The 576,716-nt window shown below is 37.9% G+C and overlaps 3 protein-coding genes, 1 long non-coding RNA gene and 1 pseudogene across 11 annotated transcripts; 3 read left to right on the top strand and 2 right to left on the bottom strand.

The window, feature by feature from the left end:
- Window positions 1–51,625: 51,625 nt before the first annotated feature.
- On the top strand, window positions 51,626–85,761 carry HMGN3 (high mobility group nucleosomal binding domain 3). Of its 5 annotated transcripts, XM_065911576.1 has the most exons (7): window positions 52,075–52,320; window positions 73,353–73,403; window positions 79,209–79,238; window positions 82,406–82,456; window positions 84,616–84,732; window positions 84,852–84,951; window positions 85,278–85,761. In XM_065911576.1, the coding sequence occupies exons 1-7, from the start codon at window positions 52,090–52,092 to the stop codon at window positions 85,289–85,291; spliced, it is 594 nt and encodes a 197-aa protein (XP_065767648.1). In that variant the 5' UTR covers window positions 52,075–52,089; the 3' UTR covers window positions 85,292–85,761. The 5 variants fall into 5 exon arrangements, with proteins under 5 accessions (XP_065767649.1, XP_065767648.1, XP_065767651.1 ...); XM_065911579.1 differs by lacking the exon at window positions 84,852–84,951; XM_065911575.1 differs by lacking the exon at window positions 85,278–85,761 and having other exon boundaries at window positions 84,852–85,271.
- A 35,287-nt stretch (window positions 85,762–121,048) lies between these two features.
- On the bottom strand, window positions 121,049–122,557 carry LOC136150671 (histone-lysine N-methyltransferase SETMAR-like; annotated as a pseudogene).
- A 99,702-nt stretch (window positions 122,558–222,259) lies between these two features.
- PHIP (pleckstrin homology domain interacting protein) lies at window positions 222,260–343,094 on the top strand. Of its 2 annotated transcripts, XM_065911833.1 has the most exons (40): window positions 222,260–222,544; window positions 222,679–222,737; window positions 222,872–222,901; window positions 223,095–223,154; window positions 238,472–238,622; window positions 238,720–238,818; window positions 257,352–257,512; window positions 269,755–269,976; window positions 270,245–270,345; window positions 272,365–272,435; window positions 273,793–273,893; window positions 273,986–274,026; window positions 274,780–274,878; window positions 275,662–275,815; window positions 276,223–276,357; window positions 288,232–288,360; window positions 289,434–289,659; window positions 290,926–291,063; window positions 291,806–291,989; window positions 295,076–295,193; window positions 300,312–300,452; window positions 303,012–303,088; window positions 305,758–305,989; window positions 309,524–309,643; window positions 310,854–310,961; window positions 311,480–311,604; window positions 311,733–311,815; window positions 316,615–316,726; window positions 316,884–316,945; window positions 319,053–319,208; window positions 321,491–321,611; window positions 324,178–324,303; window positions 327,215–327,284; window positions 327,695–327,748; window positions 328,006–328,155; window positions 331,332–331,484; window positions 332,085–332,248; window positions 332,706–332,965; window positions 333,514–333,711; window positions 337,594–343,094. In XM_065911833.1, exons 1-40 carry the CDS (start codon window positions 222,505–222,507, stop codon window positions 338,229–338,231), a joined length of 5,469 nt encoding a protein of 1,822 aa, XP_065767905.1. In that variant the 5' UTR covers window positions 222,260–222,504; the 3' UTR covers window positions 338,232–343,094. The 2 variants fall into 2 exon arrangements, with proteins under 2 accessions (XP_065767905.1, XP_065767906.1); XM_065911834.1 differs by lacking the exon at window positions 333,514–333,711.
- Window positions 343,095–359,367: 16,273 nt separating this feature from the next.
- On the bottom strand, window positions 359,368–386,520 carry IRAK1BP1 (interleukin 1 receptor associated kinase 1 binding protein 1). 3 transcript variants are annotated; one of them, XR_010659945.1, is made up of 7 exons: window positions 386,076–386,520; window positions 379,330–379,395; window positions 373,664–373,794; window positions 372,800–373,556; window positions 370,459–370,627; window positions 361,904–362,043; window positions 359,368–359,719 (listed from the first exon to the last, which is right to left on the bottom strand). XR_010659945.1 is itself a non-coding variant. In XM_065911672.1 (4 exons), the coding sequence occupies exons 1-4, from the start codon at window positions 386,388–386,390 to the stop codon at window positions 373,286–373,288; spliced, it is 783 nt and encodes a 260-aa protein (XP_065767744.1). In that variant the 5' UTR covers window positions 386,391–386,520; the 3' UTR covers window positions 371,339–373,285. The 3 variants fall into 3 exon arrangements, 1 of the variants encoding a protein (XP_065767744.1); XR_010659944.1 differs by lacking the exon at window positions 359,368–359,719 and having other exon boundaries at window positions 360,833–362,043; XM_065911672.1 differs by lacking the exons at window positions 359,368–359,719; window positions 361,904–362,043; window positions 370,459–370,627 and having other exon boundaries at window positions 371,339–373,556.
- Window positions 386,521–387,255: 735 nt separating this feature from the next.
- On the top strand, window positions 387,256–538,171 carry LOC136150857 (uncharacterized). Its single transcript, XR_010659946.1, has 3 exons — window positions 387,256–387,387; window positions 392,003–392,248; window positions 538,022–538,171. It is a non-coding gene; the product is annotated as an uncharacterized lncRNA (long non-coding RNA).
- Window positions 538,172–576,716: the final 38,545 nt, after the last annotated feature.

Here is a 576,716-nt window from a genome sequence, read left to right as displayed (position 1 = left end):
GGCCTATGAGAGCAGTAAGGTAGGGTTACAAGAATGATGCAAAAGATCCAGACAACCAACCTGACTGTAGGTTCATAAGCTATAGAGTTAGGAGTTTGCAGTCCTAGGAAGGTGAGAAAGAAGCTGTTGACAGAGATCCTAGATGGTCACACTCAGTTGCCAAATGCTCCAGTATCATTGTCAGTAACTTGCAAAAAGGTCAGGAATTTGAGTAGATAATTTATCTGCTATGGAACTGCACATCTTGGATCCAAAAGCAAAAGTTACGTGAGTTAACAAGCTTCTTATTAGGCCAAAGTATACCTGTGAGTAGATGCGATAACCATGGGTAAGAACATGGTGATTCCACTCAGTTCACTGCAGTATTCAGATACATACTTGACACCAGGCCTGGGGTAAGATGCTTTGATATTGCCAATTATCTTGCATGACAGATGGTTTCTGCTCCAGAATCTTCTCTCTGACATTGCTGGGAGGAAGGATAGGCGAGTCTTGGCCGTACTAGCTCCTGAGTGAGAGAGCAAGCCTGGTTGGGAGGCTGTCTTCCGTCCCTGAAGATGTTTCCATAAAGGAAACTCAGTGATCACAGTTTCCTATATGCTCATCAGTTAATGATTCCCAGCAGCTCCAAAGCACATGTGCTATGAAACCTGGGCACAGAGATCAAAAGGAGGCATACATAAGTTTGCTTTTGTTTTTTGCACAATTTTATCAAGGTGTTATTGACACACAATCAACTACTTTGTATGAACATATGCTTTCTTTTTTAAAATTAACTTCTATTGGAGTATATTGGCTTTATAATGTGATTGTTTCTACTGTGTGATGAAGTGGGTCAGCTATATATACACATATATCTCCTCTTTTTTGGATTTCCTTCTCATTTAGGTCACCAAAGAGCACCGAATAGAGTTTCCTAATCTATACAGTAGATTCTCATTAGTTATCTATTTTATACATAATATCAACAGTATGTATATATATAAAATGTAATATATATATACACACAGTCACACACACACACATATATTTGTCAATCCCAATCTCCCAGTTCATCCCGCCCCAGTCCCCCCACCTTGGTGTCCATACACTTTTTCTCTACATCCATGTCTCTATTTCTGTTTTGCAAATAAGATCATTTCTACCATTTTTCTAGATTCCACATAAATAAACGCTAACCTATGATATTTGTTTTTTGTCTTTCTGACTTACTTCACTCTGTATAACAGTCTCTAGGTCGATGATTTCCTTTATCCTGGATAAATAAGAGAAAAATGATTAGTTCAGTGGGAGGTGTATGAAACTGCTTTTTCAGAAACTGCTAAGCTGTTTTCGGAAGAGGTTCTGCCATTTTGCATTCCACCTGCAGTCTATGAGAGCTCCAGTTTCTTTACGCTAGATATTACCAATCTTTTTAGATTTAGTCATCTTAATAGCTGTGTAGTGGTATCTCATTGTGGTTTTTGTGTGCATTTCCCTAATGACTAATTATGTAGAGTATTTTTTCATGTGCTTAGTAGTCATCACCTGTCTTCTTTGATGAACTGTCTATTCAAATGAAAGGTCTATTCAAATCCTTCACTCAGTTTTTATTAGGTTGTTGTTTTCTTATTATTCAATTTTGAGAATTCTACATATATAATCTGGAATAATTTCTTTATCAGAAATGTGATTTGCAAAGATTTTCTCCCAGATTGTGGATTATCTTTTCATTTTCTTCATGGTGTATTTTGAAGAGCAAAATTGTTTTTACTTTGATGAAACTTAATTTGTTAATTATTTCAATGAATCACAATTTTGATGTCATATCTCAGTTTTGATCACTGTAGCTTTAGAATAAGTCTTGTAATCAGGTAGTATTGACCCTTCACCTTTGTTCCTTTTTTTAAGCAATGTTTTGGCAATTCTAAATGTGTTACTTTGAGACCTTTCTTCTTTTTAACGTAGACATTGAGTTCTACAATTTTCCTCCTTTCATGCTGCCTTAAAGACATACTGCAAATGTTGATGTGTTGCCTTTTCATTTTCGATCAGTTCAAAATATTTTCTCATGTCCCTTTTGGTTTCTTCAGTTGATGGTTGATTGATGCCAGCCAAATATCTGCATATTTTTCACACATCTTTCTGTTGATTTCTAATTTAATTCCGTATGGTCAGAGAACATACTTTACGTGACCTGAATACTTTAGAATTTGAGATATTTTTATTACCCAGAATACGTCTATCTTGGTAAATGATCCTGTGTGCAAATTAAAAAGATATATTCTGCTTTTGTTTAATAGAGTGGTCTAAAAATTTCCCTGCATAAGTTTTAATTGTCCATTTATTATTGGATGAGACCAGCTATAAAAATTACTAAAAATGTTTGTTTCGTCTCTTTTAAAAAATAATTTCTTTCTAATGGTTTTCTTTGAATAAAATGCTTATTTTATGAATTATTCATGCTGGCAAAGTACAAAGTATTATTCTTATTTCTTTTTTTTTTAATTTTTAATTTTTTATTTTTTCAGTGGGTTTTGTCATACATTGATATGAATCAGCCATAGAGTTACATGTATTTCCCATCCCGATCCCCCCTCCCACCTCCCTCTCCACCCGATTCCTCTGGGTCTTCCCAGTATTCTTATTTCTAAATAATATGCTAAACAATGGGTTGACATAGAAGAGAAAGGGAGTTCTGAATTACCTAACCCTTCTAATCTGGACAAATATTACTAATTCTGTGCTCTTTTAAGCATAGAATTATTAATTATTTACTGATGTGTCTTTCAGGTAACTCATGTTGGCATCTTAAAAAGTCAAACATGTATAACATCTAGAGTTAGGAGAAACCTAAATGCAAAATCAACCTTCCTGATTTCAGACTATACCACAAAGCTACTGCCAGTTTTGTGTACTGGCACAAAAACAGAAATATGGACCAAGGGAACAATATAGAAGGCCCAGAGAAAAACCCACAAAGGAGGCAAGACTATCCAATGGAGAAAAGACAGCCTCTTCAATAAGTGGTGCTGGGAAAGCTGGACAGCTACATGTAAAAGAATGAAATTAGAACACTTCCTAAAACCATAGACAAAAATAAATTCAAAATGGATTAAAGACTGAAATGTAAGGCCAGAAACTATAAAGACTCTAGAGGAAAACATAGGCAGCACACTCCTGGACATAAATCACAGCAAGATCCTCTAGACCCACATCCTGGAATAATGGAAATAAAAACAAAAATAAACAAGTGGGACCTAATTAAACTTAAAAGCTTTTGAACAGTAAAGGAAACTATAAACAGGATGAAAAGACAACCCTCAGACTGAGATAAAATAAATAACAACTGAAACAACTGACAAAAGATTATCTCTAGAATATACAAGTAGCTCATGCAGCTAAATACCAGAAAAACAAATAACCCAATCAAAAAGCAGGCAGAAGGCATATACAGACATTTCTCCAAAGAAAACATACAGATGGATAATAAACTCATGAAAAAATGCTCAACATCATTCATTATTAGAGAAATGCAAATCAAAACTACAATGAGATATCATCTCACACCATTCAGAATGGCCATTATCAGGCAATAAATGCTGGAGAGGGTGTGGAGAAAAGGGAACCGTCATGCATTGTTTGGGGATGTAAATTGATATTGCCACTAAAGAGAATAGTATGGAGATTCCTTAAAAACCTAAGAGTAAAACTACCAGATGACCCAACAATCCCTCTACTGGGCATATGTTCTGAAAAAACCATAACTGAAAAAGACATATGTACCCCAGTGTTCACTGCAGCCCTATTTACAATAACTAGGACATAGAAGCAACCTAGATGTCCAAACAACAGATGAATGGACAGTTGTAGTACATATATAATGGAATATTACTCAGTCATGAAAAGGAACACATTTGAGTCCATTCTAATGGGGCAGATGAAATTAGTGCCTATTGTACAGAGTGAAGTAAGTCAGAAAGAGAAAAACAAATATTGTATATTAATGCATATAGAAGGAATCTAGAAAGATGGTAATGATGAACTTATCTGTAGGGAAGCAATGGAGATACAGACATAGAGAACAGATTTGTGGACAGAGGGGTGGGGGGAAGGAGAGGGAGGGAAGAACTGAAAGAGTAATATTGAAACAGATACATTACCATATGTAAAACAGATAGCCAGTGGGAATTTGCTATATGATACAGGAAGCTCAGACCTGTCAGCTCTGTGACAACCTAGAGTCATGGGATGGGGTGGGAGGTGGCAGGGAAGTTCAGAAGGGAGGGGACATATGTATACCTGTGGCTGACTCGTGTTGATGTATGGCAGAAACTAACACAATATTGTAAAGCAATTATCTTCCAATTAAAAATAAATTTTTAAAAAATCCAAAAATTATAAAATAAATGTGGTATAATAGACAAAATTACTTCAGTATATTAGGAGGTATGTACACAGTTATATATTATACAGTCATTATATTTGTTCCAAACACTCTTCTAAGGACTTCACAAGGATTATGTTATTTAATATCCACAATCTATGATGACACTGAACTATTATTTTCTTCTTTTTATAGATGAAAAATGGAAGCACAGAAAGGCTACAAGGTGGACTCAAAACTTGAGCATCTAACTCCAGAACAAGGCACACCCTTATCCAGCATTCTGTTCACCCCCCTTACTTAACTATGGAGCCAAAGTTGGAGATATCTTAATTGAAAAAGTTATAAAAAAGTTATTTAATATGTTTCCATGTTTAAAATTTTAAAAACATGCACAAGGAAAAAGTACAAGTGTATATTCCAAATTATGTAGCACTGTATCTCCAGGTGACCCAACTGTGGATGATTTTAATTTTCTTCTTTGTAATTATTATTATTATTTTGCAAAGAGCAAGTATTTTGCATTCAGAAAAACTTAAGGACATATTTTAAAGAAAAAGTCCTATGTCTCATGAGCATGGGTTTCTCAGTTTTGAAATGAGTGTACTAGCAGATGGCAAATTCATCCCTAATCTTATTTTTCATATAATTCAAAAAGATCACAAATGTTTGAAGACAGTCAAATGCTCTAACTTCATCTCAAAACACAGATTCATAACCAGGAAAGGCAATTATTCTTGACTTTCAGATGTGGTGACTGTCGGAAGCTGGAACCAGAACCACGGCTGAGAAAGCATATTAAAGTCACGTCTCGTGTAACGCTTGGGAATCCCCCACCCACTTCCCTCAGGGCTGCCTGGCCTTTTAGCACCCAGGGTCCAACTGTGCCTAAGATGGAAAGACCAGTTAGTCTTACCATTACCTCCACTTTCCTTTCCTTCCCCCAAACTCAGGAATCGCTCCAAATCAACCTCTGAACACCAACTGTTCCAAGTGCTCTGCCTAATTCCCACCCCATTTGACTGTGCTGAACTCCCTTTGGATTGGCAATTTGAACTCAAACCATCTTTTCATTATGATCCAACACCACTCAGGTTCACGCCTGTCATTCCAACCGCCTTGCCCATCCCAAGCCTGACAGGGTTGTCAGAAATTGAGCCTAACATCTCCATGACTGAGAATTCACTGTCTCTAAAGGCATTTCTTGCTCTTTAGACAGTCTTGCTAATTGGAAAATTAGTTGGGAGATGGAGTTCAGATCAGTCTCCCAGTAGTTCCTCAGTGCTCCTAGTTCTTCATTATGGACCCAAGCAAGTCCAATCCTCCTTCACATGATGTTGTACCAAGAATGTGAAGAACCCTCCTGAGTGTTCTATCTAATACCTCAGATATTTAAAAGTACTCCTTATATGACATGCTTTTAAGAATTTTTTCACCTTCCTGCTCCCTCTGCTAGATCTTGATTCCTTGGTCTGTAGGAGGGGTGGCCAACTCGAGCATTTGTGGGAGCTTGTCTGATAAACAGAAAGAAGTGAACTGAGGGCTAGCGAGCACAGGCCTGTTCCAAAGAGGGTGGCAGGTACTCAGCTCCAAATGTCTACTGCAGCGGGGAGGTGGGCTCAGATTCCCTGGCGAAAAGCTATGACAAACCTAGATGGTGTATTAAAAAGCAGGGATATTATATTGCCGACAAAGGTCTGTATAGTCAAAGCTATGGCTTCTTTGCAGTAATCATGTCTGGATGTGAAAACTGGACCATAAAGAAGGCTGAGCACTGAAGAACTAATGCTTTCAAACTGTGGGGCTGGAAAAACTCATGAGAGTCCCTTGGACAGCTAGGAGATCCAACCAGTCAATCCTAAAGGAAGTCAACCCTGAATATTCGTTGAAAGAGTTGATGTTGAAACTGAAGCTCCAATACTTTGGCCACCTGATGCAAAGAGCTGACTCACTGGAAAAGACCCTGATGCTGGGAAAGATTGAAGACAAGAGGAGAAGTTGGGGGACAGAAGATGAGATGGTTAGATGGCATCACTGACTCAATGGACACGAGTCTGAGTAAACTCCAGGAGATAGTGAAGGACAGGGAAGTCTGACGGGCTGTAGTCCATGGGGTTGCAGAGTCAGACATGACTTAGTGACTGAACAACAAGTTTTTAAGGGAAACTGAAAGTCAAGCTCATATGAATTTCTTGGTTTTAAAATATTGATAATATTTTCACTTTTTAGCTCCCCCTACCTCCTGCCCATCCCTCCAGCCCCTACTACACTCCCTGCCCCCCAGGATCAAAGATGCAGCCTGTGACCACATCACATTCAATTTGAGAATTTTAATCTATAGTGTTTTTAAAAGAGAGGAGTCAGAACAAACTCAAGCCATTAGGTGTGGCCTGAATACAGGGTATTCACAGGGTAGAGAGAGTCTAGACCAGTGGTTCTCAACCCAGGTGGAGTAGGGTGGTACATTAGAATCCCAACCCCAAAGGCTTATCAGAACCTTGGGAAGAAGGGGTCTGTCATTTGTATTTTGAAAAACACAACACCCAGGTGACTCCAATGTCTCCTGCTCCCAGGTAAAAACCATTATTCTATTTTCTGTTCTCAGTTCTATCAGCTTGCCCTCAAATTTGGCTGCACTTTGAAATCACCTAGGGAGTTTTAAAAAAATACTGATGCCTACGCCCTGCCCTCTCCCAGAGATTCTGAGTTAATGAGTACCGAGTGTGGCTTGAACAGAAGGTGTTGTAAAGATTCTCCAGCTGACTCTCACAGGTAGTAAAGTTGGAGAAGGACTGTTCTAGACACTAGGCTCCAATCCAACCAGTCGATTCATCTTACCTCTTCTTGGCAGCCACTTCTTGACTCAAAAAGTTAATTATTAACTAGTTTCTCTAAGTATTTTTGCTTCTACAGTCAGTTGCTAAGTCATGTTTTCCCATCCTGTATTTTGCCACTGAAACGTTGATCCTTCTTAAATTTTAATTTGTTAGATAGGGCTTGCGGCTCTAGTCAGTCAAGATTTTCTCACATCCTAATTCTTTTATCGAATATATTTTGTACTCCCCTCAGCTTGCGTGCATGCTGAGTTTCTTCAGTCGTGTTAGACTCTTTGTGACCCTATGAACTGTAAGCCTCCCAGCTCTTCTGTCCTTGGGATTCTCCAGGCAAGAACACGGGAGTGGGTTGCCATGCCCTCCTCCAGGGGGTCTTCCCAACCCAGGGATCAAACCCATATCACTTATGCCTCCTGCATTGGCAGGTGGGTTCTTTACCAGTGGCGCCACCTGGGAAGACCTCAGTTTACCACAGTCTAGGTGTTTAAGGAGGTGTCTTTTGTCTAAGACATTGAAATGCTGACTACAATGAGGAGTCTTTCTTCTCTCTGTGAGGATCCTCTACCCAAGCTGACACTGGGCATGAATCAGAGCATTGAGAAACAGTTTCAATTTGCCTGATTTTACTTTTACATTTATCCATTTTTTGTAAGTAATTAATGGAAAATGAGCCCCTTCCCGACTTTTCAAAGTTCCTTCTTTATCTCTTGTATAGTTGTATAGGTTACTCCTTCTCTGCTCTTCACTCAAAAACATTAGATTTCTCAATGGTTCGTCTTGGATCTGTGCTTTTCTTTTCTTTTTTTTTTTTTTTTGGATCTGTGCTTTTCTAATCTGCTTGCTCTTCTACTGTATTTTAAGCCACTGTGTGTATAATGATGGCTGACTGGCCCCATCTTCCCAAGTTTCAAGATCACTTATGTAACTGCTTCCTGGAAATCTCCAAATAGATAACTTACAAGTTCCTCACACCAATGTGTTCAGAAGCAAATTCATTATCTCTCACATGCCCAAACCTGATTATCCATCAGATTCCCTGTAGCAGCTACTGTGATTTATCTAGGTACCATGCTGGAAATCTACAAGTTATTCCTGATTTATCACCCTCTTCCTTGACTAAATCCAATGCCACTAGATGACGCCTGTCTCTCAACCTGTATTTCTCAAATCTGTTCCTCCTTTCAACCCACACCATCACTAACCTCCTCTTCTTCCTTGGATCCTATCAATAACCCCTATGCCAGGCTCTGGGGTTCCTGTTTTGACTCCCATCATTGCCAAAGGGGCTCCTCTAATTTGCAAATCTGCCACTTTTTCTCCAGAAATTAAAATACTTCAATAGTGTTTTCTTTTCTTCTGTAATAAAGGCGACGCTCGTCAGCTTGGCAAAACATTTCCTCTCTGAACCTTGCCTCATCCTACATCTCCTGCCATTTCCCACTTTGCACTTTCTAACAATATCATGCTGAGTTTTATGCTCCCACTAAACATGCTACCCCATGCCCTGCACCCCTGCTGAAGAAGATCCCTCTGCTTAGAATACCCTGATTCATCAAGGGCCTGTTTCCAGCTCATTCTTCAGCCCTCAGCTTCCACCTTATCTTCTTCAGTGGGTAAACGCCCCTCAGATCTCTCACCATTCTGGACATACTCCTCCCACAGCAAGTACTACTCTGTTTGGAACTGTCCCTTTCTGTATGTGTCTCCTCTACCAGACATTTTCATCTTTATATTCCTAGTGATTGGCATATTGTTGCTGTTGTTAGTCACTCAATTGTGTCCGACTCTTTGAGACCGCATGGACTGCAGCATGTTAGGCTTCCCTGTCCTTCACTATCTCCCAACTTTGCTCAAACTCAGGTCTGTTGCATCAATGATGCCATCCAACCATCCCATCCTCTATCACTCCCTTCTCCTCCTGTCCTCAATCTTTCTGAGCATCAGAGTCTTTTCCAATGAGTCAGTTTTTCACATTCAGATCAGTTCAGTCGTTCAGTCATGTCCAACTCTTGGCGACCCCATGGACTGCAGCACTCCAGGCCTACCTGTCCATCACCAACTCCCGGAGTTTACTCAAACTCATGTCCATTGAATTGGTGATGCCATCCAACTGTCTCATCCTCTGTCATGCCCTTTTCCTCCCACCTTCAATCTTTCCCAGCATCAGGGTCTTTTCCAAGGAGTCAGTTCTTCCCACCAAATGGCCAAAGGATTGGAGTTTCAGCTTCACCAACAGTCCTTCCAACGAATATTCAGGACTGATCTCCTTTATGATGGACTGGTTGGATCTCCTTGCAGTCCAAGGGACTCTCAAGAGTCTTTTCCAACACCACAGTTCAAAAGCATCAATTCTTCGGTGGTCAGCTTTCTTTATAGTCCAACTCTCACATCCATACATGACTACTGGAAAAACCATAGCCTTGACTATATGGACCTTTGTTGGCAAAGTAATGTCTCTGCTTTTTAATATGCTATCTAGGTTGGTCATAACTTTTGTTCCAAGAAGCAAGCATCTTTTAATTTCTTGGCTGCAGTCACCATCTGCAATGATTTTGGAGCCCAGAAATGTTTTCCCATCTATTTGCCATGAAGTGATGGGACCGGATGCCTTGATCTTTGTTTTCTGAATGTTGAGTTTTAAGCCAACTTTTCACTCTCCTCTTTCACTTTCATCAAGAAGCTCTTCAGTTCTTCTTTGCTTTCTGCCATAATGGGGGTGTCATCTGCATATCTGAGGTTATTGGTATTTCTCCCCGCAATCTTGATTCCAGCTTCTACTTCTTCCAGCCCAGCATTTCTCATGATGTAGTCTGCATAGACGTTAAATAAGCAAGGTGACAATATACAGCCTTGATGTACTCCTTTCCCTATTTGGAACCGGTCTGTTGGTCCATGTCCAGTTGTAACTGTTGCTTCCTGACCTGCATACAGATTTCTCAGGAGGCAGGTCAGGTAGTCTGATATTCCCATCTCTTTCAGAATTTTCCAGTTTGTTCTGATCCACACAGCCAAAGACTTTGGCATAGTCAATAAAGCAGAAATAGATGTTTTTCTGGAACTCTTGCTTTTTCGATGATTCAGCGGATGTTGGCAATTTGATCTCTGGTTCCTCTGCCTTTTCTAAAACCAGCTTGAACATCTGGAAGTTCATAGTTCATGTACTGTTGAAGCCTGGCTTGGAGAATTTTGAGCATTACTTTGCTAGTGTGTGAGATGAGTGCAATTGTGCAGTAGAGTGAGCATTCTTTGGCATTGCCTTTCTTTGGGATTGGAATGAAAACTGACATTTTCCAGTCCTGTGGCCACTGCTGAGTTTTCCAAATTTGCTTGCATAGTGAGTGCAGCACTTTCACAGCATCATCTTTTAGAATTTGAAATAGCTCAACTGGAATTCCATCACCTCCACTAACTTTGTTCATAGTGATGCTTCCTAAGGCCCACTTGACTTCACATTACAGGATATCTGGCACTAGGTGAGTGATCACACCATCGTGATTATCTGGGTCGTGAAGATCTTTTTTGTACAGTTCTTCTGTGTATTCTTGCTACCTCTTCTTAATATCTTCTGCTTCTGTTAGGTCCATGTCATTTCTGTCCTTTATTAAGCCCATCTTTGCATGAAAAATTCTCTTGGTATCTCCAATTTTCTTGGAGAAATCCTAGTCTTTCTCATTTTATTCTTCACATTAGGTGGCCAAAATATTGAAGCTTCAGTTTCAGCATCAACTCTTCCAATAAATATTCAGGACTGATTTCCTTTAGGATGGACTGGTTTAATCTCCTTGCTCTCCAAGGGACTCTCAAAGGTCTTCTCCAGCACCACAATTTGAAAACATCAATTCTTCGGTGCTCAGCATTCTTTATGGTCCAGCTCTCACATCCATGTTTGAAATCTAGAAAAACCACAGGTTTGACTATATGGACCTTTGTTGGCAAAATAATGTCTCTGCTTTTTAATATGCTGTCTAGGTTTGCCATAGCTTTTCTTTAGCAATTACTTTAGATATGTTTTCTGAGATTTTAGTGAAGACCATGGACTCAGTGTAAATAATATTTCCCTGATCTATATATTAATATCTAGTAAACCTCAAAAATATTTCCCTGAGCTATATACTAATATCTAGTTAACTTAATACCGTATTTATAGTTTCACTGCACTTAACTGTTCTTAGGAAACTTAAGTCCTAGTTCCCAATATCTCTTCCTAGAACAGGGATCAGCATAGTAAACATGGTAAATTTTACACTTGGTAAAAGTAGGCTTTTGCAGGCCATATGCTCTCCATTGCAACTTCTCCAAAATGCTGCCATAGCACAAAAGAAGTCATAAGTAAATGGGCAAGGCTTCACTGCAACAGAACTTTATTTACAAAAAGAAGCAATGGACCAGATTTGGCCCATGAACCATAGTTTGTCTGCTCCTGACCTAGAGACTTTGAAACAAACTCTTCACAAATTCAACATCTATCTCCCATAGGAAGCCTACATACTACTACCATACCTCTAGTGGAGGAGTTCCAGCTCATTTTGTGAGTTCTCGACACCAGTACTGTTGGACTGCAGAAGACAACTTTTGCCATCCCTGCTAGGAAGGGGGTCAGGCAACAGTAGACTCACTTGGTCCTGAGGAATATAGATACTGACTCCCAAAGAGAGGTCTTTAAGGAGGAAATGGAACTTGTGATCACCATCATGCACAATCCCAGCCAAGACAAGATCCCAGACTGATTCTGGAATACAACCCAGAAGGATGTGAAGGATGGAAATTACATCCAGTTTCCAGCCAGTGATCTGTACGATAATAAGCTCCACAAAGAGTAGGAAAACTCAAAGAGGATTCAGGAGCCACTTCTGGTGCCTTTATGTCCAAGGTCAGCATCCCAAGACCACCACACTGTGGGTGTGACCAAGAAGAAACAGATGTGTAGGTCTTTTATATAGCTGAATAGTTTTCACCCCTGAAACTAATCAAAAGTCAAGCCACTGGTCTTTATTATGTAACACTTCCCTTCTTCCACTTTGTCAAAATAGGGACAGGACTTACCCATCTCTGGCAAGCTGGCACTCCTATCATTCTTCATAATCCTACTTCTTTATAGACTGGATCTGCCATATAATTTGCAGCTTTTCCACAGCACATTGAGATGTCATTCATTAGAGTTGAGCAACGATTTAGAGTGACTGAGTCCTCCCACCCTGGACTTCTCTTTCTCTTGCTGGTGAGTCTATCCTTTTCTCCCCTCTTGACTCTCCTCCAGAAGAAGACAGAAGTAAAACTGAGTTTCACTCGCATGCTTTTTCCCGAGTAATTGTTTCACAGCAGATCACGGCTGACTTGACTCAACCCGATGGGTCTGGTGCTTCTTTGTTCCTCTTCTGGTAATCCAACTTTTAACAGTTGTGTTTGTTGTTTCCTGTGTATTTACCAGCCTCAACTCATCTGACCTCCAGGTTTATGTTGCTTCTATGTACTTGCTCTTGGCCAGGTACCCTTTCTTTATACAACACTTCTTTATCTTATAAAGGGCAGGTTCCCTTCGGTGCAGTGAGACAGCAGACTGTAAAGATTTGGAAGCTGGAAAAGGCTTTGCAGGTGTATGGAAAGTATTCAGCTGTGGAAGATGAGGCAGGAACCCAGTTGAACAGACACTGATATCAGAACCCTCCAAGGAGGCAGGGTCTATTGTTTTGCTTTGTTTTCTGTTTTGTTCACTCTTATTTCCAGGTCCTAAAATAATGCCTGGCATTCAGTGAATACTTGTTGAATGAGTGAAAATAATTACAGCAACATCAGGTGAAAGATAGGTCAAACAGAGTATTCAAAACCATGTAATCAGGGTTCCTAATAGACAGGCCAAGCCTGATTACAGACAATCCAGAACAGATGACTTGAGCAAAAAGCCTCAAGTAAGTTTGCTGGCTGGTAGCAGGACTTTAGCATTGCTAAAGTGTTAGGAATAGAAGTGCAGACTCTGGGAAAGAAACATCCTACAAAGCAAAGCAAGAGAGGGCTCTGGTCTTACAACATGCTGTTTTATCCTCAACCGGATTCAGGCCAGTGGGCAGTGGCAACCCCACACTTTAGATGTGAGTCACATCCCTGGGAATAGCAGCAAAGCTGTCCTGATGAGGACTTCCAGATGGGCAAAAGCTCTTTAAATCCCTCCTGTCTAACCTAGCTCTGGATTCTAATCCAAACGTTTGACATAAGATTGCCTACAAATCTACTAGTCATAATTTTTCTGGCTTTTCCCAGGTGGTACAGTGGTAAAGAATCTGCCTGCCAATGCCAAAGACACAAGACATGTGGGTTTGATCCCTGGATCAGGAAGATTCCCTGGAGAAGGAAACGGCAACCCACTCCAGTATTCTTGCCTGGAAAATTCCATGGAGAGAAGAGCCCGGTGGACTACAGTTCATGGGGTCACAAAGAGTTGGACACAATTGAGCACACTATTCCTGCAAAGCAGAAGTGAAGGCTCTTTGAGAGCTTTCCCCGTAATCGCCCTTGTACCCAAACACAGCGCGCATGCTGTAAGGAGCCACACTGGATTCAAGATGGAGCCAGCAGCAATGGGATCTGTCTCTGTAGAGGGAACCATGGCAAATGCAATTTTAGAAGGTGGTGGCGGGGGGGGGGGGGGGGGTACTTCCCTGGTGGCCTAGTGGTAAAGAATCTGCTTGCCAATGCAGGAGACACAGGTTTGATCCCTGGTCTGGGAGGAGTCCACATGCCACAGAGCAACCAAGCCTGTGCACCACAACTACTGATTCCATGCACCTGAAGCCATATTCTGCAACAAGAAAAACCACCGCAGTGAGAAGCCCTAGAGAGTAACCTGCGTGCACTGACAAAGACCCAGCACAGCCAAAAATAAATAAATGAATAAACATATAAATGCCAAAAAAACCTCTATTAAGAAAAAACAATGAAGAAGCTAGGGGTCAGGCAAGCATGATAATTCTAGACAGTGAAATTCTAACATCCACGTTTCTTAAGTTTTACATTTGCTTAGTGAATTTCTTTTAAGTGGGTATATATCAAATACAAATATTTTTAAAAAGGAATTTTATAGGTGAAATAACCCGTCAGGTGTCAGGTTTTTGTTTTTGTTTTTGTTTTTGCTTTTGCAACTAGCCAGGACCATTTCTAAGCTGCATTTCTAGTTCCTAGCTCAAATGCCTGCTAGGAGCTAATAAAAATTTGTTGGATGTGTGAACAAACGAATGAAAATAGCCAGCTGATTAAAACAGTTTTACCTTATTTTATTTCAATTTATGTGTATCAGGATTGACAATATTGATGTAACTCAAGGTCTTAATTGGTAAGTGTCTCAGTGTTCATTTGAGACAAGAGGACAATTAGTAGTGGCTCTGTGCCTAAGCACAGCAGAATGTGTTAAAAGAGCAGGTGAAAGTGTGATGTTCCACCAACTTACAAAGGCTTTGAGCAACATTCTTTAAAAAAGCTCTTAAAAATACTGCATCATGTACCAAGCATATGATACTTGAAGGAGTTTCAGTGTAGAAAAATAATGAAAAGACAAAAATAACCCATATATACTATAAATTATCTAATTTTTAAGTCAAAACATATATAAATATTTGTTTTTAAAACATATTCAATAATTACACATATGTAAGAGACATACTTATGTCATGGTTAAGTATACATAAACTTTGAGATTAAATGACCTGGATTTGAGTACATTTATCCACTTGATAGCTTTGTGATCTTTAGCATATTTCTTCCCCTCTCTGAGACTGAGTTTTCTCACCTGTAAAATGGAAAGTGAAAGTGTTAGTCACCCAGTCTTGCCTGACTTTTTGCAACCCCATGGACTATATAGCTCGCTAGACTGCTCTGTCCATGGAATTCTCCAGGCAAGAATACTGGAGTGGGTAGCCATTCCCATCTCCAGGGATCTTCCTAACCCAAGGATCGAACCCAGATCTTATGCATTACAGGCAGATTCTTTATCATCTGAGCCACCAAGGGTGATCGTTGAATTCACCTCAAAGCACTTCTGTGAGAATTCAATGAGATAATGTATGCTCAACAAACAGAGGAGCCTGGCAGGCTACAGTCCATGGGCATCAAAGAGTCGGACACGACTGAGTGTCTGAACACCACCACCGACGTATGCAGTAGGCACAGTACAGGATATATATTATTACACTTAATAACTATTAATTAATACTATTTATTAGCTTAACAGACATACTCAATGTAGATATTGTGTTACATTCTTGCAGTAATTCAATGGCTTCTCAGAAATATGAAGCTAGCAGGTTAGAGACTGAGAGGAAGCAGAAACTTCTCACAAAGAAAAAGTCCAGGTTCTGGATGAGGATCCAAGCCAGTTTAGAGGTTTGATCTAGAATCTGGTCCTTTCATTATTCACTTAGGGTGAATTCCAAACTTTCCTTGCCAGATGTTCAATAAAAATAGCAATGCTGCTGCTCATTTTTATGCACTAATGTGCATTTACAGCATCACTTTTATTACAATGATGCCTTAGCAATAACTAATGAGAACATACAAAATGATGTTAAATAATATACAATTTTTCCCAAGACCGAGAACAAGGTTTCCCAATTCAAATCCCACTTCTGCCACAAACATATAGCTTTTCTCTGAGGCTCAGTTTTGTCATCTGAAAATGGGACAATAGAAGCACAGGTTTTCAAGGCCACTTCCAGGTCTAAAACTCTCTGACTAGACCATGCTATGACAAGGTCACAGGTGTGAAAGCCAGGGCTGGCCCTCCCATATGCCCTTGAAATCTCTTCTCTTTCACCTCATCATGTTTGCTCCATGACTTGGTTTAACTAACAGTGCTCACCACCAAGGCCTCTCCTCTGCCAAAATGGTGATTTACTAAGGATTTTAAATTCTAGTACAAAACTCCATTTTCAAACCATTTAGATCACATTCTCTGATAGTTTAGAACCCCTCAGTCTTTCTAGACTAAAACTGGACACACACACTTTCACAGCCCAATCCTTAGAATACTCATAAGTTTTCCTACAAAATCATAAACCCATATGCAACCATTTCCTTCTGCTGGAGATGTGTCCTTTTTTTTTTTTTAATCAAATTATCACTTTCACGGTCCATTATTTAGTCCTTTTTCCAGTTTGTTTTATTCTCTGCAAGTCTTAATAAGAAAACATTTCTTAAATACTTCTGTGTTAGATTTGAGGGCAGCTTTTTTTTCTCCAGTCCTTTCATTTCTTTCCTTCTAGATTCCTTATCATTTTTTCCCAAATAAAAGCATTAGGGAGTATAGGAATCAACTATTACACAAATTCTTTTATTATTGTTTGGTGTTAGATATACATCCATTTTCAAACATCACAAACCAAACTTAGGATTTTTTATTTTTCGTACAACAAACATTATTATCACATGGCAAAGTGGACCTTATGACTGAAAACTTGAGAATAGAAGGATATTGTTTGCTCCTCCCAAATAACACTGCACATCAAAAGGATACAATGAAATTGACCTTAGAAAAGATCTCATAGTTTTCCCTAAAAATCAAAAGGATTGTCAGTTGGAAGTGAATTAAATATATTTCTACTGAAACCACAGATTATAGTTAGGACAACGGATTGATGTTAAAGTCATTTTTTAAAAAGTGTAATATTTATGTTAACTAGTGCATGGAAGCTATTTTACAGTTTCTTCAAACATAAAGAAACGGAATTTGAATTTGATGACCTCTCAGTTTGAGATTCTTTTGTTCCAGAGTTACATGAAGATAGTGGTAGCACTCTGGTAGTATCTGGAGAATAGTTTAAATCTAATAGCTAGATTTCAGAGTGTGTAACATACAACAGACTATCTGATCTAAGAGCCTAAGCCTCTAGGAAATAAGGATATATTTAAATGAACTCAAACCAAATAAAAAGTAGGCATTTAGTCTATGTGATTTAACAGTAATATTTTTTGTCAACATGAACACACAGCTTGATATTTAAAGTAAATATGGGTTTTGTTCACATGTTATTTCAGAAATTGAAAACGAGTTAAAGTTTAGCCCCAGATCTGAGTCTGTATAAAGTATATTATTCAGCAACACAGAGGTCTGATTAAAGTGCTTAGAGCTGTTCACAATACATGATAGTTTCTTATTTTTAAAATTGTGCCATAAAATCTCAGCTTCTTAGATATGCCCCCCACTAAATGATAAAAAAGACTTTAAACGGCTTCCTTAGTTAATCTATACCATTTTGAAGACCTGGTCTTCTAGACATTAAAATAGTAGATTGACCTTCCAACTATGTAAATAACATAAAATTTAAAATAAAACTAAAATACAGAAAATTGTATACACATTAAATTAAAGCACCAAGAGTAAATATCCCCAACACCTCCTTCATGAGGCACAAGTTATCACCAAAAGTCTACATGGAATTTCTGGTATTTAATTTTTCTCACCTTCCAAAGTGGCAGTTTCACATGGTCCAACCTGACATGACATGGAAATATGATCAGGTGAATGATTTCAACTAGCTGTTCAGAGTACATTTTTCCAGTTGGAAGAAAATCAACATAGGATTGGACACAGCTTCTTGATGCAACGTGAGCTTTTCAGTTTATGACCAAAAACGGGAGGGAAAAATAGAGGTTGGAAGAAACGATGGTTTGAGGGTCCCCTGGGGTGGGCAGAAGAGTGATCAGCTAAATGATGAGAGGTGAGCTGAGACAGCTGGTCACTCTGACATGGGCAGTGATCCCAGAATATAGCTTGTAGAGGAGTGCATGCATGCTAAGTTGCTTCAGTTGTGTCTGACTCTTTGCGACCCCATGGACAATAGCCCACAAGGCTCCTCTGTCCATGGGATTCTCCAGGCAAGAAAACTGGAGTGGGTTGCCATTTCCTACTCCAGCAGAGTTTCCCGACCTAGGGGTCGAATCCGTGTCTATTACATTTCCTGCATTGGCAAGCAGATTCTTTACCACTAGGGGCACCTGGGAAGCCCTGCAGAAGGAAAGACAGATCTAAAAGCAGTGGTCAGGTAAATCACAGTCAGTCAGTGGCCCAGTGCTTTTCAAAACCTGGAAGACCATAAGCAAGAGCGATGAAAGGTCTTCCTGAAGCTATGAAATCAAAGCAAGATGATAACAGTTGAGCTTAGTAAAATTCCTACGTAACTTACATCTCACTTCTGTCATTACTTCAGCTCTTAAACCACAAAGGATAATTTTACTCAAAGATTTGTTGTGGGAATTAAATGAAATCATGGATAGAAAGGACTTTGCACCTGGTAACTGCTGGAAAGTGTTAGTTCACTTGCCCTCTCTCCTAGCTTCTCAGTGTTTGATCACAGATCTTATTAATTAGGGGAAAGTCTTGCAATAGAGCCTAGAATGATTACTCAAATAGCCGCTAGCAAGTGTGTGTCAGAGGGCACCATGCCATCTCAAAGGTTGCTACATTTGTCTTTACAACACCAGGAAAATACTGTGTTTGCTCTCCCTCCTTCCTCAACCTCAGTGACTTCTCAAGGCTGGAAGTGTGGCTTCCTTCAGGCACTGCTCTAAGCTGTTTTGATGAATGTCAACTCAATATGGACTTTGAGTACCGAGATGCACTGGATACTTCTTGATAATTTCTCTTCCCTCTCTGCCCATGGCTTCTCTTTCCTGGTTTACTTCTACCCGCTTCCATCTACTCTTCCCTTTTTAACTGTCAATGCTCCATAGAGTGTGAAGCTCCATAGAGCGCTTCACTCATTTTCCTGAGTTTCTCCATGGCTTTTTCTAAACCCCTGACTTCCTCCACCACATATATGTCTGCTCTAACCTCTGGTCTGTACATCCAATGGTCAAATGAGTAGATCCACTTGAGTGTCCCCAAACATCTCAAAGTAAACCCAGCCCCTATACCCCTCAACCCTCTATGCTGCCATGATCCTTTGATGATGGTTTATACTAGCATTTATCACACAATACAGCTGAGGGATTACATATATATTATCATTAATTTATTGAAGACAGGGACTGTTTCTTATTCAACTTGAGAGTTGGATAACTCTGGCAATAATTTGGGGGAAGCACTGGCACACAGCAGACATCTACTAAATATGAGTGGGCAAGTATGGGTCTTGTGACTCTGCTGACTTGAATCCGACACAGAGCCTCTCCACTCTGCCTGAGTGGTTCCTTCTTTCCTTAGTCTGACTGGATTATGTTTTGGTGACTGGGTTGCTTTGTTTTCAACTTTCTGATTGTTGCTGGATGACTTCCTTGAAAATCTCTCCTGGTTGTTCGGCTTCTAGTACTCGGAGAGTTACATTTGTAGCTAAATGGTCACATTTTTTATCAGCCTCTGGAATGCAGCAAGGACTCAGAGAAGTTCAACTGCAACCACAGGCATATTTGTGGACCATAGCAGGCAGGGAAGGAATTTGGCAGGAGCCTCCTTATCTCTGAGCAGAGTCATCCCTCCTGTCTTATTTCACCATCTACTTCCTCTGAAAGGACCATGGTTTCTCGCTGTTCCACACTCCAGTTTGAATGCTCACTCCATTGGTAATAGATGTATAAAATTAAATGGTGAGGAGGTTTTTATTATCCTCAACATAAAAGAGAGGGTTGAAGCTTTTGGGTTTTTTTTTTTTTTAACTTTTGTGGGAAGAGAAGGTCTTTTTGATATTGTTTTCCTTTTAAACTTGAAAACAGATACTCTAAATGCAGGAAGAGAATAAAATGTATCTACAATTCCCACGCTATGCTTTAGGTCAGAATTTGGCCTTTCTTTTCTTTATTCCATGTCTGTGTCTGCCTAAAGGTAGAACAACCAAATAAAAATGAAAAACTAAAAAATAAAATATAAATATTGTAAACACTAAAAAAAAAAAAGTAACCAGATACTCTATAATTGTTTTGTTCTTTTTTTTTTTAACTAAAATCAGGATTGGGGACAGAAATACAAATTATTACAGTTGCCTTTTACAACCAAGTTATAATAAACTTCCTTTGTCCAGAATTGTGGGAACTGAGATATTCTGATTAATTGAGCACTCTAGTTAATCAGCCCAAAAATATTTCCTAAATGCTTTCTCAACACTGTCCTAGACATTGAGAAGAGGTCAGAAGAATTTTACAGTACAACTGAGGGTAATGAGAAGTTTAAGACACATGCAATAATTTACAGTCAAGCTAAGACCATAGTAGCAAATCAGATAAATCCTTAAATAGGCCCTTGAGACTGACAAAAATCCTCCTATATCCCTCCAGTCAACGTATTGTCCTGTTCTCCAAAATGAGAAGTCCAGCCTTCTCCACTCTCCTTAGGCTCCTGATTCACGGCTGCCAAGGCCACAGTCACTAAATTCACTTGTGCTCCTGGCACCTCCCCCAGCCTCAGTGTGACCTTGACTCCTACCTCACAAGAGAGAAGAAAACACCAAGCCCTCGGCAGCTTCCTCATTCTCCTGAAGCCAAATGTGTTAACCCATCCCCTTCCCTTTCACTCCATTCTGTTATAGTAAAAGAACTACCCCTTGTCAGTGTAAGAGCAAGCTTTCCACAGTGTGACGGACCTCTCCCCCTTACTTATTTCTCAGAATTCTTAGATAGAGATGCCTATTCTTTCTCACATGTTTCTTCACCATTTCCTCACTCCCTCCATCAGCATTTCCCATCAGAATAAAACCAGAATGGGTTCTTAAACATTTTAACAATTAAAAGCTTTAAATATTTAATAATGACTTCTTTTGATGCTAATCAAAATTACAATGAGGTATCGCCTCACACCATCATAATGGTCATCATTAAGAAGTCTACAAATAAGTGCTGGAAAGAGTGTAGATAAAAGGGAGTTCTTCTACACGGTTGATGGAATGCAAACTGGTGCAGCCACTATGGAAAACAGTATGGAGGTTCCTTAAAAAACTAAAAGTAGAGTTGACATATGATCCTGAAATCCCCCTGCTGGGCATAGATCTGGAAAAAACTCTAATTCGAAAAGATACATGCAGCCCAATGCTCATTATATCACTGTGCACAATTTCACAAGGACATGGAAGCAGCCTAAATGTCCATCGACAGAGGAATGGATAAAAAAGATGTGGTACGAATACACAATGGAATATTACTTGGCCACAGAAAAGAATGAAATAATGCTATTTGTAGAGATGTGGATGGACCTAGAGATTATCAAACTGAGGTAAGCCAGAATGAGAAAGACAAATATCACATGATATCACTTGGATGTGGAGTCTAAAATATGACACATATGAGCTTATCTATAAAACAGCAACAGACTCACAGAGAACAGACTTGTGGTTGCCAAGGAGAAGCAGGGGAAGGGGAGGAATGCAGTGGGAGTTTGGGGTTAGCAGATGCAACCTACTGTATATAGAATGGATAAATAACAAGGTCATACTTTATAGCATAGGGAACTATATTCAATATTCTGTGATAAACCATAATGGAAAAGAGTATGAAAAAGAATGTTTACATATATAAGCTGGTGAATATGGTAGCTTACTTGGTAGCTTCCCTGGTAGCTCAGCTGATAAAGAATCTGCCTGCAATGCAGGAGACCTGGGTTCAATCCCGGGGTTGGGAAGATCCCCTGCAGGAGACCATGGCATCCCACTCCAGTATTCTTGCCTGGGAAACCCCATAAAAAGAGGAGCCTGGTGGGCTATAGTCCACGGGGTTGTAAAGAGTCAGACACAACTGAACAACTAAACACAGCAAATATATATGTGTGTGTGTGTGTAACTGAATCACTTGCTGCACAGCAGAAATTAATATAACATTGTAAATCAACTATACTTCAAAAAAATAATTAAAAAAAAAAACTACTCCTCTCAACTCCCACTCCCCCTCAGAGACTGTGCTATCTTTCTCTCCCACTTCACAGGCGTGTTTTGTAAAACAGAAGTCCACACCTGTAGTTTCTACCTCCTCAGTTCTCATTCACTCATCTGTCCAGTATGGCTTCTGCTCCATCACTCTGCCTAAAGGGGTCTTGAGAATGTGAGTGATGAGCTCCATGTTGGTAAATTCTTGGGTGTTTTCAGGGAGCTTCAGTTATCACTTGTGTGTGCGCATGCTCAGGCTCTTCAGTTGTGTCTGACTCTGCAACCCGTAGGCCTGCCAGGCCTCTGTGTCCATGGGCTTCTCCAGGCAAGAATACTGGAGTGGATCACCATGCCCTCCTCCAGGGGATCTTCTCGACCCGGGGATCAAACCTGCATCTCCTGCATCTAATGCATTAAAGGTGGATTCTTCACTCACTAAGTCACCAGGGAAGCCCCTCAATTATCACTTACATAATACTAATTCAAGATCTATCTGTGAAAAGTGACCCTAACTCTGAGGCCAGACATGAGTTATAGCTCTACTATTTAATGCTTCTGTGCCTGAGAGAAGTGACTGAACCTTTCAATCCCATGATTTCCTCATATTAAAAAAAAAAAAAAGTATATAGGTAATGGCTGTGGTTTTTCCAGTGGTCATGTATGGATGTGAGAGTTGAACTATAAAGAAATCTGAGCACAGAACTGATGCTTTTGAACTGTGGTGTTGGAGAAGACTCTTGAGAGTCCCTTGGACTGCAAGGAGATCCAACTAGTTCATCCTAAAGGAAATCAGTCCTGGGTGTTCACTGGAAGGACGGATGTTGAAGCTGGAACTCCAATATTTTGGCCACCTGATGTGAAGAGCTGACTCATTTGAAAAGACCCTGATGTTGGGAACGATTGAAGGCGGGAGGAGAAGGGGACGACAGAGGATGAGATGGTTGGATGGCATCACCGACTCAATGGACATGAGTTTGGGTAAACTCCGGGAGTTGGTGATGGACAGGGAGGCCTGGCGTGTTGCAGTTCATGGGGTTGCAAAGAGTAGGAAATGACTGAGCGACTGAACTGAACTGAAACTCAAAGACCTGTAGGTACTAAATGCATTAATTCTCTCACATGCATATATAGCCAGATTAGAGCCTAGGAATCACCTTTCTTTTGAACCCTGTACTCACCATATTGAACTGCATACCAGACATTTGTAGTTCAATGTCTCACAGATACTATATTAGCTTTCTATTGTTGCTGTAATAAAGTACTACAAATTTAGTGATTTAAAAACAACTTAAGCTTACTATCCTATACTTCCAAAGGTTAGTTTGATACAGGCTAAACTCTGGAGGAGGAAATGACAACCCGCTCCAGTATTCTTGCCTGGAAAATCCCATGGACATAGAAGCCTGGTGGCTACAGTCCACAGGGTCATAAAGGGACAGATGCGACTGAGCTCACACATGTCTAAAATCAAGGTGAAGGTAGGGCTAATTTCCTTTCTGGAAGCCCAAGAAGGAAATCTTTTTCTCTACCTTTTCCAACTTCCAAAGTCTACCACCTATATTCCTTGGGTCATGGTCCCCTCTCCATCTGCAAAGCCAGCAACATCGCAGCTCTTTCTCTGACTCTCCTCTGCCTCCTTCTTCAGTTAAGAAAAAAAATTGAGATGTAATTCTATATCATTAAATTCATTATTTTAAAAGATAAAAGTCAGTGGTTGTTAGTATATTTACAAAGTTGTATAAGTAGTACCCCTAATTCCAAAATTTCTCCATCACCCCCAAAAGATATCCTACTGCCCTTAGCAGAGATTCTTCATTTCTCCCTTCCACAACACTGAACACCACTAATCTACTCTAGATTCATAGTAGCTAATCTATGGACTTGCCTATTATGAATATTTCATATAAATGAAGACATACAGTATATGGCTCTTTTGTTTCTGGCTTCTTTCACTTAGCTCATCCATGTGGTAGCATGTATCAGTACTTCCAGGTCCATCCATGTGGTAGCATGTATCAGTCGTTTACTATGAACTATAATATTAGCTGTACCTTTTCCACAGATGCCCTTTATTAGTTGGAGGAAATTCCTTTCTGCCCCTAGTTTGTTTTGTAATTTTGTCATGAAAGCATATTTCGATTAAATGCTTTTAGGTTTTTCTTTTTTTCTTTTTCCTTCTATTGAAATGATCATGGGTTTTTTTTTTCTTCTATGTATATTTCATTGATTCATTTTTGTATATCAAAATAACTTTGGATTCCTAGAATAAATCCCCTTTGGTCATGGTGTATATTCCTTTTTATATGTTGTTGGCTTGGTTTACTAGTATTTTATTGAAGATTCATAAGAAATATTGGGTCTGTAATTTTCTTATGATGTTCTTATTTGGCTTTGGTATCAAGGTAATACTGGCCTTATAGAATGAGTTATATAGTATTCCTTTCTCTTCTATTTTTGGGAGGAGTTTGTGATAGATTGGTACTAATTATTGTTAAACACTTGGTAGAATTCACAAGTGAAGCCATCTGGTCCTGGGCTTTTCTTTGATGGAAGGTTTACTGATTCAATCTCCTTACTTGTTACAAATCATACATATTTTCTATTTCTGAATGAGTCAGTGTTGATAATTTATGTCTTCACTTCACACAATGAAATATGTCCATTTCATCTAGATGATCTAATTTATGACATATTATTATTTATACTAATTCATTATAAGCCTTGTTATTTCTATAAGGTTGGTAATAATGACCCCTTTTTTCATTCCCCCATTAGTAATTGAATCTTCTGTTTTAACCATGTTTAATCTACCTAAAATTTTGTAAATTTTGTTGATCTCTTCAGAGAATCAATTTCTGATCTGTTTCATTTCCTGTATTATTTTTTTACTCTCTATTTTGATTATTTCACCTTTAGTCTTTATTACTTCCACCCTTCTGATTGCTTTGGGTTTAGTTTGTTCTTTTTATTTTTTCTCTTATAACTTAAAGTAGAAGTTTAGTTTATTGATTTGAGATATTCCTTCTTTTGTAAATGTAGATACTTCAAGCTATAAACTTCCTTAGTGTAACAGGGATACAAAGGATACACTGCTTTTTTATTCCATAAATTTTGGTATGCTGTGTTTTCACTTTCATTCATATCAAAGTATTTTCTAATTTCCCTTGTGGTTTCTTCTTTGTATCATTGGTTCTTTAGATGTGGGTTGTTTAATTCTCCCATATGTGTGAATTTTCAAAATTTCCTTTTGTTTTTTATTTCCTTCCATTGTGGTTGAAAGGACATATTTTATACGACTTCAATCCTTTTAAATTTATTGAGACTTAATGGCTTCACATATGGTCTATCCTGGTGAACATTTCATGAGTACTTGAGAAGAATGTGTATTATGTTGCTTTTGCATGGAGTGCTCTACAGATGTCTACTAGACCTAATTGGTTGATAGTGTTATTCAAATCTATTTCCTTGCTCACCTTCCATCTACTCAACTATTCATTATGGCAAGTAGGACATTAAACTCTTATTATCAAAGTGTTATTAAAATATTACTGTGTTGACTATTTCCCTGTTTAATTTTGTCAGCTTTTGCTTCATATATATTGAGTTTCTGTAAGGTACATGTATGTTTGCATTTATGATATCTTCCTGGTAGAGTGACCTCTTATCACTATAAGATATCCATCTTTGTCTCTAGTAATACTTTTTGTCTTTGAGTCTATTTTGTCTAGTTTTGGTCTCAGTTGATTACTGTTTGCAGAATACTCTTGTCCACCCTTTTATTTTCAACCTATTTACTATCTGGATCTAAAGGGAGTCTCTTTAGGCAGCATGTTGTTGGTTTATGTCTTTTAAAATTTTATCTGCCAATCTCTGTCTTTAAATTAAATTAAATGAAAGTATTTAATTAATTTACATAGCAATTATTGCTAAGATAGAATTTATTATCTATAGATGTCTAATACTCTATGCATAATAAAATCTATCTGTTTTGCTATTTGTTTTCAATATGTCTTATGTCTTTGGTATTTCTCAGTTCCTCCATTACTGCCTTGTTTTGTGCTAAATAGATATGTTCTAGTGTAGTATTAAAATCTCATTGTGGTATTTATCTTTTACTATATATTTCTGAGTTTTCTTAGTGGTTTTTCTAGGCATTATCATTGATATCTTCTTGGTTTTGTTTGTTTGATTTTTGTTATTTGGCCATGCTATGCTGCAAAGCATGTGAGATCTTAGATCCCCGACAAGGAACTGAACCCATGCCCTCTGCAGTGGAAGCACAGAGGTGTAACTTCTCAACCACTAGGGAAGTCCCTACCATTAATATCTTAAGGTCAGCTACTTAGCAACCTTAATTCCACCTGTAACTTTAATTCCTCTTTGCCATGTGACATCATTTATTCACAGGTTCCAGAGGTTTGGATGTGTAAATTTTGAGACCATTGGTCTATCTACCACTGAAAGTCAATATATCCAACACCTTTCCATTAAATATATGCCCACAAACATATACACTAATAGACTCCACAAAATAAACAACTGGATGACAAATTCCTGGTGTTCTTCCAGTGCCTCCCAATCAAGTGGTTAGCTGAATCACCCATGTTGTTGTGTAAACTGGACCTTCTCCTATCTCCCTCTTCAAATCCCATTTATCATTAAATCCTAGAGATTCCCCATCTGCCAATTTTCTGTATTTCTGCATTTCTACTTCCATCACCATAATCTAAACCACTTTTATTAACCTTTATTTTATTATGTTTCAAGAAGACCTTTTAGACACTTTTTTCTAATTTTTTCCAGTTGTTCCACTCATGTAATGTAAATGCCACAAATATACTGGACAGCTGTGATTTATATATAAAAAGAGTAATTATAAAACTTACACTTTATATTCAATAGAGGATTAGGAATGGCTAAGAAAAATGCCCAAGTTAAAATGTCAGAAGGGCTATCATCCGAAAATCAACAAACCAAAAATTTGCAAATAATAAATGCTGGAGAGAGTGTGGAGAAAAGGGAACCCTCCTACACAGTTGATGGGAATGTAAACTGGTGCAGCCACAATGGAGAACAGTATGGAGATTCCTTAAAAAACTAAAAATAGAACTACCAAGTGACCACCAATCCCTTTCATGGACATATACCCAGAGAAAACCATAGTTCAAAAAGACACATGTATCCCAGTGTTCATAGCAGCGTTATTTTCAATAGTTAGGACATGAAAGCAATGTAAGTGTTCATCAACAGATGAATGAATAAAGAGGAAAAAAAAAAAAGAGGAAAAAAAAATAAAAAATAAAAAAAAATAAAGAGGATGTGAGATTACACATACACACACATGCATATATATAGAGGAATATTACTCATACATAAGAAGGAATGAAATAATGTCATTTGAAGCAACATGATGGGCCTAAAGGTTATCATACTAAGTGAAGTCTGTCAGACAAATATTTTATGATATCACTTACATGTGGAATCTAAAAAAAATGAGACAAATGAACCTAGTTACAAAACAGAAATAGACTCACAAACATAGAAAATGAACTTATTAATAATCTCTTATTGTGCCTAATTTATAAATTAATCTTTATCATAGATATGTATGTATAGGAAAAAAACTTAGCATATATAGGGCTCAGTATAGTCTGAGATTTCAGGTATCCACCGGGGGTCTTGGAATGTAGTCCCCATCAATAACAGGGGTGGGGGGGTGGTCTACTGTACCTCCTTCTTGCCTCTCCAATCTGTTCTCTCCTCACAGTATAGAATGATTTTCCAAAACATAAACCTTGATCACCCCACCTCCTTCAATGCTTCCAACAGCCCTCAGAATAAAGTCAAGATGCCTAGAACTACCTATAAATTATTCATGACCTGGTTAATTCACATCAATCTCATCTAACAGCTTCCAAACTTGTCCACACTTCAGCAACACTGATCTTCATTTCACTTAACCACCCTCTCACCACAGGGCCTTTGCACATGCTATGCTGCCTGAAAGCCCCTCCTCTCTTTTTTTCACTTATTTAAAGGCTATTTTTTCAGACTTTTGTTTAATCATCCCGTCCTCAAGACACCCTTTTCTGTTATCCCCAATTTCATCAAATCTGCCTTTAATAAACTGTGATATCACATACCCTCCCTTAAGAAGCACTCATCAATTGGTATACTTATCAATTTTATACTTATTTGTAATATAAGTTCTATAGTCTCGACGTTTTATGTTTGTTTTTTTGCCAGTATCTAGTATAAATCTGGTCCATAGTAAATGCTCCACGAACATATTAAACGAATGCATAAATGATGAATTATTTTAATGAACTCAGTAGTTCAAAGAAGCTAAAAAAAAAAAAAGAATCAAGGAGAGCCATACCATAATAGTCAACAAAGGCTTGATGAAGCAAAAGTAAAACTATTATAACAAGTATAAACTATAAAAACAAGCTTTATGGCTCTAGGCCTTTAGTCTTCATTTAAATTGTATTCCAGAAGCCTTCAAGTCCAATTAAACAACTGTGTTTGGTTGTTGAGTTGCCATATTGTCACCTTAGCATGCTATCATATGTAGTAAATGCTACAGCTGTTCCAAATCTAATAACTCGTTGATCCTGCATATTGTATCCTGGAGACCTGAAGTGCCTTGGGGACATCATTTGCGAACCACTATCATCACAGCATAACTCAGCAGTCACAGTCAACGTGAGCTTTTTTCCAGGGATCTGTGAAAAATGCTGCAGCAGTATTTTGCTTCGCAGCCTTCTGCTGCGTCTGGGCTGATGACTGTGCCCTGGAGTACAAGCTCAAGCAGAAGTAGCTCTCACACGCCTTAGGCGGTGAAGACAGCCACTAACCTCCACCCACAGAAAATGACCTTCGTGCCATTTACGGCACTGCTTTTAATGCTGTCCACTCTGAGGACAGCACTAATGAAAAGCATGACAGGTTTTAGCCAGAAATTGGGAACTTAGTTCTGCCTCTGTCATTAACCAGTTGCATGACCTTGGAAAATGCATTTGACCTCTTTAGACCTCTGTAGAATGTTAAACCAGATAAACAGTTGAAACATTTTCACTACTGAGCTCTTCTGCTAATAATTTTTAACCATGAACTTTGTGTTGCAAAATGTTGTGTCTAGAAAAATCACTTAGTGAACAGTAATTAAATGTTTCATTTTCTGTTTTTTTAAAAAAAATTCTGGAAAGTAGGCGATTGGGCCAGAAGGACATGTCAATTTCATCAGGTAATTAAGCAATAATTTGATGTCCTGTTTTTATGGAAGAAAGACCTATAAAGCTGTGCACATTTCAGGGAGGGAAAGCCCAGCAATAGGATGATTGCATTTTGCAATATCAAAAATAGCTCATGACACCCATTAACCACTTTTGTAATTATTTAAAGATCACAGGCTAGATAGGCCTCACTGTACAAGGTGATCCTAAAGTCCCTAGGAAAAGTCTGCTCCAAATGAAATTTTATTAAATGAGTTTTTGGATCACTGACTTCTGTAATCAACTTAGGGTAAACAATTTTAGAGGGGGGCAATTTATCCCTTGTGCGTATAAAACTACATATAAGAAGTCAAAATATTTTAAATTATACAGTTCAAGGGGAAATATGTCTTTCTTACAAATATTCACTTTGTAAATATTTTCTGTGAGTGGTGTAAGGGCTTTTCAAGTGGCATAGTTGTTTATGTTTGTTCCTCATGCTCTTGTATGTGAGTTGGACTTTGAGAATTAAGTAAAATTACTTTCTCTTTCATTATTTAACTTGACAAAAGCTGTGTGATACAATTTTAATGACGTCAAGTGCTGAAAAGAAAAATGTCAACAATCTTGGCATGAATATCCAGCAACTAAATTAGAAGTTATATTTTCATATCAAGCAAAAGTCTAAGGTGAAATTTAAACAGCACAGGAAAATACATTCCAGGCAAGAATACTGGAGTGGGTTGCCATTTCCTTCTCCACATTATTTTATAATAACATTAAATGGAGCATATCTATAAGAGTAGTGAATCACTACATTGTATCCCTGAAATTAATGTAATATTACAAATCAACTATATTTCAATAACAAACTTAAATATTAGAAAAGATTAAGTTAATGGGGGAAGGGATCATTAGGGAGTTTGGGATGGACATGTACAAATTGCTATATTGAAAATGAGTAACCAACAAAGACCTACTATATAGCACATGGAATTCTGCTCAATGTTAGGTGGCAGCCTGGTTGAGAGGGGAGTTTGAGAGAGAATAGATACATATATACGTATTTGGATGAGTCCCTTCACGGTTCACCTGCAGCTCTCACTATATTGTTTGTTAATCAGCTATACCCCAATACAAAATTAAAAGTTAAAAAAAAAAGTTTACTAAATAATTAAGAAATAATTTTTCAATAGCTTTTTTTTTTGCTAGAAAAATAACACCTTGAATGATTTAAAAAATATTCAGTTACATTGCTATCATCATTGTGTACATAGAATATATATTATTATCATTACCTATATATAATTATATATATATGTATACACACACACACACATATGTATGGGCTTCCCGGGTGGCACAGTGGTAAAAAATTTACTTGCCAATGCAGGAGACACAGGAGATGTGGGTTCAGTCCATGGGTTCAGAAGATCCCCTGGAGAACAGAATGACTACCCACTCCAGTATTCTGGTCTGGAGAATCCCAGGGACAGAGGAGACTAGCAGGCTATAGCCCATGCGGTTACAGTCAGACACAACTGAGCCACTGATCATGCTCATGCACACACACATGTGTACACACAGACACACACATGTATGTATACGTTATGTATACATATTTAGGATCTGTCCCCTCTATGGAATTTAGTTTGTTTAAACTTCTTTGCACTCAAAAACATGTATCTTTTTAAAATGACTTTCTTAGTTTATCTAATTTTTTTCTCTTTAAAGATGAAAGTGATTTTTATCACAACTTTCTACATCCTATCTGGAGCAAAATGCCATTTATTTTAATTTTTCCAGGGAAAAGGGAAAAAAATCAATACTATCCAGGGATTTTATGTTCAATTTAAGCCTTTAAGGCAGGAGGGGCATGCCAGCATCTGAAGTGAGGATTACTTCTCCAGCCTAGTAACACACTAGGAAGGTTACTCTGAAAGGGGTCTTAGGACATGGAAGTATCCAAAATGAAATATTTGTAAATGGGTTACAGAAGGAGGGGATATGTGTATACATATAGCTGATTCCCAGATGGCGCTAATGGTAAAGAACCTGTCTGCCAATGCAGGAGATATAAGAGATGCAGGTTCAATCCATGGGTCAGGAAGATTTCCTGGAGAAGAAACTGGCAACCCACGTGAGTACTCTTGCCTGGAGAATCCCATGGACAGAGGATCCTGGAAGGCTACAGTCCATGGGGTCACAAAGAGACAGATACAACTGAAGCAATTTAGCACGCACACATAGATGAGTCACCTTGTATAGCAGAAGCTAATGCAACATTGCAAAGCAATTATGAAAAGTGAAAGTGAAAGTCACTCAGTCGTGTCCGACTCTTTGTGACCAGGCCAGAATACTGGAGTGAGGTAGCCTATCCCTTCCCCAGAGGATCTTCCCAACACAGGAGTCGAACCGAGGTCTCCTGCATTGCAGGTGGATTTACTCCAATAAAAATATTAAATGAAATAATAAAATAAAAATGAAATAAAAAATGAAAAAAATGGATTACAACACTGGGAACCATGGTGGTGCTCAGACTGTGGGGCAAAAGCTCTTCAAATCCTTCTTACATAAAGTCACTTGATCCTCAGCTTATAGCTAACATTTCGCATGGTTTCCTCTTAGGGCCAAAAGCAGACTTGATGCCTTTTGAGAGCCTTTTCTCTATGGTCTAGTAAGAGACGTCGGTCAAAAGAGTGTAAAATATCAGAGTAGATTAAAGATCTCAAAGAGGGTTTCTAACATACCTACTCGGTGGCCGTGTGGAGCACAGGTTATAAAGGCCCAGAGTTAGGCAGAGGAGACCTCTTTGGGAAGTGGTGTGTTCTCATATGTGATCATTTCCCTGAAGTGAGGCATTCTTGTACTCCAAGTAAAGAAAGTGATGAGTTAGCTGAAAACTGAGTTTAAAAAACTCTGAATAGGAAAAAAAATACATAATCATTTTGCTACATAAATAAGATTTGATTTATTTATAACCTCATTCACACTAAAGCTTTAAAAATTTTGTTGGAAACCACTGATCATTCTCAAAGCTTCCCTTCAAGCCCAGTGGCATAAGTAAAAGCTCTATAAGCTCCTATCCCCAGTCCTTTGGGAAACGGAGGCTGAATGAAACTCCCATTTTGTTTAGGGTCCAAAATACAAAATGTCCTTCTCAGTTTAATCCCTCAGTCATGTCCAACTTTTACGATCCCATGGACTGCAGCATGCCAGGCTTCCCTGTCCATCACCAACTCCCAGGGCTTGCTCAAACTCGTGCCCATTGAGTCAGTGATGCCATCCAACCATCTCATCCTCTGTCCTCCCCTTCTCCTCCTGCCCTCAATCTTTCCCAGCATCAGGGTCTTTTCAAATGAGTCAGCCCTTTGTTCGCATCAGGTGGCTAAAGTATTGGAGTTTCAGCTTCAGCATCAGTCCTTCCAATGAATATTCAGGACTGATTTCCTTTAGGATGGACTGGTTTGATCTCCTTGCTGTCCAAGGGAATCTCAAGAGTCTTCTCCAATGCCACAGTTCAAAAGCATCAATTCTTCGGCACTCAGCTCTCTTTATGGCCCAACACTCACACCCATACATGACTACTGGAAAAACCATAGCTTTGACTAGACAGACCTTTGTTAGTAAAGTAATGTCTCTGCTTTTTAGTATGCTGTCTAGGTTGGTCATAGTTTTCCTTCCAAGGAGCCAGTGTCTTTTAATTTCATGGCTGCAGTCACCATCTGCAGTGATTTTGGAGCCCAAGAAAATAAAGTCCCTCACTGTTTCCATTGTTTCCCCATCTATTTGCCATGATGTGATGGGACCGGATGCCATGATCTTCGTTTTTTGAAAGTTGAGTTTTCAGCCAAGCTTTTCACTCTCCTCTTTCACTTTCATCAAGAGGCTCTTTAGTTCCTCTTCGCTCTCTGCCGTAAGGGTGGTGTCATCTTCGTATCTGAGATTATTGATATTTCTCCTGGCAATCTTGATTACAGCTTGTGCTTCATCCAGCCCAGCATTTCACATGTTGTACTCTGCATATAAGTTAAATAAGCAGGGTGACAATATACAGCCTTGATATACTCCTTTCACAATTTGGAACCAGTCCATTGTTCCATGTTTGGTTCTAACTGTTGCTTCTTGACCTGCATACAGATTTCTCAGGAGGCAGCTAAGGTATGCCCATCTCTTTAAGAATTTTCCACGGTTTGTTGTGATCCATACTGTCAAAGGCTTTCGCATAGTCAATGAAGCAGAAGTAGATGTTTTCTGGAACTTTTATGCTTTTTTATGATCCAATGAATGCTGGCAACTTGATCTGTTTCCTCTGCCTTTTCTAAATCCAGTTTGAACATCTGGAAGTTCTTGGTTCATGTACTGCTGAAGCCTAGCTTGGAGAATTTTGAGCATTACTTTGCTAGCGTGTGAGATGAGTGCAATTGTGAGGTAGTTTGAACATTCTTTGGCATTGCCTTTCTTTGGGATTGGAATGAAAACTGACCTTTTCCAGTCCTGTAGCCACTGCTGAGTTTTCCAAATTTGCTGGCATATTGAGTGCAGCACTTTCACAGAATCATCTTTTGGGATTTGAAATAGCTCAGCTGGAATTCCATCACCTCCAATAGCTTTTCTCCTAGTGATGCTTCCTAAGGCCCACTTGACTTTGCACTCCCGGATGTATGGCTCTGAGTGATCACACCATCATGGTTATCTGCGTTATTGAGATCTTTTTATATAGCTCTCTGTATTCATCCCACTTCTTCTTAATATCTTCTGCTTCTGTTAGGTCCATAACATTTCTGTCCTTTACTGTGCCCATCTTTGTATGAAATTCCGGTGAGACCTCTAGTCTTTCTTATTCTATTGTTTTCTTCTATTTCTTTGCATTGATCACCAAGGAAGGCTTTCTTATCTCTCCTTGCTATTCTTTGGAACTCTGCATTCAGATGGGTCTATCTTTCCTTTTCTCCTTTGCCTTTCGCTTCTCTTCTTTCCTCAGCCGTTTGTAAGTCCTCCTCAGACAGCCATTTTGCCTTTTTGCGTTTCTTCTTTTGGAGGATGGTTTTGATCATCGTCTATGGGCTTCCCTCATAGCTCAGTTAGTAAAGAATCCGCCTGCAGTGCAGGAGAAAATGAAAGCTGCTTGGTCACATCCAACTCTTTGCGACCCCATGGAGTTCTCCAGGCCAGAATACTGGAGCGAGTTTCCTTTCCCTTCTCCAGGGGATCTTCCCAACCAGGGTTCGAACCCAGGTCTCCCACATTGCAGGCAGATTCTTTACCAGTTGAGTCACAAGGGAGGCCCAAGAATACTGAAGTCGGTAGCCTATCCCTTCTCCAGCAGATCTTCCCAACCCAGGAATCAAACTGGGGTCTCCTGCCTTGCAGGCGGATTCTTTAACAACTGAGCTACCAGGGAAGGACCCACTCCACTATTCTGGCCTGGAGAATTCCATGAACTGTACAGTCCATGGGGTCGCAAAGAGTTGGACATGACTGAGCGACTTTCACTGTCACTTTCTTTCACTTTCCTGTACAATGTTTTGCACTTCGGTCCATAGTTCATCAGACACTCTATCAGATCTAATCCCTTGAATCTATTTGTCACTTCCACTGTATAATTGTAAGGGATTTGACTTAGGTCGTACCTGAATGGTCTAATGGTTTTCCTTACTTTCTTCAATTTGTTTTAATTTTGCAATAAGGAGCTCATGATCTGAGCCACAGATGATGTTTTTGCTGACTGTATAGAGCTTCTCCATCTTTGGCTGCAAAAGATATAATCAATCTGTTTTGGTATTGACCATCTGGTGATGTCCATGTGTAGTGTTGTTGGAAGAGGGTGTTTGCTATGACCAGTTCCTTCTCTTGGCAAAACTCTGTTAGCCTTTGCCCTGCTTCATTTTGTACTCCAAGGCCAAACTTGTCTGTTACTACAAGTATCACAGCTAGGCTTTCTTTTTTTTTTTTTTTTTTTGCTTTGGCTCAGCCTCTTTTTTCTGGAGGTATTTCTCCATAGCATGTTGGGCACCTACCAACCTGGGGAGTTCATCTTTCAGTGTCATATCTTTTTGCCTTTTCATACTTTTCATGGGATTCTCAAGGGAAGAACGCTGAAGTGGTTTGCCATTCCCTTCTCCAGTGGACTATGTTTTGCCAGAACTCTCCACCATGACTCGTCCATCTTGGGTGGCCCTACACAGCATGGCTTATAGTTTTATTGAGTTAGACAAGGCTGTGATCCAAGTGATCAGTTTGGTTAGTTTTCTATAATTGTGGTTTCCATTCTGTCTGCCCTCTGATGGATAAGGATAAGAGGCTTGCGAAAGCTTTCTGATGGAAGGGACTGGCTGTGAGGGAATCTGGGTCTTGCTTTGATGGGAGGTTCATGCTCAGTAAATCCTTAATCCCATTTACTGTTGATGGGTGGGGCTATGTTACCTGAGGCCAAACTATGGTAGGGGCAATGGCAGTAACAGGAACCTCCTTCAAAAGGGCACATGCCAGGACCGTTGTATTCAGTGCCTCTGACCCCACTGCAGGCCACTGCCGACTCACGTCTCTGCTGGAGACTCCTGCACACTCGCAGGCAAGTCTGGCTCGGCCTCTTGTGTGCTCACTGCTCCTTTCTCCTGGGTCCTGGTACACACAGTGTTTTGCTTGTGCCCTCCAAGAGTGTTTCCCGAGGGAAGTTCTGTAATCAAATCCCAACGGCCTTCAAAGTCAAATTCCTTGGTGGTTGTCAGTCCTTTTGCCAGATCCCCAGTTGGGAAATCATTGCGGACCATAGAACTTTTCCAACAGTGCAAGAGCTTCTTTGGGATAACTGTTCTCCAGTTTGTGGGTTGTCTACTTGACAACTGTATGGAGAGTAACAACGTGTGACCCAGGTCTGCTGCTGCCAGAGCCCCGTCCCCGTGGCAGGGCACTGCTGTCCCGGGCCTCTGCAGGAGATGCTCAGACACTCAAAGGCAGGTCTGGTTCAGTCTCTGGTGGGGTCCCTAGGTCCTGGGGTGCACAAGGCTTGTTTAAGCCCTCCGAGCATTTCTGGAGAGTATGGAGTTTGATTCTAAACGTGATTTTGCCCCTCATACTGTCTTACTGGGGCTTCTCTTTTGCCGTTGGACATGGGGTATCTTTTTTTTTTTTGGTAGAATCCAATATTCTCCTGTCAATGGTTGTGCAGTGGTTAGTTGTAATTTTGGAGTTTTCACAGGAGAAGATGAGTGCACATCCCTCTACTCCACCATCTTGAATCGATTACAAAAGTCCTTCTGAGCTTAACCAAAGTGTTCAAGGCTTTCTCCATCATTAGGAGGAGCCAAAAGCTTGTTATACTATATCTAGTATTACATGGTTGGACCTGATATTAAGGAACTGTCCTGGCATCTGGTCCCCTTGGCAGTCAGAATGATGTATTTGTGTGACAGTTGGCCATGGTGAAGGTCACTCTGGCTCTTATACCTCAGTTTTGGAGAACTTTGTAAACTAGGAAGCACACTGTCTAGCTTCCATGTGGTCACCAATTAAAGCAAAACCCATCAGGGTCTTTGGGAAGCTGCCAGGCACAGCCCAACACCTCTGTTTCCATATGCCCAATTAATTAATAATCTTAAGACTTAAAGAATAATTTTAGTAGAAGTTTAGTTGCTAAGTCATGTCCAACTCTTGCAACTCCATGGACTGTAACCTGCCAGGCTCCTCTGTCCATGTGATTCTCCAGGCAAGAATACTGGAGAGGGTTGCCATTTCCTTCTTCAGGGGATCTTTCCAACCCAGGGATCGAACCTGTGTCTCCTGCATTTCGGGCAGATTCTTTACCCACTGAGCTATGAGGGTAGCCCTAAAGAATAATCTTGAAGCTTAATAATTATATCTAGACACATCTGGCTACTGTTAATTGCCAGTGGAATTAGCTGAAAGTAAATAAATGTCTGTCGAGCATTTGGGAGAAATAGATTGCTAAAGAAAGAGAAAATTTATAATACCTCAAACTGTTCAATCTGCAGAGCAATACTTGGGCACTCAAACCCATGCTAAGAGGTGGGATACCAAAGTTTATTGCTGTGGTTGTTCACTCACTAAGTCACGTCTAACTCTTGTGACACCATGAACTTCATTCAGCACACAGCCTTCCCTGTGCTACATTATTTCCCAAAGTTTGCCAAAGTTTATGTCCATTGAGTCAATGATGCCATCCAACTATGTCATCCTTTGTTGCCAATTCTCCTATCCTCTCTCTTTCCCAGCATCAGGGTCTTTTCCAGTGAGTCAGTTCTTTGCATCATGTGGCCAAAGTATTGGAGCTTCAGCATCAGTTCTTCCAGTGAATAGTCAGGGCTGATTTCACAAGGAAAGCAACTGGTTTGATCTCCTTGCTGTTCAAGAGACTGTCAAGAGTCTTCTCCAGCACTGCAATCCAAAAGCATCAATTCTTTCCTGCTCAGCTTTCTTAATGGTCCAACACTCACATCCATACATGACTAGTGGAAAGACCATAGCTCTGACTATACAGCCCTTTGTCAGCCAAGTGATGTCTTTGCTTTTATAGTAAAGTTTAGCGGCTTCCAAATGGTATGAGCGCTTCAAAGCCCACATGATATTGGCCCTGGAGGACGTAGCACAAGGAAGACCTTTTCAGAGGGCAGAGTCAGGGAGTATGTGGGCAAGGGAGATCCTTCTGGATATGAGACCTTGTCATGAAGGCTGCCAGATGAGTCAGTCAAAGAACTTGGGTGCTAGAGAGTGAGCCTTGTCTACCCGTCTGCCAGTAGCAGTATATCAGGTGTTTGGGAGCAGGTAACTTGGCCACATCCAGACTCGATGGAGAGGACTGAGTAGCTCCTGGAGTCTTGGACTTTGAGCTTGACAATGCAAATGGAAGAGATGGATGGAATTTGAGAGGCTTCTCCCAGAGGGTGAATTTGTTCTGTGTGTGAAGAAAAGACTGGACACGGGTGTTTGGGTGGCCAAAGGAGGGCATTGTGGCTGAGATGCTAGTGTGTTCAATTTCTATTGCTGCTGTGACAAAGTACCATAAGTTTAGGGGCTAAAGACAAGGAGATTATGATCCTACAGCCCTACAGGTCAGAAGTCCAACATGTCTTGCCACTGCACTAAGATTTAGGTGTTCCTTTTGAAGGGTCTGGAGGAAAATCTGTTCCCTTGCTTTTTCCAGTTTCTAGAGGCCACCTGCAATCCCTAGCTCATAGTACCCTTCTTCTTCAAAGCCTGTATGGAATCTCTCTGACCTGCCTTCTGGCCACAGCCAGGAAAAGTTCTCTGCTTTAAAAAAAAAAATAATTATTATTATTTACTTATTTATTTTTTGCCTGTGCTGGGTCTTCATTGCTGAAGGGCTTTTCTCTAATTGTGGTGAGTAGGGTTACCCTCTAGGTGCTGTGCATGGGCATCTCATTGCAGTGGCTTCTCTCGTTGCAAAGCATGGGTTCTAGGGCAGTCGGGCTTCAGTAGCTGTGGCTCCCATGCTCTAGAGCACAGGCTCAATAGTTATGGCATACAGGTTTAGCTGCTCCATGACATGTGGGGTTGTCTTGGATCAGGGATAGAACCCGTGTCTCCTGAATTGGCAGGCCAAATCTTTATCACTGGGCCATCAGTTCAGTTCAGTTCAGTCACTCAGTCATGTCCAACTCTTTGTGACCCCATGAACTGCAGCACGCCAGGCCTCCCTGTCCATCACCAACTCCCAGAGTCCACCCAAACCCATGTCCATTGAGCCAGTGATGCCATCCAACCATCTCATCCTCTGTTGTCCCCTTCTCCTCCTGCCATCAATCTTTCCCAGCATCAGGGTCTTTCAAATGAGTCAGCTCTTCGCATGAGGTGGCCAAAGTACTGGAGTTTCAGCTTCAGCATCAGTCCTTCCAATGAACACCCAGGACTGATCTCCTTTAGGATGGACTGGTTGGATCTCCTTGCAGTCCAAGGGACTCTCAAGAGTCTTCTCCAACACTACAGTTCAAAAGCATCAATTTTTCAGCACTCAGCTTTCTTTATAGTCCAACTCTCATATCCATACATGACCACTGGAAAAACCATAGCCTTGACTAGACAGACCTTTGTTGACAAAGTAATGTCTCTGCTCTTTAATAAGCTGTCTAGGTTAGTCATAACTCTCCTTCCAAGGAGTAAGCATCTTTTAATTTCATGGCTGCAATCACCATCTGCAGTGATTTTGGAGCCCAGAAAAAGAAAGTCAGCCGCTGTTTCCATTGTTTCCCCAAGTTCTCCACTTTTAAGAGTCTATGTGATTATGTTGGGCCCAGCTGGATGATCCAGGAGAATCTGCACATCTTAAGGTTCCTACTGAAAGGTCATTCCTCCATAATCAGTAACATATGCACAGGAACACCCTGAGAACTAGGATGTAGGTATCTTTGGGGGATAATTATTCTGCCTACCACAGGCATATACCTCAATATCTATTTTCCACTTCTTCAGAAGTAAGACCTCCACGTTATTTACCAAAAGCAGGGAATATCACTGCCCAGAGCAGAGATCATGTTGCCCAGTTTCCTGTGACATGTTTGACATAACTGAATTCTACCATGTGATGGAAGTGGAAGTGTTACGTGCAACTTCTGGAAGCTGCCTTAAAGAGAGAGGGCGTGTCTTTCCCTTTCTTTTATCCTTTCTGCTGGCCCAAACGCACACATGAGGAGTGAAGCTGGATCAGGCATTGTGGAATATGACAGAGAAGGTGCATAATGAGGATGACAGAGTCATGGGAGACTGCATCCCAATGGATTGTGAGCTATCATACTGACCCTATGTCATTAACACAAGCGGCAGGGGTGTGGTGGGGTGGGGAGGGGGCGGAATCAGCATCTGTCTTCTTAGCTTCTGTTATCAGGGGGTTTGGATGCTCAATCAAACCTGCTTCTATCAAATACACAGGATGCAAAAACACTGCCAATCCAGAGTATAGGAAACAAGATAAGTGAATAGGAAATTACAAAAAAGGGATTTGAAATTTCTCCAGGCTTTGGCCAGCTGAAGAAGAACTCATGAGTATAACAAAAACAAAACAAAACCTCAAGAGGAAAGTGTAACTGAAGGGACACACGGAAGAACAGGGTTCAAATGAAGCTACCCTGGGGGAACCTGTGATCAATGTTTCTCTCTACAAACTTTGCAGGAGTTAAATTTTCATTTTAAAAGTGAAAACCTTACCAGTTTTCACTGGGGGAAAAAGGACCCCAAGATCTCAGTGCCTTAAAACAACAAAGGTTTATTTCCTGTTCATGGTACATGTTCAATGTGGGCCAGCCTGGAGCACCACTCATTTTAATAATTCAGGGACTCAGGCTGAGAAAAGCTCATCTTAACATGTGCCCTTTTGCTTGTCACAGGAGAAAAAAGGGCTCTTAAAAAATGGTGCTCAGCAAATCAGCACTATACATAATAGTCAAGAGGTGGAAGTAACCCCAATGCCCATTGATGGATGAATGAATAAACAAAATGCGAAATACACACACGGTGGAATACTATTCAGCCTTTAAAAGGAAGGCTATCTTGTCACATGCAACAACGTGGATGAACCATGAGGACAATGTGCTAAGTAAAAGAAGCAGTTACAAAAGACAAATACTGTACGCTTGATTCCAGTTACATGAGTTAGCCAGAGCAGTCAAATTTATAGAGACGGAAAGCAGAATGGTTTTGGGGGGGAGGGAGGGATGGGGGCTGGGGGAGGAGGGAAGGATGCGGAGTCGCTGTTTAATGGGCATAGAGTTTCAGTTTTGCAAGATTGAAAAGTTCTGGAGCCCTGTCTTACAGACATTCCCATGAGTATGCTTCACACCACAGAAGTGTACACTTCAAAACAGCTACGAAGGTAAACTGTACACGACTGAGTTTTTAACCACAACTTAAAAAATGTTGCTTAGGAAAGGTGTGGCTTCTGTTCACAGTTAATTAGCAAAGTAAGTTACAGTACCTGCGCCTGACTTTAAACGTAGGGGGAGGGAGGTATAAACCTAGAATGGGCCCATTAGCAGTAACACAAATTCATTTGGTGAACAGTTATTTTTTTTTTATAATTTTATTTATTTTTGGCTGTGTTGGGTCTTCGTTGCTCCACAGGCTCTTCTCTAGTTACAGCAAGCGGGGGCTACTCTGGCTGCATGCACGGCTTCTGCGGCACAGGATCTAGGGCGCTGAGGAGCTGCAGCTCCAGTCTTCTACAGCACAGGCTCAATAGTTGTGGCACGTGGGCTTAGTTGCTCTGAAGCATGTGGGATCTTCCCGGACCAGGGATCAAACCTGTATCTCCTGCATTAGCAGGCAGATACTATACTACTGAGCCACCAGGGAAGCACGGGTGAACAGTATTAGCTGTTATCACAAGCTCTTCTTTTGGATGTGAAATATTTCTTTTACCCTCCTTCCTGCATGTAAGGAGGCATTCATTCACTTGCTTTCCAGGAAGTCCCAGTGATGGCATCAAGCTCAAAGCCCAGGGTCTCTGGGTGATGCCTGGGAGTTTTTGTATCAGAGGGGAATGCGCAACCAGCCTCTCTCACAGGGCCAAGTGCAGCTCCTCTTGATCCACAGACCCAAACCTCCCCCCCCCCACACACACACACACACTCCAGAGGTAGAGCAGGATCAGGATAACTTTAATAAATTTTACTGACACTCCCCTGGTGGTCCAGAGGCTAAGAGAACTAGATCCTGTGTCCTACTACTAAGACCTGGTGCAGCCAAATAAACAAAGAATATTTCAAAAACTAGAAGTAAAAATAAGAAAGATGGAAAACACATGGCAGTCACTGGTCTATTACAATCCTGATATTAGTCTGCACCGAAGGTGTAGGAGCCCCCTGGCAGGGTGAGGAATTTTCCCTGAAGAGGTTTCATTTGAGTTTCCTAGGAGGGAGTCCCCTGACAGTTGATCTCCACGGGGCCTTGGAGTTTCCTTTTGGGAGGCTCCTCCCTTTCCATAATTCTTCTTCTTGACCTTGTCTGAAGTAGGTATTGAAAAATACAGTCAGCCCTCCATACCTCGGGCTTCCGCATCCGAGAACTGCGGGTACCACACCATTTTATACAAGGGATTTGATCACCGTGGAGTTTGGTATCCACGGGAGTTGTGGAACCAGTCGCCCAGTGGATAGCCAGGGACAACGATTTTATCTATTGTAGAGGTTGCGCTGTCTTGTCAGCATACTTCTTGCCCATTCTGATAGGAATCAAGGATCATTTTAAGTTTCAAGTAGTCCCAACTGCCTTTAATCCAAGTTGGTACCTCCTTGTCTGACTTCTTACTTGGCCCTATATTTTCTTTCTAGACATGTTTCTTTGCCATATTTCCCTGCTCTCTCTCCCTCTTTCTCCACCTCCCTCCCTAATTGTGGGTTCCTTGAGCTCAGCAGTGAGAGCAACATCTCTTCCCCTGAACCATGTTTAAGTCATTTTGAACCATTTGGTCCAACTGAAGGGGATATCAGCCACTATGCCCTAATCCATGTTCAGAGATCTGACCCTCACTGCAATGCTGGGTTTTAACAGACTTCATGGCTCAAAGTATCAGTTTTATCTTTCATTGTTTGGATTGAGAAACTGTTGCCTTTCCAACCTTGTAAGTCCTCAAATTTAGAAACTCTCTTGTCTCTTTTAAGCATCTTTACCAAAACTGACCAACCTTCTCCTCATATCTCTTTCTTGCAATATCTTGTCAAATGCAGTCAATAGCAAGCAAATGAACAGTAATGATAATAACTTGCTTTCAGTCTCTTCCCTAAAGTTAGATGTGCCTTTTACTTTCCAGTTTACCACTGGCAACACTTTATCGTCTTTTTTCCCACTAGAAAACATGGATTTCTAGGGATTTCCATGGTGGTCCAGTGCTTAGGACTCCACGCATTCACTGCAGGGAGGCATGGGTAAAAACTTATTTAAAAAAAAGCAAAACACACATGGATAGATTTTCAGTCCTTCAGGAATAGTTTCCTTGATTCCTTTGACCAGCGGTTAAGCCAAATGCCACATATTTCAGGGTTTATTATTAAAGCAGTAGCTCGCTCTTCCAAACTCTGTGTCATTTCAGGATAAAATTATCCCATGGTGACAAACTACACCCCCCCTGCCAATATCAACAGCTTAATTAAGAGGTTTCTTTTCTCTTATGTCCCATGTGCATTGGAGGGGTTTGGGGATGATTCTGTTCAAGGTGGTCAACTCAGGGAAACAGTTGATCAGTCTCCGTCTCAACAATTGCTCCCTTAAGCAGGGCTCTGGGGGGAGAGGGGGCGCTTCTTAGAGCTGGAAATATTTGGTAAGCAGCAATCCGCTTGCCAGTGCAAGTGACAAGGATTCAATCTCTAGGTCAGGAAGATCCCTTGGAGTGGAAAATGGCAACCCACTCCAGTATACTTGCCTGGGAAATCCCATGGACAGAGGAGCCTGGAGGGCTACAGTCCACGGAGTCACAAAAAAATAACACAAGATTGAGTACATATACACAAGAATAGAAGCTCTATAGCTCTGAGTTTGGATGCAGGGAACAGAACCCACTGTATCTAATTCAAAGAGGAAGAGATTCGAAGATTCAATGGTTCGTGGACAGTTGGAGGAATAAAGAAATAGATTGTAGGTTGAGCTTTCAGAAAACTCTCCCAAAGTCACACCCCAGAACCAAGTCATCAATGGAGCTGTCTCCCCTGCAATCAGGAGTCCATTAGCATCAGGACACCTTGAGGATGAAAACTCTCTCTCTCCATCAGGGAACCAGCATTGCCACTAGTTGTAGACCACACCACACCTAGCACCGGTTAGGTCCACAAGCTGGGTGCCGGGAGGCCTGCCTCTCAGAACCCACAGAGCTGATGCCTGGTATCTCTGCTGATACTGTCAGAGGAAAAGACAAAGCAACAAACAGGACAGACAGACGCAAGTGTGGCCTTCTAGTCTCGGCTTTCTAAATCCATGCCAGTGCATCTGATTGGCCAGATTCAAAGCACGCCCAGAACCTGAGCTGCAGCGGGCTCTGGGATCTGGTTTTTAGACTTTAGCATCTACACACATGGAGACCCACCACAGCGAAGATGAGGTTGTTAGGCAACACATCCATCCTTTACCATTCGGCAGCAGGTGCTATAGCAACAATAAAGCTTGTTTATAATTGTCACATACCCCCAGGCCCCACCTACTTTAATTTTAAGAGGTTGACACTGAACAGCCAAAGTCAGGCCCTTAGGGATTCCAGAAAAATTAAAATTTTTTTGTATTATCTTTTACAATCTATGGGGGAAGATATATATACTTAAAAAAACAAACAGATTTTGTTTTGATGTAATGTCTTTATTGAATTTGCTACAATATTGCTTCTGTCTTTGTTCTGGCTTTTTGGGCGTGTGGGATCTTATCTCCCCAACCAAAGATCAAACTGCTGTCCTCCCCCCACCATTGGAAGGCGAAGACCTAAGCACTGGGTCAGAGAAGACCTGATAATAGTTTCATCGAACAAAAATGTGAAGGACTGTGCTTCAGGTTTTTATGCACTCCCACGGTTCAGTTTCCAATTCTGACACCAACTCTATGAGGTCATGTGCCAATGAGGGATTGTGTTTAGCTGTACGTCACAGGCACCCAGCTACAGCAGCTTGAATAAGCAAAGTGTTCACTTTCCATGTGTAATAAGCGGCCTCTATGTGTGTATGCTCAGTCATGTCTGACTCTTTGCCACCCTGTGGACTATATAACCCACCAGGCCCCTCTGTCCATGGGACTATCCCAGGCAAGAATACTGGAGTGGGTTGCCATCTCCTACTCCAGGGGATCTTCCTGACCCAGGGATTGAACCCACATCTCCCAAGTCTCCTGCATTGGTGGATTCTTTACCACTGAGCTACTTGGGAAATCCCAGTAAGCCAGGGCTGATTTAGAGAGCCAGATGCCTGTCTTTCTGCTCCTTAGTCCTAATCTCCTGGCCCTGATCCTCATGGACATAAGACATTCAGTCCACCTCCAGACATTACTAGAAACTTCCAGAATGGAAAGGGGAGGTTCAAAGGCAGAAGGCAGCCGTGGGGCTAGGTTCGCCCAGCTACAGGTGGTGTTTACACTACAACCTCTTGACTCCCACACACATCTCATTTCCAAAACAGTGTTACATAGCAACCTCTCTCTTCTGGGGAACCGGGGGACTAAAGGTTTTGTTTTGGTGACAGCTATTACCAAGATCAGAATTCTGTTAGTAAGAAAGAAAACCAGTTTGAATATTGGACAGGTGACTGGTAGTGTCTGGCTCAGATAAACATTATTTTCATTCTACAACAAGGAATCCAGGGTTCAAAGAGGTTGAGTAACGTGATCATAGCTTAGTGACTTGGGAATTCAAGCTCTGTAAGTGCAAATTCAGGGCTTTCTGATAAGAATTTATTTATTTGGTGGGAGGAGTTTTTTTAATTGAAGTATAGTAAATCCTATGGACAGAGAAGCCTGGCGGGCTACAGTCCACAGGATGGAAAGAGAGTCGGACGTGACTTAATGACTGAACAATTAACATAGTTAATTTACAGTGTTGTGTCAGTTTCAAGTGTACCTCAAAGTGATTCGGTTGGACATATACATATTTTCTTTTTCAGATTATTTTCCATTATACATTATTACAAGATACTGAGAATAGTTTCCTGTGCTGTACAGTAGGACCTTGTTGTCTATTTATTTTATATTTAGTAGGGTGTATCTGTTAATCTCAAACTCCTGATTTATCTACCCCCTCCCCCATAATTTCTTTGGTAACTTACAAGTTTGTTTTCCATGTCTGTGAAAGAATTTACTTTTAAAATAGTTAAATCAAAAATATTTTGACTTATAAAGGGGTAAACTGAATTATTTAGAAAACAAACAAACAAAAAAGAAACCATTTGTTAAAATATTCTGGAGAAGTGGAAGCAGGAATGAGAAAGAGGGAAAAGATGAGATTTTTGGTGGGAACAGCACAATCTAATGCTTAAACAATAAAAACAACAACGATAAAAACCCTCCATGCTTAAAAGCAACCTTAATGATTATGGCACATTTTCAGGCTAGTTTCCCACTGTGGGTAAAAAATTCATTGCCTCGTGGCTAGAACTCATTCTGACCTGACAAAGTCATTTTATTGCCTCTATTAACTCTAACCTCATGCCTGAGCACTAGAGCGGCTCTTAACCAAGCTAACCTGAAGAACATCTCCGTTGCTATGTGTTTTCCAGAAGGATTCATTTGATTCTCATTTCCCTAAACCTAGATATTTTTGTTTATTTCTTGGTTGGTATTTTTGGTTTTGTTTTTGCTACCATTGAGGAAAGGAAATGGTTTGATCTGCCCTGAAAGGCAGGAGCCCTGCAAATAGTGATGGAGGTGGAGCTACTAGATGTTTTGTACAAGCTCGCAAGGATAGTGAGGTTTGAAGAAAATGCAGAAGACATAAAAAATGGGTACCAAGATTCCAGCTGGGAGGGCAGAGGTGGGGCTGCTTGAGAGCGTATTGCCCTGGCCATAGTTTGCAAGAATGTGCAACTCAGGGGACTTCCCTGGCAGCCCAAGGGGCAAGACTCTGCAATCGCAATGCAGGAGAAGCCGGGCTGGATCCTTGGTCAGGAACCAAGATCCTGCACGCTTCACAGTGAGGCCAAAGCAATAAATAAATAAAAATTAAAAGACACCAATTAAAAAAAAAAAAAGCACAACTCTGCCTGGGAGCCTGACAACAACCTCTAGCTGGCCTTGGGCACCTGGCAGGCTGTGGCTTCTGCCTTAAAGGGATAGGATGTGTCCTGACTTGGCTGTGTCCTTGCCTTGAACCTCGGGGATTCCCCCACTTTCACCACCCTGAACTTGGCTGGCTCCTGGCAGAGGACACGTGGACCATGCAGCCGAAAGGGATGGCTGAAGGAATGCAGCCCAATCCCTGGTTCGAGTTACAGAGCATGGCTAATTTCTGCCCAAATCATCTTTGGAGAACTACAAAGAGCAAATTAATTCCACTCCTGTGAGTTTAAGCAGCAGCAACAACAAGAAGGAGAAGTAAATAACACAGAGATTGAACCTGAAAAGGACCAGGGGGTGGGGTGGGGGGTGTGGGAAAACTGTGTAAACCACATTTGTTGAAGGCTGGGAAAACAAAAAGGGGGTTACTGTTGGAAGATCACAGAACACCCTGGGCCTCCTCGATAATGCAGTTACAAGGTGTATTTGTCCAGTTGCTGAAATAATAGAGCCTTGGAGGCATGGCTTGTGGGGTTTTGCTTAGGTTGGGTGCCCTTTGAGGATGTGGGGCCACAGAATTTAACCTTGCCAGAGACTGAGGAGGTGCCTGGAAAGCTGGGATGAGATGCTTTTCTAAGATCTCAAGGTGGGACGTTTTTACTCTCCTTGCAACTAGAGAAGACGGTAGGTAGTGCCTGGCAACACTGGAACTGAGCGGGGATGAAGCCCGAGCTCAAGATGAGGTCTGGGGGGGAAAGTTTCACCCACAGAATGAAGGTCCTTCTTTGGAGGTGTGTTAATTTTAGAGGCTTTCACTAAAGATATACAATCTAAGATATACAATCTTTAGAGGCTTTCACTTAGATATACAATCTAAGTACCAGCATTCAGGCCCAGACTAGAATTCTCAAATTCTAGTGTAAAAAACACACGAGAAGCTTGTTTGAAACGTATATTCCCAAATCCAGCCATAAAAATATCCTGATTCAGAAAACTGGGGTTAGAGTGATGGAACTTCACAAACGTCACAAAGAACTTCGACTCTTTGTGACCCAGGAACTGTTGCCCACCAGGCTTCTCTGTCCATGGAATTTTCCAGGCAAGAATATTGGAGCGGGTTGCCGTTTCCTACTCCAGGGGATCCTCCCGACCCAGGGATCGAACTTGAGTCTCTTGTACCTCCTGCATTGGCAGGCGGGTTCTTTACCACTGCACCACCCGGGAAGCCGAGGACTGTTCTAGCTACTTTGTCAAAACTATGGTCTCTTCAAAAAAAAAGCACTCAGTCCAGTTAGAGACTTGACTGATAACAATACCAACAACGACAAAGGAGTACTCTTTTGTCACCTCTTGTTCATTGACTTCTGGAGTTCTTTGGCCTATTCACTGAAGAACAGCAACTTATCCAGGAATTACAGGTCTATCAGGAGCAACAAAATATGATTCTACTTCTGATTTTTCCACAGCTGCCACTACTTTGAGCAAAACCTACCTGTGCCTTCCTAAAAGAGGGAAGGAGGGACAGAAAAAGGAGATGATCCCTTCCTTTCAAATTTTCTTTCCAAGATTTGAAGATGAAGAATCTTTCCTCCACAGGAAGAAATTGCTGGAGCCCCCAAATCCACAAGACTCATTAGGGCTATTATTGTTCAGTCACTCAGCTGTGCCCAACTCTCTGCGACCCCATGGACTGCAGCACACCAGGCTTCCCTGTCCTTCACCATCTCCTGGAGTTTGCTCAAGCTCACGTCCATTGAGTCGGTGATGCCATCCAACCATCTCATCCTCTGTCGTCCCCTTCTTCTCCCTTTAATCCTTCCCAGCATCAGGGTCCTTTCCAATGAGCTGGCTCTTCACATCAGGTGGCCAAAGTACTGGAGCTTCAGCTTCAGAATCAGTCCTTCCAATGAATATTTATTAGGGCTGTACAGTAGCTTCAAGGTTTTTCACCAAGACCCTTCCTAAAAATAAATTTTGAGTCACAACCTAGAACACACACACACATACACACTCCACATGTGTATCTATGTGTGGCGTGTGTTTACGTGGAAACATATGGAAAATGGAAACACTTTCTAAAACATGACTTACCTTTATCATCTGAAGTGCACTCTAGTATTTTCTATCCTCTGCCCTTTTTTCTTTTCCCTTCTCCCTCCCCTACCTTCTTTAATGACAGTCATGGTACCATATATGGCTTCACCTTGGTGTTTGAAAAGTGCTGGGGTACATGTAAGATTCCAACCGTTATGGGAAGGAAAGAAGGGGAGAAGAGCTGGAATTGGAAAAGCGGTCTGTTCACTCATTTTTCCTTCTTCCTTCCTCAGGCAGTAACCCTCTTCATTTATCCTTTGTCTATCTTGGTTAAAATGGCACCCACAACCTACTGAGAAGACTTTATAGTCTTAGAGGTTGATCAGTCAAAGTAAGTGAAACACTCAGAGGAATTTACTGATAAATCAAGGAGTCTCCTCTTACCAGGTTGGCGTTCTCACTGTCTTGCAGAGGGCATGCTCACTTCTGCTTGGCTGTCTTTACCTTCTAATCTGGAATCGCAGCTACCTGCAAAATCATCCTCCTTGCCTGCCTCCTCACCCCCAGGGCTGCCAGTGAAGGCTATTGAAGGTACAGGGCGAGCTCTCCCTTCCCTAACATCCTGCTCAGGCTGGTACAAGTGTCTTCAAAGTAAAAAGAACCAATGCTGTTATTTATTTTTACAACTAAAGCTATTATTCTCATCACTTGTAAATGAATTCTGGGGCTCAAAGGACCCAAGGTCCCCACAATCAACCCTCTTTATCTAATTAGCAATGCTCATTTTCATTGAATGGCTATCCACTCCAGTATTCCGGGCCTGAAGAATTCCATAAACCAGTGCCACTATTTAATTATATGTAGTAAAAACAGTCACAATTGTGTTTGCTGTTGTTGGTTGAGTGGTTAGTCTTGACAAACATCAACTAAAGCAGCCAACTTCATGAATCACTTTTCATCACAGAGGGGAAAAAATAAATCACTCCAGGCCCACCTTTGTTGTGACATCATTTTATCTCCATAAAGAAAAACAATTCAAACCAGATTTCAAGTGCTACTCAGCATTCTTCCCACACATACCTTATTTTAAAATGTTTTCATTGGTTTAAAAAGCATTTTGCAAGGACTTCCCTGAAAGTACAGTGGATAAAACTGTTGCTTCCAATAGAGTTTGATCCCTGGTCAGGGAACTGAGACCCTACATGCTGTGTGGTTCAGCCAAAACAAAATTTTTTAATTAAAAAAATAAAAATAAAAAGCACTTTGCAAGTTAACTCTCTTTCAAAACAATTTCATTATAAATTAATTACCATGGTAAAATTATAAACAAGTTCCATCCAGTGCTGAAGCAAAGAACTGGTTTTATCCCAGTTCTTTTGAGTGCATTGTGATCCACTGAACACCTGAAAATAAGGAGTCTATCAAAAACAATTGGGATCATGTCAAAAGTAGACAAGCACTAATTTGAAAAAAGTCTCTCACATTGGAGCAATATGAGTATGAAAAAAAGTAATAATGGCAACAGATTGAAGCATGCCAAAAAAATATCCATGCCAAAAAATCCATGTGTTCCTAAAGATATTACAAAAAAGAAAGTCATTGATCACTTCTGCAGTTTTCTAGGATACTAATTCATTATTGAGACAATTAACAAAGAGAAATGTCAAGCATTAAAATTAATTACTTGATGATGCTATTTAATACATATTTGTAGCCTTTGTGTAGTTAAAGTGGATTTGGCCATATTTGTAGTGTAAGGTCTCATTAGTGTTTTCCTATAATGTGAACTTTTGCCTTCCAACATGATTATAAAACTATGTGTAACTTTGCTTTAAAATTTTTCATATAAGTGGAATTATTCAGTATGGTCTTTTATACTTGCCTTCTTTCACAAGGCATTTTGTTTTTGACATTCAGGTAGGAATATTTTGTTCCTCTTCATCAAGCTGAGTAGTATTCTATTGTATACAGTTACTAAAGTTTGTTTAACCATTCACTACTGCTTTTCCTGTATCTGTTGAAAAATTATTATTTTTTCCTTCATTCTATTACTATGTTGAATTACATTGATTGACTTTCAGATGTTAAACCAATTCTGCATTCCCAGGATAAACTTCACTGGTCATGAAGTCTTATCCTCTTAAATGTTGCTGGATTTAACTTACTAAAAAGAACTTTTTTTTTATTGAGGTAGAGCTGATGTAGAATATTATATAGATTCCAAGTATTCAACCTAAATAAAGGCAATTCACAATTTTAAAAATTTACATTTCATTTACAGTTATTTGATTTACTAAAATATTATTCAAGATTTCATGTCTGTGTTTATGAAGGAAATTGCTCTCTAGTTCTCTTTACTTTTGAGGTTTATCACTGGTTATGGTATCAGGGTAAGAATGATTTCATAAAATAAATCCAGAGTGTTTATTTTATATTTTGTATTAAAATACTTTATATTCTACATATTTTATATTTATATTTAATCCAGGCACCCAATTCCTATTGAATGCCTTGCAGAACTTTGAGAAATACGTTCCAAAAAATAAAATAATCTTATTTGATCTTGTTCAGTCTTTTTTAATTTCCATAATAAACATACTCCATTCACCTTCAAGCCTAGTTTGCTGGTGACTGAATTAGTAAGCGATATGAAATCAGATTTCAGGAAATTATTCCTAAGCAGTTTTAGGGTTTCCTATCACTAGAAATCTAGAAGGGGAAACTGAGACCCTTAGAGATTGCCAGACTGTCTCAGAGCAGAGTACCTTCCCACTTTCAAAGCTCTGCACCACATAGCCCTCATTACAAGCTTTTACAGGGAACATATAAAATGCTTGCTATGTATACATTTACCTTATAAAGTTAATGTGTCCATCCTTACTCTTTTTCCTCCTTAGGAAGGCCCACACTTCCTACTGATGACAATCCAAAAAGGGAGCAACAAAACAATGAAACTCCAGGATCCCGTGGCTTGGGGGGTTTACTAGTTGAACTGGGCATGCTCAGTCGCCAGGCAGATTTTTCGGTGAAGTGGAAACTACAACAGCGCGTACCGTGCGCGCGGAGGTGGGCGTGCCCTCGTGGAATTTAGAACGTTGCCGCAGCCAATGGGGCCTCGCGACCGGCTGCTGGGGCTCCTCATTGGAGGAGCGGGGAGACCAGCGAGTAGAGGGCCCCTGGAGGGAGCCGCCGAGGTTGAGGTCCCGGAGGCCGGGCTACGCCAAGACCTGCGCGTGAGCAGCTGCGGCGGCGGCAGCATCCAGCGGCGGTGCCAGCAGTTCCAGCCCGTTGCTTTACTTTTCAGCTGCACGAATACAGTCATTATGCCGAAGAGAAAGGTAAGTCTTATCCAAAAAGATTTCAAAGGCCTTCAGACTGTGAGAAGAGCAAATCTTGCCTTTGCTATGGATGGCGCGGAATTCTCTCGGTAGTAACTCGGAGGCGGCGATTCTCTTTGCTCCTCCACGCTTGTTTTCTGGTGCCTGTTGCAGATCTTGCTCCCTCCCTCTGTCCTCATCGATCTCGGGATGTTACTTTCTTTCCGGCGACGCGACTTCCCTTCTTTTGGAACTCATTCTAGCCGGAATGGTTTCTACCTCGAACAAGAAGCAAAAGCGCTTTTCACCCCCCACCCCCACCCCCGCTCCCAGAAGGGGAGTTTTCTTTTTCCAAAACTGCCAGATTGAGGTCGGTGTGCAGGAAAAAGCTGCGAGACGCGGGGGAGGGGAGGGGTAACAAGTAACACGCACAGGGAGATCGGAAATGAATCCACTAAGTCGGGCAGATGTCGGGGTTATTCCCTTGTGGGCCGTGCCCACGCCGGTGCGCCGCGAAGGCGCTCAGGCCACGGGAGAGGGAAAGCCATGTTTTCCGTGTTTTAACGGAGCGCTCACCCCGCTGCCGCCCCCGCTGCAGACCCGTCTGTATCCACTCCAGTGTCGGGCAGGGCCGGGCGGCTGGACCTGCGTGCAGTTGGCGGCGGGGACTCGCGGAGTTGGCCCTGCGCAGGAACGGGACGCCGCCGGGGGCGCGCGCAACTCTGGTTGCAAAGGGCAGGGGTCACCGGGTCCGATTCGGCGACCCGAACCCACACTCGGTCCGGGAAGGCGGGCTCCGCGTGCTCTCGCGCCCCTGGGTGCAGAGGGGGCACTGGGGGTCCCTCCTGGAGGACCATTATGTGTCCCCTTCCGCGCAGGCCGCGGACACCCAAGTGACTCGCACCGGCTACGCACGTTTCCCTCGGAGTCCGGCTGCGACTTGTCATTGTCCCAGGGAGGGAAGGGAAGGCTTTCCTCCACCCCGAGGAGAAACTGCAGTGTGGCGGCTGTTGCTAAGAAAATACTTTGCACCCTCCCACCGCCTGGCCTCGCGTGTCCAACAGTGTTAAGCAGTGAGGGTGTTAAATTGGAAGCAAAAGGGCAAATAGTATGTTGCTCTATCAGTTAAAGATGGTGGAATGATTTGTGTTTGTAAGTGATCTCATTATTTTCAAAATCTTGCAGCGTTAAAAATACAGAGGCTTTTGCCTTTTTATCTGTCTTAGAAGTTAGTGGAAACTTGTCTCTTCCATTTGGAAAAAAAAATATTATAATTAAAAGTTTTTTTTTTAATCTTAAGAGTTTATTGTGCACATACTATATGCCTCACACTGTGGGCGGGGTTTGATTTAACGTCGCATTTAATCCTCAGAACCCCTTGAGAGGTGGAACTGCCATTGAAATGGGGCCTGAAGACAGGAATTACCTAAGGGTCTCAGCTACCAATAACTAGTACCAAAGGTTTAATTAGATGCTGTAGGTAAAGGCCTTACTTTCAGACATTGTTTACTCATTCTCTTTTATTTACTCATTCATGGATGGTGAAGAGGAATTTGAAATGCGAAGAAACGCCCAGCCTGAGAAGATGGATGACATATTAAGAGTACTAATACTTCAGATTCGTTAGTTTAATTATTATGAAAGTATGGTTTTTCCAGTACTACAATGAGGATATTAGAATGATGCCACCATTTTCGGCGTTTAATCTTTGGTTTAATGATGAGGTTGGGAATTCTAGTAGAGTCACCAAGAACTGGGTTTCAGAGTGAGTTGATACCATCTCCATTCTGGGAATTATTAACAAATGTAGACAAATAGTTAGATTGTACAAATTCTTTATTATAAGGGATCCTGATGTGCTGGAATCCTGTTGTCCAGGAGTCAGAGTTGGTGAAACCATTACTTTTACTTATTCTCAGTGCCCTCCTCTCTTAAGGGAACAGAAGGGAAGAACAGAAGAGCAGTAGAGAAACCGGGTTTTGATTATTGTTTTATTTCCCTAGAAAGCAGAGAAGCAGCTATCCAGGCATCCTGGGACTGAGGGCGGACCTGTGTGCAGGCACCTATGTGTCAGTCTTCTTTGGAGACAGGACACCTCTCCTTGATTAATAGAAATTCTTTTCATTTATACATACAGCTCAAAGACCTGGGTTGTTACTTGGATAGGAGCAACCACAAATTAAACGTGGTTCCCATGGCCATCCCCTTCACCAGGCAAACCTTGATGCTGCCTCATAGAACCCTGGAACTGCCTCATGGAACCCTGGGGTTCCCTGAAACTTACATAGGAAACTATAGTCATTAGATGCAGCCTGCCTAGGTGCAAAGAAGAGAACTGGAGACAATCTGTGCGTTGCTCTTCGAGATCTGTAAAGCTGGGGTATCTGCCAAAGCATTTACATACTACTCCGTGATATTTTTTTTAGCTAAAGCACTGCCTGTTTTACATTGTCTAAGTTTTCAAAGTGCCCTCACAGTACTTTTTTTTGTTTGTTTACCTTCTTGGCCCTTTTTTCCCAACTTTTTCCAGAAATCAAGAAATGTTATTTAATGAGCACTGTTGAGGCTGCAAAGGAAGAAATGGCACTAACAAAGTCAGTAGAAGCATCTGGAATCTTAGCACTGCTTGAATGCCATAGGAATACAAAGTTTGCCCTCATGGAGCTTATGTTTAATTTGATGAGTGATGGGCACAAAACAATTGAATAATATTAAACCTGTATATAGGTCCCAGAATATATAGTATAGATTCTAAAAACTGTAGGATATATAAGGAAAGAGGTTGAATTGGGGCCAGTCTTGAAAGTGTGTGTGGGGGGGGAGACTCAAATATACAAAGAAAAAAATCAGTCATTTTCTGTTTTCAGGCATTTGAATGCCTCTTCTGATTGTATCTAACGTGACCGGGCCTCAGGTTATATGCCTTGAAGGCCATAGTGTCCACATTAATATAAAACGTTTTTATGGCATTTCTTTTTTAAAAATACTTTATTATTTTTAAAATAATTTTTATCCAGTTATAAAGGTTACGTTCCATTTCCAGTTACTGCAGAATATTAACTGTAGTTCCTGTGTTGTGTAATACATCCTTGAGCCTCTCTTGCCTTTATGAGTTTTCTCTGTATCTTTGTATGGTAGTCATAGCTGCATGAAAACACGTGGTTTTTGGAACTGCAGTAGTATTTTTCGATGAATATATCACTCAGTAGTGACGAGTTCTTCTGTTAGTGTTACATCTCTTCCTAAGTCAGTGAGATTTAAATAAAGTTGTGTTTCCTGTATTCATTACCTAATGGGTAATGAGTGACCACCCTCTAATAGTGAATGGAGCAGCAGGGAAAATGATAATATTCCTGGACTCAGGTAGTGGTGGGACAGTGAGTGACTGAGTTCTAGACTGTTCCGGTCAGACATCCACGAATGCCTGATCACGTTGAATGCAGTGATCACGTTGTTATGGAATGACCTGATGGTCTACAAAGAGGCCTCAGCCAACGAGCCCTCGAGCCATCGTCCTGGCATGACTAGCAGCAGCGGGCACATTTTCACATCCTTCTTTTTATTTTTCCAATTCCTCATCACTGGAACTACTGAAAGTGTCAAGTGTATCACATCAGAAGTTTTCTCTAATGTTTTCCAGGAATTTGGGATGTCAACACTAGTCCCTCTTCACCTGTGAAGGTTTAAGGCAGAAAAGTCGGTCTGCCTCCAGCTTTGAGATTTGAAATTATGTTTTATCTCTTTTCATAAAATAGAAAAGCCCAGTAATGCTGGGCTTGGGACAGGGGATGCTTACCTAACAATACTCAAGGTTTCTGACTAATGTTTCAAAAGAAGATTGCATATTATAACACCAGAGACAGACTCTGTAAATGAAAATAGATAAATTTGACTACATGAAAATGAATATGTCAATATGGCAAAGAAAAAGAAAACCCTGTTAACAAAATTTTAAAACTCATGAAAAACTGGGAAAAAATATTTCTACCACATTCTACCACATATGAAAAAAGTGCGCTACTTTAAAAAAGATGAAAAGATGTCCTTCTGAAATAGATGTATATCTTTATAAGAAAATAACAGACCCAATAGATGAAAATGTTTAATTTAACTAGAAATCAAATAAATGTATATCATTAAGAATAATGAGATATGAGTTTTTAAAAGCAGTGTGATTTTAAAAAAAAGATTGTGTCACTGTGCAGTGCTGAGTGACACTGACATTTAAGCAACTCTCAAGCAATATGGATGGGGCTGTGATTTTCTAAAAAAAAAAAAAAAAAGGTTTATTGAGGTATGATGTACTTACCATAGAGTTCATTTATCTATACAAAGTATACGGATCAGTAACTTTTAATACATTTATAGAGTTGTGTGACATTTCTATAGTCCAGTTTTAAACCACTTCCATCACTCCAGAAAGGTCTTCTCCATTGTTTGCAGACATTCCCTACTCCCACCCCAGTCCTAGGCAGCCACTGATGACTATCTCTAGAGATTTGCTTTTTCTAGAAATTTTATATAAAAGGAATCAGACAATATGTCGTCTAATTGTGTCTGGTTTCTTTCACTCTGCACAGTGATTTTGAGGTCCATCCATAGAGTAGCATGTATCCGTACTCCATTTTTTTTATTGCCTAATAGTAGTCCGTTGTATGAATTTCCGACTTTTTGTTTATCCTTTCACAGGTTGATAGACATCTGAATTGTTTTAATTTTGAATTGTTATAAATAATGCTGTCATGAATATTTATATGTAAGTCTTTGCATGGACATATTTTCATTTTCTCTTGGGAAGTTTCCTAAGGGTGGAACTGACAGGTGGTATGAAAGTCTATATTTAATGTTTTAAGAAAGTTCCAAACTGATTTTGATGGTAATTGTATCATCAGTGCATGAGAGTTCCAGTTTTCTCTGCATCTGTGCTCATAGCTAATGTTGTTGGGGTTTTTTGCTTGTAGCTTTTTAATTAGCCTAATTTATGTTTCCATAATAAGTAGTAATGATGAGCATCTTTTCATGTGTTTACTAGCATAATACATACCTTAGGTGAAATGTCTATTCAAATGTTTTGCCCATTTTAAAATTGGATTTTCATCTTATTATTGATTTGTAAGAGTTCTTTTTATATTCTGGATACAATTCCTTTATCATAAATGATTTATAGATCTTTCCTTCCAATCTCTGGCTTTTTAAAAAGTACTGTCTTGATGTCTTTGGAAGAACAGAAGTTTTTTTAATTTTGATGAAATCCGTTTAACGTCTAATCTAATAAATCTTTGCCTAATCTAAGGTCACAGATATTTACTTCTAGAAGTTTTATAATTTTAGATCTGATATTTAGGTCTATGATTATTTAGCTCTGATATTTAGGTCTAACTCCATTTTGAGTTAAATTTGTAAATAGTGTGAGATAAGGGTTTCAGTTTTGTATTATTTTTGCTCTGGTATATGTGGATATCTACTTGTCACAGCACCAATTGTTAAAAAGACCATCCTTTTTCACTGAGGTGCCTATGCACCTTTATTGAAAATCAGTTCATCATAAATGTAAAGGTTTGATGTCTGTGCTCTGAATTGTGTTCATAATCTATATATTTAATTCATATGTTAATACCATGTTAAAATGGTATAGTAAGATTTGATACTGGTAATGTCAGTCTCTCACTATGTTCTTTTTAAAAATTGTTTCGGCTTTCATACAGATTTTTGAATCAGCTTGTAAATTTCTACAGCATGCCTTCCATGATTTTGATAGGGCTTGAATGGAATCTATAAGTTGATTTGGGCTTCCCCAGTGGCTCAGCGGTAAAGAATCTGCCTGCAATGTAGGAGATGCAGGAGACATGGGTTGTGTCCCTGGGTTGGGAAGAAATCCTGGAGGAGGAAATGTCAACCCACTCCAGTATTCTTGCCTGGAAAATCCCATGGACAGAGGAGACTGGCGGGCTACAGTCCATGGGGTCACAAAGAGTCAGACACGAGTGAAGCGACTGAGCATGCACGCGTGCAGTCTTGAGCTACCCAGTCTGAATGTGAAAGGGCCTGACACATAGTATGCCATCCATAAATACTTGCTGAGTTTGAGTTGATAATGTCTATGAAACCTATATTTGAGTAAAGGCTCCAAAACATCAGGGTTATGCATTTTATTCAGCCCTTCACTCACTTCATGTGAAATAAACATTTATCAAGCATCACCTTAATGCAGAGTACCATCACCTTGGGAAAGTAAGTGAATTATTGACATTACAAACTCTTTCTGAAATGAGTGAGTAAAAGCCCTTGTTTTTAAGGATCTTTCAGTCTGACAGTGTAAGTAATATAAGTATGATGGTATTTATAATTCATGGCAAGGAGTGATAATGAGCCACAAGAAAAACTATGAGCTCTAAACATTCACAAGTTTGGCCAGACTGAATATCCAAAGAAAAAACACTGACAAAAAGTTGTTTAAAGGGTTATGGGGGTTACTTTGTTTTTTTAATCTCAAGGGGATCATTGCTAGTTTGTTAATAGAGGTTGTCTGTGAAGTCTTGCTTTCTTTGCAGTAGAAGAAAGTTAAATTCAGGGCCTGTTATATTCATAGCAGTTGAGGTTAGATTGTGCACAGTAGGTACCCTCTCAGGTTAGTGAAGATTCTGTGACTTCCTGGCCCCATGCTTTTCTTGTAGCCACCCTCTGATGTTTAAAAGGTGAGGACCATGTTTCTAAATTGACATATATTATTTGATTGCCTAATTTTGAATTAATTTTGTAGCCCCTCTCATTTCACTTGACCATGCAGTGTTTGATGGCTCTGGTCTTTTCTTAATTCCCGCCACAGCACCTGTTTGTTGAACAAGTGCATGAATGAATCGTTTTCAAGAAAAGAAAGTAGTAACGTGAATTACTTCATGTCTTTGTTGGGGAGATCGTCCAGTTTGACCTGGCTTTACTGTTTACTAGCTGTATGTTTTAGGGTAGGTTGCTTAACTCTGTAAGCCTCTCAGTTCTCAGGTCCCTCAGACTCAGATTCCTCATCTGCAAAACTGGGCTAAAAATATATGCTACCTTGTTGGGTTATTGGAGACATTAAATGAGGTGGTGAATGCAAAGTTCTTAGCACAGGGCCTAGCATGTGTGAAACAGTCAATAGATGTTCCATATTGTGAGACCGTTTTTTTTTTAATTGACGTATAGTTGATTTACAGTGTTGTGTTAATTTCTACTATATAGCAAAGTGTTTTATGTGTATATATCTATCTTTACACATAGAAATATATATATATGTACTTCTCCATTATGGTTTATCATAGGATACTGAATGATAATTTTTAATTATTAAGAGAATTGCAGTGAAATAATAGCCTTGTAGTAATCCAAGCTTTCATTTTACAGGAGGACCAGTGGCACATAGATCTCACCTGTATGTCCAATTAACTGCAATTATAGAAGTCAATGTTCAACAGCCAGATAATAAATGTAGTGTTTTTAAGAAAACACAAGCTTTCATCTGGTGCATTTTTACATGGTTGATTTTTCTCACAGAAAAAATTATGCTTAAAAATATCACCAAATAACATTAAAATTCCCTTGGCAAATCAGTTATCAAGTGATCCATTTTCCCTATATTTTTCCCCTAAAGCACTGCCTTTGTTTACACCAAATTTAAATATATTCCATTTTCCTGCAGGTTACAGTTTGGAAATGGCGACTGACATAAGGACCATTTAAGCTGTCTGCTTTCAGAGTACCTAGTGTGTTGAAATACGACGTTAGTCTCCTGAGTAATTTGAAAATCAGTGTTGAAGATAACAAACCAAATCAAAATGTTGAATTTTTTTCCCCCCACTGGCTGCTTATTTATTGTGCATTTCACTGCCTTCTTAGAGAAGTTCAGTCGAATCATGTATTGGACGCTGGTCAAGGTGTTTATTGAGTCCAATATTTTTACATCTTGTGGGCATATCCAGAAAACAGGACCGTTTAAATCTGCCCAAAGCAAATGCTTGTTCAGTCACAGAAAGTAAATGATATGCATAATCAGAAGTAGGGAGGTAGAGAAAAAAGGTTTTAAATCTCAAAATTGGTTCCAAAATTTAATATTTTAAGAGAAACTTACAGTAACAACATATGCATATATTTATTACCATTAAATGTTAAATAGCTACCATTTATTGAATGCCTGGCTGAGCTTTGTACTTTATAGTCATTAGACACCTTCTTTTAAATAAAAATATGTGAAGTTGTTAGAAATAAACCTGGGTGGGAAGCATTATGGAGTAATTTCATATTATTTCATTTTATTCTCCCTGCAGTTCTGCAAGGCTGGCCTCGTCTCACAGAGTATGATACTGACATCCACAATAAATAACATTTAGGTGGCTTTCTATGACTCAGGCACTGTTCCCAGCACTTTGCATTAATAACCTGAATCATCTAAGCCCCCGGTCAGGTGTGTTCTCCATGACATCTTCAGAGGTAGGGGGTGGCCGAGCCAGATCTGCCTGCAGTCTGTGTCCTGAACCACGGAGCCTGCAGCTGGTCTCAGCCCCAGACACAGTGAGAAAACTGGGACTTAGTCAGATGAAGGCATTTCCCCTGGGTCACACAGCTGGGAACTGACAGAACTAGGAATTCCACCCCAGCCCTCAAGCATTTTGCTCCTTACTGTGACACCACAGTATTTCCCGTACATGTTCATTTCTGATGATCTCAGGTGGTGGTCGATGTTCAGTCTCTCAAAGTTGTGTCCGACTCTTTATGACCCCATGGACTGCAGCATGACAGGTTTCCCTGTTCTTCACTATCTCCTGGAGTTTGCTTAAACTCACATCCATTGAGTCAGTGATAGGTATTTGCATTTAAATAAAGGCACCCAATGAATGAAACAAGAAAGACTCAGGAGTTATGTAAATAAGTGTGTCCATCTGTTTAAAATATTGTCTTTATTAAGATATAGGCTGATGCCATTGTTTCTAGGCACCAGTCAGAAGAAGTTACCCAACAGGTCATTATTATCTGTGATCACACCCTAAGGCTGCCCTCAGGGTCTGGACCTTTGCCTTCTGAAAGATGCACATTATCATGAAGCCTTCTGGGTATTTCAGGAACTAATGGTCCGTAGGCTCCTACACAAGGTATATATGTGAAGTTTCCATCCCTAAGCATTGGCATCTTCGAGTATTGAAAGTCTAAAACTTCATATTTTTTCTTAATTCCATCATGAACTGGTGGACTTACTGTTTCCAAGGTGTATTGTCTTCGTTGTTGTATTTTCAGATAACAGGGATATTCGCCTGTCGCCAGAAACATGTAAACACACTTGCATCAGTTTCAGTTCAGTCCCGCAGTCGCGTCCGACTCTTTGCGACCCCATGGACGGCACACCAGGCTCCCCTGTCCATTAGCAACTGCCAGAGCTTGCTCAAACCCACATCCATCGAGTTGGTGATGCCATCCAACCATCTCATCCTCTGTCGTCCCCTTCTCCTCCTGCCTTCAGTCTTTCCCAGCATCAGGGTCTTTTCCAGTACTTCAATTAAAAAAAAATACTGGCCTTACGATATGGAACATCCATTGACTGTTTCACACATGCCAGGCCCTGTGCTAAGAACTTTGATTTGCATTCACCATCTCATTTAATGTCTCCAGTAACCCAACATGGTAGAATATATTTTTGGCTCAGTTTTGCAGATGAGGAATCTGAGTCTCAGAGACCTGAGAACCCCATGAACACTTGCATATTATACAGTAATATTGACAGGCTGTGGAGAAGGCAGTAGCGACCCATGCCAGTACTCTTGCCTGGAAAATCCTGTGGACAGAGGGGCCTGGTGGGCTGCAGTCCATGGGGTCGCGAAGAGTCGGACACAACTGAGCGACTTCACTCTCACTTTTCACTTTCATGCACTGGAGAAGGAAATGGCAACCCACTCCAGTGTTTGCCTGGAGAATCCCAGGGACGGAGGATCGTGAAGAGTCGGACACGACTGAAGCAGCAGCATTGACAGGTTGTAATACGTATACGAAGCCCTCATTGCTTAGGCGTTGGATTTAAAAAACAAGCAGGTGCTTTTGTGTTTGGCACTCATCAAATAAGAATAAAAACCTCATAGCTTGGAAAATCTGTTGGACCTAGAACTGAATGGATTTTTATTTCAGAGTTCTGGATTACCAGTTGATTAGTGTTTAATTACAAAAGTTATTTTTAAAAGGTATGAAGTGACATTATTTTAAAGTTATATCTTTTATTATTTGACCCCATACACAGATAAATACAAAGTTTACCCCCAAAGGTATTTTTTTTTCCTTTTCTGTCTTTCTCTTTTTGGTTATAAGCTGTGGCTTTTACAATACTGAACACAATTAGTTAAATTCTACTTTGTGGGAAGTTGCTGTGAGTCCTACAGCCAGTGTATGTGGGAGGTAAACACAGCAAAGACTTGAGTGTGAAGCTTACAAGACTTCTGATGTTCCATATATATGCCATAGAATACATTTTTGAACTGTATCTTTTCTGTCTACTCTTCATTGCTTTCCTTTATCTCTTCTTTTATTTACAGTTTTTAGTTTTACTGTCCCCCCTTTTCATGGTCACACATCCATCACATCAGAGCCGGCTTGATTCATTTTGCAAAAATATAAGGAACATCATAACTTGTTTACCATTTAGTAGAAGTAAATTCGTATCTGAGCAGATAGGAAAATAAAGGGATTTGATAACATCCCTTTAAAAGTTGAGAGACTGGGGTCTAGGGTGGTCTCCCCCACCCTTTAATGGGGGAAAGTCACTTGACCTCTTTGAGCCTCTATTCTTCATCTGTAAAATGAGAATATTGAGACAGTCCCTGTGTATGTCAGTGCTGTTGAGATGATCAAACACAGCAACAAGGTGAGTGTATATAGAGAAACATAAAGTGCTACGAAACTGATAGAAATGATTTGGTGTTTTGTCTTTTAATAGTAAGATGAAAGTACTTGTAGCCATATGTATGAACATTTAAAAACCTAGGATAGTAAATTTATGTGCATCTCAACATGTAATATTTTTATTTTTTCAGAATTATCTTAAGTTTTATAATAGGTTTAGTCTTTTTAAAATTTTTTATTTTTTTATTTGCAGTATAAGTTATGTTGCAGTATAGTTGATTTACAGTATTGTGTTAGTTTCAGGTATATAGCAAGGTGATTCAGTTTTACATATACATTTATCTATTCTATTTCAGATTCTTTTCCCATATAGCTTATTGCAGAATATTGAGTAAAGTTCCCTGTGCTATCCAGTAGGTCCTTGTCGATTATCTGTTTTATTAATGTATATAGTAGTGTGTATGTGTTAATCTCAAACTGTTAATTCATCCCACCCTCACCTTTCCCCTTTGTTTACTGTAAATTTGTTTTCTAAGTCTGTGAGTCTGTTTCTGTTTTGTAAATAAGTTCATTTGTGTCATTTTTACAGATTCCACATACAAATGATGTCATGATATTTTTCTCTGCCTGACATTTTGCTTAGTGTAATGATCTCTAAGTCTATCAATGTTTCTGTGTCATTATTTCATTCTTACAGTTGAGAATGGGTACCACATTTTTTTTTTTTTTTAGTATTTGTTTTATTTGGCCATGCGGGTCTGAGTTGTGACATGCAGGATTTCTAGTTAGGGTGTGTGAACTCTTTAGTTGCAGCTTGTGGGATCTAGTTCCCAGTCCAGGGATCAAATCTGGGCCCCTGCGTTGGAGGAGAGGAATCTTAGCCACTGGAACACTAGGGAAGTCCCCACATGTTTATTCATTCAAATGGACATTTAGTTCCTTAAAAAACTAAAAACAGAGCTACCATATGATCCAGCAGTCCCACTCTTGGTCATATATTCAGAGAAAACCATAATTTGGGAAAATACATGCACCCCATTGTTCGCTGCAAATAACCAGAACTTGGAAACAATTAACATGTCATACTTCTAATGGGAAATTGTTTCTTGTTATTCTAAGAGGCTCAGAAATGAGACAGAGGAGGAAACACTCCATTACATATTATGTGCTGCTTGCTCAGGTCTAGAATCAGGTTAAGGTACTTCCCAGACTGGAAGCCTCCTGCCGCCCTAACGTCCCAGCTCTGCACCCAGTTTTTTTTTGTTTGTTTGTTTGTTTTTTTAAGGCCTTTTTATTTTATTTATTTATTTAATTTTATTAGTTGGAGGCTAATTACTTCACAACATTTCAGTGGGTTTTGTCATACATTGACATGAATCAGCCATAGAGTTACACGTATTCCCCATCCCGATCCCCCCTCCCACCTCCCTCTCCACCCGACTCCTCTGGGTCCTCCCAGTGCACCAGGCCCGAGCACTCGTCTCATGCATCTCACCTGGGCTAGTGATCTGTGCACCCAGTTTTGAATCTAGCAAAGCCAGAAGAAAGCGCTTAGAGCCTGTAGTGGATGAGAGGATGAACTCTGAGCCCGGCCCCCGGGTCTGAATCCCAGCTCTTACACTTACCAGTGAGATTACCAGCTGTGTTGTCTTGGGCAAGTTACCTAAACCTCTCTGGCTTCAGTTCCTCATGCATACAATGGATATGATGCCTCACAGGATTGTGGGGAAGGAGATTAACTCATTTAGATCACTGCCTTGCACATGAGTGCAGTACAGAGTCCATGTTTGCTGAGAGGATGTTGGTTGCTCTGGGTCTCCTTGTATCCCTTCCCAAGGCTTCAGTGCCTGACATCTCTGTAACATACACTCCATAGTGTATGTTAGTATATATGATTAGTATATATTCGAGTAGTTCAGTAAGTCAGGCGAGTGAGATCTTTGGATCCAGCCTCTTGGTCTTCCTCATGAAGCAACTCAGGCCCAGGGACAGAAGATACAAGCCAGATTGGGGTCAGGCTTACAGCCTCAGCCAGGAGTTTCCTCCACCATCCCATTCACCCAACATATGGGAAGAGGTGACTCTGGTGAAAAAGGCAGCTCAGACCAAAGAGCTGTATAAAATTTTTAAGTTATTTTGTGTTAATGATATATTTTCATTTTTGAATTATGTACATTTATACGAAGAAAATTTCACTGAGCATACTTAAAACATGGCTTTTTCTTTGCTTTCAGTTGCCTTTTGTGATGGAATCCGTGAGATACTTTCCTTAAAAGTATCCCTCAGAAAAGAGAGAGTTGCTGTTTATTTCAGTTCATCAAGAGTCTTTTTTAAAGCAGTCTTTACTCCATTACTTTTATCGTGAACAATAAGATTTTATTTTGGGAAGACATACTAGCTTCGTGGCCTTAATAAGCTATTTGGGTTTCTAGAAGTTGATGAGATTAATAGACATAAGCCAAGGAGGAAGTAAGAAAGACATTTGACATTGGTTTCATTATTAATGAAGGTCATTTGCATGTGACCTCTCATTCCCAAATACTGGATTTTTTAAGGGTTATTTTAGCAAGCAGGGCAGTATTGGGCTTCCCTGCTGACTGGACTTCCCTGCTGGCTCAGACAGTAAGTGTCTGCCTACAATGCAGGAGACCCAGGTTCAACCCCCAGGTTGGGAAGATCTCCTGGAGAAGGAAATGGCAGTATTGGAAGATCCCAAACATACACTTAGAGAGTGAACGGAAAACTGCCTTGCAGATGTTAAACAGTGGTCCTTAGGGCTTTGAATAAAATTGGCAGAGTCTGTTTCATGAGTCAAATTCAAATATGTGCATATTTGAGTTTAAGAGAAATATGTATTATTTGGAAAACTTCATGAGAATTTCATGGACAGTGCCCTCATTTGTGGAGGGAAATTAATGCTGCCTTAAGTAATTTAATTATGTGTCAATTTTAGCAGAAGAGTGAAAACTTAATTATGGACACATTTCAGTCTTTCTCTGGGTGGGTTATTTGGATTTTTGTCCTCAAATGGTTCCCCTCTGCTAACCAGCTCACTATTGGACTGCTCTCTTTTCTCCAGCTTTAGATTTGTAACAGAAAATGTAAATTAGTTTTGAAAATGTTTAAAAATTAATTTTAAAAGAGAAATGATACTAATTTAAACATACTGACCAGCAAGTTAAATAAGAGTCCACTCAAAGTAATACATTCCCCAGATGAAAAGAAGTGATTGTTTATTTGCAGTGTTATATCTGCTCCCACCTTTCCTGCATCAGCATAGATAATCCAGCAGTTGAGTCTGGATTTGTTCTATGGCAGCTGGCTAATGGTTACTTGAATTGTGTACATACTCTAAGATTTCAGTGAATTCACTTAAGTTAGAAAACAATAACCCTCGTCACTTCCAACCTTGTCTTGGAAGGAAAACTCTGAGAGCCTGCACTTAGCAGTATAGACTATTTGGAACTTTAACAGAAGGTCCAGCACTCATTGCTAAGAATCCCGAGCTCTTGTCTTTCTTCTGCAGCTGAAAAAGATGGCACCAGGAGGTACTTTACTTCCCAGCTTCCTGCCACACCCTCATGATTTTTCTCAGAAGTGACAAATTTGGAGGCTAAGACCATCCAGAGCTGTTCCCAAGCAGCTGTTGAGGGGCATAATGATTCTCTCATCTTTGCAGATCCCCTCCTGAGTTTGAAGAGAGAAAGCTGGGCTGATGGTCCTGGTAAGAGCCCCTGAGTAAAGTGGTAACTGCTGTTTATTCAAGGGGAATCTCAATAAGTGGGCATTTGTTCTGTTGATTCCTATGGATGGTCTGCAGAAAGAAAACTCCAGATTTCATTTCCTTCGTTTCCCAAGAAGGACTCCTCATCCTGTTGCAGTCTTAAGGCCATAGGATTTTGTCCCCTTTGGTGCATTTTCGTGTCCTCAGATGCGGGACTCCGGCATCTTTGTAAGATGGGAGAGTGGAGACAGTGAAGTTGGTCAGCTGCTGAAGGAACCCTGGCTTCCTTCACCAGCTCTGCTCCCATGCCCGCTCAAGAGGACAGTTCTGAATTCGTGTCTCTAATGATCTTGGCTTCCCATCTTGCCTGACTCCAGATTCCTTCATATCAGCACAAATGAAATGACTCAGAACTATATATTTTGGCCAGAAGAGGAAGAGGTGGTGTCTGCCCAGACTTGTAAGAAATACAAGAAACACTAATGGTTGTGGAATTTGGTTGGCAGGAGCTGTGGCGCTGCCAACGGGGTTTTATCTCCACCCCCTTTTCCCCTGAATGTTGGTAATACTTTGGGGGTTTTAAATACAGAAACATTCAGGAAGTAATATGACATACCTGTTGACCCATCATTCAGAATTCACGTATTTGAACATTTTTTATCCTCTTTGCTTCAGGTCTTTCTAAGAATTAAATGTTGTAAAGTTTAAGTTCAAAACACCCCTTGGTTCCCTTCCCTTGTGACCTTGCCTGAAGATAACTATGATCATGAATTCATTGTCTATCCTTGCAGGTCATGATATCCTTGCAGGTCATGATTTTAGATGTTCATGATGTATATGTAATTTATAAATCCATAACATTGATTTGTGCATGTTTGGAAATTTACAAGTAATCATATACTTGCATTCTATTTCTTCTATTTGACATTATAATGAATGAGTGTAATTTGTTTAGGTATATTATGATAACTAATATATGTGGGCTTTTTCTAATGACTGACTTTGTGGTTTCTATTTATCATGTGTTTTCCTTTTTTTCTTTCCACTCTTTTTTTCCTTGGCTTTGATTTGTAAAATTCACTTTATTTCACTCCGCCTGATTTGTTAAGTGTATAGATGCTTTTTATTTTCTTAAAAAAGGTAATGCCTGTCTTTAAAATTTTATTTTAATATGATCTAAAATGATTTCTGTCTGTATAATCCTCCAGAACAAAACCAGGACCCTCCCATGCTGAAGCTGGGGACACTCTGCTCCCCCTCCTCTCATCTCTCATGGTTGTGACTGTCTAGACCTGTGCCTCCCAGTGTGGCAACCACTAACTACGTGAGGTCATTAGCTACTGAGAAAGAATAATGAGCCAAGTTTTAAAAATTTTAATTTCATCAATTTAAATTTGAAAGCTGATATTCGATTCAGTTATTGGGAAGTTTTAAACATGTTTGCAACAACCTGGATATGTGAAACTACAATAAAGTTTATGACCTCTAAATATGGGTCAGGTATTCCTAGTGAAGACAGCATTTGAGTGGAAATGTGCTGTAAATGTAAAATACATGCCAAGTTTTGAAGATTTAGTGTTAAGAATGTTTGTCACATATCTGAGTAATAATTTGAATCTTGATAGCGTGTTGAAATGATAAAGTTTCAGGTATCTTCAGCTAAATGAAATATACTATCAAAATTAGTTTCACCTTTGTCTTTTTACTTTCTTCATTAGCTATCAGAAATCTAAAATTAATTTTATAATTCTATAGGGCAACACTAGTCTATGATTTCTATTGAAATATTTTAAACACAAAAAATAGATATTAGTATCTACAATTAATAGATTTGCCAGTATATTTTATACTTTTTTCATATACATTTTTCTTTCATCTGAATTCTCTTTTCTTCTTGCTGAACTTGATCCTTTAGTTTTAGATCCTTGTTTAAAGAAAGACTGTTGGCAGTAAACTCTCTTAGTATTTGTTTTCTGACATATCTTCATTTTACCTTTCCTCTTGAATGATAACTGGGTGTGAAATTTTAGGCTGACAGTTTTCCTCAACTCCTTGAACATTTCTCTGGAGTTTCCTATATAGTTTACAGATTCTGGTGAGAAGTTAATTCTTTGAAAATAATCCATCTGTTAATTCTGGAAACTTTTAATGACTTTCTTCATTTTCTTTGCCCTTCTGTAGTTTTATTATGTCTCGTTGTATATGGTTGCTTTGTTTTGTTTTCAGTTTGTTCCTTGGTGTGAGTTTTCCATCTGGAGACTCATGACTTCAGTTTGGGAAGATTCTCACCCATTATGCCTTTGCCTTCCCACCAGTGTCTCTGTTCTCTGCTTCTGAATGTCTATTAAACATATGTGGATCCTTGCAGTTAACCACCATGGCTCCTAGCCTCTCTTTCATGCTGTTTATCGCCTTATTGCTGTTTGTTTCATTCTGGGCTAGTTCCTCAGCACTCCATGACAATTCATTATTTCTTCTGCTGTATCTGGTCTAGAGTTTATGTTTTGAGTTCTTTTTAATTGCAAGGAGCCTCCTTGCATTTTCAGAACTTGCAGTTTTAAAAAGTTCAACTACCTGTTGATTTTTGCCATACACAGTTCGTGCTCTTGGCTGATTCTCTTTTTCCACTGGGTTACCAGGTGTTCGGTGATCCAGCTGCCTGCTGACTTGCGCGATCTGCCACCCAGTGGTATTTCTGACTCCCCCAGAATCCCTGCTGTGCCTTCCATCAGGCCATGTGTCCCCTACCCCTTGCTGGTTCTTAGTTCAGTCCCCATCCACTTGGATGCTGAAGGAGCCTCAAATATGTGAATATCTTTTTTGTTAGACCGTGGTTCTCTGCCTTCTTGACCATTCTGCGTTCAAACTAGATCAGTGTGAGTCTGCCCTGTCTGGGGGAGCCGGGCAGGAACCCCTCTGCCTTGGAACCCCCCGCATCCTGTCTCACTCACTTCATCCTTCCCTTCTGCTCACAAGGCGGTTGAAGTATATCTGAGATCATCTGTGTACACCCCCAAGCCTTATTTCTCCCTTTTCTTCATTTTTATTCCTCAAAATCTCAGACGAAAGCTTCGGGCTTCTCTTTTGATTCCCTTATACCATGACCTCCTGCTCTCTCCAGCCTCGTGGCTAAGTGTTAGCAGTGTGTGATAAGACAGCCTGAAAGGTGGTAGGTCTTTCTGAAATCATATACCTGTTACTCCATGTAACAGAAACAGATGACAGGGTTGCAGGGAATCTGGATGTAAGGAATTGGCGCTCAACCTCAAGACTCTACTGAATTTAATATATCATATTTGATAATTTACAGACTCATTAAGATGAATACGGCTTAGTAGATATGGCTTAGTCACAAATATGGAAGTCTAGAATTTCAGGATTAAAAGGTGGTTCTTTATTTTACCTCTATACTCAAATAAAAATTGTTACTATAAAAAAAGACTCATTAAGGTCTTATATGTTTTGTTGTATAACATCTGTATAGCCATTCAGTGTATGAAATGCTCTCCCTAATATCTCTCTTGATCGTAAACAAGGACCCTTTGAGTTCGGTGTCATCATCCTCGATCAGAGAAAGAGACGGAGTCACATGATCAGGTCACTGTCCCAGATCACAGGGCTCTGAGCTAGAGAGCCAAGAGTGCAGTGGTCTCTGGACCTGCATGCGTGCCGCAGAACCCCACCGATCCCAGGGTGACGATCATTTGGGTCGTTCCTGCCTACCAGTTTGCTGTGTGCTTGTTTATACAGTGATCTCGTGGAGTGGTTGCCAGAGAAACCAGCTTTGCTACAGTTGTCTCCCTTCCCATCTCCAGTCTTAAGCTCATTCATTCATCTGGAAGCATTGACATATTCAGTTATACCTGCCTTTTTTGGGGAGTGGGGGGTGGTTTCCAGGTTTCTCTTTTGCAATAATTTGCATCCAATACAAACAATATTAGTTCAGTTTAGAGAGTGATCAGTCATATTGCTGTCACAAATCCATTGCCTGGACGCATATTGAACATAATGTCATTAATATCAGTTTAAGGGGAAAAAAGTTTGTGGATAATATCAGTTTAAGAAAAAAAAAATTTAATGTCAGTAGAAGCTGTGTGGAGACTTCCCTGGAAGTTCAGTGGTTAAGACTCCGCGCTTACAATGCAGGGAGGGTGGATTCAGTCCCCGGTCAGGAAACTTAACATCCCACATGGCCAAAAAACAAAGAAGAAGAAGCTGTGTGCTGCTTCTTTAAAAGCCTGTCAGTTACAGGTAGAGGGTAGCCCAGATCGGATCTGCTGAGTGGCCAGATAAGAAATGAGAGCCCAGCACTTCAGACAGCAGAGCGCCTGCTTTGTGGCCAGAAGGGTCACATTGGTGACTGGGGGAATGGGCAAAGTCAAACGGCTCACCTGTTAGATTTTCTAAATTTTTTCTGTCTCTAACTATGCCGGCTGATACAGAACAAGATCTATGAGCCAGACATTCCTATGCCAGAGAGTGGGGAGAGAAAAGAGAAGCTCTGTTTTCCTTAATGATAGAGAGGATTCCATGGATGAGGGGAAAATACTTGGTTGATGTGGAAACAGAACTCCATGGATCTGGGAGGTTCTGAAGAGAGAGAACCATACTGTGTACCAGGGAGCAGCAGAGAAGAAGAGGTTTACTGTGTTGTTTGCATTGAAGAAAAGCTTCTGTCTTTCTCAAAGACTTTAGCTACTTCTGACCTTTTACGTGTTACTTTATAATCTAAGCCTCTGTCTATTTATTAATATTTTCTTGGTGGCACTGTGCAACTTACATGATCGTAGTTCCCCTACCCAAGGTTGAACCCAGGACCTCAGCAGTGGAAGTATAGAGTCCTAACCACTGGTCTGCCAGGGATTTTCCTATAATCTAAGTGTTTAAATTTAATCTTACTTTATGTGGACTTTCCATGTGTTCACATAGCTTAACTATTTTTAATCCCATACCATTAATACTTACATTGTTTATCTAAACATTTGTCTGTTATTTATTGATCCTGTGAGTTGTTTCCAGTTATTTCATATTAGAAAGAATACAAACAAAATGGTATTTTTATAAAGTTTCTTTCTCTGAGTCTTGGTTCCAAAATCAGAATTACTCCGTCATTACATGATTAGTCCTCTGTGTCTTTTTTATATTGCCAGATTGTTCTTTGAAAATATTGTATTAATTTACAGTGTCACCAACCCCAGCAAACAGTGGGTTTGAAGAGCTTTTCAATGTTTTTCTCATTTTCTCAGACTAGGCATTACCACATAGCTGTTTTATTTTCCTAAGTCATGCATTGTGTCAAATATCAGTTTGCTATTTGTATTTTTTTTGTCCCAGGAATTCTATTCGCTCAGTTAGTGTCCGACTCTTTGCGACCCTATGGAGTGTAGCCCCACCAGGCTCCTCTGTCCATGGAATTCTCCAGACAGGAGTACTGAAGTGGGTAGCTCTTCCATTCTCCAGGAGATCTTCCCGACCCAAGGATCAAACCTGGGTCTCCTGCGTTACAAGCAGATTCCTTACCATCTGAGTCACTCCTCTATTCCTGCGTGCTTGCCTGCTAAGTCACTTCAGTCGTGTCTGACTCTTTGCGACCCTATGGACTGTAGCCCACCAGGCTCCTCTGTCCATGGGATTCTCCAGGCAAGAATACTGGCGTGGGTAGCCATTCCCTTCTCCAGGGGATCATCCCCATCCAGGGATCGAACCCACATCTCTTAAGTCTCCTTCACTGGGAGGCAGGTTCTTTACCACCAGCGCCACTTGGGAAGCCCACTATTCCTGTCTTGTGTCAAATAGTTTTAATTTTCTGATTATGTGAATTTTCATCTTATTTATTGTTCAGCCAGTAAAAATATATTGACATAATTGATTTGTCTTATAAATCTAAGTGTATTTATGGAGTCTGGAAAGGAGTCAGGTTTGAGCTATCTCAAGAGTGGGCAGCTGCTGCCCAGGGGGGTGGATCAAAGTCTGGGAAGAAATCAGCTAGGGTGGCTGGGTGCTGGGCCGTTGCGCTGAGGCTGGGAGTGTGGGAGAGACCCTGGAGTTGCTGATGGAAAAACAGGAATTCATGATAAATGTGTCAAGTCTTATCAGGAAATGGGCTAGAAATCAAAGCGAGGCGAGTATGGGGTGAAAATACAGTTTTGCGCTTGGGCTGGGCATTTCCTGCTCTCATCTTAGGGGAACAAAGTGACTATTGGCTCCCTGTTCTTTCCCCTGGTGGCAAGAGAAATCAGTGAAAATCACTTCAGGTGAATGTACATTGGGAACAGGGGCTCAGATCAGTTCTTGCAACAATTCTGGTTTAATATTAGAGCAGTTATGCAGATAAATGCAGTGTGTGTGTGTGTGTGTGTGTAAAACGTATCCTCTTACAAACTTACTTTTCCCTGGAGATTATCATTGGCTTATGTGGTCTTTTAATATGCATTTTCCAACTTAAATACAATTCACCCAAATATTTTCTTTTTAGTCTCCAGAGAATACAGAGGGCAAGGATGGATCCAAAGTAACTAAACAGGAGGTAAGTGTATCTTTAACACCCTGCATTTAATTGTTAACTGGAATTTCTAGTATTGTTATGATTGTCTGCATCTGAATGCCTCCTCTTCTAAACTGGATTGTTGAGACTGCGTAAACCAGAGATAAAAGTGTGGCTCTGTCACCGCCCTTGGCCTCGGTAGATTTCAGGGGCACTGAGGAGGTGTTTTCCACTTACTATGCTGTTTATGTTTCTACTTGTCAGTGCTGCTGTCTGTTAAAGCAGATACTGAGAATTCCTTCTGGGCAAAGAGTGAGATAATAGGTAAATTCATCAAGGAGAACAAAGTCCGCCTTTCACAGTAAGGAAATGAAAGACTGTTGATTTAATAAATTCTCCACTCCAGTGAGTGAACTATAAATTACCGTTTGGGTTCTGAATATTTGCCTAAAAGCAATCGTCTTCTAAAGTCAAAAACTACAAAAGATGTGTAAAATGTCAGGATTTTAAAGTTTTTGTTTTTAACCAGGAAAATTCTTAGGGTTTGAGATAATTAGATAATAAGTCAAAGAAGCTCTGTATGAAAATACAGAAAACTCCAAAAAGCTGGGAACTTGGAAGAGATAATTGCACTTGACCTTCCATGGCAATATGAACTTCTAAAAGGAGACGAGCTAGCAAAGCAGCAGATGAGATGGTAACTGTGATGACAGCCATTCCCTTTTGCACAGAACTTTACAGTGTGTGGAAACACCGCAGCTCTTAACCTTTGAACTTATAAACTAAAAGAGGTCATGAAAGAGACGAAAACAATATCTAGTTACATATTTTTTGATTGGGTGACTCATTTTGTGTTAATAATTCAGAGGTTGTCAAGAGAGCAAAACCCCTACACGTGATTTGTAAAAGGAAGTTCGTTCTGCCGAATGGAAAATCTTCAACAGAATCTGTAAAGAAATAAACAAAAGCAGAACAAACAGAACTGCTTATAGCCAAGTCCCCACCATGCATTTACCCAGTTTTCCATGTCCAGCAGAGTTTAGGAGGTAAAACTGGCAATCCAAGGTCAAGTCACTAAACAAATGGTAGAAGCAAACAAAAAAATGTTATCATACCAAAGTCCCAGTGCTTGAATTTTCTGGAAAATGGTGAAACATAATCTGTAGGACAGTTGACTAAGTGTAATACGCCTTAGTGTTTTTAGGTTTGGGTACAAATGCATTTGGGTTTCTCCTTGGGGACTGCTATTTAAATTGATCTGTCAGAAAACCTCGAAACCATTATGTACAACAGATCATGGATAGTGAAAACAACTTTTCCTCCCTTTCAACACTAAAAGTCAGCAAGCTGATTAGGATATATGAAAAACATTTTTGCTCATGCAACTATCTTATGCATATTCTTTTAGCCTCAGAATTTTTATTACTTATATTTTTACATTATTATTTTTAATATTTTATCTGATTGCATGTATTATCTTACTGCTATCAGAAATCTTTCCTAGAAAAGACTCTTCCTATCATTTAAATCAAGACCAAAGTAAAACTTATGATTTGTCTTCAGGACACAACACAGTTGTTTAAAAAGTGAAAAGGTTGGTTAGTTAGAAGTGCTTTGGGATAAGAACTGTTTGATCATATATTGATTTTCCCTGCTGAATTGATGGGATTTTCTAGTTATGTCACTGAGTGTGCCCAGCCTAGTCTACAGTCAATAAATATCAGTTACAAAGGAGGATCCCCTTTTGAACATCTCCTCCACGGTATTTGAAAGGCACAGTGCATAGTATAGTATCTGGACAATAAATGACCAAAGTGATAGGCTACAGTCATTTTACACTGGGCAGATTCCTAAGCCCTTTCACCTCCATTGTTTGAGCTGACTCTTAATTTAACCCTGGAACGAGGGGAGAGAGCCCTTCAAGATTTCCGTAGAAACATTTGGCCATGCCCAGAGCAGACTCATTGGAAAAGACCCTGATGCTGGGGGAGGTTGACGGCAGGTGGGGAAGGGGGCGGCAGAGGATGAGATGGCTGAATGGCATCACTGACTCAGTGGACATGAGTTTGAGCAGACTCTGGGAGATGGTGAAGAATAGGGAAGCTTGATATGCTGGAGTCCAGGGGGTTGCAAAGAGTCAGACACGACTGACTGAACGACTGAACAACAGTAATAGCATTTCGACCAAAGCAACCAAAAGATGTGTGGGGCATTGAATGCAGCAGGCTGTGCAGATTGCGTAGTGAACAAAGGAGCAAGTCTCTGCCTTCATGGAGCTTCCACTGTAGGAGGGCGAAAGATAGAGTAAATAAAATGATCAGAAATCTGCTTTGAAGAAAAAGCAATCAGAGGGAGTAATCTATGTCAGAGAAGAACTGTTTTGGCCAACAGAGGCATCAGTTATTATCCCCGTTTAACAGGAGTGAAAATGGTTCTCAGAGAAATAACATACTTTTCCCCCAGGTGTCACACCTTGTCAGTTGCAGCACCAGGAAAGATGTCTGAGTCTTCTGACTCAAAATCCCCTGTCCTTATGCCCCTTTTGGGGTCATCGTAAATCTGGTCATGGGACTTCGTGGTGTTCCAGGGGTTAAGACTGCACTCCCAGTGCAGGGGGCCTGGGTTCAATCCCTGGTCAGGAAGCTATAAGATCCCGCATGCCACACGTCACGGCCAAAAAAAAAAAAAAAAAAAAAGAATCTGATCACCCCGTGCCTTTTCTGTCTTCTCCATCCTCCAGTCAAGACCCTGATACACATCCTGCTCCACTTCGCAGTTCTGCAAAGAAGGGAAATTCTACCTAGCTCTTCATTTGTTTTTGAAAGTTAAAAGCAACTGGACTTGTAGGCTTTGCTTGGAAGTGCATGGTGAAGCACAGAAGCACTAAGAAATCTCATAAAAGTAAATATACTTCTGAATTCCACTGGAATGGCCCATATGTTTTGAGCGATATTAAGCTAAGTCCAGTGATTCTACTTGTCTCTAGCTCTCCCAGGGAATTCTGTCATATTGAGATCAGACTCCTGTGTTGTGTTTGCAACCAGGGCATTAAAGACTTCATATCCTTCATAGTAGCCCTCACTGTAATTTTGTCCAGCCTAGGGAGTTTACCAGGTAATCAATAAATACTCACTGAATAATTCCATTTTGTCCAGCACCTGTGTACCACAGTAACAAACATACTGTTTCTATAACTCTTAGTGACCCATCATTCTAAAAGCCTTCCTATTTTCCCCTGAGAACTGCTCTTTTGGCCACTTTTCCTGCGGATTCACAATCAACAAATGGAGAGACATTCTTTTTTTTTTTTTTTTTAATTGACGTATCGTTGATTTACAATATTGTGTTTTTAGGCACATAAAATGATTTGGTGATACACATGTGTATACATCTATCTTCTTTTTTAAAGTTCTTTTCCACTATAAGTTATTACAAGATATTGAATATAGTTCCCTGTGCTATACAGTAAACCCTTGTTTATTGAGAGAAATTCTTTTTTTTTTTTAATAGTAGTTTTGCCCCACAGTCTGAGTCTCAAATGAATACTTCAAATTCTAGTGTTTGAAAGAGGGGAGAAGAGCAGCCGGGTCTATATTGTATCCAGTAAATAGAGTTCAGTCATTTATAGGAAGACTTGTGAAATGTGATGAAACTTTCCAGGAGGGTATACACACCTGGTGCAAAGTCAGTACTGCTGACTGGGAGCGAAAGTTTGTTTCGGCCTACCCTCTCTGCAGTGAGAAAGAGCACGTCTTAGAATGGTTTAAGAGAAGGATACTTAAGAGAAGTTGTTGTTTTTCTCCCTAACATAGAAGAGCTGGTAAGTTTTAGGCAGGAAGTCATAAAATCATTTTACTGTAAAGTATATGCTTTTTAGAGGCGGCACCATTTAGATGGCCTAGTAAAGGCAGACTTTGTTTCGCATGCATTTTGTAGGCTTTTTATTTCGAAACTCTTACACTGGACCTGAATTATGAAAAGGTAGTGAGTCATTTGGATCTGAACAGCGGGCAGGGCAGTGCTCTGTTGGAATGTCTCTGGAAATCCCGGGGTGAAGTGGGGGTGTGACATCACTCTGCCTCTTCCTGTCTTCCCCTCTTGCCTGGAGAGGAGCAGAGAACCGTCAAGTTGGGGAATTTTTCACAAGATCTGGCTTCCCTTCAATGAGCTGTTACTCGGGACAGCTCGTTGGTTGACAGGGAGGCAGTTGTAAATAATGGTTAAACTGTTGGCCCCTTTTCAGGCTCCAGACTGGATCCTAAGTAACTAGTGGCCTTGGCACCGCTCCCTGCGAGTTCACTCTTGGCTGTGGGTGTCTGGTGCTCACCCAGTCCAGTCACCTCCGTGTTTGCTGAGGGCCCCCGCTAGGCATCAGAGCTTCAGAAGTGCAAGAGAAGATGATGGTTCCGTGCAGAAGGGGTACAGACAAGGCGCGGGAGGGAAGACCCACATTGTGTGTCGAGTTGTGCACCCCCCGACCCTGTGCAGTGACGTGTCTGCACATTCTCCTGACTCGACACTTCTGCCCGCCCACCTGAAGTCCTGCTGTGAGCTGTGCACACGAACTTTAACGAAGGGTTAAAGTTATTCCTGGAGGCTCTGGCCCTTCATTTCCTTCTGTAGTTTAAAGAAAGACAGCTTTAGCTTCCTCTGGCTATTTTCAGCAAGAAAATTCTTCGATGTAGAGATGGCAAGAAACGCCCCAAGGCCCTTTGGCCTTGACCAGCTCACCCAGACTGACTTGAGAATTCCATGATTCCTTGGAATTGTGACCCAGGTTCCTGCTGACCATTTGCGCTGACCCTCAAAAAGATTATTTGAGACCTTTAAGCTATTGTCATGAGGCAGCGTCCGCATAAGGCAGCAAATTAGACAAGCTTGAGTTCCTTTTTTATTTTCTTTCATGAGTATTCTTGCATATCCATTATATATTAGGTGGTACACTGTTCTAATAGAAACAGAGCCATGAACAAAAGAACGGGTGGAGTATCTGCTCCTGGAACACTTTTAAACAAAGGAAGTTGTACAAAGTGAAATCCCCTTGAGGTCTGACTTTGGCTGGTGAGGAATAGAGTACCAGTTGTATGTGTGTTCTTCTGAAATACGTAGAGCATTTCTGCTCTTAGAAATTTTCTTTGCCATTTCCTTTGCTGTGAACTTGTACCATCCTTGAGGAAAATTTCCTTGAGAAATTCTAATCTCAACAGGTTCTCTAAATTTGTAAACTTCCAAATGAAAAGAGCTTTTTACTCTATTTAAATCTTTCAGTGATGTGCATTTCGTAGATCAATCATTGTGTTTATTACAGGTAAAAGGAAGCTGTGGTTGTTAACTGCCTAAGATCTGTAGTCATTCTCTTTTCTAACATAGTAACCAGGGAGAAGACTCCTGCTATTTCGGTTTCTGCACAATTATATAAGTCTCTTTCTGTATAAATCTATAAGCTTTGGTTCCGTTTGTAAGAAATGCGCGTCAGACTGGACTGGTTCTGAAATAGCGCCTCAGTGCTCCTGCTGCCCATTTTATAATAGAAGTAGATGATGGTTTGGGTCGGAGCCTAAATGCATCTTCCTTGCCTTGCCCATGGCACCCTCCACTGCGAGAGGCCATTTCTTTGAACTGTGCACCTGTACCTCTTTACAAACACTTTTTCTGGGGTGTTCCAGTGCTCAGGGCACTTGGGGTTATGTTTCACTGTGCTCACCAGGGGTGGAGGTGGGGGATTAATGGGACTCATGCGTTCTATTCTTTCAACAAAGTGAGATAGTAAGAATGAATTTTTTAAAAATCAGCTTGATTGTGCATAATCATGAAAAATTATGATTTGTGTTTCTTTTCCTTTTGTAGCCCACCAGACGGTCTGCCAGGTTGTCAGCGGTGAGTACTTTGGGCCCCACTGTTGTTAGCTCTTACGAACACACACTCCTGTCCACGGCTGCAGAATGAAGACTAAGGTGGTGTTTCCCTTGAGCTTTGTTTAATTTCCTTTTTGGAAATTGCCTGGGTCAGAATTTCGAGCAGATTGGACAAGTGTTGCCAAGCAATTCACTTGATCAGATCCGCTGGTGAAGAACAGTGGCCAGCCCAGCAAGCATGCATACGAAGCCCAGGGAGTTGTTTGCTATGGCTGAAGCCGTGCGATGAAGAGTGACATTATTAGCAAAGCCCTCATCTCCTATCCTGATGTACCAAAGGAGACAAGAAATCTTGATTCTCTCTCTACGAGAAAAGAGAAAGTCCATACCGTAGTCAGAATGTTCTGAAAGTCGTCTGAGTCCATAGGCTGTAGCCTCACTTCAGAACCAGACAATCTTTAAGAAAGGAACCATTTCCACTCTGCCACCTGGGGTCTCCCTCTCCGGGCCAAGAGTCGTGGGTTAAGATCATTGAAGCTGGGATGGGCAGTGATCAAGCCTTGACAAGACTGTGCCCCAGCCCTCCTCGCCCTGCCGTGCTCCTCCCGCCCACCCTGCTCATGTGCCCGGCCTCCTCCTCCCGAGACCGGTCAGCCCAGCTCTCTGGAGGGGGACTTGCGCTGCCCAATGAGATGTAGTGGTACTGGGACCTTCAGGGAAGCCTGGCTTTCTTCCTCAGCCCACACCTGTGCCTGGCACAATGCAGGGAGTCCAAGCTGTGAAATGGATATTGCACACTTTTCACAAATTAAAAAAAATATATCAGTTTCTGGCTTTTCTTCTCAATATATTTTTGCTAAACTTGTTTCACAAGTTTAAAAGAAAAGGAAATAGGTATTGGAACCATTCTCAAGTTTGGAAGTATAGCCAGGTTTAGGTTGGGGTGAGCCAGTGTTCCACACGTGTGCATGCTAAGTCACTTCTGGCGTGTCTGACTCTTTGCAGCCCCGTGGACTGCAGCCCGCCAGGCTCCTCTGTCCATGGGGTGCTCCAGGCAAGAATACTGGAGTGGGTTGCCATTTTCTCCTCCAGGGGATCTTCCTGACCCCAAGGATCATGTCTCCTGTGTCTCCTGCATTGGCAGGCAGGTTCTTTACCCCTAGAGCCACATGAGTCCCAACCTAAGAAGCAACATCAGAGTCACCTAGAAGGTTAAGACCTGGGAAGTGTGTTTGTATGTATACATAGTTCATCCAGATTCTGCTGCAATACCGATACAATACACCAACACCAAAGGTTATGCTTGTCCAGTGCTGTAATTTTCACCATGGTTGAAACACTATGTCTTGACTCTTTTCGATGTCACTGTAGTTTATGCTGAAAGCCATTGTATTGCATGGATATCTAGCCTATCAAGGGGGGTAGACGTTTAAGTCAAAAACTGAAATATAAAACAAGGCCTTTCCTGAGCACCAGGGTCCAGCAATGTAATACCTTCCACTGACATCATGGCCTCATTGCTAACGCAGAGCCTCGGAAGCCAGTGGGATTACAGACTACAAAAACATCACCATTTCCTGTCCCATTAAAACGCTAATACTTAGTTTAGGGGGAAAAGGTCCATCTTGCTGTAAATTGAGAAAACAAGGACATGTTAGTACAATGTATGGAAGCCTGAAGTAAAATGTTTTATATCCTGAAAATTTAGGAGCTATGCAAGCTGATATATTTGGGGAGCAAATTTATGGTGGTCAGAAGATTAAGGAAAATAGCCCCTGCTTTTCAAGCTCACTTTCCTTTTTTTATTTGAGAGGCTATGTCCAACGACCAGTCTTCCGGAATTGAACTGATTATAATTTCAGTTTATGACCTTGATGGAAAGGGCCGGATTCGGTATGATCCTGAACACGTGGCGTCGCTGGGGAAGAACACGTGTTTTTCTCCATGGGGGGGAGGGAGTGGGGGTGGGGTGGCGGAGGAGGTACTTTGGGCAGTGTTTTCTATTTAAAAACCATGCTCCCTGGTGCCAGGAGAGAGGTATAATTTTTTCCTAGCTCGATGAGAGAGAAATATTTGCCCTAAGATAGCTTTAGAAAAACCACAGGTTTAAACTCCCCCCCCCCCCCCTTGTCTCCTTGTACCCATCTCAGGCCCTTAGGAAGCAGCCGGACTGAAGCCTTGTGTGGAGGGGCGTGGGGCCACTCCTGCTTCCAGGAGTGGGGAGAAACACACAAGGCAAGAAAAAACAGAAATCGCCTGGTGGGCCCTCTGGCTAATAAGGTCTGTGAAAGATCTTGAACTTTGGGAGCTAACAGTATACGTTGTGGGCTTCCCAGGTGGCGCTAGTGGTAAAGAACCCGCCTGCCAGTGCAGGAGATATAAGAGACACAGGTTCGATCCCTGGGTCAGCAAGATCCCCTGGAGGAGGGCGCAGCAACCCACTCCAGTATTCTTGCCTGGAGAATTCCACGGACAGAGGAGCCTGGCGGGCTACAGTCCATAGGGTCGCAAAGAGTCGGACACGGCTGAAGTGACTGAGCCCGCACACACACAGTAAACATTGCATCATTATAATTGTGTTCCTAATAACAGACTCTAGGGAGCCCAGGGTCTGGGTGGCCAGGAGGTTCTGTTCACCTTGAACTGGCCTTGGAAGAAAAAAGTAGGAAGTAGCTCAAGCTCAGACAGGCATTTGAAACCCACATCAGAGGTGGGAGAATTTGGAACTGGTTTTGGAATACTTCATGGGCAGCTCTCTTCATTTCCAGATGGGCCTTGCCTGTGATGGTGCTAGGATTTCTAGACTGTTTGGAAGGCCGGTGTGAACCAAATCCACAGCGTCATTTGGCCGAGGGCCTGAGTCGTTCCTCTTGCTGCATTGCTATGATAAAAGAAAATAAAGAGACATCAGACAGAAGCTTAAATGTGTTCCCAGAGAGTTGTTCTGGCCCAGGGAATAGTGAATTGACTTTCAGATCTCACCTGTCGTTGACTTGAGAACCCAGGATGAAAATAGTCATGAAATGGGGAGGTCTTTTTGCTGGTGCTGAAAAGAGGACGACATTTTTTTCTTTTGAAATGAACGTCATAGTCAAAATGGACTGTTGTCTTTGGCAGTCTTGTTGCTGTTTCCTTTGGTTCTGAGGGTTGTCTTTTTCAGTATTTGTATAACTTCATTTATCTTTGCAGAAACCTGCTCCCCCCAAACCTGAACCTAAACCAAGAAAAACATCTGCTAAGGTAAGAGGTGCTCCCTCCCCCGCTTTGGCTTTTTCAACAGTGAATAAATTATAATTCCATGTCCCAGAGTCATCCGAGGAAAGATCACATTTAATGATTCAGGCTCAGTGCCTGGACTAGAAAACTCACCCGAGCTGGAGACAGGCTTTCTCAAAAAGCAGAGAGCACAGTTTTTACACTTTACTGGGAGTGTGTTTTCCGTTTGGTCCATACAGCAAAGGAAGTCAGAGCATATGGTGCTCTGAGAAGCCTCATGTCCAAGGTGGAGTTTGGTCGCTGCCTCATTTCATGAAACACACAGTTGAGATGATTCTCCAGAGCAGTGAGCCTGGGCCTGCTGCCAACAGCTGGTGGAGGACTTGTGAGGGGCTTCTGGCTTCCTAGAACTGGTCTTAGGAGGCCAGTCTGCTGAGTGTTAATTAATCAATACTACCAAATAATTAAGGCTTCCTTGGTAGCTCAGACGATAGAGAGTCTGCCGGCGATGCAGGTAAGTGTAAGTGAAAGGCGCGCAGCCGTGTCTGACTCTGTGTGACCCCGTGGACTATACAGTCCATGGAGTTCTCCAGGCCAGAATACTGGAATGGGTAGCCTTTCCCTTCTCCCAACCCAGGGATCGAACCCAGGTCTCTCGCACCGCAGGCAGATTCGTTACCAACTGAGCCACCAAGGAAACAGGAGACCTGGGTTTGATCCCTGGGTCAGGAAGATCCCCTGGAGAAGGGAATGGCCGTCCTCTCCAGTATTCTTGCCTGGGGAATCACATAGACAGAGGAGCCTGGCAGGCAACATCCCACGGGGTCTCAAAGAGTTGGACACGACTGAGTGACTAACACACACAGTAGTAATAATAACACACAGCAAATTAATACCAGCAAACAGTTATATGGCCCTTGTCCTATGTGTGTGTGTGTCAGTAGCTTCAGTCAGGTCCAGCTCTTTGTGACCCTATGAACTGTAGCCCGCCAGACTCCTCTGTCCATGGGGATTCTCCAGGCAAGAATGCTGGAGTGGGTGGCCATTTCCTTCCCCAAGGGATCCTCCTGACCCAGGGATCGAACCCACGTTCTCCTCCAGCTCTTGCATTGCAGGCGGATTCTTTACCCACTGAGCCTACCTGGGAAGCCTCTTGTCCTATGCCAGACCCTCATCCTATGCATGGGCTTCCCTGGTAGCTCAGCGGGTAAAGAATCCGCCTGCAATGCAGGAGGCCTGGGTTTGATCCCTGGGTTGGGGAGATCCCCTGGAGAAGGGAAAGGCTACCCACTCCAGTATTCTGGCCTGGAGAATTCCATGAATTGTGTAGTCTCGGGTCACAAAGTCAGACACGACTGAGCGCCTTTCACTTTCACCCTATGCATAGACACTCACATCAGTCCTACTAAGGTAGGGACACATATTCTGTTTGGCAGATGAGGAAATTGCAGTGCAGAATTATCGGGGGTAGGAAGTTTACCCCCAAACGACTTTTCTGTACTCTGCCCTTCAGAGCGTCATCCCTTGTTGTCTGTGCATTGTTTGAAATGATGTATACTGAGGTGTGAAAAGGCAATTGTGAAGTGGAACTCATTTCTGTGGCTTTGGTCTTTTTTTTGGGGGGGGGGGTGGAGGTCACACCTCATTGCCTGTGGGATCTGGAATCTTAGTTCCCAAACCAGGGATGGAACCTGGGCCCCCTGCTTTGGGAGCGCATTAGAGTCTTAACTGCTGGACCACCAGGGCAGTCCCGGCTTGGTCTTAAAATCAGGAATTTTTCTTCCTCTGGGCCTTGCTTCTCCAGGGCTCTCCCAGCTTGCAGCCCCAGGTCCTCACGTGCAGTGTTTCTCTCGCTGGGTCTGCCCTGACTTCACTGTGTCGCCCTGCAGCTGCTCTCCCCACGGCAGGACCGCTTCTCACTCTATCAAGAGAGGATGCTCACCAGACACACCCTTGAGAAGTCAGAGCCCAGTGGATTTCCTAAGTTGCCTGTTCCATTTCCACGGGAGCCTCCGAGTAACCCACTCACAGCTCAGCGGAACCGGGTTCCCGTTTTCCCCCGAGAGCCACCCCGTCACCCCTGTTTGTGCTTCCCCTGTGTTTGGATGGAGGCTGCCTGAGTTTCCACCACCTCCCACCCTGTCTCACACACTCTGTCTCCTTGTGCTTTGATCCTCTATTAGAAAGAAACGGCAGCAAAGGTTAGCAAAGGTGTTAAAGGGAAGAAGGAGGAGAAGCAGGAAGCTGGGAAGGAAGGTACTGCAGCACCGGCTGAAAATGGTGAAACTCAAGTTGAAGAGGTACTTTCCCCAACACCTCCCGCCGATTGAATCAGTGTCTTGAAAGCAATTGCTGGATCCTTCAGCCGGCGACCGCACATTCATAATGTGTCTCTTTATTGCCCGTAATGTGATTGCAGATCCACATCTCTCGCTCAACTGTTAGTGTCTCAGCCTCCAGAGGTACCCCACCCAGCACACTGTCAGTAAAGGGGCAGATTGAAACAGTGAGAGTTAAGGGTACAGTAGACAATTCTGCACGTTTGCAGTGACTAGCATCAGATAGCAGTGTGGTGGTGTTCTTTTTCTTTAATCGTGAACCGCGGGAGCCCCGCAGGCAACGCTTCTATGGTCGTTTGCAAAGCAGAAAGCAACAAATGCAGCCAAATGTTCGTGTCATATATCCCTGCCCTGTCTGTTTTTACACCCGGAGTTGACTCGGTTTTGCAGTAGAGCCGCTAAAAACAGGTGTTCCAAACTGTGCGTGTTGCTCGGGTGGAGTCTTCTTTGGCTTATGGTAGTTTTAATAGTAACTGTCTTTTTTGTCTTCCTTTCTTTTTTCACAGGCACAGAAAACTGAATCTGTAGCTAACGAGGGAGAATGAATGGTCATGAAAATTGGGGTTGATTTTATGTACCTCTTGGGGACAACTTTTAAAAGCTATTTTTACCGAGTATTTTGTAAATGCTAATTTTTTAGGACTCTACTAGTTGGCATACAAAAATATATAAGGATGGACATTTTACCTTCTCATAGTCGTGCTTTTTGGAAATTTCCATCATCCTTGAGTAAAATAAATACCGGTTTAATATTGGAAGCTGTCTGTAAAATTGATTCAGCATTCCATGCACTCGCTTTAAAAATTTAGTCCTGTGCATACTGTGGTGCTTTTACTGTGCGTATTTGGATTTTTTCATGCCGTTTTTCTAGAGCAATAATCGGTGGTGCTTTTGTACCTAGGTTTTATGTGATTTTAATGAAACATGGATAGTTGTGGCCACTTGCTGATTATTTGTGGTTTAAAATAAAAGGTTTTCCTGCCTGCAAAATACCTGCCTCTTAGTAGTGTCTTTGCTAAATTTAGGCAGTGTTTCATTTTCTTGTTGCAGAAGATGGAAAGAATTTGTACAGTCTGTCCCATGATGGTCCCTCTAATAATTCATATAGGGTTGTTTCTTAATTTTCTGGCCATTAAAAATGTTATTTTAATAGAATCATCTATGAGTGCCAGTGTAGAATTATTTCTAATATCCTTTATACCAGAAGTGGCCAGCAATAGTCACCATATAATAAAACTTAGTGCAACATTATTTTGTTGAAATCCTTGTAAGTCGCTTTAGTCGTGTCCGGCTCTGTGACCCTGTGGACAGTAGCCCACCAGGCTCCTCTGTCCATGGGATTCTCCAGGCAAGAACACTGGAGTGGGTTGTCGTTTCCTGCTCCAGGGGATCTTCCTGACCCAGGAATGGAACCCACATCACTTACACATCCTGCATTGGCAGGCAGGTTCTTTACCACTAGTGCTACCTGGGAAGCCAGTAGTAAGTTACATTCATATTAAAATGCTTTTCCATTGGTTGAGAATTTCACAGTTTCTAATGCTCTTTACCCAAGTGACCACATTTGGAAAAGGAGTTGGCCCTAGGTGTTATTAGAGCACTCTCTAGGCTAAGAAGTAGGAGAGTATGTGACTTATTCCACGCCCTCAGGAAAGAGAACAATCCAGACATGAACCTGATCTTCTGAATAGCATCCGCCTTAGTCTGTTTGAGCTGCTGTAACAAAATAATCACCAACTGGGTGGCTTATAAACAGCAGAAATTTCTTTCTCACAATTCTGGAGGCTGGAAGTCTGCGATCAAGTGCCAGCAGGTTTGAGCGAGGCCCCCCTCAGATCTGAGACTTCTCACTGTGTCCACACATGGGGGAACGGGTGGGGGTCTGGTCTCTCTTTTATAAGCACTGATGCCATTCATGGGGCCTCCAGCCTCATGACTTAAGCTTTTCCCAGAGGCCTCACCTCCTACTACCATCATCTTTGGGAGTTGGAATTTCAACATAGGAACTTTGGGAGGACACAAACATTCAGACCATAGCAGTGTCTTTCTGTTTCTGGAAGGACGGAGGAGGGGAATAGCTGTTTTCTAAATGCAAATTTGTTTGCGTTCCTGAGAAGTTGGGTAACTGCGTGAACACCCCAAGAAAAGCTGAAATCTGCAGATTCATCTTGGATGAAAAACTGGAGAATAGTTATTGCCTGTGCTGCTCTGGGGCTCTTGCACAAAGGCTGTTGTTCCTAGGGCCTTCCATGCTTTTCTCTTATCAACTAAAACAAGCTCCCTCCTCTGAGGTATAATTTCAGGACTCAGAATTTCCACCTGTGTCATTGTCCCAAGTTTGGCATTAATCTCCTGCAGATAGGAACCGTATTATATAGAGGATAATCTCATGTATAATTTCTGATTATGAAATGTACCTTGACTGATGAGTGTTAGGTACACCAAGAACTTTTACCCCAAAGGAAAATAGCTGGTATCCTATGACCACTTGACAAAAATATTTTCATCATGCAGTTAATATACAGTTGAAGTACATTTCTGTCTAGCTTCTAGTTCTGAAGTGAGGTATAAACTTCATAAGTTTACATTTAATTTCTAAAGTGTTGCTGGTGATCTTTTAAAAAAAAAAAAATTACAAAGACATATAAAGTCAAGCTCCTTTTTCTCCTTTATATCCCCCAGAGATAATCACTGTCCACCATTTTCTCTATTTTACTGTGTGTATATGTGCATATATAAGCACTTGTGTGCACGGGTACATATGTGCATATAATTTTAAAAGAAGGAATCATACTATGCATTCTATTTTAAATTTAATTCAACCAATAGGATATAAAGATTATCTCTAACAGTGCAGCATCGCCAGTAGTACTGCAGCAACCATTCTTGTACACAGAAAGTTTTGCCTACTTACATATTTCAACTCAAATAATTTCCTAGAAGTGGAATGTCTGAATCGAAGGGAATGTACATTCGATGTTCTCACTGTTGCCGAAAAACTGGTCCCTATCCAGTTCCATCAACAGCATATAAATGCCATTTCTTCCTGCTCTTGTCAGTACCCTTATTTTGGTTAGTCTCATAAGTGAAAAATATGCTGTACTGTTTTGATTTTTAAATTTGTTACTAGTAAAACTGAGCTTTTCCTATGTTTAGCATCACTTTAATTTCTTCTACGAATTGTGATATTTTTCTCTTGGGTGATCGTGTGTTTTAAATCCTTATTTGCCATGGCCACTGCTGTCATTACTTTTAGTTCAGACACAAAGGGGTTCTGTAGGCCATTGGTATACGTCCCTTAAAGTTATGGGTATTATTACTAGCACAAGGGAATACTGCAGAGCAGACAGCTACCAAAATAACACAGGAAGCCTGCATTGCTTCCCAAGAACTTGAAGACCTAAGGATAAGCCAAGGGTACGAGTGCGCTGCCTGCAAATCAGTGAAGGTTTGGGAATCCCATCCACTGCCACATTGCTTACCCCTTCAGTGAACGTACACAAGTTAGAAAAACAGGCGTCCTCCAAAATGCTTGTCTGTGTTCCGCTGCGCTGTGCTCAGTTCTGTCCAACTCTTTGCGACCCCATGGGCTCTCACCAGGCTCCCCTGTCCTTGGGATTTCCCAGGAAACAATACTGGAGTGGGTCACCAATTTCTACTCCAGGGAAAATGGCAACCCATCTTCCCAGACAAGAAGACTGGAGTGGGTTGCCGTTTCCCGATCTAGGTATCGAACCTGTGTCTCTTGCATCTCCTGCATTGGCAGGCGGATTCTTTACCACTGAACCACCTGGAAAGCCCACTTGTCTGCCTAACCTGCTGGAAAATCATAACTCTTTGGATGTACGGTGACTTTGAGTCAAATCGCATGGCCTTATGGTTGAGCAGTGCGCTACTTGTCCAGTCGTAAGGGTTAGTCCTAAAATTCTCCCTGAGGCTGGCCCATGGATTGTGGTAGAATAAGAGTGGGCTTCGAGAAGCAAGCAGCTCTGTAATTCTCATTTTTATGTTCTGTGAAAAGATCGTGTGAACTGAAAAGTCAAGATACATCAGATACATCAGCCCAACAGTAGGTGCACTGTTTTATAACATCTTGGGTGGACGTTAAAATGATTTAAGGATTTTGAAACAGGTTTATGAAACAAAAGTTTTTTTCCCTGTCATCAAATTTTAGGAGATGTTTTTCTCAGCTAGAGGTACAAGTGCTGTCCTTCAGGTTTCCAATCCCAGCAGATATAAGGAGGCCATCTCAAATTTTAGCTGTCTCCTATGCTAATACATCTCTTTGAATGCCTCTCCCTTAATTGTGGGCTCTGAACTTTTATTATTTTCTATTATTTTATCTAGAACACATATATAAAATATCTTGCAATAATTATAATGATTAAGATAATAATTATAAGTAGCCACAATTTATTTACTACTCTGTAATAAGCACTTTTCATAAATTAATTTGGGAGAAAATTTGTGAATTCTTTAAATATATTAATATGATGCTTCTATGCCTCAGTAAAAATGAGCCTTTTTTTCCAATGCCAAGTCAAGGTTCAGGCTCTTTTAAAACTGGAAAGGGAATTTGGGATTATACATCTCTCCCTTGTATGAGAAGAGAAAGTGAAAGCTGGTTTTAGGATTATATTTATGAGTAAGCTTCATGACCTTGATGAGGCAATGGTTTCTTAAGTATGAGATTCTAAGCACAGCAACCAAATAAAAAACTAGATAAATTGGACATCAAAATTTAAAACTTCAAGAAAGGTACAATTCACAGAATGGGTGAAAATTTTTACAAATAATTTATCTGATAAGGACTTAGTATCCAGAACATGTAATAAAATTTTAAAACCCAACAATAAACAATTTTAACATTTTAAATGGGCAAAGGATTTGAATAGACACATCTCCAGCAATATGTATCAATAGCCAATATTTAAATAAAGGGATGCTCAAAATTATTAGGGAAATGCAAGTCAAACTCATAAGGAGACAATACTTTGCAATCACTAGGATAACTTTTAAAAAATTGAAAATAAGTGTTGGAGAGCACCTGGTGAGATTGAAGCCTTCATTTGTTGCTGGTGGGAATGTAAAATGTTGCAACATCTTTGGGGAACAGTTTTGGAAGCTCGAAAAATGAAAGAGTTACCAAATGACCCAGGAGTTCTACCCCTAGGTATATTTCAGTTCAAGAAAACTGAAAACATATTCACTCAAAAACTGGTGCATGATATTTTATAGCAGTATTTTTTATTTTCCCAAGGTGGAAGCAGTGTAGATGTCCATTCATTGATGAATGAATGAACAAAATGTGTGTCACAGTGGAATATTATTCAACCATATAAAAGGATGAGGTACTGATACATACTCTCACAAGGATGAACCTTGAAAACATCATGCCCAGTGAAAGAAGGCTGTCACAAAAAAACAATTATTTCATGCATGCAAAATGTCCCAAACTGACAAATTTATGACAAAATAGATTTCATGGTATGTAGTGGGAGGGAAGAGTGGAAACTGACTGATAATAGAAACAGTTTCCTTGGGGGAGATAATGAAAAGATTCTGGAATTTTAAAATGGTTGTACATGCTTGTAACTATACTAAAAACCACTGACTGTACACCATTAAAAATGACATTTATGAGGCTACTAAAAGCACAGGAATTCAGGAGGTCACCATTGCTCACCTATGTGAAGCCAGCCAGGTCATTTAACTTCTGCTTCTTAGTTTCTCATCCTTAAAATAGAGATAATATCTGTTCGACAAAGCTGTTGGTGGTGAATGAGATAGTTACTATGAATTCACGTAATGCAGTGCCTGAAATGCAGTAGATTTTCCATAAATGCCAACTGAATGGAAATTGGATGAATATGAATGGGCCTTGTAGGTGTGGGCTGGTGCATATATCAGGTATGTCTGTCATAGGTGGTTTGTCTTAGGTCAGTGTGCAAAAGGAAAAATTATGCTTCATGTCAAAGACAATATAATATAGTGATTAAGCTTGTAAACTCTGAAACTAAACTGCCTAGGTTCAAATCCTGTCTTTATTTCTTACTCTCCATATAACCATGGACAGGTTACTTAGACTCTCTATACTCTGCATATCTTACAGTTCCTGTCTATAAACAAGAATAAAAATAGTACTTAGTTCAGTTCAGTTGCTCAGTCACGTCCGACTCTTTGTGACCCCATGAGTCACAGCACGCCAGGCCTCCCTGTCCGTCACCAACTCCCGGAGTTTACTCAAACTCATGTCCATTGAGTCGGTGATGCCATCCAGCCATCTCATCCTCTGTTGTCCCCCTCTCCTCCTGCCCCCAATCCCTCCCAGTTCTTACTTTATTGAGTGTTAAAAGTGTTAAATGATACAAGGTAAGTGTTTAGGAAGTTTTTTGTTTTTTTTTTTTTGAAGTATTAAGAGTCAAACCATGCAGCAGGTGAGATGTTAGTCCCTGGGTGGCCGTGACCGTTCTTTCACCTTTGTGACGTATGGTTAAGGCAGAGTAAATACTTGTTGAACTCAATGTGGTCTTCAATAAACAGAAGAACCAAGCTTAGGATTTTATCATTGCTCTATGTGTCTCCAAAGTAAGCTCATTGGACAGTGTAACCCAAACATATAAACCACATTTCAGACTCATATTCCTTGGAATTAGTGCAAAAATTAAATCATCTTTATTTTGTGTGACAGTCACTCATTCGTGTCCAAGTCTTCGTGACCCCATGGACTATACAGTCCATGGAATTCTCCAGGCCAGAATACTGGAGTGGGTAGCCTTTCCCTTCTCCAGGAGATCTTCCCAACCCAAGGATCGAACCCAGGTCTCCCACATTGCAGGTGAATTCTTTACCAACTGAGCCACCAGGGAAGCCCAAGAATACTGAAATGGGTTTTCTATCTCTTCTCCAGCAGATCTTCCCGACCAAGGAATTGAACTGGGGTCTCCTGAGTTGCAGGCAGGTTGTATTTAAAGCGTTTTAAAATCCAGTTTTGGGCTTCCCAGGTGACGCTAATGGTAAAGAACCTGTCTGCCAATGCAGGAGACATAGGAGACGTGGGTTCAATCTCTGGGTTGGGGAGATCCCCTGGAGGAGGGCATGGCAACCCACTCCAGTGTTCTTGCCTGGAGAATCCCATGGACAGAGGAGCATGGCAGGCTACAGTCCATGGGGTTGCAAAGAGTCAGACACAACTGAAGCAACTTAGCACGCACACATGCAGGCACATCATAACTTTAGGAACATCTTTTTTGGTTGTGGTACTGTTCTTGGGACAATACCAGTTTGACCTGTGTACTCACATTTTCTTTTTTAATTTAGACCCAACTTGACTTTTCTGCAAAAATTACACCATGTTCTGTGTAATACCTTTCTTTCTAGATTACAAATTGCTTAACAATTTAACAGGAAATATTCACAGAGATAAATACACCTAGACCTAGGTTGATGGGTCTCACTGAGTTGCTTGAAGCCAGATTATCAACTCTGAAGGTGGGAAGAACCCCTGAGATCATCTTACTCCCTTCTAAGGAGGTTCAAATCCCCTTTACAACATGACAAAGAGTTTCTTAGACCTACTGAGTTCCTTCAGTCTTGACATTATCACTCAAACAGCTCTGTTACAAAGTACTTTCTTATTGTTGAGCTAAGAACTGTATCCTTGTGGGTACCGGCTTAGTCGCTTCAGGTGTATCTGACTCTGCAATACTTTGGCTTGTAGCCCACCAGGCTCCTCTGTCCTTGGGATTCTCCAGGCAAAATCACTGGAGTGAGTTGCCATGCCCTTCTCCAGGACATCTTCCTGACACAAAGATTGAACCCACCACTCTTAAGTCTCCTGCATTGCAGGCGGATTCTTTACCCACTGAGCCACCTGGGAAGCCCTATCCTTGTACCTGCCAACTATTGATGTCAGGTCTCCCGGGATCAGGGACATAAGAGAGCTAACATTCTTCATCCAGTGACCCTTCAAGTGTCTGAAGACATCTGTTGCATCCCCTTGGAAACACTTTGGTTTCTCAAACTTGTCTATAAAGATAGGAGGAAAGATCTCTTTTTAAAATATAAGGTACTTAAATTAGTCTCATAAATTCAGACTGATTGAGAAATGAGAGCAGAAAAATTTTAAAACAATCACATTAGGCCTAACTATGAAATGCCTATCTTATTTTCTCTTTGGACCTTCAAAAACAGCAGTTTCGCATGATTCAACTGATCCTTTTCCTCAGTCTTTCTCCTTTGTGGAAATTTGATTTAGTGTGTCTTCTATGAATTCATCCTGATTTGTAATAAGTATGGTTTCAGGACAAAGGACATATCAGGGTTGCACCAAAGTCTGTCTTCCACGTTCATCTATTCATCAAAAACATACTGAACATCTAAACGCTGGGCATTTTGCAAGGTATTAGGGATGTAGTGTTGAGAAGGTCATTGTCCTGATCTTACAGAGCTCAGAGTCTAGTGGGGAAGCTAACATTATTAGTTACTTAGTAACACAAATGTGTATTTATAAAAGCCATTACTGAATCCTAACCTTTTCCACCGTAAAACCTTCATATAATTACTCTAATGGATTTCATTTTGAGAACAGATTTTAGTCACAAACATACATAAAACTAAGTAAGTCAATTTACTGAATAGCACTTTAAAATATTATTTACCTGGTTGCTGTAGAGCGCCTATGAAAAATGACTCCTTGGACTTGGAATAAATGTTTAACTGTATTTCCAGGAAATAATTGATTTTGAATAATACTTCCTGTGGCTCTTCCACTGATGTCTTTTTGGGCTGGAAGACTCCAGCCCATCACTCAATGACCTGTGGAACTGGAGTGATTTGAAAGGCAAAATGGAATTTGGGGAGAATAGAGGATGAATAGAGGGAGAATAGAGGAAAGAAACTCAGGTGGAACTGACCTGTATGGGTACTTTTATTTTTAGAGCCAAGTCTCCTTTGAATTCCAAAAGAATTGCTTTTTTATCTGTGAAATTTTTAAGGTCTTTTCATAGTAGGATCTAAATCAGGATAAGGTAAATGTTTACAGTATTCATTCATTGTTTTTGGTTGAATTCAGCTTGAGTAATTGGTAATGAACAGTGCTCTTAAAAACTGGTTTACTTAACATATACAAAGCCCCCAAAAACTACATTTAACCAGCAATTGCTGAGCTGCTCCTGTGTCCTGAGCACTTTGCTAAAGAATTGATAACAACTCAAGAAGAGATGTAATTTGGGGCTTCATTCTTACAAGTCCAGACAGACCTTTGGTCATATACACTTCCAGGTTTTTTGTTTTCTTTTCTTTTTTTTTACCATGAGTTGAATAGTGATTAATCAAATTGTGTAAAATCTTCAGTTGATCAGTAGCTGTTGAGTGGCTACAGTGTCCCCATGACGGAAAGAAAGACTTGGACACTTGACTGATCTTTTCAGTCACAATGCGTTGCTTTGTCCTTTTGCATTCTTAGAGCACCTTCTTGACCTATATTTTATACTGATTCCATTCTGTCTGATACTATAATACCATAAAAGACTCCAGGGTAAAAAATCAATCATTATATATGTGTGCAATTCAGTCTAAAAAAGACTCTAGGAGACCAGAGCAGGGAACCATTTTGAGTAGCTGTGGAAGGATTATGGTGGATTATGCACATATGCTCCTGATGTTTGAAGGAGGTCTGGATGAGTCTTGACAGTAGCAGGAGAACTTGTCAGATGGGGAACAACCTTTACAAGCCTGGAGGGAAGTACATGGAGTCACACCTGGAGTAGGTTTATCTCCTAAAACCATGTTTTGGGTACCCGAGCAAATAGATTCACTGTTTCCTGCTTCCATTTTCTTCTGCAAAATGATAGGTTGGGTTTGATTAATGGCTTTTTAAACCATTTTTCAAAGTAGTGCATGCTAAGTCGATTCAGTTGTGTCTGACTCTTTGCAAACCCTTTGGACTGTAGCCTGCCAGGTTCCTTTGTTCATGGAATTCTGCAGGCAAGAATGCTGGAGTGGGTTGCCATGCCCTGCTTCAGGAGCTCTTCCCGACACAGAGGTCAAACCCGCATCTCCTACAGATCCTGCATTGCAGGCGGATTCTTTACCCCTGAGCCACCAGGGGCAGTAGGACACCAAGAATTCTTTTGGATGGTGGTGAGAAAGGTAGACCCACCCTCATGGCCATCACCTCACCTATTTGGGTGGCTCCTAAGGCTCACTGGGTGAGCCCACAGGACACGATTTGAAGACTAATGAACCAGGGGAATCCTAAAGGCCTGAGAGAGAGTTTGACTTCTCCCGGCTATCAGTGGCACAGTTAGTGCAGGAAAATGGAAAAACCCCGTGACTGGAGGAGAGGGTTGCTGGTGGGAAGCAGAGAGAGTTGGAGCTGGGCCTGGCACACAGTCAGCACTAAGGAAATGACATGTCAGTGTCCGTGGGAAGGTACTGTTGTAGGCTGGGGATGTGCTGTCCACGTGGTCAGAGAGGCCTTGCATTGTGGTCACCAGTGCTTAGCTTTGAAACATGGAGCCACCCTAGATTCTTCCATGGGGAACTGACAAAATGAACACGGTATGCAGGGAAAAGGAGCCCAGTAATGAACTGGATTCCTCGCTTAACTCCTATTTCCTTTAATTAGAATGTAGTCTGGATATTGCATATTATGGAACTACAGTTAGTTTTCTAAAGTAAAATATGGTATTGTAGTTATTCTTAGGAAATGTGTGGTGTGCTGCAGTTTCTTGGTTTTGTTTTTTAGGGATGAAAGCATGTGAGAGCTGCAACTTATTTTCAAACAAGATATAGAAATATAACTATATCTACATCTGAATTGTTTGAAAATAAGTAGTGTATATATATACACTATAGTGTATATAGTATATCTAGTATATATATGGGGCTTCCCAGGTGGAACTAGTGGTAAAAAATCTGCCTGCCAAGAGACGTATGCAGGAGACCTAAGAAACCATTTTGATCCCTGGGTCAGAAAGATCCCCTGGAGTGGAAAGTGGCAGAGGAGGAGGACAGAGGAGCCTGAAAGGCTGCAGTCCATGAGGCTGCTAAGAGTCAGACACAACTGAGCACATAGTATACATATGATGTATATATTATACATATAATGTTTATGTATATATAATAATGTATATAATATATGAATATATATAATGTATATAAAATACATATGAATATATAATGCATGTATATACAATGTGTATTATATGTATTCACCCACTCGTACACATGTATTAATCTACATGGATACTACAAATATGGCAAAATGTTAATTGTTGGATCCAGTGGTGGGAATACAGGTGCTCCTTACATTGCAATATAATCATACCTATTAGGACAGTACTTAATCTCTACCAGTAGAGAATCTGGCCTATGTCTCTGGCTTCTGAGGGGCAACCTTTAAACCTTTGGAATTCTGCAGTTGATCCTAGTGTCTTTGATATTTGGGGTGAGCCCCTGGGCCACGTGGTTCTGGTCCAGTTTGGGGGTGGGGAGAATGGAAACCAAGTTCAACCACAAGGGCAATCAATCATCAAACATGCCTCTATAGTGAAACCCCGGTAAAACCTCTGCACATCAAAGCCCTGGTGAACACCCCAGGCTTGTAATACTCCCTGTGAATTGTCAAGCATCAGTGCCAGGACTTGAACACTTCCTGAGGACAATGAAAGCTTTGCCTTTGGAACCCTCCTAGGCTCTTCCCTACATGGCTCTTTAGCAGGTTCTAATGTGTATCCTTTTTCATAAACTGTAACTATGAGTGTAACTGCCTTCAGTGAGCCCTGTGAGTCTCTCAGGTTTATCCCATTATCAAATCCGGGGGTGGCTATGAGAACCCCCAAAGCTGCTGTTGTTCAGAGGTTAGGTTGGGGTCAGAAGTGGAGGTTGTCTTGGGGACCGTGTCCTTAGACTTTGCAATTTGGCTACCTAGGGCTCAGGCCTTCTCCTTTATACTTGTGTGTGAATATTTAATACTCCTAACATGAGCATTAATGAGTTGTGATGGGGCCTTCTCTTTGCCTGTTTTGCAGATTAGAAAAACTTAGGAACAGATAAGTCCCTTGCCCAAGGTTATACAGTGAGTAAATGGTGGAACTGGCATTTACCCCTTCCCAGGCTGCACCAGAGCTTGTACCTCTTGCTAATAAGGAAGCAAGTTCATCTCAGAGAAATCAGTGAATAGAATTCCAGAGTAGGTAGGTCCAGGTTAGATCCTGTCTCCTGCATTCTTTAACTACAGTTCTGTACAATAATAGTGGACCTTTAGGATAAAGACCCTAAGGCATAATAAGACAGCAAACCCTGAAAGAAAGTTTCAGTGATGTTTAATACTACACACTTTGTTTGCTAAGGTCATTAAGTGGACTAATTAATTTTGTAAAGAAGTCCAAGAGTTCTAACAGAATGGGCTTTCTCATAAACTTCTCCCTTGTCCAAGTAACGAGACCTCCACATTCTCTAGCCATCCTGGTTAACAGGAGGCTTGCTATAAAATGTCAGTGGCATGGAAAAAATGCTTTAAAGAGAGAGCAGTCCCACACCTCTCTCTACTAATTGATAGTTGACAATAATCCAAATCAGAATGGCATGTTCTTCAGAATTCAAAAATAAGGGTGGTAAAAATTTCAATACCCTAAAGAAAGTATATGAGGGAAGAAGATTTAACAAGGGAAGCTCCTGAACTTCTTTTGCAGGAAAGGTTTAATTTTAACAGGCCACAAATGTCACAATTTTGCAAGCACGTTGGTAATTTGTAAACCCAACTAGCTGAATGTGCATTAAATTTTAATCAAATCGTCACAAAAGCTTCCAGATAGATGGTACTGTATAGATGCAAGCAAAAAATGTGAATGACCCTCTGCAGTGGTCATGAAGTTGGGCATTTGCTCTTTGAATATGTGCATTGATGTGTGAGCAATGCCCTGACACAGGTTGTGAGGGTGCTATTCTTCCCTGGCCACCCCCCAAAAAGCCTGGAGGTAAGCAATTCACTAGTGGGGGAAAAATTCGGCAATGCCAAGAGCACAGTAAAACAAGAGAAATCCAAGAGATTAAATCTCTGGTGCTGCTTTATTCTGCTAACGTGAGCCTGATGGCGAATGAATCTCTAAGAGGTTTTAGTTCGGGCTCTTCCGTGGAATTCCTAAAGTGGCTTATATTTCACCTAAGACAAAACGAAACCAAAAAACCCTGCAACTTCAAACATTGTGGTTTGAGATAATGCTATGCTCTGATCTCATTTTCCAGTTTTTTTCAATGATTAAAAAAAGTCATTTTCCAATTTTCTCAATGACTAAAAACTTGGTTTCAAGTTTTCCGTTTTCCAAATTGTAGTCATTTTCCAATTTTTTTCAATGATTAAAAAAAAAAAATTCATTCCAAAGTGTTACTAGGCACAGTCCTAAAACCTTATGTAGGAAAAAAAAAAAAAAAAAACAGAAACAAAAAAAGAAAAGAAAGGAAGAGAGAAAGGAACCACCACCAAAGGAAATAGGAAATGGTATTTACGTGTTTCCTCATCTATTAAATAAGAATAAAAGTGCCGATCTCATAGGGCTGTTATGAGGATTAAATGAATTAATATTTTTAAAAAGTGCTTAGAAAAAGTGCTGGTCATGTGGAAAACTATATAACTTCATTTAATAAAAATATTTAAAGACAAATGAAAGAGACTCTGCGGGCACCAGTGGAATGAAGTGACCGTCGGAGAAGCTGCCTTTGTCTTCCGTATTAGTGATTAAGTACCACGAGGCAGTTCTAGAGGCAGAGAGAATTGAGGTGCAGCAAGGAGAAATGTGTTTCCAGCAATTCTTAGCTACGTGCGTTATTCCCGGGTTTATTTTCATAATATGAGTTTTTGATTCCTGCGTACTTTGAAGTTTGCCTCGAGGGAAAAAGTTGAATTGGGACTCTTTGTGACCAGAATCTTTTGGCCTGGCAGGTTGGCGCCTTCAACTGTTTCTCATGCCAAGCCTGGGAGATTCTGTTCCCATTCCAAAAGCTGACAGGAGCTTCCTTGCAATTTTTTCTGAAAGAAATGAATGAGACTAACTCCAACAGATTTCTGCCTTTATGGACCCTTAACTAGCCTAATTAGCTTGGTGAATTAGCAGTGCGAAGACCAGAATACACAGTGCAGTGGGCCCGGCCCCAGGGGTGGAGACTCAGGAGGCTCCCGGATCGCGAAGCAGGAACCTCCCCGCAGTTGGCCAGGGATGCTCACGAAAGGCTGCAGTGAAAAGACTGCAGAAAAGCTGCTGCCATCTTTTGGCTGAGCCCACAGGAATGTGGATTTTGAACTTTGAGCCATGCAAAATTATATTTATACCCAGAAAAGACTTCGTAATGCCAAACCTAGTGAGCGTAAGATATTACATCATTTACACTTTTGGACATAAAAAAAGAAAGAATTTTAAGGTCCTTTGCAGTAGCTCTTTTCCATCTCCAAAGGGAGAGGGGGAAGACTGAAAATGGAAAATGGCATTAAACTGTGACAGGAGGGATCCAAGTCTCATACAAAGAAGAACCTTCAGGCCTTCAGTTGAATAGTTGTATTCAACCCTATCAGACCCACCCACTTTGTATAACAAATATTTGTTAGCATTCCTTTTACTGTCCTGAGCTAAAGTTCACAGACTATACCATGCCTACAGGCATTCAAAAGTTAACCATTGGTGGGATTGTAAACTGGTGCAGCCACTATGGAAATAGTATGGAGGTTCCTCAAGAAATTAAAACGTGAACTACCATATAATCCTGCCATTCTACTTCTGAGTATTTATTTGAAGGAAATGAAAACAGTATCTTGAAAAGATATATGTTCATTGCAGCATTATTGACAATAACCAAGATATGGAAACAACCACTGTGGGATGAATTGATAAAGAAGATGAGGTATATTAAAATGGAATACTATTTAGCCATTAAAAGAAATGAAATCTTGTCATTTGTGACATGGATGGGTTTGGAGGGCATTATGCTAAGTGATCCTTTTGGAAGGAAAGTTATGACCAACCTGGATAGCATATTAAAAGCAGAGACATTACTTTGCCAACAAAGGTCCGTCTGCTCAAGGCTATGGTTTTTCCAGTGGTCATGTATGGGTGTGAGAGTTGGACTGTGAAGAAAAATGAGCGCCAAAAAATTGATGCTTTTGAACTATGGTGTTGGAGAAGACTCTTGAGAGTCGCTTGGACAGCAAGGAGATTCAACCAGTCCATCCTAAAGGAGATCAGTCCTTAGTGTTCATTGGAAGGACTGATGCTGAAGCTGAAACTCCAGTACTTTGGCCACCTCATGTGAAGAGTTGACTCATTGGAAAAGACCCTGATGCTGAGAGGGATTGGGGGCAGGAGGATAAGGGGACGACAGAGGATGAGATGGCTGGATGGCATCACTGACTCGATGGGCATTAGTTTGAATAAACTCCAGGAGTTGGTGATGGACAGGGAGGCCTGGCGTGCTGAGATTCATGGTGTCGCAAAGAGTCGGACACGACTGAGCGACTGAACTGAACTGATGCTAAGTGAAATAAGTCAGACAGAGAAAGACAAATACCACATAATCTCACTTATATATGGAATCTAAAAAACAAGACAAGTAAAAACAATAAGAAAAACCAAAATCATAGATAGAACAGATTGGGGCTTCCAGGGTAAGGGTGATTTGGGAATAGGTCAAGGGGTCAAAAGGTACAGTTTACCAGGTAGCTATAAAAAGAAAATAAGTCTTGGGAATATAGAGTACAGCATTTGTGTTGCATATTTGAAAGAGAGTAGATCTTAAAAGTCCTCATTACCAGAAAAATGTCTGTGATATTATGGTGGAAGGACACTAACTAGACCTACCGTGGTTATCATATAACACTGGATACCAATCACTATGTTGAGCACCTGAAACTAATACTGTATGCCAATTATTACCTCAGTTAAAAAACAAAAAACAAAAAATCTTGGTAGACTGCTCTAACTGTAAAATAAAGAAGGATGTAAATCAAAGTCATTTATGATGACCTATGTATTTCAATATGTAAATGTTTGGGTGTGACTTCACAAGAAGATATAATAAAGTATAGATAGATGCATAAAATAAGGTCATATCTAAGAAGAGTAAGACATATTCAGTGAGTTATCATCATTTTTCCTTTACACTTGAGACTTTAAAATAGGCGATAAATATGTTTATTTCTAAGCTTGGAATCACAGCGATGCAGCAGCTGCATTGGCATCAGAGATTCAGACCCTACAAATGGCGATGATCTTGCTGATGTGATTTCCTGAAATGGTGCACAATGCTTATTAAAGTTTTCAAACTAAGCACAATAGTTAAAATTGTGCAAAAAACAGTTAGGACACTCAGTGTGTAGATGTCAAAACAGAGTTAGATTCTAGGCTCAGAAACTTATAAACAGGATTTTTTTTAAATCCTGGACTTTCTACATGAAAGTCCAGGTGGACACGTGAAATCAATGAGAGATGCAGAAACAATGTGACCTTGTGCAGGACGGTTTACATGTGGCAGAATGGCTGGCATCCCTGGTTCCTGCCCGGGAAAGGCCAGTCCTCCCCTAGGGGAGGACTCCCCTCACTCTCCTCCCGACTCTGGCCGGCCATTGTGACAACTAATAATGCCTCCACACCCTGTGAAGCAGAGTACAGCCCATGTTAAGATGTACTGCTCTGAAACCCCAGTCACCTCCCCCGCAAAGTCAGGATGAGAGGTCAGGCCCCAAGGGGTGAGGTCTGTGCTCTTCCTTGGGAGTAGGATGGAATGGGCGGTTTGAGATCCCAGATAAACTTCCTTCTCTATGTTTTTCCATTCTGACTTAAAAATTTTTATTTACAGTAGGTCCCCTACATACGAACGAGTTCCACTCTGAGAGTGCATTCATAAGTCCAATTTGTTCATAAGTCCAACAAAGACAGCCTAGATACCCAACTAACACAATTGGTTATATCGTGCTGTACTGTAATAGGCTTATAATACTTCTCACGCAAATAAGACATAAAAAACAAACACACAAAAAATAAAACATTTTTAATATTACAGGATAGTGCCTTGAAAAGTACAGTAGTACAGTACAACAGCTGGTATCCAGGGGCTGGCATCAAGTGAGCAGGCAAGACGAGCTACTGACTGGAGAAGAGGAGGCAGGAGATGGTAGAGCTGAAGGATCCTCAGGGGCAAGCTACAGTCTCATTCATGCCTGACGTTGATAGCACAGGTTCTGGTTCCTTGCTGGATTCAGTTCTATCTACCTCTTAAAAAAAAAAAAAGAAAGAAACTCTCCAGTGATTCTGGGTGGTAGCATATTCACATCTTTGAAAGTTCACAACTTTAAGATTCCTGTGTAGGGGACTTACTGTACATGGTTGTTTTTAAACAAATGCTTTAAAAGTCAAGAAGTCTAGTCTATTATTTTAAATAATGGATTTTTTAAAGTGAAGTATAGTTAATTTACCAGTGTTGTGTTAGGTTAAGGTGCACAGCAAAGGGATTCAGTTATATGCACATACATACAGATATTCTGTTTCAGAGGCTTTCCATTATAAGTTATTACAAGATATTGAATGCAGTTCCCTGTGCTATGCAGTAGGTCTTTGTGGTTGCTCTGTTTCATTTGCAGTAGTCGTATGCATTAAGTCAAACTCCTAATTTGTCACCCCCCCACACCCCAACCCCACGTTCCCCTTTGGTAACTGTAAGTTTGTTCTATGTCTGTGAGTCTATTTCTGTTTTGAAAAGAACTTCATTTGTATCATTTTTTTCAGATTCCACTTAGAAGTGATATCACATATTTGTCTTTCTCTGAAAAGTCAAGTAGTCTTAACAGTTTCCTGCTACACACACACGACCCAAAGCCCTCTCCCCAGAGGCATATATTCTCAGATATTTTCTCTCATATTTGCTTCCATAATTCTAAATAATGTGCTTTCCACCCCTACAGTGTGATTTCTAAAATCATAATCATTTTAATTACACACTATATATAATAATATGTTGTAGGTTATTCAACTAATTTGTAATCATAAATATTATCTATTGGCTTTCAAATACGGAAAATAAACTTTCAGAACATGTTTATAGCAGATATTACACCTAAGCTATTCTAATATAGTGTTTTAGAATTTACAAGTGAGTTTACACAGACACTGTTATCATGTGACCCTTGCAAAAGTTTTGAGAGGGATATCGTGAGTGTCATTCTCATGTAAAAGATAGGAAATGGGAACACAGATAACGGACATGCCCAAGACCACACGATTGTAAAACAGAAAGACAGGACTAGACCCCAGGCTGTTTGCTTTCTTAGGCTGTTTTTAACCTTGCTTTGACAGCTGAAGTGTCATGTCACTATTCTGCTTAGATTCCTTTCTAACAAAAACTCCTTTGAGGTCCCATTCCCGTGGCACCTTCTTCCTGAAACCTCTGGTGATCTTCCCCATGCAGGTCTTTTCTCTGAGCTTCAGTGCCTCCATCTTGGCACTCATCATAGTAACTCATTAGGTGTCTTTTTCACACTGCCCTAAGCAGTTTCTCCCTCCTCTTTCTGTCTGCAGACCCCTGCAGGTCATCAGTTGGAAGTTGTGGCATCGTCTGTGCCCGGCTACACAGACGACCAGGACAGAGCACCTTCCCTCCTTCCAAGACCCCAGCTGGCAAACCTGTGATCTACTCTCTGAAATGGAGACAGGACCAATGACTTCAGTAGGAAAGCTACACAGAGACTCATGTCTTCTCAGATTTGGCTGCTTTGCACTTCAAACTTGAAAGATTAGACGAATCAGACCGAAAGAGACGCATACAGACAAACCCAATTCACAAAATCATGAAGATCCTGCTAGGGGACTGAAGTTAAGGGGAGGCCAGTAACAGTCTTTACTTACAAGAGCAGGGATGGAACATGAGTTTTGGTGAATGGAAGTGATGTATAAGTAAGGCTAACTGGACAAGTTTACTTTAATCGAGGTGGGAAATGGTAACTGTATGAATGGACATTTTTTCTGGAACAATTATTTAGTTATTTTATTTTGGCTCCACTGGGTCTTTGTGGTGGCCTGCAGGCTCTCTAGTTGTGGCACGTGGGCTTAGTTGCCCCACGGCATGTGGGATCTTAGTTCCCTGGCCAAGGATCAAACCCACGTCCTCTACACTGGCAGGCAGATTCTCAACCACTGGACCACCAGGGAAGTCCTCTTTAGTAGTTTTAATAATGGAGAAAATATCATTGGCTTTCTAGATGGTCAAGGAGAAAGAGGGAGAGGAACAATGAAAGTGATCAGGTTAGCAGCAATATGGTGAGAGAAAGGAGTGGGATTTAGCACTAAATTAGTAATGGACATGGACTTAAAGGGGGTTGATGAAGTTATCAAGTGCTGCTGAGAAATTATGAAGGAAAAGAAAAGAGACAGTTTTGTAGGGGGTGAGTGATTCTTTCATTGCCCAGTTGGGTAAGAAGTAATGGTGAGGAATACCTAGGATTCACAGTGCCTACTGCAGTATAGTGCATAGTGCATAATGCATAGTGCAATATTGATAGTGCATAACATATACTATGTACATAACACATAACATGTTATACCCGTGAAAGGTTACACCATAAATGCCATTGAAAAGTATTTGAATTGCCAGCCTTTCTTTTTCAACCTAAGAAGGAAAACATCCTCTTTAACTTTGATAAATAACCACAGTTATGAATAAATAACTGTGAAGGGGTAACCTATTTCTGAAACCAAAGAATAGGCTCTTGATTTTTATCACTTGCCATACACCAGACACAACTAAGTGACGGAGCACTCACACACATACCCTCTGAAGGCTTGTATGAGCCAAGATCAATACCTCCTACAAGCACCTCCTTCCCATGAAAAGACCAGATTTGATGTATATGATTGAATTAAAAACTGGGGGAAAAGTAAAACTGTCTTTATTCACAAACAACAGGATCCTGTATATAGAAAATCCTAAGGGAAACACACACACACATACACACAAACTGTTAGAACTAAGGAGAAAAAAATAAACTCAACAAAATCTTAGGATGCAAGATCAATATACAAAAATCAATTGTATCTCTATGTACTAGCAATGAACAATCCAATATGTTCTAAAACTGGCATTTGCAATGGTTGCAAAACTTGGTTAACTAACCCCCAAAAAATCATTTTTCACTTGAAATGAATATATTTTATGATATGTAAGTTATTCCTCAATAGTTTGTTTTTTTTTTTAATTGGGAGATGCCAAAAATCAGTAAAAGGTTTTTTGTTTTGTTTTGTTTTGTTTTTTCATAAAAAGAGGACTTACTCATTATCTATTCCTGATTTCTATGTTGTAGTCTCTTGTGTCAAGTACTCAAGCCTTGAGGGGTGAAGCCTGGCCTGGGGTATTTCTAGGTCATACCTGGAGTGGAAGTTGAGAGGTGCAAGCATCATAAACCTCAGCACTGACATCAGTGGGCAGCACTTGTTTGTTTGGCAAGGCACTTACAAGCCTGATCACAAAAAAAAAAAAAAAAAAAAAAAATCAAGGACAGTTCTGAGGGGTTAGGATCGGTATTCCCTGGGGTTGGATTGTACCCTAATGGGACAAGAGGTCCTGGTTGTTTGGAAGGAAATCATATCCTCGACTTCTAAGACACAGTCAGCTGTTTGTACCGGAAGAAAAGCTATGACAAACCTAGACAGCATATTAAAAACCAGAGACCTCACTTTACTGACAAAGATCTGTATAGCCAAAGCTATGGTTTTTCCAGCAGTCAGGTACAGATGTGAAAGTTGGACCATAAAAAAGGCTGAGTGCCAAAGAATTGACAGTTTCAAATTGTGGTTCTGGAGAAGACTCTTGAGAGTCTCTTGGATAGCAAGGAGATTGAACTAGTCAGTCCTAAAGGAAATCAACCCTGAATGTTCATTGGAAAGACTGATAATGTAGCTGAAGCTCCAACACTTTGGCCACTTAATGCAAAGAGCCAACTCACTGGAAAAGACCTTGATGTTGGGAAAAATTGAGGGCAGCAGGAGAAGGGGGGGACAGAAGACGAGATGGTTGGATGGCATCAGTGACTCAGTGGGCATGAATTTGATTGAGCAAACTTCAGGAGATAGTGAAGGACAGGGAAGCCTGGCGTGCTGCAGTCCATGGGATCGCAAAGAGTCGGACATGACTGAGCGACTGAACACCAACAAGGGGTCTTGACTTTGACAATCAAAGTGAACAGAACGCACAACTCTCAACACTTGGCTCTTCACAACTCCGAACATCTTTGCACACCAAGTTGAAAACACAGTCCTGAACACCTACAAAGGATCTTTGAAGAAAATGTAGATGGCACCATTCAGTTACTGAATTCCTACCAATGGCCCTCTGCCTTAGGCTTTTCAAAGCCCTAGACACTTTTAATTCAAATCACATTTGTAAACATAAAACATTCCTAGGAACAACTGTAAGAATATTTAATACTTTCATGAAGAATGTGTAGTTCCTGTTTAGAAATATCATGAAAACCATCAGTGGAGTAAATTTACATTCTGGGCTCAGAGACAAAGTTTTCAGATATAATCTCTCATTCTTTGGTGATTAAAAGAAACAGGTGCTCAACAAAAAAGTTCTCTCTTCTTTCTTTAAGGCAACAATGCAATTTATGAACTGATTCTATGCCATTAGGCCTATATTTAAGCTTGGTTTTGTTCTTTTTAAATTTTTTTGTATTTGAGAACTGTTGAGAGACTTATGATAAATATAGTAATTCTTTGTTATCAGTCATATTTTAGGAGTACTATGTTAGCCAAATACTCTGGTTCAAAGAGAGTTGACTATTTGCAAAGAATAATAATAATAATCATACATATGTGTGTGTGTGTGTGAGTGCATGCACATGTGTGTGTACTAGGCTTTGACATAAACTTGTCCTAATGTTGTAGAAATGTTGCAGGAAGGGGGACCCCTTCCGGGGCCTGAAAGTGGGCTCTTGTCTAACACTCAGAAATGAATTGTCCGAGGAGACACACATGCTGACAAAGCAAGAGATTTTATTGGGAAGGGGTGCCTGGGTGGAGAGCAGTAGGGTAAGCGAACCCAGGAGGACTGCTTTGCCATGTGGCTCGCAGTCTTGGGTTTTATGGTGATGGGATTAGTTTCCGGGTTGTCTTTAGCCAATCATTTTGACTCAGAGTCCTTGGTGGTGCACGCCTTGTTCAGCCAAGATGGATGCCAGCGAGAAGGATTCTGGGAGGTGGTCAGACATGTGGTGTCTCCTTTTGACCTTTCCTGAACTCTCCTGGTGGGTGCTGGCTTATTAGGTCCATGTTCCTTACCAGGACCTTCTGTTGTAAAACAACTCATACAAATGGTTACTGTGATGCCTGGCCAAGGTGGGCAACTTCAGTCAGTGCGCTTCCCCTGCAGAACGATATTTTATTGAGGAAATTAACATCTTGTCTGTGGTCACAAGGAGCAGCTCATAGATTTTCTGTGCCTGGTATCTTGCTGAACATTTTGTTTACATTATGAACTTTATCTTCATAATAAATCAAAGAAACATGAATTTAGGAATAATTCTTATCCAAAGCTGTTAATAAAAGTTGTAGAAAGAATCTCACCAGAGTCTACCTGGTTCTAAAGTGTATCCTTCCTCTCTTTTACGTGACATCTTGCAATTCTTTTTTGAGAAAGGATGTAAGATTGTCAACATGTCAAGTTCACCAAAGTTGTCAATGTGAAAATGAATGGTTATACAATGTCCAAGAAAAGCTAGTTGACTATGCTTTTTTTTATCAAAAAATTATCATCATTATTATCACTGATAACAAACATTTGCTATTCCCTGCAAAAGTCATAAAACTTCTTTTAATGATATTGAATTGTGAAAATGCCTCAAACATGACAAGTCAATGGCCACTTTGGATTTAAAAAATGAGCTCAATAAGAAGAGCAGCAAAAGGAAACAATTCTTATAGCTTTAATACAAAGCATTCATTAAAAATGTAATTTATGAAAAAGGCTACTGAATGAACTTCACGATGAAGTAATGAATGTTAAATTAGGCTTTTTAAATCTCAAAGGAAGTTGCAGAGTAACCACATACCATACTGTTATATTTCAAATTTTCTTATTTTATGTAGCATTTGTTTTAAGAATAGTCCATTATTCATCTTTAATGAGCATCCAAAGTTAAATAAACTGATTTTAAAAGAAGGTTTTAATAAAATACATCCGTTTCTAAAACATTTCTGTCTCCAACAGTGTCCTTACAGAGTCCAAGAGCTAAAGAGTAATTTGAGATTGTGTCCTTTTAGGACTAGGTGAAATTGCAATCATCTATGTGATGGGGTCAGTACAGGGCCAAATAGCTTCTCCTGAATTAGTGTGTGACTAAACTCCACTTTATTTGCTGCTAGATGAACACAGCTAGAGTGGGCAGAGGGCCTTTTTCCAAAGCAGACCTTTTTCCAAGGAAGCCACACAGATAGCCAACCTGCACATGAAAAGATGCTCAACATCATTAATCATCTGGGAAATGCAAATCAAAAACCACAGTGAGATATGACCTCACACTTGTCAGAATGGCTATTGTTAAAAAGACTAGAAGCAATAAGTGTTGGTGAGGCTGCAAAGAAAGAGAAAACTTGTGCACTGTTGGTAGAATTACAAATTGGTATGACCACTGTGGAAACAGTATAGAGGTGCCTCAAAAAATAAAAGTAGAATCACTGTATTAATACAATCCAGCAATTTCACTTCTTGGTATTTACCTGAAGAAAACAAAACCACTAACTCAAGAAGATTCATGCACCCCTATGTTCATTGCAGTCTTATTTACGATAATCAAGATGTAGAAGCAACCTAAGTGTCTATCAATATGTTGTAGGAAGGGGGACTGCCAGGAGCTAGCACACGAGATCCCACCCATGACAAGGTCATGAGAAGGCCTGACAAGCAAGGCAGATCAGGACTTCAGGAATTTCGAAAAGCTGCCCCAGTGCTCACCGTAAAGATGATCTCTGTCTTTCTGATGCTTGCTATATTAGACTACACCCTAATTTCTGTGACACAGGTAGAAGGCCTTCCCTGATTTCTCTCCAATCAGAATCAACTTAGAACTTTAATCAACATGTCCCCCAGACGGCGATATCCTATAAGATTATCCAGGATGAAAGGAGTGTTTCAATTTAGACCCCTTTGCTAGCCTGCTTGGCAAATGCGTATTAATGTAACACAAAAATATTATTTTAAAAGTGATTAGAATTGTTCATTTTAACCAGGAATGCTAAACAGGGGCTGCCTCACCGGAGCTGCAGAGTCTTTGTGCTGTAAACCTTTTAGATAAATTCAACTAATAACTTCTGCAAAAGGACTAACCTTTGTGTTCATTAAAGAATAGATTACAGGAAAACAGCTTTGCATTCACCTAGGTCATAAAATGTCAATAGGCCCCGAGGCCAGAAGATAATGTATAAGACTCTCACAAAGAAGTTACTGTAAACACCCTGGTTTCCTGAGGGACAAGATGATGTAATGTTAAACTTTCTTCCCCTAAAAATGTACTAACTTAGAATATAAAAGCTACAGTAAAAAATAAAGATTTGCCAGACTCTGCCAGCTGCACCCCCCATCTGGTCACTCTCTCTCTCTCTCTCTTTCTCTCTCCCTCGCGAACTTGGCCCTATCAAGTCTCTCTCGCTCACGTCTCTCTCCCGCCGACACCGTTCATCCGAGGGTATCCCCTGGATCCTGCCGAGGCTGGACCCCGGCAGGGGACCCCTTCCAGGGCCCGAAACTGGCTCTTGTCTGACACTCAGAAATGAATTGTCCAAGGAGACACATGTGCTGACAAAGCAAGAGATTTTATTGAGAAAGGGCACCAGGGCGGAGAGCAGCAGGATAAGGGAACCCAGGAGAAGTGCTCTGCCGCGTGGCTCACAGTCTCGGGTTTTATGGTGGTGGGATTGGTTTCCGGGTGGTCTTTGGCCAATCATTCTAATGCAGAGTCGTTCCTGGTGGTGCACGCATCGCTCAGCCAAGATGGATGCTAGCGAGAGGGATTCTGGAAGTGGACGGACACGCGCTGTCTTCTTTCTACCTTTCCCCAACTCTTCTGGTTGGTGGTGGCTTATTCTGTGTTCCTTATCAGGATCTCCTGTCATAAAACAACTCATGCGAAGGGTTACTATGGTGCCTGGCCAGGGTGGGCGGTTTCCATCAGTGTGCTTCTCCTAACAACTCCCCCCTGAGAGACTTCATACTCAAGATATTTCTTGGGAGTTGGGGCAGAGGTCTCCTTCTTCTGTAACTTCTTCCTGCTGTGCATGGGCGTAGGCCTACCTAGCAGAGCAGAAGGCTCTCTCTACATAAACTAAGTTGGGGTGTTCCACATCTGAAACCAGCTTTCACCCTTGTAATAACAGCAATCTAGTTTGAAACTGTTGGCTCCTCTCCGAGATGAATAGACAGGGACCAAACAGGAGACCTAACAGGATGGTCATCATTGGTCCCCAGAAACAGGGGACAACATTTGGGGTGAAGGCTGCAAGGTTTGTGACTTTTTTTTTTTTTTTTTTTTTTGATTGGTTGGTGGTGAATCAACAGAGCTGTGCTCTGGGAATCTTGTGATTAGTCTGAAGTTACCATCCTCCACCTGGGTGGGGCTCCAGTTCTGTAGAAGAACTCAAAGACATTGTTATGCATATTTCTTTGAGTAGGAACCAGGACCCTGTCTCAAGGCTGAACCATCATTTGATTGTTTCTCCTCTGTTTCTGTATCCCCTCCCTTCCCTGATTAGCAATTGTTTGAATCTACCCTTTGGAACTCAGGGAAGGTCAAGGAGGCTGAATGAAGCCTATATCCTACAGATAAGAAATGGAGAACACACAACAGGTCTGTACTCCAGAGCCCCACAGAGTCCTGCTCGGTTTTAATTTAGGGAACAGGGCAACTATGACTGTGATAACTTCCTGTCAAAATGGGGCATAGGACTGCCTCAGCTTGGAGAATAGACCTTGAATTGGAAGTATTCCTGAGTTCCAAGTTCTAGATCTGAGTCTTATATGATTAAAATCTCTATTCCTTGGTCTGCCATTTTGGTGTAACAGACGCAATTAGAAGTAGTTGGAGGAGTGAAAACTGGAATTTAGTAGACAAAATAAATCTCGTTTCTTTTAGAAGAATAGGCCTGAAACCCAGTCTGGACCTGGCACTTTGGGGAGACTTGTAGCCAGGTAGCCAGTTGCCTAGTTTTATAAAAAGTAAGGTTGCAGTTACTATCTTCCAGCAGACAATGTTTTGAGAATGGTGGCATCTAAGCCTGACACGACTCTGAAAACTCAAGTGTTTAGCAATGCAACGTCTAATCTGAAATTACACCCATAATATCATTTCTCAGGATATCTGGGAAATAGTTATTTCCTAGGATGTCTGAACCATAGCTACTCTATTTTGACTTTTAATTATAAACTTTTTCTTAATAGCCAAAGCAGATTTCACCGTTAATGATGTCAGTGTTTTTCTAGGTTTGAGAAGATGCAAGAATTGGGATTCATAAAATCTTCTCCTGAAAGAATCTAACTATCTGAAGGTCTGTTCTGCCAGTTTTTTTCCCCAGAGTACAGAGTGCCTCATTCCTGATTTTCACCCTGAACTCCTTTCAGGGGAGTTGAAGGTCAGCAGTTGCAGTGGTCATGATTTAATCTTTGTAGAGGTAGATGGCAAGTGTCAGTTTTCAGTTGGCAGAGCCCCTTTTTGCTCATAAACTTGACCATGATTCTGATGGGGGACATTTCATGACCATTTTATCCCATGGTGCTGAGAATGTCCATTCTCAGGTTTGGAAAAGATTTTGTTGACAGGCCACTCAATGTGCTGTTACTGGACTACGCCATAAAACAGTATCCAAAATCCTCTGGACCACCTGTCTTACTAGCCTCTTGGTCCAGGAAAACATTCCCTCTTGTTGCTTCTTCCCATATCTAGAGTTACACTGTTACCATCATCGATCTCATGTGGAACTATGTATTATCCTATCAGAGGCCTTAGTCACACATTTGGCAGTATAAGAAACAGCAATTTTGTAAAACAGGTGAAATACAAATAACATAGCCAGCAGTATTAGTAAAGTCACAAGTAAGACTTAAGAGCTTCCATTAGATGTAGCCCAGTATATCCCAGGTCGTCTGACTTAGTATACTCTGTACGAATCTTTATCTTCCAGGGAAATTATACATTGGCACCACCGTCTATAAGGCACGTAGCCCAGTTTTCTAGTGTTACTAAACTGATTATCCTTAGTATGATTTAATTGGTTCCAAAACAGAGGAGACTTTGAACCTAAATTACCATAGCCTGGTGTTATCTATATAAATCCATCCTATAATTGTGGGAGATTTTTTCCTCCTTTGCTGAAACTTTGCTTGTTGCTCTGATTGAGCTTGAGTAATAGAAGATAGCTCAAATTTATGGCCAGAGTCAGAGCAGGCATTATTAATTGGCCTGGTGAGGGGATCGCATCTAGTAATATCACAGTGACCTGAATATGACTATAATTTTATTTTTTTAAGTAAATTTTCCCAGGGCCAACCAGTTAGAGCCTTGTAGTAGAGAAATTTACCAAGGTAACCCAGAACTAGACACAGGTAATTGGCCACAAACCCAACAATTGGATTGATTTCTAAAACTAGCATAGGACCAGGCCTATGATAGAAAAGAATTTGATTTACATGCAAAGGTCTAAGAAGTCAAGAAAACATTATAAATGATCATACTAATCAGGTCCAGCATCTTGGGCGAGGAGTCTACCTCTTATGTGGTCGTCTTCTCATCCTGGTGTAATGTAGGTTCTCCTGATAAAAAAGTTCTTCCATCCAGGTAGTCCTGGTTGCATGTCATGAGGCATCTGATCTTCATCCAAAGATAGATTACTGAGATAAGCTTCAGAAACAAACTTAGGGTGTTCTTTAAGAATTCAATTAAATTTTACATTAATATCACATGAGAGCAAAGAACTATCTAAGAAATGAGTCTTACTACCTCCATTGGTAGACCTCCATTAACAAACTGGGATTTAACATTTATTGAAACATCTTTTTCTCCCTAAAATTACCCTCATTTTTATCAAATATAACCAAATTAAGGCTAGCTTGTTTGCAAAATAGGTCTGTTCTCACAATTTTGGTCTGATCATTTATATAACCATAATTGATCATAGAATTTTTTATTTTGCTGAAACATTTATAGAATCTCAAACTGAACTTTTAAAATAAAACAGGGCTGGGAAACTCACACCAAAGTCTTATCACAGATTTTGCCTAACAAATCTAGGTAAATTCTTCCCTTTTTAAGGTCTCAAAAATTCCTTGAGATTTTTGTACATGTTAGTGAGATAACCTTCCTAGGTCATTTGATAAACTTACTGGAAACCCAAGAGTTTCAAATTTCTGGAGGAGTCAGATAGAGAGAAAATATAAATTTTTGTTTATAACATAAAATGTTACCAAATTATTTTCATAATTAGTTTGAGAGGAAGGTTTTCCCTCCTCCTGGAAAACACAAGATTCAAACGTGTAATTTTTCAGATAGAAACCATGAAAGTTAAAGCATATTCGCTGGTTCATTCAGTCCTTTGTTAACTTTTGTGAAGTAATCAGATTTTTCATTAGAATACCAGGACATATCAAAATGTTAAGAACTCCATATTAATTTCTAGGATATCTGTATTAGTAATTTTACCATACATTATAACATGAGTGGGTTTATTACTCATTTGATAATCTTTTTCATGTAATTTAACCAACCAAGTAAACACAGTTTAATATTTCTCTTTGGGATGTTCCAGGGGCCCTCTGAAACACCCCAAAGTTAGCTAGACGTCAGAGGAACTTCAAAAGAATTTGATTTAGGAAGTTTTATTGAAAAGATCAATTAAAAGCATTTAGAACATTTGATCAGATTTAGTCAATGTTGATGGGTGTATCATTTAGCTTGTTGATATGTCACAATGGGCATAAATATCAAGGTTCAAGGTCTAGTGAAAGTCAGCTCCACCATCTTGGACCTAGTTGACTCTAACCAGTTTTCTTGTGGCTGTGTCATTCCTAACAAAATCCATTTATCTAACTAATTGTAATTCAATTTTAGAAAATCCTGATCATGCATAATTCTTTTTAGTATTTTTTCATACCTTTTTTTTTTTAACTGAAAACACACTTCCTACTTTCCTTTAGTAACCAAGAACTAACTTTTATATTAGCATTTTATAGATTGGTGAGCATAAATACCAGTGATAATTTCTAAAACCCTTGCTTTCTTAGAACATTTTAGGATGGCACCAAATATTATTCATTTATAGTCCCAAATCTCTTTAGTTTTCTGTAAAAGGAAATTAGCGTTTAGTAGTAAATATTTCAAAATCTTATTTTATTTGGAAATGACCTAACTATTCAATAGATTTCCAACACTTAGCACACTTAGTACAACCCTTAGAAATTCAAGTTATGCCAATCTTGAGAGACTATTTTAGACAGATACTCCTAAGGAATAATTATTCTTGATAGAGCTTATATACAAACTCATATCTCATTTACATATTTTTATACATTTCTTCACTCGAGGTAATTTCCTTGTTGACAAACTTGTAACAGATATAATATTTAACTTACATTAAACTGAGGTACAATGAAAATATTCTACTTGATGTTAATTACTCTAAGACATGTCTATATTAGATAGGTCAACAAACAAACATTAATATTGGGTATTTAATACTGAATATTTCCCAGTTCACATGAACCTGGAATTTATTGTTTAGTTTAGAATTATTTGATTTGTAAGCGCTTACCTTTCTTAAAGCTAATTCAATAGAGCTCATTTACAAATTAACCTAAAAAATATTACCCAGAGACAAAGGCATACCAAGACATATTTAGACAGACACAGTGCAAGATCTAGCTTCATTTTCTAAGTTTAGTCATAAATTAGATATTACAATATAAAATTTACTAGCTTATTTTTAAAAAGTTGAAATAAATACAAATTTTAAAGGCTTTCCCCCTTTTCCCCTCAGTCTCAGGAGTTAGAAATGGTCTAGATAAGTGTTCCTGAGAGCCCTGGTCTCAAGGCACAGGGAAAGAAAATCCAGTTCTAACAAAATGGAGGCAGGTCTAAACCAAAAGGTGGCCAGACAAAGCAAAATGGCCATCAAAAATCACAACACAGACAACAGAGTTAAAACACACACATATAAACCTAGCAGTCCTCATCAGATACTCCCTTAAATACAAGAATACAGTCTTTCAGAAAACCTTCTATAGAGACACAGAACTTCAGATGTCTTCAAAGATTTCAAAGGGAGGAAAGGAAGCCAGGTTGAAAAAAGAAGGGAGAGGAGGCGGGAGAGGGGGGCAAAAGGGGTGGCCTTACAGATGTCTCCTGCCACCTGCAGACACCCAGGCATTATGGGACTTTACCCTGGGCCTCCAGATAAGGGAGGACTGGAACTCGGCCCTACCAGAAATCAGATACAGAATTCGAGTTCTCTGCCAAGAGGAGGTGATCAGTCTCCAATCCTCAGCTCCAGCTGAGGCCCTTTGGCCAGATTCCTGCATCCAGGACCAGGGGACTAGAAAAACAGGGAAGGATAGGAAGGGCTAAGGAGAGGAAAGAGAGAGGGGAGGGGAGAGAGGTCAATAAAGTCTCTTGTTCCTTACCAGTTGGGGCACTCTGGCCAGTTGTCTGCATCAGGAGGAGACGAGGGACGAAAGGGTCCCAGTTGTGGCCACTGGGTCTGGTCCATTGGCAGGCAAGCTGGCCCCTGGGTACCCCAAGTGGTCAGGATGTCAGTATCAGTGAAGTAGAGTCGCCATTTGTTGTAGGAAGGGGTACCCCTTCCAGGGCCCAAAACTGGGCTCTTGTCTAACACTCAGAAATGAATTGTCCAAGGAGACACATGTGCTAACAAAGCAAGAGATTTTATTGGGAAAGGGCACCCAGGCGGAGAGCAGGAGGGTAAGGGAACCCAGGAGAACTGCTCTTCTGCTCGCAGACTTGGGTTTTATGGTGATGGGATTCATTTCCGGGTGGTCTTTGGTCAATCATTCAATTCAGAGTCTTTCCTGGTGGCCCACGCATCGCTTAGCCAAGATGGATGCTAGCGAGAGGGATTCTGGGAAGTGGACAGACACGTGGTGTCTCCTTTCGACCTTTCCTGAACTCTTCTGGTTGGTGGTGGCTTATTAGTTCCATATTCCTTATCAGGATCTCCTGTCATAAAACAACTCATGCGAAGAGTTACTATGGTGCCTGGCCAGGGTGGGTGGTTTCAATGAGTGTGCTTCCCCTGACAAATAGAAGAGCTGATAAAGATGTGATACACACACACACACACACACACAATGGAATATTAGCCATAAAAAGAATGAAATCTTTCCATTTGAGACAACATGGATAGATCTATATGCCATTATGCTAAGAGAAATAAGTTAGACAGAGAAAGACAAACACCATATGATCTGACTTACATGTTGAATCTAAAAAATAATATAAATGAACAAAAGAAAATGAAACCAAACTTAAAGATATAGAGAACAAACTGGTGGGTGCTAGAGGTTGTGGGACTGGGTGAAATAGGTGAAGTGAATTAAGAGGGACAAACTTCCAATCAGAAAACATATGTTGAGGTATTATACATCATAAGGAATAACATCAATGATACTGTAATAAAATTGTATGGAAACAGATTTATCATGGTGACCATTTTGTAATATATTTAAATATTAAATCACTATATTGTCTATCTGAAGCTAACATAATGTTATAGGTCAACTATATTTCAATTTTTAAATAAATGATTTAAAAACCCCAACAAGGTAAATCAGGGAAGAGTGAGTCTTCTAGTAAAGATTATTTTTCCCTTTATAATATGAAATAAAATCCACTTAAAAATGTATTCCTAGAAAAGTTCTTGGATTTTACTTATTCATAATTGATTTGGGTATTAGTAGATGTTATTGAGATGATGTTTCAGCCTGTAGAACAAGGAATATATAGGGATCCAACCTCAGATGAGTCCCCATTAACTACCAAATTCAAACCTAAATCTCAGAATTTATTACTAAAAGGTGACAAGGAACCTCTCTCTCCCTGAGACAAAGAAATCAGCCCTCCAGAGAGCAACAGAAAATAGCTTTCATCCACTTAGCCAAGAGAGACATTATCAAGTCTTCACCAAACCCATTTTACTTTCTTTCCTCTTGGGCCCCTTAGCAGTTAGGCTGGGGCCATGTGAGTTCCGGCCAATGGAAATTAAGAGGTAGTAACAGCTAACCTAAACTTTCTGCTACAGATCTTCTTAACAAAGGCAAAGCTCAGTCAAGGAGATCTAGCCTCTGGACAGAAGCAGACCAAGTTGGATTTGTAGGGGAGTAGGGAAAAGGGCGTTAGTATTTAGATAGCTAATTTCATGATATTTTACCTTCCTTCGTCCCATCAACATTGGATTCTTCTCAAAAATTCATTTAAGAGTTGCCATTCCCCACTTCCCTGGTGGTCCAGTGGTTAAAAATCTGCTTGTCAATGCAGGGGACATGGGTTCCCCTGGTCTCATGGCTTCCCCATCCCTGGTCTGGGAAGATCCCACGTGGTGCAGAGCAACTAAGCCCACGCATGCGCCACAACTACTAAGCCAGCTAACCACAACTGTTAAGCCTGCGTGCTCTAGGACCCATGCCTTGCAACAAGAGAAGATGCCACAGTGAGAAGCCCAAGCACTGTAACTAGAGAGTAGCTCCCACTCAATGTAACTAAAGAAAGCCCACTCACAGCAAGGAATACCCAGCGCAGCCAAAAATAAATAAGTAAATAAGAAGAGAAGCCATTCTCTTTGCTTTGCTTCTACTTTTCCGGTGAAGAGCAAAACTGAATACAGTGTTGGTGAAGGGAAACAAGAATTAACATGGAATTAGAGAAAAGGGACCCTACTTGAAATTGCTGGATCCCTTTGATAGTTCTACCACTGGAAAAGTAGACCCTTCCACATGCTGAAGTCAGATCACTGGGATCAGCCCTCCCTCAACCACCTTGGGTGGAAGCAAACTGTGTAGAAGGGCAGCAGAGAAGAAGACTCATGCTCACTATTCTGGGGACCACCTGGCCATCACTGTGACACAAGCTGGTGACAGTCCCCTTCTGTGCACCAACAAATATGAATAGGCTGAACCAGAGTTCACCTCCCTAAGAAGAAAACTCTAAAGCCCTTTAAAAGCACCATTTATATACAATTGCAAATATGTTTATTGTGGATCACTTTTAGCTGTTCATTAAACCAAATTCCCTGGGGCCATTTTATGCCTATGCTTTGGAAATTAGTCCTTGTTACTTTATGTAATTGAAAACAATAAAGCTAAGTGCCTGTTATAGTCTTCTGTAATTTGAAACAGGGACGCCCCACCTCCTATCTCCAGGCCCCTTGATGGCCTCAGAGGTAATGAGGGGGATCTGTGCATTATTTTCATGATAGCAAAAAACCTTTCAGAAATGGGAAATTTAACTTAAAGCTGTATGAGCTATCCGTGTGTCAAGTTTCAGTCTTTTGACTGAGATTACATCAGCTTAGGACAGTAATTTATTGTCCCAGAGAATAATTGATTGATAATTGATTATCTCATGCTATTTGGAAATCCTGAAGTACAGCCATTTAATGTCTTTGATTAAAATAAATGGGTTAGTCACCAATAAAACTTTCATAGAGAACAAATTTTAAGAAATAAGCTCTACGTGGAAAAAATTATCAGTTTAAGAATCTGTCCACCAAATGGAAATATTATAATAATCCAAATGAAATTAAATATGATATAACTCTACAATGGAATACTATTCAGCCATAAAAAGAATGAAATACTGATATGTACTACAACGTGAATGAACCTCAAAGAACCATTATGCTTAGTGAAAGAAGCCAGTCACAAAAGACCATATATTATATGATTCCATTTATCTTGAAATGTGCATTAGACACATATCTTTCAAGACAGAAAGTAGATTCATGGTTACCTGGGGCTGGGATGGAGGAGAATGAGAAGTGTCTGTTAGTAGATATGAGATTTCTTTTTGAAGTGAAGAAAGATTTTGCTGATGGTTGCACAACTTTGTATAGGCTATATTAAATCATTTAATAATACACTTAAATGGGTGAATTTTATGGTGTATAAATTGTATCTCACAAAAGCTATTAACATTTGTCAGAATCATAAATTAAACTCCATAACTTTCCATTTGACTTTACACCAGATTTGTCTGAATTAATGGAATCTTACAGCCTGAGAGTAAAGTTGGGTTCTTGAGAAAGAATGACAAAAGCAAATAATAACTGTATGTCTTGCCTTGGGGGAAAAATGCTGGAACCCTGGCCCTGTCTCCCCACACTCACAGGATCCTCTCCTGCACCCTGTTTCTTACTCTTGACAAGAGGCTGTGAGACAAGCCTGTGGTTCAGGAACTGTTTGTCCTAGTGCTCCACCCCCATAAAGGGTCCAGGGCTTCATAAATCTCTTCCACGCAGAGAATAAGGCCCAGGGCCCTTCAACCACACTGAGGCCAATCCTCCTCCTCGAAAATTTCTGTTTTTCTCCCTGAAGCCAGTTTTATCTGGCACTAGATCAGCATCTGTGAAAGTTTTTTGTTTTCACCCTTTGAGGCATGTAACAAATTTCTACCAAAGTCATCAAGACACACAACAATACTCTCCTAATGATGTCATAAGTCGATTGTGAAAATTTCAGAAAATATATGAAACTATAAAGAAAAAAAATACAGCCATTACCTAATAATACCTTTGAAAAAACATTTTAGCATGTTTCTCTCTAAAATTATATATATCATTTTCTTTACCTAGTGGAGAGCACATTGTAAATTCATTTTTGTGGATTATAGAAATCATATAACTCGTCACCTTGTAGGCAGTAACTGCTGAAAAGACTAGCATCAAAAGTACAAAGCCTTACAACATTCGTGCTGTGGACAAAACTCACTCCCAGCTTAATTTTATGCTTTTCTATTCAGATTTCTTCTGTCCTACTTTCCATCTTCTCTTATTTCTATATTTAATCTTGTTTTATTATATGTATTTCTATAAAACATTCTAAAAGCTTTCCAAAATAAATAGTTTTTCCATCATAACTATTTCAAGTGTACTTTTTCAGTAGTGTTAAATATATTCACATTGTAATCTTGCAAAACTGACACTCTAGACCCATTGAATAATGCCCATTCCCTCTCTCTCTGTCCTCTGGTGATCACCAGTCTACTTTGTGTCTATGAATTTGATTATCCTAGATACCTTGTACATTTCTCCGGTGGTTCAGCAGCTAAAAATCTGCCTGCAATGCAGGAGACCAGGGTTTGATCCCTGGGTCGGGAAGATTCCCTGGAAGAGGGCGTGGCAACCCACCCAGTATTCTTGGATGGGAAATCCCCTGGACAGAAGAGCCTGGAAGGCTACAGTCCATAGGATCACAAAGAGTGGAACACAACTTAGCACGCACGCATGCAGATATCTGTTATAAATGGAATGATACTGTATTTGTCTTTTTTGTGCCTGATGCTATTGCAAATAGAATTGCTTTCTTAATTTCTTTTCAGGTTGTTCATTGTTCAGGTATAGAAATGCAACTGATTTTTGTGTCGATTTTTATAGCCAAAAACTTTGCCGAATTTGTTCATTGGTTCTAACTTGTTTTGTATGTGGATTCTTTAGGGTTTTCTACACAAAAGATCATGTCATTTGCAAACAGAAATAATTTTATTTCTTCTTTTCTGATTTAGATGCAATAAACAACTTTTAAAATAATAATTGTTTTCCTGTTCGAGATATAATTTATCTATCATACTGTATTTGTTTTAGGTGTACAATGTAATCATTTGAAACATGTACATACTGTGAAATAATTGCCACATGCCACAACACAAATTTGGTTAGCATCCATCACCTGTCATAAGTACACATTTTTTCTTGTAATGAGAACTTTTAAGATAAACTGTCTTAACAGTTTTCAAGAATACAATACAATATTGTTAACTATAGTCACCATACTGTAGATTACACCCCTAGAACTTATTTATATAACTAAAAGATTATTCCTTGTAACCACCTTCACACATCTTCCCAACTCCCACCTCATGCTTCTGGCAGTCACCTATTTGTTCTTTATATCTAGTAGGTTGATACAAAAGTAACTGCAATTTTATATCATGATTTTTAAATCATTATATCTAAGCTCAAACATATCTTTATTAATCAAAGTAGGAAACATTACAATCAACACAGTTTTGCCAACAAGAAATAAGTTTGCTTATTCCTGTAGCATAAAAATCCGTTCTTTGGGAATCAATTAAATCTTGGAAAGCATTTTCTGCCTCCTGGTGGGTGTGGAAGTGTTTTCCCTGCAAAAAGTTGTTGAAATGCTTGAAGAAGTGGTAACTGGTTGGCAAGAGGTCAGGTGGATATGGCGGATGAGGCAAAACTTCGTAGTCTAATTCTTTCAACTTTTTAAAAAATTATATTTATTTATTTTTAATTGATTGATGATTGCTTTACAATATTGGTTTCATTTCTGCCATACATCAACATGAATAGCCATGTGTGTGTTACTTGCTCAGTCGTGTCCCACTCTTTGTGACCCTGTGGACTGTAGCCCGCCAGGTTCCTCTGTCCATGGAATTCTCTAGGCAAGAACACTGGAGTAGGTTGCCATTCCCTTCTCCAAAGGATCTTCCCAACCCAGGGATTGAACCCAGGTCTTCCACATTGCAGGCAGGTTTTTTACCATCTGAGCCATCAGGGAAGTGCCATAGGTGTATATATGTCCCCATCGACTTGAACCTCCCTCCCACCTCCCACTCTTTCCCATCCCTCTAGGTTACACAGTCCCAGTTTCAGTCCCCTGAATCATACAACAAATTTCCATTGGCTATTTGTTTTTACATATGGTAGTGTATATGCTTCCATGCTACTGTCTTCATTCAGCTTTTGAAGAGTTGGTTGTGTGACATGTGGTTACACTGTCATGGAGAATTGGGCCCTTTCTGTTGACTGTAGCCAGCTGTACATGGTGCAATTTTCAGTGCTTCACATTGATTTGTTGAGCATGCTTTTCAGAGGTAATGGGTTCCCCAGGATTCAGAAAGCAGTTGTGGATCAGACGGGCAGCAAACCACCAGACAGTGACTGTAACCTTTTTTGGGGGCAAGTTTAGCTTTGGGAAGTGCTTTGGAGCTGCTTCTTGATCCAACCACTGAGCTGGTTGTCCTCGGTTATCGTATAAAATCCACTTTTCGTTGCTCGTCACTGTCCAATCAAGAAATTGGTCATTGTTTTTGCTAGAATAAGAGAAGATGACACTTTAAAACGATGATTTTTTTTTTATTTGCAGTTGCTCAGGGGGCACCCACTTACCAAGCTTTTTCACCTTTCCAATATGCTTCAAGTGCTGAGTGACCATAGAATGGTCGATGCTGAGTTTCTCAGCAACTTCCCACGTAGTTGTAAGAGGATCAGCTTTGAAGATTGCTCTCAATTTGCTATTGTCAACTTCTGATGGCAGGTCACTAACACTCCTCATCTTTAAGGCTCTCCTCTTCTTTGCAAAACTTCTTGAACCACCACCGCACTGTACATTCATTAGCAGTTCCTTGGCCAAATGCGTTGTCAATGTTGCATGTTGTCTCTGCTGCTTTACGACCCATTTTGATCTCAAATAAGAAAATCGCTCAAATTTGCTTTTTGTTTGCCATCATTTTCATAGTCTAAAATAAATATTAATGTAAAATAAGCAAGTAATAAGTCATTAGCAAAAAACATGAAGTGATAAATGTGCATTAAAATGATGTATAACATATCGTCTATTGAGAATATATTTCAATATCAAATGACAAATTTCAACAGTGCAAAAACCACAATTACATTTGTACTAACATGAGTTTTTTTTAGATTCCACATATGAGATCATACAATATTTATCTTTGTCTATCTAATTTATTTCGCTAAGCATAATACTGTCTAGATTCATCAATGTTGTTGAAAATTACACAATTTCCCTCTTTTATAACTGTATAATATTCCATTATTTGTATATATCACATTTTATTTATCCATTTATCCATCGATGGACACTTATTTTGTTTCTGTATCTTGGCTATTGTAAATAATACTGCAATGAACTTGCAAATGCAGATATTTTTTCAAGATGGTGATTTCTTTTCCTTCAGATGTATAGCCAGAAGTGGAATTGCTGATCACGTGGTGGTTCTGTTTTTAAGTTTAGGGGGGAAATTCATGCTATTTTCCACAGTTGCTATACCAACTTGCCTTTTCACAAGCAGTGCACCGTGTTACCTTTCCTCCACATCCTCTCCAGCACTTGCTATCTTTTATCTTTCTGATAAAGCCTTTCTAACAGGTGTGAGATGCTGGCTCATTGTGGTTTTGATGTGCATTTCCCCGAAGATTATTGCTTTTTCCTTTTCACATACCTATTGGTCATTTTGTGTGTCTTCTTTGGGAAAATGTCTATTCAATTCTTCTGCCCAGCAAATATTAGAAATATTTTGTAACCACCTGTAATTACCACATATGAGTTCATCATCCAGAACTGCCATAACTGACATGGACATTTCTCATTCCTCTATTGTTGGATGTTTAGATTGTTTTAAATTTGTATTATAAAGAACAATATTCCAATGCATATTTTTATGTATAGTTCGTCAGTCATATTTAATATTATTTCCTATGAAAGAGTTTAGAGGTGGCACCACTGAGTTAAAGATTATGAATATTAAGTCTTTTGACACATTTTTTCTCATTTCTAAAAAATTATAACTGAAAAAATATTTTTTGTCTTCTAGAATTTCATCATTTTTATTGAAGTAGAGTTGATTTACAATGTTGTGTTATAAGTTAAAAAATATTACTCAAATAACATTTGAGACACATTATATCTATCTTCTGAAAATTTACATTACATATGATGTTTTAAAATGGTATGAAATATATCATATATGTGGCTTAAAATATATTAATACATGAATTACATTTTTTATAATATTGAGCTCTTTTTAAGTTTATTTTTAATTGGAGGATAATTGCTTTACAATATTGTGTTAGTTTCTACCATATACCAACATGAATCAGCCATAGGTATACATGTGTCCCCCCTCTCTTGAACCTCCTTCTCACCTCGCATCACATCCCACCCCTCTGGGTTGCCACAGAGCACTGAATTTGAGCTCATTTCATCTGATGATGGACAGCTAGGGGACTTCCATGCCCTAACTATTATAAACAGTGTTATAATGAACATAGGGATTCATGTATCTTTTTCAATTTTGGTTTCCTGGGGGTATATGCCCAGTAATGGGATTGTTGGATCATGCAGTAGTTTTTTTTTTTTTTTTTTAATATTATTTTATTAGTTGGAGGCCAATCACTTTACAACATTTCAGTGGGTTTTGTCATACATTGACATGAATCAGCCATATAGTTACACGTATTCCCCATCCCGATCCCCCCTCCCACCTCCCTCCCCACCCGACTCCTCAGGGTCCTCCCAGTGTTTTATTCCTACTTTTTCAAGGAATCTCCACACTGTTCCATGCAGACTATATCAATTTACACTCCCACCAACTGTGCAAGAGTGTTCCCTTTTCTCCACAACCTCTCCAGCACTTACTGTTTGTAGAATTTTTGATGATGGCCACTCTGAACAATGTGAGATGATATTTCATTGTATATTTAATTTGTATTTCTCTAAGAATGGGCAATGTTGAGCATCTTTTCCTGTGTGTATTAGCCATTCATGTGTCTTCTTTGGAGAAATGTCTGTTTAGGTCTTCTGCCTACTTTTTGGTTGGATTGTTTGTTTTTCTGATATTGAGCTGCATGAGCTGCTTGTGTATTTTGGAGATTAATCTTTTATCAGTTGTTTTATTTGCTATTATTTTCTCCCACTCTGAGGGCTATCTTTTAACCTTATCTATAGTCTTCTTTTCTGTGCAGAAGCTTTTAAGTTTACTAAGGTCTCATTTGCTTAGTTTTGTTTTTATTTCCATTATTCTAGGAGGTGGGTGCAAGAGGATCTTGCTGTGATTTATGTCAAGGAGTGTGCTGCCTATGTTTTCCTCTAGGAGCTTTATAATTTCCTGCATTGTAATTAAGTCTTTAACACATTTTGAATTTATTTTTGTGCATGGTGTTAGAAGATGTTCCAAATTCATTCCTTCACATGTAGCTGTCCAGTTTTCCCAGGACCACTTATTGAAGAGGCTGTCTTTTCTCCATTGTAAATTCTTCCCTCCTTTGTCAAAGATAAGGTGCCCATAAGTGCATGGGTTTATCTCTGGGCTTTATATCTTGCTCCATTCCTCTATATTTCTATTTTTGTGCCACTACCATACTGTCTTGATGACATGTAGCTTTATAGTATAGTCTGAAGTCAGGAAGGTTAATTCCTCCAGCTCCATTTTTCTTTCTCAAGATTGCTTTGGCTGTTCAGGGTCTTTTGAATTTCTATGCAAATTGTGAAATGTTTTGCTCTAGTGCTGTGAAAAATACCATTGGTAGTTTGATAGGGATTGCATTGAATCTGTAGATTGCTTTGGGTGGTATAGTAATTTTCACAATATTGATTCTTCCCATCCAAGAACATGGTATATCTCTCCTTCTGTTTGTGTGGCCTTTGACTTCTTTCATCAATGTCTTATAGTTTTCTGCATACAGGTCTTTTGCCTCTTTAGGTAGGTTTATACCATTGTATTTTATTCTTTTTGTTGCAATGGTGAATGAGACTTAATTTTTAATCACCTTAATTTTTATTTCTGATTTTTCATTGTTCCTGTATAGGAATGCAAGTGATTTCTGCATATTATTTTTATATCCTATGACTTTACTATATTCATTGATTCAGTTCAGTTCAGTTACTCACTGTGTAACTGTCATCTGCAAACAGTGAGAGTTTTACTTCTTTTCCAATCTGGATTCCCTTTATGTCTTTGATTGTTGTGGCTAGGACTTCCAAAACTATGTTGAATAATAGTGCTGAGAGTGGGCACTCTTGTCTTATTCCTGATCTTAGATGAAATGCTTTCAGTTTTTCATCACTGAGAATGTTTGCTACGGGTTTGTCATATAAATCCTTTATTATGTTGAGGTATGATCCTTCCTCAGGATTGACTGAGATTATCATATGGTTTTTATCTTTCAGTTTGTTAGTATGGTGTATCATATTGATTGATTTATGTATATTGAAGAATCCTTGTATCCCTGAGATAAAGTCTACTTGATCACAATGTATGATGTTTTTAATGTGTTGTTGGATTCTGTTTTCTAGAATTTTGTTGAGTATTTTTGCATCTATGTCCATCAGTGATGTTGGTCTATTTTCTTTTCTTTTCTTTTCTTGTGGCATCTTTGTCTGGTTTTGGTTTCAGGGTGATAGTGCCCTCATAGAATGTGTTCAGAAGTCTTTCTTCCTCTGCAATTTTATGAAAGAGTTTGAGCAGTATAGGTATTAACTCTTCTCTAAGCTTTTGGTAAAATTCACCTGTGGAGCCATCTAGCCCTGGGCTTTTGTTTGTTTAATGTTGAGCTCTTTTGCTGACTTTTATATTCCTTTGCGAGTTGTCACAATGATTGGGAGCATAGTGCTGGCATTTAGCGGGTTAAGGGCAAGAAAGACTAGAGGTATCACATGGCTTGAGACTATTCTCTTAAAGTAATTTTTCAGACCCTAATGTCAGTAACTCTCCCAGTGACACACACTGGGCCAGTTTTGTGTTGATATATCTAAATTCCAAGGGCCACTCTGTATTCTGTTCCTTTTACCATTAAGGACCATAAAATCATAAAGTAGCTCTTTACTGTTCAGCAGAAATGAACACATTGTAAATCAACTATATTCCAAGAGATTTTTTAAAATGTACATTTCAATGATGATGGGTTGAGAATAAAAGGAGAAATTTTATATTTATTAAAAATCTATTATGTACTGCATAACTTTATTCATTTCTATGGTTGCTGTGACAGACTACCCTAAACAAGGTGGCTCAGAATACCAGACCTCTCTCAGTTATGAAGGTCAGACCTCTGAAATCAGGGTGCCAACTTTTGGAGGAGCTGTATTCCTGCTACAAGCTCTAGGGGAGGCTGCAGCCCCTGCTCCTCCAGCGTCTGGTAGCTGCCAGTTTCCCCTGACTGGCGCTCCTTTCCTCCAGTCTCCGACCCCAGTGGCTTCCTCCTCTTCTCTCATCTCATTCTTTTATAAGGACACTCGACATTGGATTTTGGATCCACCTGTCCAAGCCTGAATGACCTTCTCATCTCAAAGTCCTCAGCTAAATGTCAAAGGCCCTTTTCCCAAACATTTACAGACTTTGAGGATAAGAACATGGCTATCTTTGGGGATTCCCAGGCAGCTCAGTGGTAAAGAATCCACCTGTCAATGCAGTAGACACAGGAGCCATGGGTTCAGCCTCTGGGTCGGGAAGATTCCCTGGAGGAAGAAATGGCCACCCACTCCAGTATTCTTGCCTGGAAAATTCCATGGGCAGAGGAGCCTGGGGGGCTGCAGGTCAGGGAGTTGCAAAGAGCTGGACATGACTGAGCTACTGAGCATACAATCATGGACACACACATGGATATCTTTGCGGAGTGGTGAGCCATCTTTCAGCCCACTACACTTTATTCCAGAATTGCGTTAAATTTTCCAGCCATCTTGTGACGGAGACATCATTAGCTCTTGTTGATAAATGAAAAAGTTGAAATTTAGAAAGAATAACTACTTGGCCCAGGTGTCCTGATGCCTTCCAGAGCTGAGATTCACGCTGAAGCTCCTGCCCCCTGGATGCTCTGTTGGTAGGCTCCGCCTGGTGCCTGGTCAGTTATAGGGCACTGTCCTTACTAACGCAAAAGCAGCTGCAGTGTCCACAGGTGACCTTGTACACTCCACTGATCTTGGCCTAAAAGAAGTAAAAGCTCTCTGCTAAAAGAGCATTCCACTTAATACAAGAATAAAATGCAGTCGAGCAATTAAATGTATTCTATCACAATTTCAAATAGGTATCCAACTAACCTAAATTTAGACGTTCATGCCATGTTTCAAAAGTGCCTTTTTCCATTTTCTTATCCCCTGAAAAGAAAAAGACACATTTCTTCAGCCCAGTTTAATTTATTCTTTCAACATTTGTTGAGTACCTACTATAATTTATGGTCTAACCTCCCATGAAATCCTTCTTCCCCTATTATGGACATTTTAATTTTAGTGTAAGAATACATTTGAACTCACACACAAAAAAGTATAAAGATATTCTGGCAGTTTCTACATCCTGAATTATTTTTTAATCTACTTTATGGAGTATTAACTTTTTGTTTTATTCTTTTCCTTTGCTTAAATTTAGGATGTTTTAAATAGCATTAAGATTTTACATAACTGCAACTGGTTAGTTCTAAAAATTGTTTTCTTTAAATAAAGCTTGTTTTTACCATTTAGATTTAGGAGAGGTTTGTAACGGGTTCAGGGTTCACATTCAAATCAGGTTCATCAAAGCAATTATAAAATAAAGAGAATATCATGATGTTTTCAAAGATAGCTTGTCCTTCTGTCAAGGATGAGTTTTTCAACAGATATACATTCCAGTGCCTCAGGATTGAAACAGCTTATGTATTCAAAAAATTGGTAATTTAGAATCATAGCACCTTTTAGGGAAGGGATGGATTTCTTGAAAAGCTTGTGTGTTTAAGGAAATAACATATTTAATGAACTCACACACACAAATAACATCTGTTATCACTGATTAGGGAAATTTAGTGGAACTGCAAAAATTGAAATGACATTAATTTGGCCACACTGGAGAGGATCTGCAGAAGAGACCCGTGTTTAGATGCTTTAAAATGTAAATAGTGCCCATCAGGGAACATAGCCTCACTTCACATAATGGGTTTTCAGATAAACAAGTAGGGGGAGTTTGCACTAATTCTATAGGGGCATAATTAAAAATAATTAGAAAACAAACCCCACATATTTTATAAAATGACTTCAAGAAAACAGAGTTTGCATTTTCAGAAGGTGGTAAGCACGTAGCACAGGCTTGGGGTCTGAGGTCCCCAGTGACACTAGCTTCCTTCCTTGTGCAAGCCTGCCAATACACTTTTCAAAAAAGAAAAGAAGAAAACATTTACAAAGGACAGTCTCCAGGGGCAAGAAGGTATGCCTTTATTAATTCAGACCTTGGCAACCATCAATAAGTATGCTAGTGAAAGGTAACAAAGAGTATAATATACATATCGCAAATCAAGGAAAATACTACTGTAGATAGACAGATGGATGGACAGATAGATAACTCATGATGATATGAAAAAGTAGGTAGAATGACCATCGCTCTAGGTTTTGCTATAATGACAAATAATAGCCAAATCTCAGTGAAACTGCAAATATTTATTTCTTGTTCACATTACATGAGGGCTGTAGGTCAACTGGACTTGTGCTGAGTTTGGCTGCACCCTATGTGTCTTATTCTGGGACCCAAGTAGAAAAAGCAGCTGCTATCTGGGGCTTGCAATACTCATAGTGGAGGGCAGAAGTTGAGAGGCAGAACAAAACCACACTAGTGTGTCATAATTTTCTGCTAAAACATAGTGCGTTTCTCCTTTGCTCACCTTCTGTTGACCAAAGCAAGTCCAAAGTCAGCAGGACGAGAAAGTTTGTTGCCTTACGAGGAAGTGTGGCTAAAGTGGAGAGGAATGAAAAGTTGTGAACAAATAAATATTTGTCACACCTAACATGTAGAAAACAGTACAATAATATGACCAATACATTTATTTTAAAGAAAACATTATGATTATTAAACACTTAGGGAATTCCAACAGAAAACTCTAGTCAGTGGTAGACTCAAGTTTTATGGGGCTTAAATATATGCAATTTTTGTGATCCTCTTTAGAAAACGTGATCAAATACTCCTATTTCAAAACTAGAGACCCTGAAGTTTAAGTTTATTATCTTCATGATAAATTCAATTTTGCCTTCAGAATATATGTTGGAAAAACTCTGATTCTATTCATCAATAAAATTGTAGCAAAATATATATTGCTGTTTTTCAATTGCTCAGTCATGTCCAACATTTTGCGACCCCATGGACTACATCACAACAGGCTTCCCTGTCCTTCACTGTCTCCTGGGGTTTGCTAAAGCTTGCATCATCCACTTTAAAACTTTTGTTAGCACAAATTCTTTAAAAATAAAATGCTCTAGTTTTTAATAGGCAAATGGTCATTTTTTAATTTGGATTTAATATAATAAAATAATTTCTGTCTTCCCAAGGCCATAGAGGTCACAGACTTAAGGGAAGGTAAGAATTCCCTAGAGGTCTTCATCTGAAGAAAATGATTTTTGTTCATTCAAGGAATCCAACTAGTTGTCATCGTTAAATATATTATGACCCATGATGACCCCAGAAGACCGCTAATGTGAAGACCCAAGATTTTTACTAAAATTAATTGATGTCTTTTTTCAGCCTATACAAAAACTAATTTATTTCTTATAAATTTTCTGCACTCCCCAATATTGTTGAGAATAATGAAGGAATGGTATGATTTTCAAGCCCGGTAAGTTAAAACTAAACAATAAGAGAATAAGACTGACATATGTCGAAGTGTATGGTGGTAATCCCAGATTCACCAATAGGTTAAGACCTAAAGATAATGTGAAAGATGGAGGCTAGAAAGAACACCTCCCAAGTCTTCATCACTCTACTCTTCACTGGGAGTGTTAAGCAATGTGTCCAAATCACAGAATCTGTGAATATGTTAGGGACCTTGCAAATATGGTTCGAATTACAGACCTGAAATAGAGGAAATTATCCTGGAATATCCAGATGGTTGGATGGCATCACCAACTTGACGGACCTGAGTTTGACTAAGCTCTGGGAGTTGGTGATGGACAGGGAAGCCTGGCGCGCTGCAGCCCATGAGGTTGCTAAGAGTCAGACAGGACTGAGCGACTGAACTGAACTGATCGAGATGACATGCTTAGTCGCTCAGTGGTGTCTGACTCTTTGTGATTCCATGGACAATATAGTCTGCCAGGCCCCTCCGTCCATGAAATTCTCCAGGCAAGAATACTAGAGTGGGTAGCCATTCCCTTCTCCAGGGGATCTTCCTGACCCAGGGATCAAAACCAGGTCTCCTGCATTGCAGGAGGTATCCTGCATTGCAGGTGGATTCTTTACCGGCTAAGCCATCAGGGAAGCCCAGGGAGTATCCAGATGGGCCTCATCTAATAACAGGACTCCTTCAAAGCAGAAACTCTTTTCCAGCTATGGTAGGAGAAAGAGGTGTGATGACCATAGGGTCAGTGAGACTTGGGAGAGAGACTCAACCTGCGGAGCTGACCTCTAAAAGCAAACACAGCCTTGCTGACACGTTGATTTTAGTCCAGTGAGATTCTTATCAGACTTTTGACCTACAGAAGGTCAAAAGTCCTATAAGTGTCCAGTAAGTGTGTCTCTTTATGCCACAAATTTTGTTGCAATTTGTTACTGTAGTCATAAAAAGCAAAAACACTTGGTGAAGCAGGGAAGTGACACATGCAGATGGTGCCCTCCATTTCCTGGTGTGAATGCTCCAGGGAGCTCAAATCCGCCAAATCTTAGCTCCCGTTTCTGGGCTCTCCCAGGTACATATGCCACCACTCTGCCATGGACCACCACTCAGGCATGTTTTCCAACCCAGAAATCTCTTCTAGTTTATCTCCTCCAGTTTCCTCAGTGTGTGTTTGTGAAGTGACATTTCAGATCCTCTTAGTCTGATTATTCTGTGTGAGATAAAGTGGGAAAATACACTTTGGCAACCCCGTGGGTCACATTCTTCAGTGTGATCAAGCTGTTTGTAGTGGATCAGGGCAATGTTTGGGAAGTACATTCATTTTCCACTGGTACAGTGTTTGACAATTTGGATTGCTCATGCGGCTGAAAACAGAGAGCAGAGAACGTTAAGTGCTTCTGTGGTCCAGGAAATATTTGAACTGTTTGACGGCATTCTGATTAAATCCGCTGAAACCTTGTGGCAACGCATGTCTGTAATTTTTTTGTTGTTTTCTGCTGGACATACTGCTGTGCAAAGCAACTTATCTGTCTCACTCCAAAGGGGATACACAGGAAGAAACCTTAGAGGAAACTTTAATTAAAAACAAAGACAAGAGTGAGTCATTTGGGAGAATTAGGAAAAAATACAGAATAGATGCAAAGGTAAAGAATGGGCTGATTCTGAAGCAGTGTTTAAAATACTTTGAATGAAAATGGTCATTGACTGGAGGTAAAAAAACAGTCACACATAAGCTGTAATGAATGGTTTACTTTGCACATAAAATAGGCTGAAAAAAGGATTTGAGCAGCAGTGAAGGTGTGTTAAATAAATGGGCTAACTCTACTGAGAAACAACTGAAATCCTCCTGGAGATAGACACTGAAATAATAAAGCCATTTGCCAAATAATGAACCAGAATGATGAGCTCTGTAGTCATTGGCATTATACAGTTACTATATAATATTTTAATATACCTTAATACATATTCGTTTTCAACATCAAAGGATTTAATAATGCTGAAAGGAGTGTTTAGCATCCTCACAGAGCTTAATTTCTGGATTTCAGCTGTGCATCACTGAACAAACAGAATGTAATATTAATGGAGCACGGCTTTGCCCAGAATATTGACTATTTATAATATTACAGTCATTAAAAAGAAGCACCAGTTTACTGATACAATTTAAATACTAGTGGTTGGAAAAGGGGAAGGTTATTTGTGTTCCTAAATTAGAGACATTTATTCATGCCAACTTTCTTTCCACTATAATGGAAGTGGAAGCGACAAGAATATATTGTGTATTTCCCCTGGAGAAACAGCTAAGTGTAACACAGAGATCTGGACTTGGTGCCAGGACACCTGGGTTTCAGTCCCTGTTCCTCTGGTTCTGGCACTGACAACACTTGGATGCCTCCTAGAGCAGGTTCTGTACCTGAAAAACAGCGATAATGTTACCTGTTTTTGACTGAGTCACAAAATGAGGTAACATGATATACTGCAAGGTGAAGGTGCTTTGCAATTTTAAAGGATCCTATCCATTAGGGTCCTTACATTAGGCTTAAAAAATATATAAAATAGTATATAAATCATTGAAATACAAATACAGCATAAATATATATTGTTATAACACTTGGTAGAGTTTTTAAATATTTAAGTTTATGATAGTTTCATGATCCAGGCCTTATCATCAACTTAGGCTGTGTTCATTTATAGTGATGTTAACTATACAAGAATATTTGGAAAGTAAATATTGTCTTCTCTATAGTTTTGCCTAGAGTTAGGTTTTTCCCTTTGTTTTGAGTTCTCTTATATTGGTTGTTGACAGTAAAATCGTATATCCATAAAGGTGTAAGAATCAATGCTAAATTCATTGATTTACTGACCAGGAAATATTAACCACATATTATGTGCCTAGCACTGTACAAAGTACTATTCAGTAAACTTGCAAAATGAGCAGTTTTATGTTTTTCCTCTTCTAAATTGACTCGCTCTTTGTCTGAATTAATCAAATTGACCAGTAGGTTTTGGGCTTACTGTAGACACAGCTTAAATGTCACTTTCTATCTTCAAACTGCTATTTTGAGAATTGGTGATGTGTCGGTGGAAAACACTTTACTATTTAGAAATAGAGTACTATACAGTCAGTCTTATTAGACAGTTGTTTTCACTTTGTAGGTTTCATTTCATTTAACTTTTTATTATGGAAAATTTTAAATGTGCATAAGCATATGATGTAAGAAATCCTCATATACCTAACCAAGGTTCAACAATTAACGATTCACAGTCAATTTTGCTTCACCTCTACCCTTATTCAACCCTTCCCTACCCCATATCATTCTGGATCAAACATCAGTGATCATGTAATTTAACCCTTATATTTTTCAGTATATATTTCTAAAAGATAAGGATTGCCCCCCCAAAAAATAACCAATATAGCATTAGTAGTAGTGTTAGTTGCTCATTCGTGCCTGACTCATTGCGACCCCACAGATTGCACCTTGCCAGGCTCCTCTGTCCATGGGATTCTCCAGGCAAGAATACTGGAGTGGGTTGCCATTCCCTTCTCCAGAGGATCTTCCCAACCCAGGAATCAAATCTGGGTCTCCTGTATTGCAGGTCAATCTCTACCGTATTAGTTACAGGGAAGTCCCTACTAGTGCATTATTATACCCAAAATAAAATTTATAAAACTCCTTAATAGTATCAAACATTCAGTGCATATCCCAATTTCCACTATATTTTAATATTATGATTTTTGCAGTTTGTTTCATTTAGTATTCAATAAGGGCCACACATTGCAATTTGTCGAAATGCCTCTTAATTCTATTTTAATCTTCAACTCTCTCTTTTTTCTCCCCCTTGCAAATTATTTGTTGAAGAAACTGGGTCATTTGTCCCGTGGTCTTTTCTACAGCCTAGATATTACTGAGTGCAACCTGTTGTATAGTTTAATTTGTTTTTCAGTCTTATGTGTTTCCTGAATATTAGTAGTTAAAAATATATCTGCATGTAACATCTTTTTCTAAAATAAATTTTTATTTTAGAATAGTTTGGTATACAGTATGTATATACTGTATATGCGGTATATGTGAGGACAGTACAAAAAGTTCACACCCAGTTTCCCCTATGATTAACATCTGAAACTAACATGATACATTTGCTATAATTAACAAACAAATATTGATACACTATGATTATCTAAAATACACACTTTATTCAGATGCTCTTAGTTCTTACGTAATGTCCTTTTTCTGTTCCAGGACACGATTTAGGAAACTATATTGCATTGAGTTGTCATATCTCCTCGGCCTCCTCTTGACTGTGACAGTTTATCAGACCCTTCTTGTTTTTGATGACCTTAATAACAGTGTTGAGGAGAGACAGGGAGGCGTTCTATAAAATGTCCCCTAATTGGGATGTCTCATGATTAAACTGGGATTTAAGAGCTTTGGGGAGGAAGAGTACAGAAGTAAAGTGCCATTTTCATCAAAAGTACATTCTATACACGTTTTATCACTGTTGTTAATAACCTTGGTCAGCTGGCTGAGGTTGTGTTTGTCAGGCTTCTCCATTATAAACCTACTCTTTTTATCCCCTCTTTCCCTATAGTACTCTTTCAAAGGAAAGCTCTTTCTGAAGCCCCTATTCAGAGTGGAGATATACTCTGCATCTTCTTTAGGTGGAGTAACTACATACATTATTTAAAATTCTTCTTAATTTTTCTATTTATTGAATATATATTTAATCATTTAATCATGTGTTTATATCGGTATGGGCTCATGGTTATTTATTTTATACTTTCGGTTATAATCCAAAAATATGTTATTTATTTTTTTGCTCAAAATATTCCAGCTTTGGTCTTTGGGACCTCTTTCAGGTGGTTCATTTGTCAGACCCCCATCATTGTGTGTTGGGGGGAGGAGGCAGAGTGTATGTTTTAAACACTTCCTTACTTTCTGGCACACAAGATACCCCAAGCTCATTATGAATATTTCCTGCCTCCATCCTAGAATCAGTCATTTCTCTAAAGAGCCCTGGTTTCTTCTGTTAGAGAATAAAAGATCTGGGCACCAAATTTAATAAAAAATTTAAAAACCATTCTTTTGCTGCCATTTAGTCGGACAGGGAGGCCTGGCGTGCTGCAATTCATGGGGTCGCAAAGAGTCAGACACGACTGAGCAACTGAACTGAACTGAACTGAGTCGGTTTGAAAACTTTGGATTATTTTTGTTACAGTTTTTTTATTGTTAGTTTTTGATACTTTATAGTTCCAATTTGCAAAAGTCATTTTTAGTCAAAAATTTCTGCCTATTTTGAATATGGAGTCTTTTATTTTAAGCAAGTAATTTGCACGGCTTTGTTTCTGTGTATGTCTTTATTAAACTCAGAGTCTGAAAACATGAATTTTTCTACATTGTGTCCATTCAATCAGTTTGAGTGGTTACTTGGTTAAGTGATGCTAAGTGTATGGGACCTTTGACTGTTTTTTAAAAAATTTTTAGTGAATTGACTAAATATTTTGACATCTTATAATTAAAAGTATCTAAAGAAAGTAGATAAATAAGCAAATTTTATAAGGAGTGATTATGTTTAGTTCTGTGAAAATCATCCAGTTAAAAATTCATGAATGCTTAACTTCTATGGTAAACTTTTCTGCATAACTAGGTAAATCAGTAGCAAAAATTTCCACTGTAAAATTTATGAAATGCTTCTGAAGAAAATAAACAGTGGAAATTTTTGTACTTTATACCAGAAGAATAAAAGGAAACATTGTCAAGGAGTGTCATTTCTATACAAAATATACTAGCTACATTTTTTTTATTTCTTGGTTAGAGGTCTCTTTATATAATTTATTTTTTAAAGCTAGGCTTATAAAAGTTATCAGGATTCCAAAGCCAGGCTACCCTAGCAAAAAACTTACCATCTACAGGGGGCAAGTCTCCTCTGTAAAATGAGTTGTAGAGATAAATTGGTTCATATACATAAAGTGAAAGTGTTAGTAATTCAGTTGTGTCCAGCTCTTTGCAACCGCATGGACTATAGCCTGCCAGGTTCCAGAATTCTCCAAGCAAGAATACCAGAGTGGGTAGCCATTTCCTGCTCCAGAGGATCTTCCCAACCCAGGGACTGAATTCGCATCTCCTGAATTGCAGGCAGATTCTTTACTGTCTGGGCCACCAGAGAAGCCTTGGACATGTAAAGTACTTAATATATACATCTACAAGTGTGTGTGATATATGGTATATCTACACATATAGGCATATGTGTGTTTCAAATATTTACATATGTTTGCTGTGCATGCTAAGTGCTTCAGTCATGTTCAACTCACTGTGAAACTATGGACTGTAGCCCACCAGGTTCCTCTGTCCATGGGGTTTTCCAGGCAAGAATACTGGAGTGGTTTGTATGCCCTCCTCCAGGGGATCTTCCCAACCCAGGTATTCAACCTGCACATCTTCTGTCTCCTGCAATGGTGGTGGGTTCTTTACCACTAGCTCCACCCAGGAAGCCCCATATATATATATATATATATATATATATATATATATATATACACACATATATATATATATACACACACACACACACACACACAAAATGTAAATCCTAGCCCTGGTGGCTCAGATGGTAAAGAATCCTCCTGTAATGCAGGAGACCTGGGTTCAATCCCTGGGTTGGGAAGATCCCCTGGAGGAGGGCATGGCAACCCACTGCATTATTCTTGCCTGGAGAATCCATGGACAGAGGAGCGTGACGGGCTACAGTCCATGGGGTCACAAAGAATTAGACATGACTGAACGACAAAGCACAGCACAGCCTGCCCAAATGTTCAATAACAGTAATCCCGCCATAGTTAATATGCTTTTTCCAAATCAATATTGTAAGGGTATTGTTGAGTTTTTCTCTTTTGCATTTCTTAGTGTGTGACCTTTGCTCTTTCTGCCCAAGGCATTAAGGCTATATTATATCTGGAATGCAAAAATAGAGGCTTTCAATTTGCAGCTTTTCATATCCAAAGCAGGGGTTTTGAATCTGCAGGAAGAAAATAATCCTAAAATCCAGGTTTTGTCAAGAGACTCTGCAACTTTCCGAATTGTTTTAGCTCCATGTTGACTTTGTCCACGGCAGTTATCAAATGCCTGGGATAGACGGGATTCAGCACAAGACTTAAGGGAAGACCTCGTAGTTTGCCAAGGCCACAGAGAATTCAGACTAGCTCTTTTGTTCTAGGGAAGATTTGCAGCCAGAGGAGAGAGACAGAGATGACAAGGAAGACCCACTCCCAGCCATCGCTTTGCAGGCAGAAGCTGCTCCAGAAGGGAGGGTGCTTTAAAGATGCTCAAGACTCTTAGAAGCAGAGGGCCTTTGCTTTGCTTCTTCTGTAGGACTCTGGGAAGAGACATGGGATGGCACCCATAACAGTGTCTGGTGTAAAGAATTTATCTAGAGCTTTAGGGTCTGGACTCGTGGCTCCCCTGGCCTGTGTGTGGCCTGGGGGCGGGGGGGAGGAGTGGTGAGCAAGGGATCCAGAAGTGAGTATGTGTCCTGGTGGGGATAACAGAGATCCAGAGAGGCCCAGTGGACCAATACGATTCATGGTGAGGCATAGGGGCAAGTGGTCCACTGGTGTGTGTCCACATGGTGATTCAGAGGGCAACTGTGACCATCAGCAACCCGCTGTCATGCATCCGGGGACCAGACCAGGCATTCAACTGACGAGACCAGGGAGGGTCCATGGAGGTCACCATCTGAATCCTTCTCACCACTGCTCCCCTTACCCCCACCCTCCTTCCATGACATCTTGACTGTGTCTTGGAGCTAAGGAAGCGGAAGAGAAAATCCTTAAATAATTAGCATTTTTCCAAAAGAGACTGAGTAAACCACCCAAATTCAGTTACAGTGAACCTGTAAATATAAAACCCACTCACTATCGGAACCAGACAAGCAGTGGGCACAGCACAACCCTGGGCCACGAGGCCAGGACACTGGCAAGAGGCCAGGTTCAGGCCAATTACAAGCTGCCAAGTAGAAGAAACCAGGAGATGAGACCAGCGGATTCAGCTCAGAAGTTGTGAAAGGGAAGCCAAGTGGTGGCAGAGGACCAGGTCTGAACTCGGCCTCCCTCCTGAGGAAACAGGGACTACAGTCTCCAGGAATGACCACAGCCTAGGACTACCTGATGTTTTCCTTAATTGGGTATGTGACGCAAAAGGTTGTATATCTAAAAGCAGTTTCACCTGAAGTATGCATTGAGTATGACTATTAGTAGCATGGACAGATAGCCTTGAATTAAAATTAAGAAGCATATGTCAGAGTTGAGAAATACAGAAGGGATAAATCATGAAGCTAAGTGAGATCAGGATCATTCATTCATGAGAAAATTTTTCTCAAAATTTCAAATTGAGGAAAGAGAGCCTTTGCAAGAATCTGGGGTGGGGGTGGAAATTGCTTCAGGAATTCTAAAGGACCAGGTCGCCATAAATACAAATGGGTTCATATTTATGGCACCTAGGAGATGCCATGTTCTTTGTCAGGTAATAAAGGAGACCTTGCTAACTATCCGTAGGAACACAGACACATAGATGGACCTTTAAAACAAGCACACAACTGATAAACCTATTATGCAGGGCAGCAATGGAGAGGCAGACGTAGAGGACATCAGGGGCAGACTTATAGACATCGGTAATGGGGAGGAAGGAGAGAGAGAGAGGAAAGGAGAGAGAAACATGGAAGCATATACACGACTAGATGTAAAACAGATAACCAAGGGGAATTTGTTGTATAACTCAGGCAACTCAAACCTGGCTCTGTAACAATCTAGACGGGTGGGAAGGGGTGGGAGGTGGGAGGGAGAGTATGAGATGAAGGGGACCTACATACACCTATGACTGACTCATGTTGATGTATGGCAGAAACTAACACAATATTGTAAAGCAATTGTCCTTCAATTTAAAATAAATAAATTTATTATAAAACGTACAATAACGAGGTGGCATGGGAGTGCAGAGAAAGGACATGGTGGGGGGTGCATTTTTTACCCAGCTAGCATGTGTCTAGCTGATCAAACATTTCCTTAATACATATTCATGGAGGACCTGCAATGTGGGAGGTTGTCCTGGAGAACATAGAAATGAATGGAGGGGGGGATGTTGCCAAAGGGGCTTCCTGGTAAAAGCAATATCTAAATTGAGACCATCAATTCATGGCAAATAGATGGGGAAACAGTGGAAAGTGACAGACTTTATTTTTTTGGGCTTCAAAATCACTGCAGATGGTGACTGCAGCCAAGAAATTAATAGATGCTTATTCCTTGGAAGGAAAGTTATGACCAACCTAGACAGCATATTAAAAAGTAGAGACATTACTTTGCCAACAAAGGTCCATCTAGTCAAGGCTGTGGTTTCTCCAGTAGTCATTTTGGATGTGAGAGTTGGACTATAAAGAAAGGTGAGAGCTGAAGAATTGATGCTTTTGAACTGTGGTGTTGGAGAAGACTCTTGAGAGTCCCTTGGACTGCAAGGAGCTCCAACCAGTTCATCCTAAAGGAGATCAGTCCTGAGTGCTCATTGGAAGGACTGATGCTGAAGCTGAAACTCCAATACTTTGGCCACCTGATGCACAGAACTGACTCACTGGAAAAGACCCTGATGTTGGGAAAGATTGAAGGCAGGAGGAGAAGGGGATGACAGAGAATGAGCTGGTTGGATGGTATCACTGACTCAATGGACATGAGTTTGGGTAAACTCTGGGAGATGGTGATGGACAGGGAGGCCTGGCGTGCTGCCATCCTTGGGGTCGCAAAGGGTCGGACATGACTGGATGACTGATCTGAACTGAAATTGAGACCCGAAGAATGCACAGGTGAATCAGAGGGTGAAGGTGATCCAAGTCGAGGAAACAGCATGGCCAAAGACCTGGAAGGGAAGTGGGTTGCTTGCTGGGGAATCTGCACATGCTTGAGCCACCCTGAGGATGCATAGAAAAGAGAGGTGGGGATGTGGCAGAAGTGAGCAGAGACCCCCACCGGTGACTGGGGACTCAGACCAAGGGAGCCAGGGAAGAGGGTAGATGCAAGAGCTCTTCAGCAAGTGCAAGTAACAGGGCTTGGGACTGAGTGGATCTCGGGGCAGATGAAGAGGAGCTCAGAACCAGTCCAGCTTTCTGGCTTGAGCAACTGGTGTTGCGGTTTACCTGGAGAAGCAACCCCAGAGACAGAGCGAACAGGTGAGCAAGGCAAAGGCACACTGAGTCCAGCTGAGACTTGCTGAGATTGAAATTCCTGGCAGAAATCCAAATGGAGCCCTGGAGAAACAGTTGGCTCCTTGGATCTGGGGTTCTAAAACGAGACCTGGGCTAGAGATGCAAATCTGACAGTGGTCGGTGTAATTTAAGATGCCTGACTATTGAAAAACAGTGACCGTGTCCTGTTGTTTGCCTCAATAGAGCTGTGGAAAATGGTCTTTATTTTTCAAATTGCATACCATAAAAACAAAGTGTCAAAGTATAGTATGAATTAGGAATATCATTCTTAATATTAAATAGGTACTTAGTAATTAAAAAAGAGATCAGCTTACTGATTTCAAATGTTAGGTGCTTTTTGATATGACAAATTTTCTAACAAAATCATTAAATGCATGTTACTTTAATTATATATTGTTCTTTGTAATCTTACAATTAAAATGCTTTAATTTCTCTAATTTCTTATTAATGTTAATGGAACTGGGATATAGATATTATTCAAGCCACAAATCAAGTTTGAATCATTTCTTACAGAATTCACTTCATTTGTGAGATCATTTCATTTATTAATATTTCATGTTTTATTGGGATATCATTGGCATATGACATCGTGCAATTTTAAGGTATAGGTGAGATTATTTCTTTTTTAAAAAAAATTATTTTTTAATTTATTTGGCTGCACTGTGTCTTATTTGCTGCATATGGGATCTAGTTCACTGACCAGAGATCGAACCTGGGCCCCCTGCATCAGGAGGTCAGAGTCTTAACCACTGGACCACCAAGGAAGTCCCAAGGTTATTTCTTTACGGAGTTGCTTCATCCAATCATACATGAGTGCCAAAATTTTGAGTCTTTCATTGTCAATAAATTGGGAAAATACTAGGATGGAACAACCTTGATTGGTATGATTGGGGCCTTATTTATAGCTGTATAGTAACTTGCCACAAACTCAGTAAGCTGCAATAGACTGGAAATGTCTTTGATTTTAAAACCCTAATCATTGTTCCTTTCTCCATAGAACCAGGTGGGCTGAAGATGAGGCTGCCGGCCTTGAGCCCTGCCCGACCATGAGGCCCTGCACAATCATGGCCTTTGCCCAAGGCTGACACTGCTTGACTGTGAGCCCAGTGTCTACAAGGTCAAGCCCTTACTAAAACCCTGGACAACATGCCCTGTGTTCCCTGTGGATTTTTTATTTGATGCAAATGGAATAGTTGGGCTAGACAGAGAGCCAACTCATATAAATGTCTTAAGAAGACAATTGTCTTGCCATGTATGAGTTTTTGTTTTATCATACTGTTACAAAACTTCCAAGGGAATTGTGACATAAGCTAAGCACTTGAAATCTGTTTACTAATCTAATGCATCCAGAATTCTTGTCTACCATACATATTCATAGCTTGGCAACGTTCCAGAGGGTGAGAATTCTATATCAAAGCTGGTGTGTGAAAAGTGAGTTTGGGCAACTATTATATGAGAATGACATGAAAATACTATTTGGAGTTTCAACTTTAAATCCAAATATCAGAGAAACTTAAAAATTGTTAAACTTTGTACAAAAGGCAAAATTTACCTTTCTAGATCTACCAGCTGTATTCATTACTGTTGTTGTTCAGTCACTCAGTCGTATCCAACTCTTTGTGACCCCATGGATTATTGCACTCCAGGCTTCCTTGTCCTTCACCATCTCCGGGAGCTTGCTCAAATTCATGACCTTTGAGTCTGTGATGCCATTCAAACATCTTGTCCTCTGTCGTCCCCTTCTCTACCTGCCTTCAATCTTTCCAACATCAGGGTCTTTTCCAATGAGTCAACTCTTCTCATCAAGTGGCCAAAGTATTCAAAAACCAGAAGAAAGTCCCAAAAGAAAGAAAGGAGTGGGGTTTAGTGACATCTAGAAAATGTGGCTCACTTACCAGAAAAGAGGTATTTTATTTTTACTTTCTTATGTTAGCTGGGGACAGTTGTTTGCTTGTTTGTTTGTTTTTTAGTTTATTTATTAAAAGTAGAGTATGAAAAAGATGTAGAAATCTATCAGCTTACACTTTTGGAATAATGATAAAACAGAACCTTTGCAAAGCTATAATCATGTAGATATACATGTAAAAATCACATAGCATTCATTGGGCTTTTCCTAGGAGTAGACTGACTACTGAAAAAAAAAATCTATGAAGGAAACAGAAAGCAAGGCTTATATGGTCAACACTTTTTATAGCTAAAACAATTGTTTGATTTAAATCTGACTTTCCTGATGCATTTATTCAGATATGGGTGTAGACGGTTACTGTGAAATGAAACTTTGAAGTCACCTATTTGAACATAGACTGCCAGACAGTTTTAATAGTGTTCTTGAATGAATTTTTGAGCCTGAAATATCCATGTGGCAGCTAGTTGATCAAATATCTTATTAATACATATTTACTGAGGGCCTACTATGTGCTCAATTGTTCTAGAGGATACAGAGAAATCCTCTAGAACATTGTCCCTATCTAGGCAGCCTTTGTATTCCAGCAAGATAATAACAGGGCTTCCCTGGTGGCTCAGTGGTAAAGAATCCGTCTGCCAATGCAGGAAACCCAGGTTCAATCCCTGGCTTGGGAAGATTCTCTGGAGTAGTAATTGGCAGCCCATTCCAGTATACTTGCCTGGAAAATCCCATGGACCTAGGAGCGTGCCAGGCTAGTGTACGCAGGGTTGCAAAAAAAGTCAGGCATGACTTAGTGACTAAACAACAAAAACAAGAGCAAGATAACAATGTTACATGAACAACAGTCATTTACCATTCAGGCAAGGTGTGATATGAGGGTCAAATAGGCTGGAAAGAGTGAATATCTTGAAAACTCAGTGGAAGAAAAGGTATCTACAGGTTGTGAGGGTCTAGAAAGAATTCTGAAAGAAAAAGTTCAGGCTTTAGAGTGAAGATTTTCATTATTTAGTGATTTCATTATTTAGTGGAACATAATTATACAAAGACCAAAGAGTTACTTATCTCTTACCTGACCTGTATGACTCTGTTGGACTATTGTGTATGCCATGCTGTTTAATTTTTGATGATTTTAGTTTCTAAATTCTTTCCGTTACCAATGAAAGCCCAACAAAACAATATTTGTCACATGACTATATATCTCCAGATAATGAATCTATATAAACTCATAGTTATAAAAACAAGTGGTACTAACAAAAGACTCTATAATGAATAAGAAGTTATATAACTGTTAATGATAATGTTATAGCTTAAATCTGGGGGAAAGGTGACCAGTTTTCTACAAATGTACATTGATGAATTTTCCTTAAAATTTTCTTCACATTCACAAGATTTTGTTTCTTACTTAGAAATTAGTATGATCCAGAGTCACTGCTTTTCATTCAAAATAACCACACTTTTCAATTTTCAAAAGAAGTTTCCTTTTTCTAACCCAAGGAGATCTAGATAGATAAGATTTTTCCCAGTGTTGTCCTAGCCAAGTGTTAATTTCTGGCCAAAGATTCTGTCATAAAGGCTAACTTTGGGGGAGATTAAGCCTTAGGGCAAAAAAGAAGCAATACAAAGAATATAATAGTGTGATTTTAAGAAAAATATTATACCTATGGGTACTAATTTATTCTTTTAAACTGCCTTAGAATTAAGAATTGGTCTAAAGCAGACAAACCCCACTAAATTTGTATTGGATGGTTGTTCAGCTATGATGGATGTGCAGAGAGGTGACATATCATAGGGATTAAATGCCCAGACCACAGACCCTAGAGTTCAACTTGCCTGACCTCAAATCCCAAACTCATTGAATTTTTAGAACATTACTCTGGGAAGGTTGCTTCAACTCTATCATTTTCTCAACTGTAAAACAGGAATAATAACAGTACCTGTCTCAAAAATAAACTGATACATGAAAAGCACTTAAAATTATCCCTAGCAAAGAACAATCACTAAGTGTCAATCGTTTAGTATCATTCCGTTTTCATGTAGTGATAACTGTAGATACACTGTTTTGTTTCTGTTTTTACTTTTCTGTCTAAAACCTCTTTTCTTTCCTCTTCTCTGCCACCCTCACTCCCATCTCCTAGATCATTTGTCTTTCATTTCCATTGCCTAACACAGCATGGTGTCTTCACAAAGGTGCTCAGTAAAGGTTGAATGAATGAATGAATGAGCCAGATTTCTAGTTCTTGTCTCAGTCTCCTCAGCACCATCCCCAGACCCAGATGCTTTCCGTCCTTCTTGCCCCCATAAGCCCTTATGAACACCCAGTAACTACAGTGAACATTGGAGGCTTGGTTGATCTGTATGACAGTCTTTTCCCTTTACATTTCTTCAAATTCGCAAGTTCTTATTTCTCACTCAGGAGTTATTTGAGCCGGAATCTGTGAGCTTCTTGAAAGTAGTATCTCTCATCTGCATCACCTGATGCTTGGCAAATGATTGATTGAATGAGTGGATGAATGAATGACTGGACTCATCCCAACTCCTCAGCAGAGCCCTGATAGTCTCTGACCACCTGTCAACTTCCAGGAATTGTAGGCACAGGCCCCTGGCTCCTCTGGAGAGTGGCCTGACCCTGGGAAAGGCTGACAGGAACCAACAGCAGAGAACTCTGCCTGCTACCATCTGACCACTGGATTAATGCAGTTGCTGGAACTTTCGGTACCCCAATATCTTCATATTACAAATGAAGAAGCGAAACCCTCAAAAAGGTTCAACCCCCAACAAGGACCTACTGTGTAGCACATGAAACTCTGCTCCGTGTTATGTGACAGCCTCCATAGGAGGGGATTTTGGGGGAGAATGGAGACATATATATGTATGGCTGAGTCCCTTTGCTCTTCACCTGAAACTATCATAACATTGTTAATTAGATATACCCCAGTACAAAATCAAAAGTTTAATAAATAAAACATTAAAATTTAAAAAAGTTCTAGCTGTCAAGATCTCCTAGCATATTAGAGAAGCAACTGGAAGTACAGTTTAGGTCTTCTGGCTTGCACTCTATACATATTCAAGTGCAAAGAGATTTTGCATATGAGATTTGCATGCTCCATGGAAAGCTTAGGAGGAAGGAGCGAACAGAGAAGGGAAATTGGATAAACAGGAAATATTCTTGTTTATCTTATTTGTTGTTCTTAACAAAAGTCATTGCTAGTTACAATATCCTCTCGTATTAATGTTTTAACTATTAATGATCAAAGCCATATATAGAGCAATTATAAATAAATATCTTGGTATCTTATATTTTAGAATCTGAAAACATGTACTGCTTTTGCCTACCTAGAATCTTCTCTCCTATTTTGGTGACCACACCTAGGTGTCCCATTTGGGGGTCTGTGTCTTCCTAGCTGCTAGCCTTCTTCATGGTCATCTCAGGGAAGATGTCCAGATCGCCCCAGTAAAGGTGTGGCCTTGTGAACTTTGCTAAGCAGATGAGACTCTCCCCCAGGAATGTAGATCCTGAGCAGAGAGACTTTCAGACAGAAAAGGGCACGCACAGATTCATTCCAATAAACTTTCTAGGGACAGTTTTGGATTCCTCTAAACCTGTGGATTCTATGGTTAATCTATGGATTCCTCCTACCTGGATCCGTGGAACTGTTCTAGGGTCTGTCCTCACCAGGGTGGCTTATCAGCTTTATCTTTGATTCTGTGAGCTGACCCATATCTTTCCAACAAATTTCTTTACTGTTGCGGTGGTAGAGTTTGTTTGCAACTAAACTCTACTGGTGGTCGGACTGCAAGTTGGTTTGCCTACAAAGCAAGTTAGCAGAAAAAGAAAGAAATGTGGAAAAGGTATGCATGTGTGTGTGTGTACTACTAAGTATATAACTGCACAGGAGAAAACAGACTTTGTGCTACTATATATACAAAGTGGAGACAGGCCAACTATGATTTTACCATGGAAATGTGTCTGAAGATGGCCTTGAATTTTAATTACTCAACTTTCCTTGCATGTTTAAAGTTGTCATCTCTTTTACAAAAACATACTATGCAGTATTACAGTTTTCTTTCTATAGTATACATTTTAAATCTAGATTCTTTGTTAACTGACATATATTTCCCTTACAATTTAATATTTTAAAGAAATCACCTTATTTATATCATAATAGTAAAAACAGTAAAACATATCAAATTCATAAATTAGAGAAAATAATATGTAATTGTAGCTTAATTTATTCATGTTTATTACATTAAGCTTCAAATCCATTGCATTTTATGAATACATAGATATATGCAAAATTCTATGTAAATCTTCTGTTAATTATTTCATCATGAACTGTAGCTGTTCTTTAATTTTTAATTCCACTTAGTAAGCTAGAAATTTCACTAAAGGTGTTCATGTAAAAAAACATTTATGAAAAGTCTCTAAGAATTAACCTACAAGAATAATCATCTATGCTTTCTATGAAAAATGATTTTTTTGGGAGGGGGTAGTGTGACACAGAGGTCTTTAATAAATAACACTGAGGAATTTTTACCATCTCTCCTTTTGGCTGTGAAATTTTAAGACATGTAATCTATTAACTCTTTCTAGGGTGATTATATTTTGCAAGCAGAATGTTACATCAAGCACTGGAAATAATTCTGAAGCAGTATTTATAATGGTAGGAAAAAATTACCTACAAATTCACCAAGAAGTATATAATGCTTATAATACACATCTATATAATATATATATATACATTCTAAAATTTTTCTAATGGTTAAAATGTCAGCCTCTCTTGGCATACTCTGGAATTTTAAAAAATGCATACAAGTCAATACTAGGTTTTATTTCTTCCTCAATACAGGAGCTTCATACATAATATTTACAACTCAGCAGAAAGATTAAAGAGACATGAGGCTGATATTAATACCATCTCTCCTTATTTAAGGTTAGTTTCCATTGCCTTTCACATCCTGACCTGCAGAACAAGCTGAAATAACAGTTGTCAGCAAGGGTTTACTTTGAGGTTGTACGTGCAATATCGCTTAGCAAACATTCTCTGATAGCACTTAGTAAAATGGTTTGGTGAGTTGGCTGAGTTTTTAAGAAGACAGTCCTGGTTTCCTTGAATTCTGTGCTCAGTAATTCTGTGAAAACTACTAGAAATGTGTGTGTGTTCCATTTAGTCACCTGCTTGGTGTTGCTCTTTCGTGCCAGTTTTCAACGAAAGTAGACCTGAAAAAAACTACTTTCTTATTGTTTGTGAGATAGAAATCTTTTTACTTTTAAACATAAAACATATTTTAAGATTTGGAAACAAATATACAGCAACAAACTGAATTCATGGCTACACTGGTGGAAAAATGTTTTACGGAAAGAAGGAGCAATGGTCAGGAAAGGGAGAAAAGGAAAGATTTTTACTTTTAAATCAGGATTTTTTTTCTTCTTTTGGTTTTTCAGTAATTTCTTATTTTGCATTTCTTCTTTTAAACTGAAGTATAGATGATATACAATATTATATTCATTTCAGGTGTAGAACATAGTGATTTGGCATTTATACACATTATGAACAGATCACAATAGTCACCATACAAATTACAATTGTATGCTTTTTTCCCTATGCTGTACATTACATACTTATTTATTTTATAATTGGAAGTTTGTGCACCTTAATCCCCTTCACCCTTTCACCCACACCCACTCCCCTTTATTCTGGCAATAAGCAGTTTGTTCTGTATATGGGTCTGTTTCCATTTTGTTTTGTTTGTTTATTGGTTTCTTTAGATTCCACAAATAAGTGAGAAGATACAGTATTTGTCTTTGTATAACTTATTTCACTTAGCTTAATACCATCTAGATCCACATTGTCACAACTGACAGTATTTTGTTCTTTCTACGGCTGAGTAATATTCCCTTCTATATGTATCTCACATCTTCATCCATTCACCTATTTATAGACACAGGTTGCTTCCATATCTTGGCTATTGTAAATAATGCTGCAGTAAGCATAGGAGACTGGAGGAGGAAATGCCAACCCACTCCAGTACTCTTGCCTGGGAGAATCCCATGGACAGAGGAACCTGGCGGGCTACAGTCCACGGGGTCAAAAGAGTCAGACTTGATTTAGCGACTAAACCACAACCACCGAAGATAGGAAGCATACATGGTTTTGAATTGGTGTTTTTGTTTTCTTTGGACAAATACTGAAAAGAGGAATTGCTGGATTATGTGGTAGTTCTATTTTTAATCTTTTGAGGAAGCTACGTACTGTTTTCCACAGTGGTTACACCAGTTTATATCCCCACCAATAGTGTTTAAGGGTTTCCTTTTCTCCACTTTCTTGTCGGTCTTTGTTATTATGTCTGATAATAGCCATTCTAATAGGTGTGAGGTGATATCACACTGTTGCTTCAGTTTGCATTTCCTAAATGATTAATGATGTTGGAGTTTATTTTCATGTATCTATTGCTCACCTGTAAGTCTTCCTTGGAAAAATATCTATCAGATCCTCTGCCCATTTTTAAACTGAATTTTTGATTTTATTTTTTAATACTGAGATGTGTGAGTTCTTTATATGTTTTGGATATCAACCCTTTATCGAATGTACCATCATTTCCAAATATTTTTCCAATTAAGATTGTTGTCTTTTCCTTTTGTTGATGATTTCCTTTCCTGTGCAAAAGCTTTTTAGTCTGATGTAGTCCCATTTGTTGTATTTTTGCTTTTGTTGCCCTTATCTTAGCAGACATATTGCCCCCAAATATGGCTAAGATCAATGTCAAAGTTTTTCTTCTATTTTTTTCTAAAACTTTTATGATTTCAAGGTCTTACATTTAAGTCTTTAATCTATGAGTTTATTTTGTATATGGTGTAAGAAAACTGGACTGGGAACCTGATGTGGAGCTCAGACCCTGCCCTCCTTGGGGAGAACCTCTGTGCTTATGGGTTACCACACCAGGAGGGTAGATCCTGACTCAGTATTATCTCCACCACTCCTACTCATCTCATTGTGGTTCTTTCTCTATATCTTGTGTTGTGGGACAGCAGAACACAGGATCTTCCTTGCAGAGTGTGGGATCTTTACTTGTGGCATGCAAACTCTTAGTTGTGGCATATGGGATCTAGTTTCCTCTCCAGGGATTGAACCCAGGTCCCCTGCATTGAGAGTGTACCATCTCAGCCAATGAACCTCCAAGGAAGTCCTTCAAGATACACTTGATGTTGACTTACATGGATAGGACAGAAGTGGAGGTGGTCATGTTAGCTATTGAATAATAGAATCATCATTGTTAGGCTAAGGGATGGAAAAGAAGTGAAAGAGAGCTGCTCTAAGAAAGTGTCATGTGGGGGCTTTAAGTAGGAGGTTGAAATGGCTGATTGCACTTGGAAGAGATCAGGAGATCTGAAAGATAGACGTGAAAGTGAAATTGAACAGGTTTCAATCTAATTTGAAGAGTTGCTATTTTCAGTCCTACAGTGCTGATAAATGAAATTAGGTTTAGGGGTGATCCTTTAGGGCTAGTGACTTGGAAGCAGCTTTGAAAGAGCTGCCAGGGTCCTCAGTGCTCTTTAATTGCTATTCATCCTTAGATCTTTAGGTCTAAAGATTCCAGCAATTTCCTGGGTGGAAATAGGAGAGTGGAGGGAAGGAAAAGCTTTGAGTCTTGTGGAAGTTTACTTTCCTGGCAGCTCAAAAGTTATACTCTCCGGTGAGCTCCATGTATTGATTCATTTATTCAAACTGTTTCACTGAAGACCTATTTTTGTGAGTAGGTGAGACCTAAGGATGTGGGATCTAGTTCTTTAGACATGTGGGATCTAGTTCCCTGACCGGGAATCAAACTCCTGGGCTCCTTGCAGTGGGAGTGTGCAGACTTAGCCAATGGACCACCAGGGAAGTCCCTCTCTTCCATTCTTGATTACAGCACTGAATTTGTAACAGGAGACTCAAGTCCCATCCCTGGGTCAGGAAGATCCCCTGGAATAGGAAATAGCAACCCACTCCAGTATTCTTGCCTGGAGAATTCCATGGACAGAGGCACCTGGTGGGCTACAGTTCATAGGGTCGCAAAGAGTTGGACACTACTGAGTGACTGAATGTGCACATTGCCTATCTTTCCTACTATTCTTTTTCTGCATTCCAGTCATTATCTCAGTCTTCTCTTCACTCCTAAAACAGGCCACAGTCGTCATCTTTTCCCCTGAAATGTTTTTTTCTCTCTACTCTCCATTTAGACAATATCTACATATGCTTCAGGTTTCCAATTAAATATCACTTTTTAAATGAGTTGTCCCCAGATTCATAAGCCAGATGAGATTCTCTTTTTATATGCTCTATCATAATAATTTAATTTGTTTTATTGCATTTATTTGTTGAATGTATGTTCTCTATAAGTTCTATGAGGGCAGGGACAGGGGTCTTGGCTTCTTCACTCCTGTCCTCTCAGTTCCCTAAGCTGTACCCCAGGAATCTACAGGCTTCTAAGTCTATGTTCCATACCAAAGCCAAGAGAATCGCTGTCTAGTCTGGAAAAAGTTGAGAAAACTTCTCGTCTGACACTTTCTACCTTCTTCCAAATATTCTGTCTTTGCCAAGGCTGGTGTTTGAAACCCAAAAGCAGAGAATTGATCCCTTTGTTCTCCACATTCTGCTGTTTCAACATTCTGCAGAGGCAATGGCAGAGAAGTTTGGGGTATAGGAATGTGTATGAGGGGGAGGGGACCACTCAAATATTAACTCCACCTCATATATGTAGCCAACACTTGCCCCAAAGATGACACCTGTTCCCCATGACTTCTGGATCCTGTGCTGCACTGCCTAGATTCCCCTTCTATGACTGAAGGTCTTATTCTCTGGGGAGCCTAGGAATTTTGCCTGCTGACACCTATCAGCTTGGAGGGAATTGCCTTCAGCTATAGAGAGCCTCCTAGCCTAAGTTCAAACCTCTTCCCTTTGATATTTCATATCCAGGATAAAGGGTGGCTCAATCTCCTAGCCTAATCTCATCACTTAGCTGAAGTCTTGTGATTACAGCTACCTTCTTAGTCCCATCCAGCTTCCTTCCCTTTCCCCATTGGTGTTAATCCCAAGACTCATTCCCAGTGAATTTTCTGCACACAAATCTCTATCTCAGAGTCTACTTCCTGGAGGTCTTATCCTGCAACAGTTACCTTTAGGCTTCTTCTATCTATGATTATATGTATTTTTCATCCATCTATCTCTCAATTCCAAACACCTAAAAGTGGGGGGAGAGGATTTTAGATTGCTTGGAATCTTGCTTCAAACAAGTCATGTCGGGAAAGAATTATAGCTTATTTCTGTTGATTTTAGATTTGGGATACAGTCAATGGGATACTATTGCAAGGAACGGAAAAGAAGAGGGAGAAAAAAATTTTTCATATTTACTCTTCCTAGATTGCATTGAGGAGGATTTTATGTAGATATATTAGGAGAACTTGTAGAATTAAAAATAAGAAAGGAGTATAAGAGAAAGTTGTTGACAATTTTTAAAGTACAAATTATAAAATCTTATAAAATTCTCTAAAAACCAAGATAACGTGTGTCATCTTGAAGAGTAGAGCTGATGTATATACGCAGATTGGGAAATACCAAGACATTTAGGGTCAACTGCTTTTCGCTAGAAAACTGAAGAAAATCAAGTGGAAGAAAAGGTAAGACTAAAAGAGACAACACTCATTGTGTTTTTTAGTGCAAAGGAATAATAATAATTTTATTTTTTCCTGAGAGTTGGAAGGATCTTAGAAGTCATAAAAGTCCTGAACAGTGCAGGAATATCTTATGGGAGTTTTGGACTTTTGCTTAGGACACACAAATACAATATTAATTTTATATTTTCTTGTTTTGAAGTTTAATAATCTTTGCTAAATATTAACTTGGGGCTATATGTACTACACTGCTTTTTCTTATTCCTCAACTGTGTTAATATTGATGCTTTTGCCATCTTCTGTTTAATCTTGCCCCTGGGATCTATTACACTTAGTTAGCACAGAGTGTCTAAAGGAGATACATTGATTTGCTTTGGTTTGTCCTCAAATTCATACTACACTTAACCCATCCATGTTCATGACTGTTCAGGTTTTCCCTCATTGCTGGAAAACTACAAAACAGAGGTGGACAGTGTTCAAGTAATGTAGTATAACAACTGTCTTAAGCATTGCCTCATTCTGGATGGATTATGCTACCAGAATGCATCTGTAATTTGTTTCCCTGTGTGTAAGTACACATGTACGAGGAACAGGGGAATGTCTCCTTTGACACATGAGGGCTGGTTTTTTTTTTTTTTTTTTTTTGGCCTCTTTATGAACATAGAGCAATTTTATTCAGAACATGGAAATTAAAGCAAAGTAATAATCATCATCACCTTTTTAAGTGGTTCCTATATTCTAGGCACCATGCTGAGTGTTTTACATACATTTGGTTCACTTAAGTCTCTGAGGTAGGTAGCTAATACCCATATTTTATAAATTAAAAAACCCCAAGTCCTCAGAGAGGTTTAAGTAATTCGTCTAAATTCGCATGGCTACAAAGTTATCATAAGTCATAGCTGATTTTTTTTTTTTTAGCCACTCTTTTTGAAAAGAAAATTCAAAGATTTTCACTTCAGGTCTTGACTGACTTCTCCCAAAACAACTTCTGTGCCCTTAACTTTCCCTCTGTGTTTAAGTAACTCAATTCCACAGCTTTTCTTTCTTTCCACATAAAAATGCCCCACACGCCTTCCCTCAGCATACTGTCTTCCCTTCCCCCAGCCATCTCGCTACTCAGCACTTTAGCTCTTTCTTATCTCCTAGACCTCGCTAACTGGATGACTAGCTGCCAAATAAAATCACAGGAGGAAAAGATAAAGCATCTCATCTTTCTCTCTTAAGCCCTTGCTCTCTACCACTTCCTTGTCAGGGAGTGTTCGAGTTCTCCAGTTTCCCCAGGCAGGCCCAGTGCTAAAAATAGCCCACCCTGCCTGATGGCGCTGGTGGCATTTCCTGGGGTGGACGAGCCGAGTAAGACACTGGTGAGACGAGGTGATCAGACTCCGAAGCAGTCAGGGGACACCCAGCCCGCACCCACTGCTGAAATCCTGAGACTTGGGCAGGAATCGGTTCATCGTCGCTCTTGGAAGGATCAGATCAAAAGGAATTAGCGTGTTTCCTCTTCTCAGATGAGAGGGGCATAACTTTTCATTGCTTCAAGGGCATAAAACAAGTGTAATCATAGAAATATAATTCAAGCCTGTCTGTCCACCCTACTGTTGTTTCAACTAAGCAGAGAAGTTTGATGAGAAGTAAATGTTAGTTGAACTGCTAACGTTTAACAAACATAATTAAACTCATTGCTGGCTTTTTCTCATACATACATACATAATGTTTTGGGGCCATCCCTGGTGGCCCAGTGGTTAAGACTCCTCGCTTTCACGGCAGAGGGCACAGGTTCAATCCCTGGCCAGGGAACTAAGATCCCGCATGCCAAGAGATGTGGCCAAACTAAGATTAAAAAATAATAATGCAATATATATTTAGGGCCTTCCCTGGTGATTCAGAAGCTTACAAATCTGCCTGCAATGCAGGAGACTCCAGTTCCATCCCTGGGTTGGGAAGATCCCCTGGAGAGAGGAATGGCAATCCCCTCCAGGGTTTTTGCCTGAAGAATCCCATGGACAGAGGAGCCTGGCAGGCTATAGTTCATGGTGTCTCAAAGAGTTGGACACGACTGAGCGACTTTCACTTTCACTTTAAAGGAAGATTCCATTTAAAAAAAAGACTTCCTGCCAGGACAAAGATGGAAAAGAAATGATTAAAAAAAAACAAACGTGTAAATCCATACTCTCTCCAGCTGTTATTATGAGATACATTTTTTCCACAAAAAGATAGCTTTATCATTTTTTTCTGATTGAAGTAGTAATGTATGTTTACTTCTAAAATTCAATCTGATGTTAAAGAAGAAAGTAAAAATTACACAAAATCCTCCACACTGAGAAAACCAAATTTTGTGACAATCCTTTTATGCATACACACCTAGGCCTAAGCCCATGAATTCATTTCCCTCCCCACAGGGACTCAGAAAGGTGGCCAGCTGGGTCCAATGAGGTATGAGAAGAAAATTGCTGTGGTTTTTTCCTTCACTCTAAGAATGGACAATAGGAAAAAATCGACTCTTTTTCTCCCAGCCATTGTCAAGTATAGATGCCACTTCCAGAAAAACTGCTGTAGCCACCTCAATACCAGCCTCTAGAAAGCCAATGGAAAAAAAGAAGGCAAAGATAGGAGAATCACAGAAAATGATTCTGATAAAGATACCTTATTGTTTCTATGACTTGAATTTTTCAAAACTTGAAGCTGAATGCATCCTAACTAACAAAGATATAATATGCCCTAAGAAAAAGTTTAATATTTATGTAAGGTCAATCCTGTATTTTCTTAATAATTTCTGGCTTACTAATTAGCTTTTAAAAGTGTCTTCAACATGCAGTTATATACATATATATGACTGAGCAAGTGAGCTAAGTTGCTTCAGTCATGTCTGACTCTTTGCGAGCCCATGGACTATAGCCCGCCAGGCTCCTCTGTCCATGGGATTTTCCAGGCAAGAACACTGGAGTGGGTTACCATGCCCTCCTATGGGGATTTTGCCAACCCAAGGACTGAGCCCACATCTCTCATGTCTCCTGTGTTAGCAGGCAGGTTCTTTATCACTAGTGCCACTTTGGAAGCCCTACATATATATATATAAAAAACATCTACTTCTGTTTCATTGACTACGCTAAAGCCTTTGACTGTGTGGATCACAACAAACTGTGGGAAATTCTTAAAGAGATGGGAAGACCAAACCACCTGACCTGCCTCTTGAGAAATCTGTATGCAGGTCAAGAAGCAACAGTTAGAACTGGACATGGAACAACAGACTGGTTCCAAATTGGGAAAGGAGTGCATCAAGGCTGTATATTGTCACCCTGCTTATTTAACTTATATGCAGAGAACATCATGAGAAGTGATGGACTGGATGTAGCACAAGCTGGAATCAAGATTGTCGGAAAAATATCAATAACCTCATATGCAGATGACACCACCCCTACGGCAGAAAGCAAAGAGGAACTAAAGAGCCTCTTGATGAAAGTGAAAGAGGAGAGTGAAAAAGCTGATTTAAAACTCAACATTCAAAAAACTAAGATCATGGCACCTGACTCATCACTTCATGGCAAATAGATAGGGAAACAATGGAAACAGTGAGAGACTTTATTTTTGGGGGCTCCAAAATCACAGCAGATAGTGACTACAACCATGAAATTAAAAGATGCTTGCTCCTTGGAAGGAAAGCTATGACAAATCTAGACAGCATATCAAAAAACCTGCAACATTACTTGGCCAACAAAGGTCCATCTAGTCAAAGCTATGGTTTTTCCAATAGTCATGTATGGATGTAAGAACTGGACCATAAAGAAAATTGAGCACCGAAGAATTGATACTTTTGAACTGTGGTGTTGGAAAAGACTCTTGAGAGTCCCTTGGGCAGCAAGATCAAACCAGTCAGTACTAGAGGAAATCAGTCCTGAGTATTCATTGGAAGGATTGATGGCTAAAGTTGAAGCTCCAATACTTTGGCCACCTGATGAGAACTGACTCATTGGAAAAGACCTTGATATTGAGAAAGACTGAAGGCAGGAGGAGAAAGGGACCATAGAGGATGAGATGGCTGGATGGCATCACCAACTCAATGGATGTGAGTTGGAGTAAGCTTCTGGAGTTGGTGATGGACAAGGAAGCCTGGTGTGCTGCAGTCCATGGAGTCACAAAGAGTCAGGACTGATCAACTGAACTGAACTGAAATCACATATATATCTCTATGTACATACATATATGTATGGTCTATATTTTAATCTTTTAAAATCTTTATTTAAAATTTTTTTAACTTTTATGACTAATGCAATGTCTTTGTATATTCTATCACAGCGGTCCCCAACCTTTTTGGCACCAGGGACCAGTTTCATGGAAGAGTTTTTCCACAGACTAGTATGTGGGGGATGGTTTCAGGATGATTCAAGTACAGTACTTTTATTGTGTATTTTATTTCTATTATTATTACATCAGCCCCACCTCAGATCATCAGGCATTAGATCCCAGAGATTGGGGAGCCCCGTTCTATCACATCAACCCTGCCAAAGATGTCTTGATCTCAGACTTCTAGCCTCCAGAACTGTGAGAAAATAATTTCTTTTGTTTAAACCTCCCAGTCTGTGGTACTTCATTATGGCAACCCTGATAAACTAATATATCCACTCTCACCCTCAAGCTCAAGCAATCAAGGATCTATATAGTATCATTATAACTTTGACATTTCTTGAACTTTTTAAAAATATTGATAGAAGCACACAGTATGTAACACTTAGCATTGGACTCTTCTTGCTTACAGTGTTTTTGAGATTCATCCATGTTGTTGCTGTATTCATATTTCATTCTTTTTAATGATGAAGAGTTTTCCATAGTATGAATAAATCACAGTGTCTTTATTCATCTTTCAGTGAATGTGGCTATTATAAAATAATGCTCCTGTGAACACTGATGTATGTTCATGTGTGGACATATTTCACTTAGAAAAATACATGGAAGTGGGATTGCTAGATTCTATGATAAATATACTATTAATCTTATGAAATACTGTGAATCTGCTTTCAGAAGTTGGTATCTGTGTCATTTTGCATTCCCACAGGAAAACATAAGAATTACTGTTGTTTCTCATTCTTGTAAACACTAGATGTTTATCATATATTTTATCTTTATTCTAGTGGGTATGTTGTGACGTGTGATTGTGATTTTGATTTGAATCTTTCTGATGAATTGTCATATCAACCATCTTTCATGTGCTTATTTTCCAGCCTTATATCTTTTATTGTGCAGTGTTCAAATTGTGTGCCCTTTTTAGATTAGGTTGTTCATTTTCTTGAATTGATTAGTTTTGAAATTTCTTTGTATATTCCATATACAGCTTCTTTAAGAAGGATGGCATTTTTCTGTTCTTTCTTTCTTTTTTTTACAAATGAGTTGGAGAGTACACAGCTGGAAATAGAAATACTACTTACAAGGTAAATGCAGTGATCAAATTAAAATATCCTCTATCTGTCTAAGAAAATGCTTAAGGAGATGAAAAGACATGAATTGGTTTGAGGGATCTTATTAACAGTAGGCAAAATCAATGGGATTTAGTGATTGGAAATGTGGTCAAGTGGGAGAAATAATTGTTGAGGATACTTTTTAAAAAATATTCATTTATTTTTTTTTTGGCTGTGCTGGGTCTTCATTGCTGCACAGGCTTTTCTCTAGTTGCAGAGAACAGGGTCTCCTCTCCAGTTACGGAGCCCTGGCGTCTCATTGCAGTGTCTTCTCTTGTTCCAGAGCAGGGGCTTCAGTAGTTTTGGCACATGGGCTTAGCTGTTCCGTGGCATGTGGGATCTTCCTGAACCAGGGATTGACCCATGGTGGCTATTATACCCGCCCATTGAGGAATTTAATGTAAAAATTTGGATGGTAGCACCCAAGCACTAAACATGAACATGCCTGTTTTGGGAGTGGTTGATGGATAGCATATGTTTTTGGACATACGGACTTGCTATGTTAGTGAAAATGTGAAATGGGCAATTGAATAGTTATGCCTGAAGCTCAGGTAAGGAGTATAACATTCTGAGAACTATTGACATATAAGAGTAGGCAAAGCTTTGATGGGAAGAGAAAAAAACCAATGCAATGTTTTCATGTATCATGTGAGGTAGTGGTCCAACTGTAATTTTTTTCAAATGAATATCTAATTATTCTGCTAACATAAAATGTGCTCACTCTAAACCATTCTCTCCCCACTGAAGTGAAATACCACCCTTTTCCTATGTGGTGCTCCTATATATTCTGCAATTTTTGTTTTGTTCTGCTAATCAATTAGTCTGTCCTTATGCTAATAACCAACACTTTTGATTATGCTGACTTTATAACATTTTAATATCAGGCAAGGAATCTCACCATCATTTTTCATGTTTGTACATTTCTTAGCTTCTCATGGACATTTATTCTTCCATATAAAATGTAAGATAATTCAATTTTCTAAGACCATAGAGATTTTAATTGAAAATTCATTAAATATGTCACTATACGGGCAGAATTGACATATTTGTAAAATTAAATCTTCCCTTGCAAGAACCAGGTACGTTTTTCTATTTGTTCAGCCTTGATGTAGCCCTTTAATAAAATTCTATGGTTCTTTTTAATGGGCTTTGTAGCTTTCTTATTAAATTTATTTCAAAATATTAAAAAAATTTTGTATTATTGTATGTGGCTTCTTTTTCCATTTCTAATTCTATCTGATTATTTCTAGTAAAGAACCACTATTACTTTTGAAATATTGTGTCTGCAGGTTTGTTACTAAATTCCCTTATAATAGTTTTAAAACAGATAGAAATTGGTTTTATATAAGAAGCATTTATCGTATTTAGGTGATTTCCTTTTATTCCTATTCTGATTGACATTTTAGTAGAAATGGCTACTGGATTTAACCAAATGCCTTTTCAGCCTCTATTTGAATCATTTTAATCCATTAATATACTGGTGTAATGGGCTTTCTTGGTGGCTCAGATGGAAGTTATATTATTTTAAGAACTCTCTTATTGAAAGAGTTCCTGACAAGAAACCATCTTTTCATCTTGGCAGTACTAGTTCATCACTGACACACTACTGGACTTTATTTGCTAGTTTTTTATTAATAATTTTGCATCTGCATTCTCAAGTGAAATTGGACTATCAATTTTATTATTATTATTTACCTTTACTGTTAACATTATGCCAGGTTCATAAAATATATTAACAAGCTTAGTATAATTTTCTATGATTTGGAATGGTTTAAACAACGTTGAAATTACTTATTCTTCAATAATTCTAAATGTGATAAATATACTTATGTTTAATTTACATAACAAAAGAGCACCACGGTCAGCTCTAGGTTACACCTGAGAATACATATACTCTAATAACAGTACAAATGGTCGACGTAGAAAAGAAAATGGATGTGTTAAGTTATATGAAAATCCAAAGTAACTTAACCCCACTTCTCTTAGCCCATGATAATGGCTCAGGTGTGTATTCTTCCATTTCCCTTCAAAAAGCTTCTCACCTTTTCTTTCTCCAAGTCTGCACTTACTGATTCTGCTGAGGAAAAAAAAAAAGTCTTTTCCCATATGACTTTGGAACTCTTCATTCATGAATACAGATTTTGCTTTATTTCCCCTCACTTTCTTCTCTTCCTCACTGCATTGACTAAAATGTGGCTTTTTCTTTTTCTTTTTTTTCTGTTGCCTGAGCTGTGTAGCAGGTGGGATCTAAGTTCCCTGACCAGGGATGGAACCTGTACCCTCTGCAATGGAAGCAAGAGTTCTAACCACTGGACCACCAGGGAAGTCCCGAACATGGCTTTTACTTGATAAAACTTCCTGAAAACTCTTTTTTTCATATTCATATATACACAAATTCTTTTTAAGATCCTTTTCTCATACAGGTTACTACAAGATATTGAATACAGTTTCCTGTGCTATACAGTAGGTCCTTATTGGTTATCTATTTTATACATAGTAATATATATATTTTAATTCCAGACTCCTAATTTATCCCTTCCCCCACCTTTCCTCTTTGGTAACCATAAATTTCTTTTCTGTGTCTGTGGATCTATTTCTGTTTTGTAAATAAGTTCATTTATATCATCTTCTTAGATTCCACATTAAACAATATTATATGGTGCTTGTCTCTACATGACTTAGTTCATATGATAATATCTATTTCCATCCATGTTGCTGCAATGGCATTATTTCATTCCTTTTTATGGGGGAGTCTGGGGTCCCAAAGAGTTGGACACAACTTAGGGACCAAGCAACAACAACAAATGTTTCATTGTGCATGTGTACCACATCATCTTTATGCATTCCTCTGCCGTGGACATTTAGGTCATTTCCATGACTATTGTAAACAGTGCTGCAATGATCATTGTGGTGCATGTATCTTTTTGAATTAGAGTTTTCTCTAGATAGATGCCCAGGAGTGGAATTTCTAGATCATACGGTAACTCTATTTTTAGTTTTTTAAGGAACCTTTGTCCTATTCACCATGGTGGCTGCACCAATTTATATTCCCATCAACAGTGCAGGAATATCACCTTTCCTCCATACCCTCTCCCGCAAAGGTTCTGAAAGCTCTTGAAAGGAGAGGTTGTCATTTTCTTCTGCTCTCTGTCTCAGCAACAAGTTGTAGGGGTGGACAGTATTCCTAGACCACTAAGTTAAAAGCCTTGAAGGTCATGCCACAGTTAAGCCATGCTCCTCTCCTCGCGGTCATCATCTTATGATGTCACGGCATCAAATGAGGGTGGCCGTCAGCTAGCTCACAATTTTCTTTGTGTCTCCTCAGCATCTTGAGAACACACAATGCTCACATTCACCAAGTCTCTCATCCTTCAATTTCTTAACCCCATGTCCACCCACAGTGCTCATCTCCTTACACCTCAATACCCATTTCCATGGCTGCATAATTTCTGTGTGTGTTAGTTGCTCAGTCATGTCCAACTCTTTGTGACCCCATGGACTGCAGCCCTCCAGGCTCCTCTGTTCATGGGATTTTCCAGCCAAGAATACTGGAGTGGGTTGCCATTGCCTTCTCCAGCATAATTTCTACCACTATATTAATAACAACTCACACTTACAGACTACTTTATGCCAAGCACTACTCTAAGAGCTTCATGTATATTGACTCATTCAGTTATCACAAAAATCTTTCAATGGAGCTTAAAATGTGCTATGAGGAGACTGAGGCACAGGAAAAAAACATGGCTAACTTGGTTAATATCATATATACCTAGTAAAGGACAGAGCAGCTATTGAAACCCAAACAACTTTCTCTTAGCCATTATATTACACTACTGTCTCTATAATAACTTCATGTCTTTTACCCAGTTCAATAACAATAGTCTGGATTAAGTTTCCTTTTAACCCACTAAAATGTCCAGGTTTTTTTTTTAAAGAATCCTTTGCTTCATCAGCCTCTTTCGGGCTTCACTTTCTTCCTGTTTGCATCCAGTGCTGTTGTCATTCACTTTAACTCTACTTTCTCAAGCCTCCCTAGTTTTTTAAAGATCTCCTCTTCATACCATAACTTTTCCCCCAAGCCCTCAGTTCAGTTCAGTTAGTTCAGTCGCTCAGTAGTGTCCGACTCTCTGCGATCCCATGAATCACAGCACGCCAGGCCTCCCTGTCCATCATCAACTCCCGGAGTTTACTCAAACTCATGCCCATTGAGTCGGTGATGCCATCCAGCCATCTCATCCTCTGCCATCCCCTTCTTCTCCTGCCCTCAATCCCTCCCAGCATCAGGGTCTTTTCCAATGAGCCAACTCTTCTCATAAGGTGGCCAAAGTACTGGAGTTTCAGCTTCAGCGGCAGTCCTTCCAATGAACACCCAGGACTGATCTCCTTTAGGATGGACTGGTTGGATCTCCCTGCGGTCCAAGGGACTCTCAAGACTCTTCTCCAACACCATAGTTCAAAAGCACCAATTTTTCGGCGCTCAGCTTTCTTCACAGTCCATCTTTCACATCCATACATGACCACTGGAAAAACCATAGCTTTGACCAGATGGACCTTTGTTGGCAAAGTAATGTCTCTGCTTTTTAATATGCTATCCAGGTTGGTCATAACTTTCCTTCCAAGGAGTAAGCGTCTTTTAATTTCATGGCTGCAGTCACCATCTGCAGTGATTTTGGAGCCCATAAAAATGAAGTCTGACACTGTTTCCACTGTTTCCCCATCTATTTTCCATGAGGTGATGGGACCAGATGCCATGATCCTAGTTTTCTGAATGTTAAGCTTTAAGCCAACTTTTTCACTCTCCTCTTTCACTTTCATCAAGAGGCTCTTTAGTTCCTCTTCACTTTCTGCCATAAGGGTGGTGTCATCTGCATATCTGAGGTTATTGATATTTCTCCCGGCAATCTTGATTCCAGCTTGTGCTTCTTCCAGCTCAGCATTTCTCATGATGTACTCTGCATATAAGTTAAATAAGCAGGGTGACAATATACAGCCTTGACGTACTCCTTTTCCTGTTTGGACCCAAGCCCTCATATAAGCTTAATTGCTTGTTTTTACTCTCAAGGTGGCAATCACTGCTATATGAAATGACAAACTCATGTTGGCTGACTCCTCACTATAAATTCAAAAGCACAGACCCAGTGGAGCACTTACCTCTGCTCTGCAGTTCTTTCCCGTCTATCTACCTGATATCTTTCCTATTCTGCAGAATAACTGTCCCCTTAGCAACTGCTCAATCCTTTTGTTTCCCTCAATCTTGCCACTCACTTCCTCAGCAGAAAGACTTAATTTCAAATATCACAGGAATATAGTAGCCATCATGAATAAACTGTTTTAACTTCTCCTTTGGGACCTCAAAATCATTCTACACTTTGTGTCTGCCCCCCCCTCACCCCCCCCCCCCCACTAAACTTTCCTGCATGTTTCCAAGGAAGAAGTAGCTCCCTTTCTCGCCATTTCTCTTAACTTATAACTTTGAATCCATTCTCTGACTCCTTTGAATTATATGCTCATCAAATACTAACTTCTAAATTTGTGTTTTGGTCAGGATCAACTGTACTATGCTGCAGTGACAAAACCCCTAAACTCAATGACTTGATAAAAATATTTTTTTAACGTATTCTGTCCACCAAACCTACTGTGGGTCTAGGTTACCTTTAGGGCAATTGTCATTGATGTGCTGACTCATGAATTCAGGCAGCCATGATCTGTGGTTCCTCATGTCAGCAGAAGGCCCCCTTGGTTTCCGTGACAGGGGAAGAGAGACACTGGAAAAATAACACAGGGGTTTCTCACTGCCTCAGCCCAGAAGTAACACATTAAACTTTTGTTTACAATGTATTGGCCTGACAATTCGCCTGAGCTTGCCTAACAGCAAAGGAACTGGAAAGGTAGCCTTCCTAGTGCACAGAAAGGAAAAATCTGAAACTAATATGAGAACCATGTAGAACTGTTTCTTTCATCTTTTGTTTTTATCCCTCTCTCTCATTTTGCTGAATCTATTGTCCCTATTGCAAGTAGTGTCAAGTCTAAACCATCTTGCAAAGTGCCCGCCCACCATTTTACCTGCACGCCTTCTCCTATGTATTCCTTGTATTCCCAGCATTTCAGCCACACTGCACTGCCTGATGTCACCCATAAGCCCCTGCATTCACAGACCTCCTTGTCTCTCCTGTGTGATTCCGCCTTCCATGCATGCAGATGCTTCTTCCTAGAACATGCTTTCTATATCTCTTGCCTCTAGAGCAGCCCTGCTCATTCTTCAGAGCAAGTTCAAATTTTCTTTTCATAGGTCTCCCTAAATCCTATAAACAGAAAGAAGGCTCTCATCTCTGCAATTTATGAATAATTCTATTTCAACCTATATCATTGTGTATTATCATTTGCATGATTTTTTGACCTTCCAACTATCAGTTCAGTTCAGTTACTGAGTCGTGTCCGACTCTTTGCAACCCCATGAATTGCAGCACACCAGGCCTCCCTGTCCATCACCAACTCCCGGAGTTTATTCAAACTCATGCCCATCGAGTCGGTGATGCCATCCAGCCATCTCATCCTCTGTTGTCCCCTTCTCCTCCTGCCCCCAATCCCTCCCAGCATCAGGGTCTTTTCCAATGAGTCAACTCTTCGCATGAGGTGGCCAAAGTATTGGAGTTTCAGCTTCAGCATCAGTCCTTCCAGTGAACACCCAGGACTGATCTCCTTTAGGATGGACTGGTTGGATCTCCTTGCATTCCAAGGGACTCTCAAGAGTCTTCTCCAACACCATAGTTCAAAATGAATAATCATATTTTATTTACCCTGTACTCAGAAACTTGCAAGGGCTTCCCTGGTATCTCATCTGGTAAGGAATCTGCCTGCAGTGTAGATCCTGGTTCGATTCCTGGATCAGGAAGATCCCTGGAGAAGGTGCAGGCTACCCACTCCAGTATCCCTGGGCTGCCCTGGCAGCTCACACAGTAAACAATCTGCCTGCAGTGCAGGAGACCTGGGTTCAATCCCTGGATCAGGAAGATCCCCTGGAGAAGGGAATGGGTATCCACTCCAGTATTCTTGCCTGGAGAATTCCATGGACAGAGGAACCTGGCGGGCTACAGTCCATGGGGTCGCAATGAGTCAGACATGACTGAGTGACTAAGCACAGCACAGCAGAAACTTGCATACCTGGCGTGTAGAAGGCTTTCAATAAAGGTTTAAATGGCTAAATAAATCAATAAATACTAAAATTTCTGAAAACTGATACTGGAAGTCGTTGCAATTTTTGAGGTATTATTTATACTAGAATTGTTTCATTTCCAGAGAACATAATAAATAATTATTTTAAAAAATTATTTGATAGCAGAAGTAGAATGAGGCAAAGAATTACTCAGAATATTATAGTGCATCATTTATGCAACATTAAATAAACATAGCGTGACACAAAGTACAGATTAGACAAAGTATCCATTTCAAGGAGCTGAAGTATGTCTCCATATTTATGATACAATGACTTGCAATAAAGGCTGGGGTACTCTGGCATGTCTCCTATGATTGGTGATAATGTTTATAACAGTAATATGAAAGTGAGTTTTACTTCTATATGAAGTATTGATGTTACAAATGAGCATGTCCCCTCCAATATATAATCTTAATGTTGGAAAAGAGTTGACTAATTAATAATTATAATAAGGCTAACCAATTGTTTAAGGAAAGGTCTTTTTAAATATTTTGAGAAGAATTATAATTATTAGCCAGAGTTCTTGAAATTTAAATTTGAAATAGATGGTAAGACTAGGGTTGTGAATAACGCTAAAATTTTAGAAAATTATTTCAACCACTAATTTTGAATATTTCTATAATGCTTATTCACTTGATTATCACAGTCTACTGTTTCATTTGAATTGCAGGACAAAATGATTATCTTCTGACCCTTTATTTTGTCTTAAATTATAAGCAAATAGGGGGCTTCCCCAATGGTTCATCAAGTAAAGAACTCTCCTGCAAAGCAGAAGACATGGGTTCTATCCCTGGGTTGGGATGATCCCCTGGAGGAGGACATGGCAACTCACTCCAATATTCTTGCCTGGAGAATCCCACAGACAGAAGAGCCTGGCAGGCTACAGTCCATGGGATTGCAAAGAGTTGGACACAACTGAGTGAGTAAGCAGCACATAAGCAAATAGGGAAGAGGATCCTGGCCAAATAAAACACCATTTTTTTATTTACTCATAATAATTCATCCATATAGAATTTAGCCAATGTGGACCTTGCTTTTGTTAGAAAATACTTTAAAAATTTTTAATTGGAGGATAATTACTTTACAATGTTGTGTTGGTTTCTGATGCACAACAATATATATCAGCTATAAGTATAAATATATGCCATCCTTCTTGAGCCTCTCTCCCACCCACCCACCCCAGAAAATGCTTTTTTAAATTAAGGTTTTTTCATAAACTGAGCTCATCACAGTACCCCAAATGGAGACTATTGATTATTAAGCTTGCCATCCTCCCTTTTGTTAACATATTCTGGAACTGGTTGGAGGTAGCTGGGGAAGAGCCAGGAAGCCATCAGGACAGGTGGCTAGGTATGCAAATATTCATCAAAGGCTTGCCTAGAAATGGGAGTCAGCAACCAAAAAGAAACAGGGGGAGACGTTGAAGCCGAGGATCAAAATCAAGTTGAGCCCTAGGAGACAGAAAAATTGAAAAGAAAAAAGAAAAAAAGACCAAGCAAGGAGTCTAGCAAAAACACAGTACAAGAATCAAGAAGGGACAGAGCAGTTAGCTTGGAATGAAGTAGTGCCAGAAGGATAGTTCAAAGAGCAAAGGCCCTTGTTTAGAATTCTGCTGGACATCTCACTCTGCTTCTGCTTTTGTTTATTCTTAATCCTCCCATCCTGGGGCTTTTGATCTCAGGTCTTGAGGGCAAGAAGAATGGCTTCTGACATTTCAACTTTCACAAGCATTTTCTTTCTCTTCAAGACAAAGTGTAAAGGTCTTAACATTTCAGACTCCAAAGGTAAAAGCATATGACTGAGACTTTTTTTTTTTAACACTGAGGAATTGTTTAAAAATTCACACAAGTCTTTTTAGTCCTATACTTTGTTTCAAATTCCATCCTAAAAGAGGAATATATCTATATCTATACATCTATACATGCTTCCATGGTGGCTCAGCTGGTAAAGAATCCACTTGAAATGCAGGAGACCTGGGTTCGATCCCTGGGTTGGGAAGATCCCCTGGAGAAGGGAAAGGCTACCCACACCAGTATTCTGGCCTGGAGAATTCCATGAACTGTATAGTCCATGGGGTCGCAAAGAGTCGGACATGACTGAGTGACTTTCACTTCACTTGATACATACAAGAGGAATATATCTATATGTACACACACACACACACACACACACACACACATACATACACACATATACATGCTTTTTCTCCCTGGAAGACAGTAATCAAATACTTGTCAATAATTCTATATGTTCTCTTCCATCTCACCGATTCATTCATCTTCTACTAAGTAGGAATGAGTGGAAAGTATTCAAGTCAACTCTTCTCCATTTTGTTTTTTTATAAAAGATTTGATGGTGCATTAAGAACATGTAAATCTACACAACTCATGGTCATATCTTGCAGTTGCTATCCTGTGACAAAATGAAATTTTGGATTCATTTCCAGGGGGAAACTTGGGCCAAGAATTCTTGCATGGTGGAGGCTTCATGGAATTGTCCTCCTTAGATAGCAAGGAAAATCTATCCCAGATGGTGTCTGTGAATGCTTAGAGACAAGTGGGCATCCATCTTTCTCTTGTGTGAGGCTGGCAAATCAAAATCATAATGATTACTACTCTATAGTAGGCACTGACATAGGTTCTTTTTTAAATCTTCACAATAGGATCCTGATAATTAGGATCCTATTAAGTAGACATTCTTATATGTATTTAATCCTGCAAGGTGAATCTGAAGGAGCCGGCTTAAAACTGGATATTAAAAAAACTAAGATCAAGACATCTGGCCACATTATTTCATATCAAATAGAAGGGGAAAAGGTGGAAGTAGTGACAGATTTCCTCTTCTTGGGTTCTAAACTCACTGTGGATGGTGACTGCAGCCATGAAATCAGAAGACTTTTGCTTCCTGGCAGGAAAGCTATGACAAACCTAGACAATGTGTTGAAAAGTAGAGACATTAGTCTGCCAACAAAGGTCTGTATAGTCAAGGCTATAGTCTTCCCAGTGATCACGTACAGTTGTGAGAACTGGACCATAAAGAAGGTGGAGCACCAAAGAATTGATGCTTTCAAACTGTGGTGCTGGGGAAGACTCTTGAGAGCCCCTTGGACAGCAAGGAGATCAAACCAGTCAATCCTAAAGGAAATCGACCTTGAATATTCATTGGAAGGACTGATGCTGAAGCTGAAACTCTACTATTTTGGTCATCTGATGCAAACAACTGATTGATTGGAAGTCCGTGATGCTGGCAAAAATTGAGGGCAGAAGAAGAAGAGGGCATCAGAGGATGAGATGGCTGGATGGCATCATCCATGTAATGGACATGAACTTGGGCAAACTTCGGGAGATGGTCAGGGACAGTTAGAGATCTGATGTGCTGCAGTCAAAGAATTGGACATGACTGGATGGCTGAACAACAAATAGGCATTACTATCAACATGATTTAAATGCAAGCAGTGGTTCAGAGAAGTTTAAAAGTTTAGTAAAGGTAACAATGTTAGTGAATGGTGGAATCATAGCCAGTCATAGCCAAACATAGCTCTGGCTCCAAAGTTACAATTCTCTCCATAGGCAAGATAGACATTTCCTCTCAGCTTCAGTTTTTTCAACTGTCAAATAGAAATACCTTGTTACTAATTTAAGACAGATCCTGACACACAATCCCAGGCTGTCTACAGATGAGATCTTTGAACTTGTGTGAATATGACAAAGATACTGGCCTGTCTCTTCCAAGAGTGGGGAGAGTAGTATATTCCAACCAATTTCCTCTCGAAGGAAGCACATATGTAAGAGGCTTTAAGAAGTCATGATTAAGAACATAAAGCTTCCACGTCTTCATCAGTAAAGTGGAGATGTTAATACCTGGCTCATGGGGTCATTGTGAGGAGTAAATAAGATGATATTTAAAAGTATTCAGCTCAGAGTTTGTATGTAGTAATCAGTCGAAACATGTTAAAAAGTAGTAATCCTATGATGATGATAATGACTGATGGTGACGAAAAACTACATCTCAATCTTGGATTAGAATTATCAGAGGCAATAACACTATTAACAGATTCTAAAAATGTAAAAATGCTTAAGTAAGTAGCCCACCAGGCTCCTCTGTCCATGGGATTCTCCAGGCAAGAATACTGAAGTGGGTTGCCATTTCCTTCTCTAGGGGATCTACTGGACCAAGAGATCAAACCTGGGTCTCCTGAATTGCAGGCAGATTCTCTACTGTCTGAGCCCCCAGGGAAGCCCAAGTAACTAAGTTACTTTCTAAATAAATCAGTTTTCATTTACCTAACTTCCTGGAGAATTTTGCTTTGTGGGATCGTTCCAAGTAGAGGCCACTCCAGATGGATGAAAATTCTCCCTGACTTGTACTCAAGGTGCTTGATTCTGAACATATGATCGGCCAGCTTTTGGGCCATCCATGCATGTTTGTCTGAAGAAGTAGGGTATGAAACTCAAGGATGTCAAGGAACTCAAGGTTGTCCCATTTCTACTCTAAGCCCTTATCAAATTGGACATATTCACAGAGAATCCAAAAACCCACATCTTTGACCTGGGCATAATTTTGGCCACAAGTGCCATTTAATTTTAATGAAGTCTTTTTAAAATTATTATAGCAAGTTAAATAGAAATAATAGGCAAGTGATTTGGTTGTAATGTATGAAGAACCAAATTAAGCTTTGTTTTTATCATTTAGACTAGGTGAGCATACCCCACAGTGGACCTGTAAAATAGAGATGAAGTATATTTCTAATCTTTCCAGTGCTGCGGACCTCCATATGTAAACCAAATAATTGTTGGATCAAATGACCAATTATTTAAAACTCGGTTATGACAGAATTAAAGTCCACCTCAAATTGTATATCCTCAGTTAACAGTGGAATTTCATGGCTTTAATGAATAAGCAAAAGTGAAATATCTTACTATTTCCATAAAACATTCAAATACTATACTCCTACTCAAATTATTTATCATTATAATGATGCTTTTTATAGAGATCAAGTATGAGTAACCTGAAGGAAAAAAACTTAAGCTATTTCTAAGGGCATAACATTTAGAAACAACATATGGTTCTTATAGTCAAGAATAGGTTCCTTAAATTAGCCAAAGACATTCACAGAGAGATGAGTTGGAGGAAATAGGATCGTGGGCAAAAGGAAAAAAATTGTCATCACTCTTCTCTCTGCTCTTCATCATCTTTGCCTGGCTGAATGTGGTTTTCATTTTCTACCCCATTCGAAACGTAAAAATAAAACAAGAGTAAGTCTCATAGCGCAAGTTCTTTGAATGCACTCACCTTCTGTTTAGCTACTATTTTAAGTGTTATTAAAATAGAAGAGTACACCATATCATAAAAAGTAATATTCCATTCATTCATTCAATCAGCAGGCGTGGATGCCTTCTCTGTACCCAGGGCTGCTCCCTAAAAAGCAGCACCTGTTATCTGTTGTCTGTTACAATCCAGACAAGGGAGAAGGCAGACCTAAACTGGATCCTTTTACTCCCAAGTTCTCAACTCTTTTCATATTACTTATCTGCTGAAAATGTTTCAGTGGCTTCCCATGTCAGTAGGATAAAACCCGTACGGATTGCTTTGTTTCATACGGTCCTGTGTGATCATGCCTCTGCTTCTCCAGGGTCAGCTCTTGCTGGAATCATCCACTGGCCTTCCTTCAGCCTCTCACACTTATTTGCCATGCGTTTTCCATTGCAGGGCTTTACACACATCTCTCCTCTGGAGCATTCACACACACACACACACACACACACACACACACACACCCCATAGCTAGCTCCTTTTCATTCTTCAGACTTCAACTTAAATATCACCCCCTAAAGAGACTTTCCTTGAGACCCACATGCAAAATAATTTACTTCACATGCTTTTTCTTACTCCCTACAATTTCTATTACTACAATGTATAATCACACCACTTACTTACACATTTTCATGTGTGCTTCACATAAAAATCACTACATTACCACCTGAACTATCCTCCCCACCCATCCCCCACCATGGAAAATCTGTCTTCCATGAAACTGATCCCGGGTGCCAAAAAGGTTGAAGACACTGGGCTTACTATAACTGGCTTTGTCTGTTTCTCCTTTCAGCTTTATCACTTTTTGTTCTATGCATTCTGAAACTGTTATTAGGTACGTACACACTATATGATGTCTTTTTAGTAAACTGGCTCATTACTATTATGTAATGTCTATTTTTCTTATTACAAAGCCTTTGTCTGATATTAATGTAGTGAATTCAGCCGTCTCTTGACTACGAAAGTGAAAGTGTTAGTCGCTGAGTCGTGTCCGACTCTTTGTGACTCCATGGACTGTAGCCTGCCAGGTTCCTCTGTCCATGGGATTCTCCAGACAAGGATACTGGAATGGGTTGCCATTTCCTTCTCCAGGGGATCTTCCTATTTTTCAATTCTTTTAGTTTTTGTCATTTTAACTTACCTATGTATTTGTATTTAAAGAAGGTTTCTTATAAATAGCATTTAGTTAGGGCTTGCTTTCTAATTTAATCAGAAAATCCCTTTCAATTTGTGTGGTTAACTGGAACTACAGTGTCAGTAAGATAGCTCCCAGCCACATGAGGCTTTGAAGAACTTGATATATCACTGGTTTGAATTGAGATGTAAGTGTAAGATACACATGAAATTTTATAGAACAAAATGCAAAATATCTCATTAACAATTTTATATTGATAATATGTTGAAATAATACTATATTGCATGCTGCTGCTGCTGCTAAGTCACCTCAGTTGTGTCCGACTCTGTGTGATCCCATAGACGGCAGCCCACCAGGCTCCTCCGTCCCTGGGAATCTCCAAGCAAGAACACTGGAGTGGGGTGCCATTTCCTTCTCCAATCTATATTGCATAGATGCTGTTAAAAATATGATTAAAATTAACCTCATATGTTTCTTTTTCTTTTTTAACATGAGTACCAGAAAATTTTACATACTCTATTCACATTATAGTTCTAATGAACTAAACAGGTTTAGACCACTTTTATTTAATTGTTAGCATGATTTTATTAAAATCTACCATCTTGCTGTTTGGTTTTTATCTTGTACTCTTTCCCTTTTTCTTCTCTTTCTCTGCCAGCTTTTGAATTAATTTACTATTTCATTTTTATACATTACTGGCTTATTATTTATAATTTTTAAAACTTTTAGTGGCTTCCCTAGGGTTACATTGTAATATATTTAATGTACATGAAGGTACATTGCAGTAAATTATTTACCATGTGTGTGTTCTCATTTGCTTCAGTCATGGTCGACTCTTTGTGACCCCACGGATCATAGCCCACCAGGCTCCTCTGCCCATGGAATTTTCCCAGCAAGAATACTGGAGTGGGTTGCCAGGCCTTTCTCCAGGGGATCTTTCTGACCCTGGGATCGAACCTGAGTCTCCTGCGTCTGCTACATTTTCAGGAGGATTCTTTACCTCTGAGCCACTGGGGAAGCCTCTTATTTACCACAGGCTCTTTTAAATTATGTTACACTTCTATTATACAGTATAAAAATCCTATAACAAGATACTTCCAATTCCTCCCTTCTTTTATGTTATTTTTGTCATACATTACACCTTTACATCTGCTATAAACTTGCAAGACATTGCTTCTATTTTTGCTTTAACAGTCAATAATTTCCTAAAGCAATTTAAAATAGGGAAATGTCTTTTATATTAACTTCATTTTAACTATTTCTGGAGCCCCCATTTCTTTGCAGAGATCTAGGTTTTTGCATGGTATCATCTTCCTTCTACATGAAAATTTTCCCTTAACATGTCTTATAGCACAAGTCTGTTGACAATAATTTCATTCAGATTTCATTTTTATGAAAAAGATCTTTGTTTTCTTTATTTTGCTTTATTTTTGAAAAATATTTTTTCTAAGTAAATATTTTAGGTTGACAGTTTTTTCCTTTATTGCTTTAAAAATGTCAATCCATTGTCTTCTGGTTTGCATAATTTCTGATGTAATATCTGCTTTAATCACCTCTATCCCCTGGTATGCCATGTGTGATTTATCACTTTATACTCTCAAAGTTGTTTCTTTATTTTCAGTTTTACACATTTTGAATATGATGGGTGTAGGGGTTTTTTTGTTTGTTTTTTTGTTTTTGATACATTGGGATTTTTTGGTATTTTCTGAGATTCTTAGTTCTGTGTTTGTCTTCTTTTATTAAGTTTGGCTTTTCTCTTTTCCAAGATGTATTTTATATCATTATCTCATTCTCTTCCTTCTGCAATTCCAGTTACACATATGTTAAACCTCTTGTATATTGCCCCGCAGCTCTTGGACACTATGATTTAATTTTTCCGCTATTTTTTTTTCTCTTTGTGTTTTAGTCTGGATAATTTTTATTTAACCATTTTCAGATATTACATCAGAAATTATGCAAGCCAGAAGACAGTGCACTGATATCTTTAAAGTAATAAAGGAAAAACCTGTCAACCCAGAATATTTACAACCCAGATTATATCCTGTGTTAAGTGAGGAGAACATTGAAGGCATTCTCCATCTCTGTTGCTTTTAAAAAAACATTCTAGCATTTTATTAGACTGTTTTGTGATTTTAACTTCTGTACTAAAATTCCTCCTTTGCTCATGTTTGTTGTCCACACTTCATAGTTCAGTTCAATTACTCAGTCCTGTCCACCTCTTAGCGACCCCAATAGACTGCAGCACACCAGGCTTCCCTGTCCATCACTCCCAGAGCTTTCTCAAACTCATGTCCATTGAGTCAGTGATGCCATCCAACCATCTCATCCTCTGTTGTCCCCTTTTCCTCCTGCCTTCAATCTTTCTCAGCATCAGGTGTTATTTCATATTTCATAGTAGTTATTTTAAATTCCTTGCATGACTTTCAACCTTTACATCCTATCTGAGCCTAATTCTGTGAATTGCTTTGTCTGTTGAAAATAAGTTGCATTCTGTTCATTTTTTGTGTCTGATAATTTTTACTGAATACTAGACAGTATATGTGGGGCTTCCCTGGTAGCTCAGTTGGTAAAGAATTCGCTTGTGATGCAGGAGACCCGGGTTTGATTCCTGGGTCAGGAAGATCCCCTGGAGAAGGGATAGGCTACTCACTCCAGTATTCAAGGACTTCCCTGGTGGCTCAGTTGGTAAAGAATCCAGCTGCAGTGTGGGAGACCTGGGTTCGATCCCTTATTTGGGAAGATGCCCTGGAGGAGGGCATGGAGAATCCCCATGGACAGAGGAGTGTGTTGGGCTAGAGTCCATGGGATTGCAAAGAGTCAGACATGACTGAGCACACAGACAGTGTGTATAGAACAGTAGAAACTGAGGTAGATAATTATTTATACAGTTGACCTGTAAAAAACAAGGGAATAATGGATGTCAATCCTCCAAACAGTTGAAAATCTAAGTATCCCTTTATAGTTGGTCCTCCATATCTGCAGTTCTGCATTCATGGATTTAACCAATTGCATGCAGATGGTGTAATACTGCAGGATTTGCTGTTAAAAAAAAAATCCACGTGTAAGTGAACCTGTACAGTTCAAACCCATGTTGTCCAAGGGCCAACTGTACATGGAAATAGGCGCAATTATTCTATAGGCTTTCCAGGTGGTGCAGTGGTAAAGAATCTGCCTGCTAATGCAGGAGATGTAGGAGATGCAGTTTCAGTCCCTGAATCAGGAACATCCCCTGGAGGAGGAAATGGCAACTCACTCCAGCATTCTTGCCTGGAGAATCCCATGGGCAGAGGAGCCTGGCGGGTTATAGTCCATAGGGCCACAAAGAGTCGGACACGACAGCACACCCTCATGCACTTATAAGATCATGAATTTTGGATGTTGAGCCAATCTAGTCAGAAGTTGAATAGGGTTTTTGGTTTTGCTATTTCTGTGATAACAATTTTCTTCCCACTGGTTTCAGTTTCCTCTAGCCTTACCTTGTGATTAGAGCTGGAGACTGGGCTGAATGGTTTGAATTTTTGTTCCAATGTCCCTGAAATATTCTCAGCTTTTGATCTTTCCTGTACAACTATGCCACACTGGCGATATTTCTCCACAATATTGCCTATTCCCCAGTGGTAATCAACCAGTCCATCCTAAAGGAAATCAGTCCTGAATACTCATTGGAAACACTGATGCTGAAGCTGAAACTCCAATCCTTTGGCCATCTTATGCGAAGAACTGACTCATTTGAAAAGACCCTGATGCTGGGCAAGATTGAAGGTGGGAGGAGAAGGGGACGACAGAGGATGAGATGGTTGGATGGCATCACCAACTCGATGGACCTGAGTTTGAGTAAACTCCGGGAGTTGGCGAGGGACAGGGAGGGCTCGCGTGCTGCAGTCCATGGGGTCGCCAAGAGTCGGACATGACTGAGTGACTGAACTGAACTGAATATCCTGTTGTTTATTATTCAATGTTTGCTATCTGCAGAGAGGGCAGGAAGTTTCGCTGTTGTCCTGATCAGCTCCGTCCTAGCTGTGCACCGTGAGCCTGGGTCTTTGTGGTGGGACTTTCTCACGTTCCTGTCCCTCTTCCTTATGACAGTCAAACTCTGCCTTGTATCCTTAGGGGGTCTTTTCAGGAGTTTCCAGATTCCCCTGACCACTCCTCTACCTACCAGCAATATGACCCCCTAATGGTATCCGCTGACCTAGGATCTATGTCTAAGACTATTTCCTGCTTTTCTCTTAGAAGTAGAGAATATTTTTCTGTTACCCGTTCACCAGCCACCGTGGCACTTTAGATGTGTCTTGGAAGCATCTGAATTTGCTGCTTCTACCTCCATGACTTAGGCTCTTATTTCCAGGGGTAAAAGTTTCCGGAGGTGCTTTATACCCCTTCCACAGCAGCTCCCAAACCCCTTCAGTGATCCTGCACCACTGAAGGAAGCCCTTTCTGGTCTGCTGTCCTGCCCACAATCTTTCTTGTGAGTTCCCAGTGGAAACCCATGAAAAAAGGTTTGTGAGTCAGTGCGGACTCCTCGTGTCTATGGCTCCCAGGTATCTGTACTGTCATACTACCCCACACTCAGCCTTTTTATCAATTTCTTACATTTTTAGCTGAATTCGTCTCACATCCTTCTATGATCCATATCTTCTCTTTTTCCTCTGCTATGCATTGATAAACCAGTTCTCATGTTCTCTCTCTCCCTGCAGAGCCTATCTGGTTTTGGATTTCAGACCTCATGGTTGCCCTGTAATCTTAGCTCTCTGATGGATTCAAGAAAACAAATGAATTTGTAACTCACTGTTAAAATGTTTTCTCATTATTATGACAGAAACAGCACTCTTTCCAACTTTCTACAAATGTACCAATAGAAAGCAGAAGTTTTCTTCATTAGTAAAAGTTTCTTTTTTCTGGGTATAGAAATACAGGTTAAATTTTTTTGATTTATTTTGGTTTCATTTATTTAATGAAGTTCCTCCACAATCTTCTGGACTGTATGGTTTCCGATTAGAAGTTGGCAGTCATTTTTAACTTTGTTCCTTTTTTATTTTTTTAATTTGAAAAGCAACCATTTGTTAGAACCAATATAAAAGTATGAAAAGAGGGAAAAGAGGAGGGTGGAAGATGGGGAGAGAATGAGGTCTACATCAGATGTCAATTGTGGAAATACATAAATTGACTACTTTTAAACATCTACGGTTAAAAGGCAAATACACACACACACACACACACACACATATATGTATATTACTTATCAAAATAAATCAAAAGCAGACATGTTTGCTGAAATAAAACCAGAAACACAACCAAAACACTCTCACAAACCAAAAAGTTTATAATGTGTCCTGTATCTCCACATGCTTTTGATATTTGTCTTATCAGTGATTTTTAGTAATTTGATTGTAACATGTCTTGATGTGCTTTTCTTCATGTTATACTTGAGGCTCATTGAGATTCCTGGATCTCTGGGTGTACAATTTTCATCAGAGCTGAAGAAATTTTGGCCATTGTTTTCTAAAATATTTTCTGTTTTGCCCTATCTTTCTGGAACTCCATTTATACATATCGTATTAGATTGTTTGATATTGTCACACAGCTCATTAGTCTTATGATTATTAAAATTTTTTTCTATTACATTTTGAATAGTTTCTCTTGCTACATCATCAAATTCACTCATTTTTTTCTGTAGTGTGTAAATACTATTAATCTCATTTAGTCACTTTTCATTTCAGATCATGTGTTCTTTTACACCTGGAAGTTCAACTTGTTTTTCTGTAATGCCTTCTATTTCTCTCTCTTCATGTTCTTGTTTTCTTTACCTTCTTGAACACGCAGCATATATTCATAGTGACTATATTAATATCCTTGTTAGCTAATTCTGCTATCTTCTCATCTCTGGGTCTGTATCTATTGATTGATTTTTCTCCTGGCCATGGGTTGTACTTTCTGCTCCTTTGCATATCTGGAAATATTTGATTGGATGCCGACAATATTAATGTTCACATTGCTAGATGCTGAATTTTGTAGAATTCAAATATTGCTGGGCTTAGTTGCTTGAAATCAGTTTTAAAGATTTGCATTTAAGCTTTGTGAAGCAGTATGAGCTAATGTGTTCCCATTACTGAGGCATCATCCTTCTGCAGACTCTATTTAATGCCCCTAAACTAGGAGGTTGTTTCACTCTGGTCAGTTGGAATACAAACTATGCTTGCCTATGTGAGCTTAAGGACTGTTTAGCCTTCTTAAAGTACTTTTCTTCAGTCTCAGACAGCTCCTTTCATTTATTCACAAATCAGTATTCAGCCTCAAGACTTGTGGGGAACCCTTGAAAGACCTCTGTAGCTACCACTACCATCACCAAAAATATTCTCCTGTCTCTTCAGTATTTTGCTTCACAAATTCTAGCCACCTACATCTCTCTGAACTCTGAACTCTGTCTGTTCAACTGAGCAAGGCTGCCAGGCTGTCTCTCACTCTTCCCAGTCGCTTAGCTGGGGCAATCAAAGGACTCACATTATTAGTCTGCCTTCTCATAGGGATTAATAGCCTGTACTGCCTATTGTCTAAAGGTCTAAAAATTGCTTGTCAGTTTCTAATTGTTAGTGGAAATCAATATACTTTCTTGCTCTATCATGTCTAGCAGTAGATGTAGCCAACTTAAAGCTTTGAAGGTGTAGAGAACATGGGAAAATGTATAGTTAAGTCACTCTAGTGGGAAAATAAAGTATTAATAGGGGAAGAAAGTAAGACTAGGGACCAAATCAGGTTAAGATGCTAGTAGTTCAAACAAGGCAGCAAGAGCATGAATTCTTAGCAGAAGACATTGGTAGGGAGTATGAAGTGATGGATATATTAATAATAAATATTTAGAGCAATGAGGTGCAGTGGCAGGATAAATTTGAGAAAATCAAATGAGATAATGAGTACCAAATCATTTTCAAATATCCATATAAACATTTGTTGAAAAATTAGTTTGCCCAGCACTAATGTTAGGTTAAAGATCACATATATGAACCCGGTCTAAGAGAGGTAACAGACTTGTAACTATGAAAACAACATATGCGTGCTTCATGTCATGTTCCACTCTTTGTGACCTTAAGGACCATAGCCCACCAGGTTCCTCTGTCCTTGGGATTCTCCAGGTAAGAATATTATAGTGGGTTGCTGTGCCCTTCTCCAAGGGATCTTTCTGCCCCAGGGTCAAGTCTTCTGCATTGGCAGACAGGTTCTTGACCACTAGTGCTACCTGGGAAGCCCATAAAAACCCACACAGGAACTGCCATGCTGAAAGTACAATCAAAGTGCTATATTACATAAATAATAGAGCAAAAACAGCCGAAGTGAGACAAAGAAACCCTTAAAGAAGAGGTCATATTTGAGATAGTTCTTACAAGGCAGGTAGAAGTTTTCCGGGCAGATAAGGAAGGAAAGGACACTGCAGGAAAAGAATAATAGTGATCGTGATAATAATAGGCATAGTGATTTCCGGGAACAACAACAGTTTCATTGTGAATGAAGTGCAGAATATGTTGGATAATCAAGGTATGTAAATATCAAAATGTATCATTATTATATCTCTAAAGGATTGATTCTCTGGATATAGACAGAAATGTATAAATAATTTTTGGTGATGCTTTGGTACTCAAAGTAAGCTCTGTGTCATTATTTACATACAACAGAAGACGTCAATATTTATGCCTACTTGCAATCCAGGATACAACAAATGCAATTACTTAAAACGTCTGCATTCATGTACCAAATAATGTTCAGACAGTCCATGTACGTTAAAAGAAATAGAAGCAAATATGTGAAATGGCTCTAAGAAGTAAAGAAAATTTTATGTAGCATTCATTTCTTAAAGTTCCCTTTATGTGGGCGAGTGTCACTGGCAATCACACATCAAAATAATTTTCTTTTTATTATTTGCCTTTTTATTATTTTATTTATTTTGCCTTTTTATTTATTTATTATTTTCTTTTTATTATTTTATTATTTGCCTCCGTATCCCTAAGCAACATATAGAGCACCTTCTTGATAATTCAGTTTTAAGCATTTTAATGTTCATTTTGACTGAATCTACCTGTTTTGTATTTGGAGTCTCATCTTCTTGTGTGCCTCTTGTTCTTCCGTCAAGATCCTCTCTTTAATCCTTTCCAGAAAATAAACCTTCCAATCTGTTGCTGTGTAGGAGAAGGTTAATCACTTGCAATGCAGAACGGAAAAGGTGCTGTGCTTGTAACTGCTTCTCAAAGAGACTTTCATCCAAGTCTGTTGTTGCCCAGCACTTACCTCCTCTATCAGAGGTGAAAGTGAAGTGAAAGTCGCTCAGTCGTGTCTGACTCTTTGTGACCCCATGGGCTATACAGTCCATGGAACTCTCCAGGCCAGAATACTGGAGTGGGCAGCCTTTCCCTTCTCCAGGGGATCTTCCCAATTCAGGGACTGAACTCTGGTCTCTCGCATTGCAGGAGAATTCTTTACCAGCTGAGCCACAAGGGAAATCCTTGTCAGACACCAAATCCTGTGCCTTGGGGTTGGGGAAGGAGATGAGGGACAGGATTTTCTGAGTAAATCAGGCTGCCTCTTGGCTTCTCCCCATGGCGGCCTCAGCTCTCCTGAGACTGGTAATTAGTTGCCATTCATCTGTCTTCTTCTAGCTTCCCATATTCTGGTGCTATTGTTTTACTCTTGTTTTCTTTGTCCTTGTGGGTTTATACCTTCTTTTTAAAAATCCACTATTACTGTAGTGGTCTCCAGGAAGGAGCTAAAAAATGCATGTATTCAATACTTCCTCTTTAACTGGAAGTCCTTCAGTTCATGCTTTTTAAAAAAAATGTTATGCCTGTGTTTTTTATAATACATGTAATTTGTATAATATTTGTATAATAATATGCATATCATTTATAAATAAAAATCTACTATGCCCCGCTCAATTTCAATTATTATTTTTTCTTCTTATAGATAATGATATGAGATGATAAAGGTTTGAAGACCACTACTTTGCTTGACCTCTAAATGGTGGAGTCCTCCAGGGCTCAGAGCTTGGCATTTTTCTCTTTCTGTGTTCCTACTCCCCCAGGGGATCTTACCTAATCCAAATGTCAGTGAAGCCGACATTTATATGTTTAGCCTTGTTTTCTGCATTCAGCTCCAGAAATACAGATTCCCATTTGATAGCCTCACCTGTACGTCTAATAGGTACCTCAAATTTAACATCCAAATCAAAGATCTTGATTGCCATAACCCCACACCCTCCACAGACTGCACCTTGCCCAGGACACCAGTTATTCAGTGAAAAAGATGTATTAAATATCTATAGATTCCAAAGCCTGAGAATACAACACTAAACCAAACTGAAAAGAATGCAGTCACACAGCTTACATCCTCCAGATTGGAGGGGTGAAGGAAGGAGGAGGAGACAAAGAAACTTTTAAAGTAAATAGGTACCTTATTTGATGGTTGGATTGCATTTCCAACTAGACAGACATTATTTGAGCAAGCTCCAGGAGTTGGTGATGGACAGGGAAGCCTGGCATGCTACAGTCCACGGGGTTGCAAAGAGTCGGACACGACTGAGCCACTGAACTGAACTGATGTACCTTATGTTTGTATTTGTCCACTTTTATCCAGGTTAAGTGCTGTTGAGAAAAATAAAGCTAAGCAAGTGGAGTGGATAGTCTTGAGTGTGTGTTCTCTGTTATCTCTTTTTTCCAGCTTCCAAAATGCGGTCATTAGTGTCTCCTCTTTTGCTCTCTTTATCTTTTCGAGTCCATGGGCTTAAAATACAGTCATTAACTGCTGTTTAGTGGAGTTCGAAGAGAGTGCTGAGGAACGTGCATGTGTTCAATCCCCCATCTTCACTTAGAAGATGAAGTGTAAAGGGTATGTCTTCAGGAGAAAATGATATTCAGGCAGAAACCTGCAAGCAGTGAGGAAGTAAGCCATGCAGATATCTAAAAAAAGAGCATCCCAGATGGAGGCAGTTGCAAGTGAGAAAGGTCCTAATGTGGGCGTATGCTTAATGCGCTCAAGGAACAGCAAGGGGCCTAGGGATGCCAGAGTGAAGCTGATGGTAGGATGGAGAGGGAAGGCGATTTAGCAAAGAGTGGTAGAGAGGTGGTGAGGGGCCGGGTCATTTATTGGAGGCCATGGTAAGGATTTTGAATTTTATTCAGACTGAAATGGGAAGGCTTTTGATGATTTTAAGCAGACACCATTAAATTACGTTTTAAAGATATCACTGTGACTGTTGTACAATATCTTGTAGGGAGATGAGGGCAGAAACTGAGACATCAATTAGGAGCATATCAGCAAGAGATGCTGCTGCTGCTGCTGCTAAGTCGCTTCAGTCTTGTCCGACTCTGTGCGACCCCATGGACTGCAGCCTACGAGGCTCCGCCGTCCCGGGGATTCTCTAGGCAAGAACACTGGAGTGGGTTGCCATTGCCTTCTCCGGAGATGATGAAGACTTGAGCTAGAATGATGACCATAGATGTGGTGATGTTGCTGGTGAATTTGAGGTTCTTGCTTCATCATGAAAGAATCTGGAGACAAAGTGATAGGTAAGCAGGCAGAGTGTGGGCCATCTCAGAAGGGGAGAGAGAGAGACAGCTTTGAAATATGGCATGGTTAGTTTTTATGGACTGGGTAATTTCATAGACTAATGAGTGGGGGGATTATTCTAATTATTTGGGGGAAGGGGTAGAGATTTCCAGAGATTGAACCAATGCCTATTTTTGGCCTTTTATGGTTAGCCTCAGAACTGTTATGGAGCTGGTGGATGTGTCATTTAGGATGCTTATGTATTCTAATGAGCATATAATGAAGTAAAATCTTCCACCATCTTGGACCTATTTGGTTCTAACCAGCCTCTGTCATGTCCTGTGGCTATATCATTCTTTTAATGATTGTGCACTGCCCCTTCCCTCCTGTTTCAGTGAGAAATGGTATGCCTCTGGATATGCTTTCAAGTTAGAGCGAACAGAATTTTACTTCTGGATTCGGCAACAGAAGAGTCAAGCACATTTCTAAGTTTTTGACTTGAACAAATGGAATTGTTAGTGTTACTGAAATGATAATGGCTGTAAGTGGAACAAGTATTTGGGGGTGGAGATCAGGGGGACAGGGGTTCAACTAGACATGCTAAATTTGAGATAACTGTAAGACAACCAAATGGTGATGCCAAGTGGTAGTCTGGGGTTTGAGGGACTGTGTAGGTGGAAGATACTAATTAAGGCGCATCAGTGTATGAACAGGGTTTAAAGCCACAAGGCTGAATTAGATAAACAGGGAGGGAGAGTGGATAGAAAAAGTGTAGAATTCCAACCACTGAGATCTGAAAGGTTCACATTTACTGATGTGAAGATGATGAACTCACTGAGGAGAAAAATAGAGTGGCCAGTGAGATAGAAAGGGAAGAGTGGATGGTGCCTGGAGGGAAAACGAGGTTGTTTCAAGAAGAGAGTGATGGACTGTGTTAAATCTGCTAGGAAGTTAAATTCTGCTAAATATGAAGTCAGAAAAATGATCATTAGATTAATAGTTTGGAGGTCACTGATGACTTTGACAAGGATAACTTCAGTGGAACAGAGGGAGTGCAAGCTTAACTAGAGTGCTACAGATGCTGACTGATGATGCAGGAAAGACGGGCATTACTTGTTGAGGCAATGTTCACAATTAGGCAAGAAAGACGGGATTCAGAGTTCAAATGGAGATGGTGGGTTTAGGTGGAAGACCAGAGATAATGGAGAAAGGGCAGAAGGGGCCATTTTAAGTAAGTTGGCAGATAGAGCCAGAGACACAGAAGCTCACTTTTCACTGAAGTAGAAAGCAAGATCATGATCAGCTGAGAAGATGGAGAATGGAGAGGTAACGAAGGTTAAGGGAGAGAGAAGAACATATAAAATAGTCACTGAGGTGAGCAGAATGATGAATTACCCAGATGTTAGAGAAGGATTGCATGGCAGGACAAAGGTCCATTTGAAGTTTGAGGTCCTGAAGTGAGAACAGTCAGCTTGCACATGTGCTTTTTCTCCATTCATGTTGTGTTGCTCGGGTGCAGATGAAGAGTCAATGGAGATATATTCAACCAGGTTTGTGGTTTTTCCAGGTAAGTTTGATGGAGAGGTGCAAGGGATTGGCCATCTCAGCAAATGCCCTGTTAATCACTTGGTTGCTCCTCTGTAAGTATGGGTCAACTTTCATTCTTTCCTTTCTTCATTTACCACAACCATTTAATCAGTAGATCCTGTTGTTACATCCACTATATGTCTGTCTCTGTCACCTTTTCTCCATCCCCATGGCCACCACCTTGACTTAGTCACTTGTCTCCTTTCGGTGCTAGGGTCTTGACTGTCTAACTGGTCTACCTGCTTCAATTCTTACTACCTGGCTATGTACCTTCCACACAGCAGCCAGAGTCACCTTCTAACATCTTCATCAAATTATATAGTCCCTTATTTCAGCCTTTACTGACTTCCCAGTGAACTTCTGTTTTAATCCAAATGATGGCCACCAGGGTCTTTGCTCCTCTGCCTCGTTCACCTACCTCCTCTAGCACCGCTTTCTTTGATGACCACCGTACTCCACCCACACTGGCCTCATCTCTGATTTTCAGACATGCATGTTCTTTTTGTCTCAGATTGATGAAATTATTTCTTCTTCTACCTGAAATGCTCTTCCTCTGGCTCTTTTAATTGGTCACTTCTACTCATTTTTCAAGTCTCAGATCAAATGGTAACTTTCTCAGAGATTTCCCTGAGTTCAGTATTGAAAGCATTTTTACCAATAATCACATCACCCCATTTGTTTTAGAGACTTACACATCTGAAATCATGTTTGTACATTTGTTTACCTGTACATCCCCATTGAGAGGAGGTCCAAGACTCCTCTCTATCTCTTTCATTTTCCCATTTAGTCTTACAGCAGTGGTTCTCAAATGCATTCATCTCATAGACTTTCCACTCTCTTTTTATTTTGCCCACACTATGGAGCATGTGAGATCTTACTGCTCTGACCGGAGATTGAACCTGTGCCTTCAGCAGTGAAAGTACAGAGTCCTAATCACTGGACTGTCAGGGAATTCCTAGGGTCTTTTCACTCTTAAAAACCACTTAGTAACCTGAGGAGCTTTAGTATAGGTGAGTTATATCTATTATTTTCTACAACACATCAGAAATTTAAACTGATAAATTTAGAAAATTATTTATGTATTCCTTTATTTAAAAACAATAATAAATCCACTACAGTTAACACAAATAACATTTTTATGAAAAATAATTCTATTTTCTAAAACAGAAAATATCATGAGAAGAATAGTATTCTTCATTTCTGCAAATACATTTGGTGTCTAGTTTAATAGAAGACATGTGTATTCTCATATCTGCTTCTGCATTCAATCTGTTGTCACATGTTTTCTTGGTTGAAATATATGGAGAAAATCTGTCCTTACACTGACATATAGTTGGAAAGGGAAGAATATTTTATAGGCTTTTCAGATACTTGTGTACAGATGTCATCAACTTACAATAGAGTTATGATCCAAAAAATTCATTATAAGTTGAAAATATCATAAATTGAAAATGCATGTACTACATCTAACCTATTGAATATCATAGCTTAGCCTAGCCCACCTTCGATGTGTGCACAACACTTACAGTTGTGCAGAATCATCTAAAACAAGCCCTGTTTTATAATGAAGTTTGATCCCTTCTCGGCCTTTTGGCTAAGATCAAGTGTATAATGAAGTTTGAATATCTCATTTAATTCATTGAATACTGTACGAAAGTACAAATGGAATGGTTCTCTGAGTAGAGAACGATTGTAAGTATATCAGTTGTTTGCTCTGGTGATTGTGTGGTTGACTCGGAGCTACAGCTCACTGATTCTGCCCAGCATCTCTAGAGAGTATCATAGGTCAGGCATATTCTGGCTCAGGAAAAGAGAAAAACTCAAAATTCATAGCATAGTTTCTACTGAATGTGTATCACTCCCCATCATCATAATGTCTAGAAACTGTAAGTTGAACCATCAAAAGTCATGGACCATCTGTATATGCTTAAAGTAGTTCCTTAAAGGACAGTTGCAACATGCGATCTAAAATCACATCAATTTAACTTTTCATTGTGCATTAAAATTCATTGGTCTATTTTGAAATTTGAATGGATCAGTTGGCACTGAATGATATTGTAACTTCATGCATTGGTTATCTACTAACTAGTTTATGAAGATTTTTCAAATGTGACACAGTTTATTAGGCAATATCAAAAAAATCACATTTGTTCTAATCTCATCAGAAAGTCTTTAAATATTGGGAAGTCATCAAGCTCATGGTGATGGATAAAAATTCTCCAAAATTCTAATTTTCATTTGGAAGCTTAGCTTTTATTGGCATCATCTAATGCTTCTTTTGAAATGAAATATTCACTTTTCTCATTTTTTGAGAAAATATTTGCCAAATATCAAGTCTGATAATCATAGTTTGTCAACCAGTCATTTTTTCAATTATTTTTTTAAAAAAACTTTATTACAGTATAGTTGCTTTACAATTTTGTATTAGTTTCTACTTAAAGTGAATCAGCTAAACATATACATATGTGCTGTGCTGTGTTTAGTCACTCAGTCCTGTCTGACTCTTTGCAACCTCATGGAGCCTGTTAGGTTCCTTTGTCTATGGGATTCTCCAGGCGAGAATACTGGAGTGGGTAGCTGTTCCCTTCTCCAGGGGATTTTCCCAACCCAGGAATCGAATCCAGGTCTCCCGCATTGCAGGTGGGATTCTTTACCATCTGAGCCAAACACATACATATAGCTCTTCCTTTTTTAATTTCAATCTCATTTAGGTCACCATAGAGCAATGAGTAAAGTTCCCTGTACTGTACAGTAAGTTCTCATTAGTTATCTATTTTATACACAGTATTAGTGGGATGAATTAGGAGTTTGGGATTGACATATATGCATTATTTTTTCAATTTTTAACGATGTTCTATGAAAAAACGAACTCAGCTAAATGATAGCAAAAGTCCTTTTCCTTAAGATGATCATTGTATTTCAATATGTATACTTTCCATTTTGTCACAAAATATGAAAAAAAATATTCAAGCATCAGATTTGATAAAAGTAATAGTCTTATTGCCTCATCAAGGAAATTCTTAATATCACTGGTGCTTTTAACTTTGTCACTCTGAATGCATGTCAGTGGAGAACACAATGACTGTGGGACCGTTTGGTGCTGTGGCCTTGATTCATGCTAAGACTCCAGCAGTTTTACTCTCTGTTTCTTCTGTACCATCCGTGTAAATGTAAACACTGGGAAAAGCAAATAAATCTTAGAATTGCTATGAATAAAATTTTATTTCACAGACCTCTTGGAAGGGTCTCAGGGATCCACAGACCATATCAGAACACATAATAGCCTGCCAAATTTCAAAAGTAGGAAGTTTTCATAAAAATTTTGTAACATAAGCTTCCGGTTCAAGATGTGGAACAGAAGGACATGCGCTCATCTCCTCCTGTGAGAGCACCCAAATTTCAACTAGCTGTTGAACCGCCATTGACAGAAGGATGCTGAAACCACTAAAAAAAAAAGAGATACTCCATGTCCAAGACAAAGAAGAAGCCACAGTGAAATGGTAGGAGGTGCAATCACGATAAAATCAAATCCCATACCCACCGGGTGGGGAACCCACAGACTAGAAAACAATAATACCAAACAAGTTCTCTCACAATTCTGAAGGTTCTGAACACCACATGAGGCTTCCTAGCCTGGAGAGCCGACAAAGGAACTGGGAATCCCCAAGGAATCTGACTTGAGGGCCAGAGTGATTTGATTATAGGACTTCCAGAGGACTGGGGGAAATGGAGACTGCAGTCTTGGAGGACACAAACAAAATTTTGTGTCCCCAGAGGAGGGGAGCAATGACCCCACAGAAGACTGAACCAAAACTATCTGCTAGTTGAAGGGCCTCCTGTGGAGGTGTGTGGGTCAGCAGGCGCTCACCATAGGGATGGGGGCACTGCAAGGTCCCCTTGGCGTGAACCCTCTTGGAGTTCACCATTAACTCTACCATAGACCCCAGGGCCTGTAGACCCCAGGGCCAAACAACTACAAGGGCGGTAGTGCAACTCCACGCATCAAGCAGATAATTGGATTAAATCTTTTCTGAGCAAGGCCCTACCCATCAGAGCAAGACCCAATTTTTCTCATCATCAGTCCCTCCCATCAAGAAGTTTGCACAAACCTCTTAGCCTCATCCATCAGAGGGCAGACAGAAGAAGCAAGAAGAACTATAGTCTCACAGCAGCTAAAACAAAAACCATATTAGAGAAAGTTAATCATGATGAAAAAGCAGAAAGTTGTGTCCCAGATGAAGGGACAAGATAAAACCTCAGAAAAACAACCAAATGAAGTGGAGATAGGTAATCTTCCAGAAAAAAGAATCTCAGAATTCTTTTGATATGTGAATGATGATAGTGATAATGAAGATGATCCAGGATCTTGGGAAAAGAATGGAGGCAAAGATTGAGAAGAGGCAAGAAATGTTTACCAAAGACCTACAAGAAATAAAGAAAAAACAAACAGATATAAATAATATACTAGAAGGAATCAATAGCAGAATAACTGAGGCAGAGGAATGGATAAATGACCTGGAGGACAGAATGGTGGAAATTACTGCCACAGAACAGAATACGGAAAAAAGGATGAAAAAAAAAAATAAAGACAGCCAAGATATCTCTGGGGCAACATTAAATACACCAACATTCACATTATAGGGGTCCCAGAAGGAGAAGAGACCTGAGAAAATATTTGAAGAGATAATAGTTGAAAACTTCCCTAACATGGGAAAGGAAATAGTCAACCAAGCCCAGGAAGCACAAAGAGTCCCAGGTAGGAGAAACCCAAGGAGGAACACACCAAGACACAAAGGAATCAAACTGACAAAAATTAAAGACAGGGATAAAATACTAAAAGCAACAAGGGAAAAACGACAAATGGCATACAAGAGAACTTTCATCAGGCTCTCAGCTGATTTCCCAACAGAAGCTACAAGCCAGTAGGGAATGGCACGAAGTGGTGAGAGGGAAGAACCTACAACCAAGAATACTCTACCCAACAAGACTCTCATTCAGATTTGATGGAGAAATCAAAAGTTTTCCAGGCAAGCAAAAGCTAAAAGAATACAGTACCACTAAACCAGCTTTACAACAAATGCTACAGGAAACTCTCTAGGCAGGAAACACAAAAGAAGGAACAGACCTACAGAAAATAAACCCCCCAAATTAAGAAAATGGTAATAGGATCATACATACTGATAATTACCTTAAGTATAAATGGATTCAATGCACCAACCAAAAGACACAGACTGGTTGGATGAATGAAAACATGTACAGGTGTACAGTTCCACTTACCACATCACTCTGCTTGACCCACCCCTCAAACTGCATGCAATTATCTTATACTGTATTTTATATTATATAATATATATTATATTTATATTTAAATTATTTTATATGTTAGTCATGTTCCCATTATGGCTTGCAATTGTAATTACCTTTTATTTTTTTGTCTGGCTATTGATTGTGAAAATTGATAAACATCTTTTACTATTGTGATTATGTAACTATTACTCAGTACCATTGTATCATGATTAACCAACAGAAAAAAGTCCTATATTATTAGGACTAGATATTACTCTATACTACTAAAACTAGAATCCAATAGAAAAACCTGCAATCACCTTTTAAAATCCAGATGTATATCAGAATTATCTTGAAATTTTTTGAAAATTACAAATGCTAAGATATTCCTTTTTTTCACCAGACCTTCAGATACATTTCTAATGAGCAGTCATGTTTAAAAACAACTGGCTATATGATGATCTTTTACTTTTATCTAGTTTGTTTCACTTTTTCTATTTCATATTCAGTGTTCCCATTTCATTTAGTTTATATTCTCCAATTTCTCCATCTTTTCATTTTTTTTGATGTTCTTTCTCAAGTCTTTATCAAATGTAGTAGAAAAGCATATATACATATGTATAATATGTATATTTTAGACAACTTATGAATTTTTGCCTAACTAAAAAATTATGACATGTTGATTCCACTTGTTTGACTTAGTATGAATAGAATACTAGATTTCTAATTAAAAAATAGATATGCAACAAGCAACAAAGGTTTACTGTATAGCACAGGGAACTATAGTCAATATCTTGTAATAACCTATGATGGAAAATAATTTCAAAGATGTTATATATATATTTGTATAACTGAATCACCTTGCTATGCACCTGAAACATTGCAAGTCAACTATACTTCAATAAACTATATATGTATTTAAAAATTTTGTAATATAAATGTGGGACTTGATAATTCAAATACTTGAGTGCATTATTATTGGCTCAGCAACTCTTTATTCTAAAAATAATTAGGCCTTAGAATTTATCACTTTTGAAGCATTTCATGAGAAAAAAGAAATCATTTAATCGAAAGTACATATCAATATCTATCTTTACAGATCCACTGTGTAGACACTGCACAGATAAAGTTAAACAGATCTTGTCTTGAGTTTACAAACACTCCAGACATAAAGGGCATGAACAGGGCTAGTACTGAACATGTACATCAAATTAGTTTAATATTGCTAAATTGTAAAGAGACAACTACATGTTAGGGGTGTGTGTGTGTACGCGCGTGTGTGTGTACTCAGTCACTCAGTCGTGTCTGACTCTTTCCAACCTCATGGACTGAAGTCTGCCAGGCTCCTCTGTCCATGGAATTCTCTAGGCAAGTTTACTGGGATTGAACGCAGATCTCTTGTCTCCTGCACTTGCAGATGGATTTACCACTTTACCACTAGCACCACCTGGGAAACCCTCATATTAGATGAGATATCATTAGTGACTTAGCCCCCTAATACCAAATAGAGTTAAAAAAAATCTGAATAAATGGAGATCTAGTTCATGCATATAGATGGAGTGACTTGACAGAGTAAAGATGTCAACTATCTCTGAATTACTCTGCAACCCCAATCCAAATGTCAGTTGAAACAGACAAAAGATGAATAGAATAAATGTAAGAATAAATAAAGGAATAACAGATATAGCAATACTATAAAGGGAACTCCTGGAATCAATAAAACTGAAAACCCTAGAGATATGGAAATATCTCTATATATGGAAATATGTCTATATTTTTCCATATATCTATATATGGAAATATATATGAATAAATAACAAGTATATTGTATCAGTTAGTAGAGAAGAAAATCAAGAATGAGATACTATTTTACATCCACAAGATAGGGGAAGATTGCCCACTTCTGTAATGCTAAGTGTTGATGGGGAAACAAGAACTCTTTCACACTTGGGCACTGCCATCCCAGAGGGTAATCTGGCACAGTAACTGCACTTGTACCAATTCTCTATGATTATCCAACCACACCCCTAAAGGAAAAAGGAAAGAGAGAAGCTTATAGAAATAGAAGCACATAAGGGAATATATTTTTCACAACATTGTGGAAGCAGGAAATTGGAAATGACCTTGATGTCTACCGCTAGAGGAAAAAAGCTGTGGATGCACCCTCCTGAACGTGACATAGCAGACAGAAACACTGCAACTCTTAAGAACATAGCGTTTGGTGAAAATGGAAGAAAAAGAGTGAAATCTATGTATGTAAATTTAAAATATACAGAAAAAAACTATAATTGAAAAAGACACATGTACCCTAATGCTCATTGCAGCACTATTTTATAATAGCTAGAACGTAAAAGCAACCTAGATGTCCACTGACAGATGAATGAATAAAGAAGCTGTGATATACATATACAATGGAATATTACTCGGCCATAAAAAGGAACACATTTGAGTCAGTGTTAATGAGGTGGATGAACCTTCAGCCTATTATTCAGATAAAGTAAGTCAGAAAGAGATATACAAATAATATATGATATAGATATCATATATTAACACATATATATGGAATCAAGAAGGATGGTACTGATAAACTTATCTACAGGGCAGCAATGGAGATGCAGACATGGAGGACAGACTTATGGACATGGGGGTGGGGGAAGGAGAGGGTGGGATGAATGGAGAGAGTTCATGGAAACACATACACTACCATATGTAAAATAGACAGTGGGAATTTGCTGTGATAACCTAGAGGGGTAGGATGGGGTGGGAGGTGGGAGGGAGGTTCAAGAGGGAGGGGATATATGAATAATTATGGTGGATTCGTGTAGATGTATGGCAGAAACCAATGCAATATTGTAAAGCTTTTATCCTTCAATTAAAAATAAATAAAAAAAAATATATACATACACACAGACAAAATGACACCACATATTTTCAAAGATGTATTTAAACTTAAGAATGTACATTAAACACATTAGAGCAGTTACCTGTTGGGGAGCGGAATATGTGAGTAAACAATTTGATAAAGGGAGGAAATCCATTTAAAATTGCTTTTTGGCCTTGCCCAGATCAATGACGATACTGTGCCATGAATAAAAAGTTAGATTAATTCAACCTCTGCATCTACCCCACCCTCCTCTAAAAAAGATAAGACAAAAAAAGAAAAGAGAACCCTGTACATTATAGGATGGTAGCAAATTCACATGGTATGCATAAACAAGAATAACTACACAAACTTGCTACCTACCAATTTTATGATTAACCAGGAAAATTAGCCAGAGACCTGTAGAATTCTTGAGAACTAAAAGATCTCAGTAAAAGCTTTTCTAGTTTCCTGATTGCAAGTATATCTGTTCCCTGACCATAGAAAATTGATTTGTGTCTATTCATCTTTGGGAAAGTCATCAACAAAATAGCCTCCACATCTTTTAACAGCCTGTTTTAATATTTAACAAACAACCTTGTCAGTAAATTCTTTCTTATTCTGTACTGTATTTCCAGTTTCTTTCCAGTCATTTCTCAGAGAAGATGGGTAAAATTGGTCTACATTTTTGTTATGATAATGTCTCATGTATTAGGAGGCTATTATTATCTCCAGACTAATTAATTCCAACTCCTTCCACCTGTCCTCTTGGGTCTTATTTATTCACCACTTTAATCATACTATTAAAATACTCTGAACTTCACTTCACAGCATCCTCAAGGTGAGGTGACATAAACTGAATGAAATACTAACTCCACAATGGCCCAATGTGTGACTAATTGAGAGAGAAATGATTTCCAATCATTGCTATTACCGTGAGTCCTTAAAGAAAATAACTAGTGGCTGGGAAATCTCATCAACCTTTTCTTTATGCATTTTAATTATAACAATCCCTTTACACATATAAATGTTATTGTTACAAAGCACTGTCTTATTTGATCTTCCAACAACTCAATAATGACAGGAAAGCTGTCCTGATTCTCATGGCACAGATGAGTAATGTAAAGTGTGAAGAGGTTAAAGTAACTTGCCTGAGGTCACTGAGCTCTTAGGCATTGGAGGTGGAACTTCTGATTCTAAGCATGTAGGAAGCAAGCTTGATTTCAAGCCTGTGAAGAGCTTGAATGGGAGGCAGCGTAGAGCAAGAGAGAACACTAACTTGCTGCCCGAGGCCTTGGACTGAGACTCGAGCTCTGCCACGGGTAGCCATGTGACCAAACAGGGATAATAATAGGGTTGATGTGAACATTGCGGTTAAGGTGTCATGAACTCTATAAAATTTTGATTTTCATGTTTTCTTTGTTCTGATGATTTGAATACCTCTGACTTTAAGAAGTTACTCCAAAATAATCTTCCTTTTCTTCTCTGTTCCCACATCACCAGTTTAATAAATGTATTTCTTTTTATTTTTAATTGGAGGATAACTGCTTTACAATATAGTGTAGGTCTCTGCGTGGGTTTGATCACTGGGTCAGGAAGATCCGTTGGAGAAGGGCATGGCAACTCACTCCGTATTCTTGCCTGGAGAATTCCATGGACAGAGGAGCCTGGCGGGCTGCAGTCCATGGGGCCACAAAGAGTCAGACACGACAGAGTGACTGATACTTTTACTTTCTGCCATATATCAACATGAACCAGCCATCGGCATACATAGGTCCCCTCCTTCTTAAAACTCCTTCCCATCTCCCGCCCCACCCTATCTCTCTAGGTTGTCACAGAGCACAGAGTTGAGCTCCCTACATCATACAACTTCACTGGTTATTTTCCATATGATAATGTACATGTTTCCATGCTACTCTCTCAATTCGTTCCACCCTCTCCATAAAAAAGAAAGCACTTAAGTCAGTCTTAATGAGGTGGGTGAACCGAGAGCCTAATATACAGAGTCAAGTAAGTCAGAAAGAGAAAAATTAATATTGTTTCTTATCGCATATATATAGAATCTAGAAAAATGCACTGATGAACCTATTTGCAGGGCAGCAACGGGGACAGAAGCATAGAGAACTCACTGTGGACACAGTGGGGGAAGAAAATATGTTTCTTTTGATGTTATCAGTTGTTTGGTTTTTCTTCCCCTTCTGCCTGGAGCAACATTCTCTTGCTCCTCTTGTGTTTTAGCTATTCATTAACAAAATTGGGACGCTAGGAAACACATTTGCTTTGACACTTTTGTCATTCCTTATATTATGTAATCAGTCTCAAAATACTAATCAACTATGGACAGAAAATGAAAATCATTAGATATTTGTGCTCCCTGATATTTGTGGGTTTTGAAGCAGTAAAAGAGAGAATTAAATGACCACAGGCATTGAGAGAAAAATAACTAGTATCACTGTAAGCTATGCAGGACAGGGAAGCCTAGCGTGCTGCAGTCCATGGGGTCGCAAAGAGTCAGACATGACCTAGCAACTAAAAAACAATGATTTTTTAAAATTTTAAAAGTTAGTCATTGGAGAGCAGAATTTCAGAATGTGTCGGTGATCAACTACTACAATACCGTCTTTATTTCATTGAACATAACTGCAATACTCTACAGAATACAACTGTAGTGGAGGTGATAGAATTCCAGCTGAACTGTTTCAAATCCTAAAAGATGATGCTGTTTAAGTGCCGCACTCAATATGCCAGCAAATTTGCAAAACTCAGCAGTGGCCACAGGACTGGAAAAGGTCAGTTTTCATTCCAACTCCAAAGAAAGGCAATCCCAAAGAATGTTCAAACTACTGCACAATTGCACTCATCTCACAGGCTAGCAAAGTAATGCTCAAAATTCTTCAAGCCAGGCTTCAGCAGTACGTGAACTGAGAACTTCCAGAACCTCAACCTAGATTTAGAAAAGGCAGTGGAACAAGAGATCAAATTACCAACATCTGATGGATCATAGAAACAGAAAGAGAATCCCAGAAAAACATCTACTTCTGCTTCATAGACTATGCTAAAGCCTTTGACAGTGTGGATGATAACAAACTGTGGAAAATTCTTAAAGAGATGGGAATACCAGAACACCTGACCTGCCTCCTGAGAAATCTGTAAGCAGGTCAAGAAGCAACAGTTAGAACGGGACATGGAACAACAGACTGGTTCTACATCGGGAAAGGAGTACAGCAAGGCTGCATATTGTCACCCCGGTTATTTAACTTCTATGCAGAGTAAATCATGAGAAATGCTGGACTGGATGAAGCACAAGTTGGAATCAAGATTGCCAGGAGAAATATCAATAACCTCAGATATGCAGATGACACCACCCTTATGGCAGAAAGTGAAGAACTAAAGGGCCTCTTGATAAAAGTGAAAGAGGAGAGTGAAAAAGCTGGTTTAAAACTCAACATTCAAGAAACCAAGATCATGGCACCTGGTCATATCACTTCATGGCAAACAGATGAGGAAACAATGGAAACAGTTACAGACTTTATTTTCTTGGGCTCCAAAATCCGTGCATATGGTGACTGCAGCCATGAAATTAAAAGACGCTTGCTCCTTGGAAGAAAAGCTATGACAAACCTAGACAGCATATTAAAAAGCAGAGATATTACTTTACTGACAAAGGTCTGTTTAGTCAAATCTATGGTTTTCCCAGTAGTCATGTATGGATGTGAGAGTTGGACCATAAAGAAGGCTGACCACCGAAGAATTGATGCTTTTGAACTGTGGTGCTGGAGAAGACTCTTGAGAGTCCCTTGGACAGCAAGGAGATCAAACCAGTTAATCCTAAAGGAAATCAGTCCTGAATATTCAGTGGAAGGACTGATGCTGAAACTGAAGCTCCATTACTTTGGCCACCTGATGGGAAGAACTGACTCACTGGAAAAGACCCTGATGCTGGAAAAGATTGAAGGCAGGAGGAGAAGGGGACAACAGAGGACGAGATGGTTGGATGGCATCACCAACTCAATGGACATGAGTTTGAGCAAACTCCAGGAGTTGGTGATGGTCAGGGAGGCCTGGTGTGCTGCAGTTCATGGGGTCACAAAGAGTTAGACATGACTGAATGACCGGACTGACTGACTATAGTATTTATATGGGCTTCCCAGGTGGCACTACTGGTAAAGAACCCACCGGCCAGTGCAGGAGACACAAGAGATTTAGGTTTGATCCCTGGGTCAGGAAGATCCCCTGGAGTAGAATATGACAACCCATTCCAGTATTCTTGCCTGGAGAATCCCATGGACAGAGGAGCCTGGCAGGCTACAGTCCATAGGGTCGGCTTTCTGACTCTTTAGTCAAACACAACTGAAGCAACTTAACACACACACACATAGTACTTATACACCAGATTTTCCCACCTAGAGTGTCACAAAGCCTTCACAAATTATAAACGATGTGTAAACTTTATCTTTTGCTATGTAGGGAACTTCTGGAAGTGTCTAACACTCCTCTTCCTGAATCTATGATAATATATGTTTCCATGCTACTCTCTCAATTCGTCCCACCTCTCCTTCCCCTACTGTGTCCACAAGTTTGTTCTCTATCATTCTCTTCTTCAAGAAAATCCTCTCTTTCTATCCACATAATTAACATTAGCCCAGGGCCTCTGTCTATGTTTCCAGAGTGTTCTAAGGCTCAGTGATTCCTGACTTATAGGTGATTTGGTTGTTCAATACTTCCTTGGATTACAGGAGCCAGTTTATTTTTTCTTTTGCCTTAATATGGTAAAAACTGAGACCTCTCTCACCATCCAACTAATATCTGCTACAACTAAGGTTCCCACGGTTGAGGTGATATCTCTCAGATGGGATGCTGAGCTGAGTTGGTCATGTGGAAAAGTGCAGAATAGAAAGCATCATTAAGGTGGCAACAAAGAAAAAAATCATGGAGCTTGGGAAGATGCAAAAACTTTATCTAGTGAGCATTAGAGAGTAAATAGTCAGGGCACCAGCAATCTAGTATTGAAAGAACCATTAAGCGAACTGTCTGAAAACTGTCTCCGCTTTTATAGACACTACAAGATATTATTATAAAGTTGCCATTGATTGTGTTGTAATTATTGCTCACATTAACTTTGCTTCAAGTCTTTAACTGTTTCAATGTGCTTCCATAGCTAATATGCAAAAGTGTGACAGGAACATGAAGCCTTGGGGACTCAGACTGACACACAAAAATAGAAAAGAAAGAAGCGGAAATGTTACCATATTTTCTCAATTCTAGCCTTCTCTCTTCACATTTAATGTGTCTAGGGTTGGAATGTATTTTATAGAGATGTTTTTTTAAAACCCTGACAGTGTCAGGAGGCAAAAAAAAAAGAAGTATGTTGTCATTGTCTGTGTTAGTTGCTCAGTTATGTCTGACTCTTTGCAACCCCATGGACTGTAGCCCGCCAGTCTCCCCTCTCCATGGAATTTTCCAGGCAGGAATCCTTGAGTGGGGTGCCACTCCCTTCTCCAGGGGGTCTTCCCAACCCAGGGATCGAACCCAGGTCTCCCGCACTGCAGGCAGATTCTTTGCCGTCTGAGCCACCAGGAAAGCCCTGGTGTCATTGTCTGCACGTGTGCAAACTTGTGTTTCAAGAGAATCTGTTCAACTTGTTATTTACTGTTGAATTTTAAGTTAAATGAGGACCTTGTTTATATGCAGTGAAAGTCTTTCACTGAAGCATTGGACATTTATCTGTCAAAAGCTCCAGCTGGCTTTTAAGAGGTAATTTTTAATTTACAAAAAAAAAAAACAAACCAAAAAACAAAACCCACAAAAAACCAAACCCCTATGATTTTACCCAAACAGAAAGCACAGGGGAAACACTGATATTCCTCAATATGCCCAGAGTCTTCTGTCAAGTTTTAAGATGTTAAAGAGGCAAAGGTCTGAACAGGAATTATGAAATGTAGTGGGTCACTAAAACCGACTTCCTTAGATGTCAAACCTGATGCAAAGAGCAGAATCATTGGGAAAGACCCCAATGCTGGGAAAGATTGAAGGCAGGAGGAGAAGGGGACAACACAGGATGAGATGGTTGGATGGCATCGCTGACTCAATGGCCATGAGTTTGAGCAAGCTCTGGGAGATGGTGAAGGACAGGGAAGCCTGGCGTGCTGCAGTCGATGGGGTTGCAAAGAGTCAGACATGACTGAGTGACTGAACAACAGCAAATGCAGAAGATTTACTCTTAAATTTCTATTTGTTGCTGAAAGAAAGAAATATGCAAATATATGGATAAAAAATGACATAACTTGCAAGTTAAAAGAAATTATTTTAATTTAATATAGCTTTTACCCTTGAAAGCTACTGTAAAATGTGTGAGGTGGCAACTTATAATTGAGGGATTCAATGTATTTTTTCCTGTGCTTCTAACAGATTGCTAGTTGTGACTCTTAGTACCTATTTTTCAAACACATGAGTCTAAAAAACACTGTTGGAATAAATATACCCAGGTCCAGTTGAAGTCTCTACAAGTAATTTTATTCTCTTCATCCTCTAAAACTGTTTTGTAAGTTTTTGCTACCATATTTTAAAAATTATCTTTTTTAGAAACAGTTGGAAAACTTTTTATGAGAGGTTTTCACCAGGAAGTCTTTGAAAACAATTGGTGATGAGTAAATGAGTTTCATTGTCACTTTGGGAATCCTTTTTAAACTCTCATGACGATTTGAATTAATTGGGGTTGAAACAAAAAGAAATCACCCACTTTAAAATATTTGAATGACCTGGCTCTAAAAAAATAGAAACCTTTATGCTTTGAGGTGAGTGGCTAGATCCCTAACTGAGATCCAGGGATCATTAATAAGGCAAATAGTAGCTATGGTTGACCATGCAGTGGGTCTTGCATACCATTGGTTTTCTTCCATTATCAATTGAACTGAGTGAGAACATTTAAGTTATCTTTAGCTCAGAGTTGTAACAGTTTTGAGACTTTTTATTTTAGTATTTCTCATTTAATTGAATTCTATAGCCTATCTAGAATTTGTGGCCCATGTCAATAATGCATAGCTTTCTTAAAACCCAGAGATAAACCCATGTACCTATGGTCACCTAATCTGTGACAAAAGAGGCAAGAATAAACAATGGAGAAAAGAAAGTCTCTTCAATAAGTGGTGCCTGGAAACCTGGACAGCTACATGTAAAAGAATGAGATTAGAATATTTCCTAACACCATATACAAAAATTAACTCAAAGTGGATTAAAGATCTACATGTAAGCCTGGACACTATAAAATTCTTAGAAGAAAACAGGCAGAACACTCTTTGACATAAATTGAGCAAGATCTTTTTGACCCACCTCCTAGAGTAATGAAAATAAAAATAAAAAAATGGGACTTAATTAAACATAATAGCTTTTGCAGAGCAAAGAAAATCATAAACAAAATGAAAAGGCAACCCTTGGAATGGCAGAAGATATTTCCAAATAAAGCAACCAACAAGGGATTAATCTCCAAAATATGCAAACAGCTCATGAAACTCAATATGAAAAAAAGAAGAAACTCAATAAAAAAAAACAAGGAACTCAATCAAAAAATGGGCAGAAGACTTAACTAGACATGTCTCCAAAGGAGGCATACAGATGGTCAAGAAGCACATAAACATATGCTCAACATCACTAATTATTAAAGAAATGCAAATCAGAACTATAATGAGATATAACCTCACACCAGTCAGAATGTCCACCATCAAAAAAAAAAAAATCTACAAACAATAAATGCTGGAGAGGGTATCAAGAAAAGGAAACCTCTTACACTGTTGGTAGGAATGCAAATTGATGCACCCATGATGGAGAACACAGTATGGAGTTTCTTAAAAAACCAAAAATAGAGCTACCAAATGATCTACCAATCCCACCTCTGGGCATATACCCAGAGAAAATTATAATTCAAAAAGATATGTGCACCGAAGTGTTCACTGCAGTACTATTTACAATAGCCAGGACATGGAAGCAACCTACATTTCCATCAACAGATGAATGGATAAAGACATGGTACATATATACAACAGAATATTACTCAGCCATAAAAAGGAACAAAATTGTGCAATTTGTAGAGATGTGGATGGACCTATAGACTGTCATACAGAGTAAAGTAAGTCAGAAAGAGAAAAACAAATATATAATATTGCTTACTTGTGGAGTTTAGAAAAATGATATATGAACTTATTTTCAAAGCAGAAATAGAGACACAGACATAGATGTATGGATACTTGGGGCAGGGGAGGGAGGTGGGAGGACTTGGGAGGCTGGGATGAATATATATACACACTACTATGTATGGGGCCTCCTTGTAGCTCAGTTAGTAAAGAATCTGCTTGCAAGGCAGGAGACTTGGGTTCAATTCCTGGATCAGGAAAATCCCCTGGAGAAGGAAATGGCAACCCACTCCAGTATTCTAGCCTGGAAAATCCCATGGACAGAGGAGCCTGGCAGGCTACAGTCCATTGGGTCACAAGAGTCAGACGTGACTTAGCGACTAAACCACCACCACTACTATGTATAAAAATAGATAATTAATGAGAACCTACTGTATGGCACAGAGAACTCTACTCAATGCTCTGTGGTGACCTAAAGGGGAAGGAAATCCAAAAGAGTGGGAATATATGTATACATATAGCCGATTCACTTTGCTGCAGAGAATAAACTAACACAATGTTGTAAAGTAACTAGACTCCAACAAAAAGAAATTTTTTTAAAGAATATATAGCTTCCTTAGATTTTTTGTAGTTTTGTTTTCTGAATAATTGTCATGATATGTTAATGTTAATATGCCCTTTGTAAAGCAAATTTCGTTATGTAAGGATTTTTTTAAAAAAAAACTAATTGAATACCTTTATCAAACTATTGATACCTTATCAGGATCCTGGTAAAAAGAAGTGGGATTATTGTAGCTTGATACAACAGATCAGATTCAATGCCTTTCATCTGCTTACGTTTCCACAGGGATGGATCTTAAAATAGTCTCCATATCATGCTAAGATATTGTAGTCTGTCATTTCTGCCACCTGTGCCACCAACTGCCCACCACTGTTCAAGGGAAGTCACATAAAAGTAAGACCAGACTTTATTATTTTTATCACTGTTGCTATAGTCCATAAGTTAAGAGAACATATTGAAAGCATTTCCTACAACCATATCCTACTTTTGAGATTACAATTGCTGGTACTAGATTTAGCTTTTTTTGAACCCTGGTTTTTATATTATTATTACATAGGTAAGTGATAATTTCCTTTTAAGGAGAAAAATACTTTACCCAATACAGTGGTTACAATGGGAATAATTAAATAATGATTTAAATTAGTAACTTTAGAAAGAACATATATGAGAGAGAGATTTTCATTTTCAAAAAAGACTTGGTATTTTTTAACCAATATTTACTCACTATATTTATAAAGATTTAAAAAATGTAATTCTTACCAAAAGAGAGAAAGACTTAGTAGAAAAACTCAGAATATCAAGCTCTATTTATTATATTGGATATTTAGCAAGTAAGATATATCCTCAAACAATAATGCACTAAAACACCCCAGTGATCAAAGAAAGCACTTCCCTCTTGAAATACATTTGATATTGGTATATTACAGACTTTGTTGTTACAGTGTGAACTGCTTTTTTGATATACAATGCTTAATTCTTGAATTGAATAAACCAAAATGAGAAACTGCCAAAGGGAGAGCTGAGTGTAAGCTGAGTCTGAGACATGACCTGGAAAGTAAAACTATGAATGGATGATGCAAAACAATTTTAAAATATGACTTCATTATTACCATTCTTTCCACCAGAGAAATATTCCTATGTATCAAAAATTAAACTAAATGGAGTGTTAGGTCAAAATATGGTGCTTAATAAGCATAATTCAAAAATAAGGAAAGAGACTTCCTCATGAACATAAGCTGTTTTGGAGGGTCTAGCTTGTTAGAAATGTCATAGAAATAACAGTGTTTCCCCTATATAAATAGTGAAGTCAAGATAAAGTGAATTATTCTAGAATGATTAAAATGACTAGTTTATAGCCTGAGACCTAGTATTGCTTGACTGGAAAGAGGACAGTAGCCAAGAAATGGCTTGCTGTGAGAAAGAATGATGTGATTTTAAAAATATTTCAAGTCTTGATAGATAATGTAATTAATCTTTTCAAACTGGCTTCATGATTTACTGTGGCACTGATAAACTAACACCTCATTGCTTTCACCTGAAAAGTTAAATCATGCAGATGGACAACTTTTTCTTTTTTATTTTTTTTTTAACTTTTTTTTTTTAACTTTTTCTTTTTTAATGTGAGTTTCCTAGAAATATTTTATAGTCTTAAACATAAGTTTTGCCAGATTATATATTTATTTATATTTTATATTATATATTTATTTTAACATGACAGAAAAAAATAAAAACCAAATACAAGACAGTCACATTTTTAAGGCACCAAAAGATCTGATTAATCTGGTATTCTGCTGCCAGCTATAATTTGGTATATAGCAGGAGATCATCAGACCAAAAATGTGCTACTTTAAGGCCTGGGTGATCTAGATTCCTAATTTATCCTCAGAGGATAATTTGATGGGGGTGTCATCCTACAGTACTTTTACAACAGATTTCATTATTCTGTTGTTCTACTCTACGTGGAGGACTCATTTAAAAACTTTCTGTGTATCAAATAAAAGTTACAGATTCCATGTACCGGAAATATGCACACAAATGCAAACATCTGCATACAGTTAGAAGATGTTCACAGATCACAAAGCTCTGTGTACCTGATTCCACGTTAAGAAATTATTTTGTAATGTCACATACGCTCTGAACTCAATGTGAGCACAGTCTTCCCTCGGCCACTGAAGTCTATATAACTTCCATAATATGATAGTCTCGCCAGTTAGTAGGTACAATGCTTGCAGGAGGATAGAACAGCAAAGAAGAGGAGCTCTGTCTGGCAGTAGTAAACTCCAGAAGGGTGCACACCGGCACACACACACAAGAAATGAACAAGCCTTAGACAGTCTGTCATCACTGACAGCCCCAAAGAAGTCAAACCTCAATTTTGTCTAATGCTCAAAGTTTAGTTCTTGATTTCATGGTAGATTTGATATACAAATGTATGCTTTACATAAGTAACTGTAGAATAATTTATATTTGTCTTCTTTTAAATGGTTAAAAAATGTCTTCATGACATTCCAACTAACTAACCCTAGTGGCAAAAAAAAAAAAAGAAACACAAAAAACACAAAAGAGAGTATGGCTGGTTTCCAAGGTTTTCTGCAAAGAATAGTGCAGTGATGAAGAAGAATTAGGCACAGCAGTTAAATCTCTTGCTTAGACTTTTTTTCCCCCCACAATTAGAGAATGCATTCATCATACAAAGTCTTACTGTCAAATTGATCCCAATAGCTTACACTGAAGACCTTTTATGAAGCTGATGGGTGAAAATTATATGAGTCAAGTATTGAGATGAATACAAAAGTGAAAAGCTTTTTTCCTCCTTGGGGAAAAGTCACATTTTCTACAGTGTCAAAGTTTTAAAATATTACTAAAAAGATAAGCATAAAGTAAGAGGCATAAGTTAGTCAAATTTGGGTGAGATAAATATTTTAAAAGTTGGAGAATGGACTTTTGCTTTCAGTTAAGATGGAATAATAGAGGCTAGATTTACTTTCCTGCCTGAAACAAATTGAAGATTTAATAAAATATATGATTCCTTGATTTTTAAGAAATTGGACATTAAGAAATGAGTTGATTGTGAATCCTAAAAACCAGGAAACAAATCACATGAGCACCAAGACATTCTCGGTTTATTGCCTAGAAATAGTTTCTAGATTGTGGCACAGATTGTAAGAATTCAGGTGGAGACAGCGCAGTCTCTTTCAGTTCAGAAAGCATAGTTGGTGTCCAGGGAGGCCAAGGATGCTAGAGCTTTCAGGGCACAAATAGGAGAACTTTATAAACAGAGATATCCTACAGATACTAACAAAGCTCACTCAAGAAGAAATAGATCATTTTAATGGTCACCTATCTGCTCAAGAAATTGAATTTTCACAGAGAAAACTCTAAGTCCAGATGACTTTACCCAAAGATTTTAAAAAGATAAAAATCTTGTGAATGCTTTATTAGAGAAGTAAAAAAGAAAAAAAAAAACTTCCCAATTCATTCTATGAGGCCAGCTTTAGTCATATATGAAAACCAGACAAACAATTTACAGGAAGAAAACTACAGACATACTTTTTGTAAACATAGATGCAAAAATTCTTAACAAAATTTTAGTAATTGAAATTTAAAAAGTGGGTTCCAAATAGGTTTTTCTCAGGAATGCAAGGCTGGTTTAACATTTGAAATTCTAGCAATGTAATTCATCATATTAACAACTAAAAAGAAAAATCACATACTTAGCTGGTGCAGAAAAGCATTGAACAAAATCCACATCCATTCTTAATTAAAAAAAAAAAAAAAGAAATCTGTCCACAAACTAGGAAAAAGAAGAAACTTAATCTGATATTTGATAAAGGGCATTTATGAAAACCCCACCACTAACATCAGACTTATTGGTGGAAGACTGACTGCTTGTCCCCTGATGTCAGCAACAAGGCAAGTATGTCTGCTCTCACCATCTCTATTCAACATTTCACTGGAGGATAGAGCAAGGAAAAGAAATAAAATGAATAGAGATTAGAAGGTAAAATTGCCTTTATTCATAGGCAACATGATTTTCCTATCAGAAAAATTTTGTGGAATAACATAAAATGTTTAGAACTACTGGAGTTTAGTGAGTTTGAAGCATACAAGTTCATTATATAAAATTCAACTGTTTTTCTATATACTAGCAATGAAAAATTAAAACCTGAAAAAAACTGACAAACAGAGGCAATTGACTCGAGAAAGGATTATCTTTTCAACAAATGATACTAGAAAATTTGGATATGCATGTATGAAAAAATTTTGATCAATATCTCACATCATATACAAAAATTAATTCAAAATGGATCATAGTACTTAATAAAATCTAAAATTATAAAACTTCTAGAAGAAACATACAAGAAAATCTTGGGTTAGGCAAAGATTTTACACATATGATTCCAAAAGCAGACTGAGTGAAAGAAAAAAATTGACAAACTGGGCTGCAACAAAATTACTCTTCAGATGACACTGTTAAGAGAATGAAGAAACCAAGCCATGGGTTGCGAGAAAATAAATGCAAGTAATCATTACATATATCTCATAAAAATTTATATTCAGATATGAAAAAAAACACCTCTCAGGCCTCATTAATAAGAAAACAAATAACACAATTTTTTAAATGATTTAAAATCTTTAAAAAGATTTCAACAGACACTCTACCAAGAAAGATAAAAGGATAGAAAACAAGTACTACATGAAATGATGCTTAACATCATTAATCTTTAGAGAAATGCAAGTTAAAATTATAAGATACCATCCCATCTCTATTCAAAAGGCTAAGGCTGATTCTTGTTGATGTATGACAGAAAACCACAAATTTTGTAAAGAAATTATCCTTCAATTGAAAAGAAATAAAGTGGCAAAAAAACTCTAAGTAAAAAAGAAATAATGATCATACCAAGTGTTGGTGAGGATGTGGAGTAACTGAAACAAAAAACTATAACTAGGCATATTATTTAGAAACTACAGAAAATCAAAGATGAAGAAAATATGCTGCAAGAAGCCAGAGGGGGGGTAAATACCTTACTTATAGAAAAGAAAGCATTATAATTACATCTCACTTCTCCTCAGAAACCAAGCAAGTGAGAGGATAGTGAAATATTTAAAGTGCTAAGATTTAAAAAACCCATCAACGTAGAATTCTGTATCCTGTGAAATATCCTTCAAAAGTGAAAGAGAAATAGACTTTCTCAGACAAACTGATATTGAGGATATTTGTTGCCAGTTTTTTATGCTAATATATAAGTGAAATGAATGACAGTAATGATAAAAGGAACTAAAGGGAGAGATTAGGACTATTTTGTTATTATAAAGTATTCACCTGATTTATCAAGTGGTATAGTGTTATGTGAAAATGTATATTGCAAACTCTAGGGCAACCACTAAAAAAGTTTAAAAGATGTAGAATTGATATACATAAAGGGGGAGAAATGGAATCATATAAATGTTCTTGTAGAACCACAAAAGAAAGAAATAGAGCAGAAGATAAAAACAGGAACAAAAGACAAGGACAACAAAAAGAAGACAGCAACAAATATAGCAGATATTAATCCAACTATATCAATAATCACTTTGAATATCAATGGCCTAAACACACCAATTGAAAGACAGATAAAGTAAATCCAGCTATATGTTTTACACAAGAAATCTACTTTCAATATAAAGATACACATAGGCTAAGAGTAACTGGATGGAGAAAAACCTACCATGCACTAATTAGAACAAAACAGAAGTAGCTTCATTAATTTAAGACAGAGTAGACTTCAAAGCACAGAAAGTTATCAGAGATAAAGATGGGTATTATATGATGATAAAGGAGTCAATTCTCAAAAAACCCATAATTCTTAATGTGTATTTACCTAACAATATCACGTCAAAGTACATGAGGCAAAATTGACAGAACTTCAAGGAGAAATGGATAAATCTGCTATCATAGTTGAAGATTTCAATATCCCTCCACCAGAAATGGACATAGCAGCAAGCAGAGAACTAAAAGGATATGGTTGAACTCAACACCAACAATCAGCTGGGTATAATTGATATCTATAGACTACTTTATCCAACAACAGCAGAATACTCATTCTTCTTGAGCTCACATGGAACATTCAACAAAACAGTTTACATTCTGAGCCATAAAACATACCCTAATTTAAAATAATAGAAATCAGACAATATTTGCTCTCAGGTGATAATGGGATTAAACTAGAAATCAATAACTGAAATATAACTGAAAATTCCCAAAGTATGTGAAACTAGACAATATACTTTCAAATAATATATGAATCAAAGAAGAATTCTCAAGAGAAATTTAAAAATATTTTGAACTAAGGGAAATGAAAACACATAGCTTAAAACTTGTGATTCACAGTGAAAGTGGTGCTTATGAAGAAATTAAAAACATTGAATGCATGTACTAGAAAATAAAAAAGAGCAAATTAAATCCAAAGTAAGCAGAATAAATAACAATAATTAGAGCAGAAATCAGAGAAACAGAAAATAGGAGTTCAATAGAGAAAAATCAACAAAATCAGAAGCTGGTCCTTGAAAACATCAGTAAAACTGATAAACTTTTAATCAGACTAACAAAGAAAAAACAAGGACATAAAACACTAATATTAGAAATGAAAGAGGAGACATCACTATAGATCCTATAGACATTAAGAGAATAATAGAGGAATACTATAAGCAACACTATGCCCACAAATTTGACAAACTAGATGAAACAGACCATTCCTTGAAAGAGAGTTTGCAAAATTACAAGAAGAAATAGACGGACCAAACCCATATATCCTGTGTCTCCTGCATTGGCAGGCAGGTTCTTTATCACTGGCGCCACCTGGGAAGCCCAATATTAGTACACAAATTGAATTGATAATAACTTTCCAAAATAGAAAACACTAGGCCCAGATGGCTTCACTGGTGAAGACTACCAAACTTCTAAGAAAGAAATTATACCAATGCTCTACAGTCTCTTTCCAAGAATAGAAGCAGAGAGGATACTTCTTTTTAAAACATGAGACCAACATTACCCTAACAGGAAAACCAAAGACATTGAAAGATCTTTAGTGAATAGATGAAGAGATCTTTAACAAAATATTATTTCTTATATACCAATAATTAAGAAGTGGAATTTGAGACTGAAAACCCAATGCCATTTCTACAACACCCCACACAATATGTAGGTATAAATTAACAAAATATGTGCATGGTGGAATGAGGAAAACTACAAAACTCTAATGAAAAAAAATCAAAGATGAATGAAGAACATAGAGATTCCAATTTATGGATAGAAAGACTCAGTATTGTCAAGTTGTCATTCAAATTTGATCTATAGATGCAATGTAATCACAATTGAAATTCCAGCAGTTATTTGTGAATACTGACCAACTGATTCTAAACTTAATACAAGGAAGCAAAATACCCAGAATGTTGTTTAGTCATTAAGTCTTGACTGACTCTTTGCAACCCCATGAACTACAGCACATCAGGCTTCCCTGTCCTTCACTATCCCCCAGAGTTTGTTCAAACTAATGTCCATTGAGTCAATGACACCATACAACCATCTCATCCTCTGTCACCCCCTTCTCTTCCTGCCCTCAATCTTTCCCAACATCAGGGTCTTTTCCAGAGAGTCTGCTCTTTGCATCAGGTGGTCAAAGTATTGGAACTTCAGCTTCTGTCCTTCCAGTGAATGTTCAGGGTTGATCTCCTTTAGGATTGATTGGTTTGATCTCCTTGCTGTACAAGGGACTCTCAAGAGTCTTCTCCAGCACCACAATTCAAAAGCATCAATTCTTTGGCTGTCAACCTTCTTTATGGTCCAACGCTCGCATCTGTACCTAACTACTGGAGAAACCATAGCTTTGACTTTACGGACATTTCCATACAGTCAAAGTGATGTCTCTGCTTTTTAATATGCTGTCTAGGTTGGTCATAGTTTTTCTTCCAAGGAGCGAGTGTCTTAATTTCATGGCTGCTGTCACCATCTACAGTAGTTTTAGAGTCCAAGAAAATAAAATCTGTCACTATTTCCACTTATTTCCTGCTTCTTTAACTCATATGCAGAGTACATCATAAGAAACACTAGGATGGATGAAACACAAGCTGGAATCAAGATTGTTGGGAGAAATATCAATAACCTCAGATATGCAGATGACACCACTCTTATGGCAGAAAGTGAAGAGGAACTAAAGAGCCTCTTGATGAAAGTGAAAGAGGAGAGTGAAAAAGTTGGCTTAAAGCTCAACATTCAGAAAACTAAGATCATGGCATCTGGTTCCATAACTTCATGGCAAATAGATGGGGAAACAGTGGAAACAGTTACAGACTTTATTTTTGGGGGCTCCAAAATCACTGCAGGTGTTGACTGCAGCCATGAAATTAAAAGACGCTTGCTCCTTGGAAGGAAAGTTATGACCAACCTAGACAGCATATTAAAAAGCAGAGACATTACTTTACCAACAAAGGTCCATCTAGTCAAGGCTATGGTTTTTCTAGTAGTCACGTATGGATGTGAGAGTTGGACTATAAAGAAAGCTGAGCATTGAAGAATTGATGCTTTTGAACTGTGGTGTTGGAGAAGACTCTTGAGAGTCTCTTGGACTGCAAGGAAATCCAACCAGTCCATCCTAAAGGAAATCAGTCCTGAATATTCAGTGGAAAGACTGATGTTGAAGCTGAAACTCCAATACTTTGGCTACCTAATGTGAAGACCTGACTCATTTGAAAAGACCCAGATGCTGGGAAAGATTGAAGGCGGGAGGAGAAGGGGACGACAGAGGATGAGCTGGTTGGATGACATCACTGACTCAATGGACATGAGTCTGAGTAAACTCCGGGAGTTGGTGATGGACAGGGGGGCCTGGCGTACTGCTGTCTATGGGGTCCCAGAGTCAGACATGACTGAGCCACTGAGATTGATTTCCACTTTACCCCCGTCTCTTTGCCATGAAGTGATGCAACCAGATGCCATGATCTTCATTTTTGAATGTTAAGTTTTAAATCGGCCATTTCACTCTCTTTCACCCTCATCAAGTGGCTCTTTAGTTCTTCTTCACTTTCTGTCATTAAAGTGGTATCACCTGGATATCTAAAGTGGTTGATATTTCTCCCAGAAATCTTGATTCCAGCTTGTGATTCATCCAGCCCAGCATTTTGCATGATGTACTCTGCCCAGAAGTTAAACAAGCAGGGTGGCAATATACAGCTTTGACGTACTCTTTTCCCAATTTGGAACCAGTTTGTTGTTCCTTGTCCAGTTCTAACTGTTACTTTTTGTCCTGTATACAGGTTTTTCATGAGAAAAGTGAGGTGGTCTGGTATCCCCTTAAGAATTTTCCACAGTTTTCTTAGATCCACACAGTCAAAGGCTTTCAAATAGTCAACGAAGCAGTAGTAGACATTTTTCTGGAATTCCTTTATTTTTCTGTGATCCAATGAATGCTGGCAATTTGATCTCTGCTGAGTTTTCCAAATTTGCTGGAATATTGGGTCCAACACTTCATCAGCATCATGTTTTGTGCTTTGAAACAGTTTAGCTGGAATTCCATTGACTCCACTAGCTTTGTTCAAAGCATTGCTTGGTAAGGCCCACTTGACTTCGCCCTCATGGATGTTTGGCTGTAGATGAGTGATCACACCATCATCATTATCTGAGTAATTAAGACCTTTTTTGTATGGTTCTTCTGTGTATTCTTGCCACCTCTTCTTAATCTTTTCTTCTTCTGTTAGGTCCTTGCCATTTTTCTCCTTTATTGTGCCCATCTTTGCATGAAATGGTCCCCTGGTATCTCTAATTTTCTTTAAGAGATCTCTGATCTCTCCCATCTTTTTGGTTTCCTTTATTTCTTTGCACTGTTCACTTAAGAAAGCTTTCTTATTTCTCCTTGTTATTCTCTGCATTCAGATGGGTATATCTTCTTTTCTTCTTTGCCTTTTGACTCTCTTCTTTTCTCAGCTATTTTTAAGTTCTCCTCAGACAACCACTTTGCCCTCTTGCTTTTCTTTTTCTTGGGGATGGCTTTGGTGACCACCTCCTGTTCAATGTTATGAACCTGCATCCATAGTTCTTCCAGCATTCTAACAGATCTAAACCCTTGAATCTATGACCTTTGAGTGACAAATAGGTTCAAGGGATTTGATTTAGATCATACCTGAATGGTCTAGTGGTTTTCCCCACTTTCTTCATTGTAAGCTTGAATTTTGCAATATGGAGTTCATGATCTGAGTCATAGTCAGGTCCAGGTCTTGTTTTTGCTCACTATATAGAGCTCCATTTTTGGCTGCAAAGAATATAATTAATCTGATTTTGGTACTGACCATCTGGTGATGTTCATGTGGTGATGTGTGACAAAATGTGGTCCACTGGAGAAGGGAATGGCAAACCATTTCAGTATTCTTGCCTTGAGAATCCCATGAACAGTATGAAAATGCAAAAAGATATTTTACTGGAAAATGAGCCCCTCAGGTCGGTAGGTGTCTGATCTGCTACTGGGGAAGAGTGCAGAGGTAGCTCCAGAAAGAATGAAGAGGCTGAGCCAAAGCAAAAATAATGCTCAATTGTGGATGTTTCTGGTGGTGAAAGTAAAGTCTGTTGGTGTAAAAAACAATATTGCATAGGAAGCTGGAATCAATCAAGGTAAATTGATGAGGTCAGGCAGGAGATGGCAAGAGTGAACATTGATATCTTAGGATGTGAACTAAAATAGACAGGAGTGGGCATATTTAATTCAGACAACCATCACAGCTAGTACTTTGGGCAAGAATCTCTTAGAAAAAATGAAGTAGCTGTCCTAGTCAAGAAAAGAGTTTGAAATGCAGTACATGGGTTAAATCTCAAAAACAACAGTATGATATCAGTTTATTTGCCAGGCAAATCATTCAGTATCACAGTAATCCAAGTCTATGCCCTAACCACTAATGCTAAAAAGGGTGAATTGAATGGTTCTATGAAGACCTACAAGACCTTCTAGAACTAACACCAAAAAAAAAAAAAAAAAAAAACAACAGGATGTCTTTTCATCATAGAGGATTAGGATGCAAATGTAGGAAGTCAAGAGATCCCTAGAGTAATAGGCAAGTTTGGTTTTGGAGTACAAAATGAAGCAGGGCAAAGGTTAACAGACAAGACAGACAAGAGAATGCATTGGTCATAGTGAACACCCTCTTCTGACAACACAAGAGACAACTCTACACATGGACATCATGAGACAGTCAATAATGAAATCAGATTGATTATATATTACAGTACTAGTGTTGAATTTTCTAAGTGGGATTAATACATGTGATCCTTGTAAAGTAGACACCCTTTCTCTTGGGAGATATATTCTGAAGAATTCAGGTGTTAAGAAGAGCAACAAGGTACTTGCTGGATCTGGAATTCTAGATTTTGTTGAGTAAGTTTGCATTCACCCTACTCATTTTCACCCTGACTTTATTATATTTTGTAGTGTCACCTTTTGGTTTTCAAAGGTATTAATAGTTTTAGTCAATTTCTGGCAGTCAAGTTTCTGTATCTTTGTCATTTTAATTATCTTTCTTTAGATGCTTTCTAACTTTATGGCCTTGTCTTCCTTGAGGTGTGGTGACTAGAACCACAAAATATTTCTAATCCTGATGTACAGTATAATGGGATAATGCTTTCTGTTTCTGATATTCTTCCTTGTGGCACTTGGCATTAGTTTTTGGTACAAAAGCTTTTTTGGACAATGTTTTATTAAAATGACCATAGATCCCTTGTCTAGCAGTTCATTGGAGGAGGAAGTGGCAGCCCACTCCAGTGTTCTTGCCTGGAGAATCTCACAGACAGAGGAGCCTAGTGGGCTACAGTCCATGGGCTCGCAAGTCAGACATGGCTTAGCAACCAAACCATCACCACCTAGCAGTTCATCTTAGGATTCTACCCTCTGATATCACTGGCTTGGCCCTTTTCTCCATATAAGAGCTTACTATCAACTGGAAATTGATCAATTTTTATGTATTAATCTTTGTGCACGCCATCACTCTCTAAATAGGAAACTTGACTGGCTCCAGTATGGACTCAGGACAGCAACCATCAGGTTCTGCTTTTCAGAAACTTACTAAATTCTTTCTTTTCTATTATTTTCTCTTTGCTAAAATACACTCACCTATAGGTCAAATAAAATATTGATTTTATGTATATGGATGCCTCACATCTTAGGTACATACCTATTCATAAGCCTAAGTGTAGTTTTGGTACAAGAGGAATAACAAATAAGAGAACAGACTGGAATATAGTAAAAAGAAGATAGGTTTTGGAACAAGACCAATGTCCCCCCGAATTCCAGGTCTGGCTAGGTTGAACCATGGAATCTCTATGGGCATCTATGACCTTCCAGGCTGGTTGTAAAGAGAATGCATTATGCTTAAAGTAGGTCTTCAGTCAATATTAGGCCTCCTTTTCTTTTTTCCATCTGAGAAACTATGAACATATTAATAACTAAACTTATTAAGCCCTTATTACATACCTGGCCTGTGCATGAAAAGGGGTTTGTGCATACTAATAACACAAAAGTAAGGTGACTGGCTAAGAGGAAGAACTCCAGAACCAGCCTTCCTGGGTTCAATTCCTGACTTTACCAGTAATTAGCTTCAGGACTCCAGACAAGTTCCTTATCCATCTTTACAGTGGTAAGTAATAACAGTATTTTCTTTGGAAGAGCTAAGTGAGATAATATTTGTTATTACTTAACAAGCTGTTAGCTTTTATTGTAAACAGTATTATTATCTCATTCAATCCTCATAGTAACTCAGTGAGTTAAGTGAAATTACTTTTCTCATATTATTTCTGGTAAAATGATAAGTGAGGCAAAATAATTTGTTCAACAATACTCAGTAAAAACCAGAAATAGGACCTGATTCTTTATCTACGATATGAACTACTCAAATTTCTCCTTATTTCTCTCCAAGCCAATTTCTTGTGAGGATTGTTTAAATAGTCTGATATAGGAACTTGTCAAAAGGCTTTTTGAAAGTGTAAATATGTTTTCTCTAAATCTCCTCAGTCATACCTATTTATCCCTTCAAACAACTCTAGTGAAACCAGCAAATATCATTTCTTGTACAGAAATCATGTTGATTTCTCCAAGCTATGTTATTTTCTCTTGGTTATTCAGCTATATCTTACCCTTTAACCAATAACCTCAGAAAGGTTGCAAGGCTGAGACATTTGAAAAGGAGACTGTAAGTTTGGCTATATCCTTTTCTCTCTTTGAAAGGGAATCTGGACTAGAAAATCTCTAGGGATCTTCCATCTCTAAAATTCTGTGGTCCTTCGTGTGGCATCCCCATAATTACAGATGTAGTAACACAGACCCTCCCGTTTATTTGCTATTGGAGCCTTGCTGATGCACTATTCCACTTATTTGATATCTTATTTACTTGTATATTTGTTTTCCCCTTGGTTATTTAAGGGACAATATATAAGGTGGAGATAAAAGATATGTAAGAAAAGTGTACTAAAAAAAGTCAAGTTAAAGTTAAGTGGCAAGGGGGAGAATGACCTGAAGTTGTTCACTTTAGGTTAGGCTTCCTTTTTTTTGTCATTATTTTGGTATTCTGTGACCTTCTTTTAGTGACCAGTTCATCCCTTCATTTTATATTCAAATAATACTGGAATAAACACTCTGAAAGGGCAGAGCTGATATCCAAATGTCACATGATATTCTGGTGTTTCTTTAAGTATTACATTTACTTTGCTTGCTTCCTTTCAATGGGAAAACTATCACTGGTTCATGAGCCTCTGCTAGCCCTGTGAAATCATGGCAAACTGGGGTCAAATTTTGTTTATCTGATAAACATATTCCAAGAAAAAAAAAAAACACTGAATGTATTAAGTGCCTGTTGTTTATTCTGATTGTTGCATATAACAGGGACACAGAAATCCAAAATTCAGAGATTATCCTAAAAAAATCTTGGCTAATGCGTCAGGACAACAAAAAACTATGATATATCTGAAAGCTGTGCTATAGTAGAGACATACAGGAGATGTTCTGGGGATACAGAGGATGAACACCAAGCCATTTGTCTTCTTGGAGGAGAGGTATACAGGCGCATTCAAAGAAGTGATGATTGGTGGTGTCTTGAAAACTGCATAAGAACCGGTTGGATTTTGAGATCAAGATTCTGGAGAGGAACCACCATGTTCAAAAACTGAAAGGACACTATTTGGGGAGCTATTTTCATACAGGAATTGAGAGTGCTCCTGGTCCTGTGGGTAATGGTGAGTGTGGACAGATTGAGAGGGTTAGGTGATGAGGGATCTCACATATTATACTTAACAACTGTCCAGGAGTTCATGAAGCATCATTGGATGGGGTTTAAGCAGTTGAGTGGTATGATATTATTTCTTAACATTTACATTTTCAATCAGAACTTCTTAGAAAGAGTTCCAAAGGACCATATCCAGCCAATCAACTTTCAGGGCTTAATAGAGCAGCTAGAATATGGTAGATGCTCAACAAACGCTTAATTTATGAGGTGGTAAATAAATTAAAGCACCAATCAATGAAAGAATTAAACTCATTAGAATTTGCTTCTGGACTACACACCAAATTATTTAGATGGGCAATAATGACATTTACTTTAAAACAAGAAAGGGGGTGGTTGGAGGATATATACTATAGGATTGTCCAAATGTGGACAATTATGAATGCTGGGAATCTGGTATCAGGAGGTCATACTCCTATTTTCTTGACTCTTTTGGGATGCTTGATAGTCTTACACAATAAAAAGGTTTTAAAAACTTCTCTTGAGTTAAAGAGATGATGTCTAGACTTCAAATATTAATGTTTTGAAACACAGATAACTTAGTTAAAAAGAACTAAATTTTAAAAGAATGATACATATATGCGTAACTTTAAGAAGCTAAAAGGAAAAGAAAAGTCTTGAACATTACAAAAATTTTCACAGTCAATGCAATTCTTGACTCTAGGTTTGTAAATTTTCAACCTGGCTAGAAATCTTCTTGACTCAAACCTCTTAATAGTTTATACTGTAGAACTAAAACTAATCTGTTAGAAGGTAGTTGTCACATTTTTTAAAAATATGGAAATCATATACTCATTTGAAAACACATTTCCAAAAAATGCTTTCACATTAATCTATATTGCACTCAATTGATTATTTCACAACATTTTATGTTATTTTGTGGTTAATAAAAATAACAGTGGAATTTAATCATGCTAGTGTTAATATTTATCAAATATGAACATTTTATACTAAAAGCAATTAGGTTAAAACACAAAAACAGTCTAAAAGTAGTTTGTTTCAGGAATGTGAATTCTTTATAGTTAAAATTTGATTGGTATGTATAGCCATTGATTCATATCTCTTGTAGTCCATTCAATAAATTGTTATTGCTGCTAAATAAAGTTGGGTTTTAATAATTGATCATTATTTGGAGATTGGCCAAACTACCACTGAAACCTGTGCTTTTCAGGTATAGCTATCAAAGCAGGTCTCAGTGACTTCAGGTTAACTCTCAACTCTATTATCCGCCTCCTGTGAACAAGGCATCTCCCTGTGTTGGACTAAGGTACACAGTGAAGGTCAAACTGCAAACTGCTGTTGAAATGATGGTTCTTCAGCTGATGTACAGAATGCTGCAATGATGATGCTAGGCAGGAATAGCACTTAAAGACCAGGGAGAGACACTAAAGGTGAACTTTGGATCCTTAAGTCAACTCAAACGATTTTGCCTGGGAGAAAGAAAGATGGCTTCACAGGAGTAGTACAGGTTGCGGGAACTTGTGACAGTTTTTATTCCCTTTTCTTTTTCATATTTAAAAACTAAACATATATTAAAATATTCTTAACAATAAAGAGGAAAAAGAAGAGGCCACAGGAGAAACTGGTTGATTGAAAGGGGAAATGACCTTTGTAATTATTAACCTAATTAAAAAAAAAAAAACGACCACGATGTAAACAGACATTAGAGAAAAATATCTTCTGTTTTACCATGGAAATATGCCATTGTGTGTTCATCACAGATTTCTTTTTCAAACATTTTTTAGGCATGATGAGATCTGGCCTGAAATGAAGTGAATTTCCATCCTAAATATTTCAAGGAGGTGAAGTTAAGCAGTATTTGACCAGAGAGTGGTTTGAGTCAATGTAAATCCTCTTCAGCCACTATTAGATTGGAAACTTTACAAACTATAGAGTCTGAAAGATGCATAAATTACTCCAAAAATAATTTTTTAAAAAATCAGTAACTCCTCTCACTCAGAAAATCTAAAGTAAAGAGGCCACATTTACCTCAAGTTTCGCAAAAATTTTAAATACGAAAAATTGAGTAACACAAAATTGTATACATATACTTCATACACAAACAATGCTCACCACTTGGCACTTCATTTCTTTACTTATGGAGAAGTAAAGAAAGGAAAGAAGACTTTTTTTCACACCAGTTATGTAAATGGTTTCTCTAGTCTTCTGTAAAACATCCGGGGGGATAAACAGTAGTAGGGATGTGGAACATTTTAATGTGTGAGTTTCAATTATAAGAAATAAATAATAAATTCATCTTCATACTCTTAGAGCTCTTAGGACATATTCAAATTAATTATATATCTTAATTCCCGTACTTGGTTTACCATTAAAGTTTCAGTGATGAAAGAGAAGGAACATTTCATAGACACCAAAAAAAAACCCAAAAGCTGGGGATCAGGGAAATGTAGAATTCTTACAGACACACTTACCAAAAACTCCAAAACACTGACAAAACAATTTAAAGTACAACACGTGCAAACCAGAGAGGTGAGGATGGCAAGACAAAAAGGCAACATATTTCCTTCTTCTCATATGACACCACTTACTCAATATTCTTAAGAAAGATGTTCCTTAATGATATTCAGTTACACCACTTCTGATAACTGTTGAGAGGAAATAACACATATGTTCTTACTAGGAGATTCCAATTAGAGGCTATATTAGTCTTTCTATAAATCGCTGTCGGTTGGTAAGTTTGGATAAGCACTAAAAAATCCACTATAACCACTTAATGTGCACCTTTGTGTGTGTTCATATGTAAGCAGGAAAACTCTGAATGCAATGGGATTTGTAGCTGTAATCTCAAAATCAAAGTCTAAGGTTTTATTTTTTTCTTAAATTTTGAACACACATACCTCATTTGAAAGATCTACTTGGTATTGATATTATTTTAAATTTCGTAATTGTATCACAGAATTCATTCTTTGTTTGGGCTAGTTAGCTAATCACCATTTCAACAAATAGGTATGATTATACCCATCGAAGAAAACAAACCACCTGAGGCATAAGTCAAGGCGATCTCTGCCAAATATAAACATAATATATAAATATGAAGAAAAATAAGCGTAATTTACAAACAAGGTGGTATAATGAGACATGACTTTCTATAAAAATTCAGAAACTGGGAACACCATTTTTGATTACAAAGTCCGTTTACATCTAAATTGGCTTCATTCTCAATTTTTAGTTGGATCTTACTTTGATACGTCTTCTCATATTTGAGTCTCAAGGCAGTCTTGTGGGCACTCTGGTGGTCAGTTCTTACTCTTTTAAACAGCCATTCTCCTTTATTAACAGTGTCTACTTTGGTGTCCTTGATTCTGATTATCTAGAAGTCCCTCACTCACTTGTCAGACACACCTGTCCCTTTCCATGAATAAAATAATTTTTCTTCTTGAGAGTTCTCAAAGTTTACGAATTCAGGTACATATGAAGGCAAGTGACTGCATTAACTTCTGTCCTCAAATTCCATCTTAAAATCACAATAATAATATCATGCTTTGTTTAATACACTACCACTAGTAACTTCTGAAGTCTTGCATCTCTTCTCCTGCATTTTCCTTCTCTTCTTTCACTGTTGCCCGTTCAGTCCAGCCCACTCTCAATCCATCAGACACCACCATATAATAGAACATGCCTACAGACTTCTCCTTTAAGTTTCCTGCCATCTGGAACAGCTTTTTCTACTTCATCCACTGTGTTGCTCCAAATCTTAGGGGAGTATGTTCTAAAATTGCTTTTCTCCTTTAATCTTTGTAGTTGTACTGTTAACTCATGATATATATATATATATATATATATATATACACAGACATGTTTTTTTCAATTAAGATATGTATTTCTCCTTTTCATGCAACTAAGACTAATATTTAAAAAAATCTAAGCTACTAGAATAATTTAACTTGGAAGAATAGAAATTAGTGGTAAAATACTAATAACATTTAAATAAGTAAGGGATTATATAGTTATTGACAACCAGCTAATCTTTGTTACAGATGAAAAGGAATTGTGTTCTAATTTAAGTAAAAATGTTTCTCAGTGAGATATGAGAGACAATGCAAAGCATTAAAATAATGAATTAGCTTACTAAAGTTGGTTATCTCTGTTCTTTCTGTAGCAGCCATAGTATACATGCTCACATGGTTCAAATATATGTATTCAACCTTCGTGATGGAAAAAGAGTATGTATGTTGAGAGGGAGAAAGTCAGACTGACATGGACAGAAACCATACTGGGGAGCAATCCAAAAGCAGCAGTGTGGTGTGTGAACCTACACTCCTTTGACAATTGTTATTTTGTTGTTAGGGAAGATGTGGATTAAAAAAGAAGGTGGTTTTTGAGCTTTTTCTACTTTTCCATTTCTATACTTTATAGGAAAAAATTTTTTGCTATTAAAAAAAGCATAATATCACACACACAAAATATTTAATACATAATCTTAAAAGTTGTAATCGTAAAGTGTTTTTGAGCTACATATTAATTCACCATACTAGTGAAGGCAAACTAAATTTCATGAATGTGGTTGAATCTTTTTATTTATAAATTATCCAATCTTGTTTCAGAAAGAACTGGAATGGCAGCATTTGATTATTTCATTAGAATAGTCTTCTAGAGACTGTATCATATAAAAACAGTAGTTATTGACTTTCCAAACTTTTGCTATTTTTGTTAGCCTTCTTATAAAAAAAAAGCATGAAAATCTTTTTAAATTGGCATTTTATTTCTGAAGTTCATGAAAAAGTTAAAATAAACAAATAGAAAGGGATATAGATGGAATTTGAACTTATAGAAGTGCAAAAGAGTTAGCTGAGAATGCCACTGCCCTGGGAACTAAAATACAGGACTTCAAAGTAAGATTTTCTTCCTATTTGATATGTGCAGACTTCTTTGTGTACACATGCACAACAAATGACATAATAAACTCTATAGTTAACTGATGATGTCAGATTCCAGAAATGTTTTATGTTTAAAGAAATATTAAAATGTTATAAAGGAGTATTTGTTACATTTGAATAACTTAGTAAAATCCAATTTAACATCTATTGTTAAAAACAAACAGTTTTATTTGGCTGAAAAGTTTTCATTTTTAGCAGTTTAACCTACATTTTCTCATAACAGATTGATAGTTATAAATTAGTTCAAAGGCAGGCTTAAAACTATCTTTAAATTAGGTCTTTGAAAAAGAAACTATAAACATTGTCAAAGGTTAGTCAAAATGATAGGAACATCATATTCAGAAAATTTACAAGGAAAATTTTCCTTAAAATTGTTTTAGGAGCTAAGTACTAGTAGCATACTTAAGAAAAGCTTATACATGAAAAGCATACATGAGATATTCATACTAGCTCTCCATGTTTACATAATACTAACAAGATATATATAGAAAACTTTACCCAGAGTAATTTTATATTCCATGTCATAATTTGGTTTATTTTCCATAGCAAGGATAAAACATCTATTAGAATCAGGTTAATACATGCATTTTAAAACTTCAAAATTCTAACTGTAATTTTAGTTTCTAAAAATCTGTTTATTTGAAGATCATAATGCAAAAAAAAAAAAAAAAAAAACAAAGTTATTGAAGAAAGATACTTCTAAAAAGTTAAGATAAAATAGGGAGCATTTGCCATAGAAATAAACAGAATTTCAAAAAGGCATATTAAATGTCTATCTTTTCAAACCTAACCAGCTAGAAGCAAGCTACTTTACCTATAATACATAAAATGGATTAATGTCTTTAAAAATGCAAATATTTTCAGGACTCGAAGGATAGCCATTTCAAGAAATAACAGGACTCTGATAACTCGGCTGCCATAGCACAAGTCATGGTAACTTCTCTTTTTAAAAACATTTGGTTAAGATTTTTATAAAAGGCAACTTTTTACTTCCCATTATTCCAAGGAGGTTTAGGTGTTTTTTCCCCTTTCACATGTATGGTGATTTCTGGCTGTTTCAGTACAAGACATCACACCGGTGCAGTCTTGCAATGCAGCCCACGGCAGTTGCAGCAAGTATTTCCCACTAGGAATGTAAGGAGCTTGGAGGGTACAAGGGTTGAGGAAGCAATCTAGAGGACCACAATGCAGCTTGTGGGTCATTTCCCCACAAATAACCTTTTTAGACCGGGTCCATAAAATGCAGTTTATTATCTAAATTTTTTTAGGGAGCCTCTTTTGTTAAATGTTAACAAAAGAACCACTATCCTAATTCCCTTTAAAATGCAATCCTTAAAAACAAAAATCAACTCTCAAGTCTTTTTGAAAAGTGCTTAAATCATCTGGAGATAAATATCACTTGGTGTCCTTGTTGCCTAACAAATGGCTTTTCCCATTGTTTCCATTAATTTCACCCATATTCGTTTTTTAAAAAACAAGGCCCTTATCCTCATCAGCAAAGGACAGACGTATGATTTAGCATATAAACCCGGTAATTACATACTAATTTACGAAAGATTAATTTTCTTTCTCTTTTCATCAGTTTTCAAGAAGTCTTCCCCTTGAAACTGTAAACAGGAATGGTTTACACCTCAAATTAGAAGCCATTAATTAGCGTGACGAAGTCAACTGCAAGATACACAGATAATTTAAATTATTTAATCACCAATCACCTCGACTAAAGTGTTCTATACTCTTTCATTATCCTTCGGTTAGGTTATTGATCTGTCACTACATTACCTCCAGATCAGTTAGAGATAAATATTAGCGTTCTTGCCTTTCTCTCAGGTTTACATTACTCCTTCTTGTAAACACTTAAAAAAGCTTTAAGGTTCTTTAACCCCAAATCCCGAATTAGCCATTACTAGCCTTTTTGTAAGAGGAAAAAGAGTCTCTGAAGTACAGATCAGGAGTTCGCTGTGCCCAGATAACAATAAAAAAAAAAACCAACATTTTTAAAATGTACGCTTAAGGCAATGGCAGTAATAAAAGATATGCAGAGGTGGCTACAGCAAATAACGGGCTCGCAAACGCAAGCGCTTCTAACAAAAAGCGCCTGAAACCTCTATGGCAATATACAGCACTCCAATGAATTACACAACACTTTGCATAGGCTGCAGAAATAACGCAGGACAAGACTTACACAGATGCCCATCCGCAGCATTTATACACATGCACATGGCAAAGAGACAGAAACCAAACACTATCATTCAACTCGGGCAGGGTAGCGCGATCCCGAGTTTGCCCAGCGTGAGAGTGCTCTCTGCGTGTAGTGTCTGTGCGCGCGCGTGAGAGCGAGACCCGTCCTCGGGGCATTTCCCCTCTTTGGGCAGTTTTGCTTCATTTGTTTCCTATTTCTGCTACAGAGAAACTAACTTCCATCTCAGCCCCAGCCAGCGGCCGCTGAATAGAGCCTGTGCTGCGGCTCCGTGTGCGTCAGATTCCTCCGCGGAGCCGTGCCCGGCCCCCCTCGCTCGCTCGCTCGCTCGCTCCCTCCCTCCCGCGATCGGCCTCCACAGAGAAAGCGCCTTCCAGCCAACCGGCGGCTTCGGCTCCGACATCTTCGACTGGAAATAAATAAATAAATCGCACCTTCGGCCCGGGGAGCCGCGGGCTGGGGCGGTCTCGCCGCGCCGGGTTGCGGGGGCGCCGGGGCCGCGGGCGGGCTGGGGGCGGGGGGTCGGAGGCACTCCTTTTTTTTCCTCTGTGCCGGGGGTTGGTGGGGGCGCGGGCCGCGGGCCGGCCGAGCCCGGGGCCGCGAAGGGCTGCGGACTCCTTTCTGCGGCGGAGGGATCCGCGGCGGAGGAGGCGGGCGGGAGGGCGGCTGGAGCCGCTTGCCTGAGAGTTGTTGTTTCCTCCTCCTCCTCCTCCGCCTCCGCCGCCGTCGCTTGAATGGTGGAGCCGAGGTTCGGGCTCGTGAACACACACTGACAGCTATAGGGCAGGCGGCGGCCCCGTCCCCGCTTCCCCTCGGCGGCGGGGCGTCCCGCCTGCGGCCCCGAAGTGACCCATAAACATGTCTCGTGAGAGGAAAGGCCTCTCGGAGCTGCGATCGGGTAAGTCGGGGGGCTCGCCGGGGCCGCCGGCGGCGGGGGGCGATCCCGCCCGCGGACCCCCGCCCCCCGCCGCCGCCGCCCGGCCGCTCAGCCTGTGTGTGTCTCCCCCCCGTGTCCCTCTCTCTCCCGCGCAGAGCTCTACTTCCTCATCGCCCGGTTCCTGGAAGATGGACCCTGTCAGCAGGCGGCTCAGGTAGACGGCGGCGCGCGGCGCGGGCCGGGCCGGCGCTCGGCGCTCGCGGCGTGGGGGAGGGCGGCGGCGGCGGGAGCGGCGGGGCCGCGGCCCGGGGCGCGGGGGGCTCAACTCTCCCCGCTTTGTTGTTGCAGGTGCTGATCCGCGAGGTGGCCGAGAAGGAGGTAAGGGCGGCGGCGGCGCGGCGCCGCGCGACCGCCCTTGGGCCGCCGCCGCCGGGACGCCTGGGGCGCGCGGGGCTCGGGGGTGGGGGGGATCCCCGGCGGGGGCGCGGGGCGGGCGGGGGAGGGGCGCGGGCGGGCCGGGGCGCGGGGGGCCGGGCTCACGGGGCGTCCTCTCCCCTCGTGCACCCCGCAGCTGCTGCCCCGGCGCACCGACTGGACCGGCAAGGAGCATCCCAGGACCTACCAGAATCTGGTGAGACATTCACGTCGCGGAGCAAAGAAACTTTTCCCCGAGTCGAATAAAAATTGAATTTCCCGCAATTTTTTTTTTTTTTTAAACCGAGACAAAAACTTGGCCCCAGAACCCGAAAGCTCCCGAGGCCCCCGGGGAGGGTTGGGGAGGGGCGGCGCGGGGGGCTTGCAGGGGGCTAGTGGTGCGGGGGGGGGGCCCGCACCCCGGGGCTGCAGGGGCTGCCGACGATTTATTTGCGATATTTTGTTAACGTGCTAGAAATAAAGATACGTCATGAGTGTTGTGCAGTGCAAGGCCGGAGGAGGAGGGGCCGGCGCGCGCGTCCGTGCGGCCGCGGGGGCGCGCGCGAGGCGGCGGCGGCGGCGGGAGCGGCGCGAGGGAGGCGGGCGCGCTCGCTCTGCACGCGCGCTCGGCACGGCTTTCTCCTGCCGCACACAATAGCTGGTGACTAACTGCTCCGAAGTGGCATTAGCATTTCACAAGCGGGCTATTCAGCCGCGGCGGAACCGCAGCAAGACGTGTGTGCCTTTTTTTTTTTAATCTCGTTTTTCGGGGGGATCTCTCTGACCTTCAGACTTAGGTATTTTTTTGATCGGAAGGGTTCGGATGTGCGATGATCGTGGGCCATCGGCACCTCTTGCATCTATCTGCCCAAGGTTTTTTTTTTCTCCACGGAAGTGGCAAGCCTGTAAACCCTAAAGCCAGGCGTTGAACCAGGCTTTTTTTCTCCTTTCGCTAATTCTCGCGTTAAGCCCCTCGTTCAATTAAAAACTAGTGTTGGATGCCACTGAAGAGTTCTGATTTTTTTGAAAAATTTTATCCGTATACTTAACTGTGGAGTGGAGATGGGCAAGTAAACTTTTCCAGTTTCTAGCGGGACGTCTTTTGTTTTTTAGGTTAAAAAAAATAGCTGTCTTAATTTTATGGGTTTTCGAAGTGAGTGTTTTAGTCATTTCTAAAAAAATTGAAAGTGGACTTATCGCCTTTAAGTATTGTGAAGGGCCCAGGAGGATATTTGTATTGGCGAGTGTTGTATTCCGTGCTAATTTCTCCTCTTGAACTCATGGAGGTGGTCTGTTTCTGTGTGTGTTGGGCAGTTCAGGCAGTCACGGGGGCAAAGAGCAAGCCTTTGAAATCTCTGCAGTGGTTTTTCCAAGATGTTTGCAGCTGATGTTTTGAGACAGTTACAAGGTTACCTCAAGAGGGCTTCTGAAAGGATCAGGAAGTTGCAACTCGCTTTAAATGTCTTCCGTGAGATTGAAGGCATGACAAGATTTTTGATGGCTCTTTGTTCATTTGCGTATAGACGAACATCTAACTGTCGTATGTAAATGTGTTAAGATTTTAATATAGGTTGTTGGTAAGTGTTCCCAGGTATTGAAATGAACGTACTCAGGTTTAGTTAATTTAATGAAGACTTAATAGCGCATTCATTTCCATACAACAGTTTTCAAGTATGTAGTGATTTCGCCTAGTGTTATTCAATACTAGGCTAAAATGAAAGGAATTTGAAGCAAACTTCAAGGTTCAGTAACAGCAATATTTAATTTTTAAGTTTGTAAATACTTGACAAAAATCTTACATGGGTGTCCATGTTTTTCTTATTAAAGGATTATTAAGATTGTAATACTCCATTTTAAAGAATTGGACAGACAAAACTCATCTTGGCCTGTTTTGACCAAACTCACGTTTACATTTCATAAAACCCCACAAACCCCAAGTCACTGAAAGTGGCTGTGTTTTTTTTTAATGTGGAGATTATTGGTTAATGTTATGTTTATATTTTTTAAATGAAGCGACCAATGGTATCTGGCCAGATTGTGAGACTGTATAATCCTTGTAGGAATATCATTTGATTTTCCAATAAAAACAAGGTTACCAATGTCTTTCAACTTTTTTGAGCGAATTTCTCATCTCTCAAATATTGATGAGTTTATATTCCTCCTCTCTTCATCAGATTTGGGATACCATAAGTTCTGTCTTTATCTTATCAAAATCCACCTGTTTTGGATGGAAGTGGTGTTTCTTGATTAGTGTTGCCAAATGTTTTTACCAGAGGAGTCATGTTGGCATGCTCATGAGGTAGTTGAGGATTCCCATTAGACTTCAGAGTTCTCTGGCACGTTTTTTCCTTTCATTTGTTCAGTCTTTATAACTGGATTGGAGGCACCATTTGAGGTGCTTTCTTGTCCGTCAAACTGTGTATCTAGTTGTGTGGTATTTGGTTTAATTTTGTTTGACTTTTGATTGAAATTTAGTTAGCTCTAAAAACATTTTGGAACCCTAGGTATTTGAGCACGTTTTTGTTTAACAGTAGGATTTTTAAATTCTGTGGTAAGCTAGGTGAGCACATGCAAAGCCTCTTGTACAGCATTCTCTATTGTCTTAATTTATTCTTAAGACTGAAAGTTTTATTTCCTATCAAATTGAATTTATTTAACATTGGTTTGAAGATTGTTCTGGTGTTTGAAGCCAAAATAACAACTGTTGTTTGTGGTTTCAGTAGCATTTACCTCTACTTGGGAATTCGTTGCTTGTGTTAACTGATAAATTGGATAATATTTTAAGTGTAAGAATTTGTATGTCAAATTGAAATTTCTGGAGAACCTCAGATTACAGCTATTTAGGATGAGGTATAATATTTGTACTAGGGAGCTTAGAAGACATACATCAGCACCTGAAGTCAGGTTACAGATAAAGTTCACAGTAGCTGAGTTTTGACCAAGCAGAAAATGGAGTTTCAAGAGCAGTTTAAAAGTTTCCAGGGTAGAAAAGAAAAATTAATACTTTTATTTCAAGTGTCATTGATAAAGGTATTGTAAAAGAAGATTGTGATTATTATCCTCTACTCAAGACAAAACATTTTTAACAGTGGATGGAGTTTGATAGGAAGTTAAAGCATTTTTATTTTATTTTTAGCCCAGTAGTATATATTTAATCAGGTTTTCTTTTTTTGTTTTTTTAAGGATGAGGTTGCTTTTAAATCAAACAGGCATTGGTTTAAACTTTCATTGGAATTCTTATTTTTTAAATGGAGTCAGGCAGGAGGCAAACTTTACAGAATAAGAAAACAACTAATTTTGGGGCTAAGAGACATCTTTGTCATTTATTTATTTTTCAGTTTGAACAGCGAAATTGGTTTATTAAATTTCACTCTCTAGTTGTCACCTTAAGTAGTGATGACATATTTAAGTTGCATACTTACGAGATCTTAAGGCAGAATTTTTAAGTGTTCTTGCCAGGTTTGGGACTCTGATTACATTTCTGCTTGCAAGGTATTTTCCAAACTGTTTCTGTTTTGCTAATCTGTTAGATATAATTATTATATTTTTTTTGTAGTGGTATTTGCTTTAAAAAATGATTCCACTTTATTGGAAATCTAAATCTTTGTGTTCAAGGGAAAGTATTGGAAATAGGGAGATTGTGTATTGTGATCCTAGCTCTGCCAACAGTTAGCGTTCAGGTTAACCTCTGACAAGTCAGAAATTTCTCTGGGCTCCTGTTATCTCATTCTTATAAAATAAATGGATTGAAATCTGATTTTTAACTAGAAGTAGCAATGCATTGTTTCGAAGAGCTCAACTTTTTAAATTTGGAGTTACTATGTAAAACATAGAAAAGTAGACCTAGACAAATCATTCATATTAGGAAATTGTATAAACATTTTTTGTAGCGCCATTCTTACGTTGTTGTATCATTTTTCCTTGAAAAGATGAAGATTTTTGAGGCAAGACCACTTTGTAGACTATTTTTTTAATAATTAGTATGATTTCACCATGGTTTAAGTATTAGTTTCACAAATCATTGGTGGTTTTAAATTCAGAGATCAATAGAAGTCTTGAATAGGATTTACTTAAGTACTTAGAGTATGCTGATTAATGTGAAAGTGTAGGTATAAAACCTAGGAGACCAGTTTTAAGTTAAAATAGCATGTTAAAAATGATTTTGAATTATGGATTTGTATTATCCATTTTTCATATCCATATTGTCTGGAATGGGAATCCCTAATTCAAAATCATTTTTAACATGTTATATAATAGTACTGTCAAAATTTAACCAGTTTCAATTTTGGAGGGTGGTGGCATATAATGAAGTAAATGTCTTGTAGACTTATTTTTCTGTTTTTAATAGAGTATCAGTGAAATTGTAAGTTTTGCTTGGTAGTCTTTGTAACATAATTTTAATGTCTCAGTTATTATAATGAAGAAATAATGTTAAATGTAAAGGGAATAGTACATTTCCTTGAAGGACTGAAGTAAAGTTTCAACTTTTTCTTACACATGCAGTTATTCTGTTGATATTTATGCCATTATTTTAAAGAGTTGGAGACATTTACAAAAATTTTAAAATAAGTACTTGTTAAATTCTTAGCACTCTTGAGTAACTGTAAAGTGGCATGAATATAAAGGAGGAGTTGGGTTATCCGTTTCCCAACTGCATAGTGGTGTTTTATGATTGCTATGAGACAGAAGCACATTGTTGGAGTCTGTTTCCCAGTTTTTACAAGGGGTTAATAACAGCTCTACTCTGTAAGATTATTACGTGAGTGATAACTGACTGGTACAAATCAGGTATTATCTAAGGGTTTGTGTCTGCTATGATCAGAACTTTAGTAGTAGAAGTTGTTCCAACTGTAGCTTTATAATGTCCACAATTTTAAGAGAAAGCATTATTTCAGAAACAACATGCATAACTTTCTGGATATAGTATTTACCATGTAAGATTGGCTGCTTAGAACTTTAAAAGACACTATTAGCAGTTACTTTGTAGATTCAAGGATGAAATAATCAAACCTAAGGTATAAAGAAAAAAGTATAGTAAATGTAAAAAATAAATGATTTTTAAAGCATTGTGGATAGATTTCTAGAAAAATTTTGTTGGTCTATATAGTAAGTCTAACTGTGAACTATTTGTGGAACAGTTAACATTAAGAAATGTTTGGATGCTTGAAATATGCGGAATTGATTAGAGGGTATATGAAGCTCTTTCTTTTGGTAATGATCAGATGGCACTTAGAAACATGTGAAGGGAGCTTGGCTGTTGCATCTGGTTCCTTCTGTACAGAGATTTTCATAATTTAAAATCATCACAACAGTTTGTAGTCGTTTGGAAATTTTCAGGAGGAGTTGTTTTGTAATCTGGCTTAAAGATTCTGTTTTAAGCTGAGTTTTAAAGAGTTTGTTGAATTTATTCTTGAGTATTAGGTTAAATAAATCCTATGAACGTCAATTTCTTTGTCAGACCACAAGTTTCTGTTTCTTTTATCTAGAAACTTTTCTCACCTTCTGCAGTCATTCTTCTTTCCTAAATTTTGTGGTTATCTATCTTGTCACTACAGAATTAATAGCAAATAGAATTGTATTCTGCACAGTTTATTTTGGATAAGTGATACCAAGTAGGTGAATTTCATTGTGACTAGTAGTTTTCACATACAAATTTTAGAATTCATAGAAAAACATCCCTAACACTAAGCAAAGTGGCCATTAGTTAAGAGGGCTAAGCATAAACATTTAGAATAATTTCCTGTTTTTAATGTACTTTTGATTCAGTTTAGGAAAGTCAAAAATTAAAAATGAGTGTATTAGAGAAAAAGGCCTTTTGTAATTATATCTAAAAGTGATAAAGGCTGTTATGTAATTGGAACCAAATTGAAAATTCAGGAAGTTTTAAATGTGTAAAGTTTCTGTTTTGTTTGTGAGAAGCTGTGTTGGTGACATATGAGTGATTTGTGAAAATAAATTATTTTGGAATTAATATGTTATTAAAGCATATTGAATATAGAGGACTATAAGTATTTTCTAACAGGCTACGGAAAATGATAATTTTTTTTCATTGTGGCATTTGAGAATTCAGGATATTAAAAATAAAAAATTGTGTGACATTGAGCAGTGAAATACAAAATTGTGAGAACCTTTGGTCACTACAGAGAATGCAGTCATCAGATGTGAAGCTGGTCCACCTTTAGTTACTTGTCTTACACACACACATGTGCACACACAAAACCAGCTTTATTTGACCTCAGGGATCACAGATAAGGATGGTTGGATGACAAGATTTTGGTATTAAGAAAGTTGGGATCGCAACATGGTTTCTGATGAAACTTATACCTTAGTTAAAACTAATTTAAATAGTAAGAGGAGTAAGATTTGTAGTGTAAGGCTTAAGTTGTTTATTGCAGCATGGATGATGGCAGCCTGCCGCAAAGGAAGCACATAAAGAATCCATGTGTTCTGGCCTCCAGATGGCCATGGTCACGGTAGCATGACCCATTTGGTCTCCATCCGGATAAAGAACAGACACATAGCCTGACTTGGCAAAGCTTGTAATATAAATCCCCAAAATACTCACCTTTACTTGTGTCACTGGATTCTGGTTTAGTTTTGAGGTGTGGAAGTTCTGAGTTCTAGGCAACTTGGAGAAACACGCGTTTCCTAAAACAGCTTTACACTGCCATTATATGTGTGATGATAGTTATTTTGAGTGTAGTGTTTAAAACTGAAACATTACTAAAAATGAAACTGATTTTTCTCTGAAGATTATTTACATGGGTACTTTAAGAATACGCGGTTTAAGGTTTCTCAGTCTTTAAGTTAGTGGATAGTAACTTTCTTAGCAGAATCATAGATTTGAGTTTTAAGTTATGCTTCACTAAGTAACTGATGTTTTAAAGAAGATTTCTTATTTCACAGATTTGCTTAGCAAATGACTTGATTTAAAAACAAAACTTCAAAATGTTTAAAAAGTTAAACTTTTGTCATTTTGTTGTGTTTTAAATTATTTTTGTAGAGCATCCTTTGTGGTTTGTGGAAACCTTAAATCTGGATAGAGTTTTTGTTTTTAAACAAATAAAGTCAGATTGTATAATAATGAATACAATTTTGAGAAGCAGAATTGCATGTTTTTTTTTAGAATTGCATTTTATTTAAATGACAAATATGTACTGATACTAACTGAATTATCTAAATGAATTCTTAGGTGATTAAACTGTGAATGTAAGACAGTCTTTGAAACATGTTTATTCTTAGTTATTTCAGAGTAAGTAGACCCCCACGATTAATTTTGACATGTAGTAAGATTATGTATTAATTTTACTATACCCTGAGTACAAGTAAATCATAAGCTTGTGAGAGTCCTTCTGAGACTAGTTACCCAGCTTAGAGCATTTAACTTGAAAATTGGTTATATAGGTTCTGTTAAGTTTGTAATCATAAAGCCTGTTTGGCGATGAGGGAGAAATTCAAGTTTTGAAAAGGAAACTATAACGTGATAGAAATAACACTAAACTTGAAATCAGGAGATTTGGGTTTGAGTACTGTTTCTCCCACTTTCTACAGTTTCTCTTCATTCTGTGAAATGAGGACAATACTTAACCTTATTTGCTTGTGAAGATAAATAAATGCTGAGAATATAAGTATTCTGTATTTTTTATCTTGGGCTTCCTTGGTGGCTTAGTGGTAAAGAACCTGCCTGCCAGTACAGGAGATGCAGCTTTGATTCCTGGTGGGAAATATCCTCTGAAGAAGGAAATAGCAGTCCATTCCAATATTCTTGCCTGTGAAATCCCATGGACAGAGAAACCTGGTGGGCTACAGTCCATGGGGTCACAAAAGATTCCAACACAACTTAGCAGCTAAACAAGAATTATTTTCCTATGTGGAAAAGCTTTTATAGTTTTATAAAGGTCAGAAAATGTAAACTTGCTTTAAAGAGTATAAATATAATTTAACCTGTGCTTGGTAATAATGGTGTAACATTTATAAATGAAAAGTTTAGAAGTTTGAGATTTTTAGGGACTGGGTTTTAGTAATAGGCCTCAGTGAACAGTGAATAAATTTTTTTTAATTTCTGATTTTGTTTATATGCTAGAATAGGACTAAAAATAAGAACTGTATTATGTTAAGCTGGCCTTTTTATAACTCAGAACTATAGTAGAAAGCGAAAGCAACTAGCCTTTCAAGTCTGAAAAAATTGTGAGAAAAAAAATATGTGAGAAAATATGAAAAACTGTTTTAGAACCAATCAAGTGTTCAGTACATTGGGATAAAGTGAAGAGCCTGGTCAAATCAGATCATATTGGTGCCAAAGATTAGGTGGACCTTATTTTCATTAGGACTTCTTAATTACATCCTGAGGAAGGACGGACATTTCTAGGTCTCACCGGTATATCAAGTAGTTAGAATGAATATATTGACCTAGTCTCATTTTTAAAAGATCATTAAAAAGATTCAAGTTTTTTTTTTTCTGTGTTTAGGTCTAGAAGGATTTTTCTCAACGTGAAAGTATGTAATGTGGAGTGTTTTAACAGCCAACTCTAGTGTCATGTACTGTGACCAGCTCCCAGGTAGTGGTGATTGCAGTCCTAGTTGTAGGGTTCAGGACGTTTTCCTCCCACTCCGCAAATTTAAACTGAGGCTCTTGACTTCAGAGTTCTTAATTCAAACTACTGACCTTTTCTTTACAAACTGAGAAAAGAAATTTTTAATGACAGTGTGGCTGGTGGCTTCCAGGTTCTTTACATTCTCTTCCCACCAATAACACCGTTTACAATACTTTGGACTGATAATGGCAAAATTTTCTTGGCTGAAAAGGGTGGTCATATATAAAGCAGCATATCAAGCAGCAGCAGATCGGCTTAGCCGAAAATACGCTCAAAGAGCTGTTTCTTCCCTGTTCCTTTCTTGCTACAAGTCACAATTTCAGAAGGTTTTGTTGTAATTGATAATCCTAGAAAACGTATGTGCAGTCTGAGAAACGAGTGACCCAAGTTTATGACTTGGCCCAAGATGGGCAAGGCAAGAGCAGACTTGTATTTGTCATAGAGTTCTGTTCCCCTTCTGTGGCAGGACGGCAGGGATCATTCTTTAGATTAGGGATGGGTAAATTCAGGCTGTTGCAGGTCAATTGTGCAGAAGACCTGTTTTTGCAAGGCCTCTGAGTTGGAGTTACTAAATTTTTAAAGAGTTGTTTATATATATATATATATATATATATATATATATATATATATAGTAGCCTTTGAAGATAGTAGCCTTCAAAGCCTAAAATATTTACTGTTGACCCTTCACAGGAAATGTTTACTCACCTCTGCTCTAGACAATGCAACATGTTTACAGAAAGGATGCATTTATTTAATGCATGTTTTAACTATTAATTATGGACAATTAACCAAAGACTGTTGATTTTTCTAATAGGGATTGGAGGTGGCAGGGTGGAGATAGGAGAAATTTGAAAAAGCTCTGTCTTGCCCCCTGAATTTCGGTGGGTGATATCATGGTTTACATCCATATAGCAGCCTCATACATTTTCGTGGGGAAAGAGAAATGTCTGTAGAAGGGAGGAACATAGATTTTAAAAAGTGAAGCAGTGCTGATAAGTGTTCACTTTAAAATTTTTAAAATAGTCATCATAAATTTTATGGTAACCTTTTAATTGTTTAATCTGTTCATATGTTATTTCTAACTTTAAGATTTTAAAATTTCAATCTTAAAAATTTTGAGAAAGATAGGGTTGGTCAATTTGATTTCCTTTAACCATTTTAGGAGAGAGTATTTAGGGTTGTCATTACATCATTTATCTTCTCCTTCTATCCTTCAATTTTTAAGTGTTCCCCTTAATCTATAGGAATTTATGTCTTTGTGCAAGTTTGCTTAGTAGTGAAAGTCAACTTCTAAAGCATTTCTTTCTGGCTCACTTTAATGTGTGTGTTGAAAACTATTCAGGATGTCTAGTTTATAGCTTGCACATATATTTGAGGAAGTAAGTACTTTGTGAGGTGTAGGTGGTGGGCAGTATGATTGTGGCTCTAGAGTTAAACTGCCTTGGTTTGTCTCGTCTCTATCCACTAAATGTGTATGACCTTGGGAGGGTTGTTTTTATCTTTTTGTACCATCATTTCTTTATTAATGGGAATAATAATAGAACATATATCTTATGGTTATTAAGATCATTGACCCGGCTTTTTCATGGAAAACAGCAGTTACCGTAAGGGCCTAGGATTTGTGCAGCCAATATGTGTTCAAAGGCTTCCCGTGTGGCTCAGTCAGTCAAGAATCTGCCTGCAGTGCAGGAGACCCACGTTTGATCCCTGGGTTGGGAAGATCTCCTGGAGGAGGGCATGACAACCCACTCCAGTATTCTTGCCTAGAGAATCCCAAGGACAGAGGAGCCTGGTGGGCTGCTGTCCATGGGGTCGCATAGAGTCAGACACGACTGAACCGACTTAGCATGCATACGTGCATTGGAGAAGGAAACGGCAACCCACTCCAGTGTCCTTGCCTGGAGAATCCCAGGGACGGGGGAGCCTGGTGGGCTGCTGTCTATGGGGTCGCACAGAGTCGGACAAGACTGAATCGACTTAGCAGCAGCAGCAGAGCGACGAAACCTACCTATGTTAGTATTATTAGTGTTTATTACACTTTACCATTTAGTCATGCTTTTTATGTGTTGAATATCTGAGAGCTTGAAAGCAGTTCCAGTTGTGAAAAGTATGGGCATATTAAAAATAAGAATGTCATGTTCTGTTTTTCCTGAATAACAGTGTATGGATAATTACTGAGACTCCAGTAATTGGATATCTAAATCCAGATATAGACATTTTAGATTAGGGATTTTATTACAATATCATTTCAACTTACCTTTTAATTATTTACTAGTAAATTAAGTTCATTCAGATGAAAAAACTTAAAGATACAGGTTAATATTTAACGTTAAAGATACAGGGTTCTTAATAATTTGAAAATTAGAAGTCATGTATATATAGCCATAAATGAGCTATTTTAATTATTTTTACATTTTAAATATTGACCATAATTACATGAACTAATATCCGTGAAGAATAATGAGAAAAAGACAGTAGCAAAAATAAAGTTTTATTGATTTTTTAAAAATATGTTTTAGGGGTGTGTGTGTGTATATATGATGCATTTAGGAATGAAAGGAGATGGTCCCTGTTCTCATATAGTTTATGGTGAAGTCAAGAAGAGAAACATTAAACCCTTAACATTGTTGAATGTACAATCATGAACTGGTACATGAATTAAGAAGAAGTCACCAAGAGTGTTCAATCAAGATGATAGACTGAATAAAGTGAAGGAAAACAAATAAAGTTACATTAAAGGGAAGATCTGAAGCAAATAGAGTTGTCTGGGCAAGGGGAAGTGGAGAAATGCAGAGAGCACATCACATGGGAAAAGCCTGACAGGAGACAGTGCTGGTAAAGAACCTGAAAGAAAGCCAGTGTGTCTAAATGTGGAAAGTGGGGGCTGGAGAGTGTAGGACTAGGGATGTGCCAGAGAAGGTAGAGAAGCAGTAATGGACTCACATGTAATTCAGGGCTAGTAGACCACGTGAAGGATTTGGATCTCCAAAGAGATGACGAGCGAGCCTCTGAGGTGCTTTAGGTAGAGGTCATGACCAGGTCTGTGTTTTGGAAAGAGGGTTCTAATTGCAGTATGGAGAATAGATTTGAATGAGGTGAAGAGGGTCCATAGGGTCGCAGAGAGTCGCACACGACTGAAGCGACTGAGCAGGCAGGCGGGTAGAAGGCACAAGTGGCTGTGGGAAAGATGGATGATTTGAACTTGGATTGTTGTTACGGAGATAGAGACAGGCAGATGGGTTTGAGGCTGGGAAAGAAACATTCGGTTGGATGTGGTGGGATATTTGGAATGAGGTAGGAGAGGGAAATGGGCAGTGTGAAAAATGTGACTTCTTGATTTTAGATTGGAGAAAGGTGATGGTGAGGTAGGGAAGTGGACGGGGGGGGGGGGGGGGGGGTGGCGGGCGGGGTCTTGGCACGAGCATCATGAATGTAGTTTGGAGTATTGCGTTAAGGAGGCTTTGGGACTCCAAGGAGAGGACTCTTTCAAGCCTAACCTAGGCTGTAGATGCAAATTTGGGAAGCTTTGGCATAAAGATTGTCCAGAGAGTATATATAGAGAGAGTACCAGAGCGTCTGGAACTGAGCTGTGGGATATCAGACCTTAAGGAACCTCTCCATTTAATGGCAGATGAAGTCAGTTTTTTTCCCTGGCGTATTTTCATGGATTCGTTTATCTTAATAGTTAAACACTTATCTGTAAGTACTTTGTTAGGTCCTGGGCAGACAAGTGAACAAGATCTCTAATCCCGTCTGTTCTTAAGTAGGACATGGACCAAGTAAATTGGCAGTTTTACTCTAGTGTAGAGTCTTATGAACCTCCGAACAGGGCAAGATAGTGGTAGGGACTATATGTGTGTTTTATGGGTGAAGAGGATCATAGCTATCATTAGATTCCTACATCTTAAGAACAATTAACATGGTGTGATAAGTACTACAGAGTTCTGAGGAGTGGGGTAAAGGACTGTTTGGGAAGGAGTTTAGTGCGCTGTGGAAACACACAGAATGTCCACAAAAGAAGGGGCAGAGGCAGGTCATGGAAGGCAGTGAAGCACAGACTGACATGGAGAATGCCGGTGTGGAGGTTCATGGAAAGATTTCTATCAGAGGGGTCAGCCTGCATAAGATCTCGAAGCCAGAAAGCATGAGGAGTTGAAGAATTGAAAGTATCTCTTCTAACTTAAAAATGAAACTTGGCTTCGAAAAATTGAAATATAGTAAATAATCAAGGAGCGATGTCATTGGAAAAAGTGGACTCATAATATTTTATTAAAAAGATATAGTTCTGCAGTCAGGATTTTCAAGTTTACTACTTGAAATGTATTTTGTAAGAAGACCCTCAAACAGGATCATAACAAAACTAAAGTTAACAAGTAATGAACTTCCTTGTCAAACTAAAAATTGTAAAAAGAATTGTGATCAATTTAAAAAATCACATTAGTATAATTATCAGGTACAAGTTTTAAGCTAGAAGGGACCCTATAAATATTGTAGACATTTACTTTCAATTTTTAAGTAAATTATTTTAGGAAGGATTAGAGTATAAATACCATTTAAAATTTTTGTATTTTGGTGTACTTTCTTCTGAATGCTTTTTCTGTTTAAATCATATTAGTGCTTGCAAAAGTATGTTTTGAGTCAAGATGGTATTAGGGAAAAAAGGATTCTGTAACTAGAGTTTGTGTAATTGTGCATTAAACAAAATTAAATAGATTTATCTGGATTTTTCAGAGGCTTTAACGTCACTGTACTTTTGTGAATCTCGAAAGCTCCAAGGTAGTATGTATTATTTGATTAAGAACTTCTTTTCCAGAAGTATTCGTTCTATCAGTAATGATTGACCAGACTCTGTCAATTGTTTTAAATTGTCTAATCAAAGTGAGACAATATGGCTCCATATTGTTTCTATGACAGTATATTAAGATAAAAAGTAAGATAGGTTCCTCTTAATTGGCTTCAACCTAGAGAATGAATATCAGCTAATTTTTAAAAAAATAACATTTACGTTCTTTTGCAGTTAGAGTAAAACAGATACTACAAGATAGATTGAGATCACTTAATCCCTCACTTCCTCAAAATCTATTTTATAAGAATTCATACTAAAGTTGCCATTAATAAGTGGACTTTTAAAAAAATGTGGTCTTGTCTTTTTAGTCTCTTTGACATTTTCTCAGACTTTCCTTTTTATTCCTTTTTTTTTTTTTAAGTGAGGTGAAATTGACATATAGCATTATTTTAGTTTCAGGTGCACAACATAATGATTCAATATTTGTATATATTGTGAAAGATCACAATAAGTCTAGTTAACATCTGTCACTGTACATACTTAAAGCATTTTTTTTTCTTGTCATGAGAACGTTTAAGATCTGTTGAAGCTTTCAGTTGTACAGTACAGTATTATTAACTGTAGTCACCATGCTCTTCTCCATACCCTTATGGCTTATATATTTTATAACTGGAAATCTTGTACCTTTTGACTCTTCCTCCTTGGGTACGAAATAGGTAAAGAGTCAAAGGGTGCAAGCTTCCAGTTACTATTTTTTTTTTTAATCTAAATGAACTTGAGTGGAAGTTCTCAAACTTGACCTCAGCACCTCTTTACATTAATGAAAATTATTGCAGTTCCTTGGTGTGTATTATGATCTATTCATATTTACCACTTAAAAACTAAAACATTTTAAAATATTTAAATATAATAAACTCATTTCACATTAATATAAGTAAAAAATTTTTTAACATGACTATTTCCCAAAACAAATTTATGAGACGAATGGTATTATTTTATCCTTTTGGGGATGTTTAATCTCTGGTTTAATAGAAGGCAGATTTCTTATATCCCCTTCAACATTCAGCCTGTTGGAACATTACTGGAAAACTTACAATAAACTCATGAGAAAATGAGAGTGAAAAAGCAAATAACATCTTCTTATTATTCATTTTTAAAAAAAATATTTGACTGTACTGTGCAGCATTCAGGATCTTAGTTCCCTTGCCCAGGGATTGAACCTGTTTCCCCTTCTGTAGAAGCATGAAGATTCATAATTTTTACTTGAGAAATCCCTAGGAGTCCCCAGAACACACTTTGAAAACAGCTAAACTAGAATATTTAGGTACTGCAGTGAGAATTTTTTTGTAACTTGATAATCTGAACATAAAGTGAAAACATCATGTACTTTTTTCCCTAATTTGATTTTCTTTACGTTATTATGCAAATATTGTCTATTTAATAAAAGACTTTTCAGGATGGATAATAAAAATAAAGCATTTTACATTTTGGTTTTGAATGCTAGTCTAAATTAAGCAGTATTTTGAAGTTGTTCTAAAAACAGCCGAAACTTTGTAGTTGGTAGATTTATTTTATAGTCAAACTTGTTTCATTTAACAGTTGGAATTTGGCCTTTCTCTCTGTGAAGTTTTTGGTAAATTATAAATTTCAGCATAGAAATTATGTAGATGTCTTTAGGTTTTGTAATGAGAACATAAACTGTCAAGTTTCTTTAATCCTGAACTATTCTGGAGATTTTTTAAAATATCATTGGAGATAAAAAGTGTTTATAGTTAGATGATTTTTTGTTTATTTTGAAAATTAAAATATTAGACTGAAACATACCATTTTAGGTTATAGTATATGTTTTTCATTGTTCAGTATTTGCATTGACTAGCATCTCTTAGTTTATAACTTGCTGTATTTAGGTTCCATCAATTCTTTAGCACTTTTCCTCTTCAGTGGATTGAATCATGGTTGGGTGGTTGTTTTATACTCTGAATCAAGAGGTTTCACAGAATGAATGTGAATTTTTCCCCCCAAATAAAATGAAATGTTGACTAGCAAGAACAAATTACTATGTTTTTTAAAGTACATTTTATTTACTGTAAATAATTGTATCCTGTATCCCCACTTTGTTTAGCAAACATTTTATATGTGTCTTTCACATAATAGGTGAAGTATTACAGACATTTAGCACCTGATCACTTGCTGCAGATCTGTCATCGACTGGGACCTCTTCTTGAGCAGGAGATTCCACAGAGTGTTCCTGGAGTACAAACTTTGTTAGGAGCTGGAAGACAGTCCTTGCTACGCACAAACAAAAGTATGAAAATTTCTAACAGCACTTAGATGGTCTTTGGCTCACTTTTTGTCTTTGTGTCCTATCTTTATATCCAATAAAAAATGTATGTGTTTAATAGGCTGCAGGCATGTTGTGTGGAAAGGATCTGCTCTGGCTGCATTGCATTGTGGAAGACCACCAGAGTCACCAATTAACTATGGTAGCCCACCCAGCATTGGTGAGTTGTTTGAGTTCATTACCAAGTTGATAGCCTCTTAGTAAAGAGCTTTTGAAAATAAAAATGTTTTTTACTTGCTGTGAAGTCAGAGAATTTTCATTTTTTGTGTGTTAGCTTTCAAAGAGGAAAAAGCCCTCAGATTTTTTTCTTATGTTAATAATCTATGGTGAAATAGTCATAATAATGTGTAATTATGGATTGTAAATATTGTACCTGTCTAATTAGCTCATTGGTATTTTTACAGAATATTGTTTATTAAAGACGTATGTCATTCGGTTGATTGAGTAGGCAACTGTATCATCATATAGATTAGTTGTAATAGTTTGGTTTCTTTTATGAATAATCATGTATTTTTTTGCCTTTAAAATTTCAAAGAAGGAAAACTGATGCAGATAGTTTTTCTTAAAATGACCTCTAAATTCATCCTTTTTAACTCTGCTACTACAAGGCGCTTGTCTTACCTGAATTACTATAGCCTCCTTCACACTAGTCTTGCTTCTGGTGTCTTCTCCCTCTCTCCCTTTCTGGTTATGCTATATGTAACCCTGTAGTATTACTCTTATTTAATTCTACCACTGCTTTGTCTGTCTTCTGCTCAAGATAGTATGAGAGATCGTTTATGCTATTTTAATGGTGTTGCAATTCCTCTACCACCAAGTCTTACTTCTGACTTTCAGAGACCTTCGTATTTTAATCATAGCCTCTTCTGTCCCTACCCTCCTGCTTAGCCAGAAGTGTTCTTCTCCCTCTTTGTTCCACCTGTCCAGATTATACTTATTTCTCTTCCTTTTCTGGGTAATTACAGTCAGTATTACTGTATTATAAGCTGTCATTATTACGGTTTTGTTTAACTTGTTTAATGTTAATATAGAATATGCTTTTCTGTTGTTTTACTTATAGAAGTACTTTTTAAGGCTTTGTGTTTTATCTGGGGCATTTTGTACTTCATAGACAATTTTGATGTATTTGGGTATAAATCTAACTATTGGTACTGAAAAGATGATCTCTTTTACTTTGATTGCTTTTAAGATTTTTCTCATTGGTTTCATGAAGTTTGACTGTGATAAGCCTTGGTGTCATTTTTTTCTGTTTATCAAGCTTGAGATTGATTAGGCTTCTTGAATCTGGAATGTCTTTTATTGTCATTGGAAAATTGTTAGCCGTTATCTTTTAAAATAGTCTGCTCTGTTCTCTCTCCTCTCCTGGGACTCCAGTTAAACAGACACTAGATTTTCTCACTCTTGTCTTTTCTCTTCCCCTCTCTTTTATGATTTACATCTTTTTGTTTCTGATGCATTCTAGATAGTTTTCTCTGAGCTGTTTTCCAAAGGTATCCTATGTTTGTATGGTGGATAATCACGGGTAATCTTTTTTTATAATATGATTGTCCTGGTTAAATAATGATTCCTATGTTGTCTTAGTATAATGAACAACTATAAAACAACAAAGGATTTGAGACACAAGGGTATATTTTCACCTAGAAAATTATACTGGGAAGTAGAACAGTTTTCTTAAAAGAAGGGGAAGGTAAATTTATTAGAAGCATCCCCTCTAGGGAAAAGTTTATCGTTTTTTTTTTTTTTTTTAATGGAGATCCATTTAATAAGGGGAATATGTTGTTCTTTCAACGCATTGTCAGGCAATACTATGGAAGGCAATGAAAGTGCAAAAATGATTGATACCTCTTAACGTTTGCTATGTGAGTAATTACTCTGTTTCAGGCACTATTCTAACCATTTTCCATTTATTTTTATCTTTTAAAACCTTAAATGATCTCTAGGTAGGAGATACTTTTACTTTACAGAGAAGGAAATTGAGGCATGAAAAGGTTTGGTGACTTGACCAGGGTTACATGTTTAATGAGACATGAAAGTACAGTGACTCCCATTATGCTGTGCCTTATTCTTAATAAACTAATAGTTAACAGTTGGTTAACACTTGGCTACTCAAGAAAGTTGGTATTAGTCACATTTTGGAAAAGGATACCAGATATTTATAAAGTCAGATAAAGTATTTTAGGCCAGGTCATTAATCATGAGATCAGTAAATATTGCTGACGTGGCTATAGGGGATTTAAATATGGCAAAAATATCTTGAGCTTTGTGTCACATCAAGAGAAATGCAGCTGGTATATTCAGGTAATAGAATTAATTACCAAGCAGGTAATTGTACCTTTCTGAAAAAGTTTTATTTTGTTTTTAAGGTTTATGATACATTTTTCCATTCAGATTTTCAGGAAGTTGCTCTTCATATTTGTTTTAAAAAAACACCTGTACTGGAACATGAATTTTAGCTGATGTTTTTGTCTTCGCATATAGGTTTTGACATCTCTAAAGAGAAGCTGGACTAATCAAAATGACTCTGCTTATTAATAATTGCAGTTTAGTGTCATGGCTTTTCAGTTCACCTTGGTAACAATCTTGAATGTCTTGTCATTATTATGAAAGTGTGAGTGGAATGGTAATAGGAAGAAAAATTCATTAGGTTTTTTGGCAGAATAATTTGCCTGCATAGTAATACAATATATCATTTCAGGTTATCACAGGCTATGAGTCAGAAGTTTTTTATTTTTAAATATGAATGTTAGTATGTTATTTTGTTGATTCGTCTGCCATTTCTGTCTGGCTGCCTCTAGAATTTTCCTTGCTGTTTTCCTTGATCAATGTAGTATTACTGAAGACCCATGTAATAAAAAGACCTTAGCATCATAGCTTTTCTTAAAATACAAATGGAAATGTTTAATGTAGATTCAAATATTTAAGGTTTGATACATTTGGGAAATAGATTTTTTTAATAAAAAATTTTGAAATAAGAAATTACTTACTGGAAAGTTGCACAAAGAGCTATTATAACCTGTTGTGCAGTGTTTCCTCATGTTACAGTCCTATATTATCTAGAATTCCTTAAAACTACTCCACCAACATTGGTATGTTATTATTAACTAAACACCAGACCTTATTAGTATCTCACCACATTTTCCAACTTAATTACCTTTTTTTGTTTCAAGATCCAGTACAGAATACAATACTGCACTTAAGGCTTGCACAGTTTTTTAAATTAGACATTTTACTATAACTCAGAAAATCATTTTAAGGTTGAGGTGACGGTAAATTGGGTTTTCCTTTCTTAGATTTTTTTCAGGAGGCCTGTGTATTCTGTTCCAGTCCTTTGAATCTGTTCTCCATTGCCCCAGCCACACGTGGGCCTTGTGCTCTTTGCCCGGAGCTTTGCACCCTTACTAGGTGAATGTTAGTAGGTGAATGTTAGTGTTACTCACTCAGTTGTGAGCGACTCTGAAACCCCTTGGCCTGTGGCCTGCCAGGCTCCTATGTCCATGGAGTTCTCTAGGTCGGAATGCTGGAGTGGGAGATCATTCCCTTCTCCAGAGGATCTTCCTGACTGAGGAATTGAACCCAGGTCTCCCACATTTCAGGCAGATTCTTCACCATCTGAGCCACCAGGAAGCCCGAGTAAAGACTCCGTCGCTGCGTCGTGTCCCACGCCGGCTTAGAGCTGGATAATGAGGAGCATGGCCTCTGCTCTCCTAGAATTACAGATTGGCCCATCTCCTGCCTCCAGTCTGACTCCTCTCCCCTAGAGCTTATCTGAGAACCAGGGTTTGTACCCTCAGCACTGTTCTCATTTTGAGCCACATAATTCCGTTTCATGATTGACTGTCCTGTGCATTGTAGGGTGTTCATCAGCATCCTTGTCTGTAGCAACTCCAGTGGTAACAGTGGAGATGTCTCCAGACATTCCCAGATGCCCCTGAGGTGAAATTGCCTCCAGTTGAGAACCGCGGCTCTGAACTTTAAAATGTAGATGTGATCACGTCATGCCTTCTTTTCCCCAGTGACTTTGAATGGTCTCAGCCCTGTAATGGGGCTGACAACACGGACCTTCTCCCACCTTTTCCTGACTTGTACCTTGTGCTGCATTGTACAACTATTCGGCAGTTCTTAAAATCAGCTAAAGTCTCTCCATCCCTTTCTCTCTGCAGTGTCCCTCATCCTGTGAACATTTATCTATTCGTGCTGTAAAACCTAGATGTAACCAAGCAGAATTAAGTGCTTATACTTAGCTCTGCTATAGCTTTTGTCACATAATCATGGCTGTTTATTTACCTTTGTTTTTCTGCTATACTGTTAGGTTCTGGAAGTTGGAAGTGATGTGTTTGTGCTCTGTATAGACCCAACTCCTCAACATTGGTAAATATTGAATAAAGAGGCAGTAGGTAATTGATGTAGTTGGTGACCTTCAGTAGAACAGGAAAAGTTCAGAAATGAGTTGGGAGTGAAAAACAGTAATGGGTTGGAAGAAGAGAGAGACTAGTCTCCCAGGGTAGCTGTGAGGTGAACAAAAACCCAAAGGTGGTTTTTAGGAAATAAAGTTTACTAGTGAACTGGGTTATTGGTTCATTGTACCTGGAATATTAAAACTCATACCTGGATAATTTTGAAACCAACTCTCGAGTTTATCTCGGTGCTTTCTTACCCTGTTTTATTGTATTATCTGCTTATAAATCTTGACTACTTTGTACCTCCTGTTATTTGGTATAAATTGTGAAAACTGCTTGCACTTCAGGCTCAGGGCAGAAGAACCAGTGTAGTTGGCTCCTTTCCAGCCTCTTACAACCTCCTTTAATAAATGTTTTCGAGAAGCAGAAAAATCAAGATACCATTAATATGTTATCACTAACTTCTGACAATTTTCTGTAGAAGAGTTGTGAACGTGTACTTGGCATGGCAGCGTTTACTTTCAGACGTTCTAACAAATCTCTGATATTTGTCCTTTCTCACGTCCTTACCCATATTACGCCTTTTTTCGAATACAGTTTATTCTGTATTTATTTACCTGATAAACAAACCCTACTTCAATAGTAAGTGACATGGTTGGGGAAGAAAATAGGAGAGGAGATACTTAAATACATTAAGGCTGTTTTTAAAGTTAAATTTGGAGACTGTAATGCATGTTTATTATGTGAAAAAGATTGTATTAAAGCAGTCATTTGCTAATTGCCTTGTTTGCCTTTTTCTTAGATTTAACATGTCAGCAAAGTAAATTTTGTAATCTCTAGGTTTCCCAAGTTTTCATCTCTTTTGTTTGCCAGATGCTACCATCTCTTTGTTATTTTACTTGTTGCTTCTGCAACAAAGTTGCAGTGTTGGTGAGTGGAAATAAGGAGTATTGGAGAACCTGATTCTTCAAAATGTGTGTAAGGAAACAGCTTTGCCTTGAAAAGCAGCTTTACTCCACAAATATCCAGTTAAGGTTAAAAGCCTATATAGTAGTTCCTCTTTATTTTGATGGTGGATATGTTCTACGCTCTCCAGTGGATATTTGAAACGGCAGATTGTACCAAACCCTATATATACTGCTTTTAAAGAAGTATCTGATAAAGTTTAATTTATAAATTATGCACAGTAAGAGGTTAACAATAACTAATAAATAGAAGAGTTATAACTATATACACTTGATCCTTGAACAGTCCAGGGATTAGGGGCACTGATTTCTCTGTCCCCTGCAATTATGTAGTACTGTAGTATTTATTGAAAAAATCCTAATATAAGCGAAGAATCCATGTTGTTCCGTGGTCAGCTATACTGTAATGAAAGTTAGCTGAGTAACTAACTTTCTCAGTTAGTTACTCAGAGAGTAACTATTTCTCTCTCTCAAAATACCCTATCATACAAATTTAATGCCTTTTAATTTAATGCCTTTTTTTTTTTATCCTCGTCTAAGCACTTATCACAAAGTATGACTAGTTTTTGTGATTTGAAGTGCAAAACTAGGATGCATTCTTTTTCCTTCTTCACAGTTTCACAGGTAAAATATCCATTCTTTTATTTGTTTGGGTTTTTTTTGACTTCACCTTGCAGTTTGTAGAATCTTAGTTCCCTGACCAGGGATTGAACTCAAGCCCTGGTAGTGCGAGTACCAAGTCCTAATCATTGGGCCGCCAGGGAATTGCCAGGAATTTTTTTTTTTTTTCCTTTGTTTCCTTTGTTTACTCCTTTTCACTGAAAGGATGCACTTTACAGCTTCTCTTTGGCTTATTTGAACTGCCCACATCACTACTCTTATACTGTAAGCCATTATTAAGTAAATAAAGATTACTTGAACACAAGCACTGCAATACCAGGGACAGTCAATCTGATGACCGACATGGTCTGATAATTCAAATGACTGCTAACTGAATGAACCGGATATGCTGGACTATGGAGAAGGCAATGACAACCCACTCCAGTATTCTTGCCTGGAGAATCCCATGAACAGAGGAGCCCGGCTGGATACAGTCCATGGGGTTGCAAAGAGTCAGACACAACTGAGTGACTAACACAACATGCTGGACTAAAGGACTAAAGGATCCTGGGTAGCATGGATCATCAGTCACACTATTCAGAATGGTGTGCAGTTTAAAACTTAGAGGAGGAGTTCATTGCAGGAATTTTCATTTAATATTCTCAGACTGTGATTGACCACAGGTAACTACAATTGCTGAAAGAGAAACCGTGAATTAGGGAGGGACTACTGTACGTTAAAAGGAGTCTTAAATCTTGTCCACATTTCTAGTTTTCTCTGAGGAAACTAGTTTGAACAAAGGCAGCAAATATTCACTTAAAATTAGTTATGAATCTTGACTACTCCAGATGTGTGGCCTTAGGCAAGTTGTTTATTTTTTCAACCTCTCAATTTCCTCATCCGTAAAATGGAGATAATATGTACCATATTTAGTTATTAGGAGGCTTAAATGAGTAGCAAAGTAAGGCACAAAGTAGGTGACAAAAGACATTATATTCTGACCTTCTTGTATGTAACATTCAGTTAATTATTTTGCAAATAAATCTTTTAAAGAGATTCTTTTTCCTTTTCATTTTCACTGTTATATTTTGCCATATTTTCAGTACTGTATTTGACTTACTCTGAAATGGCTTTAGCATATCTGGCACTGGGCTAGGGTCTGCAATTGTAGGGTTAATTTTTTTCTTTTATGACTATATTTCTTTCATAGTTTATAGAAAAACTTTTATATTATTATAAATCTTTGAACTTTAGCATATAATGTCTAATTTAACATTTGGCATATAATTCAGTAAATTTTAAGATTCTGTTCATTCTTTCCCTAATACTCTACTCAGTCTTGTACGTTTTTCTGCCTTCTATACAATCCATATTTTAATCCTTAGGTGTCTACTCATCACTTATTTGCATACATATATTGCGTACTATTATTTTCTCAGTAACTATTTTTCCTTCCAGAATTTATTTTCTTTTGCCATTTTAATCTTCTTCTAACTAGAAAATAGATATATGGTTTTATAATTTGTGTTGTTCTTTAACCATTTACATATTTGGGAGCTAGTCCTTGGTTTTGTTTTTTAATTTGTACCCTGGATGATATTTACTGCTTTTAGGGCTGGAGGATGGAGGTTATATTGTATTATTCCTTACAGATCCAGCTCCTCAGCATTAGTAAGTATTAAATGAAAAGATAATATATAATTTCTGTAATTGATGAACTGAGGTAGAATAGGAAAAGTTCAGAATAATATTCATATTTTCACTTGTCACAGATTTTTGTTTTTTTTATCTCTCTTCTCCCTCACCCCTCCCCTGCTCACCTCTTCCGTCTTCCTTCCTAAAAACAGGTAGCTCTGAGAGACTACTAAAATGTATTGCATTTTTGTTTTTTAAGGGAAATAAAACTAATGTCCAGTATGCCAAAGTACCAAATACATAAAGTAGACGTTCATATTTTTCTTTTGTTTTAAATTTCTTTTCAAATTATAATTGACCAAAAAAGGGGAGGCACTTTGCAGAATGACAGTTTCCTTGGGTGAGTTTAAATGGTTGCTCTTGTAGCTATGTTTTATTTTCTTTTGTAAATTGTAAGGTAAAATTTGTTTTTAGGTTATGGATGTGATGAGAGGTCCCCTCTCCCCCAATATGATGTGTCTGACATATAATTTCAGTACTAATTAGGAAGCACTAGCCATTTCCTTTTTTAGTTTGCATCATATCTTTTTCCAGATTGAATATTGGGTTTGATGTTAAATTTCATAGCTCTGTAAGTGAAGCAAATTATCATATTTTCTTCATAAGGTCTCTGACTTTTTATTTCGAATTTGTTCAGGGAAACTTTGAAGTTCAGGATTGAACATCTAACTAGACATCTTAAAAACTGGGAAGTCCATGATTAAGCTGAGTAGATATTTACATAAACAGCAGCAATTTGTTCAGCATCTTAAGGGAGATGCAGGGGGAAAATGATCTCACATAAAAGTCTCTTAAAAAAAATTAAAGGAAAAACAGTAAGATCCACTTTTATAACATGAAGATTTGACTGTTTAAGGACAGTCAGTATAGATGTTAGTACATAATGCCATCAAGTTTATAAAGCGGTTTTATTTGCTTTTCATAGTAACTGCAAAATACCCTTACCTTTATTAATGAGAAAACTGAAACTTCAGAGAGGTGGTGAGTAACTCAGTTATATCTTTGGATCTTTGGGTATTTTATTTCTGATCTTATGCATTTAGCTTTGATCACATTTATATAGCACCTTTTTACCTTTTCTGTGAAATTCTATATTCATTAGTCTTGTACTGCCCATGTCCCTTTTATTGATTTGGGTATAGGAACTTTTTGAATTATGCCCCAGTATATGAATTCTAGAAACAGTAAAACATGGTGTGTTCTCTCAAGTTTGTATCTTGCCAGATAAATACTTAAATTTGAGAGAAAATATTCAGTTCCTTGAGAAGGCCCTCATAATCTTGTTGGCTCACTAATTAATTTTTTTCTAAAATGAAATTTTGTATTTTGAACCCTCTGATTTCTTTTGTAAAATCACCTTTTGATTTTAGTTACATACCTTCTGATCTGCTCTCACTGTTCTCGAGAGATAAAACTGCAGTTATCCTACAGCAAATCTTTTACCATATTATTCACACTTTTTTCTCCCTAGAAAGCTTCAACTTATTGTCTTTGGAAAATAGCCCAGAATGCCTGGCATAGCTTAGAAAGCACTCTGCAGTCAGCCTCTTTCTCCTTAGTCCTTCCCTCTGATGCTTGCTCCTTTGTGCTCCAAGTGCTGGTCACACCTGACTTCCTTTTGTTGCTTAAATGTTGTGCTCCTTCCAGCCTCAGACCATTGCACATGCCCTTGCCTCCACCTAGATAGATTATCGCCTCCCCGCCTTCCCTGGCTGTTCATTTTTCAGGTTGTTTAAATATCAGTTTTTAAGGAAGTGTACTCTGATTCCCTGATACCCTCCTGCCCTATATGTTTAGGACCCTTTGCTGTGTATTTCAAGATTTCTCTGTACCTTCTATTTGATGGAACTTAACATTGTTGTAAGTCCTTGTTCATGTCTTTCTTCCCTGCTAAACTGCAGTCTCCATGATGGTAAGTTCTGTCTTTTCTTTTTCTTTGTTATATCCTTTAGTTCATACTTGGTCCATATAGGTGCTCTATAAATGTTTGTTGAATCAAAATTGAGTGATTAAAATGTTTGGGGAAAAAAAACAACCCTAACTTTTTAAAAAAATGAATTTTTATTGAAATAGCTATTAAAATATTCTAAAATACTTAAAACTGAAAATATTACACTATTGTATTTTCTGTATCATGATGAGTTTCCAGGAAAGAAATGAGAAGGAAGAATAATACAAACCAGGGATTGTACAGCTCTAATAAATTCAACTTAGTATTGTAATGTCTGGTTTTTTGTTTGGTTTGTTTTTTTAGTGCTTATTTTTGTATTTGGTTCTTTTTTTTTGCTTAACTCTTGAGTGTTTTATTTCAGTTAGTATTTGAGTTCTTTTCAGACATTATTCATATTTGTGACATCTGCTAAATCTTAAAAAACATGGTGTCTTTCAAATGGGGATTACAACTAAAACTGGAATTAAATAGGTAGAGATTTGGAGGGCAGCTGCTGTTCATACTAATTATTTTAGATACAGTTGTAAAAGAAAGAGAGGTTCTCTCGGGTGTTGTGTCACCCACGCAATTATTTCCCTTTACTTTTCTGTTCTCTCTTGCCTCACTCCCCATCCTTTTTTTTGTGTGTGGACAGATAAGCTACTTACAGGATTATTCTTCAAATGTTGTAACGCTTTGCACCTTAAAGTTGGCATTTTTGTTTGTTATGATTATTGTTACAGAATTTTATTTGTCTTGTTCTTATGTTGGGTCGTTACTAGTTACTTGTGTATTGTGATAGAGACCAGATGATGCTGTGGAAATAAACCGACCTGTGTTGAATTATTTCCTAGACTATCTCTGGCCCTCAAATTATGAATATTTGGTTGTAATTTTCTACTAATATCTGTTAGAATTACTGTGGTGAGCTTTTCACTCGTGGCTCTATAGAAAATTAAACGTTACAAGTTCCTCCTTACATGCTTCCTTAACGAATAAAATTTATTCTAAACTATCTTTACCATCTTTTACTTTAAAATTTTAATGGGAAAGATTTAGAAACAGACTCATAAACAAAATTGATGACCCTTTGTATTTTATGGCTTCTGAATCAAACTAGATGTGAATTCTTTGTAGTATATCATTCAATCCATTGTCAAATAGGCAACAGTTATTCTCTATAGTGTATACATTCAAGTACTTTAATATACTTAGTCTTTATGGTTTCTTTTTTTTATGATTAAATAGATTTAAATTCCTTGAATCTTTATCCCTGGATCGGTTTTTATCAGTCTTTGAATTTAAGCTTAATCTCTTTAGACAGTTCATATTTTTCATATTACTCTTGAGCTCCTCAAGGTAGGCTGAGCTATACTTTATTTAATGAAATATTAATCAGGATGTGTATATGCTCAATGGAGAAAACTTGGAAAACAGAACAGCTGAAAAATTAACCAGTCTCACTGGTTATGTGTTACTAATACTTTGGCACATTTCCTCTCGATCTTTTTTTCTAAAATTTGTCTACTTCAGCAGCATTTAAGAGTGCACTCTTTGGAATAAGCTTGAATTCAAACCTGGGCTTCACCTCTGGGAAAATTACATTCTGCCTTTCAGTTCTGTTATTGGTAAGGATTGTCCCCAGTAAGGGGATAATTGTCATATCCATTTTAAAAGATCCATGAGGCTTAAATCAGAATGTATATGAAGTTCCTTGAACAGTGTCGGGCACATAGTAAAAGCACTCAGTAAATATTAGCTATTATTTTCCAGATCTGCTACACATAATAATTTTCTGTGGCCTTTCCCCCTCTCCACAAGAACAGCAGTTAAGACTCTTTTGTACTAGATTCTCGAAGTCCCCATAAGAACCTCTCTCTCTAGCTTCAATCACTGTTGACTTTCATCTTCCTTAATAGGTGTTTTCTCAAGATACTTAATTCTTGACTTTAGCGTAAGTTTTCTTTTAGAGAGTTAGATAGCTCTTTTTTGTGGCTTGTACAGTTGCATCATCTTTCCATTTAAACATTTTTATGATTCTTTAAAAAATTTTTTGTGTAATTTTATGCATTAGCAAATACCTTATTACCACACCATACTTTATTTAGTGGAAACCACCAACACCATGTAGAGACAACTTTTTTGTACTTTTCATGAATTTGGAAGATTATTTCTATAGAAATTGGCCTCTGATTGTGGATGTAGCATTATTTTGTTGGGCAAGCTAATTATTGTCTAACAAGGTAGATCATTTTGCAGTTGATTTTCACGTGGTCTTGCTTACATGATTATCATTGCTTTTGTACAGGCAGACCTCAGAGGTATCATGGGGTTTTAGACCACTGCAATGAAGTTAGTATCACAGTAAAGCAAGTCACACCAATTTTTTGGTTTCCCAGGGCATGTAAAAGTTTCCATACATAAAATGCAGAAGTAGTTGTAACTTATAATTAATAACTATATAAACAGTTCCTAAATTAAAGTACAAAAGAGAGTAGATTCTGAAGAATCAGTATCTAGATTTCATTTCATTCTAATTCCCCAACTAGGAACTGAACCTGGGCCCTCAGCAGTGAGCGCTCAGAGTCCTAACTACCGGACCTCCAGGGAATTCCTCCATTTTTTTTTTTTTTTAAAGTACTTAGCAGGTTGATGTTGTAGGGTATTTTGCTAAGTAAAATAAGTCAGACAGAAAGACAGATACTGGATGATGTCACTTACATGTAGAATTAAAAAATCCAACAAACTGGTGAATATAGCAAAAAGAAGCAGACTCATAGATACAGAGAACAAACTAGTGATTACCAAAGGAGAGGAAAGGAGGGGGCCCAATATCGGGGTAGGTGATTAAGAGGAATAGGCTTATAAAGTAAACTATAGGGTATATTATACAACACAGGAACTATAGCCAGTATCTTATAATAAGTGTGATTGGAGTATAGACTAAAAATTGTGAATCACTGTTTTGTAAACCTGTAACTTATATAATACTGTATAACAAATACGCTTCACCTTTAAAAAATAGGGGCAAAAAGTACCTATTAGAAGGGGGAGGCTTTTCGGAGGGAGGTGGCTCAGAGGTTAAAGCATCTGCCTGCAGTGCGGGAGACCTGGGTTTGATCAGGAAGATTCCCCTGGAGAAGGAAATGGCAACCCACTCCAGTACTCTTGCCTGGAGAATCCCATGGATGGAGGAGCCTGGGGGGCTACAGTCCACAGGGTAGTAAAGAGTCGAACACGACTGAGCAACTTTGCTTTCACTTTCACTAATATTTCTGCCTTAGTTCTTTATTATCTGCAGAGATTTTATCATGTGTTTTTCTAATATTCTCAAAAATATAGTCACTAAGATTATTGCAGGTGCTCTTTTCTGGCAGCTACCCATTTTTTCCTCGTGAAACTTAGTTCATGTGATAGAGATTTGTCTACAGATTTCCCATGAACTTGATTCACATGGTACAGATGTGTATAGTGAGGAAAACTGAGGTAAATCTGCTTATGTCTGTCTTTTTCTAAAATATCTTCATTGGAAACTTGGCCCAGCTGTAGGATGAAAGTACCATTTCCCTGGATAGACAGATGGCAGCTTTTTATAGGTAAATGAAATTAAGCTTATATTTCCAACAGATAAATTCTTTAAAACTTTTCAGTAGTCTTCAAACTATATAATTGTCAATCAAGAGTAAGATATTTTTTAGAGGACATGAAGAATAGCCACATTCATACTGAAGTATCACTAATTATAAATTTAGAGTATTGGCTGTTGCTGATGATGATTTAGTCACTACGTTATGTGCAACTCTTGCAACACCATAGACTGTAGCCCGCCGGGCTCCTCTGTCCATGGAATTCTCCAGGCAAGAATACTGGAGTGGGTTGCCATTTCCTTCTCCAGAGGATCTTCCCTACTCAGGAATCGAACCCCTGTCTCCTGCACTGCAGGCAGATTCTTTACCAACAGAGCTATGAATGAAGCCCAGAGTTTTACTGAGTAAGTGAGTGAAAAGTCACTCAGTCGTGTCCGACTCTTTGCGATATAAATAAACATGTCATCAGCAGGTTAGTACAGAAATATATATAAGATAATTAAATCATAGTTTAATAGAATAGAGAAGGGTTAGTTAGTGAACAGATTGGAACAAATAGTTGATTATTTAGGGGAGAAAAAGTATCTTTAGAGACTCACCTAGTAACATCTACTAAAACTCTGAATATGTTAAGGAGTTAAGTGAGAAATTTAAACCACAAATACGTAAAAGAAAACTTAAGTGGATATTTATTATACTGTTGGCTGGTAGAAGAACCCTTCTAAAGCACTAGACCAGGTTACAAAAGAAAAGAAAAATATTGATAAAATTGACTGTGTAAACGTGAAATTATGAGATGTCAAAGAATAGCATAATATGGAAACCATTCCAAATATTGTGGAAAATGTTTCTGGATGAATAACTTGAGAAGTTGAAGTTGAGAATACCTTGCTTAAAATCTCCATAGTGTCATGTTTAAATACAAGTCCATCAAACTTAAAGCCTAGTTTTTATTTCATTAAGGAATATGGATGGCATAGCTATTAAAATTCTGTTTATGAGGGAAATCGCTGGAAAATTTTATGTAATTTCTGTAGGTGGTAGAATTATGTAAAGACAATATTCTTATTTTCTACATTAAGTATACGTTAGTATTATGATTAAAGAAATTAATTCTTGAAAAACACCTTAGTGTGAACTACAAAGAAATAACTTGTGGGGACATTTTATTTACTAAGGATGTATGCACAGAAGTAAGACCCTACTGGCTAGATATATCTAGTTATATACAGAGTTACACCTGTTAATAACTTTAAGAAATTGTGAATCTTTTGTTTATTTTGTTTAGTAACTAGTTCTAAATTGTGCACAGAGACTTTGTTTCAAAGGCTGTTCTGAATGATTTGCTACAAATGACACTTCTCACTTTTTGCTCCTTTCTTGGTACTTCATACAGATGAATAGCAGTGATTTCTGGAAATTTTATTTCACTTTACTTTTCCATTCACTCAGGAAAGTTGAATAAATATGCTTACCAATCCCTTTGCTTCTAGGTTAAGTAAATTTAGCAAGGCAGTTGAAAGGAAGAATGATATGGAGATACTTTGAATCTGTAATCTGTCCAATAAAGAAATCCATTTTTGTTTTATTCCTAAACCTAATTGTTTTTTGTTGTGTAGTTAATTTATTAAGTCCACCAAATGCATAGCTTCTACTAAAGTGCCAGCCACCACTCAGCTTTCAGACTTAACAAAGAACAGAACAGACAAAAAAGTTGTGCCTGTGTGGTGCTTATTATATTGTAGTAGGGGGAGACAGAAAATAAACAGTGAACATGATTAGCAAATAAAAGGTGATTATTGATGGAAAAAGAGCAGGTAGGTACTAAGCTACATAGGGGCATCAGGAGTTAGCGGTGGTGGGGGGGGATGGGTTGTAATTTTCACTAGGCTGATCAGGTTAGGCTTCATTGAGAAGGTGACAGACATTTGAGGAAAGATATGAAGAAGGAAGCCAGGGAATTAGCCATGTGGGGGGAGAGTGTTCTGGCCAGATGGAATAGCGGGTGCAAAGACCCCAAGTTAGTAGCATTACCTGATGTGTTGGAAGAATGGGGATGATTAGAATGGTTGGAATAGATCACATAAAAAGGTGATCAGATAATGGACACAAGATTGTGCAGAGTCTTGGTAGGCTGATGTATAATGAACTTGGTGTTTATTGTGATTCAAATGAAGAACATTGCAGTTTTGAACACAGGGAGTGATACTGTAGGGCAACTGGTTAGGTTGCTTTTAAAATTAAAAAACTTTAATTTAAAAGTAAAATTCACTTTTTACTAGAGGAGGTGGCATTTAAACTGGCCCTGAAGGGTAAGAAAGAATTTGCCAAGTTAGGAAGATAGAAATTTGCTTTGGCAGGCTTAATTTAAGAATATTTCCCATCACCATACTTGGGAACATAAATGTACTTTTAAACAAAAGTCATATATGTTACTTGATTTAAGGTTAAAACTATAATAATGTCACATAAAGAACTTATTCCTTTGTGACCTCTTATATCTGCTTAACCATGCTCATTTTAAAAATTGATGTTCTAGTTTAATAAAATTTAAGGAGTTTCTGTAATCCAAGAGACATTTCTTTTTTACTAAAAAATCCAATTACTGTTAACAATTTCTTGAGAAAGTGAATGATTGCCATTTGCTTTTCTGCCATAAAACTGTAAATTTAATTGAACCATCTTGTGTTTCTTATTATTAAGTAAGATTCACTTATGTACTTTTTTATTTAAAAGGCACTACACTCAGTTTTAGGAAATATGAATAAGGCAGAATTTCTGTCCTTAAGGTACTTAAGATCTAGTAGGAGAGACGAGACATTATGTAAATGGTGTAGTGAAAGAAAATGTGAGTTCATCGAACGGGAATCCTACCACATCTTCTCTGCCTAATTGACCTGGTCAGACCTTCAAAGCCAGTCTCCTCAGTTGAACTTCAACTACTGAAGCATACCTGTATTTTTCTCTTTAACCCCCTGTGTCAAGTTTGAACTGCAGCTTGTTACCTGGGAACTCTGCATGCTGTTTTCCCTGTATGTCATATCTTTCAGTGCTGTTGTACGAGTTTGTAAACTGGTTGACAGCAAGGACTCTTTGGTACCCTTCCCCTTAGGATGCTGACATAGTGTCTTTAAAAATACTCAGTAGTTAATTGGCAGCCAAGCATAACATAGGGTGGTGTGGAGTACAGTATTTGACTTAATGTTGTTTCTAAGAAGTTTTTATTTAAGTGTTGACTGTAGGTAGCTTTTTGAAAGGGATGTTCTTTTTCTCAGTTGAGTCTCAAAATGAAAATAAAGTTTATCCCAGTTTAGGTAGAGATTCAGTAAAAACTGTGTTTAAGAGAGGAGTAACATTTTCTCTTAAGGGTATTAGTTTTTGCTTTATCAACTCTGAAGTGTAGTCTTCATTAAAAATCCATCTTAAAAAATTCTGACCTATATAAAAATGCCTTATCATCATTAAAATAATAGTTTTGGTATTGTAGTTACCTCCAAAGATCATATTTTTGTACCTGAACAGCAATAAGAGATTTTAAGAAAATTTGACATTTTGAGAATTTTGTAAATTTGGGGTGGAGAGAATTAAACTGTATTGGTAACACAGTACGGTCAACATCTGTGCTATATGTCATCACTTATTTTTCTATAAAACAGACAATAAGTGAGATGTCATTGATCCTTAGTGTTTGGGTAAGATCATTTGAGTTCTCATTGGGCAGGACAGGTGATGCCTGTGGTTTTGTGTGCTCTTGACTCTAAATCTGTTGGAGCTAAAGTGCAGGTGGTTGTCTTTCACCAGACCATTTCTATGCATAAGGCAAAATATATCAGGGTTTATTAGAAACTTATCAAATCACTGTTACTGTAGAACTAGTTTCAGCCTAAATATACTAATTAACAACTTTCAACAGTTTGTCTTAGATAGCACAGATGTTGAAATAGATTGTATCCTAGAACTTGTCCTCTAACAGCTGGAGATACACTCTTACCAGAATATAAAATAATTGATGTAGGAAAAGATCATGTAAGCACAATGGAATTATTCCTTAAATTATATTTTATTGCTTTAGAACCTGCAAAGTATTCTACCTCATCGCCAGTCTCCAATATTTTCTTTTTTGCTTGTCAGTGTAGTGTAAGCCAAACATTTATTGTATGTGAATAAGATAATAAGCACTGAGACTTTTTACTATACACCTGATATATATTTCATAAACTTTAGGGCATAATTGTAGGCTCTAAACCGGAGTTAAATATTGATAATATCAATACTTTGTACATATTTAATTTGGGGGCGGGGGGGCTAAATTTAAATGTGAGAAACTGCAGTGCTTATATTCAAAGTAGATGGCAGTCACAGGAAAAAAAAAAAATAGCCTTGTATTAAAAGATAATTTACAGGGGTGAACATGTGCCTGCAGACCAGTCAGCATGTATTTAGTGAGCACATTCTTTGTTTATAATTCTAATGCTGTCATAAATATTGGTATAGAAAACAAAGAAACAGTAGTAAGTTAGATGGAAAGGAACATCTTCAGCCAAATTCAGCACATCAGGCTTTGGAGCAGGAGGTAAATTTTGTTCATATCTTGAAAGATGGTTAAAATGGGGGAGGTGAAAAAGAGGGCTTATAGGTTCTAGAAAAGGAATCATTTACAAGTCTTTGGCAGGATTCTCAGTTTATTATTTTTTAAAATTTATTTATTTTATTTACTTTTGGCTGTGCCAGGTCTTTATTACTAACCCCGGGCCTTCTCCAGTTGCAGAGAGCAGGGGTTATTCTGTTGTGGCGTGTGGGCCTTTCATTGCTGTGGCTTCTCTGGCTGGGGAGCACGGGCTCTAGGCACTGGCTTCAGTAGTTCAGGCACAAGGGCTTAGTTGCCCTACTGCATGTGGAATCATCCCAGTTCAGGGGTCAAATCTATGTCCCCTGCATTGGCAGGCGGATTCTTAACCACTGGACAACCAGGGAAGCCCTTAATTATTATTATTATTTTTAATAATGCAACAAGTTATTCCTCTGCCTTCATTTGTTGCAAAGTTTTTAGAAGTGTCGTTTAGCGTGTCATATTTAGAGTGTTTAAGAATTGCTGTTTGTTGAAAAGTTAAAAGCACCAGATCCAGTTTTAACTGCTTTTATGAGAAAATCTGTCTCATAGGAGACTTCTAAAGAAATGATATATAAAGTCATTTTGGGTTTTAAAGAGCACTGACAGAGTAGAGAGTAAAGAAGCCTGAGTTTTAATCCTAGCATCATGCCTTACTTTGTGACTTTCGGCAGGTTATTTAACTAGATTTTCTTGTTTGTAAGGTGAAGGTAATAGTGCTTTTAACTTATTTCAAGTAAAATAATGGGCTTTACTGATGATTTTGAAGACTTTTAACTAGGAGTCATATGCATTAGAAAGCATCTTTATTTATACCAATATATGAGAAATTGAAATACGTGAATTCTTTAAAAAGGATAATTAAAGTTAATTTCTCAATTATACTTATTTCCCCCCCTTTTCTTGGTAGCGGATACTTTGTTTTCAAGGAAGCTGAATGGAAAATACAGGCTTGAGCGACTGGTTCCCACTGCAGTGTATCAGCACATGAAAATGCATAAAAGAATCCTTGGGCACCTATCGTCTGTGTACTGTGTAACTTTTGATCGAACTGGCAGACGGATATTTACTGTAAGTAGTTTTTAAAGTATTATGTTAATTCATATATGAGATGACAGAAATGTTGCTTATAGTTGAACTTTGAAATAAAACCATTGTTTTTTCTTTTAATTTGAAAAACTAGAAATTCACATAACTGCTTATTGTAACAAAAGGGTTGCTTAACATTGGACTTCAAATTTGGAATGTTTTTGAAAGACATGTTGTAACACAGTTATAGCTACATTATTGTCCTCATGGATAAGTGTAATTCCCAGCATTATATCAGATAATGCAGTTGACATTTTGTAAAATGTCATACAATGATTTTAATTCTAAACCTAAGGGCATTTTATCCAAAGTATATTAAGCACATTAGAGTCTGAGAAATGGCCCTTAAAGTGGTGATAGGGAAAAGTCTGAGCATATGTAAGGTTATTACCTTTTATCTTTAGGACCTCATACTTCAGTATATCTGGCATTCAGAGAATCTCTTTGGGCTTGTTTGTTACTGTTTTCTTTTAACTTGTTGAATGGAGAAAAGCAGAGCTTTTCAGCTTTTAAGTGAGAAAATTGCTTTTGGAAGTATTTCAATTTCTTTTTAGGTGCCTTAACTATTATATCCACTAAGGGTAATACTTAATGCACTACAGTGGTTGTACTTATAATTAAATGTTACTTATGTTAAATACTGGGCTGAAGGTATGCACTTATTCATGGGGTTCCTATGGGAAGTTGAAGTTAACATGGAAATTCTCATCTCTGTCTTTGAAGAGAGCAGCTGCGAATTTTATACAGTCACAACAATTATAGATTCCTCTTTTAAGTGGATATGCTTGTAAACTGAGATTTATTTATATCTACTTTCTCTCCTTTACCCATACACTCAGTCATCTGTAAAACAGCTAAATGGCAGGATGTGGGAAAGGATTTCCATACTTATCTTTTTCCTGGTTCTAGAATCCTCTTCAGGCATTTGCAGATCATTTCGTATATATTAGTATTCTCCATTTCACTTCCTCTTTTATGTCTGCTATTCTTTATGAAGCAGAATAAAAGTGAAATTTTCAAAATTTTCTGACAGGTTATTATCTTTAGAGTGAGGAACAGTTATCCCTATATTTGCTGAAGTCCTTGATATACCTGCAACAGTAATTTGCTCTCAAATGGTAATGGAAAATTATCTTTAGAGTTAAGTTCAACATATTATTTAAATTTAGCTCTCAAAACATATAGTAAATTTGGCATTTCTAATGTTAGAAGGATTCTTTCAAAAATAATAAATTGAAAGAATGAGAAAGAAGCATTACATTGTGTTTATATTTCATTTTGGCATTAAGTTATGTCATATACTGAGGTTATAAAAAATATCTTTTTAATTTTTTAATTTAACTTTTTAGTTTTTTGATGTCTGTAAAGGAATTCTTTGAAAATGAGAGGGATGGTAGGCATTTATTTGTCATACTTCATGAAGCATTGTGTGTGTGTTGATTTGAATTAGACACATAATCTCTTACACTTTTTTGAGGCAAAAGTCCAGTGAGTAATATGCTGTTGCTGTCTTACAGTAGTAGATTAGTGGACATAGAGCTGGGAGAGCACTCTGAACCTGGGTTTAGTGAACTACCACCCCTGAGTCAAATCCAGCCCACTGCCTGGTTTTGTTAATAAAGTTTTATTCAAACACAGATGCGCTCAGTTGTTTACATTGTCTGTGATTGCTTTTGTACCACAACATGGAGTTGGGTAGTTATGACAGACTGTATTGCCTACAAAGCCTAAGATAATTGTTATCTGGACCTGTACAGGAAAAAAAAACAAAACTGCAGCCCTTGTTCTAAAAACTTTAATACCTAGTTTTAAGAGCATTTGATATTGGGTGAACAAAACTGATACGTTAAGAGGAAGCTGTTTTCTGATTGTTTTCCTTTGATTGAAGATATATAAATAAAGGGAAGAAAATTATCACTGTACTATTTTATGTGGTCTTATCAAGAATCTAAAAATGTTGATTTTTATGTATGTGATATAATTTTCTAATTGTGCCAAACTTACAGTCTGATTTGTAATTTTTTATTGGTGATTCGCAGTGACAGATTCCAAAATGTTACCTTGTGATAAATGTCAAAATATGAGATCATTGTTATTTAAAATTTTTTTGTATTTTTGTCTTGTTAATCACTTCAGGTGGAGTTAGAGAACATATGTGTTCACTATTCACATTCTTTTATTCCCCTGGAAACACACTAGCCACTAACTAATGCTTTGAAATCCAGTCTTAAAAGCAAATAGGATAAGACTTCAGGATAGTAGGTTTTGACTGAGCAATGAAAGATGCCTGTGAGGGAGTGGCACACTCTTGTTACTTTCTAGAATAACAATTCAGTAGTGGATGACTCAGTATTTCCTTATGTATTTGGTATCTTAAGACTTTGTATACTTATCATTAACTTCTAGTGTTAGATGTATTTGAAAACTTTTTCCAAGGGACTGATTCCAACAGACTTTTGAGTCCTTTTGGGCAGGCACAACTAGAGGTGGTCTAGTCCTGTGGTTGAGCGTCATCTTCAGCATCAGGGGACTCTTAGTTCAGCTCACAGCATTACCATGTCCTAGCAGTGCAGTTTACAAAGACTGCCTCACCCGTTTCATGTGCAGTGTTCTCAGCTCTTTAAAAATGGTAGGGAAGTAGGTAATACTAGTAAAGTAGATAATAGTACCAATTCCACAGGATTTTTTGTGGGATTATATGAAATGATGTATGTAATTAGTATAGAACAGGATACACAGGAAGCAGTCAAGTCTCACTTGCTGCTTTTAATTCTATAGATATAAATTGTATCCATTTTATCTTCTTACCTAAAATCTTTTTTTAAAAATGCTATACAAGATTGAAATGGAAATCATTGTGGTTGATAAGTGAAATTCTGTGTTAGGAAAATTATCCAGTATTTTGTACTAGAATATTTTAATAAATGGACATTTCCCAGTAGAATAATGAGAAGAGCCCAGGGAGGGAGACAGTGTAATCGCCAAGTCTGACTGTTCTCTAATTCTCTCTCTTTCTTAGTTTCCTAAATCTGTTTACTTGGTTTCAGAATCACTTGTGTCAAATAATATTTACTAAAGAAAAGCAGAGTTAATTAATTCTCTCAGGAATAAGCCATTCACTCCTAAATGTATGTTGAGGACCACATAAAAAGATTTCATTTTTCTAAAACATAAAGTATGTCTCTTCAAATTAAGGCAAAAGAGCATAAACTATTTCCATAAACTCAATAATTTGAAATAAATACTATGAGTTTATTCACTCCTTTAATGAACTTTTGTCTTTTAGGAGATATACACTGTTCTAAACACCTAGGATGTTGAAATGGCAGATACAGTTATCTGCTAGAGTTCATAGATGATCAACAACACAGTGTTGATGTGATGTGATGAGAAGCTTGATAGAGGCAGCACAAAATGCTGAGGTATCGTAGGATAGACGTACCTAATTCAGGGTGTGGTAGGAGATGGTTAGGGGAACTTCCTTGAGAAGTGACACTTTTAACTGAGCCAAGCTGGATATTCCACAGTTTAGGGAAAGGAATTTACAATCATTGGAAGATTATAACATGCAATTGTGTATTATAAGCAAGAGTTAGAGATGTTATTGGAGGACAAAGTCAAGATTCTTTTGTGACATTTGAAGGGGGTTCTTCCCTCAAGGCATGGAACAAAAATGATAGCTTTAGAGGAGTGAGTAGAATTTCTCTTTTTAATGATCTGTTGCGCATTTTGCAGAGGATGAATTAAAGCTAAGTCGATATACAGAGGTATTGGTAAAAAGGTTCTAGGAGTGATCCATGAGAGTCACAGTGGAAGTAGGAATGGAATTAATGGGTTAAAAATAGAACTAGAATTTAAGAGGTTCATTTGCATGTGGGGAGAAATTGAGAGGCAATAATATGAAATGACGTGTGTTTTAACTTGTGCAGCTGGTTAGAAAGCCATGTCATTTACTGTGGTAGGGATTTAAGTGGAGAAGTTTGAAGGTTGGGACATATTGAATTTGAGATCCACACATAGATTGCCAAGTAGAAATGCTCAACACGTGCTGGGAGTGCAGGAGAGTGATCTAGGCTAGAAGATTCAAGTTGGGAATCATTGAATATGGAGGTTGATCATTTTGCCTCATGTATGTAATGTGAGAAGTCTGAGTCTTCAACTTTAAAGCAAACTAAACAAGAAGAGAGGAGTCAATAATTAAAACTGAGAAAGAGCTGCCTAAGAGGCCACAGGAGAAAAAAAGATGTGGTGCCTTAAAAGCCAGAGGATTTGTATTTTACTAAAGATAGAAACCTAAAGTAAAATTAGAACTGAAAGACATCTTTTGGATTTGGTACGGGCATTAGTGACCTTAAGGAAAAAATCTTTATTTAGTTTTAGGGAAAGGAGTGAGATTGCAGTGCACTAAGGAAAGATTGGGAATTGAAAATTTAGAGAGACAACATAGAGTAATCTTTCAAAAAGCTTGACAGTAAAAAAGTAGGCTGTTTCCTGAATGTGGTGGCCTACTGCTGGACATACTTACGTTGTATTGTATGGTCCTCTGTTGCAGTGAATTTGTTTAGGGGTCGGTCTCTATTAAGCTGTGAACTTCTTGACAACAAATCCTTTTTCTGAAACCTTTTTAGATCTGTAGTGCCTTACATTGTATCTGGTGTATACAGTATTGTGTTAGTGGCTCAGTCGTGCCCAACTCTTTCCGACCCCATGGACTGCAGCCCACGAGGTTCCTCTGTCCATGAGATTTTTCCAGGCAAGTATACTGGAGTGGGTTGCCATTTTCTTCTCCAGGGGATCTTCCCAACCCAGGGATTGAACCCGGGTCTCCTGCACTGCAGGCAGATTCTTTACCGACTGAGCTACAAGGGAAATCTGGTGTATACAGTAGGCATATGACAAAAAAGAGAGATGAATGAATGAGCCAATCAGAGATACAGAAGTGTGAATAATGTCCTTTCTTGTAAGAAACTTCTGTTAAGGAAGATACATATATAAAAATGTCCGTAAGATGAATTCTCTCCTCCTACTGTGCTTCATTTACACTAGTCTTTTTCTGTGTTTCAAACTTGCAAAGCCCATTTATGGCTTAAAGCCTTTGTACTGTCTATTCCCTTTGCCTGGAATCATCTTCTCTGAAATATTGCTGTGGCTTATTCCTTTTTTTAGCAGCTCTGGTCAAACACTGCATATTTAAGAGACTTTTTGCTGTCTGCCTTCCCTCCTCATACTGTATCATTGTCACGTTACCTTACTGTGTTTTTCTTCTAATATCTATCACTCTGAAATTCTAATTTTTAAAATTAGCTGTAATTGTATTTTCTTATTAAAGAAGCTCCATGAGGATGGGTAGGACCTTGACTTAATTATTTATGAACACTGACTAAAGTAGGCATCGTTGAGTCTATACTGATGTAAATTTGTAATTAAGTGAGAAAAAGGGAAACTGCTTATTTATGGTAGAATGTCAACTGATAGTTACAGAAAGAATGCTGGTTTGGCAACTACCATAGTGGTGGTTGATTCATTTGTGTGTCATCTTTGGAGGGTAGATTGGTTGATACTGGTTTGAAGATCTTGGCATAATCTAGCGTATGTTCCCACAAGATACTAATTTAATTAAAATGGGGAAGATTTCTACTTTCCAGGGGGAAAATATGGGAAACAGTTCACATGACCAAAGTTACCAACTTCAGTAGTGGGGAGACGGGGATTGACATTGCATATCCTCTGAAGTGGTACATTGAGGCAAACACAGCATCTTGCCTGTGAGATTCCTACCAAGACAGTATGATCTGACAGAATTTAAAGTCTGTGTTCTTTATAAACTTCTGAGGACATGAAACATAGAGAAAACCTCAGGAAATACTCTAGACTGAAGAGACTGAAGTGACAATGTAACACACGTTGCTATATGGGACCAAAAAGAAAAGGGAACAATGTCAGGATAGTTGACAAAATTTGAATGGGACCTGTGGATTGGATGGCATTTTTATCAGTATTAATTTCCCCAGTGTATGTAGATGTGTGTTCTTGTTTTAGAGGAACGCACACTGAGATATTTAGAGGTGATGGGGCATCGAGTCTGTAGGTGTATTATATGGCGAGAAAGGAAAGAAAAACGGTGATGGAGCAAATGCAGTGAATTGTTAATAGTTGATGTGTCTGGGTGATGGAAGACATTGGTATTGATCTTGAAACTCCCATAAGTTTGAAATGCAAAATTACTTTTTCAAAGTATATGGGAGGTAGTGTAGGGATGATCCTGTATATTCAGTAAGTTTGGTAATAATGGAAAGGAGAACTAGAATACGGTAATTTATAAGAAGATAAATTTTTGAAACCTGGGTCAGGTAAGGAACTAGGCGAGCAGATGTAAGAGGAGATAACTGATGTTCAGTGGTCTTTCTGGAGGATAGATAAGTGAATAAATAGATTAAGAACAGTTTATGTGGACTGTTTAGAAAGATAATTAGGTTTACAATGAACAGATTCTGCTTTTCAAATTGAAATATTTTACATGATGAAGAGTGTTGATTGGGGAATGGGACTGAGTTCTAGAGATGAGTGATAAAACCTGGTAATAGGGAAAGAGTGATGAATAGGGGCCAAAAAGGGTTGCTGATTAGCCTTAGCCATCCGAATAAACAGGAGCTGTGAACTTGCAGTGCTGCAGAATTAGTGTGCTTGTCTTCTTTTCCATAATGGTCCTTGGCATCTGGGAGCAGGGTGAGAGCAAATGATGGTTATGTTGATAAAAGGTTAGTCAGTGGTGGTTTAGATAGAGAGGAGTAAGAAAATTCAGTCTTGTTGAGATGACTGACTCTAAAGTTTAGGGTAATTTGTAATATAGGTCTGTCTGATAGATTGGTAAGAAAATCAGTTGCCTTTTCTAGAAAATACATTGAACTAAATTTAAAGTATAAGCAGTTTTTAGCTGCCCAAATAAGTGAATTTTTATTCAGATAAATAAAAGACTACTAAGGGCTTCCCTGGTGGTTCAGATGGTAAAGAATCCACCTGCAATGTGGGAGATCCAGGTTCAATCCCTTGGTTGGGAAGATCCCCTGAAGGAGGGCATGGCAACCCACTCCAGTGCTCTTGCCTGGAGAATCCCCATGGACGGAGGAGCCTGTTGGGCTACAGTATGTGGGGTTGCAAAGAATCGGATACAACTGAGCGACTAAGCACACAAATAAGGCTACTTTTTTGCTTGAAAAAAAAATGACATTATAGTATGCATAACCATATACATGATGTTTTTAACATTTAATTCTGTTTGTTCTGATGACATCAAGTTGTGAAATCTGACTCATACGCTGTGTAGCAGTAGCAAGAGAAATTACAATTCTCTTTTTTGATTCTGCCAAGGACTTCCAAATTCTCCAATATACTATAAGTTTAATAATCACCTAATTTCTTTTATCTTCATGCCAGGGCAGTGATCGTTGATTGGCCTGTTCAATTGATGCTTCTCTTTTAGCAGGGAAAAGTTTACAGGTCTGCTTTTTAACTCTAAGGTTGTCTGAGCAAAATTAACCTGTGTACTTTTGGCCCAAGGACATGTGGTTTTCTCCTCACAGATGTCAACAATTCTTTGTCATTTACTGTTCCATGTTGTAAAGTACTTTTTTCTTTTTTTTTAAAGTACTTTACTTCATCATTGAGTAGTTCATATAGTTGTTACAGCTAATCTTCTAGGTTTCAGTTTAAATGTTTACATATATACTTAAATAGTTCAATTAAGCCCTTTAAAACTTGTCTTCCAGAAACTTGAAAGTTGACTTTAGATTCTGCTTTAGTTTTTACATAGAATATAAATGATCGAAGACCCTATATCTGAGGTTGTTTCGTAAAGCTTTCCTATCAGTAGGTAGGACTTTTTTTGTAGATTTCAAGACGAATTTTAATACCCAAGTGCTCAACAATGTAGAAAGCAATGTCACAGATCTGTGGAATTTTTCTTGACCAGAGTACAAAAGCAAATGGATATACATACTGCTTTTGTATATACATATTTAATTCCTGGGCTTTAAATGTGGAAAATGTCAGCATTCATTTTTATCTATCTGAAATTTGCCTCTCACACTTTTTATTTTGATGAAACTTTGTAGTTTCCAAAAGGGATTCACAAAATAGGGACTTCTTTAGGATAGACTAAGAAGGAGGTGATTGCAGCCATGAAATTAAAAGATGCTTACTCCTTGGAAGGAGAGTTATGACTAACCTTAGATAGCATATCAAAAAGCAGAGACATTACTTTGCCAACAAAGGTCCGTCTGGTCAAGGCTGTGGTTTTTCCAATGGTCATGTATGGATGTGAGAGTTGGACTGTGAAGAAAGCTGAGCGCCAAAAAATTGATGCTTTTGAACTGTGGTGTTGGAGAAGACTCTTGAGAGTCCCTCGGACTGCAAGGAGATCAACCAGTCCATCCTAAAGAAGATCAGTCCTGGGTGTTCATTGGAAGGACTGATGCTGAAGCTGAAACTCCAGTACTTTGGCCACCTAATGCAAAGAGTTGACTTATTGGAAAAGACCCTGATGCTGGGAGGGATTGGGGGCAGGAGGAGAAGGGGACGACAGAGGATGAGATGGCTGGATGGCATCACCGACTCGATGGGCATGAGTTTGAGTAGACTCCGGGAGTTGGTGATGGACAGGGAGGCCTGGCATGCTGCAATTCATGGGGTCGCAGAGTCGGACATGACTGAGCGACTGAACTGAACTGAACTGAAGAAGGAAAGTGGGGGGTGGGTGATTACCTGCTGTGTAAGAGATCCAGTTAAATTCTAGAAGGAAAGGTCATGGGTGCCACCATTTCCATAGTCTGCTTAAAAGTATTAAAGAAATAACAGTGATTCCAGAGTAAATGTCTGATTCAGTTTCCTTCCTCTGCCCTAAGCTACAGAGCATGTTGATCGTTTTAAAGGCACTTGGCTTTATCACTGTGGCTATGGAAAAAGAAAATTTATAGGGTACTTTAATTTCATAAGTTTAAGTTCCACCCTTTATCAAGTCTTTTTACAAGAGATATCTGCACTATTATTTTCTCAGGATAGAGAAAACTTACTTTTTCAGCTTTCTTTGCATTATCTTTGCATTGACAGGATATCTTGACATGCAAGAGAAAACAGTATAAATTTGATATATCTCATTTTATTGGGGATTTATGTAAGTTAAAGCTACATGTTCTTTTTGGTATCTTTATACCAGTAAACAGATAAATGATAGACGTGTCCTTTATCTATATTATCATGATAACACATTAGGTTACTATTAACTCATACTAATGAACACTCATTGAAACTAATGATCCATTGCCACCTGTTATATTTGCTTGGCATTAACCACTAGCATAATATTATAATTTGATTTAAAAATGCATTCCAAAGAAGCATCTTCAGTTTTCACCAGCTCATAGATTTCTTAAAACTTGTGGTTAAAATATTAGAGTAATCATGTCTTATCTGCTTAAAATGCCTCATTAGCTTCCCTTGCCAGGTTAAATTCAAACTCCTTAATAGGCATTTAAAACTACTCTAAGTGACCTTTCTCAGATGAAACCTTTGAAACTTAATTTTTGTTTTTAATTTCCCTCTTACACTTCATTTTCCCAGCTTTTCCCACTACCTTGCCAAATCATCAGTCCTAGCAGCAGTATCTACGTATTACTGAAAATAAGCGAATACTTCTTTTTCCCTTGGGCATTAGAACTTTGTTTAAAAACCTTGTCAGTTCAGGTTTTTTCCTAAAATCATGTTGTCTAATTTTAGCTGGAAGTTCACTGTTGCATCCAGGGTTTTTCCCTTATTGCTTATAAGATTCTAACACATTTTAAAACTTTTCTCACTTTTTTTTGGTTCCTTCTTTTATTTCCCCCTTCTCCTGCTTTTGGAAATAATCCTCAGATATTTGTCTTGGTGCTGAGGTTAGAATCATCTAATTTCTTTGCTGCTTGCTTTACAGTTGCCATCTCCGCCATAACTCTTCCTCCTCCATGAGGCCTAGGAACCCATGTGTTCTTCCTACCAAGGCCGACACCTATGCCTGTGTTTTCCAACTCTTTCTTTCCTTTCGCCATTTAAGTGACATTACTTTTACTTTCATGTCTGTAACTCTTTTAATGTTTTGATTGAAAGAGTAATGTTCTATTCCTTGATTTATTATAGACTTTACTAACATTTGACGTAGGCTTCTATAAAGAATAATCATCTGTTCAAGTTCTGCTTTACAGTTTGGTCTTTTTATAAGGAATAGTTTTATCAGATTTTTAATTCATCCTTCACATGGTGCTTTTAAGAATATTTTCCTGGTAAATTTGATTTTTCTTCTTGTCTATACTCCTTTTCATGCAATTATTTATGTGTACTTGTGTTTCTGATGGGCTTCCTTTGTGGCTCAGCTGGTAAAGAATCCACCTGCAACGTGGGAGACCTGGGTTCAATCCCTGTGTTTCTGATAGTCATTTTAAAAGAACGTAGTTGAATTTGTCAGATCATATTTAGTTTCACATTCACATCAGAATAGATGATCACAAATAAAGATTCATGAGATAGAAATTGCCTGAGAATGCTTTAGGATTTGTTTGAAATTCTGCCAGGAGTTCTGGGGATCAGGGGTGAGGGTTGGGGACAGTGTACTACTTTATATCATAGAAGAGGACAGTGAAGAGAGATTTCCCTGAAAGTAAGATGAAAACTTTCTTTCCTGTAATTTAATGGAAGAAAAGAAAGGTTAATTGGGATAATACACACTAACGCAAATTGTGTACAGTGTTTTTTTGGGGGGTAGGTGGTATTGTGGGGAATTTTTTTTTTTTGTACGTGTCAATATAAAGCAGAATTATAAGGTTAGTGAACTTAATACATTCATAATATAGTGGGACTTTCTATTCAATATTATATGGTGAAAAGTCACTGGAAGCTGACTTTTAGATAACAGGTTGCCCCCTGTCCTTTTCATAAAAGCTGGCATTTTGATAAAAAAGATGTGTGCGTTTTTTTGTTTGTTTTCTGTTTGTTAACATGTAAGATAATCTGAAAAAATCTTCTGTAGACTATAAAACAGACTTGTTCAGATACATAAGAAATAATGAGATGACAGGATTTTATTCTTTGTGTATATTCTACCTGTGTTGGCATACTTAAAATTTTATTTTTGTTGTGAATGTAGGTCAGAGCCAAATAGTGCCTTAGTTTTTAGAAGCAGATACTTCTCTGTGTCCTTGCTGTTGCAGATCCTCTAAGTACTTTCTAATGCCAGATAAAAGTGTGTGCGTGTGTATTTTTCAACAAAGTAGATTGGAATATTTATAAAGAGTTGTAACCTATAACCTTTGAAATGTTCTAATAAATTTCAAATCTGGGGAATGAGGTTATATGAGGTAAATGGTAATATATTACACTCTTTGTATATTTAAAACTTTTTAATAGTAAAAAGTAGGGGGGAAGTAGGGAGAGGTTGGTAAAAGAGTAAACTTTGAACTATAAGATGAATAAGAAAACTTACAGAAGGAAAAGTCTAGAAGGAAAAGTCTAGAAGTTCTTACTGCTGCTTTGGCTAAGTGAGAGTGAAATGTTTATTTGTAAATACAGATATTCATAGAAAACTATTCTTTACATTTCTCCCTGAGCTTATGCTCCTGCAAAGGGTAAACAGGTAGTATATATATTTTTAATGACTTCATGCAGCTAAAATTAACTTTTTTTTTTATAACTGATGGGTGACTTTGCATGTGATGTATTTAGCTGAAGATCAATGGTGGGAAACTCACGTGTTACAGATTTGGCTTTGTAGGAGGAAAAAGCATCAATAAGCTTCCTTTCATTTTTATATTAACGTACATAGGATTAGTCACTATTGCATGTTACATTTGTTTTGCAGTTATGGTTTTGTTATTTTAGAAGTTCAGATTCTTTGAAAAGATTCCATATAGAGGCTACCTTGGGTAATGAGTAGGGGCCATAGGTAATTGTTAGTTATTGCTAACATCCTACTTTTCCTGTTAGATGGTGGGCACATACAAGTATTCTTTATAAGTGAATAATTTATAAAATACAGCACCTTGTGTAGAGGAAAGTTTGTAACACAAGTATTTAATACCTTTTAGTACTTAAAGTTACGAATGTTGGGAAGTGGATATAACAGATAGGATTTTTTAAAAATCTGTTAAGTATTTGAACTAAAATTTATAGTTAGTTCAGTAAATATCCATTTTTATTTTAAGGGTTCTGATGACTGTCTTGTGAAAATCTGGGCAACAGATGATGGGAGGTTATTAGCTACTTTGAGAGGGCATGCTGCTGAAATATCAGACATGGCTGTCAACTATGAGAATACCATGATAGCAGCTGGGAGCTGTGACAAAATGATCCGAGTCTGGTGTCTTCGGACGTGCGCGCCTTTGGCTGTTCTTCAGGGCCACAGTGCATCTATAACGTCACTACAGGTAATCATTCTAATCCCTGAAAAATCCTCTGTGGTTACAATCTAAAGTTCAGAAGTCACCTTTATGATCCATTGTGTAAAGCCAGCTAAAATAAAGGAATATTTCTCTTTTCTCTATGAATACATGGACTTTAAATATGAAGGTAACCGTGACGTTTGTCAAATTGGAGTGTTTAACCATTATTGTTATTTGCTATTTGTATGATGAAAATAGGTTTATTGTTTGGACTGTGTTACTCTTATAAAATTATTTCTTCTTTCTTTTTCAGTTCTCACCATTGTGCAGTGGCTCAAAGAGATATCTGTCTTCTACTGGGGCAGATGGCACGATTTGTTTTTGGCTCTGGGATGCTGGAACCCTTAAAATAAAGTCAGTTGCTCTTTTATTTCTTAAAATAAATGTTTAACTTAATGGTTGAAATTGCAAAAGTATAAAGTAATCAACAATAGGAATAATTTTATTTTTCTCCTTGAGTAACATTAGTTTTGGCTCTTCACTGACCTCTCATTCTTATGCTTTCCTTTTTGTTTACATGCTTTAAAGAAACTTATATGTTAACGTGTTTATTTCTTTTTTCTCTTATTTTTTTTCCTAGCCCTCACTGTTTCAGAATATGCCTGTTTTATTACTACTACTTTTTGCATGCTGCAGTAACTCCTTTTGGTACTTAGAACATAATCTTCAGAGTTCCTAGTTCTTTAGAGGAATTGTAGTTACTTCTGTTATTGTATCTATAGAATAGATTTTATTGTGGATCTAGGGAAATTTAGGAAAATGGAATCATTAAATTTTCACTAAACTACATCAAGGTAGATAGATGTACCCTTCCCTCTGCCCCATAATAGCATTTTGCATTTATGCTTGTACCTATGATGATATTTTGGTTTATCAAAATAAGTTGTCTGGACAATACTGTGTTTGGGTTCTAGACACTGAGGCAAAGAAAGGTTGAATGACTTTCCTACAGTTAAAACAGTATTTAAAAATGGTAAGGCCAGGAGTGTAACATTTCTTTGCCCCTCTGGTTTTGTGCTATTTCATGCTGCCTCTCAAGTGGATCTAGTGGGATAAGCGCTATATTTACCCCATGGACAAATCTGTGAATGGAGAGGTGATGTTCACCTCCATTTTACAGATGAGGAAACTCAGGTACAGAAATGTTAACTTGCCTAAGGTCACACTGATAAGTGGCAGAACTGGGAACTGAACTCAGAGGGTCTGAATCCTAGGCCTTATCTTAAAATATTTCCTCAAATGTATGTTTAAAAATAAATTATGTGTACCTGCTTATCTGTTTTTTCCCTTTAAAAATACTAGCATTTGTTTAAAATGACAGTCTGTATAATTGCTTACATATTCTGATTATGGGTTCTAACTGCTTGTTTGGCATGTGCCAAAAATTAATAAAAATGTACCATAGTCTATAAGATAGTAATGAAAGCAGTTCTTTTTATTGCCTATATGATTTCAGATAAATTTACTTAGAGTTAAATTTTTTCTCTAAGTAAATGTTTAGATTTCAAGAACATTTTAGTAACTTTCTCTAAACTGTATCAGTTATGCTTAGCTATTATCAGAGTTAATGAATATTAATAGAACTTGTTAAAATGTTGGTTAACAAAATATTCTGTACATTTCTCCCTTAAATGATCAGAAGACTGAAACCATTCTGTGTTCAATAGCTGTGGATAGTGAGAGTTATGCAGTGAAGGCTCTAATAAGTTTTTATAATTTTCTCTCCTAATATTCTGAGAAAAACTAGTTTGAAATATATGTTAAGGGCTTTAAATGTAATCATTGTATTGAAATTTTTTTTGTATTGGAATATTACATATATATTGTATATGTATTGAAACTGGTGTGGGTAAAATCCATAGTTTAATTTTTCTTCAGTCTGTTTGATTTTAACAGTAAGTGTGTAATGTCAGTACTATTAATATAAACATATAATCTGTAATATAATTTTGTAATCAATGTAAACACAGTTAAGTGTGACCTGTTTTCTGTAGATCACTATTTTAAATGAGCAGTGTAGTTGCTTATGTATTTGTGACTTTTATCTTACTGTGTATTTGTGCATTGCTGTGCTGCTCTATGAAACTGAGAACCTGTTAAATCCGATTAGAGGTGAGGGAGACAGCTGTCAGGTGGGGCAGCGACTTTGTTTCATGTATAGATTGTTATATAATCAGGAACGCCTATAAAAATCTGTAGTTTCCACATGATCCTGCTGATCATGACACACAATGATTCCGAACTTGTTTTTAGAAAGGGCGCCATCTGTTGCTTCTTATTTTGTCCTTCTGTAATTATTTTTTGAGACAGCTGAGTTGTGGTGGTGTTGATCTCTTTGGTATATTTTTAATTAGATATTTTTTGTATTAACAGTCCGAGACCTGCAAAATTTACAGAACGCCCTCGACCTGGAGTTCAAATGATCTGTTCATCTTTTAGTGCTGGTAAGATTTTTTTTCTTCCTGACTCTCCATTTAAAAGTTGTATATTTGAAGGCTTCTAGCAGAACACATAAAATTTTGGAATATACCTACTGTTGTAATAGAAACCATATTCTCTTGCATGTACCAGGGGGTGGTCATAAATTAGTTTATAAATATTTGAACTTTATTTGAGTTTAGCTTACATATTCATTTGGTTGAGTGTTTTACTGATTAAGTGTTTCTTTAAGAAGACAATAATTCTTTGGTAGGAGGAAATAGTTTTCAAATTTTACCGTTAAAGAATAAGTCTTTGAATAATTATCTCGTTGAAAGAAAAGTATTTTAAATCTTTTATATTTTCAATGATTTTGCAGGTACTTATGGCTGAGTAAAATAGATTGATAGACATTTGTACATCTTTATTACTTATTTTGCTCCAGATTGTTATTTGCTCTTAAAAAAACAGCTGTATAGCAGTGATGAAATTCCAGTTACATTTTGAGTTTATGTAGCAGCATTTTGAGTGGATATTAGAATCTTGATAAACAAATGGTGATCTGGAGATTTTAAGTGAATTGATGAGAAAATGAAACATGAATCAATGTTCCTAATACTAGTTCTTTCCACAGTTTGCCTTTTCTTTTCCTTTCATAATTGTGGTTAGCAGTAGTACCAGAGACAAGTGATTGCAAACTGATGACATGAGTCTTATTTTTGCTGTAATAATATCTAAACATCTTTAATTTCTAGTTTCTCGATTTCCACTGCTACTGCCATGCAGACAGTTTTACTTCTAATATTAATACAAATATAGGCTCTGCATATGCTTCAGAGTACTCAAGATGCAATTTTATATAGCATTGTTTTCAACACTGGGAGAGTATTGATTCTGAGAGTAAAACTGCGTGTACAAATAGCTGTAATGTCGAATAGAATGTATGTGCCCCATGACAAAGTTGTAATCAGAGTTCGGAGGAGAGGAGGCTTATTGGATTGCAAGCCTGGAAAGCCTATAGTGAAGGAGTTGGGCATTGAATACTTGATAGGATTTTAGCAGATGGGAAATGGGGCAGGAGAGGGATTTTAGCAGAATTAAGACATGTTTTCTGATAATATTAACATGGTTATGTAATTATTAGTGAAATCATTTGTAGAAGAAAGCTTCTATAAATACTGAAAAATTCAATCGAAACTTATGTTAGCAGACTCTTAATTTCAGGTTAAATGTATTACGTTCATTAGGATAAATGTGAATAGTTGTAGAATGAAATATTAGTCATTAAGTATATATTATGATAATGTTGCTTGCATTTGTTATTTAATTTTCAGAGATTTTGAACTTGTGTTTTATTCATAAATGTTTGCTGTTATTCTTCAGGTGGAATGTTTCTGGCCACAGGAAGCACAGATCACATTATTAGGGTTTATTTTTTTGGATCAGGTCAGCCAGAGAAAATATCAGAATTGGAGTTTCATACTGTAAGTTGAAAAGACTTATATGAGTATGATGTAAATGAGTCTTAACAGTTTATATTCAGGATCCTCTTTTCTGTTTATCTGTTTGTATATAGGACAAAGTTGACAGTATCCAGTTTTCCAACACTAGTAACAGGTAAAATAATTATTTTTGTTTGTCAATTGAATTCTAGTTTTCAAATATGAAATAAAGACAGTTCCTATTGTCAGGTTTTAAATAGTTTTATATATAATTAGCCACCTAGAATAAAGATCTTGACCAGTTAAGATGAAAAGTCAGTTTTCATCACATTCCTGTTAATGTGTGTTTATGTTTTATCTGTAATAACGATAGCTTATTTGGCCTTTTTTTTTTTTTAATAATAGGGACTTTCATCCACCCTACATATTTTCTGTATATATCAAGGTGTAAGGAAACTTTTAGTAAAGATTGGAAATACATTATAATGTAATATTTGAAGCAGAAGTGTTTATTGATAATAAACTTAGATGATATTGTGTAAGTTTTCTCATATTCTTGCATTAAATTTAAAAATGATATTTACATCTTGAGTAAAATGTGAGGAAAAGCAGTTTTTTTCTTGTGTTTTTCTCTTGGAAAGTATCAATTCTCTTTCTAAGGTAGTAAACAGTGGCCTTGAATCACTTTTGAATGTTAGGAGACCTAGCCACATACATTAGAATGTGTGCATGTATATAACATTTTAAAAGGCTCTGACATTTCAGAAATTCTTAGATTTGCAAAAAATATCAGGTAGAATAATCTATTATATTAGAAGGCTGTGTAAGGAAAAATGAAAGGTGTTTTTAAAAATATAACTCTTGGAAAGTGCATTTTGGTAAAGCACATGTGATTTTTTTTTCCTTTGGGGGGTGGGCTGTTTTGCAGGTTTGTAAGTGGCAGTCGGGATGGGACAGCACGTATTTGGCAATTTAAACGAAGAGAATGGAAGAGTATTTTGCTGGATATGGCTACTCGGCCAGCAGGGTAAGAGATCACATTTGAAATATTACATAGATATATCTAGATCATTTAAAGTTGTAAAGCTGTTTTACATGTTAGTGTGAGACTCACCCTGTAAATATGTATCATAATCCCATGTTAAACTGATTACTTTTCTGTGATAATTGAAGGCACTTTTGGAGATGAAAATGTTGATTTTTATAAAATGAGTTTTTGCCCTGTACGCAAATTAATGATATTCTGCAGTTCAGTTTTGTTGACAGTATGATAGTACTATAAGAATAGCTGTACCTTTTACTACTTTTTAAAGAAAACTAGAACCATCTGACACAGTGGTGATGTGGTATATCCACTGGTTATCTCTAGCCAAGAGAAATTATACTACGTGTTGAAACTATCATTTTTGTTTTAATATTTTAACTTTTTTTTTTCTATTTGTATTTATGCATAGTAGTCTTGGATGGGGAGCCAAGTGTCAGGGCATGGTGGCAACAGTCAAAGATGGAGAGTGAGCAGCATGGCACAGCGGTCTTAGGCCCAGAAAGATATTACAGTCAGTCACATGTACTCAGGCTCATCTGTTACTCAGTGTCTTAGCAGCACTGGAGTCCTGATTTTGCTGACTCCATGCAGTGATTTTTGCCATTGTTTTTTGTTGGTTCAGATTATTCTTAAATACTGTGTTAAGCAATAGTTAGTTATCCATGTTAATGAATGTAAGCTAAGAAAATACATTTAGGTTTTTGTCATGCTGATATTTTAATAAATAATATCATTGTAAGCAAATACTGCCTCCGTCACTTTCAGCCAAAACCTTCAAGGGATAGAAGATAAAATCACAAAAATGAAAGTAACTATGGTAGCATGGGATCGACATGACAATACAGTTATAACTGCAGTTAATAACATGACTTTGAAAGTTTGGAATTCTTACACCGGTCAACTAATTCATGTCCTGATGGTGAGAAAAAGACTAATTTTTATTTGATATAAACTGAAGCTGGTTGTAAAATAGAATGCTTTTGTTAAGAAATAAAGTCTTTTATGTTATCTGAAATCTCTTGCTGGCTAACAGGTCTTTTTGGGAGAATGGAAATAATTTTAAAATGCAGTTAAACACATTTGGCTTAGAAATGTGGATCTAGCAATTTTTTTTATTATTCAGGGCTGGATCAGTAAATAGTATTCTCAGGTTTCATTTGATGATAGCAAATCCCTGGACAGTGATATTAGCCCAGCTTTTTTATTATACATTTGATAAATTTGAAGATTTTTACCACTTATAGAAATGTTGTCATAATGATGTTTGTTTGAATTTTTTTTATCTTTTAATATTTATAATTCTTTGACACTTATAAAATATTTCAGGGTCATGAAGATGAGGTATTTGTTCTTGAGCCACACCCATTTGATCCAAGAGTTCTCTTTTCTGCTGGTCATGATGGAAATGTGATAGTGTGGGATCTGGCAAGAGGAGTCAAAATTCGATCTTATTTTAATATGGTAATTATCAGTCTCTTCATTTGATAGCTGTTAAAGATTTGGGGAGTTGTTGATACAGGTCCCCTGCATATCACAAAGGAAATCCATTTAAGAATTGGTTTAGACATTTTCACCTTAAGTTTCAAAAAATTATTTATTCCATACTTATATTAAATGCTAAATTTAAGAGAAAATTGATTGCATATATTACAATACCTGTTTATTGTGATATAACTAGTTTAGTTTTTGAAATCGTTTTAACAGTGAAAGTTTGAAAAACTAACAAGCATGAAATGACAATATAGATAAGAAAAATGTTTCAAAAACCATGTGAAGAAATTATAAATAAATACTGTGTCATTGTATTTTATCAGCAGTCCTCCAGTACAACAGAATTTGATTCAGATATATCAATTTTAAGTTAAACTCAAAGAAACAGATATTCTTGCCTTTGATCATTATGGTTATGTTAGATATTTCTTTGGGTTAAGCCCTTTTTCCCTCCACATTTTGTTTCTTAAATAGATATTTGACGTCTTCTGCTGAGTATTTAAGTTGCAGTGGTTTAATATCATATAAAATGTAATGTGCAGTGTTTCACTCCTCTTACTACTCTATAAAGGCAGAAGTGCCCCTCAGATGCTGACTTTGTGTACCTGGACATTTTTTTTCGTCCCTTACCATATATTAGAGATGCCTTTCAGCAAAGCAAACAAAAAGGCAGGCATGTGCCTACTATTTTAATATGGTTAAGTTTAAAAAATCAATTATAAAAGCCTCTAGTAATAAATTATAAAGCAATATCATTAATATGTGTATGGCCAGAATTATTTTGCAAAAGAATTATTTGACAAAAACCAGTCATTTATAAAATATAATGGCTTGTGAAATTTTTCATAAAAGTGACACTCTACTTGATTGATAATCATAGTAAAGTTATTTCTGTGTAATAAGCAGAATATGAAAATTTTTTATCAGTAAAGAAATTAATTTTAGTTGTTTTCAATATGCCTTAGTCTTCATAAGGTAAGATACAAGATTGGTCAGATTATTTTCTAAAAAGACAGTGTTATTTGGAGTACAAATGTTAGTGATAGATGGATTTCCTTTGTGATTATGTATATAGAGCAGAATTTTTAAAAAAGTAAATCGTTAACTATGCGCGTGAAGAATTTTTTCTTCTCTCCTTCTCTGTCCTCCTGTTTCTGATTTGCTCCTTTTTGGAACATCTCTGTCGAATAAGGAAGTCCTGTCTCAGTTTGCCTTTATACAAAAGAACACAAATTGTGGGCTACACATGTTAGTTTCATGTTTTCAAAGATCTCTGATGTATTAGTAGAGTGTTTGGAGGGAAAGTTTTCTCTCATACTTGAATATTACTCTCACCTTTCAGTTATGAAGGTGAATTTTTCCTCATCAGGTAAGTTGATCACAATAATACTCCACCTTTTCTGTAGATAGGAAAACTACAGCTTCTTGAGGTTGAAGTAACTTGCTCTTAGACCTTTAAAAGTTAGTGATGTAACCAGGAGTAGAAGTCAGCCATTTTATGCCATATTAGGCAAGGGGTTAGTTACATTACCGCCTTAAAAAGTATTATTTGTTTAATAACAGTTTTAGATAAAGCTATTTTCCTGTTCTTTCTATGAATAAGATAGAAAAAAGCCTATAAAGGGTGGAAGAAACAGATTTTTGTAATAGAGTTGGATGCTATCTATAGAATCTTCAAACTATGAGAAAAAAACATAGGCTAAAAAGGGTTAAAATATCTTGCATTTAAAAAACCGGAACTTTGACTACCCTTCATCTTGTTAAAATACAGATACTCCTTTTAACTTTTTTGCGTGATATTTACAGCTTCTAAAGTACTTCTTCCAAAATGCATAATACCTCATTTGGGTCTCATGAAACCTTGCAGTATAATTGGGGTAGGTTTTATTGTTACTGGTTTTATGAATGGAGAAACTGTACAGAGATGAAGTGATTTGCCCACCTTTATCCAGATCACTAAGCTATCATATGGGCACTTGGAGTTTAAACCCATGTTTTTTGTTCCCTGCTAATGTGTTCTTAATGCTATGCTGTCTCTAGTTATGGTTGGTTGTTTACATATAGCTAACTTCCAGCTTTGTCCTGTTAGTAATATTTCCAGAGGGAAAATATTTTCATAATGATAGCTTTGAGGTAGATCTTTTGAGATCTTATTATTTAGCTTGATGGTTTTTTCCTGTCTCTTAATTTATAAGTTATCTAAGTGCCCTACTTTTTGCTCTTCACTCCTTTATTTATTTCATTTTTTTTTTTAATCTATAGGCAGATAGAAGATAAAGCATCCAGCATTGCTATTAAGAAAATAAAAACCATTTGAGGGAGAAGTAGAAGCTTGTGTTCACTATCTGCTATCATGAATGTTGAGTTATTGGGTATAGTTATAACTCTTTGGCTGTGTGTAGCTAATCAGTAAGTTTTTGAGTTACTAAAATAACATAAAAGTTGACAAGTACAAATTTAATCCATGGTATTAAATTGTACGTATTTAATTGTATTAGATCATAAGTTCAATTTACTAAACAGTTTTTGAACATCATGTAGAGGGACTCGTTATAGTGCTTTGGATGATTTAAAGGATGAATAATTCTAGTGAAATATACTCCATTTTTAGACTAGAAATGATAAAAGTTTAACACAAAGTGTTGAGATTAAGTACTATTTCATGTGAGTTTCAAAATTGAAGCTTACAATTTGCCATCAAGCCAGAAAATAAGGGATATAAATTGTACCTTTAAAAGAACAAAATTCTGTATACAAATTCTTAAAAATAACAAGTATATTTTGAGACTACTGCTTTGAATTTTGTACTTGAAATTTATACCTTTACAAAATGTAATGAAATCATGTGACAAATAATTATTTTGTATTAATCAGCATGTTACTGCACTTTTCTTGCCTGTTACAGAAATTAAAAAAAAATTTTTTAAGTAAAAAATCTTATATCTTCAAAGTATCTTTAAAAATCCATGTTTCACATATAGTAATTACAACTAAACAAATGTATTAATAAAGGTGATAGATTTTAAAATAGGAAACATTTTAGTATGGCACATGATATCTTTCAGATAAATATTCTAATTCCTTTTTTTTCTATATCAAGCACATTTTTAAAACCTTTTTAAGACCATCTAAATCTGTAAACACACTAAAAGATTTAAGATTGAGAATTGAGATAAAAATGTTTTAATTCCTTGTCTGCTTACATAATTCCCTAACTTATTTCAGAATCTTATAAATAGATTCTCAACTTGCTGGTGGTATTGTCTAGAAAAACTGATGGGGTTATTTTCCTTAACTTTTATTGCTAGCTTTCCTCTTAATAGAGGATCTGCATGATAAAAGCACTTGAGGGGGTGTGTGTTGGGTTTGTTTTTGTGACTTCTAAGAAGTGTATAATGAGTCAGATGGTTTAACTTAGGACATAAAATGGGATAGACAGTACCTGCTCCTTGCTGTCTCCTGCCCCTCTATTTCATCTTTTAACTAAAAATAAAATAACATAAACTTTAAAAAGTATTTGTTGAAAAAGCATACTATGTAAGGCGGTAAGTTTGAGCCCTTATCTTTTTTTAACGAACCAGAGAAAGAAGCTAAAGAGAAGATTAACATGAGATAATTTTATTCTTTAAAGAACAACAACAACAAAATACTAATTCTAGGCCTTAAGCTTTACTTATTTATGTTCATCTAAAAGCTTAGTCAGTTATTCATATTTCAGCTGAACAGATCCTATGTAACTTAAGTATTCTGGGCAAAGATTGAGTATTTTGGGATATTTTATTAAAGGTTGATAGTGTATATTAAGACTATTTCAAACTAGTTGCACAGAGTTGAGCAAGCCCACATTTTGTCTTTGGCAGTGGCAGGAGATAAACTTTATCTTGTTTTGATAAGGGTTGTTCTGAATTCTAGTTAAGAGGCTCTAAAGTCCTATTAAATGCGAAGAGGCAGATAAATTAATCCTCCAAATAACTTGAAAATGTGTACAAACTCTCTTAACTAAGTTGAGGGCTTTTGTATTATTCCCCATTCTCTGAAAGAGATAGGCAAGTTTAGAAGTTTGAATATGACCATAAATGTTCCTAAAAACAGAGTTGTTTTTATACCCCCTTTTCCCTTTAAGTTATTACAGTACAGCTAAATTTTAACTACAACTTTAGCTAAGTGAATATTAAGTTGATTTGAAAATATATGAAAGGAGACTTTGAAATTTCTTAGTACTAGGCCACTTGGAATTTGTAGATCCCATTTTAGTAGCTTTTGTTGTGTGTCTGGCACTTTTGCTGTATCTTTTCTGCTCTCTTCTCTCTATTTCTGTTGTTCTAGCTATGTCTGTCTTTTCATATCTTTCTCTTTCTATAATGTTTTTCAAAGCTCTAGTTTTTGCCTTTTGTCTGGTTTTGATATTGAAGACTACAATGTCTCTGGCTCGAAAGCAATTTTACTGAATTTGAGTTTTGCTTTGCTTTTGTTGTTTCCTGGGTAAATTCCAAATAACAGTTTTCATTTATGTAATCAAATTTTCCTTATTTTTATAATTGTTAACCTTTCTTTTACTTAAGAGATTTTTTAAAAAATGTTCCAGTGTCCACTAATCCAGAACAATATATTTCTCCTTGCAACGTTCCAAACAAGCAGAGGCTGCCAATCCACCACTCAGAATTTTTGCACATGCATACTTCTGACATTAACATGTTCTCAGTGTGACTTCTGTTTTAGTTTTGGATAATTGTAACTACATGTATCTAGAAAAGGGAGAAGTAAACTGGAAATAGGTGTATCTCGTATTGTATTCTCTTGTGAATTAAGATTTCAAGACCTTTCTCTTCCTCTCTCTTCCTTCATCTTTTTCCTTTTTTCCTCCTTCCTTTCCTCTTATCTCACTACCTATCATCATCTAACAAGATATCATATACTTACACTCTGTTTGTTAAAAGAACTTTTTATGCTTCTAGTCTTTGTTTCAGCCCCTCTGCATAAGAAATTACCTTCAGTCTTCTGATTATAAACTTTAGTTATTGTCATTTTCTTTCAGATTTCTGGGATTCCTTTGATTCTGTCTGTCTCTTTCTCATCTATATCTTGGTATGAAAAACATATCTTAAAATTTGTTGCCATGAATGTGAACTTGTCTCTTGCTTGTCATACTGTATTTGGTGAATTACTTCTACATAGTAATTTTTTGATGTGTTCCATGATTTGCTATCACAGGGATATTTGAGATTTGATAGTTATAAGGGAAAGTATATAAAATTGTAGAATATAAATATGCAGGCATAAGCATTTTGATTAGCAGATATTTGAGTGCTTATTTTGTACATAAGCACAAAATGTAGACGTTGTCCTTTTTTTGTCTTTTTACTCCACCTTGCTGCAGTTTTGGGGGAGATAAAATATACCTGAAAAGGTAAATGTGGCTAAATAGTTAGAAATGATAGATAGTTTATGAGGAAAGATAATTGGTACATCTAAAGATGTGAGGATCACTTCGGGGTGAATGGTCAGAGGAGGAAGAAGTAAGAGAAATATATCAATAACCAAATAAAAAATGTTAAGACATGTTCATAGAGTAATTTAGAAAGTTTTTCTGGAATAGATTTTGAAAAATGGGTAATAAAATGAAAAACACAAAGTGAAGTGGCTTGTTGGTACCCTCATATTACTTGTAAAGAATATTTAACTTAGTGGGAGTTAATTGGTAAATTAATTTGTAAATTACTTTATATTCCAAAACTTAAGAGAAAAATAGGTTGGTTGCCAGTGGTAGTATTTCAGGTATGAAATTGGGTTAGGTGGAAATCTGCGTTCATCAGTGAAATCATAATGAAATATTGTAGGAATGGGTAGTAAATTTGTGAAAGAAAATTATATAATAGTGTTTTGTGATGACAAAAAGATTAGAACTAGAGAGTAACAAAATTTAATGTATGGAGAGTGTTGAGCTTATGTAATCTTGACAACAATAATACTATCAATGGAAACATGAAAGATGTGAAAGAAAACTGATTTTTTCATATGTTGTGATACAGTGTTGGGCTATCTTTGTGTTAATGGACAGCCAGCACTTGGAGATAGACTACTTAGAAAGGCTACTTGTAGAGAGAAAGAACTATGCTCTTCCGTGTAGAACACTGTCTAACTCATAGAGACAGGACAGTGTAGCAGGTTTAAACGTTTAGAAGTACAGTTGACCCTTGAACAACATTGGCTTGAGCTGTGCAGGTCCACTTATGTGCAAATTTTTTGTCATAAATACTACAGTGTACTACCCTAGAATCTATGGTTAGTTGAATGCATACAATGCAGACTGTTGGGATAGAGAAACTGCATACATGCAGGGCTGCTATGTTATATGTGGATTTTTTGTGCAGAGGGTTGGCAGCCCTAATCTCCTTCATTGTTTTAAGGGTCAACCCTTGAACAAATTTAGCAGAATGGAGAAGAGATTACAGTCTCTAGAAAGTGTGTTGGAAAGACAGTATGCTATTACTGTGTCATAGAGTCCAGAGGAAGAGAATAAATTTCAAGGAGGACCTGATTAACAGTTTTATTTCCTCAGATAAATCAGAATATGGGTAAACAAAATAGTGTTAAATTTGAAAATGAGTTATTTATTTTGGTAATATATTTTTCTTTTGGTGAATGTTAGAATTCCTCAAAATCTCTTTTATATGTTCACTGATTTTATTAAGCCAGTTACAACAGTTTTCTTTTTTATATTAACTTATTTATCTTGGAGCCATTTATTCTAAACAGCTATCTTTAATTCATATGTAATAATGTTGCCATTAATTAAAGAATTTTCAGTGTTAAAGTAAATATTTAGAGATAATCTTTTAAAGTAATTTGATACCTGGACCTTTGGAGTGTGATAGTTTCCCTTAAGATATATTATTTATTTACATTTAACTGCAGTAGTAGTTAGAAGGTGACCAGAGCATATTTTAATCATAGGTATGACAGTGTCTGTCTCTACTCTCTCATGCACATTCTTAATTTTTAAGTTTATTCTTTCCCGGGTTGATAAGCTTTAAAGGTTCTTTATACATAAGGAAGGGCTTTTTACAGGTAATTTTTACTATAAATTTAGTTTCTCAGCTCTTTGATTCTTGGGATGAGTCTGTCTCATAAAAGTATTTGAGTATTTTTTAAAATTCATAATTTTAAATTGTGGAATATTTTCTAGGCGAGATACTTGTTCCCTTCTAATCAATAGTATATTTTTTAAAATGATATATTTTAAAGTGAAAATGTTAGTTGCTCAGTTGTCTGACTCTGTGGGACCCCGTGGACTGGAGCCTGCCAGGTTCCTCTGTCCATGGAATTTTCCAGGCAAAAATACTAGAGTGGATTGCCATTTTCTTCTCCAGGGGATCTTCTCGACCCAGGAATTGAACCCGGGTCTCCTGCATTGCAGACAGATTCTTTTCCAACTGAGCTATGAGGGAAGTACTAGAGTGGGTAGCCATTCACTCCTCCAGGGGATCTTCCCAACCCAGGGATCAAACCTGGGTCTCCTGCATTGCAGGCGGATTCTTTACCGTGTGAGACACCCAAAAATTGACCCTGGTCATAGACTTGGGGTAATTCCATTAAAAAGATGATTCTGCGTAAGAAAGCCCATATTTAACCATCCTGATTGAGTTCCTTTAGGAATTCATACTTCTTGTATTCATCTCTGTATGTGTTCCTCACAGTTGATGTAACCTAGACCCTGTAATTTTAGTCTGCATCCTGGTGCTTTTAGCATTCCTCATGTCCAGATTATCCAGTTCTTCCAAAAAGCTTTCTTGAAAATTAGGTGTAAAGGATATTATAATTGGATAGGACTCTAGTGATCATTTAAATGATCTCTGTCATTTCCCAGCGATACTGTGATGTACCCATTACTAGAGGAGAGGTCTTTTCATTCTTGGGCCTCACTCTTCTGTCTCCTTTAAGTATTCATCTTTCTACTTCACAAGAATTATATTAGAAGTTCTGGATTGTATTCTGTCTTGAAAAGGGTATTAGTATTCTTCATTAAGGGCTTCCCATTAACTCAGCAGTAAGAATCCACCTGTCCATTCAGGAGACTCGGGTTCTATCCCTGGGACAGGAGGATCCCCTGGAGAAGGAAATGGCAACCCACCCATTCCAGTATTCCTGCCTGGGAAATCCCATGGACAGAGGAGCATGGAGGGCTACTGTCCAGGCGTTGCAAGAGAGTCGGATACGACTTAGCAACTAAAACAACAACATTATTCATTAAATATGACAGTTCTGTCATCATCAAAGCTCTTAATTCATAAGTTTTTGTATTGATTTAATTTTTTCCAAGTTGAATATAAGCCTCTAACAAGATTGTACTGCTCATTTCTTGGAAATATTTCTAGAATTCTTCAGTTAGTATGAGAATTTTCCTACAAAGGAGTCATTTTAACTTCTGGTCTTTTCATCTTTTACTTTAAAAAAACAGAACAAAATATCCGTATCATAGTTACTGAATATATTTTTCTGTTTATTTTCAACTCCCATTCTTAAAGTTTTTGCATTAATAAGTAAACATTGTCTCATTGATTTTCTCAGTTTTCTTTATTGTGATTTAATAAGTATGAGTTTTATTGTGTGGTCTTCGTTTGCATATGTCCCAAATAGTGTGTAGCAAGCATGCTTGATATTATTAGGGGAATAGTTCATCTTAACTTTACTTATTTTGAAAATTTGGTGTTTTTTTTCCCCCTGTTTTTAAACTTACTGGAGCATGATTATAAGTACTAGAATAAGTTATACGTAATATTAAATTTTATGTTGACTTATTCTCCTATTGAGCATTTACTTTTATGATAGGTTCATTAACTTTATTTCCTAAATATATTTTTTAATTGAAGTATAGTTGATAGATAATATAGCTTCATTTAACTTTATAGCTTTAATATGAAGAGAGAGAATATTTATTTTCTTCCATTTCATTTTTGAATGTAGGTTCATTGATTTGTAGTTAAACATGCATATTCAAACACTGCCTTCATTATTAAATTTTTTCTTTAAGTATTCTTAATCATAAATATTTTGACCCTGGTTTAAGAAGAATCTGAGAAATATTTCTTTTCAGAGAGAAGTACTGAACTATTTTTTGTGGTTTGCATAGGTAATCATAGCATAAATCATAAAAATAGCTAGGGTATATTTAGTTATATATGTGTGTGTGTGCACTCCATCATGTCCAACTCTTTGGCGAGCCCGTGGACTGTAGCCTTCCAGGCTCCTTTGTCAGTGGAATTTCCCAGGCAAAAATACTGGAGTGGTTCGCCATTTCCTTTTCAGAGATTCTTCTGACCCAGGGATCAAACCCACATCTCTTTTGTCTCCTGCGTTGGCAGGTGGAAAGCCCTGTACCACCTGGGAAAGCCCTATTTAATTATATAGGAAAATATTTTCCTACTTTGTATCAACTAGAAAGCCTAGACTGCATTTTGTAGTTAGGACTGTTTATTATTTGAGGACCTTTTTCTAAACATAAATTTGGCATTTTAAATAAGGTGGTGATGGGCACCTTTTGTAATTGGTTTGTAAGTAGAGCAGATGTTTTCTTTAGTGAATAGTTAATCCAAATAATGAACTTTTGAAATACAATTTCATATTCTCCATAACTCTGGAGTTTTACAGATGGCTTATCCCAAGAAAATCAGTACCATCGTGCCATATTCACAATGGAAATTGTTACTGTATAAGAAAACAGTGGTCTTCAATAGGATTGCTAGTTTTTTCTTTCCTTTTTTGAAAGTTCCCCTCTCCCAGGTATTCTTTTAGAGATCTTCTGCTAACTGTAAACATTGGTAGATAGCATGGATATAGGGTTGATTAATCCTCATGACAACTTCCCTCAGCCACCCCAAAAGGAAAATGTAGAGCAGGATTGCCTAAACATTATATGAAGGATGCTATACTTAGGAGTGTCTGTCAGATATCCTTTAGCATTGCTGAGTCAGACTTGCAGATCTCTTCCTTCCTCTATTCTGCTGCATACGTAGAATTGGAAGCATGTATTATGTAAGATTTATGAAATAGTTGGGGTTTTTGGTTTGTTTTCTGTTTGTCTTTTATGAAATTTTGAGGGAATTGAGGTAAATAAAATATCACAACACATGGTCAAGACAGTTTTAATTCTTTGGTCTTGATTTTCTTATGTAAAATCCTATTTAGAGGTAAACTTTGTTCATGTGATTAGTTATTCATTTATAACAGTTCATGTAACGTTTTATTTCCCTAGACAGCACTGAAAAATAGAGATGTGAATCCAGACATTTCTACTTGTAGCCTTTCATGTTTTAGAAAATACAAAGCTGTCTGGCTACTAACACACTTAGCTTGATTTGGAGAAGTAGGTCTTCTCTTTCTCAGTTTTGAATAGTTTTAAAGTAGAGTTGGAATCAGTTCCTTCATCTGTTATCTTATCCTCCAGGATTCTTCACAACCAGGAAATGATCCTGTTTCACTCATTCATTTTCTTGCTTTCATGTATATCTTTTAGTGTATTAGACATAGATTGTTTCACCAAGTTCCTTTCATGTGATTAAGTTTTAAGGAAAGTTACTGCTTTTCTATTATTATCACCATTCAAAACAGCGTTAGTAAGCACCAGTGTCCTCATTCCTTCATTTCAACAAGCCAGAGGAAAAACCAGTTTTCTTTTTGAGGTAAACCTGTTCGTTGTACTATGGAAACTTCTTAGGCACAGCCCTTCCTTTTAGAACATTTTCTCTTTTGACCAGAATGCAAACTTGACTCGAGAAGTCAACTATTCTTCCTTGAGAAGTCAGCTATTCTTCTGAGTTTTAATTTCACTCTGTACTTGGTGAACTATACATTCATCCCTATGCCATATTGTTAACACTACAGAAAATTACCACTTCTCTCTTTTCCAAGCATTTACTGGGATTTTGGGATATTACTAATAAAACTCAATTTGTTCTAGATCAGTGGATACCGGAACAGAGAGGAGGTATTTCTTACCTGATAATGTGTGTGTGTTCCGATTCTGCTAATCCAGAAATCCAGTCACATTTGTTGAAAATCATCCTTAGTTGTTATTTGTTAGGGAGTCAACTCCCTATTTTAGTTGTTTTCTGAAATTCAGTCCCTAGATGTGCTTTAGATAGGGTAGAATTTTTACTCTTTCAGAACACTGCTAAAGAAGTTTTCAACTGGAACATAGTCTGAAGAAGCACTGAGAGCAAAAAATTCAGAGTGGTGATTGGCCACCTCTGTTTGATTGACAGGTTGCAGGGAGAAACCCATTCGTTCTGGATTAATGGAACTGGAAAACAGAAAACAATTATCAGGTAAAAAAAACCTTTTCTTTAACCTTTGAAATTCACCATTTAAAAAATGAGTCAGACCATCAAGGGAATTTATTACCAAAAAGAAAAATTTAGTGTCTTGTGAGCAGTGATCTCTGGCTGTTACTTCAAGAGTTACAAAAATCACTACAGTTACTCCACATTGTCAGCCTTTGCTGAAACGGCTTGATTAAATACAGATAAGATGGACTGTAAGGTGCAATTACATTTTAAATCTGGGTTAAAAACATGAAGCAGAATTCTATGGGTGGGGGAGAATGGTGGTGTTCTATTTCCTGACTTGTGTCTGGTCTATGGATAAAGCTAATACATTGGTTTTTGAGGCTTTTAGTCTGGCACTTTTCATGAATATTCACAAATTTTGTACTATACTGTGTTTTATCTTTACTTCAATAGGATATATACTTATATCTTTTACCATAAAATTTTAGTAACAATAGTCACCTATCAGTTCTTTATATTTTAACGGCAGTTTTCTGATTGTTGGTTAAATATATTTCAGATTGAAGGACAAGGACATGGTGCAGTATTTGACTGCAAATGCTCTCCTGATGGTCAGCATTTTGCATGCACAGACTCTCATGGACATCTTTTAATTTTTGGCTTTGGCTCCAGTAGCAAATATGACAAGGTAGAGTATGATGATACCTCTATATATCTACTCCTTATAATTGTTTTGTTTGTTTGCTTGCTTTTAAATCCATAGATGTTTAGGAGTTATATTTCATGGAGGGAAGTTATAATTTTTATGTATCAGAAAAAATAACTTTTTACTTAGCCAGCTAGAACAATCTAGATAGCAGTTCTTAGGTTGGGGTATATAAGATATATCTTTTATATATATATATATATATATATATATATATATATATATATATATATATATATATATATATGAGAGATGTTCATAGAGGAATTTGTTGAAATTTTGTAAAATGTTTTACTTATGTGGATAATATGCATTTATCTGGGTACAATTCTGTGGCTTTTATGTGGTTCTCAAAAAATGTATGGCCTACTTTGATGGTAGCTAATTAAAAAAAAAATTAAAGATCCTGAGACTAGTGACTAAAAGGTTTAAATTATTTGTTGTAGAGTTGTTTAAAATGTAATAATAAAAATGGAAGTTCAGGTTTAAGAAATTCCAAATGATAAAATTGTGAAGTTAGATGTGTTAGGTATGAATTTTTATTTCGGAAATTTTAGAAATGTCAGTTTTTAATATTATTATGTAAACCATTCTTACTTAATACTTATGGATTTTCTTAAATTGTATTAGTTTGGTTTCATTCAAGAGTTTAATTCAAAGAATAAATTGATTTTTCATTGTAAAATACTAAAAGAATGACCATACATATTTATTTTAGAAACAAGATAAATCATGGTAGCTCTGGGAAAGTAAAAGTATTGTTGAAAGATTTATGCATGGATTTAATTTTATCATTTGATTTCAAATTGTTACTTTTAATGTTTTTTATGAATACAGTCTCTTCCTGTTCAAGGGAAGATTTCATAGTATCTACTTTTCTAATCATAAAATTTAATGCAGAAAGTACAGATAAAGATTTATTTACAATTCTAGAAATTATTATTCTTTTATATTGTTTAATACCATGATTTATATGTAAATGTTTGCCTTCCATTAGAAATCTGTAATGATAGATTTTTCTTTGTCCAATCTTTTATGGGTCTTTCTTTTTATAGATTGCAGATCAGATGTTCTTTCATAGTGACTATCGGCCCCTTATCCGTGATGCCAACAATTTTGTATTAGATGAACAGACTCAGCAAGCCCCTCATCTCATGCCACCCCCTTTTTTGGTTGATGTTGATGGTAATCCTCATCCATCAAGATATCAGAGATTAGTTCCTGGTCGTGAAAATTGCAGGGAGGAACAGCTCATCCCTCAAATGGGGGTAACTTCCTCAGGTAAATGACCATTTGAATAGACATCCAAATTTTCCTTTTGAAATCTTTTAAAATGGATAATTGGGTAGAACTTTGTTTTTAATTGTTTTGAACAAATGAGTAAAAATGATTTTTTTATTTTTAAAAGTTCTTTGAATAATACTTAAGTATTGTAAGACAGTTAAGGAACACTGGCAGTTTAATTAATTTGGGGCTATATCTATTTATAACCTTCTGGGGACTAATAGAGTAAGTCTATATTTGGTATGGGATGAGTTGGTTCACTTATTCATTTGGCAACATGAATTGTAAATCTCATCTGTCCCTGACACTTGCTCAGCTGTGGTATTCAGTAGTGAATTAAACAAATGCATTCCTTGTTCTTATGGAGTGAGATAGGTTTGTAAGCAGTTATAAACAAATATATAGTTAATTATGATGAATGTTATTAAGGCGAATAATATAGTGTGATGTGAGAGAGCAAATAAAACTAGCTAGCCTGTTCCCATTGAAGATTGTTTGAAGAAGTGATCAACTTTTAAAAGTTTAAAAGCAAGATAGGAATGAAAAGTGTTGTTGTTTTGGAGGGTGAAATTTAACATTAGTTGAAGGTTGGAATGGGAGTTGATGATTTTCTCATCACTTTCCTTATGTTGACAATAAGAAATTTGTTGACTAAAGCGGTAAAGGTTTTTGAGAAAGTGGATAATCCGGTTTGCCTCTTTTTAAAAGAAGATCTAAGATTAAATCCTTGTTTTGCCACTTAACTGGATATATGACTTTGAACAGTTATTTTGGTTTTCACTTTATAATACCATATATAAAACCATGGTGAAATATAATACCATAATCCCATAGGTACTGTTAATTCCACTTTATAGGTACCACTTTATAGGTATTATTAATTCTTTACAATATCCTTACAATATTCCTTACAAAATCCTTATAATATCACAATTCCATAGGTATTATTAATTCTATAAAGTAGAATTATTTCTATAAAGTAGAATTAATAATACCTATGGAATTGTGATATTGTAAGGATTTTGAGTACCTGAATCATGGTAAACACTTAGTAAAAGTTATGTCATCATTGTTATTTTTAATAAATTAAATTTGAAGGGAGTATGTTTCCTGTTTTTTTCTTTTTTTCCTCTCCCCTAACATTTACAGTTGCTCATTTTAGGTCTTTTATTCAAGCAACATTTGTGTTTAATTCTGGACTCAAAGTGAGGTTGATGAATGAAATGATTTGAAGTATCCTTAGCATTTTTGTGGTTTACATAGGACTGAATCAAGTTTTAAGTCAGCAAGCAAACCAGGAAATCAGCCCACTGGACAGTATGATTCAAAGACTACAGCAGGAGCAAGACCTGAGACGTTCTGGTGAAGCAGCTATCAGTAATACCAGCCGTTTAAGTAGAGGTAAGCAGTAACTGTTTTAAGTGCAATATTTAAAAAATTAAAACAGTCTAAGCCTATAACACACAATTTAACAAATGTAGTAAATCCATGATATGAACTATTTGACTGCCAAAATAAGCGTAATCATGCTTTTGAAGAATATTTAATGACCTAAGAAAGTGTTCATAATATAAGATTTCAAACTATGGACAATGAGTTTTTAATAGGTATATTCTTAGAAATTTCTTATAATGAACATGTTTAACTTAGAAAAATGTTAAAAATAAATTTCTTCAAATAAAGTTCTTGAATAAATTTCTTTGATAGTGGAATACATTCAAAGCCACATTCTTGAACATCTCATCACCCTTTTTGTTGTATATTAATAAATTTTAGAGAAAATTTAAAGCAGATTTATGAACTATAAATGTTTTTGGGTTTGTCTGTTTTTGCTTCTTACATGGTTTTCCCCAAAACATACAGTGGGCATTTTTTAAAAATAATGATTTTACATCTTTGGAGATAGTAGTTATGGTTCATTAACTTACCTGGTCAACTAAATAACCTTAATTTTGTTTTCATTAAGCTTTGCTTGTGATTTAGTTCCTGATTTGGTAATTTGATTATTTGCCATAGTATGAAGTTTCATGTGAAAGATAGTATGGATTTTTTTTCTCATGATATTATTTTTGTTTGTTTCCTGTTATAAGCTAATAGAGAAATCTCTCTAAATAGAGCTTTCTATATTAATTTTTGCTCTTAGGCTCTACAAGTTCTACCTCAGAGGTTCATTCACCACCTAATGTAGGACTACGGCGTAGTGGTCAAATTGAAGGTGTACGGCAGATGCACAGTAATGCACCAAGAAGTGAAATAGCCACGGAGCGGGATCTTGTAGCTTGGAGTCGAAGGGTGGTAGTACCTGAGCTATCATCTGGTGTAGCCAGGTAAGGGGACTTAAGAATTGTGATGTACCACAAGTTGTTTGTATTCATTTTGAGTTGGTCTTCAGAGTACCTTTCCAGCTCTCATTTGTCTTACATTTATCTGAAAAGAGCTAATGTTTTAAACTATTCATGACTCTGGAGAAAAGTTAAATTTCAGTAAATGTCCCTTTCTAGGATGATTCAAGTAAATGATACTTAGGGGGGTGGGAGTTGTTAAGGTGAATGGGGGGAATTATAAATTTGGCTTGAACAAATATGCAAGATTTTACTGAGGAGCATATTTGAACTTTAGTTTGTCTTGCTTAATTGTATCTTAAAACATAAAGTTTGTTGCAAGTGAATTTTTTATGGATTTTACTAATCATTCACACCATATCATTCACAGGCATAGTGAAAATACATTATTTATTGATAGGTTATTATTGGTTTTTTTAATATTGAAAAATATATGTGTGTGTGCTCAGCGGATTCAGTCATATCTGACCTTTTGCAACCCCTTGGGCCATAGCCCACCAAGCTCCTCCGTCTGTATTTTCAAGGCAGCAATACTGGAGTGGGTTGCCATGCCCTCCTCCGGGGGATCTTCCCAACCCAGGAATCAAACCCATGTCTACTGCATCTCCCACGTTGGCAGGCGAGTTCTTTACCAAATGAACCACTGGGAAAGCCCATTTAAAAGTATACATGTAAAATTAAAAAGTGTCGATTTAATGTAATCCTATTCTCAAGGTCATTGCTGTGAGAGAAGTTTATATCCAATTCCTTTTGATTCTTTAGTAATGAAATACTCATGAATGAGGTCCATTTGAACCCCAGCTAATACTTACTGTATATTTTAATACTGTACTGTAATAAAAAAAAAAAGGAACAAATTTGATTTTAGGATTATCTAGTTCTTAATAGAGTAATTGTATAGTTAAAATATTTTTAATCTGATTGTACCTTTTTGATGGGATGATACTTCAAATTTGTTTTAAGTTTTAGGATTATACACTTTGTAAAGTTTAAATTTGAGCCATAATTTTATCTGATGACAAATACACTCAGATGAATATTCTCTTAGTGTATTTTTAGTTATATTCATGTCTACTTATTAATTATAATGTTAAGGTTTGAAGAGGGTGCAGTAATAAGTAACACCCATCATTTTAAAAAAAGATCTGACTAATTGAAAAATAACTCAGAAAAATAAAATAGGAAATCACAATATTACTTCTATTATTGATACAGCTGTGAAGAACATAACTTCTATCTCCATGAATGTTTGCTTCCTTATACTGAACTTCAATACAGGTAGCACTGGGCCACGGTTATTTCTCTCTATGTGAGGCAGTGGTTTGCCTCTTTAAAATGCAGAACAGAATGTATACATTACAAACAGGCATAGAACTGGGCCATTCTAAAATGGATTTTCCTTCTAGAGCATGCCAGTGAAATTGGTTCACTCTTCCTACCCAGCAATGCATGTAAAACAGTGCAGCCCCTCCGGAACAGTTTGGCATATTCATAGAAATCTAGACTATCACAAGATCTATTGATTGCACTCTTGGGAACTTACCCCCAAAGAAATTAAACTTATTTTAACCCAAAAACCTCTACACAAACGTATAGCCTCTACACAAACGTATAGCAGCTTTATTCGTAATAACCAAAACCTAGGAATGCTCTAGATGTCATTCAATGAGTGTATAATCAAACAAACTACAGTATATCCACACCATAGAATACGCACCATAGAATACGACTTTATTAAACAGAAACAACCTATTGATACACATCTTGATTGAATCTTGAGGGCTTTATGCTGAGAATGTATTATTCCATTTAGGGACTATTCTTGACATGTCAAAAGTGTAGACATAGAGAACAGACTAGTGGTTGCTAGACATTGTGGGGAGGAGGGGCTGAGGAGAGAAGAGTAAGGTGGATGTGATGATTAACAGGGCGCACAAGAGAGCTTTGTGGTAATGAAAGTGTTCTGTATCTTCACTGGGGCAATGAATATAGAAACCTACACGTGTGATAAACTTGGATGGGACTAAATACACACATGAGTAGAATAAAACTGGGTGATTCTGAATATCAGTGGGTTGTATTCAATATCCAGATCTGGATTATAATTTTGTACTATAATTTTAGAAGATACCACCTTTGGAGGGCACTGGGTAGAGATATAAGGAACCTCTCTGTATTATTTCTTAGAACTGTGTGTAAATCTACAATTGTCTCAATAAAAAGTTTAATTAAAAAAAACCAAAATTAAATCCAAGGCTTTTCTTTTCACAAGATTTAAGTTCATTCATTTCCATTCAGAATTCCAACCAACTGCATTAGAGGTTCGGCAGTTAAGTACGGCATTAATTCACCTTAGTAATAAAATATCAGCATTATAGGGCACTTCCAAGTTTGAATATTAACTTCCTTCCAACTGTGTTAACTCCAGAGAAAAATTATAATTCAGAGATTAAATACCCTTGCAGTTCAGAAACTTTGAAGTTTTAAGGAATTACAATTCTAAAACAATTCTCTTGTCCTTGTGAGTTCAGGTTCTATGAAATTAAACTTCACAGTTAATGTTCCCCAAAACTTCTGTTCCTCAAATTCAGCTTGACACCTGGATAGAGTTGAAGTTTTTTCCATGACTGAGGCCTGACCTTGCTTTCACTGGAGAGAATGCGGTTCTTTCAGGGCGTTGGGAGTTAGTAGTAGATCTCCCTCTGTTTGTTTGAAGATTCCAACTATCTCTGTGACACACTAAGATTATCACAGCATAAACCGAACACTCTTATAATTAAATTCTGTTTTTAATGTTTGACAATGTTCCTAGATGCTAAAACTATATTTGCCAAAGACCATAGCAGAAATGGTAGTATCAAGTTCAAGTGGACAGTCTTTCTTTCCTACTGAGAAGACATCCAGTCATTTAATACTAAATGTCTAGAACTCACAGCCTCTGAATTGAAGCTCATAAATCTTTATCACATGCCTCATCTGAAAAGAAAACATTGATGCCTGACATTTCCTTTGGGGAGAAATCGGTTACAGAAATTATAGATTAGGATATGTGGTTTTGAATTCTCTTTCAGTAGGCAAGAAGAATGGAGAACTGCAAAGGGAGAAGAAGAAATAAAGACTTACAGGTCAGAAGAGAAAAGAAAACACCTGGCAGTTCCAAAAGAGAATAAAATGCCTGCTGTCTCAAAGGTAAAGAGTGATCACTTTGATGTTTAGCATTTGCTTCATTAATGTAATGACCATTAAAGGCGGTTTTGTAATTAAAGTTGTGAACATTATAGACAGGCTATTTAACTAATGAAATAAAATTAACATAGTTAATTCTCAGTTATCTTTGGATTATCTTTGAATCTTCATACATGTCATACTTTCTAGTGTACATTTGTCTCAAATTCCAATTGTAATATGCCTGTTAAATCCAACCCTTATACCTTAACCCTAAGCAAAATCTTTTTTTAGTTTTGCTTTTGGTGGCATGCTCTAAAACAGTGTTTTGGTTAAAATTTTTGTCTTTTTTTAACTGTTTTGCACCAATTTGTTATTGCAGATAATCAAGTTAGCTATGTTGCTATAAATAATAGTTTTCATTTTCTCCATTAAGAGAGGTAAATTGTCCCTCTTAGTTTGCCCTATTGGTTTTTCTGTCATCCTACTCTGGAAAAAATTTTCAGTCCAGTGGGTTTCAGTTGGTTATGCCCTAATCTGGGAGAGAAGAGAGATGGACTTAACTGCTGGAGTGTCAAAGGATGACTGATTTCTTGACCCAGCGTTGTATTCCGTCCTCTTATCTGAGCTCCTCAGATGTTCTGAAGTAGTCTCCTTTATTATAACACTCTCCTCTGTTTTATAACCCTTCACAGAACTCAAGTAGTCCTTTGCCACTTTATGTTTCCCTGTAGGTAAGGGTATCCTACTTTGGCAACAGCAGGACCCCCTGCTGGAATTTCTGTTAGTATAATTTTGAAATATTTTTTTCTTTTTTAAGTTTTTTTGTTGGTTGTGGTGGTGGTGGTTTTCATGGTGGCTGGAAAGCATACCTATTTTTAGTTTCCTTTCTTCTGACTCCAAGGATGTGGACATGAACTCGTATAATGATTGTGAGCTATTGCTACCACTTTTATGGATAGGATATGGTAATATCTATACAATTAAAAGGATGTGCTTATCTTTTAATAGTGGTTCTTCAAAGACTTTTTTAGAAAGGAAAGGATTGATATGAATGTATGTATGTTTGTGTGCATGCAGATATTTATTGTCTCTGGTGGCAAACACTGAGATAACTTTAGTGTCTGTTGGTAGAAGAAAGGTAGGATGTCATGACATATATACATGGAATATTATACGGTTTTTTTTTTTTTTAAAGAAGTTAGAGTTCACTCCTTTGCTGTGGAGAAATACTCATGATGTATTTGTTTAGTGAAAAAAAGCAAGTGTAACAATAATATTTATAACATGACCTCATTTTTGTTTTTCAAATTTTATGAGAATGGAGAAGGGATTGAAACCACTTACCACGAGACTAATAATAACATTGATAATCACAGATGTACAAATTGTGAGATGCTACCTTACACCTCAGAGTTGTATTAATTTTTTTCCTCTAATAATAGAGGGTACTGACTGTGTAGGGGAGTTGTACAAGTTAATGCAGAAAAACTGTTTAGAAAACAGTTAGAAAGTTGATTTTGACAATAAGTTTGGTCCCCAAATGAGAATGTCTTAAATTTATTTTTCTTAAATATTTATTTCCCTTTAGGGAAATGTATTTCTCTCTTGATATAAAAGCCTTGGTAGGTGGTCAAGGTCTGATGTGATGTCCTCTGTGTTGGGAACTGAAGCTCTTTAAATTTTTCTGATGTTTCTTTGTGTGTGAATTTGACCTCTGACCTCATGCCTCAAGATAGCAGCATTTTTGTATAAGGCTTCAGGAGGGAAGGCGATTTCATTAAGGAAGGTGCAGAAGGTGCACGTGCTCTCCTGATGAAGGTTTTTTGAACTGGTTCTGCAGCACTGTACCAGATAGCCATTGGCCACAATTTAGTCACATGAAAATCTGACAATGAAAATTTCATTTTCTGTGCAAGAGGAAGGAAACAGATGTTGGTTGACAGCCGGCTTTTTCTTCTGCATTAGATTTAAGTAATGTTCTTTGACTTGGAATTTATCCTAAAGAAATAAGAATTGTGGCTAAAGCTTTACAAAATGAAACAAAAAGCATTTTTAATGAAATAGTTTTAAGTAGGTAAATAATATTTATGTTAAATGAAAGAAGCAAGATCCGTTATATTTTTAACCATAAGTTACTGAAAGCATATGAGATATAGTTGAGCATCATTTCCTTTTTTTTTTATAGCTTTTACATACTTTAACAGAATTACAGATTCTTCAGTAATTCTTTTAGAGAGAATCTGCGTGGAGTAAATTTTGAATGCTAGTATGAGAAGGTGTGTTTATTTTCACTTGACTTTTACAAGTAACAGCCCCAGCGCGAGTAGAGCTACAGTGCTGGAAAGATGTGAGGAGACTGGTTGTGGGGGGAGCTGCAGAGGGGGGCGGGGGGCGGGACAGGGGTGCTTGGACTTGGGTTTGCAGCATCATAAGTCCCGAGGTACACACCCATCCCCCATGCATATTTACAGACGCTTTCTTAGAAGAGAGAGCAAGACCTAGATTTTTTTTTCTTTTTCCTTCCCTTCAAAAGTGGCACCCAACACACTTGTGAAACTAAAGTCAATCATATTCAGATACTCAAAATAGCGTATTATTCTGAGAGCGAGAAGAGAGGATGTTGGAAGCATGATATAGCAACAAGCTGTTTTGGGGGAGTGTTCTGTTGGAGAAATTAGGATGAAACCTGTTGTCCTTGAAATGGAGAATTCAGTGGATGAGTTTAATAGAAGAGTATAAAACACTGAAAAATGAGTTAGTAAACTGGAATATGAAGAACTCTTCCAGAATGTTTCAACAGGGATAAAATAATGGACAGAATGAGGGAAATGTGAGAACCATGTATATATGTTTTTTGTAAGTGTGTGTTGTATACACACATACATACACACTAGAAGTACGTAGTAAAAAAGCTTTATTTAGTAAGAGTCTTCGAAGAAGAGAATGACATACAGAGGGAGCAAAGAGTTGAAAAAAATAATGAACCAAAATTTTCTAGAATTAATTTCTGAGTGAATGCATAGTATGCCAACTAAAAGAAAGAAAACATAATGTAAAATCTAAAGCTATAAAACCTCGGTTAAGCACATTATAGTGAGATTTGAAAACATCTAAAAGGAAATATCCTGAAAATTTCTGGAGAGAACAGGAGAATTACCTTAAAATAACCATGAACTTAACTAATGTTAGTTTTTGTTTGCTGTTAAAATGGGTTCCACCCTACAGCAAGAAGACTTAGGAAGATATTAAGGAGTTGATTTACATTAAGAAAATTGTCTGCAACCCCAACACAGTATGTTTATGCCAGTTTCTTATTGGAATGGAGACAACATGCTGGAGCCAAGTGCTAATAACATGTCTCGGTTCAAGGGTTGGAAAGTCACCTGTAATGATGGTGATAGCAATGGAACAATGAAGCTGAAAGCTCGGATGGCATCCTGCCACCAACTCGTCTGACTGACGAGCCCATGGTGCCTGCCCCTCCAGGAAGTACTGGACCTGTCCCTGTGGGCAGGTCCCAGACTGGGGTTCTCAGATGTGGCCTGTGGTCACCTTTGCTCCAGTTGTCATTACAACTCAAGCGAAAAAAAAGGTCTGTTGAAGTGCACTTAAAGCCTTGAGTGAAGCTTTTCTGAGGACAATGTAGACAAAAGTGTCAAGAACATGTCTGTCAGAGATGCTTGCCATGGAGTTGTTGCTCCTGAGAACAAAAATAACCCATCGATGGAAGCAGCTGGCTTCACAGCTGAAGTGATTATCCTGAGCCAACCAAGCCAAGTCAACTGTGCACCTGTTCTGGACTGTCCACAGTTAACATAGCTTGGAGGATTGCTGACTTGAAGATGATGATGGTCACTGTTCTTGGAAGAAGCTTCTGAAAGATAGCCCCAAATTCTTGAAAGGTGTTGATGCTGCCTGCCACTTTTGATAAGGTTCCGGGCAAGCCACCTGTGTGTTAAAAACTCCTCTGAGTATCCTCTGGGTTGTTTTGCTATTTGTGAATGAGACAGAGACTTACTATGGTGTCATCAAAGCAGTGGACAAGAAGGCAGCTAGAGCTGGCAAGGTCACAGTGTGTGCCCAGAAAGCTCAGAAGGCTAACTGAAGATCATCGCCTATACCTGGCACCCCCGTCTTCATCAGTGGTGGAAGAACTGTCTCAGGACTGTTTTGTCTCGATCAGTCATTTAGCAAAGACCAATTAATGATAGCAATGATAACAAAACCTTGAAGGAAAGGAGAATGTTTTGTGGACCATCTGTTTTTCAACTGTGTGGCAATTTTAAATTAGTAGTTTTTAAAGCAGTACTTTCTAATGGAAACAACTTGACCAGAAATCTGTCTCAGAATTTTGAGAGCCTTATAAAACAATGAGAAGAGCGAGGGGGGAAAAAAGGGAGAATATAATTATAGGTTCAAAGGAGTGAAGATATAAATAAGAGTTTCAAAACTATTTTCTGTTAGCACTTTGAAGATAATGTTCCTTTTTTATTGTATGATATATTGCATGATGTATATATAAGTCTGACGTCAGTCTTTTTGGAGGTAATTTTTAGTATTTTCCATTTATTTTTTATGTTCTTTAATTGGGTTTCTTTTTCAGGTGTAAATTCTTGAGTTTTTTCATGTCTATAACTGTTGGACTTTCATTTATTTTGATTATTCTTAGTTGTTTTCTCTGCTGCAGAAGACTTTCCCCACATTTGCTTCCCACATTTGCCTGCAGCAGGAGAGAGCGAGCCAGTTACCTTGGTATCCAAGCCTCGTAGTGACCAGTTAGCTTTGTGATCACTGTTTTGTTTCCTAGTTTGCCTCTGCCTGTCACTTATGCCTCACAGTCTGAGGTCCTCTTTGCTTTATCTATTTTATAGCTTTGATGTGGATACAAGAGAGTTCAATATTAGACTTAGTCTATTTTTATGAATCCTTAATCAAAAAAAGGTTTTTATAACCTATCAATCAGCAAGTGAATTTCAACCTATCACTAACCTGTGTTTTGGCTTAATGTTAAAATACTTGAGCTGGTATTATAGTCTACTTATGTGAGAATCTTAAACATGAATGAGAAAAAAAATGTAACTCTTAAAAAGCATTTTCTTTAAAGCATACTGTAAATAAATTGAATTTACTTTTTTCCAGAATCATGCTCATGAACATTTCCTGGATCTTGGAGAATCCAAAAAGCAGCAGGCAAATCAACATAATTACCGCACAAGATCTGCATTAGAGGAGACTCCTAGACCTTCAGAAGAAGTAGAAAATGGCACAAGTTCTTCAGATGTGAGAGCTCAGCACATTCATAAATTTGTTTTCATTTTGACTTGTTTTTTTAAATATAACCTGTATTCTTTGCATCCATTGATATATTTGTAGATGTAGCTCAAACATGGTATGTCTAGGTCTTAAAATGACAGAGATAGCTGAAGACCATAGTGTGTGTTCAAGGCATGGTGTTCAAAACCTCAGGTCCACAAAACAAGTGCATCCATTATGAGGACTCTGAAGTTCAAGATGTTTAGATTACACATTTACTTAACTACTAAATGGTAGAGTAAGGAATTAAACCCAGGTTCCTTTTACTCCAAAACCAAGCTTTTTAATACCATAAAGCTCTAGTCTGTATAATACAACTGATGAATAGACAGTCAACAGTTTTGGTTACTTTATAATTTCTGTACCAATTTATAGCTTTCTCAATGTAAATTTTAAAATACTCCTTATGTATATGTATTTTCATAAATATCATTGTCCCCAGAAAACTATATATTCTTTCAGCAAAGGCAGTCCATTTGCCTTTACAAATCAAGCTTGCTTAGACATACAACTGTCTTTCTTCTCCTGCCCCACTCTGCTTATTACCCTTCACTCAGTTAAGTCAGCGACTGATCTGAAATGTTGACAGCTGTACATTTTTGAAGTCATCTTATGTTTTGCAGTGGCAGGCATGCGTGGGGATTCTCCACATATATTGTCTATGGACAGGGTTATATTAGCTCAAACTGAGAGTATTCTAACCATAATTTAAAAGTCTCTGCTGGCTTTAGGTCCTAGTTTCAGTACAGTTCAGTTCAGTTCAGTTCACTCAGTCGAGTCCGACTCTTTGCGACCCCATGAATTGGAGCACGCCAGACCTCCCTGTCCATCACCAACTCCCAGAGTCTACTCAAACTCATGTCCATAACCAGAACAAAATAATATGTTTAACCTGGCAAAAAGAGAAAACATGCTCTTTATATAAACTTGACATTTAGCAACTTAGATATACCACAAAACATAAAGTCTGTGTGTGCTAGTTGTTTGCATTATAAAGTATTTCTTTATTTTTGAAAGATTAATAGTATTCTCTTAAATAAAAGTTTCTATAAAATTTTTAAAATACAAATCAACTAAAACTGTATTTCCAGGTACAACTGTTACATAAGAAAATTACAAATTCTTTCATTTGTCTTCAAAATTAATTTGTTTATACCTTAAGTTTGTAGAGGAGATTAGTGAGAACAGAATATCACCTCTGGCACAATATATCATTTAAAAATGAAACAATTTTGGGTTTTTTGATTCAAATATTTTGTAATTACGTATAGTACCTTTTTGTATTTAGAATATAGAAATATGTTTCTGTCCTCCCTCTTTAAAGAAGTAATATACTAAAGGTGGGAATAATCAGATAATTTGTCTAGTTTCTTTTCAGTTAGTGAGCAGAGATTGTTTGCTGAATAAAATTTGCTATTAGATTTTGATCTTTACATATTTGCTTGATTTTCAAAGCTCTGTGGAAGTTATGCAGTTACATTCTTCATTTTTAAGATATGATAATGGGAAAATTTTTCTCCCCAAAATGTAATATTTGATTAGTAAAAGAATATGTTTCATTATCCTCATGAAAAATTATCTGAATACGTCCAGCAATTAATAACACTGAACCGTTCTTGTTAGAGTGGGTTTAAGCTTTGAAGTAAAATGACCTGAGTTCAAAATAGGCTTTGTTGCTTATTAATTGTGCTGCCTTGGATAAATTTCTTAGCCTGTTGAAGTTTTAGTTTCTTTTCTTTAAAAATCTATTTCCCTGGAATCAGTATTATACTTGCTGGTTAATAGAGAACCACAGATTTCAATATGTTAAAATAATGAAATAATTTTTTTAAATGGTAGGATAGTGTAAATAGAATGAAATAATGAAATATATTTCAGAAATCACTTATAACTGGGGGAAAAAATCTGTTTCCTCTCATCAATCATTGTTTTGTCTAGATTAAATGGGATGATATATAGAGTGCTTAGAACAGTTTTTGACCTATAGTAAAATCTTAATTAATATAAATTGCTATTTTTATTGAAGTAAGATTTTGTGACCACAAAACAATTTTTATAAAGAAAATGGCTTCACAGGTAGCCTGTGTTGACCAGTGAATATTTGCTAAGGAGAAACAGTGTTCTGGTAGTTTTTAATCTTCCTTATGTGTATAAAATAATACTTGAATTGGAATATGCTTTTTTATATGATAAAGCTATTTTAATAATAATTGTAATAAATAAAACCTAAAAGTTTCAAAATTTAAGTTTGGTATTACCCAATCTAGAAGTTTTGTTTTGAGGCTTTAAAAAGTTAATCCATCCAAGAGATTGCCCTGAAACATTATTAATAACTATTTATCTTTGTATACTTTTGTATAAAATTAGGAGACTTGTATTTTACAACTAATTTAAATCAGATTTTAATAAGATATCCTAATATGATTCATACTACTAGATATCACTGATATTTTCTATTAATATAATCATATAGGATGTGTTATTCTGTAAAACTACACAATGAAATATGTATTCACTATCTCTTAGGAAGGTGAAGTTGTTGCTGTCAGTGGTGGAACATCTGAAGAAGAAGAGAGAGCTTGGCACAGTGATGGCAGTTCTAGGTAATTTAATGGATTGTTTTTTCCCCACAAGTAATATAAACTCTTTAGAAAGGTAAAGATTCTTTTCTACCAGAAACATAGTTCAGAGTCCCTTTGGGTTTAAAATTGTAACTAGATCTACAAAATGATGCTTTTAACTTTTTTCCTCAGTTGATATTTTATCTTCTGAATGCTGTTATTATTTGTATTTCTGAACCACAAACTAGTTTCATTACTGGCTTTGAGAAATACTTAAGCATTAAATTATGAAAGTAATGAGATTTTGTAGAATTAACTGTCTTTTGTAGTGGAATTTGTTAAATGCTAGTAGTATTTTTCTTCTGGCAATGAGAATAAGCTTTCCCTTTTTCCTGTTTTTCCCACCCGATTTGATCATGTAAGCAAGGATTCCTTCAGCCTCATTAACTGGTGATTCATACTGTTACAGAGCTTAATGGCCTTGTCTGACATTGTGAGGTCTTAGTAGCAAGGAGGAGTAGAGCCTTTGGGAATGGTAATTATGTTTAGCCCTTGATACTTATTCCTTGACAGTGTTAGTTCTTAAAATTCCAAAGAAACCAGGGAGCTGTGTGTAAAAATTCTTCACCTCTTATTACCACAGACATTCCTGTTTCCACAGTAGTTGCTCCCAGTAATGATATGCAGGTGTTCATCATTATGTCTGGTAGTTTCCTATATTTAAAATAAGACAGCAGAAGAAAAACCCACTTTCTTTTGGTTTAGCAGTGGAAATAGAGTATAGTTACACCTTGGAATACCTCAGGTTTTACTCCAGATCACCAAAATTTATATTGCAGTAAAGCAAGTCACATGAATTTTTGTTTTCCTAGTGCGTGTAAAAATTACATTTTCACTGTACAGTGAGGTGTGCAATAGCATTATCTCTGAATAAAAGTTCAACATTTAAAAAAATGCTATTGGAAAAGTGGCACCAATAGACTTGCTTGATGCCAGGTTGCCACAAACCTTGAATTTGTAAAGAAGAAAAACCACAGTATCTGCAAAGCACAATAAAATAAGTTATGTTTGTATCTCATACCATGCAACAGCATAGAGGTTCTTGTTTTGAAAAAACAGTGTTCACTTCAGCTGTTGGAGAAACTGTTGTAAAGAACATGGGCCTCTGGGATTTGTAGTTCTGTGCTGGCAGCAGCAGATTTTCTGTAAGAGCTGAGTGTTCCATAGAATAGCAACAGTGAGCAGTTTGGCAAATGCCATTTACAGTGATCATGGCTGAGGTCAGTGTAAATAAATGCTCCTAAGTTCCGTATGGCCAGTTGGATAGCTGTTTGCCCTGCAGATATATTCCCAAATATCCAGAATAGTTTCTGAAAATGTTTTTTATGTAACTTTGAAATTTTAACTTTTAAGATGAAGTCATGAAAATCGTACTAGAAAACACCTTAATTATTTGACTTTTTTTATCTGCAATGATTATTCTTAGGGCGATAACAGATAAATTGCCCATAAAAAAAGACACTTGAGCCAGAGGGACGAGGTAGTAGAATAAAACTCCAGAAAAATATGACTTCATTCTTGTCAGCGATATTTTTAGAGAAGTGAGAATATACATCAGTAAGTCTAGGCAACCTGATAATTGATTTTAACATAGTATAATTTAGATTCCATTAAGGCAATTATATTTATAAAACTAAAAAGTCAAGTAATTAAATATTCTCATGTTTTCTAAAATTAAAGCAGAAGACAACTTATTTGGATTCTTTATTTTGCAGCGTCAGTTTAGTAAAGCTTAGATCTGTTAGTTTCCAGTGAGATACAACCAATGGCAAACATGATTAATAGTGATACATAAGATACTAAGGCCTACATTTTTCTGAATCTTACCATGCTTTGAAGCATAATATACACCTCGAGTGTATGTAGATGCTTAGTAAAGTTTGCAGGCATGATCTTCCCACCGGATAGAATACTTCTGACCCTGCCAGGTCGATACCTAGCTACTATGATGCCACTGGTACTCTACTATGGGAGTTCGCATGTCAGGAGTGCCCACCTGCCCTCTACAAGGGAATCCTTAAGCTTCTTCTCAACGTTGATGCCTCCTATGCTATCTAGAGCTCTCTGTTGTTACTAGAATTGAGGAAATTGACCATCTCTCTTTACCTTTGTGACCCCACAATATTTTGAACACAGGTAGCACTCAAATCTATATTTTTGTTAAAATTATAAATGGTATTTAAATTTATTGTTTAATCAGAACTACTTTAATTAGGCCTCATTTATCCTAAAAAATTTTGGAGATATTTAAGTAAGTTAAGCCTGCAGACTTCTAAGAAGCTATTTAGAAGATGAGTTTAAAGCTAGGAAGTATTTTTATATAATTTAGTATGTACTTTTCTGTCATTGTCTGTTAGTCACTCAGTCGTGTCTGACTCTTTGTGACCCCGTTGACAGTAGTTCGCCAGGCTCCTCTGTCCAGGAATTCTCCAGGCAAGAATACTGGAGTGGGTTGTCATTTCCTCCTCCAGGGGATCTTCCCAACCCAGGGATTGAACCCGGGTCTCCTGCATTGCAGGCAGATTCTTTACCATCTGAGCCACCAGGGAAGCCCATGACTTTTTATTATGATAGTTCTTTACGTGTGCATACAGCAAAGTCTTAACGTATATCTTGTTCTGTATATTTTTTAAATCCCTCTTTCCTTTTAGTGACTACTCCAGTGATTATTCTGACTGGACAGCAGATGCCGGAATTAATCTGCAGCCACCAAAGAAAATTCCTAAGCATAAAACCAAGAAAGCAGAAAGCAGTTCAGATGAAGAAGAAGAATCTGAGAAACAGAAGCAAAAACAGATTAAAAAGGAAAGGAAAAAAGTAAATGAAGAAAAGGATGGACCAGTATCACCAAAGAAAAAGAAGCCCAAAGAAAGAAAACAAAAGGTTGAGTTATATACTTGAATATGTATTATATATACATGTTCTTATATATATAATTATATAGATAGATATTATACATATTTTATATATATATATGTTTTCTGTGAAAACAAACTATACATTTTAAAAGTGCAGTGAATAAACATAAAGATTGTTCAGGTATACCAGTTAAATAGTAATAGAAAAAACATGTAGTTACACAGTAGTGAAATAAAGCATATAGAGATCTGTTTAGTTTTCCTCAATTTTTAAAATGTTTGAAGTGTGAGAGTATTTACTTGTAGAAGTGTCATATTGTTATAATATTGAGCATTTGATCTTATAAGCAGAATTTTCTTGAGACTCCAGGAAAATTTGTTTATTTATGTAAAATAAATAATGCTACAAAGCATATTTTATTAGCCTTTAATTGCCTTTGTCTTTGAACAACTATCACTGCTAAAAATACTACTGTGGTAACAAGTCTTCATTAATTTGCAGAGCCTGTGAGCCATCACTAGTCCTTAGGGCAGTAGTATTGGTTTGATAAGTATATCTTTAGTCTGTGGATAATTTGAGACAGATCAAAGAAAAGGGATAAATGTTATGGGAATAAGATGTGAGTTCTTATGGGGTCGGAATATTTTAAAAACAAGAATTGTTTTAACTTTTGCTCTAAAGGAAATGAAATACAAGGACATATTGTCTATTCCCCAAAAGACTCTAAGTTGGAAGCACATTTGGTGAAACAAACAGGAAAGTTTTTTTAAAAACCGCTGCCATTTTTAGAGTTAAATGGAAGATGTTATCTGTAGAATTAAATACTAGGGAGACTATAGGATGTTTATCTTTCGAGAGCTTTGAAAAATTTCAAGACTACATCTGTCTTAAATGTTAATTTTATCTGCATCAGTTGAGCTTTGTTTGTTTCGGCTATGTAATTATGGATTATTCTGCCTTTATCTGGGGACTATTTACCAGCGAAAATGCCACACTTTACCACAGTATTCCTCCTCTTCCTTTTCTGTGATGGTAAATGTTGGCTGACCCATTATTTTACTTGATAGACAGAAAAGCTGATTTAGCCATGTATCTGGCAAATGAAGTAAACATTTTTTTTTCCATCTCAAGACAGTTTTGGAAACTTGTGGAGGTTTGCAGTGTTACGTCCCATAATTCTTTTGTCGTAAGAATGCAGTTTACTTCACCTGGTCCCCTTTTATTTGATAATTATCCATAAACTAATACCTCAGACTTCTTACATGCCACATTTGGACCCATTGTTACTATTTGGCATATTTTAATTTCACTCTTTTGCTTAAAGTATTACCCCAGGGTCTGTTTGCCACTAATTTGTTTGGTACATGTTTTAAATAGTTTAAGGTTAGGGTATTACAGGTCACTGCCTGTAATTTGGCTTTTGTTTACATGGCTTGTTTTCAGCCTATCACTGAATCTGACAACAGACAGAATTGCTCTTATTCCTTAGTCATCTTACCTCAGGTAAACACAGTAACATTTCCTTTCTTCTGTATAGAGTTGTAAAGCTGAAAAATAACTGAGACATCATTAGTTGATGTTTATTGCATCTATGAAAAAGTAAAATATCTTCCATATGGTTAATTGTTTGAATCAAAAAAAAAAAAACCTTGTTAGGCACATGCTTATTAAAATAGAATTCTCCTGAGATACAGCACAGTTATCCCAGATAGTATCTGACGTATATCCCTTATGTTCTTCGGGAGCTCTGGAAATCAGAGCAATGGGTTTTCACCTAGTGCCTGCAGTACAGTCAATAAAAAGAAGTGTAAGGCATAGTACTTACTCCAGAAACAATGTGTGACCACCGTTATTTGAATACCCTCCCCCCAAAATAGGAGAAATATCACATGATATAATGCATTTAATTGGCAAAGTAATTTTATAGATAATAACTCAGAAACCAAAGGGAGACATCTTAGAGTTTCAGATAAGCCTTCCAGAAGAAATCAGATTTTAGGTGGGCCCAGAAGAGTTGCCATGGATAGAAAGAAGATAGATTAATTACCTTTATCTCCAAAATTAAATCTCAGTTTATGAGGCTGGAAACTTAGAGAACTGTCGATGTATTTTATCCCATAAATGACTATCAGTACTGACAGAAATCTAACCAAAACTTCAAGAATCCCCAAGAATTGAGTAAGATTTGTTATCACAATGATTCTTGGCTATGCCATAGTCCTACAGTTATAAATATGGTTACATCTATTTAATATCCAATTTACCTGGCTTCATGTAAGAGCTGTTAGCTGTCCCACTCTGGGAAGAAATACTTGAGTAGTATAGCTAGTAGTTTATATTGAGGCTGGAGTTAGTAATTTTTAGCCTTTTCCTGCCTTTTTCATTTTACCTAGGTCAAAGGAAGCCTTTTTCAAATACTTTAACTGAACACCTCATTATATATAAGACTGATACATCTGTGGATATCAGTACATGGGATGGATTCATCTCATGGATAGTAAATGCCAGAGTCCTTTATCCCTCTCTTCTTCTCCACAGACTGCTCCTAATGTGTTTTAACAGAGAAACACAAAGGTGGTTAATAGGAAGAAGAGCTGGTAGGAAAATGGATACTGAGTAACAGCTAAAGGAACATTCTGCAAGTAGTACTCTCTGATATCTCATTGTGACCATGTTTCTTTTTATGAACTTTCATTAACTCACAGTGATAACTACCTTATAACTTCCCTTTTCTTTAGCAAACACAAGAGAATAAAATTTGGAAGTCTTAGTTTACAAACACTGAACCAAAACATTTTTAATCAGCGGCATGATGTTTCTCTACTTACATATGTTAGGTTTCAGCTCTTAGAAAATCTATTTTTCCAAGTCTAAGGTAACAGTTTCCAGCCTATCATGGCCACTTCTAGGTGACCAGAAAATTTAAACTTTTCTTAAAAGGCATATTCAAAAAGTTAAGAAGTGAGAGACCTGGCTTGAGAGCATTCTGTTTGAAAAAAAAAGTTTTTTTTAGAAGCTTGCGTATGAAATGGCTACTTTAACAGGGCTAGGGAATATTCTTGTGCTATATGCAAGTATAATGTCCAGCTCATAAAAGTTAGCCTTCTGTATCCTGGCACTGCTCAGCCCATATAAGAATATCTTTCTTACTTCTTAGCAACATGCTATGACTAGGGGGTTTTTTAAAAGAAAAACCTTGAATATGTATTGAGTTGTTACATGGTATGTTTATGAAACTGAGAGAATGTTTAGAGAAAAAGCAACTACACAGAGCTTTTGTTTTATTTATGGGAATATGTCATCACCTATTTTTGTTTTGAATATTGTCTGAAGAGCTTTGGTTGATGTAGTACTTTTTTATGGAGTGAGTTGGTGAGATTGAATGTAACTATTTTGCCACACTACTGCCATCTTCCCAGAATAAGGTTTTTTAATACTTAAAGAACATACATTTTTGTACAAAGAACCCTTCCCCCTTTTGTGTTTTTAACTACCTGGGCAGATTGATGGATGAATGCTTTCATGATAACATTATTTGATATTGTTTTACACTTTTAGAGATTGGCTGTGGGAGAACTAACGGAAAACGGCTTGACGTTGGAAGAATGGTTACCTTCAACATGGATTACAGACACTCTTCCCCGAAGATGTCCATTTGTGCCACAGATGGGTGATGAGGTATTTTTTAACTTCTAAAAAATATCCTTTGTTTCATTCAAATAACTTTAAATACTTTTTATAGCTCTTGAAACAGATTTCTAGAGAATTGTAGCAATTTTATGAAGTATCTCTGTTTATGTTTTGTAACTCTGTATGGAAAAAAGGAAAATTAAGAGGAAAGCTTTAATGGTATTGTTTTTATGGCTACTATAAAAATTGCAATAGCAAATTAAATATTGTAAGAGAATAGAGGTTTATTGGCATTTTAAAAACTGGTATGTATTTTTTAATAAGAGGATGTTGTGGCCAAGTTTTCTTTTTCCTAAAATAAAATATATGGTAAAGGAATAGCAAAATTCAGCATTTGTTTATTTTTAATTGAAGGATAATTGTGTTTTATTTTTATTTCATAGAAGTATTTTATCAATGTTTAAATAACTATAATGTTCATAATATGTTTCTTAGATCTTTAAAAAATGTTATCTTCCAGTTATTTAATTTTTTAAGAAAATATGATTAGTCTTCATTTTGGATTATGTTTTTGTGAATTTGAAATGAAAATATAAGATACTAGATAAAATTTTTCCACTCAGGAGTATGTCTCCTTGTTTTTTCTATAAATGTTAAGAGGCAGGATTATCTGGTATTCAATAGGTTCACAGTTAAAAAGTTAGGATAAACTTGGATAGCATTTTTTAACAAGCCCAGCTATTTTAGTTGTGGGAAGAACACTTGGTATCAGAGTGCTATATTCACGTACCAGTTCTAGTGGTAGTCAGGAGTCACTTGTATTTGACCTCCGTAAATGAGAGTAAATATATGCCTTGCTCTCTTCATAAGGATAAAATATATATGAAAATATATTTGAAAATATATTTTTCATTTTAAAATTCCCTGCCTTTGTATAAACTGCTTGCTACAAAAGTAGGTAAACAATAAGCTAAACATGACCCCAAGTTACAACATACTTTACAATGTAAAATAAAGTGATGAGACCAAAAAGCCAAAAAATAACTGCTTATCCTTAACCTTTTAATGTTATTTAGAACATTTTGGTTATTATTAAGTAGGACAGCTCAAGGAAGAGGAGGAACGATAAAATCAAAATATTAGAATTTCTTTTCATTTACAGGACATTAAATTCTCTACAGTTTTAGCTGATACTGTGCATCTTGGGTTAAAGGAAACACATTCAGGTTTTAAAATTGTGACTTTATTTACTTTTTAGGTTTATTATTTCCGACAAGGACATGAAGCATATGTTGAGATGGCCCGGAAAAATAAAATTTATAGTATAAATCCCAAAAAACAACCATGGCATAAAATGGAACTGCGGGTATGGTGTTTATAATTTAAAGCGCCAAAAGATGTGATTATAGAGAAAATTGTATTGAATGTTATTTTTTTCACTATAAGAAGCTGTATCATGAAGATACTACCTTTTTCTTTTAATTGAAACAATTCATAGGCATAGATTTTTAAAGAAACTTAAGATTAAATTATATATATTCTAATAATTTATAAGTTGGGAGTAAAATGTAATTATGGTGAGAATTGGACAACATTAACATATTAAGGCAAACTTCATCTTTGTAAATTTGAAAGTATTTCTAGATTTATCAGCAATAGTTTAAAATTATTTCTCAGTCTTTGGAACTGTATTAGAAAATTCTTACTTCAATAAGGTTTTCTTTCTTTTTTTTAAATTGATGTATAGCTTGCATACTATCAGAGTGCACCAATCTTAAGTACACAGCTCAGTGGGTTTTTATACATACATACATACAGAATAGTCACCTAGTCTTAACAGTTTATTTTGTGAATATGGTTTCTTATTTTCTATATCTTCTTCAGGAACAAGAACTGATGAAAATAGTTGGCATAAAGTATGAAGTGGGATTGCCTACACTTTGCTGCCTTAAACTTGCTTTTCTAGATCCTGATACTGGTAAACTGACCGGTGGATCATTTACAATGAAGTAAGGACTGTTGAAAGAGGCAGTGGTTTCTTAGTATTGTAGATTGCTTTTCAAGATTTGGGTACATTTGAATGTATTTTAGATATCTGTAGCTATGTGACCTGATCAATTTGTTTCTGTTTTAATAGGTACCATGATATGCCTGATGTTATAGATTTCCTGGTCTTGAGACAACAATTTGACGATGCAAAATATAGGCGGTGGAATATAGGTGTGTTATTTATTTAGAAGTTGTAATTCTTGTTTTATCTGATAAGTGATTTATATTTTTCATAATTTAGATAATCAGATAGATATTGCCATTTGTGGCAGTGTCAATAGGAAAGTAAGATATTGTATCAGGAATTTGGGGCATTTTTTTGTTTGCTTGTCTGTTTTAAAGAATGTTAATACTTTTAAACTAGGTGATGCTGAAATTCGAACATTTTTTTCTCATATTTTGTAATTATGTATAAGATTGTTTATAGCTATTCCTTTTGTTAGTACCTGTACTGAAATAAATTTTTATCCAAAAGAATTAATAACAGAATTTGAACTTGAAACAGAAGAAGTCTTCCGTTGAAAATGTTTAATTGGACTGGGACTAAAACTAAACTGACCTTTTTCTTTTATTGGTTACCTCTGTTAAAACTAATATTGTAACCAAGACTCAAAAAAACTTTAAAAAACCTTAAAGGTCTCCAGGCATTTAAGGTACTTTAATTTATGTACAGATGGTTATGCTATTTACTAGAGTATTTAAGCATTTCTAAAAGGACCACTCTGAAGTAGCAAATGGTGCCTTTATGCTGTATTTTGCTTTGAGAAAGCACCTCAGTTGATACAGCATTTCATTCCTCCTCCAGTACCATTGGAAGGCATTAGTGTGGTGACTTGTTTATTGTTTGGTCTTGGTAAATACAGAAATTTACATGTGTGCTATAGTGAAAGTCATTCACTTGTGTCTGACTCTTTGCAACCCCATGGACTGTACAGTCCTTGGAATTCTCCAGGCCAGAATACTGGAGTGGGTAGCCTTTCCCTTCTCCAGGGGATCTTCCCAACCAGGGATCGGCCCAGGTTTCCTGCACTGCAGGCGGATTCCTCAGCCCCTGAGCCACAGGGGAAGCCCAAGAGCACTGGAGTGGGTGTACACGTGTGCACAAAAAGAAAGATTATGGAGATGCAGTCATTAAAAACAAGGACATGGAAGCTGTAGAAAAATTTACATCCCATGTACTATTTCTCTGAAAGCTTTGAAAGATGTGTTCCATCAAATATCGTTATTCAGTCGCTCAGTTGTGTCTTAACTCTTTGCGACCCCATGGACTGCAGCATGCCAGGTTTCCCTGTCCTTCACCACTTCCTTGGAGCTTGCTTAAACTCGTGTCCATTGAATCGGTGATGCCATCCAACCATCTCATCCTTGTTGTCCCCTTTCTCCTGAATTCAATCTTTCCCCGCCATCAGGGTCTTTTCCAGTGAGTCAGCTCTTTGCATCAGGTGGGCAAGATACTGGAGCCTCAGCCTCAGTACCAGTCCTTCCAATGAATATTCAGTGTTTATTTCCTTTAGAATTGATTGGTTTGATCTCCTTGTAGTCCAAGGGACTCTCAAGAGTCTTCTCCAACATCACAGTTCAAAAGCATAAATTTTTTGGCACTCAGCCTTCTTTATGGTCCAACTCTGACATCCATACGTGACTACTTGAAGAACCATATCTTTGACTAGTCGAACTTTTGTCGGTGAAGTAATGTCTCTGCTTTTTAATATACTATCTAGGTTTGTCATAGCTTTTCTTCCAAGGAGCAGGCATCTTTTTAATTTCATGGCTGCAGTCACCATCTGCAGAGATTTTGTTTGGAGCCCAAGAAAATAAAGTCTCTCATTGTTTCCCCATCTCTTTGCCACAAAGTGATAGGACCTGTTGACATGATCTTAGTTTTTGAATATTGAGTTTTAAGCCAGCTTTTTCACCTTCATCAAGAGGCTCTTTGGTTCCTCTTTGCTTTCTGTCATAAGAGTGGTGTCATCCGCATATCTGAGGTTATTGATGTTTCTCCCGGCAGTCTTGATTACAGCTTGTGCTTCATCTAGCCTGGCATTTCACATGATGTACTCTGCTTATGAGTTAAATAAGCAGGGTGACAATATATAGCCTTGACCTACTCATTTCCCAATTTTGAACTAGTCCATTGCCATGTTTGATTTTTCTATCACATAAGGAAATAATAAAGACTAGGAATCTCAGTAAGAGACAGGAAATTCAGGACAGGAAAATGCCAAAAGAAATTCCCAAATAACAGTCAGAAGTCTCAGAATACTATCTGTCTGGCAAGTCTGTAGAACAGTCCAGAAGACACTGTCCTCTTAGAGTGAAATCTTTAGGAGAAAAAGTAAAACCAATAAATTGTCTAACATGTTTGACTTTGACTTTATTGTCATTATTGTGGGAAATTATCTATTGAAGAGTGTTTTATAGTTTGAGCTGTTAGAGAATGTAGGTAAATGTATTCATAAAATTCAGAGAAAATTAAGTGATTATACAGATTTTTGCAAGAAAGGAATTGTGTGCTGTTTGACTTATTAGTGAACAATGTTTATACAGTATAGTCACGACAGAGGAGAACTAAAAATGGATTAAACAAAATGCACATACCCTTTATATACAGTTACATTTAGAGAGGCCAATACTTCATATCTGAACTTGATAAGTAAAGAAATAGCTATATGCTCATTTAGAAAACTGTAGGTAAATTCAAGAAGAAAGAATTAAAAGTTCTTGGTTTTGGATATAAGCCTTTGGTACATGTGATTTTTAAAATTATTTACATGTGTTGATAAGATTAATTTCATCTCTTACTTTTTAAAATTTTATTTATTTTTGGCTGTAGTGCATCTTCGTTGCTGCATGGGCTTTTCTCTAGTTGTGGAGAGTGGGCTTACTGTCTAGTTGCGATACCCAGGCTTCTCATTGCAGTGGCTTCTCTCACTGCGGAGCACAGGCTCTGCGTCCTGCGGGCTCAGTAGTTGCAGCTCCCGGGCTCTGGAGCACATGATCGGCAGCTGTGGCGTTCAGGCGGGCTTAGCTGCTTTGCGCCATATGGGATCTTCCCGGATTAGGAATCAAACCCCCCGTTTCCTGCAATGGCAGGCGGATTCTTTACCACTGATCCACCAGGGAAGCCTCCTCATCTCTGATTTTTAAGGACATGCATTTGCCAATGAGTTGGCAGAACAAATATTACCAGTTAGAATCCAGGAATATTCCAGAAATGTACTGACAACATAAGTAAGGAGAGAGTGGCAAACATTGGCCATATTGAAGAGAGATTTCAAATGGATGTACATCAGAATGTTCTCATTTGGAACTTACAATTTTAAATGTATAGATTACTGTTAATGTTTCTTCTAAAGTTGGTGCTAGTTAATCTTCTATTTCTGAAGACGTTTTTACCAACTGCCATTTAAAATTACATCAGTAATAATTACTTCGGTCAGTCCTCAGATACACTTAAGGCCTACTCTGGTAGACTCCATTCCTTGCCTAATTTTATTGTCATTATCCTACAGTATCATTCATTGTGGTTAGGCACATGTTATCCAGTTCTTCCTCTTTAGCATAATGTCATCAGTCTAAATAGGATCATAAGAAATCACATATGAAACTCATTACTATGTTTACTCTTAGGTGTTGGTGATGTCAGTAATGCTGTTTCTTAAATTATGTAATATCTTCTGACTAAGTATGGCATCACTAATATGAATCTCAGGAGCAATTAGAGACTCTCTAGTAATAGCTCATGTTTCCCTGTTAATACTTGCTGTTTTAATGCTTGAATTTGAACCTAAATTTGATCCCAGTGCATGCTTACCCAGAATGTATATATACACACATACAACTCAGCAATATGTAGTTGTGTTCTATTAACTTAGCCTAGTTCCAACTTTCCTTTTTTGTCATTAAATTTATTTTTTTTGAACTGTTTTATGCTCTACAGTTGGCCCTCCATAGCCACAGATTCAGCCAACCTTGTAGCAGAAATATTCTGGAGAAAAAAATTTCCAGAAGGTTCCAAAAAGCGAATTTGAATTTGCCTTATGCTGGCTAACTATTTACATAGTATTTACAGCTATTTTGATAGCACTTACATTGTATTAACTATTATAAATAATCTAGAGATGATTTAAAGTATGTGGGAAGGTATACATAGGTTATATGCACATACACATGATTTTATATATGGAAATTGAGTATCCACAGATTTTGGTATCTGAAGTGTCCTGCTGCCAGTCAATCCGCCACAGATACTGAAGGACGACTACATGTCTTTGTACCTTGTTAAATCCTTTTTGGTAAAAAAAAAAAAATAAAGGTAGATATAAACACTTTTTTAAATGGGTTTGAAAATGAAACTGATTCAGATAAGATTAATTTGTTTAAAGTGACATGGATAAGTTATTTTAACTCAAATCTTTCTGACTTACCAGGAGAAAAATGACTTAAGTACTATGAGAGCTAAGAAAGGGGAAAGCATAGCAAAAAGGCAGGGAGTAGTTAACAGTTTTCATATGACAAAGAGGAAAGGTGAGGGAGATAGCTTATTAGGGTCTTTGAGGAAAGCAGTTTTCAGTAATATGACAGTAGTGGAATGCAGTTGGCTAAGAAAAGGTTATAAAGAGTGCTGTCTGTTTTACAGAGGTTTTGTTTTTTCTTTCTGTAGGAGGGAAAAGTGAGTGTAAAGTAGTAGATTGGTAAACTGTTTAAAATAAGAGTGAATTTCTCCTTACCCCATAGTAAAAGGTAAAAAATGGTCTGAAAGGTGATAAGTCACACTTCAGGTGTGCTTTTCTTCTCAGTATTGCTGATTTTATTTGTTTACTAATTTATTTTGGAGTGTATAGGTCATTTTTCGTAGATTTTTTAATAATAATACAGACTTATTAGTATCTTAAAGGGATGCTTTGGGAAAGAAGAGCAGCAGCAGCATTTCATTTAAGAGTAATGAGGTGGCTTTTATTCTTGTCCAGGTGACCGTTTCAGATCAGTCATAGATGATGCCTGGTGGTTTGGAACAATTGAGAGCCAGGAACCACTTCAGCCTGAGTACCCTGATAGTTTGTTCCAGTGTTACAATGTTTGGTAAGGAAGTTTTGTGTTTTGGTTCAGCCTGACTTGCTTTGAATGTTTTCCCCATCTGTAAAACACTGAAGTAGTTATTTTATTTTTCAGTGTGATTTTATTGAAATTGCAATGCGGTGTTTAGATTTTTTAATATAAAGATTTTCCTTTCTTTAAGCTGGGACAATGGAGATACAGAAAAGATGAGTCCTTGGGATATGGAGCTTATACCTAATAATGGTAAGTGTAAAGTTTTTTGTGTCTATGTTACAGAATTCATTTCTTAAATAAAATTCTGATTTGATAACTTATAGGTACAAAGAGTTCTTAATGAAGAACAAGTAGAAAATATTCATTCCACATGCATTTTTATTGACCCTGGAGGTAGGGGAGGCATAATAGTGAATAGACTAAACATAATCCTTGTCCACTTGGAATTTGTAGTTTAAGAGGGAAGGTTGAAGATAATTAACAGCAAAATATACTGATTTGCTTGTTATTATTCACTGTAGAAGATGAGCACTTGGGAGCAAAGATATTTTTACAACTTCAGTAAATACGTAGAATACAACATAATACTGAGAGGTCAGGCTTTTTTGAATGAAGTATAGATTCATATCCTAGCTCTGCTATCTTTTCTCTGTGTCATCTTGACAAGTTCCCTTAAGCCTTGAAACTCAAGATGCTTAGGATTCAGTCTTTGAAACTATAAACTAATACTTTCCTTACATGGTTGCTGTGAGAAGTAAATGATATCATATGTGTAAAGTGCTTATTATAGAGCCTGACACATGTAAGGTCTCAATGAATAGGTAATTATAATTAATAATAATAACTGTCATCTTGCTTTTGGCCTGACACATCGCCTTAGAATTTGGAGTTAGCCTTTGGCAGCAAGTATGACATCTTCCTGGAACTGAGAAAAGAACAGTGTGTCTAAAGCCTGGATATTGCATTTTCTATTTCATTGCCCATATTTGTTTCAGTTTAAGAAAATAAAACACACGCAACTGTATGTGTCTAAAAAGGTTTAAAGAATGGGGATATGAGGACTTCCACAAATTATCTTTTACATTAATTTTTTTTTTAAATAGTGTGTTGCTTTTACTATCAGATAAGAATTTTTAAAAAAGAAAAACAACCTGACTTGTAACATAGTGGAAGTGATTATTTATAAATGGAATTCCTCAATAATTACTATATTCAAAAAAATAGAAAAAAGATAATGTGAAAAAAGTAAACCCAATCTGGTAAATCTTAGAAATGAGAAAATGGTCATGCTGATTTTGATTAAGACTAGTTCTTTCTAGAAATTGTCACTTTGAGAGACCAATACCAATAATGTCTTTTTCATCTCATTGCTAAATTAGAGTTGTTTAATACTATAAAATATCTTAATCGGCTTGTAAATGTATTACATGACTTACCTTCCAGTTCTATTTCTCTCCTTTGTGAAGGTTTGAATTTGAAGTCACATCAGACTATTGTGAATGTGAGAGAAATGAAGCTAATTGATGTAATGCCTGGGGTATTTCTTGAAATGAATGAGTAACAGTAATACGCTGTTGTTTCCTACCTCAATATATTGCTGTGTGTGATTTTGTTGTTTTTGTTCTATTCGGGTATACATACATAGGCACTCAAGAGTAATTACATTTCGAGAAGAGGAGGAGTTGCATTAACAAATAGTAACATATTTCCAAATGTTTCTCTCATGAAGTCTAGTTCAAAGAAAAATTGCCTTGGCAGATTTGTAGTTTCTATGTTACCACCACCCCCTAATTATTCTATTAAAGATTCAGACATGCAGAAAGCATACCTTCATCACTTAAGAGCAAAAGCCTAAGCATCGTCTGTCATTAGTCATAATTCTGACTGTCCCTACACTTTTATAAAAACAGTGAGGCTTTAATTAAAACATATCTGAAAAAAAAAAATACCACTTTTGTTGAAATTCACCTGGCATGTTTTATCAGTAAATATAGAGATTATATATTATGAAATGATTAAGAAATTTTTTTTTTAATTTTCATAATTTTCATGATTTTATAGGAATATTTTCTCCTTCGCCTGTAACTGATAGCAGAGCAAGTTGTGAGGTGTAATTTTGGAGAAGTAATTACATGCTCATCTAGAAAATTAATTATGAAATTAATGTTTTAAAGAATAAATTTTATTGACTTGAAACATAACTTTCTTTTAATGAAAATAAAGAATAATACTTACCAAATCTTTACAAAGGTATAGTTTAATTTTATAAAAATGTCAACTCTGATTTCTAAAGGTAACTTAAATATTAGTTACATTACCACATATTTTCATTAAATTTCATTTCTTTCTATTTCAGCTGTATTTCCTGAAGAACTAGGTACCAGTGTTCCTTTAACTGATGTTGAAACCAGATCATTGATCTATAAGCCTCTTGATGGCGAATGGGGTTCCAATCCCAGGGATGAGGAATGTGAAAGAATTGTTACAGGAATAAACCAGTTGATGACACTAGGTAAATAATAGTAGCTTATGAATATATATATATATATTTTTTTTCTCTATATGTGTGTGTGTATGTGTATCTATCCATCTACATATATATGCATGAAGATAGCTAGAAAGTGTTGCCAGTAAGCAAAGGAAAGAAACACATTTTTATTCAGGCAAAATTTTTTTTTGTAATATCGTAAGTCATTGTTTTCAAATATTTTTAAGTGATTTTTTTAATGCAATTTTACACAAGACTCAAATATCTAAAATACTTATAAATGCTTTAGTTGAATTTCAGTGCCTGCCAAAAGTGTTCAGACTACTGCACAGTTGCACTCATTTCACATGCTAGCAAGGTGTATGCTCACAATCCTTCAAGCTAGGCATCAGCCAGTATGTGAACCAAGAGCTTCAGATGTGCAAGTTAGATTTAGAAAAGGCAGAGGAACCAGAGATCAAATTGCTGACATCCATTGGATCATAGAGAAAGCAAGGAAGTACCACAAAAACATCTGCTTCATTGACTACCCTAAAGCCTTTGACTGTGTGGATCACAGCAAACTGTGGAAAATTTCTTAAGAGAAGAGAATACTAGACCACCTTACCTGCCTCCTGTGAAATCTGTATGCAGGTCAAAAAACAACAGTTCGAACCAGACATGGAACAGTAGACTGGTTCCAAATTGGGAAGAGAGTATCTCAAGGCTGTATATTGTCACCCTGCTTATTTAACTTCTATGCAGAGTACATTATGCAAAATGCTGGGCTGGATGAATCACAAGCTGGAATCAAGATTCCTGGAAGAAATATCAACAACCTCAGATATACAGATGATTCCACTGTAGTGGCAGAAAGCAAAGAGGAACTAAAGGAGGAGAGTGAAAAAGGTGGCTTAAAACTCAACATTCAAAAAACCTGAGATCATGGCCTACAGTCCCATCACTTCATGGAGAAAAAGTGGAAACAGTGACAGACTTTATTTTCTTGGGCTCCAAAATCACTACAGATGGTGACTGCAGCAATGAAATTAAAAAGATTCTTGCTCCTTGGAAGAAAAGCTGTGACAAATCTAGACAGCATATTAAAAAGCAGAGACATCACTGCTGACAAAGGTCCCTGTAGTCAAAGCTGTGGTTTTTCCAGTAGTCATGTTATGGATGTGAGAATTGCACCTTAAAGAAGGCTGGGCACCAAAGAATTGACTCTTTCAAATATGGTACTGGAGAATACTCTTCAGAGCCCCTTGTACTGCAAGGATATCAAGCCAGTCAGTCAGTCAACCCTGAATGTTCATTGGAAGGACTGAGGCTGAAGCTCCAATACTTTGGCTTTGGGAATCAGCCGACTCATTGGAAAAGACCCTGATGCTGGAAAAGATTGTGGGCAAGAGGAGAAGGGAGTGACAGGATGAGATGTATTTATGGTATCAGTAGTGCGGGACAGGGAAGCCTGGTGTGCTGCAGTCCTTTGAATACAAAGAGTCACACACAAATTAGAAGTTGAACAACAGCAAACTGAATTTCAGAGTGAGGGCTCCAAAAATGCCAGGGCTACCAGTGAAAACTGTAGATCCTCCAGAACCTAATTTTAAAACCCTTGACATACTCAGGCTGGCATGATGTAAATTAGAGGAGAGGAGAGTTGAAAGCTGAGTTATGTGGGTAGCTCTACCATTTTCCTCTTAACTTGATGTACATATACACAATGGAATATTGTAAAGGGAGAGATGAGGGTATATGAACTGCTTTGCTTTGTTTGAAGAAAGAACAGTGACCGTAGATTTATCTGAACTCTGGGTAGACAAAATACATACTCTTTGAGTAGGGAATCTGCTTCAAAGAGTCCAAGGCAGAAATTACTGTGAATAAGAGCTGAAGACATTGGAGACACATATTGGATGATATTTTCATCTGATGTCTTTTATAAGATGGCAACTCTTAATGAATTACTGTCTCAAATACTGTCTTAAGTAATTTTAGTAATTATGTCAAAACAATTACTGCCAAACACATAACATAGATTCAGGAATGACCTGGTTTTAATTATGGAAGTACATGTGGATATTCTTTAATAGGTCATTTGCCAAAGAATCTTTGAATAACATTCCTAGAACTTTGCAATACAAATGCAGACATAATAAAAAGTAAATCTGTGTTAGCTAGACTGTATGTTTTTTCTGTCAAAAGATAGTGGTAGACTAATAGTTATGTGGATTGGAACTTAAGGCTTAATTCAAGCAGAAATTGTGAAGTACTTTAAGCAATAAAAAACTGAATTTATAAACTTAATTTTTTATTTATTTTAGATATTGCTTCAGCATTTGTGGCTCCTGTGGATCTGCAAGCGTATCCTATGTATTGCACTGTAGTGGCATATCCAACGGATTTAAGTACGATTAAACAAAGACTGGAAAACAGGTTTTACAGGTTAGAATCATTTGCTTGCTGTAGCTACTGCCAAAAGAAAGCTAATGATTCTGTCACCCATTTACTGATCCTCCATAGCAGTATTTCTCAAATTTTAATGCACATCCCATTTGACAATGGAATCATGTTAAAAATGCAGAATCTGGTAGTAGGTTTAGGGTAGACCTGAGATACTGCCTTTCTAAGAAGTTCCCAGTGGTACTGGTGCTGCTGGTCTATGGACCACACTTAGAAATAAATATGAATTGACGGTCAGTCTCTTCATACTGTGTTTTATGAAGTAGTCCAACGTATTTTTATTTTCTCCTAGAGCACATTGAGATATTTGTTCATGGATTTTTCATAGAACAATATTAAAAGTTATTCTCTTATTAATTTAGCTTAATGAATACTTCTTAAAAGTGAAATTAGGAAAATTTGGGCTCTTTATTATAGTTGTAGCTTAGTTTGAAATATAACTAGCGTTTTTAAAAGATATAATTTCATTTAATTTGCATCTGCTACTTAGCAGTATTGATAAACATTGAGTTCTAATCTTAAGCAGATTTTGTAGGTTTATCGGCTAACATGTCTTAACAAAAAGTAAGATTAAGTTCATTTTTTTGACAGAAATGAAATCATCCTTTTAGCTTTTCATCTTTCTTAATGACTTTTGCTTAGCAGACCAATAGCATTTTAACTTAACTAATACTGCATTAAAACTTAATTTTTGTGACCTGTTTTATATTACTGCAATTATTTATACTGCTGTTTATTTAAGTTACTATTTAACTTACGGAAAATTTTCATCATATTTTGTATTCATATTTTTCTATGTAAATTTTTTTCTATATTCTAATAGTTGAACTACATCTACAAGGATGAATTTCTGCCATCTCTAACCATTGTTAAAAATGTACTTTCTCATAGAATTCTGCTCAGCATAAGAACTGCTAAGGTGTACTCTTTACATTGCAACTTAATTATGCTTTTTGGCTTTAGCCTAGCTTAGTAATCAATTGAGGAAAAGATCTTTTGAAACAGAGTCCTTTCTTAAATTAGAAATGGCCTGATTTTTAACCAGATAATGTAGTTATAGACCTAAGTTATGTCTTATTTCATAATAATGAAGCCATCATGTCCTATTTCACTGTTTCAGGCTCTTTTGCTTCTCCTCTGCTCATTGGCTTCAGACTTCCTACAGTTTATAGTTTCCCTCTTTGGCACTTCTAGGTCACAGTCTTAAACCACTGTCAGTTTGCCCTACTGATAATAAATCCTCATGCCTTACTTTACACATAGTTTCTATGGGGTACCCTGAAAATGGCCTGTGATTCTTTTATTAAAGAATGAGCCATGGAGATGCTATTGGAAACTTAAAGAAGCTTTTCTATATGCTTTTACATGCACAGTTACATATATATAGTTTTTTAAATTCCATATAATTGTTTTCTGTTTACACATCAGTAGGGTTTTTTGAGTATTTTCTTCCATGTCATTTTAAGCTGGTTGATATTCTGAAAGTTACCTTTGGATGTTTCTTTAGTTAAAACTGAAATAAAATAAAACTCCAAAATTTTAGTACAGTTGACTCATGAACAGCCTGGGTTTGAATTGCACAGGCCCACTTACACATGGAGTTTTTCCAGTAATACCTGTACTGTGCTATGCTCAGTCACTTGGTTGTGTCTTGACTCTGTGTGACCACATAGACTGCCAGCCTCTTCTGTCCATGAGATTCTCTGGCAAGAATATTGGGAGTGCATTGCCACGCCCTCCTCAGTAACACCTGTAGTACTACATAATGCATGGATGCAGAACCTTGGATAGGGAAAGCCAATTCTAACGTTGTACCCAGATTTTAGACTTTGAGGAGGGTCAGTGCTCCTAACTGCTGCATTGTTCAAGGATCACCTATATCATTAATTTAGTGTAAAAAATTTTTTTTCATTTCAATAGATTTCTTAGTATACTATATATTTAGTATAGTATATATATAGTATATACTATATATACTATATATAGTATATATATAGAAATAGTATATATTTCTTAGTTAATAAATATAAAAATTAAGTTTTTGTATTTTTGTGTCCCTTAAGCAGGCTATTAGTTAGCTTTTCACTTTTAAATGTTACTTGATTACTAGCAATAGAATTAGATTGAAATTGGTTGTTTCCCTTTTTATGAAAAAGTTAGATATGTTTATTTTTAAAATTGACACCATACGTGAAAAGAATATATAAAGGAAAAACTAAAACTCCACTGTTTCTCTCCTCTTCATGCTCTCTTTATAGTCTCTCTCCCTAAATGAAGGCCCTGTTGATAGTCTAATGTGTCTAATCCAGACATTTTCTATGCCTATACATAATATTGCTACTCTTTCTTTACCCTATGACACAAATGAAATTCAGTTTTTGGTTTTTTTTTTGGAAACAGTTGAGGTGTGAGTTTTATAGTTCATTTAAGACTGTGAGTTAAGACTGCAATTAGAAAGTCAGAATGTCTTGGTTTTAAAATGTGTTTATGTATTTCTAAGTTTATTCTAAAGAGGCTAATAAGACTTGTGCATTTTGTTTGTTTAAAGGCGAGTTTCTTCCCTAATGTGGGAAGTTCGATATATAGAGCATAATACACGAACATTTAATGAGCCTGGAAGCCCTATTGTGAAATCTGCTAAATTTGTGACTGATCTTCTTCTACATTTTATAAAGTGAGTTATTTTTCCACACTTAGTTATATTACTGTAATAATTAATGGTGGTATTTTAAAATGTAAAATGTTGAAACAATACAATCATTTTTTATTATACGTCTTGTCATACTACACAAATATGTGCTGTGATACAACCACAGGTTTCTCTCAAAATAGGAAGCATATGGAAGTTCATTGGCTGATAATAATTATGAAATCATAGAGATTGTATTACAGTTGTGTTCTGATTTACATAAGAAAACATGGATGTCTCTCTAAATCCAATGTTAGATAATAATAGCAAGCTTTTATTGAACATGCAATGTTGTAGCTAAATAAGCTCTTCTAAGTCAAAAATCTAACAGGTGGGAGAGGTCATTATCTGGAATTTACAATTAAGAAAATTAAATCTTTTAGAGGTTAACTTGTTTGATTTTCACAGTAAATGAGTGTCTGCCATTTTATTTGAGAACCTTTCACCTTAATATTGTATTATCCCTGTCAGGTTTATGAAAAAGTATTCAAATAGGTCAGCAGGAAACTGAACTTAACATTCAAGCCTTTTTTCTTCAAAGTGAAGTTTATTTCCTCATTAATTAATCCCATACCAAGAGTGATAGAAAGCTATTCTTCTTATGACAGTAGGGTTTTTATTTCCTTGTCTTATGGATGTTATGTATTCATAGAATGAGTTGAGTCTTCTAAATTGAAGCTGGAGGAATGGATCATACGTTTTGTATAAAATACAGCTCTGGAAAAAAAAAAATACAGCTCTGAATTCATATTAAGGTTATTTATATTTGATAATTTTTTCTCATTAATAGAATAGGATATTTTATAACTTAAGTTTCAATACTCTCCTATCAGCTTCCATTTTTATATAAAGGGGTTATTGAGGCTTTTTATTGAAACATCTTCAGCTTCATTCTCATTATTCAGCTTAATCGTAGGGTCCCTTTTCTTGGTGTTAGGTGGGTTTGTTTTTGTTTGTTTTGCTAAGGAATGTAGGTAATTCCAATATGAAAAACCAGCAAAGAAAATTAGTACGGTAAGCTTAATGCCCTTCCTCTACCTTATTCTCTAAGGAAATGCTTTGCCTTTCAAGTAGTAAGTAGTTCCAGGGCTGTTGTTGCTAAGCTTTTGCTGATTTTCAGTAAAATTGATAATCAACATAATAAAAATTTAGTTATCCTCAGAAAACTGTTTATATAACTTGGTTATAAAGTTTATAATATCTTAACTAAAATTTTTAATTTTGCGTTTTATTGTGTATGCTATGACCATCTTTTTTCCAAAGAAATAGGGATCAGTAGAATCACATGATAAATTGATATTTTAGCAAATTAATCACATCTGGAATAAGCTTTGAAATTGTATTTCTTTCAAACAGTTATTTAGAAATACCTCATGAAAATAGAGTAAAATAATAGTGCTTTTATGTTGTATATTATCTAAAAGTGGTTTTAGATATATACAGTTTTTTAATGGTATATAATTGTTAAAAACCACTTTAAGCTGGCAGTACTTTTCAAGATGTTTTGTATGTCTTGAAATTTGGTAACTACTTTTTAATTATTTGGCCAAATTTCAAGTAATAGATACATACAAAGTGCTGTAATAGATACTTGGAGATAGAAAGAAATGCATAATTACCCTCTTAATACAGCTTTATAGGGTAGATAAATAAAGTAAAGAGTTTGTGTGAATGTTTGTATGAAGGATAGGGCCACTTCTGGCTATGAGAGTGGGATTTCAGGCACAGGGAGAAGTATGTTGAGATATATGGACAAGGTAGATAGTGATTCAAAAGTTAGATGAAAGCAAAGCACTTCCAGGGATGGGGAATGGCATGAGGGAGAGAAGTAAGGATTTGTTAAGGGAACTGAGTGAATTGAAATCAGGTGAACTAGAGAGTACATGAGCAGAAGTAATAGTGGTAGAAGTGCTAAACTTAAGTTTGGACCGTATCACAGAGGACCTCAAATGCTGATCTAACAAACTACTTAAAATAGGAGCATAGGGAGCAAGAAAGAGGCTGTTGAAAATATTTGTGCATGAGAACAGCATGAGGCATGCTGTGCCTGAAAAATACTGATTTGACTGCAGTGTCTAATGTTAACTGATGAGGAAGAGACAGAAAGCGAAGGACTATTGAAATTATTTTAACATGAGAATAACATGATGCAAATTGCCTAAAAAAATACTAATTTGACTGCAGATTGAATTCTGTAGCTGACCAAGTAAGAAGTGATGGAAACTTAATTTATCAAAAGTGAGAAGCAGGCAGATGTCGAGAGATTTTGAAGGTGGAATCACAGAACTTGACCAGTGATTACGTATATAAGGAGGAGGCAAAGGAAGAGATAGGATAAACCATTCATGACTGTGTGAATGAAAAACAGTTGAAAAGGGAGAGTGGGAAATGACAATTGGGTTTAGACATGGGAATTTTAGATGGTGGTAGGAATCACCTGAAGAGTCAAACCAGGTTATAGGAATTTGGAGTTCATTAACACAGAAAAACTGCAGATATATAAGATGATCTGGGCAAAAGGTATAGACGATAGCTAAGGACAAAATTTTAGGGAATGCCTACACTTAAGAATAAAAGGAAGAAGGAATAGAAGACAGGAGGTAAACTAGCTATCTCTTGTAGAATGAAGAAGGAGGGAAGGCGTTCTAGGCACAGCAGTGACCTGAGCAATACCTGAGATGGAAATTGGGCTTGGTGTAATGAAATGGGCCAGGGTGGAGGCTTCACGTGGAGGGGGAGGGGCAGTGGCAGATGTTTGCATCCGTTTTTGGAGTTAACTGATGAAGAAAATCTTCAGCTCAAAAGCTTTATCTTAAAATCTGGTTTTAGGAACAGGTTTAAAGGACAAAAATCTAGTGACTCCAATCTTGTATACTAACTTTTCCTTGTTATTTAGGGATCAGACTTGTTATAACATAATTCCACTCTACAATTCAATGAAGAAGAAAGTTTTGTCTGACTCTGAGGTATTTAATATTTCTTATGATTACTACATTGGTTGTGTCCTATATAGAAAAAGAAATTTACACATAGTACTTTTCAGACAACTGCTATTATGAAATCTTTTTTTTGCCTAATGCTATCAGTTAACTTTAAAAGAAAATGAGAATTGTTTCAGTTAAAATTGTTTTAAACAGTGGGTGGAGGGAGACTTTTTTAATGAGTCAGTTAAGTGGACAGAGGAGCCTGGTGGTCTAGAGTCCATGGGGTCGCAAAGACTCAGACACGACTGAGCGACTTCACCTTCACCTAAGTGTTAGAGTATAATATATACTATGGGTTTTCCAAAATGTAAAGGAGATAATTGGTATTAAAAGACTGTAGAATATAGTGGAACCTTGAATACTTTATTAATCTGATAATTCTTGCTTCAAAGGAAGAAGAGAAAGAAGATGCTGATGTGCCAGGAACTTCTACCCGGAAAAGGAAGGTAATAAATTTTTGTTTTAGCAGAGTACTTTATATGAATTAAAATGTATTGAGCAATTTTTTACTTTTAGTAGTTTCAAAGATAGATTAAGTATTACTTCCAAATCAGCTTCCATCACAGAAATGCATGGTTTTTAGAACTAGATGAGTGATGCTTTCTTTTATCTGAATTACTCTATTATTACCTAGTTATCCAAGATTAAAAATGAAAATTGTATTATATGTTATTTTATTGATATATTTGAACATTTAATTTAGGACCATCAGCCTAGAAGAAGATTACGTAACAGAGCACAGTCTTATGATATTCAGGCATGGAAGAAACAGTGTCAAGAATTGTTAAATCTCATATTTCAATGTGAAGATTCTGAGCCTTTCCGCCAGCCAGTAGATCTTCTTGAATATCCAGTAAGTATTTTTGAAAATCCTTGCCACTTTGATTTTTGTGTATATATATATATATGTATCTTAAACATGACAGTTTACTATTTATTTTTATGATTATAGTTTATTTATTTTTTATTTGAAACATGTTCCCATTATCCATCTGATTATGTAGAGCATCTAAATTGAACAGTGTGGTAAAAAAGAAGTAACCCTGGACTAAGACTCCAAAGAATTGAGTTATTGTCCCAGCTCTGCCTCTTACCAGTTCTTTAGTTTTGAGCAAGTTACTTAGTTTTTATATCTGGTATATTTTTACCATTTCCTTTTCCATTCTAATTTTATGGATTTATTATGGAAATTATCTAGGAAACAAGAATAATACTTATTAATAATTATTATTATAATCTCTAAGATTAATATAAATCTCTAAATCATTATTACAGAGTTATAGAAATGGAATGAGAATATTACTACTTATTAAACATTAAAATAGATTTTAAACTGAAACACTGTATGTAAATGTAAGGTGGTGTTATTGTATATGTAGGTTATGCCAATTTATGGAATTCATGGTAAAAAGTTTGAGTAAACATGTGATAAGTTTATTTTTTATTGTAATCTTAGCAATCTAAATTTAATTTTGAGTGATTTCTGTGTTCTTTGTTTCAGTTATTAAAGATTGTATGGTTCAGATGAGATTCATGGTTTCAAATGAAAATTAAAATTTTTATAAGAGATCATGACCTGGTTGTGGTGTCTGTTGTAGCTTTATAATCTGTTTTGTTATGCATGTATTCTAATTTGCAATGGTGAAAATAGAGAAATTTCATCAATAGATACCATAAAATGACTTTTTTCTTGCCATTTAAAAATCAAGAAACATGTAATCTTAAATATAGAAGATAAATCTTTAATTCCAACAGTGTGATAACTTAGGCTAATTCAAACCCTACCATCTGAAAACCTTTAGAAGAAGTACGCTAGTGCTGCAGGGCTCTGGTTTTCATGTCTTTGTGTTTGGAAACTGTGGGTCTCCCTTTGTTTCTTGCAAGCCCAAGTATTGTTTCAAAATCTCTAAGCCCAAGTATCCTCACTGAAAAATTCTGCCAGATGTTTAAAGAATTAACACAAATTCTACACATATCTCTTCCTCAAGATAAGAAATGCTTCTATACTCATTTTATGAAGCTAATTATTATCCTGGTGTCAAAAACAGACAAAAACTGTACTAAAGAAGAAAATGCAAAAATTCCTAATACAATATCGGCAAATAGAATTCACCAGTATATAAAAATGATTTTGTACCCTATGTGAGTTTTTTCCCCAGGGACATAAGGCTGTTTCAGTATTTAAAAATCAATCACTGTAATTAATTACTAAGGAAAAAATGACATCATATCAGTGCAGAAAAGGCATTTGACAAAATTCAGAACGCATTTCTTTTAAGAATGTACACGTTGGGGTATGGTATACTGTAATCGTTGTGGCCATGGGAGGCCACTCAAGAGAATGAGTCTTGGAAGGAAGAAATTTATTATACTTGCTTGTCCCAGAGAGGGTTTAACCAGATGCCACCTAAGACTCCAGGGCAAGCACAAGGTTTTAGTCAGGTTGCAGAAGATAGGAGGAAAGGAAAATCTTAGGCCAGAGAATTCCATGAGAGGCAAGGCTGGGCCTAGTCAGCAGCCTAAGATGGGCTGGTTTGAATTACTCCAGTGGACTTCGGGGTAGGAGGGTGGTCTCTAGCTGTCTTAATATTAATTCCTGACCTGGGATGATTCAGGGCAGAGGAAATACTGGTTGGTGTGTGGTTGCTTAAGGACATGGTTAATTTGCATACGAAAGATATATTCCTAGCACAACCCTTTGCTATTTCTAAGAATTGTCTAGTCCTTGGAAAGAGGCAGTCTCTCCTTAGGCCTGTATGGCCCCCCGCAAGTGTCAAAAGAGTATCAAGAATACAGAAAGTAAGATAATTAGTATAGTTGGCCCTATGATGAATGGATATCAATCAACTAGACCTACATAATGTAAGAAAACAACACCAGTAATGATAAAAACAAACTCTAAAGAAAACTAGGAATAAAAGGGAACTTCTGTAACTTGATAAAGAACATCCGTTAAAAAAACCTACAGCTAACCTCATGCTTAAACATGAAAAACTGAATGCTTTTCCCCCTAAGGTTGTGAGTGACGCAAAAATATCTACTGTTATTCTCACCACCGCTATTTAACATAGTACTGCAAATTGTAGCCAGTGCAGTAAGAGAAGAAATGAAAAGAAAAGGCATTGCAGATTGTAAAGAAAGAAAGAAAACTGTCCCTGTTGGTAAAAGGCAGTTTTACTGTTTGCTTTATGATCAAACATACTTGATCATAATTTAAACTTGATGGGGTAGAGTCAAGTTACTATATTCCAAAAAATACAATTACATATTCTGGGGCTATGGAAAAGGTATAGTATTATTTATTCCTCTTAAAAGGTAGCATGTTTAGATCCTTTTATACTAGTCTGTTGCTTTTTTCTCATTTCATTTGTCTATTTCTATTACTTCTAATTTGTTGCTTTATTTTATACATGGTTGAGTAGGGGAGATTGAGTGATTGCACTTTCCTCCGTAAAATGAAGTATAAAGACTTTGTGACAGATGTTTTCATTCCTAATTCTTGATTTGTGCAAAGTTCCCAATTGTACTATTGTATTACTGAAGTTGAAGTTACTATAATTAAGCCCTTCACATTAATGTGATGCTATATTTTCGTTGTTTTTATGTCAGTTTTAAAGATACAATTATGTTTCAGTAAATAAGCAGCCTTATGCGTTTATGTGTAGCATAAAGTTTTGGGTTTTTTACATCAAACTTATAGTTTTAGAACTGAGTTTTTCAATATTGTTTTAATCTCCTTTTCCCAACACAACTCCATGCTATACCTCTTTCAGAAGGCAAAAAAAAAAAAAAGTAGAATTTATAAGTTCTTGAATGAGAGAAATCCTATGTTGATTGCAATAAAAGGTAATGGACATGAAAAATAAAAATAAAAACTGATTTGGGAAAAAAGGAACCTTGAAGAGGGAAATAAGAAATGATTATTAATAGTTCTAGTAGTTGCAGTCATCACAGAAATTGTATATGACTCTTTTATGAGAAATAATGCATCATCATTACTATTAATATGACCTGTTTTCCTTCTCTTAGGACTACAGAGACATCATTGACACTCCAATGGATTTTGCTACCGTTAGAGAGACTTTAGAAGCTGGGAATTATGAGTCACCAATGGAGTTATGTAAAGATGTCAGACTTATTTTCAGTAATTCCAAAGCATATACACCAAGCAAAAGATCAAGGGTATATAATTTAATTGCTTTTTTTTTCTGTCTAAATTAAGTGAAATTAGTAGAAAAGTATTTTAGGTAACTAGATGCTATATTTAATTAAAATTTAGAGCCGAGTTGACAAACTATTAGGTTCTTAACCTAGTGGAAAGAAGAATTCACATCTTTCTATTTTATTCCTTCTGTGAAAAACGCTGATGTCATTTAATGTTTAGGAATGTTACTTGTCTTGAAGATGGTATAGTTGAATAGATACCATGTATGTACTGTCCTGATACATGTTAGAGGTCCATGTGCTTAACGTTTTCAGCTGTGTTCTGCTTTACTGGAAAGGAGCATTTTTTCCATTTAATGCTCTTATAATTCAAAAAAAATGAGTAAAACTATAAATATCATTAACCTTTTTTTAGCCAAGTACAAAAATAATTTGTCATAATGCTAAATAAAAAAATAATTGTAATAATGCTTCAGTTTTAGTGTTTGTCAAAAGAGATTGAGAAAAAGTAGCATTTTAAATTCTAAAAGATTTTTGCTAGAAAAATAATTTATATGTTAATATTTTCTGAACACCCATTTTCTTTGCAGAACGTTTGAACAGTTTTTTTCTTTCCAGATTTACAGCATGAGTTTGCGCCTATCTGCTTTTTTTGAAGAACACATTAGTTCAGTTTTATCGGATTATAAATCTGCCCTTCGTTTTCATAAAAGAAATACAATAACAAAAAGGAGAAGGAAAAGAAATAGAAGCAGCTCTGTTTCCAGTAGTGCCGCATCAAGGTATTTGATTTCTTTTAAATATCAGCAACTGATCTGTATAACTTTGTCATCTAAGTGATAGAACTTAGTGTTTTTTAATACTTCCTTTACTATTCCCTATATTGCAGAATGATATATTTGACATGCAAGTTCCTATGATGTGGAGGATTTTTAATCTTTTAACTAAAGCTATACTAGTGTAAGTGCTTAAATTCAAACTGCTAAATCTGTACAGTTAAACAACATTTTTAGGATAGTGATGGCATCATGCTTTCTGTCATATAACTATAGCATTTACAGCAATCCTTCACTAAATATTCACTTTTCAAAGGCTCACAACCATATGAAATCCACTACAAATCTCATATTTTAACATATTTCATAACAGTACAAATATTGAATCCAGCAGTATTATAAAACTATTTTATTCATCCCCATAGAATTATAAGAATGACTAATGATACTATTTTATTTACAGCCCTGAAAGGAAAAAGAGGATCTTAAAACCCCAGCTGAAGTCAGATATTACTACCTCTCCATTCTCTGCACCTACACGGTCAATACCACCAAGGCACAATACTGCTCAAATAAATGGTAAAACGGAATCCATTTCTGTAGTTCGAACCAGAAGCAATCGAGTGGTGGTAGATCCAGTTACCACTGAGCAACCATCTACTTCTTCAGCAGCAAAGACTTTTATTTCAAAAGCTAACACATCTGCAGTGCCGGGGAAAACAAGTAAGAATCAGCTACAGTTTCTAAACTGAAGTGTATATATATAATGCATTTTTTAATCTAAGTACTTACTTTGCCAAATGGGATATATTAGATTTAGTAAATTCCAGCAGACACTGGGCTTTTACTTTTCTTTATCATTAGTTTTCCTTTTCTTTATCATTTTTGCACTTTTTAAAAAATTTTGTTTTATTGATATACTCAGGTTTAGGAGTGTCAGTATAAGATGATGCTTAAAATGGTGGGAAAAATGGCCTAAATTTAAAAACTGCCTAAATTTAAATCCTGGAAGCCAGACTTGATAGCAGTTTGCCAGCACTTGGCCTTGATAATCTTTTTGTGACTGGACAGCTTCTGAAAGCACTGAAATTATTATGTATGCCTTTTCCCTTTTTGAAAGTAGATTTCTTACAGAAGGTTAAGCATCCTCCAGGTTTTGTCTTATTGGCTAATTCACACAGTTCACATTAGATGTAACCTCAACCTTCTTGCTTGTTTGAAGGTTAAATAATTTAACTCTTAGCTTGTAATCTCCTGTATGTGTGTTTTAGTTCTAGAGAATTCTGTGAAACATTCCAAAACCTTGAATACTCTTTCAAGTCCTGGTCAGTCCAATTTTAGTCATGGCACTAGGAATAATTATACAAAAGAAAATATGGAAAAGGAAAAGCCAGCCAAACGTAAAATGAAATCATCTGTGCTCTCAAAGACACCCCCTCTCTCAAAGTCATCACCTGTCATTGAGCAAGGTACCGTAGACTTACAAATGATGATTCTATTGGAGATAACACTTACATTCATTTTTTAGGTTGCTCATTTAAAAGTCACATTCTGTATCAGTTGATAAATTTACTGAGACATCTTTTGATTTGTACCAAAGGCAAACGGTATTATTATTAAATTTTAAAAGCCACGAAAAACTTGCTGTATGAAAAATAAAATCATATTCTAAAATCAGAGGCTTTTAATGATACAGATTTAGTAGTTTTTAACTTCATTATTACAGAACCCAAAAAAGTATCTCCAAGAAGTTTAAATAAGTTGGATTTAGTTAACCCAGTATAGCATTTAAAAAAATTTTTTTTTAGTTTTTTTACATCACAAAATTCAGCATATTGATCTTTAAATAATCCATATTCTTAAATCTTAAATTCTTCAGATTCTTTTGTCTGCAGATTTTCATTGTAAAGCCTTTATGTTTGAAGGATAGAGAAAGTAACTGATAAAATACACCCTATGACATGTTAAAACAATTATGTCTTCTTGGTAGCAGACAGCTCAAGGATATGCATTTTTTGTCATGACTTCCAGAGTATGTCTAGACCATTTCCTTTTCAGTATTCCCCCAAGAAACCTCTCACAATTTAATTTTTGTACTGAAATGACCCCATTTTGATTAATGATATTGGGATCCACCCACCTAAATAAGCTTAAAATCAGTGAGTCATCCTAGCCTTCTCTTTAGCAACCAAATGTGCTTGTTTCTTCCTGCCTCCTTCACATCTCTGAAATCTGTTTCCTCTGTCCCATTCTCACATCCACAGATTGTCCTGCGCTCATAACTGCTGTCCCTGCCTCAGTTCTCAGCTCTTCCTCAGTCCATCTTCCACGTTTCAGTGACCTTTCTCACCATGTGCACTAGACACACACACACAGAATTAAGATCTTTCCCTTCCTTCAAATCATACATGGAATCAGAATTTAATGTTGTTTATGTCAAGCAGTGAAGAGTCTTGTTTAACAATGTTGCCTAACATTCTGGCTGTCCTTACTTTTCTTTCTCGCTTTTCTGTTCCAGCCATCCTAAACCACTTGAAAGTCTCTAAATATTCTTGTCATTTCTTCCTTTTTTGAATTTTTTTCCCCCTACCTGTTGTTTCCTATTCATTGCCTTTGTGGCCCTTATAATATTGATAGAGTTATTCTTTTTTACATTGTCTATCTCCAGTAGAATCTGAACTCATGTTTGCTCATATTTTAATTACCTATACTTAGTATATAGTAGATAGTGTTTAAATAAATCAGCAAATGACTTTATATGTGAGTGTTTTATATTTTTACATTAGCTTCCTTTCTGAACTGAATTCAGAGTTTTGAATGTTATATTGGCCTTGCTTCTGTTAGTCTTGAATTCTGGAGAAATCAAATGAATAAGAGAATTGGGTCTAGCATTACGATAGGGGAGGTTCAGTAGCCAATTTGATCGATAGGTTTTGGGTATTACATATGACAGTACAGTACAGAAATATGACAAGCTATTACATAACTCATTAATGTTGACTTACCACATACATATTGGCACTTGAATTAACTATTAGAAACAAGAGCAGTGCTCTACAGTTGAAATACAATACAAGCCACATGTGTTCTTGTAACCACAGCAACAGCAAACAGGTGAAATTACCGGTTTAGCAGTGTATTATTTACTCCATTGTATCCAGAATATCTTTTCAGTGTGTGATCAGTATTTCAAAATGTATACTACCTCAATATTCAAATTTAATTAAAAATTCAGTTCCTCAATTGCAGTTACATTTCAAGTGCTCAGTAGCCACCTGGTTAGTGGTAATACTATCATAGGATAGTACAGGTTCAAATGAATGATTTCAAAAGCTTTTTAGCTCTTGAATTCCTTTTTAAAAGAACTGCATTGATTCTTAACCTTTTTAGGTTTTGTAAAGTTTGAAGACCTTGTAGTTTTTTCCCCCCCAAAATGCACACAGTCATATACACAGAAAATTTGGGCCAATTCAAGGGCTTCCCTGGTAGCTCAGATGGTAAAGAATCTACCTGCAAGGCAGGAGAGCTGGGTTTGATTCCTGGGTCAGAAAGATCCCCTGAAGAAGGGAATGGCAACCCACTCCAGTATTCTCGCCTGGAGAATCTTATGGACAAAGGAGCCTAGTGGGCTACAGTCCATAGAGTCACAAAGAGTCAGACACAATGAGCGACTAACATACACACACACCTACATACTACACCCCATCCCACCCGGTTACCTCCTGGAGTCCTTGAAGCCACTCTGTAGAACTTTTGTAGGACATATTAACTGGATATTTATTTGACATTGGTCCTATGTAAAACAAATGGAAGGATAGCACAGAACCTTAGAGTCCTCAGGCAAATTAAGGGTATTAGTTAGAAAATAGCTGACTACTTTATGCACACACACATTTCTCCCATTCACCACTCCCCCTGTTATGCAAAACCACTAATCTGAAGAAAAGTTATTAGTACTGTGGGGTCAGGGTTTGAGCACATTGCCTTCTTCCCCTGCTCTTAGTTCAGAGACTCCTCCTCTGAGACAGTTATTTCTTGAAATTTACAAAGCACTCTACGATTGAAGCCCCGGACAAAAAATGAAGAAGGTTTCTTTTTAATGACACAAACTGTAGAATTTTGGAAGAAAAAGAGTGGTAGTTCATGTTTGTCATCTTTTTCTTCATCTGAAAGGGTAATAAGCATTTTTTTTTTTTTTAACCATAGAAAGGCAATTCATGATTTGCAGTTCCTATAAATCTAGAATTTGATCTTTGGATTTATTGCATAATAGCCTTTATTACAGGGTTTGTTATAATGGGATTTTAATCCTGATGATAGTGACACACATAGTGGATTTGATTGATACATGCAACTAGTATTGCTTATGATGATAAATCAGTCATTTGCCTTTCAGTAATATAAGGAGATAGGACTGTTCCAAAAACAGCTTATGAAGAAAACTGCCATTTAATTGTTTTTCTTAACCCTCTTTTAAAAATTCTGTGAGCAAGAGTAACTTATTTCTACTGTTGTAAAAAGGATAGATGTATCAAAGCCATAGTAGTGTCTATGGAGAACAACTGGTATAAATTATTCCAGTATATGTACTCTCAAACCTTTAGCATAGGAGTTAGTAGAAGAGGAAATCCTTTTTTACTTCTGAGGAATGTAAAGAAATACTTAGACTATAAATTCTTCTCTGATATCAGAGAGGTCATGGTCATCACATCCAGTCTAGTGTTAAATAAGCATTAGAATCATTCCAGTTTTGATAGTCCCTTTTACCACTTCCATCTGTAGTAGCAAAAATGATTAGAGAAAAGTTAGAGGGGATGATAACGCTTATTTATTCAGATTACAAAACTTAAAGGTCATAGATTTCATGCTAAGATTATTTTCCATGATTGAGCTACTTGATAGTAGGAATATAGGAAAATCCTGTTAATGAACTAAACCCTAAAATGCTTTGTTATGGTGAAGTTCCATATGAGTAAACAGGTTACTTTCTATATGAAAACAATGCTCATACATTAGAATGTGTAGTAAAGATAGTAGGAGTAAGAAACTTGGCTAATTCTAGCTTTATCATAATTTGCAGTGTTAACTTAGGTAATTTATTTGCTGATTTTCATTTCTCTCTTGTCAAGTCATCAGTGACTTCATTAAGGATGTTTCTCCTCTGTGAGTTTTAAATAGAAGATCAATAATATCATTAAGCTATTAGCTTTTCGTCAGTTCTTTTTCTCAAACTAGTAAAAAAAAAAATGAGGATTCTCTCCTTATGTATAAGTATAGCAGTGGACTTCCTGACTAGTGTGAGGGTCAGAGAAGCGATTTCATGTGTTAAGCGCACTGTTGTTCCCTTTCAGCCGACTGTAGAAACAACGCTCTTGTACCTGGAAGCATTCAAGTCAACGGCCACGGAGGGCAGCCGGCTAAGCTTGTGAAGAGGGGGCCTGGGAGGAAACCTAAGGTGGAAGTCAATAACAGCAGTGGTGAAGTGACACACAAGAAGAGGGGCCGGAAGCCCAAAAAGCTCCAGTACACAAAGCCTGAAGATTCGGAGCAAAATAGCGTGCATCCCATCAGAGATGAAGTAGTTCCTTCCTCAACCTGCAGTTTTCTTTCTGAAACTAATATTGTAAAGGAGGATTTGTTACAGAAAAAGAGTCGCGGAGGCAGAAAACCCAAAAGGAAGATGAAGACACAAAAGCTAGACTCAGATCTCATAGTTCCTACAGGTGTTAAAATGCTAAGGAGAAGTAACCGGAAAAAGATAGATGATCCCATGGATGAGGAAGAGGAATTTGAGGAACTTAAAGGCTCTGAACCCCACATGAGAACTAGAAATCAAGGTCGAAGGACAGCCTTCTATAACGAGGATGACTCTGAAGAGGAGCAAAGGCAGCTGTTGTTTGAAGACACTTCTTTGACTTTTGGAACCTCTAGTAGAGGACGAGTCCGAAAGTTGACTGAAAAAGCAAAAGCTAATTTAATTGGGTGGTAACTTGCACCAAAATATTTTACTTCAAAATCTATAAAGCAGGTACAGTTAAGGAATATGTAGAACTAAGGCTTCTGCTTCCTTGCTGCTATGACGGATATGGGAATGTTATGATTTGATTTGCAAAAAAAACAAACAAACTTACAAGACACTTCACTTCTTTAAATGAATATATATATATATAAATATATACATATATATTTTAAATGTTTGCTATTTATTGCCCTTAGATAGGTTATGCATTTCAACATTCATTTCATTTACTGTTCAAAGCAAAAGAAATTGAGGCTCTATAATGAACTCCCAATTTTTTCTGGAAAAGACATTCTGCTACACTCTTAAGGAGCATATAATATTCCTTAGTGACAGAGCATTTTATGTTAAAATGAATTATTTTTGACCAAGCCAGGTACATTTCTGTTTATACAGAAGTCTTGCCCCTAGGAGGACAGGTGTTAACCAGAGTAGCAGTGAATTAAGAATTGTGTTTCCTCTAAAGATAAATTTAAAATTCCCACCATTTGATACCCTGAAAAGTTTAATTTTAATTATAGAATGTTCATCTACAGAGAATCTAGAGGAGGCTTTTGCTGTATTCCATTTCTGCCAAACTTAAGAGAAAAATGTACTGATGGAAAGGAAACATATCCACATTGGAAAACATTTGACTGTCTAATTTTTCAGACCTTGATTCTTATGTCAATCACTCAATCTCTGTTTATTGTGCCAAAGACTGAGAATCAGTGCAGCGGAAAGCCTGTTTGACTGTCAGGACAGCACACCCTTTTCAGTATGGAAAGGCTATGTATTATTCTGAAGAGCAAGTTATTACAGAGTTACGCCGAGATGTATCTTTTTTTGGTACTAATAGTAGAAAATAATGCACTGGTGGGTCCTTTGACAGAGATGTTTTAGAGAAAATGTTTAAGTGGTTAAAGGATTCAAGGAAAATAACAGGAAAAAGGTATGGGATTTGATGTTTACTTGTTAATCTGGATTAATGTCATTTCTAAACTTTAGACATATCTAATAGGCTAAAATGACTTACAAAGAAATGTGTCTGTGTGTGTATGTGTATATATTGACAAATGGGTATAATTGAATATATATACAAACACATACTTATATGCTATTACCCAGGTATAAATTCTTTTATCAGGATTTTTTAGATAGTGGTAGGATAAAAATAATTTTAAAATGTCATACTTTATAGTTTAATTTTAAGGGGAAGATTGGTTATTTTCAATTATTAAAGGTTTAAAAATAGGCCAAATCACTTTTTATGCAATCATGTTTTATACAGTGGTCTCATTGCACATTGTGTTTTTTCTGCACTTTTTACGGTATCCTTCACGCTGGTATGTCAGTATACACCCTAAAGAAAAATTCCATTTAATGATTGTGCCTTGTATTCTATTATTTTTTGCATCATTAGTAAAATTAAGTTGTCTATTGTAAATGATAACTATATGACTTAGGAGAATGTATTGCTATATGTACTGCTATGGAAAAGGAAAGCAGTTATTTATTTGTTTATGGTACAGTTAGTTATTTTATACCTTAAAAACCAACATAAATACCATTTCTATTGTTTAAAGATTATTGTCCATTTTTTTAAAAGTTTAAAGAATGTAGTATTTTCTGAGGACTGGTATGGTACAAAAATGTAACCAAAATTTTCAGATACTACATTTTTAAAAAGCGAGGATGGGGAAAATATGTATCAGCATGGCCCTGGTGTAGAAGAATAAAGTCTTTAATTGAACCTTGGCAAAATACATTACATAATTATTTCTGTAATATTTATGGTAGGGATAAACGTTAGCTGTCAGTTGATTATGTCTTGAAAAAGAATGGAAAGTCATGCATTTGGGCTTTTTAGATTGTTTGTAACTAAATTTGTACAGAAATCCTCCTGTGAAATTAAGTAAACCATTTTCCAGATCTTAACTGGATTGCTGTGATTTTGCAGTTGAAAGTAATTTCAAAATTTTCAGGTTTTTTGTATATTTATTTTTTTCTAACAAATATATTTAACTATATAATTAAAGTTCAGTAGTTAAACTCTTCATAATGCAGAAATGGATGGCTTGGTTGTATAGTGAAACGAGTCTCGGTTACACCATTATTGAATATAATAGTGTGTATGTTTGAAATTTAAGTCATTAATTTGTTGCTTTTGAAGGCAATCTATTTGAAACATGCAATTTCCTGATGGTATCTGCATTGTATTAGAAAATAAGGCTATAAAATCCATTTTTGTAAAAAATATGTGTATAGTTTTAAGGTGTGTACAAAGAAAGGAAGAGCGTACACAGTCTCAAGAGTGAAATTTACTGCTCGTAGGGTGTATTAGTTCTAACACTTGAGCAAAAAAACGAGTATTTACCATCTTACCTGCAAGAAGTAAATGTATTATTCTAAATACATTCTAAAGGCACTATATACTTATCACCTTATTTGCATATTATTAGACACTGGTTTCCTAGGCAAAAATGACTTGGATCAGCTTCTTTGTAATTGAAACACTTTAAATGTATTAGTAATAACCAGATATATCTAGATTTTATATTTTTATAATTTAGCTTCTATACACTGCAAAACTTGAATTGAGAAATTTATCACCATAGTTTTGTTCTGTTTGACCGATAGAAAAATCTCTTCTTTGAGTCCGTTAACACCAGGTATATATTGTTTATAGGTCAAAGGAATGTTGGCAGTTGTCTTAGATGAGCAATAAAAGAATACTAAGTTTATTCAAAGTTTCAGAATACAGCTTTTGGTTACATTCTTAGAAAATGTGAATCAGTTTTTGCATTTTTAAGTACCTAACCCTAATATTCTCTCCTTTGACCCCAACATTCTCGAGTTCCAGTGAAATGTTATAAAATTAGAGAATGTTGTATATGAGCAGATTAAACAGTCTGATTACAGTCTGATAACTCTGGGCAGTAAACATACACTTTTTAAAAAAATTGTATTCTTTTCAGTCTCCTATTATGGCATTGAACCATTTTCTGCATATATTCATGAACTAAAGATTTGGCCTTGTTTTCATTGTTTTTATTATTGCACAACATCACAAATTTGAAGACTATTTGTATTGTAACAAAATGATCTTCCTCTTTAAATTTATTTAGATAAATGTGCAGAGTATTTGTGAGCTTGCTTAGGTCACATCTGAGACAGGAAGTTTGGTTGAATCTAGTATCACTTGGAAATGAATTATGTAATATACAGTGATCAACAAAAGATCCTTGTAGCATGTATGTTAACATTTTAAACTCTCCCTTATCTGCAATGCAGTAGATTAATCAGACATTTTAACAAAAGTATTCAAGTAACATTTTTTGCTTATAATGATAGTAGCATTATTTACATGTTTTGATATATGATTTGTAATATAAATTAGCTTCTTCAGTTTATAGTTTTTAATTCTAGCATTCCATTTTATACATGCATATATACCTCTCTCTCAGATGTCAACTGGAAGCAACTTTGACTGTTTTCTACCTAATGAAGACAAATTGTTGTTCTGAATGTTTTTGTTCACCTGAAATTTATATTTTTGAGTAGGTTGAAAGGACCAAGATACTTGAGTGTTAAAAGGGCTATAAGTGTCCTCCATATATGCAGGAAATACATGATTTTAAGTCACAAAAGGGGAAGTACTTTTATGCTCTGTGAATTATCCCATATTTAGTTTTTTTAGTTTGTTTTGAAACAGGTTGAGAAGTGGTTTAGTTAAATTTAGGTGACAATTTATTTTCTAACTAAAATTGAAAAATATACCTTTTCCTCACTTCCCTCCTTGCAGTTCCTCTCATGTCCCAAGTTTCCAAGTGATTTGAACTAAGTATTAGATTTATTGAGAAGCTGTTATTGTTCTCAATTATACTGAGCTAGGCACTCCAGATGGAAAGTCATTTTGTACTATGTACAATACCCAAGAAGAGGTCACATTGAGTCAGAAGACTGTAAGTACCACTTTTGACGCTCCAGATACTAGCCTTGTACACACTGTAATAAAACAATTAGAAAATATTATGAGCTATAAATATATATATATTATTTTTAGTTTTGATAGCTCCATGTTTAAATACTTTTTTAATGCAGATAAAATCATCAGGAAATTAACCTTATATGGCACAAACCAAATACATAATAGTGGGTGGCTCTGAGTTTCTACGTTTAAGGAGCTAAGAAAATAGGTTTGAGATGATAAATAGTACGCACACCTTTAATGCAGATGTACACATGCTCGTTACTTTTAAGATTGTGCTGTGTTGATAGATCACAATGAAAGGTTATAAATTGAGACAAAATACAAAGTTACATTTTTGGACCATATTAAAACTGCAAGAAGATGGGGTCTTATTTAAAGATCTTTTAGACAACTGTTAAATCCTGTCACATGATATTTAGACGTGTAGAATGTAGCTCAATTTTTGAAAAGTAACTGACCTAGAGGGTTAATGTTGAAACTGACACATTTTCAAATTAAAATGCTTATTTTGTACAGAAAACAGCGTTAAACACAAGCAGATCTGTTGTATGTAATAAGTAACAGAGTTTTAAAAAGAAATTAATTATTTAGCTTTATTGAGGTTTTTGGTTTTTCTCTCTGGAAACCTGAAGTACCATGTTACAAACGGCAGTCTCACACCAGAATAGCAGCGCCCTTTCTTTTTGTACATATTGATTGGACCTTTCTTTACTGTTAGGTGGACACTTTCTATGTTAGTTTTGAAGCATAATTCTTTGAATCCTTTTATACAAACTAGAATGTATGTGTAAGAATTCCTGTCCCTGCAATGTAGTAACTACAAACTTATTTTTAAATAAATAGAAAACTTGTTTTTCTAAGCTATTTTGTAGAGCCTCCTTTCTTTTTTTTTTATTTTTATTTTGTAACACAAAAAGCACTCAGTACATAATTTCTAGAGGTATTACATAAATGCTGTTACATTTAGTGTTCCCAGTGCCTTATCTGCTTAGCAAAATGTTTAAATGTATTAGCTAATTAAAGGGTTGTGGGTCCCCTAATGTAATTTAATTTCCAAAAAACCCCCAAAGGTTAGAAATGTATTTGCTTTTCAATGTGACAACTACATTGATTTGCTACTATGAATAAGTTACCATACTAGGTGTAAGTCTTCAATATTCAAACTTTGCTGTGAGACGTATTTCAAAGGAATAGTAAGTATTTTCTCAAAAATATGAAGTGAAATTTCTGGGAAAATTAAAGAATGATGAAAACGTTTCATTTGTTAAGCAGTTACACAAAGTGAGACTCATAAAGCTTTGACTGTTTTTCTAGACATTTGTTCAGATCGGTCGGTATACATTTTTATTGACATCCTGAGAATCCCAATTTTAGTACAAAAAGTACAAGACTATAATAAATGACAACTCCAGTTAAGCACGAGATAATTTCTGTTTCTAGTGATCATTTCTCCTTAAGAAATTTTGTTTAAATGACTGTATAAAACAAAATTTTAAGTTGAGGAAAGCAGATAAATGTTTCCAGGTACCTTTTCCTGAAGCATGCTGAAAAAGTTTTTAGCAACCACTTTTTACTAGTTTCTCTTTTGTAATAGTACCAACTATATGTTCTAGGCTAAGCTTGTTCATTATTTGTGAACAAGAAGATGAAAAGCCAGAGCTCAAAATTTCTGTTCTTTGCAATAGAAAACCTTGTATTTGTAATCTCTTTGCTTTTAACATATTTACCATATATTGATTGCTCTTCTGGGGTTTTGTTTGGTGGGAACAATAGTGGAAAGGTTTCAATTCAGTACCTTTTTGCCTAATATATTAGGCATGTTGATAATAGAGTATTGTTGGTAACACAATTGTCATGGGAAGAACTGGGTTTAGAGTTGTGTCATTTTACCTTTTGAATTCCACTTTTCTCATCTGTAAAGTTAAAAAAAGCAAACACTGGTTAGACTGTGTGCAAGGTCCAATTCAAGTCAGAGTTCACAGTTATTTCTCATGTGTATGTTGCCTTGCATACTCAGGGCTCAATTGTGGCTTTTCTGTTTGGTCCCTAAATATGTGATTTAGTGTGTAACTTTCAGGCAAATGTCCTCTGGCCATGACTTGATTGTAGTAAGTACGAGATCTTCTGAACCCTTAGTTTCAATGATACTGTTGTAACACACCATAAATTGTGAATTGAGTTCAAATATTTGTATACTAGTAGTAAGTACAAAAGTTTATGATTTTCCGAAGGGCTCTCTGAGGAATCTCAAAGACTGTGTAAAATGCATCCTGAAATTTCTATTTAAGATCCAGTCTTTGGAAAGCAAAAACAAGATTTTGAGGAAATTTAATCGCTTGTGCCTGAGAATAGCGGTTTCCCATTTAATAAAAAATGAAATAAAATATTTAAATATAGAAGGCAGAACTGTTTTAAGAAAACTTAAATCTTTGACAAGTGGAAACATTTTGGTCTTCGTTTTAATAAAAAGGACATTGTAAAGTCAAAGCAAAGCAAATCAAATTATTCTGAGGAGATATGGAAAAGCCAAGCAGATTATGTAGAAGTTAAAGAGCAACTCAGTCTCTTTTCAGGCTCTTTAAGAACATGATCATTGTAACAGAAAACCAAATTCTAGTTTGGTTTTGACAGTATGTAGCAGTAGAGGTTTTACAAGCTCTTCCCTTGTTGTGAGGAAGTGCATCAAAGCTAGGGAAATTGTCAGATTTTTAACACTTTATTTTCTGGTTCTTGTTCTCTTCTACTTAAATGTATCCTTTTTCACATTTTGGAGCATATAGATGCTTCAGGACAAAGCTCTTTGTCCTAGGAAAACTCATTCCATTATTCTGGTACTCAGTTGTATTTTTCTGTCGCTATTTGTTCTTGGTCAGCTACCAATATTAATTATAAATTTTAACCAAAATAACTTTGATTTCAGAGAAAATTGAAAGTAACTTGAAAACTGTCATATGTAAGCCTTTTTTTAAGAGTTCAAAGCTCACGAATACAGATAATTTTGAAATCTTAAAATTTGAAAAATAAACATGTCCATTACATATATGACCGAAAGATAGCCCCTCCGTAGTACATAAATACAAGCAGATATATATGAACTTAAAATTATGCGTGGCAGTATTTCAGTATTGAATCTTACAATTAGGTGCTCAGTGATTACAAATCATTGCAAATAGGTACCCAATGATTACCCATTGATTTAGTTTAACATTAGTCCAAAGTTTTAGGTTGCCTGAAGATCTTGAAGATTATGTTCAAGCTGACATACCACAGAACATAACTGATGTTATAAAAACATCTGTCGGAATTATGATTCAATTTACTTGAACATGTATTTTATGTTTTTAGCTCTTCCAGATATTATGTAAGAGTAATGCTAACTTACCTAGTCAGTAAACCAGCGTAAGAAATTTAGGGGCTTCAGATTAACATGTCCCTTCTTGAGACAGCAGACTGAATTCTCACTTAGAAAAAGTACCCTTGCATTATACTCCATGTAAGTTTAATTGGGCCAACATTTGCCTTGTTTTTAAATTTTATTTATGTATTCATGGCTGTCCTGGGTCTTCATTGCTGTGTGTGCTTTTCTTTCATGGCGAACAGGGGCTGCTCTCCAGGTGCGGTGTGCAGGCTTCTCATTGCGGTGCTTCTCGTGGCGGAGCACGGGCTCCCGGGTGCCCAGGCTTCTGTAGTTGGGGCTCCCACGCTTTAGCGTGCAGGCTCACTAGTCATCGTGGCACACGGGCTTAGTTGCTCCACGACATGTGGGATCTTTCTGGATCAGGGGTCGGACCTGTGTCTCCTGCATTGGCAGGCAGATTCTTTACCACTGAGCCACCAGGGAAACCCAAGATTTGTCTTAATTATATGAATTGAAATTCTTAAAATACTTGTGTTTCTTGCTTCTGTAAGATTGTTTTTAATGTCTTACTTAAAAGTAATAGAAATTTAGTTTCTCTATTTTCTGTGAATTTGGGAAATAGTTTATAAATGAGTGAAATCGTATGGTAGTTTGAGCATTCTTTGGCATTGCCTTTCTTTGGGAGTGGAATGAAAACACCTTTTCCAGTCCTGTGGCCACTGCTGAGTTTTCCAAATTTGCTGGCATAATGAGTGCAGTACTTCCACAGCATCATCTTTTGGGATTTTAATAGCATCATTAGGATTTAAATAACTCAGCTGGAATTCCATCATCACTAGCTTTGTTCATAGGAATGCTTCCTAAGGCCCACTTGACTTCACATTCCAGGATGTCTGGCTCTAGGTGAGTGACTGCACCTTCATGGTTATCCCAGTCATTAAGACCTTTTTTGTGCCTGTTCTGTGTATTCTTGCCATCTTTTTTCAATCTCTTCTACTTCTATTAGGTCCTTGCTACTTCTGTCCCTTATTGAGCCCATCTTTGCATGAAACGTTCCCTTGGTATCTCCAAATTTTTTTTAAGAGATTCTAGTTTTTCCCATTCTATTGTTTTCCTCTTATTTCTTTGCACTGTTCACTTAAAAAGGCTTCTTATCTCTCCTTGCTGTTCTCTGTAACTCTGCATTCAGATGGGTAAATCTTCCCTTTCTCCTTTGCCTTTGGCTTCTGCTCTTTTCTCAGCTATTTGTAAGGCCTCCTGAGACAGCCACTTTGCCTTCTTGAATTTATTTTCTTGGGGGTGGTTTTGGTCACCACCTCCTGTACAGTGCCACAAACCACCATCCACAGTTGTTCAGGCCCCCGGGTACCAGCTCTAATCCCTTGAGTCTGTCTGTCACCTGCACTGTGTAATTTTAAGGGGTTTGATTTAGGTCATACCTGAATGGTCTAGTGGTTTTCCCTACTTTCTTCAATTTAAGCCTGAGTTTTGTGATGAGGAGCTCGTGCTCTGAGCCACAGTCAGCTCCAGGTCTTGTTTTTGCTGACTGTATAGAGCTTCTCCATCTTCAGCTGCAAAGAAAAGAACCAGTCTGATTTCGGTGTTGACCGTCTGGTGATGTCCACGTGTAGATTCGTCTCTTGCGTTGTTGGAAGAAGGTGCTTGCTGTGACAAGTGTGTTCTCTTGGCAAAACTCTGTTAGCCTTTGCCCTGCTTCATTCTGTACTGCAAAGCAAAACTTGCCTGTTACTCCAGGTATCTCTTGACTTCCGACTTGCATTCCAGTCCCCTGTGATGAAAAGGACATCTTTTTTGGTGTTAGTTCTAGAAGGCCTTGTAGATCTTCATAGAACTGTTCAGCTTCTTCAGTATTAGTGGCTGGGACATAGGCTGAAAAGGGCAGGAGGAGAAGGGGACAACAGAGAATGAGATGGTTGGGTGGCAGCATCACTGACTCAACGGACATGAGTTTGGGCAAATCTGGGAGATAGTTGTGGGGAAAATATCTAGACGACGTGACGTCAGTCAGGCTCTCCCCACTCCCTCACCCACTCTTGCGTTGTGTTCAGTAAACAATATTGCTGACCTTGCATGGTTATGCAACGGCTATAGCACTGTGCCTGTGAGCCCACTCGGCCATGGGCTACTTTTGTTCTGTCTCAGTGCATCCTTACTACTTGAGGACTCCCAGCAGCTTCTGCCCGGAGAGAATAAACACATCTGCAGTCCCCACGGCTCTTCGAGTCTTCTTCCAGCTTCCCCGGTTGTGCCTTATCTACCTCGGGTTCAGTGAACCGTGGGAGCGACAAGACAACAGTGAAGGGCAAGGAAGCAGAAGCAGTCAGGGTGGGGTCTTCATCCCTCTTCCCACAGGACTGTGGATGGATCACTGACAGTGGGGAATGGTAATAGGGAAGAACCTGTGTATTCTATTGAGCATTCAATCACTTGAGCATTTAATATACAAAGGAGGTCTCGGCCAGAAAGAGTGATTGGACATTCTGGCACACCTGAGAAACTCTGTTTCAGAGTGAGGTCTATCAGAAAGTTAATCCCCACTGTCGGTTGTACCCAGGGTTCCTGTGGGAAAATTAGAATCGGGGTACCTCAAATCCAAGGGGTCCCCAGGGCTTGTTCATTCATCAGAGTCTCTTTCTTCCCTGTGAGAGGCTCTTGGCTTTCTTCTTTTGTTTCAGCCTAGGGCAATCTTTTTTCTGATGACTTTCCGCCCTGTAGTAAGCGCATTGTTCCCTCCCCGATGGTGACTAGCCTGTCTTTTGGGTTACTTGCTTCTGAGAAGTCAATGATGCTGCCAGAAAAGTGTCTTTTTGTTTAGCATCTTTATTCTGTTGCTCTTCCCTTTTGAACACTTTAAAAGCAACATCTACCAGCTGATAAAATGTTCATTCCAAATGCACCATCTAATTGTTGCAACTTTCTATTGATAATCTGAGGCACTTAGCCACCAGCAAAATGTCAAATTTACCATTCTAGTATGTTCAGGGGCCTCAGGATCTGCACTCATATGTCTGTGAAAGTGAAAGTGCAGTCGCTCAGTCGTGTCCGACTCTTAGGGACCCTATGGACTGTAGCCTACCAGGCTCCTCTGTCCATGGAATTTTCCAGGCAAGAGTACTGGAGTGGGTTGCCATTTCCTTCTCCAGGGGATTTTCCCAACCCAGGGATCGAACCCAGGCCTCCAGCATTGCAGGCAGACACTTTACCATCTGTGCCACCTACATATGTCTGATAAATCCTTTCCGTAAATTCAGAGGGGTCTTCGTTTTTTTTTTTTTTTTTTTTTTTTTTAATTTTCTGAGTTTCTTGGATTTTTTTCAAACACTTTTGCTTTGGTTCCCCTTTTCAAAGCCCTGCCAAGCTGTACTAACAAGTAGAACTCTAATAAGGGACTTCTTCCCTTCTTGGGGCCCAAGTTGGTTCAGCTATGGGTATCTGAAGTGGGCTTCAGATGCAGAGCCTCCTCTCTATAAGGAGGTTTAAACTTTTCCAACTAAAAAAGCCTAAGCAACCCAGCCCACTGGCTGTTTACATTTAGGACCCTTGTGAGGTAACAGTCTAAGGAAACTGGTCCATCTTGGGAGTGGCTCCGACCTAACTTGGGTGCCCGGTCGGGCTGGGTCTTAGATGGCAATGCCAGATCAGGTTCCTGTGCCCCAGAAACTAACACAGGCTTTTCTACTTGCTTCCTAGAAGGAAGGTGGAGTTCTGAGTCCCAGTGTCAGGAGTAGGGCTTAGATAGGAAGGGGAAGTGGTGGAAGGGGTGGATATAGTGGCATAGCAGCCAGAGAAGCTGAGATATCCAGATCTCTGAAGGAGTTAAAGTCTAAAGCAACATATCCTCACTGTCTTCTTATTTTTCCTGAAGTAATAGCACAAATGCTTGTACATAAAGGATTTCATCATTCTTCCCTGCCTCTTCACAGAATAGCTACAGAGCCATTCAAAAGCCACCATAAAACTGTAAGTAGCCATTGATCATCTCTAACCATTAAAAGGGTGCCTTTTTGCCCTGGAATCAACCAACCAGGCTCAATTCTGGGATGGGGGTTTTGGTGATTTTAGGAGCCAAGGGGGATCTTTCTTTTCTCCCTTGGGAACAGAAACAGACAAGAACAGCTTTTTGTTTTTCTCATGTTTCTTTCCTTCATTTGACATCAGTGGAAGTTTTAAATATCACCAGACTGACTTGGCTATAAATGAAGAAATGGCACAGAACAAAATGAAACAAAATACCCAAAGGAGGAACTAAAAACCCTAAATAACCCAAGTGTTTTCTTGGGAGTTTTATATGTGCCAGTGACACAGGAGACCACAAACAACATAATTCACACAGCAAGGCTGACAGTATATGGTGCACGGGCTCCCAAGATAACCCTGCCAAAACCCCTATCACTCATGAGTTCATGGCTGTAATCAGATCACTTATCCAAAATGGGCCTCAGAGGACTTTCTTCAGGGATTGTGAAACATTCCCCATTTTTTTTAAAGACAGAAATACAAGACAAACAGAACAAAAATGGCACACACTAACGCTAGCATCCAAACAAACAAACTGATATGTAAATTGGGTAAACGTCCAGCAACTATTTCCTCTCTGTAACAGTGTACCTTGCTGAAATTAGGGGAGAATAATTGGCTTATTTGGGACAGAAAAAACCCAAACAGAGAGGAAACAAAGTTTTGGCCTTACTCATGAGAGCAACTTACCCTACTGTGCAGAACTCATCAGCTCCCAGACTGCCAAGTGCTGTAACGGGGATTTTGAAGGGAAGATCCACAGGACAAGAGGTCCTGGCAGTTGCTGGGGCCTTACTCAAAAATTCCCCAACTGGGGCCAGCTGGTCCTGAACACTAAGGCTTCTGGCTGGCTTCACCAACATTTGTTACCAAGTCCAAGTCAGTACTGCTTGCTTCAGGACAGGCCAACATCAAGAGAGGAATTGTTGGGGCAACGGACGGCAACTTTATTCTGAAAGCTGGCAGACTCAGAAGATGGTGGATTCATGTCCCTAAGAATCTTCTTGTGTAAATTAAAATTCACGCTTCTTTTACACTAAAAGGGGAGGGCATAAATTCAATCATTTCCTGTTTCCAGTCAGCCTCTGGATATGATGTATTTGTTTCTTCTTTTCTGCAGTCGTTCACAGATAGCCCTGGTCAGCATGTTTCCTGTGAGCTAAACAAAGCTTAATGCTGATTGGTGTTAGTTCTAGAAGGTCTTGTAGGTCTTCATAGAATCATTCAACCTCAGCCTCTTTGTCATTAGTGGTTGGGGCATAGACTTGGATCACTGTGATGTTGAATGGTTTGCCTTGGAAACAAACTGAGATCATTCTGTTGTTTTTGAGGTTGTACCCAAGCACTGCATTTCAAACTCTTTTGTTGACTATGAGGGCTACTCCATTTCTTCTAAGGGATTCTTGCCCACAATAGTAGATATAATGGTAATCTGAATTAATTTGCCCATTCTGGTCCATTTTAGTTCACTGATTCCTAAAATGTTGATCTTGTCATCTTCTGTCTGACCCCATCCAATTTACCTTGATTCATAGACCTGACATTCCAGGTTCCTACACAGTATTCTTCTGTACAGCATCAGACTTTCACCACCAGACACATCCACAGCTGAGTGAGGTTTCTGCTTTAGCCCAGCCTCTTCATTCTTTATGGAGCTGTTTCTCTGCTCTTCCTCAGTAACATACTGGAACACCTACTGACCTGGGTGTCACATCTTTTTGCCTTTTCATTTTGTTCATGGGGTTCTCAAGGCAAGAATTCTGAACTGGTTTGCCATTTCCTTCTCCAGTGGACTACACTTTGTCAGGCCCTAACCAGCAGGGACATACCCTTCAGCTACTCCACATAGACAGAAGACATGCCCAGGTGCGCTGATTGTCCCACTGCTGGTCCTCATTGAGCCTGTGAACCTTCACCTGTCAAAGTACCACCCTGAGCAAAGGCCCGGCCGGAGCCCTCAGGAAGGGGATCTGGGGAAGACCGGAGCCAAGGTTGGAGGACCCCCCCAGAGCGGAGGGCTCCCTGGCCTCACTGCTGCGGCTGGCCATGCTGGGGTGATCTGCACCCCCATGGCCCACCTTTCCTCTCCTCTGGCTCCTTGGCATTATTGTCCAGGCCCAGCAAGCCCTGCCACCCCGCGGTGGGCATGCAGTGCTTCTTGGCCGCCTGCCCCACGGCACTAGGAACCAGGGGTACCGGTCACTACCCTGCTCCCACCTCCGCCTCCACCATGATATCGGCGAAGCCTCTTCCCTTGCCGCCACTGCCTCTGTGTGAATCACAGCAAATTGTGGAAAATTCTGAAAGAAATGGGAATACCGCACTATCTTACCTGTCTCCTAAGAAACCTGTATGCAGGTCAGGAAGCAACAGTTAGCACAGAACATGGAACAACAGACTGGTTCCAGATTGGAAGTACATCAAGGCTGTATAGTGTCACCCTGTTTATTTAACTGCTATGCAGAGTACATCATGCGAAATGCCAGGCTGGATGAATCACATAGTGGAATCAAGGTTGCCGGGAGAAGTATCGACAACCCCAGATATGCACATGACACCACACTTATGGTAGGGAGTGAAGAGGAGCTGAAGAGCCTCTTGATGAAGGTGAAAGAGGAAAGTGAAAAGTTGGCTTAAAACTCAAGATTCAAAAAAGGAAGATCATGGCATCTGGTCCCATCACTTCATGGGGAAAAAGTAGAAACAGTGTCAGATTTTATTTTCTTGGTCTCCAAAATCACTGAGGATAGTGACTGTAGCCACAAAATTAAAAGACACTTGCTCCTTGGAAGAAAAGCTATGATAAACATAGACAGCATATTAAGAAGCTGAGATATAACTTCACTGACAAAGGTCAGTCTAGTCAAAGCTATGGTTTTTCCAGTAGTCATGTATGGATATGAGAATTGGACCATAAAGAAAGCTGAGCGCTGAAAAATTGATGCTTTTGAACTGTGGTGCTTTTGAAGAATTGATGCTATTGAGAGTCCTTTGGACAGCAAGGAGGTCAAACCTGTCAATCCTAAAGGAAATCAACCCTGAATATTCATTGGAAGGAGTGATATTAAAGCTGAAGGTCCAATACTTTGACCACCTGATACAAAGAGCTGACTCACTGGAAAAACCCTGATGATGGGAAAGATTGAGGGCAGGAGAAGAAGAAGGCAACAGAAGATGATATGGTTGGATGGCATCACTGACTCAGTGGACATGAGTTTGAGCAAACTCAGGGAGATAGTGAAGGACAGGGAAGCCTGCTGTGCTGCAGTTCATGGTGTCACAGAGTCAGACATGACTGAGTGACTGGACAACAATAACTAATGCTTACCTGGGAGCAGGGTTCCCAGAGATGGGCCATTATGTGTAATTTAGCATACAGGCAACATCCCTTTAGTGATTAACTTGTAATAGAATACAAACGTTCTTCCTTATAACACTTTTTATTGAATACCTAACAGATATTTCTAGACATATGTATTAATCCAGATTGTCCAAGAAGTAGGTGAGAATATGGGATTAAACATACAATGATTTGAATAAAGGAAGTGCTATGAAAGAGTCAACTCATTGCCAAAGACCCTGATACTGGGAATGATTAAAGGCAAAAGGAGAATGGGGCAGCAGAGGATAAGATGGTTAGATACCATCACTGACTCACTGGACATGAATTTGAGCCAACTCTGTGAGACAGTGGAGGACAGAGGGGCCTGGAGTGCTGCAGTGTCACGAGTGCACGCGAGTCAGATGCAACTTAGCAACTGAACAATGAAAGAAATTGGGAAGGAGCCAGGAAAGGCTGGGAGATCCGTCAGACTGCAGTGTAAGTCTGACCCCAGTGAAGGAGAAAGTGAAGTAAAGTTGGGTGAAAGCATCCCAATTGCCGTGTAGTCTAAGAAAGGTCAGCAGGACAAGTGGGGAGTCCTTGAGTCAAAGCTGACCAGGGAGCTGTGAATCCACCACACAATTGCAGTGATGGAATTCCGAGTGCAGTTACTGGGGCCCCTAGTCTAGGCTCCCTGTAGATGCAGTTCTTCCAGCCTCATTCTCATGGCTGCTCTGATGTGCTTAAGAGTTTGGGGCTTTATTTTGGACATGAGGTCAATGTAACATTTCTGCTTACATGATTGCCATTGCTTCAAACTTCTTGATGGATTACATTGTTAGGAATGCTGACTCACAGTCCTTGAATAATTTTCTCTGCCTCTCTCAGTTATTTATAATTTAGTGCATGATATGCAACCTGGTATACCAGGATCCATAAGATGTGGTCAGAAGTATACACATGAAGCACAGTAACAATTCTGCCAATAATACCTAAGCTATAAAAACTTAAACTTAATTGTTAATCTTAATTGGTACCAATAAAATATAGTCAGCTTATTAAACCAACTGGCATAATCACCTGGCAAGGGAGTCTTCCATGATCACATAGGTAATGAGTGATTCATTGAAAATCTTGAAAGCAGTTCTATATATGTCATATTTTACAGCAAGCTTGAAATTGTGTAGAAGTGTTGCCTTGAATTAATTTTTTACATGAAAGAAGGTCATCAACCAGACGACTCAAACAGGCAATTTAAGCAAAATGGCTCCACTGAACATAATACAGAAATGTCAGATTCCAACTTCATGAATAGAACTTTTCAGCCTCAGAAACGTTATTTTTTTCCTCACAATTTGGATGTCAGTCCACCAATAGCCCTGGTGTGCAAAAGTCAGATATTTTACATTGGAAACACAAAGTAATGTCTCTGCTTTTTAATATACTATCTAGGTTTGTCATAGCTTTTCTTCCAAGGAGCAGGCGTCTTTTTAATTTCATAGTCGCAGTCACCATCTGCAGAGATTTTGTTTGGAGCCCAAGAAAATAAAGTCTTTCATTGCTTCCATTGTTTGCCCATCTTGTAACTACGCAGCAACAAAATTTTAAATCTATATTTGTAATTACAATAGTATTACTATGCCAAAAAGCCTGAGTCATATAAAGTATTCCCAAATAAAATTTCATTTGTAATATGAGCCATGTTAACCATTCTTCTAAATGAAAACAAACTTTATTTAATTAGAGATCAGCTAATGAATGCATTTGTTAACTAACTCCTAGGTAATTTTAATAACATATAAGACAAAATTATTCTTCTCAAAATTCAAGGAAAATTATCTCTCTTAACTTTCAAGTACCAAGAATTATGAAAATGGTAACCCAGAGGGTAGCTTCTTTTAAAATCTTAACTGAAATGAATGTTCATTTTATAGATAAGCTGTCATTTGAGAAATGGTATCACAATATTCAGTGCATTAAAGTCATTTTATATGATTCAGGCCTAATGTCCATATTCCAAAAATCTAAGAAATGCCTTTTTCTTACTCATTTGACAGAAATTGTTGAAATATTGCTTAGCTCATGGGGTCACAAAAGAGTCAGACACAACTGAGCAACTAACACACACACGTAATGAGTGAGATCAAGCAGTGTTTGTTTGTTTTGTCTGGTTTATTTCATTTAGCATAATGTCCTCCAGGTTCATCCACGTTGTCACAAATAGCAGGATTTCCTTCTTTCTGGGGGCCGAATAATACCCCTTTGCATATACATACCATATTAACTTTATCCATTCATTTGTTGATGGGCAGTTAGGTGCCTTCCATGCCTTGGCTATTGTGAATAATACTGCGATTTTAAGCCCCTGGAGTAGGATGTGGCAACCCACTCCACTATTCTTGCCTGAGAAGTCCCATGGACAGAGGAGCCTGGTGGGCTCTATAGTCCATGGGGTCTCAAAGAGTCGGACACGACAGAGCAACTGAGCACTGCAGTGAACACGGCGGTGCAGATGTCTCTTTGAGGCAGTAATTTCATTTCCTTTGTATATATACCCCAAGGTGGGATTTCTGGATTATATGGTGGTTCTGTCTTTAATTTTTTGAGGAAGCTCCATACTGCTAAATTCTATTTTAAAGATGCAGTCATCTCTTCAGTAATAACATGTGTGCCATCAGTCATGCTTTCACAGTCCATTGTATACCAGTTGCTTATATAACATGCATATACATGTGCTAGTAGCGGCTTTGTGAGTTACAAACATCCAAAGGTTTGTGAAATAAATTCCATATATCGTATACAAGTGTATATATGGATATCACATTTTTCTCTAACAAATAAGAAAGTGCTCTCTAGTAACTTTTTCCTACATTACTACATTTCCCCCTACATACAATGATAATTTTGTAATATTTCTAAGATTCATTCATGTTTTATACAAGGTGTAATTCCTTCATTTTCACTGCTATATAGTATTTCTTGTGTGAACATCACAGCAGAACCATTCTGTTTATCAGTAGACCAAGGATGCTTCCAGCCTTTTGCTGTCATTAGCAACCTGCTAATGGACATCATTTCCTGCATTTGCTTTTGTCTCTTGACAATCCATCCCCTGCACTGTTGCTAGTGATGAGTGTGTGTATGTGTGTTCAATAAATTCAATTCTGATGATGTCACTCTTTTGCTTAAAAACCTTTCAACTAGGTAGCTTAACAGAACCACCTAGGATATCATTCCATATGACCTGGAATGCTCTTGAGATAACCCCAGTAACTGAAGCAACTCCTCTTAAGGATATGTATATCCAAAGGGCAGTGTTGCTCAGGAGGATGGGTACTCCTGTTTTGTTTAGATATCAGAACCTGCCCGCCTTTTCCTACTCTATATCTGGCATTAGGGCTTCCCACGTGGTGCTAGTGGTAAAGAATTCACCTGAAAATGCAGGCGACATGAAAGATGTGGTTTCCATTTCTGGGTTGGGAAGATCTCCTGGAGGAGGGCATGGCAACCCACTCCAGTGTTCTTGCCTGGAGAATCCCATGAAGAGAGGCGCCGGATGGGCTACAGTCCATGGGGGCCTCAAAGGGTCCCACGCAACGGAAGCAACTTAGCATGCAAACAAGCGCTCTGGCATTACAGATGCCCTCAGTCTGATCAGAGGTGAAAATGAATCTCTTATCACCAAACTTTTCCAGGAAGAATCAGAAGGAAATCTTCCTTTCGGAGCATGTCCCAGAAAAAAAGCTACGATGGCGAAAAGAGACCAGGGGAGTCCGTTGTTACTGGTTTTCAGCATGCACTGCCATTTCTGAACCATAAAGTCACTCAACTTTCTGGATCCCTTTGCACATCTGAAAACAAGGTAGCTGTGATGTCTGAATGGCCTGCCTTCCAGACTGATGTAGAGGATCAAATAAAACCTCCACAAACACTAGCTGTGTCTCGGTCACTGGGCCAGCTCCAAAAGCACGGGTGGCCCTTGTCCTAAGAGACCTCACAGACTAAACAGAGGTTCTGAACTAAGGCTGCCCACGGAAATCACCGGGAGTGCAAGTTCAAAAAGTCTGGATGTCTGAGTGCCCTGCATTCTGGCCATGCGAGACGAGACACATTTCTTAAACCCTTAGTCTATGTGGCATGTGTAAGATGGCGATAATAGAAGCTACTTGGCAGGGAGCTTGTAAGTATTAAGTAATTCACAACACTTGCTTAGCCCTGTGCCCGGGGTACAAAGTACCAGGTGATTAACTGCTGGGAGTGAGGCGGGCAAAACCCATAACGGCGTGGCTGGAGTTAGTGACGTTTGCTACAACCCAGAGATGCACGCAGGGGCTCTGAGGGTCACCCCACTCCAGGATGGCCGTGCGGGAGGGTGTGATGTCAGAGGCGACTTTTTAACTCACAGATGAGTAACTTAGCCAGACAAGCCCTGGCAGGCGGTGGCAGTGAGGAACAGCGCAGAGAAGGGAGTCCGTGGGGGAATGGGATGAGGGAGAGCACCGCGGTCAGAATTTGAGGAGCCTTGAAACCACGCGACGGGGTGGCCCCTAGGCTGGCGGCCATCAGGAGCCCGGCGTGGATTTGCGGTGCTCCGATTCTGAGACCGGGAGGACCGGGGACCACGGCCTGGTCTCAGGCAGCTGCAGAAGGAACGGAGTAAAAGGCCTGGGGAAAAGGTCGAAAAAGAGGTCAAAATCTTCAGCCTTTGTCGGCATTAGGAGGGTGAAGGATGCGGACACGAAAGCCATCCTGACCTCTGCACCCACAAAGCAGGGCCTAGGGATGGGGCTCGCGGCCTGACGCCGGGCGGATGTCAGCCCGCGAGAAGCGCGCGGGGTGCGCCGGCCCGGACCCCGGCTTCCCGTGGGGAGCCCGCGGGGTGCGCCGGCCCGGACCCCGGCTTCCCGGGGGGAGCCCGCGGGGTGCGCCGGCCCGGACCCTGGCGTCCCCGGGAGGAGCCCGCGGGGTGCGCCGGCCCAGACCCCGGCGTCCCCGGGGGAGCGGCCGCGCAGCCGCGCGTGGATGGAGAGCCCGGGACGCGGCCTCCGCTCCTGGACGGCTCGCGGTTAACAGGGTTGATGGGGAATCCGGGCGAGGGAGGATGCCTTCGCCTTCGCCTTGCGTCACTTTAGGTGTTCTGCGGCAAGGCCAGGGGTGTTGTGTCTATTTTATGGCTCTGTTTTGAGCCTGGGAGGGGGCAAGTGTTTGTTAAGGTTAGTTTTGGTCTGTCCTTTATCGTCTGCACTTTTCTCTCCTTTGGTTGATGTCGTTTCCTCCTTTGCTGTATTTTTCACTTTCTTTAGGGATCTGAGAGCTGTTACACAACTCCAGTTTATGTCTGTATATTTATTATTCTTCACACGGTAACTATCGACTTGACCAGAAATGGATTTTTTTTTTTCCCGGACAAGTGTTATTACCACGCTCATTCCGTGAATAGCTGACTCAGGCGATTATATTCTGATGCTGATTCCGGAGCTAAATTCTGGGGGTTGTGTTTTCTTCGAGAATATTCCATAATTCCTGGGACGTCTGGTAGGTACCTGGCAGACTTTCAGTATATTCCTGATAACCGGTCACGTGTTTGTGCAGAGAGAAAGCGGTCATCTCCTCTCACTCCTCTTGTGACCTGACCTGAGCAGACAAAACCTGCCTCGCTCGACGTGCTCCCCACACACCCCCCAGCCCCTCCGCCCCCCGCTCCCCCCAGCATGCCCTCATCCCTTCTTACAGATCCTGCCCTGCCTCCTAACTAGCAGCTGGCTCTCCTGACTAGCAACCCCTTCTTTGGAGACTCCTCAGCCTCGTCCTCAGTATCTACGGGTAATTGTCAAAGTGTGGGCACCTGGCTTTTCAGCCTGCTTTGCAGGCTCTGCATGGCCATCCTTTGTGACTCACCCAAGTCTTCCCATTCTTTTCCTTCCCTTTTCTTGTGTTCTAGTTGGAAACAGCATGCAGTAATGGAAAGATGCCATTTTAAACAACCCTATTAAGAAAAAGAGCAGACACTTAGAAATAACATCAAGCATCTGGTCAGTATTTAAATTTCCAAATGTCTCCTGCTATATTTTTGTATAGTTCGTTTGAATCAGGATCCAAATAAGCACCAAATAATTGATTACTGTATCTTAATTAAATAATCATAAGTCTCCCCCCTCCCCCCAATCTGGACTTCATCTCAGCCCCTGGACCACTTTCTGTTGTTACTGGAGTAAATTATTAATTTTTAAGGAGTTTTTCCTAGATAGCAAAATAGACTCACTAGTGATGTTCAGATTTAGAGTTGTGGAATTCCTTTGCTTTTTTTTTTTTAATGCCTTTAAAGCCCAGCATTTTAGTTTGGAATCAGAAAGTGAAAAAGAGGTAAGTCTCACTCAAGGGCATCCTTGATATACTTTATAAACATACACACATGCACACAGTGGATTTGCTGACAGAAGCTAGGTTAAAGTCTACATTGCTGGGATGTGCAGCTCTTCAGGCCAGTGTGTTATCTGACTGCTTTCTCTTTTGCAGTCAGTAATTTTCCTTCTCTTCAATGAACACTTTTCCCACTTCTCATTTCATGTTTTCTTTCTCACCCCAAACTGGCCTTCATTCTATCATCCTTTGTAATTTTCTACGAATACTCCAATGCCAAAGACTGTCCGACCACTCATCAAAGACACTGCAGAAGGAGTTTGGGTTTAGGTAGAAAGCGGGCTCAGCCTTGACTCCTGTGGTCCTTCAGCTCTACAGTGCATGTAAATCAAGAAACAAACCTGATGCTGCAAAAGAAATTGAAAGGAAGAGGAGAAACCACTTAGACCACTGTTGATGTAGAGTCAGCAGATGATGGCTTAAAAAATTAGTGCACATGGATTCTGTCCCACTCCATGTCTAAATCCAGAGTTCTTTTGGTAGATGTACACACTGCAACTGGGGGCTTCCCTGGTGGTTGCTAATGGTAAAGAATCTGCCTGCCATTGCAGGAAATGCAAGAGACACAGGTTTGATCCCTGGGTCAGGAAGATCCCTTGGAGGAGGAAGTGGCAACCTTGCTTGGAGAATTCCATCAGACACAGCTGAGCATACACAGACACACACACTGCAGTGGTTATGTAGGCACCTATGTCACACTGACCAACAGCAAGAGCTATATCAGACTGTTCAGTTCAGTTCAGTTCAGTTTGGTCGCTCAGTCGTGTCTGACTCTTTGAGACCCCATGGACTGCAGCATGCTAGGCCTCCCCGTCCATCACCAACTCCCAGAGTTTACTCAAACTTATGTCCATTGAGTCAGTGATGCCATCCAACCATCTCATCCTCTGTCAACCCCTTCTCCTTCTGCCTTCAATCTTTCCCAGCATCAGGGTCTTTTCAAGTGAGTCAGTTCTTCGCATCAGGTGGCCAAAGTACTGGAGTTTCAGCTTCAGCATCAGTCCTTTTATTGAATATTCAGGACTGATTTCCTTTAGGATGGACTGGTTGGATCTCCTTGCAGTCCAAGGGACTCTCAAGAGTTTTCTCCAGCACCACAGTTCGAAAGCATTAATTCTTCGGTGCTCAACTTTCTTTATACCACAAAGATCCCCTTTATACCAGACTGAGAATAGCCCAATTCAGCAATTTAATTAGGTCCAATTTAAGGTCCAATTTAATTAGGCTGTTTCAGTATTTTATTTTATTAATATGTGTGTTGGACACACATACAAAATGAACATTCTCAGTGCCAACTTCGAACCTGTTATCGTTTTAACCCAGAAAAGGAAGTGAAACTCACTCAGTCATGTCGGACTCTTTGAGACCCCATGGACTGCAGCCCGCCCCGCTCCTCTGTCCATGAGATTCTCCAGGCAAGATACTGGAGTGGGTTGCCATGCACTCCTCCAGGGGATCTTCCCAACCCAGGGATGGAACCCGGGTCTCCAGCATTGCAGGTAGATTCTTTATCATACAAGCTACCCAGGAAGCCCCACAGAAACACAGAAACTGTGGATTAAATGGGCCTTAGGAATTTCAATTAACCTTTAAGAAAGGCTTTTCTCTTCCTGCTGAAGGAAGCTTTTCTTGCATTCTAAGATCTCTCTTTAGGCTATTTTTATCATCATGTGAGATTTTTATCAGGGCTCACAAAATGTAAGAAACTTGTTATCTTGAACTTAAGTTTTGTGGAAAGTTGGGTTCTTAAATTACAGGAAATAAATTATGGCATTTATCATTTCTTTTAAGAACAGTAGTTGTAGCTGGAAAGAAATTTAATGACCTGGTAATGCTTCTCTGCTGCTGCTAAGGGGCATCAGTCGTGTCCGACCCTGTGCGACCCCACAGACAGCAGCCCACCAGGCTCCTCTGTCCCTGGGATTCTCCAGGCAAGAACACTAGAGTGGGTTACCATTTCCTTCTCCGGTAATTCTTCTAGCTAGCTTTCAATCCAATCCAATATAAAAAAATAACTAGTAAGTTATTGAGTTCTGTCACAGTAATTAAAAAACATCTGTTGTTTCATATACGTGCCTGAGTGCTAAGAATCTGCTGCTGCTGCTAAGTCGCTTGAGTCGTGTCCGACTCTGTGCGACCCCATAGACGGCAGCCCACCAGGCTCCTCTCTCCGTGGGATTCTCCAGGCAAGAACACTGGAGTCAGTTGCCATTTCCTTCTCCAAGTATCTTCAGTTGTGTCCAACTCTTTGTGACCCTATATACTGTAGCCTGCCAGGCTTCTTTGTCCATGAGATTCTCCAGGCAAGAATACTGAAGTGGGTTACCATGCTCTACTCCAAGGAATCTTCCTGATCCAGGGATCAAACCTGATCCAGGTTCTCCTGCATTGCAGGTGGATTGTTTACCCACTGAGCCACCTGGGAGTCCTTGTTTCGTATATAAATCTTGCTAAAGGAGTTTGCACATTGAGGATGAATGAACATATTGCCTGATATATTGCATAGAGAGGCAGCTTGGAAGACTTCTCACTTTGCAGATTCCTGAAGATAGTGTACTGTAGGCTGACCTCCACTAGAAACTACTGACTCAGGTTGGCAGTGGTTCTGCTTAGAGTCTTCAAGGAATCAAAGGGTTGTACTGTATTGTAATTCTTTTATTTTCGTTCATCCCTAAAAAAAAAAAAAAAGTTACCATCCTTCAGAGGAGAACTTTACACGTTATTTAAAATAATATTTTGGGATTGTGGGGGCAGAAGATGGTTAGCCCAATCAATTTAGAAGCTTTTGACAAATAAAAGCTATTAAACAGCATGTGTGCATTTTACCGTTTATAGTAAAAAGTAAACTCCAGTAATAGAAATCCCCTAATACAGTGATATAGGCTTCCTTGGTGGCTCAGTGGTAAAGAATCCACCTGCCAATGCAGGAGAAACAGGTTTGATCCCTGGGTCCGAAAGATCCCCTGGAGAAGGAAATGGCAACCCACTCTAGTATTCTTGCCTGGGAAATCCCATTAACAGAGGAGCTTGGTGGGCTACAGTCCACGGGGTTGCAAAGAATAGGACACAACTTAATGACTAAACAACAGCACAATGAGATCGTCATTCTTCTATAAATATTTGAACAAAACTAATATAAGATCAGCATTCATCTCCTTTTGTAGTGGAAGTTCTGAAATCAAATATCCCCTTATCTTTTTCTTGGGGGGACAAGGAAGGGTGGCTTAATAAATTATAATACTATATCTACTTATTGAGATTAGTACAATATTTTTCAATCATATTTGATAGATTCAGATACTTTAAAATTGCAATTAATTTTAAGAATAAGCGAGCACTCTTCTTAAAATCTTTTTAAAAACTAGCTAGAGCAATGATGGGCAAATGGGGGCTCAAAACAATTTTAGATAAAAGTAAAGTCACTTGAAAGTAAAAGTGTTAGTCGCTTAGTTGTGTCTGACTGTTTTTGATCCCATGGACTGTAGCCCCCTAGGCTCTTCTGTCCATGGAATTCTCCAGCCTAGAGTACCAGAGTGTGTAGCCATTCCCTTTTCCAGGGGATCTTCCTGGCCCAGGGATCGAACCCAGATCACTTGAATTACAGGCAGAGTCTTTACTGTCAGAGCTACCAGGGAAGCCCAAGACAGAAACTAATTAGGATCAGACTGAAGAAGCAAATGTGTATGCTCAGTCACTTTAATCATGTCCAACTCTTTGCAACCTCATGGACTGTGGCCCACCAGGTTCCTCTGTCCATGGGATTTCCCAGGCAAGAATACTGGAGTGGGTTGCCATTTCCTCCTCCAGGGGATCTTCCCAACCCAGGGATCGAACCTGCGTCTCCTGTATTGGAGGCAGATTCTTTATCTGATGAGCCATCAGGGGAACCTTAGATGACAAAATGTAATTTCTGAAAAAATACTTACTTTTCAGTTTTATCTCAAGGAAAATGAAGCAAGACTATGAGGGTAGTAAAAACATGACCTTAGTCTGTTTTTTGTTCACTTTATTTCATGTACCATTTCCGTATATATATGGAAAAGAAACCAGGTTATTCAGGAAAAAAAGAATATTCAGCATTCCATATACTCCAGGGTAGTTTACTTTCACCTTTTTATTGGTGTATACTGTTCTTACCCTTTGAGGAAAGGAAATTACTGAGTTACTCTTTCAGACAGACCCTATATATCAGTTTTTTGGTCTTGCTAAATCTGGATTTTTATCCTGAGGTGTGTGTTTCTTTCTTTCTGTTTTGGCAGTTTTGTGAACTCTTGCGGCATCAGAGAACTATAGTAAAATATTATTATAAAATCACATATCAATGCTGAATATTGGTATATGTGTGTGTGTATGTGTGTGTGTGTGAGCGTTTATATATTTTAATACTCTTGTTTCATGGAAGAGGTCTATTTTCTCTTACTTTTATACTGATAAACTCAACATGGTTGGATAAAAGTCAAGTTCTTCTCTCAGAGATGATAGCTAGATATAGGTAACAAGCATTATCATTCGCTGCATATTAATGTACATAATGCCATTTGTTGTTTTAAAACCATTTTATTTCTGTTTAAGGCTTTCTGACTGTCAGAATAGTTTTGTTTTTATTTCATTTTATTTTTTGGTTGCACAGGGTCTTCATTGCTGTGCGTAGGCTTCTCTAGTTGCAGTGAGCGGGGCTTCTCTTGTTTAGGAGCATGGGCTTTAGGCACACAGGCTTCAGTACTTGCGGCTCGCAGACGCAGTAGTTGTGGCTCCCAGGCTTAGCTGCTCTGTGGCATGTGGCATCTTCCAGGACCAGGGATTAAACCTCTTTCCCCTGCAATGTCAGGTCAATTTCTATCTACTTTGCTACCAGGGAAGTCTTGGACTGGTCTTTTAGATGGTAATCCCATAGAGTGAAAAATGGAGGGCTCACATGAAGCACTGGCTACTAAAGACGAGATGAGGGCACTTATAAATCTACTTTCAAATTTTGCTTAATCTGATTCTCGGTTTGTACATACTCTTTCTGAAATATATTTTGAACTAAGATACTGTGTATAAAATAAAGGAAGATAGGAATGATCTTTTCTGACCATCTAGAAGATTCTCCAGCTTCTAGAAATCTACTTAAAACTTATTAATTCCATGTCGAAAAAGTAAAGTAAAAGAGTTAGTTGCTCGGTCTTGTTCGACTCTTTGTGACCCCATAGACTGTAGCCTGTCAGACTTCTCTGTCCATGGGATTCTCCAGGCAAGGATTCTGGAGTGGGTAGCCATTCTTTTCTCCAGAGGATCTTCCTGACCCAGGGATTGAACCTGGGTTTCCTGCATTGCAGGCAGATTGTTTACCGTCTGCTGTTATTCCTGCATAAATATTTTCAAGGCCAGGGAGCTAAGAATAGGGATAATTACTCCCTGTTTAAAAAGAAGAGTCTGATTCATTTCCTTTAAACTATAGTGTTGGTAGTAGTGGAAAAGTGGCAAAGGAGTCACCCCTTTTATTTTGATAATTTATGTGTCTCTGTGGCTACATCTATATATACAAATGTTTATATGGTTTCCCCAGTGGCTCAGTCAGTAAATAATCTGCCTGCAATCCAGGGGACCTGGGTTTGAGCCCTGGGTCAGGAAAATCCCCTGTAGAAAGAAATGGCAACCCACTCCAGTATTCTTCCCTGGAGAATCCAATGGACAGAGGAGCCTGGTAGGCTACAGTCCATGGGGTCACTTGATTTGAACATGACTTAGTGACTAAACCATCATATGATTTTTCAGATAATAGTGTACATCCATAAATTTAAAAGCATCAAGACCTCTTGAGGATCAAAAGTGTTCTAAAAATAATTATTGGCATAGGCATATAACTGACAATAGACATCTAGTAAACAGATGGCTTAAGGGATTCTACAAATGTAAGATTATCCAACATTCATTTAAAACCTTGAAAATAAAAATAGTTTAATTTTGACATTTTCATGCTGACTTTTTTTTTTATGAAAAAGAATTTAAAAAATCTGTAAAAGATAATTAAGTAACTTGACATTTATTTCAACATTTGTCTCAGATTAGTTTAGGCTTGGTTGAAAAGGAGGATATATTTTTGGACAGAGTATGAAAAAAGAATTATGATGCAGGTAGCAAAAAAATACCCTGATATAACTATTATTAAGACTTGATAATAAACAGTTTTTAAAACAATTATCTACTTTTTTCCCAAATCAGTCATGAAAACCTCACCAACTATGATAATTCATCTTCTCAGTGGCAGAAGTTAAAAGATGCCTGGCCTTATTTGCAATATGGTGGACTTAGTCAAGGACACTTACATGCAAGATTTTGGGCTGTTTGTTTTGACCATATATGACTAGTAAGAGAGAGCATTCATGGGAAATATCAATTTGTATGTGAGACAAGGTAGGAAGGGGAGTATTCAGAATTCTTTTTTTTAAAGGAAGAAACCTAAGCAAAATTTTGATTACAAGACTGCGCCTTAGTGGCTCAGATGGTAAAGGATCTACCTGCAGTACAGGAGACCTGGGTTTAATCCCTGTATATTGAGAGATTGCCAGGAGATCTCTCCTGGAGAAGGAAATAGCAATCCACCCCAGTATTCTTGCCTGGAGAATTCCATAGACAGAGGGGCCTGATGGGCTACAGTTCATGGGGTCACAAAGAGCTGGCTGCAACTTACACTTTCCCTTTCACCTGGGAAGCCCCAAATATTGCCTGAACTTGATTTCTTATATGTTTTATTAATGCCAAACTTTTTAATTTCAGCTTTTACCCCTTCTTCTTAAATGATATTGCTTGCAAGTGTAGCATTACAACTACATGCTTTCCTGATCATGACTTGAAAAAATTCCTTATATTCAGACTTTACACTTTTCTTTTGAAGCTCTGGCACGTAGCCAACTGCAAACTGCAAAGTAAGCATGGAAACAGCTGCCTCCACATGTACTTCTGGGAGTGATGTCACAGCCCCGGTCACGCCTGTTGTTTTCCAAGGATAACAAAGGAACAAGGGAACTCTCATGTTCCCTTAATGAACACGTGAGGAAGCAGTAGTTGGGTGACCTATGGATGCTGCTACAGTTTCTCCTTTTCCTGCCATCAGGGCTGTTGTAGAAGGCCTAAGAGTTAGACTCTCTCTTAAATCTCAGAGCTGTAGGTACTCTCATAGCTATTCAGTCGTGTGGTTATTGCAGGGTTATGTTTCCAGGATTGTCACCAAATAATATGGAAAATCATTAGTTCATATTGGACAGTGAAATGTTTAATCCTTTAGATGAAACATTTCTAAAGTGTAGGGTTTAATGTTAGTGAGATCATCATTTTTCTATTTCTTACTCTAACAAAGTACTAAACAGTTGAGTGTTTTAAATGAATGTAACGTTTAACAGTAGTCATATTTGGGGATACTATGAATTCTCAACATCCCTACAGAATGAAACAAATATAGTTCTTTCTCAAATATATGCTGACCTCTGGTTTGCAAATAAAAATTTCAAAGGTTTCAGCTATATATTCATAATTAGATTCTCTGTAGAACACATCAATCTGTATTACTGCATTTTTATTATTTTAGGAACAGATACAATGAAGAAAAAAATCTATGCTTTCCTTGCAGGTATTGAGCTAGGGAAATATTTACTGCATTAAAATAATTTTGTATTTTATTGACTGACTTTCAACTTCAAGTTAATTATACCTCATCTCCTACTCTAATACAAAATGTAATACTTTAGACCTTTTATAATTAGTTTAGCATAAACTAAGAAAAATTTTCTTTTGATGCTATTTTCTTACTTGGGGCTAAACTTGATTTATCTAGATCATTACAATAATGTTAAGTGGAATTGTAATAAATATGACTGATTCAGTAAAAGGAAAAAGCATAAAATCATTTTTGTATGAGGTACAAATTCATTATTGCTATCAAGTACAAATACAATCTTCTAGAAGAAGTTTTGAAGGTAAAATTAATGGTAAGGAAACATTCAATTTAAGCTAAATCTGTTTATCAGGAGTTGTAAATTAACTGAATTTCTTAGAAGCAATTTTATATTGGGTGCAGTCAGAATTTCGAAGCAACTTTCCCTGAGAGTTTGTTAAGGCTTGTGTGTGAGCAATGTGTGACCAAGTATTGCTATCATTACTCTCAGTGGTGATAGGCACGTAGGGCCAAGGTCCCCACCTAGAGCTGACCCAGTAAGCTTACGATGAATATAGTTTCTGAAACAATTTAGGAGACCAGTTTAATGACAAAACGTATGTTGTGACATAGCCACAGACCTCTTTCCTGAGAGAGCTAAACTTTGGAGAAATAAAAGCATGACTATTAGAGAGAAAATGTGCAAACACAAAATGAACTCCACGTGTTAACTGGCCATTGAGAAGACCCTCCGCAGAAGAAAGTTGAACAGGATGGTCACCAACAGGCATCTCTGCTTTGTGTTCTGCTAGTGTTGCTTGTCTGGGGGGTGGTTATGTAAATAAAAACAGTGAACTAAAGCCAAAAAAAACACCAAAACCCCACAAAAAACAACAGAAAAAAAAAAAGACCACCCAAAAAACAGGCCATAAAACAATGCCAGGGAAAGTTGCTTTTGAAAATCTGACTGCAGTCACTGTAGAACTGCATGTAAGAAATTCAGTTAATTTACAACTTTTAATAAACATGTTTAAATCGAATTTGTTCCCATTATTGTTAATTTAACTTTCAAAGCCTATTACAGAAGATCATATTTGTATTTGATTCTGGAATCAGTGCCCTGCATTTCCCATCCCCGCTTCCATATGTACCAACATTCAGGTACTCTGCTATAAACACTATCTTTCTCCTTTGGGGGTAAAGCAGAATAACTGACCAACAACTTTTCCTCCTCTCAGCCTTTTGTTAGCCAGGTCCTAGGAAAAGAGATGTTTAAGACATAACCCTATTTCTGAGGAGTTCATAGTCTTGAGTAGAGACAGATGAAAAACTAGGATGTAATTAACTGGGCTTCCCTGGTGGCTCAGATGTTTAAGTGACTGTCTGCAATGTGGGAGACCTGGGTTCAATCCCTGGGTTGGGAAGATCCCCTGGAGAAGGAAATGGCAACCCCCTCCAGTACTCTTGCCTGGAAAATCCCATGGACAGAGAGGCCTGGTAGGCTACAGTCCATGGGGTCACAAAGAATCAGACATGACTGAGAGACTTCACTTTCACTTTCAATGTGATCAGTGTAAATTTTTATGTTGTGAAGTACTGGAACTGTTTACTTGTTTTTGACTCTTTGGTTCAAAATCATTTGTAGAAGGGAAGGAGCAAAGAACCTCTATATTTTAAAAAATGGGGACACACACATATGCATACCCCTGCCCCACCACCAGATCGTAATATGATATTTGGAGGATTTATTTTTAATTTGGGGATCACTACCTTGTTTCAGGTAGATTTGTACTTTCTTCTGCCACCTAGGCTTTTAATCTTTTAGTGTGGAAACTAATTTTAGCTTTTGGTTCACTAATTTGTCTTATTAATTGTACCCAGCATTATGAAGCCCTGATAGATCTTAAACTCTGTGTAGCAAATATATTTTTGGTTAGTCTTTTCTGCCTTTTAACTGTTATAACAGAACCACCTTGCATCTGAAGTCCAGAATCAGCATTTGTTTATGTTGAGGTGGGACTGGTGATCATCCACAAGTGACATGGCTATCTGGGTCTACTTGTTGGTTGGGACGTTGAAGCCAGAGCTCCAGAGAGTGACTCAACATGATGCCCTCCTGCTTAAAGGTTATGTGCTGTGCTGTACTCAGTCCTGTCTGACTCTTCGCAACTCCATGGACTACAGTCCACCAGGCTCCTCTGTCCATGGGATTCTCCAGGCCAGAATACTGGAGTGGGTCGCCATGCCCTCCTCCAGGGGGTTTTCCCAATTTAGCGATCGAACCCAGGTCTCCCACACTGCAGGTGGATTCTTTACTGTCTGAGCCACGAGAGAAGCTGGAATATACTGGAGTGGGTAGTCTATTTCTTCTCCAGGAGTTCTTCCCGACCCCGGAATAGAACCAGGGTCTTCCTACATTCCAGGCAGATTCTTTACCAGCTGAGCTACCAGGGAATTCCTTAACAGGCTTTAAAAGAATATTCTTCTTTTAGTAAAATACTACAAATAATCCCTCTTGAAAAGTGTCTATTATCTCACCCTGAGAAAAATGTTTGACTTGCATTAGCCAGTGTGAATTCTAGTCTTTTAACATAATCGAATATGATTAAGAAATTTAGGCCACAACAGATTACAGCTATCAGAAACTATTTGGCTGCAAGTATAATATGAATAAAATAATAAACGCTTGTTATTTTGATTAAATTAATTTATGTAGTTTTTTCTGGAATGAATAATGAAGCGTTTGTCTTCCAAATAATTCTGTACTGTAGATAATGTGTTAACTCCCACTTTTGACCTAATAATTCATTCTTTTTTTTAGGCTAGTGAGAATTCCTCACTATCAAATTCTCATCAAGTCTGACAGAATTGGGGTATCCTAAGCCTACATTTCCAAAGAGGACATAACAATACTTATGGAATATGAGGTACAGAATCTTAGGTTAAAAAATATTTTTGCAGGTCTTTCTTATTTATTTACACTGAACTCAAGTTAACTGTCAAATAAGAATACTGATAAAAGTCAGGTAAATTGCTACTACCAAAAAATGTAATCTTCGTCCCTGGAAATTTGCAGTATGACTTGAGAACTACAACCAGGGCTCTGTAACAACTTTGAAGGGTGGGGCGCGGAGGGATGTGGGAGGGAGAGTCAGGAGAGGGGACATATGTACACCTATGGCAGAAACCAACACAATACTGTAAAGCAATTATCCTTCAATTAAAATAAATTTAAAAAAATGTAATTTTTAGTTTGTAGCTGAATGGAGTCCTATTTTATCAGTAATATTCAGAAACCTTATTTTAATAGGATTTCCTTCTAAAAAGGAGTGGGTGGGTCTGTTTCAGTTCAGTTCAGTTCAGTTCAGTCGCTCAGTCATGTCCAGCTCTTTGTGACCCCACGGACTGCAGCACGCCAGGCTTCCCTGTCCATCACCAGCTCCCGGAGCTTACTCAAACTCACGTCCGTCCATCAAGTCAATGATGCCATCCAACCATCTCATCCTCTGTCATCCCCTTCTCCTCCTGCCTTCAATCTTTCCCAGCATCAGGGTCTTTTCAAATGAGTCAGTTCTTCACATCAGGTGACCAAAGTATTGGAGTTTCAGCTTCAGCATCAGGTCTGTTTCAAATATTCTAATTAGAAAGAAATCTTTCAGGAAATAGCAATTATAATTTTTTGCTTTCTTGAAAGATTTTCTTTAAAAGGAAGTAAAGCATTAAATTCAGTATAGGTTATTCAAGTACGGTTTGTGGCATAGACCCCTGAATAATTCATTGTGAGATTCCACTATATGCCACGTGTCAGAATTTAAATTGCTATTAACTGGCAACTAAATTTGATACTCTTAAAGAGCACAGGTCATACATAAACCAGTACAATCATTGAAAGATCTCTGCTCTTACATACTGTATACAATTGTAGGACTGCCCATTTTACAGGATTTTTTTTTTTGAAGCAGTATCTGTAAAAATGCCTGTGAATCCTAAAAAATGCATGCCAACTTAAAATTTGTTTTTAGGTATTGATATTTCTTGCTAAGTTGAAAACCTTCTGGGAAAAAAAAGAGAAAAAAAATAAATAAAAATATCTTTCCTGATGGGAAAAAAAAAAAAAAAAGAAAACCTTCTTTACCATATATGGAACCAAAAATGTAATGTAGCCATGGTTAAGAAAAATCACTCCGTGATTAAATTTTACTGTGTATGAACAAAGTTTTTCTTGATGTAGACTCAGCTGTACATTTTTACTCAAGTGGATAAATAAATGCTTAGATATAATTTATTTAACTTGTTTTTTGAAAAATTCAACACACCTTAAACTGATTTTCTGATATGTTTATTTTTAATATGACTATTTAAAAATCATCTTAATGGAAGACTTGGAAAAGGCAGCTTTTACTTGGGCTGACATTAATCAAAGAATGCAGTTGATAAGAGTGACTACCATTTACCAAATGACTGCTATGTGCTAGGCATTATTCTTTACTGTCTTACATTTATCAACTGTAATCCTTATTAGTAACACCAAAGGATAGATATTAGCGTCATTTCACTGGTGATGAAAGAGAAGCTTAATTAAAGTGACTTCCCAAGTTTTTAGTAACCGGCTTATGTGCTCAGCAGGTATTTGAGAACCTACTCTGTGTTGGCCCTGTCACTGTGCGGAGACTGAGAATGCAGCTGTGAATGAGAAAGACAAGATCTCCATTCTAAAGAAGCTTACACCCAAGTGGTAAAATCAGGATTTTAAAATAGCAGTGTCAGATTCTGAAGTTCTTCTTCTTAGCTTCCATACTGCCTCCCACTAAGGATACTACAGAAGAGATGGAGAAGTGGTTTTTAGGGCCACTTAAAGTGGGTGGGGATGGAAACTGCATACTGAAATGTTATAGGAAAGAAATACTTGCATATGAGTGACAAGAAATATTGGAGAAAACACCCTAGGGCCTAGCTGTGTGGTGGGGAATGGTAAGCCTGTGCAACACGACAGACTTGTTTTCTGTAGATACACTTTAGACAGTGTACATTGCAATAGCAGTGACGTACTTGCCGAGATAGCCTTAAGGATCATCTCAGTGTATGGCTCTGCATTGTCCAACATGGTAGCCATTGCCTACTTACGGCTTTCAGGTTCCTGAAATGTGGCTAGTGCAACTAAGGAACTGAATGCTAAAATTAAAAAAAAATTTTTTAAATTACAAACTGAAACTTGATCCAGTTACTAGATCTTTTAAGCATATCTGGAACAACATAGGTATGTGAATCTTTTTTTTTTCTGCCTATATTTAAAAAAAATTATATACAGATCAAGTATTTGTGATGAAAATACAGCATATGAATTGAGATGTGCTATAAAATACACACTGGATTTTGAAAACATAAAAAAGAATATAAAATAACCCATTATTTATTTAGAAAACAGTTACATGCTGAAATGATATTTTGGATATGCTAGGTTAAATCAAGTATTAAAATTAGTTTCAACTGTTTATTTTTTACTTTTTAAAAATATACCTACTAAGAAATTTTAAATTACATACACGGATTGCATTCTATTTGTACTGGAGAATGCTGGTATAATCAAAGGAGGTCTGGTGAAGAGTCTGGTCCATATATTACCTTTTATTTCTGGCATCAGAACATTTTCTTAGTATACATCATTATCCTTTTATCTAAAGTTATGTATTGCTCATTCTTCTTTCTAAGAATGAATGCTGTGAAAGTGTGAATGTGAAAGTGTTAGTTTCTCAGTCGTGTCCGACTCTTTGCAACCCCATGGACTGTAGCCTACCAGGCTCCTCTGTCCATGGAATTCTCCAGGCAAGAATAGTGCAGCAGTCGCCATACCCTTCTCCAGGGGATCTTCCCAACCCAGAAATTGAACGCAGGTGTGCATTATAGGCGGATTCTTTACTGAGCTACCAGAGAAGCCCATTGTTCTTTCTAAAAATGAATGTTAAGAATCATGTTAATAACTGTGTCAACATTTCTTTCCAGAGTAGAAATATAAAATTATTTACACATGCACTTATGTGAACTGTCTGTATACAAGTGTATATAACACATTTATTTCCAGAATATTTCCCGTAATAAGTTTTTGAAAACAGAAAGTAAATGTAAGTATTCTGTGGAACTATATTCAAGGATTGACAGACTTGGGGGTGAAACACTTTATTATATACTATACAATATTTATTTTTAGGACAAAAGCAAATGTTATAAAAAGTATAAAAATAGACAAAAAAAGATACAAACACAATATATTTTGGTCAGAATTTTAGATGTGTTTTTTTTTCTTCTCTCTCCCCTTTACTTCAAAAGTTATAAATACTTTGGAAGCAGCATGCATTGTTGCACTTTTGATTTTTTGTTGTACAGTTAATGAACTTGAAAGTCTGGATGACTGGGGATGATCTATTTGGCCTTCCCATTCTTTCGTTTCTTCTTCTTTGATTATTAAAGGTTTTCCTAGAGTTTGGCCAACAAGGCTACAGACTTCTTGAGCTTTGCGCCATGCGTTTTCTACAGCAGCAAGGCAGGCTTGTCGTCTTAGGAATTAAATGCAGAGATTATTAGTGAGACATTGAACAAACTGTAGGATGGAACAGTTTTGTTTAATTAGTTGATAATTCATTTAAAGATGTGCTTAACTTACTGAAGGTTCTCAACAGAACCTGGCATGTGATAGAACTGGGGTTGGCTGATGACAACAGAGCTATCTAGCTTTTCAACAAGAAAGTTACAGATATTTTGCATTTTTCCGAATTCAGTAAATGTAATGCAGACCTGTAAACGAAATAACAGTTGAAATTATTTTCATGTTTGATGCATGATTTCAAATTTTTTTCTAAATGTGAGTTAAAAAAAAGTAAAGACAGATTACAGTGAAGTCATTTTATAGTACGTAACAGATAAGAAAGGCCTACTTGGTACTTAAAACCAAATTTTGTTACTGAATTTATTTTTGCTTATGAATTTTGTAATTTGTTTAATGTTGACTTGAACATTTTGAACTTCATTTAAAATCAGTCAGGGACTTTTTATGAAACAGAATTGGGGGGTTTCCCCTTCAATTTTATTATTTGGCTAAATTCTTAGCCTGATAAATGTTTCGTGACTCTTTAGACATCTCTTTAGACGTTAGCCAGCTTCCTGATTAGCGGTAATTACTTCATGCTTCACTGCTGTCAGTGAGATAAGCTTCTTCATCCAATAGTTATTTTCAGATCTATATGCAAAAGCTCATCTATTTCATTATGCCATCTGCCTTTAACTGTGTGGAAGCAGTTCTTATATATTCAGCAATACTTGAAAACTATAGTCTTAAAACATTCTATGGAAGCAAACTAAACCTTTTTCCTAAGGAAACTTTACACAAGCTCAATATGTAAAACAATGAGGTACAGGTACTGAAGCACTTTATATAAATTATGTAAAACAATAACATACAGATACTGAAGTACAGGCTGGAGTAGCAAAGAGTCATCTTATACAATATAGAACAGTTGCCGTTCATCATAAATGTTATCCGTGGAAGACTGATGTTCTGTCTGGTTTCAATACTTACTTTGGATTAATTTGCTCTCTTTTCTAGTTTCTTAAGGCAGAAGCTTCTTTATTTCAGATTTTTCTTCTTTTTACTATATGCATTCAATGCTAAAATTTCTCTCTAAGCCCTGCTTTTGCTGCATCTCATAGTTTTTGATAGATTGTATTTTCATTTTCATTTAGTTCTAAATATTTTAAAATTTCTCCTGGGATTTCTTCATTGATCCACATGTCATTTAGAATTGTGTTGTTTAATCTCCACATATTTGGGGATTTTCCAATTATGTTTCTGTTACTTATTTCTAGTTTAATTCCATTGTGATCAGAGAGCAGACATCATATTATCTATACTTTTAAATTTGTTAAGGGATAAGGTTTGGCCTAGAATGTATTTTAGGGGGGAGGGGAGCACAGAAAGGTTTACTGCAGAGCCAAGTATTGAGAATGGGTGGCTTGTTCTTGAAAGACCCAAACTCCAAATGTGTGCTATCTTGGTGAATGTTCCATGAGAGCTTGAGAAGAATTCTGTTTTGGGGGGAAGTAATTCATAGATTTCCATTTTGTTCTTTTTTAGTCATTAAGTTGTGTCTGACTCTTTGTGAACCCATGGCTCCTCTGTCCATGGGATTTTCTACACAGCTACTGGAGTGAGTTGCCATTTCCTTCTCCAGGATATCTTCTTGACCCAGGGATCGATGGAACCCATGTCTCCTGCTTGGCAGGTAGATCTTTACCACTGAACTACCTGAGAAGGCCTGTAGATGTCCATTATATCCAGTCAATTGATGGTATTGTTGAATTTAACTAGATTTTATGCCTGCGGAATCTGCCCCTTCTTTTTAAAGTGACTTTCCTTTTAAAAAAAAAAATTATTTACTTGGCTGCATCAGGTCTTAGTTGCTGCACGCAGGGTCTTCATTGCATCATGTGGAATTTCTTGTGTGGTGTATAGTCTGTCTAGTTGTGGCCCACAGGCTTAGTTGCTCCATGACATGTGGGATCTTAGTTCCCTGACTAGGGACTGAACCCGTGTCCCCTGCATGGCCAGGGAGACTCTTAACCACTGGACCACCAGGGAAGTCCCTGAATCTGTCCCTTTTTGATAAAGGAAGTTGGAGACTCCAACTATGATAGTGGACTCACCTATTTCTCCTAGAGGTTCTATTAGTTTTTGCCTGATGTAGTCTGACACTCAGGAGAATGAATATTAAGGACGATTTTTATTTTTTGGCTGTGCCACTATGTGGCATGTGGGATCTCAGTTCCCTGACCAGGAATCAAACCTGCACCCCCTGCCCTGGAAGCACAGAGTCTTAACCACTGGACCACCAGGGAAGTCCCCATGGATTGTTATGTTTCTTGGAAAACTGCCCTGTATCATTACGTGATGCCCTTCTGTATCCTAGATAACTCCCTATTATGAAGTCTGCTCTGTCTACAATTACAATAGTGACTCTTGCTTGTTTTTTATTAGTGTTAGCATCATTAATTTTTCTCCGTGGATTTAATCTATATATGTCTTTATATTTAAAACAGACTTCTCATAGATAACATATAGTTGGGTGGTGTTTTTTGATCAACTGTGACAATCTGTCTTTTAATTGCTGCATTTAGACCACTGATGTTCAAAGCATTACTGATATAGCTGGATTAACATCCACCATATTCTTTACTGTTTTCTACTTGTTTCCCTTGTTCTTTTTTCTGTCTTCTGCATTTTGTGATTTTAACTGAGCATTTCATGGTTCCTTTTTTCCTCTCCTTTCTTAGCATATCAGTTGTATTTTTCAAGCTTTTATCAGTGGTTTCCCTAAAGTACATAATACATATTTACCACTAATCCAAGTCCACTTTAAATAACACTATGCCACTTCATGGGTTGTATAATAATATAATAACCTTATAATAACAAAATAATCCTAAGTATTCCATCCCATCTCTTGTATTATTAGTCATTCCTCTCACTTATACATCAGCATGTGTGCGTGCTAAGTCGCTTCAGTTGTGTCCGACTCTTTGTGACCCCATGGACCAAGGCCTGCCAGGCTCCTCTGTCCATGGGATTCTCTAGGCAAAAATAATGGGGTGGGTTGCTGTGCCTTCCTCCAGGGGATCTTCCTGATCTAGGGATCAAACCCGCATCTCTTATGCCTTCTGCTTTGGCAGGCGGGTTCTTTATCACTAGTACCACCTAAGAAGCCCATACATATACCATATGTATATTACCATATTACCACGTGTAAGTATATATATATATAATATGCATGAGCATACATAATTGAATGTGTGTGTGTTAATGTGTGGCTTGCCATGCTTTCCTCCAGGGGATCTTCCTGACCCAGGGATCGAACCTGTGTCTCTTATGTCTCCTGCATTAGCAGGCAGGTTCTTTACTGAGCCACTGGGGAAGCCCCTTACATTATCTGTATTTAATGTGATTATTCATATGGTTATATTTAAACTTTTGATCTTGCTACTGATTTTCTATTTGTCTCATAGTTTCTTCATTCCCCTCTCCCCATTTTCTGCCTTTTTTGGAGGAGATTGACTATTTTTTTTTTTTTATTATTCTATTTAATATCCTTCATTGGTTTCTTTACTGTAACTTGTTACCTTAGTGTCTGCTTTGGAATTTACAGTATATACATGTTTGATTTATTGCAGTCTACCTTCAGGAGATACACCATTTCACACAGAAGAAACTTTAAATATTATATTTCTCCCTTCATGCTATTGCTGTTATATGTTTTACTTTTACATATGTTATACTCCCTAAAGTTCATCATTATCATTTTTGTTTAAACAATTATTTTTATATAGGTGTAGAGTTATAGAGATATAAGAAAAATATCATATCTACCTAGGTAGTTACCATTTTCAGTGTTCTTCATTCCTCTGGGATTCCTATTCCTTTCTAGTACCATTCTCTTCCACCTACCCACCTTCCATTTAACATTCCTTGGATTGAAGATCTATGGTAATGAATTCTTTCACCTTTCTGAAAAAGTCTATAATTGGCCTTTGATTTTGAACAATATTTTTGCTGAACATAGGGGAAATATAAGATAGGAGAAATATGACTTAAATGCATAAATCAAATATAAATATGATTTATACATTGGAGAAGGAAATGGCAACCCACTCCAGTATTCTTGCCTGGAGAAGCCCAAGGACAGAGGAGCCTGGCGGGCTACAGTCCATGGGGTTGCAAGAGTCGGACACGGACACGACTTAGCAACTAAAACCACAAACCATGTATAAAATATTTCACAACAAAAATAAAGAGTTGAAAAAAGATTAGAAGAGATAATGTATGGAAAACACCTGAAACATGGAAACGTGCAAGGAAAAGGAGAGGGAAAACTGATTATACTACTTTTTCTATTTAATAGACTTTTATTGAATGCTTATTGTGTCCCAGGCTTTTAAAATCTCTCCAACACAGAAACTGTAACAAGAAAACAACATGAGAAGTGGAGAGACAGATAAAGGAATTGCAAAGCCAAGGTGTTACTTCAACATTTCCCAGGTGGAGCCCTAACATCATCATAATTGTTGTTGTTTAGTCACTAAGTCATGTCCGGACTCTTTGCAACCCCGTGGACTGTAGTCTGTCAGGCTACTCTGTCCATTGGATTTCCCAGGCAAGAATACTGGAGTGGGTTGCCATTTCCTTCTCCAGGGGATCTTCCTGAGCCAGGAATTGAACCTGAGGTGCCTACGACGTCTCCTGCATTGCAGGTGGATTCTTTATTGCTGAGCCAACAGGAAAACCCAAAATCATTATAAGTATTTTTAAAATTCCTTTAGATAGTTAAATTTTAAGTGAAAAAATTATAAATTTATTCAAGTAAATATAAGGACAACAGTGTATTATGATAATTACTAACTCAAGAGATAAGAAGCCAGGATTCTAAGTTCCATTCTAATTCTTGTAATATGATCTTTAAAAAGTCTGAGCCTAAGCTATCTTAGTCTAAAGCCACACCCTTAAATCTAGGAAAAATAATATATTATCTGCCTGAAGGTAGGACTAGGTGATTTCTTGAGGTATTTTCCATCTCTAAAGGCAAAGTTTCTCTGATTGGATTAACAAGATTCCATTTTAATCCAACTCTTGTTTGTTTCCTGTGGCAAGGAAGCAGTATGACTAAGCACATACTCCAAGAAGTTTGGAATCAAAAAGAGACAGCAGTCTTCTAACCTAGCTGTAACTACTTATAACATACTCTGACTTCATAAAGTCCTGATCATAAAATCTTTGAAGGTAAGTAAAAAGCACAACAGTTGTAGGAACTAAATATTTTCATTAATTGTGTGTAAAAAATAAACAATTTTTTCAATTTGTGCAAAGTTTGAGTAGTTTTTATTTTTAAATAAATCTTAACACAAAATAAAATTGTCTTGTGAAACAAAAGAATGTTGAAGTCTTTCAATCCTTTATGCTATGACTATTAATTTGCTATTTATCTGAGGAGAAGAAATTTTTCCTCTGTAGTGTTTCCTCCTGTTGACTACATGATAACATTACTAAAATTTTATTCAGGTGGCAATTAAATGCTACTTCCCTCTTGCTATTTTTATTCCATTTCAAAACAATTTCTCTTAAATCTCACCCATATAGGTAAAACCAAAAATGATTTTGAGAAAAATGATCTTTAATTAACACCATGAGAAGTATTTCTCCTGTACTTGACTTTCAAGAATAAATTAAATGCAAATTTTCCCCACAAAGTCATGCTGTTTCCAATTATTTCTGAAGATAATACATACCTCTGCTTCCATGTGATAAGCATTTTCTAGCCTTTTAAAATCTTTTGTCACAGTTACATTTTCTGACTGAAACAGAAAGTACAAGAATAGGATTACTAAATGTTTGGCTACTAAATGCAATTACTCTAAAACATAAAGTATAAACCTGTACTTATTAAAATCATAATAACAAAATATGTGAAAAGAATTGGCTTTAAAACTTTCCTTAAAAAAACATAAATCCAGAAACCTACAAATATTTGCTAATATTTCATCATAATTGTCATTCCACTTGTAATTTTTACATTAGCTAGTTCAAAAAGTATGAACTTAGGGTGATATATATATGAAGCATTATTTGTACCTAAAACATTCTGAATGTTGTAGGGATCTTAAGAGTTTATAAAATGTTTAACTCACAAATAATACTAATTTACTGAACACATATAGTATTGCAACTTTGGGCAAGTTACTCAACTGTTTGAGACATAGTTTCCACACTTATAAAATTGTGTTACACTGCATGTGAGGTAGTAGGTAGATGGGCCCCAGGCTGAGCCACTGGAGTTTGTCAGGCTGAGCAATTAGAGCTCGTCTCACCCTCCCCCAAAATTTCAGGGGGAAAGATAATGGCAGGAGCAGAGGGGAACTAAGCCCTGCTGGAGTAAAAAGATGACCACTATCTTTCATTCTTCAGGAAAAAGAGACCTCCCTGACTGTACATGTGCAGAAAAGTTCCTAGGGGGTCAAAAAGGAAGGGGGTGCTAACCCATAATATGTTTTGCCAACCCCTCAGAGACCCTTGTGCTGGAATCATCTTGGCCAAAAGATTCATGCGCACATTGGACAGGGCCCTGAGTCAGATCAGATGTAGACAACAAGCAAGATAATTGGTTAGAGGAAAACAAAGACCTGGAAGAAGGCCCCTATTTTAGCAATTCAGACCACACCTTTAGCAAAGATGCCCTAACTGTTCTCTGAGTGTGTAGCTCTGCTTTGCTTCTGTCCTAAATAAACTGCTTTTCTTTGTGCTCTTTCACACGTATGGTGCTTCTAATAATCTCTGCCTGTTTTACAACCTTGGTCTCTTAGTAAAATTCTTTTTTCAAAGAGGTCAAGGGCCAGGGCTCTGCCTCTAGCCCCTAGTGGTCTAGTGGTTAGGATTCCTGGTTTTCACCCAGCCAGCCCAGGTTTGATTCCCAGGTAGGAAACTAAGATCTTGCTTCAAGCTGCCACTCACTGCTATTACCTCCGAGATCACATGGAACTGACTTGAGGATTTAATGAAAAGTTGTGAATAAAATGCTTGACAGAGAAGGCACTCGGCAAACAGAGATGCAATACCATTATGATGTAAACATTTCCTGAAATACTGGACCTAAGCCAGCCTGTTCTTAGAAAAGTAACATTAATGCTTTTTGATTCTCTGGGTAAGTACAGGGTATATAATTCTGATAAAAAAGTTGAACTTCTTATTTATGTTTCAAAAGGGTTTTAAAATTTAGTGAAATGAATTCTTGACCTATTCCCACTCTTGGGGATAGGCAGAACTTATATTTTATAAATGTTTGTATCTTTAAAAATACATGCTAAATAAAGATGATGATGCTCAATCACTTAATTATGTTATTTGGTAAAGGATTTAGATGCACATGAATTTTAAGATATACACTAATTTCAAGCCATTTATAGACCTAGAAAATTCTAAAAAGCTTTAACCTGAAAATCTGAACTTAAGTTCCAATTATAGCTCTGATGTCAGTTTCAATGAAAATATTAATTCATTTTTGTGATATTATCATCTTATGGTAATAATTATTCATTGTAGAAAACTACAGTATTGATAAATATAAACTAAACCAATGCTGTATACATTGCTTAAAGTTGAAAACATGAAACTTGATACATGAAACATTTGTCATTTAGTATTCTTTTATGACATGTAAACATATCTTCTATTTTCTTAGATGTCTTTTTTCAGTTTTCCCCCACTTCACTTGATATAAGACTTCTGACGGAAAAATTATTAGAGAAATAATTTTAGGAAAGATAGCAGAAAAGAAAGTATCTTTTATTGTTTCACTTAACATTATAGTTTTTATAAAAATAATATACACTAATTAATGAATATCTAATACTAGAGAAAGAATAGTCTCCAAACCCCTTATGTTAATATTTCAGTAAACATTTAATTAAATCATCTATCCATGCACATAAAAATTTGTAGATGTATAGAATTTTTTATAAATGAAATTATACTCTATATGCTATTCTGTAACCTTTTAATCACTTCTACTTTAGAAAAATTTAAAATCTACAGAAAAGTTGCCAACATAGTATAGAGTTCCATATACCTCAGTTTCAGGTTTTTCTGATGTTATCATTTTTTTATTCTATGGTACATATCAGTTCAGTTCAGTCGCTCAGTCTTGTCCAACTCTTTGTGACATATACACATATATCCACAATTGTTTCTGTATCTATCCATCTGATATATACTAAGCTAAACATGAGTTCATACTGATGTTTCTAACTTTAATTAAGAACCACAGAGTTCATTCTAACCTTCCTTTCTTATCTATAATTTCCTCTCCAGTAGTCAGAAACCTGATTTCCCTCATTCACCAACCACCTATTTTTCAAGCCTACTATACATATAAAGCAGTTTCAGAACTGTAAACCTTGTAAAGACATTTACTAACTAGAGTACAGAGTTTATATATCTTTCATCTTTATCATTAGTTCCTAGTAAAATATAATTTTCCAAACTTACTTAGGATACACTGCTCACCTTCTGTCCCCATGTTCAGTGCAATTACGTCATTCATTTGTAACAGAGTTAGGTTCATTTGTCACAGTCTGGGTTCTGTCCTGGAATTGATCTGTGGTTTTTTTTATTAAATTTGCATAATTAGTGTCCCCTTTTTGTGATTTACAGTTTTATGGGTTTTGACAAGTGTATTCACCACCCCAGTACCACATAGAATAATTTTTTCCCCTTGAAAAGTTTCTCTGTGCACCTCCTTTATAGTTAACCACTTTGCCATCAAACAACCTGTCCACCAATTTATGTCCCTATAGTTTTCCCTTTTCCAGAATGTCACATGAATGGATCATAGAATGTAAACCTTTTGAATCTGTTTTTTTAGCTTATAATATTTAAGATTTGCTCATGTTATTCTGTGAATAGCTTGCACCTCTTTATTGCTGAGCAATTTTCCAATGCATGCATGTAACAGTTATCCATTCCGCTGTTGAAAACCTCTTGGCTGTTCCAAGTTTTAAAGTTTTAGTGAGTTATGAATAAACCTGCTATAAATATTCTTGTGCAAATTTATATGTGAACCTAAGTCTTTGATTCTCTTGTGGGTTAGTGGTTCCTATAGTAAGTCTAACTTTGTAAGAAGCTGTAAAACTGTCTTTCAAAGTGGCCAAACCACTTTGCAGTCTTACCAGTAATGAATGAAAATTTCTGTTGTTCCACATCTCTGCCAGCATTTGCTATCATCAATGGTATTGGATTTTAGTCAATCTAATACATGCATAATGGTATCAAATTGTGGTTTTAATTTGCATTTCTTTAATGACAAATGATGTGGAGGATCTTTTCATGTGTTTACTTGCCATCTGTATATATTCTTTGGTGAAGTATATGGTCAGGTATTTTGTGCTTTTAATTATCTGTTTTCTTATTATTGAATCAACCGTAAAATCAAATAAAGCAGTAATTTTTATTTTTAAGGGCACTTGAGTTAGATTCTTGCACATCCAGTAAGGGAAAGATAGACTTTAATAAATGGTTTCAATAGATGTTTTCTTCTAAATGGGTAAGTACAGCAACTTACCCATTTAGGAGAAAACAAAACCCTTTTCCTTATACCAAAATAAATTCCAAATGTAGTAAATATTTAATGTACTACAAAGGGTCCCTAAAAAGTCCAGGAAATACTAGTTAATAGTTATTTAGCTTCAGGCTTGTGAAGGACCCAATAAGCATTACACCAAAGTCAGAAAACTTTTTTTTTTGCGGGAGAAATGTTTATTTGAAGTGAAAAACAATAAAAACAATAGTACTTTAACCAACATTTGAAGCAGAACAAGAAAACAATAAAAACAGATTAAATTAGTTCTTACAAATTTGGAGATTTTAAAAACTCTTATCGTTTAGCTTTAATCTCCTTATGAGCTTTCCTTATGAAGAAAATAAAACTTCAAAGAGTTTAAGTGATTTACTAGAAGACTCAAAAATATCATGAAAAATTTTACTATTAAGAGAATTTAAATAAATCTTTAAAATTTTTAATGTTTAATACTATAAACAGGTTACATGGCAAATAAGAAATTGGGAAAATTTTTGCAATATATGAGAGATAGTTATTGATAATCTTAATTTTTAAAGTTTTCTAAAGTTAAATCTCTAAAGTTCTCTAAATCTCTAAAGTTAAAGTTCTCTTAATTTTTCAAGTTTAAAGAAAAGATAACAGAAAAATAGGAACAGTAATAGGGAATGTTTAATAAGTGTTTTATTTAAAATGTAGTGATCAGGAATGTTTAATAAGTATTTTATGGTTGAATGAGTAAATATTGCTTGGAACTTTAAAACATTTTTCCATGAAAACACTCAAAATGAGGTCATGCCGTCACAGGTGAAACTATATATAACCATAAAATTATATATGATCTATATGATAGCTGAATAGTCTATTAAAAATCATTTTCTAAGTACACATTATGTGAGGAGTACGAAACATAACCCACCAATACAAAGCAAAGAAGAGACAAAATGATCTCCACTCTGGAGAGGTTTAGAATATGCAGGAGAGACAAGGAAAGCAGTAATTATAATATAAAGTGATACATTTTATTAAGGGTGGTGAATGGAGTATGGTATGCAGGGAGTAGTGTAGGAAAAAAGTGCTCAAGAAGTGAACTTGGGCTGGTTTTTAAAGAAAAAAAAAAGAGAAGTCAGTCTATGAGGGGAGGAGATGACAGGAAATGACAGAGTTAAGCTCCATCTATTAAGTGAAAGAGTTTGGAATATGAGGGGCCTTTTAATCAGGGGAGTGATGTTTATAAACACAGATTTTAAAGCTTAAAATGAATAAAGATTTTGTGAAGACCCATTAAATTTACCCAAAATGTAATATAAATGATTTTATTTGCATTTTCTACTGAACAAATTATTTACCACTGCTTTCCTCCATCAGCAGAGATAATCTGGAGATTACTGACCTTTGCATGTCTTGAACACTAAGTCTTTAATGTAATTACTTTAAGTTGGATGTAGTGACTGATCCTGTTTTACAAATTAGAAGTTGCAGCTATGTGAGCTTTGTATACATTTTAAGCAAAAAACTTAAGAATTAGTTATATTATTCAAATATGTCTGCAGCACTGGCAGCAGTTTGGGGGAGAAAATATATTTCTATATATTAAATTAATTTTATTCACATAATTTGTAATTAGCAGCAGATCCTTCTAAACTGTAAAATCATTTAGAGGCAACTTTTCAAAATGACTTTTAAAATACATCTATGTTTATAAATGCAATCTATGTTTATAAGTACAAATAAAACTCCTTAAAATAAAGACTTGCTTTTTCAGGGTGTGTCATTTCTAACAAGAGCACTTTTAAGAACTCAGTGTTGGGGGGACACAAATCACAGCTCTGGCCTTCAGGCTACTCTGTAATAGGAGGGATCAGAGACAGCCTATGAAGTCTGTGCTTTCTAGTTCTCTTTCATTCTGATTATCTGGAGCCTAGGATAGTTGAAAGAAACCTAGATTTTGGTTTTGAGAATACAGGAGTTCAAATATAACCCTGGGTGTTCAGAGCATTATTTAACTTCCTGAAATCTGGAAAGTGGGGATATTAAAACCTGCTTAACAGGGGTGTTGTACGAATTAAAGAAGACTCATTCTTTTTTTTTTTTTTTTTTTAAGTGGGCTTAGGGCAAGGTTTATTTAGAGATTTGTTTCAGGATCATCTCTGGTAAGAAGTATTTCACATATGTGGCATGTACAATATACTGGCTTACTTTTCTTTTTTCTTTCTTTTTTTTTACTTTTCTTTTTTAAGCTAAAACTAAACAATTCGGAGAAAATTTTGAGTCTTTATAAAACGAAAATGGGTACAATGTTCCCCCTATCCCGCCCCAGGCCACATTACTTTTTGAGAAGAATACCTGAGAATCACTTCATGGAAAGCTTTCCCAGGCTGGGAGGAGGGGTGCAGAATAAAAACAAAAAAATGATTCAGTGTCTAGCACACTACTTATGCAAGTATTTACATCTTACTGTTTCAAGTTTAACAGTTCGTCATTTCAAGGTTAAAAACAAATTACTGCGACAAGTGATACCAAATAAAACCCCACTCAATTTTAATTCTTTTGTTTTACAAGTCACTGCAGCTGATAATTACTTTCCCCTAGAAGGATGGGCTGGGAAAGATTGAAGGCGGGGGGAGAAGGGGATGACAGACGATGAGATGATTGGATGGCATTACAGACTCGACGGACAAGAGTTTGCGTAAACTCCGGGAATTGGTGATGGACAGGGAGGCCTGGCGTGCTGCGACTCATGGGGTTGCAAAGAGTCGGACACGACTGAAGTGAGGAGGATGGGCCAGAGATACACTCAGCCAGATCCTCGCGGCCCCCCACGCCGCCGAAGACACAAAGGTGTCCCAGACGCTCAAAACCCGCCCTACCCTCCGCCGCCGGCTTTTCGCGGTCGGGCTGGAAGCTCCTGGGCGGCGGAGCGCTCACCTGCACGCCCTGCAGCCGGAGGCTCTGCGTGATGTAGTCCAGGCGGCGGCAAACGCTCTTCTTGGCCTCGGCCGCCGCCCCCTTGGTGCTGCTAACACGCACGACCACCTGCGCCCGGTCGGGGCTCGCAGACACCTCCGCGGTGCCGCTGACATGCACCTCGCGGGTGGGAGTTTGGGCCGGCGCTGAGGAGAGAGGGCGGCGGAGGCCCGGCAGCGTCTCTCCGCCCGAGAGCAGATAGTTCTCCCGGCCCCGGTCAGCCCAGGGAAGCAGTTCCACGAACACCCGCGACTGAGGGGTCTGTTGCAAAGACATAGCAATGGCAGCTTGGTTGTCCGTAGCAACTCAGAGCCGACGGCGGCCGAAGGGGTCCAAGCGCCTCAAGGCTGGCGCGGCGCGACGCGGCGCAAAGGATGTCGGGATGGGTTTGGCGGTCGAGGAGCCGCTGTGGAGGATGAGAGTTACGCTTTGCGGGGGATTTTGCTTCGTCTCCGTTACGAGTTGTTGACTGAGCGCGGCGCTGTGGTTTTTAACGTGCTTACCTTGTGGTCTTGGAAAACCTGAGGGAGGTTTTTATGCGGCCACCCTCTCAGTGAGCTCCCCTTCCACGCCGTCCGTCTGCCTCGGCCGGCGACGCGCCTTGCGTACCTCGGAAGTTTCCTGAGGCCGGATGGCTCATTTTATCCTCTTCTGCTGCGGCTCTGCGATTGTCCCACCTTTGTCTTTACTTTTGTCTGACTTTACTATTCCACTTGCGCGGTGGACCCCACGGCACCGCAGAGCGCCAGAGATTTGTGTTGGATTGAACTTACCAGTTTGATCTTGGAAGTTTATGATTCCTCGAATCTCAGTTTCATCGCCTCTAAAGCCGTGTTGATAATACATTCCACATTTGCAGTGTGATCATAAAGTAATTGCCATATGGAAAGCAGAAAATAATGGATAATGATAATAGCTAAAGCTTTGGCATGCTTTTCAAATGTCTCGAATTTTCTCTAAAATTCCTGGAATGGTTCTGGCCTTGAATAAGGACAAGAGAAACTCAAGTGGTATCAGAGCACATTCAACAAGGACATGGCAGAGCCTTACACTGCTTAGTTCTTATCTTTACCCTTTGCTTGAAAAAATATCACAATCTTTAACCCAGTGACCCACATTAAGTAGATTTTCTTCCAACAATAAGTAATGATGTATAAAAATAGCCCTCCTGTCCCAGAGGAAAAAGATTTTTTTTAATAACTTTTTTTTTTTTTAAAGAAAGGACAACTATTCTCTTGAAAGGAGCCTGAAAAAGCCAACCGACAATCCTCAGGTAGTTTCTTCTCTATCATTATTCTTTTATTTTTGATGAATAAGATGATTCAACTAAATCAGACAGTACCCGCAGCCCCTTCATTGGTTCATGGATAGTTTTGTGTATATTTATTTCGATGTTTATTGTTAGATAGAAGCAATTATATGTTAGTATTTTAATTTTAAAAACCTTTCCACTATATTTTTAAAAATAATTTGTCACCAAAAATAATGTTTCGTGAATCTTGCGGAGAATTCTTTTCATTTAATGATAAATGTGGAAAAATATAACCTTGAAGGTGAACCACTGAATGAATGTACATCATAGGTAAAAAGCAATAGGAGTTTTAAGTGCATATAAATACTTAGGGTATGCTAAAAGTAAGTTTCAAATAACTGGGAAAATGAGTAAGTGGTATAGGGATAATTGGTTGGCTATGTGAAAGAAGTATTGATCTGTATCTTAACATGCACTAAAAATAAAATTCAGATGAGACAAAAACTAGAAGAGAGAATGGGTAAATATAAATATAGAAATGAGAAGGACTTTCTAGGCATGATTTCAAATGCAGCAACCATAAGGAAAGGTCTGAAAAATTTGATTACATTAAAATAATGTCAATATGTGAAACAAAATAAAAAAGTGAGGGGTAAATTGGGAAAAATATTTGTATAAAAAGCTAACAGTCTTAATGTTTAGTGAGCTCTTACCAGAAAAAAATGAAAGAAAAATGAATAATTTCACAGAGGTAAACCTTGGATCATTCATAACTGTCATAATAAAATCCCATGGAGCGGGTGGCTTAGAAATTTCTCTGGAGGCTAAGAAATCCAACATGACGGCTTGGTGTCTCCTTGGTTTGCAGACAACTTTCTCACTGTGACCTCACATGACCTTTCTTATGTGCACAAGGATCCCTGATATTTCTCTTTTTATAAGAATGCCAGTTCTGAAATCCCCTGGAAAAGGGAATGGCAACCCACTCCAGTATTCTTGCCTGGAGAATTTAACGGACAGAGAAGCCTGACGGGCTACAGTCTATGGGGTCACAAAGAGTCTGACGCATCTGAGCAAGTATTGGATTAGAACTCTAACCTCATTTAACCTCAGTCTCCTCTTTAAAGACTGTATCTCTAAATACAATAATATTGGGAGTTGGTCATATTCAACCTATGAATTTGGGTGGTGAGGGGACACAATTCGGTCCATAACACAAGCGAGTAGAGCAGAAATATCAGTAGTCTATAAAATGAGGGGAAAAAAGTTTTTAGTAAAAAGTACACATTTTACAGCACAGTCCATGGAATATTTCAGGTCAAAATACTGGAGTGTGTGGCCTTTCCCTTCTCCAGGGAATTTTCCCCCAGGGATTGAACCCAAGTCTCCTGGATTGCAGACGGATTCTTTACCAACTGAGCTACAAGGGAAGCCTAAGAATATTGGAGTGGGTAGCATATCCCTTCTCCAGGAGATCTTCCCTACCCAAGAATTGAACCGGGGTCTTCTGCATTGTCGGCAGATTCTTTACCAACTGAGCTATCAGGGAAGCCCCAAATTGACAATAAATATCCTTTTATTGAACTGTCATTTTGGAAAATGATAAAGTCAATAGGAATGGAGTTGGGATAGATAAAGGAGTAATTTTAAAAGAAGAATGGAATAGTTCATGGCAAAAGAACTATATAGTAAATAAAAGAGAAGGATAAACCAAAGCTGATAAAGATTTTCAGTCAGACCTGGGAAAATGAATGAGAATGATAGAGTATGTATATTAGTTCAGCTAACAATGACTTAGTTCTCCTTTAGAGTCAATGCTGAGCCTCTAGCAACCATCCTGAAAAACAGATCTCTTGACTTTGTACTTTGTACAACTTGATTAGACCCAGAATAGGCAAGTTAAGCTCACAGTGACCTAGTTCTCTAGAGTCAATGCTGAGCCTCTAGCAAACATCTTGAAGAGCACACCTCTTGACTTTGTATTTGATTAGACCCAGAATAGGCACTTGTTTCACGCTGGGCTGGTTAGACGTTTTCTTTTTTATTCATAGAAATCTATATTTACATAAAATTTTAAAAATTCAGCCACTCAGATGGTGAACCACGACATATATGTACTTGAGAGAGACAAATTTGTCATTTTTCATGTCAATGTGTCAGTGGATAGAGAAAAAGAAAGAAAAGAGAGAGGAATAAAGCATTCAGAGAGGAACAGAGATGAGATTAAGAATCCAAATGAAGTTCTGATTTATGTTTATAGAATTTTTCTCAGACCTGGCTTCATTCACACCCTGGAGCTCTATAAAATATTCCTGTGTCCTTATCATAAGATCTCCCTTGCCTTTTTTAATGCATTAGTAGGTTGGCTTAGTTTTATGTTATCCTAAAACTAAAACTTTTGACTGATGATAATAATAGAGGAGAATTCAGAGAAGACTTGTACAGCTTTGGAATTTCTCATGAGAGCCTTTTTCAAAGAGAGGATAAGGTTCCAGTTGACAGATCAGATGACTGGAGTCACAGGATGATGATGGGATATCTGAAAGTGTGCTGCATGCTGCTTGACACATAATATTAAATACACAACTTCCAGTGGTCATGTATAGTCCTGCATCACTTTTCGAGCTGAGACAGCTTTGGCTTTGAGGATAACCTTTGAGTAAGGTAGTAGGGAATAGAATAAAACTCTCATGGAATAAAACTTACATGGTACTAAACAAAGCACAGGGGGAAATTGCTTATCTGAAAATGCCATTCACCCAGAAAGAGAAAAAGTTTTAACTCAAGTCATGTCCGCATAAGTACAGAGTTAAGACATGTAATCTTTTTTCTTTTTTTGCTCCAGACTTGTAGAAACATGGTAAAATCACATTAAGCTTAGAAAATATTGTGTGTTGTGAGACCAGTGAAAGATTGTCCCAAGGAGGGTGAAGGTTAGATAAGTAACCTTCTGAGAATGACAAACAAACTGAAAAAGAAAACAAATTATATTATCTTAGACACATGTCTGTAAGATTTAGTACAGTCAGGAGTACTGACTGACATGATATAGAAGTGATCCTAAGACGTGATGAATACAGAAATAGAGAAATGAAAGAGCAAATGACTAACATCATTGGCTCTTTTTTTCACTATCACAGTTGCCATCCTTTTAGATAACTTAGATATCCTTTTAGATAACTTTTTTTCTGTTTGCTTCTAGACTTTCCCATCCAAACCAGTTGCATAGTTCAATGGCCACTAAAACAAATTTGATCATTTGTATGAGTAATTTAGATCCCAATATGATCTTTCCTATAAACTTCAGTTTCAAATCTTTGAACCTCATGGTTTCTTTTGTAGTTCTAACATTTTTGTCTGTAATCATTTGATGTGTTTTGATTTCTATCTCATTTATAGCCAAATTGTTGTACTGATATCTGTATATACCTTGCAATTTTATCTGCACTTCATAGCCAGCTCACTAGTCATCTGCCTATGAAGAAAATAATCCCCTTTCCTCTTAATCACTTCATGTTCAGTCTTTCCCCTAAATGCAGTCAGTTTTTGTTCGTTCAGAAATAGGAAGGAATGGAACGTTTCTGAATATTTGAACAATGTGGATGATTTACTACTAGTAGTCTACATGAATTATCAACCTCCAATGAATTATTTTATAATAATGATAAGATTAATATAACAAAGGGCTTCCCTGGTGGCTCAGTGGTAAAGAATCTGCCTACAATGCAGGAGACACAGGAGACATGGGTTCTATCCCTGGGTTGGGAAAATACCCTGGAGGAGGGCATGGCAACCTACTCCAATATTCTTGCCTGGAGAATCCCATGGACAGAGGAGCCTGATAGACTACAGTTCAAAGAGTATCGAAGAGTCGGACATGACTGAAGTGACTTAGCATGCGTGCAATATAATAAAATCTCTCTTTGATAATTCAGAGGAAACTTCAAAATCTGGGGGGTGGCTTAGGCTCACAAATGCAAGCAAGAATCATTATTCAATAGCACTGCAAAATAAATCTGATTATTCAGGTGTTCTGAGTGGTTTTGGATTCAGGATAAATAGGAGATTATTCTAGCCTTCAAAATACAAATATTCTTTGATCTTCTCATACTCATCCTGTCAGACTATAGTCATTATGGAATATCACAGGTATTTATGTATTTGGCTATGGTATTTTGTTAATAAAATAATCCACCTCATTGGTTCTATGTTTTTTGTTTGTTGAGGATTCTTGTCATATAGATGTATTCTTTAGTGATGCAAAGTGAAATCTTGACTGTCTAAACAGATTTTCTCAACCTTGCCCTCTTGTAATGGTAAGAGAGGATAGACAGTTCAGTCCTCTGTCAGCTCCTGACCATTTGCTTAATCCTCCCACTGAAGTAAGTATACTGAGATGGTGACTGTTCCTAGTGAGTTCTGCAGTGTTACCTAGAAAGAGCATGGGCTTTGCAGTCCTACAGACCTGTGGTTGAATTTTTCCTAGATCTGTGACTTTATGGAATTTATTTGAATCTTTCTGAGACTGAGTTTCCTCATCTGTAAAACAGAGATAATAACATGTACCTGCTGCAGGGACTGCTAATGTTTTACTTTTATTCTTGAGCACAGTAAATACTTTCAGCCTCTCTTGCAGGCTGATGTGTCCAGGCCTGAATTCTTGCAATGGAATGCTGGTTGGAAATAAAATGCACCACTTCCTGCTTGACCTATAACAATCCCCCAAGTATGCTCTTCGTACATTTTCTTCATCCGCTGATTGGAAAGGACCCTAGAGACCAAAGAGAAACAAGAACTTTAAGACAGAAGAAGCTTGGAACAGAGCCTGCTGAGACTCCTTTGCCACCCCATGAGATGTAAGCAAGAAATAACATTTATTTTGGTAAGTCGCTGACACTTGGAGGATATTTGTTTCATCAGTTAGTTTACCCTCTAATATACCTTTAGGATTAGTATAAAGATTACACAAGAAATATTTATTTATGCAACTGACATAAATCAAGTGTTCAGTAAATGACAGTTATTATCATCATCATCCTTTACATGTATTGGTATAAGCATGTGAGCGTTCAGGCACTGCAGGTACCAGGATTCTCCCAAATGATCAGACCAATAGGATCTGAGTTGGCAGGACTGACTTCTTGCTGCTCTTCTTACTGATTGGTACTTCTCAGATTTCTTAGAAGTATAAACGATTAATTCTTTTAGTTATAGATTTTTAAATTAAGTCGTAGGTGGCATATAACATTATATTAGTTTCAGGTATACAGTGTCGTGATTCGATATTTGTATATATTGGGAAATAATCACCATGGTATGTCTAGTCAGCAGCCAGTTATAGATTTAGACATCATATATTTAGTCCTTTTGTTGGCCTGTTCATTTTATTTTCTGTCATTGTAAAATGTGATACCCCTAACTTTTAGTCACATTCTTTATACCTATAATTATGTACCATTTAGGATCCAGGGGAGAGAGACCAGGCCAGTACTGTTCAATAGAGATACAGTGTAAGCCACAAACATAATCTTAAATTTTCTAGTAGTCACATTAAAAAAAGTTTAAAAAGAACCCAAGTGAAATTAATTTTTAATAATTATCTAACCTAATATATCCAACATTAACATTTTAACTTGTAATCAGTATCCTTTGAATCTGTTATTCATGCTGATTTTTGAAATCAGTGTGTGTTTAACACTGACAGCATATTTTGACTTAGACTAACCTGATTGAAAGTGTTCAAAAGCCACAGTTGTATAATGGCTACCACATTAGACAGCTGAGGAATGTGCAAATGAAAAGGCCTATCACCAGTTAGGAAACACCAAGTTATGTGCTGCATTTTCTTTGTAGATGGAGAATAGCATTATTCTTATTGTTCTGGGAGAAAAGACATGGAAGGGCAAACATTCACATCACCAGGTTCAGGAGATGGACATTTTACTTATGGGGTGTCGTTTCTCTGGGATACAAGTCAGGAAACTTCTTTGCAGCTCAACTTTCTGTGGTACTTTGTATGTATTAGAAGGCTCTTCAACATTATGGTCAATGTTCATACAATTATATTTTCAACATTCATAAATTTTTAATAAAAATATTTATAACTTTTATAGGAAAACTAACATTTTGAGCTTGTGTGCTAAGGGAAACCATACAAGAGCTAAGGGAAACCATATAAGATACACAGTGATCTTCAAAGTCTAAGCTGGTAATAAAGTATTAATTTTTCTTAGGAAAAGTTAACTACTCCTAGTCTCAGTTTTCAAAGGAAATTTAACTTTTTTTGTATAAAACATAGACTTTAGAAATCCACTACTGTATATTGAAATGCCCATCTATCCTTGTTTAATGAAAGCACAGGAATCACTTTCCAGTGTATAAAACAAAAAACAGAGTTTAATTTAAAGACATTGAATTTACCAAAGTAAACAATATTTGAATAATATGGTTACTTTAAAGATGATGGGCAGTCACTCCCAGGAAGGAAATAATATGTTGCAAGTTTGAAAGAAAATGGTTTTATTAAGATGTCATTTCATGAAAAGGAACTAATGTCTTTAATATTCAAAGCACCAAAAACAAATTTATCACACTGTGCTAGAGACACCAGACATAACATTTGATGGTTAGAAAAGATGGGATTTTAAGAAAAACAAAGTTACCTTGTTTTTCTCTTCTATCATAGAAAGGATATTAGATATGAGGCAAATTAGGGGGGGAATTCAGGGGGAAAGTAATGTATACAAATCAGATGATAAAGGAAAAATTAATAAAGTTGAATACAAATTGTTAAATGATAATGGGAAGAGGTCATATTTAACATAACTATATGTTTTTTAAAGCTATAGTCATGTTGTATAGTACATCCTCGGAACTCATTTATCTTCTAAACATACTGTATATTAAAATTAGAATGCACTGTTGGTGGGACTGTAGATGCGTCCAACTATTAGGGGAGTTGCTCAAAATATTAAAAAATAGACCTTTTATTTGATCTAGCAATCCCACTTCTCTACTGTCATTTCCATGCTACCCCTTACTCACCATGCTACAGAGAACTGAAGACTAGACTTGTTAGTGCAGAAGTCATGGCTTCACAGTCACAAACTAGAAATAGAGGATGGGTTCAGCTGTTTTATTTCTGATAGGAGAGAGAGTTTAGATGAGCTATCCAAAAGCAAAGCCATAGGTTTGGGGAGATGTTCTCTGGCTTTTAACTTGAATGTAGCTGTCAACCTATTTAGTAGTTGATTCATTAGGTGACTTAGATTACATTTTGCAGTATTTTATGCTTGGAAGATTTACCAAGAAATTTACGTTTATTAAAATTAAACTTTCTTTTGTTGTATACTAATGACATTTTTAAGGTCATAGTATGTATTAGATGATTCTGACCTTAAGAAAAAATTCCTGATTATAATTATTACGCTTTTGCTTTAGATAATTGGATTTTTTGTTTTCAAAATTGGCTGTGTGTGTGTGTTTGTGTGTTTGAAAGGGCTGAGAAAAGAAAGTTTGGGGTAAGAAAGTTTAAAAAAAAGTTTTTTGTCAAGTAAACTTAGGCCTGGAGCTTCCCCAATGGTTCAGTGGTAAAATAATCTGCTTGCAATGCGGGAGATTCAGGAGATGCGGGTTCAATCCCTGGGTTGGAAAGATCCCCTAGAGGAGGAAATGGCAGCCCATTCCAGCCTTCTTGCCTGGAGAATGCAATGGACAAAGGAGCCTGGTGAGCTACAGTGCATGGGGTCACAAAGAGTTGGATGCAGCTGAGCACACACACACTCACACAGACTTACGCCTTAAGCACTGTAGTTACAGTGCCTAATAGATAAAACTGCCTTGCCTTTAAGTAAGATACATAATACTCAAAAAAGCTAATGCTTGTCATAAAATTTTAGCATAAAATAATCTTTTTATATCTTATATCATTGGCTTTAAGAATAAAGATATGTAGAAAATAAAGCAATATGACTTCTCAGAGAGATAGTTTCTTTTACTTTCATTATCAAATAAATACTTGACTGAAGTAGGATAAAAATACTGATTTGTCTCTGTAAAACTTTAGTCACTACTTTGTGTGACTCCTACCCTGGATTTGCTGTAGGTCTCTTGGAAGCTAGAGCCATAACGGCCCCTTGCCCCAAGGAGCAGCCGACTGTACAAGTGAGAGACAGACAGAGTAGGGAGAGGAATGAACAACTTTGATTTCTATGGAGAAGACAGTGATTGAACTCTTCCTTGAAAGTTTAAATTTACAGTCAGCGTGTTTATTCATATAGCATGAAATATGCAATCATGCCTTTAGCTGCTAATTGTAGATACCTAAATGGTGCGTTTTTGGCTTACTGTATTATGGTCAATTTGGAAAAGAATAGTTTCATTATATAGTAATACCATCTACAGTATCCTTGGACTGTTCTGGAAGTATATGACATGTGATTACTAAATTTTTATGACACCTAAGTATTGATGCTCCCCATAGTATTTAAAACTAATTTAACCATAGTAATCTCCTAAATTCACATTTTAATGAAGTCAAAAATCCTAATAAGCTTCAAGTGCTTAAAGCTAATGCTGCAGGAAATAGTTTATGAAATTTCTTCATTTTTTAAAAAAATTAAAAATGGCTCTCTTAAGGAGCTATGTATGCATTAAGTATGGAAAGAAATGTACAGTCTTTTAAAATTTAACATCATGCATATGTTTATAGCTTTTTTATCTCTGAAACACTTTGATATTAACTGCTTTATGTGTGAAAAACATGAGTTTCTATCCCATCATGCTGACTAGAAACTTCTTCAGATTGTCCAGTGGCTTGAGAGAACTTGGTGTAACATTTTAAAGTGGTAGTTCCCCAAAATGTATGTTACTTAGTAAGTTTTATACTTAAATATTACTGTTTTCACATGATTTTCATAGATAATATTTTAAAAGACTCAATCCTCTATATTGCTAGATTGTATTATTTTCCTCAACTATTCACAGCTTTTCCTGTAGGAGGATTAGCTTTCTTAGCCCTGGCTTGCCCCTGTGCTCTTCTTTGGCTAATGTGAACATGAGTGGTAGATATATATTATCTAAGGAGAACCATTACTTGTTATCAATTGTTCTACCACTGTTCTTTTCCCTTTTTCACAAGAACTATTCATCATGGATGGGGCTGTTCCTTCTGCTTGGCTCTTAGAAATATGTGTGGGACAGAACCACAGTCATTCTGCAGCCAGTTTATGATGTGATGTTAGCCAGAGATACACCATCATTCTTGAAAACAACAAGATTTGAGGGTTGCTTCCTAACCACAGCAGAAACTAGCAAAAACTGACTTCTCAGACTATAATTATAGCCTGAGGAAAAGGAAAGGAAAAAAGGAAGAGGCTTAGGATGTCTATAATTATAATTCAACTCGGCTCCACCAACCTCCATTTCAGCCTACAATTGCTTGGGTCCAATCCACTCTTTTTTTTCTTTTCTTGAGAATTTGAACTAAAAGACATAGAATGTTGTGTTCAGTTATGGTGGACTTGAGTTGAAAGGTTTTGTAGAGGAAGGGTTAGAGATGGCTTTACAAGTCAAAGTTATGAGGCTGCAGGCGGTAAGAGTGGAAGCTAGTATGCAAGTTATGATAACAGCATTTACTGAGAGCTCACTCTGGGCACACGTCACTTTAAGCACATTCTGTCTCTTTTGACCCTCATATCCATGCTTATGAACATAACCCATATTGAGACTTACAATTGCAATAAGCACTGAAAAGATCATGGTGCTTTGTCATCACTTCCCTAGTGCGAGCACATACCAAGTGTAATTTCAAATAATAACAATTAGTTGTAAAAATTACTTCTTTAGTGACTATTTTGATGCTTTTTCATACCCATTAAAATGCTTTATCATTTCATCTTGACAACCCTGCTTTGCTGGTACAATGAGTACATCCTTTTTCTGTCTACAGAGTAACATATCATTACATTTGAAGTAGGTACTAATTATTATTCCACTTTATAAATAAAAGAATGGAAGCTTCAAGAGGTTAAACTGTTTGTCTATGGTCTTGTAGATTGTAAGGGTCAGAATTGGGGTTAGAATTGAGGCTCAAGCTCAATTTTAAAATAGACATCAAAATCAGTGTACTCAGCCATGGCAGGAAAAAAAAAATTAGCAGCTAGGCAGTTCCTGAGAGACAGCACAAAGGATCTATGCTCTTTTTATTATTATTTTTCGACTGCTTTGTGCCACATGTGGGATCCTAGTTCGCCAACCAGGGATTGAACCTGCACTCCCTGCAGTGAAAGCACAGAGTCTCAACCACTGGACTGCCAGGGAAGTCCCAGGATCTATGCTCTGAATTTTCCAGTTTCTAGTTCCCAAGAAGCCTGGCTATACTTAATATACTGCTTTTATATGTAGGTCGGGGTTGGGGGAAGGGAAGGGAAAGGGAAGCCAAGAAAAATGCCCTCATCCACTTGCTTTTAGTGTTACTCTCCATTAGAGGTATCCTTAGCAGTACTAAATTTTACTAGATTTTATAAAATGACTGTTCAGCTTTCGCCAAAGTCTTCTTTGTTAAAGGCCACAGACATGATTGCAGATAGCTAGGCTGGGGCAGATTGAATGACACCTATGTAGAATGTGTGAAAATTTGGCAAACTAAGACTTTAGTACTTGATCAAACTTATTGTGCCTGGTTTTTCTGCCTCTTAGAATGCATCCTGTCTTCTGTTGTTCCTTAGTACCTCATGTAAAAATTTCTCTTGTGTAGCGACTCAGTTTCCCAGATATAGCTTGTACATTTCTGAGCCCAAATGGTAGTGCTAAGAGTATTTAATCTCTAATCAGACTGCTCTCAATAGCATTACCTGCTAGGCATGTGACCTTGGGTAAGTTACTTTTCTAAGTCTCCCTTAAAGTACCCACCATATCAGGCTGTTGGGAAGCTTGAGTGTGAATACATGTAAGTTTCTGGCACAGGCCGTGATGAATGGATGTTGACTGCTTTATTTGTTGTCTACTTATAGTGCCTAGTGTACTTGTTGTTGGTGTCGAGTCCCTAAGTTGTGCCCAACTCTTTTGTGACCCCATGGACTGTAGCCCACTTGGCTTCTCTCTCCATGGGATTTCCCAGGCAGGAATACTGGAGCGGGTTGCCATTTCCTTCTCCAGGGCTCTTCTCAACTCAGGGATCGCACCCAGGTTTCCTGCATTGCAAGTGGATTCTTTGCCACTGAGCCACCAGGGCAGCACTAGTGTGCTAACAGACTGATAATGCTTTGAAATAACTTTGAGGCCTAAGTTTCCAATCTGATAGTTGAGAAGCCCAGAATCTAAATTCATCAAAATGCTTTAAGCCTTTAAGGTATTTTGATTTTTCTCTTAAAAGGGAGTTGAAATACTGAAAGGATCTTTCAAGTCAAGTCTCCCCTGAATGCCTCTGTGTTGCTCTAATTGCAGCTGGATTGACCCTGGTTAGGGCTACCCCGCGTGCCTGCTTAGTTGCTCAGTCATGTCTGATTCTTTGCAACCCCATGGACAGTAGCTCACCACGCTCCTCTGTCCATGAGATTTTCCAGGAAAGAATAGTGGAGTGGGTTGCCATTTCCTTCCCCAGGGATACTGAAACAGATTTTTAAGAAGAATAAGGCAGCTTTACTTTCTATGTGTTAGTTGCTCAGCTGTGTCCTACTCTTTGCGACCCCTACTGTAATGGCTTGCCATTTCCTTCTCTAGAGGATCTTCCCAATCCAGGGATTTAACCCATGTCTCTTGTGTCTTCTGCATTGTCAGGTGGATTCTTTACCATCTGAGATCATCAGGGAAGTCCAGGTTTACTTTGAGGGACTATATTTTTATAGGAATCAAAATATACTATGATCTAATTTGAAAGGTCTACAGTATCACTGCTGAAACATAGTCGTTGCTGAACACTAATGAATGAGACTTAAATGTATTTATTCCTAACAAGTCACTGTGCTCAAGAGGTATGTGAATTGATATTAATGACAAGCATGTATTAATTGTTTATTGTATGCCAGACATTGTGCCAGATTCTTTCCATGTACCAACTCTTTTCATCCCCATACAATCATTTAAAATAGATATTGATGTCCTCACTTTAACAGTGAGAAGACTGAGGCTCAGAAAATGACTGACCTTGGTCTTATATCTAGGTATTATTTGTGTGAAATTCTCACTCTCAAGTTTAAGCTTCTAATCAGGATTTTATACAGATTTTTAGGACTTCTCTGGTGGCTCATATGGTAAAGAGTTTGTCTACAATGTGGGAGACCTGGGTTAGATCCCTGGGTTGGGAAGATCCCCTGGAGAAGGAAATGGCAACCCACTCCAGTACTCTTTCCTGGAAAATCCCATGGATGGAGGAACCTGGTAGGCTACAGTCCATGGGATCTGAAAGAGTCAGACAAGTTCATTCATTAGTTCAAGTCTCATTCATTAGTGTTCAGCAAAGACTATGTTTCAGCAGTGGTGTTGTAGGCCTTTCAAATTAGATCATAGTATATTTTGACTCCTATAAAAATATATAGGAATGATCATAATATATTTTGATTCATATATATTTTTATAGGAATACAGATTTTAGTGCAGGGTAAAACTGAGAAGTCACTTCATTGTCACCTTTTAACAACCTTTCCTCCTTCAGAGAACTCACTCTTACTCTTCATGTACACAGCTTCTAGTACATTTCTAGTCATTTATCTCTATTAAGAGATTTCATTTTTCATTTGCATGTGAGAACACACACTAATGTGTTCACTCTAGCCTTTTAATCTTTTCTTCTTTGTTAATTAAAGGCTCTGTTTCCTATTGAAGAAATTTAAGGCAGTATTATGCAGGAGACTTTTTTGTTGAACAAAGTAAAATCTTTTTTTTTTTTTTCACATTTTGGCCACTCTTTGAGGCATGTGGAATCTTAGTTCCCCAACCAGGGATTGAACCTGTGCCCCCTGCAGTAGAAGTGTGGAGTCTTAACTGTTGGACTGCCAGGTAAGTCCCAAACTAAAATTCTTATCTCTAAAATCATGAGATTCCTGAGGTTATGTCTAAAAGCTGACCTGCTAGTGTTACATTATTTGGATTATTTGGATCCTAGGAAAAAAATTGTGGAATTCTTGGTTCTGTTGCATTCTTTCTTCTGACTTTGCTTCTGATAAGCTCTGTGAAATTGGCCAAACCACCTACCCTACTTACATCTCAGATTCCTCATTTATCTTTTATCCTATGCCTTCATATTTTGGTACTTCTATAGCATGATCTTCTCTCTGAACACAATATTTAAAAATCAAAAAGGTCAGTACTTTCAATAATCAGGCTTATTTTATTAATGAAAAGCAGAGACAGTGTTGAGGACTAAAATTGCATTGCATGCATCTTATGCACACCTCTAACTTACTTTAGAGTCTAATTTATTGTGTTTATTTCTTATTGTAGGGAGATAGTTTTTGTAAGAACTATTCTGTTCCATTATTTCCTTTCTTTTTTCCTCACCAAACATCCTATGAACATTACTCTTAAAATGCTTGATCTGAGCTAAGTTGACAAGTGCTTATTCTCCTTCCTGAAACAAAAGTCCATTAACTCTTCAAAAGGTTTCATACTGTAAGATTTCCATTAGTTCAGATATTCTCTCTAATTTAGATTGACAGACTTCCCACTCCATCAAACACTTGGTAAAATAGTGTAATATTTGTGTCTTCAGAAAAGCCTTGCACAAAAAGTATAAAGCAATACATATATAAATTTCACTTCTAGACTAACAAAAACCAAAAACAAGGAAAATGAAATTATGTGTTCTTTCAGTAATTAATTTATTCATGAATTAAATATTTATTAGAAAAAAATTTTTGACATGTACACACTGCTAAAGCTGGCTTAAAGCTCAGCATTCAAAAACCTAAGATCATGGCATCTGGTCCCATCACTTCATGGCAAATAGATGGGGAAAAGTAGAAACAGTGACAGATTTTATTTTCTTGGGCTTCAAAATCACTGTAGTCAGTGACTGTAGCCATGAAATTAAAAGATGCTTGCTCCTTGAAAGAAAAACTATGACAAACCTAGACAGCATATTAAAAGGCAGAAATATCACTTTGCTGACAAAGATCTGTATAGTTGAAGCTATTGTTTTTCAGTAGTCATGTATGGATGTGAGAATTGAATTGATGCTTTTGAACTGTGGTGCTGGAGAAGACTCTTGAGAGTCCCTTGAACAGCAAGATCAAACCAAACAATCCTAAAGGAAATCAACCCTGAATATTCTTTGAAAGGACTGATGCTGAAGCTGAAGCTCCAATACTTTGACCACCTGATGTGAAGAGCTGACTCTTTGAAAAAGACCCTGATGCTGGGAAAGATCGAGGTCAAGAGGAAAAAGGGGCAGCAGAAGATGAGATGGTTAGATTGCAACTCAATGGACATGAGTTTGAGCAAAACTCCGTGAGATGGTGAAGGACAGGGAAACCTGGTGTGCTGCAGTTCATGGGATTGCAAAGAGTCAGACACGACTTAGCAACTGAATAACAACAACAACAACACACTGCCATATTTATATGTATTAATTATTTTGGGGACTTCCCTGTTGGGTTAGACGGTAAGGAATCTGCCTACAATGCAGGAGACCTGAGTATTTTTGGCTGTGCCGGGTCTTCATTATTGCACATGGGCTTTCTCTGGTTGTGGAGAGCAGGAGCTACTCTCTAGTTGTGGTGCATGGGCTTCTCATTGCTGTGGCTTCTCTTGTTGTGGAGCATAGGCTCTAGGTGTGTGGGCTTCAGTAGTTGTACGCAGGCACTCATTCGTTGTTGCTCAAGGGCCCTAGAGCATGCAGACTTCAGTAGTTGTGGTGCTCAGGCTTTGTTGCTCTGCGGCATGTGGAATCTTCCCAGACCAGGAATGGAACCGTGTTCCCTGCATTAGCAGGTGGGTTCTTACCCCTGTGCCACCAGGGAAATCCGAATTCAGCCTTTATTGAGCGCCCACTATGAGTGGGACACTGATGCTGAAAAACTCAGATCATCTTTTATAACATTCCATGTATGTGATTTTTACATGGCTTTGCTGGTAGTTATACAGATATTTTCATCAGGATTAAAAAATGAAAAGTTTATTAAAGTAGTTGGAGATAATATTCTCTCCTAGTACTGCAGTCTTATTCTACACCTCACTCTTCAAGGCCTCACCTTCCACACGTATGGAAGTTTATCAGAGCATTTTCCTAAATGAAGACAGTTTCCTAAATGGAACTCCAGTACCAGTGGTTAATAATACTTTCCAAAATATTACATTTATTTCATTTCATATGTATACATATATTTCATTTAAAAAATAAAGCAACTGGTAAAATCCTCTTGTTCTGCCTGTTCTTCCCTCCCTCCCCTCAGTTGCTGACCTTTTTCCTGTCTCCATACATTTGCCTTTTCCAGAATATCATATAAGTTGAGATTGTATAAAACCTATTCAGATTGGCTTCTTTCACTTAGTAATACCCATTTAGATTTCTTTCTTATTTTTGGCTTGATAGCGCATTTTATTTTAGTGCTGAGTTATATTCCTCTGTCTGAATATACCACACTTTATCTTTCTATTCACCAACTGAAGGACATCTTGGTTGCTTTCAAGTTTGGGCAATTACAGAAAAGTTACTATAAACATCTCTGCACAGGTTTTAGTGTAGATTTAAGTTTTCAGCTCCTTGGGTAAATATCAAGTAGTGCATTACTGGATTGTATAGTAAGAATATGCATAGTACAACCAGGTTATCACATTTGATTCCCTTTTATCAATAAAGTATCAATAAAAGAGTGAAGGAAGATATAAGACATTTATCAGTAAATTGTATTCACCTTTCACTGACTGATTTACTGAAAGCTTAGCTTAGGAAAATATTAAGTGCTTTAATTTAGATTTTACTTGGGGGCTTGAAGAAGTGTCGGCTCTTCAAAATTGAAGTTATTACATCAAGTTTTTTCTTAAATTAAGTTGTTTGCTATATAAAAAGTGAGTTGTAATATATTCTTATTAAAACTGCCTCTTCTGTCACAGTGTTGTTTAATATGTAATCATTAAAATATGCATTATACATTGTGTGAGAAAGGTGAATTTATAGTAAAATAAAATTTTTCCAGTTTTTTCCCTGATTTTCTTTTTTCAGGTGAATCTACTGTCTTACGTCTTTAGTGATAATCACTATTGTGGTTCTTATGAATGTAAGAGATATGCTTCCTTATCTACCTAGTGTAAGAGTGAGATAGGCACTCAGGAGTCAGTGGTAAATCATTTGAGTCATTTACATTTTGGTGAATGTGCTTATTACATCCTTCTCTCAAAGGTTTTTATAATGCATGAAACAGGGCACTGGGACAACCCTGAGTGATGGCATGGGGAGGGAGGGGGGGAGAGGGTTCAGGATGGGGTGCACATGTACATCCATGGCTGATTCATGTCAGTGTATGGCAAAAACCACTACAATATTGTAAAGTAATTAGCCTCCAGTTAAAATAAGTTAATTAATTTTTAAACTAGAGAAAGAGGAAGAAGATCCTGGATGTCTTTAAAGGGTGAATGGAAGGCAGTAGAAGTGGTAGGTAGAACTGAAGACAAACTTCATCTTCTTTGTAATTTTATTTAGCACTCACTATACTAGAGTGTTAGTTTTGTTGGAGTCTGCCATTAAACCATTAGGTAACAAAGTGATTTACAAATTCTGAATTTTTAGAAAGAATATTTTAAAATATAGTTTTAATTATTTTGAATTCTGCTCAGTGTCTCTGAATAATTCAGTCTGCATCTGCCTATCTTGGTGTTTTAAATAACCTTGACTCTCTGATTATTTAAATATTTAACTCTGGTTTATGTCTTATAGCATCGTAACCAGAATTCTTGTCATTCATGCTATTTTTTTTTCTGCTTTCAAGCATTTTTTACTGTAGATTTTTCTTCAGAAATTTTGGAAGTACTTTTAAGGTAAACTTGGAATTCTTTTGTTTTAACTTTTTATTTTGGAAAATTTAAGACATATATCAAAGTAAATAGAATAGCATAGTGTATATCCATGTACCATCACCCAGTTACCAACTCATGCCAATGTTATTTTGTTTTTACCTTCACCAGCTTCCTTTGTCATATTATTTTGAGGCAAAAGCTATATATTATATAGTTTCATCCACACTTATTTCTCTAGTAGTGACCAAGTATTTTTAAAAATCATGATGAAGTCATGATTTAAATATATTTGATGTCTTTTAGGGCTTCCCTGGTAGCTCAGATGATAAAGAATATACCTGCAATGCAGGAGGCCTGGGTTTGATCCCTGGGTTGGCAAGATCCCCTGGAAAAGGGAATGGCTACGCACTCCAGTGTTCTTGCCTGGAGAATCCCATGGACAGAGAAGCCTGGAGTGCTGTACAGTTCATGGCGTCACAAAGAGTCAGACATGATTGAGTGACAAAGCACAATGCATGATGTCTCTTAGTCTACTACAGTAAGTATCTTTATTGATGCTTACATTGTTCTATATTTGACTGGTAGATGCCTCTCTTTGGGTTGGTTTCCCAAGCTCTTTTGATTAGTAGTCCCTGTTTTCAGAGTCTTTGATCATTTCTTTTCTATCTGTTATGACAAAATGTCCAGACTCATCTTGTACATTTCCTACTCTATACTTTTGGTCAGTTTCTCCTTCACTGAATTCTTTATAGTGAGGAATGGAATTTCAAAACAAGAATTTGGGTGTGAAGGCTACTGTGTTCAAAAAGACTTTCATTTTGATACTTACAAGCTTTACTTTTTATAGTCTCCATTTTATAATATTTATTTTACATATTTGTGTGTAGAAGAACTACTGTATTTCTTCTATTATGTGAAGCCATGATGTATACAATGAACTACCTATTAATGATAGTTATTTTGAAAAAAATCACCTAAAATATTAAATGTCTGTCAGATAAAATATCCATTTCAAATATGCTATTTTCTTCAGTATCCCAAAGAAAATTTGAGTCTTCAAAGAAAATTAATGGAGTCTTCATGTTTAGACTCTAAAGATGGGCTTCTCTGCTGGCTCAGTTGGTATAGAATCTGCTTGCAGTGCAGGAGACCCAGGTTCGATGCCAGTGCTGGGAGTAGCTCCTGGAGAAGGGAATGGCTACCTACTCCAGTATTCTTGCCTGGAGAATTTCATGGACAGAGAAGCCTGGTGGGCCACAGTTGCAAAGAGTTGGACATAACTGAGTGACTAACACTTAGCATTCTTCTTAATTAATTTCTCCTGTTGGCAGTTATGCATAGTTTTGTGGTATCACACTGTCCATCATAACTTCTGTTATGATCTGGACATCATTATTATCTTGCTGCCTTACCAGCACCCAGAGTTTTGAAGAACTGATTTGAGGCTCAGAGTGAGGCAAATTTGTTTGAATAGTAGGGAGGAGATATGAGGAGTAGAGGCAAAGATGGTGATATAGTCTAAGTTGCTTCTCTGGATCTGGTGTCTGAGCTGCACTGGGGAGGACTTTTTACACCTTCTCCTTTTTGCCTTATCCTCTCCAGTGCTAAATGAGATGTAGAAGCAAGTAAACCCTAAAATATAAAGAGATGATGAAGTAGTTGGCATGGAATGGAAGTTAAAACAGTGCTTCTCTCTGGCCATGTGACTAGGGTAGGTTAGTCTCTCCAAGTCTGAGATTGTACTCTTTATCCCATTACTCTGTAATATTTTTTTAGACATTTATACTATATGTGTATATAGTACTATATACTTTTTGAAAAAGTATTTGTGGTGTATCTTCTTTTTCTAAAGTTCCATGAGAGCAGGAACCTTTTCCACCACTGACTCCTCAGTGCTTTGAATAGTCTTTGGCACAGAGTGAGTGCTCAATAAACATTTAATGCGTTATTGCTGAGTTTTTGAGAAGACAAAATAAGATAGTGAATGTAGAAAGTTTAGCACTATGCCTACTATTCAGTGAGTGCTTGATGAATATTTTTAAAAGACTCCGGAGAACATACTTTCTGTATTGATTTGTCATCATAGCTTTATAAATCTAGCTTATGACTTAAAATAATTAATAAACATTTTAAATAAATGAATGGAAGGATGAAATAAATGAATACTATTGTTGCTATTGGAGCTGATTTTATAGAATTAGTTCAGTTCAGTTCAGTCACTCAGTCATGTCTGACTCTTTGCAACCCCATGGACTGCAGCACGCCAGGCTTCCCTGTCCATCAGCACCTTCTGGAGCTTGCTCAAACTCATGTCCATTGCATTGGTGGTGCCATCCAACTATCTCATCCTCTGTTGTCCCCTTCTCCTCCTGCCTTCAGTCTTTCCAGCATCAGAGTCTTTTCCAGTGAGTCAGTTCTTTGTATCATGTAGCCAGAGTATTGGAGTTTCAGCTTCAGCATCAGTCCTCCTAATAAATATTCAGGACTGATTTCTTTTAGGATTGATTGATTGGTTTGAGCTCCTTGCAATCCAAGGGACTCTCAAGAGTCTTCTCCAACACCACAGTTCAAAAGCATCAATTCTTTGGCTTTCTTTGTAGTCCAACTCTCATATCCATACATGACTACTGGAAAAACTATAGCTTTGACTAGACGGACCTTTATTGCCAAAGTAATGTCTCTGCTTTTTAATATGCTGTCTATGTTGGTCATATATTTTCTTCCAAGGAGCAAGCTTCTTTTAATTTCATTTCTGCATTCACCATCTGCAGTGATTTTGGAGCTCAAAACATAAGTCTCTCTTCCCCATCTATTTGCCATAAAGTGATGGAACTGGATGCCATGATCTTAGTTTTCTGAATATTGAGTTTTAAGCCACCCTTTTCAATTTTATAGAATAATTTTATTTATTTTATTTATATATAAATAAAATATTTATATATTTTGTAGAATAAGCAAATGATATTTAGAAATATAGAAAGATGTCCCAGTGTTGATCCAGACATCTGATATTTTTCTAAATATAATCAGTAGGTCATTATAAATAATAGGAGGAATCCCTTTATAGTGAACATATTTTGCCCTTTATAATAGTAACTTTTCCATATGTTTCAGAATTAAAAAAATTAGATCTGAATTGTGTTACTTCTGCTTGTTTACTGCTTATACTTATTGATTTTTTCCCCCTAATGGATTGTATTATTTAATGAATAGAGGACAGCAAACTCATTTAAAAAAATTATTTCTTTATTTAAAAAAATTATTTTTGGCTGTCCTGGGTCTTCATTGTTCTGCTTGTACTTTCTCTAGTTTTTAGAGATTAGGGGCTACTCTCTAGTTGTGATGCAAGAGCTTCTCATTGCGGTGGCTTCTCTTATTGCAGAGCTTGGGCTCCAGGTGCATAGGCTTCAGTAGTTGCATCTTGAGGGCTCTAGAGTGAGGGCTCAGTAGTTGTGGCATAGGGGCTTAGTTGCTCTGAAGCATGTGGAATCTTCCTGGACCAGGGATTGAGCTGGTGTCCTCTGCATTGCAAAGTGGATTCTCAACCACTGGGCCACCAGGGAAGCCCCAACTCCTTTTGCCTTAGCACATTTTTCCATTTTGGCTTATCTAGGGGAAAAAAAAAATATAAAACAAGCATTTGTGGATCAAATTAGCTATAATAAATGAAGTCCCTCTCATTCTCCTTATAGAAAAGCTCCAGTAGATCTAGAATCTCTGTTTCAAAGTATAGCCAATACTTATGGCTGTGAATGGAAGAGGGATCAGGTGATTCCATCAGTTTTATTTAGTTGTCAGACTACTTGGTTGCTTATAGAAGCCCCAAGCTTGCGTATAAAGATAAGATTTCATTGGTGGAAGATAGGATCATTAGAATCCTTACTCCTAGTTGAGTTAAGATGAAGGGAGAAATAATTTACATTGAAAGAGAATACTTCAAACTAGTTGTCCTGTGATACCTGAAGATTGTCCTGTCACTGTAACCTGAATGGAGATTGATGATACTGATCACATTAAAAACTTAGGTATATCACATGACACCATAAGCAAAGTGAAAGAGAAGTCACAGACTGGAAGAAGATAAATACAGTGTATATAATAAACAAATGAGTAGTATTTAGACTAAGTAAAGAATTGTTTTTTAAAAAACTAATTAAAAAAAAAAGTTTTTGGCTATGCTGGGCCTTTGTTGCTGTGTGGGTGTTTCTCTAGTTGTGAGTAGGGGCTACTCTCTAGTTGCGGTGCATGGGTTTCTCACTGTGGTGGTATCTCTTGTTGCGGAGCACGGGCTCTAAGGTGTGAAGGCTTCAGTAGTTGGGGCGTGTGGGCTCAGTAGTTGCTCCTGCTGGGTGAAGTTGTAGACATGCATGCCCTTCAATCCTCAATTCCACTTCTAGGTCTAAAACACCCTAAAACAGTGCTTCTGCAACTTCAAGAGGGAAACAAATAAATTAGGAATGTTGCTAAAATGCAGGTTGGGATTCATCAGATGGAGCCTGAGATTCTTTGTTTCTAAAGAGCTGCCTTCTGGTCTTTAAACAACACTTTGAAATCAAACAAGATTCCAGAGCAGTGCTATTTAATAGTCCAGATTTATGAGATGATGAAAATGTCCTCTGTGCTGTCCAATAACTACTGAGTACTTGAAATGTGGTAAGTGCAGGTGAGGATCTACATCTTTTATTTATATGATTTTAATTAAATTTAAATAACCACATATAGCTAGTGACTGTCATGCTGAACAGTGCATCCTATAGCATATCCAGGGAACTTGTTAACAATATAAACTATCAGACCCAGTCTCAGACCTGCTGAATCAGAACCTGCATTTTAACTAGATGCTCAAATGATTTATATGCACATTAAAGTCTGAGCAGCACTGTCTGGAGAAATTTCTGCTATTCAGGAGTCATACGTGAGAATATATATTTCAGCATGTTATTAGTGTGACAATGGACAAACTGTGGTGCTGTTTAACTAATACACAGCAGTTAAAATGAATTCTTTGTATGAACATGGATAAACCTTAAAATAATATAGTAAGCTATCTTTATCTGAGAAAGATACATATATTATGATACTATTTTTATAAAATTTAAACATAAAAGAAGCCATAGTATATATTGTTTGAAGATTTATACATATATGGCTAAATTAGAAAAACGTTTATGGAAATGATGAGCAACATTCCTTTTGAGAGGGTTGGTAGAAATGGGAGAGGTAATGGGAGAGGAAGAATGCTGAAGACTTCAATTGTATTTTTGATGTTTTATTTAAGCTAGGTAATGGGTATGCAAGTGTTTGTTACTCTCTGTACCGTGTTGTTTATCTGAAATATATTTTTTATATCTCCACCCTTAATAGTTAAAATTTAATTTTGTAGTGTTGATCCATTCTGAGTTTGATGATTCTGAGGGTTGTCATAAAGTTGAAGAACCTTTCTATGAAAGTTCAAAGTCACTGAAGTTCTCTTTCTAATTTTTCAAGCTGAAAAATATCTTATTTGCAAATGGATTTAGATGAAAATGATCCAAATTTAGATGAATGCCTTAAAAATTGCTCATATAGTTTGTTTCAACGCTTATTACTTTGAGGTTGGTAACAACACCCAAATAACAACAGATGTATTAGTCCTGGAAGCACTTTTCTTAAAACTGCTGATTCTCACTAGCACAGAAATACCAAGAGCTTAATATGTCCAGTGCTTGATTTTATTAGATGTTTATACCCACAGGCCTTGAAGAGTAAGAGCACCACGGAGGATTTCTGCTTTATTTTCTTTTAGTGTTCCAGCAATCAGTCTCTCAGATAATTTCTTGGTGCCTTGGCTATTATAAATTATCACCTTTGTATTCTGGAGTTACAAAAAATATCACTTATGTTCTAATTCCCTTTGAAATTGGCTCTTGGTTTGGAATACAAATCTCTGTTTTGAATGCATTCAATCTGACTATATTGTTTGCTTGATTTCATCTATTGCTATGCTTTGAAATTCTTTATCTGTGTTAGAATCGTCTGGTGATTTTTTTTTTTTTAATCATGGACTCAAGTTTTAAAGATTCTGCTTTAATTGATCTGGTACTTAAAGAAAGACTCCTGAGGAGATGCAAATTTGTAGCCATGTTGAGAGGCCCTGATTTCCTAAGATTTGTTTTCTTTGTTGCTGAGTATTTATTAACATTCCATATCTGAATTCCTATATCTGCGTCCCTTAACACTGTGAGCATCAAATATTCTATAAGGAAAAAGTCCTTTAGAAAAAGGATGGCATCAAAATAGAGTTTTCTCAGTTTAGTCCTCTGAAATGAGTACTCAGTTAAATTTAGAAAGTTCAGGCTAACCCTGCAAAACAGAATTAGAGGGATGACTCAGTTTATTTAGTAAATAATATTGCTAGCTAGGAAACTAAGAAAGCCTTGTTTGGCTTTAGGCCTATTTGATTTAAATTGACTAAGTAATTAAAGGTGATTTAACAGTGATTTGTATAGTACTTTTTTCTTAGAAAACCAGGCTTAAAACTGATGTTATGTGTATGTGTTCCTGTATGTGTCACTGTCTTAGCAAGAAGTATCACTATTTAATTATATCACTATAATTAAACTTTGTTCAGTTTTTATGTGATTTATTACTGTTTGTGGAAGTTATTTTTTTTATGTTCCCTTGTAACTCAGTTTTTATAGTTTTACTGTATAATGAAGCAAATTGTTCAGAATATATTCCTATATGTTCATTGTCATACTTATTTCTTTATGTGAAAGAAATTACTTAAAAACCCAGAATGTGAGTATGTGGGACAATTAGTTTTCTTTTTTACTGAAACAGCTAGTACAATGTGGTCTTTTCTCTATTAAACTTTTTCTTTTGAATATTTTTATTTTGAAGGGAAAATCTGTGACTCCCACCTTCTCTACTACCATCCATAACTGTTGCTAAAGTTAAGTAATCATCAAATGGTCGAACAGTTAAGATCTTAATAATTATCACTTGGATGTTGAAGAACTGATTGAACATATTAATATCCGTAGATTTTGCATTGGATAATTAACAGTCTAACAAACATTATTGATACAGAACCTAATTTGTGGAAGAAGTTTTTCCTTATAGGATAAAAGACCTGGAGGGATTGTACATCTTTACCCTCTTTTTCTGGCAACTGAGGATCTGAACTATGTTAGTTAGCATTTCAATTTTTATTTTTTGATATTATTTTATTTTAAAAGGTAATGCCCACTTTGACAATCCAGCAGGATACAAAGAAGAAAATGAAAATTACCCATCATTCCATTAGGGTTGACTCTTAATAGATGTTTAGAAATGGCAGTTAGTTCCTGGCTTGATTTCAGGGGTTATTCTGTTGAAAGTAATAGATTCTTCTTGTTAGTATCATTTTTGTTCCAACTTTGAATTTTTTCCTCACTGAGAACAATGGCCTAATTTCCTCTTGAAACACCTTAAATAGTTTCAAAGAATTTAAACAAAACACTCATGTATGTTCTGTGTGAAATGAGGCAAATACATTCAATCTTTGCTCCTAATACTGATATTTCCCATCTGCTGGGGAAATTTGTTCATCTTTTGGATCTTTCCAGTTTCTCTAAAAATCATTTAAATTTGTAATATAAATTATGACAGAAAACAAGCCTGTGAATAGAAAAAGATGAGTCAGCAGTATTCTGGTAATTTGTGTCTCTTCCACAGTCCTACAGTTTTTTCAGAATTCAGCTGAAAATGCACCTTGCTTTCCTTAGCTGAAGTCCTCATGGGGTCTAGTACATTCATCTTTGAGAGTAAGTTTTGGAGATCTTCAGGGCCAGGGAGTTTATCTTTGCAATTTTCAATTGTGTGACCTCTGCTCTATATCCCTTAGCTCTCTAAAATTCAGTTGGTTTTATATTGATTTGTTCTTGTAAATGACTCTGTGTCCTTTAGGTCTTTCATTTGTTTTTTCTGAAGGACAAGCAAGCTCATTTTAGGGTCATGGGAGGAAAGGGGCAAGTCAAGTTTTCTGTTTCTTTAATATTTTTCTTGTTCTCCTTTCTTAACTCCCAGGAGCTGGTATGGATTGTGTTTCTGGTTCTTATTTATTAAAGTTGAACGAGTCTGACAAAGACCAGTTTTGGAAAAGACCTTTTGAGATTGCTCTATTGTCAGTGGCTCTCTGGGCATGACTTCTCCCATTTGTTGTGCCACTCAGGGCATTTCTTTGTGTGTTTCCTTTTATTTTCCAGTCACTTCATCTTTTGCAGCAATAATCTGTGTGCTCTGGGTTATGGAAGTATTCCTTTGAGTAGCTTTTACAGTTGCCCATTATAGTGAAGTACAAGGTTTACCTGATCTAGACCATTTCCGCTAGTTTTCTCCTTGGGATTTTTACTCTCAGTGAGTTGTGTGAGAATTCAGGCTGTATATCTGCATTCAATACAGGCCAGGTGCTCTGCTTTCTTATAAAAGATTCTGCTTTGGCCTGGACCTGGGTTCGCTGCTCATATCTATGTGGGTCTTGACCTTGGTGGGAGATGTTCTCCTGGCCAGGCCCTTCCTAGGTCAGTGCTGGCTCTTGCCTGTGCATTGGGTCTTGCATCTTCACGTCTGTCTCCTGGCTATATTCATCCCAGTTACCTCTGTGAAGTGCTCAAAAGCATTATTATTGGTTCTGTTTGTCTGTGGCATTTGAAGATTTCCCTTACTTGCTTCAAGTATTTTTCCTATAACCTAGTATTATTATGTATTTAGAAAGAAAGAGAAGTTTCCACCTTCAGCTTAACCCACCACCTGGACTCAAAGTCTTAATTGTAGGCTAATGTTAACCTCATTCCTCGTGGTGGATATTGTTTGCTTCTTTCCACTGCAAATACCTCCTTTGTATATTGCTAACTTAGTTCACAGTGACTGTGCTGAACTAAAAACTCTACCCCACCTTCCCTTGCATCTAGAAATGGCCAGGTGACATACTTCTGGCCAAAAGACTAATAATGAGAATATGGAGAATAGATGTATTTAGCACTCTCTTTTTTCACTTTGTTCCAATCTTGATGCTAATTTATTGTTTGGAGCTACAGCAATGATTTTGTAAGTGTGAGAATGAAGGTCAATGTTCTAAAAATGGTGAAATGGAAATCTAGAAAGAACTTTAGGAAGTGATGACATTGTTCAGAAATAGAATGAAAGGCAATATACCCTGCTTGTGTAGACAAACTTTTAGTTGCTTAAACCATAATTAATTGGTATTTTTGTTGTTACTTGTGGATAGACACATTTCTAATTGATATATTTCTGTAATAGTTGGAATATTGGCGTTAGATAGTCAAATATGAGTGGGGAGACTCTTACTGACAGATTTCTAAATTTCATTAGGTTATATGGTCTTCTGAATAGTAACTGACTTGTGATGTATTAAAATTTGTTAGATTAGAATGGTCAGAATTTATAGAAAAACTGTACCACTTTGGCTTCTTGCTTTGCTATTTTTAGGTTGAAGTTTGGTATATGTTTATAATTACATAGTAAATGGAAATTCTTCTATATCAACTTGGTGGCTTTTGACCTGGCTGGTTTCAGGATAAACTTGTTAAAGAAAATCTGTTGACTTCTGTTGCTTTAAAGAGTGGAACTGTTCATTGTTTCTGCTTTATTTATACCTTTTAATTTTCAGCTTTTGCACTTCTCTTGCATTTGAATAATATATAATGCTACATAGGATTTTACAACACAATAGCTGTATATGAGATAATAAATATGACCAGAAGTGAAAGTTTAAGAAACTAATAGGAAAGGAATAATAAATAATTTACTAAATGACTAAACTTAAAAAAAAATCCTGTTGTAAATAGATGAGGAATGGAAAAAGATATTTTATTTTTATGTGGAAAATTTGGGTTAACATAACAGCTTCCAGAAAGTGCTTTTGTTTTTGCTTAATGTATATTCCTCCTTTTGTGCAGTGACAAGACATTACATAAGATGGCAGTAGGAGATTATAAATGTTCCCTCTCAGAGTGATACATTGCAATGAATTGGCCGGTGAAGTATAATAAACATGATTATATAATAGCTATTTTGCCAGATTTTTTACAATTGTTATTTTCCTTGACTTTTTATCCCCCTTTTTTGATGGAAAGAATAAACCTTCTAATTTTGAGTTCACATACATTTTTAAAGGAATTATGTACTATCACTTTTCTCTATCTAACTCTCTAAAAACAAAATTTTGCTTGATTTTGTGAAGCTCTGACTTCCTAGAGTAAATCAAGATTTCTTAGGACATTTTAGCATCTTAAAAATGTAAGTATTTTAGAACTTCCCTGGTGTCCAGTGGTTAAGAATCTCCTTGCTAATGCAGGGGACACAGGTTCAGTGCCTGGTCCAGGAATATCCCATGTGCAAGGAGTAACTAAGCCCATGTGCCACAACTACTGAAGCCTGCATGCCCTAGAGTCTGTGCTATGCAACAAGAGAAGCCACAGAAATGAAAAGCTCTTGCAATCCAACTAGAAAGTAGTCCTGCTCACCGCAGCTAGAAAAACCAGCAATGAGAACACAGCACAGTCAAAAATTAAAAGAAATACATGAATATTTTATTGGCCACTATAAACCCTACCAAGAGGATATATTTCCAGAGATTAACTGTTTTCTTTTCGTTTTTCCCAAAAATGTTACTGGATTAAATTGTTTTTTTTTTAGAGTATACAATTATTTTAAATCTTAGAAAATTAATCTGAGATGAGCTAGGTTTTCCAGGGTGTAGTTGGATATAAGAGACTGACAATGAACTTGATGTCCTTTGCTGCTTCCCAAAAGGATAAATAAATTGCTGTGTGCCTCTGCATTTGAGAAGCCCACGTGTGAAGATGACCCATAATGATTATATATTGATAAATAGTAATGAAAAATTGGAGGGAAAATTTCTCATGTTAAATTTGCACTTATCTTTTCTGAAATAACTTCAGTATCCCTATGATACTGAAGCACCAGGGCATCCATAAGCACCAGGGGATAGTCCATAAGCACCGGGGGATCATCTGAGCATGGACAATACTCACGTTTGTCAGTCAAGTTGGGATTGGAAACATTAAATCTATCTATATAGAATCTTTATGTGGATTGGTTGTCATCTGTGGAGAACTGAGGTCCACAATCCAATGAACAAGTTACCATTGGGGAAGCACTTCACAGATGACAAATGAGATCTTGTTCAGCTATTACTTTTCAGATTAAGAAAACTGCCTTTCAGTTTTCCATATTAACTCTCTAGAATACTATGGGTTATGGTATTTATTTCAAAATAATCAACTCTGAGGATTTTGGATTTTGGGACTTCATCTCTAGAGATAAAAATAAGGTGCATAGCTTTGTTTTACCACATCATGTATCTTAAACCCAATAAAATGTGAAATTAAACATATATGAATTTATAGGCATATTACAAACCTGTTAGATGGCTGGAGTTTTAAAAATAGACTTTATTTTTCTTAGTGCAGTCTTAGGTTCACAGCCAACCTGAGCAGAAAGTACAGAGAATTCCCATTACCTTCTGACCTCACACATACAACCACCCCTTCTGTCAACATCCTGCACCATGGTGGTATGTTTAATAAGATTGGAAAACCTTTGATTGACTTCTCAGAATATCCCAAATTTCATAGTTTACTTTAGTATTCATTCATTCACTCTTGCTGTTTTATGGGGTTTTTCCCTGTATGAGTTTTGACAAAACAGTATGATAACGTCATTGCAGTAATATACAAAGTAGTTTCCTTGCCCTAACAATCCTCATTGCTCAACATATTCATCCCTCCCACCTTCCCTTCATGTGTGCTTAGTCACATCGGACTCTCTTGTGACCCTGTGGTTTCTTGCTCCTCTGTCCATGGGATTTTTCAGGTAAGAATACTTGAGTGAGTTGCCATTTTCCTCCTCTGGGGGATCTTCCAAACCCAGGGATTGAACCCTCGTCTCTTGTGTCTCCTGCATTGGCAGGCAGATTCTTTACCCATTGAGCCATCAGGGAAGCCTTTCCCAGCCCCTGGTAGTCAATGATATTTTTAATGTCTCCATAGTTTTGCCTTTCCCAGAATGTCATAGAGTTGGAGTCCTATCATGTGTAGGCTTTGCAGATTGGCTTTCTCACCCTAGTAAAATGTATTTAAATTTCCTCCATGTCTTTTCATGGCTTGATGGCTCATTTTTTTTTTTTTTTAAAGCAATGAATAAAATTCCATTGGGCTTCCCTGGTGGCTCAGTAGTAATGAATCCTCCTGCCAATGCAGGAGACACAGAAGATGCAGGTATGATCCCTGGGTTGGGACAATCCCCTGGAGTAGGAAATGGCAACCCACTCCAATATTCTTGCCTGGGAGATCCCATGGACAGAGGAACCTAGTGGGCCGTCTAGTTCACAGGATCTCAAAGAGTTGGACATAGAGACTAAACAAGAACAACAACATTCCATTGTCTGTGTCTACTGCAGTTTATTTTTCCACTCACCTGCTGAAGTATATCTTTGTTGCTTTCAGGTTTTGGCAATTATGAATAAAGCTGCCACAGACGTTTGTGTGCAGGTTTTTGTATAGATTGAAGATTTCAACTCCTTTGAGTAAATACCAAGGAGTGCTTTGCTGGGTCATATGTTTAGAGTATGTTTAGTTTTGAAAGAAGTCACCAAACTCTCTTCCAAAATGACTGTACAGTTTTGAATTTCCACCAGCAATGAATAAGAGTCCTGGTTGCTCCACACTCTCATAAGCATTTGGTATCAGTGTTCTGTTTTGTCATTTTGTTAATAACAGTGATCAAACTGGATTTTGAGACCTGTGAATTGGTAGTATAATTAGAGTATGTCAATATGTAGCTATTTTAAGCCATAATTTAAGGTGAAATTATAAAGTATGCTTGTTGTTATTATTTTAAATTTTAAGTGTGGAGATTTCTTAAAAAACTGGAAATAGAACTGCCATATGACCCAGCAATACCACTTCTGGGCATACACACTGAGGAATCCAGATCTGAAAGAGACACGTGCACCCCAATGTTCATCGCAGAACTGTTTATAATAGCCAGGACATGGAAGCAACCTAGATGCCCAGCAGCAGATGAATGGATAAGGAAGCTGTGGTACATATACACTGTGGAATATTACTCAGCCGTTAAAAAGAACTCATTTGAATCAGTTCTAATGAGATGGATGAAACTGGGGCCCATTATAAAGAGTGAAGTAAGCCAGAAAGATAAAGAACATTACAGTATACTAACACATATATATGGAATTTAGAAAGATGGTAACGATAACCCTATATGCAAAACAGAAAAAGAGACACAGATGTACAGAACAGACTTTTGGACTCTGTGGGAGAAGGTGAGGGTGGGATGTTTCGAAAGAACAGCATGTATATTATGTATGGTGAAACAGATCACCAGCCCAGGTTGGTGGGCTGGGAAGACCCAGAGGAATCGGGTGGAGAGGGAGGTGGGAGGGGGTATTGGGATGGGGAATACGTGTAACTCTATGGCTGATTCATATCAAAGTATGACAAAACCCACTGAAAAATTAAAAAATAAATAAATTTTAATTGTGTAATTTTGTGTTTATTGCTTTCTGAATAAAACTTATTCTTAATTTTAAAATATACAGTTTACTTCTGTTCATTACATGTTTATTATTATTATTAATTATTATTATTATTATTATTTTTCACAGAACAAGAACAAATAATTTCACAATTTGTATGGAAATACAAAAAACCTCAAATAGCCAAAGCAGTCTTGAGAAAGAAGAATGGAACTGGAGGAATCAACCTGCCTGACTTCAGACTCTACTACAAAGCCACAGTCATCAAGACAGTATGGTACTGGCACAAAGACAGAAATATAGATCAATGGAACAGAATGGAAAGCCCAGAGATAAATCCACGAACCTGTGGACACCTTATCTTTGACAAAGGAGGCAAGGATATACAATGGAAAAAAGACAACCTCTTTAACAAGTGGTGCTGGGAAAACTGGTCAACCCCTTGCAAAAGAATGAAACTAGAACACTTTTTAATACCATACACAAAAATAAACTCAAAATGGATTAAAGATCTAAATTTAAGGCCAGAAACTATAAAACTCTTAGAGGAGAACATAGGCAAAACACTCCGACATGAATCACAGCAGGATCCTCTATGACCCACCTCCCAGAATATTGGAAATAAAAGCAAAAATAAACAAATGGGACCTAATGAAACTTAAAAGTTTTTGCACAACAAAGGAAACTATAAGCAAGGTGAAAAGACAGCCCTCAGATTGGGAGAAAATAATAGCAAATGAAGCAACAGACAAAGGATTAATCTCAAAAATATACAAGCAACTCCTGAAGCTCAATTCCAGAAAAATAAATGACCCAATCAAAAAATGGGCCAAAGAACTAAACAGACATTTCTCCAAAGAAGACATACAGATGGCTAACAAACACATGAAAAGATGCTCAACATCACTCATTATCAGAGAAATGCAAATCAAAACCTCAATGAGGTACCATTACACGCCAGTCAGGATGGCTGCTATCCAAAAGTCTACAAGCAATAAATGCTGGAGAGGATTTGGAGAAAAGGGAACCCTCTTACACTGTTGGTGGGAATGCAAACTAGTACAACCACTATGGAGAACAGTGTGGAGATTCCTTAAAAAACTGGAAATAGAACTGCCATATGACCCAGCAATCCCAGTCCTGGGCATACACACTGAGGAAACCAGATCTGAAAGAGACATGTATACCCCAATGTTCATCGCAGCACTGTTTATAATAGCCAGGACATGGAAGCAACCTAGATGCCCATCAGCAGACGAATGGATAAGGAAGCTGTGGTACATATACACCGTGGAATATTACTCAGTCATTAAAAAGAATTCATTTGAATCAGTTCTAATGAGATGGATGAAACTGGAGCCCATTATACAGAGTGAAGTAAGCCAGAAAGATACAGAACATTACAGTATACTAACACATATATATGGAATTTAAAAAGATGGTAACAATAACCCTATATGCAGAACAGAAAAAGAGACACAGATGTACAGAACAGACTTTGGGACTCTGTGGGAGAAGGTGAGGGTGGGATGTTCTGAGAGAATAGCATTGAAACAAGTATACTATCAAGGGTGAAACAGATCACCAGCCCAGGTTGGATGCATGAGACAAGTGCTCAGGGCTGGTGCACTGGGAAGACCCAGAGGGTTGGGATGGGGAGGGACGTGGGAGGGGGGATCGGGATGGGGCACACATGTAACTCCATGGCTGATTCATGTCAGTGTATGGCAAAACCCACTACAATATTGTAATTAGCCTCCAACTAATAAAAATAAATGAAAAAAAAAGTTAAATGTTGGGAAAAATAATAATATGTTTATTATTATTATAAAAACCATTATATATTATCAAATTTTATATTTATATAAATATATGCATATATAATTATTTATAAATAAATATATTTATTATAAATAAATATATTTCAAGTGTATGTATTACCATTTTTTGTTAATATATTTATAGTTTATATATATAGTTCATTTATATAGTTCATTTATAGTTCTTTTCTGGGCAGCTTTTTTTTTCTTATTTTCTATTTTTATTTTTTCATTTATTTTTATTAGTTGAGGCCAACCATTTCACAACATTGCAGTGGGTTTTGTCATACATTGACATGAATCAGCCATAGAGTTACAAGTATTCCCCATCCCGATCCCCCTCCCAACTCCCTCTCCACCCAATTCCTCTGGGTCTTCCCAGTGCACCAGGCCCGAGCACTTGTCTCATGCATCCCACCTGGACTGGTGATCTGTTTCACTATAGATAATGTTCATGCTGTTCTCAGTAAACATCCCACCCTCACCTTCTCCCACAGAGTCCAAAAGTCCGTTCTGTACATCTGTGTCTCTTTTTCTGTTTTGCATATAGGGCCATCGTTACCATCTTTCTAAATCCCATATATATGTGTTAGTATACTGTAATGTTCTTTATCTTTCTGGCTTACTTCACTCTGTATAATGGGCTCCAGTTTCATCCATCTCATTAGAACTGATTCAAATGAATTCTTTTTAATGACTGAGTAATATTCCACGGTGTATATGTACCACAGCTTCCTTATCCATTCGTCTGCTGATGGGCATCTAGGTTGCTTCCATGTCCTGGCTATTATAAACAGTGCTGCGATGAACATTGTGGTATACATGTCTCTTTCAGATCTGGTTTCCTCAGTGTGTATGCCCAGAAGTGGTATTGCTGGGTCATATGTCTGTTCTATTTCCAGTTTTTTAAGAAATCTCCACACTGTTCTCCATAGTGGTTGTACTAGTTTGCATTCCCACCAACAGTGTAAGAGGGTTCCCTTTTCTCCAAATCCTCTCCAGCATTTATTGCTTGTAGACTTTTGGATAGCAGCCATCCTGACTGGCGTGTAATGGTACCTCATTGAGGTTTTGATTTGCATTTTTCTGATAATGAGTGATGTTGAGCATCTTTTCATGTGTTTGTTAGCCATCTGTATGTCTTCTTTGGAGAAATGTCTGTTTAGTTCTTTGGCCCATTTTTTGATTGGGTCATTTATTTTTCTGGAATTGAGCTTCAGGAATTGCTTGTATATTTTTGAGATTAATCCTTTGTCTGTTGCTTCATTTGCTATTATTTTCTCCCAATCTGAGGGCTGTCTTTTCACCTTGCTTATAGTTTCCTTTGTTGTGCAAAAACTTTTAAGTTTCATTAGGTCCCATTTGTTTATTTTTGCTTTTATTTCCAATATTCTGGGAGGTGGGTCATAGAGGATCCTGCTGTGATTCATGTCGGAGTGTTTTGCCTATGTTCTCCTCTAGGAGTTTTATAGTTTCTGGCCTTAAATTTAGATCTTTAATCCATTTTGAGTTTATTTTTGTGTATGGTGTTAGAAAGTGTTCTAGTTTCATTCTTTTGCAAGTGGTTGACCAGTTTTCCCAGCACCACTTGTTAAAGAGGTTGTCTTTTTCCATTGTATATCCTTGCCTCCTTTGTCAAAGATAAGGTGTCCATAGGTTCGTGGATTTATCTCTGGGCTTTCCATTCTGTTCCATTGATCTATATTTCTGTCTTTGTGCCAGTACCATACTGTCTTGATGACTGTGGCTTTGTAGTAGAGTCTGAAGTCAGGCAGGTTGATTCCTCCAGTTCCATTCTTCTTTCTCAAGACTGCTTTGGCTATTTGAGGTTTTTTGTATTTCCATACAAATTGTGAAATTATTTTTTCTAGTTTTGTGAAGAATATCGTTGGTAGCTTGATAGGGATTGCATTGAATCTATAGATTGCTTTGGGTAGTATAGCCATTTTGACAATGTTGATTCTTCTAATCCATGAACATGGTATGTTTCTCCATCTGTTTGTGTCCTCTTTGATTTCTTTCATCAGTGTTTTATAGTTTTCTATGTATAGGTCTTTTGTTTCTTTAGGTAGATATACTCCTAAGTATTTTATTCTTTTTGTTGCAATGGTGAATGGTATTGTTTCCTTAATTTCTCATTCTTTTTTCTCATTGTTAGTGTATAGGAATTGAAGGGATTTCTGTGTATTCATTTTATATCCTGCAACTTTACTATATTCGTTGATTAGCTCTAGTAATTTTCTGGTAGAGTCTTTAGGGTTTTCTATGTAGAGGATCATGTCATCTGCAAACAGCGAGAGTTTCACTTCTTCTTTTCCTATCTGAATTCCTTTTACTTTTTTTTCTGCTCTGATTGCTGTGACCAAAACTTCCAAAACTATGTTGAATAATTGTGGTGAGAGTGGGCACCCTTGTCTTATTCCTGATTTCAGGGGAAATGCTTTCAGTTTTTCACCATTGAGGGTAATGCTTGCTGTGGGTTTGTCATATATAGCTTTTATTATGTTGAGGTATGTTCCTTCTATTCCTGCTTTCTGGAGAGTTTTAATCATAAATGGGTGTTGAATTTTGTCAAAGGCTTTCTCTGCATCTATTGAGATAATCCTATGGTTTTTATCTTTCAATTTGTTAATGTGGTGTATTACATTGATTGATTTGCGGATATTAAAGAATCCTTGCATTCCTGGGATAAAGCCCACTTGGTCATGGTGTTTGATTTTTTTAATATGTTGTTGGATATTGTTTGCTAGAATTTTGTTAAGGATTTTTGCATCTATGTTCATCAGTAATATTGGCCTGTAGTTTTCTTTTTTTGTGGCATCTTTATCTGGTTTTGGAATTAGGGTGATGGTGGCCTCATAGAATGAGTTTGGATGTTTACCTTCTGCAATTTTCTGGAAGAGTTTGAGTAAGAGAGGTGTTAGCTCTTCTCTAAATTTTTGGTAGAATTCAGCTGTGAAGCCATCTGGTCCTGGGCTTTTGTTTGCTGGAAGATCTCTGATTACAGTTTCGATTTCCTAGCTTGTGATGGCTCTGTTAAGATCTTCCATTTCTTCCTGGTTCAGTTTTGGAAAGTTATACTTTTCTAAGAATTTGTCCCTTTCATCCAAGTTGTCCATTTTATTGGCATAGAGCTGCTGGTAGTAGTCTCTTATGATCCTTTGTATTTCAGTGTTATCTGTTGTGATCTCTCCATTTTCATTTCTAATTTTGTTAATTTGGTTCTTCTCTCTTTGTTTCTTAATGAGTCTTGCTAATGGTTTGTCAATTTTGTTTATTTTTTCAAAAACCCAGCTTTTAGCTTTGTTGATTTTTGCTATGGTCTCTTTAGTTTCTTTTACATTTATTTCTGCCCTAGTTTTTAAGATTTCTTTCCTTCTGCTAACCCTGGGGTTCTTCATTTCTTCTTTCTCTGATTGCTTTAGGTGTAGAGTTAGGTTATTTATTTGGCTTTTTTCTTGTTTCTTGAGGTAAGCCTGTAATGCTATGAACCTTCCCCTTAGCACTGCTTTTATAGTGTTCTGGACAGCTTTTCATAGTGGAGGAATCTATATAAATTGCCCTCTACTTCAGAGCCTTAATCTATTTCCATAAATTCTGGAGGAAATCATTGATATTGGACAGTTTCAGCAAACTAATTATGTTTTCATCTTTCTAGCCTTAAAAAAGGCAGTTTTTCATATAACTGTGAAATCTAAAAATCTAAAATATCTAAAAATCCGTTTTGAAGTCTGAAGCTCAAAGTCAGCCAATGCTATCAACCTTGAAAATATGTGACATGATTAGTGTGGTGTTTCCACAGAGTTTGCCTGGGTAGTAAGTAGGACTCAGATGCTCCATCTGAAAAGGGGACTGATAAGTTGGTGGGTTTGGGGAAATGGCCCAGTGGGTGTTAAATGCAAGGTTCTTGATGTGAATCCTGAGGTACAGAAAATTCCTCAGACTTTCGGAACTATGAGGAATTGGGGATACTGCTTCTTCAGTCTTCTACTAGGGAAATTTCACTTTCCTTGTGAGAGGGACCCGTGTGGCACTAGTGGTAAGAAATCCACCTGCTAATGCAGGAGATATGAGAGACTTGGGTTTGATCCCTGGGTGTGAAGATTACCTGGAGTAGGAAATGGCAACCTACTGCAGTATTCTTGCCTAGAAAATTTCATGGACAGAGGTGTCTGGTGGTCTACAGTCCAAAGGGCTGCAAAGAGTCAAACATTACTGAGCACGCACACGTGAGGGGACCCAACTTGGCAGTAACTTTGGGAGCCATTTTATTGTGATCACAGGAGTCCTTTTTTAGGATATTGATCCTTTGCAGACAGACAGTTTTCTCTTTAGCTTCTCTTTACTTTGCTATACTAAACTCAGTGGTGACACTAATTTGACTTTTACTAAAGGAAAAACCAGTGTAATCAGAAGACTGTGATTAAATTCAACTATCATATTTGGGTACTTGGCCTTGAAGGAGAAGGAGGTGTTTTCAGGCACAGAAAACAGCCTAAGGAAAAATGTGGAGACTTGAAAGGACATTCTGTGTTTGGGTAATGGAAAATAGTCTGCTTTGTAAATAATATTGAGACTAGGGCCTTGAAGAAAGGCCAGTAAAAGAAGAAAGATGGGCTTCTAAATCTCTAGAGTAAAAGTTCTGTTCAAGTAAAAGACACTTCCAACTCAAAGACATTCTCAGCTACATACACTTTTCCCTTTCTTTTTCTTAACAATTTTTTTCCTGTAAGTTCTTTGCAGTTGGTAACTGAATTACTGGGTAACTCTGGCCTTGAGTGATAGATTTCACTCCGGCCAGAGTCCTGTAAATCACACCCATACCTGCCTTCTTGTTTCTGTATCTTTTTTTTTTTTTTAACTCTTTTTTGAGACTCTCTTAACTGAATTCCACTTTTGCTCCTCAGATGCTTTGATTTCTTCTGGCTTGGCTTCTAATGCCCTTGTTTGTTCACTAATTTCTGATTGTTTATATTGAGTGAAGTTTCTTTCCCTGGCGTTCAGTCCTGTCTGGACCAGATATTGTCTCCACTATACCTGTACCTCCTCCAGTGCTCTAGCCATATTTTCTCAGGCAGAACTAATTCCTTACACAACTTACTATTGACTTGCCCTATATTCTGTCTTGAAGTATAGTTCCTCTAACTCCTTTTTCAAAATTTTTCTTCTTCCCTTTTTCTCTAAGTAAGTTATATGGAAAGGCCTAATTTATCATCATACTTTATAGGATTGCAGAAAAAACATTTAATGTTTATAAAGTTGAGCTCTATTTGAGTAGAAGTTTTAATGTCCTGTTCTATACAGTAACTCAAATTACTGTGTTGTTTTTTTCTCCTCAGATTTATTGAGGTATAATTGACAAAAATTGTATATTTTTAATGTGTACAACTTGATGTTTTGATATACACCATTGTTAAATATTTACCACAATCAAGCCAATTAACATACCTTTCACGTAATGTGGTTATTATTATTATTATTATTTTTTCTGTTGGTGATAAAATTTAAGGTCTATACTCTTAGTAAATTTCAGGCACCCAATACCTTAATGTGAACTATAGTCACATTGCTGCACATTAGATCTCCACAACTTATTCATCTTAGATAACTTAAACTTTGTGCCTTTGACACATCTCTCCATTTTCCCACTCCATCCCCAGTCTTTGGAAACCACCATTCTGCTTTCTAATTCTAGGAGTTTGACTATTTTAGATCCCACATATAAGGGAGATCGTATAGTATTTGTCATTCTATAACTGGCTTATTTCACTTAGCAGAATGTCCTCTAGGTTCATCTGTATTGTTGCAGGTATGATTTCTTTCTTTTTTAAGGCTGAATAATATTCCATAGTATGTGTATATAACCACATTTTTTTTTTCTTTCCCAGTTCTATTGAGATACAACTGATGTGTAATGATGTATTATTATAAAGTATACCACATAATGATCACCACAATAAATTTGATTAACATTCATCACTTCATAAAGTTACAATTTTTTTCTTGGAATGTGAGCTTTTAAGATGTATTCAGCAACTTCCAAATATACAGTACAACTTTAGTCACCATGCTGTATATTACATCCCTAGAACTTAATTATCTTATAACAGGAAGATAGTGCCTTTTCATCACTTTCATCCATTTCTCCCACATACCACCCAAATGTTCTGGCAACTACTGATCTGTTCTCTGTTTCTATGAGTTCATTTTTTTTTTTTTTTTTTTAAGATTCCATATATAAGTGAGATCCTTGGGTTGGGAAGATCCCCTGGAGTAGGAAATGGTAACCTGCTCCAGTATTCTTGCCTGGAAAATTCCTTTGACAGAGGAGCCTGGCTGTCTCTGGTCCATGGGGTTGCAAAGACTGCGACATGACTGAGTGACAGATCACATGCACACAACGTGGTGTGCTGGGACATATTGGTGTACCAGGGATGAATATGGCTGCAAGACACTGGTTCTATTCCCAAGAACCAGCCTTGGAAAGCCAGTTCCCTTTTCTATATGAAGTGTGGCCTGGAAAAGGTTGGAGGCACTGCTCTAAAGCAATGTGGCTGATATTTTCACTTTAGGATTTGACATTTTGGACAGTTCAAAATATCTTTACAGACTGTAAGTTCAATTCTTTGGTTAATACATTAAAAGAAGTGAGAAAACTCAAAGTATTTGTGAAAAATAGTAATATATTTAAGTGGATTTTGGGAGTTGCATAATTAGAGGAATTTAACATTGATTTACTCTATAACATTTTGTTTATTAGTGTTGGAAATTCACTACATGTAAAGGACATATTTAAAATTTTTTTATTATGGTAAAAGTCACATGATATAAAATAGTTTTAACCATATTTAACTGTAGAGTTCAGTGGCACTAAGTGCATTCATGTTGTGCACTCTCACCATCATCCATCTCCTGATTTTTCCACATTCCTCAACTGAGACTCTGTCCCCATTGAACAGCAATTGTCCAACCTCCCCACGTCCACCCTAACCCCCTGCCGCTGGCATCTACCACTGTGCTTTCTGGCTCAATGAATTTGACTATTCTAGGTACATTGTTATGGAGAAGGCAATGGCACCCCACTCCAGTACTCTTGCCTGGAAAATCCCATGGATGGAGGAGCCTGGTAGGCTGCAGTCCATCAGGTCGCTACCAAGTTGGACACGACTAAGCGACTTCACTTTCACTTTTGACTTTCACACATTGGAGAAGGAAATGGCAACCCACTCCAGTATTCTTGCCTTGAGAATCCCAGAGACCGGGGAGCCTGGTGGACTGCCGTCTATGGGGTCGCACAGGGTCGGACATGACTGAAGTGACTTAGCAGCAACAGCAGCAGGTACATTGTTAAGTAGGAATCAAACAGTATGTGTCTGCATCTAGTATATACTGGAATACATTTTTAAGGTTAACAATATACATAAAGGACATATTTTAAGAAATCAGACTATGTCTTAAATCCAAAAGCTGAAAGTGTTTCGAACCTGTATAGGTTTTGATCCAGAACCTGGAAAATGGGAGAAAGGGGTTGCCTTCAGTTATTCCAGCCCATAGTCTTCTGCCGCTGCTCTTTGTATATCTACACTAACGTTTCTCTCTTCCATAGCCTTAGCTCAAGTGCCTGGTGGAGACTGACAGTCATCGCCTGGTGGAGACTGACAGTCATCAACCATCTTTCAATGCCAAATTCACACTCCCAGGAGAGAAACTGATTGGCTCAGCTTAAGTGGGTTTCCAAACAATGGCAGTAGTTTCTCTTGAGAAAATGATTAACCCAAAGTCAAATAGTATGAACATGGCTGAGTGGTTTATTACTTTCCTTAGGAAAAGAGAGGTTCTCATAGAGTACATAATGATTGGGCAGATGCTGCAAACATGGCCATTTTGAGCATGAAATCAATTACCTTTTCCTTTATGACATGTAGAGTGTTGTATCATCACAAATTTCTCACCACAGTTGCCTTGGAAAATTGAGTTTATTAATTATTTTCATAATATCAGAACTTGAAAAATATATTTTTAAAAGCAAATTGTTTTTCAAGGGAGAACATATTAAAGTCATTGTTGTAGAATGTGGGTGATCAGTCTGTGTGAGACAGTTTCTGGTTACATTGAAGTGTGGCTATATGCAAAGAAAGAGCTGTGACGCAGTGGGCTGGATGGATTGGAAGGTGGTGAGATGAGAGGTGGGGGAAACTTTAGTTGCAGTCATCCGTAATGAAAATAATGCAGTCCTGAAATAAGTCAGAATGGAGGGGAAATAAGTGGGGAATGGAGGACAGGGAATAAAAAGATGATATTAAAAAGGCAAATTGGGGGTTTCCCTAGTGGTCCTGTGGTTAAGAATCTGCCTTGCAATGCAGGGGACACAAGTTCAATCCTTGGTCCGGGAAGATCTCACATGCTGCAGAGCAACAAAGCTCATGTGCTACAAATTCTGAAGCCTGGGTGCCCTAGAGACTGTACTCCACAACCCAACAAGCCACTGGGATGAGAAGCCCGTGCACCAAAACTAGAGAGTAGCCCCTGCTCTCTGCAACTAGTGAATGCCTGCACAGCAATGAAGACCCAGCACGGCCAAAAATAATTAATTAAATAATTTTCTTTTTTTAGAAAAGAGGGTGATTCGTAGAAGATAGTGTTTATTGGTTTGGGCAGTAAGCAAAATGTAGAAAGTCAGAAGAGGTGAGGTTTTTGACTGTGAATGCCATTTTTTGAGATATAGAAGATAGGAGAGGGGAATGTAGGTTTTGGGGATGCAACGAATTTAGTGTTAGACATTTTCAGTTGTTCATTCCTGGAAAGAATCTAGGTTCCAACTGTGTAGTTATGAATATGTATTTATAGCTCAGGAAAAAAATCCTGCCAGAAATGTAGAATTAGATTCAGAGTTACATATATTTTTATTTCTAAGAATATTTGGAATCCCTTATTTTTTTAAGTGTCCTTCATCAAAAATTGGTTAGTTAATAGATTTAAGCAATGACAGGTTGACAACAGCATTATTATTATTTTCGCAAAACTGTTATTGATGTATAGCACATACTCAGAAAATTTTTAGTGGATTTTCACAAAGTTGTACATCCATGTAACCAGCACTCATATCAAGAGACAGAACACTGTCACCACCCTTCCCCCTAGAATAGCTCACCTACCCCTTTCCAGATATGATATCTTCCTTAGGAGTAACCAACATTTAGGATTAGTGTAACCTGTTTTCAATTTTTAATAAATACTGAGTTGGCCAAAAAGTTCATTTGGCTTTTTCCATAAAATGTAACAACAAGCATTTTGGCCTACCCAGTAGAATCATAATAATCCATGCCTTGCATGTCTGGTTTCTTTCATCCAACCTGATATTTTTGAGAGTCATCCATATTATTACATGTAGTTGCAGTTGTTCATTCTCCTGGGTATAAAACATTCCAAATAAAGGTGTGACTATACCAGTTTATATATCCATTCTACAGCTGATAGACAATAGGATAAAGCAGCATTATTTTTAGGGATATTAGCAGCATTATTTTTAGCCATACTGTGGCTATTTTAAATAATGCTGCAAGAAACATGGGATGCAAATATTTTTTCAAATCAGTGTTTTCATTTTCTTTGGATCTATACCCAGGCATGGGATTGCTGGATCATATGGTAGTTCTGTGTTAATTTTTTGAGAACCCCTCCCTCCCATACTGTTTTCTATAGTGGGTGATCCAGTTTACAGTTTCACCAACAGTACATGAGGGTTTAGTGGTGCTGAACTCTTAGCCTTTGTTTCTCTGGAAAATTCTTTTTGTCCCCTTCAATTCTGGATTATAACCTTGCCAGGTAGAGTATTCTTGGTTGAAACTTTTTTCCTTTCAACATTTTGATATATAATACTACTCTGTACTGGCCTGCTAATTTTCTGCTGACAAGGCAGCTGTTAGTATCATGGGAGTTTGCTTATACATAACTAGTTGTTTTTCTCTTGCTGCATTTAAGATTCTCCCTTTTAAAATTTTAACATTTTAATTATAATGTGTTTTGTTGTGGATTTCTTTGAATTCATGTTGTTTGATACTTACTGTGCTTCTTGCTTATGGATGTTCATTTCTTTTCCTAGGTTAGGGAAGTTTTCAGTTACTACTTCTTCAAATATTTCTTTGCTTTTTTCTCCCTCTCTTCTTTTTGAACCCCTATAATCAGATGTTAGTATGTTTGATTTTGTCCTAGAACTTTCTTAAACTATCATTATTTAAAAAGATTCTTCTTTATTCTGTTCACCTTGGGTTATTTCCAGTACTCTGTCATCTAGATTGCTAATCTATTCTTCTATATCATCTAATCTATTGTTGATACTCTCTAGTTTATTTTTTCATCTCAGTTATTGTATTCTTCAGCTTTGATTGATTTTATTTGATATTTTCTAACTTTTTATTGAACTTCTCACTGTATTCATCCATTCTTCTGAGTTCAGTGAGGATCTTTATGATCATTACCTTGAACTCCTTATCTGGTAGATTTCCTGTCTTCATTTTACTTGGCTCTTCTTCTGAGGTTTTTGTCTTGCCTTTTTATTTGAAACATATTCCTCTGTCTCCTCATTATTCTGAGTTCTCCTACTTATTTCCATGTATTATGTAGGTCGTTTCTTTCCTGATCTCGCAGAAGTGGCCCAATGTAGGAGATGTCCTCTGGGGTTCATCAGTGTGCTTCCCTCTGACTGTCAGGGAGAGAAGCTCCAGGGGCCCTCTCTGTGCGCTCTGTGTGCCCTTCTGTTGTGTTTGGGCTGAGCACCGAGTGCATGCTGGTAGGTGGGACTGGCCCTTGGCCCACCTGACTGGGGGTGGTGGGAGTGTTGTGGTGGGAGGGGCGGGGCCCCTGGGCTGTGAGTCCAGCCCTGTGTGACTCCTGTGAGGCTGCTGGTGGGCAGGTCATCTCCTCAGCACAGCTAGTTGTGAGGCCTACCAGCTTGGTGGTGGTGTGGGTGCTCTATTGGGTGAGGCAGGCTCCCCATGCAGCTGTCTGCAAGGCCTGGTGGGTTGTGACCAATGTAGGTGTGTGGCTTGGTGGAGCAGGTCCTTGGCACTAGTAAGCTAAAGGGAGGATTCCAAAATGGTGCCTTCCAGAGCTGATGTTAGCATGGTAGAACAAGATCACAAAAACGGCTGCCACCAGCTTCTTAATCACCAGGAGAGTCCCAGCTGCCTCCTGCCCTTCCAGGAGGCTCTTCAAGATCAACAAGTAGGACTGACCCATGCACCTTTCAAATTGCTCCTTCTGTGCTGAGACTCAGAGTGTGTGAGATTTTGTGTGCAGCCTTTAAGAGCAGAGTCTTAGTTTCCTACAGTTTTCTGGGTCTCCTTAATGTCAGCTGTGCTGGTTTTCAAAATCAGATGTTTTGAAGCTTGTTTTTGTGGTGCAGGACCTTTGGGCTGGGAAACCCAGTATGGGGCTCAGATCCCTTACTCTTCAGAGGAAGGGGAATCTGCTCTTTAGGGACTCTGAAGATATGATGAAATTTGGACACACAAAGCTAAGGGCAGCAGATATTTCTGTGGAGAAAAGACACAGCTATGGGAAAACCTAGGGTGTACTCAGAAGTGGCAGAAGCTTGGATTGGTTGGAGAGATGGGCTTGGAAAAGGTGATAAAACTCTGGAGGTGAAATGATACAGTTATCGAGGACTTTGAATGACTTTAGCTCTTAGAATTTCCACATGCACAATTTTGAAGGCTGGCATTCAAACTTTCTAATAGGGTGAGTCTTAGTCTGTTTGAAGTGAAGTGAAGTGAAAGTTGCTCAGTCTTGTCTGACTCTTTGTGACCCATGTACTTGGAATTCTCTATGCCAGAATGCTGGAATGGGTAGCATTTCCCTTCTCCAGGGGATCTTCCCAACCCAGGGATCAAACCCAGGTCTTCCACATTGCAGGTGGATTCTTTACCAGCTGAGTCACAAGGGAAGCCCAAGAATACTGGAGTGAGTAGCTTGTCCATTCTGCTATAATAAAGTACCCTAGACTGTGTGACTTATAAACAACAAAAAATTATTTCTCATGGTTCTGGAGGCTAGGAGTTCTGATAAGAACTGTCTCCTGGTTTGCAGACTGCTGACTTCTTGTTGCATCCTCACATGGAGGAAAAAAATGTGTGCGTTTCCTCTCTGGGTTCTTCTTTTAAGGGTGCTAATCCTTCTCATGAGGGCTTCAGCCTAAGGACCTAATTATGTACCAAAAGCCCCCACCCCAAAATACACTGGGGATTAGATTTCAACATATGAACTTGGGGGAGAACACAAACATTCAATCCATAATCCAATTCCAGTTCAGTTGCTCAGTTGTGTCCGACTCTTTGCGACCCCGTGAACCACAGCACGCCAGGTCTCCCTGTCCATCACCAACTCCTGGAGTTTACCCAAACTCATGTCCATTGAGTCAGTGATGCCATCCAACCATCTCATCCTCTGTTGTCCACTTCTCCTCCTGCCTTCAATCTTTCCCAGCATCAGGGTCTTTTCCAATGAGTCACCTCTTCACATCAGGTGGCCAAAGTATTGGAGTTTCAGCTTCAACATCAGTCCTTCCAGTGAACACCCAGTGATCTCCTTTACGATGGACTGGTTGGATCTCCTTGCAATCCAAGGGACCCTCAAGAGTCTTTTCCAACACCACAGTTCAAAAGCATCAGTTCTTTGGCACTCAACTTTCTTTATAGTCCAACTCTCACATCCACACATGACTACTGGAAAAACCACAGCCTTGACTAGATGGAACTTTGTTGGCAAAGTAATGTCTCTGCTTTTTAATATGCTATCTAGGCTGGTCATAACTTTCCTTCCAAGGAGTAAGCGTCTTTTAATTTCATGGTTGCAATCACCACCTGCAGTGATTTTGGAGCCCAGAAAAATAAAGTCTGACACTGTTTCCACTGTTTCCCCATCTATTTACCATGAAGTGATGGGACCAGATGCCATGATCTTAATTTTCTGAATGTTGAGCTTTAAGCCAACTTTTTCACTCTCCTCTTTCACTTTCATCAGGAGGCTCTTAAGGGTGGTGTCATCTGCATAGCTGAGGTTATTGATATTTCTCCTGGCAATCTTGATTCTGGCTTGTGCTTCTTCCAGCCCAGTGTTTCTCATGATGTGCTCTGCATATAAGTTAAGTAAGCAGGGTGACAATATACAGCCTTGACATACTCCTTTTCCTATTTGGAACCAGTCTATTGTTCCATGTCCAGTCCTAACTGTTGCTTCCTGACCTGAAAACAGGTTTCTCAAGTCAGGTGGTCTGGTATTCCCATCTCTTTTAGAATTTTCCAGTTTACTGTGATCCACACGGTCAATGGCTTTGGCATAGTCAATAAGGCAGAAATAGATGTTTTTCTGAAACTCTCTTGCTTTTTTGATGATCCCTTCATTTTTTCAGATTTTGAGATTAAATAGCACAGCTACCAACAAGACAGAGCTTCCCTGGTAGCTCGGCTGGTAAAGAATCCACCTGCAATGCAGGAGACCCTGGTTTGATTCCTGGGTCAGAAAGATCCTTTGGAGTAGGGATAGGCTACCCACTACAGTATTCTTACCTGGAGAATTCCCTGGTAGCTCAGATGGTAAAGAATCTGCCTCCAATGAGGGAGACCTGGGTTTAATTCCTGGGTTGGGAAGATCCCCTGGAGAAGGGCATGGCAACCCACTCCAGTATTCTTGCCTGGAGAATCACCATGAACAGAGGAGCCTGGCAGGCTACAGTCCATGGAGTTGCAAAGCATCAGACATGACTGAACGACTAAGCACAGCACAGCATCAACAAGACAGGCCTCATTCCTTGGAAGAAGAAGTGTGAGAAACCTAGACAGAGTATTAAAAAGCAAAGACATCACTTTTCTGACAAAGGTCTGTATAGTCAAAGCTGTGGTTTTTGCAGTAGTCAGGTATGGATGTGAGAGTAGACCATAAAGAAGGCTGAGTGCCAAATAATTGATGTTTTCGAACTATGGTGCCAGAGAAGACTTTTAAGGGTCCCTTAGACTGCAAGGAGATCAAACCAGTCAATCCTAAAGGAAATCAACCTTGAATATTCACTGGAAGGACTGATACTGAGGCTGAAGCTCTAGTACTTTGGCCATCTGATGTGAAGACCTGACTCATTGGAAAAGACCCTGATGCTGGGAAAGATTGAAGGCAGGAGGAGAAGGGGGTGATAGAGGATGAGATGGTTGGATGGCATCACTGGCTCAAACTCAATGAGTTTGAGCCAACTCTGGAAGATAGTGAAGGACCGGGATCCCGGTGTGCTGCAGTCTATGGAGTTGCAAAGAGTCGGACACGACTTAGTGACTGAACAACAACCAACAAGACAAATGGTACATCCAAATGAGTGTTATAAAATCAATTAAATCATGTTACATCAATGTCTCAATGGTTCAAATAGCAATTAGAAGTATAAGTAGTACTAAACAAGATGATAGAATCTGAACTAGTCCAAGACTAGGGATCTCTGGTAGTCCCTAGTTGATATGGAGGTCAAGGAAGTGGATGCACAGTATTATACGTCCCCATAATGTCTCAGCATAAAAACCAGGATTCCTTATTATATTCTTTGTTTTCATTTTGATTCCATTAGCCATACAGATATATCTTTAATACTGGCTAATAGTTTTCATTCCAATCCCAAAGAAAGGCAATCCCAAAGAATGCTCAAACTACTGCACAATTGCACTCATCTCACATGCTAGTAAAGTAATGATCAAAATTCTCCAAGCCAGGCTTCGGCAATAAGTAAACCGTGAACTTCCAGATGTTCAAGCTGGTTTTAGAAAAGGCAGAGGAACAAGATAGCAAATTGCCAAAATCCACTGGATTATCGAAAAAGCAAGAGAGTTCCAGAAAAGCATCTATTTCTGCTTTATTGACTATGCCAAAGCCTTTGACTGTGTGGATCACAATAACTGTGGAAAATTCTGAAAGAGATGGGCATACCAGACCACCTGACCTGCCTCTTGAGAAACCTATATGCAGGTCAGAAAGCAACAGTTAGGACTGGACATGGTAACAACAGACTGGTTCCAAGTAGGAAAAGGAGTATGTCAAGGCCGTATATTGTCACCCTGCTTATTTAACTTATATGCAGAGTACATCATGAGAAATGCTGGGCTGGAAGAAGCACAAGCTGGAATCAAGATTGCTGGGAGAAATATCAATAACTTCAGCTATGCAGATGACACCACCCTTATGGCAGAAAGTGAAGAAGAACTAAAGAGCCTCTTGATGAAAGTGAAAGAGGAGAGTGAAAAAGTTGGCTTAAAGCTCAACATTCAGAAAATTAAGATCATGGCATCTCGTCCTATCACTTCATGGCAAAAAGATGGGGAAACAGTGGAAACAGTGTCAGACTATTTTTTGGGCTCCAAACACTGCAGATGGTGATTGCAACCATGAAATTAAAAGACGCTTACTCCTTGGAAGGAAAGTTATGACCAGCCTAGATAGCATATTAAAAAGCAGAGACATTACTTTGCCAACAAAGTTCCATCTAGTCAAGGCTGTGGTTTTTCAAGTAGTCATGTATGGATGTGAGAGTTGGACTGTGAAAAAAGCTGAACGCCGAAGAATTGATGTTTTGAATTGTGGTGTTGGAGAAGACTGTTGAGAGTTCCTTGGATTGCAAGGAGATCCAACCAGTCCATCGTAAAGGAGATCAGCCCTGAGTGTTCATTGGAAGGACTGATGTTGAAGCTGAAGCTCCAGTACTTTGGCTACCTCATGCGAAGTGTTGACTCATTGTTTAAGACACTGATGCTGGGAGGGATTGGGGGCAGGAGGAGAAGGGGATGACAGAGGATTAGATGGCTGGATGGCATCACCAACTCGATGGACATGAGTTTGAGTAAACTCCGGGAGTGGTGATGGACAGGGAGGCCTGGCCTGCTGTGGTTCATGGGGTCGCAAGGAGTTGGACACGACTGAGCGACTGAACTGAACTGAACTGAATAGGTTCTAGGGACGGTAAACCTCTAATTAGCAAGCTTAGTGAAAAAGCTTTTTTTCTGATATAATGCTTATTTGCTCAAATAGTTCATTTTTAAGCAGCACAGCAATTACAATCTCCTGTGATAAAACTGAAGTCTGAGCATACTCTTTAAAGCATTTGATAGAAAATAAATCCAGATTCAGTTTTAGGAAAAGAAACTGGTTGTTAGATGTAAATCTGTGTTGCATCTTATAACTCTCCTTCTCTTTTTCCTATAATCATTAAAAAAATGCCTTTCTATGTTATTTCCTGAAATTTCTTATAACTCTGAGACTCCAAAAGTATAAGTCTATCATCTGGGTAAGGCTTTTTATCAATATTTAAGTTCTACTAATTAGTTTATGTAAAACTGTTCAAACTTGGGTTGATATCCCAGCTATATGCTTAAAAATCTTATTAGTTGAAAGAAGCGTTGTCAGACATTGTTGGCTTCTCAAGCCCTTGGTTAAGAATTAATAAAATCACCAACTCTAGCAAGATATTTTTGGTCTTAAATTTAGTGTTGTCTTTTTGTTTCTGTGAAGGCTCTTGATATTCCACATGCCAACACTCCTTAAGAAGAAAACAGAAAGAGAGGAGTGAATGTAAGCTGGTAGACAGGGCAGCTGACAGTTTGGGTCTGCCCCCAGCCCCAGGATGAGCCCACGAGAGCTTTCTCCCTGGGTTATGAGTTCCTCAGTGTGATTCAACTCTCTGAGTGGCCTTAGGGGCAAATTAGGTGCATGAAAGGGGAATTCACAGAGATGACCTTGTCCGCCAGTAATACAGAGAAATTTAGCAAGATGGTAAAGAATCAACCTGCAATGTAGGAGACCTGGGTTTGATCCCTGGATTGGGAAGATCCCCTGGAGAAGGGAATAGCTACCCATTCCAGTATTCCTGCCTGGTGAATCCCATGTACAGAGGAGCCTGGTGCTACAGTCCATGGGGTCACAAAGAGTGGGACATGATTGAGTGACTAACACCTTCACTGTTAGCAATGAAAGCATTATTTTCCGTTCCCATCTAGCTATTCAGAAGACAGTTTCACAGTTAGGAAGGTAACTTTCTTATCTTTTTAAACAAAGACATCCTTTCGTATTCGATCCTCTTAGACATTATTCGTGTCCTACTAACTTTGAAGAGAGAAAACACCCCAGAATACGTGAAGTAATTTTTTTTTATATCGATAATTTCATTCCAAATACAGAAAAGAAAAATTGGATGTGCAACAGTGCTGCCCATCCTAAAGAACCTAGAAGTCTCCATTGGCAGGCTGCCAGGCCCTTGGGTGGGGAGCAGAACTGTGAATATTTCTTAAGCAGATGGTGTGATGTTGAACTTTGTCTGTATGGGGTGCTGGAGGGGCACAGGAGAAAAGTGCGCCTCTTTTGCCTGCTTCTGTGGGGCAAATTGGTTCTCCAGCACCTTGCTCCTGCAGTGCGGTGGCTCCTCCTGGCCTGGTTCTTCATGTGTGGGCAGTGCCTCCAGCATGCAGTGTCTCCAGCCTGTCCCTCAGCACCAGCAGCTTCTCCGGCGCCTCTGCCCGGCTCCGGTAGCGTGTGGCTTCTCTGGTGCCTGGCTCTGACAGTGTACCTCTTCCTTGCTGCTTGGCTCTTGTAACATGTGTTGATCAGCAGCACCTAGTGGCCAGCAACTTCCCTTGGTACCGTTTGGGTGACTTCTCAGTTTAATGCCACCAACAAGACACCTCCCTATTGAAAGGCTTCTCCTGGCTCTCTCTTCAGAAGCTTTTCAGTGACTTCCAGGGCGAAGCATCTTGCTGTGGATAGTCTTCCCAGAGGGTGGATTTTCAGCAGGTTCTGCTGGTGTTACTTCTCAGTGACTTCAACAGTCATGAGCCATCCTCATGTCATGTCTTTTCCAACAAGATCTGGATTTTAGATCTGGTGCAGGGTAGGGAGGGTGCCTCTTCTTATCTCAGCCCTAAGGTGGTGCCTGCTCTTTATAACAGCTATTTCTGGCTTCTTTAGAGTTATCTTTACTTCTTGTCAATTCCTTATTACCTCAATCCCCTGTAATAGTTCATAATTCCTTATATTAAACTTTCTGTGATCAAGTTATTGAATAGATTCCGTCTCTTGATGGACTCTTGATACATTTACAAAGATATACTTTGGAGGTGATCATTTTGTGTTAGTTTTCCCAGAGACAAGATGTAGTTTTTGGTTTGTAGATTCAAGTCTTACTTCTGCAGAATGTTTTTGAATGATACTTTAATATTTTTCCAGTCTCTTTATTTCCATTCTCTTGGGAATATCAATTATATGTATGTTGAATTTCCTTTGCCTTTCACAGCTATCATTTTCCCTCTGATCTTTAATCATTTTCACTCAAGATTTATTTTTTAATGTGTTCTTTCAGTCCTCCTCTCCATGAACCTAAACTTTTCTCAAGAGCCCTGTGTTTTTAATTTTTGAAATTGCTTGCTTTTTTCCTTCTAATTTCTTTTCTGTTTTTGGAAGCTTTGACTAATTTTGTGGTTTTGCTCTGTCTTCTTTGATCATTCATAATTCTGTTTTGAAGCTCTATTTATACATGCATTTGTTTTACTAAGTGTTTTGTATCGATGCCTTATATTTGGTTACATTTTCATCTATTTAATGGCAGCATTAGTATGAATATTTTCCGTCTGTCATTTATTTTTCATGCCCCTTTCCTCTATTTTTCTGTTATATACTCATATAAATCTCATGCTGAGTCTCATATAATTTTTACACACCTTTAGATGAGTTGAATTTTCTCCAGATCAGGAAGTTCTACTTAATTTCCTTATAAAACAGGTTTGAGTATATATGCCTTCTATGAATTTTTATTTTACTTGAGCCAAAAGAGCTGAGTAACTTCAAATATGTGCATGATTTGCAGTGTATGTCTTCCCCCTGACTTGTCTTGAGGCTCCTTTGTATAAATATGTGATTTCTCAGTCATCACTCTCTATTGCTCTTCTCTGGGTGTGCCACTAACTTTAAACTACTAAAAATTTTCAACTGTCTGAAATTTGCACACATAAAAGTACTTTCTTGAAAGCTTCTACATTCCAATCTATCTTGTGCCGAATTTAGCAGCCATTTCTCATATTGGAGGTGAAGTTTGCATTTGAAATGCAAATGCAATTTGCATTCTTGTGATGACTTCCATTGGTAAGGTCTGTCTTTATGCTGATGTTATAATACTAAAGATTTATTGGGATTTATAAACTGAAAACTTTATGAAGACAACCAAAGTTTGTTGTCTTACATTTAGTCTTCTGAATGAGTAAAAAGTATTAATTTGAGCTAATTTTAACATGTATTAATTTTTAATTAATGCATGTTAATAAAAAAATACAAATATTATTCAGTCATGATATCATCTTTCAGTTCATCCTAGATAGAAATGACCCAAGTGTTGACTTAAAAAATAGCCACAACCTAAAAGTTGAGTGTTATGTTTTATTTGGCAGAAATTTTTAATACTTAAGTGCAGGAGGCATCATCTCAAGTAACCCTGAGAGAAGTGCTCCAAGGGGGCAAGGTGAGGAGCAAGGTTATATAGACATTTTACAACAAAGGGCATGGAGCCTGAACATCAAGAGATTATTGTTAATTGAAAACAGACACCCCAAGTTAAGGAATTTAGCACTTTCCTATGTATTGGAAGATGCAATGGTTTGGGCTCACTGAAATCAGCTCCTTCATATGCGTCTCAGCTACCCGGGGCCAGTATCCTGTGTTGTCACATCCTGGCTTCCTCAAGACTCCCCGTAGGGAGTGGCTGCAGCCTGATGGCTGCCGGATCACGCAGGTCTTCTTCTTCTTGAGTGCCCTGGAGGGCTGGAATTGCTGATGACTGTGACATCGTTGTTTACTGAAATGGGGAAAATACTCCATTTCTCACAGTGAACAGTCTCTGTTCTGATCTGCTGTCTACATGTTATGGAACCAAACCTGGGTTCAACTGCCCACAGGCAGTAAAGTCAATCTACTGATACTGGATTGTGGTGAAGGAAAGTGCAGTATTTATTGTAAGGCACTAGCTGAAGAGTCTATAATAATTAGTGAACACTCCAGTGAGTTTCAGCAAAGCATTTTTTAAGGCCAGATGAGGTGGGATAGTCATGGTATGTGGTCAGCTCGTGCACAATTCTCTGATTAGTTGATGGTGAAGTAATAGGGCAGTGTCACATTATCAGTCCTTAGGCTCCAGTGGGCCTGGGGGCTATATGCTCATATTCTTCAGGTTGTTAATGGCTTCCATTTGGTGGGTGTTTTAGCATCTGTAAAAAAACTCAGGAAATGTGCATCAGATACTGTTATCTCGGTTCTTAAGAGAGGAGCTAAAGTAGAGGATGTGGGGAAGGGGTTCGTCCCTGGAGGGCCCCATAGGGTCCTGCTTGGTGACACACATCTTGTGTTATCTCAGTTATTCTGATATCCTCTCTGTGCTTCATAATAGTTGCTGTGTGATGTTTGCACTGGGTTTTTGATTTGTCATGTTTGTATTCCTTACTATTTGCAGTCATCTCTCAGACTGTGATTTTGTCAGTGATCAAATTTCATGCTAAAAAGAAAAAAATTTTGCATCTTTTTTATAAAATCTGAGATGTGCAGGCTGTATATTCCCTATTCACATAGAAATAGATTTTGTGATATGCTGGGCCCTTCAGTTTTCTCTGTAGCCCAACCTGTGGTAATAGAGAGCCAGTGTGACTCCATATTGGGTCTATTCCTTTAGCTCTAGCCCTTGTGCTTTGTTGCCTGTGCTTAGTCATGCTGACTCTGCATCTTTTGTAAAAGAATGGTGGCTGTAGCATGAAATATACATGATAGCCCATTCTCAAGGCTCTGCCTCCCAGGCTTGACCTTTAACAGTATAATACTTGTAACAGAGAATAATGTTTGTCTTGTTGGAGATTTATGCCTAAGACAGAAAACTTAATTGATAAATGTTTGTGTTCTGACTGCTCCATTGATCAGCTATTCTCCCATATTTCTCCCACTCCTTGGGCCTCTCTGTTCCCTGAGACACATGATGCCAAAGTTAGGCCAATTTATAAAGCTACAATGGCCTCTCAGTGTTCAAGTGAAGAGAGGAACTGCACTTCAAATCAAAAGTTAGAAATGATTAAGCCTAGTGATGAGGACATTTGAAAGCCAGAAGAGGCTGAAATCTAGGCCTCCTGTCACACAGTTAGCCAAGTTGTGAATGCAAAGGAAAAGTTAAGGGAAATTAAAAGTACTACTCCATTGAATGATAGGAAAGTGAAATAGCCTAATTGCTGATAATGGAGAAAGTTTTAGTGGTCTAGATAGAAGATCAGCCACAACATTCACTTAAACCAAAACCTAACCTAGAGCAAAGCCATCAGTTCCGTTCAGTCGCTCAGTCATGTCCAGCTCTTTGTGACCCCATGGACTGCCACACGCCAGGCTTCCTTGTCCATCACCAACTCCTGGAACTTGCTCAAACTCATGTCCATCGAGTCAGTGATGCCATCCAACCACTTCATCCTCTGTCATCTGCTTCTCTTCCTGCCTTCAATATTTCCCAGCATCAGGGCCTTTTCCAGTGAGTCAGTTCTTTACATCAGGTGGCCAAAGTTTTGGATCTTCAGCTTCAGCATCAGTCCTTCCAATGAATATTCAGGACTGATTGCCTTTAGGATTGACTGCTTTGATCTCCTTGCTATCCAAGGGACTCTCAAGAGTCTTCTCTAACACCACAGTTCAAAAGCATCAATTCTTCAGCACTCAGTTTTCTTTATAGTCCATCTCTCACATCCATACATGACTACTGGAAAAACCATAGCTTTGACTAGATGAACCTTTGTTGGCAAAGTAGTGCCTCTGCTTTTTAATATGCTGTCTAGGTTGGTCATAGCTTTTCTTTCAAGGAGCAAGTGTCTTTTAATTTCATGGTTGATTTAATTTCATGCTTCACAGGTATGAAGCAGCAGTTTTTTATTCAAGCAAAATTGGAGGAAGACAGGTAACTCTGTTGCAGCTCACACACATTGCTGTTTATTTTCTGGTCACTCTCTTGGCATGAGGTAGCAGCTGAGTTGTAGTTTCTTTTGTTTAACCAGACTTTTTTTTTCAGACTACACTGAATCCAGGGCCAGGTACATGTTTGTTTCTTGTTATTGACTGAATCATGACCTCACACACAAAAAAACATATTGTAGTCCTAACTATTAGGACTTCAGAGTATGGCCTTACTTGGAGATAAGGTGTTTACATGAATAATCAAGTTAAAATGAGGTCATTGGGGTGGGCTTTATACCAACACAAGTAGTGTCCTTATAAAAAGAGGCAACTTGGATACAAAGACAGATGCATAGGCAGGGAAAATGCCTTATGAACAGGAAGGAAGAGATTACAGAGATTAGTTTATAAGAAGCCAAGGGGGCTTCCCCTGTGGCTCAGTGTAAAGAATCTGGCTGCAATGCAGGAGCTGCAGGAGACTTGGGTTTGATCCTTGGGTTGGGAAGATCTCCTGGAGGTGGGCCTGGCAACCCACTCCGGTATTCTTGCCTGGAGAATCCCATGGACAGCCTGGCAGGCTACATACAGTCCACTGGGTGACATAGAGTGCAGACACAACTGAAGCGACTTCGCACACATGCTTGCCCAGCAGAAGCTGAAAAACACTGAAGATGGCCAGCACACCAGCAGAAGCTGGGAAGCTAAAGGTGTGTGATATTTTCTCTCTTGATCTCTGACTTTCTAGGCTCTGAAACTAAGACAGTTTCTAAGTCATCCAGTTTTTAGTCCTTTGTTCCAGCAACTCTAACAAACTGCTATATCTCTCCAATCACTGAAGTTGGAAGTTTGAAGGTGGTGAGAGACTGACAAGAGTTCCAATCTGTCCTTGGTATTCTAAGCCAATCTTGAGGGTTCACTTGTCCTTACTTCTCTCATTTCACATCTGACTTTCCTTCTCAACTGCTTTATTTACTGACCTCAGTTCTAGAATCATGTGCAGAGGCAACTGCTTCACAGAGGCAGTCTCCCATAATTTCATGAGGTCAAATTCATATGATAAAAGCTTTTTATCTTTCTCTCTCTTCATACAGACACACACACACACACACACACACATGCACATACATGTACATATCTCCAAGGAGTTCTGTTTCTTACATCAAACCCTGAGTGATGTAGAATCCTTTATGTATTTTTAATACCAGTCCTTAGTCAGATATATGTTTTTTTTTTCCTCTCCAGTCTCATTGTCTTTCCATTTTCATAATGGTGTTTTAGATAGCTTTTTTTTTTTTAATTTTGGTAAGGTAAAATTTATTGGTCAATAATTTTTTTTAATCTGGTCTAAGAAATATTTATTTCAAAGTCATGAAGATATTATCCTGTGTTTTTTGAGCATGGCATAAGCTAGTGGTCAAAGTTTTTACCTTAATGGAGATTAAAGAATCAGTTCAGTTCAGTCTGCCAGTTGTGTCCGACTTTTTGCAACCCCATGGACTGCAACATGCCAGGCCTCCCTGTCTATCACCACCTCCTGGAGTTTACTCAAGCTCATGTCCATTGAGTTGGTGATGCCATCCAGCCATCTCATCCTCTGTCATCCCCTTCTCCTCCTGTCTTCAATCTTTCCCAGCATCAGGGTCTTTTCAAATGAGTCAGTTCTTCACGTCAGGTGACCAAAGTATTGGAGTTTCAGCTTCAGCATCAATCCTCCCAATGAATATTCAGGACTGATTTCCTCCAGGATGGGCTGGTTGGATCTTGTTGCAGTCCAAGGGACTCTCAAGAGTCTTCTCCAACACCACAGTTCAAAAGCATCAATTCCTCAGCTCTCAGCTTTCTTTATAGTCCAACTCTCACATCTACACATGACTACTGGAAAAACCATAACTTTAACTAGATGGACCTTTGTTGGCAAAGTAATGTCTCTGCTTTTTAATATGCTGCCTAGGTTGGTTATAACTTTTCTTCCAAGGAGTGTCTTTTAATTTCATAGCTGCAGTCACCATCTGCAGTGATTTCCAATAGCATTTATTAAAATGACCTTTCTTTCTTCATTGAATTAGTTTAGGATCTTTGTTGAAATTAATCGACTGTATCCACTTGGGTTTATGGCTGAACTCCATTCTCTTCCACTGATTTACTTGTCTACACTTAGGCCAAGATCATACTGTAATGACTACTATAACTCTATAGTAAACCTTAAAATCTGGGACTGTAAATCTCATAGCTTTGTTCTTTTTAAAAACTGTTTTGACCATTCCAGATTCTTTGAGTTTACATACAAATTTCAGAACAAGTTTGTTAATTTTTTAAAAAAAATCCTCTTGGGATTTTGATTGGGAATGAATTTGATATGTAGATTAATTTAGGGAAGTGCTCATACCTTACTAACGTTGCTATGCTATAAACATGACATAAATCTCTGTTTATTTGGATTTTCCTTAAATCCTATCAGCAAATGGATTTTAGTTTCCCATATAGATGTTTCACACATCTTTTTATTGAATTTATTCTTAAGTATTTTTAAGCTATTGTCAATAGTACTTAAAGATATTTTCTAGTTATTTGTTGATAGTATATATAAAGGCAATTTATTGTTGTATGTTGTAGTTCAGTCACTAAGTCGTGTCTGACGGTCTGAAACTCCATGGATTACAGCACACCAGGCCTCCCTGGCCCTCACCATCTCCTAGAGTGTGCTCAAGTTCATGTCTATTGAATCAGTGATGCCATACAACCATCTCATCCTCTCTCCCACTCTCTTTCTGCCTTCAATCTTTCCCAGCATCAGGGTCTTTTCCAGGAGTCAGTTCTTTGCATCAGGTGGCCAAAGTATCAGAGTTTCAGCCTCAGTATCAGTCCTTCCAGTGAATATTCAGGATTGATTTCCTTTAGAATTGACTGGTTGGATCTCCTTGAAGTCCAAGGGACTCTCAAAATTTTCTCAGCACCACAGTTTGAAAGTATCAATTTTTTGTTGTTCTTGTTGTGTACTGACCTTGAATCCAACGGTCTCGTTGAATTCATTTGTTCACTTGTAAAAATAGATTCCTGGATAAATTTCAAAATGCTGAAACCATCAAATACTGGCAAGGAGATGGAGCAACAGAAAAACTCATTCATTGCTTGTGGAAATGTAAAATATACAACCTCTTTGGAAGGCAGTTTGGCAGTTCTTTATAAAGCTCATATAGGCTTACCATGTGATCCAGCAATTGTGCTTCTAGTAAATACTGTCAAGCCTTCACAAACATGTTTACAGCAGCTTTCTTCAGCTTTCCCTAAACCTGAAAGCAAGCAAAATAGACTCCAATAGATTTATGGATGACCAAACTGTGGCATATCCATACAGTGGAATATTATTTAGTGACACAAAACTATGAAAAGGCATGGAGCAAATGTAAATGCATATTGTTAAGTCAAAGAAGTCAATCTGAATAGGCCATGTATTCTATGATTGCAACTATGTGACATTCTGGAAAAAGTCAAGCTATGGAGACAGTGGAACCATCGGTGATTGCCAGGGGTCTGTGAGAGAAAAGGGTCACATTCAGTGCAGATCTCTTCAAGGCTGTGGCCGCAGGTAGCAAGGGGGCAGAGTGAGGGTGGGGTGGTGGCAGTGAGGGGAACGGAGGTGACTTGGTAAGCGCTGACCGCACCAAAAGTAAGAATCTAGGGCCTAATGGTGTGTAGCTATTACAACTTAAGTTTGGACTATACGGACTCTGGTTTTAGCAGGGTATTTGGGCCAAGTGCAGCCTCCTCAGATGATAGCAGGCCCCAGAAGGCTTAGGAAGCAGGCCCAGCTGATGCAAAGAAGAAGGATTTTCCCGTTTTAGTGTAAAGGACTTTTAGATACTGAAGCCTAGAAAAATTACGTGATGCGTATTCTGTTAAAGTCTATAGGTCTTAACACTACAACCAAGTTTCATGAGTGGCTTAAAACACTGATATGAATATTTCTACCAGTCCGAGCTAGGTGGAAAAGACAGGTGACTTCAGATCTGTTCCTCTTTATGTTGTTTTCAAGTCATTCTGGGCCAAGGGAGGATTGTGTTGTATGTGTATTGTTGACAGTTTTGTAGGGGATATTTTTCCCATCACATGGCCTCAGTTGACTCTGGGTTTGTTAGTCATGTAAGTCCTGATCATTACTTCAGAAATTAACACAAATTGTAGCTTCATCCATCAGTGTGAGATTAGTAATAAACAAGTAAGGTTTCTGGTTTTTAAGAAGATGATGAATGAGTCAAGGTGTTTGGCTCCTTCCCCCAGGTCAACCTTGGAGAAACTGTAGCATCAAGAGGTAAAAATGAATTCAAAAATCTCACAACAATGAAACCCCATCAAGAAATGCCTGTGAGACTGAAGTCTGTGTTCACTTGCTATGTATACAGAAGGTAGATGGCTGCAGCCCAGGGTGGAATGGGTTAATCAGAGGATTTGTTGGAGGAACACAGTGAATAAGATAAACAGTAGAAATCTGTGGAGGGTGATTATGCTGTCTTAACAAATGTGGGGAGATAGATTCTGCAGGCCTAGGCAGTTTCATATCCTGAGGCAGAGGCCTCCGCACCAGATTCCATGTTCCTGGTTGTGAGAGTGTAGTCATGGGGACCAGAAAAACAGGGCTCAAAAGGGACATGGAAATGAAGAGGCTCTGAATGTGCAAGAAAGTCACTTTAAATAAGACCCAGTGACACCATTCCACTGTAAATTTCTAAATTTTGCCAGAAATTTATGTCTGGCATGTCTCAAATGCCAGTTTTCTGAGAAACAAGTAGATTTTCTTTCCAGATAAAGTACACACAGTCATTATTATCATGAGAATTAAATGAGAAGATGCAGCTAAATTGCTTAGCCCAAGACCGGGGGAATAGGGCTCAACAAATATTAGTTGTCACTTAAAAGTATTTTCAAGTTTAATCTGAGGGATAAAGTACTACTTGAGTGGCCAGTTGAACTCAGTAAAACCTCTAGTTTGCCATCTTTTTTTTTAATATGACTATCAAAGGAAAATATCTTATTATAAGGCAAGAAGAAATTTGATACCCATGAATATGATATATTCTTGTAGAAAAATCTATGAACCTACAAGCAGAAATACTCAGGAAATCCTTTTGGAAACTGGACATAAGTGATACTGTCAAATAGTATCAGAGACTGCTTGGGCAAATGAGCATGTATAATGTACTCTTAAAATAGATCAACAGAAGTTCAACAGAGAAAAGAGATAATGAAGGCAGGGCTTTTCCTTATCTGGACATCTGTTAGTTGGCTTATTCAGTTAAAATCAGACACTACTTCGACAATTCATTTTTAAAAGGCATAAAAGTAATAAACTGAACTGCTTTGCTGTTCCTAATTTGGCCAACAAGGAGCTATTAGTTGGTAAAATGGAAGTGTCTGAACTTTTGAGATAAAGCAGTTTTTTATTATGACAGTTTAAAAAACTACACAAAAGTGAGTGATTAAGCAAACATCTATATAGTTATCCCTGGATTTAATAACTATTCACATCAGTTTTTTCTCTGGGTTTCTAATACTGTCAAATGCCAATGTGGAAAATATTAAGTTAGCAATAATAGATTGATAAGTCAAAAATAAAAGAATGGAGCTATTTATCAGGATAGTAATTCTTGATATTATGCTACACCTAGTGTTCATTTTGCAATTCTTTTGCCCATTGTAATTGGATTCCTTTCTGAGTTTTTCATGAGTAATCTTCATGCCTGTAATTTCTCCCTTTGAAAAAAGTGGATTTTCAGTGGGATGCACTATTTTTCAATATGGGGAAAAGATCATTTCAGTGAAACACTTTGGATCTGAGAATACTGTATAGAGAAAAGTGAAGCAATCAACGCTTTTATTTTTATTGATATGGAAAGTAATGATTCTGAGAAATATCTGTCTATATATAGGATAATGGTAGGGTGACTTCTACTTCAAAATAAATCTTGAATTTATAAATAATATATAATACTTCACCTTTATGTGATACTGTTCTTTCCAAGAGCTCAAAATTTTTTCAAATTTATTTCTCATTTATTTTCACCCTAACTCTGTGATGTAAATAAGAAGGGAAAGATATAACTTAATGATTAATATTCTAAAGGGAAAATGTATTTTGGGAATACTTTATTTGAAAGTCAATAGAATATAGCTCATTATTTCTTACCAAGAATTGTGAAGACCATAAAATACATTGAAGCATATAAATATAAGTTTATAGTGTAGGTATCTCTTTTTTCTTGAAAATTTATATATTGATGCTTTCAAACTGTAGAGCAGAAAAATGAAACACATAAAATACTATATGCTTTGTTTTATGACTGTAGGTGATATGTCATTATACCTCTGAAAGCCAAGCATTTGTCTGTCGTAAACCCTGGAAACATGAAATCATCTTAAATATAAGCCTTGGAAAGAGTAGTATAGCAGGAAGAATGTTTGCAGGCTTCATGAAATCCTGTTAGATACTAACAAGAAAGATCATTAAAGCTGTTTTAGACTATTCTCTTAATAGTTTTCTAACAATTTGAACACTGTGCATGTAATTCTCATTGAAATGTGTTTGAAATCATATCTTTCATTGAAGAATATATACTAAAGTATTATTAGGTATAATCTATTCTTAAAGAAATTAGAGATAATTTTACTTTCCTGTTTATATTTTCTAATATTTATTGCTTATTTTTATAATACTTTATATTAAGAAATACATGTTTTTAAAAAGAAGTAATGCCTTTGTGAACTATAAGAAATTTACTTGTATGAGGAACCCAATCCCAAACAGTACATTTACCAAACCATGGCATCAGAGAAAATAAAGATTCTTCATTATATTTTTAAGTTACTGCCCCTATAATTCCTGTGTGTTCAATGACAGGATTCTGATCCATGAAATTAAAAGACTCTTGCTCCTTGGAAGAAAAGCTACGACAAACCTAGGCAGTGTATTAAAAAACACCGACATTACTTTGCCCACAAAGGTCCATTAGTCAAACTATGGTTTTTCCAGTAGTCATGTATGGATGTGAGAGTTGGACCATAAAGAAGGCTGAATGCCAGAAGAATTGATGCTTTTGAACTGTGGTTTTGGAGAAAACTCTTGAGAGTCCCTTGGACTGCAAGGAGATCAAACCAATCAAATCCTAAAGGAAATCAGTCCTGAATATTCATTGGAAGGACTGATGTTGAAGCTGAAACTGCAATACTTTGACCACCTGATGTGAAGAGCCAACTCATGGGAAAAGATCCTGATGCTGGAAAGATTGAAGGCAGGAGGAGAAGGGGACAACAGAGGATGAGATGGTTGGATGGCATCACCGACTCATTGGACATGAGTTTGAGCATGCTCTGGGAGTTGGTGATGGACAGGGAAGCTTGGAGTGCTGCAGTCCATGGGGTCACAAAGAGTCAGACTCAACTGAATGACTGAACAACAAAAAGACTATTAATACCTTAATATATATAGTGGGGCAAAAAAAAAAAAAAAGATGATAAATCAGCGAACTTTCTTGTAATGAGCGTAAGATCATTCTTTTTAGAGAAAACAGACATTAAAAAGTAGGGAAAAATCAAATGCTAAACTGTATCACTGAGAGTGCAGAGAATGGAGAGTTTGGGTCGGAACAACCTGAGATTTTATGAAAGAGATGAGATTTGAGGTTGATCTTGAAGGAAGTGTGATTAAGGAGCCTTGAAAGTCAGGACACTGAGGTACTGATGTTTTACGTGCAGTACGGATTCATAGTCAGTCTTGATGAAGTGAATTATGGGGAAAATTCTGTCTTTGGAGAATTAGTTTGGACATCTTCCATTAAATAGGGGGAAAGACTTGGGAAAGAGTAGTAGAGGAGACTAGTTGTCCCTGATATTTCTGTTCTCTCTCTCTATAGCAGAAAAGCCACCCCCCCCCCTTTTTTTTTTCTCAAAGCAGGGCATACGGTCATTCATTTCCTAGCCTTCCTGTCACTGAACGACGGCCACGCGATTATATACTAGCCTGGAAATTGTGAGGGAAAATCATAGGTGATACTTCCAAAGACGTCCTTAAAGGAAGGCGCTGTGCTGTTTATCCCTCCCTCTTCTATCTTGCTGCTATGTGGGAGAAAGAAATTATCTTCTGTCTTTTTAAAGATATGTTAATTCAGCTTTCTACTTCATGCAGCTGAATCTACACCTAACAAAATTTGGTATGTGAAAGTAGAATACTACATATAGCAGAAACTTAAATAGGCACAATTATTTGACAGTTTTAAGCATATGGACACTGCAGAATATAAACGGGGTCACATTTTTTATGATGTGGCAAAACAGTGGCAAAACAAACCTCTGACTCTTGGGTGGGCAGATTATGGCCCAGGTGAGCCAAAAACTCCAGGGAAATGGTGGGAAAAAAATAAATGTCTGTTGGCTACTTCTGACCTCTTTTAAAAGGCCCTGCAACAAAAAGGAGAGCTGAGGTTAGAACTAGCTGGTTTGTGAGTAGAGATGGAGGGAAATGCAATTTTGATGAGGGACTCTGTGCCTGAGGCAATCTCAGATGACTGGGGTTCTGGTAATTTGAGGCCTCACAGGACTGAAGAAGTAAACTGGTTCTGTAATACAAATTCAGGCAATTATAGAACTGTCAGTTTTAGCAGGTGATAAGAATAGGGCCGCAAACCTTTTCAAGCAGTCTTGTTAGACTGTGGGAACCAGTCTGGCTGTGAAGATGAGATTAAGGGTTGCCTTGTCCCCAGGTCTCAGCTGACTTCCCGTAGCTGCCAGTGCTGAGGCAGAGTTACAGATGCTGTGAGATAAACGTCAGTCCTCAAGTCTTGAAGCAATTTTTGATGAAATCTTTGGTTGAGTTCATCCCTGAAAAACCATAAGACTAGAATCCTACTAAGTTTTTCAGGGAATACTATTACAAATGATCCATACATCAGGCTTAGAAAAGCCTGTGATTTTTTTTTTTTAAACCTCTAAGAAAGAAAGTGAAAGTGAAAGTCACTCAGTCCTATCCGACTCTTTGTGACGCCATGGACTGTGTAGTCCAGGCCAGGATACTGAAGTGGGTAGCCTTTCCCTTCTCCAGGGGATATTCCCAACCCAGGGATCGAACCCAGGTCTCCTGCATTGCAGGGGGATTCTTTACCAGCTGAGCCACAAGGGAAGCCCTTAACCTCTAAAGCAGTTTGCAAATCTACAAACGAGCATTGGTGGGCAAGCTTTACAGCCTCATTTAGAGGTAGATCCCCTGGAGAAGGAAATGGCAACCCACTCCAGTATTCTCGCCTGGAATAATTCCATGGACAGAAAAGCCTGGCAGGCTACAGTCCATGGGGTCTCAAAGAGTTGAACGCGACTGAGCAATGAACACACTCACTATCACTTTCAAGGAGGATAATGGACAAAAAAGAAACCTCTGGAGGGCCAATCTGGATGCCTGTGAGGAAAATGGACAAGAAGACAGCAGAACTGAGGTCTTCTAGATGGGCTAATGGAGACACTTATGAGTTCTGGAAATCTGTACAGTATAGGCTCATGTTTTTTTCAAATTTAAGGTTAGTTTTTAAAAGTATACATATCAACATTTTATCTTATGAAATATACCCCATATTAAATCATTTTAAAGACACATCATCACTTATATTAGATGCTTTCTATCTAGCTTATCCATTATCATGGTCCCTGAACCTGCACTTGTTTCCTCTGCTAAAGCTCAGTGCAGAATATAACTGCCCTCATGAGGAAGAGTGAGAAGTCTAGGACACTAGGAAGCCCAGTCTCAGTTACCACTGATGATGCCAAGAGGTACTCAGCACCACAGCCGTGTTATTTAAACATAAATTAGAAGATAAGCTATGTGAGTGCACTTCATGAAGTTTTCCACATAAAGTGTGTTTTATATTATTTGGTGATAAAAAGAATTCATTTGAATCAGTTCTAATGAAACTGGAAGCCCATTATACAGAGTGAAGTAAGCCAAAAAGATAAAGAACATTACAGCATACTAACACATATATATGGAATTTAGAAAGATGGTAACGATAACCCTATATGCAAAACAGAAAAAGAGACACAGAAATACAGAACAGACTTTTGAACTCTGTGGGAGAAGGTGAGGGTGGGATGTTTCGAAAGAACGGCATATATATTATCTATGGTGAAACAGATCACCAGCCCAGGTAGGATGCATGAGACAAGTGCTCGGGCCTGGTGCACTGGGAAGACCCAGAGGAATCGGGTGGAGAGGGAGGTGGGAGGGGGGATCGGGATGGGGAATACGTGTAACTCTGTGGCTGATTCATGTCAATGTATGACAAAACCCATTGAAATGTTGTGAAGTAATTATCCTCCAACTAATAAAAAAAAAAATAAGACACATTAAAAAAAAAGATACTTGATGATCATGTAGCTTTTATTGTGATTACCCTGTACTTCCACTACTGCTGAGTAAGACAACTGCTTTTTTGGTTTGTATTTGGTAAATGACTAGACTATGTCTGGACATGGGCATATTGCCGAAAAAAGAAAAAAAAAGGAACAGTACAAAATGAAACAACAAAACCTGGATTTTCAGCTGATGCAGTAATTGGATACAGCCTTGAGGTTGTAGCTTTTGAGGTCTGGGTGAGTGTGTTGCATATACTGGAAGAAGTGTATCAGGCCACTCGGGTCTATTTTAAAAAGAGTTTCTCGAGCAAGCCGGGCAGTCAGCAGTACTGCCTTTGAGCAGAGGACATCCTTTCCCTGACTGTCCGGGTGACTCTAGCCAGTGATCGAGCACAGCGGTGGTTCTAGGTAGTGGCCGTTCCTGCCCAACATGAAACTCATACGAAGGGCAGTTTTTGCTTTGTGACTTCCTTTTGGGCTGGCTGAGAGTGTCTCAAGTGGTACCAGTCTAGGCTCTTCCTATCCAAGCCTCTTTCTCCCTTTTTCACAGGCATCAGACCTACATTGGGCATTGAAAGCTTTTCGTGCCCACTCCTACTCTCTCTTCCCTTTGTCTTTCGCAGGCATCTTCACCCAAGACATCTCTTGCCATTCTAACTGTGCCTTGACCACCGCTTCCCGGAGGGCCGGAGCCAACACAGGTGCCCATGCATATTTGTTTGCTGTAGAGTCAAGTAATAGCCAGTAGTACATGTCCTTGCCTTGGAGTACAAGTTACTACTACTCTGCCACGATGGAGAATGCTCTTTGTGTCAAGTTCAAATAGATTTTCCTTTTTACATTTCACCAAGTGCCTTTGTTTTGTCAACAAATTTTTCCTAACTCCCATCCATGTTATTTATTCTACATATTCTCAAAATTTCCCCGAGTCTTTCTGTCCCAGCTCTCTGTCTCCTAGCTGCCATCTCCATGAGGGCTCTCTAGGACAGCTGTGTGGCCATCACTTCCCTTCACTGCTCTCTTGAGTTGGAAATCACTATCTTGAGGGGCCCTAGCCAGTGTCAATGTTAGTTGCACAATTGTGTCAAGATTCTTTGCGATCCCATGGACTGTAACCCACCAGTTACATGGGAAGCCTTCTTTTTTCATTTTGATTGGATACTTTTCTGTTTTTTTAAACTTACTTGTTTTATTTGGAGGATAATTACTTTACAACATTGTGATGGTTTCAGCCATACATCAGTATGAATTAACCATAGACATACACGTGTCCCCTCCATCCTGAACCCCCCCCAACTTCCCTCCCCACCCCGTTCCTCCAGGTTGTCACAGGGCACTGGCTTTGGGTGCCCTGCATCATACATCAAACTGCTATTGGCTGTGTATTTTATAAATGGTATGTGTATGTTTCAGTGCTATTCTCTCAAATCATCCCACCCTCTCCTTCTCCCACTGAGTCCAAAAGTCTGTTCATTATGTCTGTGTCTCCTTTGCTGCCCTGTATGTAGGATCATCAGTGCCATCTTTCTAGATTCCATATGCATGCATTAATATACAATGTTTGTATTTCTGACTTACTTCACTCTGTATAATAGGCTCTAGGTTCATCCACCTCATTAGAACATACTCAAATGTGTTCCTTTTTATAGCAGAATAATATTCTATTGTGTACATGTACCACAACTTCCTTATCCATTCATCTGCCAATGGACATCTAGGTTGCTTCCATGTCCTAGCTATTGTAAATAGTGCTACAGTGAACACTGGAGTACATGTATCATTTTTAGTTCTGATTTCTGTGGGGTCCATGCCCAGTAGTGGGATTGCTGGACTGTATGGTAGTTTTATTCCTAGTTTTTTAAGGAATCTCCACACTGTTCTCCATAGTGGCTGTACCAGTTTGCATTCCCATAAACAATCTAAGAGTGTTCCCTTTTTTCCATATCTTCTCCAGTGTTTATTGTTTATAGATTTGTTGTCTGATGGCCATTCTGACTGATGTGAGATGATACCTCACTGTGGTTTTGATTTGCATTTCTCTAATAATGAATGATGTTGAGCATCTTTTCATGTTTATTAGCCATCTGTATGTCTTCTCTGGAAAAATGTCTGTTTAGGCCTTCTGCCAACATTTTGATAGGGTAATTTTTCTGACATTGAACTGCATGAGCTGCTTGTATATTTTGGGTATTAATTCTTTCATTTCTAAGAAAGAGTGCATTTAAGGTCAGCTTCCGAGTCCTTGCATGTTTGAAAATGTTTTTACTGTGACCTCATGAATGAATATTATGTGGCTCAGAAAGCTGACTGAGGGCAGGAGAAGGGGGCAACAAAGGATGAGATGGTTGGATGGCACCACCGACTCAATAGACATGAGTTTGAGCAAATTCCAAGATAGAGAAAAGTTTGGCATGCTGCAGTCCGTAGGGTCACAAAGAGTCAGACAGGACGTAGTAGCTGTATAGCAACAGAAATCTGGAATAGAAGTAATTTTTCATGGGAATTTTGAAAGCCTTACTCTATTGCCTTTCCACATCCTGGGTTCTGATGAGATGGCTAATGTCCTTGATTTTCATTCCCTTATCTTTTCTCCTGGGTAGCTTTTTGTTTATCCTCAGACATATGACTCTTTGCCAGGATATATCTAAGTCTTGGGTGCAGAATGGGTCTTTTTGGTCTAAAGATTGACTTTATCTGTGAGGACATTATCAATGAGCACTTTTGTGATAATTTTTCCCTCATTCCTTTTTTTCTGCTCCTGAAATTCTTGGGTATAAAATGTCTTGAAATAATCCTTTGAATCTCTCTTTTCTCCCTTGTTTCAGTCTCCTTGTATTGGAATCTGGGAGATTTCTTTAGATTTATTGTCTAACTTTTCTCCTGAATTTTTATGTGGCAATCAAATTTTAATCTCCAGAAGTTTTCTTGTTATTTAGTACTATCTTGTACATACTTTCTTGTAGTTATTTTATAAATGCAGTATCTTTTTATAAAGATAATATTTTGGGAGAAATACATTATACATTCAAGAGTATTATTATGTATTTTAAATGTATAGCAAAATGAATACCCTGTTCCTGTCACTCCAAGAAAGAAAGGAAACAGCATCATAGAAGACCCTGTGTTCTCTTCTTTAATCATATTCTTGTCCCTCCAGAGGTAGTTCCTACACTGAGGGCTATGCTAATCATTGCTTTTCTTTTGAAAGTAGTTTTATCTATATATGTATTCCTAAACACTGATTATTTAGCATTGCCTGTTTTTTAACTTTATAAATTGATTTACACTGCGTGTTTCTCTTTATCAATTATTTTTCTATATTTGTTGATTGCTTTTTCACCAACGGCTTCTATTCTCTTTAAAGTCAACAGTTTATATCTTTTAAAGAAAACATTATTATCATGTTAATGAAACTTCACTGGGAGAAGAAGGTAAATGTATGTGTTTGCTTACTCTGTCATATAAAGCTAGAAGCCTAAATGAGATTTTTTAATAGCATGTGAATCATGCTTTTAATTCATACTTTTCTTATTGTCATGTTAGCGTATATGTGTTTATTATATGTGATATATATGTAAGTGGGGCTTCTCAGGTGGCACCAGTGGTAAAAAATCCGCCTGCAGCGCAGGAGACACAAGAGTTTTGGGTTTGATCCCTGGGTCGGGAAGATCCCCTGGAGAAGGGCTATATATAAGTAACAATTTTTAAAAATTTATAATTAAAAATGGGAAATAAATGCTCTTAAGGAGGTGGTGGGATATAACAGGCTTTGGTAATCAATCAAACCAGGGTTTAAATCCCTATTCCACCACCTTTATCTGAGAGGTATTGGGCAAGTCACCTAAGCTTCTAAAACCTCCAGTTTCCCCACAATTCTCCCCTTTATAAATAAGGATAAAAGTACCTACCCCAATGTATTGTTTGGTGATTAAATGAGGTTATGTATGTGAAAGATTAAACCTAGTGCTCAACATAAAGTGAATACTGAATAAATAAAGTTCCTGTTCTTCCCTCTCTTTAAAGGAAAGTGAAACTTTTCTGTCCTAAGAAGTCTGTAAGCAGGGCTAATTTTATGTCCTGTGCAGTCACAATGGGCCCTGTGCCTAGGAGGGCCCATGTTTCATTTAATGCCTTACTGTCCCTTTCTTAAAATTATTAATAATTTTATCTTTGAACTTGTGAGTGAAGCCTGGTGGGGCAATGGAGCGTGTGCGTGAACAGAGGAGGTAAATTTAATACGTGCATCCACCTTTTCTTGCCACTCCACTTCCATGAAGTGCTCACAGTGTCCTCTGAGCACAGAATTCCAGCAAATTCATGATGCATGGGAGTTTAGCACAAACACAGGATGCGTTTTATGTCTGTGACTAAGTTGGGGTGGCAGCAGCCCCGAGAACACATTTGTTTTTTTTTTTTGAGAACACATTTTTTTGAGCTAGAACTTATTTAGAATGCAGAAGGCAGGCAATGGTTGGGACTTGCCTAGCAATCCAGTGGTTAAGTTTCTGCACTTTCACTGCAGGGGGCATGGTTTTGATCCCTGGTTGGGGAACCTAGATGCCACAAGCCATATGGTGTGGCCAAAGGGGGGAAAAAAGGCAATGGCTTTCTAAGAAATACAAAATAGACTTCAGAAATACAAAAGACAGTGGCATTCTAAGAAGTACAAAATGACTATGGAAACCTCAATTGACTCCCTGCCTTCTGCTAGGTAAGTCCTTATACAAGAAATGATAATATAGAAAGGGATAGTTCAGTTTTCTTTCTGTCCTCCTTAACTACCTAGTGGGCTTCCCTGGTAGCTCAGCTGGTAAAGAATCCGCCTGCAATGCAGGAGTTGAACTGGGGTTCAATTCCTGGGTCAGGAAGATCACCTGGAGAATGGATAGGCTACCCACTCCAGTATTCATGGGCTTCCCTGGTGGTTTAGATGGTAAAGAATCTGCCTGCAATGAGGGAGACCTGGGTTTTATCTCCAAGTTGGGAAGATCTCCTGGAGAAGGGAATGGCTACCCACTCCAGTAGAATTGCCTGGAGAATTCCATGAACAGAGTAGCCTGGCAGGCTATTGTTCCATGGGGTCACAAAGAGTCAGACGTGACTGAGCGATTTTCACTTTCACTTAACTAACTAGTAAGCCAAAGGTAGAGAGTGTTGGTATAATATGCTGGTACCAAGAAATGATTGAAGCAGTTAAGTTAGTTTTATGCAGTGTTTCTAGTTTTTGCTAAGAATGAAATGCATATGCATGTATGAGCTATGAAACATGGATTATGTAATTTTGATGAATCTGCAATCAATTAAGGGGATTCTCAGGTGGCTTAGTGGTAAAGATTCTGTCTGCCAGTGCAGAAGAGGCAGGAGATACGGGTTCTATCCTTGGGTCAGAAAGATCCCCTGGAAGAGGAAATAGCGACCCATGTCAGCATTCTTGTCTGGGAAATCCTATGGACAGAGGAGCCTGGCTGGCTACGGCCCATGGGGATGCAAAGAGTTAGACATGACTGAATATGCATGCACGCAGTTAAATCCTTTTGTATTTAAAAACTATTATTGCATAATATAAATATGAGAAGTAAAACTCTTAATAATTTAAAAATGTAATTTAATCTTAATTTATGTATTAATTTGTAATAATAATTTTAGATTAAAAAAATTTTTTTAGCTTAGAATGACAGTAAGTAACAAATAAAAACACTGTAACTAGTCAAAAGAAAGACCATGGAAGAAAGGAGAACGCTTTATATTCGAGTAACGTCAACAGCAATTTTGTCCCCAGTCTTTTGAACAAGGGACTTGCGCTTTCATTTTACACTGGACCTCACAAGTTATGTAGCCAGCTTTGCTCACAAGAATATTTACTGACTTTCAAAGCCTACTCTTTATCAGCTCAATCGAAAGTGATAGCTGGTAAGTTTGGTTTGCAATTTTCATTTATGACAGATGGAGACCATATCATAGGACACAATCTAATCTTGTTTTAAGTTAATTAATTGTTTTTGCTGAATTGGTGAGTCCAGAGCCAAATAATCCTTCTTAAATGGGGAAAGTGGAAAGGGAAGAGACATTATATCTTTCACTGGGCTTCAGTGGTTTTAGGAGAAGAAATTAAGAAACAAGATTGTGTGGAGGAGATGCCAAAAGTGAATGCCTTTGGGGCTGTTTTACTTTTTTATAAAAAGGTTGTGTGTGAGTATGATTAGAGGGTTCTAGAATCCAGTGTCACCCCAGGCTTCTGCCACCATTCTACTAGGCTGATAGTTGGTGGCTAGAAATGAGAAGGGATAAACAAAATTGAATTGAATGGCTGGGTTTTTTTTTTTCCCCCTTCAAATTCATGAGAAAGAATTCATATGAAGTTCATCATCTAATTAAAGACCAAGAAGCAACTGATGACTTTAGTGTTTCAGATTAAATCCATTTTTATGTTTTTAAAGATAGAGTTTTTTAATATTTAAAATAATTTTTTATAGATAAGAAGCTGTAAAAGAGGATAGCAGCCAAGATGAATGCTGCCAACAGGAGAAAGACAGGAAAGGTTTAGTATCCTGTAAGCAATGCTGAAGAGAAGTTCCAGGAAGAATTTCAGGGAATGTTTTTCTTGTGATTATTTATTTTTTAAGAGAGCATAATGGTGATGGATGGTTTTAGAACCTGAGCGATGCTGCCTGAATGTGTGATACTGATTTCACTTTAGAAAGGTATTTGAATGCCACAGCTGTCTGGGTTGTCTGACTGCCTCAAAATGCAAGCTGCCATTAGATGACAGTGCTTGCATGCTTCTGCAGGCCAGAGTTGTTCTAAAGAGTGTTACTGAGGATCTAAAGAAAAGGATTAAGGAGTCAAAGAAAACAGGTTTTGTTTAAAATGCACACATACACAAGCACCTACACGCACTTTTTTATCTAGACAACAGTGCTTTGGATATGTACAGTTGGCATATGGATAAATCCAGAGTCTATAGGAAACATTAAAAGACGAGATCTAACTTGTAAAGCAAGCAAGGCAGTAAAATATTGCCTTTTTTAGATACTACGGCTTCCTTCTATTTTTTTTTTTTTTTCCTTCTTGTTGTCAACTGCCATTTATTGCAGTGCAATATTGCTGGCCTGTTCTTAGCCTTCAGTTATAGCCTTGAGTCCTTGGTGGGTCTATGCTCTGTGAAATACTGACGGCTTTTTGTTGCCGGTCTGACTGCTTTAATAACTTGTATGATATGTCATAAGTCAGCAAGAAACAAGGTGCTTTAGAGTTAAAGGCTTCAGGCTGTTTAATTGTTGAATTAATACCTTATTGTCCTACATCCCTTAAAAAAACTCTTTAATTATGGAAGTAGTCTTTCTTTTTGCTTATTTTACACTGGTAAAAACTGAAACTTCAAAAAAGAAAGATGGGCAAAATTTGTACATCTTTTGAGTTAGTTGTTGTATGAGATAAAAGAAAAGTAATTCCTTATGAATACATTTGACTTCTAATGCTCATCACTTTTTTCCCCCTAAGTGCTCATGGACAGTGTCTTTTATTATTTGACAATAGTAATAGTTACAGTAATAACAAATGCAATTTATAGTGCTTACTATGGGGCTTCCTCTGGTGGCTCAGTGGTAAGGAATCCACCTGCAATGCAGGAGCTCTAGGAGACAAGAGTTCGATCCCTGGGTAGGGAAGATTCCCTGGAGGAGGACATGGCGACCCACTCCAGTATTCTTGCCTGGAGAATGCCATGGACAGAGGAGCCAGGCAGGCCACAGTCCATAGGGTCACAAGGAGTCAGAGATGACTGAAGGGACTTAGCATGCATGCACATGTGTCAGATACTAAGGGCTTTATGTATGAAGCCATATCATCCTTGTAGTTACTATTATTCATATTTTCTGCCAAATAAAATGAAGCACAGAGACATTAAGAAATATGCAGAGGCCACACATCCAGTAAGTGGTGGATGCAGAATTTGAATCCCAGGTATCTGGTACCACTATGCTATGGTAGTTGCTTTCTCGACTTTTATCTATAATTTTATAGTTTAGAATCAATTTTTAAATAAAATGAAGCGCTATTGTCATATGACATTGCAACATTTGGATTTAAGTCTATGTATTCCAGTTATGATGCCTTTTTGAAAATTAGAATGAGTAAAATATTTTGTTTGAAAATTTGTGAAGATACGGAGAATTGATTACATGCTACATAGGTTCTGAGAGAAACTTAAGATATATTTATCGGGTGTTACACTAGAAATGGAATTGGTAGCTACTGTTATCCTGGTTATGAATTTACACTGAAGTGCCAGGCAAGAAGATTTTGACTGCTGCATCTCTATAGAGTAGGAGTTTACATAGTGAAAGTCTCAGTTGCCAAGTCGTGTCTGACTCTTTGCAAACCCATGGACTGTAGCCCTTCAGGCTCCTCTGTCCATAGAATTTTCCAGACAAGAATACTGGAGTGGGTTGCCATTTCCTTCTCCAGGAGATCTCCATCCAGGGACTGAACCCACATCTCCTGCACTGACAGGTGGATTCTTTACTGCTGAGCCACCAGGAAAGCAATTTATAGATTCATTTTAATCTCTATCAGAATTCCAATGACTTATTCCAGGAACTAGAACAAATAATTCTAAAATTTATATGTAACCACAGAAGACCCTGAACAGCCAAAACAATCTTGAGAAAGAGCAAAGCTGGAAGTTACATACTTCCTGATTTTAATAGTAATCAAATGCATGATTTTGGCATAAACACTGACACACAGATTAATGGAACAGAATAGAAAGCCCAGAAGTGAACTCACATGTATATAGTTGATTCACTTAGGAGAAATGAGCCAATAATGTGCAACAACAAAAAAAACCAGTTTCTTTAATAAATGGTGTATATTTCTTGAATAAACACTCTGTTGATTGTTGCAGCTTTGGTTAAGTTCTGGAGTTCTGAAAATGATACTGAAAGTTTTTGTAATCACTTTTATGAAGGGGCAAAATGCAAAAAGGCAAAATGGTTGTCTGAGGAGGCCTTACAAATAGCTGTGAAATGAAGAGAAGCGAAAAGCAGAGGAGAAAAGGAATGATATTCCCATTTGAATGCAGAGTTCCAAAGAATAGCCAGGAGAGATAAGAAAGTCTTCCTCAGCGATCAGTGCAAAGAAATAGAAGCAAACAACAGAATGGGAAAGACTAGAGATATGTTCAAGAAAATTAGAGATACCAAGGGAACATTTCATGCAAAGATGAGATTGATAAAGGACAGAAATGGTATGGACCTAACAGAAGCAGAAAATATTAAGAAGAGGTGGCAAGAATACACAGAAGAACGGTACAAAAAAGATCTTCATGACCCAGATAATCACGATGATGTGATCATTCACCTAGAGCCAAACATCCTGGAATGTGAAGTCAAGTGGGCCTTAGAAAGCATCACTATGAACAAAGCTAGTGGAGGTGATGGAATTCCAGTTGAGTTATTCAAATCCTGAAAGTTGATGCTGTGAAAGTGCTGCACTCAATATGCCAGCAAATTTGGAAAACTGAGCAGTGGCCACAGGCCTGGAAAAGGTCAGTTTTCATTCCAATCCCTAAGAAAGGCAATCCCAAAGAATGCTCAAACTACTGCACAATTGCACTCATCTCACACGCTAGTAAAGTAATGCTCAAAATTCTTCAAGCCAGGCTTCAGCAATACGTGAACCATGAGCTTCCGTGTGTTCCAGCTGGTTTTAGAAAAGGCAGAGGAACCAGAGTTCAAATTGCCAACGTCCGCTGGATCATCGAAAAAGCAAGAGAGTTCCAAAAAAACATCTATCTGCTTTATTGACTATGCCAAAGCCTTTGAGTGTGTGGATCACAATAAAGTGTGGAAAATTCTGAAAGAGATGGAATACTGGACCACCTGACCTGCCTCTTGAGAAACCTGTATGCAGGTCAGGAAGCAACAGTTAGAACTGGACATGGTTCCCAACAGGAAAAGGAGTATGTCAAGGCTGTATATTGTCACCCTGCTTATTTAACTTATATGCAGAGTACATCATGAGAAACGCTGGGCTGGAGGAAGCACAAGCTGGAGTCAAGATTGCTGGGAGAAATATCAATAACCTCAGATATGCAGATGACACCACCGCTATGGCAGAAAGCAAAGAAGAGCTAAAGAGCCTCTTGATGAAAGTGAAAGAGGAGAGTGAAAAAGTTGGCTTAAAGCTCAACATTTAGAAAACTAAGATCATGGCATCTGGTCCTATTATTTCATGGCAAATAGATGGGGAAACAGTTGAAACAGTGACAGACTTGATTTTGGGGAGCTCCAAAATCACTGCAGATGGTGACTGCCGCCATGAAATTAAAAGACACTTGCTCCTTGGAAGAAAAAATATGTTAAACTTATCATATTAAAAAGCAGAGACATTACTTTACCAGCAAAGGTCTCTCTAGTCAAAGCTATAGTTTTTCCAGTAGTTTAGTTTTTCATTTTGGATGTGAAAGTTGGACTATAAAGAAAGCTGAGTGCTAAAGAATTGATGCTTTTAAACTTTGGTGTTGGAGAATACTCTCGAGAGTCCCTTGGACTGCAAGGAGATCCAACCTGTCAATCCTAAAGGAAATCAGTCCTGAATATTTGTTGGAAGGACTGATACTGAAGTTGAAACTCCAATAATTTGGCCACCTGATGTGAAGAACCGATTCATTGGAAAAGACCTTGATCCTCAGAAAGATTGAAGGCAGGAGGAGAAGGGGACGACATAGAATGATAGTTGGATGGCATCTTCGACTCAACAGACAGGAGTTTGAGCAAACTCCGGAAGACAGTGAAGGACCGGGAAACCTGGCTTGCTGCTGTTCCTTGGGGTCGCAAAGAGTTGAACACGACTAAATGACTGAACAACAACAACAACAAAATATATATATGTCAGTTCTGCCTGTATGTCCTTTAATGTTAGTCAAGACCTTTGTTTAGATTTACAGAATTCCTGTCTACACTTCATGTACTTACTTCTTCTATATGAGCACATTCTTTGAAAATTTGAGAAGTTAATAGAGGAGGCAGAATTAATTTACATTTTGTAGATATATTGGGAAAATTCTTTTATGTTATGGGTCATTGGTAAATGCCAAATACTTGCTATAGCTAGACTTAGGTGCATTATACTACTCAGGAGAAAATAGGGAGACTATTAATAACATTTATTACATGTAAATTATAGTACTTGTGTGTGTGAGAGAGAGATTAGTTTATTTAATCCTCCTAGACAGCCTACAAAGTAGACATTGCTACTTCAAATTCACAGATAAAAAGATCTTGAGGCTCAATGATCTAAGTAACTTCATATGATTGCATAGCTAGTAATTAGATAGGAGATTTAATTCCTGTATGCTTGGCCTCAAGCTCATGTTTTAACTGTGATGTCACATAGTTTCTCTGAAATTACATGGCACTTAATTTTTTCATTTTATTATAGCTCAGCTGGTAAAGAACCTACCTGCAATGCAGGAGACCCTAGTTCAATTTCTGGGTCGGGAAGTTCCCCTGGAGAAGGGATAGGCTACACACTCCAGTATTCTTGGGTTTCCCTGGTGGCTCAGACAGAAGAATCTGCCTGCAATGTGGGAGACCTGGGTTCGAGCCTTGGTTTGGGAAGATCCCTGGAGGAAGGCATGGCAACCCACTCCAGTATTTCCGCCTGGAGAATCCCCATGGATAATGGAGCCTGGCAGGCTACAGTCCATAGGGTCACAAAGTGTCAGACACGACTGGGCGACTAAGCACAGCACACATTTCTCCAGATCATCCATCCATTTGCCCATCTGTCACATAGGCACATGTTTAATAGTGAGTGAATGATACTAATTTAATATAAAAAATCTGACAAACCATTCAGATTATTTACAAAAACTAGACTAGTTATGGGCTTCCCAAGTGCTGCTAGTGGTAGAGATTCCATGTGCCAATGCAGGAAACATGAAATGAGAGTTCGATCCTTGTGTCAGGAAGACCCCTGGAGGAGTAAATGGCCACCCGCTCCAGTATTCTTGCCTGAAAAAATTGCATGGACAAGGAGTCTGGTGGGCTACAGTCCATGCGGTTGCAAAGAGTCTGACACGACTGAGCAACTGAGCACACACAGACTATTTAGGAAGGTCTTATCATGTATGAGGCATGTGGTTCTCTCTCATCACCAATATACACGCATTTCTTCTTTCACTATGTGTCTTGTGAATTATTGGAATTCTACTTATTTGCTTTGCTTTTGTGGGTCTGTATTGAATGTCCATTTAGATTGCTGTTGAATTGAGAGGTGATTCAGTGAAGACACAAGCAGTTTCTATGCCTAGGGATGTATTAAAATGGTGTCACATTTTCCTGAGGCTGTTTCAAATAAATGTGTGTTTAAACCTGAAATATCAATAAATGATTATTTTGGGCTTTGTAGAGCATCCTTGTGCTTGTGTGATGGAGAATTGGAATGTTTATGTTTGTACTGCTGGATTTTGATTTTAGGTGGATTGTTTTTCTCATTTGCCTTGTTTTAAAACATCTATAAATATTTAATATGTTTTCAAAAGGCAAAATAATCATGAGTTATTAAACCTACTTGAGTAAAAATCTTTAAAGTCTTTATGTCAGTGAACACTCGATTAATCATATAATCTATTACTTTACTAGCATTTTATTTTAACACTGTGATCTTGATTGTCTATTGACATGGAGGTCAAGATGTTAAACCTCTAGTTTTGCAGCTGAAAGAGACTACTCAGGTATGTATTATCAGGAAAGCAAGTTCTTTCTTAGTCATTGAAATAAAGAAAACACTAGTATAAAATGTAACTATAAAAGAGAGTCAAATCATTATTCAAAATTTTGTTGTAACTTAAAAGTATTTTTGAGATGCATTTTATTCTCCTGAAATTTCTCTCAAAGACAGTTAATCATTAAGAATTAATTTCAATATATCTTATTTTTGGCTTAATGAACATACTTCTGAAGAGTTTAAATTCAGTGTATTCTGGAGAAGAGCTGAGAATTGGTATTAATCTTGCCAAGCAGTTTTGATGAACAGCTAGTTTTGGGATGCACTGGTATATTCAGTATGATATTGAGGGTAATTCTTAATTAGGAATGTTAATTTTGCCAGTGAACCCTGTTGCTTCTGTAATAGGTCCTGCTTACCTGTCTGTGTCTTCTTTAAGCGTCAGATTGTAGCTGCAATAGTTAGGTTGCCTACACTTGAGACCAGGAAATGGGGGGCTCAATGAGAGTTTTAACAGTCTGATTAGAACTTTTTGATCTGCGAGTGCTGTCTTGGGTCACAAGACTTTATACCCTAGCAAAGACCAAGAGGTTGGGGAAGACTTGCTATTGAGGTGGCTAAAGAAGTGTGGAAAGATGACCACTTCTCAGTAAAACAGAAATGCCCAAGTTGCTCTGGCAGGTGATACAGGTGGGAAGACAGAGGCTGAGGGAAGTGAAAATCCTAGAATAAATATATTATGTGAAGCACTGAGGGTGCCCTTCCCAAGGGGCATTTGAAGTCGATGACTGAGTATGGCAGGAATACTTAGTTCTATGTAGGATAAAGGAGTCACCTAATAAGGAAGTATTGTTTCTCATAATACACCAGTTTTTAATAGTTACAAATCAATTGAAAAGTCTATCCTTGGGAACTTAGAGACAAATGAAGTTGCTCAGTCGTGTCTGACTCTTTGCGACCCCATGGACTGTAGCCTACCAAGCTCCTTCGTCTGTGGGATTTTCCAGGCAAGAATACTGGAGTGGGTTGCCATTTCCTTCTCCAGGAGATTTTCCCAACCCAGGGACTGAAGCCGGGTATCCCACAAGTACCCTATGCTTGCTTAGCTCTTTGGTTAGTCACCTCTTGGCTCATTGAAGTGAATGTGGAGAACATGGTCTCTGTCGATAAGGTGTCTCAGTTACTGCCATAGCCACCCTGTAGAGAGGCAACTGGGATTTATGGTGATTGCTTCATGCCCCAATTACAATAATAGTATTCAATTATGTCTAATATGATTTTATATGTAGTTATATTTTGTTACATTCTAATTATCATAGTTATAGTAACTCTGTCTTTAATAGATTACCTAACCAAAGTACCTTGACCTTTATCTAAATACTATAGAGGACAAAACTAGCAACTATCACATTTAAAGACTGTGATATGTGGGAAAAATAAAAGATGATTTGGAGAAAATACATCCCATAGTTTTAGTTAAAACATGAATGTGACATTTTAAAAATCTCAAAATATTTTTTATAATGGTAGACACATTATGTGTATAATAAATATGTGTCATCACTCATTGACCCAGATACACAGAATGTATAGCACTCAGTGAACTTGAAAGTAAACTATGTCCTTTGGTGATAGTGAGGTGTCAGAGTAGGTTCATCAGTTATAACAAGTGTACCACTCTGGTGAAGAAGCTGATAATGGGAGAGGCGATACATAAGTGGGAGTAAACAGTATATGGGAAATCTTTGTACCTTCCTCTCTCTGTTTGGCTGTGAACATCAAATTGTTCTAAAAATTGAAGTCTATTAAAAAAAGAAAAAAATCTCATAATATATAATATTCTCTAGCTTTTAATTTGCTGGAGAAAACAAAACAAAACAAAAGCCTGGACTGGGATGGAATTTGTCTGTTAACTCTTTTTCCAAATGGGGTAATTTTCTAGGCAGATTCTTATTTTCGTTGGTGTAACTCTTATCTGAGAAAATATTTAAAGGACTAATTGCATCCATGAAAATCCAGGTGTTTGCTTTCATTCTCTGGGACTATATGGGTTTCAAACATATGATATTCTTTACAGGAGGTTCAGCAGCCCAGTCTTGAGATCTGCTACACGTCCAGTACTTAAGACAGCAAATGGATAGTAGGTTTCTAAAATTTTATTTTTATTATTATTATTATTTTTTAACAATATAAGAATATTTTGTTCTGGGGTGAGATTCCCTGGAGGAGCATGGCAACCCACTCTGATATTCTTGCCTGGAGAATTCCATGGACAGAGGAGCCTTGTGGCCTACAGTTCATGGGGTTGCAGAGAGTCAGACTTGACTGAGCAACTAAAACTTTCCCTTTATAGCCGATTAACAATGTTGTGATACAGGTGCACAGTGAAGGGACTCAGTCATACATATACATACATGTATCTATTCTCCTCCAAAACCCCCCTCCCATCCAGGCTGGCACATAACATTGAGCAGAGTTCCATGTGCTATGCAATAGGTTTCTGTTGATTACCCATTTTAAATATAGCAGTGTGTACATGACCTTCTCAAAGTCGAAAGGTAGTTTTATGTTCGTCCTAAACTTAGCTCTACTCCGTAGCATCTAAGTATAATAAAACCTTCATTTTTTTCTTTCCAGAATGCAGAAATTCAATCTTTCAAAACCTATCTCCTTTTATATGCCTATATTAGTGAAATATACAATTTCATTTACCATTTACTTCTGTATCTGATTTTTGAGAATTATATTTTAACATTAATTTCCCCCCTTCATCATTTGCCTTTAAAATATTGGCTTTTAGCTCTTTTACAACATCACCATGTATTGGTAATGTACAAAAGAGAAAGCTCTGGAAAGATATTAATATATATACACATGTGTGTATCTCACTTCTAGAAATTATATCACTGAAAGTATTATTTCAAAAAGGAGAAAATAGGCAAAAGTTATCTAAGATATAAATGAGTCATTATTGATTCCTGTCTCTCTTTTCTAATTAGGAATGATATAATAATTTTGTGATTTCTAAATGCTGACATTTTAACTCTTCAACCTCACCTAATAGATCTCTCATTTATTTCTTTTAATCTACATGAGATTTACATGTTTACTTGTCCAATTTTCATTTATGTAGCCCACTTCTTATTTATATTGACTTAATTTTCACCTGCCAATTACACTTTGGATTTTTCTAGCTTGGAACCTGAATTTTATGAGAAATTGCTGACAAACCCCCAGTCAGGCACATGGACACTTCTTACTCAATGCCCTCTTGCTTCAGGCTCACAGTCTCCAGTGATCTAGCACAAATAATTACTTCAATAGCATTTGTTAATAAGTAGAAAGTTTGATGGAAAGCTGCAGAACAGCCTTGTTATTGAACTGCCAATTTTTCTGGCACGTCCTCTCTCATTTGTCCTCAATGACTTTACACAAGATTGGTCATAGACTAAATCACTCAATTTATTTTCTCCAGCTGCTAATTTAGTCAGTTTCATAGGCCCATTTGAATGGCTCTGACTTTGTACTGATAAGTCCCTATGTTCTGGCATTTATTTTCTGAGGTGCTTGAGAGATACTTTACTACCAATGAGGGTGGGCAGTGGGGCACAATGATAGTGAGGGATCAGTGGCTAGTAATTATTAGTTTGTGACCTTGAGAAGGTTATGTAATTTTATCATGATAAATTCTGATGTTTATTTCAGAACATGGACATAGTAATACCCACTCTCCAGGATTGTTGTTAGAGTTAAATGATATCCCATCTGTATTTAATCAGTGCCAAGCTCCTCCTCTCTCTTTTCTCCCTCTTGGTAGACTTCTTCACTGTACATATTCTGTACATGTGAATCTGCATCATGATATAGTCCACTCAGTGCTCACACGGCTCCTACTCTGACTGAGTGATACCTTCTTATGTGTTTCACTTTGCTTGTATTCCCTTCTCTCCTTCACACCAACCACCGCCCCTCTCTCCACTCACCATCTGCCTAGAACTGGCCAGGATGTATGCTGACTTGTGAATTTCTTAAAATCACTGCTTCCAAAATTCATTTGCCTCTCATCCTTCCAACTCCATGTTCACTTGCCTGTCATGGGAAGAAACTCAAGGTGGATTTACTGTTAAATCTAATACAGCCTTAGTTTCACAAGCCCTCCCTGGCAAGGCTACCTCTGAAGCCTCTGGGAGGGAATCTAGTAATGCTTTTATATGGCTATATACTTTTATAAAATTTGCTATATAAGACACTTTATTTTTATTTATTTATTTTTTTTGTAAGACACTTTAATCACAATCAACTAAACTGTTCTCTTTTTTCCATCACAATTTACCGTCCATCCCATTCATGTCAGGTGAATTTGGGATTGTTGTGGATATTTTTGGGTCTGGCTAAGGGGAAATTGAGATGGGTCATCATTCAGTCTGGATTTAGTAGGCCGCAGACGATTCTCAGTTACTTCCATACATAGTTAAGCTACTGTTAGGCCATCTGGTATAGGAATGGTTTCCAAGGAAAGGCCTGCTTTATCCAGATTCATGACCAAAGTGGATGTGAATGTGTTCTCTGGTGCTTATTGTTGTGAAGCTAGAAAAAATATTTGTAAATCTACTAACAAAATAAATTTCCAGTAAGTTTTGTAAGAGGAAGACTGAACTATCATTTTATCCTTTCTAGAAAATAGTAGTACACAATTCAAATCCCAAGCTGGAATCAAGGCTACTGGGAGAAATATCAACAACCACAGATAGGCAGATGATACCACTCTAACGGCAGAAAGTGAAGAGGAACCAAAGAGCCTCTTGGTGAGGGTGAAAGAAGAGAGTTAAGAATCTGACTTAAAACAACATTAAAAAAGCTAAGATCATGGCATCCAGTCCCATCACTTCATAGCAAACAGATGGGGAAAAAGTGGAAACAGTGACAGATTTTATTTTCTTGGGCTCCAAAATCACTGAGGATGATGACTGCAGCCATGAAATTGAAAGACACTTGCTCCTTGGAAGAAAAGCTATGAAAAACCTAGACAGCATATTAAAAAGCAGAGACATCACTTTGCTGACAAAGGTTCATATATTCAAAGCTACGGTTTTTCCAGTAGTCTTGTATGGATGTGACAGTTGGACCATAAAGAAGACTGAGTGCTGAATAATTGATGCTTTCGAACTGTGGTGTTGGAGAAGACCCTTGAGAGTCCCCTGAACTGCAAGGAGATCAAACCATCAACCCTAAAGGAAATCAACCCTGTATATTCACTGGAAGGACTGATGCTGAAGTTGAAGTTCCAATACTTTGGCCACCTGATGTGAAGAACTGATTCATTGGAAAAATACCCTGATGCTGGGAAAGACAGAGGGAAGCAGAGGAGGGAGGGGGAGGAGAGGTCAACAGAGGATACAATGGTTGGATACCCAATAGAAATGAGTTTGAGCAACTCTGGGAAATAGTGGAGAACAGGGAAGACCTAGCCTGCTGTAGTCCATGGGGTCACAGAGTCAGACACAATTTAGTGACTGAACAACAACAACAAATACACAATTATTAAAAAATGATCAAAGACTAGGAAGCAAAAATGTAGAAAACATATAGTATTATATGGATATGTGTGCTAAGTTGCTTCAGTCATTTCTGACTCTTTGTGACCCCCTAGACCGTAGCCTGCCAAACCGTCTGCCCATGGGATTCTCCAGGCAAGAATACTGGAGTGGGCTGCCATGGCTTCCTCCAGGGAATCTTCCCCACCCAGGATCAGACCCACATCTCTTATATTTCTTGCATTGGCAGGTGGATTGTTTACCTCTAGTGCACCTGGGAAGCCCATAGTATTGTATAGTTAATTAATTAAATACTATTATTTTTCTTTTTTCATTAATTTTTATATTGTATGTAAATTTTTAAAATTTTGAAGTTGTGATTTCTCATTTTCAATAAAGATTAACTTGTGTGTATCTAATTTTATATCTTTAATATGACATTACTTTTCATGAAATTTTATATATAAATTTATAAATAAATATATATGTCCAGTGAGGCCCACAGAACCTGAATCTGCCCTGTAGTAACAAGTAGCAAGGCAAGAAGTGACTACCTTAGAAGATGGGGTGAGGATTGATGTTACTGCTTGAATCTTGTACTTGTACTGAGACATTTTCTAGAATGTTGCCAATGATAACGTCTCCTACAAAGAGCCAATGTTAATTAACTGGGTTGGGAATGTGGACTGTAGACTACAGCTTGTTATTATAGTAGATAAATATTTTTTCCTCACAGATATTTGGCATTTTATATAATCTAACCTAGTAGTCTTTCTCTTTATGACTTCTTAGCTTGGAGTTTTACCTAGTCCATCCGAAGACTATAAAAAATTTCTGTATTTTCCACCCCTATATTTTGCTCTTTAGTTTATCAGGAATTTATTTTGTATTTTGTGTGAGATATAGGGGTTAGATTAAAAATATTCCACAAAGTATAGTCAACTGAAGATATGTTAACAGAATTTGTTTACCCTCAAATATGACAGGACTCTATTGAATGGTTTGTCTTTTTCCCAATAATGAAGAACCTTCAAATAGCTTCCCAGGTGGTGCTAGTGGTAAAGAACCTGCTTGCCACTGCAGAAGATGTAAGACACACGGGTTTGATCCCTGGGTCAAGAAGATCCCCTGGAAGAGGAAATGACAACCCACTCTAGTATTCTTTCCTGGAGAATCCCATGAACAGAGGAGGCTGGTGGGGTATGGTCCATAGGGTTGCAAAGAGTCAGACATGACTGAAGCAATTTAGCACACATGCACAAATATTTGATAAAATGATCTAAAACAATGTCTATTAACAGATGCTGAGTGACTATACTTTCCAGAATGTTTTGAATTGAAAAAAAATCTATTGGAAATTTGGAATCGGTGGTGATTGAAGAGATGTTGAGATATGAATATGAATTTAATGAGAAGAAAATGCTCCAGTTTCCTATAAACACCTCAAATATTGAAAGAATATCAAGAAGGCATTGAGTTGCTTTTGGTCAAATTTAGCTCCCGTTTCAGTTTTTTTTCTAGATCATGGTAAATAGACAAATGGGAATTTCTGTCTTTCTTTTTAGATTTTTTTTTTTTTCTTTTGATGACTTTCTGTTTCTTTTTGGTCTGCTTTTTAGTCCACTTTTAAAAAAAAAATTAACAGTATGATACTGTATTCTTTGATAAAATACCTAAAAAGCTTTTTTCTTTAAATATAAGACATCATTGACTGAATTTCAGATCTTGTTAACTCATTTGTACATTTCTCATGTTTATTTTGACTCTATTGACCAATAAAAAATTTTGAGTTTTTTTTTTTTTTTTGGTCTTGTACACAAATTTTGTTTTCAGTGTTTAAAAAAATAGTTTCATTTGGTTATTAGGAATTGGAGTCCATTCTGTTTTTAAGAAATATTTAGCTTCCTTAAAGTTATTCAGATAAAGGAAGTTTGGGTCATGTGCAGGTTTAGTGAGTTTCTTTTATTACAACATTGTTTGCTACACTTCATGTATTAGTCAAGATTCTCTGGAGAAACAGAACCAATAGGATATATCTATATCTATACTTATATCCTATAAAACATACAGTAAGGAACTGGCTCAGGTGATTATGGAGGCTGAGAAGTCCCAAATCTGTGATCAGCAGGCTAGAGACCCAGGAAGGCCAATATGTAGGTCCAGTCTAGGAGCCAGCATCCTTGAAACTCAAGAAGAACTGATGTTTTAGTCTAAGACCAAAGGAAAGAGAAGACCAATGTCTGAAACATCTGGCAGACAGGAGAAATCCCCTCTGATTTGAGGGAGGATCAGTCTTTCTGTTTCTGTTCAGCCGTCTGACAAGGGCCACCCACATTAGGGAGGGTCATCCGCGTTACTCAGTTCACCAATTCAAATGTTCAGCTCACCTCGGAATGCCTCACAGACACAGCTGGAATGACGTTTGAACCAAGCTTCTGGATGCTGAGAGGCCCAGTTAAGTTGACACAGAAAATTATGCTTGTTACTAGAAATGATGACAAGAACTATAACTTAGTGGGTCTCCGATTATTGTCCTAGATATTGGCTCAAGGTACAATGTAAAATTGCTCACCCTTTGAGATTGTTTAAAGATTTCTATTACTTAAAAGTGAATATTTAAAACAAATATGCTAGGTTGAATTCTATTTTGGTATTCATTTATCTTGCAATATTTCCTGTATCATTCTGTTTGGCTCTTTAAAGATACCTAATTTTTCAATGAACATATTTATGGAGTTACATTGTTATGGCATAAATTTCATATTCATAAGCTTCTATTTTTCTTAAAAAACTAGCTTTCCAAGGGAGATGGGATGCAATATTTTACATATAATGATACAGTATTATAGACTTTACTTTTAGCATTTTAAAAAAAAGAGTCCTTGATATATGAATTTTTATTTGATCTTAGTAATTAAAACTTTAATTTTACATATTTTATAAAAATATATAATTACATTAGAATAGAACTTTCCCAAATTTTACATGGTGATAAAAAGATGTTATTAACCTCACTTATTTTTCAGTGAAGCTCGAAATCTTTTACAAATGTTGATTCTTACAGTATATTTGTGACAATAATTTAATTGCAAAATTCCACTTTGCAAATATTAATTAGCACCTGAAGGAATCAGGGTATAAATCTGTGTACTGATCATAGCTAGTGTTAGGCTTAGTGCGTACAGTCAGCAGCACAATTTATTCTGAAGAACGCTGACAGAAAGTCCCTCTAGTCTGAAGTGAAGTGAAGTGAAGTAAAGTGAAAGTCACTCAGTTGTGTCTGACTCTTTGCGACTCCATGGACTATACAGTCCATGGAATTCTCCAGGTCAGAATACTGGAGTGGGTAGCCTTTCCCTTCTCCAGGGGATCTTCCCAACCCAGGGATTGAACCCAGGTCTCCCTCATTGCAGATGGATTCTTTACCAGCTGAACCACAAGGGAAGCCCAAGAATAAGGCCTGCCATTTGGAGAGTGAAGGAAAAGTTCTCTATCAACTGGTGATTGATCTTGGTTAACAAGAGTGTGTATGGGGTAAAAATTTCCTTTGAGATGTTTAAGTGTTTTACTTCTGTTTAATGCCAAATTAGTCAAAATAATGTTACCTTAGTGTCTGGGAGTTTAGTTTAATAATTAGGAGGGAGAAGAAAAAGCAGGAGAATAAGCAGAATTTTAAATTCCTTTTCTTAAGAACAAGCTGTCACTGACCAAGGAACAATGGGACATCCTACCTAAATCCTGGTTGTCCACTCTTTTATGTAACATATCCTCTCATGTAACTGTGTAAGTTTCAATTAAGCTTTGATGAATCTCCTATCAGAACAGATATACAAGAAACCTAGGTACTGTTGAACATTTCCTTTGTACATACAGCACTGATTTCTCCTGATGTTCACACATCTTACTTACAATTCCCTTTGAAGCTACTTTGGAGATTCAGCCTTGTAAACATCCTACCAGTATGTTCTCAGACCCCTCTCTAATGGGTATGAGGGAAAGATATTAGATCTCTGATGTTTAACATAATTAGCTGAGGGTGATCACACTCAGAGCCAAAGAAGCAAAGTCCCCTTTTGGTTGACATTTTCATGCAATTTTTAAAAAATCTTTAAAAAAAAAAATCTTTCTTCCCCCAAGAGCCCTTGCCGTGTTCCCAGCCTTGTTGCATGGGCAGCTTGTTTCCCTTTCTTTAGTACTGGGCGTCTCTGGAGTGTAGTACAGTCATGTACATACTCGCCTTCAGACTTCAAGGATCAAACAGCCTCTGCTGTTACAGGTCAAGGAACAGCAGGCTTCAAGCTGTGTTGTCTCTAGAAGACTTAGAAGCCCTGTATTCCCTCAATTTGAGGCTTGCAGCTCACTCCCTGGAATGCCTCCTGTGCTGACTTGCCAGTCTTCAATTATGTCCTCCTCTTGTCCCAACGTGACTCCAAGAGATATGCTGCCTTTTTGAAGCTTCCTTTTGTTCTTAAACTAAAAAAAAAAAAAAAAAAAAGTTGCAAAGCAATGAGGCCGAAACAAGTGATCAAATGGACTTAGTAAAAAAAAAAAAAAGGAGTCTGACTTCTTTTTCTCAAGCACTGTGATTATTGCCTAGATTTTTACTTTCAGAACTATGGATTTCACATCCACAGCTGTGTCACTCCTATCTTGGAAATGTCAAGAGAAATCTGGTGTCTCAGATGAGTATCCAGTGTTTATGTGTAGTCAAGTCACTCCTCAGATCATTCAGATTTGCTTATGATTAAAATGAGACTAAGAATATTCTCTTATGTTTTATGGTTTCCTATTTCTAGTATGAATAGGACCACTTTGGATAGTTTTTTGCTTCTGTTTCTCTGGTTCTTTTGTTTTTTGTTTATTGTATATCTGGAAATGAGACAAGCACAAAATTAAGAAACTGACAAAGTGATGTTTTGAAACCCCATCCCTACCCCATGCATCTAACTTGGAACCTACACTTTATAGTGTAGGTGTAGATTGTGTTCAGCATAATCTCTGGTACAAAGCAGCTTGGATATCATAAGTATTCCTTAAAAAAATTCAGTTGATATCTATTGAGTGCTCACCATGTTTTGCAACAGGCTTTCTGTTTTGCCACTGGGACAACAGCAACCACTTCTGTATCCTTAGTGCTGAAGCCCTGTTTGATGACTTTAATAGAGTTGGTAAACAATAACAAAGAGAATTATTGCTCTTCAGAGTAAAAGGCCTCTCATAGATAAATGCAGTTTTCACTGTTTGGTGCTGTCTAGAGATTCAGCTAACCACCAGAAGTACCCCAAATCAGGCATTGATGTCTGGAATCTATAATTATAATGACCCCTATGAGATTTATTGACTGTATAATTTAGAGCCTGTCATTCTAAAGTGGAAGATAACAGTTAGGGCATCAGGATCAACCAAGAAATAATGACTTCATTCCTTACACGTTATTATAAAATATGTCACTAGCATGAATTCATCTTGAAGAGCAACCTGTTAAAAGATAGAATTCCATTCAGAGTTAGCAGTGTGGGATATTTTTATTATTCTTATTGAAAGAGATCAAAGAGAGAATTCCTTTAGAAACCATACTCTAAATTGTACTTGTCATTTGTAGATAATATTCAAAAGATAAGACCTATTGCTATGATTTGAAAATAGAAGAAAATATAGTAGTACCTTGTGAAACCCTGGCTGGTTGGTTCTGAGCTCTGTGACCTTGGGGAGTTATTCTTATCTCTAAAATACATTTTTAATAATGATGATGGTGATGATCCAGTCTGGGTTCTATTACCTCTACTAGCCCTTGAACTTCAGAAGTTGATATAATCACTCTACTTTAGTTTTTGTATTTTTCTGGTTCATAGTAAGTACTCACAGCAGTTAACTTATTAGGTTGTGCTCTTTAATATGGCCTTTCCTGGTGGCTCAGATGGTAAAGAATCTGCCTGCAAGGCAGGAAACCAGGGTTTGATTCCCTGGGTCAGGAGGATCCCCTGGAGAAGGGAATGGCCACTCTAGTATTCTTGCCTGGAGAATTCCATGGGCAGAGGAGCCTGGTGGTCTACAGTCCATGGGGTTACAAGGAGTTGGACATGATTTTAATACACTGAACTCTGCACAGAAAGGTGATAGCTTTTTTGGGATGTGTATTTCCTCAGTAACTGACTCAAGCCTCCTTCAGTAAATGACATAGAATTTTACCTAAGAGCATCTATTGATTTGGTCACTATTGTTTAACTGCCTCAATATTTCAAAAAATTTTTACTTAAAGGATTAGTGAGTCTATTATTATTATTGTTTTATCACTGTGTTTTGGAGGAAGTTTAGAATATTTCAAAGGGCACCAGTAATAGAACAGAAAGCTTCAGTTCCAGTCCATGTCCAACCATTAATGATGGTATGACCATGGATGAAAACTTACCCTCCAGAGGCCTCAAATTCCTTATTTATAAAAGAATAAATGATAGTTTGTTTTCTATTTTACAGGGATTGTTGTGGATATTAAAAAAAATAAAATCTTGTATAATTAGATGCTTTTAAAATGCCAAACTGCTCTGCAAATCAGAAGAATTAATCTGAAACCTAAATGTCAAATCTCCACGAGTGGCATTTAGAAAGGAGGAAATATTCTCTCTCTCTTTTTAAAATTATTTTATTTTTTAAAAATTAAATTAATGTATTTATTTTAATTGGAGGTTAATTACTTTACAATATTGTAGTGATTTTTGCCATACATTGACATGAATCAGTCATGGGTGTACATGTGTTCCCCATCCTGACCCCCACCCCCTCCTCCCTCTCCATCTCATCCCTCAGGGTTGTCCCAGTATACCGGCTTTGAGTGCCTTGTTTCAGAAAAGAGGAAATATTCTCTTGTTTAAATGTTTCTTTTCATCCAATTTCTAACTTGCTGCTGCTATTGTAACCCAAAAGTAACTAAATCCAGGGTATTGTGATCCAAAATACATGGACCGAATGTTTTACTTTATTGTTGATTTAAAGAAAAACTGTGCCCCAACCAGAAAAGGACTATCTTTGATAATTTCTCCTTTTATTAGTTTTTTTATTGTTGAGGGAAGCCAAATTTGACTTTTAACATTTCCTTCAAGGCAAGTCTAAATTGGGACTGAGTGTAAAGGCTAAGTTCTTAAAGGAAGATGCCAAAAATAAATTACTAAAATAATGGGAGAAAAGTATTTTCCTATTAATAATAAGTAAACAACAGTTTAAAAACTTTGCTATGTGCTAGGTATTCCCTTAAGACCTTATCTAATTTTTATGGAAGGTATTATCCATATTTCAGATGAATAAACTGAGGCTGTTGCTGCTGCTAAGTCACTTCAGTCATGTTCGACTGTGTGCGACCTCATAGACAGCAGCCCACCAGGCTCCCCGTCCCTGGGATTCTCCAGACAAGAACACTGAAGTGGGTTGCCATTTCATTCTCCAATGTGTGAAAGTGAAGTTGCTCAGTCGTGTCTGACTCCAGGCAATCCCATGGACTGCAGCCTACCAGGCTCCTCCATCCATGGGGTTTCCAGGCAAGAGTACTGGAGTGGGGTGCCATTGCCTTCTCCAAAACTGAGGCTAGTAAGTGTTAAATAGTTTGCCCAAAGTCACAAAGTTAGTAAGTGGTAGAGATGTGATACAAACTCAGGCAGCCTTAATCTAGAGCTTGCTCTTTCAACCAGCTGCTTGCCTTCAGTCAATATGTAATCACCATCTGCCAAGCTAAGAAAAGATGGTTATACAATGTCTTGCCAAAAGCTTAAGGTTCTGCATGGCAGTTTTGGTGGCTGTTGCTAGTTACTCCTGGACATCCTTTTTGCAGATCTGTATCAGAGTTTTGTTACCAAATAAGACATAATAAAATGATACAGACAGCAGTAGGCTTTTTGGGTATCCAGAGAAACATGCTCATAGAAGAAGAGACAGCCTTTGCATATTTGTCTTTGACAATGCAGTTTTATTTTAACAATTGCTTATGGAGCATTTGCTATACTAGGGGTTGCAAACAATGTATCTTTTTCAGTAACATTTGGTGACTGGGCTATGTTTTCTAAGAAAGAAATGCAGTGTCATTATCTGCATGATATTCTGTAGTTTCTCCATACTTTTGAAGACCAAGGAAAAAGGGTAGTCCAGAAAGCTGGGAAACAAAGAGGAATTTGACTAGGACATGCTACTTAAGTCTTAGGTATCTGGCAAGCCCTGGTTCTCTGAACCTACTGACTGAGATGAAGATGAGCTTACAGCAGGTGAAATACTATAGGCTCCTGTGGTAGCTTCAGAGACTTGGCTTTAAACATTGGTAAGAACTACTGAATCATTTGATGAACAGCAGATGGATCTTTATTTTGAAAAAACAAAACAAAAAAAACCTCTACAATGGTGGAGAAGCACTGCAATAAACGAGAAGCCCTTCAGTCTGGTTTAGTCACTCAATTGTGTCCGACTTTTAGGGACTCCGTGGACTGCAGCACCCAGGCTTCCCTATCCATCACCAACTCTTGGAGCTTACTCAAATTCATGTCCGTCGAGTCGCTGATGCCATCCAGCCATCTCATCCTCTGTCGTCCCCTTCTCCTCCCGCCTTCAATCTTTCCCAACATCAGGGTCTTTTCCAGTGAGTCAGTTCTTCTCATCAGGTAGCCAAAGTACTGGAGCTTCAGCTTCAGCATCTGTCCTTCCAATGAATATTCAGGACAGGAGAAGCCCTTATGCTGTAATAATTCATTTAATGTTCTCATAGGATATAGCACTGCAGCTCAGAGGAAAGAAAAGCCACACTAATACAGTTTTCTTGTTCACCTCTTAAGTCAGCATCACTCCTGATATAGTCATCTGACTTTTGAACCATTAATCTCCTCTAGGGAATCTCTATATGTTTACTTTACTTTTGCTTCACATGCATGTTTTTTTCCTTTGAGAAACTAAAAAGGGATATTTCATGTTATTTCCTGTAAGCAATTAAGTGAAGATCTTTTCTGTCATGTTCAACTGTCTACAAAGTATTTTACCAGATGACAGTTACTAAGAATGAATGTCTGATGGTAATTTATATATTTAAAATACTTAGAAGAGAACCAAACACCTGGCTGAGCTCTCTGTGATTGGAGCCCAGGAAAATCTGCATTTCATATTCTTCTTCTCGCCTGTGATACCCACTCTATTTTCTCTGGTCTTGACCAGAAGAGTTAGAAAAAGTAGCCTCCACAAGCTCTCTCCTTTCTTCATTTCCCATTCTATTCCTAGGTCGTGGTGTCAGCGTCTACTACTATATAGAAATTTCCCTCTAAGAAGTTGAATTGTTAAATAGCTTTTTCTTTCTCATCACTCTTTTTCACACCACCCTGTAATATTTCACAGTGTTGAAAACTTCTACCTTGAGTCCCCTCTTGCCTCTGTTGCTCAGCATTCTCATTTCTCCTATCCTATCACTTCTTTTTGGAGGAGCACCTCCAAACTATGGGAGATGGGTTGGTTTCTTTTAAACCAGTGACTCTTCAAGGAAGCATGGAAGGATTGAAGCCTAAAGTTGTCCTGGTGCTTCCTTGGACCCTTCGAGTCTTAGAGAAGTCCTATAGAGTTGAAGGAGGCTGCTCCCAAATTGCTGTTCTGTTGAGCTTTGGGGGCTACTGCCCAGGTTACCTTCTATCCCCTTGAATGCTGCTAGGATTGCTAAGAACTTTCTCTAGCTCTGGAGGTAGCAGGGACAACTCATCTTTAGTTCTGGAAAGTCTTAGGATCATCTTAGCTTCTGATAGCGCCATTGTTGCTATCTGCACACCACACAGGTATGGTCTAATTTCCATCTTATTGCCTTCTGTTCATATAAAGTCATGGAACAGAATGTTAGTAAAAGCCACCTTTCTTTCTTTGCTAAGACCTGAAAGGGAATTTTAGTTACTTGTTCACCTGCATGTTTCTGAGGGAATTACCAATATTAGGAAAACTGAAATGATTGAATCAGGCAGAATGAAGGAAATAATATACATATCCCAGGCTATACATAACCTTGAAAGGATTGATTAAATGGATGGACAGAAGTCTGGGAAACTATGTTGTTAGCAGTTAGGGAATTTTGTGGAAACATCACATTCAGCTTTCTGTTACTTCAGTGTAGGAATGGCTGTATAATTAGATATGCATGGTGGACAGTATGTAACAACAGTTTCTTCCCTTCTTATATAATCCTGATTTGTTGTGGAGCAGTATGTCATTGACTAAGCCAATCATGACAGTGATGTTCTTTGCCACAAACTCATTTCCCAGACTCCCTTTTCATTAGGAGGGTTATCTGACGCAGTTATACCCAGAGATACACAAAGGGAATTCACTGTATGTCAGAGAAAGTTAAAAAAGGAGACGGTAACCTGGCTGTGAATTTCTTCCTGCCTTTGAATGTGGTCTTGATGCCTAGAATCATGTAAAAATATTAACATGCTGATCATGGTTGATAAGATGGATGGAACATGTTTGGGTCTTAATGATATTTTTGAACTGCCAGACCAATACTTGTCTCTCTATATGTGTTCAGTTCACTTCAGTCGCTCAGTCATGTCTGACTCTTTGTTGACCCCATGGACAGGCTTCCCTGTCTATCACCAACTCCCAGAGATTGCTTTAACTCCCTATATGTGTACTTCTTATTAAATAAGGGAGAAGGGAATGGCAAACCACTTCAGTATTCTTGGCTTGAGAACTCCATGAATGGTATGAAAAGTCAAAAATACATGACACTGAAAGATGAATTCCTCAGGTCAGTAGGTGCCCAATATGCTACTGGAGAGGAGTGGAGAAATAGCTCTGAAGAGAATGAAGAGGTTGAACCAAAGCAAAAACAATGCCCAGTTTTAGATGTGACTGGTGATGGAAGTACAGTCTGATTCTGTAAAGAACAATATTGCATAGGAACCTGGAGTGTTATGTCCATGAATCAAGTTAAATTGGAACTGGTCAAACAGGAGATGGTAAGAGTGAACATCAACATTTTAAGAAGCAGAGAACTAAAAAGGACTGGAATGGGAGAATTTAATTCAGATGACCCTTATATCTACTACTGTGGGCAAGAATCCCTTAGAAGAGATGGAGAAGCTTTCATAGTCAACAAAGGAGTCCAAAATGCAGTACTTGGGTACAGTCTCAAAAATGACAGAATGATCTCTGTTCATTTCCAGGGCAAACCATTCAATATCACAGTAGCCCAAGTCTATGCCCCAGTCAGTAATGTCGAAGAAGCTGAAGTTGAATGGTTCTTTGATGACCTACAAGACCTCCTAGAACTAACACCAAAAAAAGATATCCTTTTCATCATTGGGGACTGGAATGCAAAAGTAGGAAGTCAAGACATATCTGAAGTAACAGGCAAGTTTGGCCTTGGGGTACAAAATGAAGCAAGGCAAAGGCTCCCAGAGTTTTACCAAGAGAATGCACTGGTCATAGCAAACACCCTCTTCCAACAACACAAGAGAAGACTCTACACATGGACGTCACCAGATGGTCGACACTGAAGTCATATTGATTATACTCTTTGCAGTTGAAGATGGAGAAGCTCTATACAGTAAGCAAAAACAGGACCGCGAGCTGACTGTGGCTCAGATCATGAACTCCTTATTGCCAAATTCAGACTTAAATTGAAGAAAATAGGGAAAACAGACCATTCAGGTATGACCTAAATCAAATATCTTACAATTATACAGTGGAAGTGACAAATAGATTCAAGGGATTAGATCTGATAGATAGAGTGCCTGAAGAACTATGGACGTAGGTTTGTAACATTGTACAGGAGGCAGTGATCAAAACTATCCCCAAGAAAAAGAAATGCCAAAAGCAAACTGCTTGTCTGAGGAGGCATTACAAATAGCTGAGAAAAGAAGAGAAGAGAAAGGCAAAGGAGAAAAGGAAAAATATATCCATCTTAATGCAGAGTTCCAAAGAAGAGCAAGAAGAGATGAGAAAGACTTCCTAAGTGATCAGTCCAAAGAAACAGAGGAAAATGGTAGAATGGGAAACACTAGAGATCTCTTCAAGAAAGCTAGAGATACCAAGGGCACATTTCATGCTAAGATGAGCAAAATAAAGGACAGAAATGGTATGAACCTAACAGAAGCAAAAGATACTAAGAAGAGGTGGTAAGAATACATAGAAGAACTGTACCAAAAAGATCTTCATGACCCAGACAACTATGATGGTGTGATCACTCACCTAGAGCCAGACATCCTGATGTGCGAAGTCAAGTGAGCCTTAGAAGCATTATTACAAACAAGCTAGTGGAGGTGATGGAATTCCAGCTGAGTTATTTCAAATCTTAAAAGATGATGCTTTGAAATTGCTACAGTCAATATGCCAGCAAATTTGGAAAACTCAGCGTTGGCCACAGGAATGGAAAAGTTCAGTTTTCATTCCAGTTTCACTCCAAACCCAAAGAAAGGCAATGCTTAAGAATGTTCAAACTACCACACAGCTGCACTCATCTCACACATTACCAAAGTAACGCTCAAAATTCTCCAAGCCAGTTTTCAACAGTACATGAACTGAGAACTTCAAGCTGGATTTAGTAAAGGCAGGAGAAGCAAGAGGAATCAAATTGCCAACATCTGCTGGATCATCGAAAAAGCAAGAGAATTCCAGAAAAACATCTGCTTCATTGACTATCCTAAAGCCTTTGACTATGTGGATCACAACAAACTGTCGAAAATTCTTAAAGAGATGGGAATAACAGACCACCTTACCTGCCTCCTGAGAAACCTGTGTGCAGTCAAGAAGCAGCAGTTAGAACCAGACATGGAACAACAGACTGGTTCCAAATTGGGAAAGGAGTACTTCAAGGCTGTATATTGCCACCCTGCTTATTTAACTTATATGCAGAGTACATCATGAGAAATGCCAGGCTGGATGAAGCACAAGCTGGAATCAAGATTGCCAGGAGAATTATCAATAGCCTCAGATATGCAGATAACACCACCCTTATGGCAGACAGTGAAGAGAAACTAAAGAGCCTCTTGAAAGTGAAAGAGGAGAGTGAAAACGCTGGCTTAAAATTCAACATTCAAAAAACTAAGATCATGTCATCTGGTCCCATCACTTCATGGCAAATAGATGGGGAAACAGTGGAAACAGTGGCAGACTTAATTTTGGGGGGCTCCAGAATCACTGCAGATGGTGACTGCAGCCATGAAATTAAAAGACACTTGCACCTTGGAAGAAACACTATGACAAACATAGACAATGTATTAAAAAGCAGAGACTTGACTTTGCTGACAAAGGTCTGTCTAGTCAAAGCTATGGTTTTTCCAGTAGTCATTTTGGATGTGATGTTGAACCGCAAAGAAGGCTGAGCACCGAAGAATTGATGCTTTTGAATTGTGATGTTGGAAAGGACTCTTGAGAGTCCCTTGGACTGCAAGGAGATTGGTCAATGCTAAAGAAAATCAGTCCTGAATACTCACTGGAAGGACTGATACTGAAGCAGAAGTTTCAATACTTTGGCCACCTGATGCGAAGTACTGACTCATTAGAAAGGAACCTGATGCTGGAAAGATTGAGTGCCACTGGAGAAGGGGACAACAGAGGATGAGGTGGTTGGATGGCATCACTGATTCGATGGACATGAGCTTGATCAAGCTCCCAGAGTAGTGATGGACAGGGAAGCCTGGTGTGCTGCAGACCTTAGGGTTGCAATGAGTTGGACACAATTGAGCGACTGAGCTGTACTGAACTGAAAGTTATACTTGTTTTTCCTACTGTTAGTTGTTTAATCATTTATTGTAAGATACATTTCTAAATAATATAAGAGATGGTCTTGTCTTGATCAACAGCATCAGTAATACCTTCTTATAAAAATATTCATTTATATTTCTTTGAATACACTGTGTTCTGTAATCCTGTTTTAATATGCTTTTCTAAATGCGTAGTAAATTTTTTTAATGCTTTGGATCAGTGTAGTTGTTCATAAATTTATATGAGAACAGTAATTATCTCATAGGTATGTAGCAACTGTTGGGGTTATAGCATGTGGAGGATATATCTACATACTAATACAGTATTGTGCTAGTGCTAAGTCACTTTAGTGACTTAGCTAGACAGTCGTGTCCAACTCTTTGTGACTCCATGGACTGTAGCCCATCAGTCTCTTTTGTCCATGGGATTCTCCAGGCAAGAATACTGGAGTAGGTTGGCATCTCCTTCTCCAGGGGATCTTCCTGACTCAGGGGTTGAAGCTACGACTCTTATGTCTCCTGCATTGGAGACATGCGTTACCTGGGAAGCCCTATACCGTATTAGTATTAGTATTATAGTTTGTACAATTTGTTCCAATTACTCTGGTATAGTAGTAGTATATTAAATTTTTTTGTCTAGCTGTTAATAAAGTTTTCCTTTCTGGAATAATAAAATGAATATTTCAAATGGCTTACTTAATTAAAAAATCAATGCATTTTTGTGTCTTTCTGTGTTACTCCATTTCATCCTAGTTGCCTTTTAAAACTGCTTATTTGTTGTCATAGATCCTTCAGAACTTAATCGTGAGAGAATATTCTATTTCAATAATTTTTTATTGAAGTATCATTGATTTACAATGGTGTGTTAGTTTCAGATGTACAGCAAAGGAAATCAGTTGTGTATATACATTCATATACTCTTTTTGGGGCTTCCCTGAAAGTTCAGTTGGTAAAGAATCCACCTGCAATGCAGGAGACCCCAGTTCAATTCGTGAGTCTGGAAGATCCACTGGAGAAGGCATAGGCTACCCACTCCAGTATTCTTGGGCTTTCCTTGTGGCTCAGCTGGTAAATAATCTACCTTCAATATGGGAGACCTTGGTTTGATCCCTGACTTGGGAAGATCCCCTGGAGAAGGGAAAGGCTATCCACTGCAGTGTTCTGGCCTGGAGAATTCCATGGACTGTGTATAGTCCATGGGCTCACAAAGAGTTAGACACAACTGAGTGACTTTCACTTTCACTTCCTTTCACACTCTGTTTTAGATCTCTTCCCATATAGAACGTTACGGAGTACTGAATAGAGTCCCTGTGCTATAACAGTAGAACCTTATTCATTGTCTTTTTAAAAATCAATTCATTTATTCTAAATGGAGGATAATTACTTTATAGTATTTTGATGATTTTTGCCATACATCAGCTTGAATCAGCCACGGGTATACATGTTCCCCCCATCCTGAACCCCCACCCACCTCCCTAGTTATAGGGTGTATATGTCAATCCCAATCTTCCAATTTATCCCTCCCCTATGTTTCCTCATTTCACATGCTAGCAGATTTTGCTCAAAATCCTTTAAGCTAGGCTTCAGCAATACATGAACCAAGAACTTCCAGATGTACAAGCTGGATTTAGAAAAGGAGGAACCAGAGATCAAATTGCCAAGATCTGTTGCATCATAGAAAAAGCAAGGGAATTCCAAAAAGCATCTACTTCTACTTCAGAAGGCTTTGACTACTCGAAAAACTTTGACTGTGTGGATCACAACAAACTGTGGAAAATTCTTGAAGAGATGGGAATAACAGACCATCTTACCTGCCTCCTGAGAAACCTGTATGCAGTCAAGAAGCAGCAGTTAGAACCGGACCTGGGACAATGGACTGATTCCAAATTGGGAAAGGAGTACCTCAAGGCTGTATATTGTCATCTTGCTTATTTAACTTATATGCAGAGTACATCATGCGAAATGCTGGGCTGGATGCAGCACAAGCCAGAGTGAAGATTGCTAGGAAAAATATCAACAACCTCATATATACAGATAATAGCACTTTAATGTCAGGAAGCAAAGAAGAACTAAAGAGGCAAATAGATGGGGAAAAAGTGGAAATAGTGACAGATTTTATTTTCTTGGGCTCCAAAATCACTGCAGACGGTGACTATAGCCATGAAATTAAAAGTCTCTTGCTCCTTGGAAGAAAAGCTATGACAAACCTAGACAGTGTATTAAGAAGTAGAGGTATCACTTAGCCAACAAAGGTCCTTATAGTCAAGGTTATGTTCTTTCCAGTAGTCATGTACGGATGTTAAGTTAGACCATAAGGAAGGCTGAGCACCAAAGAATTGATACTTTTGAATTGTGGTGCTCCATAAGACCCTTGAGACTTCTTTGGATAGCAAGGAGATCAAACCAGTTAATCCTAAAGGAAATCAACTGTGAATATTCATCAGAAGGACAGATGATGAAGCTCCAGTGCTTTGACCAACTGATGCAAGAGCTGGCTCATCAGAAAATACCCTGATGCTGGGAAAGATTTCAGGCAAGAGGAGGGGGCAACAGAGGATGAGATGGCTGAATGGTATCACCAACTCAATGCACGTGAGTTTGAGCAAACTCCCTTAGATGGTGAAGGACAGGGAAGCCTGGCATGCTGCAGTTCACAGAGTTGCAAAGAGTCAGACCTGCCTTAGAGACTGAGAAACAACAGTAACAATCTTACCTCCCGGTAACCATAAGTTTATTTTCTACATCTGTAACTCTATTTCTGTTTTGTAGATAAATTCATTTGTATCCTTTTTAGATTCCACATATAAGCAATATCATATTATATTTGTCTTCGTCTGACTTACTACACTCAGTATGACAGTTTTTAGGTCCATCCATGACATTATTTTGTTATTTTTTATGGCCAAGTAATATTCCATTGTGTATATGTACCTCATCTTCTTTACCCATTCCTCTGTTGATGGACATTTAGGTTTCTTCCATGTCCCGGCTATTGTGAATATTGCTTCAGTGAATATTGGACTGCATGCATTTTTTTGAGTCATGGTTTTCTCCAGATATGTACCCAGGAATGGGATTGCTGGATTATGTGGTAGCTCTATATTTAGTTTTCTAAGGAACCTCCATACTGTTCTCCATGTAGCTATACCACATGTGGCTATACCAATTTACATTCCCACTAAAAGTGTAGGAGTGTTTCTTTATCTTCACACCCTCTCTAACATTTATTGTTGACTTTTTGATGGCTATTCTGACTGGTGTGAGGTGATACCTTGTTGTAGTTTTGATTTGCATTTCTCTAATAATTAGTGATGTTGAGCATCTTTTCATGTGATTTTTAGTCATCTTTATGTCTTATTCTTCTCCAATAGACTGGAGAAATGTCTATTGACATCTTCTGCCCATTTTTTGATTGGGTTGTTTGTTTCTTTGAAATTGAGCTGTGTGAATGTTTGTGTATTTTGGAGATCAATCCCTTGTTACTTTATTTGCAAATATTTTCTCCCACTCTGATGAATGTCTTCTCATTTTGTTTATGATTTCCTTTTCTGTGCAAAAGGTTTGAAGTTTAATTGGGTCCCATTTATTTACTTTTGTTTTTATTTTCATTAATTTCAGAGATGGATCAAAAAAGATCTTGCTTGGATTTATGTCAGAGAGTGTTCTGCCTATGTTTGCCTCTAAGAATTTTATAGTATCCAGCCTTACATTTAGATCTTTCATCCATTTTGAGCTTATTTTTGCATATGGTGTTAGAAGTGTTCTAATTTCATTCGTTTACATGTAGCTCTCCAGTTTTCCGAGCTCCACTTATTGAGGAGACCATCTTATCTGCATTGTATATTTTTGCCTCCTTTGTCATAGATTAGGTGACCATAAGTGCGTGGGTTTATTTCTCGGATTTCTATCCTGTTCCTTTGACTGAATTTCTATTTTGTGCTGGTACCATACTATTTTGATAGCTGTAGTTTTGGAGTATAGTCTGAAGTCAAGGAGGCCAATTCATCCAGCCTCATTTTTCCTTCTCAAGATTGATTTGGCTATTTGTAATCTTGTGTGTTTTCAAATTGTATAATGATTTGTATACAAATTGTGTAATGATTTTCTCTAATTCTGTGAAAAATACCATTGATAATTTGATAGGAATTACATTGAATCTGTAGATTGCTTTGGGTAGTATAGTCATTTTCACAGTATTGATTATTGCAATCCAAGAACATGGTCTATCTGTTTGTGTCATCTTTGATTTCTTTCATCAGTATCTTATAGTCTTTTGCCTTCTTAAGTAGGTTTATTCCTAGGTAGTTTTTCTTTTTTATGCAATGCTAAATGGAATTTCCCCCTTGATTTCTTTTTCTGATCTTTCATTGTTTGTATATAAGAATGCAAGAGATTCTGTGATTTAATTTTGTCTTCTGCAACTTTACCAAATTCATTGGCGAGCTCTAGCAGTTTCCTGGTAGCATCTTCATGGTTTTCTATGTATAGTATTAAGTCATCTGCAAATAGTGACAATTTTACTTCTTTAGCAATTTGGATTCTTTGTATTGCCTTTTCTTCTCTGATTGCTATGGCTAGGACTTCCAAAGCTATTTTTGAATAATGGTGAGAGTGGACATCCTTGTCTTGTTCCTGGTCTTAGGGGAAATGTTTTTAGTTTTTCACCATCAAGAGTGATGTTTGCTGTGGGTTTGTCATATATGGCCTTTTTTAATGTTGAGGTAGTTTCCCTCAATACCCACTTTATGGAGGGGCTTTTTTTAACTCACAAATGGATGTTGAATTTTGTCAAATGGTTTTTCTGCATCTATTGAGATGATCATATGGTTTTTATTTTTCAATGTATAACACTGACTGATTTGTGGATATTGAAAAATTTGTACATCCCTGAGATAAAGCTCATTTGATTATGGTATATGATCCTTTTAATGTGTTGCTGCATTTGGTTTGCTAGTCTTTTGTTGAGGATTTTTGCATCTATGTTTATCAGTGATATTGGTCTGTAGTTTTCTTTTTTGTGTGTGCTATCTTTGTCTGGTTTTGGTATCAGGGTGGTTGGTAGTTTTGTAGAATGAGCTTGGGAGTGTTCCTTCCTCTGTAATTCTTTGGAAAAGTTTTAGAAGGGTAGGTGGTACCTCTTCACTAAATGGTGAGAGAATTTGCCTGTGAAGCCATCTGGTCCTAGACTCTTTCTTTGCTGGAAGATTTTTAATAACATTTAAGTACTTGTGATTATTTTGTTCATATTTTCAGTTTTTTCTTTGTTCAGTCTTGGAAGCTTGTATCTTAGAATTTATCCATTTTTTTCTAGATTGTCCTTTTTATTGGTGTAGTTGCATGTAGTACTCTCTTATGATCCTTTGTATTTCTGTGGTGTCCAGTGTAACTTCTTCTTTGTCATTTTAATTTTATTGATTTAAATTTAAAAGTCTAGCTAAATGTTTACCAATTTTGTTTATCTTCTCAAAGAACTAGTTTTTAGTTTCATTTATCTTTGCTATTGTTTTCATTATCTCTATTTCATTTATTACCACTCTAATTTTTATGACTTGTTTCCGCTAATAACTTAGGGTTTTGTTTGTTCTTCTTTCTCTAGTTGCTTTAGGTGTAAGGGTAGGATGTTCAGGATTTTTTTTTTCTTGAGTTAAGATTGTGTTGCTATAAACTTCCCTCTTAGAACTGCTTTTGCTGCGTCCCATAGGTTTTAGATCATTGTCTTTTCATTGTCATATGTCTCTAGACATTTTTTGATTTCCTCTTTGAGTTCTTCAATGATCCATTGATTATTTAATAACATACTATTTAGCCTCCATGTGTTTGTGGTTTTTACAGTTGTCTTTTTTTTTTCTATAATTGGGACAGTATACAACTTTGACAGACTCCTTTCCCGATTTGGAACCAGTCTGTTGTTTCATGGCAAGTTCTAACTGTTGCTTCTTGACTTGCATACAGATTTCTCAGGAGGGGCAGGTAAGGTGGTCTGGTATTCCCATCTCTTTAAGAATATTCCACAGTGTGTTGTGATCCACACAGTCAGAGGCTTTGGCATAGTCAATAAAGCAGAAATAGATGCTTTTCTGGAATTCTCTTGGTTTTTTGATGATACAATGGATGTTGGCAATTTGATCTCTGGTTCCTCTGCCTTTTCTAAATCCAGCTTGAACATCTGAAAGTTCTCGGTTCATGTACTGTTGAAACCTGGCTTGGAGAATTTTGAACTTTACTTTGCTAGCATGTGAGATGAGTGCAATTGTTCAGTAGTTTGAACCTTCTTCGGGATTGCCTTTCTTTGGGATTGGAATTTTCCATTCCTGTGGCCAATGCTGAGTTTTCCAAATTTGCTGGCATATTGAGTGCAGCACTTTCACAACATCATCTTTTAGGATTTGAAATAACTCAGCTGGAATTCCATCACCTCCACTAACATTGTAGTGATGCTTCCTAAGGCCCACTTGACTTTGCACTCCAGGATGTCTAGTTATAGATGAGTGATTACACCATTGTGATTATCAAGGTCATTAAGATCCTCTTGTATGGTTGCTTTATATATTGAGGTGCTCTTATTTTGGGTACATATATTTTTTACATTGCTATACCTTTTTCTTGGATTGATCCCTTGATCATTATGTAGTGTCCTTCCTTGTCTCTTATAACTGTCTTTATTTTAAAGTCTATTTTGTCTGATATGAGTAGTGGTACTCCAGTTTTGTTTGATTTCTATTTGTGCGGAATATCTTTTTCCATCCCTTCATTTTCTGTGTGTATTTGTCCCTAGGTCTGAATTGGGCCTTTGGAAGACAGCACATATACAGGTCTTGGTTTTGTATCCATTCAGCTAGTATCTTTTGGTTGAAGCTTTTAATCCTCTTACATTAAGGCAGTTATCAGTATGTAAGTTTCTATTGCCATTTTCTTAATTATTTGGGTTTGTTTTTGTAAGTCTTTTATTTCTCTTGTGTTTTCCACCTAGAAAAGTTTGTTTAGCATTTGTTATAAAGCTGTTTTGGTAGTGCTGAAATCTCTTAGCTTTTGTTTGTCTGTAAAGCTTTTGATTTCTCCGTTGAATCCGAATGAGAACCTTGCTGGCCAGAGTGTTCTTGGTTGTAGGTTTTTCCCTTTCATCACTCTAAATATATCATGCTACTCCCTTCTGCCCTGCAGTGTTTCTGCTGGAAAATTAGCTGATAACCTTATGCAGATTCCCTTGTATGTTATTTGTTGCTTTTCTCTTGCTGCTTTTTATATTTTTTCTTTATATTTAATTTTTGTTAATTTGATTAATCATGTCTTATATTTTTCTGCTTGGGTTTATCCTGTACGGGACTCTGCATTTCCTGAGCTTGGGTACTATTTCCCTTCCCATGTTAGGAAGTTTTCACCTATAAGCTCTTCAGATATTTTCTCAGACCCTTTCTCTTTCTCTTCTTCTTCTGGGACACCTGTATCTCACATGTTGGTACATTTAATGTACTGGAGGTCTCTGAGACTATTTTCATTTTTTTAATTCTTTTTTCTTTATTCTGTTCTACAGTAGTGATTTTCACCATTCTATCTTCCAAGTCACTTATCTGTTCTTCTGCCTTAGTTTTTCTGCTATTGATTCCTTCTTCTACTCTGCTTTTCATTTCAGTTATTATACTGTTCATCACTGTTTGTTCTTTACTTTTTCTGTATTCTTATTAAATACTTCTGTATCTTCTCAATCTGTGCCTTTCTTCTTTTCTTGAGATCCTGGGTCATCTTTACTGTCATTACTCTGAAATATTTTTTAGGTAGATTGCCTATCTCCTCTTCATTGAGTTGGCTTGTAGATTTTTGCCTTGCTCCTTTGCCTGCAATATACTTCTTTGTGATCTTACTTTTTCTAACTTACTGTGTTTATGGCCTCCTTTCTGCAGGCTGCAGGGTTGTAGTTCCTCTTGCTTTTGGTGTCTGTCCCCTGGTGGGTGAGGTTTGTCTGGGCGCTTGTGTAGGCTTCCTGGTGGGAGGGACTGATACCTGCACTCTGGTTTGTGGAGCTGGGCCTTGGCCTTCTTGTGGGCAAAGGGATGTCAGGGAGTGTGTTTGGGTTGTCTTTGAGCTGAGTGCAACTTTAGGCAGTTTGTCTGCCGATGGGTGGGGGTGTATTCCTATCTTGATAGTTGTTTGGCTTGAGGTCTTCCAGCACTGGAGCTTCCAGGCCATTCAGTGAAGCTGGGTCTTTAGGCTGAGATGGAGACTCTAGGAGAGCTCATGCTAATTAATATTCCCTGGGGCTGGCAATTCTCTGGCAGTCCAGTGGCCAGGACTCAGTGCTCCCACCATGGGAGCTCAGGTTTGACACTCACCCAGGGAACCAATAACCCACAAAGAAAAGAAAAAACGGGAAAACAACCAAGCAGACAGAACTCCCCCCCCCCCCCCCCCAACCAAAACAAACAATAAAAACAAAACTGCCTACATGGGGATCTTTTCTTGTCCTTTTAGGTTTCTGAAATTCTCTACTAGTGTTCAGGAGGTACTCTGAGCACACTGCTCCACTTGTATATGTGTTCCTGATGTACTTATTGAGGAGAGGTGAAGCCCTAGTCTTCCTATTCTAACATCTTACCTCCAAACTCTAGAACAAGTAGATTTTAATGCTTGTACATGGGCACTCTCGTCCTTCTGCTAGGACTTCAGTGGGATTTTGAGTCAGTCTAGTTAGAGGTTGAGCATTGTTCCTGTCATTATTGTCAGTGCTCTATGGGTTTCAACTTCCTTCCGTATTACCTTCTGTTTGCCAGAAGGCTGTCTTTCCAGAGGATTGTTCTAAACGTCAGCTCCATATTTATCTTATGTTTTCTCTTTGCATTCTGCCTGAGTAATGGCCTTTTCCCCATCTCCTGCCCTTCTCCTAGCAATATTTTTTCTGTTACTAGTTATTTTATGTTCATGAACCTTGTGGTGGGATGTAAAACCATAATGTCTAGTTATGTTATTGTTGGACATAATTATTTTTATTCTGAAATTATTTTCTTATTTTAATATATTGATGTTATGAAGAACCTCACTATCCATTTAAAAATTGCGATTACTTGAGCCAGTTTGTATTTGGAGGTGTTTCTATTTTGCCAGATTTGAATTTGTCATTTCTTTTTGAAAAAAAAAAAATGTTCTTTTGGGTTCTCCTTGGCAGGGACTGGATATCACTTCTTTGCATTTTGTAAGTTGGTAGTACAGTGTACTGTTTGCTAATTCAGAATGTGTTTATTTACTGGTGTGGTGGTCCTTGCTAGTACTCAATCTCTCAGTGTCCCTTAGATTTAGAAGAGCTGCCACTTGTACAGTGATTATGACTATACTCTGCCCCAGATTTTGTGCTGATGGCCTCTTTTCCCCCATCTGCAGTATTAGTTTTTTTAGGTTTATATCAGCTATAAAATGCTGATGCAAGTGGAGTAATAAAGAAGACTAATCATATTAAAGAGTTAAGATGATGTTAATAATTTACACTGTCTTAAGTTTTTATGAAGCCGTGTGGGTTTATTTTTCCTTGCCATATTGAGAAGACATTGATGAAGATAATCAGAAGCATCAGTAAACTTATTGCCTACTTTTTGGAAAAAGTGTCACCACAGGTCCCTTGAGAAGTTGCTGCCACCTTGGGATCCCTTCACCTCAGACTCCCATACTGCAAGATGCCCTGTCATCTCCTTTTTTAACTTTCTCCTTATACATCCTGGATTCGACAATGCAATTCAAAACAGGTCAGAGCATTTCTCATCCCATTGTCTCCCATTTCTATGCACATTGCCCCTGAAACACAAATATGGAAATGTTAGGGGATTCTGAAAGAATATATTTTTTAATTGTTTTAGTAACAGTATTAGGATGAACACTGAGACTAAAGATTTTCTTTTCCCCAATCCCTACTCTATAATCTTTTTGCTGTAAGGGTACACAGTATACATCTTAAGAGTGAGGCTTTGTAGTGAGGATGACAATGTGCTAAGCCTTAAATGACTGACGGAGATGGGTATAAACATAGGTGAGATTCTCTTAAAGGTCTGGGGAATAAGAGAAAGGGTGGAAGACTTCTGTCATGGATGCATTCTTATGTTATTATGTAAATATGAAAGCAGCTATGATTATTGGTGGCCTGTTCTTTATGCAGTGGCTTCTCTTGTGTCATGTATTTATGTAACATACCTCCTAGCATCCAGTCTTACCTTTTGATTCTTGGTATTTTACTTGAAGAGCAGTGTTCTCTCTGCCTGTTTGTTCTTTATTTTCATCTAGATAGGAGGCTCCCCTTGCTACAGTGGCTTCACATTTCACACATATTTCACGGTGTCTCTTCTCCCTTAAGGTCTTCTCAGAGATATAATCTAGATTACTTCTAAGTAATGATCTAGATTACTTAAGTGCTAGCTTGCTTGCCCCTCACATGAAACATAAGGGTATATGTTAAATTTCAGAACGTTCTTGAAACATGGAAATTGGCTTGTGTTCAGCACATTACTTGGATTTTCTTTTGAATTTTAAAAATAGTTTCTGTTGCTCTGATGTTCTCAAATTGTATTTCTATATTAGTCACAGAAACATTGCTATATTTCTTATTTTAGCATGTCTACTATTTAGTAAAAGTCATGGTTATCTTCAAGTTTGTATTCTTATTATACTTAAGGGATGAGAAGATTTGGGTATTTCTTAAGCAGTTCATCACAGGAGAGTTCAAATTAATGGATGTGTTCTTGTTAGAGAAATTTGTATTGGAGGTAAGTAGTTGTATTGATTACTCTAGCTAAACAGTGTATTGTAAATGTTTTTTAACATAAATATGGAAGAAATGCATTTAACTCTGATCTGGTGTATCTAAGAATTACACACACACACACATACACACACACGTACATACTTGAAACAAAGATTTTATGAAATAATACTATTATATGTAATACTTGCCAATATTGTCATTATATTACTTTCTATATTGGAAAAGACCCTGTTGCTGGAGAAGACTCTTGAAAGTCCCTTGGACTGCAAGGAGATCAACTTAATCCTAAAGGAAATCAAATTATCCTAAAGGAAATAAACCCTGAATATTCATTGAAAGGACAGAGGCTGAAACTGAAGATCTTATACTTTGGCTATTTGATGCAGAGGTGACTCACTGGAAAAGATCCTGATCCTGGAAAAAGATTGAGGGCAGGGGAGAACAGAGAACGGGGCAACAGAGGATGAGATGGTTAGGTGGAATCATTGATTCAATGGACATGAGTCTGAGCAAACTCCAGGAGATTGTGAAGGACAGGGAAGCCTAGTATGCTACAGTCCATGGGGTCACAAAGAATTGGACATTACTGAGTGACTGAATAACAAATAAACATAGACAGGATATGTATTTCTTTAAAATAAGGTAGTCAAACTGATTAGATTGCTTTTACCCACAGTGAGTTATAATGTACAGTTTGGAAAATGCTGGTTTAGACTTTTGTAGTTCATATCCTGGAGTTCTTAGAGTCATAAAATGTCATATGTGGATTTGTTTTTCTGGGGATAGGATCCTTAGGTTTTATCAGATTCTCAAAAGGTCTATGGTCTCTGATGTAAAGATACATAAAAGACACATTCATCAGATCTGTCTTCTCAGCTTAATTTCTTTCTTAGCTTTTACTATATCACCTTTCCTCTTACTCTCCTTCTCCTGATCCCCAGCTTCACTAAAATCAGATTCACTCAAAAGTTCCTTATGGATAAAGAAATCATGTGTACTATGTTTTCATTAGAATGATAATAGCAATAATAAAAGTAATATCCATGAATTTAAAATTTATTCTTTGTTAAGGACTGTATTGGAAGCTTTAAGTACTTTTACTTTGAATTCCCATGATAAATGCTGCAGGGCAGCTTTTCTTATTCCAATTTTTTTGTACATAAAAGCTGAGACTGAGGTAGGGTGAGCAGTATGCCTGAATTCTCTCAAGATAGAGAAGGATCCTAAAATAGGGTCATGAATCTTTAAGCAAATATACTGTCTACTGCCACGTGCTGGGCTTAATGGGAAACATCTTTTTAGGCTGTATTTTTCAGTTGAATCAGGGATTGAGGTTGTGGGTGAGAGAACTTAGCCATGCCAGTGTTAGTATACTGGAAGGGAGCGTGAGGCTTAGTCAAGGGAATGGACCCTTCATTGTTGAAGTACCCTGAGGGAATCGCTCACTTTAACAACTCAGACTCTGGGCTTCTGACTCTGGGAAATTTCTGAAACTGACCCTTTGGATCAAGAGCTCACAAATCCATAGCTTCACAGAGCTGGTTTCTCACTTCTCTGAAAAGATCCATCATCAGATGAAGGGAAACAAGAGCCTTCCAGAGTGTCCCTGGAACCTGCTCTTACTCCACAACTGATTTTTCTACCAAAAAATTATAGAGGAGTGATTCTATGCTATAATTAATATCAGAAGGAGATTCATAAAAATGAAGTTGTAGGGACTGTGGCAAGACAGCTTAATTCATTGCCCTCCGAATATGTGATTTCAGATCAATCACTGATGCTTTTGAACGCTTCCTTTGTGCCAAGGACTCTCCTAAGGTGAGTTATTAGGTGCTTTCACCAGAATCATTTCCACATACAAATGGGGACATGAAGGCAAAGGGACATTAAGATATCTGTCTAAGGATGCACAGCTGATATGGGTTAGAGCTAGAATCCTAGGGCCTGTACTCTAGTCTCTAGGCGCACAGACTCTTGGTAGTGTCTCCTGGGAGAGAAGCATAAGAGGTCTTAAGCTGGAATATAGGTTTGGTACCAACATGGGTCAAATTCAAGCTGATTATTTAGTCATGCAAGATACAGCAGCTTATATGCGGTCCCCTGGGGCACCTAGTTCTTGAAATAGACTAGGAATCAACATCATAGCAGAAATATCTCCAACAAAGAAGGTAGATTTGCTGTTTCCTTTTTGAGGACTCTCACACTGAGAAATGCCTGCTGACAGATTTTTTGTGTTTGTTCAGTGAAAAAAAGAAACTAGTTCAGTGTAAGTGAGCCTCCATAAGCAAAAGCACCTAAGGAAAAAGGCTTCATTTTTATTAACTGATAGAGATAAGGCTACACAGGTTTTCACTTTTCAAAGCTTTCACATCTCATAGAATTTCCAACTCTGCTTTCAAATCAGAAGAGAAAAAAAGACAAAACAGAAAACAAGCCAGGAGGGAGAAGTAATTCAAAATAAAAAAGGAGGACAGAGCAGTATGTTTTTAGAACTTCAGATAAAATTTTCGTTTGAGGGAAAACTTTCAGAGAGAAATAGTAGGGGAAAAAAATCTTTTGAGAACAAAGCAAGAAGTAGTTTAAAAATGCAATTTCAAAGAACTATCAAAATTTTCAAAGTAATGCAGAAATGAATTTTCAGTTGCATTTTGAAATTAGCCAGGTATCCACTTTCTCATGAGGTTGTATTTTTCAGAGACTAAAAAGGTCCTCAGTGTTGTTTTATCTAATCTTTTATTATTTTTCTTAAACCGTTCATCTCCAAAGAGACTACTGGTGTGTTGATGCATTATCACAACCAGAGAGGCTCCTCTCTAACTAAAAGACAAGAAGCTATGAGAGTAATGGGTTTGAATATTGTGGCAATTGGTGTTTTCTTCCTCAGGCAGAACTCATATTCCTACCTCCGGGTGGAAAGCCCATTTTGTTGCTCAGAGTCTCTCTTAATCCCAAACAGTGATGCTGGCATTCTGGTTGTTCTATAGAAAGATCATATGTGCTGACTGTCCAGTATCGCCAGCATGCGTTCTTTCTTTTTTCCTGTAGGGTTACCAGGTTGTGTCAGTTTTCTCTTGTTCTTTCACTTTTGTCACCTGTGGCTGACTGCAGTAAAAATAGCAATCTGATGTCTGGAAGAGACCATGGCCACTGGCACCTGGAGATCAAATGAGTGACAATCTCTTATGACCTTCCTCTAGCCCTTTCTCTGTGGTGCCATGAGAAGCGCTCTGGAATCAGAGTGCACAGGGCAGTCATTCAAAAAGATGTGGGCTGGCTGTTTACCCCTAGACAGAGGGACGCAGGAGTGAAGAGGCTCTGTGCTTCAAACTAAAGTTTGGGTTGATTCTAATACTGTTAATTGCTAGTGATTAAAAAATGTTTTTTGGAGGCAGGGAATGGAGTAGCAGTGTTGTTGTTTAGTTGCTAGGTCATGTCAGACTCTTTTGAGACCCCATGGACAGTAGCCCACCAGGCTCCTCTGTTCACGGGATTTCCCAGGCAAGATTACCAGAATAGGTTGCTGTTTTCTTCTCCGGGGTGTCTTCCAGACCCAGGTATGGAAACTGCATCTCCTGAATTGTAAGGTAGATTCTTTACCACTGAGCCACCAATTCAAATAGTTTTACATCGTTAGTAGTCTGTTATGTTAAAATCAGGGTAAACTTTCCATAATAAAATCTTTATTTTATACTTTATAAAATCACTGGCTATTATGAAAGTCATGTCACATAACCCTGAAGCATGCCTTTTAGGCTTGATGGTGATGTTTATTGGTGGGAAACTCAGGGAGGCAAGAAAAATGATTGTGTTCTGAGTCAGTTGTGTGCAGAGATGTGGCAGGGCTAAACGTCAGATTCCAGGATTGGGATTCTAACACTTGAACTGGAGAACCTGTAAGTTGTATGCTTATGGAAGCACTGGTTGTCTTCTGTGTTGATCAAGATCAATAGTCTTTAATTGTAGCAAAATCTTGGCTCCCACCCTAATCTTCCAGATTAGCATTCATGGTTAGGGGAGCCCCCAGTGTTGTATCCCTGATGTAATATGGGATTTGGGGTTAAGCCCTGCAGTTGTATGTGTGACGCAGTGAGGTAGTTACCACAGCTTTCACTCTAGTGTGGTCAGGGCACTGTGCCCCTAGCCTTGAAGTTGACAGGGACTTATTTTCATAGCATTGCTCATGACTGAATTCCAAGGAGTTTGAAGGAGGGGAGCACTTTTTTGGGAGGCCATTCTGCAGGTGATCAGTCTTCCATATACTTACTCTTACTTCCCATAGAACTTCAAAGATAAAGGAAGAAACATAGGATGTTTGAGCAAAAAGATTATTACCTAAAAAGGATAAAATGTTGGAGGTGGTTTCAGATTTCTATTGGAGACATTCACAGTTGGGATCAGTGAAGCCTTTCCCTCTCCCCAACTCCCACAGTTTGCACAAATTCCAGCATGAATTTTAAACGTTTACAGGCCATAGGATTGGGGGAGAAAGGGTACAAACCAAGATTTATGTTACACCACATTGTCTTCTGCTCAGTGCATACTTCTTTCTTCCTGTCTCCCTGTCTGTCTTCCTCTCCTAGTTTTTCATTCTCTGTAGCTGTGTCTTATTCCCACTTCTGTTTTTTTTTGGTGTTGTTGTTGTTGTTGTTTTCTCTCTGTTTCTTCTGTTTTTTTATGCTTATTTTCATGTTAGTCACACAGAATGCGTGCTAAGTTGCTTCAGTTGACTCTTTGCGATCCTATGGACTGTAGCCCGCAGGGGTCCTCTGTCGATCGGATTCTCCAGGCAAGAATACTGGAGTGGGTTGCCATGCCCTCCTTCACAGGATCTTCCTGACCCAGGGACCGAACCTGTGTGCCTTATGTCTCCTGCATTGGCAGGGGGTTTCTTCACCACCAGCACCATTCAGGAAGCCCCACACAGAGTAAGGGAATGAATTGCTTTTCTTTGTAAAGCTGAGGGGCTCTTCTGCTTGCAGAGTGTACTATCACTGAGATTGTTTTTTTTTTAATTTTTATTTTTCAGTGGGTTTTGTCATACATTGATATGTATCAGCCATAGAGTTACATGTATTCCCCATCCCAATCCCCCCTCCCACCTCCCTCTCCACCCGATTCCTCTGGGTCTTCCCAGCCTACCAGGCCCGAGCACTTGACTCATGCATCCCACCTGGTCTGGTGATCTGTTTCACCATAGATAATATACATGCTGTTCTTTCGAAACATCCCACCCTCACCTTCTCCCACAGAGTTCAAAAGTCTGTTCCGTACTTCTGCGTCTCTTCTTCTGCCCTGCATATAGGGCCATCGTTACCATCTTTCTAAATTCTGTATATATGTGTTAGTATACTATAATGTTCTTTATCTTTCTGGCTTACTTCACTCTGTATAATGGGCTCCAGTTTCATCCATCTCATTAGAACTGATTCAAATGAATTCTTTTTAATGGCTGAGTAATATTCCATGGTGTATATGTACCACAGCTTCCTTATCCATTCATCTGCTGCTGGGCATCTAGGTTGCTTCCATGTCCTGGCTATTATAAACAGTGCTGCGATGAACATTGGGGTGCACGTGTCTCTTTCAGATCTGGATTCCTCAGTGTGTATGCCCAGAAGTGGTATTGCTGGGTCATATGGCAGTTCTATTTCCAGTTTTTTAAGAAATCTCCACACTGTTTTCCATAGTGACTGTACTAGTTTGCATTCCCACCAACAGTGTAAGAGGGTTCCCTTTTCTCCACACCCTCTCCAGCATTTATTGCTTGTAGACTTTTGGATAGCAGCTATCCTGACTGGCGTATCACTGAGATTGTTTTGATAACTCATCAGTATTGAATTTTTGGAGATCCTGAGGTATACCTTTTCTCCACTTCTTTATTAGTAACTATTTTTTATATTCTGTTAGGTAATGCTCATGTTAGTGCTTACCTGGTGGCTCAGTGATAAAGAATCTGCCTGCCAATGCACAATTTGACTCCTGGGTCAGGAAGATCCCCTGGAGAAGGAAATGGCAACCCACTCCAGTATTCTTGACTGAAGAATCCCATGGACAGAGGTGCCTGGTGGGCCACAGTCCATGAGGTCACAAAAGAGTCACAACTTAGTGACTAAAGAACAACAAGAATGCTAATTTTAAAGAGGTTATCTTCTTACCTTGCCTTCCACTTTTCTCTCTAACAACAGAGTGGGCTACCTATTAGGTTAAGTTAGTTTAGAGAGAAAACAAATGACTTGGATTTGTTGTTGGTAATTAATATGACAATTAATGGACATAAGCAATGGTTCTAGTTTCCGTTTGTAGAAGGTGAATAATAGTGAACTGTTCAAGTCCTGTCGTGGTCATAGGTGCTTATATTGGCTATACTTAGAGCGCTGGAATGCACTGTCAACTCTTAGACCGAGTCTGTCCAATCAGAAGGTATCACTGAAGCCATTGAATCCTATTAGAAGAAATTGCTGATTGCATCTGAGCTGTTCCACATTGATGTTTACTGAGATGTGATGGTGAAACAGTGACAGATTTTTTTTCCTTTTCTATTACTTATCCATCACAATTCCTTGTGTCTTGAACCCAAGGAAAATGTAATACTATTGATTGTGTGAGGACTTGGCCTAAGCTTGCTCTGAGAAAGTACATTTCCCTCTCTCCCTTTGATGTCCTTCAGGCAGATAACAGTGGGAATATCTCATGCATGTTAAAAGTTGATATCTGCCAGAAGAATTAGTCAGCAAATCCTAGATTTATTTCCAGTCTCTTACGAATGTTAAGTGAGACAAGCCTCTGCACAATCAAATCACTTTAGGACTAAGGTGAATGAGGTCTTTATTCTGCCCAATGAAGGAATGGCCTGAATGAACTAGAAGGCCCATGTCACTGAGAGCAATCCTTGAAGACACTGATTTAGCTAAATTATCTTCCACCTAATAGTCAACTTCAAATAAGACATCATTAGAACTCATTTAATGAAAATGTCTTCCCTGAGATTTCCCTCTGCACTAAAAATTCTTCATCAGAAATTGAACATGACAGATGGTGGACATGAAAACTAGCCAGAGTTGCCTCTGAACTCTACCTAATGTTTGATAGTTAACAGAATTAGAGGCACAAAGAATGTTAAAATATTTTCTTTGACTTAAAAACATAATAAAGTCCGTTAGTTCCTTTTGGAGAAGGAAATGGCAACTCACTCCAGTATTCTTCCTTGGAAAATTCCATGGACAGAGGAGCCTGGCGGGCTACGGTCCATGGGGTCACAAAGAGTCAGAGACGACTGAGTGACTATCACTTTACTCCTTTATTTATTCAAAAATTTTCGTTGCATGCCTCCATATATACCAGACCTATGCTAAACACTGGACAACAGGGGCTTCATGGTGGTTGGTCATTCTTGTGATAGACTATCTGTAATACAATTTGTATTCCAAAGAGCACCCTGGAACACAAAATGAGTCAGTGATATTTTATAACAGAAGATGTCAGATTTTGCCTCTTCAGAGTAAGCAGTTTTTAGTAGAGGCACACACTGTCACAAGAGGTAAAACTGAGAGTCTGAAATGATTTTTAATTGAAGAGTGTGATGGAAGGTAATGGAACCAGTTTGAGACAAGAAGTCTGTGCTATCTAAGAGTTAGCCTGACTCGATAAGCAGCTGGACATGTATTTCCCAGTCACCAAAGGACAAACATAAGAGTGAGGGTGAGGAAAACAGGGGCCTGGTATTGACTGAGCACCTTTCTTAGTGCAGAATGTTGTTCATTCTGCCTAAGAAAGCTGTGAGATATGGGATATCTTCAATTTCTTTATCTGTCAAGTAATATAATCATACTATTACCTAATTCTTGAAAATGATCATCTCTGAGGGGTTGAATGAGCATTAAATAAGATACAACACAAAAAACAGAGCAATTCCTGGCACAAAGCAAGAACCCAGTGTAGGAAATAGATTATTACGTTCAATATAAAACAGCATGTTTGGTGTAGGGGGGATAGTGACAGGAAAGTGAAGAGAAAAAACAGTGGGGCTGGAGAGAAAGTTAGGGAGAGAACTCTGACTCTCACTACCTCGGACTATCCCCAGGGAAAAAGGAGGTGAAAAGGGCAAAAATTGTCCGAGACTTTCTTCTCTTCTGTCCATTCCTCTTCAACCCTCATCTCAAGGTCTGGCTTTCCACATGTCATATCTGTCCTCTTGTTCTCAACTGTTCTCAGTTCATGTTTTTAAGGCTATGGTCCCTAACCCCTGAAATAGTCTTGTTCCTATTTTTCGTTAGTCAACTCATGTCTTTGTTAATTTGAGACATGGATTTACAAGTTAGTCTGTCAGTGGGTGGTGTCCTGTATTCTCCCTCAGGGAATCCATTTATATTTCATTAGGTGGCTTACAGAGACCAAACCTCAAATCAAAGAAATGACACTATGAATGAGTGTTTTGGCTTCTATGTTAGGATTATTTTAGAGACAAAATGGGTGAAGTTAGTCTTTCCTACTGTCAGTCACATTAAAATCTGTTATGTCTCCTGCTTTCTGGGACCCCTCCCCTCCCAACACCTTTAAATATGTTAAAATGTCAAGTTCATCTTAAAGGCAGTCTGGTTAATTTCTGAGGTGGTTCAGCTATGGTATTTAGGAGGAGAAGATCAGAGAAACCCCAGTCCTTATCATTCATTCCTTCATTTCTTCACATTTTGAAGGCTCTTTCATGTTTTATAGATTGTGCTATGTCTCCAACAGTTTAATAGCCTTCTTATGGAAGGAACAGAATTAGACCGCTGTCACTGCTTCAGGGGGAGAGAATTTATAATATATTGTATTTTGATGAACCTTTATAACCAGATGAATTATTTTTCATTCCCAAGAGTTCTCTTTATTCAATGGCTACTAGACACATCCATCATGCTAATACCTTTTCGATTTAGTCTTTTTGGATGAGTGTTTTTCATGTGGCTCAGGGCTTTGCATCTGTCTCCCAGTGCTCAGCTAAAGGAGAAACTCTGGGTTAAGTTTTTGCAATGCTTTAGATTTACATGAGAGTATTCAAGTCATATTTCTAACTGGGTTTTAGGGAATTACATTAAAGAAATTGAAAATTTGTACACCATTAAACACTTTCTGATTCATGTGGCCTCATGCTTTGAAGCTTCCCAACATTTTTATCAACTTACTTTGTGAAGAAATATATTGGTCTGGTCTGAAATACACTTCTTTTTTGTATCACTTGAAAAAACAGAAATTTCACTCCTTTGCACATCTTTTGTTTCTGCCCACTGAATAGCTAAGCTTTTTAAAAGTTACCTCCTCTACTCTTTCCAGATTTAAAACTGAGAATATCACTTCTGTTTTTATCTGCAAACTGTGTAACTAACTAAAATTATATCCTTGCAGTCATTAAAAGATTTTTGACTAACCCATTAGGAATTTATAAATAAGGTGTCAATTTTTCTTTTCAAATGTACTTTCTATGGAAGCAAAAGCTGCTCCTTGTACCAGTAAGAATACTTTTTAAGACAGAATTTAGGCTTTCTAGAAGGTCTCTTCTAAAACCTCATGGAGGAGCAAGCACTCCAGAAAATGTTGCTGGGAAATACTTTGGTTTATTCTGAGATTTTCTGTATACTAATCTGGCACTGGAAAACTGTTTTTCCAAGATTTGGAATAATTGCTATCAGCTTCTAGGAAGAAAATCATTTTAATAACTGGACAACAGTGGGATCTTCCTGAGGGCTTAAATGATATGTATGAAGTAAGGAACAGTACTTGTGAAGTTTTGGTACTATTTTGTATAGTTAGGTGAATTTTCTTCTGCTTACATTGGCTGAGAATGCTTTTCTTAGGCAATTTTCAAATTAAGATTTTATGATGGCTCTCTTAAAACAGAACTAGTTCAACTTTTCCATTCTCTTTCCAGCACCTCCATAATTGGATAAAATTGCACTTCTAACCCCACAAGCACAGTATGAATAGGGTTTGAGGATAAAAGACATGGAAGGAATGATGAAAGCTATCTCCCAACTTTCTTAGGCAGCTAATGCTGACCAGAGCTGAAAGAACTGTTTTTAGAATCTGTTAAAGGAAACTGTTCAGAATACTTTTTTTTTTATATTAAGATCAGAAAAAGGGAAAGAATTGAATCTCTGCAATAGAAGCAATGATTAGTACACATACATTTTTATTTAGATGACAAACATAGTTTTCAAGCTTTAATGAGAGTGTTGTACTTACTAGAATACAATTTAAACTACGTTTTTACCTTTTACACCTCTTCAGTTAACTCCTGGTGGATGGAACTTGGGTTCCCACAAGTACTGCTGGCAAGGATATTTAAGGTAGCCATCAACAGAAGCGTTTATGGGCACCCTGCTTTGGTATTAGACATTCAGGGTGTTCAGTAACATCCAGGAAAGAGATAGTGACATTGTGTCCCTGCCAGGAATAGCAGCTCTAGGAGCACAGCTGATATGTACACTGCCCTTCACATCTACATGGCGTGGAAATCATTTTTCTCTGGAGATTGTTAGTCAAGAAATCTTTGTTTTCTGTTCACAGCACTCTAGGTTATCTCTTAGTGCAGTTTCCAGATCTGACTTAGAACTTTACATGGTAAAAAGGCAGCAAATGCATGAAAGGCTAGAATAGTCTTACATTTTCTTACAACTTATTATAGTTGTAAATGTTTGTAATGCTTTCAATTAGCCAATTGTCCCACCATAAGTATCTATATGAGTCTGCAACTCTGCTAAGACTTTTGCATGTTTAACTGCACAGTACTTATGGCCCTAGACAAGCATTCTTATTTCCTGCATGGAATTGCAACGTTCAGAGATGGCAACTTGCCTACCTGCGATCACACAGCAGATAAACTAGTAAAGCTGCATTTTCCTGATTGTAAAGTCTGTGCTCTAACTCAGCATATTTCAACATCCTTCACATTGGGCTCCAGCTGTCCCAGCAACAACCCATACCCTCAACAGCCTGCCTTGAGGATGAGACCTGAGGGCTTTAGTCCTGGCAGCACATTGATTGGGAAGCTTGGCTGTAGCCCAATATGTATATCTTCTCCCCTAGGCAGTGCCATTGTACTTGCTTCTTATACCCAATATATTCCTGGCTTAGCACTCTTGCAAGGCTGCTGCCATTGTCAAGGTTAGAAAAAGAACTTTGGTTTTCTGAATTTCTCATTGCCCTTTGGCTGCTTCCCCCTCGACTCTTCTTTCTGTTTCACCCTTATTTCCAAATTTTTTATCCATTCTTCTCCATTTTTTAGAACTACCACATTTATAGTACATTCATCCCAACAAGGAATTAGGAGGGAGCTGCCTGAACAAACTGGTTCAAAGTTGTAAATGTCTGATAATCTCTTACCTACCGGGGACACTTGCTTATTAAACAAAGGTAATTTCTGCACGTTGTGATTTCAGCCAATATGGGGGTGATCATTTGGAACATCACACTCAATATTCTTCATGTAGGGACTCTGGGGACAGGCAGGTGAAAGAAACTGAATAGCCGGGGCGGGGGGGTCTCCTTCTAGCTGTTAGCCTGGCAGGAGGTGACTCTCATAGATGGCCCATTCATGAGCTTTGATGCCTCAATTCAGGCAGGTCTTTAGAAGAGGGTCAGAGCAGCTTTATGCCTGTTTCATTTTCCTCTTTCCTTCTGAAAACTAACCCCTGAAATATTTGGTGAGACTATGTGAAAGACTTGGAGAGGGAAATGGCAACCCACTCCAGTATTCTTGCCTGGAGAATCCCATTGGACAGAGGAGCCTGGCAGGCCATGGTCCATGGGGTCGCAGAGAATCGGACACAACTGAAGAGACTAAGCATGCATGCGAAAGTGTTAATAATTTCCAGTCACTAAAGTCACTTACTTACAAACCATGTCCAATTATGTTACAGCACAAAGCTAGTCATACTCATTTTAAAGGACTGGTTTCATTTACCAACCTGGAAGACCTCTTCAATGGCAGCCCCCCGCCCTCTCTGGATGCTCAGTTCTTGTGTCCTGAAGTGTAATCAAACGGCTGTCTGCTTGGAATCTTGAGTCAGAGAGGAAATAATGTTCCAAGGTTCAGCATTAAATCATGTTTAGCTACTGGGAACTCATAGAAGCATCATGGTAGAGTATAAGAAGAGCATGTTCTTTGAAGATAGTCAGAACTGAGTTTAATCCCAATTTTTCCACTTATTATGTAATGTATGACCTTGAACACATTTCTAAATCTTGGTTTCCTTTTCTATAAACTAGAGTAAATAATATATTACTTTCAGGAATGTGTGTGAGAGTTTAAATAGGAAAATAAATGTTAATCTCATAGGCTATTAACACCCAAGGCTGTGGGGTTACTCAGAACTGGCTTTTGCCCACACAGGAACAGCTTATACATTGATTCATTCATTCATTAAAAACATGTTGTGAGCACTGAGTGCCAGGTAGAGGCTTACTTAAGAGCCTTAATGAAATCTAGGGTCAGTTGTTTCCTAGCATTACTTCTGATGCACTGTGATCATTTTCTCTGTGCTCATTCTTATCAGGCAAATAGTTAGCTGGCATTGAACTTGCATGTTCTCTGTAAGAGAAAGTTTCTCTTCCCTGTGTATAACAAATCCCATCTTCAGGCTTATTGATGAGAGGCTTTTCCTTAACTGAGTAAGAAATGTCTTGCATGTATTCTCTTCCAGACCAGAAACTTTAGAGCCAGATTTTCCTATCTTACAAGCACTTGATAACTATTTTTCTAATTTAGATTTATGGATGTATCTTGAGGTTAGGCAGGAGACCCTGGCAGTGAAGAGTCCAAGTCCTGATTCTCTGCTCTCTTCTTCCACAGTCCTGGGTTGATTTTCTAGTTGTAGAGAGCCATTTTCTTTAAAAAATTTTTTTAATTGGATATAATTGATTTATAATGTTTAAATTTTTATTGGGGTATAGTTGATTTACAATGTTTCAGGTGTACATCAAGGTGAATCAGTTATACGAATACATATATCCACTCTTTTTTAGATTCTTTTGCCATATAGGCCATTACAGAGTATTGAGTAGACTTCTCTGTGCTATACAGTAAGTCCTTAATAGTTATCTATTTTATATATAATAATTTGTATGTGTCAATCCCAATCTTCCAATTTATCTGTCTCCTATCCCTCTTTACCCCTTGGTAACCATATTTTCTACATCTATAACTCTCTTTCGGTTTTATAGATAGATTCATTTTTACCCTTTTTTAAGGTTCCACTAATAAGCGATATCATATGATATTTGTCTTCCTTGGTCTGATTTACTTCTCTTAGTATGACAATCTCTAGGTCTACCCATGTTGCTGCAAGTGGCGTTATTTTGTTATTTTTATGGCTGAGTAATATTCTATTGTATATGTGTACCACGTCTTTATTCATTTCTCTGTTGATGGACATTTAGTTTGCTTCCACGTCCTGTCTACTGTGAATAGTAATGCAATGAATGTTGGTGTGCATGTACTTTTTTGAATCATGGTTTTCTCCAGATATATGCCCAGGAGTGGGATTGCTGGATCAAAAACTGGATTTTCAGTTTTTTAAGGAACCTCTGTACTGTTCTCCATAGTGGCTGTACCAGTTTGCATTCCTACAAACAGTGTAGGAGGGTTTCCCTTTCCTCCACATGCACTCTAGCATTTCTTGTATATTGACTTTATAATGATGGCCATTCTGACCAGTGTAAGGTGATACTTCATTGTAGTTTTGATTTGCATTTTCTTTAATAATTAGTGATGTTTGTGTGCCTTTTAGCCATCTGTATGTCTTCTTTGGAGAAATGTCTATTTGGATCTCCCACCCATTTTTTTTATTGCATTGCTTACTTTTTTGATATTGAGCTGCATGAGCTGTTTGTATATTTTGGAGATTAATCCCTTGTTGGTTATTTCACTTGCAAATATTTTCTCCTGTTCTTAGGGTTGTGTTTTGTTAGTTTCCTTTGATATGCAAAAGCTTTTAATTAGGTCGCATTTGTTTATTTTCATTTTCAATACTCTAGGAGGTGAATGGAAAAAGATCTTGCTGTGATTTCTGTTAGTGAGTGTTCTCCCTATGTTTTCCTTTAATAAAAGTTTTATAGTATCTGGCCTTTTAGGTTTTTAATCCATTTGAGTTTATTTTTATGTACATGGTATTAAGATGTGTTCTAATTTCATTTTCTCACATGGAGCTGTCCATTTTTCTCATCACCACTAGGGAGTCATTTTCTTAATGGAATAAACTGAGACAAAGAAGTTAGCTGGCTTTAAGTGTGAAATGTCATGGCAGAATCAGATTAGTAGTGTGTATTAGACTCAAATTTGGGAAATGCTCCTTGTGTTCAAGCATAATTTGGTCAGAACTGTTTTGATAATTAGGGCTGCCTGGTGGCTCAATGGTAAAGAATTTGCTTTCAGGAGACACAGGTTTGCTCTCTGGGTCGGGAAGATCCCCTGGAGAAGGAAATAGTAACCCACTCCAGTATTCTTGCCTGGGAAATCCTAGGGACAGAGGAGCCTGGTGAACTATAGTCCAAGGGGTTGCAAAAGAGTTGGACATGACTTAGAGGCTAAACAACAACAACAAAATTTGTGGTAATTACTTCCAGGATGCATGCATATTTGTGTGAAAAATCAGAAATGAATATCTATGAAACTCTAAAATATGCTTCACTAGAAAATTCTCTTCATTCCTTATCCTGCACTACCCCTTGAAAAACATATAGCCCAGACCTGTGGATAAAGAAATCATTTACATTAAAAAAGTAACTGCTGACAGTTTTTCATTCGGGCTGATTGCACAGCTGGATAACACAATCAGTAGTTGAAAGGGCCAGAGGGATTAAAAAAAAAAAAAAAGCATCCGTAATTACTGAGGGAAAAAGGTAGCTCACTGCAGTATGGGCTGCCTACAGCTGGTGGAAGGTATCCACATGCCTGTGGCTACAGTTATAGCAATTAATCAAAGTTTATCTTTGAAAGAAGACGCTGTAACTGCCTTGTAGAGATTAGAGGTTCTCGAGGTTCATTCACCTCCGAAGTTATTTCTTGGGCACATAATTTTCTGCAGTCAGTACTGAGTCCGGGTGGTGCAAAAATCATTGGATACAGATCCTATTCTGGAAGGATTCACAGCGCTGTGCTAGAAAGGAGGTCAACATAGACAAGTGCTAGATTAGGACAAGAACTCTGAGGTATGAGGAAGGTATTGGAAAAACAGACCAGATTCTTTGCTAAATTTTTCCTCAGTTGTCAGAGAAGATCTCATAGTGAAGAGATTTATTGAGTTAAATAAAAAAGCTGAGTTGGGGCTCTCCAAGGGTAAACGCGAGGAAGAAAATTCCAGTCAGAGGGCAGAGCACATGCAGAGAGTGGTGGGAGATCATGTGTAATAAACAGCAAGTAGCTGAGCCTGGTGGAGCTTACGGGTACTTGGGGGTGTGTATCCGAGCAGGACACTATGGGCCGTTCCCACCGCAAACCCTTCCCCATGTCCTCCGCCTGCCTCTTGTTTTAATAAATAAGACCTTCCCTGAGTCACAAAAGCCTGACTCAAGAATTAATGATTGAAAGGGATGTGACCATGTAGTGACGAAAGTAGCAGTTGGACCAGGAGAACTGGTAACAATTGATAGCTTACAGAGAACAATGTTGCATTTGTGATCTCCTTAGAAGGTTTAGCTTTGGAACCAGGGACCAGGCTTGATCACTGAAGAGCTTTTGTGTAGCAGAGTTTTATTAAAGAGATAAAGGGAGAGAGAAAGCTGACACAGACATCAGAAGGGGGACTGAGAGTGCCCTCACTCACTAGTCTTATCAAGGCCTTATATACTTTGCCCAGACCCACTCTGACAACATGTATCTTAGATTAACAAGATTAGAACTAGCCATAGAAAGGTCTTACCAGACCCACTCCCATAATATAGTCTTAAAATAACAAGATTAGTCAGGAGGTTCTTGTTAAGGAGAAACATGTCCCTGAGCAAGATACTTTGTTATACTGACTAAGACAAAGCAATGTAGAAAAAAACCTTTGTCCTTTTCTCCTCTTTAAGAACCCCAGGCCCCTTTCTCCTCCTCAAGGGCCCAGACTCCTTATCAACCTACCTAAGAATCAGCTCTCTCAGCCACATGGCAATCACAGAATCTTTAGTTCCTCTTTGAAGTTCCTAGATAACAGTATCTGATGCACATTTCCTAAACTGTCTTACACAAGCTAAAACCACCACCAAATGGAAGAACTATGCTCAAACTACCGCACAATTGCACTCATCTCACATGCTAGTAATGCTCAAAATTCTCCAAGCCAGGCTTCAGCAATACGTGAGCCATGAACTTCCAGGTGTTCAAGCTGGTTTAGAAAAGGCAGAGGAACCAGAGATCAAATTGCCAACATCTGCTGGATCATCGAAAAAGCAAGAGAGTTCCAGAAAAACATCTATTTCTGCTTTATTGACTACGCCAAAGCCTTTGAGTGTGTGGATCACAATAAACTGTGGAAAATTCTGAAAGAGATAGGAATACCAGACCACCTGACCTGCCTCTTGAGAAACCTATATGCAGGTCAGGAAGCAACAGTTAGAATTGGACATGGAACAACAGACTGGTTCCCAATAGGAAAAGGAATACATCAAGGCTGTATATTGTCACCCTGCTTATTAAACTTATATGCAGAGTACATCATGAGAAACGCTGGGCTGGAAGAAGCACAAGCTGGAATCAAGATTGCTGGGAGAAATATCAATAACCTCAGATATGCAGATGACACCACTGTTATGGCAGAAAGTGAAGAGGAACTAAAAAGCTTCTTGATGAAAGTGAAGGAGGAGAGTGAAAAAGTTGGCTTAAAGCTTAACATTCAGAAAACTAAGATCATGGCATCTGGTTCCATCACTTCATGGGAAATAGATGGGGAAACAGTGGAAACAGTGTCAGACTTTATTTTGAGGGCTCCAAAATCACTGCAGATGGTGGTTGCAGTCATGAAATTAAAAGACGCTTACTCCTTGGAAGAAAAGTTATGACCAAGCTAGAAAGCATATTAAAAAGCAGAGACATTACTTTGCCAACAAAGGTCCATCTAGTCAAGGCTATGGTTTTTCCAGTGGTCATGTATGGATGTGAGAGTTGGACTGTGAAGAAAGCTGAGCGCCAAAGAATTGATGCTTTTGAACTGTGGTGATGGAGAAGACTCTTGAGAGTTCCTTGGACTGCAGGGAGATCCAACCACTCCATCCTAAAGGAGATCAGTCCTGGGTGTTCATTGAAAGGACTGATGTTGAAGCTGAAACTCCAGTACCTTGGCCACCTCTTGCGAAGAGTTGACTCATTGGAAAAGACCCTGATGCTGGGACGGATTGGGGGCAGGAGGAGAAGGGGATGACAGAGGATGAGATGGCTGGATGGCATCACTGACTCGATGGACATGGGTTTGAGTAAACTCCGGGAGTTGGTGATGGACAGGGAGGCCTGGCGTGCTGCAATTCATGGGGTTGCAAAGAGTCGGACACGACTGAGCGACTGAACTGAACTGAACTGAGCTGATTAATACTTGATGACACCACATAATCCCTCCAGCTACTCCTCCTAGGTGGAGTCATCCCCTGATGACCCTGGTCAGCTTTCTTCTCTACTGAAATCTCCATGCAGATGCACCTTGCAACAGTCTGCTCTCTTAGTCCCTTGGCTTCCTCACAGCACAGTGCATCTAGTCCTTCAGAGTAAAACCCTGGACTGATCTTTCACTTCTTTATTTCATCTACCACATCCAAATTTTCAGCAGATTCTTAACCTTTATATTAAAGTATCCTGAATTCAGTGTTTTCAATTTCCTCTGGCTTTACCATCTTAATCTTTTGCCTAGATCACTCAACCTGGGCCCCTGCTTCAACTGATCTTTTCTAGCTTTTTCTCAATTTCACAGTCAAAGGGATTCTTATAAAATATTAAGTCAAACAATCTCACTCCATGCTAACGACCCCCTGAAGACTTCTAATGACTTGTAGAACAAGATACAAAGTCCTTACCAAGGCCGGCTCAAACTCTGGGAGATAGTGAAGGACCGGGAAACATGGCGTGCTGCAGTCCATGGGGTCGCGAAGAGCTGGACAAGACTTAGTGACTGAACAACAAGAGCAAAAGGACTTTCTGCACTAGAAGGCATCCTCAGGTCAGAACTACATCCTCACCACCTCTGGGCGTCTTCGCTGAGCCCTGTGGGCTGGACCCAGGTCCTTCTCATGCTTTGTCTGTGTCATCTCTCTCGTATTGTGCTGAAATGAGCGATGATCTCCCTTCATTTGTTCACAGCACCTCTCCAGCCCAGTGCCGTGTCTTATTTGTCTTATTAGCTTGACCATATAGCTGGCGCAGGAGTAAGAGCTCATCAAATACTGAACAGAAACTGTACTAATGTGAATAAGACAAGGTCTTTGCCGTCAGGTTGCCCACAGACTATTTGATGAGACAGGGATATAAGTTAATAATTATGCTACAATGTGATAAGAGTTATAACAATTATATTAAAAAGTGCAGTTGGAGTCCTGTGTCCAGCACAGCCAGTGCTAAAGAAGCAATGGAACAGTCACTGTGACTTTTCCCTGGTGAATCTGAGCAGCGTTTATGTTTATTTAGGAAAGGAACGACTTTAGAGTTGTCAAATTGTTTACTGTGTGCTGGCTGTGCTTAACCGCACAGCCGTGTCCGATTCTTTGTGACCCCATGGACTGTAGTCCACCAGACTCCTCTGTCCATGAGATTCTCCAGTCAAGAACACTGGAGTGGGTTACCATGCCCTCCTCCAGGGGATCTTGCCAGGCTAGGGATCAAACCCAGGTCTTCCACATTGCAGGCAGATTCTTTACCATCTGAGCCACCAAGGAAGCCCATTAGATTGTTTATAAAGTTATAAAGCTCTTAGAAATCCTCATAAGGCAAAAGTTACTGTATAATAGTGAAATACTAACCTCTGAGCAGCAGCTGGCAAGCCTGGTTTTCATATGCCTTAAGGCACATCACTGAATCTATTGACACCTATAAAGTTTCCTCCTTTTGAAAAAAAAAAGTTTTACAAAGGTTAGCTTCTTTAATGTTCCTTTTACACTGTCCTGCACAGGGTATTCTTCTAAGTAGCAAAGGTCAGAATGATGGTTGATGTGTCTAATAATACTTTTAGATTTTACTCTTTACTCTCTGGTGGTTAGGTATGTTCTGTGTTGTGTATTCTCTTTGTTGAAATTGCTGCAACTGTTAAAATGTTTCATAAGCTTATTTGTTTTTATAGTGGGCAGATTGATTCATTAGAACTGACACAATTAGCAGTGGAAAGTGATCACTGAATGTATTTTGAAGGCATCTTGGTTTGATGAAAACACATGAGTTTGGAGGGTGGATCGACTTATTTTAGAAACTCACCTTTGCTTCAAATAAGCTGGGTAGTGTTGTGAAAATGTCATAAGTCTCTTAAATTTGTTTTCATTTGTGTGGAGTCACAATACTTGCAACCAATGCTGCCAGGAGCCAACACACGAGACCCTACCCATGACAAGGCCATGAGGAAGGAAACCTGACTGGCAAGGCGGATCAGGTTTTCAGGGGTTTCGAAAAGGCCAGCTCACGAGATCCCACCCATGACAAGGTCACGAGGAGAAAGCCTGACAGGCAAGGCAGATCAGGTTTTCAGGGATTTAAAAAAGCTGCCCCTGGCACTCACCTTAAAGATGATATCTGTCTTTTTGATGCCTGCCTCAATAGACTACTCCCTAATTTCTGTGACACAGGCAGAAGGCCTTCCCCTATCTCTTCCCAAATAAGAATCAGTTTAGAACTTTAATCAATAAGTTTCCCAGGTGGTGGTATTTTATGAGATTATCCAGGGTGAAAGGAGTGTTTTAATTTAAATTCCTTTGCTGGTAGTTTGTTAGCCAAATGCATTTATGCCCTTGGTACTAATATGGATAATTGCTTATAATATCCTAATCATAAAATAGCATAAAGAACCTGATTATATAAAAGCCCTAATAGACATAGAGCCTTTTTAAGGGGTAAAGGAGTCCTATTAGAAGACATAAGAAAAATTATTCTATAGGTGGTTATTGGGTTGAGATTTGCTTGCTGTGTTTTGCTTGCTGTGTTTTTGCTTTTAATGTGCTAAGGTTGTGCTATAGAAACCATTGTTAATATAGTTAAAGATCTAGAGAAATAAGGACTTAGCCCTAGTGTGGTAACAAAGAGATGGTTGTTAATTGTCAGCCAGGAGTGCTAGGCAGAAGCTGCCTCACCAAAGTCGCAGAGTCAGTATGGGGTAAACTTCTTAGATAAACGCAACTGACAACTTTTGCAGAAGGATTAATTTTTGTATTAACAAGGATATAATTCTACTCTGTACTATTTCCCTATGAGATTGCTACCTTTCAGTTAAAGTCACCATAAAAACGGAAAATAGGTTTACATTCACCTGACCTGCATAAAATGTTAATAGTGCCAAGGCCAGAAGATCATGTGCTAAGAATTACTATAGAATTAGAAAGCAAAAAAATCCTGCTTTTCCTAAAAAACAAAATGATGTAATACTAATCCTGTGTAATCATGAGTAAGCATCTTGTACCTTGAAAACGTTCTGTGAAAGGGTATAAAACCGGTTGTGAAAAAGTAAAACACAGACTTGGCCCTATCAAGGCTAGTCTCACGTGTCTTCTCTCTCTCTCGCCAACGCTGTTCATCCTGAGGGTACCCCCTGGATTCTGCTGAGGCTGGACCCTGGCACAATGCAAGACTGATTTGAGAATAAAATGAGATAACATATGAGGAACTAACAATGTCTGGAGAATATGTGTTTAATAAATGTATGTTTTTCTTTTCTTATAGGTAAGACTTTTCTACTTAGAGGCCTCCTTGATAAGCATTTCAAGCTTCTTTTAGATTTTACCACTTGAGAATCTGTTGTCTTTAAGCTCAACACTCGATGTTTCTATAATGATAATACTGTATCAGCTAATACTTAATGGTTATGTAATGATTATATCATTCTCAACACATGATTACCCTCAACAGTCTCATTTCTTTCCTACTTATTTAGGTCCATTTTACAGATGAAGAAAATGAGATATAGAGAGGCTGAGTAATTTGTCCACGGTAAAACTAGCAGACTTGAGGGTCTACCCTCAGAGTCTGACTCCAAAGCAGTGTTCTAAGAACTGCCTCTTGGTATAATATTCACTTTCTGTCTCTTCTCCCACCACATTAATTGCTACTGTGTCAGCTAAAGAGGATTAGACAGAGACAAGAAGGATCCCTTTCCCATCATCTGTGTAGCTTGAAACTAGAGCCAAAGAGCAAGAGCAGGAAGGAAAGAACAAACTGCTGAGAGGGCAGTGAGGGGGAGAGGGTCGGGGAAATCTCAGCTACAGCAGGGGTTGCGATGGTCACTTTAACCTCAGAAGCTCGCTCATGGTAAAGCAGCTGGGCTGATGGTTGCCTCTAGGTCCTGGGTAGTAAGCCTCTGGAAGCTCACTTTGCACCAAGAATCGTTATTTTCTTGTCAGTCGAATTAAGTCACTAAGTCTGGGTATAGTAATACCCATTTTGGGTCATCTGCTTCCAAGAGGGGTTCTGGGGCCCACAGTAGAGGGCTAGTCTCTGCCTTCCTTATCACTTAGCTGGGTCTTTGAGCCCAGGGACTGCTCTGCTCAAATTAAGTTGTATATGCTTAAATGTTTTATTTATTCAAATGCTGTTTGTTTTTTTTTTTCTCAATTGAAAAAAGAATCAGAGTTTGAAGAGTAAAAGCTTTTATCCATGACTGTTTACACCAGCAAGTCATCAGAACTCTACCGTGCACTAGTAGGGTTGTGGTCCCTGCCACTTGCCCACCCATGTAACGTGGTCAGGTTAGACGATCATTCAGGCAGTGGGTTCTAGAAGATTCTGACACTCAGGACTCAGGTCTGCAGGCACGCAGAACAAAGGGCCTCAAGCACAAGACCTTTCAGCTTCAACTCCAGTCTCAGGAACCTGACCCCTTCATTGACATGTGATTAGATGTTACCCATCTCTTTTGGCTGTGGCTTGAATTTTGAATCTCTAAAGAATGAATGAATGCATTATATACATTTGAACTTAAGGATCTTTCAATTATCTGCATGGAAATTTGTGCAAAAGAGGCAAACTGACAAACCACTGATTTTTACTGCATTTCACTTTTACCATCCTAAACTCTTGTTTCCTAATTTCTCCTCTGAGCAACTAGGCTTGCTTGTGAATAACTCTTGTATTCCCTGGCGTGTAGCTTTTGGACATACTGTTAGAAGGATTTTGAATTGGATGAAATTGAAATTGGGGTCTGTGTTTTAAATAGGAATCATATGCTAGTTTATTTTATGTTTTTATTTTTAAATTTTGGCTGTGCTGGGTCTTCGTTGCAGTGCACAGGTTTTCTTCAGTTGTGGACCATGGGGCTTAGAACGCACCAGCTCAGTAGTTGCAGCACAGGGGCTCTCTCCTTGCCCTGGGGTAGATGGGATCTTAGTTCCTCGACTAGGGATTGAACCCACACCCCCTGCATTAAAAAGTATATCCTTAACCACTGAACCACCAAAGAAGTCCCCTGGGATCTAATATTTTTTTTACACAATTCCGTTAGTGCTATACTCACCTTCTTCCCTCTGTTACCGTGGATTACCATTGACAAAGGACAACTGTGTACTTGTTTAGTACTATTCTAAGACTACAGAGTAAAATTTCCATTTATAGTTTTAGAATTTTAGAATATTAGAATTATTCATTTTAGAAATATTAGAAGTTTAGAAATTTTAAAGGACTCATGTAGGTAGTGAGAGTTGAAGTCAGAAGTCTCTAAACCTTGTGGACACAAAAACTTATAACTAATGAGTGTGCTTTTATCAACTCAATTTTCTTCAGATTTGCCAGCACAGAAGGGTGGTTTGAAAAACCAAATAAATGAGTCTTGGGAAATAATGTTTTATTTATCTTACAAGGGAATTAATTCTCAAAATCAGTGAATAAATCTTTCTCAGATTGATGAGGAAAACAGTACAATTAAATTTTTATGATGTTTACTGAGCAAGTATCTACTTTCAGGAATAAAAACACCTTTTTCCCTCTTTAGTTCCATCTCAAAAGCTAACAGAATTTTGGAAAGCAGTCAAGTCTGTGAAGTTAGAGTTCGGTGGGTGTTTTGATGTGCTAGGTGAGATAAATTTGCCAAGGATCAGCTTCCTTCTCTGGCTACACTTCCCCCTCCTCAGTGAAATATTTAAAAGGAAACATCTCTGAATCATTTTTACTAATGATTGGACAACAGCATGGTCACTCCTGGCTGTAGTCTTCCTTCTCCCCAGGACAGGTTAGGAATAAAAGACACAATGACATGAAAACATTTCCCAGAAACTACATTTCCAACTTTGTGATTAATCTCTCAAATCTAAATAGAAGCGCTAAAGTGGAACACACAGGAAAATAAGACAGGCACATGGAGTGAAATGAGACGAATTTGTTTAACCTCACTAGCATTTCTGTCGGAGAAGGCAATGGCACCCCACTCCAGTACTCTTGCCTGGAAAATCCCATGGACGGAGGAGCCTGGTAGGCTGCAGTCCATGGGGTCGCTAAGAGTCGGACACAACTGAGCAACTTCACTTTCACTTTTCACTTTCATGCATTGGAGAAGGAAATGGTAACCCACTCCAGTGTTCTTGCCTGGAGAATCCCAGGGACGGGGAAGCCTGGTGGGCTGCCGTCTATGAGGTCGCACAGAGTCAAACACGACTGAAGTGACTTAGCAGTAGCAGCAGCATTTCTGTGAGCTGGATTTCCTGTTAGCTTTCTTTGTTAGCAGTAATTCACAATAAAACATCCTATGTGAAATCTTAGATAAAATATAAGAAAATATGTATCCAGAATATAGTATATCTTAAAATTAAAGAAAATTGATTTGATTGAATCTGTGGGATTTTCTACAATAGGTTTTTGCTTATGCTGAGTCAGGGCTTTCATTTATTTATTTATTTTAATCATATGTAACCTGAGCCATAATAATAAAAGATATCATAGTTGTGGATATGAATAACAAACCTACATTAGCAATTAAATCACATTATGAGGAAGCCAGCAGGATCAGTTGGTAAATGTTCTCTATATTAACTAACTCTGAGGGTGGGGATGGAGGCTGAAATTTTGAAAAGATCTCAAACTCTTTACTCAGAATGATTTTTTTTTTTTAAATTAGAGTACAAGGATGTCTTTGATGTCAATCGGTGATAACAAAGATCTGTTTTAATTGCCTGTATTTATGATCACTTGCATTCAATCATATTATATCTAGGAAAAATGTGTCTCATTCTCTGTATAGTAGAAAGTGTTCAAAAGTAGAAGTGTTCTTTAAGCATAATAATTTGATGTTTGTTTATGTTTCTAAGATCCAAGTTTGGCTCCTGATCTTAGAATAATTGTGATTTCAGTCTGTGAAATGGAGTATTTCCTGCCATATTGGTAAACAAGGGGGATGTGAGCAGACAGGATGCTGGCCCCAGACAGCTGAGATGCATAGGAAAGGAATGCTTTCAGTGAGCCTAGATGCTTGCATCTTCCCATACACCGAAAAGCACTAAATTCCTCAAGATATCTAGTTTTCCTTAATGAACAATAATATTTTGATGTTCAGACTCCCTGCCCTTTGCTGCAGACTTCTGTATAACCTGACTTCTCCCCTGGCCTCTCTGGAGCAGTTTCTCAGAGCTGCTTGAGATGCTGCCTTCTGGGCCTGAAGTCCTAACAGTTTTCACTGAATAAATGTAACTCTCAACTTTTAGGTTGCATGCATTTTTTTCAGTCAACAAATTTTATTCTTAGCCCCATGAATACTGAGAAATACAAAGAAAAATCATGGATGTGGCTGACTCACATACAGCAGGTTAAAGAGAGCATTTAGTACTAAACTAAGAAGAGGAGAAACAATTTTGTATTTGAAGCGTCTTTAAAGTTTATAAAACACTGTACAATTGTATATTTATTACAGAAAGTCTGAATTTAAGGTAGAATTTCTCACTCGGAGAGTCTTTATAGCAATTTTCTTTCTTTCTTTCTTTTTTTTTTTTTTTGTAGTACTTAGTAATTTTGTTTCTCATAGCAATTTCCAAGACATTTTTGTACTCAGTTCTATGATTTTTTTGTTGTTGTTGCAGTTCTAAGTATTTGGACTGAGCACAATTACTAATTACTAATTTTTGATTAAGGCATCGGGGATAACTCACAGGTGGGAAAGCCATTTTCTTTGACTCTCCTACCAGCTCTTATCAATTGAATGCTATAATGAGACTGAGTCCTGCCTCAGGCAGGAGAGAGCACTGTGATTGATTAATAATGTCTATAAAAGGGTTTGGGGCGGGGGCGGGCACATGTAGATATGTATACAAATCTTGTAACTGTTCTCCCTAGATTAATTAATAGAAAAGAAGTCTTGGATCCAGTGGGAGTGTCTGTCCAGCATTGCAAACAAGAGCGTAACCTGCACTGCAACCCAGCAGGTTATAATCTGTTCATTACTGCAGAGTTAAACCCTGTTCCTAAGGAATCTATCTCCTCAACTCAGGTTTCTGATCTGCAGATATTTAGTGTCATAGAATGCAGCCACTGTTGGCCTATTCTACAACACATGAGTACCTCTGTGTCTCTCTGTTCACACTGTTGGCTGAACTCAGGTAGGCAAGGCACCAGCCGGGAAGCTGGAAGAAAACTGGAGGAGCTGTAGGAACTGCAGAGCAGACACGTTTATTCTCCAGTGGCGGCAAAGGGGTTTCTGAGGTGCGGTGTACATCTTGTCTGCAGAACAAAAGCGGCCTTGTGCCCGTGGCCGAGCGGGTACAACATGATGCGCATGCGCAGTGCTCTAAGTGAGCTCAGCTGGTGCATAATCACGCAGGGTCATTGTTAACAGGGTGTGGGGACAGGGTGTGGGACTGAGAGGGTTGGCGAGAGAGCCTGACTGACGCCACCTTGGCTGCGTGCTATTTCCCCGCAATCGGAGAAAGAGTTCCGGGCACTTTTCAGCAGCCTTCCAGGTTCCTCCTTCCATGGGATTCTCCAGGCGAGAACCCTGGAGTGGGTTGCCATTTCCTTCACCAGGGGATCTTCCCGACTCAGGGATCGAACCCGGGTCTCCCTCATTTCAGGCAGACGCTTTACCCTCTGAACCATCAGGGAAGTCCAGAATTATCCTCATATACATTTAATTTGAAATTTGAAGTGAAATATGTCAAATATTAAGCCAGAAGTTTCCTAAGGAAAATGGAGCTCTTTAGATCAGCAAAACCCGAATCTGTAGTGGCCTCTTCTGAGCCTGAAGGATAATGCAGATTCACAGGCAGGAGTCCTTAGCCTACCTCGAGTCACACAGGACCTGCATTCACACAGGAAACACCACTGAGGATGTGGACTTCGCTGCTTGCTCATCTGTCTGAACTCTTCAAGCATCCTCCGCACACCTTCCTCTGAAATGGGAGAAGCTCTTGTTCTTCTCACCCCGTGTTATCTTTTCCGTTCTGTTTGTCCCATGTCTTGTCACCTTCCTCTGTCCTCCCTCTTTCTTACTCTCCTCCTGCGCCTCCAGGGTTGATGGCGAGCCTTCTGCCCAGCCAGTCTTTTCTGAACCTCTTCCCATTCACGTCTCTCAACCCCCCCTCTCTATGGCATCCTCCCTCTCCACCTCCAGCTTCTGCAGAATTGTTGAGTGCCAAGATAGAGATCAAACTAGAATTAATAAAAAATAATTTAAAAATAATGAAACTCAGTGAATGAAGTTTTTAAAGGAAAAAAAGGGTCTTTAATTTAGTCAGTATTACTCTTTTATGAGGGCTTCCCAGGTGGCTCAGTGGTGAAGAATCTGCCTGCCAAAGTAGGAGATGTGGGTTTGATCCCTGGGTTGAAAAGATCCCCTGGAAGAGGAAATGACAACCCACTCCAGTATTCTTGCCTGGAGAATCCCATGGACAGAGGAGCCTGGTGGGTTACAGTCCACGGGGTCACAAAGAGTCAGACAGAAGTGAGTACACACTTAGACACTCTTCCATGGGGGAAGATTTTAGTCAACTGCTGTTTCACATTGGTTTGTTTCAAACTGCAGATTACTTTTTAATCTTTCATGGAATGCAAATAAAGTGATGGTCCTTTCCTACCAGATGTGCTGGATAGGCATGAGGGCACACGCATTTTCCTAACCAATATTTTCATCAAGAACCTATTCAGAGTCTTCAAATTACTTCCTACTTCCATCCTATTTGAACTGCGAAACTCTGCCTGAGGCAGGCTTGCATCCTGAAGTGCTCTCAGAGGCCTGGGGACTAGGATGTTAGGAGTATTACAGAGAACCTTAAATTGTGGCTTGATCTTATATTGGAAAGCAAAAATTGTATTTATATTCTGTTACAGAGGGCTTTGAGATTTATACATTTGAATAAGAATCAGGACTGATGTGCTAATGTCCCATGAGGACGGTCCTTTGCCAGAGTATTTCTGTGTAAGTGCCTGAGTGCTTAGGGTTCAGCAGCAGCCTTAGAAGCTGAGCCAGGTGGTGTTTGGAGGATGCTTCCTTTTCCCCTTTCCTTGTTCCTCCCACCCCACGGAATTGTAGGTTTGCTCAAGATGAATGAAAAATTAAAATATCATAGGGAAATTGAAAAATAGTGGGAAATGATAAAGCCTTACTTTGTGTCTTGTTTTGGAATAAACAAGAGATGATGCTATGTGATGGAGTAATAACTGCACTGTTAATCTGGAGTCTAGAGGTGTGACTTTCCTTGTCTAGGACACATTATTCCTCATGTGTAAAATGAAGAGGAATCAGAACATCATCCCTGCAGTCTTCCCTAGTCCTGAAATGACAGGAGTCAGCAAGTGGGAGAGCACACAGAAAGTCTTTCTACTTAAGACAGAAGCAAGGCAGAGATGCTGCCTGGAGAGAAAGGGTGTGCGTGTCCTCCCCAGTCAGGGGGAGTGCAGTACAGAGGCACTGGTTAAGTCATCTATATAGGACAGTTCTTCGGGGTCTTTGTTTACCTTCGGCCAATTATGTGGTTTGTTTTAGGTCCTGACCTGCCCTAGGGCCCTCCCCGACATGTGTGGGCATGACTTTTTCTCGAAATGGATTCCAGCCCAGAGGCCTATGGGACTGCCTTAGCATCACATATTATGGGACAGTGCCTCTTCCTTTTTGACCCCCAAGGAGGCTTTCTGGGCATGTGAAATGTCTCCCTTGCCTCAAAGATGGGAACTATATAACCTCCTGATCCTTTACTCAAACAAGATTTAGCCCCTGTCTGTTCCTGCCATGACTGTTATCTTACAACGTCCACAAGACGCAAGGCCTGGGTCACAAGACACAAGGCCTGGCTGTTTACCCGGTTTCAGTTGTTGCTTCCACTTTGGAGAGCAAACAGGAGGATGGTTGTAAGCGTCTAACCTGGAGCCCACTTAGCTCCTGTCTCAGGAAATGCAAACAGGAAGGCTGTTGTGAATGCCTAGCCTGGGGCCCATCTGTCTCCCACCTCAATCTCTCAGAGTATATTGCTGTAATTAAAAACAATGCAGTTTTACCTATGTTCCATTTATTGCTTTGTTTATGTATTACTGTGCGTTCCTTTTTAAAGGAAAACTAAAGTAAGCTGATGTGCCAAAAGTGTGTCTGCTTTATGTTTCAAATAAAAATTAGTTTGCTAAATCTATTTTTTCCCTTTTTTTTACTCATGGATTTTTTTTTTCCTATTTAAGACTATATTTCTCCCCTCTTGTTTTCCTTATATTTAAAATTCATATGTTTTTCTTTTCCTATGAGTTGAGTATTTAGTTGGCTGATTTTTGTGCTCGTTTTTTTTTTGTTAAACAGTGAAAGCTTAAAGCTCAATACGTACTTTGAGCTCAGCTTAACTGTTAATTGCTCAGTCGTGGGTGACTCTTTGCAACCCCATGGACTGTAGCCCATCAGGCTCATCTCTCCATGGAATACTCCAGGCAAGAATACTGGAAAGGGTAGCCATTTCCTTTTCTAGGGAATCTTCGAAACCCAGGGATCAAACATGGTCTCCTACATTTCAGGCAGATTCTTTACTATCTGAGCCACCAGGGAAGATTCTAATTTGCTTCATGAGCCTGTTGATTTCCAAATGTAATTAAAGTAGCAACTTAGGTATCATTTACCCTTCAGAACTTGGGCATAAGCACTTAACATTTTCAAATAAAAAAACTTTTATGATTTTGAATTTTTAAAAAAAGCCTTCAAAATAATAAACACATTATCTTGTTTTAAATATTTTTTACTAATGTGCAGTTACCTACATTTCTTAATTTATAAACTTTAATGAATATCTATCATTCACATACTTTGAAAAATGAGGAGTATAGCTCATTACATTACCTTCTCCTTATGCCTCCAACAACCTGTCTAAACTGTCACTGCCTCAGTCTGTCGCATACTTATTTTTAGCTATTTTATTGTTTGCCTTTAAACCATTACACAATATACTTAGAATTCTCTTTTACCAGTTAACCTCAGGTGGTATCTGTTGACTCTGCAGTGTCCACGACGAAAGAACCAGCACATCTGTGCTTCTCACCACTTCTGACTTTTTCACCTCTGTAACCTCTGACCTCCATGTATATGTACATATATATGTGTATATATACATATATATGTATATCTATACATGTATCTTGACTTTCAATTATCTGTATTTATAGCATCTACATTTTATCCTTAATTATAGTTAAATCTTTCGTGCTCTGTCTACAGATTTATTTTAAACACTTTACCATAAGGAGCTCAAACTGTAGAGTACATAGATATTATTTATTAAGGAACCAGGAAGGGTTTTGAAGCCACAGTGAAACTGTTCAGTGTCATTTCCAGGGCTCCAAAGTGCTCTGGCACCAGGAATTCAGCGAGAGCCAAAGTGAGAGATAAGAAGGATTTATTAGAATAGGATGCTTGCAGGGTTCACAAGTGGACAGGCAAGCATTGACCTGCCCTGAGTATTCAGTGGCTTACATTTTTATAATCAGAAGAAGAGAGGGGAGAGCAAGAAGATCTTTGTCTTGAGGAGACATCACATTTCCATCATCAGTTCCTCCCCCAAGTTGGCAGGGAAGTTTACTTGTCCCTGCCTGTATGATCAGGCCAGGACAGTAATAGCACCTGAGAAATATTTTTGGATCTCAGTACAGAGAGACTCTTTCATTTTGAAAAGTCACCTTTCCATAAATGATTGTTTTTTTGTGTGCACAGGGCCTGTTTTGGGGGTCTTTAACTTGATGACACCACTGGGCAGGTTGTAGGCCTGCATGTTTGAGTGATAGTTTGGCTAGGCTCACAATTATTTATCTTGTCTCAAAATTATTTTTTCTCAAAACTCTGAAAGCATTGTCTCAAATTTTTTCTAGCATCCAGTTTTGTTCACAGGTAGTCTTATGATGTTCTGAGTCTCATCATTTTGAAAATCATCCACGTTTTCTGTTTTGAAAACTTGTTAAATTTTTCTCTTTGTTTCTGAGGTTCTGAAATTTCTAGAGGCTCTTCATGAAAAACGGTCTTTGAAATTTTTTATTTGTAAACTTTAGTTTTTAGAACAGTTTCAGATTTACAGAAAAAATTGAGCAGATAGTATAGAGTACCCATATGTCCCACGCTATATTACATTTCCCAGTTAGTAACATTCTTATATTAGTGTGTTATGTTTGCTGTATTTAATGGCTCAATGTGATACATTATTATTAACAAGAGTCAATAGTTTATTCATTTCTCCATTTTTCTTATTAAATGACTTTTTTTTTTTCTGTCTTAGGATCCCATCCATGTTACCAGACTACATTTGTCATGCTTCTTAGGCTCCTCTTGGCTGTAACATCTCAGACTTTCTTTGTTTTTGATGACCTTGATAGTGCTTAGGAGTCCTGACCAGGTATATTGTGGGATGCCCCTTTGTTGGAATTTTTCTGAAATTTTCCTCATAACTAGCCTGGGATTGTGGATTTTGGGGAGGAAGATCACAGAGGTGGTGTCATTTCATTACATCATATCAAGGGTGCATACTGTCAACATGATTTATAATTGTTGATGTAGACTTTGATCCCTTTGTTGAAACAGTATTTTTCAGGTTTCTCCACTTTCAAGTTACTCTTTTCTCCTTCTTTCTCTACTATATTCTTTGTAAGAAAGTTCCCTATGGGCAGCCTACACTTAAGGAGCAGGAGTTATGCTCTCCTACCTTTAGGGTAAAATATCTATATAAATGTATTTAGAATTCTTCTGCAAGGGTATTTGTCTAGTTTATTAATTCATTTAAGCATTTATATTAGTATGGACTCATGGCATTTATTTCATATTCTGGGTTATAATTCAATGCTACTTTACTTACTTTTGTTCAAATTGTTCCTGCTTTGGCCATTTGGGAGCTCTTTCAGTCAGCTCCTGTATCTGTTTGACATAACCCATCATTGTACTTTACTTTTTTTCTTTCCAGTATGTCTTGAAGTAGTTACTTTCTGTCACTAGAAGAGCTTACTTTGTATATGTCCTGCTCCAGTCCAAGAATCAGCCATTTCTGCAAGGAGCCCCAGTTCTTTTTACTGTAAAATGGTATTAAGACACCAAGATCCGGGCCTCAGGTGTTCTTATTGCTACTGGGATGTCATTGCTTCTCAGCTCTCTCAATATTAACCTACATATGTGCCTGCACACAGATGTGTGTGTGTGTGATACTGCACACATAGCAGTATCAGAATTGTTAACCTGGAGATCACAGAAGCAGCTTTATCAACTACAGTACAGTGCTTGTGTGTGGCTCCTTTTACCTTTAGTTTTATAGATTCCATTTATTTCCAAAGTTAGTTCGGGCAGCACCGTTTCCCCCACCTCTTTCAGCAAGGTTGCTTGATGCATTTGTATGTGGTTAGATTTTTTTAAATCAAATTCTACAGTTAATCCTGAATTATTTCTCTAAGTTGAAAGTTGAAATTTCCACATATAATATTGTACTTGTTTATTTCTTTTTGCAGGCCTCGATTTTTATTTTTGTTTTATTTAAAGCATTTTCACCAAGCACAAGATAAAAGTGAATTTTATTGACTCCCAAATGACCAATACATAGTATGAGATTTATCTTTGGTAGCTCTGTTAGTTGAAGAATTTTAATTTCACAACTGATGGGAATGGTTCATGTACAAGCTTGCAAATTTTCAGGAGGGAGAATATGGTTGCTTAAATGAAGTGGGAAACTAAGGCACATAGAAGTTAAAGTTATTGAAGAATCTGTTCATGTATAGATGCAACTCTGATTGTCTTGTTTTCATTATGCTATGCTGAATAACAGGGGACACTTCTGTTTCTGAACAAATTGATCTGAATTTACCCTCGGTTAGAAATTTTAATTAGTATTAGCATAATGGAGTTTATGGGCTATTTGATTCTTTAAAATTAATGTTCTATCATTTAACACACGGAAATTTTAAGCATTTTGGCATGATGGGGAAATGAATATTTTTATTGTAATTCAGAATCATCTTTCTTAGTTTTAAAGGGAACTTGTGAAGTCAAAGCATTACTGAATTGAACTAAGTAAATGTTATTTGATTTATTTTTATAGTGCCTACTGGTCTGCCATGAAGAATAATAACAACATTTATGACTAACAGCAAATTTAGTGCTTGTGTCACACCAGCATTGGATAGAAGTGCTAACACTTAATAATTACCTTGTTGCTAACTTGGCCTTAATAAGAAAACATTCTTTTTAAAAATACATGACTAGTCATGTAATTTTGTATACGAGTAGTTCATTAAGAAACAAAAAAGCAACTTTAGTGAGTCTGAGTTAAAGAAAATGACTCAGTAAAAGCTCTAATGAGCTATGAAAGATAACATTGGATGGCACAGACTTCCTTCCCTCCCCTCTCCCATCCCTGATATCTGAGAGTCATTAAAGTGCATATAATAGGATTATTGTTTAGTTGCTCAGTCCTGTCTGACTCTTTGCAGCCCCATGGACTTTAGCCCTCCAGGCTCCTCTCTCCGTGGGATTTTCCAGACAATAATACTGGAGTAGGTTGCCATTTCTTTCTCCAAGGGATCTTTCTGACCCAGGGATCAAACTTGTGTCTCCTATGTTTCCTGTATTGTAGGTGAATTCTTCATCACTGTGCCACCTGGGAAGCCTTGTAATATGCTTATATGCTTTAAAAATGATGTCTCTTCAAGCATGCTTACCCTTTGCATAGAAAGAGATAGTTCAAGGTTATGCTAAATAAAATATTATATGTGCCATTTATGTGAAAAGTTGCCTAAGGCAAAAAATGTGGAATATGTTTATCTATCCTTCTGCCTTGTGTCCCAGATTTAGCACCAAAATGTGCCCTGAATTGGATTAAGCTTTCAGAATATTTTCAAAAGGACCCTCAAAAGATGGCCTGTAACATCAAAGATCTTTTTCTTTAAAAAAAATTTTTTTTTGTTGCACCACATGGCATGTGGGATCTTAGTTGCCCAACCAGGGATGGAACCCATGCCCTCTGCATTAGAAGCATGGACTTCTAACCACTGGACCTCTAGGGAAGTCCCAAAGGTCTTTTTAGTTAAAGTTCTTTGCCAAAAACCAAAGGCATGTATCTCTTACCCATCATTTGTGGCAAAACAAGGCAATAAAAAGATGTATGTACGTTCCATACACAAAGATTATGTTAAAAGTAAAAGACATAGGGTTGGAAATAGAGAGGAGAGGGATAACACCAACAATTATTGAGTGTCTGCTGTATTCCAAGTGCTTAAAGAAGTCATAGTAGCTTATAATAGTTAAACCATCTTCATGCGAAATGATTTTTATGGAGTATTTAAATTCATTCCCAACAACATAGCTATAAAGAAAATATTATTATCTCTCCAGTCCATGTATGGGAAAGATGATATCTTGCAAGGTTAAGTAAGCTTGCTGCTGCTGCTAAGTCACTTCAGTCGTGTCCAACTCTGTGTGGGTTTCAAATGCATAGACATCTGACTCCAGTGCTCTTAACCACTGGGTCAGTTTACATATGAAAATATATTCTCAAAATACACTTTTGGGATAGAAGTTATTATTATTTCTGTTTTTAAGATTAGAAAACCGACCCAGACTTTAGATACTTGCCAAGGATCACATGGCTAGTAAGTATCTCTTTAGATTTTAAACCTATATCTGTGAATTTAGGGAAAGTTATTTAATACAAAAAGAAAATACATGCATTTAGAAGAGAAGTTTGAAGACATATTTTAGAGAGGAGGAATTAAAATAATCAAACAGGAGAATTTTTTTTTTTTTTTTTTTAGTATATATTTTCATATTTGAAGACAACCACAAGTAGAAAATGTTTTCAGATTTCTTCCTTACCTAAGGGGGAAATGGCAACTCACTTCAGTATTCTTGCCTGAAGAATTCCACAGATAGAGGAGCCTGGTGGGCTATAGTCGATGGAGTCACAGAGTTGGCCATGTCTGAGCAACTGAGCGCACGCGCGGGCACACACACACACACCTTCCCTCAAGTGTGAATGTAACACTTGCGTCTATTACCTTCTGTTATCGAGAATAGGAACTAGATGCAAAACCAACATGCTCAATTATGAGCAGCGAGTCAAGTGACAAGTCATCCATCCAAATTTAGGGAACCAGCCTGTTGTTTCATGTCCAGTTCTAACTGTTGTCTTTTGACCTGCATATAGACTTCAAGAAGGCAGGTCAGGTGGTCTGGTATTCCCCTCTCTTTAAGAATTTTCCACAGTTTGTTGTGATCCATATAGTCAAAGGCTTTGGTGTAGTCAATAATGCAGAAGTAGATGTATTTTTGGAACTCTCTTGGTTTTTCAGTGATCCAACAAATGTTGGCAATTTGACCTCTGGTTCCTCTGCCTTTTCTAAATCCAGCTTGAACATCTTGAACAACTGAAAGTTCTCAGTTCATGTACTGTTGAAACCCTTGCTTGGAGAATTTTGAGCATTATTTTGGTAGCGTATGAGATGAGTGCAATTGTGTGGTAGTTTGAACATTCTTTGGCATTGCCTTTCTCTGGGATTGGAGTGAAAACTGACCTTTTCCAGTCCTGTGGACACTGCTGAGTTTTCCAAATTTGTTGGCATATAGAGTGTAGCACTTTAACAGCATCATCTTTTAGGATTTGAAATAGCTCAACTGGAATTTCATCACCTCCACTAGCTTTGTTAGTAGTGATGCTTCCTAAGGCCCACTTGACTTTTCATTCCAGGTGTCTGGCTCTAGGTGAGTGATACAAGCTCCACCCAGTTTTTTTATTAGAGCTGTAATTTTTAGAGTTATCAGACATTGGCTTAGACAGTGTTAAACTTTCCCCCTTATTTGGTGGCTGCTGTTGCATTAATCTCCATCAGAAACCTCCAGACAGAGGCAGGGTGAGATTGAGTTAGGAATTAGACAGTGTGAGATATTACTCTTCCTATGTCCTGGGTTGAAACACCAATCAATAGCAAAGCCCCCCAATATTGACTCTATTAAAATGAATATTGTGGCATTCATCTTGGAAAAGGAGGATACAAATGATGAAATAGGTCTTTCAATAGTATAAATATATTGGAAATACTTGAGAAAATCCTGATTAATTTTTCAACAACTTCTAGTGAATTTCTATTTAACTGGTTAACTTATGTATATAATTGACATATAACATCTCATGTGTTTCAGGTAGACAGCATAATGATACAATATTTGTATATACTATGCAATGATCACTGCAATATCTAGTTGACATCTGTCACCGTACATAGATGCAAAACATTTTTTTCTTCTGATGAAAACTCTAAAGTTTTATTCTCTTAGCAACTTTCATATATGCAAGTATATATGCTGTGAATTACATCCCCATGATTTATTCATTTTGTAACTGGGAGTTTGTACCTTTTGACCTGCCTCACCCATTTTCCCTGCCTACTCTCCACCTCTACCCCTGGCAACCAGCACTCTGTTCTCTGTATCTTTGGACTTGTTTTTTCCTTTTAGATTCCACATATGGGGAAGATCACATGGTGTTTGTCTCTCTTTGTGTGATTTATTTCACTCAGTGTAACATCTTTAAGGTCCACTCATGTTGCAAATTACAAGATTTCATTCTTTTTTATGACTGAATAATATTCCATTGTAGTGAATTTCTATTTTAATACTTAAAGAGGAAGGATTGCAATTTATATTTTGACATAGATATTGATCTAGTTACATTGTCATATAATTGATTATTTCCTGCATGTTTTAAGAAATCCCAACAAAGTTAAAGAAAAAATCAAACAACAACAGAATATACAGTTCCTATTTGTGCTGTTTCTGAGAACAGAAGAAGGATTACTCGTTGAAAATGCAGAAGGTGTATTTTTATGGGCCCAAGAGGAGAAAAAGCAAACAATGGATGGGACTGCACAGAAAGGCAGTTTTGCAGGTTGAGTTCCCTGGAAGCAGCCTCTGAGACAGTGTATAATGTGCAGGGAATTTTTTTGAAAAGTGCCCTTTGGAAAGCAGGGAAATTAAGTAGGATTTCACAGTGGAAGTTGAGTTTGGATGGAAGCCCAGTGGTCCTTCAGAAATGTCTTCAGGTAGGCCACAGTAGCTAGCCTTTCTTACCCCTCCATCCCTAAATGGACTCTGCTGCGGCTGCTAAGTCACTTCAGTCGTGTCCGACTCTGTGCGACCCCATAGACGTCAGCCCACCAGGCTCCCCCATCCCTGGGATTCTCCAGGGAAGAACACTGGAGTGGGTTGCCATTTCCTTCTCCAATGCATAAAAGTGAAAAGTGAAAGTGAAGTTGCTCAGTCGTGTCTGACTCCCAGTGACCCCATGGACTGCAGCCTACCAGGCTCCTCAGTTCTTGGAATTTTCCAGGCAAGAGTACTGGAGTGGGGTGCCATTGCCTTCTCCTTAATGGACTCTAGACATCCTGAAACAGGCATGGTGCTGGGCATGGCATCTCTGTGCAGTTGAGGCAATCCATGGAGAAGGCTGTTGACTGTTAGCACTTCATTGAAGGGTGCCTGGTGGCACATCATCATGTCCACTGTACAGAGTAAGTTCCCCATGACTGCTCATGTTCAAATAGAGCCATGGTGATCATTCACTAGAAAAGCTGAAGAGAAATCCCCACATTGGGACCAATTGTTGGTGTTCTTTAAGACTCCTTCCTTCCAACTCTATTTTTCTTATGTCACCAAAAATCAAAATGACTTGACTTAGTGGTATTTAATTTAGCCTCATTAACTTCTGAATGGAAATGAAATTCATTGAGCCTGGTAGAAATTTGACACTCAAAATGGAAAAAAAAACACAAAACCCTCTGTTGAACTTATCTCTTACTTTAGTACCTCTTTAACACCAGGAAGTGAGGAGGATAAAGTCAAACCATATCTTTTAAAGAAATTGCTAAACATTAAGAGGCCATTGAGAAAATAAAAGACTGACATTTTGGCAGAACCTCTCATCATATACTGTATTTAATTTTTCACCATGCAGTGTGGTGTGTTCTGCATGCTTTAGTTAAAAAAATATTCTAAAGTAAATATGCAAATTTACTTTTTAAAGTGCAGCAGTTAATACTAATCCTTGCAATGAAAACTGGACACATTTGCAAACTGAGATGGATATTGATGTACAGTCACTAAAAGACCTACCTCCTTGCACTTTGTAAGAAGAGGGATGGCAGGCAAAGGTTGCCAGTGTATATGGAGGTAAACTCTTACACTGCATACTTATTTATTCTCCTAACATAGTGAGAGAAATATAGTTAATTAACTAAATATAGTTAAATGACTATAGTAAAAATGCTTAATATGGAGTATTTGTAAAAAAAAACCTTTTTGAAATGAATTTTTAAACTGATGATAAATTCTTATGAATTGTTTTGGTGACACCATCAAGTATCTTGCTTGAAGATTTAAAGCCAACTTTGAATCAGAGAGCTTCACACTCTGAGGTACTTATTTACTTTTGACTGAATCTGCCATCACTTCATGGCAAATAGATGGGGAAACAATAGAAACAGTGAGAGACTTTATTTTCTTGGACTCTAAAATCACTGCAGATGGTGAATCAGTTCAGTTCAGTTCAGTTCAGTTGCTCAGTCATGTCCGACTCTTTGCGACCTCATGAACCACAGCACGCCAGGCCTCCATGTCCATCACCAACTCCTGGAGTTCACTCAAACTCATGCCCATCGAGTCGGTGATGCCATTCAGTCATCTCATCCTCTGTCTTCCCCTTCTCCTCCTGCCTCCAATCCCTCCCAGCATCAGGGTCTTTCCCAATGAGTCAACTGTTCATGTGAGGTGGCCAAAGTATTGGAGTTTCAGCTTCAGCATCAGTCCTTCCAATGAACACCCAGGACTGATCACCTTTAGGATGGTGACTGCAGCCTTGCAATTAAAAAATGTTTCCTCCTTGAAAGAAAAGCTATGACCAACCTAGACAGCATATTAAAAAGCAGAAACATTACTTTGCCAACAAAGGTTCATCTAGTCAAAGCTATTGTTTTTCCAGTAGTCATGTATGGATGTGAGAGTTGGACTATAAAGAAGGCTAAGTGCTGAAGAATTGATGCTTTTGAACTGTGGTGTTGGAGAAGACTCTTGAGAGTCCCTTGGACTGCAAGGAGATCCACCCAGTCAATCCTAAAGGAAATCAGTCCTGAATTTTCATTGGATGGACTGATGCTGAAACTGTACTCCAATACTTTTGCCACCTGATGCAAAGAACTGAAAAGACCCTGATGTTGGGAAAGATTGAAGACAGGAGGAGAAGGGGACAACAGAGGATGAAATGGTTGGATGGCATCACCGACTCAATGGACATGAGTTTAAGCAAGCTCTGGGAGTGGTGATGTACAGGAAAGTCTGGTGTGCTGCAGTCCATGGGGTTGCAAAGAGTCAGACATGACTGAGCGACTCGAACTGAAATGAATCTGTAAGCCTTGAATAACCTCCATCATTCTCAATCAGGGTCATAGGAGACTGTTTTCACTTCTCCCTCTTTCTTTCCGTAGCCAATGTCATCTGTAAGATTCTAGGCTAAAAAAGCAGGCTTTTCAAGTGTTCCACAGGATATTATCTAATTTGAAGTGATTCAATAGTGGAGAGGATGATATTTTCTGAAAATTTCACACACACTCATATCAGGTTTCATTTTAGTGATGTCTTCTCCCAGGAATAGACTGTCCTGGCACATGAAAGGATTCGCAGTTTGCAAAACTGCCTCTTTGAGTTCAATACATGTATCTTGAAAGTGAAAGTGTTAATTGCATAGTTGTGTCCAACTCTTTGTGACTCCATGGATTGTAGCCCATGGGCTTCCTCTATCCATGGGATTTCCCAGGCAAGAATAGTAGAGTAGGTAGCCATTTCCTTCTTTAGGGGATCTTCCTGACCCAGTGATCAAACCCAGGTCTCCTGCATTGCAGGTAGGTTCTTTACTATCTGAATATATGTATTTTGGCTTGTCCTATATTTGTTTGCCAATTGAAGACACCAAAGTCATGATTAAGTTGTTCCTATCCAAAATACAAGAAATGGAGGCTGTTTATTTATTTTTACCCCTTCTCCCTTTCAACTCATTGCCCCTAAGATGTAGAAGCTGTTTCTCACCCATAACACTTTGTGTTCAGCCATGGTCATTCTCTCTCAGTAGTCTCTGAAATACTTCTGTTCATGTATTTTCACAAATAATTACAGCATAATTGCAATATAATTTGAATTTGAATTTGAGAGCTGTGTGGAGCTACTTACTGGGAAATCGTAAGGAGGAACAACTTCTGGTCCACATTCCAAAGGAAGACTACGGGAGAAGTATTTTCCTAAATGCTCATAAATTTCGAGGCTAGAAGTAGTTTTTTCCAATATGACCCAGTAGAAGCCTTGGCTGGATCACTTGTAAGACTTAGTTCATTTTTAGCCAGAGGGATCTTTTTTTATGGGAAGGAAGAAGACATTTCATCCCTTCGATTATGCCTGGTCCCTTTAAATCTCAGTGAGAGTTGTGCTTGTAATTTGGAGAACTCCGGCTGTATGGAGCAAGCCCTGACCATGTTTGCCATCTATCTCCACTGATCACACCATTCACCATAGCAAACACCCACCTTGCCCTGATGGCTATGTATTTTCTTGGGTTGTGTGTTTTTTTTTTTTGTTTGTTTGTTTGTTTTATGACTGGATTGTTAACTCTAAAATCAAGTGTTTCCAAAGTTGAATCCCAGTACTGCATGGATCATAACCACTTGAGGTGCTTGCATGTTTAACAAGCTTCTCATGTAATCCTTTTGCAATATGTGAAGTACCAGAGAGGCTGAGCACACACTTTCAGTTCTATAGGGGATAAAATCAGTAATACTAAAGTTTTTGATACTTTTGCCAGAAGCCCAAGTGTATGACTTCTAAGAGGAAAGAGGAGAGTCAGTCTTAGAGTCTTATTTCCCCCAAGTGTGTGTGTCTATTTTTATGTATTTTAATCTAGAAATACCCATGGGTTACATTTTTCAATGAACAACATTATTTGAAGTTAATGGTAAAATTTGAAAAAAATTTTCACTTTTTTGAGCTTATTTTATAATAGTGTGTACAAGAAGTAGGTGAAATTCTAGTGGGTGGCTCGATATTGTATTAATTTTAATTATTTGCAGTCAGAGAGGGAGAAAAAAGACCTGGTGAACTGGGTCTTCAGGTCTGACATCATAACTTGTTTTGAGTTACTGCTTTAAATTGGACAAGTCCCACAAAATCTGCTCAATTTTCCATTCTACAAAATAGATGTAACATCTGTTGTCACTTGAGAAAATATAACAAATGAAATTTATTATGCAGTGATATACCTAGACATCCTGAGAAGAAAGTTTTAAATTAATAGAGATATTATTTGGAATAATAGAGATAATATTTCACAGATATTATCTGTGAAAACTGTGGGAATTTTTAGAAATTATTCAGTTCTATACATGCTGTCTATACATAAGATATTTTATTCTATAAAATTTCTGAGAAACCGCAGAGATATTTAGGTATTGCTGAAAGTTTTTGTGTCTAAAATGCACATTTTACTTTACTTTTAAGATATCTGAATTGCCATCTATCTAGATCTCTTTTTCTTTCAAATATAAATGTTAAAAATTATTTATTTTCATAACTTATTTGGTATTCATGTGAATTTTTTGTTAAATAAATTTGATGTATGACATTGTTTAAGGTATGCAACCAGTGATAAATTTATGTATTATGATTGTTATTGTAATGATATTTCACACCTGTGTCATATTACATAATTATCCTTTCATTTTAGTGGTTGCAATAATTAAGTTCTAGTCTGTTAGTAAGTTTGATGATTATAGTACAATATTGTTGTCTAAATTCACTATACTGTGCATTAGATTTCTATGGCTTATTTACTACTTTTAAGTTTGTACCCTTAAACAGCATCTAACTTACTCTCTAACTCTCTAAAATGTAACCCATGGGTATTTCTCGATTAAAATACATAAAAATAGACACACACACTTGGGGGAAATAAGACTCTAAGACTGACTCTCCTCTTTCCTCTTAGAAGTCATACACTTGGGCTTCTGGCAAAAGTACCAAAAACTTTAGTATTACTGATTTTATCTCCCATAGAACTCTAACTCCTGGTAACTACAATTTTATTCAGTTTTTACAGGTTTGGCTTTTTTAGATTCTACATGTAAGTGATTCATATCAGTACTTGCTTTTCTCTGTCTTACTTAGCTCATTATCATAATGTGCTCTAGGTGCGTCTATATTGTTGCAAATGGCAGGATATCCTTCTTTCTCGTAGATAAATAATACTCCTCAGTTGGTAAAGAGTCGCCCTACAATGCAGGAGACCTTGTTTCGATTCCTGGGTTGGGAAGATCTCCTGGAGAAGGAAAAGGCAACCCACTCCAGTATTCTTGCCTGGAGAATTCCATGGACAGAGGAACCTGGCGGGCTGCAGTCCATGGAGTCGCAAAGAGCTGGACATGACTGAGCAGAAATGCACATCTATCTATCTGTCTTTTCTATCTATCTGTCTATCTGTCTATCCATCCATCCATCTCACATCTTCCTTATCCGTTCATTCATTGATGGTCATTTCGGTTGTTTGCATGTATTGGCTATTGTGAATAATGCTGTAATAGCCATGAGAGTGTATATATCTCTTAAATCCTTTTTTCTAAATGTAACTTTTTGAGCAATTTGCTAACTCCTTAAAATCAAAGATTTAGTTTTAAAATTGAAGCATATTCTTTTATAGTGTATTACAAAGGAATAAGTAGGATGTTTTGAGTACTTGATTGTAGATGCAAACTCCCCAAACTTCCTTCCCTCTCATTTACCTTCTGCAATGTCTGCTTTTCCCTGAGCTTTTCCTGTTTTCTGTAGTTGAAATTGCGTTTTACCCCAACACGTCCAATCTAGTCACTTGATTGTACTTCTGTCCAACACAGTCTCTCTCTCTATTATTTTTCTTCTTTCTGTGTTATGACAATAATCTCTCTTCTTTGCTCTAATCAAGTCTAGGCATATTTTCAACCCCACTGCCATTTTCAACTTTCCCTCCCATCCAAGAACATTTCCACGACTTCACATTATATTAAAAGCACATGAGAGATCTCCTGCAAGAAAATAACTTGTGGATTTTTTTTCTAGATAGTTATTTCTATGGATTAGCTGTTTAGAGTCACTGATTAATTAATGATCCAAGCTATTATGCAATCATTTATGAGGCTTTGGATAACAAATCTTCAATCTTCTTTCTTTGTAGTATTGCCTCTGTTTTATTTCTATCAAAATCAATTCAATTCAACAAATATTTGAGCACCTACCATCTGTTTAGCTGCATATTAACATGTGTGTGTGTTTCTGTGTTAAGGGGAATAGTGTGCCTATCTGTGCGAAATTTACCTGTGGAGTTCAGTAGAGAGCTCTGAGAAAGGAATGAAGATTCTATTATCTGCTATTCTATTATTTCTGCAGTTTTTACAAATGAAACTCAAATGTCTTCATCGATTTAAATTTTTCTTCCTAAGATCTCAAAGAATATAATTGCATGATAAAATCCATTTGAATGCTACCCACTATTATAGTATTTATTCATTGAGTTGGTAAATTTCTTTCAATAGCAAAAGTGGTACCCTCAAGTTATTTATATTCACTCTTTTATCTGTTAACTTACAGATGGGGGCACAGAGAAGACAGAGAGAAATGGAGGGCTCAAGTTATATTTAGAGGAAGACAAACAGGACCTCATGATGAATTGGACATAATGGAGATAAAAAATGAGAAATCAAGGATCACATCAATTGTTTTAATCCTCACAACGACCTTAAGAGGTAAGTGTTACTATTGTCCACAACTTACAGACAACTACGACAGTGAGAAGAGTAAAGCCTTGCCGAAGGCCGTATACTTACTTAGCAAGTGAAGGTGTGAGGACTGGACCCAGCCTACCACATACAACCATCATAAATACAGAACAAGGTGCGTCTTACATCTTTTCAAGGGTGATACTTGATTTTAAGCTTTTCATTTTAGCATATTCTCATTTATCTTGAATTCAAGACCTAGAATAGATCCAAATTGTGCTTTTTTCTTTTAAATAAGTTAGAATCAACTATTAAATAAGTTAGCTGGTCTCAGAGATTTATTTAAAAATCTAACTTCCAGAATATTTTATAATGTCCATATCAACTTAGTTTGATATGTACTTAATATATCTACTCTAGTATGCAGAGAAAAAAGAATACTTATAACAGTGATTGTCAAGAATAATGAGATACTGAATTTCTTGCCAAATCACCAGTGAGAGACTGTGTTTGTTTAGAAGTATTTTATTCTTTTATTTTATTGTGTTCTAGGACTTTGAGAATTGATATAAATTGATATCGTCTTGGTGAACACAGTTTAATTTCATCTAGACAATCCCTCAGGTATCCTTACCTCCTTAGAGGCAGGAATACGTTAAATTTCATGTTTTCAAGAATACAATAAAATTTCTTAAATGAAAGCAAATATGATAGACTGTCTTCCCAGAAGAACTTAGTGTCTGGTGGGATGAAGGGAAAGACTTCCCCAAACAACACCTGTCCCCCACCCCCGCCAATATGCATTTGCCTTTATAAGAAGATTGTTTCATCAGAACTTGGTTGATGAGAGGATAATGAATTCCCCTGAGTTAGGGTAATGTCTGTGGGGGGGAGAAAATCTGCTTATGAGTCAATGGATTTTGATTATACATATATAACTTCCTCTATTTCTTTGTAATTTGAAGTATGTATCATAATCTGAGGCCAGATGTTTATAGCACTATAGGATCTGATTAAGATATATGAATTTTGTTAGATGAAAGCATTGATGGTTTGGGAGGAGAGGATGGTTCTCAAAGGAGGCCAGATGGGTTTTGTTTTCAAAAGTGGAGACAGTATTTAAGAATAGAAAATTTTATACTTTTGTCTCTAGAAGAGACAATATCAAGTAGACATCATGATTCAAAGGCATTGTACATGGAAATGTATTATAATTTCATTTTTCATACACCAGGTATGTCCCATTGTTCCATGTCCTTTTACATTTTATTTTTCAAGTTACTCTGGAAATCCTTCCATGATCAATTTAAGTAAATTATTTCAGGAAGATAAAATATGCACTTTTCCTATAAAATATGTTAATTTGTTGGGAAATGTATGCTGCAATTTCATATTTTAAAGTTTTTTAATTCAAGAAACCATACAGCATTTCTTTTATACCATTTGATTGTTTAGAAATACAGCCTCTAATAGTGAACACTTGAATGTACAATATTAGAGAAATGTATTCACAAATATTTTTTAATCTAAGTACAAATATGGATCATCATACATAAATCTCTATTTAATTTAGTACCAAACCATTTATTGCTTGCTTTACTCACTGAATGGATAAAACAATACATAAGAGCTTCACCGACATGACTGTAAGATTTAGTGAGTACTTCAAACATTTAGTGTTATTGATTTTACTATGTAGGCTTTTATTCCTAACTTTTTCTCATAGCCAAAATTTATTTAGCTGATAGGGTAAAGATCTACCTATGTGTCGACGTTTGTTTTTCAGGATTTGAACCTTCAATCTGTAATGTTTCTTATATTTATTTTCCAGGTTTAGATTATAAAATTATATATGAATCTGTTTTTGGCTCTTACGCCATTAATGCTACCCACAATAGAACATAATTAAATCTTTAAAATTAATAGGACTGCTCAGCCCCACTATGTGAGCGCACATTAGCTGATAGTTATTCACAGGGCTAGTTGTAGTCTGTGATACTGTTATTGACACCTTAGCAGAACACATGTTGAAGTTATTTTTCTTCAGGTGCTAGTGTGGTCAGTTATGATGCAGGGTTGCTAATGCATATGGAATTGTACCTGTGGAATGGAACAGTCCTCCCAAGAGATTAGATCTATGACTGGTCTTTACATGTGTGTATGCTCAGTCACTTTATTCATGTCTGATTCTTTGCAACCCTGTGGACTATAGCACGCTGGGCTCTTCTGTCCATGGGATTCTCCAGGCAATAATACTGGAGTGGGTTGCCGTGCCCTCCTCTAGGGGTTCTTGCCAAACCATGGATCAAACCCACATCTTCTGTGACTCCTGTATCGTATGCGGATTCTTTACCACTGAGCCACCAGGGAAACCTGTTCTTTACATAGTACAACAATATTATGTGAGCTATTACTTCATATTTTTAAAAACATTTTTGGAAAAGCATGAGGAACTAGATAAATTTTGGTCCTGTAGATGGCGATAACATACAACATTGCAAGAAGTCTACAGAATATAAACAAAATCTTGATCCAGAGCTTGTGATTTATGTATGTACAAGATATACCACCCAAGTTTCACTTTTAGGAATACTAAACAGTATTACTTTAGAACTGAAAACTCATTGAATATTTGTAACCATTCCCAGGTACCACTAGTGGTAAAGAACTCTCCTGCCAATGCAAGAGACTCAAGAGATGTGGGTTCAATCCTTGGATCTGGAAGATCCCCTGGAGGAGAGCATGGCAACCCAATCCAGTATCCTTGCCTGGAGAATCCCATGAATGGTGGAGCCTGGAAGGCTACAGTCCATAGGGTTGCGAAGAGTTGGACACGACTGAAGCAACTTAGCACAAAAGATGATAATGATACACCAACAGAAAATAAAGTAGAATGGTTAATAGAAACTTCGTGAAGCTGGTAGTGGTAAAGGTTCATAAAGAGTACAGGTACTCAGCCCATTAGGATGAACACTTTGTTTCATAGCAAAGGAGTAAGGGGCAATTTAATGTGTAAAAGTTGCTGTTAATTGTTCCAGAAACAACAAATGGGCTTGCAATTGAAATCACAAGATAAACTCAGCACGAAGTAAAACAAATGCAGACTTTCATGTGTATGTGAGTATTTTCAATACTTCTCCTTTCCCCAAGATAGATACCTAGACATGAATTGAGACCTCCTCTATTCTTCAGATGTAGACTGTGATACATGAAAGACCGTGCCTACACTGGTGTGCCCTCAGAGAGGTCAGGCAGGGGTAGCCCTTCCATCTCAGCTTGTCTGAAGTGACGCTCATCACTCTGTGGGACAGTGCTGATCACAACCTTGAGTCTGTGGGCTCAGACTCTCATTGGCAATGATGTCTGTGATGGGGAGGCTAGATTTAGCCCAGCCAGTCGCCAGGACAGTCTAGAATGGTTAAGCCTCTGCTTAGCAGGAAGATGTGAAAAACAGCTTTCAGTGTTTGTGATGGATCAATCTTGAAAGTGATTCTTTGTCAGAATGAGGAAATATAAGAATTTCTGGGTGGGAGGTAGTACATCCTAGATGATTCTGAAATGTCTTCCTTTTCCTCTTTGTGGAAGAGTTCACTTCAATTGAGAATCACTACTCTGAAGATAGAAATAAAACTAAGAATTTTAACTCCTAGAAAGGAAGCACAGGCAACTTCCATATTTCTGAAACATTTTTTGTCAGATCTATGCTAAGAAATATTGGGTTGACCAAAAAGTTTATTTGGGTTTTTCCATATGGAAAAACCTGAATGAACTTTTTGGTCAACCTAGTATACTTTATACCACAACTCACTACACTCAAACCTGCTCTCTCTCATATACAAACACAAATACACACACTACTGAATAACATATTAAATTCAAAACAACACTATGGTGTTCTCTGTTATCTTCTCATTTTTTCTACCATATTTTTAAAAGTGGTGGTATTAATCAATGAAATCAATCATTTTGTCTATTAATGAGTAGTAACCCACAATTTGAAGAATAATGATCTATCTTATATCTGCCAATACCTTTATTTAGAATGCAAGTTTGTCTTAACCAAATAGAGGAAGAAAATTTTGCCTCTAACAGACCCTCATCCAGGGCCTTAGTGGTTGTTGTTTCCTCTTGAAATGTTTACTGGGTTATTCAACTCACTTCAGGTCTTTGTTCAAAAGTATCTTCCTTAAGAAGGCCTACATTAGGTTTTCCTTAACATCCTATTTAACTTTTCAACCTCCCCAACATTCCCTGCTTTATTTTCTTCTGTAATACTTTCCTGGTAGCTTAGCTGGTAAAGAATCCGCCTATAATGCAGGAGGCCCAGTTTGATTCCTGGGTCAGGAAGATCCCCTGGAGAATGGATAGGCTACCCATTCCAGTATTCTTGGGTTTCCCTGATGGCTCAGATGGTAAAGAATCCACCTACAATGTGGGAGACCTGGGTTCGACCCCTGGGTTGGCAAGATCCACTGGAGGAGGGCATGGGAACCCACTCCAGTATTTTTTTCCTGGAGAATCCCCATGGACAGAGGAGCCTGGAAGGCTACAGTCCATGGGGTCATAAAGAGTCAGACGTGACCATAAGGCATGTTGGCTAAGTCATGTCCAACTCTGTGACCCCAAGGACTGTTGCACCAGTCTCCTCTGTCCATGGGATTTTCCAGGCAAGAATACTGGAGTAAGTTGCCATTTCCTTCTATCTTCCCAACCCAGGAATCAAACCTGTGGCTCCTGCGTGTCTCCTGCATTGCAGGTGGATTCTTTACTACTGACCCACTGGCGAAGCTCTACTATAAAGTATAGTACTTCTCTAGAGTATTATAGTGTAATCACCATCCGACATACTAAATGATTTCAGTGATTTGTGTGTTTGTCTCCATCCACTAAGATGTTAGCTTTACAGGCAAGGAGAGTTTTGTTTCTTTTGTTCATCATTGTATCTTCAGTGCCAAGAACAGACCCGGAACCTGATAAATGCTCAATGTACATTTGTTGAGTAAGTGATGAGTTAACTGCATGCATGAAAAAATCTTGTGTCTCAAAAGAGACAGTTCAGCAGAGGAAGAATTAAATGTAATTCCAAACTTCACTTCTGTTCGTCTAAGAATTTTAAAGAGGATTTAATTTGTTCCTTATAGCTTCATATGTTCAAATCTTTTTTTTCTCCAGCCAGCTTTCCTACACCTCAGTAGCTGTACTGAAACTTCTCCTCTAAACTCTCATTCTCAATTGTGCCCACAAAGCTTTCCTGCAGTGCCTACCTGCATGGGTTTTCTTCTCTTCTCCTTCCTATGCTACCTCATCTCTATTCCAACGATGGAGAGAGGTCTTCTGTTCTTAACCCTCTGCTCTGCTGGGTGGACACGGCCCTCAAGGGCATCTGGACCCTCTGTGCCCCAATACCTCTTTCTTCCTGTGGGGCCACCCAATAGGAATGCTTAAGACATGCTTAGGGTATCAGTAAATGTGGGACAAAAAGTATGTTATTTTGGAATAAATCTCCTATTTAAAAATATTGTATATAAAAAAGATTGAATGAGAAATTTCAGCTTTTCTTCATTAATAACACAACTATTGGCGAAAACTAAAAGCTTTACAGGAGTGTGATGAAGACTCATGTCAACTGCTTGAAAGGAGAAACGGAAAGCACATTTCATACTCAGTTATTAAATTGGCATCAGTCACATCAGGAACTCAATTTTCAGGTTGATATCTTCCAGTATAACACAGCAACATGCTCACAAATTTGATTTGAGTTAGGTAGCACCAGTTAAGTCTTTTGCAACAGGGATCATCTGTACCAGTTAAAGGCAGCAACCCTCCTGTTTTCTTGCTCCACCTTGTTTTAACACCTTTTAGAGAGACGAAGCAGAGAAGATGATTATGTTGTTTTCTCAACTTCCCTCCCCACTCCAAACTAGTATGCCTTGTAGAAATATTATGTATTTTTATTGTGAAGATACTATTTAATATTTCTTTGCCTTTCTTTTTAAAGATGGACTGTGATCTTAAACCTGGTCTTGGGTTGACTGCGTGCAAACTGTGTAAAATACAACTCTGGTGGCACTTATTCCTTGGCAATATCAAAAGACATCTTAAAGTATATTAGTGACTTCTTAAAATGATCTTATTTCTAAAAAGTTGAACAGAATCAGTGATTATATGGTTCTCATTTTTCTCTGATGTTAGTTAGGCGTGGAATTTCTACTATGATAAGACATGGATTGGGGTCTGGCTGGGTGTGAGTATAGGTGTACATTGCATGTGAGTAAAAGACAGCACTGCCATGGGGTTTGCTGCAGGTTATGTGCCTGACTTAGATCTCCTTACCAGAGAGGTGGACTCATCTTTGAGCTACTGTGTGTGTTTTCCAGCCTAGACTCCAGCCTCCTTTCTTCCAGTGGGAAACTCTGTGGAGCCGTCCATGCTCCTCAGGGGATCAGCTTGAGGCTAGACTTCAGTTAAGACCACAGTCCAGGGCTTATATCCCTCCTCAGGAAGAGTCTCTCAGACTTGGGTGGCACAGTGGATAGGAGCCTGCTGGGTAATGCAGGGTTTGTGGGTTTGGTCTCTGGTCCAGGAAGATTCCACATGCCGCGAGGCAACCAAGCCCCATGTACCACAGCTTCTGAACCCATGCCCTAGAGTCCGCGTGCCACAGTGACTGTAGCCTGCAGGCCCCAGAGCTGCCCACCGCAACTGCTGAGCCTGAGCGCGGAGAGCCTCTGCTCCGCAGTGAGAGAAGCCGCACAGTGAGAAACCCATACGCTGCAACAGAGAGTGGCCCCCGCGTTACCACTGCAGAAAGCCTGTGCCCAGCAACAGAGATAAGGTAAGAAGATAATAAACCAGCGCAACCAAAAATAAGTAAATAATTAATTAAAAAAAAAAAAGAATCTCTCATACAAGTATTGCTGTTTGGAACTCTGCTTCTAGGAAACCTAACCCAAGGTAAGATTTGAAGGATGAGCGATTTTCTGACTTTTTCACCTTATCCCTTCTCACCTCAGTGCTCCAGGGAACAGATCACCTTGAGGATAACTGAGAATATTTCCTGTATTTTTTGTGCATTTCTGCCTTTTTAGAAACCATAAGATGGAGAAAATAATCCTGTGTTTTATGTTTTGGTCTGTTTAGGGCAATTCATTCTTTTTTTATTTTTAGAGCTATTGATCTCTTTGACTTGAGTCAGTTAATTGGAAATTGTTTTCCTATTCTAACTTTATCCTTTCAGATTTTTTAATTAGTGGTTTCTAGATGTTTAAACTGAAGGTGTGGAACAGCTATTAGTGTCCTTTAGCTCTGGATCAGTCCAACTTGACTCCAAGGCAACTGAATGGTAGGGAACCGAAGGCTGCTGTGAATGCCTATATCAGAAAAATCCGTGTGTCTGCCTCATGTTGGAGAAGGAAAATAAACCTAGAGTGATTCCATTCCTCTTTCCAAATCTTAAGTAAATGCCTCCTTTTGACAGAATAGTATTTGCATTTAGAATATTAGGGAGAGGAGAGGAGTTGGGGAAATGCATTTCCTAGGCTTCCATCCTCTGTGGTACAGAGTCGAGTCTAGGAGAGAATGGGGAGTGAATGGTGAGGAGGAATTGAGGAGCAGGGGAGACTACATTCCAAAAGAATGCAATATTCAGTGCATTTCAGTGCACTGCAATATTCATTGCAATATTCAGTACAAAAGAATGCAAATTCCATCTCCACTCTGGTAAGTGAAAAAAAAAAAAATGAAAGTTTTAGTCGCTCAGTTGTATCCAGTTCTTTGGGACCCCATGACCTGTAGCCCACCAGCCTCCCCTTGTCCATTGCATTCTCCAGGCAAAAATACTGGAGTGGGTTGCCATTCCCTTCTCCAGGGAATCTTCCCAACCCAGGGATCAAACCATTGCAAGCAGATTCTTTACCATCTGACCCAAAGATGAATCCATCTGCTCTAGGATCTAGAGATCAAGAATACTTTGGCATATTGAATATGTCTGACTTAAGTTCACATTAATAGTGGATATTGGCTCTCTGGTTTAAGCAATGAAGATATTGAGATGTAAATAAAAACAAATCCAGAGCTAGATTAAGGCAAAAGACTGATTTTTTTTAATAAAGTAAGGGGAAATTGTATAGTTTTATAAGATATTATATTATTAGGTTTATGTAGATTAAAAAAGATGTATAATTTAAAAACAGTTGAAGACATAGATGTCTTTATTTGAGACTAATTTTGAATTTGATCCATAGGGAGAAGTTCATGATAAGGGAAAGAAAATTCAGTTGTCAGAGCCATATGGTTAGATATGAATGGAGTTCAGATAGGACTCCTAGAAAATGTGAATTCTGAAAACAAAACAAAACTGTAAAACTGAGATAGAAGCATAAAATAGGAAATCTTTTTTTCTTACCAGAGGAAATATAAGCATACTTTTGACACAAGATTTAGCAAAAAATGAAAATTAAAGTTTTCTTCTTCCATTTTACCAAATATACACTAACGAATAATAATTATTATTATCTGTATATTCTTTTAATGATATCAACAAAAGTGTAGGCCTATTCCTTGGCATCTTTTTATTATCGTCTCTAAAAGCATTTGATCTCTTTAAGCCTTGCATGTTCCATTATGTAGGTAAATATTTTGAAGTCCAGAGCATTGAATGTGTGTTTTTGATGTGAGCCTGATGTTGCCTGTTTTAATCCGCACAGTCTCCGTTAGAGGGGCATGCTTCTCTACTGTATTGATCTTGTCTCTTCTGCTCCTCAGTAGCTATTCCCCCAAGGGTGTTTTTATTTCTAAGGGTCAAGCATCTTTGGATCTCTTTGGGACAGCCTCTCCTTTCTGTAAGGACTCTTTTTTCCTTAGCACCTATTCCACTGCCTCTTTGGTTCTTAAATCCCTCTTCTCTGTACCATCTTTTGGGTTTCACCCATTCTTCTTCTTGGCCTTTGTCATGCTTTGTTTGCCATATTATTAATTTTTAAAAATTCTGCTCTTTGTGACTGGACAGGGTTTAAGATACAAGGGAATGGAAGTGAGGATGAAGAGAAATGAATGACCATTATTGATCCTCCTTAGGCTCAAGCATCAGCAAGATAATTATTTAGAACTTTTACATCAATAAGAGCAAAAAAAGGACTTTTGGAGGTTAAAAATCCTATCTACAATAACTCAGAAGTTAGAATTCCTAGACAAAGGTCCTGCAAATTTGGTAATCCTAGAGAAATGAGAGGAAGGACTGAGTGAACAGAGGTTGGTAGAATCTTTTTGCAAAGAATGAGATCTCTGGTACCTCACCCTTAGCCATGTTCTATTTGTGTGTGTGTATATATGTGTGTTGAGGCATGATTGAGACTACATAAAGGTTTGGAATATTGAGAGCAGTCAAGACCTGTGGATCTGAAAGCACTCCAGAGTAAGTGTGGCACAATAGTGTGTTCAGAGATACTACATCTCACAGCTGCTGAAGGGGTTGTTCACATTGTCTTTCAGGTGAATAGCACCTCTAAGGGTGTGCTGTGTTGTTCAGGCAGGTGACCTTGGGTAGGTTCACAGAATTCTATTACCCCAGAATGACTCCAGGACAGCAGAAAGCAGGATGAACTGTTGGGCTGGGAGAAGAATGGGCAAGTGGCCTAGCCTAGCCAGTCATGGAGGGAGCAGAATAACTCATGGCAAAGTCATATGAGGAGAGTCTCTGTACTTAAGGGCCTTTAGGATGGGAACGAGAGACACACTGAACTGTATTATTACTAGACTGGAAAATGCCTGATACCAAAATGATAGCATGGACTAAAAAGGACAAGATTCCACCCCCTCCCCACTCCTAAGCCCATTTTATATGCTTCAATTACACACAAATATAACCTAAAAGCATACTTTGAGAAAGGGGGTAGCTGGGCAAAGAATTGATTGAGACTACTGCTATCTTATGCATTGGAAGCCCTAAAAAGAAATTAAATTTTCTTATTTAAAATTAAAGAAGTTACAACTTTTGCATTTTGGAGACTGGATGTAGTTATCTTTGTCCACCTTGGCTAGATACAAGTAATTTCTAGGCCTTGAAAGGTGAGGTAATAGGGGAAAAAAAATCTAGCCATGGCAACTCTCTCTCTGGTCTAAAGTGATGATTTTAATCCTTTTAACTAAGGCATACTTAGGGCTAAAATACAGCAGCAAAATAAAGTGAGAAATAAAAAGAGTTTCAGTCATTCCTTAATACTCACTAACATGAAATTGGCAGTCATCTTTGAAACTGCTTTGTGAGGGGGGAAAGAACCAACAATGAAATTAAAAATTAATATGCAATACATCATGGAGCTAAAAGTCTTGGTCTTCTTGCCTTAGATAACACAAATATCTATATCTATATTGTGTCTATATTAAGATTTTTAGAGATGCTAAGGCAGAAAGTAGTATAATTGTTGTGGGGTATAAAAATTAATAAGTTGATTTGTAGTCCTCTAGTAAGAAATTTAATAACAAATAAGTATGGCTCTATCTTATACTATAAACCAAAGTTACTTTCTAAGGAATTAAATATTTGATATGAGATAAAATCAAGAGAAATAAAAGAAAATATGAATGTATATGTGTCTGATTTGGGGATGAGAAAAGCAGTTCTAAGTACAAAATGATAGAAAACAGAAAGAAAAAAACAATAGATGGAAATAAAAGTTCTCCTCAGTGTAATATATATAATCTATATATTTCACATGAAATCTATATTTACCATAAATAATATAGACAGGGAATAGAAATCATTAATATATAATCTCCTTCTATGACTAAGTTAAAAATTCCATTAGAAAAATGAGTGAATGAAAAAGGAAATAGATACAAGGAGAATTTTAACATTATTATTAATAATAGATAAGCAAATAAATATAATAATATGCTTTATTTGGTAAATAAAATCATAAAGATTTAAAACAGTGGTTCTCAGTGATGGCAAAGGGACAGTGCCAGGGTCACCCTCATTGGCTCTCATTGAGAGAATGGTTTGGGACAAATATTTTGTTCATAGCAACCTTATCCCTAGTAACCAGAACAGTACCTGGCATAATCTATGTTCAGTATGAATTTGTTTAATAAATAAACTTTTATACAATTTATTTAGCAAAAAAGTATTAAAAAGCTTTTAAATTTCATAGGATTATTTATTAATTCTAATTTTTAAGAGTGAATCTTGATGAACAAAAAGTTCTTGAAAGTACTAATTAATTTTTCTCATTAGAAATGTAAAAGAAATCAAAGGCCAAAGATTGTAATTCTCAGTGGATTCAGGCCATTTGGTAAAGTTTCAGAATAAAATTAGTGATGGTTTCTAATACAAAAACCAGACAAAATGCCACAAAAAAAGAAGACTACAGGCCAATATGACTGATGAACATAGATGCAAAAATCCTCAAGAAAATTCTAACAAACAGACTCCAATAACATATTAAAAAGATCATACGTCGTGACCAAGTGGGACCAGGGATGCAGGGATTCTTCAGTATTCACAAATCAATCAATGTGGTATACTACATTAACAAATTGAAAGATAAAAGCCATCAGTAGATACAGGGAAAGCCTTTGACAAAATTCAACACCCATTTATGATAAAAACTCCCCAAAAGCAGGCATAGAAGGAACATATCTCAATATGATAAGAGCCATTTATGATAAACCCACAGCAAACATTATTCTCAATGGTGAAAAACTGAAAGCATTTCCTTTCATTTCTTTTTGGAAGTTTTAGCCACAGCAATCAAAGAAGAAAAAGAAATAAAAGGAATCCAGATTGGAAAAGAAGTAAAACTCTCACTGTTTGCAGATGACATGATCCTCTACATAGAAAACCCTAAAGACTTCACCAGAAAATTACTAGAGCTAGTCAATGAGTATAGTAAAGTTGCAGGATATAAATTTAATTCACAAAAATTCCTTGCATACACTAACAATGAGAAAACAGAAAGAGAAACTAAGGAAACAATCCCATTCACCATTGCAACAAAAAGAATAAAATACTTAGGAATAAATTTACCTAAAGAAACAAAAAACCTATGTATAGAAAACTATAAAATACTGATGAAAGAAATCAAAGAGGACACAAATAGATGGAGAAATATACCATGTTCATGGATTGGAAGAATCAATATAGTGAAAATGAGTACACCATCCAAGCAATCTATAGATTCAATGCAATCCCTGTCAAGCTACCAATGATATTTTTCACAGAACTAGAACCAATAATTGCAAAATTTGTATGGAAACACAAAAAACCTCAAATAGCCAAAGCAATATTGAAAAAGAATGGGAGGAATCAACCTGCATGACTTCAGACTATACTACAAAACTACAGTCATCAAGACAGGATGGTACTGGCATCAAGGCAGAAATGTAGATCAATGAAACAAAATAGAAAGCCTAAAGATAAATCCATTCACCTACTGACACCTTATCTTTGACAAAGGAGGCAAAAATTTACAGTGGAGAAAAGGCAACCTCTTTAACAAGTGGTGCTGGGAAAACTGGTCAACCACCTATAAGAGAATGAAACTAGAACACTTTCTAACATCATACACAAAAATAAACTCAAGATGGGTTAAAGATATAAATATAAGGCCAGAAACTATAAAATTCCTAGAGGAAAACATAGGCATAAATCACAGCAAGATCCTCTATGACCTACCTCCCAGAGTAATGGAAATAAAAGCAAAAACAAACAAATGGGACCTAATTAAACATAAAAGCTTTTGCACAACGCAGGAAACTATAAGCAAGGTGAAAATCAGCCTTCAGAATGGGAGAAAATAATACCAACTGAAGCAACTAACAAAGAATTAATCTCCAAAATATACAAGCAACTCATGCAGCTCAATACCAGAAAAATTAAAATAAAAAATGGGCCAAAGAAATAAAGATATTCCTCCAAAGAAGACATACAGATGGCTATTAAACACATGAAAAGATGCATAACGTCACTCATTATCAGAGAAATGCAAATCAAAACCACAATGAGGTATCATCTCATGCCAGTCAGAATGGCTGCTATACAGAAGTCTATGAACAATAAATGCTGGAGAGGGTGTGGAAAAAAGGGAACCCTATTACACTCTTGGTGATAATGCAAACTAGTACAGCTGCTATGGAGAACAGTGTGGAGACTCCGTAAAAATCTGGAAATAGAACTGCCATATGACCCAGCAATCCCACTGCTGGGCATACACATCAAGGAAACCAGAATTGAAAGAGACACATGTACCCCAATGTTCATCATAGCACTGTTTACAATAGCTAGGATATGGAAGCAATCTAGATGTCCACTGGCAGACAAATGGATAAGAACGTTGTGGTACATATACATGATGGGATATTACTCAGCTATTAAAAAGTATGCATTTGAATCAGTTCTAATGAGGTGGATGAAACTGGAGTCTATTACACAGAGTGAATTGAGTCAGAAAGAAAAATACCAATACAGTATATTAACACATATATATGGCATTTAGAAAGATAGTAATGATGATCCTATATGTGAGACAGCAAAGGAGACACAGATGTAAAGAACAGACTTTTAGACTCTGGGAGAAGACAAGGGTGGGATGATTTGAGAGAATAGCATTGAAATGTGTGTATTACCATATGTGAAACAGATGACCAGTCCAAGCTTGATGCATGAAACAGGGCACTCAAAGCTGGTGCACTGGGACAACCCAGAGGGATGGGATGGGGAGGGAGATGGGAGGGGGTTAGGATGTGGGACACATGTACATCCGTGGCTGATTCATGTGAATGTATGGCAAAAACCACTACAACATTGTAAAGTAATTAGCCTCCAATTAAAATAAATTAATAAAAAAATTAGTGATGGCATAGACAGTGAGTTACTCAGTCATAACTGTGCTATTGTGTGTGTTACAATTTAGGGAAGTAAATTCAATTTCCTACAGCAAATATATTCTAATAAATACAATTCACTATAACAAACATATAGTGAGTAAATTCAGTTTCTTACATCAAATATGTAAAACCAGATTTGAAGTATTTGTAGCCTCAAGGACTATGAGTTGGTATATTCCATAAGTGATGACAAAGAATCTTTGTATTTAAAAGCAAACTATTATAGAAAATCTGTTTAGTCTTTCTCCACAAACCATCTAGACACATTGAATTTCATGATGACAAAGTACAGAACACATGTACATCTAATGTAAACAGGACTTTCAACCCAAGTTGCTCATGCTTTCCTCCTGGCACCTTCATGGTATCTGTTTCATAAAATTCTTAAACCATCTTTCAACTGGTAGCAAACTAAATGGCCTAGCTGAACGTTTTATGTTCTCCAATGTTTTTACTATTAAGATTTCTCATTAAATACTCTAGTAGATTAGGGCCAATAATTTCAAGTGAAGTTGTAGACAAGAATCAAGGAATCAATTTATGATTTTGTAATTCTTTAATCTGATGCATAAATTAAGATTTATGTACAAAGATACTCATCACAACATTATTTGAATTAGTAATAGTGGAAAGTAATTTAAGATACTAAATTAGAAAATGATTAAATAAATATATGATATATCTATGATGGAATGCTCTGAGAGCAATAAATGGTGTTTATAAATTATTTAAAGACATGAGGACATGCTATGCTATAATGTTGTGATAACATTTATATCAACAAACATTTTTATACACATGAAGTGTGCAAATAGTAGTGTTTTAGGTTAGGAAGAGGGAGAAGAGAATTTAGACAGTATAGTCTGCTGCTGCAAAAAAAGAAGAGTTTATTGGGGAAGACATAGTCACAAGCAGAATGAGCACACATCACAGCAGTACTGTTACAGAAGCAATACGTTTCACACGTGGATTCAGAAAGCGAAGAAGGGAAGATAGGAAAGGCATGGGCAAGGATAGAAAGTTATGAAACCCACAGCAAATCGTATGTGTGTGTGTATGTTAGTTCCTCAATCGTGTCTGACTCTTTGTGACCCCATGAACTATAGCCCTCCAGGCTCCTCTGTCCATGAAATTCTCCAGGCAAGAATACTGGAGTAGGTTGCCATTCCCTTTTCCAGGGGATCATCCCGACTCAGGGATTGAACCCAGGTCTCCTGTATTGCAGGCAGATTCTTTATCATCTGAGCCAACAGGGAAGCTTGAGACAGATAATAATAAAAAAAATTAATAAACCTTTTGCAGTGCTTATCTTCTGTGAAGTACATATATGGGATGTGTACAGTGGAAGAGGAGGCCGAAATGTAGGCAACTTACATAACAAACCCTAGACTCTAGATTAAGGGGATTGGTAGGAGGGACGTAGCATGGAGGCAACTGGGTGATACTGGAAAGTCAAAGGTCACAGGTTCAAATGTCATCCCAGCTCTTTATAAATCATGTGATCTTAAGCAAGTCTTTTACCTTGTCAGGGTTCTAATATACAATTCTGTAAGTAAGTATAGTCATATTGATTGTACATATTATCCATCCAATGATTATAAAAGTTCTTTGAAAACTACAGGATTCTATATAGAAGTTAAATATTATTATTGCTCTGATGACCTGACCTTTATTTTGGTAAAATAATCCTAGGACTGGTTTAAAGGATGAATTGAAGAGATGTGAGAACGAAGTCCAGCAAAGTCCAATTTGGGTGTTTCTGTGGTGGTCCAATGTGAGAGAATAAAAGCACGATATAGAGAAGAGAAATGAGGAAAGATGAACACTTTAAGGAACATGTGATGTACTTGTTAGGAAAGGAGTAAGAAGGAATAGGAGAAAGGTTGGGTGTCACTAGAGTGAGAGGAGGTGAGAGTCTCACTAAGGAGCTTCAGTTTAGTATTGTCAGGTACTTTAAAAAAGATTATTATTTGGCTGAGATGGGTCTTCATGGGTCTTCAATTTAAATGGCTCTTCATTGAGCCTTCTCTGGTCACAGTGTATGGGCTCAGTAGTTGCGGCATGGGCTCTTTAGTTGGGATGTGCAAGCTTGCCCCATGGTTTGTGGGATCTTAGTTCACCCGTCAAGGGATCAAAGTCACATCCCTGGCATTGGAAGACAGATTCTTAACCCCTGGGCCACCAGGGAAGTCCCCATCCAGTGCTTTTGATAAAAGCAGGATTGGGAAAAGGCAAGGATTTTGGATTTAGCAGTGATACTTCTCAGAACTTTTAAGTAGGGTGAGTTACTCCTATGGGTATTCACAGGCATGCAAAAAAGGAGACAGATAGAGTTGAGGAACACCTGATATGGGATAAGAGAACATTTATCATATTTGTAGATGAAGAAAGAAGCTAATGGGGAAGACAAGAGTGAAGGTGATGAAAAAAGACGATACGAGGCGAGTTCTAGGAGTTAAATGGGATCAAAAGTAACACACTGAAAAGGCCAGCATTGGAAATGGACAAGAACATTTCATCTCTTAAGACAGAAGAGAAAGAAGAAAAAGTTGATAGAGGTGTAAAGATGTCTTAAGGTTAAAATACAGGAAGGTTGAGAGATCTCGTAGCTGAGATACTCTGCCATCTCCGTGCAGTTACTGTTACAGAGTCATTGATTGAGAAAAGGAAATGAACTTGGAAAAGTCGAGGAGTGGATACTTTAGAGCAGGGGTCCCCAACCCCAGGACACAGATACTTGTCTGTGGCCTGTTAGGAACAAGGCCACACAGCAGAGGATGAGCAAAGCTTCATCTGTATTTACAGTTGTATTATATCTCCATTGCTTGCATTGCCACCTGAGCTCTGCCTCCTGTCAGATCAGCGGTGGCGTAAAAAGTGTAATGTTCTTGAATCCTGAAACCATCCCCCTCCCTGTGTCTGGGTCTATGGAAAAATTGTCTTTTATGAAACCCATCCCAGAAAAGTTGGGGACCAGTGCTTTAGAGGTTAGAGATACATAGGAAGGTTATCAAGAGAAAACTCATTCTAATAGGAGAGAAAAAGCAATTTTAAAGTTATGGCAGAATTAGAAAATTATGAACAGAAAATATATTTTTAATGTTTCTAGATCTTTCCCATAGCAGCCTTTACCAGAGTCCCTGTCATCATCATGAAATATAAAGTGCTTAGTACACTAATAACCAACTGTTTATCAAGAGTCAGCTGGACTTTAGCCTATCTTTGGTTTCCAAAGCAACTTTTTAATGTAATTTTTTGTCTTTCCCAAGCTGTGTACCATGTCAGTCTCTGTGCCAGGCATTTTGTTGGTTGAGCTTCCAAATGTATTCAGGCTAACACTATGAAAATTTGTAGCTTATCAGGCAGATTGGGACTTCCTCTATTCTATGAATTCTGTTCTTTTTCTTTTTTTCTAAAGTCAAAATTCTCTCTTTTCTTGGTAAGCACCCATGTTTTCAACTCACTTCTCCATTCTTAATACAAAAGAGAATTTGAAAATTGGCCACTGAAGGATGATGATGTAAATTATCACTTAAAACTTCCCCAATTCTCTTTGAATATCGTTACATTTAATTTATTTTGCACACTTTACATCTTGGAGGAAATGGAATCAGTGCTGTTTTGCTTCATCATTTTATATGGTGCTAACATAGATGGTATATAATCTCATATATGACCAATAATGCTATTTCTTGTAAGTTTTTCAAACATGACTCAAGGTTAGGGATATGAATTTGCCTACTTCTTCAACTGAATATCTCCTTGACCTCCTCAAAGACAAATACCTTGCATTTTCTAAAAACAAAATTTTGTTATATAGAGATGTTGATCTCTCTGCCTGAGATGATATTCTGTACACTTTCTGCCTGGACAACTTCTGTACATTTTTCAAACTGTTAGGGGAAGCACGCTGATTGAAACCACCCACCCTGGCCAGGCACCATAGTAACCATGTGCATGAGTTGTTTTACAACTGGAGGTCCTGGTAAGGAACAGGGAACTAATAAGCCTCCACCAACCAGAAGAGTTTGGGAAAGGTCAAAAGGAGACACCACCTGTCCAATCACCTCCCAGAATCCTTCTCGCTGGCATGCATCTTGGCTGAACAACGCGTGCACCACCAGGAAGGACTCTGAGTCAGAATGATTGACTAAGGACAACTCGGAACCTAATCCCATCACCATAAAACCCGAGACTGCGAGCCATGTGACAGAGCAGTTCTCCCGGGTTCCCTTAGCCTAGTGCTCTCCACCCGGGTGCCCTTTCCCAATAAAATTTCTTGCTTTGTCAGCACATGTGTCTCCTCTTCATTTTCGGGTGTTAGAGAAGAGCTCAGTTTCAGGCCCTGGAAGGGGTCCCCCTTCCTACAACAAAACCATGGTTCTAGTTATTGCCTCCTCTGCTCCTTAGGTTCTCCATATCTTGAAAAAAGTGAAAGTATTAGTTGCTCAGTTGTGTCTGACTTTTTGTGGTCCCATGGACTGTAGCCCACCAGGCTCCTCTGTCCGTGGAATTCTCCAGGCAGAAATGCTGGAGTGAGTAGCCATTCCCTTTGCCAGGGGATCTTCCCCACCTAGGGATTGAACCCATGTCTCCTACATTGCAGGCAGATTCTTTACCGTCTGAGCCACCACAGAAGCCCCATATCTTAACTGTTGTAAATAATGCTGCAGTGAAAATTGCGTATATATTTCAAATCAGTGATTATTTCCTTGAATAAATGCCCTGAGGCAAAATTATTGGATCATATGGTAGTTGTACTTTTAATTTTTTCAGAAACTCTGTACTGTTTTCCTCTCTCTCTCTTTTTTATTTGTTTTTATTATTTTGAGGCTAATTACTTTACAATATTGTAGTGGAAACTCTATACTGTTTTCCATAGTAGCTACACCAACTTAAAGTTTCAATAACAGTGCATGAAGTTCCACTTTTCTCTCCATTCTCACCAACTCTTGTTATTTATTGTTGTTTTGGTGATAGACATTTTGACAGATGTGAAGTGGTAGCTCATTGTGATTTTGATTTGCATTTTGATGATGTTAAGCATATTTCTATGCATCTGTTTTCCATCTGTATGTCTTCTTTGGAAAAATTTCTATTCAGTTTATCTGGCCATTTTTTAACTGGATTGTTTGTTCTTTTGATGTTGAGTTGCATGAGTTCTTTATATATTTTGGGTATAAACCTCTATCAGATATGTTGTTTTCAAATATATTCTCCCGTTCAGTAGGCCATCTTTTTGTTTTGCTGATAATTTCCTTCACTGTGTAAAAGTTTTTTAGTTTGAGGTAGTGCTCTTTGTTTAGTTTGTGCTTTTATTGCCCTAGCCTGAGGAAATAGTTTAAATTTTTTTTTTTTTTTTTTTTTTTTAAAGACAGATGTCAAAGAACATAGTGCCTATATTTTCTTTTAGGAATTTTGTGGTTTCAGGTTGTACATCTAAGTCTTTAGTACATTTTATTTTTGCATAAGATGTAAAGAAGAAAAAATTATCTTTCATTTATCTAACCAGTTTTCCCAGTGCTTTTTATTGAAGAGGCTGACACACTAGTCATAGCAAACACCTTCTTCCAACAGCACATTCTTTGGTATTGCCTTTCTTTGGAATTGAGATGAAAAAGGACCTGACTAGACGTATACAAAGAAGGTATACAAATGACACATAGGTATGTGAAAAAGTACTCAACATCATTAGTTATCAGGGAAATATGAGTCAAAACACAATGAGATATCATTTCATACCTGTTAGAATGGTTACTATAAAAAAGACAGAAGGTAACAAGGTTGTGAAGAAAATGGAAACTTTGTACCCTGTTGCTGTTGTAAAATTGGTGCAGCCACTATGGAAAACACTATGAATTTCCTACAAGAAATAAAAAATAAAACTACCGTATCATCCAGCAATCCTACATCTGGGTGTATATCTGAAGGAAATGAAATCACTATCTCAAAGAACTGTCTCACCTCCACGTTTATTGCAGCATTATTTCTATTAGTCAAGACAGGGAAACATCCTAAGTGTCCATTGATGGATGCTTGGAGAAAGAGAATGTAAGAGAAATACATTGATAAAATATTATTTAGCCATACAAAAGTCATTTGTGCTAACATGGATGAAACTTGAGGAAAATTATGCTAAGTGAAATAAGTCAGAGAATGACAAATACTGTATGATGTCACTTATTTGTAGAATCTGAAAAGCTAAACTAGTAGAAACAGAGTAGATTGGTGATTGCCAGGGGCAGGAGCATGGGAAAAATGTGTGGGCAAAGGGTGCAAATTTCCAGTTGTAAGATAAGTAAGTCCTGGTATCTAATGTACCACATGGTGATATAGTTAATAATAATGTAGTGTGTACTTGAAAGTTGTTAGAATAGGTATTAAAATTTCTGTTGACATAAGGTAACTATGAGCAATGGATGTGCTAGGTAACCTTACTGTGGTAATCATTTCTCAGTATATAAAAATATATCAACTCATTATATTGTGCATCTTAAAGTTACACAGTATGTCAACTCAGTAAATCTGGAAGAAACCCCAGTTCTTTCTGTTTCACTCCCACAGAAGAATTCATAGGGGGCCCATTTCTTTGGTTCCCATTTTTAAAAATTAATTAATTAATTTTAATTGGAGACTAATTACTTTACGATATTGTGGTGGTTTTTGCCATACATTTTGGCATCTGGTCCCATCACTTCATGGCAAATAGATGGGGAAACAGTGGAAACAGTGGCAGACTATTTTTGGGGGCTCCAAAATCACTGCTGATGGTGATTGCAGCCATGAAATTAAAAGATGCTTACTCCTTGGAAGGAAAGTTATGACCAATGTATACAGCGTATTAAAAAGCAGAGACATTACTTTGCCAACAAAGATCCATCTAGTCAAGGCTGTGGTTTTTCCAGTAGTCATGTATGGATGTGAGAGTTGGACCATGAAGAAAGCTGAGTGCTGAAGAATTGATGATTTTGAACTGTGGTGTTGGAGGAGACTCTTGAGAGTCCCTTGGACTGCAAGGAGATCCAACCAGTCCATCGTAAAGGAGATCAGTCCTGGGTGTTCATTGGAAGGACTGATGTTGAAGCTGAAACTCCAATACTTTGGCCACCTGATGTGAAGAGCTGACTCATCTGAAAAGACCCTGATGCTGGGAAAGATTGAAGGCAGGAGGAGAAGTGGACGACAGAGGATGAGATGGTTGGATGGCATCACTGACTCAATGAACATGGGTTTGGGTAAACTCCAGGAATTTGTGATGGACAGGGAGACCTGGCGTGCTGCGATTCATGGGGTCGCAAAGTGTCAGACATGACTTAGCGATTGAACTGAACTTGCCATACATTGACATGAATCAGCCACGGGTGTACATGTGTTCCCCATCCTTAAACCCCTCCCACCTCCCTCCCCATCCCACTGGGTTGTCCCAGTTCACTGACTTTGAGTGCCCTGTTTTATGCATTGAACTTGGACTGGTCATCTATTTCACATATGGTGATATACGTTTCAATGTTATTCTCTCAAATCATCCCACCCTTGCCTTCTCCCACAGGGTCCAAAAGTCTATAGTTTATATCTGTGTCTCTTTTGCTGTCTCACATATAGAGTCATTGTTACCATCTTTCTAAATTCCATGTATATATATGTTATACTGTATTGGTGTTTTTCTTTCTGACTTACTTCACTCTGTTTGATAGGTTCCAGTTTCATCCACCTCATTAGAACAGACTCAAATGCGTACTTTGTAATAGCTGAGTTATATCCCATTGTGTATATGTACCACAACTTTCTTATTCATTTGCCAATAGACATCTAGGTAGCTTCCATGTCCTGGCTATTGTAAACAGTGCTGCGATGAACACTGGGGTACACATGTCTCTATCAGTTCTCGTTTCCTTGATGTGTATGCCCAGCAGTGGGATTGCTGGGTCATATGGCAGTTCTATTTCAATTTTTTTAAGAAATCTCCACACTGTTCTCCATAGTGGCTGTACTAGTTTGCATTCCCACCAAGAGTGTAAGAGGGTTCCCTTTCCTCCACATCTTCTCCAGCATTTACTGAGACTTTCCTAGTCATGAAAATAGTGAACTTCAGAATTGCCATGAAGAAAGAAAGTGAAACAGAAAAGTAAAGAACCAGATAACATTAAAGAACAAGCCAAAATATGAAATACCAAAAAATTTTCTGTCTTCAATGTCCCACACCAGAAATGTTTTGGAAACTTGGATTGGAAACTGAAAGAAGCCAGGATGTAGTGTAGTATTACATTTTAACCAAATAGTCAAGGAGAAAATGTCTGAAGGTTTGGAAAAGTATAATTTTATACTGTGGTAAATTTAGCATACAGAAACAGAACAAAATATGGACACCTAGTTCCAAAGTGGGAAGAACAGTTTTGATGTCAAGTAGCAATATCTTGAAGTAAAGTTAGGGTACAATTAAGGAAAAAAATGAAAGTGGATATTGGAAAAGATCTAGCAAATTCTACCATATCTACAAAAATAGCTTGATTTACTGCAAATTTTTAGATGTAGGATGAGAATGTTAATATAATGATGATTCTCAGCTATAAAGAATACTGGCTATAGTAATTAGTTATTGAGTGTTAAAATACACATTATGGGAGTAATGAAATGCATGGTATATTTTCACTAATTATAATGAAGTCTATTTTGATTGTCCTTATCATGTTTTCAGTTTGTGATGAAGAAAAACTCTGAGACAAACAAACTCTTAAATTGGTCTCTTGCAGAGAAGGCAACAGAGTTTTCCCTTATCAATTTTGTTTAATAGAGGAAAGAATCCAATCATCTTAGCTCATAAACACTTATTTCTTGTTTTCCTCACTGTGACTTGTATTTGTTCCTCAAACTTGGACTTTGTAAGTACTTTGTTTTAACACTTTTGAATGATTATTTAATATGGAAACATCTTCCAGAAGAATATTACCCCTCTGTGGAACCAAGAAATATCTCACCCCAAAGCAAATCTCTTTGGAAATATACTGTTTTCTACCTTATTCTTACAGACACTAAAGACACAGACTTCAAAGCATAGGGAACAAAAATTTACCTCAATATAAATATCTTATATGCATTTACTTACCAAGACTTAAATTTCTCACCTATTTAATTAAAACAGAGCAAGTCTTTGGAAAGCAAAGCCCCTGGCTTTCCATTTTCCTTTAAATGTATTCAGATTTTAACAGAAATCAGCTATAGAGACTATTTTTCATGTAACAGTAGTAGTAACACATTCTGTGATAAAATTTGGCAAAGATTATTAGCATAATGACTTATTTGTATTCTCTATGTATCATTTACATACAGGAAACTTATTTATTTGTGAACAGCCTTTTAAACATGGAAAGGAGAAGCAGATAAAAAAGGAATTTGGTGTTGCATTCTATTATTAATTCTTTAGATTTTTATTTCATTCCTACTGTATGGGAAACACTGTGCTACGGGCGATTGGAGAAATAACAGACAACAGTCCAGTTGGAAATTAGTACAGGTGGAGTGGGGATGAGAGAGCAAAATCCAGTTTTTTAGCCTACATTGTAAATGCTGACAGCTCTATTAGACAAACTGGTGAGTGTGATGAAGTCTGTCTAATAGTGGTGTGGAGCTTCTTGGAAGTGATCTCATTTTACATGGAAGACCACCTAGTAATGAATCCTCGGTTATCCAGCGGTGGGAGAGATGTCAGTGTGTCATAGATTAGTTTCTGGCTCAGCCCACCATGTACGCAGGTCCATAGATAAGCCATGTGAGGTCGCTGCATGGAGTGCTCTTTAGGTAAGATATTGGGGTCTCAGAACCAATTTGGTGGCTCTGCATTTGAGTGTAATACGAAAGGGGCTTGAAGAATCCTCTCTTAGTTGGAGGTGAACAAGTATTGGGCAGCAGGTACTTCGAGGGTCCCAAAGTGGACTCAGGAGAGGATAAGTGGAAGGCAGAAAAGAAGCAGTAATACAAAGAAGGAACACTGTAGGTTCAGGCCAGCAAGAAGAGGTGATGTGGCCAGTGGCTGGATTTTTATCTCAGGGTACTCGGAAACAACCAGTGCTGCTGGTGGTGGTCATGTTCAAAACTCTTTTGGGGGTAAGTGCACATTCGCAGGAAATTGTAAATATTCTAAAGGAGGCATGTGTAGAGTGCTATGGAAATTCCAATGAAGGGAGAAAGTACTGCCTAGGAGGGGCAATGAAAACCTCATGAAGAGATGGTGTTAGAATAGGTTCTAGGTAACAGGTAGACTTTGGATATTCAGAGATAGACGTGCTTCAGGTACACAGAGGAAATGTCAGGCTGTTTGGTTTTGGTGTGAAGGGAGAGTGGCAAGAGAAGACACAGTAGAGTTTACTGGGGGAGAGGTTACATAAAGGAAGAATTGTTAACATGATCAAATGCTCCAGAAAGAAGACCAAGTAGACTAAACAGAGAGTATTAGATTTATTATCAATTAGAGAAAGGACTGGCAAGAGCACTGAAGATTAAAGATTGGTTGGTGAAAAAGTATAGACAGTGGATTTTTGAATAAAAGTCTAATGGATTTTACTTATTGTCAATCCAAATAGTTATTTCTTGAATTTCATGGCAGGACGCACACAGTACATACAGCTCAGTGACAACTGTAGATCAGGGCAAGGACTTGGGCCTCCATACAAGTGTTCTTCCTTCCACATAACACTATTTCTTGAAATGCAGTGGTGTATGGGATTCTTGTTGTTTAATAATTCCCGTCCCACCGTATCAAAATAGTGAGACTTTTTGGTGTTCACAGTTCGGAGTCCACAAGATGACTTTGTAAAATTAATTTAAGGCTGTTATAAAGGCAGTCACTAGAGGGCATCATTTTATTTAAATGAAGGGAGTTACGATTTGAAAATACTGTCCCATTAAGCTGAAATAATATTTTCCAAAGAGGACATAATCTAGTATAAAGAAACTTGGCTACACTTAAAAGATTCAAATTCTAATTTTTCTAATCCTAGTTCTTTCACTGTATCACCTGCCTTTGAATTTAGTTTTCAGTCACTGTTCCCTTTGTTATGAAATATATGCTATTTCCCACCCTATAAAATATGAATTCCATAGAATGGTATAGATTTTAATTTTTATGAGTTATCTGTTTTGTTCCAAAACCCCCAAATTCTCTTCACTCTTCTTCCAACACGCACATGGATGAGTGTGTGTGTGTGTGTGTGTGTGTGTGTATGTGTGTACACTTGGGAGGAAAAGAGGTGCTTATAAATGGAATACAAGGTAGTGTTTTATTAACATGGAGCTTTCATCTTGCACATAAATGACCGATTTAACTAATTTTCTTTAAAAGTTATGTCACTTCATGCCTTAATCCTACTAATTTCATAACTTTAAGTTACATCACTTCATACCTTAATTCTACTAATTTCAATATTCCATTTCTCCCAACACATACACAGCCAACCCTGATATACAGCTGATCAACAACAAATAAACATGAGGAGTATGATTCTAAAATCTAAAGGCAACTTTTTCATACTTCTCCTAGAGATAAAAGTTTCTCTATTAATTTTTGACCCTGAAGGTGAGGTATTACCTTATTAATTTAAGAGGAGCCCAGAGAGAATAAAAAGCTCAGTCATATATTTCTATGTATTCCTAGTCCTGCTGCTGACTTTTGCTTCTCATTGAACTTTTCCAGTGAAGGCAAATAGGCCCAAGTGTTAACAGGGTTGGGTATAACAGAGCCCTCTGATGGGGGCCGGGTAGGAAAACATTCTAACAGTAACTGAGGTTCTGCGGCCACCTTTCTTGGTTAACATGCTAGTCTGCTGAACTGTTCCTCAGGCCATGGTTAGGAACTCTCAGGCCTCCTACACACACAGAATTCATCATGTGTTTGCATGTGTGAGCTCAGTCACTTCAGTCGTGTCCAAATCTTTGTGACCCTATGGACTGTAGCCCTCCAGGCTCCTCTGTCCATGTGATTCTCCAGGCAAGAATGCTGGAGTGGGTTGTCTTGCCCTCCGCCAGGGAATCTTCCCAACCCAGGGACTGAACCCATGTCTCTTATGTTTCCTGCACTAGCAGGTGAGTTCTTTGACACTAGTGCCACTTGGGAAGCCCCCAATTTTTTTATACACTTAGCAAAATGAATGTTCTTACCTAGCATGTAATTATACCATATAGCTGTCAAATACTGCAACATTTTAGTGGCTGTTTAATAACACAATAGCAGTATACGGGTATGTGCTTCTTGCTTATAGAGAATAATTGTTTATGTTTAAGATGAAGAGCAGCCCTGACTTTCAGACATAAGCAGCTCTATAATGGGTAATAGGAGAACTATTCCACTGTCACAGTCCTAATCAGTGTGTGGTGCCTTTTAAAATTAAAACCCATTCACAGATCAATATGCCATTTAGACTTCAAAGAAAATGAAGAGTTGGTCTAATTTCTCAGCTTCCTGATGTTTTAACTAACTTTTAGAGATCCATCAATATTAGCAGACTCTAAAAGCGTTTGCAATTATCTCTTTTTTTCTTTCCATTTCCTTATGGCTTTCTAATCTATCTAATGTTTATGCTAGCATTATGTATTCAACTTTAACAAAAGCACACATACCTGGAAGAGAAAGTATTAATAAATTATTTTCAGTAGGAACAGCTAGAATGTAATAACCAAATAAGTAAGAAATTCTTATGGAATACCAGTTATTCCCTGAATTAACCAAACTATCCCGGGTAGTCTGTCTAAAGTCAAGACAAGACTTGGAAGACAATAATAGTTCACAGACTTCTCTTCCCTTTTACTGTCCTGTAATTTGTCTTGAATTGAATGTTGACTGCATACATTGTAATCAACTCTTGATTGTTTGTGAATGGACTCTGAGAAGAATGGAGACTTTGTTTTTTTTTTTTTTTTGAATGGAGACTTTGAAATGCATCCCCTGTTCCCTTTTTCTAACTCTGGCCACCATTGGTCATCCACTCAGATAGGTCCTGGGTTACTGACAAAAGGGAAATATCAGCAGGAAAAGGGACAAGGAAATTACAAGTGTTTTGATGTCTGTGGGTATGTGTCCCTGCCTGCCTTGAGCTGGCTGGAACTATAAGTAGTGACTGACTTACCATTCCGATACTCAGACATGATCTGAATGATTATCCTCCAGAGCTTCTTTAGAAATGATTCTCTACTGGGTGTGACATTGATTTTCCCTTTTGAGTTCATAACAATGTGAGGGAGGTCTGTATAGTAGGGATTATAATTTTTTTCTATCTCTGAGGATCAGGCATGTTACATGACATGGTCAAGGCTAATAGCAGGTGAGGGAAATGACACAGATCCTGGTCACTGGCAACTGTTGCTACTGCTTCTTTTGACTGTCACGTATCCCATGTTTTCCTTGTGTCAGGATATGTGCTTTAGAAATGTAATCTCACTGAGTCCTCTCAACAGCCCTTTTAGGGAGGTGAATGTGAAACTGAAGTCTCTCAGTCGTGTCCGACTCTTTGCAACCCCATGGACTGTTGCCCACCAGGCTCCTCCATCCATAGGATTCTCCAGGCAAGAATACTGAAGTGAGTTGCCATTTCCTTCTCCAGGGGATCTTCCTACCCAGCGATTAAACCCAGGTCTCCTGAATTGTAGGCAGGCTCTTTACCATCTGAACCACAAGGAAAGCCTTTTAGGGAGGTGGTGCTTCATTTTATAGAATCTTGTGCCCTTTCCAATCATTTCTTTCCAAAGCTAAAATTCGACAGAACGAGTTACAAATGTCTGAGATTATCATTACTTTTGCATTCCTTTTAAGATTGATGGGTTAAATCTAGCTTCCTACCTACTTTGTGATCACTTCACTTTCTTATTTAAAAAAATTACAGGCTTTATGTTCATTTCTATTCCCTTTGTAATAACAAGTGCTAAAATTCACATCATATATGCCCTTTATTTCGCTCAGTTGGAGGAAAGATCACTAGACAGATCTCTGCACCACAAAATGTCAGAGATAAATTGTAGACCCCAGAAGGCATAGGTAACATGCTGTCCTCTCAACAAAGACAGGAGTTACTGGAGTTAGAGACAGAAAAAAATATATATTGTTTATGTGCCAAAGGATGTATTTACAATATAATGGTTTGTAGCTCTCAGTGAAATATTTAAAAGGAAAAAAAAGACATGAAAAATTTACTTTCTTGTTTACTTATATTGTAGGTTGTTAAATGACAAAATATCTCCCAATGGCACGGTGGCTGGCTGGTTTTCTCTGCTTTGGGGAAAGGCCTGTATAGTCAACTGCCATTCCATAAGAGATTGACCCATGCAATTTTGTGCCAAATTGCAGGCCCCCTGCCCCACCACCAAAAAAAAAAAAAAAAAAAATCTAGAAAATGAACTACAGAATATGAGGCCTACATTTGACATGACAGCACAAATAGATTCTGAGTTACAGTCACAAATAAAGTTGAATTTGCTCCCTGTTCTCAAGCAAGGAACCTAGGTTCTTAAAATTCTGAAGCTGTTTTAAGGTTGAGTGTGCTATGATGACTCATTGTGTGGTAATGATGCTTAAAGTTTTCCCTGCTCTTCTTGACACTGTATGATTTTCATTTTGAAATGAATAAAATTGTTCTTATTAATCACAGTCAAGAAACATATGCTTTGAATAAAGACCAAATTCTCTAAAATTAGTAAATTATTTAAGTTAGTAAAAGTAGTAAATTATTATCTGCTTTAACTTTCTGATTCTAGAAAATTGTATTTTTAGTTCCATCAAATATACTTTATGCTTTGATTTGAAGGAGGTTAAACACAAATAGATTTACTGAACTTGGCTTTTTGACTGTGAATTGAAGAATGAGCTATATGTAAACACACTGGATGAAGTCAAATCTATCAATAACCGTTAATAACTAAAGACACATGATTTTAAGAAACTGAAGAAACTAGCAGAAGTGTAAGAAGAATTCATGCGTTTGTTGAATATTCCTTCTCAGCTTCAGATTTTAGACCCATTCTGTCCTTAATTGTGACATGCTCTTCACTGGCAACATTGTTGAAGTTGCAGAAGTGGTTAGAAGACTGGTGCAAACTGAATCAGACACTTTTTTCCATCTTATATGGAAAGAAAGAATAACTGGACTCATATGTTAGTGAAAAGAATATTTTTTCCCATGAAGAACCAAGTAATTGGGCTCGTCTCTTCTTTTAAAATGCTTTTTTTTCTAGGTATTTCTACAGTTGCATTCATCTTACCTCTTCTCCTCATTGTACTCCAATCTGCATTTTATAAGTCAATTAGTCAAAATATCAACAAATTGAAATAATGTTCTTCTCTCATCTTCCTTATTTGGGAAATATCGGTGCCTGATAACTATACTGAAATAGAAATTAATAAATACTAACTTTCCAAACTTTCCATGATAAAGATTACTATGGCATAGTCCCTAACTTTTAAGAAACAACAAAAAAAAACTGTATAAAATAATATGAATGCACCCATATATATTATAGGAAAAACTGTGCTCATTATAAAAATAAAAGTGCAAGTAAAGGACAATAAAATGCAGAGAAAATATTTATTTGAAATAATAGATGTGAGGAAAAGTAGCATATGAACTGGATATTGAGAAATGGAGAGAAAGGTTAGGAGGAAGAAGAACCATCTAGCTGAAATAATAGCTTGATAAAAGCCACACACAGTTAGTGAAGTGCAAAATGAAAGGCTGAAGAGGAGTGTGATTTGTGTATGTGTGTGTGCAGTGTCTGTCTAGTGGCAAATCGTTGTTAAGCCTGAGTCCATATTGTAGAAGGCTTTGAATTCAAGTTTTGAAGCTTTGAAGAGGAGGTTGTATTTCATTTGTATTGAAAGGAAAACTGAATAAGAATTTTGAACAGGGAATCTACAAATCATTGTTTTAAGGACGTGATGGCAGCAAAGCCCAGGATGAATCAGAAAGGAAGAGATTAGAAACATAAAGACTAACTGCAGGGATTTCCCTGGTGGTCCAGTGGTTAAGACTGTACACTTCCAATGCAAGTGGCATGAGTTCAGTCCCTGGTTAGGGAACTATGATTCCACGTGATATGTGGGGAAAAGAAAAGGACTAACTGCAAAATTGAACTGTAGTTCAGATGAGGGCAATGTTGGAGCATGGTCTTCAGCAGACAGAGATTGACAGAGAAAGGACCCAGGAACTCCTTTGGTGAGGTTGGAGCCTGTCTTCAGGAGGTTGGTGATGGCACTGGCTAATATAAGGGGTGCAGACAGCATGATGGGGGACAGTGCATGTGATGGAGAAGGTTCATTGAGAGCAGAAACTGAGAAGTGGTAGATAACTTCTGTAAACCTCTGGGTGCTATGTTCTGTTTTCAGATATATGCTAACCCTGTGAGGAGAAGCTATTTCTACGCTATGATCTTTGGCATTAAGAGAAACAGATCTGCTTGTGATTCAAAAGACTGTGGTGGTTTTATTTTGCCATTCATGTTTGAGCTGTTGAGTTTAGATGAAAATCTGGGCACATGAACTTTAAACGATACTATAGAAATGTAAGGAGATAGTGAAGCCGCAAGGGAAGAATATTTTTGACCCAGTCCTGGCAATTGTAATCTTAAGTGTTTTGTTCAGTGTTCTGTACTTGCTGACTGCATGGTCTATTTCTAATGGTTGTTTTTATTCCCATGGTATCCAGTGTGTAAAACATAGCAGGAGAGTAAGCTAGAGATTGCGTGAGAAGGAAAAAAGAAAGCTTATATCATTTTAGACTGATTGTATTCATCTCTGGGATTTGATTTTTCTCTGTGCTGGCATACTTGGAGAGCAGTTGTTTAAATGGAAGTGGTGAAAAGGAAATTATAAATTATTTACTTATAAGCATGTAAGTAAATATTAAATTTATAAGTGCATAGAGGAATTTTACTTGTATATAAATTTACCTGGTATCTTTTGAATAGTATCAAACCGGACTCTTGGCTTCTCTTTCTGGACATCTACATTCGGGAAGCCATCCAGGTGTGATGTTCATTCTAGATTTCAGGTGGAAGAGCCATATACTAACCATTTCCCTGACATTATTGTTTATAAACACACAAATAAATATAGTAAGCAATCTGTTTGCCTCTTGCATGTTTTATTAGAAAAAGCCATTATAACATAATCAAAGTTCCTAGTGCTTTACTCCGAGAGCTTCATTAATGCTCAGGACACTCTGTAATTCCAATTCCAGTGAATTTGGAAATTTCTCTCTACTCTCTTTTTCTTTCAGGAGCATTGTTTTGTCATTGGATTAAGTAGGAGTGTATACTTGATTTTTTATTTTTGTTTTTAAGCCCAAAGAAGAAAGCTCAATAATTTTTGATACAGCTAAGCAGAGCCAGAAGCAGGTACAGGAGTGAGAGTCAGGGTGCCAGTTGTCCTGTCAGAATCTATTAGTAAGAAGTGACTATGCTGTTAAAGGACAGATTTTACAGGTAACATCAAAGGGTGACATCAGGTTGAAATCTGCAATAACTTTGCTGGGTAATGAAATCAGATTAGCTTTTGCAATACAAAGAATTTTAGATGAGGGTTTCTTCTGGGAATGATAGAATTTTTGATATGCAAGACTGTGGTATTTTATAATCAGTGAAGAGTGAATCTGTACTTGTCCCATATCTGGAACTGGAAAAGGTCAGTTTTCATTCCAATCCCAAAGAAAGGCAATGCCAAAGAACCCTCAAACTACCGCACAGTTGCACTCATCTCACACACTAGTAAAGTAATGCTTAAAATTCTCCAAACCAGGCTTCAGCAATATGTGAACCATGAACTTCCAGATGTTCAAGCTGGTTTTAGAAAAGGCAGAGGAACCAGAGATCAAATTGCCAACATCTGCTGGATCATCGAAAAAGCAAGAGAGTTCCAGAAAAACATCTATTTCTGCTTTGTTGACTATCCAAAGCCTTCGACTGTGTGGATCACAGTAAAGTGTGGAAAATTCTGAAAGAGATGGGAATACCAGACCACCTGACCTGCCTCTTGAGAAATCTGTTTGCAGGTCAGTAAGCAACAGTTAGAACTGGACATGGAACAACAGACTGGTTCCAAATACGAGACAGAGTACTTCAAGGCTGTATATTGTCACCCGCTTATTAAACTTATATGCAGAATGCATCATGAGAAACACTGGGCTGGAGGAAGCACAAGCTGGAATCAAGATTTCTGGGAAAAATATCAATAACCTCAGATATGCAGATGACACCACCCCTATGGCAGAAAGTGAAGAAGAACTAAAGAGCCTCTTGAAAGTGAAAGAGGAGAGTGAAAAAGTTGGCTTAAAGCTCAGCATTCAGAAAACTAAGATCATGGCATCCGGTCCCATCACTTCATGGCAAATAATTGGGAAATAGTGGAAACAATGGCTGACTTTATTTTTCTGGGCTCCAAAATCACTGCAGATGGTAATTACAGCCATGAAATTAAAAGACGCTTACTCCTTGGAAGGAAATTTATGACCAACTTAGACAGCATATTAAAAAGCAGAGACATTACTCCGTCAACAAAGGTCCATCTAGTCAAGGCTATGTTTTTTTTCCAGTGGTCATGTATGGATGTGAGAGTTGGACTATAAAGAAAGCTGAGCACCGAAGAATTGATGCTTTTGAACTGTGGTGTTGGAGAAGACTCTTGAGAGTCCCTTGGACTACAAGGAGATCCAACCAGTCCATCCTAAAGGAGATCAGTCCTGGGTGTTCATTGAAAGAACTGATGCTAAAGCTGAAACTCCAATACTTTGGCCACCTGATGCAAAGAGCTGACTCATTTGAAAAGACCCTGATGTTAGGAAAGATTGAGGGCAGGAGGAGAAGGGGATGACAGAGGATAAGATGGTTAGATGGCATTACCGACTCAATGGACATGGGTTTGGGTGGACTCTGGGAGTTGGTGATGGACAGGGAGGCCTGGCATGCTGTGGTTCATGGGGTTGCAGAGAGTCGGACATGACTGAGCGACTGAACTGAACTGAACGTATCTGAAAGGGGTCATGGATGGCTTCCCTGGTGGCTCAGTGGTAAAGAATCTGCCTGCCAATGAAAGGGGTCATGGAAATGTAAAGTCTCTGAAAAGGGAAGGAGAATGTTATGCACAGTAGAATGAGTGTTGCTTTGAATTAGTGTTGCTTTTGTTATGCAAGAAAGGTATACAACTTCTGTAAGCACTCAGAACTCCCTACATTGGGATACAGGCTTCCCAAGTGGTGCTAGTGGTAAAGAACCCACCTGCAAATGCAGGAGACATAAGAGACACAGGTTTGATCCCTGGGTTGGGAATATCTCCTGGAGGAGGGCATGGCAACCCACTTCAGTATTCTTGCCTAGAGAATCTCATGGACAGAGGAGTTTGCAGGGTTGCGGTCTATAGAGTCACTGAGACACAACCGAAGCGACATAGCGTGCACTCATGCACACTGGGATAGACTGAACAAACTTATGACAAGAAAAATGAGGGCATGACCTAAAGAAGATAAAAATAGAATTGTCCCCAAGCTATTTATTAACAAGGAACCAAAAATCAGTTCTTTTCATAATTAAAACAACATTAACAACAATTATTTTCCTATAATTAAAGCAACAAAGTACACATTAACTTTTTAAAAGTTGAGAAGTGAAACTTGGCAGCTAGAATCAAAGTTAGCCACAAAAAACATACAAACAAATCTTTGATGCTCAATCAAATTTGATATATACAATAAAAAGTTTGCATTCTATATTGGATATAATCAGTAAAATTTCTAAAAATGCTAAGGCTGATGATTAAAATGAGGGATCATTCTGATGCTTGATTAAAATAAATATGATATCAAAAAGTCAAATCAATTTATGAAGAAAGGTACCAGTTACTGCCCATAAACTTGTATCTAACAAAGGTGGGGCCAGAGATGGTACTGCTTTTTTTAATTTATTTTTGTTTTGGTGCTGCTTTTTAAGAAACGTGTTAAGATTTAACACAATGCTGGTTGACAAAGAGTGTTGTTGAATGAGCTAAGAATTTGTAAAGACACATGCTGCCTGTCTCAAATGTTCCCCAAATCACACCCCCCACATCTTTTGTCCTCATATTTGTCATTAACCTCGAGTATCTACTTCATGAATGTGTGTATTTATGTCACCTCTATGAGCTCTCCTTGCTGGAATCAACTGATTTTTCAATACTTCCATTTATACATTCTGCCCTCTATTCTAGTATTAATGTGTATATTTGCCTATCTCCACCGCAGATGTATGTTCCAAGGTAGGAAGTTTTAACCCATTTTATATCAGTGATTCTTGGTAGCAATTACCATATGCCTTACAAATGATAAGTGTGTATCTGGGCTTCCCTGATAGTTCAGTTGGTAAAGAATCTGCCTGCAATACAGGACACCCCGGTTTGATTCTTGGGTCAGGAAGGTCCCCTGGAGAAGGGATAGACTGCCCACTCCAGTATTCTTGGACTTCCCTTGTGGCTCAGCCGGTAAAGAATCCACCTGCAATGTGGGAGACCTGGATTCGATCCCTGGGTTGGGAAGATCCCCTGGAAATGGGAAAGGCTACCCAGTCCAGTATTCTGGCCTGGAGAATTCCAGACTGTATAGTCCATGGGGTGGCAAAGAGTTGGACATGACTGAGTGGCTTTCACTTTCACTTTATATGTGATAGATATGGAGAACCACTTGAATAAATGAAAGAAAAGGGACATGGCATAATTAATCAACTGGATATAATCATATTGGAACCCTAGGTCATTCCAATCAGAAGAGACTCTCCTGTCATCCTGCCCTTAAGGTGATATTTAGTATGCCACTAGGTATACTTGTTGCTACACTGACTTACTGAGTCCAATTAGTATATCAATTCCATTCTAATTTTGTGAGATGTGTCCAAGGTGTGTCTTAACCCATAATTAGAATTGAATTCCCATAACGTTTTATTAGGAAGCACATCAAACTCAGTTTCAGTTTAAATGAGAGAGCTTCATGGGCCTGCAAGTGGACTTGCTCAGAGATTTTCTGAACCCTGGCAGGGCAGTGCACAGAAAAGGGCACTCAGCACTGATGCAGGATACCGCCGAAATGTGCACTTATCCATTTTGAACTAAATGCACACATCTGTTGTCAGGTGGACATGTTTAATGCTGCAGTTTTGAGGTGGTATGGGTGCATTTATAGTTGTGTCTGACTCTTTGAGACCCCATAAACTATAGCTCATCAGGCTCCTCTGTTCATGGAATTCTTCAAGCAAGAATACTGGAGTGGGTTGCCATTCATTTCCTTTTCCAGGGTATCTTCCCAACCCAGGGACTGAACTCACATCTTCTGTGTCTCCAGCACTGCTGGCAGATACTTTACCACTGAGCCACCTGGGAAGCCCAAATGCAAAAATAATCTGGGAAAGAAGTAATTTAATGAATTCTCTTTCTGTCATCACTAGTCACTGACATTAGATTTTTCAGGAGATGGAATATAAATTATTTCCTTGAATCCATCAAATTTTATCTTCACTAAACTTCAGCTCCCTGGTGACACAAAATCATCTGTTCTCAGTGATGCCTGTTCATCAGCAAAACCACACATTCTTTGAAGTTATACTTCATCATTTTGAGTTCAGTTCAGTTCAGTCACTCAGTCGTGTCTGACTCTTTGCGACCCCGTGAACCACAGCACGCCAGGCCTCCCTGTCCATCACCAACTCCCAGAGTCCACCCAAACCCATGTCCATCGAGTTGATGATGCCATCCAACCATCTCATCCTCTGTCGTCTCCTTCTCCTCTTGCCCTCAATCTTTCCCAGCATCAGGGTCTTTTCAAATGAGTCAGGTTTTTGCATCAGGTGGCCAAAGTATTGGAGTTTCAGCTTCAACATCAGTTCTTTCAATGAACACCCAGGACTGATCTCCTTTAGGATGGACTAGTTGGACCTCCTGGCAGTCCAAGGAACTCTCAAGAGTCTTCTTCAACACCACAGTTCAAAAGCATCAATTCATCGGTGCTCAGATTTCTTTATAGTCCAACTCTCACATCCATACATAACCACTGGAAAAACCATAGTCTTGACTAGACAGACCTTTGTTGACAGAGTAATGTCTCTGCTTTTTAATATGCTGTCTAAGTTGGTTGTAACTTTCCTTCCAAGAAGTAACTATCTTTTAATTTCATGACTGCAATCACCATCTGCAGTGATTTTGGAGCCCCCAAAAATAAAGTCTGACACTGTTTCCCTCGAACAAGTGATGGGACCAGATGCCATGATCTTAGTTTTCTGAATGTTGAGCTTTAAGTCAACTTTTCCACTCTCCTCTTTCACTTTCATCAAGAGGCTCTTTAGTTCTTCTTCACTTTCTGCCATAAGAGTGGTGTCATCTGCATATCTGAGGTTATTGATATTTTGAGTTATGTCTCACCATTTGGGGTTATGCTCCCTCTACAATGGGAAACTCTAGAATGTCGTTACATAGCTAGCATTTATTGAGCGTATACTATGTCAGACTCTGATCTAAATACCTTATGTGTATGTTTCCGCACTCAGTTGTGTCTGACTCTTTGCAACCCCATAGACTGTAGCCCGCCAGGCTCCTCTGTCCATGGGATTTTCCAGGCAAGAGTTCTGGAGTAGGTTGCCATTTCCTACTCCAAGGGAACTTCCCAAACCAGGGATCAAACCTTTGTCTCTTTTCCTCTTCTGCTTTGGCAGGCAAATTCTTTACCATTGCACCATCTGGGAAGATGCTAAGTACCTTATATATATTAACTAAAAACTATCCCATTTCCCCCAGCCCCACAGTTAGTGAGGTGGTACTAGAATTTAGCCCCTGGCTTCAGAACATGTCTACACTGCTAGTCTATACTGGTGCTAAAACTCCAATACTTTGGCCACCTGATGTGAAGAACTTACTTATTGGAAAAGACCCTGATGCTGGGAAAGATTGAGGGCAGGAGGAGATGGGGACAACAGGATGAGATGGCTGGATGGCATCACTGACTCGATGGACATGAGTTTGAGCAAACTCCAGGAGTTGCTAATGAATAGGAAACAGGCATGTTGCAGTCCATGGGGTCGAAAAGAGTCGGACATGACTGAGTGACTGAACTGAACTGACACTGCTAGTCAGCGAACTATACTCATCTAATTCAAACTTCCCTGACTACCGCTTATGCTAGCCCCTTGCTTCTCTTGCTCATAACCTTTAGTACGTCATTCAGCCACTTGATCCTCCCTTTCTTTATTGTCCCTTTCCCATTCTGTCTCCGTCAGCCCTGAGTCAGTAGCCGTCCAGTGCAGCGGTGCGCTAGCCGGTGCCTATGAGTTCTCTACCCACCCTGACCTTTATCCCCCATCCACCTTGATCACTCTCTGGATCTAGGCAACCAGTCATTTCCTCAGTTTTCCCTTCTCGACGAGTCAATACTTGTCAGAACATTCTGTTGAATAAATAACTTTAAAAATTCAAGCTCTTTCTTCTTATCTAGGTTCTTGCTATTGTCTAGTAAAATGTTTATTCAGTCCCTTGACTGCCCCATGACCTCCCTTAGGGTAAATGCACCTAAACTTTTCCATAGTTTGTACATCTTCTACATCTTCTGGTCTATCTTAAGTTCAGCAGATAAACTCAATTCTTATTTTACTGAGAAATTTGTATATATTTCCCTTATCTCTGCCTCACAACTTTTCTATTTCTTTACATATTTTGTTATATCCTAGTGTCAGAGGAAGATTCTTTCATCTTAAGTTTAATTTCTTTTTTTTTTTAAAGTTTTATTATTTTGTTCAGCATAGACTTTTTTGCATCAATTTTAATTTAATTTAATTTTTTTCTTTTTTTTTTTTTGCCACACTATGTAGTATGTGGGATCCTAGTTCTCTGATCAGGTATTGAACCTATGCCTGCTGCAGTGGGTTTATGAAGTCCTAACCACTGGACCACCAGGGAAGTTCCAAGGTTGACTTTATCTCTGTCTTCAGTTTATTCCTTCACAGAGTGCTCTAGAAATTTATGAATTGCTCCCTTCTGATTGTCCATTTTCCAACCCTCTTTCTTACTAACGACTCTCTATCAGCAACTTAACTCATTTGAGAACTTAAACCTCTACATTTTAATTTACCTGTCTCATCTCCTGCTCTGGCTTCCCTGACAATTTCTTGGAAGAGTAATTCACCCTCAGTGTCTTTTCTTAATATCATTCCTGAATACTGTGCCATGAAGCTTGGGGTAGTTGGTCTAAAGCATTCACCTCCTGTCCTCTTTTCTCATCTGGATCCCTCTTTAGCCTTTAAAAGTAGACTCTTGGTCCTGACAAGTTATAGAAGTTCTAACTCATCTTACTGCCCCAGATGCATAGAAGAGAACCTAGAAAATAAGAGCACCAAGCAATCCTAAATGGCATCACCGACTCAATCGAGATGAGTTTGAGTAAACACTGGGAGTTGGTGATGGAATGGACAGTGAGGCTTGGTCTGCTGTGGTCCATGGGGTCTCGAAGAGTCGAACATGACTGAGTGACTGAATTGAATTGAACTGAAGCAATCCTGAAGGAAAGGTCATGAGAAGAATCTCTCAAATGCAGGCTGAACACAAGAAATTTAGCATCTGCAAAACCTTTCCTCTTGCACTGAGAACAACGTGGACACTAAGGGATGGAGGAGGAGGGGGACTTGAATTCCCTCTTTAGATAGGAGGGTGC

The sequence above is a fragment of the Muntiacus reevesi genome, chromosome 19, assembly GCF_963930625.1.
Source record: "Muntiacus reevesi chromosome 19, mMunRee1.1, whole genome shotgun sequence".
NCBI classification, from domain to species: Eukaryota; Metazoa; Chordata; class Mammalia; order Artiodactyla; family Cervidae; genus Muntiacus; species Muntiacus reevesi.
The sequence above is the reverse complement of the archived record's forward strand: the minus strand, read 5'-3'. Positions and strand labels throughout refer to the sequence as shown.

Coding starts and splice junctions, on each gene's coding strand:
- HMGN3 (XM_065911575.1), top strand. CDS start 52,090: ATGGGGCCTCGCGACCGGCTGCTGGGGCTCCTCATTGGAGGAGCGGGG. Junction 82,457..84,615: donor CAAGAAAAACATCTGCTAAG/GTAAGAGGTGCT, acceptor ATCCTCTATTAG/AAAGAAACGGCAGCAAAGGT. Junction 84,733..84,851: donor GTGAAACTCAAGTTGAAGAG/GTACTTTCCCCA, acceptor ATGTGATTGCAG/ATCCACATCTCTCGCTCAAC.
- PHIP (XM_065911833.1), top strand. CDS start 222,505: ATGTCTCGTGAGAGGAAAGGCCTCTCGGAGCTGCGATCGG. Junction 327,285..327,694: donor AAGTTTTGTCTGACTCTGAG/GTATTTAATATT, acceptor CTTGCTTCAAAG/GAAGAAGAGAAAGAAGATGC. Junction 332,966..333,513: donor TGCAGTGCCGGGGAAAACAA/GTAAGAATCAGC, acceptor TGTGTGTTTTAG/TTCTAGAGAATTCTGTGAAA.
- IRAK1BP1 (XM_065911672.1), bottom strand. CDS start 386,390: ATGTCTTTGCAACAGACCCCTCAGTCGCGGGTGTTCGTGGAACTGCTT. Junction 379,396..386,075: donor TCCGGCTGCAGGGCGTGCAG/GTGAGCGCTCCG, acceptor TTTCTGTTTCAG/TCAGAAAATGTAACTGTGAC. Junction 373,795..379,329: donor CTTATCACATGGAAGCAGAG/GTATGTATTATC, acceptor TTTCGTTTACAG/GTCTGCATTACATTTACTGA.